The sequence below is a fragment of the Rattus norvegicus genome, chromosome 13 (assembly GCF_021556685.1).
Source record: "Rattus norvegicus strain SHRSP/BbbUtx chromosome 13, alternate assembly SHRSP_T2T, whole genome shotgun sequence".
Taxonomy (NCBI): domain Eukaryota; kingdom Metazoa; phylum Chordata; class Mammalia; order Rodentia; family Muridae; genus Rattus; species Rattus norvegicus.
In genome coordinates this window covers 20,921,629-21,480,000 of record NC_141546.1, presented here as the reverse complement: position 1 = coordinate 21,480,000, position 558,372 = coordinate 20,921,629, and the positions used below count along the sequence as shown (strand labels likewise).

At 39.9% G+C, this 558,372-nt stretch overlaps 1 protein-coding gene, 3 long non-coding RNA genes and 1 other non-coding gene across 11 annotated transcripts; 2 read left to right on the top strand and 3 right to left on the bottom strand.

Moving 5' to 3' along the window:
- Positions 1–3,876: 3,876 nt before the first annotated feature.
- On the top strand, positions 3,877–26,099 carry LOC148001548 (uncharacterized). Of its 2 annotated transcripts, XR_015635446.1 has the most exons (7): positions 3,890–3,960; positions 13,207–13,412; positions 14,108–14,549; positions 16,612–16,766; positions 19,164–19,265; positions 20,182–20,291; positions 25,254–26,099. It is a non-coding gene; the product is annotated as an uncharacterized LOC148001548 (long non-coding RNA). The 2 variants fall into 2 exon arrangements; XR_015635447.1 differs by lacking the exon at positions 25,254–26,099 and having other exon boundaries at positions 3,877–3,960; positions 13,212–13,412; positions 20,182–20,546.
- Positions 13,840–46,452, bottom strand: LOC148001547 (uncharacterized). Its single transcript, XR_015635445.1, has 3 exons — positions 46,159–46,452; positions 17,380–17,554; positions 13,840–14,410 (listed from the first exon to the last, which is right to left on the bottom strand). It is a non-coding gene; the product is annotated as an uncharacterized LOC148001547 (long non-coding RNA).
- Positions 46,453–72,348: 25,896 nt separating this feature from the next.
- LOC148001546 (uncharacterized) lies at positions 72,349–126,653 on the top strand. 6 transcript variants are annotated; one of them, XR_015635440.1, is made up of 6 exons: positions 72,349–72,677; positions 77,132–77,312; positions 83,471–83,651; positions 109,676–109,760; positions 122,371–122,555; positions 122,986–123,590. It is a non-coding gene; the product is annotated as an uncharacterized LOC148001546 (long non-coding RNA). The 6 variants fall into 6 exon arrangements; XR_015635439.1 differs by lacking the exons at positions 122,371–122,555; positions 122,986–123,590 and adding an exon at positions 126,475–126,653; XR_015635441.1 differs by lacking the exons at positions 109,676–109,760; positions 122,371–122,555; positions 122,986–123,590 and adding an exon at positions 91,071–91,244.
- Cdh20 (cadherin 20) lies at positions 112,132–394,649 on the bottom strand. Its single transcript, NM_001012748.2, is given in 12 exon segments — positions 112,132–113,731; positions 123,463–123,714; positions 129,471–129,588; positions 133,281–133,402; positions 137,141–137,277; positions 147,013–147,266; positions 152,240–152,427; positions 156,782–156,949; positions 165,338–165,457; positions 166,157–166,451; positions 175,904–176,290; positions 394,268–394,649. Coding segments are annotated over 11 exon segments (2,406 nt in total). The 5' UTR covers positions 176,150–176,290; positions 394,268–394,649; the 3' UTR covers positions 112,132–113,225.
- LOC148001545 (U7 small nuclear RNA) lies at positions 239,544–239,603 on the bottom strand. The gene has a single exon (XR_015636402.1). It is a non-coding gene; the product is annotated as a U7 small nuclear RNA (small nuclear RNA).
- Positions 394,650–558,372: the final 163,723 nt, after the last annotated feature.

The window sequence follows — 558,372 nt, the reverse complement described above, 5'->3', positions numbered from 1 at the left end:
ACGTTGAGGCAAACACACCAAAGCACCTCATGGAAATTTCTGCTCACCTTAGAAGCAAAGGTCTACCTTTCCTCTGGCGAAACAGTAAAAAGGAAGAAAAAGAAAGACTCATGTTAACTGCTATGCTACGAGTCTCCGAATGCTGTAGTAAATATATACAACTACATCAAATTGAGTGAAACTTTGCGCTTTCTGTGCACCAGTACTAGGCTGCTCGACCTAAAGACATGACTGCACAGAGCATGACAAAGTCCAAGATGGTGCTATGCTGAGGGCCACTGGCTCCAGCAGATGAAGCACCCGATTCTCTCGGAGTGAAGTAGGAGGAGCTCATGAACTGTCAGTGATTTGAGGCATGGTGAAGAGGAAATGCTGACTCTAGGGAATGTCAGCGTGTGGTGCCATGGGCACCGCAATGCTTGGAAAGAAGGCTTTATCTACTGACTCCGGGCTGAGACGTGTGCCTCCAGACAGGGGAGATGACCCTGTTACCCAGGGGTTTCAGCTCACTCTAGTGGTAGAAAGGAGACAGAGTTGTCCTGAAACACTGGTTTCTAATATAAGTAGCTCCTCTTCCCCAGTTCAGGTTGAGACCTAATTGATTAAGCTAACTGCAGCAGGCAGTTAGAATTTTCTTACCTTTCAAGAGATTTTTAGTCATTACCATGATGTGCTCAGAATAATCTTATGAGACCCATGAACCCCATGAGGAGGGTGTCCTTGGGCTTGTAACAGTGAAGACTGTGATTCCATGGCTGTACTTGGAGCAAACTTCAGAGACCTGACTCATGTCTTAGGACTCCTCATACTATTGAAGTTCACCCCTCAATCCTTCACTTCCTCACCCCCACCCCCTTTTAACAGGCAAGTTTTCAGATTGCAAGGCATACTGACAAGATTTCTATTTTAAGAGGCTTAAATTTTTAATTTTCTTCTCCATCTCATCAGAACATTTAAAAAAAAGTTTTATACCTCATTTTATTGTGCCTCATTCTGAGTATTTCCTGCCATTCAGATCTTGACCCCTCACCCACCTCCCTCATCCCCCAAACACACGCGCGTGCGTGCACACACACACACACACACACACACACACACACACACACACACACAGAGAGAGAGAGAGAGAGAGAGAGAGAGAGAGAGAGAGAGAGAGAGAGAGAGAGCGCGCCTGGGCAGGGCTTGATTTTCTCGATCTCAGTAAATAGTGAATCTTGGAAGTAGAGCTTATTCTATCAAGCAGAAGTAGGTCAAAGCCACTCTGCCTCATGAGACCCCAGTATGTGAAAGAGAAAGAAACCTATGGATTTGGATCCATGGGGACAGTAGCTCAGGGTGCACACAATTTAGCCTTCCCAGGAGCTTAGGGATGTTGTTTAGTTTGTCCATAAAACATCAAGTGGCAGTGTCCTCCCCCGCTGCAGCCTGCTGCATTGCATCAGGGTGCGTGTCTTTCACTCTGCGCCCGACACTAGTGACATCTGTTGTGTTTCCATTCCAGTGACATCCTCATTAGATTTCAGGAAAAGCAGCTAGTGGCTCCATTAAAATGTCCTGAATTATTTTGGCTTCACCCTTAAGCAACTGCTTAATTGGCTTCTTTCCCTCGAGACCAGCATTTTCCTGTGGTGGGGAAAGAGAAATTATAGCTTCCGGAACACAAGACACCTGGTGACTTCTGGAAAGGACTCTCCCATTTTCTGAGTTTCCTTGGAAGAAAATCATTGTTAGCACCTTAGTGGGCCTAATAAATGTTTTCTGAATTTATGTCTGCTTATTTCAAGTCTATCATTTAAAGGGGTGAATAGAAATAAGCAATAATGGATGTTTACAACAAAGAGAAATGAGATATAGGCTAGTAGGTTACTACTCGCAAGTTCAGGCAAAGACAGTCCATTGGCTTCTAGGAAAAGGGAGAGCACTTGTAAGTCAGCAGCTGCTAACTTTCTCCTCAAGCTCTTTGTTCTTGTCAGTAAATCATCACTGTGTTCCTGTTTGGAAACCATCACTATGTTAATCTTTATGTGTGCAAGGAATGTGCAAATAAAACATGTAACAGTCTTTACGTCTTCCTCATTCATTTATACATATTTCTATTTATGAGTATCTGTGTATGTGCTTCTATGTGCATGCCACATGTGTGGAGATGCACGTGGAGGCCAGAAGAAGGCACTGGGAGCTGAACTGACAGCTCGGGGAGGCAGCAACCCATGCAGCACAGCCCCCTCCTCTGCAAGAGCAGCTCCTACCCTTAATCCCTGAGCCATCTTTCCAGCACCTTAAGTGCTCTTTTAAAGCCTCTACCAGAGTAGTGTATCCATGTGTAAATAAAGTGCATAACTTGTTTGAATTCAGACTACCTGGCTAAATGCTATTGTTCCTTCCCTGGTAGCCAGGCCAGGCCTAATGTCCATATGAGTCATTATCCTACACTTAGGAGTTGAAGATGGATGAGAGTCATGAGTTTGAGGCCAGCCTGGGCTATATAGTGAATTTTAGGGCAACCTTGAGCAATTCCCTCTTTCAAAAATTTAACAAAACAAGTCAGTACACAGTGTGAACAACATAGAAAATGGAAGAAAGCAGCAAAGGACGAAAAAATAAAGTAAAAAAGAAGAGGAGAGGAGAATTCTTTTTGGAAGGATCTCAGAGGGATTCACCTGACTTGTGGAACTGAAAGGGAGAATGGGCGGTATGAACAAGAAGGGGCCATATGACCATCAGGAATTTCAGAGGTCTTCTGTTGGACATTTTAAGCAGGCCATCCGAAGGAATGAGCATAGGTCTGAAATGGTCAGTCTAGCTATTGAAGGGATAACTGATCTGAAGAATCTAGAGAAAAGGTACATTAAGTATTTCTCAAAAGAATGGAGAACTGGAGAGGAGAGGGATGAGAGAGCCAAGTTCTCTCTATATGAGAGAAGGAGAAGACATGTTGATTGATTCAATTCAGGAATCACAGGGAAGGGCCACATCCAAAAAGTGACTCTTCCTCTGATGTGCATCCTGCTCAGTGATTTCCCTCAGATGATCTTTCTCCTGGGAGTATGTTCTTGTCTCAGCCTCAGTCAGCAATAAGCTGAGCTGGTTTTTCCATTCTGTCACAGATCCTTGGCTAGAGAAACTAGAAGTTCCACAAGTTTCTCAAGTTGAATAAACACCCAGCAGGAAGTGTTAGCTTTAGTTCTACAAACAAATTTGGAAGGGACTAAAGCCACATTCTTTAGTGACAATTTATAAGTTAATGGTACATGTGATGAGCATGAAACAGATTCCATTATAAAGTTGAGATTGTCCCTCCTCCAGGTCTAGGATTTTTTTTTTATTTGGTTGATTTTCCTGTATTGGTTTACCCAGGGAACCTAGGAAAGTTTTTTTTTTTTTTTTTTTTTTTGGTTTTGGAACTCTTAGGTCTCTTTAGGTCTCTACCTGTTTGTTTCTGCAGTTATCAAAAGTACACTTTGCACAACAGGTCTCTCTCAGATACCTTCCAGAAGAAACTCTGGCCCTTTCTAAAATGTCTTTAACAGGCTTTAGTAGTACTTAGCCACCTTAATAAGCCCACTCACTGCCATGTTGTGTATGATTGGCCCTTTTGCTCAGATGTTTTTAGGTACAGTCTCACAGAGGGAGTGGCATCATACTCTATCGTAGTCATATGGTAAGAGAGATGAACTCTGAGCACAGGAGGGACTTGTTTCACAGCCAAAGCCCTTGACCATGATCTTGGGAATCTAAGAGAACAAGCTGAAGTTTTCTATGATAGGCACACTCTGTGGTGTTACCTGTGATTGACCTTTGCTTTGGCAATGAGTATTCATTTGAAAATATTTTTATTACGTATATCTATTTATGGAAGGGTGTGTACCATGTTTCACATGTGGACGTCAGAGCACAACTGTGGAAACCTATTGTTTCCTTCCACTATGTGGGTCCCGGGGATTGAAACCAAGCCTGGTGGTGAGAGCTTTTACCTTCTGCTCTATCTTGCTGGCTCATGGGAGGTCAAATTTTAACATTAAAAGGGGAAACTTACTTTATCCAGAATTTTACAGGCTATTTCATTACCTCTTAGACTTTTAGTCTTTTCAGTTTTCCTTCAGTTTCTTTAAGAGAAAAAAAATCCCTTTTTTCAAATTTCCAAACACACACACACACACACACACACACACACACACACACACACACACCTTTTGTCTCTAAACCAAAAAGAATGATTGAGTCACTGCAGTTGATAAAGTAATAGCCATGATATGATTTAATTAAATTGAAATGGGTGTGCTAGGCGTGGGACTACCACAGAATGATTATTGCTAATGTCTAATGTGGATGCTATCGTAAATGAACCATTAACGGCTTCTTCAAGTCGAAGCCCAGTGGCTAGTATAAAGCCTTTATGCAATCTGTGTTCATTAGTGTTTAATCTTGATGAAGGTGGTCCTAAGGAATCACTCACTTTACGGGTAAGTGCTGAAGGCTCTTTATGTGCCTGGGACTGAGGCTCAAGGATGCTGAGATTTAGAGAATCCAGAATCAGGAAAGGTGAGTTCATATTTCATTCTGTTCAATACTAACTGCGAAACTCGATTAACCACTTTATCTCCCTAAGTCTTATATGACTCATTCAATAATTAGGCTAGTCAGAGGGCCAATTTTATGGGACTGTTAGGTGTATTGAATGGCAGTGAATAGACTTCACTTAGAAAGACTCCTAGTACATACTGAATACTCAGAGAGTACCACCTGGTATTATTATGGAAGAGAACATAGCTACAGATCAATGAAATTTATTTCACTAAGCATCCAGTAAGCACACATCATGAATAAACACATCTACCTAAATATTTCTATCTATCTATCTATCTATCTATCTATCTATCTATCTATCTATCTATCATCTATCTACCTATCTACTTCTATCATCTATCATCTGTCAGTCTATTATCTATCTATCTATTTATCTATCTATCTATCTATCTATCTATCTATCTATCTATCATCTGTCTACTTGTCTGTGTGTCGGTCTGCCTATCTATCCACCCATCCATCCTTCTTTCACAATAGTTTTTTTCAGTTATTTGCACTGTGCCACCCTAGCCATTCTATAAGTCACTGCAGGTTCGGAGCCTCCTGCTTATGCCTCCTCAGCATGCATCACCACCAGCTGAAAATAGTGAATTTTTATATTAGAAAAGGAAAGTAAAAAATGAATTCTAAAATTATTTGTAAAGAATCCAGTTTCAGAAAGCACAGATTTAAATGTCAGTTTAGTAATCTATTTGATACTGCAGGTAAATGAGAGAGAACAGTGCCTTCCAGTCTAGAAGGAGAAGGAGAACTAGAAACAGGGTCCCTGGGGAGTAAGAGGTCTGTTTGTCACCGAGATCTGGATAAGGTATAAACAAGCGCTAATCAATGGTTTTGATATCTCTTGATGTTTCAATAGCATTTGAATCTATGAAAGAAGGAAGACTTGAGTTTTGTTAGAAATATAAGCTGCACTAAAACCCAGAACAAACTGGATTTTGTCAGTAAAGACAGGCATAGCCTAGTGAACTCTGCATAGAGAAGCAGGTTGGACAAGGCCACCCTGAGAGTCAGAAGCTGGTGTTGAGGTAAGGTTGGGTGAGCTGTCCAATAATGCAGAACCCCTGAAGGAAGTGATGAATGCAGGCCAGAAGCTTGGTGGGGACTAAGCAAGAGGATCTGTGGGTACAACTAGCCCCAGAGATCAGGACACTCCTACAGGCTGGAGGAGTAGAAGATGACGAGATGGAAAAGAAGGGGAGAGGTGAACTCAAAGTCCAGCAAAATTGGCAGCTGCCTTCAGAGAAGTGCATCAACAGTGCACAGGGTTCTAATCTCTGAACTTGGCTCAAAGGAGGGGACAGGCCAGAGCAAGGTGAGGCTTGTTTATAGACCTTGAACTGTAGAACCTGGACAACTTGGGTCTATGGCTCAAAAGCTATCGTGCAATTCAGAAGGCCTCAAGCCTTTCTCAACTGTGCTTGTAGAAAAGGGTCACATTTCACTGTGGTAAGTAGGAGGCAGGTGCTGAGACGGAGAAATCCAGAATCTCCACAGATAATAGACACCATATTGCTTCGCTACGAAAAATCAGTATATGCTATTAAAATGGCAATTTATATCTAGGAATCACTTGACCTAAAATGCTCAGAGGAACCTCAAGTTTATGTCAATCTAATGCATGTAAGTCAAAAGCCAAGTTATCATGGGTGTGTTACATGCACATCTACATGCGTGTGTAGAGCCAGCAAGCTCTGTCTCTATACCACTGGTTCTTGCCCCAGCGCTGGGGTTCCAGTCATAGATGAGAGTGGGCCTGGTTGTTATGTGGTTGCTAGGAGGTAGATTAAGGTCCTCATATTTGTATAGCAAGAGCGCTTACATCTTGGTCATCTCCCCAGACGCTTGCCCTGTTAAAAATAATTTCATTCAACTTTTCCTACAAGTTGACAAATGGGAGCTGGGCCTTTTCACTTCCTGTTCTGAGGGCTCGGGTTCGGAAAACGGTTTCTGTAATGAAGAGATCTGAAGAACATTGTTATTTGACTGGAAAAGTGATCACATTGGTAATTGTTCCTTTTCTAATGAAACAATGTGTATTCCAAATTAGTAACAGCCGCCCTGGAGGTTCCTTTCAGTCAAGATCTGTTCGTAGCGTTACTGGTGCTCAGTGAATGTCAAATGGGACTCAAAACATGGAAAGATTCACATCTTCCCATTGAGTCCGGTCACTTGATCATTGATAGGGAAACTCTCATCCTCCCTCATCTAGAAAGGTTCACTAGGCAAATGTAATCAAATTTGTTTCTCTTTCCCCCTCAGCTTCTTAGGATTCTCTCCCTATAGCATTCCACAGTGGTGGTCACACCATCCTGGAGGAAAATTTTGCCCTCTGTGAGAATTCTTGCAGTGCATAGCGATGCCCTTTGGGTGATCTCATTTCCACAGCTATTTTACAACTCTGTAATTGTATGCAACTGACAGAAGGCAAAATAATTCTTATGTATAGATGGGCAAAGGTTCATCCTGACTCTGAGAGGTAACCATTGGGCTTTGTCCCCTGCTGTGGAAGAAAGTGAGGTTTGCTTCCATTTGCACATTCATTTCAATATTCCTGAGCTATAAACACGTGTTTTTCAGCTTCTCCCTTGAATCAGATATAACATCTGCCTGGCTCCTTCTTTATGAATAAAATGAAATCTATAGCACATGTTCATTTTATATCCTTATGAGTCATGATTATTCTTTTTTGAGGGGGATTGTCCTTTAGCGCTACCTTCTGTGTTTTAGTTTTTACTGGAAGCTTCTCATCCTTCACTAGCTACATTAAAAAAGTGTTATCTCTAATTTGTTTTGTTCTCTGACACAGATCACCACTCTTCCAGCTGAGGTCAGTGTATGATTTAGGACTTTGAACTGCATAGGTTCAAATATAGTTATGGCCAAATATTTGACAGGACACAGTTAGGAAGAGTTTGTTTTGGCTTCTCATTTGAAGGGATGCCTAGTGAGGTGTTGGCATAGAAAGAGATGGTCACATGGTTCTTTCTACTCTCAGGAAACAAAGACCGTCACATTCTTTCTGTTCTCAGGAAACAGAGATGGTCACATTCTGTGTGCTGTCAGGAAACAGAATGAGGAACGATGGTGTTCCTCTCGATATTAGCTTTTTCCTCATTTTAATTTAGTCTGGGACCCTAACCCAAAAGATGTTTCCACTTACATTCACAGTGGGTCTTTCTCTCTGCAGTCAAGCTTTTCTGACTTGACTACTCCTAATCGATCACCAGCAGGCTTCAGTCTTACTATTTAGTTGAAGATGACCTTGAGCTTGGGATCCTCCTACCTCTTCCACCTGAGTGCTAGGATCGTACATATGTACCACCATGCTCAGTTTATGCCATATTGTGGATGAACTCAGGGCTTTGTGAATAGTAGACAACCCTTCTAAAGAATGAATCACATCCTATGCATGATGATAACTTTCCCATAAACCATAGCGGGATTCTAACTGATATTCTATCTTTAACCTTGAGTTCCTTCCACTTCCCTAGATTCTATAACGTGCACTTTAGCCTCTCTTTCTTTTTTGAGTTCCTTAAGGGGTATCAACCTTAGAACACAGGCTGTGTTAGGAAGTTAGGCCACAAGAGATCTGTTCTCTAAAAGACAGATTAACTGTTCTGTTTAAAAGAGGAGATTTAGGCAGAGTTGGGGATTTAGCTCAGTGGTAGAGCGCTTGCCTAGCAAGCGCAAGGCCCTGGGTTCGGTCCCCAGCTCCAGGGGGTGGGGGTGGAAGAGGAGATTTAGAGAAGAAGCATTCTTAGTGATCCCTCCCCTGCTCTATTCTTCAGTAATATGGTAAATCTTAGTAGGAAGATCTACTACCTGAGCCATCCTCAGCAGCTAAAGCCAACTAATATGCATCTCACTAAATAGCCACTCAAGTTTAGAACTAACAATACAGTTATGAGTGAAGAAGACAGCAGCTGTCACCATGGAAACATCAGTGTTCTAGGAGACATAGTGTTGCCCTTCAGGATCATGTTACTAGTGGCATGACTTGAAGCTATACCTAGAAAGAGCTGAGTTCTAGGGTCCTGTAAGACCAAGGTGTTTCCTGGGAGTTTGTTAGAAAACCTGAATCTCAGGCCCTGACCCCATATATCCTGTGTCAGAAGCTGCACTGGGTCAAGATGCTAGGTCATCAGAATGTATACTGAAATTCAAAAAGCCTTTGAAAGAGCTTTATGTTTGCTTCTGAAAAATCATGGACAAATTATTTGCCCACCACACAGATACTTTTGAAACTATAACGGGGTTCCTACTTCATTCATATCTCCTAAGGAGACACTGAAGGACTACATGTGAAGGACTTGGTATCATTGCATTGAGAAACACCTTGACAAGTGTTAGCTCTTGCTAACACACAACTGAAGAGAGCAGTGCCTCATTAGCATGTCAGACAGGCACCTGCAGAGCAGCACTGACAGGCGCTCCCTTGCGAACTCAGGCACTGTCACTCCAACTTGTACATTTACTTTGAGGATTTTGTTTTTATCATGTGTGTGACCTGCCTCACATAGGAGTGATGTGTGTTGGAGGCCATATTATGTTATCTAAATCCTCCATCCTCTACCCAGTTCAACTGAACTAGCAAACTCTTTTTCTTTGCTTTGGTTCACTTCTTACTCCTTGGAAGTGCTCTATTGCTTAACAGACTATTACTGCTTCTGCTATAATGAAGGGTCCCTGTTCAAGTTCTTGTTTAGGGACACAAGAAACTGGAACCCCAGAAATTGCCCATTGGGCCCTAATATTGGGCCAACATTGCTTCCAAGTCGTTCACTCCCCCTCTTCTGTTTCTTTTCTTCTCTGTGGGTTCCTTTATGACCAGAGACTTCCTCAGTTCTAAGTTCTTCCTAGTCCTCAGATTGATGGCTCAGGAGTCCAGGAAGGCTTCTATCCAGCTGCCAATGTCATGGCTGCAGGGTGAGGCAAAGGCAGAGGCACACTTGAGATTGGGAGCTTCTGTTTCTTTACACTTTTACTTTCAGTAAAATATTTTATAACATAGCCCCGAGAGTACAATTCCAACTGAACTTGAATCATGATAAAGCTACATTATCCTCTCTAGCTAGGAGGGAGAAAGCATGACGCCCCATTCTCTGTGACAGAATCGATTGAATCTCCTTGAGGTATCAGTCACTGACCTATCAGGAATTTAGAGATTAATTTCTAAGATCATGGTCCTGAAGAGTGTTTTATAGAGCATTATGTGGTGGTCTGAGAAGCAAGGAACAGGTGACTTTCAGAATAGTCTTAGATCACAAAATAAGGTGCTGTGTTAGACCTTACTCCAAGGAGATTCAATAGATACTGTCACAGAGGATGGGGCTTCATGTCTCCTGCCTAGCTAGAAAAGATAAGTGGCTTTCTCATGGTTCAAGTTCAGTGGGAATTGTACTCTCAGGGCTACGCTATAAAATACTTTAGTGAAAGTATAAGTAGCTGATGTGGGAAGAGTCACCATAATAGTGGGGAGCACCATTTGTTGGGCTCCAAACCTAATAGTGGGGAGCACCATTTGCGGGGCTTGTGCCCTGGGCAACCCATAAAAGAGAAAGCTACGTAGACATTTATCCTCCTCTTCTTCATTACTGCATGCCCAGCTTTGAGCTCTTGACATCTAGTTTTTGTTTTGTTTTATGTAACTTATTTGTGATGTCACATCATGCACCTCAATCTCACTTTCTACCCTGCCCTCTGCCCTTGTCACCTCCCAAAAGGGAAAAAAATCAGTCTCTGTGCCAGTTACTTTGGGGTTTTTGTTTGTTTGTTTGGTTTGTTTTTTTCCCCCGAGCTGAGGACCGAACCCAGGGCCTTGCACTTGCTAGGCAAGCGCTCTACCACTGAGCTAACTCCCTGACCCCTCTGTCACCTATTCTCTATTTATAACATCTTCCTTTCTAAGCTAAAATCTCTGTTTTATATACACATTTTCCTATTTTTAAATTAACTTATTTACTTTTTATTGGATATTTTATGTATTTACATTTCCAATGTCATCCCCTTTTCTGGTTTCCCCTCCGGAACCCCCTTCTCCCATGTGTGTATTTTTCTACAAATTCTTTTATTTAAGAATATATTACAGTAGGAGTGGCAGGAGAAGGAGGGGGGTCTGGAAGAAGGTGGAGGAGGAGTGTGGGTGAGTCTGATCTAAGTGTATCAAAGAAGTTCTCAAAGACTGAATAGCAGTATAGTCAAGAAGGAATGTGTAGCAGGAGTTTTCAGATCAGCACTTATCAGCTTTCCTTCTTCTGAGTGGCTTTAATTGTAAACCACTGAACAGTAGGCCATGATTTGTTGGGTCCTTCTCTTATGCACATGTCAGTGTACCTGTATGTACACATTATTGTAGAATCACGTTCTAGATGTGGACTTGCTAAGCCATTAGGCAACTGTGATATAATTCAAAGGTAACTGAGAAAGTGCCTTCAAAGATAGAAAATAACAACCCCTGCGTTCTGTAGCAGTTTATATAGTTTTTAATTTATTTTTCTTGGATTTTTTTTTTTTTTCGGAGCTGGGGACCAAACCCAGGGTCTTGTGCTTGCTAGGCAAATGCTCAACCACTGAGCTAAATCCCCAACCCCTTTCTTGGATATTTTATGTGTTTACATTTCAAATGTTATTCCCTTTTCCCCTCTTCCATACCCCAACCCCTCCCCCTGCTTCTATGAGGATGCTCCCACTCCCATCTACCCACTCCCACCTCAAGGCCCTGGCATTACCCTACATTGGGGAAACGAGCCTTCACAGGACCAAGGGCTTTTCCTTGTATTCATGCTGGACAATGCCATCCTCTGCTACATATGCAGCTAGAGTCATGGGTCCCTCCATGTGTACTCTTTGATTGGTAGTACAGTCCCTGGGAATTCTGGTGGGGTCTGGTTGGTTGATATTGTTGTTCTTCCTATGGGGTCGCAAACCCCTTCAGCTCCTTCAGTCTTTTCTCTAACTCCTCCATTGAGGTTCCCTTGTTCAGTTCAATGGTTAGCTGCAACCATCCTCATCTGTACCAGTAGGGTTTTTGCAGAGCATCCCAGGAGACACCTATATCTGGCTCCTGTCAGCAAGCACTTCTTGCATTAGCAATAGTGACTGGGTTTGGTGAGTGCATATGGGATGGATTCCCAGGTGGAGCTGTCTTTGGATGACCTTTTCTTCAGTCTCTGCTCCACTCTTTGTCCCTGTATTTCCTCCTGTGAGTATTTTGTTCTCCCTTCTAAGAAGGACTAAAGCATCCACACTCTGGTCTTTCTTCTTCTTGAGCTTGATATGATATGATCTATGAATTTTTTCCTAGGTATTCCAAGCTTTTGGCCTAATATCTACGTATCAGTGAGTGCATATAATTTTGTTCTTTTGTGACTAGGTCACCTTACTTAGGTTGATATTTTCTAGTTCCATCCATTTGCCTAAGAATTTCATGTAGTCTTTGTTTTTAATAGCTGAGCAGTACTCCATTGTGTAAATACACCACATTTTCTGTATCTAATCCTTTATTGAAGGACATTTGGTTCTTTCCAGCTTCTGGCTATTATAAATAAGGCTGTTATGAACATAGTGGAGCATGTGTCCTTGTTATATGTTGGAGCATCTTTTGGGTATATGCCCGGGAGTGGTGTAGCTGGGTCCTCGGGTAATACTATGTCCAGTTTTCTGAGGAACCGCCAGACTGATTTCCAGAGTGGTTGTACCTGTTTGCAATCCCACGAACAATGGAGGAATCTTCCTCTTTCTCCACATCCTCGCCATCATCTACTGTCACCTGAGTTTTTTTTTTTATCTTAGCCAGCAATTTATATTCTTAACTCTCAATATATAAAAGAAAATTTTCTCTATAAATAGTTTTTATCTTTATAAGAGAGGAAAATACTGCCTTTTAGATCTGTATTTTTAGTAGATTGAACATCATTTTATAGATTCATGCATTCATTTCTTTTTAAAAATATGTATTCTTCTGTGTATGTGCATGTGCCAGTGTGTTTATTTATATACATACACACATGTTACACATATCTGCAGAGACCAGAGAAGGATATCAGAACCCTGGAGCTGGCATTTCAGCTGGTGGTGAGCAGTCATGTGGGTTCTGGGATCAAAACCCAGGTTGTCTGAAAGAGCAGTAAGTTCTCTAAACTGCCAAGACATTTCTTCAGGTTCCATTTACATTTCTAACACGAATTCCCTGGTCCTGTCCCCAGTTTCCTGTTTCTTAGGTTAATGAAAAATTTGTGAATAGTACAGCCATTAACCTAATAGCTTCTGTCTTATACATCTTTTACATTTTCTCCCTATTTTCAAAATTTTTATTTCTCAGCAGAGTCTTACATTTTACATATACTGGCAACCTCAGACTTATAATAATTGTTGTCTCTGAGTGCTGGGATCATAGACACATTAAGTCTGATTTTGATCATATTTTTTGCTTTTTGTACTTTCATATTGAAATTCATTTTTCTTTCTTAAAAATCTTTTGTTTGAGTGAGTGAGTGAGTGAGTGTGTGTGCATACTCATGCCCATGCACACGCACATGTGTTTCTTAGTGTGGGTATGGAAGCCTGAGGCTGATATTGGGTGTCTTTCCTCAATGTCAGCATTTGTGTTTTAAGAACAGGGTCTCTCGTTGAACTGCATTAATTTTGCTAGACTGGCATGCGGATGAGCTCCAGGGATCCATCTGTCTTGGTGATTCTCAACTCCAGTCCCCACAACCCACCATCTCCCCACACATCAGAACTGGGCCTATAGACTTGCCACCATACCTGGTTTTTCCATGGCTCCTGGGGATTCTACATATGGACCTCGTGCTTCTATGGTAAGCATTTTATTGCCTGAGCCTGTTATTATCATGATGAGATCTGCGCACTTTCCCTTTTTGGGTTTTCAGTCTCATGTCATGTTTCGTAAAGAATCCACTAGATGCTCAGTGCGAAAACCTGACTCTAAACTTCTAACGTGGCTAAGTGATAGAGTACTTGGTACCACCTAAGGTTCCACTGAAAACTAAAATTAAAACAAAACAAAAATCCTAATTATTACTGAACCTCAAATTTCTGAACATAATAGTGATTTGGTGTGGTCCATTCATTATACATTATTACATAAGCTATGGTATAAAAATATGAAAATGTGATAAAGGGCCAAGAGCATGCTCAGCAATAGTGTGTGTGCTAACATGCTTGAGGCCCTGTAGCAAAAATAGATCAATAAATAAATGATGCGGACACTGTGCACCCCACATTGACAGAATATAACTTACAAATTTATTCAATTGCTGTCTTAAGGGCAAGGTTATCGGAACATTTCCCATTTCCACTACGATTGAGTTCTTTGTGTTTGCAGTAGCTCTGAGTAATTTTGTCTATTACATCGCTTGAACTTTTCAAAGAAAGAAATCCTCAACACGTTTATCTGTAAAGTCTATGTTGATGGCATGTTTTTGCTTTCTTTGGTATGGAAAACACATTAATCTTATTGCTTATTGTATTTCTTATCTGATTATTTACCTAGGCTGCGTCCAGGGCGGGGCTTGCTTAGCGTGTGTTCTCAAATGCTGCCTGGAAATCTAGATGGCATATGCTTGAAGATCCTAGAGAAGTATCACAGGACTCCAGAGGAAGTTATCAGCAAGCAAGCAAAGAAATAGCACAGTTCAGGGAAGTAAAACTTGATGATGGATGAAGCAGGCTCGTTCCAGAAAACAAGTCCTTAGTGAACCAAATTCACCATTCATCAGTTCTGCCATGCCCTGGGCCACTCTTCTGCACTTGCAGTCTTCCAGACGACTTCAGTATCCCCCTTCTTCATGGTCACCTATAACAACAAAAGACTCCTTTAAAGGCGATGGTATTTCTCCCAGAGTCTTCTGAAGAGTTGAGAGACCCAAATGAAAAGATAGTGTCAGAAGTCCCAGATCTATTCCTGCTGTCCCTCCCTGGCTCAAGTGAGAAAGGTAAGTCAGCTAGACAGTGAAGATGGATCACTTTAGTTCAGAGAATTGGCAGTGCGTTTACTCATTGCTGAGATGAGTTGCCTGCTGAAAGCAACTGAAGGGAGGAAGGGTTTGTTTCGGCTCAGATTGTGCATGTAGTCCATCAGGACAGGGGAATCATGGCAGTGGGAGAACACAGGCACTCAACTTTCTTTTCTCTTTTTGCAATTGGAAATCTCCAGACAGTGGAACAGTGCTCCCCACTTTAGGATGATCTTCCTCCGTCAATCAGTCTAATCTAGCCAGTGTCTCTCAGACAACCCAGAGGATTGTCTCTTTGGGAGTCTAGATCTGGACAATGACATAATCCACAGGTATACATGTTACAGGTGTAGATTGGAGCTGGAGGGCACCTTCTTGGGTTTCCAGGTTCTTGTGTATTAGAGTACTGAATTGGACGAGCAATACATGGACAGCAGTAGAAATAATGGCAGTTTATTAAGGAAAATAAAGAATAATGAACCAAAGAGGTGGGAAAGGTTAGAAACAGCCCTGAACCACCAGTTGCGACTTTTCTGGACTGTACACCTATGTCCACAGTGACTATCTTGAGCCTCGCTCATTCCTGCTCTGGCACGTGTAGATAGTCCTGGTGGGGAATGGTTTTCAGCCTTTCTTCCTGTCAGGGGTTCAGATGCTAATTTAGGTGTTTTTCTCTGCTCCACTTTACTGTCCAAGAAAATGCTCTCATACCATTACAACTTGTGCTTTCTTAGAAAGTGAGAACAAATTCCCCCTCCCAGAGGTCAAGGCTAGCTGGAACAGCACCCTCAGTTCTAACAACCAGTGCACACTCATCCTCAGTCAGCAGTTCCTGGACCCAGCAGAAGGGACACTGCTCTGAACTTTGCTGCCTGTCATATGAGTTGTTAATAGGGCTTATGTCTTACGGAAGCAGAATGGACAGATAATTCTAAGAGTGACCTCAGAGCGGCTATAATCTGTGAAGAAAACCAAGGACGGAGGAGCTGCCTCAGACAGCTCCTGCCTCTTAGACTTTCCACTTTCTCTTCAGATTTGACTTCCCAGTGCCAACCTGAGACAAGAGAGGAAATTTCTAAAGGAGTGTTGTCAGAGCTCAGAGAAGGTTAAAGCCTGTAGGTTGAGGGAGGAGAGTAGAAAGTCTGATTTGTTTTAACACCAATGAAACCCTTCTTTCTTGCCTTAAAAACAAATGCCATGGATAGCAGTTGACAGAATCAACTTTAATAATACCCGAGTGTGAGTCTTGGCTCTCAGTGCTGCTTTGGAAAAGCTGATCATACAATATAAGAGCTGTGTCTCCTCACCTGGATGCACAGGGATGATTCTCATTGTGTACTGGCCGTGAGGACATCGTTTCACTTAGGGGAGAGGAGCCTGGAATTCTCTTAAAATCATGTGTGTGTGTGTGTGTGTGTGTGTGTGTGTGTGTGTGTGTGTGCATGTGTCTATGTGTCTCTCTGTATATGTCTGTGTCTATGTATATACCTCTGTATATATTCATCTGTCTCCTCTGTGTGTATGTGTGCATGTGTGTACATGTATGTCTGTGCGAGTGCTGTGTGTGTGTCTATGTATATGTCTGTGTGTCTGAGTGTCTGCTCTAGTGTCTGTCTCTCTATATATATCTCTGTGTGTGTTCATCTGTCTGTCTCTGTCTGTGTGTGCATGTGTGTGCATATATGTCTGTATGAGTGCTGTGTGTGTCTGTACATGTATCTGTGTGCTTCTCTATATATGTCTATGTCTGTCTGTGTGTGTGTCTATTCTAGTGTCTCTGTGTCTGTTTTTCTCTCTGTGTCTATATGTGTATCTCTATGTGTTCATCTGTCTGTCTCTGTCTCTTTGTCTGTCTCTGTCTCTCTCTCTGTGACTCTCTGTCTCCCTCCTTCTCTCTCTCTCTCTCTCTCTCTCTCTCTCTCTCTCTCTCTCTCTCTCTCTCTCTCTGTGTGTGTGTGTGTGTGTGTGTGTGTGTGTGTATGTCCCCAGCAGTGAGGGCAGGGTTGTGGGGAGTGTGGCAGAAAATGGCATTTTTTTGCAGGTGACATCCTAGCGCAAGCACCACAGCATGGCCCTCAGGATTTACGTTGTGAACCAGCAAAGCAACTGCCTCCAAGGTCACCTTCATGAAAGCCAATTTGCCTTAGAAGAACCAAATTCCTGATGCAAAGCACAACTTGTCATGGAAATTTACAGGTGACAAAGGCCCTCCGGAGGGGCCACTTTTCTCTTTTTAGCATCTGCCCTCAGATTTAGAATAGCAAACAGCATTAACTAGAGGGAGAAATAAATATGTTCAGGAATTCAAACTCTATTTCTTAATTTACTCAAGAGACTCTGTTTTCAGTATCTAAATCAGCTCTTGGTATTTTGCCATTTAAAAATTGCAAAAACAAAATGTGAAGATGTGTCATTGGTGGGGGGGTAGAGAATTAGAAGAAGCATGATGTATGTGTTGCTTTGAACTAATCTTGGTTCAACAGCTTTCAATGCTATTAGAAAATATGACACGTGTGTATATATTAATACATTTAAACCTGGAAGATTCCCAGGTGCCATTTGTTCGCTGTACGCTGATGCGAATTCTACCACTACTGGCACAGAAAAGACACAAAGCTCCGTAGCCTGAAATTTGCACCATTTGGGCTCTGCAATTTTTAGGAAGTGTGAGAAGTCATGCAGGCTTAGTGACCTTTAGGGAGACTTTAAATAACCCTCCCGAAGTCAGGAAAGGCGACATATCAAGCTGGGCTGAGTGAGGTGCAAAGTCCTGAGGAAGGTAGATTGCCAACAGAGCCCACATACTCACTCCTACTCACTGCTTTGCATGCCTGGGTGGCACTGGGTCCATCTCAGGGAAATGTCCCCAATGTCTTCTGGAGTCCAACCTTGAAAATGAGAGTAGGTACTGTTGGGACAACTCAGATGTTCAGGTAGCTTTAAATAGATGATCTAGGAACGCATGTTCTCTGGAATGCAAACCCCTGGAGGAATAGGAGAAGATTCTCTAGTTAATGGCTTCAGAGGTATTGCATCACTTTTGTCCCTCTATGACATGCTAGGCAGCCATTAGCTAAGTGCCATGCTGGGTGTCCTACACCAAGGAATTCTCTTTCCCTTTATTTTGGCTTATGAACATCTTCTAAGAAAGACCAGTTGTTGGGGGCTTGGAGGACAGCAAGGGTTTCTTGAACTCGATGATAATCACTCCCTAAAAGAGTGACCATTTGAATATGAATACTCAGGCAGGACCCAGCCTTACCTCTCCTCTTTCTCCATGTGAGGAGGCAGGAACCATAGACCGGCATCTCCTACTTTTGTAATGATCTTTATAATGTTCTTGCCCACTGGACGGACACAAAACAGGCACCTGCATGAGTTCCAAATCTCACCTTCAGAGCCTCCCTGCCTGGCAGAGCTTTCCCCAGTTTCAGATCGGGAGGTGGGGGGCAGCCATGTCTAACTTTAGTGCCGAGTCAGCAAGTCTTACTTCTAGTTCTAGCATAAGTCGACTGGGAGAAATGTCTAAGGATGCACTTGTGTTCCTCAATTTAACTATCAGATTAGTGAAGCAATGGACCTCAGTAGTGGAGAAGCTTGAAGAGAGATTTCATACAGCTCTACCAAGGTGTCAGACCACCTTACAGAGTAAGACTGAAAATGAGGTCATAGTGAGTCAGCGGTGGGCGAGTCACACCTTGACCAGGACTGTGCGTATCCCAGGCCCTCTATCTAAACCTTGATTTCACTTCAGGACCCTAAAAATGGACTGAAGGGGTCAATGGATATCTTAGTCCTCAGTCCCTGTGTGGTCACATTGAGTACATCTCCATTTACTGCTCGCCCTCCTGATTTTGTCAGTTACATTGCTTTCTCAAGGACTGCTGGCTGAGCATGACTTTGGGGTTTCAGACCCTAGTTCAGTAGTTCACTGTTCTTTCAGTTATAGCACAGAGCGTTCCTGGACGCAGGAATCTCTTTAGGCCTTGGCAACCTAGCACATTTGGTTACGAGAGAGAGAGAGAGAGAGAGAGAGAGAGAGAGAGAGAGAGAGAGAGAGAGAGAGAGAGAGAGAGAGAGAAATGTGAAACATTCAATTCAATCCAGTTTGGAAAAGAAAATAGAAGCTGGAAGTCAGCTACCAGGCTGTAAAACAGGGCCCTTATCTTGGTAATTGCTCTCTGCTTATTTTTGTTACCTTGTAATTTAGTTCCTGGTTGTAAATCTTAAGGAAGGAAAACGGACTGTGGGCTTGCCTGGGGCTGGGCAGGGTGTGTCATTTTTCAGTGCAAGCTCAGGGCATTTAGCTGAGAGAGGAAACTTCAGACTAGGGTAGGTAAAGACTGCTTCAAGCAGGAGAGAGGCACATCCTAGTTCCAGGAGAAAGAAAGACCTGGGCCAGCAGAAGCTAGTTTGGTCCCTATTCTTAGGCCACCTGTTCCTAGAGCACTTAGGGCACTTGGTATTTCAGCCTCCAGCTCAAAGCCTCAATCTCTAAAGACCTTCCTCCTCTCTCACACTGTATACTGAATACCATTTCCCAACAATGCACTTTGGTGACTTAATTCCACACCTTCTTTCCCTCTTTCCAAGGTCCCCATCACGGTCAAGCCTAAGAGCCACTACTGCCCTCTTGTGGTTCTGTAATGGAAGATCTCAATCCCAGGGCCATCTTCACTTGGGGAAAGAGGCAAAGTGAGTCAAAGGCAGTGGGGTATGCAAAGAGCTGGGAACACAGCGGGACTCCAAATACTAAAATAGGGCCAGCAAATGAAATTCACATCACTGGAGCTGAAATCCAGATGGAGTTGGCCTGATAGGCATCAGGGAAGCCAAACAGCCTGGGCTCAGGGAGGAATTCCCTCTGATTTGTATACAGTGAACTAGAGAGTGTTAGCTCTGCGAAGCATCTGGAGGACAAGAGCTGTGTTGTTATGCAGACATTTTAATGCTTAGCCCAGCACTGACCCTGCCTTGGTTGAGACCTGGTTAGAGTAAAAAACACCCAGGAAGTAGGTAAAATACATCTCTCGGTGAGTCTGTCAATGTGTTTCTAGTCAAGATTAAGCAAGGGCAGAAGACAACTTTCGAATATGGCTAATACTGTTCACAGGCTGAGAACTGTTAGAGAGGACCCAGAGAATGAAATCAAATAAAAAAAGGGGGAAATCAAGTAAAAGCTCCAAGGATATTTATTGTACATGGAGGCCCCCTTGGAGAAAAGGGAAGGATAGAGGATGATAGTGGAGGGGGCAGAGAGCCTGTGAGTGTAGACATAGGCATAGGCTAGGTTCTACATCCCCTATGCTGTTTATACCACCCTCTTCCTGGCCACCACAGTGTGAACTATTTTCCTCTCCCAACTCCCTCTCTGCCAAGATGGATTGGAAACTTTGAAAATGCGAGCCAAATAAATACTTCCTCCTGTAAGCATATGTTCAGGCATTTAGTCAGCGAAACAGAAGTCTGATTACCTCAGAATTATGCCACACTTGCCTTATATTGGCATTGTATGTGTATATTTAGTAATTTTTTATCATGTGCTGGATATTGTTTTAAATATTCATTTTACTAGTAACATAACCTTATAAATTATGGGCATATTTTACAGATGAGGACTGTAAAGCAGAGGGGTAGCTGCTCATCCAGGCTGAGTGGCAGAGTCAGAATTCAAACTGAGGCTTTCTGGTGCCTGAGCTCTCTCTGAGGACCCTTCAGCAGGTGGGTCTCCCATTTTCAACTTTCCGAATCTCGTCACGGCGTGAACATCTATCATATTTTAAAAGAGAAGCTGTGACAAACTAAACAGAGTTTATGTGAGCAACACACATTTCACCAATCCTGCCACTTTCAGAACCAGAAGACGTTCAGAGTCCACTGTCCAGGTGGGCAGACATCATTTACAGACAGATAGCAGCTCCTGCTGCTGTCTTAAGCAACACCTTTGATCTAGAAATAAAAGAGACGTAATAATTTATACTTGACTATTCAAAATTCTCTGAATGCCTATAAAATTATAATTACTTAATGTTCCATTAAACAATGTGTGTGTGTGTGTGTGTGTGTGTGTGTGTGTGTGTGTGTGTGTGTGTGTGTGTGTGTGATTATTAAATTAACCTGAATTTAGATTGAGGTGCCTCGGTATTGTGAGTCTTTATGTAATGAACTGCATTTGACTTAGCAGACAAATTGAAAGTCGAATTTGTATTCATGAATACGTGTGTGTGTGTGTGTGTGTGTGTGTGTGTGTGTGTGTATGTGAGAGAGAGAGAGAGAGAGAGAGAGAGAGAGAGAGAGAGAGAGAGACTAGCTGAGTTTTAGCCAATAACAGGATAGGATTCTCAGCTGGTCTCAGGCTCAAGCTGATTAGACCACACGCAAATATTGTAGGTACAGAGCTGGAAACAAATTATTTCCTTCTGTTACTTCCTCTGTCTACAATTTTACTTCCCCATCTTGGGGAGTAGAGCTGTCTGAAGCTGTTCTGTTTTCTAAAAGCACCAGAATTCACAAATTATTCTTTGCTTGAGTAAACTGATTAATTTGTCAACACTTTTAGATAAAAAAATCCAATGTACATCCACAATGGTGTCAGCTGATATAAAAGGATTAATCTACCACTTGTAGAAGCATGGTTGAATCTGGAGAACGTGATGCTACATAAAATAAATTAGGAACAGGGAGGCAAGTACTGCATCTCCTCAGTTGCATTCAAGGGCTGAGTTGTTCCCACAAAAGCAGAGTATAGAATTGGCATTGCCAGGCACTGGGAAGGGTGTTGGGGAGAGGAGAAGCAGAAGTGGTGGTTACTGAGTGCAGAGCCTCCAATGTTCTGAGTGCAACAGGTAATCATGCTGCGACAATTAATTATATATTTCAAAATACCTAAGAAAGGACAGTGTATGTTCCTCACCCTAAGCAATAATGACAACCATGTGCTGTGTACAATTAGTGGATGTCAACTAAAACTTAAAAAGATATTTCAATGTTTTAATAATATGATAAAAGGAAAATTTTTAATAGTTTAAATATTAAATGCACTTCTCTTTTGCCTTTCTGAGGACCAGGCCTTTAAATTTGTCATCTCCTACATCAATTGTCTCAGAGAAAGGGGGATGAATGGATGTGCGATTGTGATATTCTCCTGACTGGGTTGGTGGGACTGTTCAACAGCCTGAAATACATCCAGAAAACATGACAATTTGGGCCGAACCCCTGGAACCCATATGGTGGAAGAAGAGAACCAACTTGTGCTGCACATTGTCCTCTTACCTCTACACACAGGCCATAACCTCCACACCCTCAGCTCCCATATATATACTCATATATACCCTCCTCATCCTTCAATGTAACTAAGCAATCCTAGATGAGTTAGTTGACACAATTCTAATGCCACAAAGATTAGACATGGGAAAACTTGAGATTAGTCTGAAAGAACTTAAGATTTATTGCCAGACTGGGTGGGGAAATCCTGAATCTTCGTATCCTGGGAATTGTACAAAATAGGTCTATAGAAGATGGGGATACACATGGTTTGTATGTGCCCAGATTTGACTTCACTTGATGTTGGCTCAAACAGGCACAGAGAAGAAATTAAAGGGGTGGCAAAGGTCTCTTCTAAACTAAGACGCTCCTTAAGCCCCTGGGAACTATTGGTCTACAAGGTTTTGTGAAGACATATGCCTTGAATTGTCTTGAGTTTATATATTAGCAGTAGAAATGTCAGTGTGTATGGCTGCAGAATGATTTCTATTTTAGGCACTTCTGGACTATTTCCAACATTGTTGCTGTGTTTTACACTCTCATTAGTAGTATGCAAGGGTTCAGATTCTCCACAACTTTGCCCTCATTTGCTTTTGTTTAGTATGTATGTATATATGTATGTGTGTATGTATGTATGTATGTATGTATGTATGTATGTATGTATTTTGATGATAATCATCTAAGGGTATGAAGTGCTATCACCTGTTAAGTATAATTCCAAATGTTTCCAATAACCCTTTGTGGGATACGCATAGATTTTTGTAAGATTTCCTCATAGAGTTGCTTCATGATTTATTTTCTGTTGTAGTTTACTGCTACAGCACTTGCTATGTTTCCACAATAAATACCCATCTAGACTAGTGACTAATCATATAACCACATATATGGAGCTATTTTCTTATCTGTGCACCCTCCTAAAATAAAGTGGGAGCATTTCTCCAATGATTCCTGCTCTGGTGGCATGGGGTAATTTTTGTGTTCTGTCAAATAATCTATGGCGAAAGTATGACCAGAGCTTACGGTTAATAACTTTACTTTGTAATTGAACTTTACCCGTCATGGGCTGAGGGGCAGGGTATAGAGCTGGTTCTGAGTTAATTACAACTGCCATTATTTTTTATCTGTGGTGCCTGAGCAAGCAGTAAACAGCAAGTTAAGTCACACTTGCAGTGGGACTATGACTCAATTAGAGTTTTTGAATAATAGGAGGTAGTAATTAAGGTCACAGCATTTGCAGTAACAGCATTCTGGGGTAGCCTGGCTTCAGCACAGGCTATTTTACAACATCTCCAGGGAGGCAGTTGAAGGGAGACAGAACCTGCTGGGTAGAGGTCCTTCATGTCTCTTGTAAACTGGGAACAGAAAGTCTTGCAACTATTCTCAGTAATTGTTTAACACTGGTTTATCCTCTTCTATGTTGGAGCTTAAAAATCTAACATAAAACTAAGGTTTTGGAAGGAAGTATTACCCTCCCCCACTTATTATTTCTGTGAAAAGCTGGCATCCTGAAATTTAAAACTATATGCAGACATTAACATGTGCAGGGGAAATTAACAGTCTTTTCAATATTGACTTTGCAAACCCAAACCTATAAAACTCCTTCCAACGTGAGAGTAAATGTGCTCATCCAAGGGATGAGGAGTTCGCACCAAATATGAGCATATGGTTTGGATGTGACTCCTTCAAGAGAGGCCTTTGTTGTGGCATCTCACTTTTATTTTAGATTTTGGCAATTGCTATCTCATCTTTGATGAATGACAAATTGTTGGATACGACCTGTGATATTTTATGCTGATCATAGAAAACTCTCTGTAGGGAATAAAGATATTTTTAATTCAAAGATAAGACATAAAATGGATATTTATTTGCCAAGTTATTGAGTTGAGATGAGCCACAGATAGAAGATACTAACCTTCTGAAGGACCAAGTTATCCTCAAATCCAAGGAAAAGACTAAGAAGGGATTTAGGGAAGCTGGCTTGCATGTAAGAGTTCTTTCCCTTTCCCTGTCCCCCACCATGCTATTGTTAAAGGTGCTCAAAACTGCAGTCCTTGCTCATACTCAGGGATGTACAGTCCTCTGTCCCTAAATATGCCTCTAGTTTAGTAGCAGATTGTTCCTTCCCTGGTGCAGTGATTCTATATAGAGTCTCAACTCCCTGCATGGAAATTGGCACAGATTGGGTTCCACAGGAAGTGCCCTTTGTTGTAAAAAGCAGCACATAGAATATCTGGGAACATTTTCATAGTTTGTGCTAATGGAAAGAAGCAGAAACAAGGAACAAAGAGGGAGGAGTTGGGTGGTGTTTTACCTAGGAGTCTTGCAAAGTGCTCTTAGTCCTGCTGGAATCACTCTTTGAATACAGCTGCCCTATGTGCTATATGACCCTTAGCAAAGAGTAAGTTAGAAAAGGAAGGGGTGTGACCACAAACAAGGAAGCTCTCTGCAACCAGAGGTGATTTCTGCAGAGGAACTAGGGAACTAGTTAAGAGTTAAGCCTTTGTAACCTCAGGTTTTTCCACCAGTTCCCCAGTTCCCAAATAATGACTCAGAAGCTTATTCATGTATGCCTATTCCATAAGCTTGGGCTTGTTTCCCCTCTATCTTGTAATTTATATAGCCCATTTAGTCCATTCTATGTCTGCCACATGGCTAGTTACTTCTCCTAGTTTCATACTGACTTTCTCAGAGTCCAGGGCAAATCCTTAGCACTTGACTGTCTCCTAGAGTTCTCATCTCTCTATTGGAACTCTCACCTCTTACTTCTTGTCTTTGGCTAAACAGCTATCAGCTTTTTACTGACAGGTGACTGACACAGTACATAAGAGATTGGCCCTACTGGAAGACTTCCTGATAGGTAGACAGACAGGGGAGGGGCCATTACTAGGTAATAAAGATGATACACATTTCCAAGATGACTAGCTTCTTCCTCTCTCTTCTGACCTGAAGCAAAAGTCCAACAGGTAAACCAAAGGTCTCCCATCCTCAGGATGCCCCTGCTGATAAACCTGTTAGACAACTTCAAAACTGAAATAAGATACCTTTATACTAAAGTTGTAGGCCCATAAGCCAGCCTATCCTTATTCAAACTGACTAACCCAAAAACTGGGAAGAAGACACCCTCAAGGCACCATCCTTGTGCAAGTGGTCCTAGGTAGAGTAAGAAAGCAAACTGATCTATTTCTCCTGAATGGATAGAGATAGTGGATTGGGTAGGTGGGGACTGAGGAGAAATGAGTTAGGGGGAGAATGAAAGGAGTGGGAACTGGAAGAGTGAACTAAAATCACGGGGGAGGCATCTCTGGCATGAGCTCGAAATGTAGGACAAGTGAAACTCCTAGGAATCTATGAGGGTGACCCTAACTAGGACTTCTATCAGTAGCAGATAGGTAACCTGAAATGGACTTCTCCTCTTTTCAGGCAAGATTTCCAATGCAGGAATTGGGACACTAACCCACCACAGAACCTTTGACTTAAAATCTGGCCTGCCTACAAGACATGCAGGAATAAAGCTGGAACAGAAATTGAGGGAATGGCCAACCAATGACTGGTCCAGTCTGAGACTCATGCCATGAGATGAAGCCCACCCCGGTACTATTAATGACATTCTTCAAAACGTGCAGACAGGAGCCTAGCATACCTGTCCTCGGAGAGGCTTCCTCAGAAGCTGATGGAAACAGATGCACAGTCCCACAGCCAAACATTAGGCAGAGCTTTTGAATCTTGTGGAAGAGTTGGAAGAAGGATTAAAGAAGCCAGAGAGGTCAAGGACACCACAACAGAACTGACAGAATTAACTAACCTGGGCCTATAGGGGCTCACTGAGACTGAAGAACCAAGTACAGAGCATGCATAGAACTGATCTATACATATTTAACAGATATACAGCTTGGTCTTTATGTGGACCAAGTGAAGGGAAGCAGGGGCTGTCTATAACTCTGCTGCCTGCCTTTGGATCCATTCCCCCTAATTGGGCTGCTTTGTCTAGCCTCAATAGGAGAAGTACCTAGTCCTACAACAACTTCATATGCCAAGGCTGGCTGATATCCATGGGAGGCCTCCTCTTCTCCGAGGGAGAAGAAGGGAACATGGCAGGAGGATTGATGAGACAGAGGCACTGGAAGGAGAGGAGGGAGGAAAAGCTGTGATGCCATGTTTTAGTTTTAGTTTTCGCCTTCGGTTTCTTGCCTTGAGTTCCTGCCTTGACCTCATTTTGTGTCAGACTGTAAACTGTGAGATGGAATATAAATTCTTTTCTCCCAGGTGATTTTTAGTTATGATCTTCATCGTAGCAGTAGAATGATAACCAGAATAATATCAAAGGAAGGTGATCATTGGAATTTTTAGCAGGTAAAATAGAATTTTCACACTAATAGCCAAGAATTATTTGACCCGTAGAACTCTTTTATGGTAAGACAATATCTTTGGTAGCTCAGGCTAGCAGAGTATGATCTTCAACTACTACTTGATTGTTGTGCTTCATTTCTCATTAGATTATAAGAGATCATCAAAGATAACCACTCAGACACAATTTATAGTAAATTCAAAAGTCTTATTCTAGCCAGCTAGGACTAACACCCAGGTCTTTGAGGACCTAAATGTAGCCTTGAATCTTCAGAATATGGAAGTTTTAAAGGTAGGAACTGCATCTAGGCATCTCGCTTGGCAACTGCAAGGAGGCTTTGTAGAAGTAAACAGTTTTAACAGAAGTGTCTTATTTAGGGTTTCCAGTGTTGTGAAGAGACCCCATGACCAAAGTAACTCTTATGAAGAGCAACATTAATTAGGGATGGCTTATGGGTTCAGAGGTTTGATCCATTTCATCATGGCAGGAAGATGGTAGCACACAGACAGACATGGTACTGGAGAAGGAGCTGAGAGTTCTATATTTTGAACTCAGGATGTCAGGAGAAGATTGTCTTCCGGGCAGCTAGGAGGGAGGTCTCAAAGCCCATCTTCCAGTGAAACACTTCCTCCACCACGGCCGTACCTACTGCAACAAGGTGACGGCTCCTGATAGTGCCACTCTCTGGGCCAAGCATGTTTAAACCACTACACTAAGATAAGCAGTTAACTGGAGGGATTCTGCACGACTAGGCAGTTTAACAGAAGCTAAGTTAGCTAGGACATCCGAACTTTGGTTCTTAGACTAGAGTTGGGTAGTTTTCCATGGTATTCTCCATCAAGGAGATCAGGTTCTAGTTAAACCTGAAATGGCCTCAGCACAAATAAAAGATGGTGGAACTTCTCTGCACTGTCCTGCCCTGTCACAATCATACTCGATTTTATGCAGTGCTGGGCCTCAAACCAAGAGATTTGTGCATGAGCGACTCTACCACCTGAGTTATGTCACCAGGCCCCCATAAATGCTTTATTTGTAAGATAGCTCCCACAAAATCAAATGACTAGAGGGAGGACCTCTAGATCTGAAACATACATATATTTCTTCTGAAGCAAATTTGTGCCTACTGCTTAAGTCTTGCATGGTCTATGTAAGTGGAGATGGTTGGAAGTGTTCCACATAAGCAGGTCTAGTCCCATTGTACTCACAAATCCTGCCTGTCTTTGACATATTAGAGCTTTAGTATCAAGTTCAGCTCTCAGAACATCTACTCAAATAGGCTCCTCCCAGTTCCGAATACTTATACACCAACTACTGTCACTTCCTTCCACCTCTCTGGTGCCTACAGAGGACTGGGAGAGAGGTCTGTCATCTTTTTGGTATTCCTATTGGTGGCTTCTTCTATGGATGATCTATGGAACCTTAGAACAATGGAAGAGAGTATAAGGAAGAAAAACTACAGTTCCTTCTGCCCTTGACAGTTATTCCCACATCAAAAGACAGAAGAGCAAGGGAAAGCTAAACAGAAGCTGTTTGCATGGATGCTCTATGTACACACTGGAGATACACAGGGGGAAAGGTGAAGTGAAATAGCTTTGAGTTCAAGTTCAATATCTTTTTTAACTGAAACATAGAGAAAGAGAATAGGACCAATGATGGAGAATTATCCAGGAAAAGCAGGGAAAAGCTGTTTTCATGGAGGATTCCTTAGAGCCTCACCTACTGATGAGACAGGGATTTAAAGTTATCGCCTCTTTCCTGATACAAAGAGAGAACCTCCTTGGCAAATGGAGGTGTTCTTATAGATACGAATTTCTCTCCCTCAAGCAACATCTGTTCTGAATCTCCCGTGCTTGCAGGGTTTCTAAGTAATCAGCTCATAACAATCCCTAGCTGAAGGGACACATTTGAAGTGTCACACTCTGGCTTATAGGTTGGGCAGTTAGCTATCATGAGCTTCCAGGAACCATCTCCAAATCCTGTGCTGTTCTGCCCCACTGCCGAACAGCCCAATTAGAGTGAGAAGATAGAAAGGGTTCCCAGTGAAGCCAGTAAAGGAGGTAGAAATGGAAAAGGTCCTTGAATGTATGGCTCTGGGGAAGGCAAATGGATCCAGGCGATTCTGAGGGTAAATGAAGTCATGCCAGCTATCTCCTTTGCTGAGACAGAACATGCAGCTGAAGTAAACTGAGGAAGGGTTAATCTTGGCTCATGGTTTCGGGAATAACTAGCCATCTTGGTGGGGAAAGCATGGTGGCAGGAGCTTGCTCTGTAGTCTGTTCATATCTTGGATAATCAGAAAACAGAGATGGGTCCGAGATGGGGCTAGGTTAATTTACTGTCTGTGTTTGCCTCCAGCATCTACCTCTACGAACCAGATCATGCAGCTTCCCAAAGTACTAATGAGGTTAGTTTAGGGTCACATGTTCAAATTCATGATCCTATTAAGGCAGGATCAGACTCAAATCATAACACTAAGAGGGTGTTACTCGGACAAATGATAGACTATAAAGGTAGTATTTCCTAAACTATTTATCATGCCTTCATAGTAACCTTTCATAAAGTTTGACTTACCAGGTCCAGTTAGTTTTGTTGTCAGTTTGGTCTATGTTGTACAGGACTATTTTCCTAGCCAAACTGCTACCTTCCTCAGCAGTCTAGCAAGGCTTGTTCACAGAAATTCAGTATAGAAGGGCTTATTGATTGCTGAGGTTTCCTCTTGGAAGGAAGGAGCAAGGAGGGCCACAGAACCCTCACTTGAGTATCACCTACCCCTCCCAACCAGTTGTAGGCAATTATGCTCTAACTGCAAGTGACTTTGTGTCGGGGATTGCATCTAATTCATCTCCCAAAAGCCTTAGTTCCAGATGCTCAGAGTCCCTGTCCCCAACTGGCTTTGATTAGTAAAAAAAATTGCCATACAGCCAAAGGCAGGCAGGACCTTTTGATTGTAAGGGCAGGGGATGAGAAGGAAGAGGACACAGACCCATGACTGGGGCGGGGGTGGGGTATGTGAGTAGAGAGATCAGAATTAAAGCCCCCAGCCCCCATGTGCTGTGGCCGTTCCGCACTTCGGTCTTGGGAATCAAAGATAAAAAGTAGATTTAGAAAATGTTAACTCAGGAATACCACAGGCCGATTTAGAGTTGCCCAACCATTGAGTTAGTTAGGCATATTAAAAATTAAGCTGACATGTGTATGTCTTTCATTCGCAAATCCAGAGAGCTCTGGTGGTTGGCTAGAGGATTGATCAACAGCTGGGAAGGAGCTCAAAGCAGCTTAACTATTGGGGATCCCTGGTGGGGTTATAATATATAAAAGGGAAGATGAAGGAAGCCATCATTTCTGATGAGTACAGACCTTATAGTATGGCTATTTTAACATTACTCATCTGCTCATAACCTGTCACCCATTTCTATATAAGCAATCCTAATAAACTCATTAGTTCTCTGGGTAAACTTTGGTGGAATTGTACCTTGGTTTATCATTGGGATAGTGTGGGTAAGTGCGTGGGTGCGTGCGTGGTGTGTGTGTGTGTGTGTGTGTGTGTGTGTGTGTGTGTGTGTGTGTTTGTAGGGGTGGAGTAGATGTGTTTGTAGGGGTGGAGTAGAGTTCTTTATGTCTCTCTCCAAGGGAAGGAATTTTAGCAACACTCCATTAGCCAGGTTAGAGTTAATTCTTCTCATCGAGTTCTAAAATGCATGCACTTCACAGCCTTGTCAAGTAGAATTCAAGTTAGGAGACACCCTGAGCAAATAAAATCTTTTAAGTGATTGATCTTGCAAGCCTCTTACTTATTTTTTCTCAACTAGGTACTGTTCTATATAGTGTTTCATTTGGTTTATTTTTCATTCCATGAACACCTGGGAACCTACAATTTTCAGAGTTTGCATCCAATTATTTTAAGTCGGACACTGAGATTCAGTCAATGCGGAATGAAAAATTTTTTTTTCTTTTCTTTTTTTTTTTTGGAGCTGGGGACCCAGAACAAAATTCTTTTAATGTCCTTTTTCCACCTGAACACAGAAGCCTGTGGGAGATGAGATTGACATGTATTCCCTCCTCAAGGCTCTCGTTGGGAGGAGGTAGAACAAGAGCATTCCTCTGTAACCCCACTCTTCCAATGAGTGCTGTGTCCCTAGATTAGACAGGAAATATGCCCACCAGTATACTACCTGCCTCATCCTTACTCACCCTTAGGAACTTGGACTTGACTTGGGGTTGTGAGGAAAGAGGAAATGACAGGTGGATAATAGAAGCAGCTGGGATTGGATGTTGGAACTCTTGGATGGAGAAGCCTTGGTAGTTCAGAAGCTCAGTATGTTTACAGAGTCGAACAGAGAGGCATGGTCATTAGAGATAAACAAGGGACGGGTTTAGCTGATTTGAATAGGAGCAGTCTCTGTAAGGGATTCAGGCCATAATTACCTGGGGGCCAGGACAGAAAGCTGTGTCAGACATTTCTGCACACACTGTAAATATTCACACACATCTCAGAAGGGATGGCTTTGCCATTTCCCTGAGGGTCTGGGGCAAGTGTCGTCTGATGTCAGCAGCACACATTCACTCAGAAGTTCACTCCTCAGAGATTCCTCCAATCCCTAAAGCTACCAAATACTATCACTCAGTTAGGGAAACTGGCTCAGTGGTAGAGCTTAAGTTTAGCATGTGTGAATTCCTGATTTTAAACCCTCAGCATGGCACACAGAGTAAAACTAAACAACCAACCAACCAAACAAAACCAACTGCAACAAGCAAGTATTTAAAACATTATTACAAACTTTATCTTCCCATTTATTCTTCAAAAAACTCACTTGTCTTAGATAAATTTGTTCTTCCCATGACGTCCTTTTTGAACTTCATTCTCCCTTCTTTTCTCTTCCTCCCTTCTTCCTCCATTCCTCCTTCCTCCTCTTCTTCATCTGTCCCTTTCATTTCCTTTAAAAAATATTTACCCTCTCTATCTATATATCTATGTAATCTGTATGAGTGTTTTGCCTTGGATGTCTACATATATTTGCTAGAGGAAGTCACAGGAAGGTGCAAGATCCCTAGAATGCAGAATCTAGATATAGATGGCTGTGAGCAAGCACACGAGTGCTTGAAACCAAACACAAGTTCTTTGGAAGAGCATCAAGGGCCCTTAATCTCTAGGCACCACTCCAGTCCCTTTTCTTTTCTTTTTTTCCACACAGTGCCTTGCTATATAACTCAGGCCTTGAACTTAAGAACCTTCTGACTCTGTCTTCAGAGTAACGAGATTAAAAACACACACCACCATGGCTTCACTTTGAGTGTATTTAATGGTTTACTGAATTAGAGCCAAAGAGGTAGCGTATTAGGCATTTCGGGATGAATAAAATGCTAGATTAAGCACTAGTAGAAAGAATGGTGCAGACCTGTATGAGCACAAGAATGCAAGAGAATGCAGAAATTTTGCTTTGGTCTTCTCCTGATTTGAGGGAAGGATTTGGTATATGCTAGTGTGGTCCAGATCAATGCTGTTTAGAGATGTCTCAGGGGACCCAGAAAGAAAGCATTATTTTAAATCTTGCTAGGATTTATGTATCCACTGAAGGAGGACAATTTTTTTAAACTGATGTTGAGCTTTAAGATTGCTCATATCTCACTCATTGTAACACTTAATTTGACTGTTAACTTGCTCAATTTGAGAAGTTCCAAGATGAGTGAAGCACACTTCAAGTGTGTTTCCAGAACCATTAAGAGATGGTATAACCAATGGTTTAAAACACTAATGTATTCAGAACGCAAACACTGGAGGTGCTGGGACTTTGGAAGGTAAGGCCTATTTAAAGGAAGGGCACATGGGGATGTGCCTTTGAAGGCTATTCCTTGCTCTAGTTACTTCCTGCCTAATCTTTCTGTTGGCTGTAAATCAAATCGCTCTGCTTCCCCATGTCTTTCATAGTGTCTGCTTCAGTGCAGGTCCCAGAACAAAATTAAGTGGGTGATTTGACCATGTACTGAAGCCATTCACACTAAAAGCCAAAATAAGGACTTTGTACACAAAAATTGTTGCTCTCAGAAATTCTGTGCATTGAAGAAGTCTACAATACTTCTTATTTCCTCTCATCTGACTTTTCCCTTCCTCAATATTCATCTGCAGCCTGTGTAATTTCATTTCTATGAACCTGGTAGTCAGCAAGAGACACTCAAGGCAGTTGTTCCTATAGCCTGCCCACTGTTCACATCAGGAATTGCACCTATGTGCTGAGGAGGAAAAGGGAAAGAAAATCATGATCTTTGGGGATTTACAAGACCAGGTCTTGTGACGTTGATTGGGATCAGAGGTGTGTCATTTGAGATAAAGCTTCACATGTGAGAAGGTGTTTCCTCAGTCTATGCTCACACATTTCCTTTATGAACCCCCAATTCAGTCTTCTATCAGCAGATAGACGTTTATGATAAGATCCTGCCTCATAACAAAGTTCCTTCTTATCACCATTATAACATTGCTATTGTAGGTTCAGTATCTGCAACCCATAAGGCAAACTGAGAAAACATTAACTTCGTTGGAGGTTGGTAGAAGAAAGCATTAACATGAAGGGTAGAAGTCTTACTGTGTATGTATACATAGGATTTCATGGAGGAATAAATGTACCTCAAGGAGGTTAATAGATGATTCAAGCTACATTCTGTCTTAGATTATGTAAAAAACAGGGTAGTTCTTTACAGGTTTCTGTGCAGGGGTGAGAAATTATGGGGTGATGAAGAGAGGAATAGCTGTGAATAAGGTTTGTTTTGTGATGCAGATAACAGCCTCTAGGATGGTGAGTGTTACTGGTCAGAGTAGCCTTCTTCTGCTAAGGAGACATTTACACTTGTAAATTTCATCTATGAATGCTTTATAAAAGGAGAAGGTTTTTATTTACTTTTGGGAGTCAGAGAGAAGTAAAACACTTTCCTGTGTTTACTCACCATCAATTTTTTTTTTAGTTCCAAATAATTTTGTTGCTAAAGTGGCATATTTTGGGGTAACATTTTTCAAAATACCTATACTGGGGCTAGAACACTATCACAAAATGACCATGCCTTTCTCTGACTAGTTGGTTGGACTGGACAAAAGACTCTAGGGCATCAGGGAAAGGGTCATTGCCATTTCATTGGCTCTCAGTCCTACTAACACATCTCTTTTAGACAGTTATCTCTGTTGTGCTGCTGATTCAAAGTCAGTTCAACTGGGGGAATTAGACTCGGTTGGTTGTCTCCAACATTTTCAGCTCTGTGTGTGTGTGTGTGTGTGTGTGTGTGTGTGTGTGTGTGTGTGTGTGTGAGAGAGAGAGAGAGAGAGAGAGAGAGAGAGAGAGAGAGAGAGAGAGAGTGTTCAGCATGAGAGATACTCTCTAACCACCTATGGCATGGTAGAGCTCTCTAAAGCAGCTATTTCAATGGCCTTGTGTTTTATTTAGCGGCTTCATTTTCTTCCTTTTGTGTAATAAGACATAGGGGGAAATGGGTCTTTGAATGAAACTGAAGAAAGCTTACAAGTGTTTGAGAAGCTAGAAATGAAATTTGAGGTGGTAGTAGATTGGGGAAGGAAACATTTCAATCAACATAAATTAGTTCCTTAAGAAAAAAGTACTTATTTCCTTTCTTCTTTCATGTGTACATTAGGGTGTTCACTATAGGAATCAATTCCCACAAGACGCAGAGTTTTATTTTGATCAATATAATCCTTGCTGGGAGTGGACAATACCTTAATGGATGAGAAAGGGGTAAGTCCTTTTGATATAGGTACTGTGTCTCATTCATCTTCATGCTCCTGGAAATGACAGCTTGAGACACTTGTACATAGTGGATGATTGATACAGGTTACCAAACTGAATCACTGAAGACAGCCGAACCTACAAGATTTGACATGTGATCTTAATCTTTGGATGCTACTGTCAAGGACAGTTCTGGTCTTTTAGAGGTAATGTGTACTTTTACTTATTTTCAGATGTATTCTTAAAGGCACGTGCATAGTTATTTAATCAACACGGTACCAAATCCAAGGACATGTGTTGTTTACATTCTATTTATTTAAATTAGGTTCAGAGAATGCTTACTCAGCTACTCCATTATTAATAAGTAACTAATATATCCAAGAAAGCAATGTAGATACCTCATAAGGGTATAGATACTGCATAGTTGTAAGCAGGTAGAATTCTAACATTTTTGTGAGTATTGTCTCTTGCATAAAAATTATAAGGATTGTAGAGATTGCTTACTTGATAAAAATTGCTTGTTATACAAGGGTTAGGACCAAAAGTAGGATCCCCAGAGCCTTGTCAAGGCTGAGATGTATTGCCACTACCTACAATCCCAGCATTTGGGAGACAGGAACAGAGTGTCCCCAGGCAGTCTACCCACTTTTGGTTCAGGGAGAGATCCTCAGAAAATGAAATGGAGAAAAGTCCGGCAATATATTGAATATCCACAAATTTGGGACCTCTATATGCATATGTGTGTATAAAATAAATGAATGAATAAGTGAAAGCTTAAAAAATAAAATAATAAATAAATAATAGAAGGGTATGGTTTTGAACTCTGTTTCTATCGGAGACCCCCAGAGAGCAGGCTAATACTTCAAATGGAGCTCTGTGCCACTAAGTAGAAACTAAGTTATTCATCTGATCTTCTGAGAAATGATATTAGATGACAGTCAAATATTCCAAATAAGATAGCTTCAGATGATATAATAATAAAGGATTTTTTGTTTGTTTGGTTTGGTTTGGGTTTAAATATTCACTCATGAAAAGAAACCTGAAGTGGCTTGATATCAACCTGTTAATTATATTTCCAGTCTTCTGACTTGAGCGTTTCCGCATTGCAACTGCTCTTTGTCTATAAAACTAACTGTCTCTGTTTAGCTCCTTGGCATAACTGAGTCTCTAGTAGAAGTCTATTTTAAACGGTAGCATTTCCTCCTGTTCCCTCCCCTTTGCCTTTTGCCTCTCCCTAATCTTCTCTGCTGAATAGACTCTCTTGTTATGACTTCTCAGCTAGCTTCAGGAGAATGAAATCTACCCTGGTATTTCCACCAGAGGAAGGTATCTCTGCTTTTCTTCAGTTTCTGATTAGACCGACATGTGTATCACTATGTCAACACCTTCTATTCCAAACACCAACCTTTGTTGCCAGTCAGTTGCAGAACTGTCCCATTCCTAGGCAGATGGGATGAACGACAGAGGTGTGAGCTACTTGCCCTTATCTGCTCTCTAATTGTTCAACAAGATTTGCTTACGATACTCTCTGCAACAACCTCTCTCTTCCTCAAGTCCAGGAAAATTGACTTGCAGAAAAGTAGTTGTTAGAAAAAAAAAGGAAAAGAAAAAGATCTGACAGATGAGTTGGTTCAGGAAAGGAGCCCACATACAAATTACTCAGAACTGAGCCCTTTGAGAAAAACAGGAATCACAAAGGAGCCACAGTCAGAGGCTGCATGACAGGACCTTAAAGGGAAAGAAAGGCTTCTGCATTAGCTACTTTCTCTTGCTGTGATAACACACCAAGGCAACTTACAGAAGAAAAAGTTCATTTGGGTTTATAATTCTAGTGTAAGGGTCTTTGATTTGCTGAAGAATGATACCCTGGACTCAAATAGTATGTAAAAGCAAAGAGTGTTTTACTCTACAGAAGTCCAGCATGTTGGGGTCTCCCATTCTAAGATGGAGACAACCAAGTGAGCTCGCAGGATGGATTTAAAGCACATTAAAGGAAATCTGAGGTAGGTGACCTTTACTTGCCCCATCTCTAGGGACATTCCAGAACCATTGCTGGTACATGTGGGCTTGAAATTGTTGCTAGAGAGGTCTAGAACTGTTGTTCACCTGTTATTGCCCCTGCTTCAGGCCAGGTAGTGGGACAGCTTTGATAGCAGGGCAGTTTCTGACTTGCTGCCTGAAGCCTGGATTTTTTTTTCTTTTTTTCTTTTGTAACTGACTTGCCTGGTCTTGGGCCTAGTCTCCTGAACTTCCAATGTGAAGCCTGTCATGGAGTCAGCATAGCCCTCTCATCAGTGGTATAAGATACCATGATGGCAAGAAAGCATAGCCGCCAACTGCAATCGTGTTGGCAGGAGCAGGATGCTGAGAGCTTATACCTTAATGTAAACATGAAGGAGAAAGAGCAAAAAAGGAAACTAGGCTTTAAGCTAGCAAAGTCTACCACCAGTGACATACTTCCTTGAGAAAGACAACACTTTAAACACCCCCATCCCCCATCACCCATGCAAGCAGTGCCACCAACTAGGAAACAAGTTCTCAAATGTCCTAGACTATGGGGAACATTCTCGTTCAAACCACAACTTTCCTTTAAAACTTGGGACAGTGTAGGGTCAGGCATAGTGGCAAGAAGCAGGGGGAGGGGGCATATTTTTAAGTTTGATGCCAGCCTGGTATACAGAGAAGGTTCCAGGGCAGCCATTGGTACTCTGAGAAACCCTGCCTAAAAAAAAAAAAAAAAAGTGAAGTGTGGCTTATTTTATGTCAAGTTGACAGAGGGTAGAGTCGTCTGAAAAGAGAAACTTCAACTGAGAAAAATGCGTTCATAAGATGAGCTGTAGACACACCTGTGAACATTTTCTTAGTGATTGATGGGGGAGAGCCCAGCCCATTGTGGGGCTAGTGGTACTGGGTGCTATCAGAAATGGGGTACAGATCTAAACAGAGAATTCTCAACAGAGGAATCTCTAATGTTCACCATCCTTAGCCATCAGGTACATGTAAATCAAAATGACTCAGATTTCATCTTACATCTGTCAGAATGGCTACGATCCAAAAACTCAAGAGACAGCTTGCGCAGGAAAGGATGTGGGGCAATGGAATGCTCCCCCATTGCTGGTGCAAGTGAAAACTTTTAGACTCACTTTGGAAATCAATTTGGCAGTTTCTCAGAAAATTGGGAATAGTTCTATTCCAAGACCCAGCTATACCACTCCTGGGCATAAAACCAAAGCATGCGTCATCCTACTACAAGGACAACTGCTCAGCTATGTTCATAGCAGCTTTATTCGTCATAGCCAGAATCTGAAAATAACCTAGGTGTTCCTCAACAGAATGGATAAAGAAAATCTGGTAGATTTACACAATGGAGTATGTCTTAGTTAGGATTTACTCTTGTGATCAGACACCAGGACTAAGGCAAGTCTTATAAATGACAACATTTAATTGGGACTGGCTTACAGGTTCAGAGATTCAATCCATTATCATCAAGGTGGGAGCATGGCAGTACCCAGGCAGGTAGGGTGCAGGAGGAGCTGAGAGTTCTACATTTTCATCCAAAGGAAGCCAGGAACAGACTCGAACCCTCATGTAGCAAGGAGGAGGATCTCCAAGTTCACCCTCACAGTGACACACTTCCTCCAACAAGGCCACAACTTCTAATAGTGCCACTCCCTGGACCAAGCATATGCAAACCATCACAGTGTATTACTCAGCTATTAAAGAGAATAACATCATGAAATTTGCAGGCAAATGGATAGAACTAGAAAAAAATCATCCTGATGAGATAACTTGTAAGGGGAGGTTCTGTTACTAACTTCCTGTTCCCCAATTGGCTCTTGATTTATTGGTAAAGAAGGCTGGGGGCTAATTGCTGAGTGGAAGGTACAGGTGGGACTTCTAGGTCCCAGGAGGAAAAGGCAGAATCAGGGAAGGAGGGAGGGGCTCTCCCCCCAAAGCTTTGGAGAAAGAAGAAGCAGTAACAAAGAAAGTCTCGGGGAAAGCTAGAGCCTGTGACCTCCACTACTGGCAGGTGGCCAAGGATGTTTGGCAGGGGCTAGGTGGGACTATCCACTGAGGTTCAGGGCCAGTGGAGCGATGGCAGTGATAAATTGGTAAGGGCACACTTTTCTAGGCAGGAGATAGTAACACCCAGCAATTGTGCCTAGAAGGCAAATTGTAAAGTAACAACCTGTGTGTGTATCTTTTATCGGTGGATTCAAGGGTCACAGGGACTGGGAGCATGGTCACCCTCCCTGAGTTAAAGCCAGATAGAACAAAAGGGAAGCCAGGTCTGATCCTGGGCAAAGGCAGTAGGTTTAAAACTACTGGCAACAGTAACAAACATGGTATGTACTCATAAATGGATATTAGCTCTAAAGTAAAGGTTAACCCTGTCACAATTCACAGACCCAGAGGAGCTAATTAACCTACAGGTTCCAGGAGGTGTGGTGCACGAATCTCCTAGGGAAGAGGAAATAGAATAGACACTGAACGCGGACTGGGGGCAGGTGGGATCAGGATCAGTTTGGGTGAGGAGGGAGGGAGAGAGTACCAGGAGAGACAACTGCAAGTGAGGGACCATCTAGGGGATATGCTAGAGACCTAGTGCAATAAAAATTCCCAGGAATCTATGAGGGTGAACCTAGCTAAGACTCCTAGCAGTGAGTGGTATAGAGCCTGAACTGGCCATCTCCTGTAACTAGACAAAACTTCTAGTAGAGGGATTGAGACACGAACCCAGCCACACAATCATTGACCTAAAATTTGTCTTGCCCATAAGATGTGCTCAGGTAAACACGGAACAGAAATTGTGGGAATGGCCAACCAATGACTGGTCCAGCCTAGACCCATGCTTGAAAGAGAACCCATATCTGATGCTGCCTGGAGGGCAAGGAACCAGAGGTGTGATAGCCCAGATAGGATAGAACCAAACACTACTGGCAACAACAACAAAATCATTGGAACTCACTTTCTTTCTTTCTCTCTTTCTTTCTTTCTCTCTCTCTCTCTTTCTTTCTCTCTCTCTCTTTCTTTCTTTCTTTTTTCTTTCTTTCTTTCTTTTTTCATCTTTATTAACTCGAGTATTTCTTATTTACTTTTCGATTGTTATTCCCTTTCCCGGTTTCCGGGCCAGCATCTCCCTAACCCCTCCCCATTCCCTTCTCCATGGATGTTTCCCTCCCCATCCTCCCCCCATTACCACCCTCCCCCCAACAATCACGTTCACTGGGGGTTCAGTCTTAGCCGGACCAAGGGCTTCCCCTTCCACTGGTGCTCTTACTAGGTTATTCATTGCTACCTATGAGGTCAGAGTCCAGGGTCAGTCCATGTATAGTCTTTAGGTAGTGGCTTAGTCCCTGGAAGCTCTGGTTGCTTGGCATTGTTGTTCATATGGGATCTCAAGACCCTTCAAGCTCTTTCAGTCCTTTCTAATATTCCTTCAACGGGGGTCCCATTCTCAGTTCAGTGGTTTGCTGCTGGCATTCGCCTATGTATTTGCTATATTCTGGCTGTGTCTCTCAGGAGAGATCTACATCCGGTTCCTGTCGGCCTGCACTTCTTTGCTTCATCCATCTTGTCTAATTGGATGACTGTATATGTATGGGCCACATTTGGGGCAGGCTCTGAATGGGTGTTCCTTCTGCCTCTGTTCTAAACTTTGCCTCCCTATTCCCTGCCAAGGGTATTCTTGTTCCCCTTTTAAAAAAGGAGTGAAGCATTCACATTTTGATCATCCTTCTTGAGTTTCATGTGAAACTATTTCTAATGATATTCTGTTATACTCATAGATTGGCACCAAGCTCAACTGTCAGAGAGGTTTCATCCAGAAACTGATGGAAACAGATGCAGTCTTCATCAGCTACTGCCTCCACGTTCCTTCCCTTCTTGTATCCCTACCCTGACTTCTTTCTGTGATGAACTATGGTATAGAAATATAAAGAGAATATACAGTGTCTTTCCCAAGTTGCTTTTGACCATAGTGTTTATCATAGTAATAAAAACCTGGACTAAGATAGTTAAAAAAAGATAGCCACCATGGACGACTTGATATTGGGGAGGTATCGAAGAAAAGAAAACTATACAGGGGTAGTGTGGAGGAGTCCAGTACTGAGTAGGAATATACTTTGTACAAGATAGATAGATAGACAGACAGATGATAGATAGATAGACAGATAGAGTTCTGAAGTTGGGGACATGGCCTGTTTTTTTGTTTGTTATGTTGTTATTGTTTTTGTTTTGTTTTGTCTTCTGACTGAGGAATCTGGGTTTTCAGTGATCAGTGTCATAAAAGAGCAGGTCAGATCTAACAATAAGAGTAATATATTTTTGCATCGATATTCATAAGGGAAATTGGTCTGAAGTTCTCTTTCTTTGTTGTGTCTTTGTGTGGTTTAGGTATAAGAGTAATTGTGGCTTCGTAGAAGGTATTCGGTAGTGATCCATCTGTTTCAATTTTGTGGAATAGTTTGGATAATATTGGTATGAGGTCTTCTATGAAGGTTTGGTAGAATTCTGCACTAAACCCGTCTGGACCTGGGCTCTTTTTGGTTGGGAGACCTTTAATGACTGCTTCTATTTCCTTAGGAGTTATGGGGTTGTTTAAGCGATCTACAGATTCAATGCAATCCCCATCAAAATATCAATCCAATTCTTCAAAGAGTTAGACAGAACAATTTGCAAATTCATCTGGAATAACAAAAAACCCAGGATAGCTAAAACTATCCTCAACAATAAAAGGACTTCAGGGGGAATCACTATCCCTGAACTCAAGCAGTATTACAGAGCAATAGTGATAAAAACTGCATGGTATTGGTACAGAGACAGACAGATAGACCAATGGAATAGAATTGAAGACCCAGAAATGAACCCACACACCTATGGTCACTTGATTTTTGACAAAGGAGCCAAAACCCTCAAATGGAAAAAAGATAGCATTTTCAGCAAATGGTGCTGGTTCAACTGGAGGTCAACATGTAGAAGAATGCAGATCGATCCATGCTTATCACCCGGTACAAAGCTTAAGTCCAAGTGGATCAAGGACCTCCACATCAAACCAGACACACTCAAACTAATAGAAGAAAAACTAGGGAAGCTTCTGGAACACATGGGCACTGGAAAAAATTTCCTAAACAAAACACCAATGGCTTATGCTCTAAGATCAAGAATCGACAAATGGGATCTCATAAAACTACAAAGCTTCTGTAAGGCAAAGGACACGGTGGTTAGGACAAAACGGCAACCAACAGATTGGGAAAAGATCTTTACCAATCCTACAACAGATAGAGGCCTTATATCCAAAATATACAAAGAACTCAAGAAGTTAGACCGCAGGGAAACAAATAACCCTATTAAAAATGGGGTTCAGAGCTAAACAAAGAATTCACAGCTGAGGAATGCCGAATGGCTGAGAAACACCTAAAGAAATGTTCAACATCTTTAGTCATAAGGGAAATGCAAATCAAAACAACCCTGAGATTTCACCTCACACCAGTGAGAATGGCTAAGATCAAAAACTCAGGGGACAACAGATGCTGGCGAGGATGTGGAGAAAGAGGAACACTCCTCCATTGTTGGTGGGATTGCAGACTGGTACAACCATTCTGGAAATCAGTCTGGAGGTTCCTCAGAAAATTGGACATTGAACTGCCTGAGGATCCAGCTATACCTCTCTTAGGCATATACCCAAAAGATGCCCCAACATATAAAAAAGACACGTGCTCCACTATGTTCATTGCAGCCTTATTTATAATAGCCAGAAGCTGGAAAGAACCCAGATGCCCTTCAACAGAGGAATGGATACAGAAAATGTGGTACATCCACACAATGGAATATTACTCAGCTATCAAAAACAACGAGTTTATGAAATTCGTAGGCAAATGGTTGGAACTGGAAAATATCATCCTGAGTGAGCTAACCCAATCACAGAAAGACATACATGGTATGCACTCATTGATAAGTGGCTATTAGCCCAAATGCTTGAATTACCCTAGATGCCTAGAGCAAATGAAACTCAAGACGGATGATCAAAATGTGAATGCTTCACTCCTTCTTTAAAAGGGGAACAAGAATACCCTTGGCAGGGAAGAGAGAGGCAAAGATTAAAACAGAGACTGAAGGAACACCCATTCAGAGTCTGCCCCACATTTGGCCCATACATATATAGCCACCCAATTAGACAAGATGGATGAAGCAAAGAAGTGCAGACCGACAGGAGCCGGATGTAGATCGCTCCTAAGAGACACAGCCAGAATACAGCAAATACAGAGGCGAATGCCAGCAGCAAACCACTGAACTGAGAATAGGACCCCCGTTGAAGGAATCAGAGAAAGAACTGGAAGAGCTTGAAGGGGCTCGAGACTCCATATGTACAACAATGCCAAGCAACCAGAGCTTCCAGGGACTAAGCCCCTACCCAAAGACTATACATGGACTGACCCTGGACTCTGACCTCATAGGTAGCAATGCATATCCTAGTAAGAGCACCAGTGGAAGGGGAAGCCCTGGGTCCTGCTAAGACTGAACCCCCAGTGAACTAGACTGGTGGGGGTAGGGCGGCAATGGGGGGAGGGTTGGGAGGGGAACACCCATAAGGAAGGGGAGGGGGGAGGGGGATGTTTGCCCGGATACCGGGAAAGGGAATAACACTTGAAATGTATATAAGAAATACTCAAGTTAAAAAAAAAGAGTAATATATTTATCTGAAAAGGAAATGCAGATGCTGGCTCCACAAGTCCAGATTTGGATGGACTTTCAATAAGAGTTTCCTTCTAAAAAAGGTCCCACCCAGCTCAAGTTTCCTGTCTATTTTCCTACTGTAACCCTTTGTTATAGTGAATTTTTATTGTCAACCTAACAGGATCTAGAATCTAATAAGAGTCATTCTGGGTGGGTCTGTGAGTTATTTTTAGAAAGTCAACCCCCTTGTAGGGTGGGAAACCTTTGCCTTTCGTGAGTGGCCAGGATATAAAGAGTTCCTGAGGGAAGAACAGTCCAGCCTGCCTCTGCCTCCTGTTGAATGCAATCTCTTACAGATGTTGCTGTGCTTGTTGTGATTCTCCACTGATGTAACATTCCAGTTTCTTTAGCTCTGCAACAGGGACTGAAGATAAGTGATTCTCAAGGGATCTCCCAGGCCCCAAATGAGACTGCTAAGGTAGCCAGGCTGAGATGAGAAACTTCCAGGCTTTCAGACTCTAATGGGCAGACAATCATTGTCAGCCTTCCTGAACCCTATTGTGTAAATCACTCCAGGGAATTATTTTTAAAAACATACATCTTCCAAGTTCTGTTCCCCCAGAGAACCACTCATATGCACCTATAAAATTCCTTTGCAGTCCCCAAATCCTTAATGAAGGAGATGATAGAGAATGAGCGTTCTCTTCTATTTTCCTCAGGGAAAGTCTTGAATGACCCTATTTCCTTCTTCCAACTCTTAATTTTGGTGGAATACCAAGCAATATAGGCCTTCAATTCTTTAGGAATTCTAGAATTAAAAAGAAGACCAATTAAGAGTTATTAACTAAATTTTAATTTTGTCCTTGAAGAGAACTGAGTACTTCAGGTACCTTGTACAAGCAAATTATGGAGGTTGTTTTAAATACAACCTCTTTGTGTAGCAGAATGGATAGATAATTTATTGCTTCAATGTCTCATCCAGTGTCTATTTCCTCACTAAAGTTGTAACCAGTAGATAATGGTGATTTCCTCATGATTGCGAAAGTGCTTCTGATGGTCATGCTTTCGTGCCATAAAATATACCGAAGTAGCGCAGGTGGCTTGTTCTCTTGCTCCTCATGCCTTGCTCAGCGTGCTTTCTTATTTAACATGGGACCACCTGCCCAGTGGTGTCACTGCCTAGAGTGAGCTGTACATCTCACTCCAGTCATTAAGGCAGTGTTCCACAGGCTTGTCTCCAGGCCAGTTTTATAAAGGCATTTTCTCAATTAGGATTTCCTCTTACCACGTAGGCTCAAAGTGAGTCTTAACTACTGCAAGACCCCCAAAGTAGACAGGAGAATGGAGTTCCATGCAAACACAAGAGGTTTACTTTTCAGGTGCATCATGGGGTCGACCTTCAATCAGCTACTTGTGACCCCAAATGGCTATAACAAGCAGTTTTTATACTTTTTAGGGATACAGGTTACATCAGCAAGGTTACAGTTTAAACTTATTGGCTAAGCATATTGACCTTTGGATCTATTGGCGAGCAAGCATATGAGATGCATTCAGACTCTATCTGGGACCAGAGGGTCAGGTGACTATCAGTCAGTACATTCTGTGTGTTTTCAAGAATGTTCCTGTTCCTCCTGTGGGTGGAGAATGGAACTTGGCCTAGCCTTGACCCAAGGTGGGAAGCTGGTACTTGGCCTAGTCTTGACCTGAGGTGGTGGGTGTAAGGCTGGTGAAAGCCCCTGGGTCCTTCATTCCCCACTTTTTCTTGTACAAGCTCCAATCTTGGAGCTACGCTAGGAGGTCTCTGGAGACTAATTCATATTCTTTAGGTCCCATCCTCAGGGTCTCATAATGTTGGCACAGTACCATCAGCTGTACTACATCTATTCTCTCTTTTATGAAGGCTATAAACTTGTTCAACATGCAGGGTCCAAAGGTCAACAATTGAAGAACAATTAGGGGTCTTAACAAGGTGAATATGAGGATGGCTAGCCAAGGGGATGAGTTAAACAAAGATTTGAACCAGCCCTGACTCTATTCCCACCCCCCCTCTTCTGTTTGCATAGCCCTTTTCTAACCTTGGCCATCATACCATAATTCGTACAACCTGAGTTCCCAAGTTTATCTCTTTAGCCATCTCGTTGCTTCTTTACCTGAGTGAACCTGATTATTGGGTTATAGGTGGCATTTGTGCAGAAGGAATCTCAAATCCCTCGGTCCCCCTAATAGGGCCCCTCAGTAGTGTAATTTCTTTTTACTGTGGTCAAGTCCCAAGAGGAGATGTTCCAGTAGGTATCTTCCTGTAGTCCCCCAGGCAGCACAATAAAATTGGTCTGGACCCCATCCCCCCATTGGTGAACTTCTGCCCAGTTTCTTTCATCTTGAGAGCAAACATAAATGGGAGTCTCTTGCAGGTAATACCTCTGTGCAGGGAATGCACATCCTATCACTGACCTCCCTCTCCCCTCAGCCCAGAACCCTCTTTCTCTCATATGGTCAGTTTGTTTCCTCCAGCACTCCCATCATGGGTGGGGATATCCCACGATCAAGTCCTGCTGCCAGCTGACACAGGTCAAAAGTGAGGTCGGGCCACCAACTGTTGAGTGAGAGGTTTGGAGGCCATCAGGGAGGCGATCACATCTTCAGTTCCAGTGGAAACCACAGTCTAGGTTTTGAAGGACCAGCACATAGGGGCAGCAGGAGTCCCCTGGGAGTGGGGGCCTGCAGGTTTCACATGGGACGCATGCATCAGGGCTGAAATATCTCCACCTTGAAGACTGTAGGAGTGGTTAACTGTACCAGGAAGGGTCCCTTCCACTAAGGTTCCAGTGACTGTGCCCAATGACTCTGGATGTAGAGCCAGTCACCAGTCTGGAAACGGTGAGGGGGTCTCTGGAGTTCCTTAGAAACAGAAGCAGGACCGTTGTCCAATTTCCTTGGGCACTCTGAACCTCGGGGAAATTTCTTCTAATATCTTCTTGGCTACCACAGTAGCTGTTTCCTGCTTGGTAGGGAAAGACTCAACCTCTCCAGAGAAAGTATCTACAAACACTAGGGGGTACTTGTAAGCATATTTTTCTGACTTAACTTCTGTGAAATCAACCTCCCAATATACCTCAGGTTGTTCTCCCCTAGGTCTCTTGCCCTGTTTATTCTTGGCTGCATAAGCATCTACTTGCTGATATACCTTGCACTGTTCTACTGTTTGTCTGGCTAAGAACCTAAGGTCCATTACATACATATACGTTGACTGCTTGGCTGAGCTTCTTATCCCCTAAATGAGTTCATTTGTGCACTTGGCCAAGTGAGTCTTTTGTTTGTTCTCTGGGAAGTACAGTTTTTCCCTATTGAGTGTGCCATTGTTCTTCCTCTTCTAAGCAATTTGGACTATTTTTTCTGTTATATATTCTAAGTGAGGCCATCCCTTAGTCCAATCCCAGTTCCCAGTGGGTGTCTCTTGCAGGTCCATACCTGGGATAGGCTTCTGCATAGCCACTTCTTGAGCCACTTGATCTGCCTGGTTATTGCCCAGTGCCACTGAGTCTCTTCTATTCTGATGTCTGAGACAATGAATAATACTCACAGTTGCTGGCTTCATCAGGGCATCCAAGAGATCCAAGATTTCCTGTTTTCTTTTCCCTCTGATGTGAGCAGTCCTCTCTTTTGGTATATAGTCTTGTGAATGTGGGCTGTGGCAAAGGCATATCTACTACCCGTGTGGATGTTAATTTTCCCAAGTTCCAAGGGAAATTAGCTCCACTTTCTTCGACGACATGAGGAGGTTGGGGGGTAGAGGTTCAGCCAGCCCAGATGACATTTGTGTTGTTCACCATGGCAGCACCCATTCATCTCTGACCTTCATGAAGAAAACTGCTCCAGGTAACCTCAGCTCCTGGCAGGGGTTGGTCGGTTGGAGAGGCCTTCCCTCCACCCATGGCCTTCTGCCAGTATTTGACACTCTGATGGCTTCAGGTCGGGACCGAGCAGCAAGGTGGCAGGATTGAGCCCAACTGATGGAGAATCTAGTCCATGTCAGCTGACTGGTGGTCCCATCCTCTGGGTCTTTCCATTCAAAGGCCAAGTATTCTTGATTTTGGGGTGCCAAGGTCAGGCAGAAGAAAGCATTTTTCAAGTTTAAAATCATGTACCAAATTCTGAAAGGTGGCGAAGAACTCAACAGAGTGTAGGGGTTAGGCATAGTAGGGTGGATGTCAGCCACTCTACCATGGTTTACCTCTCTCAAGTCCTGGACTGGGCGATAATCGTTAGTGCCTGGCTTTGTAACTGGCAGGAGCAGTGTGTTCCAGGACGAATAGCACTAAGCAACACCCAAGCTGGAAGAGCTGAGAGATATATGGCCTAATCCCTTCTCGTGCCTCCCTCCACATCGGATACTGGCGCTCTGAGACAGGATCAGCCTGGGTCTTAAGTTCCACATACACAACCTGCAGACATACATGACCTAGCCCAGCCGCTTCAGCCCAAGCAAGAGGAAACCAAGCAATATCCTCTGTCTTTTGGGTATTGGTCTTAAACTGTTCATAATAGTAAGGACCTGGACAGGTTCTTCACCAGGCCCCCTCAACTGAGGGTCCTCCAGAAGGAAGTGGATCTGAGCCCCCGTCTTGGAGAGCAAATCTCTTCTGAGCAAGGGAAGGGGCAGTCAGGAATGATCATGAATGGGTGGGATACCTGGCCCACACCCTGGTTCACAATTCTTCAGGTAGTCCATGAATATTGACTAGCCAGTGGCCTTTTGTACCCACAAATTTTTTTTGCTGAAGACTGGCTCATCAGCTTGGAGGACTGAGTGTTGGACCCCAGTATTACCAGAATTGGAAGGGTTTCCCTTCCACATTCAAGGTTACCCTGGGCTCGGGGAGGGGTTCTGAACCTTGTCCCCACTCTTGCCCCAGGGCTTTCACCATTTGGGTGTGCTTTTTCTCAAGGCCTGAGATTTCCTGCCCCCTGCTTCCATTTGTTGGGAAACTCTTGGGCTGAGTGGCCCCTCACCTCACAATATGTACACTGGTCCTTTACAAGGGGTTTTCTCTCTCTTTGGTTGGAGTCTCTCTTCTCTGCTTTCCCTAAGTACTCTAGCCAAGAGTACTGTAAATTCTCTGTAAATTCCTTTTCTGTTGTCTTTCTTTTTTTTTTTTTTAATCTCCCTTTCATTTTCTTCCTTTCTCTGTCTCTGCTCCTTCTCTGTCTCCCTGTTATGGTTGACTTTCTCAGCAACCTGCACTAAATCCTTCAACGACTTATGCTGTAGTCCCTCTAACCTCTGAAGTTTTTTTTTCCTGCTATGTCTACTAGCCTGGTCTATAAAAGCCATAGTATACTATGGGTTGATATAGTATACTAAAGCATAGTAGCTTCGTGCTCCTCGCTGCTCAGGTCATAGGGTATATATTGGTGGAATGCCTCCATGAGCTGCTCTAGAAAGACTGAGGGCAACTCCTCTGTTCCCTGCTTAACCTTTTGTACCTTGGTTAAATTGGTGGGTCATCCTGTGACCCACTTGAGACCTGCCAACCGAGTGTGGTGATAGACTTTCAGGTGTTCCTTATCCTCTGCCATATTAAAATCTCATCTAGGTCTAGTCAGGGAAAATCCACTGTTGTTGACAGCCTGGTCAATTGATGGTACCCCCATGTCTGAGGGGACAGATATTCTTTCCGGCTTCCTGAGTTATCCTTTCTCGCTCTTTGGTTATGAAGAGCACTCTCATGAGTTGTTGGATATCATGCCAGGTGGGTTGATGAGTAAATAAAACAGTTTGAGATTAATCGGTCTCTTGGTCTTATCTGAAAAGGGGGGTGTTGTGCCTTCCAGTTGTACACGCCCGCCAAAAAGAAAGGCCAATATTGCATGGCCCGAATATGATCCTCATCTATAGGCCTGAAGGCTCAGTGGGGATTGCCACTGTTGTATTGGGTGAAATAGCTCTTTTACTCCAGGTTCCCATGGCTGGTCCCGGTTCTGAGGGTCCCTCCCCCCTCCTCTCTTGCTGAGGCCAGAGAAAGAAGGGGTAAATGGATGATGGATGAGGGCTCAAGGGAGATCTTCGAGAAGGGACCGTGGGAACTGGGGCCATGATAGGGGAGTAAGGAGGTGGAGGATCAGTATCAGGTCCTCTGTGGAAAGGTCCTGGAGGATGTTGTTCTTTACAGAATCTTTGGTCTCTACAGGGTTCTTCTCCTTCATGGCCAGGACCTGTGAGAGTCTTGGAGACAAAGAAGTTTTTATCCAAGAGCAGGGGTGGGTGGTGGGGGTGGGTGGTGGGGGTGGGTGGTGGGGGTGGGTGGGTGGGTTGGTCCTCGAGGTAACCATATAGGGCACTTGGCCTAGGTGCCCAAGGGATCCTGGTCTAAAGACTCTTTCCTTTATTGCTTTGATCACCTGCAAATCAAGGGTCCCTATGGGTGGCCACCCTACTCTGAAGGTGGGCCATTCAGAGAAGCAGAGAGTAACTAACCTGCCCTTCTTTACTACTACTGACAAGTTTTCTCCTCCTTCCCCAACTTCCCTCCAGTGGTTAACTAGGATGTTTAAAAGGGAATAGCATCAGTCGAAGTCCAAGTCCAAGAACACAGGGAAAGACAATCAACACAAAGACAGTTTACCCCTGCCATGGATGCAGAGCAAGACTCCTGCTGATATTAAAGTCTAAAAAACAAAGAAAAAGACAATCAACACACAGACAGCTTGCCCCCATTATGGGCACAGAAAGCAGGTAACCAGGTGACTTGGCCAACTTACACTGGTATAGAGTCTAACAGGTTCCAAAAAGAGCAGAGTCCTCCTATGGACTCACTCTAGGAGGGGGACCTGAAGCATCCTCCCGACTTCCCACAATCATGACCTTAAGGCACGTCTGCCAGCCGCAATATGATTGCACCAGACCAGAGGCCCTGTAAGTCTTACAGATGCTTGCTAGCAAACCAAAAGCAAGACAGACAACATGGATACAGACAACTGCAGTACCTGACATTAAGCTCGAGCTGTTCCTCTGACCACCGTTCCTTGCGACCTCATATAGGGGTCTGGCTTCCTGGCCAACATACCAACGTATGGGTCAAGGTGAGTCTTAACTACTGGGAGACCTCCCCCCCCACCTGCCAAATGAGACAGGAGAATGGAGTTTGATGCAAATGCAAGAGGTTTACTTTTCAGGCATGTGTGTGTGTGTGTGTGTGTGTGTGTGTGTGTGTGTGTGTGTGTGTATGTGTGTGTGTGTGTGTGTGTGTGTGTGTGTGTGTGTGTGTGTGTGTTGATCCTCAATCAGCCCCTTGTGGCAAGTGACTAGAAGGTGACCCCAAATGGCTATAACAAACAGTTTTTATAGTTTTTAGGGATACATATTACATCAGCAAGGTTACAGTTTAAACTTATTGGCTAAGCATATTGACCTTTGACTCTATTGGCTAACAAGCATACGAGATGCGTTCAAACGCTACCTGGGACCAGAAGGTCATGTGACTATCAGTCAGTACATTCTGTAGTTTTTCAAGAATGTCCCTGCTCCTCCAGAGAACTGTGGGTGGAGAATGGAACTTGGCCTAGCCTTGACCGAAGGTGGGAAGCTGGTACTTGGCCTAGTCTTGACTTGAGGCTGTGGGTATAAGGCTGGCAATAGCCTCTATGGTGCTTCAACCAGATACGATTAGGTTTCTGTCATATTGACAAAAACAAAACAGTCTAGTGAAGGACCCTTCCCTCTCAACCAACAGTTCATAAAACTTGGAGCTGAAACCTTAGGACTCTGATTCTTGGTCAGAAAAAGGAGTGGAGACATGACAATTCTGAACCGTGCAGGAAGTCTTAAGAGTACTATCAAATCATAGGCTTTTTGGCATGGACATAGAAATATGACACAGGTAAGTGTTAGTCCAAACAGGAAAGTGCCTTTTAGGGAAAATAATCCATTGTAACACTTTAGAAATGTGAGTGGGTATAAAATCTTCTTGGCCACTGTCTGCTCACACTCATTGAGAGTGTCTCTTTATACCCTGTAATATGTTCTGCATATCAATTATACTGTTCCTTCTGTGTCTTGTCTGAATTCTTTTGACAGAGATTACTGGAACCAAGAAAGGTCCAGAGCAAAAGATCCTTTGTCAAAAGCAAATAGAGGTTGAGACTGAGTAATGCTATAAAAGCAATGGCAATTGAAATGATCATCTTTGCATATGTATTTTAGGCTAAAATGGGGAAAGCTCTGATACATTAAATCACAATATTAAGCATCTACTGGTCATTAACAAGGATTTATGCAAAGAAAAATAAATTTCTATTTTTTGAAACATGGTTTTACAACTTTATTTTTCAAATAAATTTTAATTTTGTCTGAGAATTTTATACATGTATATAATGTATTTTCATTAGAATTACTTCCTTCTTTTTCCCCTTCTATCTCTTATCCTCCTCCCTCTTATCTCTCTCTTATTCCTACCCCCTATCTCCCTCCCACTACTTCTGAAAACCTTTGTCTTCTGTGGTAGTTCGAATAAGAATGACGTAACATTCACACATTTGAATGCTTAGGTGCCAAGACTGGTTTGGCTACTTAACAGAAAGCTTGACATATTTCCCACCCTTGGGGCAGAGCCAAGAGGGTGTGGGCCTCTACAAGTGTTGCTGATTGCTGTGGGTGTAAGGCTTGTTTGTATAATAATGTACATAATTTCAGGTTCCTCCTTCAGGGAAAGCTCCCCCTTTTAAAGTTAATGATTCTGTGATAATCAGAACCAGCATGGGTCTAAGTGGGGAAGGTGTGTCTATGTCTCAGCACCAAATGTTAAATGCATTCAGGACACTCAGGACAGCCTTTAAGGCTGTGGGAATGAACTCTGAAAACATGAATTCAAGAATATATAATTTCTCAATTATGCAAAATATAAGGATGCAAACTATAAGGAGCTTCACAGATCAAAAAAATAGAGGCAGTTGTACTATGAGGTTGCTTGTCAGAAAAATACTAAGGAAGAAGATAAAGAGATTTACGGAGTGGTGATTGAAAAGCAAGATCCCACCCAGCTAAGTTTATGTTTGTACTTACAAAGGCTGGCAGACTCCTGAGTTCAAGGTCAGCCTGGAATAGAGTTTAGGTCCAAACCTGGGCATGATAGGAATGGTAATTTCAGAGTTGAGTCCCACCGACTTATCTTATTGTTTATACTTAACAAAGGTAAGCAGATCTTTGAATTCATTTGCAGTGCAAAAATATATGCTTGTCTCTTTCTAAGAATCAAGGAGCTGGAGTCATGGGATGCTAATTCATGGGATAATCAAAAAGGACTGAACAGATATGTAAATCCAAGACTGGGCTTTTGATCTCCAAGACATGAACTATCCAGAAAGGTTTTTAGAATTGCAAGAAAAAGCTGGAGAGAGAGAGAGAGAGAGAGAGAGAGAGAGAGAGAGAGAGAGAGAGAGAGAGAGAGAGAGAGAACACTAGTGTGTGAGCAATCTGGAAAGCTTTCTCAAGCACAGCATAGGCTGTCAGTTTGCAATCCACATTTTGACTTTGGTTCATTCTTTTTGCCACTCCCTGACACCCCTTTCTCAGAATGTCTCTCCAAGTCAAGGCTGATCCTTAGCACTTAGAGACTAGAACTGTATGAAAGGATTAGGAGGTATGTCCTTGTTTGAGGAAATATGTCACTGGCAGGAGTTGGGTCTGGAACTTTGAGGGTTCAGAAGCCCTAGGAAGACCCAGTGTTTCTCCTTTTCTGCTGCTTATAGATCCAGGATCCAGATGTAGAACTCTCAACTTCTTTAGCACCATGTCTCCTGCATGCATTCATATTCCTTGCCATGAAGACAATGGATTAAATTTCTGAAATGATAAGCCAGTCCTGAAAGACACCTGGAGTGGGGAGACCCTCACTCAAGTCTCATTAGGGTTAGGGTTAGGGTTAGGGGGATGACGAGACCCCCCCAAGAACTCACACAAGATGGTCCTTGCTGTAATCACATGAGGTTTATCGATAGGAACCAGTGTACTGGTGTCGAGACTCATATCCCACGCAGGGCACAGGAGTTCGACCACCAGTAGCTGGGAGACGGGGTATTTAAAGAAAGAAGCCACAACCCAAGGGGGCAGGGATGGTGTCATGTGAAAAATCACAAGGAGAAGCTTCCTGTCTCTCAAGATTGCTTTTAAGATTGTAATCTAACTTTATGGTCAGCTAATTCCTGGGAGAAGCTTTCTGTTATCTTTACTAGGTTCAGAATCACATATCTAAGGGCCTTATCTTTAAGCCCTTTTATCTAGTTTCTGGGAGAGCAGGATCAGGAAATGTGACCTTTTACCTACTTACAGGTAGAGAGCAGGGTCTGGAATTTGAGGTATTTAGGGCTTCTTAGGGGTGAGATAGCATTTCTAAACTTCTGACTTTTTGGCTGTATATTTCATTCTTCCAGTCCCAATTAAATACTTTCATATATAAGAATTGCCATGGTCATGGTCATGGTCACAGGCATGTGTCTTGTGTCTTTTTCACAGCAATAGGACACTTCCTCCTATTTTCATTTCTTTGACAAAAATAATAATCCAGAAAATTCAATTAGGGCTTCTTGCATGTGTATGGATGTGAGGTTATTGCTGGATCATAGGAAAGTTTTTAGCAGTGGCTCCACCACCAAAGCAGCAGCTAGTAAATCCAGATATTCTTTAGCGAGGGGTGAAGCCTCCTGATCCCTTCCCTCTTATGTACATACTGGAATGTGGAATGGTCTTGTGCTAATGTTCTGCAAGTGATGTGAGTTTGTGAGTACAACAGACATGCTATTTGCAGAAGATAACATTTCACAGTGTGTCCCCATATCTCCTGGTTCTTACGTCCTTCCAGTTCCTCTCTCATGATGCTCCTGGAGCCTTTGAGAACAAGTACTAGCTTATAGCTATAAAGATAAAATATTTATAAATAAATGTTTAGAAGGCAGTTGGACTATATGTTCATTTAGCAAAAAACAACAGTGGTAATTCCTCTGCCTCTGGGCTTATAACCTCCCAATCTATGGGTTAGGACCAAGTTTATAGTACCAGGCATGAATTCCCTCATGAGGAGCAAGCTTCAAATTCAATCAGAAAGTAGTTGAGTACTCTTCATAACATTCCTGCTACTACTGCCCCAGTTGGCACATCTTGCATGACGTGTCATTATTATAGCATGTGCTTGCCTGCTTTCTTGAAGGCTAGACTTTGTCTTTTCTCTAGCTTCCTCCTCTTATCAGTTCCAAGATTTAAAGTAGCCTGTCTCCCCTCTTACTTTACTCTCAACACAAATATAATTTTCCTTAAACTTCCTTTTGTATATACGTGTGTGTATTTATAAATATACCTGTATGTGCCTTATGTGTGTACATTTGTACATACACATTCTTGAGTGTGCACATACCTGTGTAGGCATTAGGAATGGTTATGGGACATTGTACATGGATGCTAGGAACTGAACTGAGGTGCTCCAGAGAGCAGCAATCACTCTATACTGCTTAGCCATTTCTGTGTCTTTAAAATTACTTTCATTAATGAAACTAAGAACCCCAAAAGGAAACCTTGACCCCAGCACACAGCAAACTAAGTATGTGGTGTTCCTAGCAGTAGTGTCCTTATCATCTGACTTTGTGTGCAACCAGACCAACGTCCTGTATTGTTTGGGAGACCTCTGGGACCTCCTTGTCCAGACACTCCTAGAACTGTATGCCATGTCTGCCATTGACAGTATTTACAATAACTCATGGCTTATGAGAGTGTTATTCATCCATTCAAAATCTTCCTTATAACACATATTTTTAAATGAGTTTATAAAGTAATGGGTTTCTATTAGCCCCTCTTTGCCCAGCTTCTTTATTCTTTCTGGGAGCTTAACATAGAAGGTCCTGTAATAGAAGAATATTTAATAGGGGGGAAGCAAACTGAAATTTATTACCGTATTCATTTTATGTGTTTTCAGAGTCACCTAGTGTAAATGATTATACCTCAGAGGATAGTTTTGAGTTCAGGCATAAATAACATATTTAGCCAAAGCAAAGGCATTTGGGGAAGCTGGCAAAGGAGTTATTCTCAGAAATGCCTTTAAATAAGTATAAAGTTTATTATTAGAGTCCTTTGACAATGCTTTGTTAATAGAGTCCTTCTGTACCAACAAATCTTCAGTGATTTAGTCACCCATTCCTTAGTAAGGACATACTGTACCCAATGGAAAAGTTAGGGCAAGAACTAAAGGAGCTGAAGAGGTTTGCAACCCCATAAGAAGAACAACAATCTCAACCAACCAGACCCCTCAAAGTCTCAGGGACTAAACCACCAACCAAAGAGTACACATAGGGGTGACCCATGGTTCCAGCTGGATATGTAGCAGAGGATTGCCTTATTGGACATCACTAGGAAGGGAGCCTCTTGGTCCTGTGAAGGCTCGATGACCCAGGGTAGGGAGTTCCTAGGGTGCTGATGCAGGAGTGGGTGAGCAGGTGAGGAAGCATCCTCATAAAGGCAGGGGAGAAGGGTTAAGGGGTTTGTGGAGGGGAAACTGGAAGGAGGGATAACATTTGAAATGACAATAAATAAAATAACCGATAAAAAAATGAAAAAAAAACAAAGTAAAAAGAAAGAAAATTTCTATTACAACAGATTCTCATCTGTCTGTAGTTTCTCAAGATAATAAAATCAAAATAATCCTTGAACCAAAGGGGCATAATTTGGGGTGGCATATTCTATCTTTTATGGAGTGCTTTGGGATGGAGTCATTTTGCTGGTTAAAGGTCTATCTATAGTTAAACAGCTCTCATGTGTAACCCTCAAGGATGCTTTTTAATGCCCTTGAGAATTTGCTTTCCTTGGGAATATGGTAGAAGATAGGGTGTCAGTGACTTACCAGGGAAACTTCCAGAGAACTGGCAGAGTATTGGGTTCATGTTAACACAATCTTGTGTGTTTGCATTGTCAGGGAGGAAGCAGACCATTAAGGGATGGTCCCTCACTGTGTGCAGACTTTAAAGCAGGAAATTTATGCTGGAGCAAGGAGGGCAATGTTGAGGAAAGGGTGCTGGTGCCATCAGGGCACAGCTGCACCAAGGAGGTGCTGAGGAGGGCAGGGCATGAAGGTGAGCTTCTCTCTCTACCATGAGTTTCTTAAGCAACTTTGTGGAAAGTAATTGCTTATTCTGCCTTCTTTCAGCCTCACTAAAGTCTTTGCTTTCAGGCTCCCAGAGTTGCTGTGTCTTCCCATCTCCCCATCTTCTCCCATCTGTCTTCACACCAGAATGCCAGCAAGCGAACTGGAGGAGGGAGGAAAAAGTTACTCTGCATGGCAAGACTCTGGTATTTGTGCCCTTCAGGTGCTGCAGAACTCACTCACCCAGACTTCCTGGCAAATGAGGGAGAAATAACAGGCAGCTCACATTGCAGCCAGCAAGCCTGTGTGGCATTACTTCAAGTGAAGCCTCATAAATCCCTCCTGGGACCAGAGCTGGTTTGACAAGTGGAGGATTTGGGTGGCCTGTCTGCTCCGTAGGTGCAGTTTGGAGAAGCAGAAGAAATCAAACTAAAGGCCTCAGGCTTTTTGTGGAATTGCTTCAACAAGAGATTGCAGATTAAAAAACATTATGTAACAATAAAAATGGGAAAGTTTTCTTCCTCTGGTGGCTACTGGCTTAAAACAAACACCTACAGGCCTAAGACGGACTTGACAGAAAGGCTCTTTATTGCTATTTTCAAGAAAAAGATGACTATAATCTGAGTGAATCACCTCTCTGCATCTTAGCGGTTATTTTTTAAATCTAACCTAGATGTGTTCCTAATATGAACGATCTGTTTGGCTGTGCTCTTTGCCAAGGCAAGAAAATATAATATATTACAGTTGACTGCTTTGTTTGAAGAATGTTTCAGATTGGATTTTTCTCTCCAAGGGGAAGAGGGATGTGTGTATAAATATATTTGGCAAAATTTGCTTGCAAATACTGATGGGTGTTCTTCTGAATGAAAAATAATCTGGCTTTACTTTTCATTATGAGTTGGGAAGTGGTTTTGAACTTGGGATAGCCTCCGTCTGCCAAATGAAAAACCAATAGGCAAACAAATCGTTTCCCCTCAAAACAGTTAAAAACAATGCAGCAGGAAAGCAATCTAATTTGAGTAATATTTTCAATAAATTAATGGGCTGAAGAAGAGGCAGCAGACACTTGGAAAGATCAAGCTGACAGATGGGCACAAATGAAGCCATAGGAATATGCGGAAGGCTGATAAATCGTATCTGCAGGCTGTCCTTATCGCCATTGTTAATTAACCACCTCTCCTTTCTTGAGACAGCTAAGTGTATTTTCTCTCTCATTCTGCTTTTTTTCTGCTACACTGCTTTGTAAAACTTTCAGATAGTTCATTTTCTATTAGAAACCAGCTTTGATTTCCAGTCCTATGTTCCCTCTACATATCGTCCAACAGGGGTTTTGCCAGGGAGAAGCAAGAACATTCCCTTCCTTCCTGTCAGTTTCCTGACCAGTTTTCTTGCTATTAATATTGAATAAATTACCACCCCAGAAATATGCATACTGCTCCTCTTCCTCTCAGTATCGTTTGCTGTTCTCACTGCCCGGTACTAAAAATATAGCACAGGATCTCTGAGATCTCACTCCTGCTTTTCACCTTACAATAATTTTACAAAGGGTTAATTCTGTCCCATACCTTTCAATGGTTTATATTTCTCCATGTCTGGTGTGGTGGCATGGCTGGTGACCTTGGGTAAATTCATCCCCCTAAGCCAGTGTCTTCATTCTAATAAGAAGTGCTTCTTCTATATGAGTTTGCTGATAGGTCTGAGGGAGACACAGCACATATATCACCTGTACCACCTTTCATCTCTGATATAAGAAATGGAGAGGTCATGACTCCTCAGGGGGCACTCTGGACCCATCATGAGGTTCCTATCTGAGGAATTTAATATCTTCTCTTCCTGCTACAAAGAAGACAGTTTCTAACTCAAAGAATATTTTGTGTGTTGAATAGCATCAAGTGAGCCCAATTTGCTATTTAGGCCAGTGGAAACAACATTTGAGGTTCTATGATCTAGCAGATATCTAGTATGTTTCTTTTGGTATCTCTGTTCTTCTATTATATTCCAAGCCTCAGTGAGCCATTTTGAGGAGATAGTGGATAAAAGGTATTAATATTGTGGAATACCAAAAAGATACAATGGCGTCTTCTAAAGATTTGACTAAGTTGTGTAATTTGGCTCTGAGCCATCTAACACCTTCTCAAGAAAGCCTTGCAAACTACACAGTCAAACTCCCTGAACCAAGTCACTCACCCTTCAGCTGTCACTTTGCCTTACTATCAGTATAGCATTGCCACTATGAGAAATTACTTTACTGGGCTGGGGAGATGGCTTAGTTGGTAAAGCGCTTGCTGCTACACAAGTGCAAGTGTTTCAGTTTGATCCCTAGCACCCACAAAAAAGCTAGGTTCATCAGCTACAATCTCAGCCAAGTTAGAAAGCTCCAGGTTCAGTGAGAAACCCTGTCTAAAAAAAAATAAGGTGGAGTGAATGGATATCTGGATTCCACACATATAAATACATGTGCACACCCACAGGAACACACACACACACACACACACACACACACACACACACACAGTGAGAGAGAGAGAGAAAGAGGGAGAGATCACATTTGCTAATTAATGTATATATGCTTTTGTGCTTTACTCTTTTTGCTTCTTATAGAATTTAAATTCCACAACAGCTGGAACCTACTTATTTTGTTTTAGCCTCATTGCTTAGAACAGCATACGACAGAAGTAGGCTCCCAAAAAGCTTGTTATGCATATAATTAGACTATAGATCTTGTTAATGCTGAAAATGACCCCAGCACATATAAAGGAATGAATGTAGAAGAAACTGTAGTCAGAATAAGGACAGTTGATTTTAATTGGCTCGTTGTGTGCCAGCCAACCAATAGGCTGGGCATGTATATCAGAGCAGGGTGGCTTTTTAGATTCTATCTGCATTTCAATTTAATCCAATAGTAGATCTACCTAGGAATGAAACAGGCAATAATTACAGCTTATTTTATATTGACCATCTCTCTTCTCTAAAACTCTTCCTTAGCACTTCTTTTACAACACTGTTCTCTCTTGACTTTCCTCACCAGAACCCTAGTTTTGGATCCATGATTGCTTCTTACCCAGGTTCCAATCATGCCTCGCCTCCTTTCCTTTCTTTCACTCCCTGCCCCTTCTCCCTTGGGTACAGCATTTCGCCATCTTGCTATGTGGGTAGTCTAGCCTTAAACTTACCTTTGTCTGACTGTTGGGGTTACAGATGAGGGCTACTAGGCTCAGGTCTCTCTCATCTGTAAGTGTCAGTTTTCTCACAAATTTTCTACTCCTAGGCATTCACGTTCCATCACATTCTGATGACTGAAACATTTAGATCTTCAGTCCAGAAATGCATTTCCAGCTGCCACTGCCATCTTGATGTTGGTCATACTACGCTCACAGTCTTTGCCATGTGACTTTTCCTTCTCTCTCCCTGAGAAGGTACAGTCCCTCGTTCCTGCAATCCAGACTATCCTCTTGCCACCTTGGTAAACTTGGGCTTAGTCAGCACTGTTTATAACCATTAAGGGAAGGAAGAGTTCAGAATACTGTAGAGAGAAAGAAATGTCTTGATCTACTGGGCATAGTTGATGTCAATATAACAAAAGGATAAACAAGAGAAAGGCTTATGAATGTATTAAACATAACTTTTATGTGAAATGGGATACTTCAATCATGTTCTAAACTCATAAGGGTATGTGTGCATGTGTATATTTATGGTTAGGCTTGATGAGGAGTGGATAGTCATGGTGAAATTGACTGAGTATCCTGAAATGGTAATAAACTAGGGGTAGGGATGATAGTATTTAATGGAACTAAGTTTTGGACTTGTTTCTGTGTCCCTGTCTTCTGAGATAAGGATATTCTGTTTATCTTGTTATCTCTCAAAAGACCTGCTTCAGAGAAGATGAGAAGATCTGAGCATGAGCTGAGGTTTTATCTCCAAGCTGGAAGAGTCAAAAGATGAGCAGCTTTTGGATTCTGCCATTAAATCACAGGACAAAGTGTCATACATGGTGTGGTTAGTTTGAGAATTTTTAGCATTTCCACCAGAGTGCTTGGGAATTTCCATTTTTTTCATTGTGTATATCTGCTACTATCAAGTCAATAATAGGTCTGGACTACCCTTTGGTCCCAATGAAATGAGAAAAATCCTTAGAACAGAACTTCCAAAGCCAGGTTAGAGGGAAATGAATGAACCAAGCTGCCAATAACAGCCTCAGCCTGAAGTAGTTGCTTCTAGCTTAACATACAGCTCAGGAGCCACAATAACTAGTTATGTCTTTAAGCAATTGCATTTTACCACATACTTAGTGTTAGATTAATTAGTGTAGTATCAATGGCTTACCTTTAAGAAATACTAACCAGTATGCAGTACGCACACTTGGCATTGCCATTTTTTTTGTAATTACATGAGGTTTATTGATAGGAACCAGTGCATTGGGGTGGAGACTTGTATCTCAAGCAAGAGTTGAGGAGTTCGACCCCAAGTAGCTGGGAGAAGGGGTATTTAAAGGAAGAAAACACAACCCAAGGGGGTAGGGATGATTGCCAATCTTTTTAATTTCAACCCTTCTAATGGTTAGAAAGAGTCGTTGAAATTTTAAATTTTCACTTCCCTTATTATTGTATTGATATTGATTGTCTTTTAGTCACTCATTGGAAAAGTCATTATAGTGTACATACCTACAGACCATGTTTATTAGGAATAAATCACCATGGGGCCAATATGTCCTTTTTTGCTAGTGTGGGGAATATTACAGTACCACTTAAGAACCCCAACTCTGGCCCCTTCACATTTTCCCTTGGTCAAGTAGGACACTCAATGTACTCAATGGTCAAGGAAAAGACGAGGCAAGCAATGTTTCTGGGATAATATCATTTACCTCACATTTAATACCTTTAGAAAAACCCAGGGCCAGGAGAAGTTTGGGATTCAGATGAAATTCCTTAGGATTTTATGGAAGAGAAAGGATTTTTAAGATCAATGAGCCAAGAGGAAGTTGGAGCCATCAATGGTAGAAAGAACTGTTACCTGTCAGTGGGAAAAGTGACAATTAACTTGTCTTCTAGCCTTTCACACAGGTGGTGATACAGGGAGGGAACTGTTAGACATCCACTCTTTATGTCACTTCTCCATTGTGGGAAAGAGACAGTTGGGTAGCAGTTCTGTAACACTATTGTTTCCCCTCTCTAAATGTGTATATGTACACACACACACACACACACACACACACACACACACACACACACACACACGCCCTGGTGCAACTGTAACAGTATCTCTATATTCCCTCTTTGGTAGATAATTTTCATGAATTACCTTGAATTTCAGTCATATTCTATTATTTTCCATTTTTACAACCCCCCTCTTTTTTCCATCTTTTTTAACTTGAGTATTTCTTATTTACATTTAAATTGTTATTTGCCTTCCTGGTTTCCAGGCAAACATCCCCCTAACCACTCCCTTCCCCTTCTTTATGGGTACTCCCCTCCCCAGCTTTCCCCCATTACCACCCTCCCACCAACAATCACGTTCACTGGGGGTTCAGTCTTGGCAGGACCCAGGGCTTCCCCTTTGACTGGTGTTCTTATTAGGCTATTCATTGCCACCTATGCAGTTGGAGTCCAGGGTCAGTCCAAGTATAGTCTTTGGGTAGTGGCTTAGTCCCTGGAAGCTCTGGTTGGTTGGCATTGTTGTTCATATGGGGTCTCAAGACCCTTCAAGCTCTTTCAGTCCTTTCTAAGATTCCTTTAAAGAAGGTCCCATTCTGAGTTCAGTGGTTTAATGATGGCATTTGCCTACGTATTTACTGTATTCTGGGTGTGTCTCTCAGGAGAGATCTATATTCGGTTCCTGTCAGCCTGCACTTCTTTGCTTCATCCATCTTATCTAGTTTGGTGGCTGTATATGTATGGGCCACATGTGGGGCAGACTCTGAATGGGTGTTCTTTCTGTATCTGTTCTAAACTTTGCCTCCCTATTCCCTGCCAAGGCTATTCTTAAAGAAGGAGTGAAGCATTCGCATTTTGGTCACCCTTCTTGAGTTTCATGTGTTCTATGCATCTAGGGTAATTCGAGCATTTGGGCTAATATCCACTTATCAATGAGTGCATACCATGTGTGTTTTTCTGTGACTGGGTTACCTTACTCAGGATGATATTTTCCAGTTCCATCCATTTGCCTATGAATTTCATAAAGTCATTGTTTTTGATAGCTGAGTAATATTCCATTGTGTAGATGTACCACATTTTCTGTATCCATTCCTCTGTTGAAGGGCATCTGGGTTCTTTCCAGCTTCTGGCTATTATAAATAAGGCTGCTATGCACATAATGGAGCATGTGTCTTTGTTATATGTTGGGGCACCTTTTGGGTATATGCCCAAGAGAGGTATATCTGGGTCCTCAGGTAGTTCAATGTCCAATTTTCTGAGGAACCTCCAGACTGATTTCCAGAATGGTTGTACCAGTCTGCAATCCCACTAAAATGGAGGAGTGTTCCTCTTTCTCGCTGTCACCTGAGTTTTTGATCTTAGCCATTCTCACTGGTGTGAGGTGAAATCTCAGGGTTGTTTTGATTTGCATTTCCCTTATGACTAAAGATGTTGAACATTTCTCAGCCATTCGGCATTCCTCAGCTGTGAATTCTTTGTTTAGCTCTGAACCCCATTTTTTAATAGGGTTATTTGTCTCCCTGCAGTCTAACTTCTTGAGTTCTTTGTATATTTTGGATATAAGCCCTCTATCAGTTGTAGGATTGGTAAAGATCTTTTCCCAATATGTTGGTTGTCATTTTGTCCTAACCACAGTGTCCTTTGCCTTACAAAAACTTTGTAGTTTTATGAGATCCCATTTGTCGACTCTTGATCTTAGAGCATAAGCCATTGGTGTTTTGTTCAGGAAATTTTCTCCAGTGCCCATGTGTTCAAGATGCTTCCCTAGTTTTTCTTCTATTAGTTTGAGTGTATCAGGTTTGATGTGGAGGTCCTTGATCCACTTGGACTTAAGCTTTGTACAGGGTGATAAGCATGGATTGATCTGCATTCTTCTACATGTTGACCTCCAGTTGAACCAGCACCATTTGCTGAAAATGCTATCTTTTTTCCACTGGATGGTTTTGGCTCTTTTGTCAAAAATCAAGTGCCCATAGGTGTGTGGGTTCATTTCTGGGCCTTCAATTCTATTTCACTGGTCTATCTGTCTGTCTCTGTACCAATACCATACAGCTTTTATCACTATTGCTCTGTAATACTGCTTTAGTTCAGGGATAGTGATTCTCCCGGAAGTCCTTCTATTGTTGAGGATAGTTTTAGCTCTCCTGGGTTTTTTGTTATTCCAGATGAATTTGCAAATTGTTCTGTCTAACTCTCTGAAGAATTGGATTGGTATTTTGATGAGGATTGCATTGAATCTGTAGATCGCTTTTGGTAAAATGGCCATTTTTACTATATTAATCCTGCCAATCCATGAGCATGGGAGATCTTTCCATCTTCTGAGATCTTCTTCAATTTCTTTCTTCAGAGGCTTGAAGTTCTCATATAGATCTTTTACTTGCTTGGTTAAAGTCACACTGAGGTATTTTATATTATTTGGGACTATTATGAAGGGTGTCGTTTCCCTAATTTCTTTCTCGGCTTGTTTCTCTTTTGTGTAGAGGAAGGCTACTGATTTATTTGAGTTAATTTTATGCCCAGCCACTTTGCTGAAGGTGTTTATCAGGTTTAGTGGTTCTCTGGTGGAACTTTTGGGATCACTATCATATCATCTGCAGATACTGATATTTTGACTTCTTCTTTTCCAATCTGTATCCCTTTGATCTCCTTTTGTTGTCTGATTGCTCTGGCTAGAACTTCAAGAACTATATTGAATAAGTAGGGAGAGAGTGGGCAGCCTTGTCTAGTCCCTGCTTTTAGTGGGATTGCTTCAAGTTTCTCTCCATTTAGTTTAATGTTAGCTACTGGTTTGCTGCATATGGCTTTTACTATGTTTAGGTATGGGTATTGAATTCCTATTCTTTCCAGGACTTTTATCATGAAGGGGTGTTGAATTTTGTCAAATGCTTTCTCAGCATCTAACGAAATGATCATGTGGTTTTGTTCTTTCAGTTTGTTTATATAATGGATTACGTTGATGGTTTTCCGTATATTAAGTCATCCCTGCATGCCTAGGATGAAGCATACTTGATCATGGTGGATGATTGTTTTGATTTGCTCTTAGATTCGGTTTGCCAGAATTTTATTGAGTATTTTTGCGTCGATATTCATAAGGGAAATTGGTCTGAAGTTCTCTTTCTTTGTTGGGTCTTTGTGTGGTTTATGTATAAGAGTAATTGTGACTTCATAGAAGGAATTCGGTAGTGCTCCATCTGTTTCAATTTTGTGGAATAGTTTGGATAGTATTGGTATGAGGTTGTCTAAGAAGGTCTGATAGAATTCTGCACTGAACCCATCTGGACCTGGGCTCTTTTTGGTTGGGAGACCTTTAATGACTGTTTCTATTTCTTTAGGAGTTATGGGGTACAACCCCCTTTTTAATACCACCAAAACATCTTAATTTTTTATAATTGTTTATGTACAAACTTTGTAAGAAATCTCTTGCTATATGCTATTTCAGCTCCAATTTATGTGTTGAAAGACTAATGCCATGCCATAGAAGTTTTTTGATAATTTCTAATGTCAAGGTTAAGGGTCAATTTCAAGACTGGATAACTCAATAAATTACAATAATTTCTTTTGAACATCAATTCCTTAGGATATGTATTGGAGAATGGAGAGGCTGAAGAATAGCTGAGTTACATATATCTTCTGTTGAATTCCCTGAATTTCCCATATGTGTTATATGAAGTCTACTGTTGCTTCTCTCATGTGCGTACCTTAATTCATAGATTTTCTTTTTCCTGTAATCTTATCCCAGTATTTATTTTAGAAAACTATTTCTGTGTTTTGTTTTGAAGAGGAGATAGGCTGTATACGTCACTCAGATCTTAGGGATAGTCTGTCTACTCTTTGATCTTTGTGCCCACAAATGTGCTTTGAGGAAAATTCGAAAACATACATCCATTCTCATGTGGTATAGAGTTAGAAAGTCAGAAGACTTAAACTGGCTTAACAATGATAAGAAGGGGCTGGTAGGAGCTTGAGCTTTAGGTTCCCCTGAGGGGCTTCTGCTTTGTGAGTGATATTTCAGCCTTGAGTTCTCATAAAGAGGGAATAGAACACAATGCTTTCATATGCCAATTCCAGGAAGAGCCATATCTATGGAAGAAGAACAATTGTAATCTTTCTTGCTGTTGTTTCTTTTGGGGTTAATTATTCCTAGATAGCCCTTCTTATTTCAGACTCCAATCAGATATCACATTATATAACAACAGATGAACATAGGTCCTGTGACTATCCAGGACTGAGCTGTTATCAGACTTAGATGAGACTACCAGTGTTGTCTCTGGCTTCTTCTGGGCACCCCCTGGAACTAGAACTGGAATCTTATTTATCCAAGTCTCATGAAAGAAGGATGGGTGGCTAAAACAAAACAAAAGCTTTGTTTTTGGAAAGAAAGAAATGGGGCTGAGAAACAAGTTGAGCTAGCTACTGCCATAGTTGAAGAAGTCACATGTGGACCGTTAAAGCATAGGTGGATATGGTAGTGTAAGGGAATCCACACTGAGATTAGTGATTAGTTGACCTTGTCTACCAGGAGGCTACCACTAGATTGAATGTAAAAACAACCAACATTTCTGCATGTTTGGAATAGACACAATTTGAAATAAAATATTATTAGGCATGCTAACACCAAAATCCTCATACAAGAAGATCAAAGCAATGGTAATTCATTAAATTACAATGTATTGTTGACATAGTGCAGGCAGGCAGAAGACAGCCAGAAGCCTGGCCCACCCATGGCACTATGATGAGCTCGTATGGAGTAGAGAGATGGGAGAGAAAGAAAAGCTGAGTGATTTGAATACTATGAAGGGAGGTGAAACTGAAGATGCTGAGGAAAAGCACGATGACAATGAGCCTGCTCTGCCACCAGAGGCCATGGTAATGTCAGGGCCCATGCTGCTGCTGGCTATGTCTGGGTTCATCGCCCTGCTGCAGCTGCTAGAAGTGTTGATGTCCACGGCCCATGTTACCACAAAGTCCATGTGGACTGGCCTTTGGTCCCTAGTCTGGGCTTTTTCTGGGGCCATGATGATATAAGATAACTGAGTTGGCCCTACTTCTCATAGGGCATGTAGGAGAGCTGGCCCCCTACCTCATCTGGACAAAACAGGAGAGATGGATCTGTGGCTTGGACACTGGAGTGCTAGCAAGGTGAACAACTCAGCTATTACCCAAGCCCCAGTGATCCAGGGCTTTGAGTTGGCCCACTCAAACTTCTGCTCCAACTACGAGCTGCTAGAGCAGGGAAAGAGGCTTGTCCTGTAGAACCAGAGCTGAAGGATCTCCATGATGCAAGGCAATAACTGGAAATCCCAGAGGAGTCCTGCTGAGGAGCAAGTGTCGATGGGGTAGCAGAAGCCAGAACCCTAGAACCAGAGCAGCGATTCATTGAAAAGAATATTTGCAAATAAAGCTGTGTGGGCAAAGGGTATATACTATGTGACACACTATGACACACTGTAGCTTCCAAGGTGAGTTTTTGTTTGTTTGCAGGAGAGGTTGCGAGGATGGAGCCAGGACTGGTAGACAAGAGTACTAGGATGCATAATGTGAAATTCACAAAGAACCAATAAACATTTTTAAAGATAAAGAAAATATATTGTCAAGAACCACTTAAGTTCTCACCCGGAGGCTGAATGAGTCATGTAAACCCTGGTTAGAGTTTTGTGCAGGGTTTGTCCTTTTACCTTGTGCTGGCCAATGTAACAGGATGGAGAATATCTAGGAGAAATCTAGCGAGATTCTAGATTGGGTTAACTGAGGCAACCTAATGTGACCATTTGGAAAGACCATGGTATCTAAGTTAGGTTGACTTGTGAGCAAGCATGTTGGGGTTTGTCTTTATTACTTTGTTTGGTAAAGAAAGCTCCGGTTGGGATACAGGCAACATCATTCCTTAGGTTTGGGATCTGGGTTGTATTAATTTAAGGAAAAAGTAGGCCGATGAGGATATGTACATCAGTTCATCGTATGCTGCTTCTAACTGTGGATGGCTTATAACCAGTTTTCTCAAGTTCTTGCTATGCGTCTTCCTGCCATAGTAGATAGTAAACTGGAATTGTGAGGTAAAATAAACCCTTTCTCTCCTAAATTGCTTTTGTCAAGATGTTTTATCACAGCCACAGGCAAGGAAACAAAGACATCAGGACTTTTGTCTCAGCAAGGGAAAATGATAAGGCAATTGGCATCGCAAGATTCTCTGAACCCTGCTATCTTTAACGTGATGGGGATTCTCTGCAAGCCATAATGACCATTATGCTATTATTTTAGTATTCATGGCAATCACATAAAATATTTTCACATTCATAGCAATAGCATTCAAGTGTATGCAAAGTAGTAAGTGTTCAAATGGAAAGATACAGTCCTAGATGGGTGGCTTTTACAGGGAAGCTATGTGTGATATGATGTCAAGGGGGAGGCAGAGAACCACAGTGCAACCTGGTGTAATTAAGATGGGAGGGAGGCAGCACTCTGCAAAATGTCAGATCCAGTGCTGAGGCTTTAAAGTGTGAACACGTTAGAACTTGTAAATGTGCTCTCAGCACGCTTCTGTCTGGTTTTATATTTATTCCCTTGAGGAAGTCATCCTTGAATGATGCAAGTTCACATTATACAGTATCTGGTGAGATGTCTCCTTTGTATGAAGTAAGACCGCATTGCATTTTTATCACCGGTAATAACCCAATTTACAAAATAAAAATAAGTCAGCGCTGCTCAGCACTTAAATAAACAAGTTCCAGGTTGCCTTTTTAATCGCAAAACTGCATCTGTAGCTTCTGCAGTCCATCAATTTGAATCGCTCAGAAAGTGCTTAGCAAAGCCCAAGTGCAAACAAGAGCAAAGGAAATACTTTTTTGGTGATACGCATCACACAGTTAATGTTTTCAAAGCATTGGCGCAGACATGAGGAGCTAAATTAATTTCCTTGAAGTGTTGAGGAGAAAGTCATCATTAACCTAATCCAGCCTCTAGCTTGCGCACAGCTCCCGGCAACCTCACAATCTGACAGTCAGCTGAGAGATGATTTATGCTATTCATTATTTTTTGAGAGGAGGAGTGGTTTGTATTTTAAAAAATTTTCCATGTGATTGCCCTTGGAGGAATGGAATTCCATTTCTAGCGTCCACAGTAAAATAAAAACAGGTTTGTTGTTTCAAGTTCAGCCATGTGATTTGTTTGTGTGTAGTTTCAATTTGCAGTGTGTCAGCCAGTGAGTGGCGGATTTTATAACAGTTAAGAACTTCGGCCACATAGGAATGACCGAAGTGATGTTTCTTTAGATCCATAGTATTGCTAGGTTTTACTGAGGAAATAAATCATTTTGCCACATGGTTGCCAAAATGTGAGGGTGTTTTGGATCAATGATACAAAACTGTGTTATCTTTAGAAAGTCTATGAAGCCTTAGTTCATCAATCAAATCAACTTTAATTAAATCTAATTTAACAGACTGCTGCCTAATAAAAAGAGCTCTTACAAGGCAGTCATAGTTGAAGCACTCAGGCTTTTCTTTTTCCTTCACAGCTAATTCACAAAGCCATGCAGCGCTTGAGTGAAGCTGGCTAGCGGCTTCTCCTGACAGATGGTTTTCTTAGTCTTTCTATATGCTTGTCAGTCTTCCTTTTTAAATATAAGAAGATGAGGCTTCGTGTTGTAGTCAGGAGCTAAACTATTCTTTAGTTAGATTTTCAGTGTTAAAATAGTAACTATTACCAGGAAACCCCTGTGCTTTCCCTAAATAGCTATTATCTATCTATCTATCTATCTATCTATCTATCTATCTATCTATCTATCTATCTATCTATCTATTTTATCTGTCTGTCTGTCTTAGGGTTTCTATTGTTGTAAAGAGACACAATGACCACAGCAACTCTTATAAAGAAAAACATTTAATTGGGGCTGGCTTACAGTTTCAGAGGTTTAGTCCATTATCATCATGGTGGGGTTCCCTACAACATGGCAGTTTGTAGGCAGTATGTTCTATGTCTGGGCCCACAGGCAGAAGAAGGAGACTGTGTGCTATACTGGCCATAGCTTAAGCATATGAGATCTCAAAGCATGCCCCCACAGTGACACAGTTCCTCCAGCAAGACCACACCTATTTCAACAAGGCCACACCTCCTAATAGTGCCACACCCTTTGGGCCTATGGGGGCCATTACTGTCAAGTCACCACACTATCTATCATTCATCTCTGTTTCTTTTAGTGCATTGTGTACTTGTTTGCTAGTTAATAAAGCATCTCACTGAGCAACTTAAGCTGGCCTTGAACTCGTTAGGAATCTAGGCTGGCTTCAACAGTGCTAGGATTATGGGTGTGCACCACCATACTAAATTTTCATCTCTTCCCCTTGTGTTATAATGTATGTTAAAATCATCTTTGTTGATGTTTGCATCATACATTACATGGGAAGAGCTGATTATGGTCTGTACAAGAGAAATGACAATGACCTAGGAAAGGAACACCTGAGCCCTGAATTTGTAGGATTGTTGTGTAGAAAGGACATATTCAAGAAAACATCCCAGAGATAAACTCACATGATAATACACTTCATGTTATACATATTTATACCATTTCATAAATTAACAAGGCCATACTACTGAAATATGGGTAATATATTAGTTCCTTTCCTGTCATTGTAATAAAGTACCATGTCAAAAGATTTATAACTTCCAGTTCCAGAAAGACAGAGTCCATCATGGCAGGGAAAGCATGGTGGCATAGTCACAGGAACAGCAAGCTGGATAATCATATTTCCTATACACAAAACAGAGAGAGAGAGAGAGAGAGAGAGAGAGAGAGAGAGAGAGAGAGAGAGAGACGGAGACAGAGACAGACAGAGACAGAAACAGAGACAGAGGGAGGTTCATAAACCCTCAAAGCCTAACCCCAGTTAGTACTTCCTGCAGGGAAGTTCTGTCACCTAAAAGTTTCATAGTCTTTCCAAATAAGTCAACCAACTAGGAAAAAACAATCAAATCCATAATCTATAGGAGGCATGCCTCATCTAAACCACCACAGATAGAAAGGAGAAGAAATGGGTGAAGAAGGGTCCATGCCTTCAGGTAGCACAGGTAGTTAAACGGACCCTTTGTGGAAGTGAGTCTGTATAGGGAAGGTCATGAGCTCAGTTCCATTGAATGCAAAGTCAAAATAACCTCTATGGTGGATATAAGGATCCAGAGCCCAAGGAAGAAGATTTAACTGTCAGGCATGGACATGCAGCAAAATTCTAGACACTGGGCAGGAGTTCAGTTGTAGGTCTTATACGTTAAGGGCAATCCAGGGTTCTAGACATAAAGTGTCTGATTAAGCAAAGGAAGCTCATACATGTCAGAATTTTAGAATATGAAGGTCACTGTCAGAATCAGGATATCCAGTTTGAATTGATCAGAGTGCTTTAAAGTCACAGAAATTATTGAATGAATTAATCATATCTATCTATCTGTCTGTCTATCTATCTATGTATTTATCCATCTATCATCTATCTATCTAATATCTATCTTTGGGTTTTGTTGGAATGACTTTCAGTCTCCAGTCCAGCTAATCCAAAAATGACTGGCTGTGAAGAGGAAGTCCATGAACTTAGTGGTTGCTCAGTCTCAGAAGGCTGAGTGTCTCAGCTGTTCTTTTGTATACGTTGTAATCCAGAAGAAGTAAGTTTCGATGTCAGTGAAGGAATGGACAAGGGCAAGCAGGCAAAGGGTAAGAGCTTCCTTCTTTCATGTCCTTACATAGGCTTCCAGCAGATGGTGTGGCCCAGATAAAAGGTGAGTTTTCCCACCCCAAGATCTCAATTACAGGTATTTGCCTTCCTGTCTCAAGATCCAGATCAAGATCCAAAGTTTGGACTAGAGGTATATTCATGCACTTCGAACCAAGTAGAAAATTTCTCACATGTGTGCCCTCTATTTCTTCATTGTAGTTCATTCCAGATTTAGTCAAGTTGACATCCAAGAATAGCCTTCATACAGTAAAAGGCACACCAGACATAAAGAGGACTATAGTGGACCTCAGAAGCTACTTTCCAAGTAGACTGAGGTTGAGTCCATAGGTAGTGATTAATTTGACAAAGTGAAGAAAATTATCTTACTAAATTTGACTGACATCAGACAGGGCTGGTTTTACAAATAACTTCTCTTCCCCAAGGAGAAATTTTTTTCTCCAATCATGTTCTGCCATGATGGCAGAAATAATTCACATTTATCAAATCCACATTTTTAGATATTCTTAATAACATACCAGAAGACTACGTTTCATATTCCCCTTGCTGTTGAGCCACTTCTTTGTGACTGGGTTCTGACTAATAGAACATGAGTAGAAATAGAATTTCTCATTTCTAAGCTTGTTTCTAACACATCATCTGATACCTATGATGGTTAATATTCATTGACAACTTGACTGAATTTGTAATCCCCCAGAGTCTTGTCTCTGGGGGGTGTATCTTTGAACTTGTTTTCAGAGAGGAATAAGTAAGGATTGTCCATGAAGAGGGGTGATAATATCTTGTGGACTGGGTCTCAGAATGAATAAAAGGGGAAGAAAGCAAGCAAATAGAAACACCAACATTGTCCTTTCTCTGTGTTTTGGTTGACACCAAGGACTAAGTTTGCTCTGGCAGCCACGTGATAGACAGTAGTTACCTGAAATATGAGCCAAAACAAATACTTACTCATTTCAAATTTTTCAGGTATTTGTTCACTGTGATAAGAAAAGTAGCTTACACAATATTGCTTTTTAATAATGAAATAAAACTTTTCTGACCATGGAAGGTCCCCAGACAATGACAATGATGGTGGAAAAGAGGCAGAGTCCCGACCAGCATGTGGGGAAGAGGCATCAAGGAGAAAGCATTTCAAAGATTTTATGTTATAGAGAAATCAACTTTGATCATACCAAGCTTTAAAAATTTCTGGGTAATATTCTGTGGAGGGCAGAACTCTACCTTCCCCTGATGCTTGACAAAGTTGTTCCAATACTCGTGTCCAGAAACTGTGGAAAATTCAAAATATGTAAAAGAGAGATTAAAACAATGGAGTTAGAATATGAATCAGTTGGCCACAGAAGTCTCTGGAAACAATGAACCTTTCCCCTGATACCTGAGTAGAATGTGATAAGAGACACAGCATCAGAGAACTGACTTCATTGGCTTTGCTGACAAAGTAAGAGGTGGCCCCAAGCCAGGAAATATGAGGAGTCTCTAGAAGTTGACCCTTGTGTTAGTTTCTTTTCTCATTGCTGTAACAAAACACCCAAGAAAAGCAAAGAAAGAAAGGAAGGGTTTATTTTGACCCATGATTTGAGTTGCAGCCCATCATGGGAGAGAGGCAAGGTGGTTGCTTTCTTACTTCTGCCCCTGCCTCGATTTTCTAGAGTCCATCACATAGAGTAATACCACCCACATTCAGACTGGGTCATACCTTCTCAGCTAACTTATCTCCAACATATATACAGGGGTGTGTCTACTAGATGAGTCTAGTGACCCTCATTTAACTTAATTACCTCCTTAAGGATGTGATCATATCTGAACACATTCACATTAGGCGGGGAGGCTAGGACTTTGACATAAGAATCCTAGAGTGAAGCCATTCAGCCAAACATGTTCAGATTGTAGGCTTTTAGACTGTTGAAATTGTGGAAACAAAAATCACGCTAGTTAAGTATTATTTTTCTATCATACATATCATGTCAAAAGCCTGGTGAGAACTGAACATATCAACAAGCTTCCAGATAACTATGCATAGATAGGCATGCGGGGGATCTATCAGATGGCTGAGCCACGTCGCGGAAAGGCCAGTTTTGAATATTTACTCTCAGACGTCCTTGGAAGAAGCTATTAGCCCAGGTGAGTAACAGACTCCCTCTCACTGTCTGTCCTTTGCGTATTCTTGTTCATATCCTTCTTGGTCATCATAGCCCCAAACTTAGGCAAGATGTGTTATTTGAAAGTGTAAACTGCAGAAAAATGTATAGTTATATAAAATTATAGGTTGATGAAAAAGATAGCCCCAAGCTTTTATTCTTATAGTAAGTCAAATTTTATAGAAACATTTATGGCATATGGTCAGGCTGCAGTTTTTTTGCTCTGCGCTCCCATAGAATATGCTGTAAAGCAAATTCTGGTAGAGGGCAGGTTAACCAAAAATGCCTTGGAAACTACCCTCTTGCTTCATGGTAATTATGGACCATGAAGAAAATAAAATATGTGTAAAACCATAATATCAATAAACATTTATAATCACTTAAGTTGTAAAATTATGTTTGAGATCATAAATGCAGTATGTGTATGGATTATAAAATAGACACTAATGTCCCATAAACATGCCTATGTTATATTAAAAACTAACTTTTATCATTGATATGATTCATATATAACCAATAACCAAACATACAGCTAACAATTGATGTGTTTGACTTATAATTTTGGAATATTCTTGAAGGCTGGTTTTAAAAGCCCATTTCTCAAAATGTCTCAAGAATACTTTTAATGGAAGTAGGACTAGCTTAGCTTTTGTTGGATCACCAACAGAGGTGTCTATCGTAAGGAATAAAGTATGAATTATTGTGAGAATTATGCTTAAAGCCTGAATCATCTCTCCACTGCGACATCATTGCATGTTTTATGTATCACATGATGCTGACTTACCTCTGTATAAGACAGGGTCCCCTAGAAGCATATCACCTGGGGAGGTCCATTCAACTAACATTGAGTATACTCTGTGATGCTAGTACAATGGCAAACCACTAATAACACACTTTCAGAACACATATCCACTAGTAAGCTGTGCACGACAATATTCAGCTAGACTATATAATGCGTGTTTTGAAATTTGCTGTCCATTGAGTCTACTCCTTGTTTCTCTTTGTTGCCTTCTCTCACCATATTCATTGTCATCTGAGTTATTATTGACTGTTGTAAAGTTTGCTTCTTCCTATGACTTGAATCTTGGAGGAGCTGGAGGGTGAGGGTAGAGAGGGAGGAAGGTAGCCGCCCTCTGTTCATGAAAAGTCAGAGAGTCTTCCCTGGTCTTCAACAGCTGGGCTGAGTCCCACTTTTCCTAGGGACAGTGGATCTCCAGGAATTGATGCAAGATACAGGTCCAGTGGAAAAAATAAGCCTTTCCGTGCTCAGAACCCTTGTTGCAGTGGCCTTTAGTAGTAGAAGAAGCAGAGCCTGCAGCTCCTTTCTGGAGCCAGGCTTCCTGTTTGCTCTATTATCTTACAGGCTCCTGACCACTCAACAGGCCTGTCTGTAGTTCCTGCAGAGTGTATATGCTTCCTGGAATCCTCCAATACCTTTCCTTTTGCTCAAGTTAGTCTGAGCTGGTGTCTGTGGCTTTCAGCTATCTGCTGCATGGGGAAGCTAGGAAGGTGAACGCTGATAAAGGTAATGGCAAACCACTACCTTGGAAGTGGAGCAGGTGACAGGACTGAGGGTCTGAAGCGTGATTCTTAGGGACCTGCATTTTATTCATTGCTCTCCCTCTCCCTCTCCTTCTCCATATCCCTCTCCCTCTCCCTCTCCCTCTCATTCTCCCTACCCTTTTCCCCCTCCCCCCTTCCCCTATCACTTTCACTTCCCTTCTCCCCCCTCTCTTCTTGCTTCTTTCTCTCCACCCTATTGGCAATACAGCTATGACTGTTGCCAGATCAACTGGTTCCACAAGAGTACTGCCATCAATGGTGTCATTTTTAGACTCTGCCTTCTGGTCTGAACATGTTTCTGGACTCCACCCACAAGCTTAGTGCTGACTATCCTTCCCTGCCTGAGTCTCCCATCCTGAAGCCCCATCTTTCATTTTTTCCTTTTATTTCCCCAGTTCTGTTTCCTTCCACCCATCCTTCCTTATTTATTAGTATGTGTGTGAGTTTGGGACACACGTGACACAGAATGCATGTGGAGAGCAGACAGCAACTTGTAGGAGCTCTCTCCTCCTGTCACAGGTACTGAGGACTGAATTCGGATATGTAAGCTTGGCAGTAGATGCCCATCAGGCCATCTGGCCTCCCTTTTTCTTTGTATTTTTAAAAGACTGAAGAGTATCTCCTTGGTAGTTCAGGCTGGCAACGAACTTGGAGCAAACCTCCTGCCTGTGCTTGCAGAGTGCTGGGGGTGCAGATGTACAGTGGCATGCTTAGCTTTGGGGTCCCTTCTTTTCCTCCTGTTATCAGTTCTTAGCTGACAGGCATGAATGCAAACACCAGTTTCGAATCTTTCTTGAACCTCAATAATAAAGGACAGAGGTCACAATCATCCCCTTGGGAAACCCTGTTGTCTTGTGTGAACTCCATGCTGGCCCCAAAAGAAGTGTGATGAATCACTGAAAGCTTACATCAATGACTTCAGGACAGAAGGCTGAGATGCCAAGCTTCCAGAATGCAGGATCTAATAGCAGTGCCTAAAGAGCAGGGTTCCTTTGAGAAAATAAAGCAACGGCAATTTAAGATCTTGAACATGAACCTTAACCCACTGGTCAGCTTGGTCCTACTCTGTGTAATTGGTAGACTAGACAGCCTTCTGTGGAAAAGGACAGGTCCCTGTACCTAGTCAAGAGTATCCACTTAATCATATCTTTTGTAGAAGGTGAATATTATTTCCTTCATGATCCTAATCTTATCTAGGAACTAAATGTTTTTAATTATCAGCCCTGGAAAGAGTTTACAAGAGTGAGGTCTAAGCCAGTGGTTCGCAGATTTAGAGTTCAACAGCGCTTTTATCTATTCATTAGACCATTTCAAATTTGTGTCCTTGGCTCTACTGCACCTGCAAAATTCATTGGAGTTGGAATTACATAAAACAGCCAATGTATTAATTTACAATGTTATTACTGAGTGAGGCCATTTGCTAATGCTATTCCCTTCCTGGGGATTTCTCAGAAATCCAAATTCAGATCGAAGCACTGCTGGGTGCATACATAATGGGACTCCAAAGGGAGAAACAGTCCCGAAGGGACATTTCTAACAAGCTGTGGTAGCTTAGCAGAGATAGCAATCTCTCTAGGGAGAAGATTATTTCTGTTCAGTGACTGTCTGATAGCTGAGGCTGGATCTGTTCACTTTCAGCTTTTGCATTGAATATGTTTTAACTTTCAATGCCTGCTCTCTGAAAACCTGCACTGCTCACACCATGTTAGTGGATGGTTATTTATATTTTTCTATGGATTAAACTCCCTGAACTATTTCTCCAAGGGGCTCTTACATATTTTAAGGTTTAACCTAAAATATGGGTCTGGACCAAAGTCTTCTTTTCTCTTCTCTTCTCTTCTCTTCTCTTCTCTTCTCTTCTCTTCTCTGCTCTTCTCTTCTCTTCTCTTCTCTTCTCTTCTCTTCTCTTCTCTCCTCTTCTTTTTGTTCCTAATTTGCACATGAGGTTTGAACCTAGGGTCTTGTCTACTCATGTTGACCTATGGACTATTGTTAACCTATATCCCCAGCCCTGAAAGTATTTCTTGGTCAGATAGCCATTGGTAAGTATTACAGACACCATATACCATGTGAATGGACTCCTGTCTTCTCTGCAAATAAGACTGTTTTCGCTTTAGAGATCTAAAACTGTTTGTGTAGAATTATATAACTGCTGGGTGTGTTTTCTGCAGAAATGCTGACATTGTTTCTTAGCTCTGTTTTTCTAAACTCCATGAGGACATTCTCTTTGGCTCTTGATTTTTCAACTCCCCGAGTACATTTCCATGACAGGGCTTGGGTTGCCACAGTTCTTGCCTCTGCTTAAGAAGTTCTTTCAGACAGCTGCCTGGCTCACTTCATATTTCTGCTCAATTGTCCTCTCTTCAAAGAGCTCTGTTCTACCACCCAAAATAGCAGTCATATCCCTTTGCCCTACCACTCAACCAAAACAGCATCTTCATCCCTTGTCTTTATACTTTTGACTTTCCTTTATTTCCAGTACAACTCCCAGTTGCTGCACATTGTATATTTTATAGAGTACCTGTTTTTTTCTCTTTCTCTTCCTCTCCCCTCTTTGAGTGCTGGAGATTTAACCTACAGTCCTGGGTAAGTATCACTGAGCTGTGCTCTCAGCACCTTGTCTTATATTTGTTAAAGGAGTAGATGAGTAATGAATGAATGAATCAATCTTAGGTTCATAGGTTATTTCCCTTAGATTATTTTGTCAGCTGGGCCCTTTCTTCTCTTTATTTTTCCTTCCCTCCCTTCTCTCTTAGTTTTCTTCCCAAGACAAACATTTATTGAAGCACTTTGAAATCCCCAAAGCTAAATTTGAAACCATTTCCTATGGGCCAAACGTCTTGCCCACAGTTTCCCATTGTTTTCTTTTCTCAGGTGGCAACCTTAGGTACTCCTGTTGTGCCTCTAGAGAGCAAGGAGCTCAAGCTCTCAGCCTATTGATGACATCATTGTTTTTGCCATATGGCTAGAACAGCAATGGTGGAAAAAATTCTGACCTCAGGAAGGTGATGCCTGTGCTTGACTTGTTCTATGCTGGGCTCTCAGAAGCTACTTGGTAAGCATCTTGGAGAAGCTACTAGAAGACTGTGACTTGGAGATGAAAAAAAAAAAAGGCTGCTAAAACCCTGGTGGGGAAGACTTTAGGAGTATTATGCAAAGAAAGTCAAGTGGCCAACAAACCAGCTTTTAAAATGTTATAGATAAGATTGATTTCTACCCCTTAATTCAAAATCCATTTTCTACTGCCCTTATTTAGACGTAAATGGAAATGAGAATAAATGCACCAAGTCATTGTTTCACATCTGATCATTAATCATCACTTATCCCAAGCACAGGCCCTGTAATTCAGCTAGAGTTACTGAAAACAAATTACAGCAAATTACAAAATGTATTTGGAATAATAGCTTTACTCCCCCTCCTGCTTTTTGTTAAATTTTCAAAACTACTGACATATTTTTGTAGGTCAAAATAATTTAAAGGTATTTAGTAAAAAATTGGGTCTCTTTCTTAGTCCTACCTTGGAGCTCTTGGTTCTGACCCTCAGCTTAAGCACAATTCTTGCTTCTTTCATCTGCTTTCTTGTTTTCCTGTATACAAACATGTGTTCAGACATTCCTTTTTACAAGTGTAGGATACTTTCAATGTTCTTTAACCTTCCCATTATGATTTAATATATGATTTTGAGACTGCTACAGTTTTACCCCGCCTCCTCAAATCAATATATTGAAATTATACTCATTAAGATGATGATTCAGGACTTGAGGTTGAGGCCTGAGCCTTCGTGGTTCAGAAGAGTGTTTTTATCAAGGACCACCAAACACTGGTGTATCTCCTTTACAACGTAAGGACACAGGAGACCCTTTCTTTCTGATAACAAGCCAAAACCAGCTAAGAAAGTAGCCAGTGCTTTGATCTTCCTCAGTTCAGAAGAAATAATTATGTGTTGTTTATAAGTTATCCAGTTTTAGTTCCCCGCCATATAAGCTGAGAAATTGATCGTCCATTCTATTGTCCAGAGACCTTGCTCATTTCTTTAAAAGCTAAACATTAATTCAGTTCTGATGCTTTAGCCATTTTTTTTTGGTGATTGTTATGTATTTGTTTTTAAATACGGGACTTACAAGTCATATAATTCTATACATTAGCAAGTAAAAGTGTTGGGTCGAGATGAGAAAGGTGTGTTGATTCAGCTTTCCTGTCCACAGCACTTGCTTTAGAATCACCTAAATCAGCTAGTGAGGTAGACCCATCAGCTTGTCTGTGAACCAGTTTTCAAGAAGGATTGACTGAATATAGGCAGGAACATCATGTGCACTCGAGGCCCTAGAACAAAGGCAGCGAAGGGGGAAGCTGGATAAATGCTTTTGCTGCCCCCTTCTGCTTCTTAGCCTGCCATGATATGAACTGGAATGCTCACCACACTATTCCCACCATGATAGACTGGACCCCCTGAACCATGAGCCCGAATAAATCTTTCCTTCTTTGTATTGTTCATGTCATATATTTGGGCACAGTGACAAAATGCTAACTAACAAATACAAAAGGGAATTGTTTGGTGAAAGTTTATAGGCATTTTCTTTCTTTCTTTCTTTCTTTCTTTCTTTCTTTCTTTCTTTCTTTCTTTCTTTCTTTCTTTTTTTTTTAACAACTAATGCTACACTGCCTTTCTTGAAAACTGAGTCCTTACCTGTGATTGCTATTTTTGGTGACAGTTCCACATTATAGATATAAAAGCTGTTTTATTGTGTCTTTATCAATAATGTCTTTCAACTTTTTGATAAATTACCAGCTTTGTAAGTGAGAATCTGTCAATTCAATTTGCACGTGCATCAGTCACTTCTGTGGCTATAACAAAATATCCAATAGAAGTGACTTAGTAGGGATTTATTTGGGGCTCATGGTTTCAATCTATCATGGCTGGGAAAGAGTGGTAGGAATCCTCAATATGAAGGTCTGATCTTAAGGCTGCTTCTTCTTGATATGGTGACCAGGCCAGGTAACAACAACGACGACGACAACCACCACCACCACCACCACCACCACCACCACCACCACCACCACCACCACCACCACCACCAAATGTGTGAATTGACATTGACTATGACTCCTAAGACATGCATTCCTACTAGTTTATGTCAGCCAAGTAAGTAACCTCTGGGTGACAAAGGTTCCACAAGTTCCCAAAACAGCATCACCAGCTGGGGACTGTTCAAGTCCATGAGCCTGTGAGGATGTTTAAACAATATTTCACAGCATCTCTCAGGTTAGGTGAGTCTGCACAGCTCTCCATAGGTTAAGCATTTATTTCTGTCTGGTAGGATCTCTGCCATTATTCTTCCCTCGTTGTTATAGTAGGCTCTCTTTCTACTTACTGCCCATTTGTTAGAGCATTTGGACACCTAAAAACTCCATCAAAAACTACTGTTGATAAGAACAGTTCATTAGGGTTAAGACTGCTAGAACAAAATATGACATTGCGTTATGTTTTATATCTTGACAAAGAGACACACACCTTTAGACTTGGCAACTTGGGAGGCTGAGGATGGAGGATCTCTTGAGCCAGACTGCAAAGCCAACTTGTACAATACAAACAGAGTCAACGCTTTACGGAATTGAATTTTGCAAGCTTCCTACTTCTAACAGAAATGATGCATTTAGAAATACATCGCTAATAATGGCTTCCCTGAACAGTAATTGACAAATAATGCAGTGGTTTGGTGCCAGCACGTAAGTGTGCAATTCAGATAGAGTTTGAAGAAATCTCAGGTTACCTCATTCTGCTTGTTATAAGTATGAAACAAAGGGCATGGAGACTTGGTTATTTGGCTGCAGCCAAGAAGTGAGGGTCAAACAGGCAGACAATTCAAACAAATACTGTAATAGTTCATTGAAAAGCAAGTCTATGGTCAATGCAAGCTTTGGGGTTGGGTGATCCAGTTACGTCAGTCACATTATTGGGATTCATGTTCATTTCCTTTGACCCAAGGCTACTAATGCTACTAAGGTGTTATTGTATAGAGTAATATTCTCTGCTAAGAGAGGGGAGAAAGGACAATGAAAAGGGGGAGGGAGAAAGGGGAAGGAACAAGGAAAAAAAGAACCAGATGAGAGGAAAGACTGTGTTCCTTCTGTACAAGCCTCTTGGAAAAATAAAAACAAGCAGAAAACCTCTTTTCATAATTGCTTAATAAGTCACATGATTCCTTCATCAGACAACTATTGGCTCTCCTTGAGCCAGGAAGCACTATTCATAAAAGTATTCAGATCAATTTCCAGTGAGACACAAAGCCCGTTAAAGCAGGCATGGATTTCAAAACACAAACAAATTTTTGCTATGTCTAATATTATGTAAAATGTTTCATCATTGTTTTAACCTAGCAGACACAAAAGTAAAATAAATTTGCTTGAAAATTGTATCAGTTCTCCATAGGAGCAGAAACAAGAGTACACAAAGGCACAGAGTTAGCCTAAAGCACCGGTACAAACCAGCAAATATGAAATCTGTAGGGTAGACCAGAATGCTAAAAACTCAGAGAGGAGTTGATGCTATATATGTGAGGAAAAATCACTTCTTCATTAAACTTCAGTCTTTTCTGTTGAGGCCTTCACCTGATCAACAAGCCACATTAGCAACACTGAACTTAATCTATACTCCAAACTCACTGGACTGCACTTGTTAATCACATATGCAAAATACACCACGTGTAGACTAATGTTTGTCAAACAGCTAGGTGTCATCATCAATCTAAGCTGACATTTAAAATGAACCATTTTTCCTTGTGTGACTTTGGTGAACAAATCAGGCCTCTGCACATGCTAGAAAGTAGTCTACCATTAAGCCACAACAGTTCAGTCACTAATATTTCATTTCATTATTAGTCTGTCTGTCTGCCTAGCTATCATCTCTCTGTCTGTCTATCTGTCTGTCTGTCTATCTATCTATCTATCTATCTATCTATCTATCTATCTATCTATCTATCATCTATTTATTATTCATTTGTTTGTATATTTATTCATCTATCATAGAGGCAGGAATTATGTTTCTCAGGCTGACCTCAAACTCACAATCTTTCCTGTCATGTTCAAAGAAAATTCCATTTCCTTAAATTCTGGCAGTTAGACAAAAGATAGCATTCCTTAGGAAATTATGAAGCCAATTCCTCTCTACCACAGGGACAAATGTCTCTCTTTATTGCATATTAGCACACCAAAGCCCGTGTTAGCCGCCAGGCTCTCTCAGTATCACCAGTACCTGTTACACACTTCCCGGTCGCTGGCTTCTTGGTTCTTCTCAGCTCTTCTTACCCCTTACTCCATCCGCAGCTTTATCCCTCAGGAGCTTCCCTCCCACAGCTGTGCATTTTCTCATTATGACCCTGCTAATTCAGCTATGTACTCTCTTGTGTCCTCTCCTTGTCTTTATCTTTAGCTCCCCACTATGCTGCACTCCCTCTGTTCTGTTCTTGCTTCTCTCCTGTCCTAGTCTAGTCTGTTCACTATGTTCATTCGTCTGCTTTCTCTCTCTACTCCAGAATCTTACAGATTCTTTCCATCATATCTACAATGAAAGTCTTCTGCTTAGCCATGAACCTTACAATGGTCCCCTGTTGTCAATTTATGCATTCCTATCTAAGCTTTCAGAGTAGATTGGATTACAGGAATACACCAGGACTTAAGTTCTTTCTCAAAGTGTTTCAGTTCAAAATTGTTTATTATAGGTGGCAGCAGCGGAAACGTAAACCTTAGAGAAAAGGTAGAACCACTATAGAAAATACATGATTTTTTTACTTATAGCTATAGGATCCAGACACATGTTTCCAAAGAGAAATCACCAGAGGTGGAAGGATTCAGCCAAGTTTTACAGGTGTAAAAATTATACTTTTTTGAGTTGATTCTTTTGACTTGATCCGTGGGGTTCACTGATGGTACAGGGAAAAATGGGTTTTCTTTGGTTCCTGCAGTAACACTGAAAGCCATCCATGTCCCAGGAATTATTTCAATGCTGACAACTGAGCAAAGAGGAAAGGATTAGGTTAGAAATCTTTATCTGTAGACTCTAATAAACACTCTCCTGTGGCCATGAACTGTCCTTCATGTTGTCAAGCCCTTCATTTAACAGCACAGTGGCACCCATAGTATGCTTTGGGCTGTAATTTGGCAAGCATTCTGCTGTAATTTATGAGATTTTGGTTCAAATACCCTCAGATTATGCAAGAACTACCTGTTTTTTGTTTTTTTTTGTTTTGTTTTGTTTTTTAATGCAGTGACAGCTCTTGTTCATCTCAAAGTTTATGAACTTTTAAACCATTCAATTGAGCAAGCCAAACTCATGGAAATAAATTATTTTTGGGTCAAAACATACACACAAACCCATCTTTCATTAATTCTCAGCACTGGTTTTGGGTAGAAGGTTCATGTCAGTTTAGCCTTAAGTATTGTCCTTTCAGCTCATTGAAGACAAATACTACAGGATGGGTGTGCTTATTTACGGGGAGGCATGGAGAAAACAAAGGGACTCTGACCAGCAGCCCATTTTATGTGGTTTAGGAATTTTATCCTTGTCCTAAGTCGACCCAACAATTTCACCCCTTCAGCTATTTTAACGAGTAGTTGTCAAAACAAAAATAAATAAAAGTGGCTGATTCTTTTCTAGAGTTTCCTCAAATTTGGAAGGATTGGTGTCTTCTTTCAATATCTGCTGTAGCACCAGGGGTTGCTTGCTGTCCTGAGATGGCAGTAGGCTATTTGTATTGCTAGTTCCCAGCAAGAGATGGGATAGTCAGGGAAATCATTTCCATCCCCTGAAGGATCTGAGTGTTTGCAGGATGCACACTGCTCCCTGATGATTTTATAGGGATCTTTGACCTCAGTGCCTGTAGTGGATGAGAGGGCAGTTGAGGTTTTTTGAATATCTACTCTGACTTCTTTTAAACAGAGTTGAATGTGTTTGGGGACCTTTCTCCCAGCATAGCGATAGAGCTTCTGGGCTACAGGGGTTGGAGGCATCTACTTAGTGAGGCGCTGGAAGGCCTAAGGTTCTCCCTTCCAGTGGGGACCCAAGAGGACACAGAACCAAGGTCTCCGGGCAGAGGAGGACTGACTGCTTCTGCTTCAGGAAGTTAAATTTTTCCTCTGCAAACAGCTTGCACTGAAGTGAAGCAACTGGCCAATGTCTGATGTTCTGACCCATTACCCCATTTTCTCTCTCTTCAGATGGCCATGGATGCTGAAACAAAGGAAGATGTGCTAAGAAGCTTTCCTATTACAGATCCAGTTTGCTGCCAGCCTCTCCTAACAGGCTTAGTCAACACACTCCATGGGGAGAGGCCTTCATCTCTGATGCAGAAGCCATGACTGCTACTGTGTGGAAGTTTTCCCATTTCTACTGTGGGAGGTCAGTCTCTCCCTGACCCAGAATTCTTTGTGTTATCTTCATTAGGTTTTAACAGGTAGTTTCTCTTTCCCTAGCCTTCTAGTCTCTCTTTGTTGCTGTTGCCATGGGCTTTCACATTGTTGGCCCATCCAACTTTTATTCAGGACTCTTGGCATCATGGGTACACACAGGAAGTGGTCTTATTTTTAATTTTGGATAACTGCTTTCAACTCTACTGTACCACCCTCTCCCGGCATAACAATTTCAGTTGAACAAGTCCCTTGTAGGAGTCATAACTCATTCCCATCTTTTAAATTTTCAGTTCATGCCCATTTGATGTTGTACCTTCACCTTAGTTTAGGGAGGAACCATAGGATTACTCTCCCTCCCTTGGTCTCTCTTCTCTCTCCTTTCCTCTGTTCTTCTCTCTCCCCCTTCTTCTTCCTTTCCTGCCACTATTTATGGAATATGCACAATTTAGCTCTGAAAATTTCCCTTTTCATAGTGTCTTAAGCTAGCCCTCCCCCCCAAAATAAGTTATAAGCCATTACTGGATCATAAATCAACTTAGAAAGCTTCAACTTGTATTTTTTTTAAATGAAGTGAAGATAATACACATTGCAGGGTAATTTTAATATATAACAGAGCATCAGTGCATTGAACAACATTGCTTTGATTGTGGTGTGTGTTAAAGTGGAGGTGCTGGAATCCTCTGGCTGCTCATATGGTCCATATTGTGTTTTACATCATAATGTAAATCTTTCTTACTGTGGTGCGTGCTCTAAACAGGGCTAACATTTGTGAGTATGTGGGAGGTAGAATCCTGGAGGAAGATAAGGAGAAAGAAATCACAGGTGGCAGTTGTAAGTTAGCTGTGGAAATATTTCTTTTCCTAGACCAGTCCGGATTTAACAGCCAGGCTCAAGCTGGTGGCTTCTGGTGCATGTGCACGTGTGCGTGTGTGTTGAATTCTTCCTGGCTGGTTATTTGGGAGTTGTTTTCAGGGGAACCTTACTGTTTCCATTTGGCCTCCAAATAGTGCATGGCTCAACGCTTTCTCCTTGTTGGAAACCCAGTCACTACCTGAGCAACCACAAGCTCCTGTTCCTCAACTAATATTTGTATCCATGTGGGTACGGGAACCACTGGACTTTTCTTCTAGATCCTTACAATTTATTTTCCTTTCTATTCATGTACACTGTGTGTCTGTGCCTTTCACCTCAGGTCTTTCACCTAAAGAAGTCTCTAGAAAGAGACATTTGTTTCTCTCCAAGTGATTTTTCTAAACGTCAGTGACAAGAATGAAGTAGCACCCTAGTCAGTCTGGAAAGCATAACATACCTCACAGCTGGGATGGCTTTGAGAAGGTTGCCCTCTGCATACAGTACAGGAAGCACCTGCCTGAGGAAACAAGATGGCCAGAAGAAACAAGCCCCATGGAGAGATGACTGCATGAACTGTTGATTCCCTGTGACCTTGTACCAAGACTTAATTAGGGCTCTCTGAACTCAGTTAATGGCTTTAACTGTCATTTAGGGAAAACAGTACTGAATAAAAACAACAAAGGTTGACATTTTTGTCTAAGCTCCGCCCACAGTTACCTGGCAACAGCTAGTGGTGAGCGACTCACTATAAAAGGGGCTGCTCGCCCTCTCCTCTCTCTTGCTCCTGCTCTGTCCCCTTGTTCCTGCTTCCCCTTCCTTATTCCCGGATCCCCTCTCTTTCCCAGTGCTCACAGCCTCTACTTCTCTACTCTCTTCCTCTGCCTTTCTCTGTCGCTACTTCCTCAACTCCCCTCCCCATTCCCTGAATAAAATATTCTATACTATACCATCATGTGGCTGGTCCTTCAGGAGGAAGGCATGCCTTAGCATGGGCCCGTAGAGGCACCTCCTTTCCCCACACCTTATTGCACCCCAACCAAACTTATTCTTTCTCTCCTTATATTTTTATAAAACACAACAATAACAACAAATGCCACGTAATTGCCATTGAGCAGGTTTTTCAGCCGGACGTCTATAGACAGTATTCTTGTATCCGTACTTCCGTCATCTAGTCTTAACACACTCTTCTTCCAACTCTTCTTCGCTACAATAGGTGATTCCTTTTCCTCTCACATTACAGCAACCACAAAGGCTTCCTCCTAGCATCTGAAAAGAAGATGTAAGAAGAGTCCTGTGGGCCTCATTGTGCTCCACAGAATTTGTTTCCTTGTAACTCATAGAAGAACAAAGGGCTTTGTTTGTTCCTCAAACTGACTTTGCTTTCTAGAGGCTGGGGATCAGAGCTTTCTTATGCCTGGACCTTGCACTTTCTGCAGGTCTGGTGCTGCAAATGTATCTCTCAAATCACTGAATGGCAAAAAGGGACTTGTTGGTCATCCAGGAAGATTTCTATATAATTGTCTGGTTGTCTTTTAGGACTATCATTGTCAGCCCAGAGCAGAAGTTTCACTTAACTCCTGGTTCAATCAACCTATCAAATAGCAATACCTTACACTGAATTAGACTTTAGAGAATGTCTTACTTCATGTGGTTTAATTTGCAACAACTTTTGTCTTTAAAATACTCAATGACTCAGATGGCGAAAATGTTCAGTGTTAGGAGTTTTGCCCAAGCTTCCACATGCAATGAGCCAGGCTTGTGTTCCTTCCCCTCTTGGCAGAGCTCTGTTCCATTAAGCGGGCTTGCAGGTTCTCATGCTCTCTGGTAAGTAAATAACCTTGGAGCACCTTCCCAGGGTCTTCAGTCACTAGGTCTTGATCTCATCTCCAACTGGTGCTGACTCATTGAGCAAATGACATTGGGCAAGCCATTAACCTGTGCCTATACCTCAGTTCCTTCATCCTGAAAATAAGAATGATAATAGATGCCAGCTGCCTTGAATGGCTTGAAGATAAATGAGATGAGGTAGGGAAGTGCCCTGAGCTCCTGGGGTGAACCACTCATTGGAAGCACAAAGTCTAATTATAATTTCTTAGCAGTTTCAGAGAAGCCTCTGGGAAGATTAGTGCTTGCCTCTGAATTTTGAGAGAATACCCACCTGAGGTGGGTGCTTTTCTCTTGATTAGAACCTGCATGCTCTTTTGCTTCATCCAGTCTTAATGATTTTGTACTGATGTATCAGCATTAAAAGTACAAGTGAGAGTCCCCCTCATTCCTCACCCAATGACCTTGTCCTCCACCTTCCCTGATCATAGGAAGAAGCAAGTGAAATAATTTTGGACAAGAGTCAGTTGAGGTTTTATTGATTTTAAGGAATGTGGGTTCAGTTCTTTGTCTGACTACAGAACTGTGGTGTAGAAGAGTGAGGATGTAAACAGTTTACTTGGATCTTCCAGGAAAGAACTTTATTTCCTAGTTAAAAGGACTTACGGAAGACCTTCTGGCCTTTTCCTCAGCGCTCTGCCTTTGAACACAGTATGCAGCTTGCATCCAGAAGCTGCCCTTTCTGACTTTGTGACCTCTTGAACCAAATGCAACAACCCAGGGGAACCCAAGACTGCTAGCCCCACACATCTCAGAGAGTAAAAAGTGTTGCTTAAGCCACTCTATGCTATGCCACTATCTACTATGTGTTGGCTGATAACCTGCCCCTGCCCCTGCCACACCAATGACAATGTCTTCTGTTAGATGATGTATATTGAGGACAACAGAGTATGAACAAAGAATATTGTGATTTGGAATATTTTAGTTTTATTCTCTCTTTTTTTTTTTTTTTGTTTTTTGGTTTACTTCTTGAGACAGATCTGGCTATACTGACACTCAATATTTAGATGAAGTTGGCTTTGAATTTAGAGAGATCCACCTGCCTATGCCCCCTAAATTGCTTGGATTAAAGGCATGCAGTAATATACCCAGCTAATTTGGAATAATTTGAAACACTGGATGTTGTACAGAAACCCTTTGGCTTTATTTATTTTTCTTTTTAACCCAGCACTTACCTCTTCCTGGTAACTCTCTTCCCAGATTTTTGTCAGATGGTCTATCCTGAATGCTGGGATAAAATCAGAACTTGAACTAACTTCCAGGAAATCAAGAGGTAGCTTTGGTTTTCCCCTTTAAACATGTAGTAGCTTTTGGTTCTGACACTGAGAAGGTAGGTCCCTGACTCTACCTTCTTTCTCACCATCATTTAGACTTTTTTCTTTCCTGCCCCATTCCTCATGATGTTATTCTTACTGGCGTCATATGTCACCTTCATAGCTGGCAGTGCCTTTTCCCCATCGTGGTGATAACTCTTAGGCAAAACTCCTACTTTGGGGTCCTCCTTAGCTTTTCATCTAGTGGAATGTGTGTGTGTGTGTGTGTGTGTGTGTGTGTGTGTGTGTGTATGTTTCCTCCATATATGGGTTCTGTCTGTCTTGATAATCTGACTAAAACACTTGGTTGGATGCAAGATAAGCCAGGAATCAAATGCATGTTTGTCTGCCATGAAATAAAGATTAACATTTGAATACACTTGCATGATTTTTAAAAGATGCTGAAAATGTTGTTTCCAAAAGGTAGAGAATTCTAAACATTCAGCCACCAAATATACTGACTTCCACAAGAGATATGAGGTCTGCATATGAGGGTTCCAAAGAGGTAGAGATCTCTGGACTAGAAGGCATCATAAGATGGAATTTGGTAGATGAATATATTTTTAGTAGTTGTCTTCAACCTCAAATACCTATGCTGTTAAATTGGAAGAAAAAAATGGAAGAAGGCGAATTAATGAATTCATTTCCTTGTTTTCATGGGAAAAACACCACAATGATGGAGCACACTCTTCATCAGTAGCTGTAGTTCTATCTATGCAAACGATACTTGTTAGTCTCCTCTGGGAAGTTCACAGTTGTTATGTTGGTCAGGATAAGGCAAGCTACACTAAGGTACTGAGTGATTCCGGAACCTCACTGGGTTAGCCCTGTAAATGTGGATGCCTCCGCCACCTGGAGTTTGACATTTATAGCTCAGGCTCTAGACTCCAAAAAGAGGGAAGCTGCATCCTGTCACAGATTTTAGAGGTCACTGTAGTAGGGGAAAGAGAACACGTTAGAGTCTACATTGACTCTTAAGGATCATATACACATCCATTACTGTGGGACCGTAAAAAGCACCCTGGTTCCCTGTTGAGCAAAGGCTTGAAAACTCAGGTGACCCCAAAAGGGATAGTAGGCATTTCGCCTGACTCCTGGCAAACTAGGTCTGTCACTAGCCACAACCCTCCATAGATTTATGGCCATCAGTCCCTATGGCAACTCCTCAAACCTCTCCACAGGTAGAGGTTGTGATCTCAGGTCACACAGGCTCAAGACTGATCTCCATTATAATGAGGTACTTAAAGGCCTAGAGGCTTAGCCAATGAACTTTCCTTCCCAGACACTCCTCCCTGTAAAAGGTATTTAATCTCAGGCCCACCCTGAGAAATGGGTACAGTTTTACTCATCCACCTTCTGCCATGGCAATGAATGTTTTAAAACCATGGACTGTCTCTTTTCATTGGGATTTGCTGTGGGAAGCCACAGAGAAGGCCTTTGCCTGCAGAGCCTAATCTCCTGTAGGCCTCTCTGCGCCCCGAGGGGCAGCTGCTACCAAGCCTGCAGCCCGCCACCATCAAGCCAAGGACTCCCCTGTGGGACCAGCCAGAGCCCTTCTCTTTCCCCTTGGCTCTGGATTAGATTTAGTTTGTGGGCCCCCACTCTGTTTTCAGATTTTCCGAGGCTTCCAGTGGTGCTTGGGTGCCCAAGAGCCTAAGAACCTGACAGCCCTGGCCTTCTTTCAGGCTCGAAGACCCCTGAGCCAGCTCTGGCTGTGTCCAGAGCTCAGACCACGATTCCCCACCCCCAGAGCGGTGTCCTTCGGCTTCCCTATAGCCAGACACCGGCTTGGCAGTGATGTGGGGGTAAGCGTGGTTAAACTTCCCCGTCCTGCCTCCTTTAGTGGCCTGAGCCCTCTGATAGAACCCTTCACATAACCCTACACATTAGCTAAATAGATTTAGATGGCCATGCTTACCTATAAATGGATAGAGAATTGAAACCCTACCTAAGAGAAGGATGATCTAGTCACTTTGGAGTACATTATAGAATATCTTAGATTGGCGTACTCAAGAAAGTGAACATTGTTTTGTTTCTGTTGTGGCCCTAGGAATCCTAAGATCAAGACCCTGTTAAACTTATAGGTAGGTTCTGGATGAGGGCATTTTTCTTGGCTTGTGTACAGCTGTTGTATTTCTGAGTCTTCCTATGGTCAAGAGAATAAGGTAATCTCCTTCTCTTCTTATACAGGCTCACTCTTGTTTCTGCATTAAACCTGAGTACCTTGGAAGTTAGGCTGTATTTAATGTACAAGTTTTGTGCTAGTGCAAATATGAAGTCTACTAGAGAAGCATGAGAACATCTGTGAGCAGATGGGATGAATCTCGTGATTTCATCTGTTATGGGTGTTTTAGTTTAGAATGGTTACATATTGGCTTTACCACTCTTCACCACTTGGGAGAAGAATTTTAACCTGCCATATGGAAACATAACCAAACAACTGAATACAGTGTTGATCAAACTTTTAGAACATGGCCAAATACATTTATAAACAGCGTCTCAGAATACTGAAGGATGTATGTCCACGACTTGAATAGCCTGTTGAGGTAAGTATTATTTGAGGGGTTCTCTATCCCACCTTTGGTTACTGAGCTCTCAAATAAAAAAAAACATAAAACCTTTATATTTATGGTTAAATAAATATAAAGCACTAGAGCTGGGCAGATATCAACCCTCTATGTTATTTTGCCTATTTCCCTGTCAATAACCCCAAGATATCATCTGCTGAATTCTACCTGGACTGCTCCTACTCCCCCTGGCTGGTCCCAATGGCCATGAGCTCATGATCTAGCTACCCCATGGCCTTTTTTCTTCTTTTCTCTCCTTGTGGTCTCTGCCTCATACGACAAGCCTGGGAACCAGGATTCTGTTTACCTTTCTTCTGCTCACATACAGGCTGTAGGTATCTTTATTAACCAATAGTTTTCAATTTAGGAGCAAGTTTTGCACAACAAAAGCTGGTATATGTGAGAATTCATTGGTCTTAAGGCAACTAGACCTTGAGATACAGAACTTACCATTACAAAAAACCGAACCTCGACAATAGTTTTAAGAATAGTATTTAGTAAGGCTTTTAAGTATACTAGTATAGAAGATATAAAAACAACTTCCTTATTTAAGCTTGCTGTCTAGCTGGGTTATTCTGTTAGTACATATTAAACATCAGGACAAGGATGGGCAATAATACATTTAATTAGAAATTGGAATCTCATGCAGATGATCTCATTTTGCCTAAATAGGCATTTGAAATAGTAGTCTGTGCTTTTCTAGGAGACTTTTCTGCCAGAAGTTTCTATTTATATCACCTCAATATACTTCTTGTAGACAAGAAATTCCCACTGTTTTCTTTTCTCCCACAGGAAAACATCTCAGAGAACAGAAACAAATCAAGGTGATAATAATGGACAAATCTTAATAAGGTTCTATTTTAGTAGTCTCAAGATCATCTACCAGTGTGGATGACATTGAAATGAAAGGAGGAGATACACCAGTTTTCTGTCCCAAGAAGTCAAATAAACAAAACGACAAGCATACTTGCTTTCTTTTCTTTGGAGAATGAATGTTCTAGTCAGTACCAGTCTTGGGATTTCTACTTGTGCAGCACTGTTATGGATTTCCAAAATGAAAGACCAACTCTTGAGTAATGAACAATCTACCTTCACAGCAAGAAACTGCTACAGGGAGCTCCTTGGTGATGGTGTGTGTAATAGCTATAAATATGAGCAGGAATTGACCTTCCAAGTTAGATATGTTATTATTCATTTTATCTGCTTGGTGTCACAGTAGGTGCTGTCAGAGAGACCATGACTGAAAACTCCCGATGAAGACTTCTCTGCCAAGTCCCAAAAGTAATCGTTTGCCAAATGTGCCTGAATGCTCATGGCATATGCTCAGACCCATGTAGGAGCTGGATGTGGCAAATGCTCTTGAGTTTACAGAGGATTTGAATCCTGTTTGTAGGGATGGGGCATATTGTAATGTGGCAGTATGCCAGTGCCCTCCAGAAATAGCTTTCTGCTCTTTCAAGAGGCTGCTGTCTAGGGTTATATAAGGTCTTGATAACACAGTCCTGTTTGATGACATTCATTTAAAAAAAAAATACCCTCTACATAGTTGTTCTAGTTTTCCTTCTGTTCCTGTAATAAAACAATCTGACCAAAAGCAACTTAGTGGAGGAAAGGTTTACTGGGCTTATATTTCTAGGTCATAGTCCATCACTGAGGGGAATCTGGGAAGTAACTCAGTCTGGAACTTAAAACAGGAGCCACAGAGGAATGCTATCCCATTTGTTAGCTTCAACTCAGGTTCATGCTAAGCTAGGTTTCGTATACAGTTTAGGACTACCCCCTACCTAAGGAATAGTCCTGCCCACAGTGGGCTGGGCCCTCCTACTGATAACAACTAACAAAAAAGGTAGTTCCCCACAGATATGCCCTCAGGCGAATCTGATCTGGGTAATCCTCAATTGAGACTTCCTCTCAAGGGACTCCAGGCTGATAGTCAAAGCTAACCTAGACTAAAGTATAGTGAAATCATCTTTTCTGGAGAAAACATAATGGATCATGGTGAGCAAACATATTCACTTATTTCTCAGATCACCTGTGGCAGGCCTTCTTACCTGTAAAAGTTTGCTGTGTACTATTAAAGATAACTTGTAGCTCCTCGGAGTTAAAAGTATAAAAAGAATATCACTAATCAGTGTTTAAGAGGTCAATTTCTTTGTTACTGTTCTCGGAAGAAAAAGTCGTCCCGTTCCAAGGTGAGTGCTTCCCATGTTGCTTCCCATTTCTTTCCAGGTGTTTTATGTGTACTTTGCTTAATTTTTAATGTGATTTTTGTTTAAAATATTATTGTGTGTGTGTGTGTGTGTGTGTGTGTGTGTGTGTGTGTGTGTGTAAAAGTCAGAGAACTAATTTCAAAAGTTGCTTCTCTCCTGCCACTCTGGGATCCTAGGACTGAGCTGGAGTTGTCAGGCTTGTATGGCTGGCAAGCATGGCTAATACTCTGAGCCACCTCATGGACCCTTCTCAGTCATTTTAACGTGGAATAGTGTGTAAAAACAACTAGTCCTGTGCAGCCACATGATACCTGTTGTGTGTGCTCAGTAGCTGCCACTCTCCTTCTATACTCTTGTCCTTAAACCATGCAGCTAAGGAGTAGACATGTCATCCTAGAACAGGGTCCTGAGACCACTGAGTGTATTCGGTATCCATCTCCAGAGAGGACTCTGAGAAGAGTTGCATTCTATGCCAGTCTTCATAATGTCTACCAGGCAGTATCCAGAAAATGGCAAATACTGATTTTTGAGGTTGGTAACGCTAATCTTGCAAGCACCAGGCTAGACTACTAGTACTCCACAGTAGACTAGTAATTAGAATGCATTGATTTTATTTCATGCGGACCAGACAGGAAAACAACAAAGGATTACATTAGGCTACAAGGACAGCAAGGGAATGCTTGTGTGAGGCAGATGGAAACCCCACAGACTGGGCTCTGAAGGTTAATTATTTCACTTTGCATCATAGTTCTTTTCCTACTGAGAGTCAAGGCAAAGGTGAATTGTCTGGCCTGGCACATATGGCCCACAGCTGAGCAGACTGTTGGGTCTCTGACCACTGTCCCTTGGCTGTGCCTGGGTACCAATGGACACTAGTGCAGTTTCCTGAAAGCGTGTTGTCCTTTCTCCATTCCCTATGACACCCTGCATGGTCTATAACAGTGGAGTCACATGAATGGAAGTATGGCTTCAGCCATCTGGTGATTCATTCTGCCCTACCCCCTGCCTACAACAGTGAGAATTCTGCCCAAACACTGCCAAGTCAGCAGCGGAGGACTGCTGCCGCCTGTGTCCTGCCAGATTGCAGTAGCATGTTCAGAGCCCCCTGAAGCCATATGTCAGGGCTGAGAGGAAAAAAATATCCTACAAAATGAACACACCAGTTAATTAATAGGAAAGCTGCTGTGTATATGTGTGTACCTCTGCTAAGGAGCCAAAGGGACAAGAACACGTGAAGGACTTGTTCTTGCCCTTTTAAGGTTACAAGGGATTTTAAAATGTATCATATACATTTACAGTGCATTATCCAAGTTTACTTAAAACAACATAATTTTATTATCTCGTAGAATAAGAGGCCAGAATTTGGAAACCAAGGTGTCATCAGAGGCTGTTTCTTCTGGTGTTCAGATGGATACTCTGCCTCTCTCACAGCAAGGTTGCCACCAAACCTTAGGATGGATCCCTTGACTTGTAGAGACATCATTCCAATATGTCCCCATCCTTATGTGTCTCTCTCTGTCTTTGTCTCAGTATTCAAATCTCCTACTTTGTGTACATGTACAGGATGGGGATTCATCTGAATCTAGTGGTGATCTCATTTTAACTTGGTTACTTCCATAAATAACACTCTGGTTTCCAACTAAGTTCACAACCGCTGGAGCTTAGAACAGGAGCATGTCTCAGGTGCGTGTGTACAGTTCAACCTATAACAAATCTGAGAAACGATGCAGTGATAAAAGATAGTGGCTCTCTGTTTCCTTCTACCTCCCCCTCTTCTCTTCCCTCCCTTTCTTCTCTCCTTTTCTCTTCCTTCTCCCTTGTTCCTCCTTCCTTTCTCTACTTTTCTTCTCTCCTCTCTCTATAAAACACATTTCTGATAGTTTCCAGAAATAAAAGACATTTTAACACCCAATAACAATAAAACAATCTAATTTAAAATGGACAACACATCTAATACATCACCCAGGACAATATCTGGATGGCAGGTAAGCACATGGAAAAATTCAATATTGTTTTTAGAATACTGTAAGTTATAGCTCCAATGAGATACTATATAGTGCATTACTATTACTGTTGCCGAAATTAAAGATATATGTATTCCAAGTTGTGGTATGTCCATTCGATGGAATCTTATTCAACCACAGGGCATAGTGAGTTGTCAATATGATAGCATTGACAAATCTAAAAATAATTATTACTGATTAAAGGAACTTAGGTAAAAAGAAAATATATATTGTTTGATTCCATCCAAGTAGAAGTAGAAAGTATAATCTATAAAGACAGAAGATCTATCATCAGGAATTGGAGTTGAAGAGGGTAGGGTAGGTATTATAAAGGTTTATGAGAAAACATTTTAGGTGACAAATGCAGCCACTGCCTAGATTATTCACTGGATACAAATCATTAATTATACTGTACAATTAAACATGTACACTTTTTTGAGTGTCAGTTATATGTTGGTAATATATATGCTTGTTCTCTTTTTTTTTTTATTAACTTGAGTATTTCTTATATACATTTCGAGTGTTATTCCCTTTCCCGGTTTCCGGGCAAACATCCCCCTCTCCCCTCCCCATCCTTATGGGTGTTCCCTTCCCAACCCTCCCCCCATTGCCGCCCTCCCCCCATAGACTAGTTCACTGGGAGTTCAGTCTTAGCAGGACCCAGGGCTTCCCCTTCCACTGGTGCACTTACTAGGATATTCATTGCTACCTATGGGGTCAGAGTCCAGGGTCAGTCCATGTATAGTCTTTAGGTAGTGGCTTAGTCCCTGGAAGCTCTGGTTGCTTGGCATTGTTGTACTTTTGGGGTCTCGAGCCCCTTCAAGCTCTTCCAGTTCTTTCTCTGATTCCTTCAACAGGGGACCTATTCTCAGTTCAGTGGTTTGCTGCTGGCATTCGCCTCTGTATTTGCTGTATTCTGGCTGTGTCTCTCAGGAGCGATCTACATCTGGCTCCTGTCAGTCTGCACTTCTTTGCTTCATCCATCTTGTCTAATTGGGTGGCTCTATATGTATGGGCCACATGTGGGGCAGGCTCTGAATGGGTTTTCCTTCAGTCTCTGTTTTAATCTTTGCCTCTCCCTTCCCTGCCAAGGGTATTCTTTTTCCTCATTTAAAGAAGGAGTGAAGCATTCACATTTTGATCATCCGTCTTGAGTTTCCTTTGTTCTAGGGATCTAGGGTAATCCAAGCATTTGGGCTAATAGCCACTTATCAATGAGTGCATACCATGTGTGTTTTTCTGTGATTGGGTTACCTCACTCAGGATGATATTTTCCAGTTCCAACCATTTGCCTACGAATTTCATAAACTCGTTGTTTTTGATAGCTGAGTAATATTCCATTGTGTAGATGTACCACATTTTCTGTATCCATTCCTCTGTTGAAGGGCATCTGGGTTCTTTCCATTTTCTGGCTATTATAAATAAGGCTGCGATGAACATAGTGGAGCACGTGTCTCTTTTATATGTTGAGGCATCTTTTGGGTATATGCCCAAGAGAGGTATAGCTGGATCCTCAGGCAGTTCAATGTCCAATTTTCTGAGGAACCTCCAGACTGATTTCCAGAATGTTTTTACCAGTCTGCAATCCCACCAACAGTGGAGGAGTGTTCCTCTTTCTCCACATCCTCGCCAGCATCTGCTGTCACCTGAGTTTTTGATCTTAGCCATTCTCACTGGTGTGAGGTGAAATCTCAGGGTTGTTTTGATTTGCATTTCCCTTATGACTAAAGATGTTGAACATTTCTTTAGGTGTTTCTCAGCCATTCGGCATTCCTCAGCTGTGAATTCTTTGTTTAGCTCTGAACCCCATTTTTTAATAGGGTTATTTGTTTCCCTGCGGTCTAACTTCTTGAGTTCTTTGTATATTTTGGATATAAGGCCTCTATCTATTGTAGGATTGGTAAAGATCTTTTCCCAATCTGTTGGTTGCCGTTTTGTCCTAACCACAGTGTCCTTTGCCTTACAGAAGCTTTGCAGTTTTATGAGATCCCATTTGTCGATTCTTGATCTTAGAGCATAAGCCATTGGTGTTTTGTTCAGGAAATTTTTTCCAGTGCCCATGTGTTCCAGATGTTTCCCTAGTTTTTCTTCTATTAGTTTGAGTGTGTCTGGTTTGATGTGGAGGTCCTTGATCCACTTGGACTTAAGCTTTGTACAGGGTGATAAGCATGGATCGATCTGCATTCTTCTACATGTTGCCCTCCAGTTGAACCAGCACCATTTGCTGAAAATGCTATCTTTTTTCCATTGGATGGTTTTGGCTCCTTTGTCAAAAATCAAGTGACCATAGGTGTGTGGGTTCATTTCTGGGTCTTCAATTCTATTCCATTGGTCTATCTGTCTGTCTCTGTACCAATACCATGCAGTTTTTATCACTATTGCTCTGTAATACTGCTTGAGTTCAGGGATAGTGATTCCCCCTGAAGTCCTTTTATTGTTGAGGATAGCTTTAGCTATCCTGGGTTCTTTGTTATTCCAGATGAATTTGCAAATTGTTCTGTCTAACTCTTTGAAGAATTGGATTGGTATTTTGATGGGGATTGCATTGAATCTGTAGATTGCTTTTGGTAAAATGGCCATTTTTACTATATTAATCCTGCCAATCCATGAGCATGGGAGATCTTTCCATCTTCTGAGGTCTTCTTCAATTTCTTTCCTCAGTGTCTTGAAGTTCTTATTGTACAGATCTTTTACTTGCTTGGTTAAAGTCACACCGAGGTACTTTATATTATTTGGGTCTATTATGAAGGGTGTCGTTTCCCTAATTTCTTTCTCGGCTTGTTTCTCTTTTGTATAGAGGAAGGCAACTGATTTATTTGAGTTAATTTTATACCCAGCCACTTTGCTGAAGTTGTTTATCAGCTTTAGTAGTTCTCTGGTGGAACTTTTGGGATCACTTAAATATACTATCATGTCATCTGCAAATAGTGATATTTTGACTTCTTCTTTTCCGATCTGTATCCCCTTGATCTCCTTTTGTTGTCTGATTGCTCTGGCTAGAACTTCAAGAACTATATTGAATAAGTAGGGAGAGAGTGGGCAGCCTTGTCTAGTCCCTGATTTTAGTGGGATTGCTTCAAGTTTCTCTCCATTTAGTTTAATGTTAGCAACTGGTTTGCTGTATATGGCTTTTATATGTTTAGGTATGGGCCTTGAATTCCTATTCTTTCCAGGACTTTTATCATGAAGGGGTGTTGAATTTTGTCAAATGCTTTCTCAGCATCTAATGAAATGATCATGTGGTTCTGTTCTTTCAGTTTGTTTATATAATGGATCACGTAGATGGTTTTCCGTATATTAAACCATCCTTGCATGCCTGGGATGAAGCCTACTTGATCATGGTGGATGATTGTTTTGATGTGCTCTTGAATTCGGTTTGCCAGAATTTTATTGAGTATTTTTGCGTCGATATTCATAAGGGACATTGGTCTGAAGTTCTCTTTCTTTGTTGTGTCTTTGTGTGGTTTAGGTATAAGAGTAATTGTGGCTTCGTAGAAGGAATTCGGTAGGGCTCCATCTGTTTCAATTTTGTGGAATAGTTTGGATAATATTGGTATGAGGTCTTCTATGAAGGTTTGATAGAATTCTGCACTAAACCCGTCTGGACCTGGGCTCTTTTTGGTTGGGAGACCTTTAATGACTGCTTCTATTTCCTTAGGAGTTATGGGGTTGTTTAACTGGTTTATCTGTTCCTGATTTAACTTCGATACCTGGTATCTGTCTAGGAAATTGTTCATTTCCTGAAGATTTTCAAATTTTGTTGAATATAGGTTTTTATAGTAAGATCTGATGATTTTTTGAATTTCCTCTGAATCTGTAGTTATGTCTCCCTTTTCATTTCTGATTTTTGTTAATTTGGACGCACTCTCTGTGTCCTCTCGTTAGTCTGGCTAAGGGTTTATCTATCTTGTTGATTTTCTCAAAGAACCAACTTTTGGTTCTGTTGATTCTTTCTATGGTCCTTTTTGTTTCTACTTGGTTGATTTCAGCTCTGAGTTTGATTATTTCCTGCCTTCTACTCCTCCTGGGTGTATTTGCTTCTTTTTGTTCTAGAGCTTTTAGGTGTGCTGTCAAGCTGCTGACATATGCTCTTTCCTGTTTCTTTCTGCAGGCACTCAGCGCTATGAGTTTTCCTCTTAGCACAGCTTTCATTGTGTCCCATAAGTTTGAGTATGTTGTATCTTCATTTTCATTAAATTCTAAAAAGTTTTTAATTTCTTTCTTTATTTCTTCCTTGACCAGGTTATCATTGAGTAGAGCATTGTTCAATTTCCACGTATATGTGGGCATTCTTCCCTTACTGTTATTGAAGACCAGTTTTAGGCCGTGGTGGTCTGATAGCACGCATGGGATTATTTCTATCTTTCTGTACCTGTTGAGGCCCGTTTTTTGACCAATTATATGGTCAATTTTGGAGAAAGTGCCATGAGGAGCTGAGAAGAAGGTATATCCTTTTGCTTTAGGATAGAATGTTCTATAAATATCCGTTAAGTCCATTTGGCTCATGACTTCTCTTAGTCTGTCGACATCACTGTTTAATTTCTGTTTCCATGATCTGTCCATCGATGAGAGTGGGGTGTTGAAATCTCCCACTATTATTGTGTGAGGTGCAATGTGTGTTTTGAGCTTTAGTAAGGTTTCTTTTACGTATGTAGGTGCCCTTGTATTTGGGGCATAGATATTTAGGATTGAGAGTACATCTTGGTGGATTTTTCCTTTGATGAATATGAATTGTCCTTCCTTATCTTTTTTGATGACTTTTAGTTGGAAATTGATTTTATTTGATATTAGAATGGCTACTCCAGCTTGCTTCTTCTGACCATTTGCTTGGAAAGTTGTTTTCCAGCCTTTCACTCTGAGGTAGTGTCTGTCTTTGTCTCTGAGGTGTGTTTCCTGTAGGCAGCAGAATGCAGGGTCCTCGTTGCGTATCCAGTTTGTTAATCTATGTCTTTTTATTGGGGAGTTGAGGCCATTGATATTGAGAGATATTAAGGAATAGTGATTATTGTTTCCCTTTATATTCATATTTGGATGTGAGGTTATGTTTGTGTGCTTTCATTCTCTTTGTTTTGTTGCCAAGACGATTAGTTTCTTGCTTCTTCTAGGGTATAGCTTGCCTCCTTATGTTGGGCTTTACCATTTATTATCCTCTGTAGTGCTGGATTTGTAGAAACATATTGTGTAAATTTGGTTTTGTCATGGAATATCTTGGTTTCTCCATCAATGTTAATTGAGAGTTTTCCAGGATACAGTAACCTGGGCTGGCATTTGTGTTCTCTTAGGGTCTGTATGACATCAGTCCAGGATCTTCTGGCCTTCATAGTTTCTGGCGAGAAGTCTGGTGTGATTCTGATAGGTCTCCCTTTATATGTTACTTGACCTTTTTCCCTTACTGCTTTTAATATTCTTTCTTTATTTTGTGCGTTTGGTGTTTTGACAATTATGTGACGGGAGGTGTTTCTTTTCTGGTCCAATCTATTTGGAGTTCTGTAGGCTTCTTGTATGTCTATGGGTATCTCTTTTTTTAGGTTAGGGAAGTTTTCTTCTATGATTTTGTTGAAGATATTTACTGGTCCTATGAGCTGGGAGTCTTCACTCTCTTCTATGCCTATTATCCTTAGGTTTGATCTTCTCATTGAGTCCTGGATTTCCTGTATGTTTTGGACCAGTAGCTTTTTCTGCTTTACATTATCTTTGACAGTTGAGTCAATGATTTCTATGGAATCTTCTGCTCCTGAGATTCTCTCTTCCATCTCTTGTATTCTGTTGGTGAAGCTTGTATCTACAGCTCCTTGTCTCTTCTTTTGGTTTTCTATATCCAGGGTTGTTTCCATGTGTTCTTTCTTGATTGCTTCTATTTCCATTTTTAATTCCTTCAACTGTTTGATTGTGTTTTCCTGGAATTCTTTCAGAGATTTTTGCGATTCCTCTCTGTAGGCTTCTACTTGTTTATTAATGTTTTCCTGTGTTTCCCTAAGTGTGTTCATGTCTTTCTTGAAGTCCTCCAGCATCATGATCAAAAATGATTTTGGAACTAGATCTTGCTTTTCTGGTGTGTTTGGATATTCCATGTTTGTTTTGGTGGGAGAATTGGGCTCCGATGATGGCATGTAGTCTTGGTTTCTGTTGCTTGGGTTCCTGCGCTTGCCTCTCGCCATCAGATTATCTCTAGTGTTACTTTGTTCTGCTATTTCTGACAGTGGCTAGACTGTCCTATAAGCCTGTGTGTCAGGAGTGCTGTAGACCTGTTTTCCTCTCTTTCAGTCAGTTATGGGGACAGAGTGTTCTGCTTTCGGGCGTGTAGTTTTTCCTCTCTACAGGTCTTCAGCTGTTCCTGTGGGCCTGTGTCTTGAGTTCACCAGGCAGCTTTCTTGCAGCAGAAAATTTGGTCTTACCTGTGGTCCCGAGGCTCAGGTTCGCTCGTGGGGTGCTGCCCAGGGGCTCTCTGCAGCGGCAGCAACCAGGAAGACCTGTGCCGCCCCTTCCGGGAGCTTCAGTGCACCAGGGTTCCAGATGGTCTTTGGCTTTTTCCTCTGGCGTCCGAGATGTGTGTGCAGGGAGCAGTCTCTTCTGGTTTCCCAGGCTTGTCTGCCTCTCTGAAGGTTTAGCTCTCCCTCCCACGGGATTTGGGTGCAGAGAACTGTTTATCCGGTCTGTTTCTTTCAGGTTCCAGTGGTGTCTCAGGCACAGAGGGTCCTGCCGCTCCTGGGCCCTCCCCCACGGGAGCCCAGAGGCCTTATACAGTTTCCTCTTGGGCCAGGGATGTGGGCAGGGGTGAGCAGTGTTGGTGGTCTCTTCCGCTCTGCAGCCTCAGGAGTGCCCACCTGACCAGGCGGTTGGGTCTCTCTCTCCTATGCTTGTTCTCTTAATTAGGGTTACTATTGCTGTGATGAAACACCGTGACCAGAAAAGTCAGGGAGGAAAGAGTTTATTTGACTTTCACTTCCACGCCACAATTTGTCATCAAAGGAAGTCAGGACAGGAGCTCAAACTATTGAGGGCAGGAACCTATAGACTGATGCTGATCAGGATGCTGCAGGGCAGTGCTGAATACTGGCTTGCTCTGCCTGCTTTCTTATAGATAGAACTCAGGACCAACACCTACATATGAATTGGGCCCTCTACCATCAAGCACTAATTAAGATTAGCTGGATCTTATGGAGGCATCTTCTCAATTGAGGTTCTCCCCTTTCAGATGACTCTAGCTTGTGTCAAGTTGACATAGAACTAGCCAGCCCCCCTGTGCTATGTCAGGTATTTCCCTAGGTGGTACTCAGTGAAATATTTATTTACTTTTGGAATCACTGTGTGGTGAAGATAAGGTTGAATGTCAAAGGAAAATAACTTACCTATAGAGTAAGAATGGAACCCTCAGGGAGCAGGGGAGCAGGAACAAGAAAGGCAATGGTAAAGGGAAGGAAGCTGATTCCTGGGGTAGGAGAAGAGGCATGGCAGAAATGGAATAGACTATCCTGCAGATCGTAATTTCTCATAACAAACTCAGCGCCATCTTCTTGTGATGTAGCTGTAGATTTGATATGTCGTTAGACTCCACATTCTCAACAGTGTATTCATTCATTTTCAATGTGGCTTCATTGCACTGTGTTTTGGGGAGCCTTTGGTCTTCATGGCATGAAGAAGTCCATCTAAGCACCAGCAATGTGGATGAATGAGTGCTTGTATGAGTCAAGTCCCGGCCAGTGAATTACCCCTTTCGTTGCAGTCTCCAGTGGAGATTCCTGGCAGAGTAGACCAGAGACATTGTGTCTTTTCTGGGTACTTTGGGAATTTCTGACCCATAGAATCCATGAGAACAGCAAGATGCCACTTTATCATTAAATATCACTGCTTTTTTTAAAATTTGTTTTTTTTTTTGTTTCAGAGTTTTCTTTTCTTTTTTCTTTTTTTTTTATTAACTTGAGTATTTCTTATATACATTTCGAGTGTTATTCCCTTTCCCGGTTTCCGGGCAAACATCCCCCTCCCCCCTCCCCTTCCTTATGGGTGTTCCCCTCCCAACCCTCCCCCCATTGCCGCCCTCCCCCCATAGACTAGTTCACTGGGGGTTCAGTCTTAGCAGGACCCAGGGCTTCCCCTTCCACTGGTGCTCTTACTAGGATATTCATTGCTACCTATGGGGTCAGAGTCCAGGGTCAGTCCATGTATAGTCTTTAGGTAGTGGCTTAGTCCCTGGAAGCTCTGGTTGCTTGACATTGTTGTACTTTTGGGGTCTCGAGCCCCTTCAAGCTCTTCCAGTTCTTTCTCTGATTCCTTCAATAGGGGACCTATTCTCAGTTCAGTGGTTTGCTGCTGGCATTTGCCTCTGTATTTGCTGTATTCTGGCTGTGTCTCTCAGGAGCGATCTACATCCGGCTCCTGTCAGTCTGCACTTCTTTGCTTCATCCATCTTGTCTAATTGGGTGGCTCTATATGTATGGGCCACATGTGGGGCAGGCTCTGAATGGGTGTTCCTTAAGTCTCTGTTTTAATCTTTGCCTCTCCCTTCCCTGCCAAGGGTATTCTTTTTCCTCATTTAAAGAAGGAGTGAAGCATTCACATTTTGATCATCCGTCTTGAGTTTCGTTTGTTCTAGGGATCTAGGGTAATTCAAGCATTTGGGCTAATAGCCACTTATCAATGAGTGCATACCATGTATGTCTTTCTGTGATTGGGTTACCTCACTCAGGATGATATTTTCCAGTTGCAACCATTTGCCTACGAATTTCATAAACTCGTTGTTTTTGATAGCTGAGTAATATTCCATTGTGTAGATGTACCACATTTTCTGTATCCATTCCTCTGTTGAAGGGCATCTGGGTTCTTTCCATTTTCTGGCTATTATAAATAAGGCTGCGATGAACATAGTGGAGCACGTGTCTCTTTTATATGTTGAGGCATCTTTTGGGTATATGCCCAAGAGAGGTATAGCTGGATCCTCAGGCAGTTAAATGTCCAATTTTCTGAGGAACCTCCAGACTGATTTCCAGAATGGTTTTACCAGTCTGCAATCCCACCAACAATGGAGGAGTGTTCCTCTTTCTCCACATCCTCGCCAGCATCTGCTGTCACCTGAGTTTTTGATCTTAGCCATTCTCACTGGTGTGAGGTGAAATCTCAGGGTTGTTTTGATTTGCATTTCCCTTATGACTAAAGATGTTGAACATTTCTTTAGGTGTTTCTCAGCCATTCGGCATTCCTCAGCTGTGAATTCTTTGTTTAGCTCAGAACCCCATTTTTTAATAGGGTTATTTGTTTCCCTGCGGTCTAACTTCTTGAGTTCTTTGTATATTTTGGATATAAGGCCTCTATCTGTTGTAGGATTGGTAAAGATCTTTTCCCAATCTGTTGGTTGCCGTTTTGTCCTAACCACAGTGTCCTTTGCCTTACAGAAGCTTTGCAGTTTTATGAGATCCCATTTGTCGATTCTTGATCTTAGAGCATAAGCCATTGGTGTTTTGTTCAGGAAATTTTTTCCAGTGCCCATGTGTTCCAGATGTTTCCCTAGTTTTTCTTCTATTAGTTTGAGTGTGTCTGGTTTGATGTGGAGGTCCTTGATCCACTTGGACTTAAGCTTTGTACAGGGTGATAAGCATGGATCGATCTGCATTCTTCTACATGTTGCCCTCCAGTTGAACCAGCACCATTTGCTGAAAATGCTATCTTTTTTCCATTGGATGGTTTTGGCTCCTTTGTCAAAAATCAAGTGACCATAGGTGTGTGGGTTCATTTCTGGGTCTTCAATTCTATTCCATTGGTCTATCTGTCTGTCTCTGTACCAATACCATGCAGTGTTTATCACTATTGCTCTGTAATACTGCTTGAGTTCAGGGATAGTGATTCCCCCTGAAGTCCTTTTATTGTTATTCCAGATGAATTTGCAAATTGTTCTGTCTAACTCTTTGAAGAATTGGATTGGTATTTTGATGGGGATTGCATTGAATCTGTAGATTGCTTTTGGTAAAATGGCCATTTTTACTATATTAATCCTGCCAATCCATGAGCATGGGAGATCTTTCCATCTTCTGAGGTCTTCTTCAATTTCTTTCCTCAGTGTCTTGAAGTTCTTATTGTACAGATCTTTTACTTGCTTGGTTAAAGTCACACCGAGGTACTTTATATTATTTGGGTCTATTATGAAGGGTGTCGTTTCCCTAATTTCTTTCTCGGCTTGTTTCTCTTTTGTATAGAGGAAGGCAACTGATTTATTTGAGTTAATTTTATACCCAGCCACTTTGCTGAAGTTGTTTATCAGCTTTAGTAGTTTTCTGGTGGAACTTTTGGGATCACTTAAATATACTATCATGTCATCTGCAAATAGTGATATTTTGACTTCTTCTTTTCCGATCTGTATCCCCTTGATCTCCTTTTGTTGTCTGATTGCTCTGGCTAGAACTTCAAGAACTATATTGAATAAGTAGGGAGAGAGTGGGCAGCCTTGTCTAGTCCCTGATTTTAGTGGGATTGCTTCAAGTTTCTCTCCATTTAGTTTAATGTTAGCAACTGGTTTGCTGTATATGGCTTTTATATGTTTAGGTATGGGCCTTGAATTCCTATTCTTTCCAGGACTTTTATCATGAAGGGGTGTTGAATTTTGTCAAATGCTTTCTCAGCATCTAATGAAATGATCATGTGGTTCTGTTCTTTCAGTTTGTTTATATAATGGATCACGTAGATGGTTTTCCGTATATTAAACCATCCCTGCATGCCTGGGATGAAGCCTACTTGATCATGGTGGATGATTGTTTTGATGTGCTCTTGAATTCGGTTTGCCAGAATTTTATTGAGTATTTTTGCGTCGATATTCATAAGGGACATTGGTCTGAAGTTCTCTTTCTTTGTTGTGTCTTTGTGTGGTTTAGGTATAAGAGTAATTGTGGCTTCGTAGAAGGAATTCGGTAGGGCTCCATCTGTTTCAATTTTGTGGAATAGTTTGGATAATATTGGTATGAGGTCTTCTATGAAGGTTTGATAGAATTCTGCACTAAACCCGTCTGGACCTGGGCTCTTTTTGGTTGGGAGACCTTTAATGACTGCTTCTATTTCCTTAGGAGTTATGGGGTTGTTTAACTGGTTTATCTGTTCCTGATTTAACTTCGATACCTGGTATCTGTCTAGGAAATTGTCCATTTCCTGAAGATTTTCAAATTTTGTTGAATATAGGTTTTTATAGTAAGATCTGATGATTTTTTGAATTTCCTCTGAATCTGTAGTTATGTCTCCCTTTTCATTTCTGATTTTGTTAATTTGGACGCACTCTCTGTGTCCTCTCGTTAGTCTGGCTAAGGGTTTATCTATCTTGTTGATTTTCTCAAAGAACCAACTTTTGGTTCTGTTGATTCTTTCTATGGTCCTTTTTGTTTCTACTTGGTTGATTTCAGCTCTGAGTTTGATTATTTCCTGCCTTCTACTCCTCCTGGGTGTATTTGCTTCTTTTTGTTCTAGAGCTTTTAGGTGTGCTGTCAAGCTGCTGACATATGCTCTTTCCTGTTTCTTTCTGCAGGCACTCAGCGCTATGAGTTTTCCTCTTAGCACAGCTTTCATTGTGTCCCATAAGTTTGAGTATGTTGTATCTTCATTTTCATTAAATTCTAAAAAGTTTTTAATTTCTTTCTTTATTTCTTCCTTGACCAGGTTATCATTGAGTAGAGCATTGTTCAATTTCCACGTATATGTGGGCATTCTTCCCTTACTGTTATTGAAGACCAGTTTTAGGCCGTGGTGGTCTGATAGCACGCATGGGATTATTTCTATCTTTCTGTACCTGTTGAGGCCCGTTTTTTGACCAATTATATGGTCAATTTTGGAGAAAGTGCCATGAGGAGCTGAGAAGAAGGTATATCCTTTTGCTTTAGGATAGAATGTTCTATAAATATCCGTTAAGTCCATTTGGCTCATGACTTCTCTTAGTCTGTCGACATCACTGTTTAATTTCTGTTTCCATGATCTGTCCATCGATGAGAGTGGGGTGTTGAAATCTCCCACTATTATTGTGTGAGGTGCAATGTGTGTTTTGAGCTTTAGTAAGGTTTCTTTTACGTATGTAGGTGCCCTTGTATTTGGGGCATAGATATTTAGGATTGAGAGTACATCTTGGTGGATTTTTCCTTTGATGAATATGAATTGTCCTTCCTTATCTTTTTTGATGACTTTTAGTTGGAAATTGATTTTATTTGATATTAGAATGGCTACTCCAGCTTGCTTCTTCTGACCATTTGCTTGGAAAGTTGTTTTCCAGCCTTTCACTCTGAGGTAGTGTCTGTCTTTGTCTCTGAGGTGTGTTTCCTGTAGGCAGCAGAATGCAGGGTCCTCGTTGCGTATCCAGTTTGTTAATCTATGTCTTTTTATTGGGGAGTTGAGGCCATTGATATTGAGAGATATTAAGGAATAGTGATTATTGTTTCCCTTTATATTCATATTTGGATGTGAGGTTATGTTTGTGTGCTTTCATTCTCTTTGTTTTGTTGCCAAGACGATTAGTTTCTTGCTTCTTCTAGGGTATAGCTTGCCTCCTTATGTTGGGCTTTACCATTTATTATCCTCTGTAGTGCTGGATTTGTAGAAACATATTGTGTAAATTTGGTTTTGTCATGGAATATCTTGGTTTCTCCATCAATGTTAATTGAGAGTTTTCCAGGATACAGTAACCTGGGCTGGCATTTGTGTTCTCTTAGGGTCTGTATGACATCAGTCCAGGATCTTCTGGCCTTCATAGTTTCTGGCGAGAAGTCTGGTGTGATTCTGATAGGTCTCCCTTTATATGTTACTTGACCTTTTTCCCTTACTGCTTTTAATATTCTTTCTTTATTTTGTGCGTTTGGTGTTTTGACAATTATGTGACGGGAGGTGTTTCTTTTCTGGTCCAATCTATTTGGAGTTCTGTAGGCTTCTTGTATGTCTATGGGTATCTCTTTTTTTAGGTTAGGGAAGTTTTCTTCTATGATTTTGTTGAAGATATTTACTGGTCCTATGAGCTGGGAGTCTTCACTCTCTTCTATGCCTATTATCCTTAGGTTTGATCTTCTCATTGAGTCCTGGATTTCCTGTATGTTTTGGACCAGTAGCTTTTTCTGCTTTACATTATCTTTGACAGTTGAGTCAATGATTTCTATGGAATCTTCTGCTCCTGAGATTCTCTCTTCCATCTCTTGTATTCTGTTGGTGAAGCTTGTATCTACAGCTCCTTGTCTCTTCTTTTGGTTTTCTATATCCAGGGTTGTTTCCATGTGTTCTTTCTTGATTGCTTCTATTTCCATTTTTAATTCCTTCAACTGTTTGATTGTGTTTTCCTGGAATTCTTTCAGAGATTTTTGCGATTCCTCTCTGTAGGCTTCTACTTGTTTATTAATGTTTTCCTGTGTTTCCCTAAGTGTGTTCATGTCTTTCTTGAAGTCCTCCAGCATCATGATCAAAAATGATTTTGGAACTAGATCTTGCTTTTCTGGTGTGTTTGGATATTCCATGTTTGTTTTGGTGGGAGAATTGGGCTCCGATGATGGCATGTAGTCTTGGTTTCTGTTGCTTGGGTTCCTGCGCTTGCCTCTCGCCATCAGATTATCTCTAGTGTTACTTTGTTCTGCTATTTCTGACAGTGGCTAGACTGTCCTATAAGCCTGTGTGTCAGGAGTGCTGTAGACCTGTTTTCCTCTCTTTCAGTCAGTTATGGGGACAGAGTGTTCTGCTTTCGGGCGTGTAGTTTTTCCTCTCTACAGGTCTTCAGCTGTTCCTGTGGGCCTGTGTCTTGAGTTCACCAGGCAGCTTTCTTGCAGCAGAAAATTTGGTCTTACCTGTGGTCCCGAGGCTCAGGTTCGCTCGTGGGGTGCTGCCCAGGGGCTCTCTGCAGCGGCAGCAACCAGGAAGACCTGTGCCGCCCCTTCCGGGAGCTTCAGTGCACCAGGGTTCCAGATGGTCTTTGGCTTTTTCCTCTGGCGTCCGAGATGTGTGTGCAGGGAGCAGTCTCTTCTGGTTTCCCAGGCTTGTCTGCCTCTCTGAAGGTTTAGCTCTCCCTCCCACGGGATTTGGGTGCAGAGAACTGTTTATCCGGTCTGTTTCTTTCAGGGTCCGGCGGTGTCTCTGGCAGGTGTCCTGCTGCTCCTGGGCCCTCCCCCTCGGGAGCCCAGAGGCCTTATACAGTTTCCTCCTGGGCCAGGGATGTGGGCAGGGGTGAGCAGTGTTGGTGGTCTCTTCCGCTCTGCAGCCTCAGGAGTGCCCACCTGACCAGGCGGTTGGGTCTCTCTCTCACCGGGTCTGGGAGCAGAGAGCTGCTGCGGGCCGGGATCCGCGGGTGTGGGACTTCCAGTAAACACAGAACGTGCCCGGTCCTAGAGAAATTCTGCTTCCGTGTGTCCCAAGCTCACCAGGCAGCTTTCTTGCAGCAGAAAATTTGGTCTTACCTGTGGTCCCGAGGCTCAGGTTCGCTCGTGGGGTGCTGCCCAGGGGCTCTCTGCAGCGGCAGCAACCAGGAAGACCATTAAAATTTGTTTTTAAGTGCAGGACCATAAGGCAAATGGACAAGAGGAAAGAGGGAGAAATGGAAATAGTAAAAGTAAGACTAAAATATGGCAGTGGTAGAAAATAGATACAGTTCTGTGGGTTCTAGATTTGGAGAGCAGACAGAATAGAGAAGGGATCTACAGAGTTCTGCAACAGCAGGTAGAGCCCTTGGTATCACGTGCAAGACAGATATACAACTAAAGTACTTGAGGGGAAGAAACCCCTTCATCCTAACTCTAGCTATCTAACCATTCTCAAAAGCTAAGAGCATGGACAAAGAAATACAGCAGGATTTATCAGATTTCTGTCTCAGGAACAAAAATTTATGAAACGTTGTGTTCTGGATTGGTATTGTGCTGATTATACTTTGTTTTATTTTTAACTTATTTTGCATTTATGCATGCTTGTATGTGAGAGCAGATTTATGTGAGAACAAATCCTCTGTCCTTCTGTGTCTGTCACTGTCTGCTCTCTGTCCCTGTCATTGTTTGTCTGTCAGTCTGCCTGTCTCTGTCAGTCTGTCTTTCTCTGCCTCTCTGTCTCTGTCATTGTTTGTCTATCAGTCTCTGTCTCTCTCTCTGTCTCTCTCTCTGTCTCTCTCTCTCTGTCTCTCTCTCTGTCTCTCTCTCTCTGTGTGTGTGTGTGTGTGTGTAGTGCAGAGAATAACATCAGGTGTTTCCTAATGTTCTTCTAGTTTTGTGAGACAGACTCAGTGAGCCTGAAGCCTGGAGCTCACAGAATGGGGCTGACTGCCTGGGAACTCTGCTCTTTCAAAACTGGTAAGTGCCACCATAGCTGGTTTTATACACATGATAAATTAGCATTTTAAAAATATAAGTTGAATTATGAGACTTGCATTCCATTAGTAGACAATTTTAACAGAGGATATTTTAATCTAATTTTTATCTATTGTTCAACACGAATCTTAAGAGTCAAACAGAAGCTTCGTTATTCTGGCACATACCTATAGAAACGTCTTAACATTTATTTAATTACTAGGGAGACAGCAATCGAACTTCCTAGTGAATTAATCCATAATGACAACTATTTGTGTGCTGTGACTTGTGTTAGGAAGAGTCTGAGGACTATTTTAATATGCTGACATTATGATACCCAGGTCCAGTTGCACATTATTGGTGAGCTGCTATCAATCTTTAATCAACCATCTTGATTTGTCCGTGTCTGGATTCTGTTTTCTGTGTTTATGGATTTTTCATTTCATCTCTACTTTTTTTGGCTGTTATTTACAAACTTCTCTTTTATTAAATCACTGTGAATTTTAATCTTTGCTTGTGTTCTCATTCGGACTACAGTTTTTCTTTTTTTTGAGTATGGAATCCATTGACTTGTACAGATGCCTGCTCCCCTCAACATGTCATTCATAGGCTACCCATTCACCTGTGAACAAGGCAATGGTGGTGTCATTTTATGGATCGTCAGCCTAACTTGAGTAGATTACCTGCTTAGTGGTTCCCTTTACCTGTTCCCTGTAAGAGAGCATGGTGGCTTACTATAGTATGGTTTTCCAAATCCATTTTGAGGGTTGGAATCTCAGCTTCCAATATGAGCTGAAATGGGGCTCCTACTGAGGGCTTCTTTCAAGCTTCCTGTACCGCACTATTAAGCATCCTCTTGGGAACCAGAAGACACAGGGAACTGCTTAATCGCTTCATGCCCAGTATCATGGGGGCTGACTTAGCAGGATGTGGGCCGTGATAACCCCCTGTGGTTAAGATAACAGCTGTGTTCAGTTGTAAAGCAAGCAGCATAAAGTGAAATAGTTGCAAAATTATCCTCAGAGCTTATGGGAAGAAAGGAAGGATGTTATTGAGGTTAGTTTGCCTGACTTCACACAATCAGAATGCTGTAGAATCTAGTTTGGGCACATGTCTCTGTTTTATTCTCTTGCTTTGTTAAATGTCATTATTTTATATTGCACTTCACCCCCAAGGAGGCTCAGAAGGAGCTGCTTGCTTTTCATGGACAGGAAAGCCCATCTACAAAAGCTGCAGATGGGACTTGGGCTGTTAGTATAGCATGTAACATGCACAGAATCACATCCCACTGGCTGCAAGACTCGCAGCTGCCTTCTTACATCTTTGACCTTCATACTTGTACATTTTTAAAATTTTTTTTGTTATTAGGGAAGAGTACTGACACCTCTGTGATGACAGGCTGGGCCTCAAATGGGATGATAATATAAATCTTCCAGAAGGGGGGAGGAGGAAGAATGAGAGGGAGGCAAGGGAGGAGGAAGAGGAGGAAGAGGGAGAGGAGAAAGAGGGCAGGAGGAAGAGAAGTAGAGAGAGATCGAGATCGAGAGCAAGAGAGAGAGAATATTATGTAATTGTCAAATGTGTCCTTGGGGTTGGGGATTTAGCTCAATGGTCAAACGCTTGCCTAGCAAGCACAAGGCCCTGGGTTCGGTCCCCAGCTCCCCCCCCCCCAAAAAAATGTGGTCCTTGCACCAGATGTATCATTATTACCTGGTAACTTGTTCCAATGACAAATTGTTCCACATGTATTGAGTCAGAAATTCTGTGGGTGAGATAGTTTAATGAGCCATCCGTTTGATTCTGATCCATGGCGAAATCTGACAGCCACTACTATAATCCAGATTATAATCCAGATAGTAATACGATGTCAAAGAGTGAGCTCTCTTCCAACTATGTTAACTCAGCACTTGTTAAATTTTTACATATATATATGTAAAAAGGATAGAGTTAGGCATATGCTGTGTACTACCTATTTTAATTACTATAAGGAATAAAGAAGGCCCCAGTCAACTGTGAACTCTTCTACAGTCAATGGGCTGATTTGTACTTGGTTTTGCAATGAAAGAAAACTGAAAACAATTCTATCCCACCTCTTTGTGGTCATACTCCTTCTCACAAAATTAAAAATACAAGCAAAATTCAGGATTGTGTCATTCATATTAAATGGTTCTTTGCCTTTTTTCAGAGACACAAGAGTGAAATTGTCATTAAAAAATTAACTTTGATCCATGATATTAAACTGGTCAGTTACCAAAATGGAACACACAGCCTCATGTTTCTCTGATGCTGCTTCTGTGTTATCAATCCCAGCAACCTGAGGTTAATTCAGGATCATAAAGCTCTTGCCAACAACAAAACAAACTCAAAGTACACCTTTCCTTCTATTTAGCTTTTATTAAAAGAAACCCTAAGGTACCGAGATGTAGTACATCATATTTATTAACAAAATTATTAACAAATATACAAAACTTTTACAGGTAATACTCTTACATCCATTCTTCTCTATAATACTGACTTTGTTCAAGTAGGTTATCTACAGTATGTAAACATCCCTTGGATTGACTTTATACAGATTAGGAAAGCCCTCAGACCCATGCTTTTATCAGATACTTCTTATTTGGCTTTCGTTTGTTGCATCTGGTCTCCACATTTGGCACACAGAAGAGACATCTACAGTGCAAAAGAGGCAGCTTTTCTGGTTTCCTTCTGACTTTTGCCAAGGCATGTAAAAGCTGATGCTGGATCAGCTATAATGCCAACTCTTGGTTCAGCTCTTAAACATGAACACAAGTCAATGTCTCTTCCTTCTCCCACCCTCCCCAACAATTCCCCATGCAAGGTCAAGAAAGTCTAAACCTTGTGTTGAAAGGGTTAAATAGTATACCACCCACCTTAGAACAAGCAAGATGATTTCACTGAGGAATACTTTTTTCAGTAGTGTGTGTGTGTGTGTGTGTGTGCGCGTACGCGTGCGCGCCCGCGCGTGTTGTTTTCTGCAGATCTGAGGATGCAGAGAAACAATCTGAAATGGGGAATACAGATAACATAGATTCTGGAGTAGGACTTGTTCTCTGCCTCCAGACCTTCACCTACTACCTCTGTAGGTTAACACTGGAGCCTTTTCTTGGTGGCAAAATGACAAAGGCCTTGGTGAATAGGAAAAACAGAGAAACAAACAAATAAACAAACAAAAAAGCCAAGCTTTAATACTTCAAACCTGTGAATACAGTGTCAAAAAGCAAATTAAAAAGATAATTGGGGATTCTGCCCTCTTCTTCTGGGTTTCCTTCTGATTATTTAATTTCGTCTAACCAAGTAAAGCTGATCCAGAGAGAGCTCTGTTGGGTCCACTCACTCCCATCCTCACTGTCCAGCACAATATTGCTCCTGTGGTGGCCGCGCCTCATGGACGAGAAGCAGCGTTTGAGAACGTCTGGATTTGGGTGCACCTTGGCCTCCGGGCTTCTGTCACCACAAGGGCGAGGGCCCCTCCGACGCCCCGTAGAGTTCTGCCAGTTTCCGGAAGCGAGGTCCCCAGTCCGTGAGGAAATCAAAGCTCTGCTCTGAGTCCGAGGTGGCTGACTGAAGCGAGCTGAGCGAGCCGGCCACGGAGCCGTCCCCCTCAAACATGTAGGTCTGCAGGGAATCGAAGGGCGGGGCCCACAGGTCCATGTCGGCCTCGTAGAGCTTGGCCAGCACGTAGCTGTGGACCGTGCTGCTGACCGCGCACGTCTGAGGCACGTAGCGGGAGAGGCTCTCGATCTCGGGGAGCATGTCCTGCCGCGTCTTCGGGGCGGCGCCCGCCTGCGCCTCGCGCGGGTTCCACATGGCGGCGATGTCGAAGGCCTCTGTGTCCTCTTCGCCTCCCCCCTCGTCGTCATAGCGCACAATGTTCTCGTGGATGTTCTCGTCGTCGTCGATGATGTAGGGTTGTTTTCGGTGGCGCCTCATGGACAGGATGAGCAGCACCAATACTGATGGGAACACAAAAGACCAGATGTGTCAGTGCCTAGGAGGACTTTATCAAGCCAGGGGACAAAGGAGGACTCAGATGGCACCCAGGACAGGTTTGGTATTACAAACGTCACTGAGTTGAGTTCAGGTCTGCCTGATCCTCGCTGTGAGTTGTTAGATTTCAGAGCTCAGTGGGGTAAAGGAGGCTCCATATTTCTTAGACTCCTAAGAAACGGCATAGTTTTACAGAAGCTTGCTGCTTTGAAATTGTGTGTAGACACACAATGAACCATTGCGAAATTGCGGCCTGCTGTAGAAGATATGCTGTGGGTCATCTGCTATAATCTCAAAATCTCATTAGGTGAAATTCTGCTTTTTTGCTTTAGCATCTTAATAGGATTCCACTATAAACACAAGCATATGTCTACAAATAATGAATGTAAACATTTAAGCTAAGTATGAGCTAAAGAAATTGTCTTTTATGCCTCCTTCAAAAACTAAGAGCATCGTGGGGAGCTTATCAGACTCCAGACCTACCAAGGCACTATGGACAGTTAATAGTTTCTGGAGTTCTCTTCAAGGTTTGGCTCTGGGTAGCGCAACCTCTTCCCAGTAGATGCTCATACTCAGGAGTATTTGGGAGCCCAAATTGGAGCACTTGTTTATTTATTTGAAAAAGGACACAAAGTTGGCAATGGGATAGATCTAGGAGGAGTTTAGGGGGTGAATGTTAAGATTTCTATAAATTCTCAAAAAAAAAACTAAATAGAAATACTTTTAAAAGCATAAATGAATGACTCTTTAGGCCCAGTCACCCCAGATTCCTCAAATGATCTTTAAATAGAGAGGTATTTGTAATTTTCTAGAGCCAGTGGTGGTCATGGGAGAGAAAGAATGAGCAGTGACATTTTATATGGTTCAATATGTTACCTGTTACCGAAGAGGTACCACATTGTTAGATATGCCCTTGAAGGTTTGGATAACATTTGATCCCAAGCAATGTTTTTTTTTTTTTTTTTTGCTAGGTGTGTTCACTGGGGTTTAAAGGAGATATAGAGATAATCCCATTGAACTGTTTATCTTTGTAACTGAAAACATTTTTTCAGGAAGTGTGTTGAGGTTTCAGCTATAGAGGTGCTATTGATTTCTCTCCTGGTGTGCTTTGTTACAGCTGGTGAGCAGTGACAGCTTGACAGCACTGCAAAATAAAGCCCAGTTCATTCAAGAGTGGTGGTGGTGGTGATAGTGGTGGTGATGGGGGTGGTGGAAGAGGAGGAGGAGGAGGATTGCCATCTGGGCAGTAAGAGAGTACAGACTAAGAGAGCTCAGAACAACATATTTAAAGTTCCTGAAGCACACGAATTATAGCTAATGATCCTAATATCTAATATTTTGTGAATAGACTTGCTTGGTAATAAAATACATACACAAAAAATAATGATATAATCTTGAATGTTTTTCTATGTGTAAAAATACGAGACATGGACAAGAACTGTGGAATTTCAGGAAAAGAGACTAATAGGATTCTAAGGAATTGAGGGGGAGGTTGAAACGTGGTGTGAAAGCCTGAAGCATGATTTATATTCAAAGTAACATAGGAAAATTGGTTTCTAAATAAGCATTCATATGTATGAGATACAGTTAACACTAAACATATATTTTAAAAAGCTCTTTGTTAAACAATGAGGAAACAATATTGAGTATAACAATTCTAACATAAACTTGTCCTGTGGACTAGCAGTATTAATGATATTAATGTTAACGCAAACCAGGCTATGATGAAGGCTTTCTTTGGGTCATGACTGTTGCTGATAAAGGACAAAGACAAGACTACTGAATTGTGCTGGAAATATTAAGAAAGAAGGTGACCGGTCATGTGATCTTAAAGTGGTAGGATGGGGTATTTGAAGATGTGGATGAAAGTGGAAAAAGTGTTAAGTGGCTGGGGGTGTGTGTGTGTGTATTTTTGGTTATTTGGCTGTCTGAGCATGAAGGATCATATAACATAGGAGTTTGAGGTTTGAGGCCAGTATGGGCAACAAAGCAAGACATCATCTTAAAAATCAAAAATAACTCCAGCCAGAGAAGGCAAAGCCTAACTGAATTTTCACCTCTTCTTCTTTCCCTCTAGATCCAATCCCCCAGTCTCCTTTCCAGCTCCATAGAAGACCACCTGCTGTAGCCTCCCTTCCTCTTTGTTCCTAACTCCATTGGAACTCATAGACCACTCCAGTCAGGGAAGCAAGTGGTCTAACTGCAGATTTTTACCTCCCCCTCCTCAAAAACCAGTCTTTCACACCCAGCTCAGTAGCAGATGTGGCCTCCCTTCCTTCCCTTTCCCCACCTCCAATGGCTCACACAGACCTTGCCTTCCAACATCCTTCCTCCCCTTCTTGCTTTATCCCACCCTCCACTCAAGCATGCATTCCATAGGACTGTAGTGCAATGCTGCCAGGGAAACAAGTAGACCAGCTAAGAGGGTCCACAAGCTTCAGGTCCCCAGTCTCCCTCTTCCCCAGATTCAATCCCATAATCTCATCTCCAGCTCTGTAGCAGACTACTTGCTGTAGCCTCTACACTTGCTGCCCTGATCCAGGGGATTAGACAGTTCCTGATGGGACACCCTACTATCCTCCTCCCTATGAACCACCTAGGCCTCACCCTCCTAGCCCATCACCATTTCTGTCAGCTCAAAATACTTTAGAAACATATTTTACCTGGAATTCCCACTGACCAAACATGTCAGGATTCCAGAAGAATTTCCTACCAGGCAACACAGAACCAACATAACCCCTAAGAAACAGAGAGGACAACAGAAAGCAAGGAAAGAAACACTACTCAATAAAGACAAGACCAGATATCAGCACCTAGAATTAAAGTCATCCCAAACCTAGATGCCTAGACCCTACTGCAAAAAAACACTGTCACAGCCAGAACAATATGTCTCCTAGTGGAGACTAGTTCCCAGCAATGCCACTACTGTATGGCCTTTATGAATATAATCCTTAGAGAAAAAGAAAATGAATAAATCCCTTAAATCCACAAAACCAAAAAACAATGGAAAGAAATAAATAAAAAAGTTCAAGTTCTGAAAATAGAAATAGAATCCAGAAAGTAAACCCAAACTGTGGGATATCTGGAAATGAAAAATGTAGGAATTTGAACAGAAATCTCGGAGGCAGACCTCACTCATAGAATATAAGTGATGGAAGAGAGAATCTCAGGCACTGAAAACATGATGGAAGAAATGGATAACTCAGCCAAAGAAAATATTAATCTTAAAAAAGTAAGCTGGCACAAAACATCCAGGCAAGCTGGAACAATAAGAACAGAGCAAATCTAAGAATAATAGAAATAGAGGAAGGAGAAGAAACATAGGACACAGGCACAGAAAAACAAAATCATAAAAACATCAAATCATAAAAACAAAATCATAGAAGAAAGTTTCCTTAATCTAAGGAAAGAGATGCCTATTAAGATACACTAAGGATATAGAACACCAAATAAATTCGATCAGAAAATAAATTCCTCTGAGTAAGTAATAATCAAAATATTAAATGACAGAACAAAGAATATTAAAAGCTGAAAGGGAAAAAGGCAGACCTATTAGAATAAAACTCAACTTCTCAATGAAATTATAAAAGCCAGAAGGTCATAGACTGATCATCTAAAAACTAAAGAGATAATAGATGCCAGTCCATACTACTATAACCAGAAAAATTTCCATCCCAAGAGATGGAGAAAATAAGACATTCCATGATAAAACCACCTTTGAGCATTATCTTTCTACAAATCCATCCCCCAAGAGAGTATTGAAAAGAAAACTTCGACATGAGGAGGTTGACACCCAAGAAAAAAAAAGAACAGAAACACACACACACACACACACACACACACACACACACACACACACACACCCCAACGACAACAATAAAATGGCAGGAACCAACAAAATATTGCTCATCAATATCTATCAACATCAGGGGTTTCAATTCTCCAACAAGCTGAGAAAGACTAACACAGTAGCTTTGTTTTTCTGCAACTAAGAAAACATTTCTTAACATCAAAGATTAATAGTACCTCAGGGGAAATGGGTAGAAAAAGATAATACAAGCAAATGGACTTCAAGATACAAGTTGTGTAGCCATTTTAGTATCTGACAAAATAGGGTTCAAACCAAAATTAATCAGAAGAGGTGGAGAAGGACACTACATATTTGTCAAAGGAGAAATCCACCTAGAGGATATTGCAGTTTTTAATGTCTTTAGACCAAACATAAGGGCACCGAAATTCATAAAAAGAAATACAACTCCAGCTTAAATCTCATGTCCCTCACAGATCTCTTGCCAGTAGACAGGTCATCCCGACAAAAACTGAACAGAGACCCGCTGGAGCTAACTGATGTCATAAGCCAATCTGACCTAACATATTTACAGAAAATTTCACCCAAACACAAAAGAATATACCTTCTTCTCAGCAGTTCAAGGAACTTTGTCCATATTCTGACACAAAGCCAATCTGAAAATATAATGTATATAATGAAATAACACCCTTCATCCTATCTGAACACCATGGATTAAAGGCGGACATCAAGAGGAGGAACAACAGAAAGCTCACAAACTCATGGGAACTGAGCAACTCACTACTGAAATAAAAGTCAAGACCCAAATCAAGAAATAAATTAAACATGTTCTATAACTGAATGAATACACAACATTCCCAAACTTATGGGACACATTGAAAGCAGTTATAAGAGGCAAGTTCATAGAACTAAGTGCCTATATAAACAAATGAAAAACTGAGGAGACCTTAAACTAGTGACTTAATTACACACATGGAAGCTCTAGAGAAAAAGGATGAAATTACACCCAAAAGAAGGAGAGGGCAAGAAATAATAAAACTCAAACCTGAAATCAATAAAAAAGGAAAAAAAAAAAGAAACCTTACATAGAGTCAATGAAACAGAGAAAATAAAGTGTTTTGAGAAAGTAAGATTGACAAATCCTTATCCAAACTAAAGGACACAGAAAACACCTAAATTAGAGATTAAATGAGATGCATAAAACGGACACTGAAAAAAAATTCAGAGAATTACGGTGACAGACCTCAAAAACCTGTACAACAGATTGGAAAACTTAAACATAATTTTCCTGATACAACCACTTACCAAAGTTAAACCAAGACCTGATAAGCAGTGTAAACAGACCTGTAACTGTTAGTAAAATAAAAACAGTATTTAAAAGCCTCCAAACCAAAAAAGCCCAAAGCCAGATGGTTTTAGTGTAGAATTGTGCAAGACTTTCAAAAAAGAGCTAAGGTCAATACTCCTCAAATTATTGCACAAAATGGACACAAAAGGAACGTTGCCTAATTAGTTTTACAAGTCCATAGCTACCCTGACCTCAAACCACATAAATACCAAAGAATTTCAGATCAATTTCCCTTATGAACATAGATGCAAAAATTCTCAGTAAAATTCTTGCAAACTGAATCCAAAGACATATCAAAAAGACCATATACCATGATTGAGTGGGCTCTCAGGAATGGTTCAGTATATATAAATCCACGTTATCCACATATAAGTAAAACTGAAAGCCAAAACCACATGATCATCTCATTAGATGTAGAAAAGGCCTCTGACAAAAATCAACACCCCTTCATGATAAAATGTTCTGGAGTGACTAGAAATTTGAGAGACATACTTTATAATAAAGGCAATTTATTCACACTTTTATAATCTCATTGAGAAGTTGTATGTCCCATAGCCCACATAAAAATAAATGGAAAGGAACTTAAAGCAATTCCATTAAAATCAGGGACAAGACAAAATTGTCTTGTTTCTATCTACCTAATCAATATAATACTTGAAGCCTTAGCTTCAGCAGTAAGACAACTGAAGGAGGTCAAGGGGATACAAATTAGAAAGGGAGAAGTCAAAGTACTTTTGTCTGCAAATTATATATAATTATAATATTAAATATATAATATATGTTATAATATATTATATATTAGCTATATATTAATAAAATATCTATCCCTAAGAATGCCACCTGAAACCCCTACAGCTGAGAAGCACTTTGAGCAGTGTTGCTGGATAAGTAGCCTTTCTATACAGAGATGACAAATGTACAGAGAGAAAAATCAAAGGAACTACCTTCACAAAGCCTTTACAGTAGGTTTAAATAATATAAAATATATTCTGGGTAACTCAAACCAAACAAGTGGAAGACTTGTATGATGAATATATTGTCATTGAAGAAAGAAACCAAAGAAGACAGCAGAAGATGGAAAGATATTCTATGCTCATGGGTAGGTACTCATGGGTAGGTAGAATTAATATTGTAAAAATGGCCATCTGACCAAAAGCAATCTACAGAGTCAGTGCGATCACCATCTAAGTTCCAGCATAATTCTTCACAGATCTTCATGCCTACACAGAGCCTTCGCCCGATGCACTAAATGTCATTTGTTCAGAAGTTGCTCTGCATGCTACCAAAGGAGAAAAGTAAGCATCAACTCTTCACTCCACAATTTACGTCCTTGCAGAAAGATATGCTAGTGCAATGCTGGCACAAAATCTGTAGAAATAATCTGCCAATATCTTATTTAACCTGAGGTCCACTCCAGGAGATGGAGCCCCAACCTAACACGGCTTCAGTGACTAAGAAACAGACTAGGTAGACAGCCCGGTGACGTAGGGTAAAGCCAAATGCTACTGTTCTACTAAAAGAATGTAGCAATAAAACAAACCCTGAAGACATTCTGCTCTGCTCAGATCAGTGCCTTACTCAGGCACCATTAGTGAAGATTCTCCTTGGAGCAGATGTGAACCAATACAGAGACCCCAGCCAGGCAATGTACAGAGTGTGAGAGGCCTTGGAACACTTAGCCTTAAATGGGATCTATCAAATTCCTCTTCACAGGGCTGGGGGAACTTGGAGGAAGAGTGGGCAGAAAGTGTAAGAGTCACAGAGGACGGAGGACACCAGGATAACAAGCTCCTCTAAGCCAACACTCCCAAAGCTCGTACACTCTCCCAAGAGACTGAGGCAGCACGTACAGGGCCTGATGGGTTTGCACCAGTTAGAGTGAAAGGAGAAGTGGACACAGGCCTTCATCTCCAACACGAAGCAATCTGCAATCGATATTTAATTCTGCAAGGGACACACTCTATTCTCATGAGTGGACAACATGCCCAGCAGAAAACAAACTCAGCAACATGTATGAAGTTTCCTTGTCTTGCAAGGTCATGCCAAGGCTTTAAAAATTTTTTATTTTCTCTTTTTCATTTTATTTTCTATTTTGTCTGTCTGTCTGTCTGTCTGTCTGACATTACCCTACAGATCACTTGAGTTTAAATTATGGCTTCTATTTTGTGTTTTTATGGGTATCCTGGGTGTGGGAATAAGCATGTCTTTGTGTATATATCTGTTTTTTCCCTGCCTTTTCAAGTTTTATTGTATTCCAATGGTTTTTTTTTGTTTTTATCTTACTATATTTTATTATTATCTCCCAAATCTTATTTTCTACTGTGAGACAGAAAGAGAGGATCTGGATAGGAGAGGAGGTGGGGAGGACAGGGATGAGCAGAGGGAGCAGAAAACACAGTAAAAAATATCTTATATGCAAAAAAAAATCTATTTTTAATGAAACAAAACCCACAAAACCATTGAAGAGAGAATGCTGGTGGATATGTAGGATTAGACAGTGTGTAGAACTAGTCATCTCTTGAAAATCAAAGATTGATATGAACCTTATTTTTTACATAAAATGTTATAAATAATGAGCATTAAATTATGCTTTCAAATTAGGTCTTCAAAAAAAGAGTTAGGTTCAGGTAAGGAATTGACAAAATGAACAGGTTTAATTTTCTACCTTTGTGTGTGTGTGTTTGTCTGTGTGTGTGGTTTGTCTGTATGTGTACAAGTCAGCCTCAACATAAATGTTAGAGTTGTGTGAATTGTGTAATTTGGGTTGTGCTCTCTTAGAAGTAAGTGGGCAAGTGTGCGACTCAGGGTATGACACCTTAGCTTCTGAGACTTCTTATTCTGTGAGGTTGAAAAAACGGGTCTCGGCTTACAAATTAGGTTATCTCTTGCACAGCACTCTGAGCCAGTGTCTTTAAATCAGTTTTTCTGTAATGGTGGCTCTTTGTGGACCAGGATGAACCTACGGCACTTCTCAAAGATAGAAGTCAGGAGAGCCTGCCTGGAAATTTCTCCTACAAGCAAATAACTTCAAAGGGAAAAAAACAGCTTTTCTTGTTCTGCACTCAAGGTCTCCCAGTGCCACCTTATGGACACACTAGGAATTGCAGGGGGATTTTATTTGGTCCAGGTAATGACCAGGAGTCATATAACTCTGGTCTCTGTCTCTGTCGTATTCCTTAATTGTAAGTAAGACAGAGCACTCAAAATACAATGAAAGTTTACATTATAAACTTTGAGTTTATAATGAGGAGTGCATTCCAAAGGCCTATGTAGAAAGAAAATGCAATGTTGATATTTTCAACAATGAATTTCTTTATCTTGTATGGCTGTCAGTCACTTGGTGTTTAGGTAAACGAGGAACCAAGGGTACATATGGATTACAACATAAATTACCATGCTTTATATTTTTCCCTGTATAAAGTTACTGAAACTTCATTTTCTCTCTGTAGGACTTGTTCTGTAGGCCAGGATGCCTGGAGCATGTAATAGTCCTCCCACCGCGTGCCGTTGATGCCGGAATCGCAGTGTATCGCTGTGGCATTTCATGCGTATTGGATATTAGCATTGTCCCTGACGCTTGCTTTTCTCTAAGTAAGGAGAATGTGCAGTGGTTGAGCTCAGTAGCAGAGTGAAGGTGAGACACACCTGTGGATGCTCTCTGGGATTTCCCAGATGCCTTAGGTGTTTGCTTTTGAGTGTCTATTTAGAGGACACTGCAGTGAAGCTTGTGGGCACTGGAGAGTGGGTGCCGAAAGAAGAGGGGAGACTCACGTATGACCTTTTATTTATCACCCCTCCCCCTTGGTTCCTCGGCAGAGGCAAAGAGGCTCTGTTTATTCAGTGCTGTTTGTCAGATGCCCACAGTGTCTGACATGACCTCTGTGCCACAGGCGGATTATTCCCAGGGATCCATGTGGTTCACACCACTGCTCCTTTCAGGTCTCAGCTCAGAGTTCTACTTCCCTATGAGGGCCTTGTAGACCACCCAGTTTGCCGCATTGCAGTGGTGCCTGTCCCAGTCCCCTTCTTGTCAGGATACACAGACTGTATCTCTTTCCTCCCAGGAACACTTGGCTACCTGTAGTCTGTAGGCATGAGGACCCAGAAGAGTGGCACCGAGGAAGGCTGAGCAGTGTGTGGCCTGCCAGTCCTGGCTCTGCCTCTGACATTAGGCTTTGGGCTTGTGACTTAGTTGTGAAATGGATATGAAGAAGTGAGTATCCGCTTCCGTGTTATTTTGGTTCTATCATGCCAGTGCGAACTTGCATCATGTGAAGTAAACTATGGAGGCCATAGTGCATCTGTCTTCCAATCACTGTGCCTAGTATGGTGTGCAGTGTACAACAGATACTTGATAAACTTGCCGAAGAGGCCTTGAGGGAAGATACTGCCTTCGACTTACACACTTTCCCCCAGGCTTTGCTCTTTTGAAGTAAGCTTGGGAGAAGAAGACCAGTCTTGAGTATCTAAGATAGGGGGTTAACTGCTCATGTCTCCAAGCACGTGAACCCCCACCTCCCGGAAGAGAGCCACCAACTCACCTAAGAGAACAAAGACGCAGGCCAGGATGGCGATGAGGGCACCCCGACTCAAACTGACTGGGAGCATATATGCCTCTGGGCTGCAGGACATGACGTGGCCATCGTCACTGCAGCTGCACACTTGAATGGTAAGTGTGCCGGTGCTGCTGAGGACCGGCTGGCCGCTGTCTGCTATGAGGATGGGCAGGTAGAAGACGCTCTGCTCCTGCTGTCGGAAGCCGGACCTCCTGGTCAGAATGCGAGCGGTATTATCTGAAGGAGGAAGGCATTTTGGAGTTAAAAAAAAGAGGAGAGAAATTCTTGGATCGAAGCAAGCAGGGACAGGGTAGGGGAAGGAGAGAGGTCACAAGGCGAGCGCTGCTGCAGCCAAGTCTATAGGTTTGGCTCAGCACTTAGGTTTGAACATCAAGACTTTCATTTGCTTTCAGGCAAAAGCCGGAGGCCTAGGAAAGAAGCCTTTTTGTGAGATACTGTCTTACCCTTTGTGACATAAAGTGCCTGGGGTGAACTGACAGCCTTCAGATCTAACAAATGTTCCCAGGGAAAACTTGACAGAAATGAACAGTCCCTGGCGATCTGTGATCCGTTTGCTCAGCACCTTGCTGAAGCCTGTGTTGCTTTCTGCCTCCAGCAGAGGAGAGACAAGGAGCCCATGGGACTGGTCCAGATTGCTTATGTTTGCTATTTGGGCTGGAATTCGTGTCTTTTGATATTTTCTTTTATGCCTCTCACTTGGCCTCACCAACTTCCTGAAGAACCCGCTCATTTTCAGAAGCTTATGCAGACCCATGCTTACATGACACAGCTTGTGGACTGAGTTTAGGCAGTTAATATGAATTTGGTGAATTCTATTCTTTCAAGTTTTAAATTTTATTTTATGCACATGGTGGTTTGCCTGCATGCATATTTGTACACCACTTGTGTGCCTGGTGCCTGCAGAGGCCAGAAGAGGGCAGCGGAACTCGAGGAATTAGAGTCACACATGATTGTGACTGTCATCTGGATGGTTGGAATTGAACCTTTGCTCTGGAAGAACAGCGACTGCTGAGTCGCCTTTTCAGCCTTGGTAAAAGTTGTTGTTTTTCATTCTATTTAAAAAGTGAAAACTTTAGTTAGGAGATAATAATAATAATAATAATAATAATAATAATATGAGGTATTCAGTGAGGTTTCAGTATATTTTTTCATTTTATAATGATCAACTTAAGGCATGTAGGCAAACCCTTTTGTATGTGAGGTATTTATTTGTGTGTATAAGTTTGTTTGTGTGTACATGGATGTTCACATATGTGTGTGCAGCCCATAGATCGATGTGGGGTGTTTTCCTTGCTCTATTCTTTATGTTTGTACGATAGAGTCTTTCACTGAATCTGGACATTTCGTTTCCAGTTTGGACAGACTGGCCAGTGAGCTTTGAAAATCCACCTGTTTCCCTCCACTGAGAGCTAAGCTTAGAGACATGCACTGCCGCGCCTGGCTTTTACAAGTGTGGTAGGCATCGGAACTCAGGTCCTCATGCTTGTGCCGTAAGCATTCACTGACTAAACCGCACCCCCAGCCTACCCACTATCTTAAACGCTTCTCATTTCTCTATAATCAGAACATTAGAAAGTCATCTGTAGCTATTTGGACTTTGCATTACCGCTGAGTAAATACTCCCATGCAGCAGAACATAATCCTCCTTTAGCTAACTGATTAGATGTGTTTCTCAGAGCTCACTGTGTGGGCAGGTATAGTGATGTTGATATTTTCCAAATACTATATATTTTACATGTAAGAATTTTTAAATTTATATTTTTAAGTTACCGGGAATGGCTTTGAGTTATAAAGCAGATTTTTTTTTTTTTTGTAACCTTGTGATCATTTCAGCAGATGAACAATTTGAGAGATGTGGTAGGATACATAAGCAGTAACTCATAACGCTCAAATCAAGCTGGGTATGGTAGCACATGGTGCCTGTAATCCTGAAGCCAGGGCAGGGGGCTGAGGCCAAGAGGGACAGAAAGTTCTAGACTAGCTGGGGCTACATAGTAGGCCCTGCTAGAGAAACCAACAAAATAAAACATCCAGACCAACAAGGAGTTAATGCCATTAACAGAAGAATTTCTGGGGATGCATCACATGAAGTAGAATTTCACAACACAGTGGTCATCACTATTTCTGGTTCTCCCTCCCTTCTTGAATGTAATTAAGGTCTATATTTTCCTTTTCATTACAATCTGTTGCGATGCTGATCGACTCCACACCTCTACAGTGACAGAATTAAAGCCTTGGTTAATTACAGTTTCTTTATTGTCACTAACTAGTAGGAAAGGGGCATTTGAACTCTGGCTTCTCATACTCTAAGCATGCACTCCTTTCCTGGTGCTATCCAACTGCATGTTTAGTTTCCTAGCATTAGTGGTGCGTTAGCTGCTTTTATGTCTGCTTTACAGAAGCTAGACTCATTTTTGGAAGAGGAAACTTTAATTGAGAAAATGGTCCTCCCAGATTGGCCTGTGGAGCAATTTTCTTGGTTGATAATTGATGTGGTAGGGGTCAGCACACTGGGCTGTGGGTGCTGGGTGCTTTAAGAAAGCATGCTCTCAGCCCACAGAGGGCGAGCTAGCAGGCAGTGTCTCTCTATGGCCTGTGTTACAGTTCCTGCCTTGAGGTCCTGTCTCATTTCCTGATCTGAGAGTTGTGGATGAAATAAAGTCTTTGCTCACCAAGTTCTTTTGGTTACGGTGCTTTATCACTGCAGTAGAAACCCTAAGACAGAGGTCAATACTTGTTCAGACAGTGATCATTGTTTCTTGCTTTGACAAGGGGTTACTTTCTTATTGTTTTCTTCTCAGTGCAAAATGATAGCATCAGTTATTAGTTTGAGGATTTATTCACCTACTTACCATGCAGCCTCCCCCACCCAGCCTGACAGCTAACTACTGTTACTTATCCTTTATAATTTTATTTTTTAAATCAATTTCTTTCAACAAAACGTGTATTTATTTATCTATTTTTGCTTTAATTTAGCCTAGATCATAAGGATTTTAAGAAAGGCTGACATAGAGCTGAAACATCATCATCATCATCATCATAACCATCAGCGGCAGCAGCAGCAGCAGCAGCAGCAACAACCGAAACCCCACCTGTACCTTCATATTACATGGCCATTTGGAATGTTTTCATTAAAAGTGATAATTAGAGCTTTAGTAACTTTTTTGGAAGGAGAATTATTTTTAAAGGTGGCAGTTCTGTTGTGTGTGTGTGTGTGTGTGCCTGTGCCTGTGCGTGTGTGTGTGTGCGTGTGTGTGTGTGTGTGTGTGTGTGTGTGTGTGTGTGTGTGTTATAGTCGCCAAATAAAGAAAAGATGAGAAAATGGGTTCTGAAACTTTAAATTATTCTACACATACAATCCATCCCATGTTCTGAGACTGAGAAAGAGAAGCTAGACACGCTTGAATGTGGTGTGCTTTTGTTATCCCAGCACTCAGGAGGCCGTGGCAGCTGGACCGCTGAGGCCATCGACGGCCTGTGCTGTAAGTTCCAATCCGGTGAGTTTACACAGAGAGATCTGCTCTCTAAAACATGGTCTGTGCTGTAAGTTCCAGTTCTATGAGTTTACATAGAGAGACCTGCTCTCTAAAAGTCAACGCCAAACAAAAAGATAAAGGGAGAAAGAGGCAGAGTGGGACTGTTGCTTGGTGGTAGGGGGCTTGACCAGCATGTGTGAGATCCTGGGCTTGATCCACAGTCCTCCCGCAGCCCTTACTAAAAAGGCTTTATTGTAATCTAAAAGGGGGACACCGGTGTTGGAAACACACCATATTGGAAGTGGGTCCTAAGAAAAGAAACCTGTGGGATAAACTCATATGGAGGTGAGGCGTTCACTTTTCCTGTAGAAGATGCGCTGGCTTCTGGTTCGGGGAAGCTTTTCAGAGAAGAGTCACCTCCCTTTGTTACAGTCCTGTCATTTTGCCCATCTTTATATGATATTGCTTCTGCGAACAGTCGCCCAAAGTCACCTTGAGGAGCCGAGCAGTCGTTTGCTGCACGTTACTTTTGATGTTAGTTGTATATGGATGAGAGAGTGACACCTAGCTAAAAGTTTGAAGAAAAAACGTAATGCCTGCCTCTCCTCATCCTGGGGATTCTGTCATAAAGCCAACCCCGAGGAGGGTAAAACTATTGTTTTTAGGAGGATTTTCCTATGAAACAGGTAAGTGAATTATTCAAAAGTCTGACTCAAAAACATTCTCGGGAGAGCGGATGAGGGAGTGGGGACTGCTGTTCTTGCTTAGTAACGTAAGTGCTACTTAAGGTGAAGCTCAGAATTTGATCTCCAGCACCTGCACAAATGCGAGGCATGGTGGGCCACCCTTAACCTCAGTGCAGGAGGTGCAAGCAGGGTCCCTGGAGCAAGCTGGCTTGCTAGACTAGCTGAATCAGGAAACTCTGGGGTTAAGTGAGGAGTCCTGCCTCAGTTCAAGGAAGAGCCCTGTGAGGCGAAAGATGGCGCAGGGGTTAAGAGCTCTCACAGAAAAGCTAAGTTCTGCCCTCAGCGCCACTTCAGCTTCAGGGTATCTGATGCCTTCCCCTCCACCCCCCACCACCTGGCACACACATTATTAAAAATAAAAGCCAAAAGGAAAATACCTGATACCAACCTCTGACATATGCACTCCCTATATGTGCCCATACATGTGTACACAGCACATACCACACAAAAACACAAAAATCTCAAGATATTTAATTCTTTTGTAGACATTCTATGGTAATTAAAAGACTGAAGAATACTTCTATCTAAGAGGCTATAGTAATATTTCAAATCTTAAAAATGATGTCTGAGAGGAAGACAAGCTATGCCTAATCTTGACAGTTTTGCTACCCTCTGTTTAGCTGTTACCAAGTCATTCTTAAGATGAGTGTGCTGAAACCCAGAGACATGAGGACACCCAAATCATGTTGATGGCTGCAGAATTAAGAAAATCCTTCATCTGACAGTTAAATGCTTGGTTTCAATTATTCTGACCTTTCCAAGGAAATCTGGCTGGAAAATGTAAGTCCCTCTTTCCCCATTTGAACCTCATGAATAAGCCACAACTCTGAAACCCTCTGCCAATCAGTGTTCGTTGGTGAGGTCCTAGCAGTCTAATTGCAGCAGAAATGTAGTACAGAACGAGCAGTTCTTGCAATGGGAACCCCGCCTGAGTAGCTTTCTGAGCTACAAAGCTGTTTGAAGCAGTGTGACTGTGGATGACCACAGTCTCAGCACTCTGGAGCCTTAGGAAGGAGGATCGTGCATTCCAGGCCAGTGCAGGTTACTTTGCCAGATCTTGTAGCTATAGAAAAAGTGTTTGAGTTCTGTGAATACTATCGTGTTCTTGTATTTGCACTTTGATGCTGCTGGGGCTACTATTGCTGCTGCTGCTGCTGCTCCTGCTGCTGCTGCTGCTGCTGCTGCTGCTGCTGCTGCTCCTGCTGCTGCTGCTGCTGCTGCTGCTGCTCCTGCTGCTGCTGCTGCTGCTGCTCCTGCTGCTGCTGCTGCTGCTGCTGCTGCTGCTGCTGCTGTTATCACCCTTTCGCTTAGCTGTACCTTTTTTGCTATGGGAGATTTTTAACCCCCCACACCCCACTTTTACTGGTTTTTACATCTTTGATTAGAAATGTTCCTTCGCTTTGTTCTCTTTCTCGAGGACACTTTTTTCCCTTAGGCTGTTTCTGTTTTATAGAACATGTAAACGTACTTGCTCTGAATTGGACTGAGGGAAGGAGATCTGTGAACAGCGTCTGTCACACATGGAGCATCAGTAAATGTTTGTCAGCTGAGGAATGGAAGCTGTAGAGACAGCAGAGGGCACTCTTCGTCTTTAATGCAACGTAACGAAACTTGGTAGACTACAAATTCCATTAACATTCTCCCTGTTATTAAAAAACCTGAAAATGTGGCACTGTTTACATGGCGTAGTAACTCAACATGTCCATCTCGAGCAGTGGAGAAGCATCGATAGCTATGTCCGCCTGATTACCTTGGTTGTCCCTGACAGTGAAGTTGGGGTTGTTAGCAGCCTCAGGAGCCAAACTGTAGTAGAAATGTTGACCATTGTGAGGGTCATCTTGATCCACAGCACTCACTGTCTGGATCAGCTGAAGGAGGGACATGAATGAATTCAGGGTGAGTTGGATCCAAAGGAAAAGCAAAGTCCAGTGAAACCTTAAACCTAGAGTACAATAGTAAGCATTTGCCCAGTCAGATGTCCTGACACTAACCTGGAAACCCTCCATGCCTTCACAGAGCTTAGATTAACTAAGCACACTCCTGATCTTGAATATGTTAACAGGTGAAGGATAAATGTGGCCTAAATGCTTCAGTCGCATTAGTCTCACAGCTCGGCCAATTACTTTAAAGTGTTGTAACCTGAAGACAGTGACCGAGCCATGGAATGTCACAAGGTCTGCATACTCTGTATACTACCATGGAATATTGGTAGTTAAGCTGCTATCATAGAGAATCCTCTACTTACGAATAAGCACTCCCTAGACAGCAACTGAAGAGGGCAGTGTTAAGCTATGGAATGTGGATTCAAGAGGCATGGGCCACAGAACAGTCATGCATTGTTAGGAGGAAGGAAGTTAGAAAAGGTGCAGTGCATAAGCCCATTAGGGTGGGAAGCAGACTGCTGTCAGAGGTATGGAGGTGTAGCTTAGCTGGGACAAAACAAACCAAACAAACAGACAAAGAAGACAGAGCTTAGTGTCAGGGAGAATAAGAGTGCTTCCCCTTGATCCCTCTGGCCAAGTTCTGTCTTTTCCAGAATATCCTTCAAAGGAATACCTTTCATGAGGTCTATGGAAACTCATGGGAAGGCATTAAAGAAAGGATGAACTAGACGGTTGGTGCATTAGTTGATAGGCTGTGGTAGGTTTGGGTATGGAAAGAGTTTTTATTAGCTTGTTTCCATTGGTGTGCTCTAACATGCTGTGCTACAGATGATCCTAATCAACTTAGGCCTGGTCCTGTAAACCTGTCATTTCTGCTGGAAATGCTGTTTTTCTTCCAGGATGGAAGTGACTATATCAAATTCAGCTTGAGGGCCCAGGTGGGCATTTAAGATTTTTACAGCATGCTAAAGATTAGAGGGCAAGGGATTTCTGTATACTGCTCAGGTGCTCAAAGGACTTGTTGTTCTGATCTTCGTCTGCCTGTCTCTTCAGGGATTACCTTTATTGTGCTAGCCACCCTACCCATACTTACCACATCCTTTCAGGGCAGCCTGCCAGCAGTGACAAACAGGTGCCTGGAGAATAAAGGTCTCATGCTCCCCTTAAACTTGGGAAAGCTCTAAGCCTAGAACATTGTGAGGATGACAATATATCTTTATTGCAGCTAGACTTTATTTTTGCTTAGTTCCTCTGCTTTTCCTTTTTATAGGTCCCCAAAACATCATATTTCAGAACTCCACCTCAGGGTAAGCCTCCTGAAATAGCTGAATGTTGAATCTGAAGGTGTACGGAATAAAGTAGTAACAAGGTTAAGGGGCCGATGAGCATGGAGATAGTCACATATGGTTCAGACTCATGCCAGTGCTACTCACAGCTGAGGCAATGTCCACCCTAGCTCCATGGACAGGCAAATCCTGTATTTTCATTTTGATTGCCAAATGTAAAGAGATGAAATGTTTTGAATAGATAATAGAGTGGAAAAATTTTAAGACAGATCGTAAAACTGCATATATTGGTGAGTTGGGACTTTGAGGGGTAGGTAGACAGTGTGGTGGGGTTCATGTTGGGAGGGCCCTGGCCAGCACTTGTCTAATATCTTGCTCAGCACTCTGCATCTGTACCCATCAGTCATGCATTTCACCACTGTGTGCCCTTCATCGACTGCGAGGAAGAGGAGAACACATACACACACAGAGGTGAGGTTAGGCTAAGATTAGCCTTATCTAAGGCTGAAGATGACAAATGGGATAGGCTTGTGACACTGTCCTCTAAGTCCAAGTCACAGATAATCTATTTCAAAGTCCTTCACAAAGAACCATTTGTGATGTCCTTGGAAGTGGAGGACACACATGACTCCAAAAACAGGAGTGGTGGTCAGATGTTATGCTCTCGACATAGTGTAGTTTCTGTCCCAACACCTTCACGATAGAAAGTGCTGTGTTTTAAGAAAAGAGGGGGCTTTCTCCATTTGTACTTACCATCATGGCTAAATTTAGCCTCTTTTGCCATGGCATACAATATATTTATATTAAATCTTATTTTATAATGAAACAAAATATGCCATATTGTATGTAGTAATAAAAAAGGATGGTAGAATTTTTTTTCAGAAGCTCAAAACTTGTAGTCAGAACGTTAAAAGCCTATAAGAGCTTGTCCACCCCAACCCAGCATCTTCTGTATTGTGTCTTCTGTTTGACCTTGCTTCATGTGTAACATTATGTACCGAACTGCAGGCTTGTTAATGTGGTTCTTTACAGCCATTACCATGGACCTGCCTTGTTCAACAGAGCTTTTATTGTAACTGTTATTAGGTGGATAATATCTTAGGCCTTCTTAAACCAGAAATTTAATAAATATGGAAATACAATTATCGGAGAATTGAAAAAAAGCTTTTAAGAGTGATGCAGACTATTGCACCACATTATAAGAATCAGTGTTAAGGTCAGTTTGAATTTGAATCACTGCAGGGCTCTCAGCTTTCCAAAAACAAAGTCACTTTCTTTAGATAGAAGACAAAGAAACTCTGGGCTAAGGAGGTTGAAAAGTTCAAGTAAATGTTGGTTCTAGAGACACAGCTTTGTGCAGAGGGCCCTGGGCGATGGTCCAGGTGAGGGGTAAACATGAGTTCAAAGGTGTGTTGTAGTCAGAACCTGAGTTACCATCTGGGCTGAGGTGGACTTCTCAACTCCCGCGTTTTCATAATAAAATGATCTCAATCCATTTGTTCTTCCAGAATTTATAGGACCACAGTATATGCTCTGCGATGGACATTAAGACCCTTAGTGGAGGAAGGAAGCCCAGGACAGCAGAAGAAAGGAGGGTGTGGATGAGCAGGGAGAGGGGGTGCAGTGCCTGACAGATAACCCCGATATTGGCCACTGCAAATGTAGAGCTGCATGCTTCTTAGTTAAATCATTTGAATTTGAAAACCAGGTAGGTTTTAGAAACATACCTCAAAAATATGTTTCTGAAGTTTGTAGAGCTGGGGTTATTTCCATAACCATAATATTTATCCTGTTAGTCAAGTCACAAGAACTGCTAAAGCACTATTCTGACCACATCATGTAATTTGGTCTCCAAGTGGTTATCTTAACAAATAAATGACTAGAACTAGATATAAAGAAATTGGAGACTCCATCTGGTGGGGACATGTTGTTGATCATGAATTCAGCAATTAATTTTATGCTGACTTGATATAAAATAAGTCATTTGGGAAGGAGGGACCTCACTTGGGAAAATGCTTTTATAAGATTGACCTATAGCCAAGTATGTAGAATATTTTATTGATCAGTGATTGATATGGTAACCAGCACACTGTTGGTACTATCATCCCTGAGGAGGTGATCCTGGATTGTATAAGAAATCAGGTCTAGCCAGTCAGGAGGAGCAAGCCAGTAAGCAGCTCTCTTCCTTATGTCTGCATTAGCTCCTGCCTCTAGTGTCTTCCACTGCTTGGGTTACTGCCTTGATTTCCCTGAGAAATGGACTATCACCTGAAAGCATAGGATGGAATAAACCCTTTCCTCCCAGATTACGTTTGGTCATGGTAGTTTGTCACAGTGATGGAAACCCTCCCTAAGACAGTTAGCTGGGACATGCCCAAGTGATCGCCTTACCTGTCCCGCTTTGGCATTTTCACAGATGAAAGCTTCATAGAATCTGGGAAACTCTGGAGCATTGTCATTCACATCTAGGACTTTGATTGTGACAGCAACACTTCCCACTTGGGAGGGGTTGTCTAAAGAGAACATAAGGAACAATGGCAGTGAAAGCCCAGCGAGGCAGAGAGACAGCTGTGTTGATCTGCCTTGTCAAGGAAGGGATTAGATATGTGGAAGTCATAACATGCTCATAGGACATGTGTTCCCTGTTGAGAATGTGACCATGCACACGCTGGGACAAGGAAGTGTCTTCTGTGCGGGTGTTTGTCACCAGGGATTAGACAGAAAAGGGCAACATTTCACTCACTGTTTTTTTTTTCTTCTTCTTCTTTCTGCTATGCTTTTGGTATTCTATTTATTTATTTTAAATGACAGTATTTTCATATAGGTGTAGGAGTAGGCATCCCTGCCACCGTCATAGGTGGAGTTAGTTCTGTCCTTTCACCTTCATGTGGACTCCAGCTCACACTGGTCAGTAAGCTTGTGAGCACTTTAACTGCCGAGCTCTCTCCCGAGCCCGTGAACTTTAATTTTAAGAGAAGCTTTTATGATTTTTATTTCTTCCGCGATGCTCTTGTTTTGTTTCCATATTTTTCCTTGTTAAGATTTGTCATGTGTGTGAGGGTTTTGCTTGCATGTCAGTGCACCATGTTTGTGCCTGGCACCTGCGGAGGTCAGAAGAGGTTGTTGGATTCTCTGCGATTGGAGTTATAGATGCCTGTGAGCCATCGTATGAATCCTGGGAATGGAACCTGGGTTCTTCACAAGAGCGACAAGTGCACTTGCTTAAACATTGATCCAACTCTCTAACCCTATGTATTTTTCTTTATTGTACAATAGTATTTTAAATGCTTTGTGTTCTTTTTCTAACATTCTTTCTCTTTTTCTTTTATTGAATCTTACTAATTCACCTTTGTCCTCATCCCCCTTATTGCTTTTATTATTTTTTACTTACCTGATTAATTAAAATGCATGTGGATATGTGTCTATGTATATGCATGATGTGTGTATAATTCATATAATGCCATGCATGGTATCGTGTGCAGAGGTCACAGGGTAGTTTTGTGAACTCAGTTCTCTCCTTCCATTTTTATGTGGATTCCATAATCAAATTCTGCTTTTGTGATAAATGCATTTACTGACCAAACCGTCTTGCTAGCCTTAATCCATCTACCTTTTAAGCTTATAGATTACTCTACGCTATTTCTTCACTTGCTTGTTTTTGGTTATCGGTGATAGAGTATTTGGCTATAACCCTTTTTATTAGTACTTTTGTATGCTTTAATTTAGTCTTAGTACTACTTAGGTGGCTTATTTTCCCTCTCTTGAGTGGTATTGAAATTGAGCCTTCAAGAAAAGACTGTTTTCCAGACCCAGTAATAAACTGGAAAAGATAACTATACTAACAAATCACAAAATAGAAGCACAATTATGAAGAAGTACGTAACATGCTCTGCCAAAGATCATATCATGTTAATAACTGAATCCAGCAATATTGAAAGAAATGGTTAAAATACCACCCAGAGAATTCAGTTGACTGGTGGTTTGCAAGAGCATACAAACAAGAAGACAATGAGATAAGAAAGTCAGTTCAGAGCCTGGACAAGAAAGCCAAACAGCAAGGAAATTGAGATTTTGATAACAAACACACAGCTGCAATTATTGTAAATGAAAAACAGTAAGTAAACAGCATCCTAGAAAGCATCACTTTCAACATCTGGATTAAACAGTAGAAAGAATATCGTGGGCAGACAATGAAGTTGGGGAAATACTATAATCATCTATCAACATGAAATAAATGACCACAACCACAACTTACAAGAACTCTGAGACATGGAGAAGAGAGCAATCATAGGAATTTATAGGACAGAAGGAGCTGAGATAAAATCTAAAGGCATCGGAAACCTAGCCAGTAAAATTATTGCAGAATGTTCCAAGAAATCAACATCTAAGCTCAAAGGACATTTAGAGTAGCCATGTTCAGTAAAGAACCCGTCATCGTAGTTAGGACACTGAGACAACACAGTGACAAAAATAGTGAAGACTGAAAAAGGGAATCACTAACTTCAAAAGGGCAAACCCACAGAGTAGCACCAGCCTCTCCATTAGAGACCTCAAAGCTAGGAAAGCAGAATGATTATTTGAGAATATTCACTGAAACTAAATAACTGCCACCTGAAATCACTTATGTTCCTCCAAGTTATTGTTCATTGGAATAGCGGAATGAACATAAACTAAAACGGTTTTCGACCACTAAACACACATTGCAGTAGTTGTTTCAATGAATATTCTACTTGGAAGAAAGAAATATAGTCCTGAACATGAGAGGCGAGGAGGGGTAAATGTTGTGAGATGAATAAATAGATGAGTAGATGTGAATGGGGAAGAGCCACTCATGCCCAGCACAGTAAGGCAGAAATAGGAGAGAAAAGTTAAGCAGCACTAAAAGCCAGAAAGAAAAACAGGGAAATTTTTGTAGAAGTCAGAAAACTTTTCTAAAAAGTAAATGTAAATTGCTTTAACTTTTCTATTAAAAAGTACAGACTAGCTGATTAGATAACAACACCAACATCAACAACAAAAAATAAGATGTGGCTGTTCTTTGCAAGGAACTCATCTCATAGGGAAAGGCACACAGGCTGAAAACAAAGGACGGAATTATATACCTCTAACAAGTGAAATCTGGAAGCAAATAGAAATAAACTATGCTTTAAGTATCACTAAAAGACGTAAATAGGGTCACCACAAATTAGGGGAAAGAGTGATCACTTAGGAAGATGCAACGTTTGGAGCCAGGCATGGTGGTGAATGCCTTTCCTTCCAGCATGGAGGTAATGTAGGCAGGCCGCTTCCTCGGGTTGGAGAGCAATCTTTTTTTACCTACCAAGGTCTAGGCTGGGCCAGCGCTACACAGTGAGATTCTGCCTCAAAAAACAACTGGAAGTATATATGCCTTGAATATTGTTGCACAGAATTTCATAAAACAGGCATTATTGGGCATAATAGGACAGAAAGATGCAGGATAAGAGCAGTGGGTGACAACAAGACACCAGTTATAGACCATCTAGATCTAAGCCTCCCCACAGATCTAATGGCATTTCTAGATATCTACATAATATTTCGCCCAACATATGTCTAATATACATGCTTTTGGCAGCACGTGGATCTTTCTCGAAAATAAAGTTAGGTTACAAAACATGTTCTAAGAAATAAAAAAAATGAGCCTAAAGTAATTTCTGCTATCAGATCACCCTGTAATAAAAACACCTAGAAATCAATGGCAAGAGAACCCATAGAAACTTGGAATTGAAATCAAACAATATACTCTTCAATAATCTTAATTGAAATCTAGAATCAAAACAAAATGGGAAATGGGAAGAGAACTTACCAGAACTTTAGTGATGCAGGAAAAGGAGTTCTAATACAGTTGCTGTTTTGTTTTTTTTGTTTTTTGTTTGTTTTTGTTATTTTTGCTAATCTGAAACTTGAAAAGAACAAAGCTATAGTTTTGTGGTTCTGCTTCTTAGAACTGGCATCACTGTTAGAAAGGCGTTCTTTTCTCTAGGCCTTCCCAGTCATACACATGTAATTTCTGACTCATATATAGAACTCTTTCACATAAAACATCTGAACTCAACGATGTACCTCAACCATAAAATGAGCTAAGGACTAAATCACACGACCATTTATTTGTAGAATGTATAATTTCAGTCTCTCCTCTGGACTGTATTGTTTGTTCCAAGGTCTAGACACTTTCACTTTCTATATCTTTACATTTTGTAACTCTGGGGAGACCAATAAATTGTGTTACTTACTCATTTCCATAGCAAGAACAGTTATATTATGCCAAGAAAACTCTTCTCTGTCTAGTGGTCTTGCAGTCATTAGAGCACCTGTTGTAATGTCAACATAGAAAAATCTTCCAGGGTCGCTGCCTCTGTCAATGGAGTATCTGCAAAGATAGGGATTGTGTACCTTATTTTCATTCGGATAAACATGAGAGCATAGCACATGGGGGAAGTGAGTATATACACGGTGGTAAAAATGGTTCAGTCTCCTCTGCACTGTGCTTGTGTGGAACACTGTGGGTCTATCATGCTTAAGAGGAACGAAAGAGCCCGTTTTACTACTTAAAATATCTTAAGATGAAATAAACAGAGCACCGAGAATCTTACTGTAGATTTAATTTACATAATAAGCAATTTATGCTATTTAATGTTTAAAACTACTCCGAGAATTTTGGAGTGCCCTCAATATCAGCCTCTAGTTATATGTGCTTGAAATGCAGCTACGTTCTCAAATGTTATTCTGAAGTTTGAAAAAGAGAAAAGCTATAGTCTTATGGTTCTGCTTCTTAGAACTGGTCTCACTGTTGGGGAAAAAAAGCTTTGTTCCAGGCCTTCTTCGTCATAAACATGTAATGATTCAACGCCTGACTGACACGGAATTTGCTAGCTGAAGGTTCCTTACATAGGATATTTTTAGTAGGATAGGCAGGTATATTTAGATTGCTGGTTGTAAATAAAGCAGAGTTTTGTACATTTGTTGGGGCTAATCTGCTGGAAGCTATCATATGACCTTCAAATTCTGAAGACCATTATAATTAGATCTTCAAGAAAACAAAGGTCGGCTTGCTCAGGCCACAAACCTTACTTGTTCCCACTGTGTGTGCCAGTCTGGACCAATGTGCATTTTATGTAGAAAAGAAAGATCTTACAGGCATTTACATGGGACAGTCTCAAACCTCCACAAAGGAGAAATCACATGACTCCGTTTGCTGTTGCTCTTTTGACTCTTTAGTGACCTTGGTTGTGAGTAAGATCTGTGATTCGTGTTCAGTCTGACTTGGCAACCTGGTTGTCTCTGTTCACCAGTATCATCTCCTCTGCCCTCCATCTTGGGAGATGAAGGAAAGCTCCTGTGTCAGGATGTTTAAAAATAAGGGATGTTGATAATTGATCGAGTACCACCATACATCTCGTGTACACCTTGGTGAAGGTTAGCAATTTGTTATTTTTATTTAGAGATTATGTACTTTAGGATATAATATAATATTTCCCTATCTATCTTGGGGAATTAAAAAGTAGGCTAACATACATTTCATCTCATATGTGGCAAAATGTTTATAATTATTTTTCTGTAAATTTGAAATATGCAGTAGATAATTAGTTACTGTCGGTACAATAGATCCTTAGATCTTCCCGTGTAACTGGAACTTTGTTTCCCTCAGTCAGAAATCTCCTCTCTTTCTCCATCAGCCTTGCTGGCCCAAGCCTGTGATAACCACCATTCCCCTCCCTTTGTCTATTCAACATTTCAGATTAGACATCTAAGTAAGATCATGAGCTATTTGCCTTTCTGTGATTGGCTTATTTCACACATATAATGTTCTCTAAATTCATTCGTGTTACTGTAAATGACAGAATTTCCTTCTTTTTAAGGGCTGAGTGGTATTCTCCTGTGTATGTATAAAACACCATATTAGAAAATCCATTCATCTGTTGAAAAGCACTTAGGTTTTTTCCGTACCTCAGCTTTGTGAATAATGTGGCAGTTAACATGGAAATGAAGATGATGCTTCTACACACGGATGGTAATTCCTTTGGATATATGCCCAGAAACCGGATGGCTGGATCATATGATAGTTCTAGTGTTTTGAGAAATCACCACATTGCTTTTTAAGATGGCTGTGTTAACTGGTATCCCTTCCACAAGGTACAGTTTTCCCTTTTCTGAACATCGTTTTTTACATTTCATTTTTTGGGGAATGGTTATTCTAATGGGTGAGGCACCTTCTCATTCTGACTCATATAAGAGTGATAGAGTTTCCCATATATTTTCAGGGCTCTTGTACATATTGAAATATTGTCTGGTCAGATACTCTGACACTTCTGAAAATAAGATTATTTGTCCTGGCATTGAAATAAAACCCAAAGCCAAAGTAATCAAAGCAGTGCAGTATGGGCCTAGGAATATGCTCAAAGGAACAAGGGTAAAAGCCTAAAAACAAATGCATATATGTCAGGAGCACAAAGGTCCTTGTGCCCACAGGTCTCCAGGTGACCCAGGAATATTAATACAGGATTGTTATTTCAAAGGGAAGGACACACAACCTATTTGTCCAGAGAGGTAGGAATTGAAGGTGGTTGATTAGCCGCCTGGTAATCTGTGCTATCTGTTTGCCCAGGCCTTATCAAGCTCCCATAACCAGACTGGATGTGGCTAGTAATCTAAATGACTCTTATCTCCAGGGGTTCCCCAAGCTCCCACAACCAGGACAGAAGCAGTTAATAGACTAAAATGACCTCTACACTAATTGTATGATGGAGACCAGGCCAGAGTCTTCCTTTGGTCCTTAAATCAGCACAGGCAGCCTATGTGTAGAACCCATCTCCTTGGAAGAAATTACATGTGTCCTGAATTGAGTATTAATGTAATTATATTTCCATGTGCACTGGAGATTGTAATATAACAGTAAGCTTTCCCGCCAAATTGTACTGTTTTAAAAATACTGACCGTGAACTGTCTGATACGAGACTTCCTTAAGTCAATCTGAACTGAGTTTTCATTCTCCTCTCTGCAGTTTGCATCTCTGCTTGGATACCTGCAGGCTCTCCCTCGCATATATTTATGATCAATTCACCTGAACTTTTTTGTAAAGGTAACTATATATATATACATATATATACATATATATACATGTATATACATGTATATACATATATATACATATATATACATATATATACATATATATATATATATATATATATATATATATATATATAGTGTGGTGAAAGAACAGACCTTGATGACTACTAGAAGAATATTATATAACATTGGTCTGGGGCATGAAATAACCCTAATGGCATAGCGGCAGAAAGAGCAAAAGTAAACAAATGAAATTAAGTGAAACTGAATATTCTACACAGCAAAGGAAACATTCAAAAGATGAAAGAAAAGCCAAGGTTTAGGGGAAGTATAAGAAGCTAGTGTTCCAAATGCACAAGTGTCCTGTTCTTCAAAGGCCAATGATTGTAATAATTGCTGTGTGTTTAATGGTTGTCATCTTGCTGTGCATTTAATACACAGCTTCTTTTCATATACGCCTATCTTTGGAAAATTATCCTTACCATCAGATGAGCAAACTGAAGATCAGGAAAATTAAGTCACTTTCAACTAAGATTTAAAACCATCTATGTGGAGTTCCAGGTGTTCTTAGAGATCACTTTAAAACAGAGAACAGAGAAAATATTGAGTTCAAGATTTTAGTAAAAGTTGGCAGAAATTGCAGTGTGTTTTAAAGTTCTTGAGGTGGAAAATTGCAATTTTCTAAAGAGTTTAATTTGAATTATAAGTGCATGGATTGTGTATCTTTGTGGGTGTGTGTGTATGTGTACTGCAGCTTGTTGAGTTGTGAAATGAGTATGGTTGATTGTGACCAGCACTGAAAAAATGTGATAGAATGAAAGATACACATGGCAAATTATCACATGTAGTGAGGGTAAATATTGATGTAAAGTTTTTAATCTATCTATCTATCTATCTATCTATCTATCTATCTATCTATCTTCTATCTATCCATCTATCTATCTGAATGTATATGAATTTTTTTCTTCAGACGTATACATTTCTTTGGAGATTCACAATTTTCACTCAGAGAGTCCAGGTTTAAAGAGGCAGCGGATGAGTAGGAGCCAGAGACGTTGAAGTCACTTCAGTTATGAATTAAGATGAAATAACTTCTGTTATGTCTTCAATCCTAAGGAGTTTAAGGAAGCTAATTAACCTCTCTGCTTGTGATCCTGTTTAAGAAATGTTTATTATTTGCGAGACTTGGCTTAGCATATCCAATGTAGTGAGTCACCTATCCCCGTAAGAACACCACTGGCAGGCATTATGATCATTTCTGTTTTACAGATAAGAACATCTCAAGGCTTAAGAGGCTTAAGAGGGTCACACGATTGGGAATCAAATGTAGGCAGTTCTAGCTCCTTAGACATGAATTATAGAAGATTGCCCAAGGGCATAGTCTTATCTCTTCAAGATGAGACATGATAACAAATGGTTAACTTTTTAATAAAAACACTTGTGTACTTACAAGATTATTTTACAGTAAGCTCCTGAAATGTTTTTGTGGGTATACTTGTAATTTAGCCTCAAACTTCACCAGCTGCTCTAAGAGTTGAATTTTCTCTTAGGAAACAGAGTTGGCTAATGACATTCTCTTCTTTCAGCGCTCAGACACACGAAAAGCCCCACATTTGGTCCACAGAGCATAAATTGGATGGGAGCTCTCCAGGCTGTAGGTTTATTGCTGGGGTTTGGGGGAGCAGCCCATTACCAACCAGAAACCTACCCCTACCATGGCAAATGTCACAGATGGCACGGGACATGGAGAGCTAGAAATAACCAACACACAAGACCCTTGACAGCATTGCCTGGTCGACACAGCAGGAGCCTGCCATACAGAGCTTCTCCCATCAAGTAGAACGCCCCTTCAGTTTCCCAAGCCAGGCTACAGTGAGGGGATAATGACCTTCATTTCTCTGAATGGGGCACTGGGCCAACTTCCAGGGTACAGGAGAACAAATGGAAAGTTCAGATACAGATGGAAAATGAGGAAATTGGGACCAAGTAGTGGATCCTAAAGGTGGTTTTCCTGTCTCCAACTGTTCTTACCTATTATGAACAGAATCTGTTTAGCACACACACGCAAAGCTGCCTGGAGCAGACAATATTGACATTTGTCTGCTTGGGTGAGGGGATCTCTGTCGTGAGTACGCTTGCTGGAGTCCCACACTTCAGGATGCTGCAGAAAGCCTGGCTTCCAGACCAGCAGAAGCCACTTTTACTGGCTAAATGGCTTAGTGTCCTCCTCTTTTTTCTTTCTTTTTTTTCAGTATTTATCGATGATAGAGGGGATCTAAGTATTGAAGTTTTCATATGCAAATAAATAAATCTACAGGGTTTGGGGCCTTACCATCGAGGCCCTGTGTGTGTGTGTGTGTGTGTGTGTGTGTGTGTGTGTGTGTGTATGCACTGTTACTGATCAGTGTGACTCCTAATTAGATCTTGATTCCAGCGATTATCACAGAGAGTTATACAGTCAAAATCTTGGAGATGATATGGAAATACACTGTTCAGTTGATATTCTATTTTAGAACTTAGATGTTTCATTTACATCTGTGCTCATTTTATTTGTCTTTGCCATGAAGCTGTGTCCCCCATGGTAGCCCCACGTTACCTTCTTTGATATGAAAACTAACTGCTATATCATCAAATAATAGATATGTAATTAACAAGTCATAATCACAAAGCCTATAATCATGTTTTATCTGAAAATATGAATTTGTGATATGAATTTTTGTTTTCATTATTATAGGGGGCATTATGGTTTTACTTATGTTACCTTATAACATAAGGCTTACGATTAAAATGCAAATTTATAAAGTTTTTATAATTCAGAAATATTTGTTGTTTTTTTTTAAATTAAAGAACTAAAGTTACTTTTAGCCATTTTGATGCTTGAACATGTAATGTGTTAGCCAGAGGGAGCAGATCCCTCCCACCCCGTGTAGCTATCCCCTGGAGGAAACCATTCTTGTTAAACTCTAAAAGCACATTTTCATTAAATACAAAACGGCACCAGATGAGGGAAGCAGCCAGGTGACAGAAAAGGCATTGATAAATGGGGGTGTGTTTAAAAGGTTTTATCTGTACTAAAGCTCCAGATTCATTTTACTGCGTAGCTTTCAACAATTAATGTGACAGATGGCCTCAAACAGCCTTGGAATTCTAATCATTTGTGAATCTGGCTTCAGAGGCTTGGCAGTGGCTGTGGAAGGTTGGGGTGTCAGCCTGTCAACCAGCTGTTTACACTTTGTTTCCAGAGTGAACCCGAAATAGCAAAGACTGTAATTCTCCAGTCTTGAGGGGGAAGCATCTTGGGTGGAATCTTCAATAGCAAAACATACCTCGGAGAGACAGAGATGAAGGACTATGTGTAGTATAGAGGATTCTCTGGCCACTTTGTCTGCAATCAAAACTACTAAACTGAGGAGGTGTTTCTATGTCCGTTTTTTCTATATAAGAAATATATTGAGTGATAAATTTGATGTATGATATGTTCCTACTTTGATTGTTCATTTTATTATTTTTTGAGATCAGGGAGTCACTGTATATAACTATACAGGGTACCACTGTATAGTTGTATAGCTCTGACTAGCCTGGAACTCACTATGTAGGTCACACTTGAGGCTTTCTTTCTCTGCCTTCCAAGTGCTGTGGTCATACATATGCGCTATAAGAAACTTGGTCTTTTCCATTTGTTTTAAACATAAAAATGCTGAAAGCTAATAAAACTTGAAAGAATGTACAATGAATATATTTACAACCAAGTGATTTCAAATTACAAAAACAAGTAGTCTTTCTATATACAAGTGATAAACTCTCTGATGAAGGAAGGAGGGAGAAATTCATTCACCACCACTTAAAAATACCCAGGGCTAAAACTAACCTGAAGAAGTTAAAGATCTTTATAATGAAAACTTTGAAATAGAGAAGAAGGCACTAGAATATAAAAAAAATTCTCTACTCAGATCGATAGAATTAGTATTGTAAGAATGGCCACATGACAGAGATCTAAGATTCACTGTAATCCCCATCAAAACTCCAATTACATTCTTCACAGAGCTAGAAAAACCAATTTTCGAATTCATCTGGAAGCAAAATGTTTATGTCCATAGACTGGTGCTGCTGTCAGCTGCTATGGCAACTGGAGAGGCTTATAACAGGTCAAAATGATGAGACTAAGTGATCACTGGATATTCAACTACAAGAAAGCATCTGCATGTCCCCTGCAATGCTCAAGGAACGTTGTGGAGGAGGGGACAGGAAGGATTTAAGAGCTGGAAGAAGTGATGGAGAGTTCAGAAACGTTACCCTCTAAGCATGACATGGCTACTACATGCTTGAGTCACAGCAGCTATGATCACCTGCTGAAGACTGGCCCTACCTGTATGATGCCATGGAAGGGGGAGGGTTCCTGAGTCTTCAGCCTTATCTACAAATCTACATGAAGTTAATGATTGCAGGAGGAGGGAGAAACATTTTCCTCAGAGGTGTAGCCACTAGAAAACTGCTCATACTGTAAATAACCCTACACCCATGATCCTGTAGGCAACTTCACAAAACCTACTGGGTACTCCTAATCTAGAGAAAACCTCTAACACCAAGCAACTAAGCAACCAAGCACCAGGCAACCAATCAATCAAAATAACAAATTCCCCAAGGCCATGAAAGCAGAAGGGGGACTAATTGGGAGAAGGAAGAGGATCAGTGAGACTGGGACGGGGACAACAGAGGGCAATAGGAAGTGTGAGTGGTAGAGCACATTGTATTCATCTACAGAAATTTCAGAGGGAAGGCCATTGTTACGGAAGTTTCATAACATATACTAATAAGAGCAAAGAAGAATACTAAACGTGCAAAGCGATACCAAGCTCTGTTGGAGGTATCATAATTCCTGATGTCAAATTATACTAAAGAACCGTAGTAACAAAATAATCATGGTCCTGGCACAAAAACACACATGTAACCCACACAGTAGAAAGTAGAACCCAGAAACAAACCCAGACAGCTGTAGCCACCTGACTTTTTTTTTTTTTACAAACTTGTCAAAAATCATATATTAGAAAAGAAACAAGCTCTTCGATAAATGATTCTGAGAACAGTAAATATCAGGGCACTGGATGGAGAAACTAGGGTCATGTCTTCCCCCTTTACAGAAATCAGCTCTAAATGGATCACAGACCTTCCTGTGAGGAGAAGCCTAAAACCTTGAAACTGCCAGTGAAAAATCCAGGCAGTGTATTTCAAGATACAGATATGGGAAGGAATCCAACTCCAGAGGGCAGATCTGAGAACTGGCAAATATGATTACAGGAAGGCAAGCGGCTTCTGCAAAGCAAAAGAAACAATCTCCATGGCAAATAGGTACCCTATGCAAGGGAGAGGTCTGTTCCAGCCATTCGTCAGCTAGGAGGTCAATGTCTAGAATCCATGGAGAGGTAAAAATATTAAATACCAGTGATCCCTTCAAATCATCCAAGTTGAAGAATAGGCTAATAAAATGAACTGACAGTTCTCAAAAGAAGAAATAAAAGTGGGCAATAAGTATTTGAAAGTGTGTTCAATACTCTTAGCCATCAGGGAAAGCAAATTATAACTACTTTGAGATTGCATTTCATCTCCAGAAAACAAACAGGAAATGCTGCTGGGGATACAGAGAAAGGAGACCCTCAGGCATTGCTGGTGGAAGTGTAGCCTGCTGCAGCTACTGTGGGAATCAGTGTGAAAGTTTCCCCAAAACCAAAAATGGAGCTACCGTGGGACCCAGCTGCATCTTCTCGGGGTGCTTGTCCAAAGGACTCCAAGTCAACATGCAACAGAGATCCTTGCACAGTCGTTCTGTTGCTGCTCTATTCATAATAGCTACACTGTGGGACCAGCCTGGACATCTATTCACCCATGAGCAGATAGAGAACATACGACTAAGATACACAGTGGAGTTTGTTCATCCACGACAAGAGCAAAACGAAATCATAGCATTTTTAGGAATGTAGATGAAGTCGGAGTTCGTGGTATGCAAAATAAACTGGACAAACCAGACTCATGTTTACTCAGACATGTGGAATCTAGATTTAAATGTGTGTGTGTGTGTGTGTGTGTGTCTGAGCGTGTGCATGTGTGCATGTGTGAGTATCTACACGTGTGAGTGCTTACATGTGTATGTATGTAATGTGTAGGTCTGTGTGTGTGTGAGGTCTGTGTGGTGTGTATGTATGTTTGTGTGTGTGTGTGTTTGTGTGTGTTGTATGTGTGATTTTGTGTGTATGTGCTTGCTTGCTTATGCGTGTTAGTGGGAATGTGACAGACCACAAGGAAAAGAAAATATCTTACAGGAGGGAACTGCGATAGTGACAGCACTCGGATATGAAAGCAAGAGGAAGTTTGTGTGGGAAGAAGTGGACATGGAGTAAAGGGCAGTAGGGTAAGGATGAATAAGAATAAAGTACGGACACATAAAAGTGCTATAAAAGCCATCACTTTGTGTGCCGACTGAAAAGACTAATAGAGTTTGAAAAGAGGAGTGATTTCAAAGAGTTTGACATGGTGTGTGTGTGTGTGTGTGTGTGTGTGTGTGTGTGTGTGTGTGTGTGTGTGATTCAGGTTGTTTTGTATTGGTGGGTCTACTCTTGGGCTGTTTGTATCACATCCGTAGGACATTTAGCAACATCTAGGCACATGTTGGGTTGTAAAAGCTTAGCATTTTGTGGGTGAAGACAAGAGATCCTAGTGCTTGAGCATTCAGTGCCCAGGGTGGACCTCCAAAGAGCGATGCAGTTCCAAGTGGCCATGGAGCTCTGACTGAGATGTAAGGGCGTGTGTATGTCCGTATCTGAAGTAAATGACAATGTAGTCAAGATGTGATGATATCTAATTTTCCAGTTACATGGTGTCGGCATGTTTATTTGAACAAAAGGAAGAACAAGAAAACTCAGAGAAGAGTTTCCAGAGATGGGATTTAAAGAGGAAGAAGCAAAGGTGAGAGAGAATGCTAGAGTGTGACACAGGAGGTGAGGGAATGCCAGGGGATGAGGAGAAAGAGAAATTATGGGAAAACCTGATTGAGTTGTTGGTCATGTCTGGGTCCTTGGCAGAAATGATCTGTATGGTTGTTCCAATTGTCACATCCTCTGGCACCTCCACAAAATAAAAGCGGGGCTCAAACACAGGGGGCTCGTCCACATCCTCCACACTGATGTGCACTGTTGTTGTGTCCTGAAATGGGCCAAGGTTCAGAAAACGCATCTCTACGTGAGGATTGGATCCTTCCACCTTCAGGGTGTAGCTTTTCTTGCTTTCAAAACTCAAAGGCTGAAAGGCAACAAGAAGAAAAATGGTCAGCCCATAGCACACATGTCCTGAGTGAAAAGGACATCCAGCACTAAGTAGTAGAGAACTTCCAAGTTACCAAAAATGTGGAAAAGAGAAAAAAGTTAAACCATGGCCACCTTCTGTTTTGTTTTGAAGTTCTGGGTGATAACAGTTTGGTCATAGGTAAACGGGAAGGGAGGTATCTGGAAGGCTCAGTTTTAACTCCTTTAACTGAGTATGGTCTGTAGAGAGTTTGGGGAACCTCCTTGTCCTGCCCGGATTGTAAGAAGGGAGTTTGTTTCCCCAGAACCCTTTTGTCCTGAGCAGACAAGATGTGTGGTGGCCTTGTGTTTTGGTTTTCCCTTTTGAAAGATGTTGGACAATTAAGACCAAGTGTGTGCTCTGCCCTAGGATGTCCACGCAGTTAGGCTTTGCTTTTGTGTTCCCCTTAAACTTTTTTTGAGAGGAACCATTTTGGGGGAGGGATGGGACCAGGGAGAGTGGAAGAGTAATGCAGAAGGAAGGAGGGAGTGAATATGAGTGAATAGTGATATGGAATGCACAAATATTGTAGTGAAACCCATCACTTTGTGTATACTGGGTGTACACTTGTTTCCTTCTTGACTTTCAAATCAACAGTGATTCTTTCTAAGGAAATTCATTAAGTGCCTCACTAAGATTCTTGGTACACTATGCTACATAAACCTTTGTTTCTTTATAGACGACCTCTTTTAAAGTTCGTTTTAAAATTCTGGTCAGCATAAAACTTCAAAGATTTAGAAAGTTCAGAATTAAGGTGGCAGGAACCCATAGTGCCAGCTAAGGTGCTGATCCCAATTTAAAAATTCTTTGACCAGGACTGGTGCACAAGAATCTTTTTTTTCTATTATGATTCCATATTGCAAAATATAAAATTGGGAGAGTAGAGAGATGGTTCAGTGGTTTAGAGTGATTACTGCTCTTTTAGAGAACTTACGTTTTGTTCACAGCAACCATGTAGCAAGGGTAAGTTTTTATTACCAAACTGTGTATTTTCTTTCTCCAGATTCCAGGTCAAAAGCAAGGACTCGGCTGAGTTTTTATTCCTTGGTGTGTAGCCAGGCCAAACACCCAATATGTAGTATAAAAAAGTTGTTTCATTAAATAGTGTCACAAACTTTTCTGTACTAACGTTTATGTGATGGCATGTAAGGATTTGGTGTTAACTGTTTTGGGGGTGTGTGGTGTGTAGGTTCTTTTGTATTTTATACGTAGGGAGTGGAGCTGCTTTCTAACTGATGCCCCATTACAATTGCTGTGTACTATGGAGGGACCCATAGCTCCAACAGCATATGGAGCAGAGAGGATGAACTTATCTGGCATCCATGGGAGGAGAGGCCCTTGTTCCTGTGAAGGCTCTATGCCCCCAGTGTAGAGGAATACCAGGGGGTGAGGTAGGAGTAGGTGGGTGGTGGAGCACCCTCATAAAAGCAGGGGATGGGGGGTTGTGGAGGGGAAACCAGCAAAGGGGACAACATTTGAAATGTAATAAATAAAATACCCAATAAAAAATTGCTGTGTACTTAGCTGGTGTTGAGCTCCAGTTGATAATGTCCCTGCAAGTTGCATCTGGTCAACAGCATTAGTGCTGGACTTGATATTGATCCTACGTGCACTGGAATTTATTGCTATCTAAAATGGCTTCTGAAAGATTCTGGTGGCAGAAGGTTACTGAAACACCAGCAGGGAGTGAATCTGATACAGGCGAGGCAAACATGTCTAACCGTTCCTCTAAGAAAGCTCTTCAAATAATTACAAACAAGGCATTAGATCAGGTAGAGCTGGATTTTTTTGAAGTGGTATATAAAGTAAAATCCTGACCTATTAGAATTAGAAAAGTATAGAATTTTTGTGTTTTGTGACCCAACTAATAGGGGAATGGACTGACCACAATTGCCTACTGTTCACTGATAGAAGGAAGCTAAGTTGAAGACGAGAGAGTGGCACACTATGATACACTGCAGAAGAAAGAACACTGAAAATTACAAACGTCAAGCATTTAAAGACTGGAATCAATCACCCGGTTACTTAGAAGCTAAAATGACACAGTCCCGTATAGCAGTCATTGTGGTTGTGTGAAGACCAAATTCTTTCAAATCAACTTAATTTCTCTTTTTTTGAAAAGCATGTGCTTTTTAGACAAATAATAGACCTAAGAGAAATAAATCAAAATCAAAACTTTTGTTTCAATTTTGTATGACATTATTAGTGACAAAGGAAGATGACTGTCCTGGAGTTGTTCCGGACATGGACTGAGCAGTCAGTAGCCTTTAAAATATTTATTATATGTGACTGGCCCATCTACGCAACGTTCTGGCCTTGTTCTTAATTATATTTTCTGGCAGCTCATATGTTTAGAAAAGGAATAAAAAGAGTCTAGGAAAAGCCGATGTATGTTTTGTGATCGAACGTGTATACAGTTTGGATAGTGAGACTGAGAGACAAGGTTCTGACTTATAATGCCTTTTTATTTCCAGATAGGGGGTGAGAAAAGAAATTCTTAGTTTACTCAAATTAATAAATATGTTTTAAAAACAAATGCTTATAACGATATATAATTTGTATAATAACAATTTAATGTAAGTCACTATTGTTTTATTATTTAGAACAGTTTTTCAAATGAAATTAACCGATCAGTCTTTAGAAAGGCTCCATTTTATAATTGGTTAACTTTTTTTAATGGACTACTTTTGCATTCAAGAAACAATATTTATTCAAAGCGTTGGGCATTGTCTAATGATGGTTAGTGGTAGGTTATCAGTTGAAGATGCTTTAAATTCTTTCCCATGTAATACATTGGTATATTTTATCACCTATAAAGTTATTATATCATTAACTTTCAAAAATAATGAATTATAATGTTTTAATTATATAAATGTGTGTGAAGATTTATAAATCAATCTTATCATTTTGTACTGTTTCAAGGTCATTGTTTGCTGGCCCTGAGGATTTCTGGTTGGAGAAATTTGGCGGAAATCTGTTTCTTTGCCGTGCTGTATTGTTTATGCTCTGGTCCCAACTTGGCTGACTTTGGATCAGGTGGAAGATTTCTGAAGTTCAGTCATTTGGAAACTTATTAATGATTTGTGAATGAAAAGGGAAGTGTGATTCCACTGTAATGACTACCCAGGGTTGTTGGGGTCCTCGTATCAGCCAAGCAAGGAGCTGTCTGGATAATGTTCCAGGCAGGAGGATAGCAAGGAAGACTGCTACGAGAGGTCATTTGTGTGGCAGCTTGGATGAGGTCTCTGAGTGGACTGCAGCAGGTTAGGGATAGAAGATCTTACCACAGATGGTATGAGTGTGTCTGCTTGGGAAAAGTCTCTGGAGAGGTGACAGGATAAAGTCACCAGTGGCCCTTGGGAAGAGCATGGCTCTTGAGAGGTACATGCCTGCTTGGGAAAGATCGCAGGGCAGATAGTGGATAGATTGAGTCTTAGCATGGGCACCAAGTGTGAACAAGGTTCCCTGCAGATGGCAAATCAGTGTTTTATAAATTAACGTTTTAAATTAAATATTCATTTGTAAGTTATTGGATTCAACTTATTTGTGTGTGTGGAATGTATGCATATGTTTATGTGTGTTGTAGGACCAAACCAAAGTTGACACCTGTTTTTGTTCTCGTCTATATTCATTGATGAAAGGTCTATCACTGAAACTGAATCCCCAAGGACCCTGTATGGTTTTTTTTTTTAAATCCCATGTTGGGATTAAAGACAGGCTTTTACAGTTGCTCACTTTTCAAGTGGGATCTGGGGAACTCTGGTCCTCATGCTTTAGTCACTCACTGATCCTGCCCTTTAGGTGATAAATTCTCTTTTTAAAAGGTTAATCAGGGCTAGGAGTGGCTTAGTCACTAAAGTTCTTGTCACACAAGCATGAGGACCTGAGTTGGGTCCCAAGCACCCAGGGGAAAACCAGGCACCAGTGCACGTCTATAATTTCAGTGCTATGGAGACAAGGAGGGTGACTCCCAAGGCATGTATGTCAGCCCCTTTCCTCCACATGTATCTGCACATGAACATGTGCACAAATACATGTACACACACGTACATATGTTATACACACACAGTGAAATTAAAATGGGAAAATTTTACCTTTCATTTACTGAATTTATCCATATGTGTTTTAGGGAACATGGCACCTTATAATGGAACAAAGAGGTTTTAAGTTTGATCATACTTTCTCACGTTTCATTTGCATTTATGGGTCTTCAAGAAGCGATTAGAAAGTGCTATGTGTTATTCATTTATTCATAATAATATTATAGCCTGCTTTGCTATTTATGGTAAACTAAAGTGAAGATGTGGGATTCAAATATTGATTAAGTCATTAACAATAGGGGCTGGGGATTTAGCTCAGTGGTAGAGCGCTTACCTAGGAAGCGCAAAGCCCTGGGTTCGGTCCCCAGCTCAAAAAAAAAAAAGTCATTAACAATATTAGAGCATCAAGCTACTACAGTTTTTAAGTGGCTAAATTGAAGTGACTCATTCGTAATATATTTTTAATAATCCTTTTTATAAAATAATGCCACAGCCAGCATTTTTGCATGTAAGCCTGAGCATTTAAAGGTATTTTTAAAAACATAATTAGAAAGAATTATTTTTAAATGTGTGTGTGTGCGTGTGTGTGCGCGTGTGTAGCATGCGTGCCTGTTAGGTTAATGTGTCTGAATTCAGGTCTGCTTCTCCCATGTTGCAATTTGGGGGTCAGGAGGAAAGCTTTTGGGAGCTGATTCCTTCTGAGCAATGTGGATTCTAGGTTGTCAGATTTTTGTGGAAAGTACTTTTACCTGCTGAAACATCTCATTGGTCTAGGAAAGAGATTTTTATCACAGGACTTAAAATATATCCTAATGTAAACCACCCTTCACTATAATTTCATAAACAAAATGTCTTTGAGAATAAATGATTTGGAAAAAGAATCCCGATTACCTTCTTCACAGTTATGATGCCAACTTGGAAGTTCGGGTCTGTATTGATATCAAAAGCATCTGCACCATCTCCATCCACAATGGTGTACTTCATTTCTGCATTGATGCCTTCGTCCAGGTCTTTGGCAAACACTCTCCCCACAGTCGAGCTAACAGGAGCGGACTCCAGCACACTCATCTGATAATGTTCTGTGAATAAAAGCAGGGACGTGAATTCTTGATAATCTGCCACAGAAAACCCACACCTGTTATCACATCTAATCAGACATGCCATGCAAAGCATCGGTTGTGGTTTAGAAGTTAAAGCTTAAGTTTTACAGTTTAAATTTTCAGTCCAGAGTATCAAAATATCTTTCCTCTGAGCTAGGAATAAGGCAGGTAAAAAGACAAGATGAAACTCTCCTTGCAGTCTTCTTCCTTCAGAACAGGGAGAAGCACCTTGCTTCCTCTTCTTTCCCACTATATATGAACGGGAAGATTTTTATGAATGTCATGCTTTTTCTGGGAAGCATGTGATCACAAATAACACATTTATTCTGCCAAATTTCAAACGCTCTAGTTTCCCTTCATGTCCTGGCCTGTGTGCTGAAGTCCCATGTCTGGCCAGTGGCCAGAGTGGATGGAGAATAAGGAGAGGAGAGGCACTTCATGAGAAAAGATCCTCCACGTGTAGTCCACCAACAGGTTTTTGTAGCTGTGACCCTCTGTATGGTTTGGCATGGGCTGTTTGTTCTAGTTCTAAAACTGAATACACAAACAGGATCCCACACATAGAAAAAACTTAGTGTGTGAATGCCTTCCTTTTTGAGTTGATGCTCTGACTCATAATTAATTTTTTTTTAGTTATTTCACCTTTGTGAAGTTGGATATTTACTAACTTATTTTGTAAGGGCTCATGTCTTTGACATCCTTATTTTATCAGTCACTGGCTGGCTTACTACACAACATAGCCATATACATTTCAATATGATTGTGGTTTTTTATTTTCAATTAATCAACTAATTAATTTTTATGTGTATATGTATATAACTGGATGAGTTTTTGTGCATCATGTCCATGCAGATCTCTGCTGAGTCAGAGGATCCACTAGAAGTGGGGTTATGGGTGAGTTGAAAGCTGCTTGACGTGGGTGTTGGGAACTGAACCTGGGTCTTCTGCAAGAGCAGTGTGCACTCAAATATTGAAGATTCTCTATTTTTTAAATTTTATTAAAATATTTTATTAAATATTTATTTTCTTATAAAGAAATGGTTTCTATTATTCCACTCACCTTGAATATATATAATTTTATATTATACATTTAAATTATATAATAATACATAATATTACCATATGTGTAAATATATATTATATATGTTGGTATCTTTTTTCTTTTTTTATTAGATATATTTCTTTACTTACATTTCAAATGTTATTCCCTTTCCCGGTTTCCTTTCCATAAGCCCCTATCCCCTCCCCCTCCCTCATACGGGTATTCCCCCACCCATCCCCTTTACTGACCCCCATATTCCCCTGCACTGGGGGTCCAACCTTGGCAGGACTAAGGGCTTCCTCTTCCCCTGGTGCCCCAACAAGGCTATTCTCTGCTACACATGCAGTTGGAACCCTGGGTCAGCATCCCTTCTATTTATTATGCATTGTAAACTCCAAGGAAGCCGATGTCTCACAAAGATTATGGGAAGTTGACAGCTTCTGTACCCCACCTTTCACTGGAGAAGGCATAATGTTTGTTTTTTATAAATACAAGCCAGAGAATCTCCACTGTGCCATGCAAAGTTATCAGTGGGTTATGTTAAAAAGTTTAGGAAGTTTAAACAGTTACAATTTCTGCATGTGATGGATTGCATTAGAAGTAAATATCTGGAGATCATGATATTCTTCTATATTTGGTTCAGCTAAAGGTGATTAAGTTTGTTCACTATAAAGGAGTGGGCACGCCATTTTGTCAACATCCCATCAGTGGGTATTGTAATATTTGTGGAAGAGCATCTCAGTGAGTTCCTACAATAAGGAATCAGATGGATATTAGAGCAGAAGCATTTAGTCCAAGATAGGGTTAAAGAGTAATGGAATTATTAAAATTTAGCACTCACAAATAAATGTTTTTTCATACATTTTATGGTGATTTTAAGTAATTTCTTGAAAGGTGCAATGGTACTCTATTTTAGTGGAAACTGTGAATGTGAGAATGTTGAGAAGCATGAATTTCAATTATCTCAACCATTTCATCTTGTCTTCTATGCAATCCATCCCATACTCCATCCCATCGTAAGTTCTTAATTATTACTAAAGCTGAAACAGAGACTGCTCAAGGTGGATGTGTTGTAATGGTGGCTGTTAGCATTTTGATATTTGGCTGAGACAAACGCCCCAGTCTTCGCAGTTGTGCAATGCTCCAGAGAAGCTGTTGTGTGAGGAGGAGGGACATAAGATTTACCTCTCTGTGTCCAGACCCCTATTCCTCTGAGCTTTGCAAGCTCTTGGCTCTTCTGATACCTTGCCACTTTCGTGAAGGACAACCTGCTTTGTGTCAAATTTTAAAAGTCCAGTAGTTTGACGCATCCAGGAGTTCACAGTGTTGATGTGGTGTACACAATATGAGTGCTTTGTGAACTATAATGGAGCTCACAGTATCAGTAAGCTGAACCAATTACTCCTCATGGCAGTTCACAGGCTTCCTTGATCCACTACATCCTGATTGGTGGACTAGTCAACTTAGCAACTTACTCATTGGTACCATTTGTAAAATGTCTGCCTGTTATTCTGCTGTTTTTTTTTTAAACTTTCATTAATGGCCATGGCTATTTTGTGTATACTATGACTATTTGAGTTCTCTTTATTAATGTAAATTAAGTAAGAGTCTTTTGGTCTGGCTGGTTCAAAGTGAAAGCTATTAAGCTAATAGTCTGGTTTCATTCTGTGTATAGTTTAGGAGTGTGTGTGTGTGTGTGTGTGTGTGTGTGTGTGTGTGGTGTGTTCTTGTGGGCATGTGAGTACTTCTGTGTAGAAGCCATTAGTCAACCTCTGTGCTGTTCCTTAGGTGCCTTTTGCTTTATTTGGAGACAAGACTACTCACCAGCTGACCACGGAATCCGAGAGATCTCCTTTTCTGATATCCCTGCATGTGCACTACAAAAGGGTACCAACATTCTTTGGCATGTGATTCTGGGGATTGAACTGGGGTCTTTATGCTTATTCACAAAGCAAGAGCTTAACCGATTGTGCTATCTCCTCATCGTCTCCATTTTTGTTTGTGTTTTCCCTGTTCATGGTTAAGTGTTCAGTCTGGAGTTGTCTGCCATTTTGACATCTCCAGTCTCCTCCCTTCAGGCATTCACTTTCCAAAGTCACACTGCTATTCCTGAGCTTTGCTTCACAGCCTTGGTTCTGTGTCTCCACCTTCCTTAAGAGCATTCAACCTGATTGTTTCCTTGTCACTTCCTATTAAAATATGAATTTGTCGTGCCCCTGCCTTCCACAAGTTTCTTTATGTATTCTTTGTTCTGTCAGCTGTGCCGTCCTTCTCTCTGCCACCCAGATTAAAAAATGTTGTCATCTTTGACTCCCTCCACCCTCAGCCATAGTCAGGAGTCTCTCTCTCTCTCTCTCTCTCTCTCTCTCTCTCTCTCTGCTTCTTGAATTTAATTTTATACTCAGATGACCTCTGATACAGCAAAAATTTTGTTGGCTTTACACAGAGCTGTACATTACATGCCTAGATGGTGTCTCAAATTGATAGTGCTGTAACGAATGTGGCTTCTTCATCCCGGCATGTTTCCTTCTCTGCTGGTGAAAATCTTTTCTATTCTTCAATCTTCTGCTTAAGTCTCATTACCCCGTGAAGCTTTTATTCATTCCCATTTTTAGAGAACAAGAAGCCAACTCATGTGCACTTTCACAAACTGTTCGTGAAACCTTAATTTTTCCAAGCTGTAGGATTAGTCAATGTAAGACTTAATTCTCATTATTTGTGACTCTCTCAGTGCCACACTAAATATTCTGTATTGCTTTTCCTTTATGAATAGCATGTGTGCTCCTGGTTAGATTTTAGGTTTTGAGCAGCAGCAGTCCTAGTATTTTGTGTTCCTCATGCCTGGTGTCCTTACAGACCGTGTACTGCTTGGCACCTACTTGCATATTGCTTGGTTAATGTGGTCAGATGGCATGTTCAGCAGATGTGTTTTGAACTAGTTCCCATGGAAAACTCACCTTGAGGATGAACTCCTGACAGAGAGTTAGTGCTTATAAACACATCATACTCATGGTAATGATTTGTGGCCCATAAAAGTTTAATCCTATCTGATAAATTTTAATCTTAGTATTTAATTTTGTGCTGGTGTGTGTGTGAGTATGGCCATCAGGTAAAAACAAACAAACAAACAAACAAACAAACAAACAACCTCTAAGTGCCATGGGAAGCAGAAGGTCAGAAGGAAGGACTGTAACAAAGAAATGTATGCATAACGATTATTAACTCAAACAGACCTGAACCTCAGTGAAGGGTGGGTCCCTCCTCCTAAGGTGTGCTCTGGTTGGTACTTACTCTGTGGAAACCGGGGTGGGTTATCATTGACATCTGAGAGTGTGATGTTGACTGTTGTGGTCCCAGCCAATCCTCCAAGTTGTCCCCCCATATCCTTGGCTTGGATAATCACTTCATAGTATTCCTTGGCTTCTCTGTCCATGTTCATGAGCGCTGTTCTGATTACACCTGCACAATAGAAATTGTTTTAAAAAGAAAAACCACAAAGCTAGTTTTCTGAGGATTTGTTTGTAGATGTCTTCCTCATGTGCTGTAAAAGCACATCACCTGCTTTTATTAAACTTCAGGTTAAAAATCTCAGCATCAGAAAGGCACCATATAAAACAAAGGGCTAAGAAATAGACACCCAGGAAGGGCCCAGGGGCTGGAGTCCTTGGCAACGTTACTGAGGCAGAACAGGAGATGGCAGCAGCGGTTTTCTTAGACTCCAGGAATTGCTGTCTGTGGCGATTATAGACTGCTGTGTCTTTACCAAAGAAAACCTGGGCTTTGAGTACAGAAACAAACCTTCTTGTGTCTACAGGTTTGTGATTTTAGGTAATTGTCCTTCAGAGCTTTGTGCCTTCAGCCCTAGATCTCTTGTAGTGTCTAAGACTCTTTAGATACTGGCTCCTATTGTGAATTCCCTGTCTCTCCTCTGCCTGGAAGTGGGAATGTCCTGTCTTTACAGTCACTGTTCTGTTTTCTTCGGCTTACTTCTGTGTTTTACTGAGTTCCTTGTGCAGGGAGGGACATTAAAGACTCAGGGAGTGTTGTGTAATTTTTTTCCTCCATCTTTAATAAATTGGGTATTTCTTATTTACATTTCAATTGTTATTCCCTTTCCCGGTTTCCAGGTCAACATCCCCCTAACCCCTCCCTCTCTCCTTCTATAAGGGTGTTCCCCTCCCCATCCTCCCCCCATTACCACCCTCCCCTCAACAATCACGTTCTCTGGGGGTTCAGTCTTGGCAGGACCAAGGGCTTCCCCTTCCATTGGTCCTCTTACTAGGATATTCATTGCTACCTATGAGGTTGGAGCCCAGGGTCAGTCCATGTATAGTCTTTAGGTAGTGGCTTAGTCCCTGGAAGCTCTGGTTGGTTGGCCTTGTTGTTCATAAGGGGTCTCAAGCCCCTTCAAGCTCTTTCAGCCCTTTCTCTGATTCCTTCAATGGGAGTCCCGTTCTCAGTTCAGTGGTTTAATGATGGCATTTGCCTACGTACTTGATGTATTCTGGCTGTGTCTCTCAGGAGAGATCTACATCCAGTTCCTGTCAGCCTGCACTTCTTTGCTTCATCCATCTTATCTAGTTTGGTGGCTGTATATGTATGGGCCACATTGAGGGGGAGGCTCTGAATTGGCGTTCCTTCAATCTCTGTTCTAAACTTTGACTCCCTATCCCCTCCTAAGGGTATTCTTGTTCCTCTTTTAAAGAAGGAGTAAAGCATCCGTGTTTTGGATGGCCTTCTTGAGTTTCATGTGTTCTGTGCATTTAGGCTAATATCCACTTATCAATGAGTGCATACCAAGTGTATTTTTCTGTGATTGGGTTACCTCACTCAGGATGATATTTTCCAGTTCCATCCATTTGCCTATGAATTTCATAAAGTCATTGTTTTTGATAGCTGAGTAATATTCCATTGTGTAGATGTACCACATATTCTGTATCCATTCCTCTGTTGAAGGGCATATGGGTTCTTTTCAGCTTCTGGCTATTATAAATAAGGCTGCTATGAACATAGTGGAGCATGTGTCTTTGTTATATGTTGGGGCACCTTTTGGGTATATGCCCAAGAGAGATATAGCTGGATCCTCAGGTAGTTCAATGTCCAATTTTCTGAGGAACTTGAAGACTGATTACCAGAGTGGTTGTACCAGTTTGCAATCCCACCAACAATGGAGGAGTGTTCCTCTTTCTCCACATCCTCACCAGCATTTGCTGTTACCGGAGTTTTTGATCTTAGCCATTCTCACTGGTGTGAGGTGAAATCTCAGGGTTGTTTTGATTTGCATTTCCCTTATGACTAAAGATGTTGAACATTTCTTTAGGTGTTTCTCAGCCATTCGGCATTCCTCAACTGTGAATTCTTTGTTTAGCTTTGAACCCCACTTTTTAATAGGGTTATTTATCTCCCTGCAGTCTAACTTCATGAGTTCTTTGTATATTTTGGATGTGAACCTTCTAGCAGTTGTAGGATTGGTAAAGATCTTTTCCCAATCCGTTGGTTGCCATTTTGTCCAAACAACAGTGTCCTTTGCCTTACAGAAGCTTTGCTGTTTTATGAGATCCCATTTGTCAATTTTTGATCTTAGAGCATAAGCCATTGGTGTTTTGTTCAGGAAATTTTCTCTAGTGCTCATGTGTTCGAGATTCTTCCCCACTTTTTCTTCTATTAGTGTGAGTATATCTGGTTTGATGTGGAGGTCCTTGATACACTTGGACTTAAGCTTTGTACAGGGTGATAAGATTGAATTGAACTGCATTCTTTTACATGCTGACCTCCAGTTGAACCAGCACCATTTGCTGAAAATGCTATCTTTTTTCCATTGGATGGTTTTGGCTCCTTTGTCAAAAATCAAGTGACCATAGGTGTGTGGGTTCATTTCTAGGTCTTCAATTCCATTCCACCGGTCTATCTGCCTGTCTCTGTACCAATACCATACAGTTTTTAATCACTATATCTCTAATACTGCTTGAGTTCAGGGCTGGGGATTCCCCCAGAAGTCCTTTTATTGTTGAGGATAGTTTTAGCTATCCTGGGTTTTTTGTTATTTCAGATGAATTTGCAAATTTTTCTGTCTAAGTCTCTGAAGAATTGGATTGGAATTTTGATAGGGATGGCATTGAATCTGTAGATCATTTTTAGTAAAATGGCCATTTTTACTATATTAATCCTGCCAATTCATGGGCATGGGAGATATTTCCATTTTCTGAGATGTTCTTCAATTTCTTTCTTCAGAGGCTTGAAGTTCTCCTCATATAGATCTTTCACTTGCTTGGTTAAAGTCACACCGAGGTACTGTATATTATTTGGGACTATTATGAAGGGTGTCGTTTCCCTAATTTCTTTCTCAGCTTGTTTCTCTTTTGTGTAGAGGAAGGCTACTGATTTATTTGAGTTAATTTTATACCCAGCCACTTTGCTGAAGGTGTTTATCAGGTTTAGTAGTTCTCTGGTGGAACTTTTGGGATCACTTAAATATACAATCATGTCATCTGCAGATAGTGATATTTTGACTTCTTCCTCTCCAATCTGTATCCCTTTGATCTCCGTTTGTTTTCTGATTGCTCTGGCTAGGACTTTGAGAACTACATTGAATAAGTAGGGAGAGAGTGGAAAGCTTTGTCTAGTCCCTGATTTTAGTGGGATTGCTTCAAGTTTCTCTCCATTTAGTTTAATATTAGTTACTGGTTTGCTGTATATGGCTTTTACTATGTTTAGGTATGGGCCTTGAATTCCTGCTCTTTCCGGGACTTTTATCATGAAGGGGTGTTGAATTTTGTCAAATGCTTTCTCAGCATCTAGTGAAATGATCATATGGTTTTTATCTTTTAGTTTGTTTATATAGTCGATTACGTTGATGGTTTTTCTGTATATTAAACCATCCCTGCATCCCTGGAATGAAGCCTACCTGATCATGATGGATGATTGTTTTGCTGTGCTCTTGGATTCAGTTTTCAAGAATTTTATTGAGTATCTTTGCATTGATATTCATAAGGGAAATTGGTCTGAAGTTCTCTTTCTTTGTTGTGTCTTTGTGTGCTTTAGGTATAAGAGTAATTGTGGCTTCATAGAAGGAATTCGGTAGTGATCCATCTGTTTCAATTTTGTGGAATAGTTTGGATAATATTGGTATGAGGTCTTCTATGAAGGTCTGATAGAATTCTGCACTAAACCCGTCTGGACCTGGGCTCTTTTTGGTTGGGAGACCTTTAGTGACTGCTTCTATTTCATTAGGAGTTATGGGGTTGTTAAATGGTTTATCTGTTCCTGATTTAACTTTGGTACCTGGTATCTGTCTAGGAAATTGTCCATTTCCTGCAGATTTTCAAGTTTTGTTGAATATAGACTTTTGTAGTAGATCCGATGATTTTTTGAATTTCCCCTGATTCTGTAGTTATGTCTCCCTTTTCATTTCTCATTTTGTTAATTTGTACACACTCTCTGTGTCCTCTCGTTAGTCTGGGTAAGGATTTATCTATCTTGTTGATTTTCTGAAAGAATCAGCTTTTGGTTCTGTTGATTCTTTCTATGATCCCTTTCATTTCTATTGCTTGATTTCAGCTCTGAGTTTGATTATTTCCTGCCTTTTACTCCTCCTGTGTGTCTTTGCTTCTTTTTGTTCTAGAGCTTTTAGATGTGCTGTCAAGCTGCTGATATATGCTCTCTCCTGTTTCTTTCTGCAGGCACTCAGAGCTATGAGTTTTCTTCTTAGTGCAGCTTTCATTGTGTCCCATAAGTTTGGGTATGTTGTACCTTCATTTTCATTAAATTCTAAAAAGTCTTTGATTTCTTTCTTTATTTCTTCCTTGACCAGGTTATCATTGAGTAGAGCATTGTTCAACTTCCATATGTATGTGTGCGTTCTTTCCTTATTGTTATTGAAGACCAGCTTTAGCCCGTGGCGGTCTGATAGGACACATGGGATTATTTCTATCATTCTTTATCTGTTGAGGCCTGTTTCATGGCCGATTATTTGTTCAATTTTGGAGAAGGTATATCCTTTTGTTTTAGGTTAGAATGTTCTATAAACATCTTTTAAATCCATTTGGTTCATGACTTCTCTTAGTCTGTCTATATCTCTGTTTTATTTCTGTTTCCATGGTCTGTCCACTGATGAGACTGGGCTGTTGAAATTTCCTACTATTATTTTGTGAGGTGCAATATGTGCTTTGAGCTTTAGTAAGATTTCTTTTATGTATGTAGGTGCCCTTGTATTTGGAGCATAGATATTTAGGATTGACAGTTCATCTTGGTTAATTTTTCCTTTGATGAATATGAAGTGTCCTTCCTTATCTTTTTTGATGACTTTTGGTTGAAAATCAATTTTATTCCATTTTAGAATGGCTACTCCAGCTTGCTTCTTCAGACTATTTGCTTGGAAAGTTGTTTTCCAGCCTTTTACTCTGATGTAATGTCTGTCTTTGTCTCTGAGGTGTGTTTTCTGTAGGCAGTAAAACGTTGGTTCCTCATTGCGTATCCAGTTTGTTAATCTGTGTTTTTTTTTATTGGAGAATTGAGTCCATTGATGTTGAGAGATATTAAGGAATAGTGATTATTGCTTCCTGTTATATTCATATTTGGATGTGAGGTTATGTTTGTGTGCTTTTCTTCTCTTTGTTTTGTTGCCAAGATGATTAGTTTCTTGCTTTTTCTAGGGTGTAGCTTGCCTCCTTATGGTGGGCTTTACCATTTATTATCCTTGTAGGGCTGGATTTGTAGAAAGATATTGTGTAAATTTGGTTTTGTCGTGTAATGTCATGGTTTCTCCATCAATATAAATTGAGAGTTTTGCTGGATACCGTAACCTGGGCTGGCATTTTGTTCTCTTAGGGTCTGTATGACATCTGTCCAGGATCTTCTGGTTTTCATAGTTTCTGGCAAAAAGTCTGGTGTAATTCTGATAGGTCTGCCTTTATATGTTACTTGACCTTTTCCCCTTACTGCTTTTAATATTCTTTCTTTGTTTTGTGCATTTGGTGTTTTCACTATTATGTGCCGGGAGGTCTTTCTTTTCTGGTCCAATCTATTTGGAGTTCTGTAGGTTTCTTGTATGTTTATGGGCATCTCTTTCTTTAGGTTAGGGAAGTTTTCTTCTATGATTTTGTTGAAGATATTTACTCGTCCTTTGAGTTGGGAGTCTTCACTCTCTTCTATACCTATTATCCTTAGCTTTGATTTTCTCATTGTGTCCCGGATTTCCTGTATGTTTTGGGCCAGTAGCTTTTTCCATTTTCTATTATTTTTGACAGTTGTGTCGATGATTTCTATGGAATCTTCTGCTCCTGAGTTTCTCTCTTCTATCTCTTGTATTCTGTTCGTGATGCTTGTATCTCCTTGTCTCCTCCTTCGGTTTTCTATATCCAGGGTTGTCTCCATTTGTGCTTTCTTTATTGCTTCTATTTCCATTTTTAATTTCTTCACCCATTTAATTGTGTTTTCCTGTAATTCTTTCAGGGATTTTTGTGTTTCCTCTCTATAGGCTTCTGCTTGTTTATTTATGTTTTCCTGCATTTCTCTAAGGGAGTTCTTCATGTCTTTCTTGAAGTCCTTCATCATCATGATCAAATGTGATTTTCAATCTAGATTTTGCTTTTCTGGTGTGTTTGGATATTCAGTGTTTGCTTTGGTGGGAGAATTGGGCTCTGATGATGCCATGTAGTCTTGATTTCTCTTGCTTGGGTTCTTGAGCTTGCCTGTTGCCATGAGGTTGTCTCTGGTGTTATCTTGTTCTGTTATTTCTGACAGTGGTTAGACCGTCCTATAGGCCTGTATGTCAGGAGGGCTGTAGACCTGCTTCCCTGTAGGAGCCAGAGAGGTCAAGCACTGCCCAAGAAAACCTACAGAATCAATTATCCTGAGCCCATAGGAGCTCACTGAGACTGCACTGCCAACCAGAAAACCTACATGGGATGGATCTAGGCCCTCTGCACATATGTTAGAGTTGTGTAGCTTGATCTTCAAGTAGGACTCCTAACACTGGGAGCAGTGGCTGTCACTGACTCTGATGCTTGCCTTTCAGACCCTTTTGTCCCACTAGGCTGCCTCATCTAGTCTCAATAGGAGACAATGTGTCTAGTCCTACTGCAACTTAATATGCTAGGAGGTTGATGTGGACTAGCCTTTTCTGAAGAGAAGTGGAGTAGCTGGAGGGGAGAAGAGGTGGGATAGGGGAGGTGTGGGAAAGGACTGGGAGGAGAGAAGGGAGAGGAAACTGCATTTGGGATATAAAGTAGATAAATAAATTAATTAAAAATAATAAAAGAAGAAAAGGGGTTTAAACCAGATGCACAGAAATGTAGGATTCAGATCCTGCCAGGGATGTGTAAAGATTCTTTTCTCCTGTTTCTCCTTCAGGTTAGAAATGCTTTCATACACTTGAAGTGAAAATAACAGGCTTATTGTTACAGGTTTATGATATAACCTGTAGTTAAACTGACCTTTTGCGTGGAAAGGGAAGTGTTTGGGAACAAGACCTTGGCTGAGCTTCTTCCTATGATCATGTACTGCAGTCACTGACACCATCCTAAAATGGTATTCTTGTAAATGCCTCTTTGCCAAAGCAATGACAATGTTTTCATGTATTTTTGAACTCAACGCTGTATATGTTCCTCATGAGAACTGTCAGAATAATGTAAAATACTTCTGAGGATATAAAGGACACCTGATCCCACCTGTATTTTCCTTTATCTTGGGCATCTCTTCATTCCTCCTCCCCTCCCTTCTCCTATTAGTAGAATTATTGACGTTTATGTTTTAAAGATGTCCTAACTGCAACCTTTTATCTTTCCTTCTACTAGTTTATACTCTCTCACTTTCTACCCCTATGGTAGCATTTTCTGAGTGCATGACTATATTGATGACTTCTAGAGGGAAAAACAGGTTAGTTATAATAGACATGTATTTCTTTTCTCTTTAGATTAATGAGGTGACTTTGACTATTCACTAATGACTTTACCACTGTGGGTTTTTTGCTTCAGGTCTTCCTTCTCCTAGGCCTGTTTTCCCTGTGTAAAGTGGGGGTAATAGCAGTTTGTAAATATTTTACTTGTGACATTAAATGGTAATGTTTACAAAAGTTCTTGGAGAAGGAGAAATCCTAGGACAAGTGTAAGATAGCAATGATGCAGTAATTATTCTGCCCAATGGAGAAACTAAAGTGATTTCCATGGTGGATTAAAACATGAACTCTGTAGTCAAAGTTTCATAAAACAAGTGAAGCCCCAGGTTCCTCTGGTGTCTCCTTTCCTGCCACAATATTTTTTATGAGTTCAGGTCTCTTTGCCATCTTCCCTTGTAGGGGTCATATTCATGAGCTATCACCACTCTCATTGGAACCCTCTTGCCCCAGCCTTAGGTTCTTCTTAGCAGACATTGTCTCAGCAGAGATAACATTAGGGACATGTTGATAACCACAGGAGCTTGGCTAGCACTTAACTTCCCAGTTTTCTCATCTGAATGAATCCTAACGATTCTGAGCTGCATGATTGCCCAGAAGGTCCTTCCTGGTTTCAAAATCTGTGATTCTAGCTGTAGAACAAGCCCCGGGGAATATATCAATTTTCTTTGCTCTTCATGAACTTATAAATGACCATGAACCTTGGGAATTTTGGAAAGTAGTAAGGAGATATTTTCTGTTGACAAGGCTTTGGTGTCTCTCAGCAATATAGTCCGACTGTCTCACCCTCTGGCAATTACAGTGTGTGCTCCTAATTCTAAAGATTATGAGCATCTTCTTTGTGCAATACACTTCCTGAAGAGTCCTTGACAAGAAGAGTTGGGTCTGTCTTAAGTAGGAAACACAGGGATTATTGAAAAAGCAAACACCTTTGATTTGATTCTTGTACTAGATACCTGTTTTGGAGTCCACAGAAAAATATGGCTGGCCCTGGAGAATGCTGTACACAACTCGGGCACTGTTGCCATAGGTTGGGTCATCAGCATCTGTGGCTGTCACTTGGATAACAGAGGTACCTGAGGGAGAGAAGTGGGAGAAATCTGTTGAAGCTCAGTTATGAAGAGCTGGTATAATCCTGCATGGTCAACCTTAAAACGTTTTACATATCTTGCTTGCTTCTCTGGAAGAGTTCCCTTTGTTGATCAAGCTTCCATAACTCCTATTTTGTTATTCAATAGGGATGATAGTTATTTATGTTAAATTCTTAGTAGTCAGTAAAAATAACACTGCCTATGTGGTCTTCTTTGTTTATTGGTAATGGCAACATTTATCTTAAAATCTAATCTAATCTAATCTAATCTAATCTAATCTAACCTAAACTAATATAATTTATCAGCACATACATGGTAGCACAAACCATCTATAACTCCAGTTCCAGAAGATTTGATGCTCTCTTCTAGCTTTTGCAGGCATCAGGCATGAAAGTGGTGCAGAGACATACACATAAAAGTAAAATAAAATTATTTTTAAAAAGTCATAGAAAAATACAGTTGAACGAGCAGAGAACTCAAGAACTCAGAAGTGGAAGGCATTGGAAGATTGTTACTTATGTGGCTGCTTCTGATATCTTTATAGCTTCCTACCTGCTGAAGGAGTTGGTAGTCATTTTAGCTTCACTTTTATGATTTCTGCACATTTTCTCCTCTATCTGTTCATAGTAGGATCCTCTACAGTGCATCTACTATTGGTGAAAAATGAGCTCATCATCACCTTACCTACTGGTGACATTTCTGGCACAGTGGCAACATAAGGTCCATCCAGGAACTTGGGCTCGTTGTCATTGATATCTTGAATTTTGATAATAAACTCTGATTCTGGCTCCATTGGCCGGCCTGTTCTCCTGTCTAGGGCTTGAGCTCTTAGAGTATATTGGGCTCTTTCCTCTCGATCAAGCCTCTGAATGGCATGGATGTCTCCAGTGGTGTCATCAATGGTAAACACGATCCCTGCTCCTTCTCCTGAAAGGATGTATTTGATGGATCCATCTCCCCTGTCCATGTCTGAATGAAGCTGGGAACAAAAGCAGTGAAATGTCATTATTGATGTGCACAGATGTTGAGAATAAGCTAATTTTCACTTTGGAACAGACATAATACCTCCCTGTACATAGGAATGTTCTTTCCTCTTCTGTGTTAGTAAGTCTGTCTTTGAGATGATAAGTAAAGGGTAATACAGGAAGTTTTTCTATGTCATATTCTTATGTTATTAGTATATAATATGATATTATGATCTTAGTACTTTAAAATGATTGTTCTTTAGAAACCTAGAAGACATCTGTAGAAACAGGAGCAATCTTATTGAGAAAGCTTGTCTTTTTATCCAAGAAACAGAAAAAACAATAGGAAATTTTAAATATCTTAAAGTTAAAAATAAGTGGTGGCATATGCCTTTAATCCCAGTATTTAGGGCCAGAGGCAGGCAAATTTCTGAATTTGAGGCCAACCTGGTCTTTAGCATAAGTTTTAGGGAAGCCAGGAATTCATAGATAAACCCTTTCTTGAAAGGCAGTACAAATAAGAATGGTCTCATGCATGAGACCATGGACTTCCTAGTTTCCTATGTAAGACCGTGTTTGCTTATGTTTTAGGTATGAGGTGAGCTTTAAGTGCTGATTATGTGCATTGTGCTGTGGTAGGACTCATTCTTGGATTTAATTGATTCACTGAAGTCCCTGTGAATGGTTGAGTTAGGGACATGCTTCTCTGTTCATCCAACTGTATCTTTCTAAGACTTTTAAAAAATAATTTTATTTTATTTTTATATGTATGAGTGTTTTGCCTGTATATATGTCTCTGCAGCACTTTTGTACCTGATGCCTGCAAAAGCTAGAAGAGAGCATCAAATCTGGAACTGGAGTTGTAGATGGCTGTGTACCACCATGTAGGTGTTAGAAAACACACTAGGGTCCTCTGGAAGAGAAGCTGGTGTTCTTAACCATTTGGCAATGTCTCCAGCCCCATATTCTCATAATCTTTTGTAATAATTTCTCTAAAGGATTCTAAGAGCACAATTTTATCTCAGCCTAGAAACATATCTGACTTCATAATTGCACATAATGCAAGTGGGCAGCAGAGATGTTGGGGTTTTGTGTTACCCTTTAGGTCTCTTTCAAAAGAATCAGCACGAACATTTAGTTAGCACTTCTAATTTTGTTACTGTCTGTTTTCAGCACTTGCATACTTAAGCACCAAAATTTCAAACATTTAGTCAATAGGCAGACAACACGTGTTATGCTTAATGCTACAAGACAAACAGATCTGATCTGAATATGTTCTCTGTCAGTTATCAACTGAGTGTCCTTGACAAGAGTAAATATACTTTATAAACCATTAATTTTCTTATATTATAAATGGAGAATAGCATTAATGCTTGTTTCCAAGGTTGCTGGGATCATTAGAGATTAATGTATGTAAAGTACAGAGGATTGTTCCTTTCCTGTAGTAAGAAAGCTATAAATGGGGCCAATTATGGTGATGATATATGACCTACTTGCAGAGAGAAAGGATATTAACATACCCATCTCTTATCTGCCCTCTTAAGCCTCCAGGAGTAAAACTAAGCTAAAGACATTGTTGTTATGCACAGCTTAATGGCCAGAGTCCCTGCAGCACTGGAAGGGTCCTGGCCCTGCTACACTGAGGATTCACCTGTAGGAACACTGTCTACTCACTTAATCTTGTGAACTTTGCTGTTTAAGGGACACCTGAAAGTGTTCACAGCTTCCTTAGACAGGGGTGGCTTGAAATGTTGGCATTTTGAGCTAATCTCAAACTTATTCCAGGCCAACCATGGATCCAAGCTGTGTCTTATCTGCAAAAGGGAAATAAGAGAATAAAATCACCCCCAAAATAGTTTTGTATTTCTTTTTGCTGAAAAATAGTCTATATAGAATATGGTGTTTTCACCTTTCTTTATTCCATATACACTATTATCACTAAAATCTATTTATGTAGTTTAAAAAGTAAGGGGAAAAAGCTTAGCAGTTATTGTGTAGAAGTAAAAGACATTTAGCTTGGAACTGGGCATAAGAAATGAAAATGCATTTCCTCTGGAAACATGTTCCTGTTCAGATGAATGGAACTGGAAGGAGAAAGACAAAACACTTAGAAGTTTCTTAAATTATGAGAGATAAATATCTGTTCATGTGTGTATGTATATGTAGAACTTTATGGCCAATGGCATTTGACTTGCAAGAAAACAGGTTAAGGTATGTACGACAAGTTATGATGGATGTAGTTTAACACACTAAAGAACAATTGATGACATCACAGGCCAAGTGTGAGGACCCTGCCTTTGGAGCAGGCTTCATAAACAACAGAAACGAAAGCCAGCACTGCTGAGGAGCAACTCCGCTCCCTGAGATTGATGAGACTGGCTGTGGTCAAATGGAATCAGTGCTGAAGCTCACAGTCCTTCTCTTATTCCCCCACCCACTTCCCATGAGAAGATGCTAAGAACCTTTGCAGGCAATAAATTCTCTGGAGGGAAAGACTATGCAATCATCCCGGTATCATGGAGTAGATGGTACAGGCTCAGGCTAAAGCCTTTGGAGGGACCTCATGTTACCTTCCTTTTAAGGGTTAGTATCTTTTAGGTTGCTTCTGAGTGTGTCCACAGGTTTTCAAGGTGTCCTTTGACACATCTGAGAAGAGGGAACCTCAGTAGAAGAATTGCCTCCATCAGATGACCTGTGGGCATGTCTCTGGTTGGGGGCATTTTCTAGATCGCTGATCCTCTTAGGATGGCCACGTCTACTACTAGTGGTGCCATCCCTTAGTAGTGGTACCATCCCTTAGTAGTGGTAGGTCTGTGTTATCTAAGAAAAATAGTTGAACCTCCACTGTTAATGTCTTGACTCCTTCTTGAGTTTCTGCTTGACTTCTAACAGTGAATGATTATTACCCGGAAGTGTAATAATAAACCTCCTCTGGTTTCTTTTTGTCAAGGAGTTTTATCATAGCAACAGAAAGCAGATTAGAACACAAGGGGATGGGCAAAGAGCTCTAACAGTGAAATAGGAAAGTTCTTTCATGAACAGGAAGCATATCAGTCATATAAGAGGCTTAACCAGAACTCATTCCTTAGGAATATAGCTGTATGTCTCCAGGATCCTGAAGGAAGCAAGTCCTTATTTCAATAGCTATGAAGGAGGAGAGTACACTGGCATATCAGACCTATTGTGACTCTGGTAAATAGCCAGGGATCTTCCAGCAGGGGCAACAGGTTAGAGGCAGAGCTCAGCGTTTCTAGGATTTAAATGTGGAAGGCACCTCATGAGTCTGGGCCTGAAGGTCTCTGAGAAGAGAATATTGCCTGGGTAAAGTCTCAGGGATGGTGTAGATGTGCCCTACCCCCTAGTAAGTCCAGAAACTACCTACCTTCTCTGAGACAGAGCGTTGTAGGTAGTGCTGCTATTCTTGAGGTGGCCAGATAAGGATGAGAGCTTTAAAAAGCCCCCAAACTAGACCCCCGATGGTAAAATAAGGGAACAAGTCTAATCTCCCTCAAGCCTCCTGCTTTCTCTTTGGTATGATCCAGTTGGGAAAACAGAAATCAGAGTTCTAAGAGTCCTAGCTGTGACTACACAGGTGAGGGGCACTTTAAGGAGCTTGAAGTCATCAAAGAAAAGATCATGTAACGTTTGAGTTTCTGAGCCACAGAATACACATTTGATTGTAAAAGTTACAATGTGGGATATGAAAAGTTCTCTAAGGCTCTTGAAAAATTGATAGGACCATTAAAATATTTTACCTTTGGACACCGCCGGAACCTGAAAGAAACAGACCGGATAAACAGTTCTCTGCACCCAAATCCCGTGGGAGGGAGAGCTAAACCTTCAGAGAGGCAGACAAGCCTGGGAAACCAGAAGTGACTGCTCCCTGCACACACATCTTCAGGGGGAATCACTATCCCTGAACTCAAGCAGTATTACAGAGCAATAGTGATAAAAACTGCATGGTATTGGTACAGAGACAGACAGATAGACCAGTGGAATAGAATTGAAGACCCAGAAATGAACCCACACACCTATGGTCACTTGATTTTTGACAAAGGAGCCAAAACCATCCAATGGAAAAAAGATAGCATTTTCAGCAAATGGTGCTGGTTCAACTGGAGGTCAACATGTAGAACAATGCAGATCGATCCATGCTTATCACCCTGTACAAAGCTTAAGTCCAAGTGGATCAAGGACCTCCACATCAAACCAGACACACTCAAACTAATAGAAGAAAAACTAGGGAAGCATCTGGAACACATGGGCAGGAAAAAATTTCCTAAACAAAACACCAATGGCTTATGCTCTAAGATCAAGAATTGACAAATGGGATCTCATAAAACTGCAAAGCTTCTGTAAGGCAAAGGACACTGTGGTTAGGACAAAACGGCAACCAACAGATTGGGAAAAGATCTTTACCAATCCTACAACAGATAGAGGCCTTATATCCAAAATATACAAAGAACTCAAGAAGTTAGACCGCAGGGAAACAAATAACCCTATTAAAAAATGGGGTTCAGAGCTAAACAAAGAATTCACAGCTGAGGAATGCCGAATGGCTGAGAAACACCTAAAGAAATGTTCAACATCTTTAGTCATAAGGGAAATGCAAATCAAAACAACCCTGAGATTTCACCTCACACCAGTGAGAATGGCTAAGATAAAAAACTCAGGTGACAGTAGATGCTGGCGAGGATGTGGAGAAAGAGGAACACTCCTCCATTGTTGGTGGGATTGCAGACTGGTAAAACCATTCTGGAAATCAGTCTGGAGGTTCCTCAGAAAATTGGACATTGAACTGCCTGAGGATCCAGCTATACCTGTCTTGGGCATATACCCAAAAGATGCCTCAACATATAAAAGAGACACGTGCTCCACTATGTTCATCGCAGCCTTATTTATAATAGCCAGAAAATGGAAAGAACCGAGATGCCCTTCAACAGAGGAATGGATACAGAAAATGTGGTACATCTACACAATGGAATATTACTCAGCTATCAAAAACAACGAGTCTATGAAATTCGTAGGCAAATGGTTGGAACTGGAAAATATCATCCTGAGTGAGCTAACCCAATCACAGAAAGACATACATGGTATGCACTCATTGATAAGTGGCTATTAGTCCAAATGCTTGAATTACCCTAGATCCCTAGAACAAACGAAACTCAAGACGGATGATCAAAATGTGAATGCTTCACTCCTTCTTTAAATGAGGAAAAAGAATACCCTTGGCTGGGAAGGGAGAGGCAAAGATTAAAACAGAGACTGAAGGAACACCCATTCAGAGCCTGCCCCACAGGTGGCCCATACATATACAGCCACCCAATTGGACAAGATGGATGAAGCAAGGAAGTGCAGACCGACAGGAGCCGGATGTAGATCGCTCCTGAGAGACACAGCCAGAATACAGCAAATACAGAGGCGAATGCCAGCAGCAAACCACTGAACTGAGAATAGGTCCCCCGTTGAAGGAATCAGAGAAAGAACTGGAAGAGCTTGAAGGGGCTCGAGACCCCAAAAGTACAACAATGTCAAGCAACCAGAGCTTCCAGGGACTAAGCCACTACCTAAAGACTATATATGGACTGACCCTGGACTCTGACCCCATAGGTAGCAATGAATATCCTAGTAAGAGCACCAGTGGAAGGGGAAGCCCTGGGTCCTGCTAAGACTGAACCCCCAGTGAACTAGACTATGGGGGGAGGGCAGCAATGGGGGAGGGTTGGGAGGGGAACACCCATAAGGAAGGGGAGGGGGGAGGGGGATTTTGCCCGGAAACCGGGAAAGGGAATAACACTTGAAATGTATATAAGAAATACTCAAGTTAATAAAAAAAAATATTTTACCTTTATTTGTATTTATTTCAGCTAACACTAAGTGAACCCCAGCTATAACAAACAAGTACATTCTAGGGAGAGATCTTTCCTCTAGAAATTTTCTAGACAGAAAAATGGATATTTCTTCTATTTCACAAGCTTAGTCTTTAAGGGCTCAGTCAGAATTGGAGGGAATGCTGGAAAGTAGATGTATATTCTAAAAATAACAGCAATAATACTTTTGTTGAGTTAGGATTTTGGGAACAGGTTAGGTGGGCCTCATACCTTTTGCCAGTGAAGTTTCTGAGTGCCCAGTGACATTCCGGAAGGGCAGTAAGTGCATGTAATTGTGGTTAGACAGTAGCCTTGTAAAGTTTAACCTCTGCAGGACTTGTGCCTTTGGGTCCATGCCCAGGCAGAGCTCTCTGTAACCCTCCTAGCAGGTGTCAGTAGAGTCTAGCTTTAAGTTGACAGTGCCATGTCTTTGGGAAGCCTGGTGTGGATTTTACAAGGCCATACCAATTAATTCTGATCATTGTTGCCGTATTCCAGTCTGAAATAAGCACATTCTCTGGCAGGCTCTCTAAACAGACATCTCCCAGAGCTTCTGGTGACAAGCTGACTGTCTCTGTTATAAAGGAAGTGAAAGATAGATGAATTCTCTTCAAAAGAAAGTAGAGAGAGGGACTCGGTGACTAAACATCTAAGTTTCTTGTGTGTGAAGTGACACATTAGTGTTGGGTAAACCCTAGTGTGTGACTGGGGCAGGTGACTGGCCAGGCATATGGAGGTTCTATACCCAGGGTTGAGAATGCTCCCCCTTACCTATTTACATATTTCCCTTTTTAAATAAGTGTTTCTTACTTTTCTCTTAACCAAGCTAACTCCCAATTGATACTGGACTGTTATATTTATTTAAGAGCACAAGAACTGAACAATAGCACTGTGTTGGAATCATCTAAAGTAATTTGACTACCTCCCAGCCAAAATGCCCAAGATACTTGCATTTTATGACTTTTTCTCATCCAGGTGTTTTCTCTTGGTGTTTCACACTGTCCTAGAGACTGCAGTGCTCTGTGGAGAATCCCCACTTCCTCTCTCTCTCCTCCTCCCCTGAGTAGGAGGAATCTCTATTCTCTGCCCTGTTCATTCACTGACTAGTCATCCAGGTTTATTGAGCAATCAGGAAAGAATTAGGGAGCAATGTTTATACAACACTGAGGCAGAAGACTTTTAGAATAAGGATTAGAAGAGATATGCGGGCACAGAAATCAGCATTTAAATAGTGTAAGTATAATCTTTACACAGAGCACAATGACATGGTGTCTACATTTCCCAGCATCAATGAGAAGTTCAGGAAGCAAGTCTTCAGGATCCTGATTCCACTGGACCTCTCTGGATATTGTTATGGCTAAATTTCAAGTCACTGGCGAGCTATTTTCTGAACAATGGGGAAAGAAATCCCATGGCTGTGGGGCAAGAGTGATGGCTACGGAGCTTACCACTAGTGTGATCAGCCTTGTGGACAGAACCCTTTACCCCGAGCCCAGTTCCTTAGGTTGCATTCACCTCACAGAGCTGTTAGAATTGTTTGCTTCTTGTGCATGGGACTGAAGGGATGAGCAAAGTCCACCACTATATCGGTTGACATTTTCATTCTACACTATTATCTTGGCTACTTTTGTTCTGTGTCCGGGAGGTGATAGACAAGACTGGGAATCAGCACCCCTGTTTTTATCCTTTAAAAGAAGGAAGACAGCCCTAAATTGTAAGAGAATACATAATAGTTGCAGAATACTAATGTTATTTTCTTAAATATATTTCCATTATCACCCCAAATATCTACTCTGAAGGACTATTTTGCAACTATCAATAAACTGGATGTCTTCAAATCTGTTAGGCTGAAGAAATGTTCACGGTGTAAGTAGTTTGTAGGGTAGATGCTTGGGAATTTAAATGCCACTTTAGACTGGTAGCCATAGTATATGCCTATCAGGACAGTATCATGAGCACATACCTGGCTTGTTTCGAAAGTGATGGGAGGAAGCTAGAAAAAGACACATCTTGGGTCTGAGGAAGAGGATGTTCTTGAATCGTGTGCTGATTCAGAAGTTTAGCATACTAGAGTAGGTGCTTTGAAAAGAAAAAAATGCTCAGCGGAATCGTTCCACAGGGAGACTAGGTGGTGCCTGCTCAGTTAATCTGATCTTGAGGAACAGAGAATCATGATAACGAAGAAAATCATAGAGGAAGAAGTGAATCGGAGAGTAACTGGTAAGGAGATCTCTTTGGTGACTGATCATGTAGAAAGGATAAAGAAGATGAAGGAGAATTTAGAGGCCAGGGAATTTAACTTGCAGGAGCGTTACCTACGCTTTATGAGTTGCTGAGTTCCCAGAACGAACTCTGTACCACTATTGCCACTACTGAGCACTCCAAAGTGACAATGAGTAATTATCACAGGTACCATGCTAAGCATTTTTTGAGGGTCAGCTTATCCAATCCTTACCACACCATCAGGTGTGGTAATAATGACTATTTATTTACCCATTCAACCATGTTTTTTAGCCAACTTTGTATTTAGTGTTGAAGAAAAATGAGAACAATGTTCTTTCCCTCTTGGAGGATCTAGTCTAGTCAGGGATTAAGAAGGGAGCAGTGGGGACTGAAGGGATGGCTCAGCATGTTAGAGTGCTCACCAGTCTTGCAGAGGACTGAATTTAGGTTTTTTTTCACGGTTTACAACTCCAGCTTCAGGAGAATCAATGCTCCCTCTGGCCTCAGCAGTCATTGCTATCAGACATACTCATGTGTGCACACATATCCATACACACCCACACGCAACCACATCCACCCACTTACCACCCCTCACACTTAAATATTTAAAAAACAACCTTAAGAAAAGAAGGGAGTGGTAGGTAGCTGTTGAGTCTATTGAGGACTTCGGTTCACAAGGTTCCCTGAAAGCCCTGTGTTCATATCAGAAACACATGCTTCTAGTTTTGACACTAACCAAGTGTTTAAGTTGTCAGAATGAATTATCTATTTTCTAATTAATTACTTGTCTCCCATTGTCTCTCTTTTTGTTGCATTTATAAAATGGTCTCTGATTAACAACCAAATAAGGCAAACAGAAGAGAAAGCCAAGGTTAAAAATGAAATGATAAACAAATTAAGGGGCTTTTAATAAAAAGTTTATAAATATATTCATTCATTGATTGTCTCTAACTAACCCCAAAGCAGTCATACTAAGATATTTTGAAGGAAGAATGTTTTATTGTTTTGTTGTTGATTTTCATAAAACACAGGTCTCAAGTTAAAGCTATAGAAGTACTTATACCCCCCCCCCCCACTGCTCCCTCTACTAAGGGCTAAGTGGCTTTTCTTAAGGACTGAAACATTCCCTCAAAACATGGTTGTGGTTTATTCCCACTGAATGGAAGCTTAGAGAAGGAGAGAGTCTTCTTTCTGACCGGTATCTGACATAAGAAATGGTGTATTTTAGCTGGAGGTCAATAATGTCCGACTAGTTAGCATTTTTCTTAGACCTCAGACATAGGCTAGATGATCGTTCATATTCGATTCACTTTAGTACCCAATCTCCACATCAGATACTCTGAGAATTTCTCTTTCTACCGGGCACGTCTTACCTTGCCGACATACAGAGGGTCAGTCCCAGTGTACTCTTCCAGGACAAAAAATTGGTTCCAAACCCAGCTCCTCCTGCTCCGCTGATGTGACTGTGGCTTTCCTGAGAAGAGTGTATCTAACTCGACTTCCGGCATCGGAGTGCTGGACAGAACGGTGGTCGCAAGGTCCATCAGTGCCCAGAAGTACAAGGATGTGCCAAGTCCAAGCCAGCTCTTTGCATTGCTCATTCTACCTGTAGTCCACATCGGCTTGCAGGAGTTTCAGAAGCCAAGTAGAATGGCAAGCCTTGGGGTTGAGTATTTTCCAGATTAAAAAAAGCCACGCCACAGGTTATTGGAAACTCATTGCTTCCCAAAGGAGGTCTCCATTCAAGTCAAGGTGAAGTCCTGTCAAGTTAAGGGAAACACTGTCAGAGGATTCCTTTCTGGGGTTATTTGTATGTTTTCTAGAAATGTCAGTAAATAATGTGTTTTCTGCTCAATGAGTCAGCAGTTATCCCTTATGAAATATCTCTAATAAATAATATTTTGATTATAAAAAGATGATATATCTTGCTAGAACCAGCCTCAAATATTTGGATTTGGATTCTGAGACAATAAAACTAGTAAAAACAAACAAACAAACAAACAAACAAAAAACTTCTCCATAGTAGCTTACCTTAAGGCCTAGACTGTCTCAATGATTGTCTGGGAAAATTAATATTATGTTTTTCAAAATATCTGTAATCAGAAAGCCTCCTGAACTCTTTAGAATAGCATTCACTTCTAAAATTTACCTCTACCAAAAATAAAAATAGAAAAAAGTTGGACTCTTTTTTCTTTTGCCAACAACAATTATCTCGTGCCTATTCCTGTTATTGATTATGCTATGAATCTTGGGCTTCATTTATAAGCAGACATAGATGACAACTTGTAACTTTAATCATTCTCTGAACTCATGAGAATCAAGTTTCATACTCTACTGCTTTGGCTGTGGAGTGCTGATAGGGGTTGCTAATGTGACCTTTCAAGGATGTGAATGGTCAGTTAATCATTATATCCTTCACAGGGGACTTTAAAGTGCTATTAGTCACATGCCACTACAAGTAAGCTGAGAGTCGTTCTAACAGATTTTCTTCCTGGCCCGAAAGACTCATTTAGGCAAAGGAACGTTAACTTCTACCCAGGAAGCAGCTTTTCATCAGTCAGACTTCTTCTGTGGCTGCAGAATCAGATTTAACTTGTGACCTCACTCTACAGCTATGACCTCATCAACCTTTTCTTCCCCTCTAGGCCTGGGTTTGATGAAATAAACTTGTACTCAGGCTACTAATCAGAGCAATGGAAGTATTTTCTGTGCACTTAATAGTTTCACTGCTAACTTGCAGAACTGCTGCTGTGCCTAGGAATGAATGTGTGCACCTGGGAGTTTCAGATCTGTGCAACTAAATAGTGACCTTCGTTTTGAAAGTGGCTTAGAATAGATGTATTGATGCTAATTCAGCTCCTGCCTTCCATTTGTAATCTCCAGAAGAAGGTTTAGCCTCCTCTGTAATTCTCCCCAGTGAGATGCACAAAAAGATTTACAAATATCCCATAATTATTCATATAGAGTTATTTCAGTTTGTGACAAGTCATATCAGTGGAGCTGTCAGAGAGGAAAGTCTGAGGAAACCGGTTTGTAACAGACCAGTAGAAAGGCCGTGACTCTTCAGAGCTCTGATCTACATATAGATTGTATCTTAAGGGAAATGCATGCCAAGTGTGCCTTATTTAGGCCGATTTGTTTGTGGTATTGTTAGAAGGTGAGTTTCCAGGCAGCAGCAGTTCTTTCTCTCTATGGATTCACCAACAGAATCAGAAACATAGATAACTTTTTTTTTTTGGTCCCTTTCTAAGGGGAGGTGTTTTTGAAGGAGGAACTTCAATATGGGAGATCAACTGATAGAAAGGATTGACGAGACACAGATATGCTGTCTTTGCGATATATATAATGTGAATAGACCACAAAACTCCTCACAGATTACTATGCTTGGCAAGCCACAAAGGGCATGAATGGTGTATGTATTATCAACACACTGATGACACAAGAGCGACAAACTAGCTTAGACAGTTTGTTCTCTGCTTCCCTCTTTACTTGTCTACCTCAGTCATCAAGACTGTGATTAGAACTCTGCGGACTGACTCAGGGAGTGGCTCCCATATTTACTATCCTCATCTGTTAAGCAGGAACAGTAATTCTCCTGTCTACACCACAGGACTCTCGTGAGACTATAAAGGGCTAATGAAGGTTAATGATGAAAATAACCGCCGGAATTTGGAGAATCACATAAATTGACAGGGGCATATGTGAAAATATAAAACAAAGATAAAACATGTTTCATGGATACAACTGGGAACAAAATCCTACAGGAGTGTGCAGTGAAATCATCCCACAGATCTCTAATGTGTGTTGAGTACTCTTTGATAGAAGATTCTGACTCAGTCCAATTGTATAGTAACCACTCGTGACATTTTCTTATGAAGATATTTAATAAAGGAACAGCTACTAGAAAACTCTGTAGAAAGTCCTTTTATATATTGCAATTATCAACATAGAATATGCTTTATGTGTATACATACATGTGCATTTTGGCTAATGCATGGGCTTCATACAAGACTTTTCTCTAGGACTCTTATTTTTCTCTGGCTTTTTGAGTCCCCTCCCCACCCTCTGCATGGGTTTAAAGGTCCCTCTCTCTTCCCACTGACTAAAGTTCATGAACAGCAAGATTTGAGGAAATGTTGAGGGATTTCAAGTAGTGACCATTTTATTCTTCCGTCTCTCATCAAGAGACGAGTGTTATTGCCAATTAAGCTGTCCCGTCCTTACGTATAGGCATGATCTGAAGACTTAAAAAAATTCCCTTGAAACTTTGTGATGAATATTTCGTGGGCAGTTCAATTGCCTCAGCTTTTCTCTCCCTCTCTTGCTTACTTGGGCTCCCTGCAAATGAGTGTAAAATTCTGTTTTCTTTCACTTTATGTGCACAACAGTGATTTTGGGGTGTTTAGGCCATGTGGAGCCCCCTGCAATTCAGTGAAAGGTGGTGGTTCCTGGGCCCCCTCTGATTTAGCAATGATGATTTCTGTGTATGTAAACTCTGAGTTAATGAACTGGGTCATGACACATGATGGAAAGCAAACCATTTCTGTATTCTCAGAGTGAAGCACACAGAAAATACTCCCTGCCTAAATTTCCAGAAATAAAAAGCCATGCTGCATGATAGTAACACTGTTCTTATCATAGTTAGAGTTGCTTTCTACAAAAGAAGGGAAAAAAACCACTTATGTTAGACTTAACCATTTGTAATTATAGACGGCATGGTTCTCACATTTATACTTTTCCTACAGATATGAATAGATTGCTTGTTTGAGGCTAATTACTGTTTCTGTAAATGAGAATGCTGACATGAATATCTATACACAGGTCTGCTTTGGGGAGAATACCCATGCCATGTGAGGACTACATTAGTGGAAATTGACTTCTGTGCTAAATGAATCTTTTAAAAGTTCCCAACCCCCTATTCTCTTGAAAGAAAGCAAACAGCTTGATAATGAACACAGTAGGAGGAAATTAAAGTTGTGCTCAAAGTGTGTTCTCAGTGAATTGTTTATTTTGTTACTTAAATTCGTTGTGATATTTAAAATGTAGACGGGAGGATGGTTACTGCTTTCTCCTTGAAATGAACTGGGCTTTTATGGTCTTCCTCTGATTTCTCTTCTCATTACCCAGTTTTCCTGGGCTTTTCATGAAAATGGAGGAACTGCTTAGAAAACTTCAAATGGGGTGTCTGCAGAAAACTGTTAGAGACTCCCTGTGGGAAAGAGGGGTGCTTGGTTTGCTGCTGTGCCCCTATCCCTTTAGTGAAGTGGTGATGTGTGTTGACAATGGTATCTGGTAACATATCTACAACTTTTATCTCTTTGTGAACTTATTAAAAATTCATGTAAACTTCAGGGAGTTGACGTGAATCCACATCATTCAGGTCAAATAGATCCCAGAGAAGTACTCTTAGGTTTCTTCACTTGCCGGTTTCTGACAGAGGGATTCCTCTCTCTTTCCCCCGATCTTAGGTTTCTACTCTGCAAACTACCAGGACCTTAAACCCTGCAGTTTCAAATGTATACCCAAGATAAAAATTTCCCGAAACTCCTTAAATGTCTTTAATGTTACCTTTGATCCCTTATCATATATCCATATATATATGATATATGATATATATATGATATATATGATATATATATTATATATATATCTTGTTCCAGCAGATTTCCAACTAACTAAACACTGCAAACTTCTTCCAATTCACCAGCCCTAGGTGCTCTTGATGGAATTTCCAACCAGTCTGAACCTCTGCTATCTAAATAGCTCCAAAGCTTTACAAAGCTACTCCAAAGTGGCTTGCCCCAGATGGTCCAGAAGTGTGGTGCAGCAGGTGGTGAAAGGTACCCTGATTCCTGGTCGAGACAAGTAGAATCCCCAGGGATCCTAAAAGGGATGGCAGGTGCATTCCTAGCCGTTCAGATCAGGGCCTCACTAGCTGCAGACCCCCCCCCCCCAAACCCCTGTAGAAAGGTTTGAGACAGACCAGTCACATAGAGCAATGCCCCAAGCCCCTCCTCCACAGGAAAGGACGTGACCACAGGTTACATAGGCTCTAGACAGATCAGTCACAGAGGATAATGCCCCAAATCCCTTCTCCACAGGTGAGGATGTGACCACAGATCACATAGGCTCAAGACAGATCAGTCATAGAAAGAGGGCCATGCCCCTGAATATGTAGATGAGGTCTGACCCATCCAAAAAACTATTTAACTGTCTTATTCAGAATTAAAGGTGTAGAGGAATTATTCCATCATCTGAGAGCTTCTGTCTTAAGAGCTGTAACACCATTGCTTGGGGGAGGAGGTCTGATCTCCCTGAAACAGATCTGATTGCTGCCAGAAGCTCCCCTGCACCTCTTGCCAGCTAGTCAGTCTTCTGCTGGCTCAGCCTTGCCCGAGCAACCGAAGCGGCAAGCAGCAGTGGAAAGGAGCAGGACAGGCAGCTGAGGGCAGGGGAAGCTGTTCCCCCTCCGTGCCCAAGTTCTCTCCATCTTACCTGAACCTGAGCACCTAGCAGGTTGAGAGACTGCCGTGGGAGAGCATCCTGGAACTGGAGCCCTAAACAGAAGAGCCTGTATAGCAAGTGAAACAGGTGGCCTTGGCTCACATTCCAGCTTTCTTTGGTCCCCAACTATGATGCCCAATGCCAGCAGGAAGCAGTCATAGAAAAGAGTATGTCCTCCTTTTTCATGTATTATCAACAAAAGGCACTCAAACCAGGACTAATGGCTGAGGTTTCTACTTAACATATCCAACCATGGCCACCAGGTTCTCCCAGCATCCCTCAATTCCTGCCTACTATAGAACGTGGCTGGCCTACCATATGCCCCTTTCTCTAAACTTCTCCAGTCCAAGAGCTGGGCTGTTCTTCCTCCAGTTGCTCTTCTGTATATAATCCAGCCATTTTGGTTACCCAGCACCCTCTAACATACCCTTTACTCTCCTGATCTTCTGGTCTCCTGGTCTCCCCTCTCCCTGCCTTTCCTTCACCCACATGGCCAAGCTCAGGGTCATTTTCACTCTCGACTGTCCCAGATGTCCTTGCCTCTGACTATGCTCTCCCTTTTATTTACAATAAACTTTTTCCTACACTATAACTAAGAGAAATACTGTCCTTCCCTTTTCTTTCTTTCTTTTTTCTCATTTAGTATCAGTGTTTTGCTGTTGCTGCACTTCTTTAAGCAGTCAGGCCGATTTTAACCAAGAGCCTCAAAAATGCACTTCAAAGAAAATACGGAAAGAGAAGCTTCATGGAGATCTTAGATGTCACAATGAAACATGACAGTATACCATAAGGTGCCCACATTAAATCAGAATGTGGCTTGGCATCCCACGTTGTTCCATGTCTCCATTAAAGGTCTCTTGTGAGGCTTAGGAGTCAGATTCCTTCAGTATAAACTACAGAATTTCTAGAGAATGACAGGTGTGGTCACGGGGACATACATAACTAAAATGCTCATACAGTGATTGTATATTTGAGCACACATGGATTGCAAATAATAGGCCATATAGAATAGCAGAGAGGTAATCTTTTAGTGACTTTGTCATTTTCATTTGAATATTCCTGAATCTGTTTGCCACTTTGGGACTCCATTTGGAGAAGGATCCATGGCATGATTTTGAATCATAAAAGGAAGAACAGTGCTCCTAGCAGAAGTAACTTTCATTAACTTCAGAGGTTACACTCACACCTTTCTCTCACAGCAGTCTTCAGGTAAGTTAAATCCTCATCATAATTATGAATTCACCAACCTACCCCCTGTCCCTTGCTCCTGAAGACCTCATCTCTTTCCCCTTTTATTAAAAATAGACATTACATTTTTGCATTATAGTGTCCCCTCATTTTACTCCTCCCAGTTCCTACCCACCTCCCATCCCATCCTGATGTACTCCCTTTCTCTCATTAGAAAAGAACATGCTGGGGTTGGGGATTTAGCTCAGTGGTAGAGCGCTTGCCTAGCAAGCGCAAGGCCCTGGGTTCGGTCCCCAGCTCTGAAAAAAAAAAGAAAACAAAACAAAAAAAAAAAAACAAAGAAAAGAACATGCTTCTAAGAGATAACAACAGAACATAACAAAATAAAATATAGCAAGATAAAACAAAACCTATCATACTGAAATTGGACAAGACAACCCGGCAGAAGGAAAAGAGCTCCGAGAGAAGTCAAAAGAATCAGAGACCTACTCATTCACATACTCAGGGCTCCTACAAAAATACTACAGTGAGTGCAGGCAGACAGGAGCCGGATGTAGATCGCTCCTGAGAGACACAGCCAGAATACAGCAAATACAGAGGCGAATGCCAGCAGCAAACCACTGAACTGAGAATAGGACCCCTGTTGAAGGAATCAAAGAAAGAACTGGAAGAGCTTGAAGGGGCTCGAGACCCCATATGTACAACAATGCCAAGCAACCAGAGCTTCCAGGGACTAAGCCACTACCTAAAGACTATACATGGACTGACCCTGGACTCTGACCTCATAGGTAGCAATGAATAGCCTAGTAAGAGCACCAGTGGAAGGGGAAGCCCTGGGTCCTGCTAAGACTGAACCCCCAGTGAACGTGATTGTTGGTGGGAGGGCAGCAATGGGGGGAGGATGGGGAGGGGAACACCCATAAAGAAGGGGAGGGGGAGGGGCTAGGGGGCTGTTGGCCCAGAAACCGGGAAAGGGAATAACACTCGAAATGTAAATAAGAAATACTCAAGTTAATAATAAAAAAAAATACTACAGTGAAAGCGACAGCTCACACATAGAGGCTGTGGTGCTCATCCATGTAGGCCATGCTGCTTTAGTCAGTTTCTGTGAGCTCATATGAGTTCTGTGTAGTTGCTTTAGAGGGTAAGGCCTTCACTTTTTAATGGATCCAGGACTTCCCTGCTAGATGCCTACTGGAGTTTTAGTTCTGTTCTAATACCACATAGATCTCACCTGTGCTATAGCACTGCATTTTCTCAGATTCATGTCTCTGAAATGGGCTGTATCTTAACACCAGTGTGTGGACATGTCTTGTGCCATTGTTGTCTTGTTTATCTCTCAAGGAAATGGTTAGTTAACTGATAGTGTATACAAAATTGAAGGACTGGCATTTAAAAATGAACAGAAAAGCATGACACTACCTAATTTCCCCAGAGATTTTTCTGGGCAAGTGAGCAGCCCTCTTGCCTGCTCTAATTTTGGTTATATAATACATGAATTCTCATGGTTTTGGTTCAGACTGTTGTTGGTTCTCTTTCAGTTTTCCAGCTTCTTGTTCTCTCTGTCTTCCCCACAGTCAAAGTAGTCTGTGCAAATGCAACTGCAAACTTCATTTGCATATTGAGGTGATGTTGTAAGAAAAAAGCATAGAAGAGTTTAACAGAAGTATAGGATTGACTCTGATTTTTACACGAGAATATGAAGATGAGGATCTGTGTGTGTGTGTGTGTGTGTGTGTGTGTGTGTGTGTGTGTGTTAGGAATAGAGAAATAAAAAACAGCAAGCTTGAATTATGTAATTAAGAGCTGGATTTGAAAAGTGTATTTGGCCCTACCATGAAACCACACTGACTTCGAGCTCCACCTCCCTCTTCTTTGGTCATGAACGTAGACATTCTCACTGTAGGAGTCCTGCTGCAAGTGTCCCTGTCCAATCCCTCTCAGCTTTTCATCTCCCTTGCAAAAGTGTTTAAGGTTACCTTTCTTCCCTTTCAGCACCTCCAAGACAACCAAATAGATTGCTGGTGGTCCTTCCACACACAGTACTAGGTATATAGTAGATATAATTTATCCTTTTATTTATTTACTTTTTGTTTGTGAATATAAATCTACTGATGAAAGTGTCATATAGAATTCAGCCACAGATAATGTGCTGATTTCTGTGCAGTATTTGATATACGAAACTTGCTTTACTCTATGCTACAATGGTTTACTCCTCAAGGAGTGAGAAAGCCTTTGCCCTGCTTTACCTCCCTTTGCTTTTCACTTGTAATCAAGCTAATGGAACTGCAGGCCAGTCTGTGGGCAATTTCCCTGACTACAGTCAGATAAGAATGTTCACTTTTGATTTCTGAGAATTGTCTCACATGCTCACGAGTGTCTCATCATATTAAACATTTATAATTGTATTACATTTGCCATTGTTTATTAAAACATGTACCTAAAATATTTAAAAACATAATTCTTTGATAAAGTTCTTTGAGAAGGAGTTGAGGACAGTTGTGATGGTACCTGCGAGCAATCCCAGCCCTCTGGAGGCACGTGCTGGAGGAGAATTGCCATAGCCTTGTCAACACAGTCATAATGAAAAAGACTGAAATAATGAAAAAAGCAAAGAAAGAAGTTGCAAGCAGCTGACCTACTCAGTGTTTTCCTCTGCTATTTACCTTTGAGAACACTCTTCTTTCATCACTTAGCTGTGTCAGATACCATGACCAAAAGGCATTTAGGAGGGGAACGAGTTTCTTTCAGCCTATGATGACAGTCCATCTTTGAGGGAAGTCAGGATTCAGGCTGGATCAGCAGACTTACTGCTCCACAAAGTGTTACTTCCAACCAAGAAACTCATTTCACAGACAAAGAAGCATTGCAGAAATGAGAGAGGTTGCTACTTGCTGGCTGTCTTGAAGGCTGGTGTAGACTCAGCTAACTTGCATATGTAGCTCAAGCCTATGGTGCTGCCCACAGTGGGCCTTTGACACCAAGTAACAATCACAATAGTCCTCCACAGACAGTTCCACAGGCCAATCTGCTCTGGGCAGTCCCTCACTGAAACTCTCTTCTCAGTTGACTCTATGATGTGTCAAGTTGACAGTTAAAGTTTAACTAGGAGGGGATATAACAATTTACCTGTAGGGAGAAGATTTGGAGCACAGATAGATTTATTATGTAAATGAGATTTGTTGCCTTTTGAGATAGAGTCTTTCTATGAACCCTAAGTGTGGCTGGTACTCCTGGAGGGGCCCATGAATCCTGCGTGCTGAAGGTACAGGCAAGTGCTACCAGCCAACATAAGATTAAAGTGTAAGACTTTATTATCAGATATATTTAATCAGAGAATTAATAGCTACCTAGAAAAAGTCTGAATCACAGCTTAATATCTGCATGATTTTGAGTAATGACATAGCTCCTAGAGTCTGTCACATATAGGTGAGGTGACCCTAAACTATCTTAGAAGGTCTCTGAACTAGGAAAACATGTATGATGCTCCTACCACAGTGTCTGACAAGATGGTTAAACTTGTGCCTAAAAATCACACGTGCTCAATAAATGTTGGTTGGCTTTATTTCCTTTAAGAAGTTTACCCTTTAAGGGGAGAGGTTGCCCGTAATACGGTAGTAGAACCATTAGAATGAACATTGACGTAGTGGCATTATTAGCATCCATGACAATGTTGCAGCTACACAGGGACAATATGTGGTGTCAGGGAGTGCTCATTCTCGGCCAGGCTGTGCTATGGCGTTTACATTCATTTTGTCATTTCATCTTCCAAGACATCTGTGGATAGGTTTTATTTCTGCAAAGTACCCAAGAGTGATATGCATGGATCAGTCTTACAGTTTTACAAATGGACATTGCTGGTGATTAACAGCTAGGAAGAAGATGAGCTGGGGTTCTTTCTCAGGAGAGAGTCCCTGCAGGCTTAGGCCATCACAAACTGTATCATAGAGTCTGGGCCACAGGCCCTTGGATGTAAAATGCTTGGCTTGTCAGAGAGGGAGATGTGATTTCTGTGAAAAAGGGAAGGTTTGTGGATGTGTATGAACTGGACCTTGAAGGGCAGAGGTAGATATTTCAGTGTTTAACGGGACTAGAGCCTGTTTTGGAGAAAAATGGTATAATATCTTAGACAGCAGAGTCCATTTCAGGGAGTAATGAAGCACTGGGGAGATGGCTCTGAGGGTAAAGCATTTGCTATGCAATTCTGAGCTGTCCAGATTCTCAGTATCCATATACATGCTGGATGGGCACAGCAGCCGGACTGTATTCATAATGCCTGGGAGGTGAAGACAAGCTTCCTGGAGCAAGCTGGCTGGCTACACTAGCTGGATTGGCACATCAAGTTCAGTGAGACACCCTGCCTCGGTAAACGAAGTGGAGAGCAATTGAGAAGGACACATGTCATTGACCGTTGGCCTCCAATAAGAACCCACATGCATACAGAAGAACCCTCTCACACACACACACACATAGATGCATACCACAGCATACTTGGACAAATAAGCAAAGTGGGGAATAACGAGATAAGCTGCAGAAAATCAGGCAAAAGCCACTTGAGCTGGAAATGGATTAATGTGTTTCCAGCACATGTAACTGATTACAGTGAACAAGCCAAGGTTCTGAAATGCCAACATTACAGTGAGCAAAAACTAGAAAGGTTGTTGGTGGGGTGTGAGGGAACCAGCTAGGAGACCAAGAGATCTGGGGAGGGCCTCTTTAGGCAAAGGTCCTGCTGGAGGAAGGCCTGGTTAGATCCTGAGACAGCATCTTCAAGGCTTTCCCACTGAAGGCCAGTGTGGTAGAGAAGGGCTAACAGTGGCCTATCAACTGTGCTTGGTGGTGACAGGAAGTAGAGAGGAGGCATTCCTCTCTTACTTGTAGAGACAAGGTAATACATTTAGATTTACACTTCAGGATAAAAGATTCATAACTCCTTGCCTGATTATTTTAAGAGGCAAGAACTTTCTTTCTCTTTTTAGTCCAAAACTTCAAAGCGGCTTTGGGAATGAAAGATTTGAGCTCTTTTCTCTTTGAGCACACCTTGGCTCTCCTGAGCTCTTGCTATGTCCCAGCTTCCCACAGCTCAGACTGTGTGTGTGACAAGTGTCTTCCCACATGGCTGCTTTGCTGAAACTAGCTTCTCCTTAGCCATGACTTTGGACTTGCCTATGTTCAATGCTGTTCCTTCTATGTCTTTCCTCTTTCATACTGTAACAGTATTTAGCTCTCATTCAGTTAGTATATAAGAAATGACACATATACAACTGGTGATCTTGCCATGAAAAACAAAACAAAAATGATCTACTTCTTAAGACTATGAAATGAAAGTTGGAAAGGTGGTTTGCTCAGAAAGCTGCTTGCTGCTAAGCTGGATAATTTGAATTGGGTGATGCTGAACCCAAAAGGGGAAAGAGAGCAGACTCCCGTAGTTTAGGAGCTGAGGCATTCATATGCATGCACACACATGGGAGACACACACACACACACACACACACACACACACACACACAATTTTAAATAAAATTAAAACTAAGCAAAAACAAAGCTTTAATTGGTATTTTTTATTTTCTAGCTGAAGGAAAATAAAAAATGCCAATGTATGCCTTTAAAAAAATTCTCACTGAGCATGGCATATATTCTGGAATCTTGGTTCGACACCAGGCATAGTTCTGTCAGATTATGAGTCAGACAGATTTCTTAATGTTATAAGCCTGGAATGAGGGTAATAACCTTTAACAGTTGTTGAAGGTTATCCTGACCTAATCTTATAGATGATTATTGTAGTTTTAAAATTATTTCTTCCCTGTGTGTTTCCCTCTCCTGGAATCTTAAAGCTGTTTGTATAGTCTCCCTCACAGTTTTGTTTTATATTGTAATTAATGATCTGTCTTTTATCCATATTACATTATTTTGGAGACAGGGCACAAACAAAATCAGGAGTACCAATACATATTTTTAGCTATAAAAGTGTATTTAACAGATTGGTATTATTTCTGCCTTCAAGGTTTAAATTCAGTAAAATTTATATTCTTCCATATTCAATTTTAAAATTGACCCGTGTATTCAGTCATCCATTTTGCAGTGCTGGTGATGGATCCCGGGGTCTCACGTGCTAGGCACGCCTGTGCTTCTCTCCCAGTCTTTAATAGCACTTCTTACCAGGACATAGTAGTGCACATGTTAAGGGGTATAGGTACAAAAGGCCATGGAGCATTAGCATAAGGCAAGGAAATGGGGAGCTTTCTCCACGGAGATCCTTGCTTCTAATCAGAAGTGTGTCAGTACTTCCGTGGGAGAAGTGATCTGCAACGGCAGGGCCTGTGAAGGTTAAAGACTGCTGCAGAAGTGCTTGGGAATCTCACATGAGAACTGCAAAGGGGAAATTGACATCAGCTGACTATGTGATGTAAGTAACATGTAATAGCTATGATTTGACATCCAGTTATTTCTGAAGATGGAGATTTAGAAGACAATCTGATGTGAGTTTATTTAAATGACTTATTAAAATAAGCACATGGAGAACTGAAAAAACTGAATAGTGAAAAAGGAGCTCCCAACTAAACTGTATTATCTAAAAGTATTTCATGTCTTAGTACTTCTTTTGGTTTCAGTACCTACTTTTAATGGTTTCTAAATTCAGAATAAATCTTCTATCAATTTTACTTAGATTTTAATTGTTTAGTTCCTTCAGAAGCTCACAACTATTACGTTTCATCCACTTCCATTGTATTTTATTTTAAATCTTTCTTTGTGTGTGTGTGTGTGTGTGTGTGTGTGTGTGTGTGTGTCTGTGCATGTACTTTCTTACTTGTGTATCCGAGCACATCTTGTATGGAAATCAGAGAATAGCATATAGGACTCAGTCTTCTCCTTCTACATGAGTCCTAGGGATTAAGCTCAGGTCATGAGGCTTGGCACCTAACACCTTTGCTCCCTGAACCACCTCACTGGCTCCCATGCTATCTTTCAGTGTGACTTTTTAGGATTATTAACACAGGTGTGGCTTCCAGAACAATACCCTCCTTGACTCGAGGTTCTCAAGTTTTTGTCCAGTTCTGCTTCAACACTGTTTTAAGCTTTATCTTAATCAGAATGACAAGAAAGGCACCATTACCTGTTTTGATTATTTGTATAGGTTAAATAAAAGTTATAAAATAGTCATTAGGTGTACACTTGTTCCTCACATATTGAATAGTTAAATGGGACAAAGTACACATGTAGGTCAGTAAAGTACCAAAACAGCACCCCCAATCAACTCCTTGACTTGAGGTTCTCAAGTTTTTGTCCAGTTCTGCTTCAACACTGTTTTAAGCTTTATCTTAATCAGAATGTCAAGAAAGGCACCATTACCTGTTTTGATTATTTGTATAGGTTAAATAAAAGTTATAAAATAGTCATTAGGTGTACACTTGTTCCTCACATATTGAATAGTTAAATGGGACAAAGTACACATGTAGGTCAGTAAAGTACCAAAACAGCACCCCCAATCAACTAACCAATAAACAACAACAAAAACAAACAAACAAACAAACAAACAACCCCAAACCATTAAGAGAATATGTAGGTGGGACCCAGGAGAAGTATGGGCAGGCCCTTCTGGTTGCTGTCCTCATGGAGAGTTGAAAGCCAGTCCAGAGGAGCAACTTGAGGCCCAAGACCAACTTTTCTGCTCCAAGTGACCTGCCTGGTGGACTCCAGACACACAAAGGCAAAATTCCTCTGGGACCAGACACTTCTGGTTCTAGCTTGCACCCAAACCTCACTGATCCCAGCCCACAACTCCTTGCTCCCAAACCCTGTGGGAGAGAGAGCTGATTGCCCAGAAGTGTGGGCAATCCTGAGACTGCAGGGCAGGAGAGGCCACCACTTCTGTCTACTTTTGCTCACATCCCTGGACCGAGGAAACTGTATAGTGCCTCTGGGAACAGGAAATTAGGAGTAGTCAAGCTGGAGGAGCCCTGAGATCCAGACTGCACCTGGATCTGAATGGACCCAGTCAAACAGCTCCCTGCACCCAAATCCCGAGGGAGGGAGAGCTAGACCTTCAGAGGGGCAGACACAACTGGGAAACCAGAGGAGACTACTCTCTGCCCACATTTCTAACTCTAGAGGAAAACGCCTACCACCATCTGGGCCCTGTGCACAGAGACCTAGGAGAAGTAGGGGCAGGCCATTCTGGTTCCCACCCACAGGGACAGCTAAAAACCAGTGGACATGAATGACTACATGCCTGAGAGCAGAACACTCTGTTCCCATAACTGGTTGAAAGAAAACAGGAAAACAGGTCTATAGCACTCCTGACACACAGGCCTATGGGACAGTCAAGCCACTGTCAGAAATAGCAGAACAAGGTAACACCAGAAACAACCTGATGGGGAGAGGCAAGTGCAGAAACCCAAGCAACAGAAACTAAGACTACATGGAATCATCAGAGCCCAATTCTCCCACCGAAGAATTGAATATCCAAATACACCAGAAAAGCAAGAACTAGATTTAGAATCACATTTTATCATGATGATGGAGGACTTTAGGAAGGTCATAAATAACTCCCTTAAGGAAATACAGGACAACACAAGTAAACAACTAGAAGCACTTAAAGAGAAAACACAAAAATCCCTTAAAGAACTACTGGAAAAAACAACAAAACAGGAGAAGGAAATGAACAAAATCATTCAGGAGGTATAAAACGGAAATAGAAACAATAAAAAAGCACAAAGGAGCCATAGATACAAGCATCACCAACAGAATACAAGAGATAAAAGAAAGAATCTCAGGAGCAGAGGATTCCATAGAAATCATCGACACAACTGTCAAAGATAATGTAAAACAAAAAACGCTACTGGCCCAAAACATACAGGAAATCCAGTACATGATGAGAAGATCAAACCTAAGGATAATAGGTATAGAAGAGAGTGAAGACTCCCAACTCAAAGGATGAGTAAATATCTTCAACAAAATCATAGAAGCAAACTTCCCTAATCTAAAGAAAGAGATGCCCATAAACATACAAGAAGCCTACAGAACTCCAAATAGATGGGACCAGAAAAGAAACTCCTACCATCACATAATAGTGAAAACACCAAATGCACAAAACAAAGAAAGAATATTAAAAGCAGTAAGGGAAAAAGGTCAAGTAACATATAAAGGCAGACCTATCAGAATTATACCAGACTCCACACCAGAGACTATGAAACCAGAAGATCCTGGCCAGATGTCATACAGACCCTAAGAGAACACAAATGCCAGCTCAGGTTAATATATCCAGCAAAACTCTCAATTATCATAGATGGAGAAACCAAGATATTCCATGACGAAACCAAATTTACACAATATCTTTCTACACATCCAGCCCTAAAAAGGATAATAAATGGTAAAGCCCAACATAAGGAGGCAAGCTACACCCTAGAAAAAGCAAGGAACTAATCGTGTTGGCAACAAAACAAAGAGAAGAAAAGCACACAGACATAACCTCACATCCAAATATGAATATAACAGGAAGCAACAATCACTATTCCTTAATATCTCTCAACATCAATGGTCTCAACTCCCCAATAAAAAGACACAGGTTAACAAACTGGATACGCAATGAGGACCCAACATTTTGCTGCCTACAGAAAACACACCTCAGAGACAAAGACAGACACTACCTCAGAGTAAAAGGCTGGAAAACAATTTTCCAAGCAAAAAGTCTGAAGAAGCAAGCTGGAGTAGCCATTCTAATATCGAATAAAATTGATTTTCAACCAAAAGTCATCAAAAAAGATAAGGAAGGACACTTCATATTCATCAAAGGAAAAATCCACCAAGATAAACTCTCAATCCTAAATATCTATGTTGCAAATACAAGGGCATCTACATACATAAAAGAAACCTTACTAAAGCTCAAAGTACACATTGCACCTTACACAATGATAGTGTAGATTTCAACAGCCCAGTCTCATCAATGGACAGATCATGGAAACAAAAATTAAACTGAGACATAGACAGACTAACAGAAGTCATGAACCAAATGGACTTAACAGATATTTATAGAAAATTCTATCCTAAAACAAAAGGATATAACTTCTTCTCATCACCTCATGGTATTTTCTCCAAAATTGACCATATAATTGGTCATAAAACAGGCCTCAACAGATACAGAAAGATAGAAATAATCCCATGCATCATATCAGACTACCACGGGCTAAAGCTGGTCTTCAATAACAATAAGGAAAGTACGCCCACATATACATGGAAGTTGAACAATGCTCTACTCAATGATAACCTGATCAAGGAAGAAATAAAGAAAGAAAGTAAAGACTTCTTAGTATTTAATGAAAATGAAGGTGCCACATACCCAATCCTATGGGACACAATGAAAGCTGTGCTAAGAGGAAAACTCATAGCTCTGAGTGCCTGCAGAAAGAAACAGGAGACAGCACATATCACCAGCTTGACAGCACACCTAAAAGCTCTAGAACAAAAAGAAGTAAACACACCCAGGAGGAGTAAAAGGCAGGAAATAATCAAACTCAGAGTTGAAATCAACCAAGTGGGAACAAAAAGGACTATACAAAGAATCAACAGAACCAAAAGCTGGTTCTTTGAGAAAATCAACAAGATAGATAAACCCTTAGCCAGACTAACGAGAGGACACAGAGAGTGTGTCCAAATCAACAAAATCAGAAATGAAAAGGGAGACATAACAACAGAGCCAGAAGATCCTACTACAAAAGCCTATATTCAACAAAACTTGAAAATCTGGAGGAAATGGACAATTTCGTAGACAGATACCAGGTACCGAAGTTAAATCAGGAACAGATAAACCATTTAAATAACCCCATAACTCCTAAAGAAGTAGAAGCAGGCATTAAAAGTCTCCCAAACAAAGATAGCCCAGGTCCAGATGGGTTCAGTGCAGAAATCTATCAGACCTTCATAGTAGACCTCATACCAATACTATCCAAAGTATTCCATGAGAAATTGAAACAGATGGAGCACTACTGAATTCCTTCTATGAAGCCACAATTATTCTTCTACCTAAACTACACAAAGACCCAACAAAGGAAGAGAACTTCAGATCAATTTCCCTTATGAATATCGACACAAAGATACTCAATGAAATTCTTGCAAACTGAATTCAAGAGCACAGCAAAACAATCATCCATCATGATCAGGTAGGCTTCATCCCAGGTATGCAGGGATGGTTTAATATATGGAAAGCCATCAATGTAATCCACTATATAAACAAACTGAAAGATGAAAACCACACGATCATTTCATTAGATGCTGAGAAAGCATTTGACAAAATTCAACACCCCTTCATGATAAAAGTCCTGGAAAGAACAGGAATTCAAGGCCCATACCTAAATATAGTAAAAGCCATATACAGGAAACCAGTAGCTAACATTAAAGTAAATGGAGAGAAAATTGAAGCAATCCCACTAAAATCAGGGACTAGACAGGGCTGCCCACTCTCTCCCTACTTATTCAATATAGTCCTCAAAGTCCTAGCCCGAGCAACCAGATAAAAATAGGAGATCAAAGGGATACAGATTGGAAAGGAAAAAGTCAAAATATTACTGTTTGCAGATGATATGATAGTATACATAAGTGATCCCAAAGTTCACCAGAGAACTATTAAACATGATAAACACCTTCACCAAAGTGACTGGTTATAAAATTAACTCAAATAAATCAGTAGCCTTCCTCTACACAAAGGAGAAACAAGCCGAGAAAGAAATTAAGGAAACGATACCCTTCATAATAGTCCCAAATAATATAAAGTACCTTGGTGTGACTTTAACCAAGCAAGTGAAAGATCTGTACAATAAGAACTTCAACCTCAGAGTGGAAGAGACCACCAACACTGCTCACCCCTGCCCACATCCCTGGCCCAAGAGGAAACTGTATAAGGCCTCTGGGCTCCTGTGGGGGAGGGCCCAGGAGAGGCAGGACCCCTGCCGGAGACACCACCGGAACCTGAAGGAAACAGACCGGATAAACAGTTCTCTGCACCCAAATCCCGTGGGAGGGAGAGCTAAACCTTCAGAGAGGCAGACAAGCCTGGGAAACCAGAAGAGACTGCTCCCTGCACACACATCTCGGACGCCAGAAGAAAAAGCCAAAGACCATCTGGAACCCTGGTGCACTGAAGCTCCCGGAAGGGGCAGCACAGGTCTTCCTGGTTGCTGCCGCTGCAGAGAGCCCATGGGCAGCACCCCACGAGCGAACTTGAGCCTCAGGACCACAGGTAAGACCAAATTTTCTGCTGCAAGAAAGCTGCCTGGTGAACTCAAGACACAGGCCCACAGGAACAGCTGAAGACCTGTAGAGAGGAAAAACCACACGCCGGAAAGCAGAACACTCTGTCCCCATAACTGACTGAAAGAGAGGAAAACAGGTCTACAGCACTCCTGACACACAGGCTTATAGGACAGTCTAGCCACTGTCAGAAATAGCAGAACAAAGTAACACTAGAGATAATCTGATGGCGAGAGGCAAGCGCAGGAACCCAAGAAACAGAAACCAAGACTACATGGCACCATCGGAGCCCAATTCTCCCATCAAAACAAACATGGAATATCCAAACACAACAGAAAAGCAAGATCTAGTTCCAAAATCATTTTTGATCATGATGCTGGAGGACTTCAAGAAAGACATGAAGAACTCCCTTAGAGAACAAGTAGAAGCCTACAGAGAGGAATCGCAAAAATGCCTGAAAGAATCGCAAAAATCCCTGAAAGAATTCCAGGAAAACATAAATAAACAAGTAGAAGCCCATAGAGAGGAGACACAAAAATCCCTGAAAGAATTCCAGGAAAACACAATCAAACAGTTGAAGGAATTAAAAATGGAAATAGAAGCAATCAAGAAAGAACACATGGAAACAACCCTGGATATAGGAAACCAAAAGAAGAGACAAGGAGCTGTAGATACAAGCTTCACCAACAGAATACAAGAGATGGAAGAGAGAATATCAGGAGCAGAAGATTCCATAGAAATCATTGACTCAACTGTCAAAGATAATGTAAAGCGGAAAAAGCTACTGGTCCAAAACATACAGGAAATCCAGGACTCAATGAGAAGATCAAACCTAAGGATAATAGGTATAGAAGAGAGTGAAGACTCCCAGCTCAAAGGACCGGTAAATATCTTCAACAAAATCATAGAAGAAAACTTCCCTAACCTAAAAAAAGAGATACCCATAGACATACAAGAAGCCTACAGAACTCCAAATAGATTGGACCAGAAAAGAAACACCTCCCGTCACATAATTGTCAAAACACCAAACGCACAAAATAAAGAAAGAATATTAAAAGCAGTAAGGGAAAAAGGTCAAGTAATATATAAAGGGAGACCTATCAGAATCACACCAGACTTCTCGCCAGAAACTATGAAGGCCAGAAGATCCTGGACTGATGTTATACAGACCCTAAGAGAACACAAATGCCAGCCCAGGTTACTGTATCCAGCAAAACTCTCAATTAACATTGATGGAGAAACCAAGATATTCCATGACAAAACCAAATTTACACAATATCTTTCCACAAATCCAGCACTACAAAGGGTAATAAATGGTAAAGCCCAACATAAGGAGGCAAGCTATACCCTAGAAGAAGCAAGAAACTAATCGTCTTGGCAACAAAACAAAGAGAATGAAAGCACACAAACATAACCTCACATCCAAATATGAATATAACGGGAAGCAATAATCACTATTCCTTAATATCTCTCAATATCAATGGCCTCAACTCCCCAATAAAAAGACATAGATTAACAAACTGGATACACAACGAGGACCCTGCATTCTGCTGCCTACAGGAAACACACCTCAGAGACAAAGACAGACACTACCTCAGAGTGAAAGGCTGGAAAACAACTTTCCAAGCAAATGGTCAGAAGAAGCAAGCTGGAGTAGCCATTCTAATATCAAATAAAATCAATTTCCAACTAAAAGTCATCAAAAAAGATAAGGAAGGACACTTCATATTCATCAAAGGAAAAATCCACCAAGATGAACTCTCAATCCTAAATATCTATGCCCCAAATACAAGGGCACCTTCATACGTAAAAGAAACCTTACTAAAGCTCAAAGCACACATTGCACCTCACACAATAATAGTGGGAGATTTCAACACACCACTCTCATCAATGGACAGATCAGGGAAACAGAAATTAAACAGTGATGTCGACAGACTAAGAGAAGTCATGAGCCAAATGGACTTAACGGATATTTATAGAACATTCTATCCTAAAGCAAAAGGATATACCTTCTTCTCAGCTCCTCATGGTACTTTCTCCAAAATTGACCATATAATTGGTCAAAAAACGGGCCTCAACAGGTACAGAAAGATAGAAATAATCCCATGCGTGCTATCGGACCACCACGGCCTAAAACTGGTCTTCAATAACAATAAGGGAAGAATGCCCACATATACGTGGAAATTGAACAATGCTCTACTCAATGATAACCTGGTCAAGGAAGAAATAAAGAAAGAAATTAAAAACTTTATAGAATTTAATGAAAATGAGGATACAACATACCCAAACTTATGGGACACAATGAAAGCTGTGCTAAGAGGAAAACTCATAGCGCTGAGTGCCTGCAGAAAGAAACAGGAAAGAGCATATGTCAGCAGCTTGACAGCACACCTAAAAGCTCTAGAACAAAAAGAAGCAAATACACCCAGGAGGAGTAGAAGGCAGGATATAATCAAACTCAGAGCTGAAATCAACCAAGTAGAAACAAAAAGGACCATAGAAAGAATCAACAGAACCAAAAGTTGGTTCTTTGAGAAAATCAACAGGATAGATAAACCCTTAGCCAGACTAACGAGAGGACACAGAGAGTGTGTCCAAATTAACAAAATCAGAAATGAAAAGGGAGACATAACTACAGATTCAGAGGAAATTCAAAAAATCATCAGATCTTACTATAAAAACCTATATTCAACAAAACTTGAAAATCTTCAGGAAATGGACAATTTCCTAGACAGATACCAGGTATCGAAGTTAAATCAGGAACAGATAAACCAGTTAAACAACCCCATAACTCCTAAGGAAATAGAAGCAGTCATTAAAGTTCTCCCAACCAAAAAGAGCCCAGGTCCAGACGGTTTTAGTGCAGAATTCTATCAAACCTTCATAGAAGACCTCATACCAATATTATCCAAACTATTCCACAAAATTGAAACAGATGGAACACTACCGAATACCTTCTACGAAGCCACAATTACTCTTATACCTAAACCACACAAAGACACAACAAAGAAAGAGAACTTCAGACCAATTTCCCTTATGAATATCGATGCAAAAATACTCAATAAAATTCTGGCAAACCGAATTCAAGAGCACATCAAAACAATCATCCACCATGATCAAGTAGGCTTCATCCCAGGCATGCAGGGATGGTTTAATATACGGAAAACCATCAACGTGATCCATTATATAAACAAACTGAAAGAACAGAACCACATGTTCATTTCATTAGATGCTGAGAAAGCATTTGACAAAATTCAACACCCCTTCATGATAAAAGTCCTGGAAAGAATAGGAATTCAAGGCCCATACCTAAACATAGTAAAAGCCATATACAGCAAACCAGTTGCTAACATTAAACTAAATGGAGAGAAACTTGAAGCAATCCCACTAAAATCAGGGACTAGACAAGGCTGCCCACTCTCTCCCTACTTATTCAATATAGTTCTTGAAGTTCTAGCCAGAGCAATCAGACAACAAAAGGAGATCAAGGGGATACAGATCGGAAAAGAAGAGGTCAAAATATCACTATTTGCAGATGACATGATATTATATTTAAGTGATCCCAAAAGTTCCACCAGAGAACTACTAAAGCTGATAAACAACTTCAGCAAAGTGGCTGGGTATAAAATTAACTCATATAAATCAGTTGCCTTCCTCTATACAAAAGAGAAACAATCCGAGAAAGAAATTAGGGAAACGACACCCTTCATAGTAGACCCAAATAATATAAAGTACCTCGGTGTGACTTTACCCAAGCAAGTAAAAGATCTGTACAATAAGAACTTCAAGACACTGAGGAAAGAAATTGAAGAAGACCTCAGAAGATGGAAAGATCTCCCATGCTCATGGATTGGCAGGATTAATATAGTAAAAATGGCCATTTTACCAAAAGCAATCTACAGATTCCATGCAATCCCCATCAAAATTCCAATCCAATTCTTCAAAGAGTTAGACAGAACAATTTGCAAATTCATCTGGAATAACAAAAAACCCAGGATAGCTAAAGCTATCCTCAACAATAAAAGGACTTCAGGGGGAATCACTATCCCTGAACTCAAGCAGTATTACAGAGCAATAGTGATAAAAACTGCATGGTATTGGTACAGAGACAGACAGATAGACCAATGGAATAGAATTGAAGACCCAGAAATGAACCCACACACCTATGGTCACTTGATTTTTGACAAAGGAGCCAAAACCATCCAATGGAAAAAAGATAGCATTTTCAGCAAATGGTGCTGGTTCAACTGGAGGGCAACATGTAGAAGAATGCAGATCGATCCATGCTTATCACCCTGTACAAAGCTTAAGTCCAAGTGGATCAAGGACCTCCACATCAAACCAGACACACTCAAACTAATAGAAGAAAAACTAGGGAAGCATCTGGAACACATAGGCACTGGAAAAAATTTCCTAAACAAAACACCAATGGCTTATGCTCTAAGATCAAGAATCGACAAATGGGATCTCATAAAACTGCAAAGCTTCTGTAAGGCAAAGGACACTGTGGTTAGGACAAAACGGCAACCAACAGATTGGGAAAAGATCTTTACCAATCCTACAACAGATAGAGGCCTTATATCCAAAATATACAAAGAACTCAAGAAGTTAGACCGCAGGGAAAGAAATAACCCTATTAAAAAATGGGGTTCAGAGCTAAACAAATAATTCACAGCTGAGGAATGCCGAATGGCTGAGAAACACCTAAAGAAATGTTCAACATCTTTAGTCATAAGGGAAATGCAAATCAAAACAACCCTGAGATTTCACCTCACACCAGTGAGAGTGGCTAATATCAAAAACTCAGGTGACAGCAGATGCTGGCGAGGATGTGGAGAAAGAGGAACACTCCTCCATTGTTGGTGGGATTGCAGACTGGTAAAACCATTCTGGAAATCAGTCTGGAGGTTCCTCAGAAAATTGGACATTGAACTGCCTGAGGATCCAGCTATACCTGTCTTGGGCATATACCCAAAAGATGCCTCAACATATAAAAGAGACACGTGCTCCACTATGTTCATCGCAGCCTTATTTATAATAGCCAGAAAATGGAAAGAACCCAGATGCCCTTCAACAGAGGAAGGGATACAGAAAATGTGGTACATCTACACAATGGAATATTACTCAGCTATCAAAAACAAAGAGTTTATGAAATTCGTAGGCAAATGGTTGGAACTGGAAAACATCATCCTGAGTGAGCTAACCCAATCACAGAAAGACATACATGGTATGCACTCATTGATAAGTGGCTATTAGCCCAAGTGCTTGAATTACCCTAGATCTCTAGAACAAATGAAACTCAAGACGGATGATCAAAATGTGAATGCTTCACTCCTTCTTTAAATGAGGAAAAAGAATACCCTTGGCAGGGAAGGGAGAGGCAAAGATTAAAACAGAGACTGAAGGAACACCCATTCAGAGCCTGCCCCACATGTGGCCCATACATATACAGCCACCCAATTAGACAAGATGGATGAAGCAAAGAAGTGCAGACCGACAGGAGCCGGATGTAGATCGCTCCTGAGAGACACAGCCAGAATACAGCAAATACAGAGGCGAATGCCAACAGCAAACCACTGAACTGAGAATAGGTCCCCTGTTGAAGGAATCAGAGAAAGAACTGGAAGAGCTTGAAGGGGCTCGAGACCCCAAAAGTACAACAATGTCAAGCAACCAGAGCTTCCAGGGACTAAGCCACTACCTAAAGACTATACATGGACTGACCCTGGACTCTGTCCCCATAGGTAGCAATGAATATCCTAGTAAGAGCACCAGTGGAAGGGGTAGCCCTGGGTCCTGCTAAGACTGAACCCCCAGTGAACTAGTCTATGGGGGGAGGGCGGCAATGGGGGGAGGGTTGGGAGGGGAACACCCATAAGGAAGGGGAGGGGGGAGGGGGATGTTTGCCCGGAAACCGGGAAAGGGAATAACACTCGAAATGTATATAAGAAATACTCAAGTTAATAATAATAAAAAAAAAGAACTTCAACCTCTAAAGAAAGAAATTGAAGAAGATCTCAGAAGATGGAAAGATCTCCCATGCTCATGGATTGGCAGGATTAATATTGTAAAAATGGCCATTTTACCAAAAGTGATCTACAGATTCAATCCCATTCCCATCAAAATACCAATCCAATTCTTCAGAGAGCTAGACAGAAAAATTTCCAAATTCATCTGGAATAACAAAAAACCCAGGAGAGCTAAAACTATCCTCAATAAATAAATAAAAGGACTTCCGGGGGAATCACTATCCGTAAACTCAAGCAGTATTACAGAGCAATAGTGATAAAAACTGTGTTGTATTGGTACAGAGACAGGCAGATAGACCAGTGGAATAGAATTGAAGACCCAGAAATGAACCCACACACCTATGGGCACTTGATTTTTGACAAAGAAGCCAAACCATCCAATGGAAAAAAGAGAGCCTTTTCAGCAAATGGTGCTTGTTCAACTGGAGGTCAACATGTAGAAGAATGCAGATCGATCCATGCTTATCACCCTGTACAAAGCTTAAGTCCAAGTGTATCAAGGACCTCCACATCAAACCAGATACACTCAAACTAATAGAAGAAAAAGTGGGGAAGAATCTTGAACACATGGGCACTGGAGAAAACTTCCTGAACAAAACACCAATGGCTTATGCTCTAAGATCAAGAATGGACAAATGGGATCTCATAAAGCTACAAAGCTTCTGTAAGGCAAAGGACACTGTGGTTAGGATAAAAATGCAACCAACAGATTGGGAAAAGATCTTTACCAATCCTAAAACTGATAGAGGTCTCCTATCCAAAATATACAAACAATTCATGAAGTTAGAGTACAAGGAGACAAATAACCCTATTAAAAATGGGGTTCAGAGTTAAACAAAGAATTCACAGCTGAGGAATGCCGAATGGTTGAGAAGCACCTAAAGAAATGTTCAACATCTTTACTAATAAGGGAAATGCAAATCAAAACAACCCTGAGATTCCACCTCACACTATACAGAATGACTAAGATCAAAAACTACAGTAGCAGCAGATGGTGGCGAGGATGTTGCAAAAGACGAACACTTCTCCATTGTTGGTGGGATTTCAGACTGGTACAACCATTCTGGAAATCAGTCTGGAGGTTCCTTAGAAAATTGGACATTGCACTACCAGAGGATCCAGCTGTGCCTCTCTTGGGCATATACCCAAAAGATGTTCCAACATACAACCAAGACACATGCTCCATTATGTTCATAGCATCCTTATTTATAATAGCGAGAAGCTGGAAAAAACCCAGATGCCCTTCAACAGAGGAATGGATACAGAAAATGTGGTACATCTTCACAATGGAATATTACTCAGCTATCAAAAACAATGACTTTATGAAGTTCATAGGCAAATGGATGGAACTGGAAAATATCATCCTGAGTGAGGTAACCCAATCACAGAAAAATACACATGGTATTCACTCATTGATAAGTGGATATTAGCCCAAATGCTTGAATTACCCAAGATTCACTGAACATATGAAACTCAGGAAGGATGTCCAAAATGTAGATTCTTCACTCCTTCTTTATATGGGGAACAAGAATACCCTTATGAGGGGATAGGGAGGCAAAGTTTAGGACAGAGACTGACGGAATTCCCATTTAGAGCCTGCCCCACATGTGGCCCATGCATATGCAGCCACCAAACTAGATAAGATGGATGAAGCAAAGAGGTGCAGACTGACAGGAACTGGATGTATATCCCTTCTGAGAGACACAGTCTGAATATGGCAAATACAGAGGTGAATGCCAGCAACAAACCACTGAACTGAGAATAGGACCCCTGTTGAAGGAATCAGAGAAAGAACTGGAAGAGCTTGAAGGGGCTTGAGACCCCAAATGAACAACAATGCCAACCAACCCGAGCTTCCAGGGATGAAGCCACTACTGAAAGACTATACATGGACTGACCCTGGACTCTGACCTCATAGGTAGCAATGAATAGCCTAGAAATGGCACCAGTGGAAGGCGAAGCCCTTGGTCCTGCCAAGGCTGGATCCCCAGTGAAAGGGTTTCTTAGGGAGAGGGGTGTAATGGGGGGAGGGTGGGGGAGGGGAACACCCATATTGAAGGGGATGGGGAGAGTTTACGAGATGTTGGCCTGGAATCTGCTAAAGGGAATAACATTTGAAATGTAAATAGGAAATACCCAATTTAATAAAGATGAAAAAATAAAAAAGAGAATGTGCAGGTGAAATGAATATTATTTGTATAATACTAAGATATAGGAGAGTATTATTTTATAGTACTGGGTTGAGTGACTCTCAGTCATCAAGTTAGTAAAAGAAAAGCAATTTAACGGTCATTAGAATTGAATTATATGTATAAGACTTAGGGAGCAGGTATGAGAGAACAGGGCATATTGTGCCTAACCTATGAAGGGCTTTTGTGTTTGGTGTTAAAGGGTTGAACACCAGAATAGAGGAAAAGCAAATGACGAGTCAAAAATTCATAGATCATCTAAGATGGCCAATGAATCCATATAGCTAGCTCATTTGACTCTGAAACCATCTTTTAAGTATAAACTGGTCTGAGTGTGGACTATGAACACATTAGAAAGTTCCTGTTCCTTCCAGCCCCCAAATCTGGTCTGGTCAACTTCTGATGGGATCATTGAATTTATATAAGGTTTTTTTTTTCAATCTTTGGCAAGTCTCCTGGTTAAAGGAATTAATTTAAATAAGTTTTTCTCAAATGACTCAAGAGAAAATGGCCCCAAATGAGCTTCTTCTTAGAAAAGTCGGTTGGAGTGGCCAGCTTTACTAGGAGTGAGAACTGAGCGGGTCTGAGAAATGAAGCTGCTCTGGGCAACAAGCTTACCAACTAGCACAGCGATCAAATTAAGGGGTGAAACTATAACCACTCAGTGAGGTAGGAGAGAAAGGGGATCCTTTTCATGGGTCTCCATGCTTTGTCCTTGTACTGGATCATTTTGGCTCTAATACCATTTTCTCGCTCACATTGTTACAAAACAAACCACATTCAAATGAGAAGGCTTCAAACAGCATCATCACCTTCTTAGATCGTGTAGTTTCTTTGGATCATGAATCTTAGTGAATCTTGCTTGAATGATTCTGGTGCAGACTTTCATGGGTGTCTGCTGTCAACTGGTGCCTGCGTCTGGAGCTTTGGGTGTGTTGTAGTGAGGGATTCTGCCTGATGTCATTTAGGACCAGAGTGTATGATGAGCACATGAATCAATTTGGACTTCCTCAAAGCATGATGTCTTCTGGGAAGGCACCGAGATTAATAGTTGCATATGAGTATGTCTGTTGTCAAAGCAAATGTGACATCTAGATTAGGTTAGCCCCTGGGCTGCCTGGGAGGGATAACGTAGATTAGGTTAGTGAATCTGGCTGCTTCTATTAAAAAGAAGAGAGTGACTGCAGTGTTCCTAATTCTCTGCCTCCTGACTGAAGACACAGTGTGACTAGTTGCTTCACCCTCCTGTTGCCATGTTCTCCACTGTGTTGGATTATAACCCTGTGAACCAAAGTAGGGGCTTCTTTCCTCAAGATGCTCTCCTTAGGTTTATCTTACCACAGTAGTGAGAAAAGTAAATAATGCTTCAATGTGGAAATACAAGAGTAGTGTATCATGCTGGACATTGTTTCCTTCCAGGTGGACTCCTCTTTTTACTTTTTTCTTTTTCCATTCTGCATCTCACTGGTTCTATTTACACAGCCTAGCCATAGGAATGGCAATTTCAGCCATCCAAGTAGAAATATAGAAGTTAGGATTTGACTCATGTCATTTCCATCTCTCATAGTGTCTGGTTACTTTAACCTGACCTATTCTACCAAGGATTCTTTCTAAATTATAAGTATCAAAGTGTCTTTTGTCTCCATACCTGCATGATATTAGTTCTTATAGTTCTTGTGTTTTTAAATTACCGTTGCCTTGTCCCTCCCCTCTCGTGTGTGTGTGTGTGTGTGTGTGTGTGTGTGTGTGTGTGTGTGGTGTGTACACAGTATGTGCATATACAACATCAGTCATTGCCACAGGGGTTGCATTCAGGTTGTCAGGCTTGGACACAAGCATCTTTATCAGCTGAGCCCTCTTTCTGGTTCTGCTTTTGTGTTTTAACCCCCAGACCTTGAATACTGCAAGCTTTATAATTAGTATCCATGCCTAATCTACTCTTCCTTATTGGCTACTTGTCACCCACAAGTTCTCTAATGACTTCTCATTTCATAGCTGATAAAATCTGTATTCTTTGACTGGATAATAAAGAACCCAGCAATGTGACTCCTGGAATCAGCCATTGTCTTTCATCTCCTGTCCTTCCTGTACTTTCTTCCTGTGTCGTGGGGGGGGTCCCCATGCATGCTATTTTAGTGCCTCCACACATTTGCTTAAACATAAATGCTTGGTCAGCTCCTCGTTTTTTGGCAACATCTCTTCCAGGGAACATTTGTTTATCCTCAGGCCTATCTTCTGTACCATATGACACTCTGTCCCTTAGCCTAGCATGCCCACAAGTGTGATTTAACTTCTCTACTAGCCTGTGAATTCCCTGAGGACAACATCGGGCACCCCACATTCTCAGAATTAGCAGGGACTCAGCACCAACCAAGAGTTCAATAAAACTTGGGAAGAATTAAATACAAAGTGAACAGTAATTTAGCAATATGAATTGTCATTTCAGAGACGCTCTTGGCATTTCTGGGGCAGTATTGAAAGAGGTGCATTTTGGGGACCAGTAGTGGGATTCTGAAGCCAGTCTCTCAGCACTATAACTCACCCGGGTTTGGAGAAGGAAGGAGCTTGAAGCTCTGGTGATGGAAACCAAGCAATCCAGGAAAGGAGAGAAAAGGTAGAAGAAACACAGCTCTGTAACATACTAATACCTTAAAATCAGCATTGCAGAAGACTGACAAGACTTAGGCTGCAGGAGGAGGGACCACAATCTTATCAAAACATTGGGGATTTAGAAGACTGGGGATTCCTGACTGTGACATGTAAACAGGAATGGGTCACTGCAGAGATAATGAAACCTCCTTCCTTTTCCTGGCCAGAGGGTTGACAATGGCTGCACTGACTACAGGGAAGAAGTTTTCTATCAACAGAAGTGACAACCGGTCACAGGAAAGTTCTAGAAACAGAGCCCTCGGGTGTTCTACAAACCTTAGGATCCTAGAGGGTCCTCCCAGCAGTTAGCACTGATAACAGTTTACTTATATTTGCTCAAGAGAAATGCTGAATTTCAACATCCAGCAAAAAGAACTATTTGTCTTTTAAAAAAAAAGTACAGTCCTAATTAGTTCTACTCTTGCTGTAAAGTGTCAGTTAAACACACACACACACACACACACACACACACACACACACACACACACACACACACACCCTTTCCGCTAACAACCTGCTGATTGAAGAGAGTTTGCACATCACAAAAGTAAGAGGCCAGTATTGCTGGCTCCTTGTGTGGAACAGTGATTGTTATTAGAAAATTATAGCCAGCTTCCCCTGCTTTGATGCTGGCATTTTCTCCCCTTCTGATATTTAAATACCATATAATAGTGTCACCACGATGTTCAGATGTTACTAGTGGGAGCTGCAGTGGCACTTAAAATTCTTATACATTATTATGTCAGTAAAGCAACTGGAATTTCTCTGGGATAGAAAATATGCAAAACCGTGTTTATTGTCTTGTTTTCTTATGGTCCTTTTCATCTCTAGTAAGGCATCACCAGAGGAAATTGACATAAACTCAGGGTTTGTTATTAGACGATAAGGCTAAGAACCATTTAACAGGAACGAACCCCTTAATCTTCTTTAGGGAGAAGGATTCTGCAAGTGTTTCTCTGCTAAATGTTAACTATAAACGAAGGTTCATGAGTGAAGAAAAGTTAAAGCCTTATTAACGGTACATCTGCCTTGATACATCCGACCTGTCAATTTAAGTAATGGAATTGGTTCGAAGATTCAGATTAGAATTAAAAAAAAAAAGAGGTAAAAACCTATTTCCACAAGTTGTTTCAAAATAAATAAGGCACTCACTGGTTGATTCTATATTACATCAGTCTGATTGCACTCTGTATGATAAAGTATGCCTTACCATAAAACCCTGCTGGGAGAAGTGTTTAATCAAATGCCTTTGATATTGTTTGAGTGAAAGCTACTTTGGACTCAAAAGAATCAAAGAGAAAATTTCTCTGCTTCTGCATTCAGTTTTAATCCACTGTGGTGGTCCGTGTTCTCTGTACATGCAAGCCCACCCCAATCTGCTCTCAAATAAAACCATGACCTGACTGGTGGGATTTTAGGCTAGTCTTCAGAATGCTTGGAGAAAATGTTTTGGTTAACAATCAGGTTCATATCCAGCTCAATTCTTAGTCAATCACTAATCAAGTCAGAATAAAGATTGTCTGATAGCAGGGATGTTAATAGGCTCGAGTGACTACAGTTAACAACCCCTCAACAATAATTTTAAATTACTCTTTCAAATAGCTTTGTTTCACTTCCTAGGGAACTAAGTGGACACATTTGTTTCCCAGGAAAATCACTATTTCAGTGACTAATCTTGAACAGTTTGTGAATTTTACCATAAAAATCACAGATGAGACGAAAGGGTGAATAACTTACTTTTCTCCTCCTTCCATGGAGTGAATGTGTTCTATTTTTGTATTCTCCCCAAGCCTGTTTCTGGAATTATGGACTTTGCCTCCTGCTGCCAGCTTCCACTGGATGTCAGAACAACTTAGAGTAGTCCTCCCCTTGCCGGTTTGAAATCGGTCTTTAAATTATAATCAACTCTTGAAGAGGCTTTTGGATGCAAGGAGTTTTAGTCCAGTAATTCTAAGCAGGCAGGTTTTGCTTCCCTACTGCCAGTGTCATGGAATCAGGATGCTTTTCTCAGGGTGGGGTTTGTGGTTTAGACCCAGCTAGCCTCCAAATAGCTGATGTACTCTTAAAGACTTGTGAAAGGAGGAAGAACAAAAGACTCACATCTGGGAAGTGATCTGCATCATGTGATGGATGGAGGTGGGAGGGAGTGGGGTACCCAAGCAAAGGGAGCTGGCAGTTGCCCTTGTCCAGAGAAGGGACAGACAAAGGATGCTGGCTTTGAACGGTTGGTTGAAAGCTCTGAGGGATTTCTTAACTGAGTCCAACTGCTAAGGACTATTCACAGCATTGTACGGCAAGGGAATAAAGCTCTTTGGGCATGATGACCTCAGAGACCGCTGAAAACAATCTAGGGCAGACATCGATAAGCTATGGATGTATTTCAGAAAGATAACATAGAAGGCTGACAAATTGCATGCCTTTTCCACTTACCATTACTTAGTGTTTCTAGTAAATGCAGTTTCTCAGCTGAACTGCTCTTTCAAATTATTCTTAATTAAATAATACTTCCTACGAAATCTGTCATTACCAGAAGCCAAGGAATATGGGTTTGTTGAGTTTGCCTGAGGCTGTTAATGCTCCAACAAACAGGCTCTTAATTGCCGTGAGACTAATTTCAGTGGGACTGTGCTTCACTTTCCCCAAGAATCTCATTGTATGCTGCATATCTGAAACTTTCATCTCATTTTTATTTCTGTGTATAGAGTTCTGTAAGGCCAGAGAGATCATCCATTTTCTAATGATTCGGCTGTTGAGTAAGTCATTCTTCATAATGGCAAAGTGTGTGCTGTTGAATCCGTACTCTCCTCTGCTTCCATTAGGGCCAAAAAAAAAAGCAACTGAGAACAGATTTTAAAACTACCCCGGACCCCAGTTCATTTCAGTGTCTTGAAAACAAGGGACTTGTTTTTCAGAAGTCATTTAGGGTCTGTTCAAGACCTAACTGGGTTACTTGTGTTTTTAGAAGGTACGAAAGTAAACTAGACAGAAAATGATTACTGCACATGGTTGAAAGTGGGAAAGATGAAGGCATCTGGCTCCAGAAAGGAACTCATTCCTTGGACATGACCTTATCTATAAACGTCTCCCTTCTGCTGTGATCATAAAACAAGGACAAGTCTTAAGAAAAAGTCACCGTCTTCCCTGTGCTGGAAGTCTACACATGCCATTTCTGAACAAGTGCTATTTCAGCCTTTTCCTAAAAGACCTTTTTTTCATCATAATGTAATATATTTCTTTCACCCTTTGACGGGCACTTGATGGTTTTTTTTTTAAACAAAGTTACATACTTGTTTCAGTGAAATTACACTTTACAATGCATTCTGGTGGTATTTCATCCTAGCAGTTTAATTTGGTTGAATTAATGTGCAGCTGTGCCTGGTGGGGGAGGGTGGGGCAAAGGTAGTGGGAGAAAGGTAGAGAGAGAGAGAGAGAGAGAGAGAGAGAGAGAGAGAGAGAGAGAGAGAGAAGGGAGGGGAGGAGGGAGGGAGGGAGGGAGGGAGGGAGAGAGAGAGAGCCCGACCCTCAGAATAATGATGGTAAAACTATTTTAATAGTAAAAGGATATTTAGCTGCATAGCATGAAATATAGAATAATCTCAACATTATACTAGTGATTTACTTTCCCATGGTAAAATTGTTCCTGGTCATATCTCCATTTTATTCTGTTTGCCTTCATTTTGCCTTGATAATTTTTAATTCTCCCTGCAGTCTTTTAGGTCCTTGACTCTCTGCTTCCCTTTAGGACGTGAGTGGATAGGCGCCTCTGCCCACATGTGTATACATGACTGAACACCTCTGAAGAGAAGCAGGCTCTTCTGAACCCTGGATGCCTTCATGTCTTTCAGCACCAAAGGGCAGGGCCTGCCTCACAGTAAAAACTTTGTATCAATTGATAGAACAAATTGAACTCAGGTGGATCTTTCCTTGCTCCATTTAGTTGGGAAATGAAGAGACTAAGAGAACAAGGCCTCTGCTGTCACTAAACAAACTCAGCCTAGTCCCCATGTGCCCCTGAGCATCTGAATGTACAGCAGACATACACATAGCTAACCAGCAAGGGGGGTACAAGTAATGCGATGAACTGACATTTGTTCTGTTTATATTTGCTGAAGACCAGCAAATACAAAGCTTAAATGCTTCTCACTAGGCATTGATGAGAAAAACGGTCTTTGGTAAGGATATAGGGATATAGAGAAAAAGAACTCATTTAGAATCGATGTCCTGTGTTTGGTACATCTTTCTGTGCATGTGTAAAAATGGTAGGTATATAGTTGGTTCTTGTTATGTTTGTAGTATGTGCATGAGTATATGGAGGAGCACACACTCATTCATGTGTCTGTGTCTTTGATGACATTCCCTTTTATTTTTGAGTGAGGGTCTCTGCTGAACCCAGAGGTTGATGTTCAAGCAAGACTGGTCAGCCAGTCTCATGTCCTCAGGCTAAACACCAGGCACTGAGCATTTTCATTCACTGATTTTACATGCATAGAAGGTAGCTGGGAACAATAACGTACATGTGCAAATGTAACCACAGAGAGCTCATACACATTTACACTCCAAAGGTCCCTTCTTATCTACAACACGCCACGAGCAGAGCCTTCTTTCAAAATTCTCTCACTTTAATGAGAGATTGAATCAGCATGAGGGTCACATGTGCAAATGTGACTGCAGGGTGGTTGTCCCTCCAGGATGATTGGGAGGGAATGTGAGGGGAGGCTAGGCTTCTGCCAAACTGGGCAGCAAGCCTGTATCAAAACTGCTAAGGCAGCCAGACCACCTGTCTGCATGACAGCCAGTCTGTATTTTTAAAATAGTGTTATTTATATAAACATTTGGAAGCATGTGTGTATGTGTTAAACCTCATTCAACAGGAATGGGGTTTGCTCAGCTGCTTTCCAGAGTGACCAGGGGGAGAGGGGCAGACAAGACAGGGCTCCAGTCAACAGACAGGCTTCCCATCTGCCCTCTGCTCTGCTTACAAATAGCCAGCCAGACCAACGGTTTCAGCTTTGTTCATTTGCTTTTTTCTGTCTTGTTCTGATCTGAAGCAGAAGCCGACATGAAACAAACATGGCATTTCCTTTTGAAAATTGAATCCTGAAATTGGCTTCATCTTTCCAGAAGCACAGCCCTGTTGCTGTTTGTCCCAGCTCTCTGAATGTCATGACGACGTTGCATATAAAGCTCTGGATTTGGAGCCGTTACCACAGCTTTCTCTGGGGATCTTTCCCAGAGCTGGGTTGGGAAGGTCGTCCTCAATGGTTTGAATGGAAATGAAAAACAGGAAGTAAAACAGGGAACCACTTAAAACCACTACTCCTCCTACCCTTTTATTAGTATGTATTTAAAGGGAACATAGCAAAATAGGGAATCATGTAAACATACCTTCTTCAAGAACTGCGTGAGAGTCATCTGGAAGCCAGAGTGTACAATAAATGGCCATAAGGATCCAAGAAGTCATGGCTCAAGGCTAACTTTCCACAAATGAAGGGATGCTTATGGTAAGTAGGGTCCCGCAGAAATGATGTGGATGGGGTGGATGGCATTGCGTTTTTTTTGAGCCAAGTTGCACTACAGTGATTTGAAATAGGAAGACTTAATGGGGCAATGAGAGGACAGAAAAGAAGAGCTAGAGGCAGAGGCGCTGTAGACAGAGTCCATTAACAGTCTCTCAGTGACATAGGTACTGAAAAGGAAAGGCAGGAAAAAGAATGATAAGAATGATGAACACACACACACACACACACACACAGAGAGAGAGAGAGAGAGAAACACACATGTGTCCACACACAGACACACACAGACACACACTGACACAGACACAGACACACACACACACCCTACACACACACACACACACACACACACACACACACACACACACACACACCCTACACATAGAAGCCAAAAGGGTGCTTTCTCACAATGTCCTTAGCCTATTTTGGAGCACTGAATCCATAGGAGCTGTAAGGACAATGGGCCACATGGGAAGAAGGCAGGATCTGGGAACTTCACAGTTGCCATCTCTGTCCACAGTGAAACTTGCAGCTTCACACTTGATAGACAAATGGATGCTCTTACAGATGCAGTCAAAGCATGTTGATTAATAATGGAAGTATTAACAAAGAAGGGACACATGATACCCACAGAACTTAGTTTTCAGAGGATAACAACTTGCTTTGATGTACAGATGGAGTTTTACGTTGTAATCTCCACTTTCTTCACAGGCTTTGTGATCGGGCAAACATTTGATCTCTTTGCACTTTCTTCATCATGTCTGAACAATGGAAGTAATAAAAACCAGTCCCCAGAGATCACCCAAGCCATTGTCAAAACTCTGGGGCAGGACCACTGGAACAAACTGAGAGCTCAACACACATCAACTGCTAATATTAGAAGGGGAGCAACAGCGGCTCTGCTTTCAGTACTCCACCTTAGACTCTGTGGTGCTCAGGAGAAAGTGACTTCATTGTTCCTGTGGCTCTGAGAGGTTTTCCATACACAGAAGTGTAAGCTGCTACATGTATGAAATTACCTTACAAACTGCCAAAGCAGACTGTACTGTGTAAACTCAATTGATATGTAACAGAAGGTACAGTTTTTCCCAGGTAAGAAACACAATAATCCTAGGGTTGACCATAATGGACAACTTTCACCATAATTATTTCCATATTTCCATCATGTACTTGGATCTTTCCAACTTACAATTTCATGTCAGGTGTTGGTCAACAGTGGTGGCTTCCCCAAGACTGTTAATTCTGTAAGCTTGGTATTTGGAAGGTACTGAGAAATGGAGTCTCTTTAGCATTAGGCTATAATGTTTTATCTTCCCTGTCAAGTAAATACCATTTTTGCCTATTTTTTTCAGAAAGAAAACCTCTAAATGCCACAAACATGATTCTCCACTGTGACTATAGAAGTGTTAATGCTCTCAAGAGGATAGGGAGAAAAGCTATACCATATGTAATTCTCCAGTGATAGACTAGAAAGCACATTTTGCAATAAAATTATTTGCGTATGATCCTAATGTGACAATCTGATGGAGATATCTGGGTGATGTCTCCCTGGTGAACGCACCATTATATACAGAGACTTAGAGCTGGCATTGGACACTTTTGGGGGTTCCAGATAGGTATTTCTGACTTACTAAAGGATGGGTCACTGCAGTCTTACTGCGAACAGTTGATTCTGCTTCTTTTCAAGTCAAAGCGAGTTTTGGAGTGGGGGGAATTGGGACCCTTAGTGTAGGTTAGGGTGTTTGTGTTCTGCAGAATCATAGTGAAGTGGATGAAGAATAGGAGGAGGGCACAGGATAGTAGATGCTCTCTCCAATAGGCCTTCGTTCGGCTGAGCTGAGCCTCCTCCCTCCAAGCTTGTCAATTACTTCAGTCACCTACTTCAATTACTTCAGTGCTCTAAAGTCACCTCCTTTCTTAAAGTTAGCTTGAGAGAACATTGGATCCATGAAAATAGAACTTTATCAATGAATTATATTTCTCCCATGAGATATTTGTTGGCCTTAAGTTGTGGAACTATGGAAAAATTGCCTCAAGATTTCCATGGACTTGATCCTTCTTCTTGACGTCTGACTTGTTTCTAATGCCCTTATTAATGAGTTGAATTGATCAAGTTAGACATAAGAAGAGAGCAATGGGGAGAGCTTGTAGGCAGCACCCCTCAAGCAAACTTGACCCTCGGGACCACACAGGTAAGACCAACTTTTCTGCTGCAAGAGACCTGCCTGGTGAACTCAGGACACACAAAGGCAAAATTCCTCTAGGACCGGGCACTTCCGGTGTTTAACGGGAGTCCCAAACCTGTGGATCCCAGCCTGCAGCAGCTCTCTGCTCCCAAACCCCGTGGGAGAGAGACCTCACCGCCTGGTCAGGTGGGCACTCCTGAGGCTGCAGAGCAGAAGAGACCACGAACACTGCCCACCCCTGCCCACATCCCTGGCCCAAGAGGAAACTGTATATGGCCTCTGGGTCCCCGTAGAGCAGGGCCCAGGAGCAGCAGGACTGCTGTGTCTGAGACACTGCCAGAACCTGAAGGGACCTACCAGATAAACAGTTCTCTGCACCCAAATCCCGTGGGAGGGAGAGCTAAACCTTCAGAGACGCAGACACGCCTGGGAAACCAGAAGAGACTGCACTCTGCACACATCTCTGACGCCAGAGGAAAACCCCAAACGCCATCTGGAACCCTGGTGCACTGAAGCTCCCGGAAAGGGCAGTGCAGATCTTCTGGTTGCTGCCACCGTGGAGAGCTCATAAGCAACACCCCACGAGCAAACTTGAGCCTTGGGACCACAGGTAAGACCAACTTTTCTGCTGCAAGTAACCGGCCTGGTGAACTCCAGACACAGGCCCAAAGGAACAGCTGAAGACCTGTAGATAGGAAAAACTACACGCCAGAAAGCAGAACACTCTGTCCCCATAACTGGCTGAAAGAAAACAGGAAAACAGGTCTACAGCACTCCTGACACACAGGCTTATAAGACAGTCTAGCCACTGTCAGAAATAGCAGAACAAAGTAACACTAGAGATAATCTGATGGCGAGAGGCAAGCGCAGAAACCCAAGCAACAGAAACCAAGACTACATGGCATCATCAGAGCCCAATTCTCCCACCAAAACAAACACGGAATATCCAAAGACACCAGAAAAGCAAGATCTAGTTTCAAAATCATATTTGATCATGATGCTGGAGGACTTCAAGAAAGACGTGAAGAACTCCCTTAGAGAAAAACAGGAAAACATTAATAAACAAGAAGAAGCCTACAGAGAGGAATCCCAAAAATCCCTGAAAGAATCCCAGGAAAACATAAATAAACAAGTAGAAGCCCATAGAGAGGAGACACAAAAATCCCTGAAAGAATACCAGGAAAACACAATCAAACAGTTGAAGGAATTAAAAATGGAAATAGAAGCAATCAAGAAAGAACACATGGAAACAACCCTGGATATAGAAAACCAAAAGAAGAGACAAGGAGCTGTAGATACAAGCTTCACCAACAGAATACAAGAGATGGAAGAGAGAATGTCAGGAGCAGAAAATTCCATAGAAATCATTGACTCAACTGTCAAAGATAATGTAAAGCGGAAAAAGCTACTGGTCCAAAACATACAGGAAATCCAGGACTCAATGAGAAGATCAAACCTAAGGATTATAGGTATAGAAGAGACTGAAGACTCCCAGCTCAAAGGACCAGTAAATATCTTCAACAAAATCACGGAAGAAAACTTCCCTAACCTAAAAAAAGAGATACCCATAGACATACAAGAAGCCTACAGAACTCCAAATAGATTGGACCAGAAAAGAAACACCTCCCATCACATAATAGTCAAAACACCAAACGCACAAAATAAAGAAAGAATATTAAAAGCAGTAAGGGAAAAGTGTCAAGTAACATATAAAGGCAGACCTATCAGAATCACACCAGACTTTTCGCCAGAAACTATGAAGGCCAGAAGATCCTGGACTGATGTCATACAGACCCTAAGAGAACACAAATGCCAGCCCAGGTTACTGTATCCTGCAAAACTCTCAATTAACATAGATGGAGAAACCAAGATACTCCATGACAAAACCAAATTTACACAATATCTTTCTACAAATCCAGCACTACAAAGGATAGTAAATGGTAAAGCCCAACATAAGGAGGCAAGCTATACCCTAGAAGAAGCAAGAAACTAATCGTCTTGGCAACAAAACAAAGAGAATGAAAGCACACAAACATAACCTCACATCCAAATATGAATATAACGGGAAGCAATAATCACTATTCCTTAATATCTCTCAACATCAATGGCCTCAACTCCCCAATAAAAAGACATAGATTAACAAACTGGATATGCAACGAGGACCCTGCATTCTGCTGCCTACAGGAAACACACCTCAGAGACAAAGACAGACATTACCTCAGAGTGAAAGGCTGGAAAACAATTTTCCAAGCAAATGGTCAGAAGAAGCAAGCTGGAGTAGCCATTCTAATATCAGATAAAATCAATTTTCAACTAAAAGTCATCAAAAAAGATAAGGAAGGACACTTCATATTCATCAAAGGAAAGATCCACCAAGATGAACTCTCAATCCTAAATATCTATGCCCCAAATACAAGGGCACCTACATATGTAAAAGAAACCTTACTAAAGCTCAAAACACACATTGCACTTCACACAATAATAGTAGGATATTTCAACACCCCACTCTTATCAATGGACAGATCATGGAAACAGAAATTAAACAGAGATGTAGGCAGACTAAGGGAAGTCATGAGCCAAATGGACTTAACAGATATTTATAGAACATTCTATCCTAAGGCAAAAGGTTATACCTTCTTCTCAGCTCCTCATGGTACTTTCTCCAAAATTGACCATATAATTGGTCAAAAAACGGGCCTCTCTATCTAAAAAGAGTAAAAACCATGGAGTTGAAAGGGCAAAAAGTGAGTAAAAATGAGATGAAGTTAGGGAAAGAGGTGGGATGAGAATGTATTGTATGAAAATAATTATTTTTCAATGAAAAAGGGAAATTTAGGGTAAAAGAGAAAATCTTACACCTATCTTAACTAGAGAAATGACTGTGATTTCATTTCATCTAATAATTGTGACTGCTTTTAGGATTCAGAAAATATAGCAACACACAACAATTTAGAAAGTGCTTATTTTAATTTTGCATTAAGAAACAATTTTGTAAAAATTGCCATTATTTAATAAAACTCACTGATAAACTAATCATATATAACACATATATTTTCCTTTTAGTTATATAATTGCTTTTATTTTACTTAAGAAAGTGTGAATATGCAATCTAAAAAAAAACGGGCTTCAACAGGTACAGAAAGATAGAAATAATCCCATGCATGCTTCAGACCACCACGGCCTAAAGCTGGTCTTCAATATCAATAAGGGAAGAATGCCCACATATACGTGGAAATTGAACAATGCTCTACTCAATGATAATCTGGTCAAGGAAGAAATAAAGAAAGAAATTAAAGACTTTTTAGAATTTAATGGAAATGAAGGTACAACATACCCAAACTTATGGGACACAATGAAAGCTGTGCTAAGAGGAAAACTCATAGTGCTGAGTGCCTGCAGAAAGAAACAGGAAAGAGCATATGTCACCTGCTTGACAACACACCTAAAAGCTCTAGAACAAAAAGAAGCAAATACACCCAGGAGGAGTAGAAGGCAGGAAATAATCAAACTCAGAGCTGAAATCAACCAAGTAGAAACAAAAAGGACCATAGAAAGAATCAACAGAACCAAGAGTTGGTTCTTTGAGAAAATCAACAAGATAGATAAACCCTTAGCCAGACTAACGAGAGGACACAGAGAGTGTGTCCAAATTAACAAAATCAGAAATGAAAAAGGAGACATAACTACAGATTCAGAGGAAATTCAAAAAATCATCAGATCTTAATATAAAAGCCTATATTCAACAAAACTTGAAAATCTACAGGAAATGGACAATTTCCTAGACAGATACCAGGTACCGAAGTTAAATCAGGAACAGATAAACCAGTTAAACAACCCCATAACTCCTAAGGAAATAGAAGCAGTCATTAAAGGTCTCCCAACCAGAAAGAGCCCAGGTCCAGACGGGTTTAGTGCAGAATTCTATCAGACCTTCATAGAAGACCTCATACCAATATTATCCAAACTATTCCACAAAATTGAAACCGATGGATCACTAGCGAATTCCTTCTGTGAAGCCACAATTACTCTTATAACTAAACCACACAAAGACCCAACAAAGAAAGAGAACTTCAGACCAATTTCCCTTATGAATATCGATGCAAAAATGCTCAATAAAATTCTGGCAAACCGAATCCAAGGGCACTTCAAAACAATCATCCACCATGATCAAGTAGGCTTCATCCCAGGCCTGCAGGGATGGTTTAATATACAGAAAACCATCAGCATGATCCATTATATAAACAAACTGAAAGAACAAAACCACATGATCATTTCATTAGATGCTGAGAAAGCATTTGACAAAATTCAACACACCTTCATGATAAAAGTCCTGGAAAGAATAGGAATTCAAGGCCCATACCTAAACATAGTAAAAGCCATATACAGCAAACCAGTTGCTAACATTAAACTAAATGGAGAGAAACTTGAAGCAATCCCACTAAAATCAGGGACTAGACAAGGCTGCCCACTCTCTCCCTACTTATTCAATATCGTTCTTGAAGTTGTAGCCAGAGCAATCAGACAACAAAAGGAGGTCAAGGGGCTACAGATCAGAAAAGAAGGAGTCAAAATATCACTATTTGCAGATGATATGATAGTATATTTAAGTGATCCCAAAAGTTCCACCAGAGAACTACTAAAGCTGATAAACAACTTCAGCAAAGTGGCTGGGTATAAAATTAACTCAAATAAATCAGTAGCCGTCCTCTTACAAAAGAGAAACAAGCCGAGAAAGAAATTAGGGAAACGACACCCTTCATAATAGACCCAAATAATATAAAGTACCTCGGTGTGACTTTAACCAAGCAAGTAAAAGATCTGTACAATAAGAACTTCAAGACTCTGAAGAAAGAACTTGAAGAAGACCTCAGAAGATGGAAAGACCTCCCATGCTCATGGATTGGCAGGATTGATATAGTAAAAATGACCATTTTACCAAAAGCAATCTACAGATTCAATGCAATCCCCATCAAAATACCAATCCAATTCTTCAAAGAGTTAGACAGAACTATTTGCAAATTCATCTGGAATAACAAAAAACCCAGGATAGCTAAAACTATTCTCAACAATAAAAGGAGTTCAGGGGGAATCACTATCCCTGAACTCAAGCAGTATTACAGAGCAATAGAGATAAAAACTGCATGGTATTGGTACAGAGACAGACAGTTAGACCAATGGAACAGAATTGAAGACCCAGAAATGAACCTAGACACCTATGGGCACTTGATTTTTGACAAAGGAGCCAAAACCATCAAATGGAAAAAAGATAGCATTTTCAGCAAATAGTGCTGGTTCAACTGGATGTCAACATGTTGAAGAATGCCGATCAATCCATGCTTATCACCCTGTACATAGCTTAAGTCCAAGCGGATCAAGTACCTCCACATCAAACCAGATACACTCAAACTAATAGAAGAAAAACTAGGGAAGCATCTGGAACACATGGGCACTGGAAAAAATTTCCTGAACAAAACACCAACGGCTTATGCTCTAAGATCAAGAATCGACAAATGGGATCTCATAAAACTGCAAAGCTTCTGTAAGGCAAAGGACACTGTGGTTAGGACAAAATGGCAACCAACAGATTGGGAAAAGATCTTTACCAATCCTACAACAGATAGAGGCCTTATATCCAAAATATACAAAGAACTCAAGAAGTTAGACCACAGGGAAACAAATAACCCTATCAAAAAATGGGGTTCACCCCAGTGAACTAGACTATGGGGGGAGGGCGGCAATGGGGGGAGGGTTGGGAGGGGGACACCCATAAGGAAGGGGAGAGGGGAGGGGGGAGGGGGATGTTTGCCCGGAAACCGGGAAAGGGAATAACACTTGAAATGTATATAAGAAATACTCAAGTTAATAAAAAAAATAAACAATTAAAAAAATTACAGTGAAAAAAAATGGGGTTCAGAGCTAAACAAAGAATTCACAGCTGAGGAATGCCCAATGGCTGAGAAACACCTAAAGAAATGTTCAACATCTTTAATCATAAGGGAAATGCAAATCAAAACAACCCTGAGATTTCACCTCACACCAGTGAGAATGGCTAAGATCAAAAACTCAGGTGACAGCAGATGCTGGCGAGGATGCAGAGAAAGAGGAACACTCCTCCATTGTTGGTGGGATTGCAGACTGGTACAACCATTCTGGAAATCAATCTGGAGGTTCCTCAGAAAATTGGACATTGAACTGCCTGAGGATCCAGCTATACCTCTCTTGGGCGTATACCCAAAAGATGCCCAACATATAAAAAAGACATGTGCTCCACTATGTTCATCGCAGCCTTATTTATAATAGCCAGAAGCTGGAAAGAACCCAGATGCCCTTCAACAGAGGAATGGATACAGAAAATGTGGTACATCTACACAATGGAATATTACTCAGCTATCAAAAACAATGACTTTATGAAATTCGTAGGCAAATGGTTGGAACTGGAAAATATCATCCTGAGTGAGGTAACCCAATCACATTAAAACACACATGGTATGCACTGATTGATAAGTGGCTATTAGCCCAAATGCTTGAATTACCCTAGATGCCTAGAACAAATGAAACTCAAGATGGATGATCAAAATGTGAATGCTTCACTCCTTCTTTAAAAGGGGAAGAAGAATACCCTTGGCAGGGAATAGAGAGGCAAAGATTAAAACAGACACAGAAGGAACACCCATTCAGAGCCTGCCCCACATGTGGCCCATACATATACAGCCACCCAATTAGACAAGATGGATGAAGCAAAGAAGTCGAGGCCGACAGGAGCCGGATGTAGATCTCTCCTGAGAGACACAGCCAGAATACAGCAAACACCGTGGCGAATGCCAGCAGCAAACCACTGAACTGAGAATAGGACCCCTGTTGAAGGAATCAGAGAAAGAACTGGAAGAGCTCGAAGGGGCTCGAGACCCCATATGTACAACAATGCCAAGCAACCAGAGCTTCCAGGGACTAAGCCACTACCTAAAGACTATACATGGACTGAGCGTGGACTCTGACCTCATAGGTAGCAATGAATATCCTAGTAAGAGCAACAGTTGAAGGGGAAGCCCTGGGTCCTGCTAAGACTGAACCCCCAGTGAACTAGATTGTTGGGGGCAGGGCGGCAATGGGGGGAGGATGGGGAGGGGAATACCCATAAGGAAGAGGAGGGGGGAGGGGGATGTTTGCCCGGAAACCGGGAAAGGGAATAACACTCGAAATGTATATAAGAAATGCTCAAGTTAATAAAAAAAATTAAAATAAAAAAAAAGACAGCAATGGAGGGGAGGGCAGTAATGCAGGGAGGATGGGGTGGGGAACACCCATATAGAAGGGGAGGAAGAGGGGTTAGGGGGATGTTGGCCTGGAAACCGGGAAAGGGAATAACAATTGAAATGTAAATAAGAGATACCCAATTTAATAAAGATGGAGAAAAGAAAGTGAAAAAAAAAAGACAGCAATGAGAATACAGACAGCAGATTTTGTAGCTTTAGGTGGCCGAGTATAATGTCATGAAATCCATATTTTTTAAAGGATACATACAATGTGTAGTATTTAAAGAAATAAGTTTCTATGGTAAATGATAGAAAAGAAGTTTGTACATTCATGACAGAAATAGGCTAGGTTGTTTTTATTTAAAAGGGGAGCTATGGAATTACTTAGAATTATTTACCTCATAAATATTACATCTGCATCTATTTTTATAATGTAACAATTACTATTCACACATTGACAATAATCTGTAAACTTCTGCTAAGAAATATGCCTACTTTTAGATTTATGCAGCTTTTATAATCAGAATTTCTGCTTCCCAGGACACAATCCAAATATTGCTACAATGTTAATTTGTGTGTGTATGTGTGTATGTGTGTGTGTGTATGTGTGTGTGTGTGTGTGTGTGTTTGTGTGTGTGTGTGTGTGTGCATGTGCACATAGCTTGTGTGCTTGAAGGGGTCAACTTTTGGGAGAAAATTTCCTTCTTTTTTGGATACTCAGGTTGTGTAAGCCATTTGGCAAGCCCTACACAGTTAATTTTTAAGCAAGCTATTAAAGTTCACTCAGTTTATTAATGAATATTGAGTCTAGGTCATTTTCAGAATTGAGAGTTACTTTAAGATACTACAGTCAGAATTTAAAATTCTTTTGAAGATACCTATTAAAATATTTATTCATTTTTAGAGGTGTTTGTTTGTTTTGTTTTGTCACCCTGGTAATTCTAGTCAACTACATGGTTTTTTTCTTGCCATTTCTATTTTTAATTCAGTGAAACTAGAAATCTGTATACTAAAGGCCCACACAGTTATGATATGGCAGTGTGAGTGTCTTAATTACAAATGATGGCTATGGGTTGGGGAACATGGCTCAGTTAGAAAAATACTTGTGCAAATCTGAGGACTAAGTGTGGATATCCAATATCCATTTAAGCAGTCAGATATAAATGTTTATGCATACAATCGTAGCATCATTGTGTAAAGATTGCTGCATGCTTGGGACGCAGTGACCACTGACCAGCCTTGATGAATCAATATGTTCCTGGTTCAGTCAGATACTCTGTCTAGAAAAATAAGGTAAAGGTAAATTAGAGAAGATATTCAGTGTCAACTTCTGCTCCTCACCCCTCCCTCCCACTCCTGAGGATTGACCTGGAGAATTGGTTGAGAGTGTTTATTACAGGGCTTCATTTGCACTGATAGATTCTCTGTGTGGATATTGTCATTTTCAGACACTAGTTATGAGTGAAGATGATTGTTTGCATTAGTAAATACAGTAGAGGATTTGTTTTAAATTACTGTCAGCGTATTCCTAGATTTAAAAAAATAAGAACAATTCCCATCTAGATCATAATGGTGAGTTCTACCTCTTTTCCCCCAAGCTCAATGTCAATTTCAGCTCTGGGATTATTTATTAATGTCTGCTTTCAAGTTTGAGGGGTCTGGCTATTTTCCAATCTAATGCTAATGTTTCCTTCTGGTCTCAGATATTGACAAATGGGCGTGGCTGTTTTTAGCTGCTGGTGGCTTTGAGTCACAGCTCACATTCACCTCCAGCTAGCATTGTGATCAATGAGTTTGAATCAAGCATTGATTTCACAGGCAAGCATTGGCTGTTATAGTGAGAGCTGGGGAACCCACTGAAAGGCTGGACTACACCAGGCACTAAAGTATCCAGAAACAGATGGGAGAGGATACCAATGGAAAGTCCGTGGTGTTTGCTAGCAGTGACAAAGAAGGTTTCTTAATTTTTAGTTTTTAAATGGGGTCAAAGGAGAAAAGGTGTAGAGGAGGTAGGCTTATGGGGAAGCCCAGGTAGAGGAATGTGGGTCTATTGGGGCTTACACAGAAGGAACTATTCAAACTCCTAGAAGTTAGTAAACTGCTTTTCTCTTCAATGTGCTTTTTTTAAAAGTAAAGATATGAACAGAGAGCCATGCTACATAAGGAAAAATTGCTCTGAGCTTACATAATGTGGATAATGATGTTATCTATAAAATGTAAAAACAAAATTACCATAGTGGTACATATTTAATTATGCACACGCCTCTCACTGTGCTACACAATGAGAATGGCCAGGAATCATACAAACACCGTAGCTCCTGTTCTTTTAATGGGGTGGGAACTCATGTTTATTAAATCTCTAATATCGGCTGGGCTCCATGCTGGCTGCTTTACATATGTTATCTCCTTTAATGTGTTTGTATCAAGGCATCTCCAGGGCCTGTGTGGGCAGAGAAGAGAATTACTCTTCAGAGCCTTCCTGAGGACTGATAACTCTGTCTTTTGGCAGGGGTGCAGATTTCATTTACCTAATTTCTGGCTTAGGAGTTTACATTTTTTGAAGCTTTTAATTTTTTTAAGATTTAGTTTATTATGTTAAGTGTGCCTATGTATGTATTTATACACAAGTGGCTAGGGGTGTCTACAGAAGCCAGAAGAGTGAATTAGATCCCCTAGAGACAGAAATATAGGTGGTTATGAGCCACCTAGAAACCAAACTCTGGTCCAAGCAAGAGGAGCAAGTGATCTTAGCCACTGAAGCAGGCACAATGATAACATATTTGTTAATTTAAAAAATTTCAGTACTGGGGATTGAACCTGGAATGTTGTATATGTGAGGCAAGAACTCTACCACTGAGTTACATCATTCCATCTAATGAGAGTGGACACAGCTTCTTTGCTGTAAATCCTGTCTCACACCCATTTCACTAGTGGGAGGAGTGACAAGATAGCACACACTATAATGTCTGGGTGAGAATGTTGAGTGCAAGGAGGGAGAATCTAAGTGAGTTCTTTGAGTTTTTGAGGGAATATGCTAAAAAAGACCTTTGGTAGCTCCAGTTTGACTCTTGTCTGCTCTTGGGACAAACAGCCATGTAAACGTAATGGTAGAAATCCAAGAAGACTTCCTCCTGCCATTTCAATGCCTTCAAGCATGTTTCTTAGCAGTACCTGGCGTTTCACAGTTGAGAATATGGCCTTTAGTATTTTGGGAAACTGGCCAAAGTCTGATAGGAATCATGATTCTATTCCCAGGAGGATGTTAGTCTATTAACCTGGAGCTCTTTTGGATACTAGGGTGGTAGAGAGGAGTCAGGATGATTGGAGGAATCCAGGAGGTAGAAAGAGACCCAGTGGTGTCTTTCTAAGAGCCCACAAGGAAGGGAAAAAGATCCCAAACAGAAAGAACGCTGTGAGAATGGTGTGTGAGGAAGATGAGAATGTTCTGGCCTGGGAAGTTGTTATTTATTTGAATACTGGCATAGAACTGGAACCACAGGGGCAGTTTAACCATACTACATTCAGTCAAGAATGGTGCATAACATAGCATGAGTTATGCTTTCCAAATGTTCACGTGTTATCAAAGAATGGTCATTTGTAAGTTATTTGTAGTGTTTATAATGTAAATTTATTCCCCTCTATGAAGCTGTTGGTCTGAACTTTATCTTAACTGGTCTTAATTTCCCTGAGTCTCAGGAGAATCAGGCAGAAGCGTTGCTGTCAAAGTTTAAGGATTCCTTTTTTCTTTTAGTATTGAGTCTTAAACCTAGGGCCTTTCATATCTTGAGCCTTAGTTTTAAACCTGTGACCTTGGATAGTGGCCCAGGCTTGTTTAAACTTGAGATATCCTGACTACACTTGAAGAGTGTTGGGTTTGTTGGGCATGTCCACTGTGCACACTAAAGTCTTAAGATTTTAGCTTTTCTTACTGTTTGTTATCACAGACAAACCCTAGACACCCTTTATTTTTCTGATAGAAAATTTTTGAAATACTGATTATGTAGCTTAGATTAGATTGATTGCCAACTATTCTTGTTTTGTAAAGGCAAAAGAAGCAAAAGGGGAATAATGCTGGCTATTTTGCTATCACTGGAAATATGAGAGTCAAAGTCACAGGTGCTAGTCCCTACCAGCACAAGACCCCACTCTTTCTACATGGTTGTCTATGCTTCTCTTGTGCTTATGTAAGAAATCTCCACAAAATCTAAAAGGACACAATTCACGGAGCCTATGGCTAGCTGAACAAATGGAGGTTCCCGAGGAAGGAACAAAAGGAGTCTATGGTGGTGCCACAAGCCTGTTCTGGATTTCACCATAATCATCTCTATTCTTGAGATATTTAGCATCTATCTTATTTTACTTAAAAACAAACAAACAAACAAAAAGTACAAACAAAACCCAATGGGTTCTTTCTGTGAACCCTGAAGCAAATCGAACACATCTGGTGAAGGGATGGCGGGAACCCTGACTGGTTGCTTGGAAGTGCAGGGTTAACGTCCTGGGACACACAGCTGGTGTCTGATGTACGGATTAGCAGTTTGGAATATTGAAGCCTTTACCTGAGGATCTGACAATGCTCCCAGGTAGATTGTTTCAGAATTTGAACTGTATCAAAGGAGGCACTGCTGGTGCAGAAGCGAGAGGAGTGAAGGCCAAGACACCTTCTATGTTGTAAAGAAACCAAGTACAGCGTCCCCCCTTCTCTACATGGTCACACTACTGTATATATTTGCCACATTTGCTGTTGTGGTTAAAGTGCATGTATTTTGGATCCTAGTATACTTTCTTTTATTTTTGTCCTTTGCCTACATGAATTGAGCATAAAATCTGTTGTTTTGTTTCTAGGGATACCAGAGGACCGTAATCCAAGATGGCTCTGAGATGAGCGTTTCCTGGCAGACTTATAACAAGGTCACCTGTATACGCTTATTTCTTTTCCTAAGCCTTTTCTTGACTCTAAAATGCCTGTGGAATTTCAAACTCAAAATTCTAATCCCATTCAGTGAGCTGTGAGCTCAGTCTATGCAGAACCTGCTTTGTGCTGCCAAATGGAAAGTGTCTGGGTAGGGATGTAGGTCATTGCTTTTGAAACCAATGTGTCCTCTGGAAGAAAAGAAATCAAATCCAATAACATCACACAGGGAAGAAAGTAAAGCACCTCCAAGGAGAGATTTTCTTTGCAACAGTTAGCTGGAAAGAAATGTGCAACACTTTCCTCTCTTCCTTCTTTCCTGCTCCAGGCCCCAGACATCGAGGCTTGATTTGGGTCTCTAAAGTCACAGTCTCCCACCTGCAGAATCACTGCTGCACCTGTATACCCTAAGGTGCAGGACTATAGCACATTCCTTAGGTAAACCTGGAGGCTAAATAGAGACTCTCTCTTCATCCTTGAGAGTTTTCTGAGATGGCGTTGCTGGGTTCCTCAGATTTAATGAGCAAAGGAAATCTCCAGGGTTTGGTGAACCTGCAGATTTTGTATAGGTCAGTGTCAGGTGGGAAAGGCCCTGAGGATTTGCCTCTGTAAAGCTCATAAATGGGGTCATCGATATGGTGGATTCTATGATGGGCAAGCACTCATGGCTACCTGTGATCATACGCATACCTGTGTTTTAGGTCTCTTTGCTTAGTTGGTCCTTCTCTCAATACATGTCCATTTTTGGATGTTGGGGTTTGATCCTCAGGATCTTGGGTCATAACACCTGGTCCTCAGCTGTTGTCCTATTGTGGGAGGTTATGGATCCTTGAACAGCCAAGACCCAGAAGGGGCAGGTGGGGGAGAAGGTAAATTGCTGGAGTTGATCCCTTAGTTTCATAGCCTGGCCTCACTTCCTGTGCAGCCTCTGCTTTCTGATCTAGTGAGATATGAGCAAGCAACTAGATACCCATACAGCTGCGTCTTCTGCCATCTGTCCACATGGCATTAAACTCTACCCTCAAACCTGGAACCAAAATAAACCCTCTTCCCGCAGGCTGCCTTTTGTCAGAAACTAGGTCATAACAACAAGGAAAGTAACTGATTTGGGATTTGGGCTATTTCCCACACAGGCTCACAGGGATTCCCTTTGAATACTGGTTACTTTTGCCCTTTTCCTGCTACTTCAAATCTCTCCTCACTAAGTGCACATGGTTTTTTAAAGGCAGTGCACGCAAAACCTCCCCACTGCAGAGAAGGAAAGCGAAGGAAAGACATTTGTCTACATTGACCTGCATTTCATTACAAGAGAATTCAGAAAATAATTTTATCGGATGTGGTAAAATTTCATTAGTCTTTACTTAGCACTAGAATGAGCAATGGCTAGGATGGTGGTGGACTGAGGCATATTTAATTTTCAGCTTCCAAAATGCTCTAAATAATAATAATAAAAACGATTATAGCGGCATGACTGAAGCTGTTATATCCAGAGCAGCACTTAGACTGATAGATATAATGTTCCACTTAGGAGCCATTGCCATACAATTAACTAGCTAGTATTAAAAAGAAGTTTCTTAAACCACTTAAAGTTGTAGACCCTTTCAGAAATAGATCTGTGCTTTTCAAGTAAACACAAACAAGGAATAGAGTCATTTGAGAGGATAATAAAAGAAATCAACGAGCTCAACACCAGCTCCCCGCGGGTGAGATTTAAAGCTACCCATCTATGTGCTTTCAGCAATTAACATAAAATACACTTAAATTTGGAAGATTTACTCTGCCATCACCTTCCCACAATAAACACAGCTTGCAGGCTAATTTGCCTTCATTACTTCACATGTATTTGTAAGACTGACTTCTGCTCTCAAATGCTTGTGGATAGTCTACCTTCAAGTCAAGTTCCGTGTATGGGCCCTTCTGCTTCCAGGTAATCCTGAAGGAACAACCAGAGGATCTCTCATCTGTGACCTCTGTGTCTTGTTTCTTCATCCTGAGGGAGCTCTACAGCTGTATGCAGAATCAAAGAGGGTCATGAAGACAGCTGCTTGCCTATTGTGTGGCAGAGCTGAGATCTCGCTGGCTGAGATTGAGAGAGAGGGAGCTATGGTGGCCTGATGTAAGAAGAGACACCTTCCAAGATGCCTTTGATGGCAGCATATGGGGCACCTCATTTTGAAAAGAGGTATTTAGAATGTTCCACTCTTCTCTTCAACTGCAGAACACCTTATTTTGAGATTAAGCAAACAAAAAGTGATATGTTGGATCAGTAGGTAGCCACTAACAGTGAGATAGAATAGGGTGGAGAACAAAAGAATAAGAAACGTATTTAGGACACCCGCGGATCCCGACACGCAGCAGCTCTCTGCTCCCAGACCACGTGGGAAAGAGACCTCACCGCCTGGTCAGGTGGGCACTCCTGAGGCTGCAGAGCGGAAGAGACCACCAACACTGCCCACCCCTGCCCACATCCCTGGCCCAAGAGGAAACTGTATAAGGCCTCTGGGCTCCCGTGGGGGAGGGCCCAGGAGAGGCAGGACCACTGCCTGAGACACCGCTGGAACCTGAAGGAAACAGACCGGATAAACAGTTCTCTGCACCCAAATCCCGTGGGAGGGAGAGCTAAACCTTCAGAGAGGCAGACAAGCCTGGGAAACCGGAAGAGACTGCTCTCTGCACACACATCTCGGACGCCAGAGGAAAACACCAAAGGCCATCTGGAACCCTGGTGCACTGAAGCTCCCGGAAGGGGCGGCGCATATCTTCCTGGTTTCTGCCGCAGCAGAGAGCCCGTGGGCAGCACCCCATGAGCGAACTTGAGCCTTGGGACCACAGGTAAGACCAACTTTTCTGCTGCAAGAAAGCTGCCTGGTGAACTCAAGACACAGGCCCACAGGAACAGCTGAAGACCTGTAGAGAGGAAAAACTACACGCCCGAAAGCAGAACACTCTGTCCCCATAACTGACTGAAAGAGAGGAAAACAGGTCTACAGCACTCCTGACACACAGGCTTATAGGACAGTCTAGCCACTGTCAGAAATAGCAGAACAAAGTAACACTAGAGATAATCTGATGGCGAGAGGCAAGCACAGGAACCCAAGCAACAGAAACCAAGACTACATGGCATCATCAGAGCCCAATTCTCCCACCAAAACAAACATGGAATATCCAAACACACCAGAAAAGCAAGATCTAGTTTCAAAATCATATTTGATCATGATGCTGGAGGACTTCAAGAAAGACGTGAAGAACTCCCTTAGGGAAACACAGGAAAACATTAATAAACAAGTAGAAGCCTACAGAGAGGAATCCCAAAAATCCCTGAAAGAATCACAAAAATCCCTGAAAGAATTCCAGGAAAACACAATCAAACAGTTGAAGGAATTAAAAATGGAAATAGAAGCAATCAAGAAAGAGCACATGGAAACAACCCTGGATATAGAAAACCAAAAGAAGAGACAAGGAGCTGTAGATACAAGCTTCACCAACAGAATACAAGAGATGGAAGAGAGAATCTCCGGAGCAGAAGATTCCATAGAAATCATTGACTCAACTGTCAAAGATAATGTAAAGCGGAAAAAGCTACTGGTCCAAAACATACAGGAAATCCAGGAATCAATGAGAAGATCAAACCTAAGGATAATAGGTATAGAAGAGAGTGAAGACTCCCAGCTCAAAGGACCAGTAAATATCTTCAACAAAATCATAGAAGAAAACTTCCCTAACCTAAAAAAAGAGATACCCATAGACATACAAGAAGCCTACAGAACTCCAAATAGATTGGACCAGAAAAGAAACACCTCCCGTCACATAATAGTCAAAACACCAAACGCACAAAATAAAGAAAGAATATTAAAAGCAGTAAGGGAAAAAGGTCAAGTAACATATAAAGGGAGACCTATCAGAATCACACCAGACTTCTCGCCAGAAACTATGAAGGCCAGAAGATCCTGGACTGATGTCATACAGACTCTAAGAGAACACAAATGCCAGCCCAGGTTACTGTATCCTGGAAAACTCTCAATTAACATTGATGGAGAAACCAAGATATTCCATGACAAAACCAAATTTACACAATATCTTTCTACAAATCCAGCACTACAAAGGATAATAAATGGTAAAGCCCAACATAAGGAGGCAAGCTATACCCTAGAAGAAGCAAGAAACTAATCGTCTTGGCAACAAAACAAAGAGAATGAAAGCACACAAACATAACCTCACATCCAAATATGAATATAACGGGAAGCAATAATCACTATTCCTTAATATCTCTCAACATCAATGGCCTCAACTCCCCAATAAAAAGACATAGATTAACAAACTGGATACGCAACGAGGGCCCTGCATTCTGCTGCCTACAGGAAACACACCTCAGAGACAAAGACAGACATTACCTCAGAGTGAAAGGCTGGAAAACAATTTTCCAAGCAAATGGTCAGAAGAAGCAAGCTGGAGTAGCCATTCTAATATCAAATAAAATCAATTTCCAACTAAAAGTCATCAAAAAAGATAAGGAAGGACACTTCATATTCATCAAAGGAAAAATCCACCAAGATGAACTCTCAATCCTAAATATCTATGCCCCAAATACAAGGGCACCTACATATGTAAAAGAAACCTTACTAAAGCTCAAAACACACATTGCACCTCACACAATAATAGTGGGAGATTTCAACACACCACTCTCATCAATGGACCGATCATGGAAACAGAAATTAAACAGAGATGTAGACAGACTAAGAGAAGTCATGAGCCAAATGGACTTAATGGATATTTATAGAACATTCTATCCTAAAGCAAAAGGATATACCTTCTTCTCAGCTCCTCATGGTACTTTCTCCAAAATTGACCATATAATTAGTCAAAAAACTGACCTCAACAGGTACAGAAAGATAGAAATAATCCCATGCATCATATCAGACCACCACGGCCTAAAACTGGTCTTCAATAACAATAAGGGAAGAATGCCCACATATATGTGGAAATTGAACAATGCTCTACTCAATGATAACCTGGTCAAGGAAGAAATAAAGAAAGAAATTAAACACTTTTTAGAATTTAATGAAAATGAAGATACAACATACCCAAACTTATGGGACACAATGAAAGCTGTGCTAAGAGGAAAACTCATAGTGCTGAGTGCCTGCAGAAAGAAACAGGAAAGAGCATATGTCAGCAGCTTGACAGCACACCTAAAAGCTCTAGAACAAAAAGAAGCAAATACACCCAGGAGGAGTAGAAGGCAGGAAATAATCAAACTCAGAGCAGAAATGAACCAAGTAGAAACAAAAAGGACCATAGAAAGAATCAACAGAACCAAAGGTTGGTTCTTTGAGAAAATCAACAAGATAGATAAACGCTTAGCCAGACAAACGAGAGGACACAGAGAGTGCGTCCAAATTAACAAAATCAGAAATGAAAAGGGAGACATAACAACAGATTCAGAGGAAATTCAAAAAATCATCAGATCTTACTACAAAAACCTATATTCAACAAAACTTGAAAATCTTCAGGAAATGGACAATTTCCTAGACAGATACCAGGTACCGAAGTTAAATCAGGAACAGATAAACCAGTTAAACAACCCCATAACTCCTAAGGAAATAGAAGCAGTCATTAAAGGTCTCCCAACCAAAAAGAGCCCAGGTCCAGACGGGTTTAGTGCAGAATTCTATCAAACCTACATAGAAGACCTCATACCAATATTATCCAAACTATTCCACAAAATTGAAACAGATGGAGCACTACTGAATACCTTCTACAAAGCCACAATTACTCTTATACCTAAACCACACAAAGACACAACAAAGAAAGAGAACTTCAGACCAATTTCCCTTATGAATATCGACGCAAAAATACTCAACAAAATTCTGGCAAACCGAATCCAAGAGCACATCAAAACAATCATCCACCATGACCAAGTAGGCTTCATCCCAGGCAGGCAGGGATGGTTTAACATACGGAAAACCATCAACGTGATCCATTATATAAACAAACTGAAAGAACAAAACCACATGATCATTTTATTAGACGCTGAGAAAGCATTTGACAAAATTCAACACCCCTTCATGATAAAAGTCCTGGAAAGAATAGGAATTCAAGGCCCATACCTGAACATAGTAAAAGCCATATACAGCAAACCAGTTGCTAACATTAAACTAAATGGAGAGAAACTTGAAGCAATCCCACTAAAATCAGGGACTAGACAAGGCTGCCCACTCTCTCCCTACTTATTCAATATAGTTCTTGAAGTCCTAGCCAGAGCAATCAGACAAGAAAAGGAGGTCAAGGGGGTACAGATCGGAAAAGAAGAAGTCAAAATATCACTATTTGCAGATGATAGGATAGTATATTTAAGTGATCCCAAAGTTCCACCAGAGAACTACTAAAACGGATAAACAACTTCAGCAAAGTGGCTTGGTATAAAATTAACTCAAATAAATCAGTTGCCTTCCTCTATACAAAAGAGAAACAAGCCGAGAAAGAAATTAGGGAAACGACACCCTTCATAATAGACCCAAATAATATAAAGTACCTCGGTGTGACTTTAACAAAGCAAGTAAAAGATCTGTACAATAAGAACTTCAAGACACTGAAGAAGGAAATTGAAGAAGACCTGAGAAGATGGAAAGATCTCCCATGCTCATGGATTGGCAGGATTAATATAGTAAAAATGGCCATTTTACCAAAAGCAATCTACAGGTTCAATGCAATCCCCATCAAAATACCAATCCAATTCTTCAAAGAGTTAGACAGAAATATTTGCAAATTCATCTGGAATAACAAAAAAACCTGGATAGCTAAAGCTATCCTCAACAATAAAAGGGCTTCAGGGGGAATCACTATCCCTGAACTCAAGCAGTATTACAGAGCAATAGTGATAAAAACTGCATGGTATTGGTACAGAGACAGACAGATAGACCAATGGAATAGAATTGAAGACCCAGAAATGAACCCACACACCTATGGTCACTTGATTTTTGACAAAGGAGCCAAAACCATCCAATGGGAAAAAGATAGCATTTTCAGCAAATGGTGCTGGGTCAACTGGAGGTCAACACGTAGAAGAATGCAGATTGATCCATGCTTATCACCCTGTACAAAGCTTAAGTCCAAGTGGATCAAGGACCTCCACATCAAACCAGACACACTCAAACTAATAGAAGAAAAACTAGGGAAGCATCTGGAACACATGGGCACTGGAAAAAATTTCCTGAACAAAACACCAATGGCTTACTCTCTAAGACCAAGAATCGATAAATGGGATCTCATAAAACTGCAAAGCTTCTGTAAGGCAAAGGACACTGTGGTTAGTACAAAACGGCAACCAACAGATTGGGAAAAGATCTTTACCAATCCTAAAACTGATAGAGGGCTCCTATCCAAAATATACAAACAATTCATGAAGTTAGAGTACAAGGAGACAAATAACCCTATTAAAAATGGGGTTCAGAGCTAAACAAAGAATTCACAGCTGAGGAATGCCAAATGGCTGAGAAACACCTAAAGAAACGTTCAACATCTTTAGTCATAAGGGAAATGCAAATCAAAACAACCCTGAGATTTCACCTCACACCAGTGAGAATGGCTAAGATCAAAAACTCAGGGGACAACAGATGCTGGCGAGGATGTGGACAAAGAGGAACACTCCTCCATTGTTGGTGGGATTGCAAATTGGTACAACCATTCTGGAAATCAGTCTGGAGGATCCTCAGAAAATTGGACATTGAACTGCCTGAGGATCCAGCTATACCTCTCTTGGGTATATACCCAAAAGATGCCCCAACATATAAAAAAGACACGTGCTCCACTATGTTCATTGCAGCCTTATTTATAATAGCCAGAAGCTGGAATGAACCCAGATGCCCTTCAACAGAGGAATGGATACAGAAAATGTGGTACATCTCCACAATGGAATATTACTCAGCTATCAAAAACAACGACTTTATGAAATTCGTAGGCAAATGGTTGGAACTGGAAAATATCATCCTGAGTGAGCTAACCCAATCACAGAAAGACATACATGGTATGCACTCATTGATAAGTGGCTATTAGCCCAAATCCTTGAATTACCCTAGATGCCTAGAACAAATGAAACTCAAGACGGATGATCAAAATGTGAATGCTTTACTCCTTCTTTAAAAGGGGAACAAGAATACCCTTGGCAGGGAAGAGAGAGGCAAAGATTAAAACAGAGACTGAAGGAACATCCATTCAGAGCCTGCCCTGCATGTGGCCCATACATATAGAGCCACCCAATTAGACAAGATGGATGAAGCAAAGAAGTTGAGGCCGACAGAAGCAGGATGTAGATCGCTCCTGAGAGACACAGCCAGAATACAACAAATACAGAGGCGAATGCCAGCAGCAAACCACTGAACTGAGAATAGGACCCCCGTTGAAGGAATCAGAGAAAGAACTGGAAGAGCTTGAAGGGGCTCGAGACCCCATATGTATAACAATGCCAAGCAACCAGAGCTTCCAGGGACTAAGCCACTACCTAAAGACTATACATGGACTGACCCTGGACTCTGACCTCATAGGTAGCAATGAATATCCTAGTAAGAGCACCAGTGGAAGGGGAAGCCCTGGGTCCTGCTAAGTCTGAACCCCCAGTGAACTAGATTGTTGGGGGGAGGGCGGCAATGGGGGGAGGGTTGGGAGGGGAACACCCATAAGGAAGGAGAGGGGGGAGGGGGATGTTTGCCCGGATACCGGGAAAGGGAATAACACTGGAAATGTATATAAGAAATACTCAAGTTAAAAAAAAAAAAAGAAACGTATTTAGAAAGAAGACATGGGGGAGGCAGGGGAGATCCTCAGAGCACAGGGGAAGAATAGTTTTAATACATGTTGTTTACAATGTGTGAGTTCTTTAGATGTGTTTTAGAGATTAATTTTTTACTAATAAAAGTTGTCAGCTATGAGTCCAGATTGTTCACTGTAAAATTTACATTTTAAAATTAGATGTAAGAGAGAGGGAGCCATGGTGTTAGGTCATCAAGAAGCTGGCAGTAGGTTGCCATAGCAATGGAGTCTCCCGGCCTACTTATGGAGAGGGGGTATATCAGAGTCTGGAGAGGCTTAGCCTGGCTCTAGAATAGTCTGTTTCTCCCAGAGGATTAAGGTCTTACAATACATTTTATGTGCACTCTCTGTATATTTAGAACAGCTGACAAAAAGAGAGAAAACCCAAAGCACATTCTTTCATTATTTTATTTGACCTTTTAAACAAGTCTGTGGATTATATATGGCTCCTATTAACAGTAATGTTATTCAGTCAAGTGGCAGGTGACTGTTGTGGTAGATATTTAGCCTCAAATTAGAGTTTCTAGTCCAACTTATATATTCAATTCTCAGATAAAAGACACACAACTTGTATATTTATAATAAGTCTTTAATACACTAGAGCTAGGCAGATGTCTACCTCCTTAACTACTATGTCTACTTCCCTGCCAATAGTCCTACAAAGACTAGGCAGATGTCTACCTCCTTAACTACTATGTCTACTTCCCTGCCAATAGTCCTACAAAGACTAGGCAGATGGCTACCTCCTTAACTACTATGTCTACTTCCCTGCCAATAGTCCTACAAAGACTAGGCAGATGGCTACCTCCTTAACTACTATGTCTACTTCCCTGCCAATAGTCCTACAAAGACTTGCTCTGTTCCATTTGGACTGCACTTAACATGCTCTTTACAGCCCTCAAGGCCATTTTTTCAAGATTCTTACTCTTGGACTCTTCTCTCTCTAAAGTCGTTCCCCTCCTCCTCATGGTCCCCACCTCCAACCACAAGCCTGGGAATCCAAAACCCCGCCTATTTTCTCCCCAGCTATCAATTATAGGCATCTTTATTCACCAATCAGGAATAACTTGCAAGAGAAGGTTACATACTGTCACTTGGGTCTACGAGTGTATTCTCTCATCTCAGGAGACAACTAGGCCTTGGGGACCGGTATTTAGCATTACAATATATAGCAAAAAGACCAAACTTCAACAGATGACATCAAAAGCTAATATTGACAGCTTGAGAAATTGACCCCTCCAGGAAGGAGTGTGTGGTAGAATAGTGGCTTTGCTCATTTTCCTGTGCCTGTACTTCCTTATCTATAGGATGAATGGTAATGTGAGCACTGGTTTAAAAGGTTGATTCTTTGTTAGAAGAGACAGGTTGATAATCAGGTAGAACAGTGTTGGTGAAGCTTTAACACGGGGAATAAACATTTATTATTGCATGCACTGTTAGGAAAGACTAAGACAGAGCAAGTACTCTAGGTTCAGGTCTACTGCTAGAGGTTTGAGGCAGAACAAAGAGTTTGAGTAGGAAGGTCTCTGGCCAAAAGTTCTCCTGGAAGTGGGTTCTTGCGAACTACATGCTTTTGTTCATCCGAATTTGTGCATTGACATACTAATTCTGAATCTGATAGTGCTAGAACATTAAGACTCAGGGAAGGAATTAGTGGTGGAGAAAAAGATTAGCAACTTTGTGAGAATAAACTTGAACTGAGGTGGTAGCTCAAGCCTGTTTGTGTTCTCCAGTAGTTGATAGTCTGAGGAAGAAGGATTGCCACAAGTTTAGATCAGCTTGGGTATAGAATGAGATCCTGTTCTGAAAACCCTCTGAAAAATAATAAAATCTTTAGTGAGTGGATTTCCCTTTCAAACAAAAGATGATACAATTGATTCTCTGGAAGAGGTTCTTGTAGGAGAGCAGATCTGTTGACTCTTTTGTCTTGGACTTCTGGATCTTCAGAACTGAGAAAAATGCTTATTGTTTCAGTCATTGTGTGATAGACTACCACAGCATCTTGTCATCCCCAGATTGGTTACCTAGGGAGTCTTTATGTTTGTAAAGTATTCCTATTATAAATATCTCTCATCCAAATCTAGGTGTTTTTCGGTTGTAGTTTTTGCTTTGCTTTTTACGAAATTGTCCTGCTCTCACGATTTCTCCTCCCAAACCTTGTCTTTTTGGGTTTTTAATAGTTATGCAATTATATAGTCTGTTGAGCCATGAATAGTTTTTAGATTTTTATACATAAAAACCAGAATTAAACTTAGAATTCCTTGAACTACTGAAGAGTTCTGTTTTTCAGGTTTTTATTTGTTTCTTACATATGATGAATTTGATACAGAGGTCAATGAGGAATAGCTCTTTAAACGTGATAGGACAAAAGAAAGGTCATCTAGCCTATCGATCAGGTTGGTACATAGTTTCTGGATTTTAAACACCAAATATAAGAAATGAATCTTTTATGATTATGACCTTCAAACAACAAAGAGAATAAACGAGTACAAGCTAGTGAAGTTCTAACCATTTATTTCCCAAATCCTGTGGAACATAATCAGATTAAACTCTGCATTGGCTAACCTGAAGGACCACAGTAAAGAAGTGCAGTCAGGGCTGGAGAGAAAGCTTAGTAGTAAGAGGGTTTCTTGTACAAGGGCAAGGAACTGAGTTCAGATCCCAGCATCACAGGTAATACTGGAGGGGACAGAGATAGGATTATTAAGGTCTCTTAGGTACCAGACTAGTCCCAGGTTCAGTAAGAGACCCCCATCACAAAGCAATAAGGTCAGCAGTGATAGAGAGGCAAACTTTTGGTTTCTTTGTTTTTATGGGTGTACACATTCATACATCTATATATAATGCCTACATGTTTTCCTTCTCCTCTCTCACTTTCTCTTTTTCTCTTTCAGCCTCCTAGGGTCAAAAGAACTAATGTTCATCATGTATCAGCCGTTTGACTTCTGTGCCCATCTAGGGGCAAGTAAGGGTAATGGGGAATTTAAATTTTTTGACCAAACATTTAAATCAGTAACAGACGATGGATTCTGGACCACACAGGACTGTGAAGTCTATTGAATGAAAAGGTCAGAGGAGCATATTCTGTGACTGTAAGTTCTGTATTATAGAGGTCTAGAATGTTGTACTTCTATTATAACATTTTCAGTAATTTATATTCTATTTACATAATAAATGATAATGTGATACTTTTTAATATTATTTAAAAGGAAATAATATGGTTTTGTGGTTGTTTGTGTTTTTAGGATAGAATAGTTCTGGCTGTTTTGGAAGTCACTATGTAGACCAGGCTAGCTTTCACAGAGATTCCCCTATTCTGCCTGTGATCAAATGTGTATGCTGCCATGTCCTGCATGATTACTGATTTTTACAGCAAGTCACCTTTCTCCTTTGATTATCTGAGTTCTCATAATTTCATACTCTCATACCTGATAAGCATCTATGATTGTTAAGTCTCTGAGAAGATGACTATGTAGCTAAGACAGGGTCATTATCTTTTACCCACACTAAAGAAATACAACACACAGAAAGTTACTGGAGTTGTACTAAATGATTTTTACATATACATTTGAAAGTGGAGGTGACCTAGTATGTAAGTTAATGACTCTAGAATCTTTTTCTTACAGACTGTCCTATTAAAATTTTTGCCTAAAATCAGATTTATTGATTATCTGAAACTACAATTTGTATTTAGATTTTTCTCTCAATTTCCTTTAGTGTCTTTTTTTTTTAGGAATTCAACCTAGAATCCCACATTGCATTTGGGTGTGACTTTTTTGAGTCTTCCTTAATCTATGTCAGTTTTGTCCTGGTTCTTTATCTTTGACGATGCTGGCACCATTTAAGCATACAATAGCTATATATTTGACTGCATGCCTATCAAATCTCTGGTGATTTTCTTCATATATTTTGATGAAAACAATAGAATTTACTATCTGGAAATTATTTTAGAACTATAATTTTGACTAGTTCAGAGCCTTAATTTAACTTGATTGAAAGCAAGGCCTGTATAGTTTAGACAATTTCCCCCAAGTCAAGAACAGTGAGTCATGTCCAGAACTAACATTTAGTTCTGTGAATTCATGCTGAAGTTTTGTTAAGAAACTGTCCATTGAAAACCTTACCATGGGGGAACTAGAAAACCCTAAGATGCTCTATTATGCTCCAGGAACTCTACCTATATAAAATTCCACTTGAATGATGTTTCTTGGGTTTGGGGTTGCAGTGTGAAGGTTGTTTCAAATACGAAAAAAATACAAAAATCAAAATAAAGTATAACTGTACCTAGACCCTATGGGTAATTCAGATGTGGTGTTATTTTCAAATGGTGGTTGTTTTCTGTTCAGGCTCTGTTTTTAGAGGAGGGAGGCTGGAACATTAGAAATTGTATATTTAGGAGAAAGATGAGATGAAGTAGAATGTAACTTCTTTGACTGAAGATACTGTCATTTTAATGCACAGCGTATGTTTTTGTTGCAATATGTATTTTCCTTTACCTATGTTTTCTTCTTCTTCCTCCTCCTCCTCTTCTTTTACATTAAGAGGCTGTGATATTAGGCTGATCAATGCCAAAACAAAGCAAAAATAGAAGACACTGATATTTTCTTAATCTTTTCCCCATACATTTCTTTCTTTCTTTGTGTGTGTGTGTGTGTGTGTGTGTGTGTGTGTGTGTGTGTGTGTGTGTGTGTAGGTGCATGTATGCCATAGGTCACGTGGAACATAAAGAAAACTTTTTGGAGTTGATTCTCTTCGACCATTTGAGTCCAAATAATTGAATTCAGCTCATCAGGCTTGATCATAAGAGTTTTATATTACTAACCATTTCTTTGTTCTTGTTTTGCCACTTATCTTGCATTCCTCAACTCAGCATTTTTTATAATAGAGCTATTTGGACTTCTGCTTTCTTTGTTTAGTAGAGATTTTATTGTTGTTGCCAAAAATAAAGTGCATATGACAACAAACAGGGAAAAACATTTCACAAATATCATATTTATCAAAGGACTTGTACCTAGAATACATAAAGAACTCTTAAAACTCAATAGAAGAAAAATCAAATAGTTTAATTTAAACATGAATAAAAGGCAGATGTTTCAGCAAAGAGGATGAATATTCTATAAATAAGACAATATCTGTCATCATGCCCATCACTGGGGAAGTTCAAATTGAGCCACGCTGTTAGTGTAGTATATACTGCCAAGGACTAGCTTTAGCTTTGAGAGGGTTATCTGAGAGAAGTAGTGTCTGGGGAGTACTGAAGTAAACAACTCGAAGTCAAATCATGGGCCCAAGGTGATGACCTGTGTTCTCCTTGAGATGGCTCCCTAGATAGCTTTCTGTAGATAGCTATTGGCTCTGTAGTCTGCTCAAGACAGGTCTCTCTCAAGACGACTCTCTTTGCTTGAGATAGCTCTCTCTTGCTAGGAAAAAATAGAAATGCTTTCTGGATTGAAAGTCAGAAAAGCTGCTATAAAAGTTCTTGAATTTTATGACCAAATCAGAAAGTCTGTTCAGTTTAGAAAAATAATAAAAGTAAGTTTTGAATTTTCCAATCAAAATCAGAAATCCAGAAAAAATTCTAAAAGAGCTGTGTTCACTTTTCAAACAGCCTTCTCTGTGTAGTTATTAGAAAACATTCTAAAAGAGCTGTGTTAGATATCAAAGTAATTATTGGGATTTCTGGCCAGGGTTAGAGATTCTGTAAAAAGAATTCCGAAAGAGCTGTTCACTTTCCAGAGATCACTAGACAGCTCAGCTCTCCCTAGAAAAAGATTCTTAAAAAAGAACTGCTATTGCTTCCTGCTAGCTCATCTCAGGCAGAACAAAAGCCCAGCCTTTTATTTACATATCAATTCAGTCATTTATTTCAGGTTCCTTCTCATCCCAAGAACCAGCATTCCATGTCCTTAACCCCTTGACACTTAGGAAAAGAAAATTTTTTTTAATATTGAAAAAGAATTCAGAGATCTGCCTGCCTTTGTAAACTTAGTTGGGTGAGATCCTGTCCTGTCCTGAGATTACCATTCCCACTAGGCCTGGACCTAAATTAGCTCTGTGCCAGGCTGACCTTGAATTCAGGAATCTGCCCTTGTATCTGATACCTTTGTATCTTCTGGGAAACTGGATCACAATGCAGCTGCCTATGCTCTTTTAGATTTCCTTATTCAATTCATACTGCATTCTTATTTTGGCATAGCTGAGAAATAATATATTTTCAAACTTAGGTTTTCAGAGTTCTTTCTCACAGCCTTGAGGACAGTCCTACAGGTCTCAGCACTCACCATTTTGCTGAGACATTAGTCACATTCTTGCCTCCTGGACTTGTGCATTCTTTGATTATTATGGAGTCATTAAACTTGGCAGAAATGCCATTCTTCAAGGGAGGAATGTGAAAATATGTATACAGTTGTATAAATGAGCCTTATGCCCACAGCAACCATCAACACATGTGGAGGCCTATACCCTGCTGGCTCTGTTCAAGGGGCAGGAAGCATGTCATTCCATCGCTTACATGGCCAAGCAAGATAATAAATGAGTCAGAAAATCCAAAGTAGTGCCAATTAGTTAGGACATAATATATATTACAATAGTCAGCTTTTTGTTGCTTGGACAAAACACCAAAGGCAAATCAGCTGCAAAGAGAAAACGTTTTAAAGCAGAGTTTAAGAAGCTGTCCTACTTGCTTTTGTGACTGCAGTGGGGTATGTCATCACTGCAGTGGGGGCATGTAGCAGACAGCCTGTTCACCTCATGGTGGTTAGGAAGGACAAAGAGTCTGAGAAAAGGATTAGGGATGTTGAGTCATCCCTTTCACGGATATGTCTCCAAGACCCAGCTTACTTCATCTAGGCCCTGTTCTGTACAGAGCTAAACAAAAAATTATCAACTGAGAAAATATCCTGAGTGAGGCAACCCAATAACAAAAGAACTCACATGGTATGCACTCATTGATAAGTGGATATTAGCCCAAAAGCTCAGAATACCCAAGATATAATTTATAGACCACCAGATACTCTAGAAGATGGAAAAACAAAGTGTGGATGTTTCAGTCCTTCTTAGAAGTGGGGGCAAAATACTCACAGGAGGAAATACAGAGAAAAATATGGAGCAGAGACTGAAGGAAAGGCCATCCAGAGACTGCCCCACCAGGGAATTTCATCCCATATATTGTCACCAAACTCAGACACTATTGTGGATTCTGACAGGATCCTGATAGATGAGAGGCTCTGCCAGAGCCTGACAAATACAGGGGCAGATGCTCACAGCCAAGACAGGGTCCCCAATGTTTGAGTTAGAGAAAGAACTGAAGAGCTGAAGAGGTGTGTGAACCCATAGGAAAAACAACATTATTAGCCAACTAGATGACCACAGGACACCCAGAGACTAAACCACCAACCATAGAGTACACATGGAGTGACCCATGGCTCCAGCAACTTATGTAGCAGAGGATGGCCTTGTTAGACATCAATGGGAAGAGAAGGCTCCATGCCCCAGTGTATGGGAATGCCAGGGCAGCAAGACAGAAGGGAGTGGGTGCACAGGTGGGGAAACAGCCTCACAAAAGCAGGGGGAGGGGAGATAAGATGGGGGTTTTCAGAGAGGAAACTGGGAAACATTTGAAATGTAAATAAAGAGAATATCCGATAAAAGAAAAGAAAAAAAATATTGTTTCTCAACAGCATCATCACTTTGGAGCCAATGCTTAGCACATCTGAATTTTTGGGATATTGACCATAACATCTCTCAAAATAGTTTGAACATTTCTTTTTAAAAGGCAAATATAGAACTACTAGCTTTTGAGCCTGCAGTAGGCTCTTTCCAAAAATTTCAATATTGGGCATTTGTCACAATAAAATAAATTATTTTTGTTCATAGATGCACAGAAGGGTATTTATAGCACTTGTCTGACAATGACTCCAAACTGGAAACAACTCTCGCGGGGTGAATGGTTAAATATCTTGTGCTACACCTAGACCACAAAATGCTATTCTGCAATGAAGGAGATTAATAAAACAGTAACATATGGATTTCCAGAAAACTTTACCAAGTAAAACGAGGCCATTTGTAAGGGTTATGTACTTTATAATTCCTTGAGTATGATACTCATAAAAATATTATAGTCAGTAGTAAAATTAGACATTACTAGGGATTGAAAACCAGAAGAAGTGAAGCAAAAGAGGCTATAGCTTCAAAAAGGCAACAGAAGGGATCCATACTGTGATGGAAATTTAAACATCTTGACTATATTCTTGTTGACATCCTGGTTGTACTATTGTAGAATAGTTACCAGTGGAGAGAGCTGGGGAAAGGATAGCACTTACTTCACTACACTCTTTCTTATAAACTTAATTATTTATCTGCGGTTATGCCAAATAAAGGGTTTTCATTTTTAAAAGATATAAGCCAGGCTTTAAAGAGGAAAAGGTCTTTTATTTTACCAAAAGTTCTTTTATGAGATTTTCTAAGGAGCAGGTATCATGTTATTAATATTGTAAAGAAATTTCCAAAAGAGAGAAAGAGAATATAAAGTAGTATTTGAATTCTACCAGGGAATTATTAATACATAAAGCTCGATTCTTTGTTTAAGTTTTGTCAAAGCCAAGAAAGAGTTAACAAGAAAGAGCATAGCTGTGAGGTAAGAGGGATAATAGGACAAATACCAGGAATGGCACAGATTAGAGACCAAAACTGTGTTTGTATCCTATAGTTAAAGAAGCTTAATTATTAGAGAACCTATATTTGCATCTGTTTCCATACATTGACTCCCTGCATAGATAAATACATTTTGACTTTTACTGATAATATTATGCGACTTTGGTAGGCATTGGCATTTGATAACTCATATTATCACCCTTACTCTTTCTTTCTATAAAAGTGGGAAATTAAACAAAATAAACATCACTGAGTTCTAGGTAGAAACAAACAAGACTTTTATGAGGATGGTAACAAAAAAAAAAACCAATCGCTCATCTACTGTTGTTGCTTGAGCTGGTTTGCAGCTTTTTTAAAAAGGTAGCTTTTGCAGAAAGACTTTGTAATAATTTAAAGCATAGCAAAACATTTGTGAAATACAATAATTTTAATGGATGCTGCAGTTTTACATGTAATGCACATAAATGCAAATACTCAGTTCTGAGGAGTAGAAAGGCACAGGCATATAAAACTGAAATAATGGCACTGTGAGAAGGAATATGAAATAAGGGTTGAAGGGAAGGAAGTGTGATCATGAGGAGGCATGAGTTTTCCTTGCAGTTCATCTGCAACAGCTAGAGGTTAGCAAGGCATGACTGTTAGATGCTGTTTTAGTGCTAAAAGCATTTTAAAGCTATACCGATTCAAAAATTGCACTGTTAACATGAGGGGGCTGAAGGCTCAGCGTGAAGAGCACAGAATCCTCTTGCAGAAGACTTAGGTTTCCAGCATCAGTGTTGGGCAGTTCATAACTACCTGCAGTTCCAGTTCCAGGGGTGGGGATCAGATGTATGTACACCTACACAGACATGTATGCATACACATAAGAGTTTATGTGTATGAGTGTTTCGCTTGCATGCATTTTTGTCTACCACGTGTATGGCAGTTGCCCCTAGAGGTCAGAAGATGGCATCCAATCCCCTTGATCTAGAGCCAAGGATGGTTGTGAACTACCATGTGAGTGAACTTGGATCTCCTGCAAAATCAGCAAGTACTCTTAACTGGTGAGCCATCTCTAAAGCAAATCCAAAATATAACATTTTTTAAAAAGGATGACAACATTCAGAAAGTTGAATGGAAAAGAGCACATATTTCAGAAATGGTTAACTACCTCCAAAAACCTTAAAAAGTACACATAATGTAACACTATTTTATAAAGTACCTCAAAATGTGATGCCAATGCAATTGTGTGCTACAGGTATCTCAAAATTAGATATCGCAGAGAAAGTAGATAAACTATTTATCTGTCTACCTACCTACCTACCTACCTACCTACCTACCTACCTACGTACCTATCTATAATATGAAGCCTGAGCAATAGTAGTATGGCAATCTTTAACAACTAGATATTTTAAAAAAAATTAGGTACACACATACATATATGTATATATCAACTAATTTTACATTCTACTGATATAAAGGACACGAGAAATTTAATTTATAAATAATGAAAATATTCAATACTTGTTACTATAAATAGAAGTAACTCCATGTCATCAATTAAATTTCAAATCTTTTACTGTTTTTTTCTACTATACAGTCAGTAGTTAACAGCCATCCTTTTTCCTTAGTAGGTTTATTATAGTTAACTATTACCTGCAGCTTATTATGGTGACATTATATCACTCTTGTAAGAATTGAAAACTCATTTTCATCACTAAATTAAGATCTGAACTATTGATGATGTCCACACTATAAGTACTCTCACCAAAAAACAATTTCAAACTGCTAACACGGTCACTAATATGGAGTTAGAATAATATTCAAGATGGACAGTGTACCTATTTCCCCTATATGATAGTCATAATTGACTTCAGGAACATAGATGCTTTTAAAATATAGCAACATATGAAGTAGTTCACTTTGAGGTTTTTGTCTTTGCTTTTAATCTAATTCATTTACTTGCAAATCTAAATGCTTAGATATAGAGACTAAAAAGCCCAGTAACAGGAACTTTTGGAATTGTTGGGGAGTGAGGACCCACACATGGCCAAATATTACAGGGTATTGTCATTACTGCTGGCAGTCCACTAGAACTTGTCTTCATAGACTAGAATCATAAAACATGGAGAAACCAAGTTGGTACTGACCTTGAAGTTTTATCACTACTGGCTAGCTTTCATAGTGCTGGAAGTTGCAATGCAAACTACTGGAGGAGAAAATTAATAATCAATCAAACCAACTATAAACACTGTGGGCAACAATAATGATCAGCCTGCTAAGACATGCCTAGTGGTGCAATATTGGAACAAATATCATGGGAGTAACCTACCACTTTCTGATTGGATTTAAGATCACATGATGAAACTTTTATTTGGTACCGATATTTAAGCTAGGAATCTTTGGATAGACAGGGGATAAGCATTAAAGGAGAACCTAAACATAGAAATAAAATAAATTCCTAATGGCATTTTGTTATTCACAAAGATTAGTGTGATTCTCTACTGCCATCAAAGAATATTCCCTTGGTATTGCACTAGGTAGAGATTAATACAGAGGAATATACCTTGTGCAGAGATAAGAGAGTAGGGAATGCTGAGCTCTAAATGAAAGGTTTGTATCACCCCCCCCCCTTCCTAAAGCTCAGGAATCATTGCAGAGAGGGTGCAGAGGTTTTGAGAGCCAGAGGCACTGAATAGCTAGCTATAGGAAGCAGAGCTTTCTGGACACACTGGGGCAGCTGCACATAGAAACAAGATCAAGCCACACAAACATTTCAGTGCGTAGAGCTGAGGGTGAGTTGAAGTCTCATTTCTAGCTGAAGAGCAGTTGATAGCTGCTAAGAAAAGATCAGGCTTTTTTTTTTAAATATGTGGACCCTGGTAGATCAGCCATGCTCCAGTGGAAGGGTCCACATCCAAGAGTATATGTGCAACACGAGTTGGACTCAATGACTTAATAAATGTGAGTCAGAAGGTTGCGTGTGTAGAGAAGTAGGTGGATCCTGAAGGAGTTGGGAGAGGTGGTGAATATGATTAAAATACACTGTATGAAATGTTCAAATAAATATTTTTTCTATATAGAAAATCTATATATTTATATTTCATATAAATTTATTTAAGCATGTGTTAAAAATAAAGTAAAAGGTACATTTTACAACTGGCTTCCAAAATTCCTGAACATTTTGTAACTGATTTTACTATGGAAACATGCCACTACCCCAAGGCAGAATTCAAGCATCATGGAATATTTTAACTATAAACATAGCTTGCAAGGCTAAATTAAAATGTATGCCTGATATTTAAGAAGTCTTAATTATTATTGTTTATGAAATATGATGCTAATGATGCTAACGTATGCTTCTAAGTTTTGTTTGTGGGCAATAAATGAAATAGTTGATAGATATTTATCAATTTAAACCACACAGGAAATAATATGAAAAATCACAGCCAAGTGTTTTTTTATCTTAGAAAGTAGCTTGTGTATTTTATATCTTGTTCCATCTAGAATATATATAACAGTAGATTAAATGCAAGACTCTTAAGTTTTATTCATTGAAGGACCAGAACTCTTATTAATTTTATTCAGCATATTTTTATATTTCAAGATTTAGGCTGTCTCCTTAACAGCACAAATATTTTCATATCATTTTATTTCCAGAAATCTCCATGGGATCAGCTTAATTCTTTATGATTCTATTACTCAAACAGTTTATACTGTCTTGCTAAATATTTTCTGTAAATGGAAAAATGCAATTACGCTATTTTAAATAGTTTGCAGTGCGTGTTTTCTACAACATATCCATCTGGACAATGTTTTATTCTATTTACATGGCTATTAGATGCTACTATGCTACTTGGTCTCTTAGTCTAAATTTCATTAACAATGTGAGAATCCATACAAAATATATGCATTAATGATGTATTTTAATTTAACACATGACAGGGAAGACTGCGTGACATATTGTAGTTAGTTACAAATAAGAAAAGAACTCATTTCTTAGGAGTGCTCAAGTCACAGGTGAATAGCAAAAGGTTTTCATTTCTTTGCTGCCAGAATAAATTTATCTTCTTAAAAGTCACCTTTACGCTATTTTACTCATCACCATGAAGGGTGCATTCTGTCTTTCAATTTAATGTGGACAAGACATTAATTTTAAGTGAAAAACATTGTTCAGTGCTGAACATAAATGAGGCCGTTATTGTTTTGAGTAGTAAAGGTAGACAATCTGGGTTCATGTTTGCCTTTAACAGAAAAAGTGTTCTGTGGATATGGTTTCTCTCTCTCTCTCTCTTTGTTTTTGATACTGAAAACAACATATAATGACACAGTGAAACTGAAAGTTCTTAGTTGCTTCTCTAAGTAGTGGTGTGAAGGTGCACCTCTGGTATCATTAGGAAGAGAATGTCAAATGCAAATGTCAAATGTAGTCCTCCAGTAAGTACTCAAGAAGTTGGTATGGCTGGCCACTTAGTGTTGATTTTGGTTAGTGGGGAGGGGTGGCCTGCCATTGAGAAAGGAACTTTAGAGCTTGCCTAGTTTAAAGTCTAGATTAATCCTCTTAATAACAATGCCTAGCATTTTCTCAAACTCCCTGAGAAAGTTTACTAAGGTATGTAAAGTTTTCAGGTTGACAGGATAGGGAGAACGTGGACATACAAGAGGATGGATATGTAAAACAGCTTTCACATATACCATATTGTTTTCATTTGAGTAAAGAATGTCTCCCACATGCTCTTGTTCAAAGTTTGACCCCCAGCTGATTTTGGAAAACTATTTTGGAAAGTTCTGAAAACTTTAGGAGATGGGGCCAAGTTGGAGGAAGAAGTCACTTTACATTTCTCTCTGTTTCTCACCCACCTCTGTGTGTCTCTCTATTTGTGCCTGTGGGTGTGTGTGAGCCTGTGTGCGTGTGTGCGTGTGTGTGTGTGTGTGTGTGTGTGTGTGTGTGTGTGTGTGTATGTGTGTGTGTGTGTGTGTGTGTGTGTCCCTGACATCTACACGAAGTGAGTAGTCCCTCCTAGGTATTTCCACATCATCGCGTTCTATCTTACTATGTCTATAGTCAACAAACCCTGAAGTTTTGAGCCAATCTTTGTACAAACTTTTTCCCAAGCATCTTACATGTGTTTGTGAAAATAAAATGATTTTGTTCAGAAAGTCTCTGGGGACCCATGCAGCTCTTCCCAGGGCAAGTTCAGGGGATTATTGATATGTGCGAACTATTTATTATGCAATATCTACTTACTTTTTCCATCAACACACTACTGGATAGGAAAGTTTATATATCTTTCACCTTCTCCCTTCCCTTCATTCACTTGTGTATCCCTTAGTAATATTGGGCTTTGCCTTCTTCAGTAATTGAAATGTATTCAACTCACCCAATGCATTTTTGTTCAGTCATAGACACTTTGAGGCTTGTATTGTTCTGCTTCTCTGGTATACTGAGAGAAAGGAAACTTATTCTAAGGCTTCTGAAGTGTTGATACAGTGATCTTTTGTAAGAGGTGTGACTGCATGAGGACTGAACTTTCTGAAGCTTCTTTTCCATGTCGAGAATGCCCAGCTTTCCTTAGCTCTTCATCTCCTTTTCTTCATTTTGATTTTAGATGAGGACAAGTCAACACTCTGTTTTCTGCTTTATATAGATGGCAGTAACAGGAGATGGAGGGATCGCTTTGACTTTTCACGTGAGAAAGGAGAAGTAGGCAGTGGTCAAATTGTATAGCTAGTGGTGTCATGTTCTGTGTTTAATACCAGGATCGAATCCTTGACAGGTGCAGAGTATTGATCAACAGTTGTGAGAAATACACAATGGTTGTTGAGGACAAATGTTGCGGTTGGAGGAGAGAGCATTTATTAAGGGGTGGTATTTACAGGACAGAGCAGGTGAGTGTGAAGTGAGTAGAGTTACATACATGGGAAAGTTGGCAATGTGGCTGCGGCTGGTCTGGGTAGGGGAAGAGGATCACCATGTAAACTTAATCACTCCTTTATGTGCTTCTTCCAAGCCAAACATTTGGTTTAGTTCACCAAACTTAGGCTAAGTATTTAGATGTCCCATAAGTAGTGTATTTTTTACACATGTTTTGACTGCTATTTCTTCAACCTTTAGTATAATGACAAATACATGATATGGTTGTGACAGTCCCCTTTCCTTTTGACATACTCTAACATTTGTGAAATCACAGTTTCCAGGCTGTCCTCCCAATTCATTGGCTCCTCTTCTCCTACCTTAAGGTCTTCTGCTTCCTCTTTGACTTTGTGTTGTATCTCAAGAGTCCACCCTCAGTGTACATGCTACCACACTTAGCAGTTAAAAACAACGTCTGGTATACTTAACTAACCCATATCTAATCCTCTAAAACTTCAGTTTTATTAATTTTATTTTTGCTTGGGCATGAGCCTTGTAAGCACAAATCTCCCCTACTCTGTAGCCCAATTTCTAAATCACCCTTCAAACTCTATTTAGTAGTCTCACAAGAATCTTGAATTCATAAAATGTATTATGATCCAACTGAGCACAGCAGACCTCTGTATCCAAACATCATGATCATCTTTCTGCACCTGTTCTTCACAAAGGCAGACTGTATCACTTTCAGAAGATATGTTGCAGCTCATGACCCAGGAGCTATTTTGTGCTACTGTGTATTCTCAAATAAAACTATGCCATTACTGATGATCCTTGTGTTTGAGAAGAAGATGTTCATTTCTGTGTAGGCTTTCAAGTGTTAGTTTCTTATCCAAATCTTATCCCTCTTGTAGGGAGGACACAATCACTTGGCACACGTGGCAACTTGCTTTGCTGTGTTACAGTTGCTCAGATGATTACCCTTGATTTTGACTTTAGGATTAACTTTCCTCTTACTTTGATTTGTGTTAAACTGAACTGAGCGAGAGAAACATACTTTTCATATAAAGTGAAAAATTTAAGGACGAATCAAGTAAGCCAATATATCAACTGAGACTGAAAGGAGTATGAGAACTGATAAAGGATGAATAGTGATGGAAGAAGGTGATTGATTAACTATTTTGTATGTGTTTATCTCATAAATATGTGCAAATGTCATATATAAGTGAATGTCGGCATGTCATGACGCACATGGGGAGGACAGAACACAGCACTGTGGAGTAGATTATCTCCTTTTAGGTTACATGGCTCTCAGGGATTGAATTCAAGTTGACATCTTAGCCATCTTGCTGGCTCTTAATTTCTAAACCCAGAGTATATAATTTGAGAAAAAATGTGGGAGGGGAAGGCAAACTACAAGATGATTAAAAAAAAAAAAAGAAAAGGATTAGGCACTGAAGAAGATATCTGAAATTTTAAGTGTTAGAAAGGGTAGTGGTGATCTTAATTACTGTGGATCCCCAAGATCAAAGGTTGCTAAGGATACAGGAGAGGGAGTGAGGGTCTAGATAAAGAAGATCAAGAGCAGAAGTAAGGTGGAGAGAGTGAGGGACAAGGAGTAGTTAGGGAAGGTGAGGTAGGGCTTGGAGCTCTTTTTTGTTGTTTGCTTGCTTGTTTGTTTGCTTCAAGACAGGGTTTATTTGTGTAGCCCAAGCTATCCTGAAAATAGTTCTGTAGACCAGGTTGGCTTCAAACTCACAGAGCTCCCCTTTGCTCTGCCACCTGAGTTCTGAGATTAAAACCGTCTTAAAAGTCCTTGACTCACTTGAACTTGAACTTTGTACGAGGTGATAAGAATGGATCCGTTTGCATTCTTCTTCATGCTGACCATCACTTGAGCCAGCACCATTTGGTGAATATGCTGTCTTTTTTTCCACTGATGGTCTTGGATTTTTGGTCAAAGATCAGGTGACCATAGGTGTGTGGGTTTAATTCTGGGTCTTCAATTCCATTGATCTACCTGTCTTTGTATCAATACCATGCTGCCTTTTATCACTATTGCTCTGTAATACAGCTTAAGGTCAGGAATGGTTATTTATTTCCCCAGAAGTTCTCTTATTGTTGTGAGTAGTTTTCGTTATCCTGGGGGTCTTAATTTTTTTTAAAATTTTTTTGTCATTCCAAATGTATTTCAGGATTGCTCTTTCTATCTCTGTGAAGAATTGATTTGGGATTTTGATGGAGATTGCATTGAATCTGTAGATTGATTTTGGTAAGATGACCATTTTTACTATATTAGTCTTGCTGATGCATGAACATGGGAGATCTTTCCGTTTTCTGAAGTCTTCTTTGATTTCTTTCTTTAGAGACTTGAAGTTCTTGTCATATAGATAATTTACATGCTTGGTTAGAGTCACACCAAGATATTTTATATTATTTGTGACTATTGTGAAGTCTGCTGTTTCTCTAATTTTTTTCTCATCCTGTTTAACCTTTGAGTAGAGGAAGTCTACTGATTTGTTTAATTTTATATCCAGCCACTTTGATGAAGTTGTTTATCAGGTTTAGGAGTTCTCTTGTGGAATTTTTGGGGTCACTTATGTATATTATCATATCATCTGCACCTGGTGATGTTTTGACTTTTTCCTATCCAAATTGTATCCCTTTGATCTCCTTTTCTGTTTAATTTCTCTGGCTAGAACTTCGAGTACTATATTGAATAGATAGGGAGAGGGTGGGCAGCCTTCTCTTGTCCCTGATTTTAGTCACATTGCTTCAAGTTTCTCTCCATTTAATTTGATGTTGGCTATTGGTTTGCTATATATTACTTTCATTATGTTTAGGTATGGGACTTGAATTCCTGATCTTTCCAAGATTTTTAACATAAAGTGGTATTGTATTTTAAAGTAATTTGTTATTTTCTTGTGTAGTTCAGCTGAAATAATGGGGTGTAGTAGAGGTTGTGAAGCAATGTATACATTTGACAATATGCCTGTATATTTTTTATTTTTCTTGCCTTTAAGAGCTGTGGTGAAATTCTCTTTGCTTAGTTATAGAGAGCTTTAGAATATTTTCCTAACAAGTTCTCTCCCCTCCAATAGCGATTCTGACCACTGCAATGTCACTACTATGCTTTGAGAAACGTAGGCCACTTGGAGAGATAGCCATGGTTGTATGCTAAAGGTGGGCTTCTGGATACATGCAGGAATAACTTGGCACACTATAAATGAACTACATGGAAAACAGGTTCACAGATAAACCCAGATGATGTCACTTGCCGAAGTAGAGATGAGCCTTCTCATATATTTGTGAGGAACACTGGTCCCTTTTCTATTTTTAAGGTACTTCATCTATATGCAATAAAGGGAGTTGGATACAGTAAATGGAAATGGCAGTAAGCATTAGCAACATAACCAGGGGAGAGGTTTTTGTCTCTGTCAGTGTGGTCTGGACAAAACACAAGAGTAATCTGTGTCTGAATTTTTGATCATCCATGTGCCTTGGAATAAATTACTCAACATTTATAAACCTAATTTTTTCTTATATGTGTGAATAATCCTGTGAAATTATTGGATGGTTGGCTTGGCAATAATTTAAAACTATTGGTTCCAACATGGTAGTGAATCAATTAGCCATCCGTTTTCTTATGAAGGGCCCTGCCAGTGAGCTTGAGCTCCAGTATCAGTTAGAATTGTGTCTTCCTATTGATTCCATTGGTAACTAACTTTTAGATTATGGCATGTCATAGAATCCCTCCGAATCATCCTATTTTGTAAGTCGAGGATGACTATCACCCTGTAGGATGTTTCATTTGAGCATCACAAACTTCATGATAGTGTCCTGATTGTCACGCGACGGGCACTAAAATAAGTGATAAAATGCAGGCTATACATGCACGAGGTCCTGAGTTTGGAGCTACAATATTCATGTTTGGAGAAAATAAGCCTGCCATTCTGGTTAATACCTATATCTCGGTTCTGGGAGATAAAATAAAAGAGGATTCAGAAGGATCATTGTTCAGCAAGTGTAGATTCCCTAGGTATAGTTAGAAACCCTGTTTCAAAAACATAAGGTAGAATGCAATATAAGAATGTACCTGATATTTACACGTGGCCTCCATTAGTACCCAGGCATAAGCACTCACACATGTCTGCATACATACACACACAGCTCACACATACCATATAAAGATATATACATATACAAATTAAGTAGGCACTTAACATTTGAGAACATATTAATATGAAAACCCTCAACTATGTCTACTGGCAAGAATATGGTAGATAAGGAATTCCCTGGCTGGAACTGATCATGGTAGCTCCTGACTTTAATTCTAGCATTCCAAAGGCAGGTGTAGGCAGATCTCTATGATTCTGAAGCTATCCTACTCTACACAGTGAGTTTCAGGTTAGTGCAAGCTATACAGTAAGGCCCAGTTTTAAAACACTAAATTCTCCTCCTCCTCTTCCTCCTCCCCCTTCTTCACATAATTATAATATAAAAAAGACCCAGACACTGAAGCTTTTGAGGGACTTGTAGGAAGATTGTAGGCATCAACGGAAGAATAAGTGATATCAATAAATGGTATAAATTTTAGCGAAGAAGATTTTGAGCAATGAGAGTGGGATAAAGACATAAAAAAGCAATTAGAGTACCTCCTGCCTTCTTTTAGCACCAGTGATGGAGAGAATAGATTAAGGAGATTAGAAAAATATTGAGTTTCTGAGTGTGAGAAAAGGCCACACAACTTGAACGTATGAATCTGAAATGACGAAGGAACCAAGAAGGCCAGGAGCCTGAAGTTACCCTCAATAGCAGAACTGTTTCGAGGAGTTTTAGCCTGGGGGGGGGCATGTTGAAAACTCCGCCTCCTTCAGTGACCACCTGCAGTTGCAAATCTGCCATCCAGTCTCCCATCAGCCATACATGGTAGACTTGGAGTCTCCATTGTTTGTGTGTGTATGTGTGTGTGTGTGTGTGTGTGTGTGTGTGTGTGTGTGTGTGTGTGTGTGTGTGTGAGAGAGAGAGAGAGAGAGAGAGAGAGAGAGAGAGAGAGAGAGAGAGAGAGAGAGAGAGTAGATGACAGGTTGGTTTCAGGAGGTGTTTTCTTCAATTGCTTTCCACCATATTTTTTGAGACATGATCCCTCACTGAACCCTCATCTCACTGTCTCTGCCTTCCTGATGCTGGGATACCATACCTGGTTTTATATGGATGGTTGTTAGGGATCTGAATTCAGTTCCTCGTGTTTTACACCATGCTTACTTATGCTCACCTTCTCAGCAGATTAATATACTCTTGGTTTAAAAGACTACTATGAATCATTTACTAAGTCAACAGTTTAAGAATTTTAATCCCAATGTTTCTCATGTATGCTACCTTCAGTTCTTTACAAAACACTCATTCATTTAGTGTTTATGCATGTGTCACTGTGAGTGCACAAGTGTCAGGGTTCATCTGTGAAGGTCACAGAATGGCTTGTGTGAATCAGTACTTTCCTGTCTTGTTTGCATCATGCTGTGCACTCTAGACTTCATGCTGGATATGTACATGTTGTACCCTCCAGACAGCAAACCAGCAGGCTTCCAGGTGATTCTTCCCTGCTTCCCATCTTGCTGTAGAACTTAGGTAGTTTGAATATGTTTGGGCCAGGGAGTGGCACTATTAGGAGTTGTGGCCTTGTTGGAAGAAGTTTGTCACTGTGGGGGTTTGCTTAGGGACCTCCTCCTAGCCACATGGGAGCCAGTCTTCTCCTGGCTTCTTTTGGATAAAGATTTAGAACTCTCAACTCCCCCAGGGCTATGCCTGCCTAGACACTGCCATGCTTCTGGATATGATGATACTGGACTGAACCTCCAAACCTGTAAGCCAGTGCCAATTAAATGACGTCCTTTATAAGAGTTGCCTGGTCTTGGTGTCTCTTCACAGCAATAGCAACTGTCACTAGGACAGACTGCTAGGATTATGGAAGTGTACCACCACTCCTGGCTTTAACATTTTTGATGTGGGTTCCAGGATTTAACTCAGGGTGACAGGCTTGCAAGTCAAGTTTTCTACCCACTGAGCCAACTCTCAGGCTTTCTTTTTTCAGAATCTTCAGCTTTAGATGTTTCTTATCCTGTGTTCAGTACCTGGTGAGCATCCTTCTTGGCCTTGGACATAAAAGAAAGTATTTGTAACAGTTCCCAGAGAGATGTATGCCAGGCTCTAGAAACACTAAAGGACCTGGGTAGTCTGAGGCATCCATTCATCTTATGTACCCATGTCTTTGATATAACATTCAGATTCATCTGCTATTGCTTCTGTGTAGCTGATACTGGCCTGGGCCCTGTATCCTCCTGAAATCCATACTCTTTGGTAGAGTACAGACTGCACAGAGCAGTGCTGAGAGACAATCAACAGATAAAGAGCATCTTAGCTGGCTGCGAGCTGCAGACTTACATTACTGAAAGAAACTTACTAAAGCTGGAGATGAGAAGAAAAAATGTAATGGGCCTGGATGACCAGTTTTTGCCCACTTATACTGCTCTCATTCCAAGTGCATATGTGACTTGGACTGCCAGTGATGACTTGGGCCACCTGTGGTTTCCCAGATGTTACGAGTGTCTACACTTTCTTTCTCTCCATTGAACAGCACAGCTGATCTTTTGGAGTCTGTGCTGAAATACCATGAAGGGACCCTGAAGGATTCTTCAGAAATCTCTGCTGCCCAGAATGCAGCCCAAGAGATAAGAAGCTCATTTCAGAATGTAAATGTCCTGCTTACTCTATAAAAGAAACCCGCCCTAGAGAAGCGGTGCTGGCAGGCCAGACAACACACTTACTGATGCAGATGATTTACATTCTGATGTCGGCTCCCTGTCTTGTCACAGGCTGGGGACAATTTATGGACAGGTGTTTATCAAGCCCCACTGTGACTAGCACTGCTCTGCTGTGTTGATTACAAATTCAGGATCTGTGAGCCTGGGCTGAGTCGGTGGACATGCTTTCTTTAGCGAGCACACGAACACTTATCAGCATTTGAACAATGGAGGTTTGCTTAAAACTCCCTCATTACCAACCTCTCTCCATTACGCCATTATTTTGATGCCTTAAACAGCTGCTGACAGGGTTGGTTCCAGATCCCTACCCAGTAACAATCAGTGGAAATGATAGTGACAGATTTTGTGATTGCAGACATGAACGTATAAGAAACTCAAAGGACAAACTGAGCACATTCTGCTCATTTGTGTTTACCTGCTGCTTCCAGAGACATTTGTTTTTCTAAGTCCTAAAGATAAAGGGTATCACTAAACAAGGAGGAGCTGAGCTAATCCCCAGAAGGGAAAACCAACTCCAATTGACACTAACCCTCCTACTCATTTCTTCCTCTTTACCCATTAGAGCATATAAGATGTCTCTCCTACCTTAACCATCATAAAGACAGTCAGACTGGCCTCTGTGAACCAACTCAGCCATTAGATGGAGAGACTGAGACTCTCATCTTTTCATTCTCAGCAAAATCTTAGGGAATAGTTTCAGTCTTCTGAGCACACCCCCTCACCCCCAAGCATCTAGGACCTAGATCTGTAGACCAGCAGGTTCAGAGGTCATTCCAGAGGGCCAGCCCTAAGTATTAAGCCACCTGAGATAACTTCTCAGAACTGTATTGCTATTAAAACTTTCAAGAGAGCAGAATATATCAAAGGACCACTCTAGAAGTACCTTTCACTTTCTGATGGTTCACTGATCTCCTTGGCACAGAATTTCTAATGTCACTGTTCTCTCTAATCATTTGGCATTTTACCAAATGGTGTTTGATTTGACATCTCTGAAAGCACAGCTCTGTCTGGTATAGGTCACATTTCGTGAAGCTATTTCATGGCAGTTGAAAGCCTTGCATAGATTTCTCCCTGTTGAATGTAGCAAGCTAATTAAAGCTGAAAGTTCTAAGTGTGTACAGTGATGTATGGGACTTGATGGTGAGTAGTTTTTATTGAACCACTCGTGGGCAAATGTCTGGAAGAACACTCCAATGTAAGACAGGTGCTTTGTCTGGCACACCCTGTAACCAGAACTTGGCCGAGGCTTCTTGATTTTGTTTCTTGTTTTCTTTGCTTTTATATATTTACTTCCTACAAAATAAGAGTTACTGTGTCCACAGATGAGAGGGACAGGAAGCCCACATGTCAGGTTAGCTACTCTTCATTCTAAAATCTCCTGAATTTACAATGTAGAACAGGATGTGGAAGGGAGAATGCAGAGGCCACGCAGTCCGTGAGCTGCACAGCCAAGAACACTAATCAGACATATTTTGGCAAACAATGTGGAATATTGTGAATGAAAGTCTTAAAGGAGGAACACATTCTAATTAATGTAAAGACCATATAGTTTTAGGGATAAAGTTTAGTTTATGGCCATGACACCCTGAACATATCTGATATTATATGAACTCAGAAGCTAAGCAGGTCAGGCCTGGATAGTTCTTAGATATGGGAAATAAAGTAAATGGTAAATAAACTGTTTTCACTATGTAGAAAATGTTAAGTAAACATTATAAGACTAAGAAGGTTACAAAATAAGGAATGATCAAACTTGAGTCCTAGTAAATACTTGAGGGAAACTGGCATCCAGTGGAACCAGGTCCATTGGCTGTCAACCTGGCTGTATTTTATGAGTACTGAAGCTATTGTTCCTTATCTTTCTCTCACAGTCTTCAATATAATTTATTGACTGTCTTGTACGTGCAAAGTCCATGCTGACTCTTTTTTTGTTTGTTTGTTTGTTTTTTTGGTTTACCAAATAAGAAGAACAGAGAGCACTTGGATGAGCATATGCTCTAAACTTAGTTCTCTTTTTAAATTCAGTAAAACTGATTCGTCAGAATATTTAGCACACATGCTGTGTAAATATGCTTCATGAAAACAATATTTCAAAAGATAAATGTGGGGAGAGTATTTAAAAGTAAGATTATAAAATGAATTCTGAAAATAATTAGAATCCTACCATTTAATATAGGAGTGGACTGTAAACCTGGATATAACTATGTTCCAGGTCATCATTGATTTCTCCACATGTTATATCAAAGTGAATTTAAATAAATTTGAGACATATGACTACCTAGTACCTAGACATAGTTGTAGAAGGTGAAATAATACTTCAAAAGGAGAAGAGTAACCATCAGTTTTTACCGAACCAAGGATACAATATATCATGTCATAAATGTCATGGGAGTAACCAATCATTTCCTGAATGGACTTGAGGTCACAAGATGAAACCCATATTTAGTAAAATTACTTTAACCATTTGTAGCAAAATAGGTGATAGGCCCTAGGAGACAACCTACTGTTCTGCTAAGTGGACATAATATTAAACTGATTCATAATACATTGCCATTATATTTAGATTAGTGCTTCTCTCAACTATCATCAGCGAAGCTTTATTTTGGAGTAGATGGTGATTAACACAGAGACCCACAACTTGCCACAGTGCACAGACTAAGTCCTAAACGAGGTATCTATAACACACCTCATACTTCCAAGGTTCAGAGATTACTGAAGAAAAGGGAGCCGAAATATCGTAATGGCAAAAATAGTGGGTAACTACAAGGAAACTGTTTTCTGGACACAGCAGGAAAGTTGCAGATATGAATTCAGAGTGGTTGTGATAGCATGTAGAAGAACTATGCAAGCTTAAGACAAATAGACCACCCCTATTAAGGAGAGGGAGGTAAGCACAGAGTCCTACCCCTATCTCAGGAGCTACTGGCAACTGATTGTACTTCAAGACTGAGAGTCTCCTTATGGGTGTGGCTTCTGATCGAACCACTTCTGATGGAGTGGTTAGCCACAGAAGGATAGATGGGCTGCAGAAATGGAACTGAATTGTGGTTTTATTGTTGGTTGTTTGTTGTTGTTTTCAAGGAGGATACACAGTTGGATGAGCAGGGGAGAGGGAGAGGTGCATTTGGAAAGAGTTCAGTGAGGGGAGATAAATGTGATCAAAATGAATTGTATAAAATTCTCAAATAATTAATAAAATACTTTTTATATCTTAAAAATACCTCATCCATTGTGTGTGTTTGTGTATTTGTGTAGTTAGGTGTATGCCATGGTGAGTATATAGAGGTCAGAATACAATTTTAGGGGCCAACTTTCTCTTACAACTTGTGTTCTAGGAATCAAATTCAGGTTCTTGGCCTTGGTCAGAAAAACTTTTATCATGAGATTACTGGTATTCTGGGTGGTTTTTTTTAAAAAGAAAAATGGTTAATGCAAAGGAGAGAGAATGGAGTTGTATAGGGTTATATATGACAGGGAACTTATGAAATCTGACCCCATGATCAACCAATTTGACATCAGGGAGATTTTAGAAGAATAATTATTAAGAATACTCATTTACTGAGACACCGCCGGACCCTGTTCCACCAGAGAACTACTAAAGCTGATAAACAACTTCAGCAAAGTGGCTGGGTATAAAATTAACTCAAATAAATCAGTTGCCTTCCTCTATACAAAAGAGAAACAAGCCGAGAAAGAAATTAGGGAAACGACGCCCTTCATAATAGACCCAAATAATATAAAGTACCTTGGTGTGACTTTAACAAAGCAAGTAAAAGATCTGTACAATAAGAACTTCAAGACACTGAAGAAGGAAATTGAAGAAGACCTCAGAAGATGGAAAGACCTCCCATGCTCATGGATTGGCAGGCTTAATATAGTAAAAATGGCCATTTTACCAAAAGCAATCTACAGATTCAATGCAATCCACATCAAAATACCAATCCAATTCTTCAAAGAGTTAGACAGAACAATTTGCAAATTCATCTGGAATAACAAAAAACCCAGGATAGCTAAAGCTATCCTCAACAATAAAAGGACTTCAGGGGGAATCACTATCCCTGAACTCAAACAGTATTACAGAGCAATAGTGATAAAAACTGCATGGTATTGGTACAGAGACAGACAGATAGACCAATGGAATAGAATTGAAGACCCAGAAATGAACCCACACACCTATGGTCACTTGATTTTTGACAAAGGAGCCAAAACCATCCAATGGAAAAAAGATAGCATTTTCAGCAAATGGTGCTGGTTCAACTGGAGGTCAACATGTAGAAGAATGCAGATCGATCCATCCTTATCACCCTGTACAAAGCTTAAGTCCAAGTGGATCAAGGACCTCCACATCAAAGCAGGCACACTCAAACTAATAGAAGAAAAACTAGGGAAGCATCTGGAACACATGGGCACTGGAAAAAATTTCCTAAACAAAACACCAATGGCTTATGCTCTAAGATCAAGAATCGACAAATGGGATCTCATAAAACTGCAAAGCTTCTGTAAGGCAAAGGACACTGTGGTTAGGACAAAACGGCAACCAACAGATTGGGAAAAGATCTTTACCAATCCTACAACAGATAGAGGCCTTATATCCAAAATATACAAAGAACTCAAGAAGTTAGACCGCAGGGAAACAAATAACCCTATTAAAAAATGGGGTTCAGAGCTAAACAAAGAATTCACAGCTGAGGAATGCCAAATGGCTGAGAAACACCTAAAGAAATCTTCAACATCTTTAGTCATAAGGGAAATGCAAATCAAAACAACCCTGAGATTTCACCTCACACCAGTGAGAATGGCTAAGATCAAAAACTCAGGGGACAACAGATGCTGGCGAGGATGTGGAGAAAGAGGAACACTCCTCCATTGTTGGTGGGATTGCAGACTGGTACAACCATTCTGGAAATCAGTGGTGAGGATCCTCAGAAAATTGGACATTGAACTGCCTGAGGATCCAGCTAAACCTCTCTTGGGCATATACCCAAAAGATGCGCCAGACCCGGTGAGAGAGAGGCCCAACCGCCTGGTCAGGTGGGCAATCCTGAGGCTGCAGAGCAGAAGAGACCACCAACACTGCTCACCCCTGCCCACATCCCCGGCCCAAGAGGAAACTGTATAAGGCCTCTGGGCTCCCGTGGGGGAGGGCCCAGGAGCGGCAGGACCCCTGCCTGAGACACCTCCGGAACCTGATAGAAACAGACCGGATAAACAGTTCTCTGCACCCAAATCCCGTGGGAGGGAGAGCTAAACCTTCAGAGAGGCAGACAAGCCTGGGAAACCAGAAGAGACTGCTCCCTGCACACACATCTCGGACGCCAGAGGAAAAAGCCAAAGACCATCTGGAACCCTGGTGCACTGAAGCTCCCGGAAGGGGCGGCACAGGTCTTCCTGGTTGCTGCCGCTGCAGAGAGCCCCTGGGCAGCACCCCAAGAGCTAACTTGAGCTTCGGGACCACAGGTAAAACCAAATTTTCTGCTGCAAAAAGCTGCCTGGTGAACTCAAGACACAGGCCCACAGGAACAGCTGAAGACCTGTAGAGAGGAAAAACTACACGCCCGAAAGCAGAACACTCTGTCACCATAACTGACTGAAAGAGAGGAAAACAGGTCTACAGCACTCCTGACACACAGGCTTATAGGACAGTCTAGCCACTGTCAGAAATAGCAGAACAAAGTAACACTAGAGATAATCTGATGGCGAGAGGCAAGCGCAGGAACCCAAGCAACAGAAACCAAGACTACATGCCATCATCGGAGCCCAATTCTCCCACCAAAACAAACATGGAATATCCAAACACACCAGAAAAGCAAGATCTAGTTTCAAAATAATATTTGATCATGATGCTGGAGGACTTCAAGAAAGTCATGAACACACTTAGGGAAACACAGGAAAACATTAATAAACAAGTAGAAGCCTACAGAGAGGAATCGCAAAAATCCCTGAAAGAATTCCAGGAAAACACAATCAAACAGTTGAAGGAATTAAAAATGGAAATAGAAGCAATCAAGAAAGAACACATGGAAACAACCCTGGATATAGAAAACCAAAAGAAGAGACAAGGAGCTGTAGATACAAGCTTCACCAACAGAATACAAGAGATGGAAGAGAGAATCTCAGGAGCAGAAGATTCCATAGAAATCATTGACTCAACTGTCAAAGATAATGTAAAGCGGAAAAAGCTACTGGTCCAAAACGTACAGGAAATCCAGGAATCAATGAGAAGATCAAACCTAAGGATAATAGGTATAGAAGAGAGTGAAGACTCCCAGCTCAAAGGACCAGTAAATATCTTCAACAAAATCATAGAAGAAAACTTCCCTAACCTAAAAAAAGAGATACCCATAGACATACAAGAAGCCTACAGAACTCCAAATAGATTGGACCAGAAAAGAAACACCTCCTGTCACATAATTGTCAAAACACCAAACGCACAAAATAAAGAAAGAATATTAAAAGCAGTAAGGGAAAAAGGTCAAGTAACATATAAAGGGAGACCTATCAGAATCACACCAGACTTCTCGCCAGAAACTATGAAGGCCAGAAGATCCTGGACTGATGTCATACAGACCCTAAGAGAACACAAATGCCAGCCCAGGTTACTGTATCCAGCAAAACTCTCAATTAACATTGATGGAGAAACCAAGATATTCCATGACAAAACCAAATTTACACAATATCTTTCTACAAATCCAGCACTACAAAGGATAATAAATGGTAAAGCCCAACATAAGGAGGCAAGCTATACCCTAGAAGAAGCAAGAAACTAATCGTCTTGGCAACAAAACAAAGAGAATGAAAGCACACAAACATAACCTCACATCCAAATATGAATATAAAGGGAAACAATAATCACTATTCCTTAATATCTCTCAATATCAATGGCCTCAACTCCCCAATAAAAAGACATAGATTAACAAACTGGATACGCAACGAGGACCCTGCATTCTGCTGCCTACAGGAAACACACCTCAGAGACAAAGACAGACACTACCTCAGAGTGAAAGGCTGGAGAACAACTTTCCAAGCAAATGGTCAGAAGAAGCAAGCTGGAGTAGCCATTCTAATATCAAATAAAATCAATTTCCAACTAAAAGTCATCAAAAAAGATAAGGAAGGACACTTCATATTCATCAAAGGAAAAATCCACCAAGATGAACTCTCAATCCTAAATATCTATGCCCCAAATACAAGGGCACCTACATACGTAAAAGAAACCTTACTAAAGCTCAAAACACACATTGCACCTCACACAATAATAGTGGGAGATTTCAACACCCCACTCTCATCAATGGACAGATCATGGAAACAGAAATTAAACAGTGATGTCGACAGACTAAGAGAAGTCATGAGCCAAATGGACTTAACGGATATTTATAGAACATTCTATCCTAAAGCAAAAGGATATACCTTCTTCTCAGCTCCTCATGGTACTTTCTCCAAAATTGACCATATAATTGGTCAAAAAACGGGCCTCAACAGGTACAGAAAGATAGAAATAATCCCATGCGTGCTATCGGACCACCACGGCCTAAAACTGGTCTTCAATAACAATAAGGGAAGAATGCCCACATATATGTGGAAATTGAACAATGCTCTACTCAATGATAACCTGGTCAAGGAAGAAATAAAGAAAGAAATTAAAAACTTTTTAGAATTTAATGAAAATGAAGATACAACATACTCAAACTTATGGGACACAACGAAAGCTGTGCTAAGAGGAAAAATCATAGCGCTGAGTGCCTGCAGAAAGAAACAGGAAAGAGCATATGTCAGCAGCTTGACAGCACACCTAAAAGCTCTAGAACAAAAAGAAGCAAATACACCCAGGAGGAGTAGAAGGCAGGAAATAATCAAACTCAGAGCTGAAATCAACCAAGTAGAAACAAAAAGGACCATAGAAAGAATCAACAGAACCAAAAGTTGGTTCTTTGAGAAAATCAACAAGATAGATAAACCCTTAGCCAGACTAACGAGAGGACACAGAGAGTGCGTCCAAATTAACAAAATCAGAGATGAAAAGGGAGACATAACTACAGATTCGGAGGAAATTCAAAAAATCATCAGATCTTACTATAAAAACCTATATTCAACAAAATTTGAAAATCTTCAGGAAATGGACAATTTCCTAGACAGATACCAGGTATCGAAGTTAAATCAGGAACAGATAAACCAGTTAAACAACCCCTTAACTCCTAAGGAAATAGAAGCAGTCATTAAAGGTCTCCCAACCAAAAAGAGCCCAGGTCCAGACGGGTTTAGTGCAGAATTCTATCAAACCTTCATAGAAGACCTCATACCAATATTATCCAAACTATTCCACAAAATTGAAACAGATGGAGCCCTACCGAATTCCTTCTACGAAGCCACAATTACTCTTATACCTAAACCACACAAAGACACAACAAAGAAAGAGAACTTCAGACCAATTTCCCTTATGAATATCGACGCAAAAATACTCAATAAAATTCTTGCAAACCGAATTCAAGAGCACATCAAAACAATCATCCACCATGATCAAGTTGGCTTCATCCCAGGCATGCAGGGATTGTTTAATATACGGAAAACCATCAACGTGATCTATTATATAAACAAACTGAAAGAACAGAACCACATGATCATTTCATTAGATGCTGAGAAAGCATTTGACAAAATTCAACACCCCTTCATGATAAAAGTCCTGGAAAGAATAGGAATTCAAGGCCCACACCTAAACATAGTAAAAGCCATATACAGCAAACTAGTTGCTAACATTAAACTAAATGGAGAGAAACTTGAAGCAATCCCACTAAAATCAGGGACTAGACAAGGCTGCCCACTCTCTCCCTACTTATTTAATATAGTTCTTGAAGTTCTAGCCAGAGCAATCAGACAACAAAAGGAGATCAAAGGGATACAGATCGGAAAAGAAGAGGTCAAAATATCACTATTTGCAGATGACATGATAGTATATTTAAGTGATCCCAAAAGTTCCACCAGAGAACTACTAAAGCTGATAAACAACTTCAGCAAAGTGGCTGGGTATAAAATTAACTCAAATAAATCAGTTGCCTTCCTCTATACAAAAGAGAAACAAGCCGAGAAAGAAATTAGGGAAACGACACCCTTCATAATAGACCCAAATAATATAAAGTACCTCGGCGTGACTTTAACCAAGCAAGTAAAAGATCTGTACAATAAGAACTTCAAGACACTGAGGAAAGAAATTGAAGAAGACCTCAGAAGATGGAAAGATCTCCCGTGCTCATGGATTGGCAGGATTAATATAGTAAAAATGACCATTTTACCAAAAGCAATCTACAGATTCAATGCAATCCCCATCAAAATACCAGTCCAATTCTTCAAAGAGTTAGACAGAACAATTTGCAAATTCATCTGGAATAACAAAAAACCCAGGATAGCTAAAGCTATCCTCAACAATAAAAGGACTTCAGGGGGAATCACTATCCCTGAACTCAAGCAGTATTACAGAGCAATAGTGATAAAAACTGCATGGTATTGGTACAGAGACAGACAGATAGACCAATGGAATAGAATTGAAGACCCAGAAATGAACCCACACACCTATGGTCACTTGATTTTTGACAAAGGAGCCAAAACCATCCAATGGAAAAAAGATAGCATTTTCAGCAAATGGTGCTGGTTCAACTGGAGGGCAACATGTAGAAGAATGCAGATCGATCCATGCTTATCACCCTGTACAAAGCTTAAGTCCAAGTGGATCAAGGACCTCCACATCAAACCAGACACACTCAAACTAATAGAAGAAAAACTAGGGAAGCATCTGGAACACATGGGCACTGGAAAAAATTTCCTGAACAAAACACCAATGGCTTATGCTCTAAGAGCAAGAATCGACAAATGGGATCTCATAAAACTGCAAAGCTTCTGTAAGGCAAAGGACACTGTGGTTAGGACAAAACGGCAACCAACAGATTGGGAAAAGATCTTTACCAATCCTACAACAGATAGAGGCCTTATATCCAAAATATACAAAGAACTCAAGAAGTTAGACCGCAGGGAAACAAATAACCCTATTAAAAAATGGGGTTCAGAGCTAAACAAAGAATTCACAGCTGAGGAATGCCGAATGGCTGAGAAACACCTAAAGAAATGTTCAACATCTTTAGTCATAAGGGAAATGCAAATCAAAACAACCCTGAGATTTCACCTCACACCAGTGCGATTGGCTAAGATCAAAAACTCAGGTGACAGCAGATGCTGGCGAGGATGTGGAGAAAGAGGAACACTCCTCCATTGTTGGTGGGATTGCAGACTGGTAAAACCATTCTGGAAATCAGTCTGGAGGTTCCTCAGAAAATTGGACATTGAACTGCCTAGGATCCAGCTATACCTCTCTTGGGCATATACCCAAAAGATGCCTCAACATATAAAAGAGACACGTGCTCCACTATGTTCATCGCAGCCTTATTTATAATAGCCAGAAAATGGAAAGAACCCAGATGCCCTTCAACAGAGGAATGGATACAGAAAATGTGGTACATCTACACAATGGAATATTACTCAGCTATCAAAAACGACTTTATGAAATTCGTAGGCAAATGGTTGGAACTGGAAAATATCATCCTGAGTGAGGTAACCCAATCACAGAAAGACATACATGGTATGCACTCATTGATAAGTGGCTATTAGCCTAAATGCTTGAATTACCCTAGATCCCTAGAACAAATGAAACTCAAGACGGATGATCAAAATGTGAATGCTTCACTCCTTCTTTAAATGAGGAAAAAGAATACCCTTGGCAGGGAAGGGAGAGGCAAAGATTAAAACAGAGACTGAAGGAACACCCATTCAGAGCCTGCCCCACATGTGGCCCATACATATACAGCCACCCAATTAGACAAGATGGATGAAGCAAAGAAGTGCAGACCGACAGGAGCCGGATGTAGATCGCTCCTGAGAGACACAGCCAGAATACAGCAAATACAGAGGCGAGTGCCAGCAGCAAACCACTGAACTGAGAATAGGTCCCCTATTGAAGGAATCAGAGAAAGAACTGAAAGAGCTTGAAGGGGCTCGAGACCCCAAAATTACAACAATGCCAAGCAACCAGAGCTTCCAGGGACTAAGCCACTACCTAAAGACTATACATGGACTGACCCTGGACTCTGACCCCATAGGTAGCAATGAATATCCTAGTGAGAGCACCAGTGGAAGGGGAAGCCCTGGGTCCTGCTAAGACTGAACCCCCAGTGAACTAGTCTATGGGGGGAAGGCGGCAACGGGGGAGGGTTGGGAGGGGAACACCCATAAGGAAGGGGAGGGGGGAGGGGGATGTTTGTCCGGAAACCGGGAAAGGGAATAACACTCGAAATGTATGTAAGAAATACTCAAGTTAATAAAAAAAATGCAAAAAAAAAGAATACTCATTTACTATAAACATTTTATATATTCTATTTGGATTTGATAAAAATTTGATTTTGTAAGACTATGTCTCATTACCAAACCTAGGCTGGATTTGAACTCACTATATAACTCATGTTGGCTAACCCCGCATCTCACCATCCCAAGCTCTAGGATTATAGGTGTGGACCAAAATGTTAACTCTCTGCTTAGACTGGCTTTCTTGTACTGTTTTGAGCCTATGGCTTCTTCAAATCTTGGTTAGCACTCTACCACTGGAGTATTATCCTCAGCCCTCATTTTATTTTTATTTTGAGGTGAGGTCTCACTAATTTGCCCAGGCTAGCCTTGAGCTCACTCTTAGTCCAGCTAGATCTTGAACTTTTTAAAACTATCTCGTCACAGCTTCATGAATATTTTGAGTTTCGAGTTTGTGCTTGGCTCTACTTTGATTCTTAATTTTCTCTTTAAAGGACCTGTTTTAAGCCTCATTAAAGTGATTGCATAGGTAGCCTCAGTCCTTTCCTCTTATGCACATACTTTCAGCATGGCTACCACTTTATCTCATCAAGAAAAAAAAATCACATGATAGATGGAAGAAACACAGGGGTCAAATTCTATTGCACTCTTAAAGTCTTTGCTTGTCTTATGTCACTAACATTATATTGGATAGACAAGTCACATGGTTAATCCAGTGTCCAAGTGGCTTATAGACTTTACCTGTGATACTGGAGCCTTGAAAAGCCACAGAACAATAAGAATATACAATTAATTATGGAAAAAGGATAAAGAATTAGAAGCAATGATTGGCCAGAGGGAGGAAGCCTTCAGAAGGTAGAATGCAGAAATGTATCTGAAATATTTGAAACTTACCCAGTCAGTGACAGTTTAAGTCTAAATATACCATAGATAATCGACACCCTGTGCCAATGTGTTATTACAGTTATAAATACTGTTTTCCTGTAAAATAAATTTTGTATAACAGAATATGCTAAAATGTTGTGATTTCTTTTGTCAACTCATAGGTCTTGTTCTTGTTCCCTGCTTTTAAAATTTTTCTGTACATCTATGTGTTTGTGTATGTTTGTATGCTGTATATCTGTATGAGTTTGCCTGTGTGTCATAGTGTATGCATGGTGGTCAGAGGAAGAGATGTAGGAATTGTTCTTTCCTTCTACCATATGGGTTCAGGCTAGGAAGCTCAGGTTTTCAGATTCACTGGCAAGTGCCTTTACCTACCGACCCATCTTGCTAGTCCCCAGTTCTTGTGATTATAACTTGGGGAAACCGATCTCGAGCTCCTGTCACTGTACTACAATTGGAGGATATGTGATACTTCTCACTCTCTTGATTTTAAAATTTTATGCACCAGCTTTCAGTTATATTTCTATGGGTTATAGTATTTTAGGGATAGGAAATGTCTTTTGAAAACCAAAAAAGAAAATAGAGAGGAGACTACTCTCTGCCCACATTTCTGACTCTAGAGGAAAACGCCTAGTGCCATCTTGGCTCTGTGTGCACAGGGACCCAGGCAAAGGAGGGGCAGGCCCTTCTGGTTTCTGCCCTCATGGAGAGATGAAACCTAATCCCGAGGAGTGACGTTGGGCTCGAGACCAGAGGTAAGACCAACTTTTCTGTTCCAAGTGACCTGCCTGGTGGACTCAGGACACACAAAGGCAAAATTCCTCTGGGACTGGACACTTCCGGTTTCTAGTTGGCACCCAAACCTCCCTGACCCTGGCCCACAGCTCCCTGCTCCCAAACCCCCATGGGAGAGAGAGCTCATTGCCCAGACATGTGGGCAATCCTGAGAATGAAGGGCAGGAGAGACTGGCACTTCTGCACACCTTTGCTCACATCGCTGACCCAAGAGGAAACTATATAGGGTCTCTGGGCACAGGAAGATAGGGGCAGTGAAGCTTCAGGAGCCCTGTGGTCCAGGCTGCACTGGGATCTGAATGGACCTGGTCAAACAGCTCGCTGCACCAAAATCCCAAGGGAGGGAGAGCTAGACCTTCAGTAGGGAAGACACGCCTGGGAAACCAGAGGAGACTACTACTCTCTGTCCACATTTCTGACTCTAGAGGAAAGCAACTAGTGCCATCAGAGCCCCTTGCACACAAGGAACCAGAGGTAGGGGCAGGCCCTTCTGGCTGCTGCCCTCACGGAGAGCTGAAACTGAGCCCTGAGGAGCAACTTCAGGCCTGAGACCAGAGGTAAGCCCAAACTTTTGCTCCAAGTGACCTGCCTGGTGGACTCAGGACACACGCCCATAGGAACAGCAGAAAGCCAGTGGACAGGAAGGACTACATGCCTGAAAGCAGAACACTCTATTCCCATAACTGGCTGAAAGAAAACAGGTCTACAGCACCCCTGACACACAGGCTTATAGGACAGTCAAGCAACTGTCAGAAATAGCAGAACAAGGTAACGCCAGAGACAACATGATGGTGAGAGGCAAGCACAGGAACCCAAGCAACAGAAACCAAGAATACATGGCATCATTGGAGCCCAAATTTTCCACCGAAGCAAACATTGAATATCCAACAGAAATCAAGATCTAGATTTAACATCACATTTGATCATGATGATGGAGGACTTTAAGAAAGACATAAAGAACTCCCTTAGATAAATGCAGGAAAACACATGTAAACAAGTAGAAACCCTTAGAGAGGAAACACAAAAATCCCTGAAAGATTTACAGGAAAACACAATCAAACAGATAAAGGAATTGAAAATGGAGATAGAAGCAATAAAGAAAGCACAAAGGTAGACAACCCTGGATATAGAAAACCAAAGGAAGAGACAAGGAGCCCTAGATACAAGCATCACAAACAGAATACAAGAGATAGAAGAGAGAATCTCAGAAGCATAAGATTCCATAGAAATCATCGACACAACTGTCAAAGATAATGTAAAAAGGAAAAAGCTACTGGCCCAAAACATACAGGAAATCCAGGACACAAAGAGAAGAACAAATTTAGGGATAATAGGTATAGAAGAGAGTGAAGACTCCCAACTCAAAGGACCAGTAAATCTCTTCAACAAAATCATAGAAGCAAACTTCCCTAACCTAAAGAATGAGATGCCCATAAACATACAAGAAGCCTACAGAACTCCAAATAGATTGGACCAGAAAAGAAAGTCCTCCTTTCAGATAATAGTCAAAACACCAAATGCACAAAACAGAGAATATTAAAAGCAGTAAGGGAAAAAGGTCAAGTAACATATAAAGGCAGACCTATCAGAATTATACCAGACTTCTCACCAGAGACTATGAAAGCCAGAAGATCCTGGACAGATGTCATACAGACCCTAATAGAACAAAATGCCAGCCCAGGTTACGGTATCCAGCAAAACTCTCAATTAATATTGATGGAAACACCATGACATCACATGACAAAACCAAATTTACACAATATCTTTCTACAAATCCAGCCCTACCAAATTTACACAATATCTTTCTACAAATCCAGCCCTACAAAAGATAATAAATGGTAAAGCCCAACACAAGGAGGCAAGCTACACCCTAGAAAAAGCAAGACTAATCGTTTTGCAACAAAACAAAGAGAAGAAAAGCACACAAACATAATCTCAAATACAAATACGAATATAACAGGAAGCAACAATCACTATTCCTTAATATCTCTCAACATCAATGGACTCAATTCCCCAATAAAAAGACACAGATTAAGAAAGTGGATACGCAACGAGGACCCTGCATTCTGCTGCCTACAGGAAACACACCTCAGAGACAAAGACAGACACTACCTCAGAGTGAAAGGCTGGAAAAGAACTTTCCAAGCAAATGGTCTGACGAATCATGCTGGAGTAGCCATTCTAATATTGAATAAAATCAATTTTCAACCAAAAGTCATCAAAAAAGATAAGGGAGGACACTTCATATTCATCAAAAGAAAAATCCACCAAGATGAACTCTCAATCCTAAATATCTCGGCTCCAAATACAAGGGCATCTACATACATGAAAGAAACCTTACTAAAGCTCAAAGTACACATTGTGCCTCAAACAATAATAGTAGGAGATTTCAACACCCCACTCTCATCAATGGACGGATCATGAAAACAGAAATTAAATGGAGACATAGACAGACTAACAGAAGTCATGAACCAAATGGACTTAACAGATATTTATAGAACATTCTATCCTAAAACAAAAGGATATACCTTCTTCTCACCACTTCTTGGCACTTTCTCCAAAAGTGACCATATAATCATGCACAAAACAGGCCTCAACAGATATAGAAAGATAGAAATAATCCCATGTGTCCTATCATACCGTCATGGCCTAGAGCTGGTCTTCAATAATAGTAAGGAAAGAATGCCCACATATACATGGATTTGAACAATGCTCTACTTAATGATAACATGGTCAAGGAAGAAATAAAGAAAGAAATTAAAGACTTCTTAGAATTTAATGAAAATGAAGGTACAACATACCCAAACTTATGGGACACAATGAATGCTGTGCTAAGAGGAGAACTCATAGCGCTGAGTGCCTGCAGAAAGAAACAGGAGAGAGCACATATCAGCAGCTTGACAGCACACCTAAAAGCTCTAGAACAAAAAGAAGCAAATACACCCAGGAGGAGTAGAAGGCAGGAAATAATCAAACTCAGAGTTGAAATCAACCAAGTGGGAACAAAAAGGACTACACAAAGAATCAACAGAATCAAAAGCTGGTTCTTTGAGAAAATCAACAAGATAGATAAACCCTTAGCCAGACTAACGAGAGGACACAGAGAATGTGTCCAAATTAACAAAATTAGAAATGAAAAGGGAGACATAACAACAGAACTAGAAGATCCTACTACAAAAGCCTATATTCAATAAAACTTGAAAATCTGGAGGAAATGGACAATTTCCTAGACAGATACCAGGTACCGAAGTTAAATCAGGAACAGATAAACCATTAAATAACCCCATAACTCCTAAAGAAATAGAAGCAGGCATTAAGTCTCTCCCTACTAGATCCAAACTAGATAATATGGATGAAGCAAAGAAGTGCATGTCGACATGAACCGGATGTAGATTTCTCCTGAGAGACACATCCAGAATATGGCAAATACATAGGCGAATGCCATCATTAAACCACTGAACTGAGAACAGGACCCCCTTGAAGGAATCTTAGAAAGGACTGAAAGAGCTGGAAGGGGCTTGAGACCCCATATGAACAACAATGCCAATCAACCAGAGCTTCCAGGGACTAAGCCACTACCTAAAGACTATACATGGACTGACCCTGGGCTCCAACTGCATAGGTAGCAATGAATAGCCTAGTAAGGGCACCATTGGAAGGGGAAGCCCTTGGTCCTGCCAAGGCTGGACCCCCAGTGAAAGGGATTCTTTGGGGAAGGGCGGTAATGGGAGGAGGATGCGGAGGGGAACACCCACGTAGATGGGGAGGGGTAGGCGTTAGGAGCATGTTGGCCTGGAAACTCGGAAAGGGAATATCATTTGAAATGTAAAGAAGAAATACCCAATTTAATAAAGATAAAAAAAGAGAACAAAAAATATTATGTATGCTGCTGTAGGCAAATATATACTCTTAATTACAAAATTGATTTTTATTCTGAACTATAATTTGTGTTACTACAGAAATGGAGATCCTTGCTTTTATGTAATGTGCTACAAGAAAGGAGCTGCAGGCACCCCATTGTTTTCCTTTTTATCTGAGATGTAACAATGCAGTCTTTGCCTTTCCTGTTGCTTTCTTAAATGACAGGGCTTTCTTATAACACTGTTACTTTATTATTTGGGAACTGTGACAGTCACAAAATCACTTTGATACACTTAGTGTTTCAGCATTGGCAATCTTTTATCAGATGACCTGGCTTGAAATGAGTTTTAAAACTGGAAGCACTGAGGACATATTTAGTCAGATTGGTTGTTTCAGGTGGCCCCTGACTGTCCGTCTTCCCGGGCTGAGTTTATTGAGCATCTCTGCACAGAGCACATGTGCTTGAGAGAAGCCAGTAGTTTCTCCAGGTCTCCTTCTATCCTACTGGTCCCCCTCTTTTCTGTTATCGTCAAATGTACACAAGCACATGTGATGCTAGGGAAGAATTGTATCTTATTCCTTCAGAGCCATCAATGTTAGAGGACTAAGGGTTAGAAAACAAAACAAAACAAACAAACAGACAGACAAACAAAGAAACAAAAATAGCAACCAGGCAGGCAGAAAAGTAGCAGAAGATAAGGAGCTAGTGCAGAGTAAATAGTAGGCATGGTTGGAAGAGACAGGCTGAGAGGTGTTAAGCTGAAATACAGAAGTGCTGGAAGCCAGCTGAACTCAACAGCTCCCATCGGAATGTCTTTGGTCCCACTTTCTAACTCTTGAATACTTTTCTTTACTACTCATGCACGTTCCTGCTCAAAGTCTGTCTTCAGCTGGAGAATCTGTGCCAAATGCAAGCGATTTAGTATATTCCACCTTGAGATTCCCCGTGCTTAGTGGTTCATCTCAGCCCACCCGAAAACACTGTGTATAAAATGTATTGATAATTCCCAGAGGAGGAACAAGTCATGGCAATAAATTGTACTTTGAATATTTTCATGGAAATAAAGAGTACCAAAGCTTTCTAGACACAGTATGCAAATTCTCTGATATCCAGAGAATAAATTGAAATCCTTAAGGTGATATGAACACCAGAGAAAAGATGTGCATTGGGCTCTTGAACCCTGAGCTATGCTCTTTGTTCAGAAACTTACTTCCACATGGCCCCACTGAACCATTCAAAATGGTCTTCTTGTAAGGATGAATGAGGGCTATGCTGTCAGTACTTTCTGTGGCATCAGTGGGGTTAATAGAGTCTCTCAACAGTCAGGCATTTTACTGAACGTATTGAGTCCTTCATTTAACAGTATTTAATAACATCTGTGTATGTCCTGTGTATTATGAAGCAAGCACACAGGGCCAATAATATTTTTATGCATTCTCATCAAGAGTGAAATTGTAAGGGCCATAAATAGCCTGATGGAACGGGATGATGAATACGGCTCACAAATCACATTTGCTCAGCTTGAAGAGCAGAGGAGATCTGGACAGAAATCCTTCTCTGTCAAGCTCTCAGGGAGCCACCTGGCAAGAGAGCAGAACATACAAAGAAACTGTAATTTATGTTTAGCTCTTGTTGAAGGCTTATGGTGGCAAAGGGATGTTTGCCTTTTCTGATTTACTCTTTGCATATATTGAGTATTAGTAGTGACTGTCAAACCCTTAGTAAATATATGATACTGCACTCAGAATGGGTGTCCTTCAGTACCTGATTCGAAAATACCCTGAAGACACCAAAACCTACAGATGCCCAAAATCCTTTTATATGATGATATAGAATTTGCATATCACCCTCATGTATATTTTAACATGCATAGCCATTATTTATAATATCTAATAAAGGTTATCTATATAGTTAAAACGTCCTTTACATGAACAGTATGGACACATTTTTCCCCAGAGAGTTTAAGTTTTTGATTTGTTGAATTCACAAATAGATGGTAGCTTTCCTACTACTATGGCAAAATGCTTAAGAAAAACAACTTCCAGGAAAAAAGGTTTATTTTGGCTCCTGGTTTCAGCACACAGCCTGCTGGCTCTGTTCTCCCTGGCTTTTTTGAGGCTGAATATATGGAGGATGTGAGAGCTAAGCTGCTTGCCTAACAGTAGTCAGGAAGCAGATAGCAAGCAAGGGAATAGTGGCAGGGGACTTTCCAGGGCACAATCTAGAATACTTCTTCCAATGAGACATCACTGGCAAATAGCTCATTTAGCTAAGGATCCATCAAATTTATATTACAGAGGTAACCAAATTTTGACATTGCAATATGATTTTGTCATTTACAAATGTGTTGGGCCATATCCATAACTATCCTAAGACAGCTAGTAGGCCATGGGTTGGACTTATATAGTCTGGTTCATTGATGAGAATGATGCCCTCATACTCTAGCTACCTTTCAATGGTTCTACTGGCTAGGGGCCAAGACTTTAGTGAAGTATCCCTTTGGGGTTATTTCATATCCAAACAATAATACTGCAGATAGTATGTATGCTTTCATTCATCACTTATTATCTGCCATGTGAGGCTCTGATATATTTCATTTTCATTCCTCCCAAAGGAAACTGAGAGTGAGACAGGTTAGGTACAAAGTCTTCAAGTCACATGCTTCTTAGTGTTCATGTCAGGGTTCAGATTGACAGGCTGAGCAAAAGTGAGTAACAAAGCAGTCTCTTCCAACATCAGAAATCTCTATGCATAATAGAGAGCAGGAAAAACAAGGTCATAATTTGGTTCGTCAAGGTGAGAAATAGCCTCCTGCCGGGAATATGAAGTGGTAGAGCTACTTTGAAAACTACCTTCTAGAAGTTTATTAAAAGAGTCACTCACTGACTTCCTTCACAGGTAGTTTATTCATGAGAACTAAAACCCTGTGTCCACCCAAAAACCTTGTACATGAATGTTCATGAAAATTTTATTCATAAGAGACAAATGACAGAAACAACTAATGCTTGGATACCTGACTACTAATATATAGATAGCTAAATGTGTATATTTCTAGAGTTAAATATTATTTAGATATGAAAAAATGTAGTATTAATATGTGCTAGAAAAAGAATGAACACTGAAAACATACAAAAGAAATAAATTACAAATGACTGTGTATTATCTGATACGAGTCATCTAGAACATCCAAATCTATGAGTAAAGATAGTAGGTTATGGTTCTTTAGTGTTATTGAGGTGCAGAAGTATCTTTGTGGAAGTAGAAAGTGACCTCCAATGTGTGCAAGGCTTTTGGGTTCTTGGAAATGCTCTAAAGTTGATTGTAGTCATAGTATACAGTAGTGTTTTGACATAAACTCTCATGGATGAATTAACAATCTGTGGATTATGCTTCAACCAAGTACAATCTCTTTTAATAAGAACGTGAGTGCATGGCTTTTTTTGTTGTTGTTGATGAACCTACTTCTAATAATTGGGCACTACATGTCTGAATTCTTTGCTGTATTGTGTGTTGTTGCATTTCCTACCAAGGCCAAGGATGCATCTTATATTATTACATCTGGTCTTCATTGCATTCACTTTTTGATATAAATTATATTAGGAAGGAGAATCCTTTCCAAAGCATTGAGAACCTGCACAATAGGAGAGTTCACAGCCTAAAACAGAGTAACATATGACTATCTCTTCCCTGTCACATAACAGCCCTGTTATCATTTTATCCATAGGAATCTGGCCACATCGATGCTGTTAGGAGCTCATTGAGTCATGGCTGAGTAAGCCTGCTGATGACTTTTCCCCACCCCAGAGCTTGCCATAGCACTGGGAGGCTTCTGGGAGAGGAATGGACCAATTAACTAATAAGATTTATATCACCAAGGATCCCTTCACTGATCCACATACAGCATAGGTTCATGTACAGATCATGATGTGAATATATATTGTAAAAGTACATTAAGGAGATTAAGGATAGAGAAATGAAAAGGGGAAAAGGGAGGAAGGAAGGGAAAGAAAACGAAGGGGGGGGAGAGAGAGAGAGAGAGAGAGAGAGAGAGAGAGAGAGAGAGAGAGAGAGAGAGAGAGAGAGAGAGAGTATCTTGTACTATAGTACACAGGGCACTACTACTGACTTGCTTGCTTATTTATTTATTTACTTATGTAATTTATTTATTTGGTTTTTTGAGACAGTGTTTCTCTATGTAGCCCTGGCTTTCCTGGAACTTACTTTGTAGATGAGGCTTGGCTTAAACTCAGTGATCTGTCTACCTCCGGCTCCAGAGTGGTGGGATTAAAGGCATGGGCCACTGTCACATGGCTGCTACTAGTATTTTGAATCACTGAAAAAAAAGTAAGGCTTTTGAACTAATGTCCATTCAGGTTGTATTGCCTTGTATCATCTTTTCAAAGTGCTGCTGAATGAAACAGGAAGCATTATATTTATACATTTGCTTGGAAATGTTTGCCAAAATTTTGGTGACCTCTTTCCTAAAAATGTTTGTCTCCAATAACTCCCACAAGAAAAGGAATATTTGTACATATTAGTGTCCTAAATTAATGAGGCCCCATAGACTTTGCTCCTAGGAAAATATAGCCAAACACCCGGAATCCAATGTCCTTAATCCTGTGTTGACTCTCCTACTAAATTTGTTTCTAAGGTTCCATTTGCAAAGCACAACCTAAATTAGATTTTCTATACTGTTTCCTGGAACCATATCGTCCAAGTACGAGAGCCAGCACAATTCTACCCATGTCCTTGAACAAGAGAAACAGCAGCAATGAGAACCACAAAGATGACAACGCTGAGGAATAGCAAAAGAACTGATAGTCAATGTTACATTTATCCCATGCATTTTCTTGAAGCTCATTAAAATTGAAGATCAGTTGTAAACTCAAATGAAGCATCTGGTTTGGGGAGGTGGTGCTCATAACAGCAAAATGTTTGCCAAAGATAGCGGGGCCCTGTATTTTTACTTTGAATTAGACACATTTTCTTGTGTGACACTGAAAATTTAAAAGGAACTAGATCTCAGAGAATGAGGACACCCAGAGAGTATCTGGTAATATATGATGTTCTTTTATTGTTTTTAAATAATAATCCCAAAGATATAATCACAAAAGGGTTGGTATTTTGTTGTTTAAAACATCAGATACTAATGTTGACATGTCTTCAAGACCTCATGTTTGAAAATATTTCTTATTCCATCCTTCCATTTATGGGTTTTATATTCTGTCTCTGGGTCCATGCTAAGCAAATTACACACATGGGACATCATATCAGATACAATAATAATATATCATTTGTCTGTGTTTCAGACATATGGAAACTTAGGCCTGAGTGGTTAAATAACCTCGTCAAGGTCACTCCAAGTATGTATTATAGCCAAGAGGCTCTGGACACCAATGCTGTCTCCTGATGCTTACAGTGCCCCAAATAGATATGAGAAACAGATCTACACATGTACCAAATCGTTATCTGTGGGTGAATGAGATTTCATTATTCTAAATGCAGGGCTCTTGTTAATCAGTGATAGAGACAGTAGCATGATTCAAGACTGTCATTGGCAGCCTTGGAAGCTCAGTCAACAGCAAGTCTGAAGAATCTAGTTGCAAACAAACAAACAAACAAACAAACAAACAAACAACCCCCAAATAACGGACATGGATATAAATGTCTATAATACGTTTTGAAAAGCCCTGCCCCCTTAGTCACTGAAGAAACTCAAATGAAACAACAAACACATTTCTTTTCATTTTCAAAGTGACAAAGATTATTATAAAAGGAGATGAGAGTGTTACTGTTTTCTTGCCCCATTTTTCCTGGCAGTTTTAGACCTCTTTAGAGTGAGATTGTATTTACAGAAAAGTTTCAGGCATTTTCCAGTATCCCCATGTGCCCTCCCTTGTTTTCCTCCACCATTACTTGATGGCTTTGTCATAGCTTAGGAGCCAGTAATGAAACACAATCATTAATTAAAGTTTGTACCTTTGGGCTTTCCTTAGTATTACTTCATTCTCTCGTCTTTTAGGATTTATATAGGTTTTTAGTCATTGGCTTTTCCTAGTTTTTTGTCCTAGTTTTTTGATCTTAAAAATGATAAAAGACCTGTTCCACAGCTCCCTGCACCCAATCCCTTGGGAGAGGGAGCTGAACTCCCAGAAGTGTGGACAATCCTGAGACCTAAGGGGAGACCACCACTTCTGCCCACTTCTGTGCATATTCTTGGCCCAAGAGGAATCTGCACAGTAGCCTCTGGATACAGGAATATAAGAGGAGTCAGCAGCAGGAACCTGCTGTTTTCTGCCTGTGTCCAGAACTGAACTGAACCAGTCCCACAGCTCCCTCCACCATAATACCATGGGCAAGAGAGCTGAACTCCCAGAAGTACAGACAATCCTGAGAACTCAGAAGAAACAACTACTTTCTGCCCATGTTTCTGACCCAAGAGGAAATCACCTATAGCCATCTGTGACCTCTGGGCACAGGAACCTAGGAACAGTCAGGGACAGGACAGTTCAGGTTTCTGCCTGTGACAAGAGCTGAAAGCCGGTTGCCAGGAGTGCCTACACACCAGAGAACAGAGGCAAGACAAACTTATGCACCAACCAGCCTAGAGGCTTCAGGTCACTCAAACCCAGGAGCAGCTCTCTGTTCCCAGATCCAGCTGTAAGAAAACAGGTCTATAGGAGTGCTGACACACAGGCCTACAGGAGGGTCAAGCCACTGTCAGAGACAGCAAGACAAGCTAAAACCAGAGTCAACCTGATGATGAGAGGCAAGTGCAGGAACCCAAGTAACAGAAACCAAGACTACTTAACATTATTGGTGCCCAGTTCTACCACCAAAGCAAATACTGGATATCCAAGCACACCAGAAAAGCAAGATTTAGATTTAAAATCACAATTTATGATGATTATGATGATGGAGGACTTTAAGAAGGACATAAATAACTCCCTTAAAGAAATATAGGACAACACAAGTAAACAAGTAGAAATCCTTAAAGAGGAAACACCAAAATCCCTTAAAGAATTAAGGACACAATATGGGAAAACACAACCAAACAGGTGAAGGAATTGAACAAAACCATCGAGGATTTAAAAATAGAAATAGGAACAATAAAGAAAGCAAAAATGGAGACAACCCTGGAGATAGAAAACCTAGGAAAGAGATCAGGAGTCATAGACGTAAGCATCACCAATAGAATAAAAGATATAGAAAAGAGAATCTCAGGGGCAGAAGATACCATAGAAAGCATCAACACAGCTTCAAAGATAATGTAAAATGCAAAAAGCTCCTAGTCCAAATCATCCAGGAAATCCAGGATACAATGAGAAGATCAGAGCTAAGGATAATAGATATAGAAGAGAGTGAAGATTCCCAACTTAAAGGGCCAACAAAATTATAGAAGAAAATTTCCCTAACCTAAAGAAAGAGATTCCCATAAACATACAAGAAGCATATAGAACTCCAAATGGATTGGACCAGAAATGAGATTCCCTCTCCAATGCCCTCCCCGCCCCTGTTACAAAGTAGTCAAAACACCAAATGCACAAAACAAAGAAAGAATATTAAAAGCAATAAGGGAAAAATGTCAAGTAACATATAAAGGCAGACTTATCAGAATTACACCAGACTTCTCACCAGAGACTATGAAAGCCAGAAGATCTTGGCAGATGTCATACAAACCCTAAGAGAACACAAATGCCTGCCCAGACTACAATGTCCAGCAAAGCTCTCAATATAATGGAGAAACTAAGATATTACATGACAAAACCAAATTTACACAGTATCTTTCTACAAATTCAGCCCTACAAAGGATAATAGATGGAAAATTCCAACAGAAGGAGGTAAATTACACCCTAGAAAAACCAAGAAAGTTATCTCTTTACAATGAAAGCAAAAGAAGAGAGACACACAAACTAAATTACAGCTCTAACAACAAAAATAACAAGAAGCAACAATCACTACTCCTTAATATCTTGTAACATCAATGGACTCGATTCCCCAGTAAAAAGACACAGATTAACAAACTGGATGGGTAAAGAGGACCCAACACTTTGCTGCATATAGGATACATACCTCAGAGACACACTCAGAGTAAAACACTGCAAAACAACTTTCCAAGCAAAGGGTCTGAAGAAACAAGCTGGGGTAGCCATTCTAATATCGAATAAAATTGTTTTTCAACCAAAAGTTACTAAAGATAAGGAAGGACACTTCACTTTCATCAAAGGCAAAATCAACCAAGATGAACTATCACTCTTTAATATCTATGCTTCAAATGCAGGGGCACTACATTCACTAAAGAATCCTTACTAAAGCTCAAAACACACATTGTACCTCGTACAATAATAGTAGGAGATTTCAACACCCCACTCTCATTAATGGACAGATCATGGAAACAGAAATTAAACAGAGACATAGAGAAACAAACAGAAGTTATGAACCAAATGGACTTAACAGATATTACAGAACATTCATCATAAAACAAAAGAATATACCTTCTTCTCAGAACCTCATGGTACCTTCTCCAAAATTGATCATATAATTCATAACAAAATAGGCCTCAACAGATACAAGAAGATTAAAATATTCCCATGCATCCTAACAGATCACCACAGACTAAGGCTGGACTTCAATAACAACAAAAACAACACAAAGCCCACATATACATGGAAATTGAACAATGCTCTATTCAGTGATAACTTTGTCCAGGAAGAAATAAAGAAAGAAATTAAAGACTTTTTAGAATTTAGTTAAAATGAAGGCATAACATACCCAAACTTATGGTACACAATGAAAGCTGGGCTAAGAGGAAAACTCATAGCTCTGACTGCCTCCAAAAAGAAACAAGGCAGACCATAAGATTAGCAGGTTGACAGCACACCTAAAAGCTCTAGAACAAAAAGAAGCAAATATAGCCAAAGAGAAGAAGGCAGGAAATAACCAAATCAGTGCTAAATCAACCAAATAGAAACTAAAAGGGCTATACAAAGAATCAACAAAGCAGGAGCTCTTTCTTTGAGAAAATCAACAAGATAAATTAAACCCTAAGTTAGATCAACTAGAGGGCACAGAGACTGTATCCAAATTAACAAAATCAGAAATAAAAAGGGAGACATAACAACAAAATCTGAGGAAATAAAAACAATCATCAGATTCTACTAACAAAGCCTATATTCCAAAAACCTAGAAAATCTGGAGGAAATGGACAATTTTCTAGACAAATACCAGGTACCAAAGTTAAATCAGGATTAGACAAATCATCTAGACAACCCCATACCTCCTAAAGAAATAGAAGCAGTTATTAAAAGTATCCCAACCAAAGACAGACCAGGACCAGATGGGTTTAGTGCAGAATTCTATCAGACCTTCATAGAAGACGTCATACTAATACTGTCCAAACTATTCCACAAAGTAGAAACATGTGGAAAACTACTCAATTCTTTCTATGAAGCCACAATTATGCTTATACCTAAATCACACAAAGACCCAACAAAGAAATTTTCCCTTATGAATACTCAATAAAATTCTTGCTAACTGAATCCAAGTACACATCAAAACGATCATCCATCGTGATCAAGTAGGCTTCATTCCAGTGATGCAGGGATGGTTCAATATAATGAAATCCATCAATGTAATTCACTGTGTAAACAAACTCTAAGAAAAAAAAATACATGATCATTTCATTAGATGCTGAGAAAGCATTTGAAAAAATTCAATACCCCTTCATGATAAAAGTTCTGAAAAGATCAGGAATTCAAGTCTCATACCTAAACATAGTGAAAGCCATATACAGCAAACCAGTAGCTAACATTAAACTAGATGGAGAGAAACTTGAAGCAATCCCAATAAAATCAGGGAAAAGACAATCCTGCCCAGTCTCTTTCTACCTATTCAGTACAGTACTTGAAGTCCTAGCCAGAGAAATCAGACAACAAAAAAGAGGTCAGAGGGATAATAATTCAAAATATCACTATTTGCAGATGATATGCTAGTTCATTGAGTGACTCCAAAAGTTCCACCAGAGAACTCCTAAGCCTGATAAACAATGTCAGCAAAGTGGCAGGGTATAAAATTAACTCAAACAAGTTAAGTAGCCTTCCTCTATTCAAAGGTTAAGCAGGCTGAGAAAAAATTAGGGAAATATCACACTTCTCAGTAGTTCCTAATATCATAAAATACCTGGGTGTGACTCTAGCCAAGCAAGTGAAAGATCTGTATGACAAGAACTTCAAGTCTCTGAAGAAAGAAATTGAAGATGGTCTCAGAAGTTGGAAAGGCATCACATACTCATGGATTGACAGGATTAATATAGTTAAAATGGCCATTTTGTCAAAAGCAATCTACAGATTCCAACTCAATTCTTCATAGTTAAAAAGAGCAATTTGCAAATTCATTTGGAATAACAAAAAACCCAGGATATCAAAACCTATCCTCAACAATAAAAGAACTTCTGGGGCAATCACCATCTCTGACTTCAAGCAGTATTACAGAGCAATAGTGCTAAAAACTGCATGGTATTGGTACAGAAACAAGCAGATAGATCAGTGGAACAGAATTGAAGAACCAGAAATGTACCCACACACCTATGGTCACTTGGTCTTTGACAAATGAGCTAAAACCATCCAATGGAAAAAGATGACATTTTCAACAAATGGTGCTGGTTCAAGTGGAGATCAACATGTAGAAGAATGCAAATTGATCCATTCTTATTACTCTGTACAAAGCTTACATCCAAATGGATCAAGGACCTCCATCCATATCAAACCAGATATACTCAAACTCATAGAAGAAAAAGTGGGGAACTGTCTCGATCACATGGGTACTTGAGAAAATGCCCTGAACAAAACATAAATAGCTTATGCTGTAAGATCCAGAATCAACAAGTGGGACCTCATAAAACTGCAAAGCTTCTGTAAGGCTGAGAACACTGTCATTAGGACAAAATGGCAAGCAATAGATTGGGAAAAGATCTTTACCAATCCTATATCTGATAGAGGTTTAATATCCAAAATGTACAAAGAACTCAAGAAGTTAGACCCCAGAGAGCCAAATGACCCTAAAATGGGGGTCATTTGTAAAAATGGGGTACAGTGCTAAGCAAAGACTTCTCAGGTAAGGAGTATCAAATGGCTGAGAAGTACCTAAAAAATATCTAAGACCTTAGTTGTCAGGGAAATGCAAATCAAAACAACCCTGAGATTTCACCTCATACCCGTCAGAATGGCTAAGATCAAAAATGCTGTTGACAACAGATGATGGCTAGGATGCAAGGAAAGAGTAATAGTCCTCCATTGTTGGTGGGATTGCAAACTGGTACAACTACTCTGGAAATCAGTCTGGAGTTTCCTCAGAAAATTGAACATTGTATGACCTGAGAACCCAGCTATACCTCTCCTGGGTATATATCCAAAAGATGCTCCAACATATAGCAAAGACACGTGCTCCACTATGTTCATAGCGGCCTTATGTATAATAGCTAGAAGCTGGAAAGAACCCAGATGCCCTTCAACAGAGGAATGGATACAGAAAATGTGGTACATCTACACAATGGAGTACTACTCAACTATCAAAAACAATAACTTCATGAAATTCATAGGCAAATGGATGGAACTAGAAAATATTATCCTGAGTGAGGTAACCCAATCACAGGAAAACACTCATGGTAGGCACTCACTGATAAGTGGATATCAGCCCAAAGGCTCGGATTACCCAAGATACAATCCACAGACCACATGAAGCTCAAGAAGAAAGATGACCAAAATGCAGATGTTTCTTAAAAGGGGGTACAAAAATGTTCATAGGAGGGGTATGTAAGCAAATGTTAGGGCAGAGACGGAAAGAATGGACACTCAGAGCCTCCCGCATTTGGGCACACAGCCCATATATACCTAGCCACCTAAACTAGATAAGATTGATTAAGCTAAGAACTACACACTGTGGGGGAATTTCAGGGGGCTGGAAGGGGGTGTAGATTGGGAGGGGAACACCCTTATTGAAGAAGGGAAGTGGGATGGGATAGGGGCCTTATATCTGAGAAACCAGGAAAGGGAATAACATTTGAAATGTAAATAAAAAATATCCAATAAAGGAAAAATATGATAAACACTGATCTGGTATTTTGAAGAATGTTGTTTAGTTGTGTTGTAGGTTAGCAAAATTTTGGAGATGCTTCAGGATGTCAGAGTGAGAAGACACAGGTACAGATGACAAACAGGCAGCTAGAGGAAGCCAAACTATACTGGATGAGAAGAAGTAAGAAGTCCTATTTTCAATACATAGGTGGATACAGGTAGACAAAGAAGGTACTAGAAGGAATAACTCCCATTAACAATACAGATATGGAAGGGGTAGACAGAGAACTTACTGCAGATACACAGATGCTCGGGAATCAGCCTTGTGAGATGATGAAAAAGAACCAGCACTCTTGGAGCACTCAGCACATCTAACTGTGTGGTCTGTCTCTAGTATCATTCTCTAGCAAGAGGACCAAGAGCTCCTTAAAGAAATATCTAAGATTTGGATTAGGACAGGAAATACATAAGGCCTTTGAATATGAGGACTAAAATATGAGGATACCTTTTTAAAATGATAGAACGTTTCAGACTGAGATGAGTCAGCTTGAAAGCACTCCCTATGGCAGTTACACAAAATTAATAATATACTAATTGATTATAAACTAAAGACTAAGATAAATATCCATTTATCTGTGCTGATAAATAGGCAATTGAATAAGTGAAAAGAGACTAATTTCCTGGCAGAATAATTCCAGATATTTTATGGAAATACTCTATTCATAGGGAAGTGAAATGTGACTCCTGTTTCTTTATATAGGCCCCACAGTAACTTTCTTCCCAAGAGTTCACTGTAGGAAACTGGTTGCATTGTGACTAACCTGACACCAGTCTATTGGCGAGGAGTTCCCGGGTAAGCATCTGTGGTGATAGTGCAACTGATGCTGCCCACATTTCTTTGAATATGGTGTGATGGAAGGGATATTTACTCCTGAGGGCTTCGTCATGGGTTCCCTTTAAAATAGATGGACTGCTCGGCACAGAGAACCTGTCTTATGCACATGTCATTATTTGAAAAGGAACATATACACTGAGGGACACAGAGACAAAGGGGAGAGATAACAGGGAGAAGAAGGAAATGGAAGGCCAAGGAAGAATGAATGGAAGAACAAAGAAGGAAGGAGAGAGGAGAATCGGTAAGTGGAGGAGAAGAAAGGACATGGAAGAAGAAGGAAGGGGAGAAGGAGAAAGGAAGAAGCAGATGCTGCCAAGTGGCCAATGCTGGAGCAACTGAAACAGTTCCCTGAGAAGCATGGACACATGGGAGTGAGGATGGACCAGCAGGATCTGGTACTCACTCTGCAGTTACTGAGCTGTTCCCTAGAGCCACATCAAATGTGTGTCAATTGTGTAGTTGTGTTTCTCCTGCAGTTGTGAATCACTGTGACACAAAGTCTATGAGTCAAAGTATAGGATGCTAATAGCCCCCTTCAAAGTCTCGGCTACCAAGGAACACAAGTTAGATACGGTAGAAAAGTAGGATGAATATCAGTGTTAACAGGTTTAACGGGTAAAGGTCAGTCTTTACCTGAGGAGGGATTAAAGAGGACTCAAAAGAACTCCACACAGTGCCTCTCTGCTCTAGATTTGATAGGCGTGTTGATAATAACTACGCAGGACTGCCAAGGTGCTTTACCTCTTTTGTCCTGGGGAGCATCTGGAGGGGGGAGGAGAGACTCTCTCTGGGTTTGCCCTAGATAAGAAAACTTTGTTATTCTTCCAGTTGATTTAGTGCATAAGTCCAATTTCAGAAAAGCTAAAAAAATTCCTTTGGAAAACGTATCACTGGAAGCCTTGTATTGCTTTGTGGTTATTTGAACAGTATGTACAAACATTGTGATTGTTACGGGCTTATAAGTAATCAGAAAGACAGAACACACAAAAACCATATCTCATTGGAAAACTAACTTTAAGATAAGTTAGAATAACAGAAAGGGCATTTCAATTCTAAGATGTAGGAGATAAAGGCTGCAAAACCTCCTACCACAGTCCCAGAATCAGTATCCAACATAATGGCATGTGGTTAGGACAACCAAGCAACAGAATCAAGAAGGCGTGAGTGAGGTGCTTAGATAGCTAATTTCACCATAATTAACATTTTGTGTTGTGGCAAGGTTAGCTATTGAACTAAGCACCTTTTTAATACCTGTGACACAGCAGCTTTCCTGTTGAGCTGGTTCTCCAGTCCCATACTAGTTCATTGTAACAATAGACGGGCCCACGTATGCTCTTGTCCAGCAGTGGTCATGAACATACGCCCTACCTCTACCTGCTTTCCACCTCTGAATTAATCTAATCCATTATAATTTACCTTTAGGGAGGATCTAGAATGGAAAGAAAGAACTCTGTTTGTTTATTGCATTTATAGACTTATGATTCTCTGTAGAACTCCATAGCAGTCAGGGTTTTGGAGAAAATGTATTTTCTTCTCCTAGAATTCCCCACACACTGCTTTCCACAGTTGTATTCAATCCAATGTATCAAAAGGTGTGATGTGTGGAGGATAATTTATAGTGGCTATTGCTGTGGTATGGGCATGTGCTGGGTCCTAAAAATAAGGATTATACTATTGGTCTGTAGTAATAATATTGCGCAGGTAATACAGATTCTAAAATGTCAGCAGTGCTGGTTAGTGAGCTCATTTTGAGTCAATGTTCTAGGAAAAACTAAGGAATTAGAGTGATTTTTTTTATCTAGGAGAGTTTGCAGTAATGCCTAAGTCAGACGTTTATTTCAGGAGTTATGAGTCAGTGTTTGGGAAGTACAGTGATTCTTCTGAAAATCCATTTGTGTCCTGGTTCTTGTGAGCTCAGACTTGTGACTTTTACAATTACGGTGCACCACGTACAGTGAAGAAACAAGTGAGCCAAGACTCTGTGATGCAAGGTACTAGCATGACCTTGGCATTTCTATAGAAAGTGGCAATAGAATTCTTGATATATATCAGGACTCTCAATACTAGGCCCTGGAGATTCAGACTGAGCTATCAGGAGCAGTGCAGGAAACTTCACCCCAGTAAATCAGGTCAAAGAGCAGGGACAATGACCCATGATATTCCATGGGCATCTAGAGGATTCATTACAGAGCATAGAGAGAAGCTCTCTGGGGCCACCCAGATCGATGTGGGAGAAACATTGAGAGGAGCCATAGTTATTGGAGCATGGGTAAAGACAGTCTAAGAGATGCTATCCATTGAAAAGAGATTGCCTTTTGTAGTTGATCTTTGATACTATGTGCGTTCTTGTTTTTTCCACCCTTAATACTGCAAGTTCTCCTCCTAACATTAGATAGGAGAGAAACAAAGATAGAAGGGAAAGAGAGAGGAGATGGGAAAGGGAAAAGGTAGAGGGGAAAGCGATCTCTGAATCTAATTTATTTCCTTTTGTTTCTTCCTTGACCATGGCCACTGTCAAACTTCAACCAATCTTCCTAGTAGGTCAACAACCACCCACCCTGTCTTTCAGGGCCCCTAACATTTATGTAAAGTTCTTAGAATTCCAAACTTCACATAATCACAGAAATGATCTTCTGTGGGTAAAACTACACTTCTGCTTGAGCATGAAGCAAATCATAGTCAGCTGCTGCAGACCAGTCTGAAGTAGCCTCACACCCATGTACCTGAGATTAAAACAAAAGCACATCCGTATAATATTTCTGTGTTTCTTTTAAGAAACAAAAATTCCTGAAATCTCAAAAAAAGTCACTACACTCTTTCATACATCTCATACGTACCACTGCCCTCTTGGTGAAGGAAGCCTTAGAAACAAATTTCCTCCCTACAATTTCTTGAAATCGACTTGAAAGAAGCTCTCTTCATCGAGGTTTGCATGTTTCAGTTAGGATCTGCATCTCTGTCAGTCTTACTGCACCTGATAGCACTTTGTTCTCTCTGCTTGAGAACAAACTTACAGAGCAGGCTGAGTCTTCATTGTTCTGTCACTGATACCCTCTTCCCACCATCCCTCATCTCAACACTGGGAACAAAGCAGGTATTTCTCTCCTGCTTTTGGATAAGCTTAGTTCTTTGAATATGAAGCTGGTATATCGACACATTTCAGCTCAATTTTAATGTCTTTCAAAATTTCACATATATTGAAAAGGAACCCTAACAGAATTTTGATATTTAGTCTTGCAAACCACAGAGCTGGAGTGAGTTTTGAGATCATTCATGTATCCACTGTCTATCATGTGATCCATAGGAAGGCAGGTACATGAACTGTGCACTGGTCTCCTTCAAGGATGTGCCGAGATGTAGAGCCTTTAGAAACGTTTATGACATTTTGACATTGCTATACCCTCCATTTGCATGATCCATTTTCCTAGCATTTTATATGTACAATATTACATTACATTACATACATAAAATTGTGGTGTTGTTTCCAACCTTTTCAGAGAAGCAAGACAGCATTGCAGGGAAGCCAGAGACCCTAGAGCTGGGCTCTCCTGGGAATCTTCCTTTCTCTGCTTTTTTAGGCAGGTCATCTTGGGAAATTAACTTCCATTCCTCAGTTTTATCATCTGTAAAGTGGATTCTAATGATGCCAGTAGTTCTGTGGCTGTCCTTGGCATCATATTTGAAAGAGAATGGCTGGCTACGCATGGCAGTTTCTGGCCATTATCCTTTTTACTGATGAAAACTGGAGTTAGGTAGCAGAGATGGCTACCTGATAGTACAGGATTCCTCATAGACTCACCATGTCTACTCTTCTCTCTATCTCAAGTCCCTCCTTCCATAAATAGTAACATCTATTAATTCTTGTCCACTCATCCCTACTCTACTCTCACCATGCTCTCCTCTGTGTCCCACCTGTGCTGTTGCTTCTTCAGACACATTTGAGTCACTGTGGCCCCCGTAGTGTTCTCTTGCTTAACTGGCCACACAAGGAACCATTTTGCTTTGTTCTTTTTGAGTTGTATGCCCCTGCTGCACTTACCAGAGAGAACACAAGGAAGATATCCTGACCATCAGCTGCCTTGCTGTTTATTGAAAGCACCAGGATACATGGGAACATCATAAAGAAGATGAACAGTGACTGTCAGTGCTTACTAAAACAAGGACCAACCTCTCTGAAAAGAAAATGAACCATACATGTGTTTCTTATGCAGGTCATTAAGTGAGTCTTCGTGGGAAATAGCCTACCACGGAAGGGCCAATGCCAGACACTCAGCAAATGTTTAAGCTATTGTCAGACTCTATCTATATGAGGAAAAAGATCCACCTGCAAAACTAGAGTTGGAAAACCTACCTTGTGTTTGGGTGAAAAGCAAGAGAGCAAATCCCTTAAATAACAGCTCTCTTGCCAGTGTGCTAGGCATATTAAAAAGTTCTGTATTTTGAGAAGATAAAGAATGCTATTTTCCACAAATAATTTCTCTCCTTGCCTCAGGCTTTGAAAAACCATTTTCAAGCTCTTTTCTAAATTTAATGTCCTTTGCCCTCTTGTATGCCATACTGTATTTCTTACAAAATGATTTAATGAGAGTGTATTGTGCACTGGGCCCTGTTCTGAGAGCTTTATGTACATTGTTAACTCTGTTAATCTTTACAACACCCTGGGAAGGGCATTCTTTATTCCCATTTTCGGTGGGACAAGAATGAAAAAGGGAGTGCTGGGCTAAATATACTCATGGTGAGCTTTCTTTGAGGCCTCTGTAACACCACTACCTGAGGAGAGGTGGCAAAGGAAACTTCAGAACATCCAGGCCTATGCTCTGTGCCTGACAATAAGTCTTTCTCCTGTTTGTGTCACTTTCTTGCTAAGTTCCTACTGTCATGGGGACTACTGCAAGATTCTGTAGAGCAATGAGAGGTTCCTGAAAGTTCTCACCACCATTCTGCTCATCTTTGTCTCAAAAACATGCCTGAATAGTAAAGTCAGTTAAATTGTAAATATAGACCATATAGTCAGACACAGAAGCTCCAGGATGCGAGCTTTCCCTGGGAAATGCAATTTTCAGCTTTGTCCTGCATTTTAAGAAGTAGGGAGAGGAGGAATTCAGTAGAGCTAGAGAGTATGAACAATCAGCCTTCTGTATCTGTAGGCAGCACATTCACAAATTTAACCAACTCAGGAGCAGAAACATTAAGGAAAGAATTGTATCTGTTGTGAAAAAGAATGACTTTGCAATTACTCTAAGCAATAGAGTATCACAACTTTCCACATCTTTATATCATACTGTTTTATAATTAATCTAGGGATGATTTAATTATATCAAAGGAGAAGTGTAGGGCATATACCAAACTGTGCATATTAGGAACACTTGTGGAATTTGGTATCCTTAGGAGTCTTGCAGCCAGTCCTTGATGGGTGTTGGATAATGAAAGGGCATAGGCATGTATGCAGGTTTTCATTCATACATGTAACCCGTTTTCTTGGCTGCCGAGCTATCGGAGATATCTTGAAATGCAGGAGCTTTAGTTGCTGACTCTATCATCAATTCTTCATGTGATAAAAATTGGGTTGAGAATGTTGAGGAATTCCGTGAAATTCTGTATGGAATGGTTCAGGGCCAGACTTTTGTGTCATTTTTTTTAATGTTGGAAAGAAAGAATATGAAGGCAAAAGAAGCTATATGTGATTTAAAATTGTATATCCAGAGGATAGGCTTTTACATCAGGTTAAATTCAAATACTAAACCAGTGTTACTAAGAAGGCTACCTGAAAGCAAATGTCAAAAAGAATATACATTCTTAGAAATGCTTTTTCACGGATGATATTAACTAAAGCTAAATCAATGCCTTGTGACATTAAATAAAATTAGTATACATAAAAGTCTAGATGGATGAGACCTCAGAAGAATCGTCACTCTATATTTTATAACTTTCCATAATATGACGGTTATTATATTGATTGAGAAGGGCAGGGTTTCTAACTTAGTTCAAATTAAGTTTAGACACAGAGACTGCTCAGTGCTAATACTACCATACTTCCCACTGTCTAAAAAGATAAGGACATTTGGTTTTAGTTGCCATTCCAGGGCAATTACTGAAGGGGACTTCAATGTTTTAAATATCCTGTTAGCAAAATGAAAGACAGCTTTGCATACACCCCAAATTGCGATTGTGTTTCTATGTTGGCATAACGATGGTATTTTGATGAACGCAGAGCAACAAAAAGAGGGTATGCTTGCTAGAGAATGGTAAGAAGACAAATTGGGAAAAATAAAATCTCTAGAAAGAAAACAAGATCATTATCTATGTGTATATGCTGTATCCTTTAATTAATTTTGATAATTAATCCATAAAGCCCTGTCATATTGAAGGAATTTAAATTTATCCATTTAAGTGAAGCATACACAACCCATTTTCTAGCATTTTAAAGTAAGATTCAGAGAACTTGTATTAAATTCAGACTTAGAGAATTAGATAAGAAAGGCTTGAATTTATAGATTTATGTGGAAATGCATATAGGAGGGAACAGGAGAAGAGGAGTTTGAGATGTATCATCATCAAACAGTGGCAGAACTCCCATTTCTACATAGATTATTTCAAGTAATATCCGGACAGAGGAGAGTGAGGTGAAAAGACGAAGATTAAAAAAGGCCAGAAAACAACTTCACAGGATGCAAGAGGTGGCCTTTGGCCTGCAAGTTGCCAATGGCTTTCCCTACAGCTGTATTAGCACAAAAATTCTTGAAACAGAAATGAAATATGTACTAATTGTATCATTATGCTTAAGAAGAAAATCACTTTTCCCCCCGTGGAGCTAGGGAACTATTCATATTAATTACCAGTAAGTTCCAAGATTTTAAAAATTACTATTATGTCCCTGATTAAGGCATAAACACATGAACTTAATGCCACATTAATCTCAAATCAATATCTCCTCTTGGTAGTGCAGATAAAAAGGACAGTGTATGTCACAAACAGAGGCTTTTGATGAGTAGCTGGGAAGATGAGCTAGTCTGACGGCATGCCCACTGTTGAAGATGGAATCTGTAATTATTTATATGAAATCACTGGGTCTGCTTTCGGAGTGGCGCTGAATGAATAAACCTGAGATTTTCCAGAGGAATTGGAATTGATTCTGTGATCACTTGCTCTCTCAAAGAATCAACAGCACATATTAGTTTATATTTATGAAATATTTGACCATTTAGTTGTATAGCTCTCTGTTTTATAGTTAGGTTGTATGACTACACAATGAAACTTTTAAGTGTGATTGCCAGGAACTTGGACCTCCAGCCATGGAGGGAAAACTTTTGGACTATGAAAGGATGAATGGTGCCTCTGGCAAGAATGGTGAATTTGAAAACATAAGAAGAGACAATATTCTTAACGTCATTATGTAAAATTTATCTTCATGGTCCAAATATTAAATCATACTATTTTTATGTTCTGTGTTTATTGCGGTGTTCTTGCTACTTTCTCCATTTCCCCGGGACATTATGGAAAGACAAAACCTTAGAACAGTAGGAATAGAGGAAGGAGAAACTCAATTCAAAGACCCCAAAATTGTTTTCAATAAAATCATAGATGTTTTTCTTAATCTGAAGGAGATGCCTGTAAAGGTACAAGGAGTATACAGAAAACCAAATAATTTTGAAGAGAAAAGAAAATTTCTTTGCAACATATATAGAACACATATATTACATATATAGAACAAAGAAAACGTTAAAAGCTATAAGGGAAAAAAGACCAAGTACATATGAAGACAGATCTATCAGAATTATGCTTGACTTCTAAATGGAGAATTTAAAAGTCAAAATGTCATTGACAGATGTACTACATATGCTACGAGACCACAGATGTCAGCCTAGACTACTAAACCCAGAAAAATTAGATGATAAAGCCAAATTTAAGCAGTGTCTATCTTCAAGTCTAGTCTTACACAAGGTACTAGAAGGAAACTTCTTTTAACCCAAGGGAGTTAAATGCAAACCATCAAAAGATAGGGGATAGATGACCTCACATGAGCAAAACCAAATGAAGAGAAGGACACACACACACACACACACACACACACACACACACACACACACAGAGACAGAGAAAGAGAGACAGTGACAGACACACTCTATTACTACCTTCACTACCTCCACCATCACCAACACCGATGACAATAACAAAATAATAGGAATCAACAACTATTAGTCATTGATATCTTTCAATATCAATGGTCTCAATTTGCAAATAAAAGAACAAGAGACCAGCAGAATGATGCAAAATAAGCTCCACTCTTCTGCTGTATTCATTAAATATACCTGTACACCGTAGATAGACATTACCTCAGGGTCAAGGGATAAGAAAACAAAAATCAAACAAACAGGCCTAAAAACAAGACATTTAAAAAAATAGGCTTTTTAAAAAAATTTTTTTTATTAGATATATTTCTTTACTTACATTTCAAATGTTATTCCCCTTCTCGGTTTCCTGTCCATAAGCCCCCATCCCATCCCATCGCCCTCCTGCATAAGGGTGTTCCCCCCATACATCACCCTTACTACCCCCCACCCCCATATTTCCCTGCACTGGGAGTCCAACCTTGGCAGGACCAAGGGCTTCCCCTTCCACTGGTGGCCCAACAAGGCTATTCTCTGCTACATATGCAGTTGGAGCCCTGGGTCAGTCCATGTATAGTCTTTTGATAGTGGTTTAGTCCCTGGAAGCTCTGGTTGGTTGGCACTGTTGTTCTTATGGGGTTGCAAGCTCCTTCAACTCTTTCAGTACTTCCTCTAATTCCCCCCAAGGAGGTCCCATTCTCAGTTCAGTGGTTTGCTGCTAGCATTGACCCCTGTATTGGACATGCTCTGGATATCTCTCTCAGGAGAGATCTATAACGAGTCCCTTTCAGCATGCATTTTTTAGCTTCATCAAATTTATCTAGTTTTGGTGGCTGTATATATATGGGCCACATGTGGGTCAGGCTCTGAATGGCTGTTCCTTGAGTCGCTGCTCTAAACTTTGCTTCCGTATCCCCTCCTATGGATATTTTTCCCCTTTTAAGAAGGAGTGGGAGCATCTGCATCTTGTTCATCCTTCTTCTTGAGTTTCCCATGGTCTGTAGATTTCATCTTGGGTAATTTGAGCTTTTTGGCTAATATCCACTTATCAATGAATGTATACCAAGTGGGTTTTTTCTGTGATTGAGTTACCTCACTCAGGATTATATTTTCTGGTTCATTCCATTTACCTATGAATTTCATGAAGTCATTGTTTTTGATAACTGATTAGTATTCCATTGTGTAGACGAACCACATTTTTTGAATACATTCCTCTGTTTAAGGGCATCTGGGTTCTTTCCAGCTTCTGGCTATTATAAATAAGGTTGCTATGAACATAGTGGAGTATGTGTCTTTGTTATATGTTGGAGCATCTTTTGGGTATATGCCCAAGAGAGGTATAGCTGGGTCCTTAGGTAGTGCAATGTCTAATTTTCTGAGGAATCTCCAGACTGATTTCCAGAATGGTTGTACCAGTCTGCAATCCCACCAACAATGGAGGAGTGTTCCTCTTTCTCCACATCCTCACCACCATCTGCTGTCACCTGAGTTTTTTTTATCTTAGCCATTCTGACTGGTGTGAGGTGGAATCTCAGGGTTGTTTTGATTTGCATTTCCATGATGACTAAGGATGTTGAACATTTCTTTAGGTGCCTTTTTTGCCATTCGATAATCCTCAGTTGAGAATGTTTTGTTTAGCTCTGTATCTCATTTTTTAATAGGGTGATTTGGCTCTCTGGAGTCTAACTTCTTGACTTCTTCATATAATTTGGATATTAGCCCTCTGTCAGATGTAGGATTGGTAAAGATCTTTTCCCAATCTGTTGGTAGCTGTTTTGTCTTAATGACAGTGTCTTTTGCCTTACAGAAGCTTTGCAGTTTTACGAGGTTCCTATTGTCAATTCTTGATCTTAGAGCATAAGCCACTACATTTCAAACTGAAAGTAATCAAAAGAGGTGGAGCCTCAGTGTTGTTTTGGTTTACATTTCCCTGATGACTAAGGATGTTGAACATTTTTGTAGGTACCTCTCAGTCATTCTATATGCCTCAGCTGAGAATTCTTTGTTTACCTCTGTGCCTCATTTTAATAGGGTTATTTGACTCTCTAGAGTCTAACTTCTTGAGTTTTTTTGTATATATTGGATATTAGCCCTGTATCAGATGTAGGATTGGTAAAAATCCCTAAACAACTCTATACTGAATAAAAAAAATTAGTCAAGAAAAATAAACTAAGGATTTCCTAGGCCTCGATGAAAATGAATCCAAAGCATACACAAACTTATGTGACACAATCAAAGTGGTGCTAAGGAGTAAGTCCAATGCACTAAGCACCTACATAAAACAAAACAAATGAAACAAAACAAAACAAAATGAGAGAGATCTCATATTAAGAACTCAGGAACACACTTGAAATCTTTAGAATAAAAAGAAGTAAGCACACCTTAGAAGAGTAGACAGCAGGAAATAATGAAACTGAGAACTGAAATCAATAAAATACAAACTAAGAGAACAATACAACGAATCGAGGAGATGAAGTCAGTTCACTGAGAAAATTAAAAGCCATTTCCAAACAAAGGAAAAGGCAGAGAGAGAACATCCAGATTAACAAAATTAAAACAAAAAGGGGGATAAATCAAACACATGAAATCCAGAGAATCAGAAGTACATGCTTTAAAAATCTGTACTCCACCAAATTGGAAAATCTTTAAAAATGGATACTTTTTATCAATAGGTATCACTTACTAAAGATAAGTCAGGATCAAGTAAAAATGTAAATAGACCTAAACTCCTAGTGAAATAGAAATAGTCATTAAAAGTTTCTTGGTGAAAAGAATCCGAGGGCCAGATAATTTTAGCACAGAATTCTACTAGACTTTCAAAGAAAAGTTTATGTCAATATTCCTCAAATCATTGTAGAAATTAAAAACAAAAGAAACATTGGTCAATTTGTTTTACAAGGCCACAGTCAATGTGATACCAGAACTACATAAAGACCCAACAAAGTATGGCAAGACATACATATTTCCCTTGTGAATCTGCAAAAATACTCAAATACTTGCAAACCAAATCCACAAAAACATCAAAAAGGATCATCCATCATGGTCAAGCAACACTCAGTTCAGAGATGCAAGGGTGGTTCAGTATATTTAATTCATATGAATATCATTAAATTTAATCCACTACATAAGCAAACTGACAGGAAAAAGAAACTATGATCACCTCACCTCATTGGTAGTAAAAAAAATAGTCTTTGACAAAACTCAACACTCAATACCTCTTTATGTTAAAAGTCCTAGAGAGATTAGAGAGTCAAAGAACACATCTAACATAACAGTAAGCCTATATACAACATCAAATTAAAGGGAAAGAAGCTCAAACAATTCCACTAAAATCAGGAACAAGAAACATATGTCCACACTCACCAAACTATTCAACATTAGTACTTGAAGTTATAGCTAGAGTAATATGTCAAATGAAGGATATCAAGAGGATACAAATTGGAAAAGTAGAATTTAGCAATTATTTGCAGATAATATAGTATACATAAGTAACCCTAAAAATTTCACTGGGGAATACCCATAGCTGATATTCATCTTCTGTAAAGTTGCTGCATACAACATTAACACAAAAATATCAGTAGCCCTTCTTTGTAAAAATGACAAAAGAACTGAAAAATAAATCAGGGAAATAGCACTTTTCACAACAGCCTCAAGTAATAAATGTGGTAACTCTAACCAAGCCAGTGAACAGACTTGTATGATACACACTTCAAGTCTTTGAAGAAAGAAATTTTAGAAAGTATCAAAAAGAAAGATCTCCTATGCTCACGAATCAACAGGATTAACAGGATAAAGACATCCCTCCTACCAAAAGCAATCTACAGATTCAATGCAATCCCCCAATCAAAACTCAAACACATCTTGAGTTCCTTGTATATTGTGGAAATTAGCCCTCTATGAATGTAGGGTTGGTAAAGATCTTTTGTCAATCTGTGGGTTGGCATTGTGTGCTATTGACAATGTCCTTTGCCATACAAAAACTTTTCAATTGTATGAGGTCCCAGTTATCCATTCTTGTTCTTAGAGCATAAGCCATTGGTATTCTGTTGAGGAAATTTCCCCCGGTGCCCATGTGTTTGAGGCTATTTTCCACTTTCTCTTTGACTAGATTCAGCATATCTGGTTTTATGTGAAGGTACTTGATCCACTTGGACTTGAGCTTTGTTAAAGGAGATAATAATGGATCGATTTGCATTCTTGTACATGCTGATATCCAGTTGAACCTGTACCATTTGTTGAAAATGCTGTCTTTTTCCCACTGGATAGTTTTAGCTCCTTTGTCACAGATCAAGTGGCCATAGGTTTGTGGGTTCATTTCTGGGTCTTCATTTCTATTCCATTGATCTAATTGTCTGTGTCTGTACTAATACCATGCAGTTTTTTTCTCACCATTGCTCTTAGCACAGCTTGTCCTTCAACAGAAGAATGTATACAGAAAATGTCGTACATTTACACAATGGAATACTACTCGGCTATTAAAAACAATGATTTCTTTCCAGTTTCTGTCTGCACATGGAGCTGACTCTGTGTCACAGCTCTTTGTACCCAAGTCTCACCAGGAGAGACCCGGTCTCCAGGAGTGCTGACACACCTGAGAGCACAGGTGAAATCACCACTTCTGCTCAGACACCTGGCCTGGGAGGAACCTGCCTGGAACCCTTAGGACACAGGAGCCCAGGAGCAGTCTGGGACAGAACCCTTCCAGTTTCTGCCTGTGCCTGGAGCTGACCCTGTGCCACAGGTCTCTGAACCCACGTCTTACCGGAAGAGACCAGGTCTCTCAGGAGCACTGACACACAGGATTTAGGAGGGTCAAGCCACTGTCAGAGACAGCAAGACCAGCTAACACTAGAGATAACCAGATGACAAGAGGCAAGTTCAAGAAACTAAGCAACAGAAACTAAGGTCACTTGGCATCATCAGAACCCAATTCTCCCACTATAGCAATTCTACAGAACTCCAAATACATTAGACTAGAAAAGAAATTCCTCACATCATATAATTGTCGAAACACCAAATACACAAAAGAAAGAAAGAATATTAAAAGCAGAAAGGGAAAAACATCAAGTAACATATAAAGGCAGACCTATCAGAATTATACCAGACTTCTTAACAGAAACTATGAAAGGTAGAAGTTCGGGTATTTAGCGGGAGACCCAAACCTGTGGATCCCTGCCGAAGCAGCTCTCTGCTCCCAAACCCCGTGGGAGAGAGACCTCACTGCCTGGACAGGTGAGCACTCCTGAGGCTGCAGAGTGGAAGAGACCACCAACACTGCCCACCCCTGCCCACATCCCTGACCCAAGAGGAAACTGTATACGGCCTCTGGGTTCCCGTAGAGGAGGGCCCAGGAGCAGCAGGTCCGCTGCTTCTGGGACACCGCCAGAACCTGAAGGGACTGACCGGATAAACAGTTCTCTGCACCCAAATCCCATGGGAGGGAGAGCTAAACCTTCAGAGAGGCAGACATGCCTGGGACACCAGAAGAGACTGCACTCTGCACACATTACTGATTCCAGAGGAAAACACCAAACACCATCTGGAACCCCGGTGCACGGAAGCTCCCGGAAAGGGTGGCGCAGATCTTCCTGGTGGCTGCCGCCGCGGTGAGCTCATAAGCAACACCCCACGAGCAAACTTGAGCCTCGGGACCACAGGTAAGACCAACATTTCTGCTGCAAGCAACGTGCCTGGTGAACTCAAGACACAGGCCCACAGGAACAGCTGAAGACCTGTAGATAGGAAAAACTACACGCCCGAAAGCAGAACACTCTGTCCCCATAACTGGCTGAAAGAAAACAGGAAAACAAGTCTACAGCACTCCTGAAACACAGGCTTATAGGACAGTCTAGCCATTGTCAGAAATAGCAGAACAAAGAAACACTGGAGAAAATCTGATGGCGAGAGGCAAGCGCAGGAACCCAAGCAACAGAAACCAAGACTACATGGCACCATCGGAGCCCAATTCTCCCACCAAAGCAAACACTGAATATCCAAACACACCAGAAAAGCAAGATCTAGTTTCAAAATCATATTTGATCATGATGCTGGAGGACTTCAAGAAAGATGTGAAGAACTCCCTTAGAGAACAAGTAGAAGCCTACAGAGAAGAATCGCAAAAATCCCTAAAAGAATTCCAGGAAAACATAAATAAACAAGTAGAAGCCCATAGAGAGGAATCACAAAAATCCCTGAAAGAATTCCAGGAAAACACAATCAAACAGTTGAAGGAATTAAAAATGGAAATAGAAGCAATCAAGAAAGAACACATGGAAACAACCCTGGATATAGAAAACCAAAAGAAGAGACAAGGAGCTGTGGATACGAGTTTCACCAGCAGAATACAAGAGATGGAAGAGAAAATCTCAAGAGCAGAAGATTCCATAGAAATCATCAACTCAACTGTCAAAGATATTGTAAAGCAGAAAAAGCTACTGGTCCACATGATTTTTGACAAAGAAGCCAAAACCATCCAATGGAAAAAAGATAGCATTTTCAGCAAATGGTGCTGGTTCAACTGGAGGTCAGCATGTAGAAGAATGCAGATCGATCTATTCTTATCACCCTGTACAAGCTTAAGTCCAAGTGGATAGAGCACCTCCACATCAAACCACATACACTCACACTAACAGAAGAAAAACTAGGGAAGCATCTGGAACACATGGGCACTGGAGAAATTTTCCTGAACAAAACACCAATGGCTTATGCTCTAAGATCAAGAATTGACAAATGGGATCTCATAAAACTGCAAAGCTTCTGTAAGGCAAAGGACAGTGTGGTTAGGACAAAATGGCAACCAACAGATTGGGAAAAGATCTTTACCAATCATACAACAGATAGAGGCCTTATATCCAAAATATACAAAGAACTCAAGAAGTTAGACTGCAGGGAGACAAATAACCCTATTAAAAATGGGGTTCAGAGCTAAACAAAGAATTCACGGCTGTGGAATGCCGAATGGCTGAGAAACACCTAAAGACATGTTCAACATCTTTAGTCATAAGGGAAATGCAAATCAAAACAAACCTGAGATTTCACCTCACACCAGCGAGAATGGCTAAGATCAAAAACTCAGGTGACAGCAAATGCTGGTGAGGATGTGGAGAAAAAGGAACACTCCTCCATTGTTGGTGGGATTGCAGACTGGTACAACCATTCTGGAAATCAGTCTGGAGGTTCCTCAGAAAATTGGACATTGAACTGCCTGAGGATCCAGCTATACCTCTCTTGGGCATATACCCACAAGATGCCCCAACATATAAAAAAGACACATGTTCCACTATGTTCATAGCAGCCTTATTTATAATAGCCAGAAGCTGGAAAGAACCCAGATGCCCTTCAACAGAGGAATGGATACAGAAAATGTGGTACATCTACACAATGGAATATTACTCAGCTATCAAAAGCAATGACTTTATGAAATTCGTATGCAAATGGTTGGAACTGGAAAATATCATCCTGAGTGAAGTAACCCAATCACAGAAAAACACACATGGTATGCACTCATTGATAAGTGGCTATTAGCCCAAATGCTTGAATTACCCTAGATGCCTAGAACAAATGAAACTCAAGACCGATGATCAAAATGTGAATGCTTCACTCCTTCTTTAAAAGGGGAACATGAATACCCTTGGCAGGGTAAATTAAAACAGACACAGAAGGAACACCCATTCAGAGCCTGCCCCACATGTGGCCCATACATATACAGCCATCCAATTAGACAAGATGGATGAAGCAAAGAAGTGCAGGCCGACAGGAGCTGGATGTAGATCGCTCCTGAGAGACACATCCAGAATACAGCAAATACAGAGGCGAATGCCAGCAGCAAACCACTGAACTGAGAATGGGACCCCCGTTGAAGGAATCAGAGAAAGAAATTGAAGAGCTTGAAGGAGCTTGAGACCCCTTATGAACAACAATGCCAAGCAACCAGAGCTTCCAGGGACTAAGCCACTACCTAAAGACTATACATGGACTGACCCTGGACTCTGACCTCATAGGTAGCAATGAATATTCTAGTAAGATCACCAGTGGAAGGGGAAGCCCTTGGTCCTGCTAAGCCTGAACCCCAGTGAACGTGATTGTTGCGGGGAGGGCGGCAATGGGGGGAGGATGGGGAGGGGAACACCCATAAAGAAGGGGAGAGGGAGGGGTTAGGGGGATGTTTGCCCAGAAACAGGGAAAGGGAATAACACTTGAAATGTAAATAAGAAACACTCAAGTTAATAATAATAATAAAAAAGAAAGGTAGAAGTTCCTGATCAGATGTCACACGGATCCTAAGAAAACACAAATGCCAGCCCACGCTACTATATCCAGCAAACCTCACAATGACCATAGATAGAGAAACCAAGATATTCTATCACAAAAGTAAATTTACACAATATCTTTACAGAAATCGAGCCCTACAAAGGATAATACATGGAAAACTCCAATAGAAGGAGGAGAACTACACTCTAGAGAAAGCAAGAAATTGCCAAGCCCCCCTCCACCCCAGTGAAACTGAATGTCAGTGCAAGGAGGCTGGAAGGGGTGGGTGAATGGGTGGGGAAAACCCTCATAGAAGAAAGGATAGGGCTTTATGGGCGGAAAATCTGGAAAGAGGATAACATTTGAAATGTAAACAAAAAATATCTAATAAAAAACAGAAAAGCAAAAAAAAAAGAAAAGAAAAGAAAAAGAAAAAGCAGAAAGGAAAGTTATATTCTTTCAACTAACACAGAAGAAGTTAGCCACACAATCACAATTCTACCCCCAACAACAAAAATTATGGGAAACAACCATCATTGGTCACTAATATCTCTCAATATCAATGGACTCAATTACATATTAAAAAGATATAAAATAACATACTGGATACATAAAGAGGACCTAGCATTTTGCTGCATACAGGAAACACACCTCAGTGACAAAGACAGACACTTCCTCAGAGTGAAAGGCTGGGAAAATTTTTTCCAAGAACATGTTCCCAAGAAACAAACTACACACAAAAGATGCTCTAATATATAACATGGGCACGTCATGTCAGCCTTATTTATAATAGCAGAAGTTGAAAAGAACCCAGATATTCTGCAACAGAGGAATGGATACTGAACCTGGGGAACATTTATGCAATGGAGTAGGACTCAGTTATTAAAAACAATGACTTCATGAAATTCTTAGGTAAAGGGATGGCACTAGAAAATATACTGAGTGAGGTAACCCATTTCAGAAAAGAACACACATGGTATGCACACACTGATAAGTGGATATTATGCCAAAAGCTAGGAAAACCCAAGATACAGTTCAGAGACCACATGAAGGTCAAGAAGAAAAGAAACCAAAGTGTGGATGCTTCAATCCGACTTAGAATGCAAAATAAAAATCCTGATAGAAGAAAATATGTAGACAAAGTGTGGAACAGAGACTGAAGGAATGGGCATCTAGAAACTGCCCCACCTGGGGATCTATTCCATATACAGCCACCAAATTCTGACATTTTTGCTGATGCCAAGAAGTGCATGCTGACAGGAACCTGATATAGCTGTCTCCTTAGATTCTCTGCCAGAGCCTGACAAGTACAGAGGCAGATGCTTGTAGCTAACCATTAAACTGAGAACAGGGTCCCTAATGGAGGAGTCACAGAAAGGACTTAAGAAGCTGAGGGGGTTTGCAACCCCATAAGAACAATAATATTAACCATCTATACCCCCCAGAGTTCCCAGGGATCAATTCATGATCCCAAGAGTTCACAAGCATGGACCTATGGTTCCAGCTGCATATGTAGCAGAGGACGGCCTTGTCAGGCATCAATGGGAGGAGAGGTCCTTGGTCCTGTCAAGGCTTGATGCCCCAGTGTAGGGGAATGTTAGGACTGTGTGGTGGGAGGGTGTTGGTGAGTGGAGTAGCACCCTAATAGAAACAGGTAGAGACAGTTGGTTTCTGGAGGGGAAGTCAGGAAATGGGATAATATTTGAAATATAAATAAAAAATGTCCAATGAAAATAGCTTATATCTAAAAACCAAACCAAACAAAAAACCAATGACTTCATGAATTTCTCAGGCATGTGGATAGAACTAGAAAATATCCTAGGTATCTTTTTGTATCTCAGGTAACCCAGATATAAAAGAACACACATAGTGTGTACTCACTGATAAGTGGATATTACCTCCCAAACTCACAATGCCCATGATTCAAACAACAGACCATATGGAGCTTAGGAGGAAAGAAGACCAGGGTATGGATGTTCCAGTCTTGCATTGAGTGGGGAACAGGATGATTGTGGGATGTGGAGGGAGGGGAGATCTTGGACAGAGAGAGGAGGGGGAGTAATAAGGTAGCAGTATCAGGTACCAGAGGGGACAAGAGAGAGGTGCAGATGGTCAGGAAGTCAATAAAAACGTGTAGCAGGGGTAGGGGATAAAGAAATGGGGATAGCTATTGGAGAATCCAAGTCTCCAGGGAAACAAGAGGTTCCCAGTATCCAGTGAGGATGATTTTAGCAGCAAAGCGGAGATAGAACCTATAGAGACTACCTTCAGTAGATCAGCATGGCCCCTCAGTTGTGGGATGGGTTCACACACCCATCTCAACATTTTAAACCAGAAACATTCCTGTCCAAAGGAAGAACAGGGACAAAAAAATGGAGCAGACACTGAAGACTGCCCCATGGTGGGATCCATCCTGTCTGCAAACAGAAAACCCTACACTGTTGCCATTGCCAAGAAGTACTTGCTGACAGGAACCTAGTATGACTGCTCCTTGGGAGGTTTATGTAGCAACTGACCAATACTGATATGGATGCTTAGACAACCATCAGATTGAATTCAGGGACCATTTTGGGGACCTGGTAGAAGGACTGGAGGAGCTGAGGAGGATTGCAACCCTATAGGAAGAACATCAACTGGCTGGACGACCCAGTGCTCCCAAAGACTTGATCACCATCCAAGGAGTGTACAGGGAAGGATAGTGGTTCCAGATACCTAGATATTGGAGAATGGTCTTGTCTGATATCAATGGGAGGGAAGGGCCTTGGTCCTGTGGAGGTTTGATATCACAGTGTAGGGAGACAATGGAGGGATAGAGTGGGAGAGGTTGCGTGGATGGGTGAGCACCCTCATGGAGGCAAAGGAGAGGGAAAAGACAGTGGTTGTGGGATAAAGGGCTTGTGGAGAGGTACCTGGGAACTGGGATATCATTTGAGATATAAACAAATAGAATGATTTAAAAAATCTGAGACAATTCTTTACAGACCTTGAAAGGACAATTCTCAACTTCATATGAAAAGACAAGTCAGGATAAATTGTGAACAACAAAACAATGAAACTACAAAACCTGCTGGAGATATCATTGCCACTGATTATAAGTTGTATTGTAGAGTTGTATTACTAAAAAATCACAATGCATTGACTTAAAAACAGACACATTTATCAATGGAATTGATTTTAAGTCCCAGACATAAGTCTACACACCCATGGACATGTGATTTTTGATAAAGATTCCAGAAATAAACCCTGGAAAAGAGAAATCATTTTCAACAAATGGTCTTGGTCAAACTAGACAGCTGAATGTAGAAGAATCTTTATAGCTCTATACTTATCATCTTGCACCAAATTCACCTCCAAGTGAAACAAAGACTGCATCATAAAGCCAGATATAGTGAACATGATCATAAGGAATGTGAGGATACCCTTGAACACATTTGTACAGAGACAACTTTGTGAAGATAACATCAACAGCACAGGCACTAAGATCAACAATTAACAAATAGAACCATGTGAAACATGTCCATGTAAAGCTTCTGTAAGACAGTGGACAAGGTAATTTCCACAAGCAGCAGCCTACAGAATGGGAAAATTATTTTTTACCAATGCTACATTTGATAGAGGGTTAATATCCAAAATATGTAAAGAATTCAGGAAACTAGATATAAAAAACAACCCCAGAATAATCCAATTTAAAAATTGTGTGCAGATTTAAACAGAGAATTTCAATAGAGAAGAATGTCAAATGTCTGAATAACATTTAAAGAAATGTTCAACATCCTTAGCCATCAGGAATATGTAAATCAAAACTACTTTGAGAGTCCATTTTTCACCTGTTAGAATGGCTAAGATCAGTAAAAAGAAAAATGGTAGCTCTTGCTGGTGAGGATGAGAGCAAGGCAAATACTCCTCCACTGTTGGTGAGAGTGCAAACTTGTATAACCACTATAACAATTAGTGTTCTGGTTCCTTAGAAAATTAAGAATTGACCTACCTTTGTCCCTGACTTTGTCACTCTTGGGCATATACCCAAAGGACGCTTCATCCTATTACAAGGCCATTTGGTCAACCATGTTCATTGCTGTTCTTCATAGAATGACCCGGCATTTCAAACAACCTATATGTCCCTCAATGGAAAAATAGATAAACTGTGGTACATTTACACAACAGATTAACTTTAAGCTGTTAAAAAAACAATATCATGAAATTTGCAGGCAAATTGATGGAAGTAGACAAAACCATCCTGAGTAATGGAACTCAGACCCAGAAAATTAAATATATTATGAATTCACTTATGCATAGATGTTAGCCATTAAATCAATGATCCTAAAGATACAATCTACAGCCACAGACAGTTTAGGTATTTGGAAGTGACTGGGGGGGCATGTGGATATCTCTGTAAGGAGAAGTAGAATAGATATTATGGATGGACTGGGAGCTGGTTGCGACACAAAAGGGAGGATCCCACAGAAACAGAAAGAGTAAATCAGGTTGAGGAAGGGAATATAGGTAGAGATAGTGAGAATTGAGGGGCATTTGAGAAGTAGTGTGGTAATGTAGTACAATGGAAACTCTCTAAAATATATAAGGCAGTCCTAATGAGGTCTCCTAATAATAGGGAGACAGATTTCCAACTGGCCATCTCTTGTCACCAAATGAACCAAATGAGTCTTCCAATACAGGGACTGGGGTTTCATTCAGTTGCGCTGTTGCCAAGGGAGTCTGATAGAAATCCCTAAACAATCTAGACTGTTTCCAAGACAAAGGGCTGCTCTTCACAAACTGACTGTGGGGCTCCATTGCAGAGGACAAGACTCAAAACATGAAGAAGTCAAGCTGAAGTCTACATAGAGCCTTCATACCTATATTCTAATGCCTTTCATGTGGGAATGTTATGTAGGCTACCAAAAGAGAAACATAAACACTAAACCAACCTGAAAACTTTTGACCTACAAGATGTCCAGCCTGCAAGATATTCTAGCACAAAGGTGTGTGGCACAGAACGTATGGGAGTCCATCAGCATCTGACTTGACTTAAGGCCAATTCCGCAAGATGAAACCTATTCTTGACACTGGGTGACCAAAACCAGAGACTACAGAGCCCAGAGAGTTAGAGTAAAACCAAATACTCCTAGTCTTAAAAAAAAGTAACAGTAAATGACTTCTAAATGATATTTTGGTATTTTCAAAAATTAGTGCCTCATTACACAGAGCAACAAACCTCGGAACACACAGCTCTGCTGGGCTCTCTCACAGCTTAGGGAACCTTGTGGAAGAAGATCTGGAAAGAGTGTAAGAGCCAAAGGGAATGGAGGATTTAGAAACAAGGTCCCCTGAATCAACTGAACAAGGCTCATATGAGCTCACAAAGACAGAAGCAGCAATGTTGGAGCAAACAGAGGCCTCAGCAGGTCCCCTGCATACAGCTTAGTGTATTTATGGGGCTCCTAAGTGCATGAACTAGTAAGTCTCTGACTCTTGTATCTGTGCTTGGGACTCTTTTTCTTGTGTTGCATTGTCTTGTCCAACCTTAATGTGGTGATTTCATTGTTTATCATCATCATCATCATCAATTGTATTATGAATATTTATATTTAAAATTATATTTATTATGTCATGTTTAGTTGTTATCTCCTAGAAGTCTGTTTCTTTCTAAAGAGAGACAGAAGGGAGTTGATTCAGAGGGCAGAGGACAGGAGGGGAGGGGAGGAGGTACTGGGATGAGCAGAGGGAAGTGAAACTATAATCAAGATATATGAGCAAAGAATCTACATTCAAAAATAAAAACAAATAGAATTTTCAAAAAGAAAGAAAAAGAAAAGAAGAAGTAGTGAGTACCTGTAGATACTCTCTACAAATATATATGGCGTCCATATTTAAACCATTTTTATTGAGATGAATGAAGCCATTCATAAATTAGGCAGCAGCAGACTCAGAGTTCATAAATAGCTAAGTGGGCTGATAAATAGAAACTCAAAAGACGGAGTGTTAGGAGTACAATGAAATGCTCAGCATCTAGACCAAGAAGTGTAAAGAAACAGGCTTATCCGGATGTTGTTCCCAGGAATTAATACAAATAAGGCTGAGGTTTAGTTGATTGCAAACTCAATGTGAGTCAATATCATGACATCAGTACTAAAATATAAATGTGGTTTGATGTGCATTAATAAATGATTAACAATAGTCCTGTGCACACAATGAATGTGTTAATGCTTTTGATAGGACAAGAGACTCCTGCCTTTCATTAGTTTTAAATGAGAACGGTGATTCATGAAACATGAAGACTGAGCCACTTGGTAAGAGATGGGAAATCCTATTCTGGACATATGTAAGGCCAAAGTACACTTGTACCATTGGAATCAGTTTTGGAGAACATAGTTTAAGGGAGATATTGATAGATTGAAGCATCTTCAGGAGGCAACCTGGATCAGTGAAAGGTCTGTAACCCATGGCCTGTACAGGTATATTGAAGGAACTGGAGAACAAGGCTAGAAGAAAGAATGATTTTTACAGAAATGTTGCATGTGACTTAAAAAGTAATGGCTATATTGGGAAAAGATATAAATAATTAATTACAGTATGTCCTAGAGAATGTGAGGAAATGGAGAATCTCATACTTTGGTAATGAGTTTAAGATGATGTCATTATACTGCACAGTGATTTTGAGTGATCAGTGTTTAAAACACACTTATGTGTTCATCTATTAAAAATTATAGATAAAGCATACATACAATACCAAGGACTTCTAAGGAGATTACCATGGTAGTTTTATCAATTGTTCCAAACTGGAGTCCTCCACCCCCAGCTTATTATATTTAAGAATACCACATGGCAGTTAAAAACAGAGTTGGGGCTGATATACACAGATAAAATTTTGTCTAGTAGTGTGACTGTTTGACACATGGGAGTGTGTGGGGAGGATCTGTCTGGAGTCCTATGTGGTTCTGAAGTCTGTGAAAGGAATCTAACCACCTGCTGATGCCTGAGCAAAAACTTAACACAAAGCTGTTTGATTTTCATTGAGACACCATATACTGACCAAACTTGTATATCATAACTTCGTGGATGACACACAGTTTGCTCATCGGTACAGTTTGCTCCATCAGTGGTGTGCTGGCTAGTTCTTCATCAATTTGACATAAGCTCGAGTCACTCGAGAAGAAGAGACCTCAATTAAGAAGGTATCCTCATCATCTTGGCAGACAAACATGTGGGGCATTTTCTTGACTAATAATTGGTGTGGGAGGGCCAATTGTGGGTGGTGTTACCCCATAGGCAGGTGGCCATGGAGTGTTTAAGAAATCAGGCTAAGCAAGGCAGGGGGAGCAAGCCAGGAAGCGATGTTCCTCCTGGCCTCTGCTTTAGTTTATGTCTTGACTTTTCTCAGGGATCACTGTGACCTGAAAGTTGTAAACCAAAATAAACACACTGCTCACTAAATTGGTTTTGGTCATGGTGACCCCCCAAAAAAACCCCAGAAAACTAAGACTGATGGTTTCAGTGGGTGGGAATGGGGCGGGGAGACACCCAACAGCTATTCCAAAAAGGAAGAAATAGTGACTAATGCTTTATGAATTTTTATTTTATTTTTTATCACCTTGGCTTTTAATTTTAATATCTACTCACAGGTACATGTCTCTTAGCTATTTTACTTGAGGTTTTTCATTGCCTACATTTTTACTGTTCTGTTTCTGCATCTATTTCATTTTCTCTACGATAGTTCTTATCTATATGGCATACATTTCCCTCTTATTCCTGTTCATTTTATTCTTCTGTCCTCTCCTTTTCCCTCTTATTTTTGAATTTAGCTATACATTCCTCCACACTGAAAAATCTTTACATTGTGGTTACCATAACAATATCCCAAGTCTCCCTTTCTGTTCACTTGACATTCCTTTATTTTTATCTCTTGCTGTAATACTAACACATAGTCTTACGCGGTTCATATTCTTTCCGATCACTTCCTTAATTGCTAATATCTTACCCTCATTATATTATACATTATTACTCTTGTCTCCAAAACTCATATAAAGACACAAACATAAAGGAACTTACAGGACAGTATCCCTGATGAGCACAATTACAAAGCCACACAGTAAAATTACCTGTGAATGGAGTTAAATGATGGCCGAAAACATCATTTGCTAGGATCAAGTTGGATTTGTCCCAAGGAGACAAATCAGAATGTAATCGCCGTGAAACTGATAGTAGAAGCAGTATTAGAGAGTGAATTTATACATGTGCATATCCTGTGTGAATGATCTCACAGTGAAGAACTGATGACCAAGCATGTGTGGAAATGCATGCCTACATAATTTCATTTTCGGGAGGATTTCAATGAATCAGTTTCTATGGGAAGACTTACTGAAGGTTATGTGACAGTGTTCATCTTTTATTCCGTGCACCAAAATTAATTCTTACAAAAAGTTAATTAAGCTTTTCATTACCTATCACTTTATTTTCTTGTAACTCATTTGTAAAATGATTCAAAACATTAAAAAAGGGACTCATGATGTATTTTCACTAAAGCCTTTATTTTGCATGATCCACAATTTTGGAAAGAATCATTGTAATATGGATGTTGTGTGTATGGATTCATTGATATCAGAGGGCAAGCCTAGCAGGAACACACCAAAGTATTTCAGATGAATACTTGAGTGAGGCTTGACATTAGGAGCTGCTGTTGTGTGCAGGGAGAGTTTCGTGAGCTAGCATTCATTCCTGAGAGGAACTGATTTTGCTCAGGAGCTTCTTTCTTGCCTTTGTTTCCTGAGTCGAGCTGCACATAACAAGGCTGTGAGATCCTGTAGACTTGAATAATCAGCATCTAGGACCCCTTAGGGCTCACACTTTGTGTCTGCTACTTGTGTCTTCTTTCCCCCTGGCCTCCTTCCGTCACACGTGGTCTACAATGCCAACCAAACCTGCAGCTGCTGCTTTGCTTTTCAGTCTCTGGGACTGGTGGTGGGACCATGAAGACACATGGGTAAGAAGTCACCTAAACACGATCCAGACCAGAAGGCATCAGAACACAGTTGAGTGAACTCGAGAGCAAACTGTGTCTACATGAAAATGACGTTTCAATTTGCTGAAGCTTATGATGATCTGTGTCCTTGTGCACTGACTTAGGTATGTTATCAAAGTATACTTAGATGTACAGGTTTTGCATAATGAACACTAACAAAGGAAAGTGTTTTGTACATCCTCTTTGGAAATTTCTATATGTGTGCTTCATGGCATCATCACATTTCTTAGGAGTCTCCCATTTTTCCCTAGGAAGCAGAAATGCTTTTGTGCTCTGTTCATTACAAGGATTTTCCTGCAACTACTTTTAAAAAGGGATTTCTACCAATGGGGTCTTTTCAGAACACCTACAGAGGATACAAAAACCACATTGTTGTGTATTGTATTGATGTCAACAGGATTGTGTCTGCATCCTAGTCAGAACAATACAGGGTGCCTTTCATCATGTCAACTCACTGGAATAAAAGACTCATTCAGTGAGAAACTCTTGGATGGTCACAGTTTTCAGGAGTTTTTATGCATGGTCACACAAGCTTATAGCTTTAAATGGTTCTTTAAACACTGTCCTTAGAGCCTCTTCTTGTTGAGGCTGAATTTTCAGAGATAAATGAATATTTTAGATACAGAAAATGAAATATCTGCTCATCTCTGTTTAACAAAAATAAATATGCTATCTAGAGTGGCTGTTTCCCAAGGACAGGGTGAGGATTTTTCACTCTAGCTACTTTCTAAAGACCCTAGTTTTAAGACTGACAACGAAATATGGGTTTCATAAATCTAGATTCTGTACAGTAGCAGAGCCCCGAGCAAGAGATTAACTCTTGTGGGGATGGCTAACCCAGTGAATACTTTGGAAATAAAATGAGAACATTTTGTACTTCTGTGCCTTAAATAAGAACACTTTTCACTTCAGCAGTTGGAGTTTGGAGAAAGAGGATACAGCCGACTACCCTACTTTCTGACTCTTGGTTTAGTTGTTAAACTTTCTTTTCCCTAATTACAAATTCATTTGACTACTGGAGAAACTGAAAAGTTTAAGGGAAAAAAACACTGATTACCTGGTAGCTACCTTTCCTGTCCCACTGAGCCATGTCTGTGTTCTATGGAACACATAACCCAAACAAGGTTTTTTCTTTAGAGGTAAACACTGTAAAGCATAATTTTAATGGCAGCAATGCATTTCACTGTAGAGGAACCACTGGTTTAAAGCAGGAGCTTGATTAGACAACCTGTTTGTTTAAATTTTTTTATTCTGCATAACTTTGTGCAATTTAAATATTTTTGATTCTGTGATTTATTGCCTTCTACCTTATACCATTATGAAGAAACAAATTTCATGAGTTGTCTGCCACAGAAACACAATGACATGAGAGTTTAGATCCCCAGAATCCCATGCTGAAATCCAGTTGTGCTGGCACAAAACTCTAAAGCTAGAGAGAGATTTATGCCATCACATTTGGTTTTTAACGTGGGGTTCTGAGGATCTAAACTCAGGCCATTGTGCTTCTGTGGCAGGAAACACAAGAAATTTGTTTCTTCTTAATGGCATAGAGTATGAATTTATGCACTTTAATTGAAGGTTTAATAATCTCTGAACTATTTCTTTTTATTTTCCATATTTGTGCCACTAACCATTATATCAACTTAATGTCCTACATGGGTAGGACATATACCTGAAAAGGAGAAAGACATTTTTTATTTTCCCAGAATAACTGATATATCAGATGCTTTAACACTATGTGGATTCAGAAACCTGCACTAATTTTTGTCTTTGAAAGCAGCTTGTGAAAATACTTTTTTCTTTGCTTACCTGTGTACATTTATTTCATGAATTTACTGATATTTCTAAGCTTCCCAGTTTGACCTGTCTCTCAGCATTTTATTTTATTAATTACTTAAATAAATAAACAAATACTATTTATATATAATATAATAAAATCAAATAAATAAAACCTAAAAAGGTTGTCACTTTTTAGGACAGACAGGTCTTGAACATACTGCAATCCTTCTGCCTTCTGCGTAGGAGGTACATGGTCTCTTCACTTTCCCGAGGATCCCATTCCTCTTGCCAACCAGCTTTTCACTGTTTTTAATTTGCTTATATTTTGGTGACACGGTGAATGAATTAGGTTTGCTTATATTACTATATGTGTGAGGGTTATCAAATAATGCATGGAAAGTGTACTCGGAACTACATATCTAAAGGATATGTCTTACCCTCTGCTAGAAACTGTTACCTGCCAATACTGCCTAAGCAAGCCCGTGAGCCCCTACCGCTATCTTCAGGAAACTGTCAAGAGCTTTAAATCCTTAGGGAGGCCCTGGTATGCTCCCTCTCATCCCAGATGGACTGTTGACTGGCCCAGTCTCATGCAGGTTTTTTTCAGGTAATTAGAGCTGGTATGAATTCCTGACTGCAACTGTCATGCCATGTTCCCAGTCTGACAACACTCAACATTCCTCCTCCAGCTCTTACATTAAAAATCTTTGTGCTTTCTGTTCCATGGTGTTCCCAGAGACTTGGAGGGTGTGATATTGTCTTATTTATGACTGAACATTAAACTTGCAAATAAAGCTTATTATTAGCACTTTGACCACTGATTAGTCTGCAGTTACTGGGGGAAAATTCATCTTTGGCCAAATCTGAGATCATAATCAAATCAAGGATCATAAGTAAAAATGTTTACATGGGAGTTTAATGGGCACTTCATTTCTACAACCTCTTTAACCATGGACTTTTGACCATATTACACTACAGCACAAGAATTCTCTTATCTGGAGCAGGTCTCAAATTCAATCAGAAAGTGATTGGTTCTCCCTAAAACCATTATGCCATTATTTTTTTTAAAGAGTTTTAGAGTTTTTATTAAAATTATTAGTTTTCTTTGTCTGTCTAAAACATTTTAAATTCAGTCATATTAGCCAAGAGGAAAAGTCAATGTAATGATATTTGAATTTTTAAAATTATGTTTGTTGTATTGTTTTGAGTTTTGTTGGGAACAAGGGAGTAGAAGTTTTCTTTGGTTGGTTTTTATGTGGTCCTCTGATGGCCTGGTTGGAGTGTTAGTATGCAATAATGAAGAATAAAATGCCATTTACAGAAGGATGCATGGAAATAAATGTCACCATGTTAATCAAAGTAAGCCAGACTCAGAAATAACATGAATTTCATCTCATATAGAATCTAAATTTGATACATGTATGTGTACATAAGTGTATGTACAGATTTGTATAGTATAGCCTTAAAGTAGAAATGGAACTGAAGGGGTAAATAGAAAAAAGGAGGGTAGTGTGGAGGTGAAGGTTGGTATACTACTTTTTTTTTAGATAAGACCTTACATATTTAATACAGTGTGTTACCCCTGTACAAATGGAAAAAACTTAAGTTCAACATTTCTAGACCAATATGGCTGTTAATTTCTGTACAGTGCCAACTCAACACAGTAAACGGGGATACTTTTTTCCAAAGTTGACAGCACAGCTAAAGTTTCAAAAAATTCAAATTATATATCTGTATATATATATTTATATTTATATAAAAAGACCAATAATAGCAGTGTGTTATGCATCAACAGCAGCAACAGCTTTTTCAGGTTCTGCAGTCATCTGAACAAAACTGTAGAGACATCCAGCACACTCCATTAAAAAAAAAAGTAAAAAAACAAAACCCGAGAAAACAGCACAGTTCTGTTACTCTTGTGGTACCTGGCACCATTTTTTCTTAAAATTAGCTTCTCAATCATCATCTGGAAAGAAAACATTCTGAGCAACATCATTAAAAACAGCTCTGATAAAGCACGGTCACTACTACGTATCATAAAGCAGGTACAAGCTATTTTACATCCACAGAGGTATGATATAGTACTGTACTACATCTATAATACTAGAGGATACAATTTAAAAGGCATTATTTGAGACTTGATTCTACTTTTCCAGCAGAGGCCCAAAGGATGGTGTGACACAGCTTTGTAAAGAAACATACTCTAGACAGGATTTCCTTTCACTAGTGGCACAGTTCTAAGGATTCATTCTCTCCATGAATGTCAGCTAAAACCGTTATTAAAAAAATGAAATATCCCTAGAACAAAACCATATAACCACCGGATTCACATGAAGATGACCTAGTGGAGACAAGCTGGACCTCACCTTACCAACAAGCTATCAAATCTGTTATGTTTAAACAGTGAGACCTCCAAGGAAGGAGATGCCAAGTAGTGCATCAAAGCTTCGGACCACAATCAAACACAGCATCCTTTTCAACAGAAGCAGAAGCTCATCTGAATATGCTCAAGGATGCTGACATCAACATTTAATCATCTCCTCACTCATCCAGGAAGAAGGGGAGATCAGTTACTACTGTACTTTATTGTGTTCAACCAAATCACCATGTTACAAAAATAGCAAGCTGCCATAATAAAAAATAAGGCTCCTCTATCCAGCACCAGATAGCATCATTTTACTTTCAAGCCTAGAAATTGCACACTTGTATATAAACCAACCAAAGATGAGGATTGAGAGTTCATCTTGGTGGATTTTTCCTTTGATGAATATGAAGTGTCCTTCCTTATCTTTTTTGATGACTTTTAATTGAAAATTGATTTTATTTGATATTAGAATGGCTACTCCAGCTTGCTTCTTCTGACCATTTGCTTGGAAAGTTGTTTTCCAGCCTTTCACTCTGAGGTAGTGTCTGTCTTTGTCTCTGAGGTGTGTTTCCTGTAGGCAGCAGAATACAGGGTCCTCACTGCATATCCAGTTTGTTAATCTATGTCTTTTTATTGGGGAGTTGAGGCCATTGATGTTGAGAGATATTAAGGAATAGTGATTATTGCTTCCTGTTATATTCATATTTGGATATGAAGTTATGTTTGTGTGCTTTTCTTCTCTTTGTTTTGTTGCCAAGCCGATTAGTTTCTTGCTCCTTCTAGGGTATAGCTTGCCTCCTTATGTTGGGCTTTACCATTTATTATCCTTTGTAGTGCTGGATTTGTAGAAAGATATTGTGTAAATTTGGTTTTGTCATGGAATATCTTGGTTTCTCCATCTATGTTAATTGAGAGTTTTGCAGGATACAGTAACCTGGGCTGGCATTTGTGTTCTCTTAGGGTCTGCATGACATCTGTCCAGGATCTTCTGGCCTTCATAGTTTCTGGCGAAAAGTCTGGTGTGATTCTGATAGGTCTGCCTTTATATGTTACTTGACCTTTTTCCCTTACTGCTTTTAATATTCTTTCTTTATTTTGTGCGTTTGGTGTTTTGACAATTATGTGACGGGAGGTGTTTCTTTTCTGGTCCAATCTATTTGGAGTTCTGTAGGCTTCTTGTATGCCTATCGGTATCTCTTTTTTTAGGTTAGGGAAGTTTTCTTCTATGATTTTGTTGAAGATATTTACTGGTCCTTTGAGCTGGGAGTCTTCACTCTCTTCTATACCTATTATCCTTAGGTTTGATCTTCTCATTGAGTCCTGGATTTCCTGTATGTTTTGGACCAGTAGCTTTTTCTGCTTTACATTATCTTTGACAGTTGAGTCAATGATTTCTATGGAATCTTCTGCTCCCAAGATTCTCTCTTCCATCTCTTGTATTCTGTTGGTGAAGCTTGTATCTACAGCTCCTTGTCTCTTCTTTTGGTTTTCTATATCCAGGGTTGTTTCCATGTGTTCTTTCTTGATTGCTTCTATTTCCATTTTTAATTCCTTCAACTGTTTGATTGTGGAATTCTTGGAATTCTTTCAGGGATTTTTGTGACTCCTCTCTATGGGCTTCTACTTGTTTATTCATGATTTCCTGGAATTCTTTCAGGGATTTTTGCGATTCCTCTCTGTAGGCTTCTACTTGTTCTCTAAGGGAGTTCTTCACGTCTTTCTTGAAGTCCTCCAGCATCATGATGAAATATGATTTTGAAACTAGATCTTGCTCTTCTGGTGTGTTTGGATATTCCATGTTTGTTTTGATGGGAGAATTGTGCTCCGATGGTGCCATGTAGTCTTGGTTTCTGTTGCTTGGGTTCCTGCGCTTGCTTCTCGCCATTAGATTATCTCTAGTGTTACTTTGTTCTGCTATTTCTGACCGTGGCTAGACTGTCCTATAAGCCTGTGTGTCAGGAGTGCTGTAGACCTGTTTTCCTGTTTTCTTTCAGCCAGTTATGGGGACAGAGTGTTCTGCTTTCTGGCGTGTAGTTTTTCCTCTCTACAGGTCTTCAGCTGTTCCTGTGGGCCTGTGTCTTGAGTTCACCAGGCAGGTTTCTTGCAGGGGAAAAGTTGGTCCTACCTGTGGTTCCAAGGCTCAAGTTTGCTCGTGGGGTACTGCCTAAGTCCTCTCCGCTGTGGCAGCAACCGGGAAGATCTGCGCCGCTCTTTCCGGGAGCCTCCGTGCACCAGGGTTCCAGATGGCGTTTGGTGTTTTCCTCTGGCGCCTGGATGTGCACAGAGTGCAGTCTCTTCTGGTTTCCCAGGCGTGTCTGCCTCTCTGAAGGTTCAGCTCTCCCTCCCACGGGATTTGGGTGCAGAGAACTGTTTATCCGGTCTGTTTCCTTCAGGTTCTGGCGGTGTCTCAGGCGCAGGGGTCCTGCCGCTCCTGGGTCCTCCCCTACGGGAACCCAGAGGCCTTATACAGTTGCCTCTTGGGCCAGGGATGTGGGCAGGGGTGGGCAGTGTTGGTGGTCTCCTCTGCTCTGCAGCCTCAGGAGTGCCCACCTGACCAGGCGGTGAGGTCTCTCTCCCACGGGGTTTGGGAGCAGAGAGCTGCTCCATTATGCCATTATTATACCAGTTGGCACACCTTAACTGGAAAGTTGGTAGTGTAAACCTCAAAGTCTGAATCTGCACACGGCTATTAATGACTTCCCTTCTTCAGCAGCCTACATAGAACCTTTAAGTATTATCAAAGGTAACCTGTGGGGAGGAACCATCTAGCTCTGATCCAGATAGATTTCTCTATGGCCTACAACTAAAGAATGTAGTGTGTTTATCAATAGGGGTTCACCATCTTACTTGTATTGTTGTGGGAACTTCAGTTGCCTTTCTGATCAATAACAAATATTAATGTAGCCCAATGGAGCTCTGGGAATTTTTCCAATAACTTGTGGCTTCTAGAATCAGTTTTATCAACCCATGCAGAGTACAGCCATTCAAATCACAATTTTACAAATTCTTCAAGATTTAATGGACATTTTTTTCTTTTTAAAATGATGACTTTTAATGATACATGATAATACCATATCTTTGTGGATGAATTCAATTCATGAATCCCATGTAATGATTTAATCATGGAAGTTAGAATTTCCATCTCCTAAATGAATTTTATTTTTTCTGTTAGGAATCTCCAAACACCCTCTTTCTGCTCTTTACAAATAAGTAATATGGTAATATGGTGTGTGTGTGTGTGTGTGTGTGTGTGTGTGTGTGTGTGTGATGCTTACCCTTCTGTACTGCATGCTGAACTTTGCAAGGCTTTCCTCTCATCTAGCTGCATGTGATAATGGATTCACCTGACCTTCCTCCACACTTTTCCACTTCCCTTCTCATCCTTTAGTAGTCACGTTCTCCTTTTATCAATTTCACCTTGGTAGTTTCACTGGTGAGAAAACACAACATTTGGTTTTTTCTGTGTCTGGTTTTAATGGAGTGTTCTCTGGTTCTATAAATCACCTTTTTCAATTTTTAAAAATTTCAATTATGAAATTATCTTAGATTATGAAAATTTTAATACTCACTCAGAAATTTCCCACATTTCACTTACTAATCTTCTCCTAATTGTAATGTCTTACATACATCCCCAATTATGGAAACCAGAAAATTGACCTAATTCAGTGCTATTCATTAAACTACAGACCACGTTCATTTCACCAGCTGTTTCTTCCATGTTTCTGGTCCAGGATCCAATCTCTGTTCCTACATTACACTCATATGCCATAACTCTTTAATATACTGCAATTTGTAGCAGGTCTTTAGTCCTGTCCTTATATGAACTTGACATTACTGGCTGGTTCTATACAATGTTTGCAGATTATTGTTTTCATGATTACATTGAGGTTATTTATTTGGGGAAGAATAGTTATGAAAATTGTGTGCTTTTCTCCATATATCATGCCAAGGGACTGTCTTGTTAAAGACATAAATTAGATTGTGTCACAAACCTTCATTGGTTTCCCATTTATTCGAGAGCAAAATAAAAACCTTTCCTAATCTCAGCAATACTACCCATTAGGTTAACTTAATCATTTTGTAATGACAAATGCAAATGAATGAGACAAGGCTTACAATTTTCCCCGCTGAAAACAAAGAGAAAACCTCAGTCCTCTTCTCCTTGAGACATTTACTTTGGGAAACCTGTTCTTTCTGTCTGCTTGAAATGCATGAGAACCGTCTTTTTAAAAAAAAAAAAAAAAAAAAAAAACTAAGTAATCCTCCAGTCTACTCTGTGCTGTCTCTCTCACGACCAGTCATTAGAAACGTACTCCCCCCAAAGCCAGCAGTGTCTTACAGTTCTTTTGGAGCACAGGCCCTCATTTCAAGTTTCAAAACTACCTCTCATCAGAGTGCTTTGGATGAAGCCACACAGGTAACATAGCACCTCCAACTGCCACGTGATTTAGGAAGATGTGTATGTGTGACAGGCTGTGCCGAGGCTTCAGCGGCTCTCAGGTGAGGCCTTGTTACCATGTGACTTGAGGAACTTGTATCCATGCGTTTTATCTGCTAGGCCTAGACCTTTCAGTCATTGCACTCCACAAGTGGAATGACATTCTGTCCTTTGGGGAAAGGATTTCTGGATGGGAGATCATGGTTTTACTTATATGACCGCAACAGTGTTTTCTGTCTACTTGTTCCACTCACTATGGCTTCCTTTCATAGACTGAACAATACTAAATTGTGGTTTACTCAAAATCCTTACTTTCTTCATGTCTTCACCTATGTGGGTGCTTCCATTTCTTAGAACTGAGCTGAGATCTCGTCACCCAGCTTCTGCCACCCCTTTCTAGTACTTTCATCACACCGTCCTGTTTATGTCTGTCAAATTACATTCCACAAACCGTGGTTATTGTATTTATTGATCTTTTCACGCATTTATAGTACATTTCTGTCTGTTACAGTGGGAGTTACAGGAGGAATGCCTCTGTCTCATCCATGGCTGATCCTTCATACCCTAACATTGGCTCACACATAAGAGGCACTTTATGAGTACTTGTGAAATAGACCAAGGAGTGAATGAGTAAACAGAGAATGAAAAGTAGTTTAGGATAGTCATGTAATGAAGAAATTCCTCTCCCCTTTTCTATGTTCTTACTGAACTCAAAAGTTGTAGTATAATAAATATTTTTATTTAATGGGTTTATAAAATCAGTGTACCAAATGAATAATACATGAAAATTTCACCTTCACCCTTGAATAAAAATTGCTCCAAATGCTTGTTTTTAAAATAGGAAGAGGTGTTACTTCTTCTTAAAGTTAGTAAAATAATTTAGGAAACATTTTGTGTTAATTATGTATATAGCTGGGCCATTTGAATTAGCATCAGCTAATTGGCCACTGAGCATCAATTACTTATGAATATAGAAAAAATGAACACCAAGGAAAAGGGGAGACTCAGAGTGTTCAGCACATCTACTAGGCTCCTGCACATTCCTAAGGACAAAGATGCGCTCCTGTATAGCCCTGAGAAGGAAGGCAAGCATATGAATACAGGAGAGGTTTATAGTAGCTTCTCGGTGTTTAGCATGCACCATACCACTGTGGAGGGCTTGTTAGATCCAGATTAGTGCTGAGTCTCAGTCTTAAAATTTCCCCCCTTGTAAGCCAGGGAAAGGGCTTGTGAATTAGGAGTTTAAAGTTCCCAAATGGCACTGACCTGGTTGATTTGGGCTCAGCACTTTGAGAACTGCAAGTATTGCTTCACTACTGGAAAGATAAAAATGTTTATAACAATCTTTTCAGAGTGGGCCATAGATTTTTACACATTCATTCATTTCTAATTTATGTGTGTGAGAATTTTGCCTTCGTATATACCTGTGCACCATTTTCATGCCCGGGGCCTGTAGAAGTTAGAAAAAGAACATTACATCCCATGGAACTGGACTCACACGTGATTGTGAGCTGCCTGTGGGTGCTTGGGACTGAACAGAGGACTATTTCAAGAGTAGTAAGTACAACTAGTGTTGAGCCATCTCTCCACCCCAATCATAGTTTTTTTCTTCTTTTAAATAAATATATGTTCTACTTACTTTAGGTGTCAAAGGATCTTTTCTTTATCCTCCCTTAAGTGTTCAATGTGCTCACAGCCAAACATCGAACTGAGGTCAGGCACTCCTTTGGAAGAATTAGGGGAAAGATTGAAGGAACTGAAGGGGATGACATCCCCATAGGAAGACTAACAGTGTCAACTAACCTGAGCCCCTGAGGCTAATCGGTAACTCCTTAAGTTGTTATCAAATTGATGTGGAAATCACTCATTTGTTTAAAGTTAGCATGTTCCAATATGGAAGGCTGATTAACATAAGGACATGACTTGACGTACCATATCTTGGTCCTTTGTTACCCAAGGAAGATGCCCTTGCTTTAAAGTTAATCTAGGAAAACACCCACTCCTTGAGTCTGAGCAATTTGTCTAAGTTGCAGAAACAAACTGACCTTTTCTTTTTGTTTGCTTAATTGCCTAGAGCACATACTGAAGTTTCCATAAAATGAAAGCAAGACCAAAGAGTTCTTAAAAATTCCACAAATGCATGGGTCACCTTGAAAACTTCAAAGAAACTAACCAGGAGAAACACATGAGTACAATCACAGTGCTTCTCTCCTTCCAAGCCAAGATTGATGACCAGTAGGATGGCATGGATATGAAGCCCATAGTGACACTATTTATAAAGTTTTAATATTTTATACATGTATTTCAGCACCCATTCTAGAATCACAAAAGCAGTGGTTAAAATTTATGACATATTAATCTGATTAACACTGAAATGGGCAAAATAAAGGACTGAGGAGAAATATTTATTTCACAAGAGCAGGGGCTTTAATATACAGAAAGCTGCATAAATCTGGGGATGTTCTAATTAGATTCAGCCCAACTGCTGCAGCACGCAGGATAACGTGGATTTACTTTGGCAACCACTAAGAATAACTTTTCTGATGCAAAATTGTTGAACTTCCAATATTGAGACATAAACCACCCAAGCCCAGGGGACAGATTTCTTTCACATAAATTTCATTGGCTCCAAGTCCCTCAGCACTGAAATTCCTTTACTATAGGACTCCAAATGGATTTGCTCATCTGTACACACAGTATCTGTACTCTCCTTCGGTTATAGCACCTGAACCCTGCCTGTAACCTTAGATCGCTAAGAATCCATCAATCAAGTTATTTTTATGATGCTTAGTTTACAGTCTGGGAGCAATGCAGGCAATAAGCAAATCTGTCTCATAAAGGAGGAAACGTTAAGAAACTAAGGAATATATTTCATGGGGGGAAATCTCTGCTATTTTATTTCCTATTTTAATACCTTCTCTCTCTCTCTCTCTCTCTCTCTCTCTCTCTCTCTCTCTCTGTGTGTGTGTGTGTGTGTGTGTGTGTGTGTGTGTGTGTGTGTGTCTGTGCTAGGGTGAACCTGTGAAAGTCTTAGGTGTTGGCTCTCATCTTCTACCTTATTTGAGAGGGGATCCTATTCACTGCAGCTTATGTGATACTAGCTGGCTGCCAACTGTCAGGTGATTTTCTTTCTCTATCTCCGGCTTTGCTGTAGAAGTGTGGGGATTGTGGATGCTCACTCAAATGCCTGGCTTTGTGACGATTCTGGGGATCTGAACCCAGGTCTTCACACGAGTACAGTTGTAGATTCATCAGAAGACACTCCCTTCCCCCCCTCCCACCTCTTGCTTTTTGAAAATGTGTCATTTAAAATTATCTCCCATATCACGTCAGGGGAAATCTATGTTGTCTTATGTTAAAAGTGGTTCAGTGACTCCTTTGGATCGTCATGGAGAAACAAACCCTTGTCTGTCATGGGGCCCTTTCCTTGATTCCTTTTGTTGCCTAGCTTTGAAAGGTCCCTCAGTACCACTGTGCACCCATCCTGTTAATCACTAGCCCTTTCCATCCGATGCATTTGGAGGGTTTTATTTAACTCTTTTTCTCTACTCAAGGGCAAGGTGAAGTAACGTGTTCATTTCAAAGGAGGTCAAGGAAAATGGGATGTAAGGTGTGTTTGAATCTCATTTTGTTGACTTGTTCTTAGACAAACCTTTCTTTGGTCAATATTCCCTCAATTATAATTGATAAGCTAGCCTATTATCCTTAATTACAATGTTGGCAGGACATCTTTATGTGAATCCATGCCAAGGATTTGTTATAATCTCTATGTTTTATGATTTTCCATTTTGAATATTGAAAGAATAATTTCCTGAGCCCTTATGAAGGGGACTCTCCTGTAAGCACAAATTTTATCTTCATCATAATCTTTTTGAATCTCCGTGAAATTGTGTGGAATAAAACCACCCTGTTCAAATATACTGTATTTTAATTTATTAATAAAAACAATGTAGTTAGGAAAGGCATTTAGAGGAAATTGATTTAGAATAGATGCTACAGTGGCAAAACCATAGCTTGCAACATCAGGAACAATGACTATAGAAAATTCCTATTGTTTATATACTTGCCATTTATATACTTATTATCGAATCTGAGTTAGGAATATTGTGGAGTATGCAGGACATTTAACACTTGTTTTTCCAGTTCATGTCACGCATTTTGTTTCCTGTATATAAAGTTATGTGTGTAACACGATGTATGCATTACTTGTGCATCATATAAACATGCATTTTGCAACACATAGACACATAGTATGCATGTGGAACTGATGTCAAAACAAATGGGTAGCTGCTGTAAAACCCAATAGTGCCCAGAGCATATAAGAAACGGTGTCATTGCCTTGCTTGCTCTATATTCTCCTTATGTCTTGGACATTTGCCTTTGCATGCTCACTTCTGTTGAAAGATGAGTTGGGAATTAAGAAGAGACTGAATTGGGTTAGGCTTATTAGAATGCTTTGCAGCACACTGCACAGGGAAATGCTGGCAGATGAGCTTGGACTTGGCTAATGTGAGTACAAGAATGAGCGGTCCCCTCTTCTCACTGCAAGACAGTGTTCCTGTCAGTGTGGGTCCTGGAGACACAACTGTGGCTGCCCAGAGGGTAGAGAGCAATGTTAGAGTGAGCAAACAAGCCATGGGACTAAGCTCTTCAGTGGATCAGATAGTGTTCTCAAAAGGAGGTGACCTACACTGCTAGCCTAATTTAGTGTCCAAACGAGAGCTGCTTCCTCTTTTATGACTATGACTCAGACCCTGTTCATCTGAGACTTTCTGCCTAAGAAAACAATGTTTCAGTCTCTAGTCCCTTCATACTGAATGCCATCGGCACATAGACAATGGCTCCATAGTCATCCTTACTTCTTAATTCCAAGGTTTGTTCACCAGCTATGGTGTTGCTGGGATATTGTTTTGGCTAAATACTTAAACATTTGCCTTTATTTTAAGTCTTAGGTAAATAATTTTCCCATTTCTTCACCAGTTGGACCCTCTGGATTACATTCTGGAATGAAATTGTGCTGGCACAGAATGATATATGATATGGATGGAGCAGAGCGTCCTGTAAGCTACTACCAAGGTTATGCGTAGAGAAAAGACCAAGGTTTCTGCTTCTTGTGCCTCTTCTGAACCAGTGGAAATCCAGCCACTTCACAGCATCTCAATCATGTTCCGCATACCTGAAAAGAAGCCTTCCTTGCCTTTAAGTGTTTAACACTTTAACGAAGAAAGGACTTTTTTTTTTCAGATTGACCACTATCCCACTAACACATCTACCCCCCAAGACTAGCAGTTTCTATCTTGCTTTGTGCTATCTAAACCTGGCAGGCTAGAGAGAGTTAAAGCTCATTGGCAGTCTGAGAGTCCTTCTGGCCTTTCTTTGCCAGAGAGTGTGAAGTCACGGTTTTCGTCCTCTGATAAAATCTGAAAAGGGCTGAGACCGCACGTCAGGGGAGGGACAAGCAACAGGAAGCAGCCCCATTGTCCCTGTTCTTAGGAATTGTCTCGCAGTACAGCTACACATTCAGCTCCCTGGATAAAAGCAGGTGTTTTGCTTTAATTAAGACTAACAAAGACTTTTCTGCTCTCAATAGGCTTGTATTTTTAGACACTAAGGTAAGGAGGAAGAGGACATTATCCTATTCTGTGCATGAAAATAAAGATTCTGCATGAACTGCATAGTTGAAAGCTGAAACAGGGGAGCTGCAATTCAATTAAAACTGACAGAATAATACATGGAATCAATGGCTTTATTTGGTGTTTAATGATGATATTGTTTTCATTTCATTATACACAAGTCATAACTAGCTTTGCCTTAGTTTAATTGTTTTCCTTACACAGTATGCATTTACAGTAGACTCATCAATTAAAAACAGGCTTATTTAAGATTGTCATAAATTGCTTCTTATGAATAAAATCCAGTTTTTTCCACTCTAATTCATTACATTAAAGTGTTGTAGCTATGAGCAAGCTTAGATGGGAAGAGAGAAGCATTGGTATAGACATGGGATAAGGGATAACCGTGTGCAAAGCATGCAGGCAGACTTTAATGCAATGTGACAGTGGGAGCCCTCCCAGTGGAGCAAGGTTAGGTTCACGGCCTTTTGATCCAGCAGGTTGAACAGAACATGATGGGATTTTAGATGAGAGAAAATGCTAGATACCCTGGAAAATAAATCATGCAATTGACACAAAATCAAGCGTAACAGGGAGATACCACATTTATATTTAGGTCTGTGGGTGGTTTACTTTGGTAGAGTTTTGGGGGAAAGGTGGTGGCATGGTCTGTATATTGTTGCAATAAAATACCTTGATCAAAAACAATTAGATGAAGAAGGATTTGTTTCAGCTTACACCTCCGTATCATCAAAGGAAGTCAGGACAGGGACTAAAGGCAGGAACCCAGAGCCAGGGACTGGAGCAGAGGCATGGAGGAGCATTGCTTAATGGCTCAATCTCCATCATTTACTCAGCCTTTCATCTAATACATCTCAAGATCACCTGCCTAGCACAAGACTGCACCTACAATGGATCTGGCCCTCCCACATCCATCATTAATCAAGAAAATGGCCTACATATTTGTCTAATATTCCTCTTCCCCAGAAAGTTAGGGTGCCTGCTTAGGAACCTGGCCAGTCTTATAGAGGCATTTCTCAATTGAGGTTCTCTTTCCCCAGGAGGCTTTAGTGTGTGTAGAATTGATATAAAAATCTAGCCAGCACAGGATCTTTCTATGTAATCCAGGTCAGTCTTGAACTTGCTATGTAGCACAAGCTGGTTTTCACATTCATGGTCTTCTTGCTACATCCTACCCAGTAGTCGAATTATAGCTATGTCTTCATAAATTCACCTTTTGACTTCTATAGCTAAAGTATGAGATGCAGAGATAAAAGAGGCACATATTTGAAATGAGGGTACTTGAGTACTTGCCTGACTTAAAAGTAGAATTTGGATATTGTTCTGTTGGACACATTTGAAGAGTGAAGTTCTTGGATGATCTACTCAGCGGAATGCATAACATTTGTGTAATACTGCCCTATGAGCCCCTTTACAGATACGACATCTGTAGTCAATGGTAGGATCAGGCTCTGACAAATTGTTCATAACAAAATACGTCTAAATTTCATATTTCCCATTGTTGACTAAATCCAAGTATATTATGTAAACAGATTGACAATAACAATCTCTAGTACTCCTCAAAAGTCTTAAACAGATTTATTAGAGAAAAGGTGATATTTTTTTTTTTACTCTCATCATGAGGTGACTTGGAAGAGACAGTGAGAAAGCAAGGCAAAGAGATAAATATACACAATGGAGTGATAAAGATAACAAAACAAATAGCAAGGCTTGTGCTCTGTAGGAACAGTTGTTAACCTTAAATTCATAATAACTCATCTATAACAGTAATTTTATATATTTTCTTTAAACATATTATATTTTTCTTTTTTTCTTTTTGTTTTGCTTTCATGCATTGAAAATGAAGTACCAACATGTGGATCAGCAGGAAGGCTTTTCAGAGATTTATCTAGATTATCCATTTAAGTACCAAATTTAAATCTGATCTTTAAAATGAGATGTAAATATTTATATATGCACATATCACTCAAGCACCTATATAAATAATTTTAAGGAGATGAGAATGAAATTTATTATTCCTTTTAATGCTCAAGAATTACTGTTTTCAAATGACAAAGTTTTCATTTGGATGGTGAAAAACAAGAGCCATCACTTATGGAGCAGTCAAAATTATAAAGCACAGTAAATCAATAGGTAGCACACATGATTTGTTTATTAGTGGTGAAAAGGATACACTCATTCATTTAAACTCTCCTTTCATCTGAGCCCGTTAACATCACGGTGTAGCTCTGAAGAAGCTCAGTGCAAGTAGAAGCTTCGAAGAAAGAAGTTATACTTCCCTCTGTAGGATCTGAGCAAGGAGCCTTCATCTTTCTAAACTCTCCTTTAACTAGTAGCGGGAATGGACTACAGATGGGAGATACTACGTCATTGCAGTACATATCGAATACATTTAGACATAGTATTCATTTATTCACTCCTAATATTTAAGAACGGGATTCTGAGCAGTTCATGTGGCTTCAATATTATGTTTAATTCTGGATGTTTTGATAATACACACAGTACTTCCTGTATTCAGACCATTGATCCATATTTTTCTCAGAACCACTCTATTTCCCTCCCTCCACAGATAGGTTGAGGAGTGTACTTAAAGTTGCATAGCAAGTAATGGCAGAACTGAGATTAGAACCCAGGAAGGCTGACTACAAAGTCTATCCTTATAAGCATAGGAAGGCTTCCCTCTTTAAGGTACTCGGGGTTCACATGGGATGCCAACAACAAAGTGAATAGAAGTGGGAAAGTCCTGTGCCTCCCACCCTGGGAAAGAAGTCAATCAGAGCAGGACGGCACCAATGACCTACCTGGAAGGAACTTTATGAGCTGGAAAAGATTATGTTCCTAAATGGGCGGAATATTCCTTGTTTTTTGGTTGGAATGTGGGATAGGGGCATGTGAGGAGAATAAAGCAATCAGAGATGAGAATGGATCTGAAAGAAGCCTCAGGAAAATTCTTATTCCCTAAGAATCTCAATGACACCGGGATCAGCAGTCATCTGCTTCCTGGATCCTGTTCTGGAGGCCCAGGCTGTCACCATTCCCTCTCCCTCCTGAGGATCTGGTAGTTTGTAACCAGTGGGGAAATGGATAGTCAAATGACTCCTGGTTCTTAGTAATACAAAGTGTAGACAGACTGAAGAAAAAAGAGTAGTGCCCTGAGGGCTGTCTCAGGAAATACTGTCAATAGGTAGTTAACGTCCTGAGCAAACGTTCCTCTCCCCCAGAAAGTTAGGGTTCCCCCTCAGGAATGTGGGGCTTCTGATTGTTGGTGATTAACTATGATGGCCTCTGTAGAATGGACCTTGGGAACAAAGAAAACTCATGGGGAAATAGAGCTGGTCACTTACGCATCTGAGTCTGTGAGTTGAAGTCCCTGCCTGCTTCATGTTAGAGACACCTTCTAGGTTTTGGAAAGTTCAGCTGCAGCAATATTCACACCATTGGGAGATGATAAAGTCTAAGAATAAAGCAATCACACTGGGAGGCAGCATGTGTAGCCCCATGGGGGATCTGCTGAACAGAAGTCACTGTTGATCAGGGAAAAGTCAGTGAGCTGTGAGAAGGCTGAGCAAAAAGTGAGTAAGAGAATGCTTTAAACTCTCTGGGAGGATACAAGATACTCCAGAGAAAGGGGAGATGAGGTGAAGCTGTCTTTAGAGGTTTCTAGCCAAAGATTTTGTGTTTTAGTAATTAAATTATCAATTTTCAGGAGAAAATCTATAAAGAGGTTCTGAAAATATTTTATGGCATCTAACTTAGACTATATTAGAAAATATTTTTATGGCATCTGACTTTCTTTTCTGTTCTCGTGTTCTTTTAAATACTAGGTTTTTGTTTTCATTTGTTGACATTTTCATACATTTATACAATGTATCTTGATGATATGCAACCTCCTCCATCCAACATGTTTTAGCTCTACCTCCCAAGAATCGTGCCTTTCTGTCAAGTACACTAATGCCCTCCAGAGAAAGAAAGGATGATTTTAGTAGCCCCCACAAAAGTGTGACTATGAGATAAATTGTAAGTCTGGTTTTCCCAATTTACCAATGACGTTCCTTTATAAGTTTTGCATGTGCGAATACACACACACACACACACACACACACACACACACACACACACACACGAGAAGGGAGGGAGGAAGGGAGGGAGAGGAGGAGTCAGCTATGTCTGGGGAGAAAATAAGACTTCCTTGCAGGGCTGACAACACAAGAAACTGGTTTCTAAGACATTTGGAAGAATATACTTTAAAAAAAACCTTTGCTTTAATGGACATTTTTGCATAGGATACTCAAGATTTAAGGGTGTTCTGATGGTCTTAGGAAACCAAAAAGACCCTGAGAGTAGAGGCTATGCTTGAAGGGTGGCCATTTCCTTCTTGAAACAGATATCCATTATTGACATTGACATGTATACAGCCAGGGATTGGATTGGAAAGCAGCAGCCAGAGACAGCTGCTCTCATACCCAGTGGTTATGAGAGCAAGCTTACTGACGCATTTAAGAGCAACAATCTCATGGCTATGTGGAAAGTTAACAGAAGGGAAGGAAGTATTGAAAATATGTTCCATTCACTGAAACAGTTTAATGGCGTCATAATTCTCTCTGGAATTGTTTACCTCATTGTAGTAATGTGTGTGTGTGTGTGTGTGTGTGTGTGTGTGTGTGTGAGAGAGAGAGAGAGAGAGAGAGAGAGAGAGAGAGAGAGAGAGAGAGAGAGAGAGAAACTGAAGACAAGAAGAGATTAATGAATACTGAAGATGGCAGGTGTGGAATGGAAGTTATAGGAAGCTATAGAATTTTATTAGTGAAAGCACAAGAATGGAGACTATTTTTAGTAAGAATAGACTTAACTTGTTTTTTTAAATGCCAAGCACATATGAGAAAACAAACTGTGACTGGAGTTTATGATTTTTATTTTTATTATAGAAGTTTGAGGAGGCGAAACACATTTTGGAGTTAATAAGACTAGAATGAGATCAGACCACCCATGACTCAAATGGTGTGGAGGAAAAGGATGTTAGAAGTCAGGAGATCAAGGAAACAAAAGTCAGGACTTGGGAGGGTTCCCCAGGGTGTGTGTTAAAGGCATCCACGAAGAATACAGTATAGTGCAGATAAAAATGACAACCCAGAGTTAAAAGTTGATATAAGACTCCCGTGCACTCAGTATTTCTCAATTTCTAGGCACTCTTCCAAGAGCCTTCTATATTACCTTCATTTTATAGATGAAGAAAACTGGGTTAGAAAAGTTGATAGAATTTTCTGAGTGACATTGAAAGTGAGTGTCAAGGTCAGAGATGTGGGCGATCCTCCCAGAGTCTCTGACTTTAAGTTTTCTTGGTGTTATGCATCTGTAATCATATGGTCATAGCACAAGAGGAGAATGGCAAGAGAGCGAACTTTTGCAAAGCAAGGGATTGTCACAAGGGAAGAAGGAGACGTCTCAGGGAGCTGAGACTCTTGGCGGTGCCATTGGAGATATCTGAAGGGCAATCTGGCATCCTCACGAAAGCCAGAGAGTAGCTTAAGTTACAGAGATGGATCATCTGTTTCTAATGTAGACACTCAGGATGGAGGTAAATATGGGGCTCACCGGGGCCATGGAGGGAGTCAGTGTCAGACTTCACTTATCTTCTGATGAATGCTGACAGTCTCTAGTGTTTCTCAGATGAGTAGGTGACGGCAGCAGAGACAGCACTATGATCCCTGCCTCCTCATGTGGCCTCTTGCCCTAAGCACATGTTTCCAGAGTTGCTCAGTTCATAGGGATATTTGTCATATTAGACTAGGAGCCATCTTAATGATCTTATTCTAAGAACTATTTTCATTTATAATTACCCCATCTCTATACCAGAAATATTGAGGGACAAGGGGTTAGGATCGCCATGGATGCTTTGAGAGGCAATGTTCAGTCCACTGGAGCAGATATTACAGAGACTGCTCACTCCTAGTCATCACTCTCATTACGTTTAATATATCTTGTTAACACCTAGGTCTACAAAGCATTTTACTGGGCGTATTAGTGTGGGACCATGAAATGCAGCTGGCTGCTGGTTGAGTTGAGGCTAGAAACTCTGGTGACCCTGAGGGACAGTATATGGTTCACCTGAGTCCTGGAAAACCAGGTCCTGTCACTAGTTTACAGACCTCCATAAATTTGTGGCCATCAGCCCCTACAACGACACCCTAAGCCCCTTCACAGGTAGAAGATGTGATCACGGGTCATGTAGGCTCAAGACAGATCTTCATTATAATGAGGTACCTAAAGGCTTGGAGGATTAGCTAATAACCTTCCCTTCCCAGACTCTCCTTCCTGAAAAAGGTGTTTAATCTCAGGCCCACCTGAGAAATGGGGTACAGTTTTACTCATCCACTTTCCGCCATGACAGTAAATGTCTTAAAACTATGGACTGTCTCTTTTCATCAGGATCTGCTGTCAGGAGCCATGACCACCAATGTTAGTCACTGGATTCCTCTAAGTGACTTTACTTCATCTATATCATCTTTCCAAAAGCTCACTTGTAACTGTTGTCATAAAATTATTTCTCTCTTTATATGTATATAACTTTGTGGATTAAACTTCTATCTGAGCCCAGTGAGAACCAAGAGGAGGCAAACCACACTCAAGTCATAGCACTAGGACTACAGGAAGACAGAGAAGAAAGTATGGAGATGATTAAAAGCTTGGACACCGAGTCACAGTAGCATCTGGTCAGTGCTGTGAGACACAAGCAGATCTCTACAAAAACTACAGGACTGTTGGAGAAAGGAAACAAAGCCCATGACTAGTGAGGCTCTCTTGAATATTTACTTTTTCTTTTTCCTTTTTCTTTTTTGTTTGTTCTATGGTCAGCAATTTATTTTAGAAATGTTAAATGACTTACTGAAAGTCTGCTAACTATAATTGCCTGTCTCAGTTATATTATCAATATATCCTTGGGCCTCAGTTTTCAACATTATCAAATAGCTCTCTGTACAATATTTAATAATAGCTATATAAAATAGATAATACTTAAAATTTTATTTTACATAGCTATTCAGGAAAATGTGAACATGCGAAAATGATATAGAAAATAATGTTTAGAATAAGTCATAGACATTTATATCCTTAAAATCACTAAAATGTTGGATAAACATATTGATTATAAATATTCAACCACCCATTATCTACAGGTACCAATCTGCTTACAGCTATACACAATTCAGAAATTATACATCAACACTAAAACATGTAATGCATTTATCTTTTTATTATTTGTTTATTACTAATTATTAGTTTTTATTAAACCCACAAGCCACCTTGAACTTTCATAGTTTCTTTTATGCATATGACCCTTAATCTTTCAAAGAGATCAGAGTTGCTTCACTGTGAGAAATAGATGTGCTCCCTACAAAAGTATGATTTTTCGTTCCATGGGCAGACCAACAGTTATTGCTCGTAATGACGCTTCAGATTTTAAATATATGGTGCTTAGCTGAGAACTGCTTGGTAACCATGAGAATAGAAAGTCTATTGCTAGGCTTGATAGCCAGTATGTATGAAATGGAAAATGTAAGAAAAGAAAAAGATGAAGGGGAAATTCTTACGCTGGTTGTTTACAGTAGAAAGTATTCAAGAAGAGGGGCCAGGGCAAGGGGGATTAAGAAATTAAAATCTATAATCAACAGTTTAGGTAGAATTCTTGCTTTACTGTATGCTAATCAAAAATAGAACAGATATCATCATTTACAATATTTAAGAAACTCTGACTTCTGGGTGATCTGGGTGAAAGTGTGTCTGCACCCTGGCAACAGAGTTCAGAGTTCACTGAAAACTTGACCTGGACATTGGGGATGTCTTGTTTGGAACACTCTCTTGTTTGGAACACCATCCGAATTTAGAAGGTCAAAATAAGCAGTGATTATGCGATGTCTGTGAATATATGTAGTCTTATAATTATTAAGTTTTTATGGCTATTCATCTACGTCTGTTGATCAAATAATAGGAGCAAACAGTTACAATTCCTTTCCTGCCTCTGAACATCAACTAATAAGGGCAAACTCTATGTCCTTCTTCCTTGCTTCCTTCCCTCTCTCACTATGTGCCTGTGCAATGCAAGCCAGTGTGTAACAAGTTCACAAGAGCAGGAACAAGGAGAAGAGAGAAATAGGAAAGGTTTCATCCTCAGCCTGAGCGTAGAAAGACAGATGCTAATGGTGATGAAAACAGCCAGGAGTACATATAAAAAGAGAGTTGGTCTGGGACGGGTGACCAGGGAAGACTGTCCTGAGGACACGGTATTCATAGGAAGTGCAAAGGGCACCAACAAGGCAGTGTGGGGAGGAAGACTGTCGAGGGCTTGAAGGATACAAGCAGAAAATCATAGGCACAGAAGAGAAAGGTTTGCAGTGGGCATGGCGGGTGGTGGAAACAAAGATGGCTTCAATGGTTGGGCACTAGAGTAAAGACGCAGGATCGAAGCAAGGGGGCAGGAAAGAGGTTTGGGGTATGAGCAAAGGCTAGACTGGGGACAGAGTAGAAAACTAGGCAAATGGTTGCAGCAGCTTTTAAGTCAGAAGTGAGGTATTGCTGGCGTTCCAGAGCTGTAGTTAGGAGTGCTGTGTGGACAACCAGCAGGAAGAAGACCTGGCAGAAATCTAGGGGCAATGAATGGTGGTATTGCTAGGAACAATGTAGTTGAATAGCAAGAGTAGGGCCAAGAAGTATTACTGATATGCTATTGTAGTTTCATAACATGCTTTTGTCTGCTTGACCTATTCTGGATCTCTTCATTTCAACAATTTGGGAGAGCCCCAGAATTAGATCTATTTAATATTTTCTTGAATCATACAACGGTAATACATACAATAATCTATTGGTGGGGTTCTTGTTTTTCAATTAGAAATGACTGCAAAGAATACTTGTCATGGACCTGTTGTCTAGTTATTCCCTTTATATCATATTTATAAATATATTTATATTTATTTTATATTTATATTTATATTATATTATAGTACATTAGGTCCAAACTAACTCCCAGAAACATTGCCTAAGCTAGCTCTCTCAAAAACAGTGTTTCAACAGTCTGGTCTCCACCCTCCTGCCAGCCTGGTGCATTGCCAGTCTTTTCCTTTTTTCTGTATACTGGGTAAAGAAACCTCAATATTCTGACTCCTCTTCTTTTAATCACTTATGAGTTTTCTATCCTTCATGTATTTATTGATGAATTCCACTTTCACGTCCTCTTTCCTTTGCCTGTTTATAGATGTAAATGTTCTTATTCTGCTGATTGGACAGAATTTTTTAACCTTTGCTATGTGCATAATACAGACTGTAGGCTAGTTTTCTGTTTGTCTTTTAATGTTGTGGACACGGAGCTCCTGCATATGTGTGCATGCCTTTTTACCATATGTATTTTCTCACATTTAAGTCAGTGATTCTGACACCTGTCAGTGTTTTATGAGTCTAAGTTTGTTGATAAATCCAAACAGCCTAAGTCCAAGTCTAGAACCCAGATTTCCAATTACTTTGTTTTCTCTCAGGAATCCATCTGGGATTGGTATGCAGTTTTGAGGAAGTGTTATTTCTGAGCTTGACGAGTTCCGGACGCTGTCCCAATATCTTGTCTTCAGACATGTCCTTTTCTTCCCTGATTTACTGTGCTGTCTTTCATAATGTCTCCTCATCCATGGCCTGTGTTTTGTTTCTGATCTCTCATTTGGTGACAGTTTCACACTGCTTTAACTACTATTATATTGTATACCTTTGATATATTTTGTAAATTTATTTTCAAAAATATTTTCTAGCACAGATTTATCCATGCTCCTCAACATCTTATAATAAAAACATGCTTATTTTTCAAAATGGATTTTACTCTTACAGTATGCTGCTATGTTATATAAAAAGTCATATTGTGGTTGGCTTTGGTAAGGATTAAATTACATTTCTAGATTAACAGTACATCGTGGGTACCAGAATTATTTTCAAATTTCAAAACCACTCATGCAAAAGAGATATAGTTTGGTGCAGTTTATGATATGTGGTGGCTCATATTTAGGAAATATTTGAGAAATTAGCAGTATTATGGAAATCATGGTTTTAGGTGACTTATTCAAAGAGTATGTACTGAGCTGGGCATGTAGTTGGCACTGTTTCAGTGGTGAGGACACAGGGTCCCTTTCCCATTAGACATTAGGCTTCACTTCCTATTTCACATGGCGTAGGAAGGCTACAGTGACTGCAGATAACTCTGATAAAGTATTTACTTTACAGTCTGTAGTAGTGGCTCAGCAGTCAAGAGTATTGTCACCTTTGCAGAGGACTTGAGTTTGGTTCCCAGTACCCACATGGCTGCTCATTACCATCCCTAACTCCAGTTAAGAGGACCTATCACTGTCTTCTGAACTTTGTTGACACCAGGCAGATGTAGTGCTCAGACACTCATGAAGGCAAAACACTCATACACATAAAATAAATATAAAGAAAAACCTTTACTTTAAAAAGAAGATAAGAGGTTGAATATCAATTGATCTATGAAAACAAAAGTGAGTTTTTGATTGGTCTGTAAGATGTGAACCTCAAGAACGTACTTATTTGATACCACAGAGGGGAGAATGGCAGTGACTAGAAAGAGAGAAGTGAGATTCCAGAAATATCTGTGCAATTCTAGAAGGTGAGAATAGAGGGGCATACGTATGGGGTACAAGAGCAGTGTGAGGTTTTTTCCAAGTAAGGGCTCATGCACATGTTGGCTAATGTTAACTACTGCGGTGAAAGAGATGTTTGTGCATGGTTAATAAGCAAATAAGTATATGAGTTATTTGAGTTAGTGAGTATTTCTCACTTTCACTAAAAGTTGGTTAGTTTATTCCAGTTGGAGCTTCAATGTCATAAGTTCTTTGTTTCTTTTTTTTTTTTTTCCGGAGCTGGGGACCCAACCCAGGGCCTTGCGCTCGCTAGGCAAGCGCTCTACCGCTGAGCTAAATCCCCAACCCCAAGTTCTTTGTTTCTAACTGAGATTTTTACAGTGTTGAACACTAGCCACATCCCTAAAACTTCACTTTTATGGAGCAAGCCCACAAATTAGTGAGCTGCCCACACTTTTATGCTGCTAATTAGTATTTTCATGCTACCCATATGATGCCCTATTTTCAGTACATACATGCCCTGATTCAACTATTTTTCTGTCAGTGTGTGGTATTTATTTATCTTTACTACAGGCATAGAAAAAGCGTTGAGCTTGGAAACAAAGGCTTGTGTTTAACTATCTGGTCTGCCATGTTAATCTTCCTTAAAGTTAGATATTATTCAGCCTTCTTTTGGATTCACTTTATAAAATGAGGTAATCAGGACAATTTAGTGATCTTCATTTCTTCCAAACCAATGGACTTTTTCATTTTCTTTTTTTTTCTTTGCTCATTTCTTCCCCTTCCTTCCTCCCTCCATTTTTTCTTTCATTCCTTCATTAACAAGTTTCATTATACAGCCCCGGCCGGCCCCTATCTTTGGTTCTCCTCTGGGTTCTAGCTCCAAAGTGCTGAGTTATAGATGTGTGATAACCATGCATTGGCTACTTAATGTGTTGTGATACTGGGAATTGAAGCCAGGCCATTAAGAAAGCTAGTAAAGTGCTCTGCCACTGAGCTATGCTATGCATCCCCAACTGGGGTGGATACAAACACATGGGAGCTCAAGTGCAGTTCGTAAAGTAGACATTGTGGATGCTCTCCGATGGGAGTTGGGAACGATGTGAGCTTCACGCATACAGTCCAATGTGTTTGTAGATAGCAGCATCATGTTGCAATGTAGAAGGTTGGATGCCCCTGTGCCGAAGCCATCTGGAGTATACCCTCTTTTCTGTTTCTACCCTTCCCGCATTTTGCTGTTTAAGGGCTTATTCATTGAGCTTCCAGGAACAAAGCGTAGACCCCTACTAAGATTATCTGTTCAGGCTTTAAAAGCTGCAAAATTACTTATGGTATAATTTTCACAATCTGTGAAGTAAGGAATATAGTGTCGTTAAGTGTAAGCTGACAGGGAAACTGAATTTCAGAGTGTTCACTTAATGCAATCTCTTTCTAGTAAACGGGAGTAGGGACTGGAGCCTTAGGCTTCTCTTCTTGATCTAGACATTATTATAATGATATCAGACATTTTCCCCAACTGGCCTTATTGTGATTTCAATAATTATGCTAGGAAAATATTGGAAAGCATTTCTGCAGAAATTGTTACCACACACTCATATTTCGGCTCATCTCCTCACACTTGCCCTGACACTGCGTGCAATGTTTCCGTAAGTGCTCTTCTGCACTGGATGAACCAAAGTTTGGAACTTTTAGTCAGATTTCTAAGAAATGATTAGCTGTGAGGAACTGTTCTAATTCTCACCAGAAAGCTCTAAAAGGCAGATATGCTGAACTGAAAGAACAGTTGGGTTTATTTAATCTTTGAGATCAGTTTCATTTCTGAAATAATCATAGTGTTGAGACAGATGATTCATTTAGTCTTATTTAATAAAAAACACATTAAAATGGAAACTCACTTATAACCTCATTGCTAATTAAAGAATTAGCTAATCAAGGTTAACATTGAGTTTAAAGGGGATGACAACTGAGGTGGTCCCACAAGTGAATATAGCCACCAGAGGACAACTGTAGGGTATTTTATTGTTTCTGTTGTGATGGTCTTCCAAATGTGAGGGATTTACTCATCCCTCAAGGCTCATATCATAAACCACCTCCCTATGGATTTCACTTGTTTTGACTGCTTCTCTTCCTGGAGACAACTTCCCTTTCCTGAGAGCTGCCCTAGAACTCTACACTAAAGTTATAGCTACCTTTATACTGTAGAACAACTCCTTGCAAAATCTCTGTTCTTGCTAAGTTTAATTTCTTTATAAGCAGAGAAAAATGGAAAGATCTTCCATCCATTATAATAGCAATATGTACTCAATGAGGAAATTTTAGGAAAACTCAAAAAAGTTGAAATAAAAATGAATAATTTCTTTAATATAAGCAATGCTTGGAATTTCCAATGATTTTACTGTTTTTTTTTGCCATAGGGCAATAATGTTGGGCTTAATTGGACAGGCATTAATGAATTTTCAAGTTCTAGAGGACTATTAATATTGTGGTCACCCAGTGTACACTTTACTTGGCTGACTCATGCACATTTATACCTTTGTCTACATATCCATATCAATATATGGACATTTAGAGCAGAGAAGAAACTTTGTTCATAATATGGACAAGGTAGTCTGGAAAGTAAGGTATTAATATTTGATTCAGGGAATCACTTTTTTTGTTTGTTTGTTTTTTTTTTTTTAGTGAACAAGGATTAAAGATTATTATAGGAGGTTTTAAACAGATTTCGTCCTACGTACTGAGAATGGGGAGGCATGTGTAAGAAGTGTGAGTTCTTAGAGTGGTTCCTGAGCTTCTCATATCCTCAAAATTTCAGCAGAATTAATGAAATGAGTTGCAACCAGTTTCTGGAATGAGAACGAGTTATTCATCAGTTGAGTGATCTGACTTACACGCAGAAGAGAAAACATACTCCCATGGGTTCTTGCAGTTAATGGTCTGAGGGCAGTTGAGGGCAAGCTCTGGATCTCAGCGACAGTTTCATCATTAAAATGAAGGACACACTGGTGAGACTTTAAGCACAGACCCTGGCAATAATCTTCTCTCAGCTACCCTTCCTCCACTCCCTGCTCCTTTTGGCAGGGCTGACTGTCTGAGTAAGCCAGCCAGGCTCCAGAACAGCAGGGGTGCAAGCCTGTAGTTGGGGACACACCAAAAGGCCATTGACATTAGTTACGGCCTAATGAATGTCAATCATGTCATGGGAGTTGTCTTGTTTGTAAAAATTGAATGGAAGCATCTTTGAATATAGACCACTAACATTGGGGCTTTCTGCTGGCAAAATCTGAGATAATCTCACATCATCCAGTTGCATAATATCATCATTGTAGGCCTTACTATTTTTTTAGCATTTTAGTACATAAAATTATACAAGTTCCTCAAAGCCTTGAGAAGTAGAAAAGCATAAGGGTGTATAGTGCAAAGCGATATCTGCTGTAAACATTTCCATGGGTTTTACAATTCAGTGCACAATTAGAATTTGTATTAGTTGCTTTTCTTGTTTTTCTTACAAAATATTTGGCAACAACGACTTAGTTTGGGCTCACAGTTTGAAGGGATAACCATCCATCATGGTGGGAGACACCGCAGCAAGTTGATAACCTGCATCCCTAGTTAGGAAGCAGAGAGAGATCGGCACTGAGTTTTTATTTGCTTTTTTCCTTTCTCCTTTTTATTCGGTCTGTGAATCCAGCCTTTGGGACAGGATGGTGTCACCAGCTTTCAAAATAGGTATTCCTTAATAAGTGAGCTCGGCTATCCCTTTCTGGAAGCTTCTGTAGTTGTTCATCCAAAGATATGCCTCATTAATGGTTTAGGTGCTTCTAATCCAATGAGGTTGATAATAGATATTATGTATACAACATTGTATATCATGAAAGTACTCTACCACTTTCATTCAGTTCTTGATATCAATATGTGGACACGGATCTTTGAAAATAAGTGAGTGTCCATGTAAGATTGTAGAAGTTAGCTCAAAATATTAGCCAAAGCATTAGTAAAATTAATTTAACCATTTTCCTATCATGCAAGTTAGCGTACTTCCACTCCTCTCTTCGGTGTTAAATTTAACATTCCAAATGATATTACTATTCAAATTTTAAGTTACTCCTTTAGGATAAATATGTACTATAGGAATTACTGAATATAGTAGTACTTTAGTCCTTTGGGGTTGCTATAACAAAATACACTGGATGGCTTAAGAACAATATGCATTTATTTTGCACAGTTCTGGAGGCACTGGTGAGTGTGTGCTTGTGAGTGTGTTGGGGTAGGGAGCGCTGTGCAGCAGCAGAGTACCTGAAGTATTGTAGAGCAAGAGTCCATCTCAGGGCATTTCCTATTCCTGAGTTCTGTGAGACCTGAGAGAATACCCTTCTTGATGGCTTGCTTTGATTGTCAATTTGATACAATAAAGAATCACTTGGGCCAAATCACCTGGAAAAGAGTCTGAGCAGGATAGTGTCTACACTGGGTTGCCATGTGGGCAAGTCTGGAGGGAGTTGTTTTAATTGATTTAATTGATATGGAAAGCCCTACCCATTGCTGGTCGCACCCTTCCCTGGGCAGGAATTCAGAACTGTGTGAGTGTGGAGAAATGAAATCGAACATAAACAAACCAGTGAGCGTGCAGGCACACATTTCTCTCTGCTCTTGACTGACGATATAGTTTCCCTTCCCCAGAATGCTGAACTAATTGTAAGGTTCTATAAGCTTCTTTCTCAACTATGTGTTTTAGGGGACAGGGTTAATCAGCGTAATTAAAATGTGACTAGAACACCTTCCTAATCCAGTTTATCCCTAAATATGCTCACATTTGGGATTAAGTTTCAATCCATGACTGGGAAGACCCACAGGAAACAGAATGGCTAAAATCTTCATTTCTGGCACTAGACTGCTGATTAGGGAAGTTAAGGGAAATTTACTCTTCTACAAGCGATTGTTTGATGATATTCTTTTTTTTAAAAAAAGTAAGTAGTATATATGAATTGGTCACTATTTTAATAGATATTTTATTCCTGAAAATGATACTCTTTTGATTACTAACTGAACTTAAACTTTTTCATATAGTTATTTCCTTGAATTTTTATATAGTGTCTTTAGGTGGTGGTCTTTTGTTTTTCATATTGGCTGGAAAGTTTTGTTTCTTGATTCACCCTAATATTTTTATGGCCGCATCCCTTTGTATTACAAAGCACGGTGGTTTTCCTTTTGGAATTTGTTTTTGTCTTTTCATCTTATTGAGTTCCTGAGGGCGTAGGTCTTTGTACTTACTAAGATTGCAGCTTTTATTTTTAGTTTTTATTTTTGAAGTGTGGCTTCTATTGTAGTAGAGTGTATCACCTGAATATTTACTTTTCTTTGTCGCTGTTGTTACTTTCCAAATAGAATTTATTCTCTGTCACCGAGTCTGGCCTGTAATCGTTGTCGTCACACTTGGGCTCATGGCATTGCTCGCCTTTCAGTCTCCTGGGTGCTAGGATTTCAGCACCAAACACAGCTAATTTGTTTCCCTTTTGCTCCTGCATTATTTCGCTAATAAGAGCTTACAGAACAATCTCAAACAATCATGGTGCTAATAAGTGTGGACTTCTTGTTTGCTGTTTAATAGATACTGGCTGTTAACATGAAGAAAATGCACCTTATGAAGCTGGGACTTTCGGTCTTTTATTTATTAGAAGTAACAGTAGTACATTATGATGAGTTAAAGTGTGTCCCAGAAGTAGGATGTGAAAGCAAATTCTTCAGTGCCTCAAACCCTTAATTATAAGAGTTTGCAGTTGCTTTCTTATAGAACTAATGAAATGGTTGAGGACACGCATGCATAGCGCTGCCCACTGGCCTTGGTACATGGAGGACTTCAACCAGTGTCAACTATTATGGTTACTGTTCTTAGGACACTCCTTCTGAGCATTATTGACTAACTAGAGCAAGTTCGTTTTTGTCTAGTAGTAAGGCCATACTGCTGTGTGAATGGAAAGACGGTTGAGTGGTTAAGGGCTTTGGCTACTCTTGCAGAGGACCTACTTTAGATTCATGACACCCGCATGGTGGCTCATAGCCATTTGTAACTCTATTTTTATGGAATCCAACACCTTCTTTTGGTCTCTGCATGTACCAAGCACATATATGGTACCTAGACATTTATGCAGGATGAACATCTATACACATAAAAATAAAGGAATCCTGCTTTTTACAAGGCATTTTATGATGATGTAGCACTTGGCTGTCATGGTTTGTTATTTTTTAATGCCCTTGCTTGATTCCTGTTTTTGAAAGGAAAGTAATGATGTGGTGCTGTTTATTAATTCTTTACTTGGTTACTTTAGTCCCACCTATCAATTATTATTTAGGGTTAATCTCTGGAAAGAGAAGTGGCCCAGGCACTAACTTGCTATGGTTAGGATGAGTTACTCCTGTGATCTGGCAGTCTCATCCACAAGCTTGGGTACTTGGGATCATTTAGATATTTTCTGAAGTGTACTTAGTCCTTCCTCACTGTAGAAGCTTCTTTATATGCCCTGCACTAGGCTGTCTCCCTGAGGCTGAACCTACCATGGCTGTGTTCAGGAAAACTATGGAAAAATCTCCTCCTCTCTGTTTCTCTTAGATTCTGGAGATCTCGGGGTCAGGATAGGTAGACTTCTCTTAGTGTACTGAAATAGCCTCAGCTTGAATCTTCCAACTCTAAATGTAACATCTTTGTTACTGTTATTGTCTAAGTGTTTTTTCTCGGTGGCCTTTCTGACATTTAATCATTAAAGATAACTTAAGTTTCTTATCTTAAACATTAGGTATTTTTAAAGAATGTAACTTTTCTGGTTGAACTAAGTCTCAAGGATATTACCAGTTCTTTCTAAGAACCCAAGTTGTAAGCTAGGCCAGGAAATACAGCTTGTAATCCTAGAGATTTGGTAAGCTGAGACAGGGGTATCACAAATTCAACCCTGCTTCTGCTACAGAGTGAGTTCCGACAAAGCAGAATGACTTTATAAATCCTTTAAAATAAAACAGGAAGAGAGGGCTGTAGATGTAGCTTAGCAGTCGAGGGCTTGTCTGGTCTCTCAGTGTGTGATACTGCAGGCTCAGTTCACAGTACATCAAAAACAAGCCATCAAAGCAAACCCACAATGTAGCACTCGATAGGATGCCTACCAGGAGCTTCTGATGAAGCAGTCCCCGTAGAAAGTCTCAGTGGTAATGCTGTCCCAGAGAAACATGGCCAAATATGTCTGTGGCCACTCACTACGAATCAAGCATGGCCCTTTATACATTTACAGACCTCTCTGAGGTAGGTACAATGCCTATCTTCACTTTACAGAGGAGCCTCATATGCTCCGAGCAGTTGAGAAACATGGACAAGCAAGCAGAGAGCTGGGAGCCGGCTTGACTCCTTCAGAATTCTCTCTGTGGAGGGTAACCTCCAATTTAGGGTCTGTCTCAATATGCCAGGAAGGTTCCCTCCACACTAGCAAAGGCTGGCTGTTCTGAAGTCCCTCCACCCTAGCCAAGGCTGCCTGTCCTTCTGTATGCATCTGTGGGTTCTCTATTTTGCAGTCAATGTATTTCCTTGAGTGTTCTTGCATCCATCTCCTCTTCTCATCACTAATTCTTCCCGCCTTTCCCTTTGCTACCAGTCCTTAGATTTAGGCTGAGGAATCAGGATCAAAAGATACACTTATCTATTCTAGGTGATTTAGAATGATACACATAGAATGGTGTATCGTTACCACGTCAAATTTTTGCAAGTAGGCTTAGCTTTGGCTTCAAAAGAAAAGCCAAGAGACTATTTTGGAAAGGCTTAGTTAGAAGAACAGACATTGTCTGTTGTAAGCAGAGCTTTACATTAGATGCTCAACTCCTGTTAGTTCATTTAAAACCTTCCCCGCTCTCCAAATTCCAGACTGCACAGCTGTGTTGATAAAACAGAAGTCCCTTCCCTTAGTCTTCATTCCCACAATGATCTAAGCTCAGTCTACAGCTTCCTGACCTCAAGGCCGTGGATTTTTGAGTTCTAATTTGTTCCCTTACTCAATTTACTTTAGCAAATACTTTCCCACTTAAAACATTTTGATTATTGTAGTCTAATTTGCATCACCCTAAGTTTACCAAGTTCTTTGAATCAAAGGCTTAGGGAACAAGATGGTCTGAAGCTTGACAGAAAATTTGGAGCAGCACAAGAAGCTTTTGAAGGGTTACAGGAAGCCTTCAGTGGTATTCGCTATTCTAACAGGGGAAGCTGATGGGCTACAGTTGGAAGTGGCTGAAATATGAGGCCCAGGCAAGTGGGTGAGAAGAAGTGCAAGGAAGTGTTGTTTTTCGGATGTGGCATGACTGTTGCACTCAGGAACTTCCAGCAGCTGAGACCTCCTGACAAACTCCTCACTGATTCCAACATGAAGGGAGAGGCTTGCTCAATTCCAAAGGGACCTGAAGACTTATCAGTAATTGATGGCTGCTGGTGCAGGGCAGTCATTGTTCTTCAGGGGTGTGGCTATTGGTTGTTTGCCCATGACATAAAGACAGCAATAACTGGACTTAGTGGCTATTAAGAAAAAAAGAAAAAACAAAAGAAAAGGATAGGAAGATGAATGGGAATACACATGTTGTATTGAAGGGGCTGGTAGGAGAGTTTGTGATAATATGATAAAGATATATTCTCTCTCTCTCTCTGTGTGTGTGTGTGTGTGTGTGTGTGTGTGTGTGTGTGTGTGTAGAATTGTCAAATAGTAACTAAAATTTAAAAAAAAATAGGTCAGGGTTTGGAATTGTGAGCAAGGAGAAAAATAAGGAATAATCTGGATACAGAATTAATAAGAAATGCTGGGAAGTAGAGAAGAAGAGGTCAAGAATGACTTTGAAGGGCCTCATGTTTTGCTTGGTAGAGGAAGTCTCAAGCCCTGAGATATGGAGTATGTAAGAAAGAGTGAGTTTTATTTCAACATGTTGAGTGTGATGAACTTGGGGCATATTTAGGAAGAAACACTGAGACCTCTAAAAATGAGGGCCTATTTTAGACTCTCTTTATAGTTCTTAGAGATTCCCTGAGTTTTTAGTAGCCATGAGAGTGGTGTTCTTGCTGGTGGTGGACTCCATGTGTTGCAGACAATTTTATACACTTCCTAAATACCGATGCTTCTTTTTCCTTTACTGGAAGCCACTGAGACTTTTCTCTATTTCATGACTGGTGACTACTTAATGTGTTTTGCATCTTTTGACCTAGGTAACTGTATTTAGTCTTGGGAACCAGAGGGATACCTGTGTATCCAGAGATGGTACTGTGGACAGGGAAGCAAGTTGACACTCAACTGTAAAGGATCAAGCTTAAAAGAACCACAAATAAAAAGACTCATTTCAAATTCTCCCACACTATGGGCACACACACTATTCTCGGTTCATTCTGTGTCCAAATAATTCTTCCAGGCAGTCCTCCAAGCAAGATACCCTATCAGAAATTAAACGGGACAGTCACAGCTCACTTTTTAAAATCTATGACCTGCTCTTGTTGGAACTAAAAATAGCATCTCTCTGAGGATCACAGGGCCTGTGATGCAGAGCCTCTTAATTTAGCTCCCAACATCCTCATCCTCTTTGAATGACTGGCAAGTTGGTGGCTTCTTTTTTAAGTTCTTTCTTTTCACAACGATTCAGTATAAAATCAGCAAGTAGGTTAGAGGAACGGTGCTTGAAAATCCATGCTTTAAAGGGAAAAAAAATCCCTCTGTCCTCAGGGGCTGTCAGATTTATGTTGTTAGTTGAAAATAATTACATTAATAATTTTAAGGGCTAATTAGCATTTATAGTAAACACATTGTTCGTCACTCTAAGGGAAGGAGTGGCTGTATCTTTTCAGCAGAATAATTGCTTTGCAAAATCAGAACTCATTTATCTTTTAGCACCAACAGGTGCTTCTGTTGAACTTTTTTTTTTTCGTTTTAAACCACGGGTCTTAAGACTTTAATTCTTACCATACAAGTGGCAAAAACTTGACTATGGAAATGTAAAGTAGGCATAATTTCTACTTTGTGAGCCCTGGTTCTCCTGTGTCTCCATTTGGGTAAAGTATTTGTCATTCATGCACACCCTGGGATCACCTTCTTTTCTGCTTACAAGTGCAGGAAAGTCCTAGAATTCTTTCCTTACTGTATCGGATCCTGCAACATCAAATCAGGTGTGACTAAATCCATGTGTAACTTTAAGGATTTTGGCCCTCCTCCCGTGAAGCTGCCTTCAGAGCGTTCACTGGCCTGCAGCTATTTCCAGTATCCCCTTAACCCACAGTTACTAAGTGGTCAGAATGAATGAACTTAAATAAGCACCTACTTGTCTGTTGTCTTTCTAATTCTGACACGGACGCTTTGCTGCACCAGCTACAAGCCAGCAGTCTTTGGTGTACTCTGTTCACTTTGGTACAGAGGCTGACGAAGGACACATATAACATGCTGTATGATGTAAAGGTCTGAGTTACATTATTAAAGGTCCACCTGTCTTCTTCTCTACAGCCATCTTCTCAGTGCTGGTGTTTCCTTTAAGTGACACTCTCAGGGTCAGCCAGCGGATAGCATTAAAACACCCTTGACAATAACCACTTATAGACAAAGAGATAAGACGGGAAAGACACACAAATCTTAAGCCCACACTTCTGCAGGGGAAGCTCCCTTTTAGTGTTATCTTAGCTTAACGGTCATTAAAAGTTGGCTATGTTGGGACTTCGAGCAGAAATAGCTTATGACAGCAAGATTATTACTTAATTATACATGTTCTTTCTCTGCTGTCCTTTAGAATGTTGTATAGATATTCCTTCTCCAGCTTTCCACTATGAACCATAGTAACAAAAAGAAAAAAGCCACTAAGCTTGTATGCCTTGTCTCTTGAAGTCATGGAAAGTAGGGAAAGCCTGTGAAGGGGCTATCCCATTAACATCGTAAAGTCTGGTGTGCTCAACAAAGCCATTCCTATTTTGATATTACAGTTTCCTAGGCAGCCTTAGCATACATTTTAAGGGAGAATAACAATACTTGCAGGATTCGGAAATTGTATGTGTCCAGCAAATATTAAATAGAAATTGCTTGGCTGTTGGACTTATCCAATGGATTAAAAAGAGCCGGTTGAAATAGCAGAAATCTACTCTTCTGCAATCATCTAAACTGATTATCTGTGGCCTGTGTACTTAATGTGAGTCATTATCATTTTTATGCATCACTTCAAGTCATCCTAGAAAGCCTTAGACATAATGCAGGGACAATCTAATTGCAAAGTTTGGTGCTAACTTTTAATTTTATATTTATATTAAAAACACTTTCAAGTCGGAGGGAACTGCTGAAGTAAGAGGGAGGTGCACATCACAAGCCCTTCCTGAATTAGCACATGTTCTCTCCCAGACACCCTATTTGTGGTACACATTCTATTCTTGGTAAGTAGCCCTGAGTGTGCCATATTAACTCTCCCTGAGTGTGGTTGTTTCCTTAAAATACATCACAAGTCACACCTAAGCTGAGGTGCCAGATACCAGCCATTTAGAATGCTTTAAAGGAGAACTGTCCTCCTCATTATTTATCTGATATTTCTGTCATAGTTTCTCATATTCAGAGCATTTTCCAAAGAGCATAAGGACAGTCATTACATATAATGTTTAACCTTAGATGCAAATCTTACTGGGCTATTGAGTTGCCAGACATCTGATAAGCACTGTTCAGGATGTGCCTGTGAGAATGTTTCTGCATGAGATTAACATTTGAATCTGAGGAGAACAGACTGTTCTCCCAGGGTGGTGAGCATCATCCAGGTCCTGCATCTAGAGTGGAGAGAAAGGCTCTGTTCTGTAAATGGCTTGACTCAGAATGGACTTCATCAGTTCCTGGCTCTCTAGTTTGTACTTGAAGATCCTTGGAGCTCTCAGCCTCTCTCCACTACACCCTCTCTTTCCCCCTCTCTCTTTAACATCCCCACATGCATATACACAGATATATACACATACATTTTCCTAGTGGAACAAACCAAGAGTGAGCAGTCTGGTACTTCAGAAATTGGACTTTTTTTGGTTATAAACAGAGCCCTACTGGCCTTTGAGACTCTGTCAAGTAGGATAAGGATAGCGGAGTGCTTAGATTCTTCCATATATGCTATCAGTTTGGAAGAGGTAAAAGGTATAGTCACATTTCAAATGTGTGAAGTTAACACATCATTGTTTGCCAAGACATGATCTCTATTTAGTAAAATAGTAAGTGACCTCATATGTACAGATCTCTTCACTGAACAATGAAATATATTCTATTCATAATTTCTTCAAGATTTAGAAACACAGTATCAAAAACAAATAAAAAGGAATATTTGGGAAGCCACAAAAATAAAGTATTCAAATAAGCAACCAAGGTATGGATTCTTGGTACTAATTTGATAATAGAGAGCTTCTATTAGTAGAAACGGTGAGCAGGCATATTATATGATAATGTAGAAACAATAATTTAACTAGTTTGAATTTTAAAATGTAAATATATCCTTTGAAGTAGTCACCAAAGAATCAATTATGACAACCAAAATCTGTATATGATTGGTCCTTTTGGATGAAGATGCAAAGGTAGAGTCTGAGGCTGAGTACTTACAATGTAGAATTTTTCTGACAAAAACTGGAGACATTATAAAAAAGGGTATAGACATCTGTCATTATCAAATCTAGCACAGCACATCCCCCAGTAATTTTGCCTTGTTATCTGTGTTTATAACTTCTTACAAAGGACGTATTTCTCAGACTCCTTCACAGCTAGATGAGGTCATGAATCTCCATTTTCTCTAGTAAGATATGAATGGATATTACCAATCATAAGTTGTATAAGACTTTTCCAGAAAGGGATTACTTGGGACAGACTTCCTCTTCTGATTCTTCCTGTGAAAAGACATTTGTACATGAACTCCTCATTGGTTATATAAATTCTAAGGTTCCAAATTAGATGGGTCTCATGGTCCTTTAACTTGGATGGACATCATGGAACAGAGCTGCTCTGATATTGGTTATGGAAGAAATAAACTTCTGTTTTATATTTGTTTTCTTGCTATGTTAAATAAGTCTTTATTCAATCTCTCTTTAACAGCTCTCCATTCTTGATAAAACTAGAGAATCCCTTAGTATACTTTTGGTCTCCTATAATACTCTATCTGGTAAAAAACAATGCCTATTTCTAGCCCATATCTCCCTGAGTCATGAACTCTGAGACCGTTGTTCTCTGTAATAGCACAGAAACAAGAAAACAAACCTTGTGAGTAGTTACATCTTCAAATAGATATTTAGGATGTATAAGGTTAATTTATTTTGCTCACAGAGAGACTATACAACATTTGGTTTTACCAATGAAATTCAAGGCTTATAGGTCTATACCTTAATTTTCATCTAATCATGTTCTTTATGTCAAATACACACACACACACACACACACACACACACACACGCACGCACACACACACATACATATGTAATTTCAGTGATAGAAAATAGTACAACTAATCACACATCCAACCAAAAAGAGGCAACTTTTTAAAAAGGAAAAATCATGTTAGACAATATTATTTTCATATAGTCAACACTTGGTAAGCTATCCATTTGTGTTTCCATAGTAAATGCTAAAAAAAAATCTGTGTCATGTAAAGCTATAATAATACTTGTAATTGGAGAAGTATGACTTTCTGATGGAAGAAATAAACAGCTAGATAACACTTTGTATCTAACAGTAAACCCAGACCCATAAGCCTGTAATATTATGTGTGTAAAACTTCAGCACTAGTATATCAGTCTGAAGAACTTAGACAGTATTATTCTATGTCCTTTTTACATGAAGTATAGAGGTAAGAAGAAACTCATCTATCAGCTCCTTCCCCATGATGCTCAAGCAGGATCTGCTGTAAGAAGCATGGAGGTGAAAAACACGGGGGTGAGTACATTTTATATTGTGTAATTCCACAGAGAATGGTGGTGGCTCTACTTAGTTTTATGGTGGGGTGAGCATATTATTGGGCTATTATATGATTTCTTTATAAATTATTTGCCAGCTAGAATTATATTCCAGAATTTTATAAGGCACATATTATATCAACAAACATTAACATGTTATTCAGACTACAAACATAAATGTTCATGTTAGTGTGCTCTCTACACGAATTAATGACAATATATTCTCAGAATTTGCTTTTGTTCTATCAGTGGGGCTTGGTGTCTTGTTTATCTTGGGTCTGAGTTGAGCTATAATCTTCTAGCTTAAAAGAGGAAGGGACAAATTTAGAAAAAAAATGTTGATCCTAACTCTGGATATCTAAACGGCACCAATCACTGCTTCCCCTTCTTGCTAACCTGTCTGTTCTTGCTCCTACCCACAAAACGTTGTCGACTCGAGGATACCAAGCACCTATCTGAAGCACTGATGGAGGGGAAAACACTAGAGGCCTGAATAAGCTCAAGATAAAACTTTGAACACCTGGCACGTCAGGCAAACCACAGATTTCCCCAACTGCACACAGGGTTCAGTGAAATGAACTTGCAGTAAGTAAAGGAGGGATGCTAAGACTATCTTATCTATAACACTTTCTGGATGCATGTGAGTATACAATAATCTCAGGAATTCTAGACAATGTTTGTTTCAGTAAATATAATAATTGATATATTTTAAGTGGTCAATGTATTGTTAGATATTTTTTAAACACATAATTAAATCTTAAATATTGAACCAGTGATCTTAGTCAAATAAATGCAAACAGTAATTTCTAATGTAAAGAAGTGTGATGGACAGAGGCATACATTTGGGCACTCAACTTTTTTTTAAGTGGGTTGATCTCCAGACAACATACGTAGTAAAAGCCAGAAGGGCCGAAGCAGCCTTTTGCCTCCTGATGGACTGTTAAAAGTAAGGATAAAGTTAGGAGAAATTCTAAGGCATGGTCTGCAGTTAAAGTTTTGTTAAATAAATGAAAAGTATCTAATAGAAAGGGAGAATGAAGGAAATCTTTCTATACTTTTATATTTGAGGTAATTGTGAAAACATGGAATGGTAAGACAGCTTCTCTTCCCAATGCTGGGCACATCTGTGTAATGGAGGATGGGAGGGGAAGATATGGTTGACCAAGGGATTATGTTGTAGCCTTCAGTATCACAAGTCTCTTCCCATCAACATCCAGCATAGTCTTTGTATGCCTTTCCAGCAAGAAACCACAAAATTATTCCTAGCTGTCCAGAGAAAGGGAAAACCTTCCAAGAATTATTCCTGTATGAAGTTTCTCAGTAGTTACAAAGAGTGAAGACAGACCATATAAACAATATGTCCTTTTGTGTGAACTATGCACTATCAGTAATTGAAGACAAATTTTGGAAATCATCAGTATCTCTTAAAACTCCATTCTGATGCCATGACAAGGAATGAGCCCAATATAGACTGGACTGGGTGGAACTTTGGAGAAAGAACTTTGCATGATAAGATTTGTTCCTTTATATCTAATGACTAGGGACTGAAATGAGTGAGTTTAAGTATTTATCCAAGCCAGGTTGGTGGTGCATGCCAGTAATCTAGCACTCAAGAGGCAGAGGCAGTCAGGTCTATGAGTTCAAGGACAGCCTAGTATACAAAGTGAGTTCCAAGACAGCCAAGGCTCTGTTACAAAGAGAAAACCTGTCTTGAAAAGCCAATAAGCAGACAAATAAACAAATATATATTTACCCAATTAAGTAAGTAAATACATAAAACAAATGCTTACCCCACACTGCAACTTCAGTCATTTTCAATAAATCTGGTCTTCCTGTGAGCACTAGAAAATCCCACATTAAAAGAACTTCTTTAGGCATGACTACAGACCCATAAAGTCGGAGAGCAAAACTGACATATGACAGCATAAGGGAGCAGCACGTTTTCAAAGGCTGTGGCATATCTTTGGTTGAAGTTTCTTGCTATAATATATCTTTAGAGACATAGACAGAAGTACATCTTTAATAGACAACTAAAAGTGAAAGTATTCAAGCCTAGAAGAATTTAAACATTTGAAATTACTTAAAGATGATTCAAATGAACCAGAGAGGTAGCTCAGTGGTGACGAGCATTTGCTACTCTTACAGAGACCTTGGCTTCAGTTCCCAGCACCCGAAGGGAAGCTCACAGTTGCCTGAAGTCCAGTTCGAGGGTGTCTGCTGACCTCTACTGGCCTCCTCAGGCATATGGAATACATACATATAGTTAGGTATACATACAAACACATAAAACAAACAAACAAAAATAAATAAATACTTTTAAAATGCTTGAACCAGGAATTGATTTGAAGCAGACCTTATTAGTGGACTACCTATAAGACAAATTCCCAGGAACTACTTTCAGGGAATGTTTACACGGAGGACCCTTAATGCAGAGCCTTTACATGTTGTGATCAATAGTGGAGATCCTACCCCAGTTGAGGCTGCCAGGAGGGAGGACGCTGACATCACCACCTCACCATCCCCCACACTCAGAATGTGAATGCACACTCCTCTGTCACTACAAATTTTGGGTTGACTCTAATCAAGTCACAAGTGAAGACAGGACTCAGAGGCAAGAGTGGGCCTGATTCTTTTAAAATCACTTTAGCTTAGAGAAAAGACTGACAGAGTGAAAGACAATTCAGCATTTGGAAAAATTACATTGATAGACTTGGTTTTTGTCTGAGCCAAGCTGCCAAATCTGTCTCTAGCTTTTGGCAGCATGGTTTTCCTTGAGAATCATGGGTGTCTGGGGAGAAGGGTAAAGTCCCTGGATGTGGAATAAAACATGAAATGGACCTTGGATGATATAGGCTAATGTCACTCTGGGTCTCTTTTGGTCCCACGTGGCAAGGCAAAGAGGCAGGTGTTGATATCTTGAGAATGGATGGGTTGAACCTTATAGGTTGATGCTACTAATTGTTGCCAGGTATGTTTTTCCTTCCATCATAACCCCTCCATCATTAAAGACTTTATCTTGTAATACACACTATGGAGAAATAAGCTGCGCTTCATAACTTGGGATTGGTACAAGTCTGTGTGGACAAGGCAGCAGGTAATACACAGAGCATGTCTAGCCATCAGATGCCCTAGAGTGAGAACTGGAGTTGTAAGCCCCAGAAGTTACAAGGGAGAGATTCACTGCCCAACACACGATTCAAACTAACTTCTGCAGTTATGCAGATTTGTTTTAATGGGAATTAGGATATTTAAGCTTAGAAAACACTGTGAGGGTCAGGAATATGAATTGCACACATAGTGGAAGTTGCTCATTTTGGAAACAATTAAAATGGCACAAGACAACAAAACAAAACATCTAGATAAACCAAGTACTGGTGAGGGACATAAAAGCAGGTAAGAGTACACCAGGGACGGCATCCTTTGCAATGAGACTATGACAGAGCTGAGGACCTCCAGGCTGAAATACTGAGGAATCCCACCTGCAAAGCTTTTCCCTACAGGGCCAGAGAGCAAATGCTTAAGACTATGTGGATCCTCAGCCTCAGTAACTGTTACGAGCAGTTGCAGTACAAGCCTAGAACCTGAGGCCATTTGTAAATAAATGAATAGTCCATGTTCCAATAAGATGTTATGAGCACTGTCTGTGAATTTCCTAGCATGTTTTTACCTTAAGATATTTTTTTATTATTTTGATTTTCTCCATAATTGTTTATGAAGAGAACACATGGAGGTAGGAAGAGAAAGTTGTGTTGGGGCATAGGGAAAGAAGTGCAGGGAAGAAAAGGGAGTGGACTTGAACAAAACACATTATATGCATGCATGAAATTCTCAGGCAATAAGAAAGGAGTAAAGAAAAGAAAAAGATATAAGAAGCCATTCCAAAATTTCTAGTTCCTACAGAACAAAGCAGTGGGCCAAAATGTTTAGTTTCTAGTCTAAATTAGAAATTCTTAGTGGGGCAGATAGAGCCTATTTCTGAACACTTACATATTGAAATTCTTGTTAATTTTATTCTAAAGCATGCTCCTTTTATTGAGAAAGTATTTTCAAATGAAAACCCAGTTGAACATTTGAATGGCTCTGGAGTCTCCAAAGATGTTTTTAGCATGAATATTATTCTCAGTAAAGCTAAATAACAATAAATCCTGGGAAAAGAGATTCTGAAAAATTTCTGAAGACCTAGAAAAGACGAACAAAATTTTATAGGATAGTGCCTATTAGTTCAAAATTGTAAACGAATAAAATACCTTTGCCAATTATTTGTTCACACAAATGTTTACACACACACACACACACACACACACACACACACACACACACATTTTTATTGAGTGTAAGTGTCAAGTCTTCTGAAGGTTCTTCCCTCAGTGTGACCTTCAGCCTCAAGATTTTCTAGAGGTTGTTTCTCCGGTTGCAATTTTACTTCCATGGGATTTTTAAGAACATGAGCTTCAAGTGCCGAGGGGAATCACTGGGATTAAAATCTGTTCTCTCAGACTGTACCTTCTGCATGGCCATGCCCTTCTCAGGTAGCAGCTTCTTCCCACATCAGCCATCATAGCTCATTTGCACTGCCCTGTATTTTTGTCGTGATAGAAAGGGGCTCCACCAGGAAAGTGTGTGGCCAGTAATGATATTTATCACAAATTTAGCCAGAGGTTATGAAAAGTCATTGCTTTCTAACTCCTAATGAGCTGCTTTCCTTTCATCCAGTTATTAGCCTTTCTTGAGACTAAACCCTCTGGGCAGCTGTCAGTCATTACTGCATAATGACACACAGGGCATGGGATTTCTTTTGGAAGGGAAAGAACTCTTTTTTTCTTTTTCTTTTCAGTTCTAGCAAATGTTCTTTCTGTTTCTAAGGCAAAGCACATATTTATATTCATGCATGCAAATGGGTTACAAAACAGTTGTGACCTTATTTTCCTGAGTTCAACCTCCTCAATTTGGTAAATACTGTGCTTTGATAATGTGGACAATAACACTAAGGAAGACTGCAGTAGCAACTCAGCATATAAAACCTGTAACAACGTGCGGCCCAGGAAATACACCATATTATTATCATCAGTAGATTTTTTTTTCTCCCCAGTTGGGACAGAAATCAAAAGCAAGTCAAGCAGCACTAATGAAGAACTAGCCTTGGGTTTGACTTCGCAGTGACAGTACAAGGTTGTCTGATGAGTATGAAGCACACGGTACTGATGCAGGTTCCTAACACCTTTCCAGGCCCCTCTTCAAAAAACCTAAGTGGTGGATTTAAAGGTCTGTGGGCAAGGGAGCACACACGAATGTTCACACATGTGTACATGGATGCTAGAGTCAGCTTCAGCTTCTCTTTCTCAGGAGGCTGTCATCTTGTTTGCTGAGTGTGGTGGGTTAAAAGAACATGGGTCCATAGGCACACAGGGAGTCCTGTGTTATCAGGAGGCGCGGAACCATTGGAGGAAGTAGTCATTGTTACTTCCGGTTGCCTGCAGATCCAAATGTAGAACGCTCAGTTCCTTCTCCAGCATCATGTTTGCCTGCTTGACACCAAGCCTTTCACCATGATGCTAATGGATGAAAACTCTGAAACTCTAAGGCAATCTCAATGAAGTGTTTTCCTTTATAATAGTTGCCATGGTAGTGGTGCCTCTTCACAGCAGTAGAACCCTTGCATGAGTTCACCTGCATGTTACCATGCTTCCCCACAATGATGATAATGGACTAAACCTCTGAAACTATAAGCCAGTCTCAAATTAAATGTTTTTCTTTAAATTCATTTTGCATTATGTTATGGCTACAAGCCAATGGGATTCAGTGGGTGGAATGTGGTGGTTTGAGTAGGTATGGGCCTCATAGACTCATGTGTTTGAATGCTTGCCCCATGGGGAATGGCACTATTAGGGAGTGTGGCCTTGTTGGAGAAGGTATGGCCTTCTTGGAGGAAGTATGTCACTGTGAGGATGGACTTTGAGGTCTCCTATGCTCAAGTTCTGTCTAGTGTGGAATTTTATTCAGTTTCTGCTGCTTGTGAATAAAGATGTAGGACTCTCAGCTCCTCTAGCACCAAGTCCGAGGATTACCATACCTGGCTTTATACATGGGTGCTGGGGAATCAGACTCCTCATGCTTGTGCTGCAAGTACATTACCAACTCAGCTATCTCCCAGGTCCTGGTACCATTTTGTTCTTAAAATTCATTCTTAATTCAGAGTATCTGACCTGAGATCATAGCTCCATCAACAAAAATTTCCATTAAAAGTCTCCTTTGCCACTCAATAAAATACATTTTATTGCAATCATAAATATTTCTGTGGTCTCTTGGCTCATCTACGTTTCTTATAGTTTGAAAAATTCTGTTGTCTTAAAAATATTCTGGTTGTGGTTTTCAACTTAAACTTGGTCTGTAACTGGATAACAACATTTTTCAATGCTTTGTTGTTGTTTACAATCGGAGGAGTCAGTCTCTCAACAGAAAAGTTTATACCCTTTGACCAAGAAAGTTTCAGTTACAGAGGATGAATAAGGTAGAGATACTTCTGCTGTGCAGCAGAGTCGCTATAGGATGCTGGGCTATGCCAGGCAAACTGGCTAAGTGGGTAGACCTTAAGCTCTTAATGTATGTGTGCATGCATGAGCGCGTGTGCGCGCGCACACACACACACACACACACACACACACACACACACACGCATGAGCACACACACACACACACAAGCAAACACACACAGAAGCACTCTACATAGACACACAGACACACACACACACTCCACATACACACACAGACACACACAAGCACTACACACAGAGACAGATACACACTTCACATACACATACACATACACATACACATACATTCACAGTGTGACAATTTTGTGAGCTAATGGATAGACTGTTGTGGATAGATCAAATTGTATATCTTAAAATACACAATATTTCTGAAAAGAAAAAATGTTCATGTTAGAAAAGTAACATGGTAATTGTAACAAATACATTTATGAAAACTACCCTACAATTTGTCTCTACTAGAAGTAAATCACTCATGTACCACTTTCAAATGAGCCACGTTGTAGAAAAGAACAGGGCAGGGAGCAAGTGTCCTGTCAACTTTTGATAAGTGTCACCAGAAACTCAAACCAGGCTCAATAGAAAGCCTTTCTTTTTAGATGTCTTTTGTGCAGAGGACATAAATGAATATCAATAGAGGAAGCATTGACGAGAGCAGAAATCCTAGTTAGGTAGACTAAGAATTAAAAGGAACTCTTGAAAATGGAAGCTTCAACCTGCTCCTCTCCCAATGCACTGCCCAAAACTATGGGGCTCAGCACATCGCTTTCGCATTTGAAATGGGTATATTCTTTTGTTTATTTACCTTAGAGAATTTTGTGCATGTAGTCAATAAAACATGATCATATTACCCCTCCCCCCCATTTACCCCTATAATTTCCTTTCTAACTCCAGGTCATGTTATCCTCCCAACTTTGGGTCTTTCTTTTGTTTTCTTTCAATAACCCATTACGTCCTCTTACTGCTACCCATATGTGCATGCATGTATAACCATGCTCTGGAGCACAGGAAACCTACCAGTGGTCATAGCCTCAAAAAAAAAATCACTCCGCCCATAGCAGCTATCCACTGCCAATAGCCCCTCAGTCAGTGTGGGGCCAGGAGATCACCTGTGCCTTCTATTCTGGTATTGTAGCTGGCGTGATTGTATGCAGAACATGTGCAAGTAACCATAGCTGCTATGTGTTCATATAGTCCTGCCATGTCTATGAGAATTCATTTCAACATACTCTGCCCATCCTCTTACATCTTGTGCTTCCTCTTTGTCCATGTTCTCTGAGCTCTGGTTTTTGTGTAGAGGGAGTTATATAGATGCGCTATTTAGGGCTGATAATAGAGCTTCTTTTAACATTTTCAAAGATGAGTAATTCTGAAGATGACACACAATATTGTGCTTAGTAGTATATATTCCTATTAAAGTATAGCTTTAATTAAAAGGGTTAGAAATCTGTAGGATCCGGATTCTCCCAAGCTCTGGAAGCAGCACAGAGCAGTTTTAACAGCCTGAATTTATCTTCTATTTCTGTAGTAACAGGTGATTTGATTCCGGGTAAAGCAGACAACTTTGCTGAGCCTCCTTCCTCTTGTCTCCTGGAGTCATCTGGAGTGTGTGTCACTGGGTGACATTGTTTCCAGGTAGCAAATGGTACTGTTTTTCTTTATTTCAAGCTAAACAGCTAGTTCCTGCAGAATTTTTCCAGGTCCTAAGAAATCTTTGTACCGTATTACTTACTTTCAGGAAAATTAATACACATACAACTTGCAGTAGATGCTTCTGTGAGAGTCACTAAACTAAGTCTGCTCTTGCAATCTCTGGACAGCTGGCAGCTGTTGGGCACCTTGTTAGGTCTTCTAATGAGGAGGAGGAAGGCAGATGCAATAGAGAAATACAAAGTAGAAAGGAGAAAGTAGAAGGGAGTCATGACCTGTGGAATGGCAGCAGCTGTAGCCTCAAGAAACCAGAAACACAAGAAGTCAAGGGTTCTCTCATAGAACTCTCCAGAAACTAAGTCCACTGATCACTAGGCTTAGGTTAATTAGACCTGTTTTGTGACTTGGAGCAGCATATTTCTAAGTTGTTAACATTATGTTGATTCAAGATGGGAAAGAGGAAATGTTACAGCAGGCACAGGACATGCATCTCACTAGTGAGCTTGATTTCTTTACCATGAAACTGCATTTCCTTAAGAGCGTGCCTAGCTATCCTTTGTGCTGGTTTTATCTCTTTGGGGTTCAAAGCTTTCCAGCTCTGGCTGGCTTCCTCTGTCTCTATTGTAGAGTGAGTGTAAAACAGTTTTAAAGGCTCTTAGCTTCTTCTCTTCTGGCTTTCTTAAGAATCTCAGTCTCTTTTAGGGTGCTCCCTTGCTCTACATAAGAGGAAGCATTTGAAAAATGCACACTTTTCCCAAAAGACCAGCGAAACCCTTTATGCTGAAGCACACAATGGGCCCATTTTCTTAGTTCTACTTTCTCTCTGAAATGCCTTTGCAATCTTGTAACTTTTAAGTCCCAAGAGAGATGGCCATTAGTTTAATAAGAATTAGTGACCAATTTTAGTTTCTTTTTGAGCCCTAATGTATTCACTTTCTCTTTCCACAAGCCTCAGCTACAATGCCACAGCTTTTTATGGTAACATCATTGCATAAAATAACACTTAATAGATGAAAGGTTGTAAGAACACAGCCATGTAGGGAGAAACTGTTTCTTACAAGCTCTGCTTTGCTTCACTATTGGAGATAAAAATTAACAAGAGAATCAGGGAAATACGTGTATGTGTGCGTGTGTGTGTGGCATGTGTATGTTGTGTTGTATGTATGGGAACTATTTGCAAGCCTTCGAGCAGCATTCAAGTTTTTTCTTGACTAATTTGTATAGTTAATGAGTTTCAGTTATAATTAAGACATGCCTGAAATCTCAGATGGTGGCTACTCATTACAGATTAACTTCACATTAATAAGTAAGAAATGCAAATCACTTCATGTTTGTAACTGACATTAGTTGCTGTTCTGTAAAAAGGAAAAAATGTATAAAAACAGAAGCATTTATGGGAACGTCCATTTGTCTAGTGCATATCTTAGGGGACAATATCAAACTCTTAAAACAGACATCGATTTAAATTCCCTTAACTACATAACTTAAGTAATTTGGTAATGTGTAAGGAAGTTTAAAATGGTCAAAGGAGTGCTGTAGGAAAGCAGAAGCCCATGCTGTCTAGCTTTTGAAAGCTTCCTCAGTATTTGTAGTACTTACCACAAATACCGTCCACACTAATGATGTTGGTTTAGAGTCCTGGCTTCATACCAAATGGCAGAATGTGAGTTTATTTTTCTCTGGCCCCTGACATTTACACAAGAAATGAATCCTATGTAGGATAAGAGCATCCTGAAGGCCAGTTTTAGAAGTAAATGACATCCGAGAGTTTAATATTACAAATAATTGATAAAGACCTCAGAATAATGTGCATTTGCCACGATCATTATAAAGATCCAATTAGGTAATGAACAAGAAAGCAACAGAGGTGAGATGTGCAATGCCCCAAGGATAGACTTCTAAAAACTAAAGAACTAAAATAATGATGATGATGATGGTGGTGGTGGTGGTGGTGATGGTGGTGGTGATACTGAACTATTTACCTATGAAGTTTAAAATACTTTAGAACTATTTAGCATATGTATCCTTAAAGGTCAAGTCTAATTTGCCAACAGAGAGTCTTGTGACCTCGGTGTATCCCAGTGATCCCAGCCTCCATTGCCAATGAAAAATGTCCCTTATGCATTCGATAGCTTAAAGTCTGTTGAATGCTGAATCCAAAGCTCTTCACCTGCACAAGGACTCATCTCAAGGGACAAAGAAAACTGGCCTGACATTGGGCATTCTTATGGTTATCACATAGGAGCTCCAACTGTCTAGTGAGACGTCGCACCTCTCAGGTACATAATTGGCAAACAACGAATTAAGCTTTTAAAGGGATGGGAAGGTCCTTTGAATTTCTAGGATTGAATCTGCAAAAGTCATTAAAATTCCTGTTTTTATTCACCAAATACTTTTTCTACTTAAAAACATATTAATATACTGAGGTATCTAGGGGTGAAAAATAAGATTTAGGCTTTTTCTGTTTCCCCAGGGCATGAGAAATAGCCAAAACTCAAAACCTTGAAGTAAGACTTTAAACTCCACAGCATCTGGAACTATGACATACAGAGGGAAGGTGCTTCAGCCCATAGTCATATCTAGTGGTACCTGGTGAGACAGCTTAGGTGGTAATGGAGGTACATAATGATGTACAGTCTCCTCCTGGAGATTCTAGTCAGTAGCCAGAGGCCTGCTTCATGTTCTATGAACCATGTCAGCCTTCTTCTCTGTGGGATGCAAGGCAGAAATAAATGGCACCCACTACCAAGGAACAGAGCTCAGGGAACTTGGAGAGCTGGGGCACCAGGCAGGAGAGGGAAAGCATAGGCTTTGCCAGGTTAAAGAAATGGACTTTCTATGGGCATTAAAATAAGATAACAGTTACAGATTCTGTATGCTGTAAACCTTGAGCATCCACATAGGTATTTAAACAACCATTCTACAAACAGTTCTGCAGAGACAGCTCGGCAATGTTCCCCCACAAGTTATTATGACTTATAATTTAAGGAAGTGTAATTAATGTGGAGCACCCATGGAGATGGTCATCTCATGGATCCTATATGAATATGTCTGTGTATGTGTATGCATATGTATATGTGATTTATATGTATATGTTTTTATGTGTATGTATACATACACACACATACAAACACACACACACACAGACACACACACACACACACACACACATCCTTAAGAAAATCATGAAGACAGGAGATAAGAAAAAACACTGGACCAGTGGGCCAGTATCTGTCTATCCCTGGCTCTGACAATCATGATTATTCATGATGTTAGATTTCCATTTTCCACTTGCAATCCAGGAGATGGGTATGAGAACTTCTGGTACTCAAAGTAAAAGGAATTTTAACTACTACCTTGAATCTTGACCTGGAATCATGTGAAATACATGTATTGCTATGTTGTCACCTTTTCTTAATTTCTCTGAAATTTCACTTTTTGAGTTCGCAAGGCACGAAAAAGCAGGAAGGTGGATTTATAGGCCCTGTCCCTAAGTCTACCTCACACTTCCTGAATGGCTGTGAAGGGCTCACTCATCATCCCTGGAGAGGACTGCTTTCCCCTTTAAAATAGACAGGAATAATCAGCAGGTTGCTGTAAAGCTAAGACAATGTCGGGAATGCAAAGCATAGCAAAATTGTCAATTAACAGAGGCATTACAGTCTGTAAAAGACAAATGATTGTCATAGACCAGGGCATCTTATCACCTTTGGTGATGGACAGGCTAGTTTTATTTTATATTCTATTATGTTCTAATAATTTTGTAAGATAGAATAAAAACGACTTGCTAGTAAACTTAAATAAAAACTACAACCACTTAAAGTTCACTTTTAGAATTATTATACAAACTCTCGGTTAGATTGCTGTAAGCATTGTAAACCTGGTTAAACATAGTCTTTTTGTTCTCAGCTGTTCATCGCCAGGCCTGGCAGGCATGCAAATGACTTCTGATGGTTCTGGTGCTCCTATTGCCCTCATTGGCAAGCAGAGACTTCAAATCATCCTATTCAACAGTTGTGATTCCCACCCCTTCTACACACACACACACACACACACACACACACACACACACACACACACTCACACACACACTCACAAACTTCCAGAGAGTGATTTACATGATAACTCATAAGGAAAAATCAAGTAAATTGAACAACCAACGATAGAAAAAAAATTCCAATCAATTTTCTAGAAAAGCGACTCATTCCCTTGTTTAAGGTGCCTCTCCATGATGCTCTGTTAGATGTGAGTGTGGGGCATGTCCTAGAGTTCTTGTGCTCTCTACTTTTCCTTTGCTCTGCTACCACCACACAGCATGGCACAAGGCACCCAGGGCAAGCCATGGAGAAGAGCCCATAGAATTTGTTCTTCATGGACTCATTCACATTCTGGTGCTCTATGTGAAGGAATGGCTAAAGGCTTGCATAGAAGTTCACTGACAGTCATATCCTTAGGAAAGGAGATCACAGTGAGACTGCACATCACACTTGTGGGAAATACTAGGCAAGAATCATGGAGGTTTCTGCCTTGCTAATTACCGGAGTTCAAGCAGAATATGATTTCTATGCATCATACCTAAAGCACTAAGTCTGTAAAGCTTGCATTAATTACCTGGGGAGCAACTTCAGGAAATCTGACTTCCACCTTGGCTTACTTATTCCTCCTTTGGCCTGAAGCCAAGAAGAGTAGGTCTTTCCCTGTCTGAGCCTGGAGGCAGGGCTCTGTTTCCCGGGATTGTTACCTTGTCATTAAGGGCTAATTTCTTTTTCCTTGTTTATATAAGGTCACTTTCATTAGCACACAAAGTCAAGGCTCTGGTTTGGGGACTTTTCACCTGTCCATTGTTAAACTTCCTCCCCTTCTTTTGTGGCATTTACTTCCCAGGTTCCACCTTTCCTCCCTGTTAGACCTCTTCCCAACTCCATGATATATGTTTGGTTTCCTTCTTCCTACCTGCCCACCCTTCCCCTCTGCTTCTCACCACCCCTTTCTAGTTACAATGTCTCATATCCACAGCCACATAAACAAACCTCACAACCTAGGTCCACACACGACACACAATAGGCTTCATTTGTCCTCTTGGGCCCGAGGCATCTCACTTAATGTAACAATGTCAAAGATTGTGACCATGAACATACCTATTTTTTTTTCTGTGATTGTACTCCATGTTCACAGGCAAAGCATCATCATGAAGGGCTCCGATGAGCCTCCCTGCTCTGTGAACCTTAGCTCTCCTCTTCAGGTCCCTCTTCTGATCCCCGTTTTAATGCTCTTTACTTTGCAGCTTATGCACCACTTGTGAAACTGAACGTTTCTTGGGCAGGGTTGTTTCTTTTCTGTTGCATTCCTTCTTTAAATAGTGAACAAGCATTCCATCCATTCATTTATCCTTTCTCCACTAGGCAGTAAGAATAGGCTTAATTGTTAAAGCATGAGCTATGTCCCTTTCTTTCACCCACTGAAAAAGTTGGGTTACTTTTTGTCAAAATGGAATCTACATATCATCTACAACAAAGCCGCCCACAGAACTCATAGAAGTGGTTCACTGGTTTCATGTGCCATCTCTATAATGTCAGATGTTAGAGAATCCCTAGATAGACTTTGACCCAATACAGACACTCCATGCTACCCAGCTTCATTTATGTAGATGAAATTCTAGTGAAAAGAAAACATGCATAATTGAAATGTTTTCTGATTATTGGCACATACTAAAGTGTGACAACTACTCTTTCTTTAGGATGTTGCTAGTAATGACCTGTAGCGAACAAGCAGTGTCTTTTTACTAAGGGACGTCTGTCTATGTCATTCTGCACAGGAACAGAACTCACATTGATGTTAAACAGAGGGCAGGGGCACTTTGGCCCAGTGTGTCCCATGGAGAAGGAGCTGACACAGGAAGGAAAGAATGATAGATGGTTCCTAATCATCAGTTCCTAAACCCAGGTTAGCAAGACCAATTTTGCATCGCCTCTAAGAAACATTCATTTTTTCCATAGATGGTTATTCCTCCTTAGTGTATTCAAATACTGCCTTCTCTGCAGAAAGAGTCTCCACCAGTGGAGCGATTCTCTGCCTATCTCTGAACTGTATCAAGCCCTGGGCTTAGGAAGAAGGACACGCATTATTTGGCAATGTTTTCACTTCTATTTTGTTCAGCTAATCGATGCTTCCTGGCCTCAGTGGTGAAGCCACAGAGAAAGAAAAATAAGCTCTTAGAAACTTGGTCATGTAAATGTATTCATTTAGGATCAAGAAGGAAAATGAAAAGGATTTTTAAGCTTAGCACACTTTTTCTATTCTTATTTTTTTCTGCTTTATGTCTCTGTCCTTGTAGCTACACAAAGGCATAAAGAGAAGATTTGTATAAAACTCTTTAGATGGCTTACACATAAGAAATTTAACTCCCTAGAATGAGGGCAATTGAGCATCCATATCATGTCTGCAAAGTGCAATGTGAATGATGCAAAACATTGGTTGGAATAATTACACTACATACCACAGTGGCACCAGGAACAGACAGTAAAAGGATTGCATGCAAAGATGTGGAAATGTGTCTATTGTAGAACACGAAAACTAAAGGTTACAATTGCTCATTTCAAGAAGTGACTAAAAATGTTTGCGAGAAGTAGCAGAAGTGCACTTCTACATTTTAAAAGTTAAAAGAATCAGCTCTGAATAACAGTTCTTAGAACCCAGAGAGGCATTATGAAAATGTGAATATAATGTTGACTCTTATAAATATTTGTGTCAATGAAGAGCAGAGGTTAACAGATGATGAAGGAAACAAAGGTTCAATAGATGTTTAACCCCTTAACTATATTTTCTGAAATACATTTTGTTTTAAAAAATACCCTTCAAACAGTCAGCTGAAAAATACAAGAATTTGAGAAAACACGAAATGTCTCTGGAAAATTCAAATAGCACCAGCATTGTGCTTTTATTCACTTCCAAGTGGGAATGTAGTAGAGAGAAGAGTTGGCAGCTCCGGATAGACCAGAAAGCCCACAGATCCAATTATTAGGTCAGAGGTGAACTACCCAGTTAGCACATGACCTGGCTGGATACTTAGCAAGCACAGACTGCAGCACTGAAAGACAGAAAGCCTCCTGGAGAGAGGCTGTGTTGTAGCAGAGGGAGGGTAGTGGTTCTTAAGAAACACTAACAGCAGCATGTGCCAAATATCAAGAAATGCTATTTAAATTAAACTGTAACAGCAACAACACAGACTAAAAGACGGAGGGACCAAGGATGCAGCTCAGCTGTCAAATGCTTGCCTACAGGCAAAAGTCTCCATGTTTATCCATTGCACCACAATTAAAACCAAGAACAGCTACAAACCAGGAACCAAATAATGTAGGAGAGAAAGGACGAAAAGGAAGAAAGTAAAAAGAAGTACAAAAGAAAAGGAGGGGGGGGGGTAAGAGGGCGAGAGTGGAACTAGTGGGAATCCCTGTTAGCAAGTCAGATGAGGTATAACTGCTCATAAAAAGTGACCTGTAGCAAGTCCTACAGGACATCAGTGGGATAGGGACAGATTTGAGGAAAACAAGTCTTACAAGAGGAAATGACATTAGCGTCAAGAGGCAGAAATGACAACAGTGTATATTAAAACCAGAAGCTAGGGATGGGTAAATATGAGGAAGAGAGATGGAGTTAGTAGGAAAGGCTGCTAGGAAATGCATTGGTTCCCTATCCTATTATTCAGCCCCTGCCCCAACTCTTTGCAGAAGCCTGAATTTGTGTGTAGAGGAAATTACCAAGCTTAGAAAGGCCCAAAGACAAAAACCAATACTTGATTTTATTTTGTTGCAATAGTCTGATGATGTTTTTCTGGGCAATGATAGGAAGGCTCCTGGGTACACATTCTAGGAAAACAGTTATTTTCATGACTATAAATCACATCCAACAGAAAATGTGGTACATCTACACAATGGAATATTACTCAGCTATCAAAAACAACGAGTTTATGAAATTCGTAGGCAAATGGTTGGAACTGGAAAATATCATCCTGAGTGAGCTAACCCAATCACAGAAAGACATACATGGTATGCACTCATTGATAAGTGGCTATTAGCCCAAATGCTTGAATTACCCTAGATGCCTAGAACAAATGAAACTCAAGACGGATGATCAAAATGTGAATGCTTCACTCCTTCTTTAAATGAGGAAAAAGAATACCCTTGGCAGGGAAGGGAGAGGCAAAGATTAAAACAGAGACTGAAGGAACACCCATTCAGAGCCTGCCCCACATGTGGCCCATACATATACAGCCACCCAATTAGACAAGATGGATGAAGCAAAGAAGTGCAGACCGACAGGAGCCGGATGTAGATCGCTCCTGAGAGACACAGCCAGAATACAGCAAATATAGAGGCGAATGCCAGCAGCAAACCACTGAACTGAGAATAGGTCCCCTATTGAAGGAATCAGAGAAAGAACTGGAAGAGCTTGAAGGGGCTCGAGACCCCAAAAGTACAACAATGCCAAGCAACCAGAGCTTCCAGGGACTAAGCCACTACCTAAAGACTATACATGGACTGACCCTGGACTCTGACCCCATAGGTAGCAATGAATATCCTAGTAAGAGCACCAGTGGAAGGGGAAGCCCTGGGTCCTGCTAAGACTGAACCCACAGTGAACTAGTCTATGGGGGGAGGGCGGCAATGGGGGGAGGGTTGGGAGGGGAACACCCATAAGGAAGGGGAGGGGGGAGGGGGGTGTTTGCCCGGAAACCGGGAAAGGGAATAACACTCGAAATGTATATAAGAAATACTCAAGTTAATAAAAAAAAAAAAAAAAGAAACTTACTATAAAAAAAAAATAAAATGTAACTTTGTCACATAAAAAAAAAAAAAAAACAAAAAAAAAAAAATCACATCCAGTAACTCCATGATATATTTGTTCCTTGCCTTTTCTCTTTTTTCCTGTCTGGAATATTGACACACTGCTTGGAGATAAAGCAGCCATTTTGTAACTATAGGGACAAAAGCCACATGGAAAGGCTCACAGACAGCATTTGGTTTCTTAATCGCTGGAGCTGTACCAGCCCTGTACTGCCAGCCTCTAGACTTTTTGATAAAGGGGAAAAATAGACCACTTGTTTAGTGATGATGAATATAGATATTCTCCTCATTTGTGTGTGGTGATATGCGTGCCATTGTGGATGGGTTTTAACACAAACAGCTAAAAATGGAAGTGGTCAGGGTCAGTCATGAGGGTTGATTTTCCGAGGTAATGATTTCTGCTTGTACTCTAATTGCAACAGGAAGACATTAACAGGTTTCAAGCAAAAGGCTGATATAATCTTGCTCTTTCTCGCACTGTGTATAATTAGCATGGAGACAGGATGGACGCAGAGAGAACAATTAGAAGGCTGCTGTGAGAAAAGATGCGGCTCTCCCTCCATTTGATTTTCTCCAAGTATTTTGGTACAGTTGGCTCTCTGACGTTCGGTGTTAAAATAGTGCTATTTGGCAAGCATTCAGGGAAATTCCTAGGGGTCTGCTAAAGCAGGATTCCGGACTTCTCTAAAGCCAACACTTCCAGGCCATGGGCACAGTATTCGACTCTTGATATCTTCTTCTGGCTTATAGATGTTCGAATGATGAGAGTTCATTGGTGGTTATCTTCTCTGTATACATGGCTGATTTAGCCTTTCCACACCACAGGAAAAATCTCTTTGCTCCTCAGTTTCCCTCTCTAGTTTCCTTTGCTACACACTGTTAGAACATTAACCAGAGCTGTCAGCCAAACTACTTGTAGGCTGCCTGCCATGAAGACCATCCTAATAGAACCCAAAAGACTTGAAACATTGAATAGATTGGGGTTATGTATTACCTGAGAAGTGCTATTGGCTTGGAAGTAAAATAGGAATCAGAGGAAAATGATGCTATCCCACTACTTATTGATTAATAAGTTGTGTCCATTCATGTATATAAGCTATAGGAGAATATAATTTCTCAAGATATAATACAACTGTTATTTTAGTATAGTTCCAAAGACCAGTAAAAGTAATATTTTGTGGATTCTGAGGAGATGGCTCATATAAGTATTTGAATTCAGATCCCCAGTACCCATGTAAAAATCTGCATGTGGTGTCAGACACCTATAATTCCAGAGCTAGGTAATCAAATATAGGCGGGTCTCTGGAGCTTGCTGGTTGTCCACATTTGAATCAGTGACCTCCTGGTTCAGTAAGGGACCCGTCTCAACAACAAGGTTGAGACTAAATGAAAAAATACACCTAGCCCCATCTTTATAGCAACACATTCAAATACACACACACACACACACACACACACACACACACACAAATGTACATATCACACATGCATACACACACTCACAAAGAAGTAATAACTTTATTTAAATTATACTTCTCTTACAAGCAACTATTATTAATGTATAATTTCAAGATTTAGCCAAGGGCAATGTGTAATCTGTGCAAGAAACAACGATACTCATATACCCTGCTTCATACTGTGAAGAAGAAAGATGGCAGAAAAAAAAGACTTTGGTTAAAATTGTGAATTGTATTTATCATGGTTTCACCTCGCTATCACCTCCTAAGATATCTAAGAACAACCCTAAAAAATTCAACCAACCAATTAAAAGCCTTTGAGTGTTGTTCTCTACAACGAAGCTAATGGTTCTAAGTCAGAAACTGTTAATGTAGATCTTTGCTTTTATGACTAAGATGAATGGAGGGGGCAATGACTATCAGGATGGGAACTGTGTACCAGGAATGATAGAGCCTAAACATAGGAAGGAGGCCATCTGAAGGCCAGGCTGGCTGTCTTCATGTGTGTGAAGAGCTCTTTGAACAAAAGTCTTGAGAACTGCTCTGTGTTAGACTAAGGGAAGAAATAGAGTTGGAAATAGAGGGAGACATATTTGGGTCAATATTCTGAGTAATTTCCTAAGACTGGGAGCCCCTGGGGATGGAATGGAAAACATGTAAAACTGTTAAACATCTTTGGTCTCCTACAGACTTTAATGTTGCATGTTACATGTTACCAACCTTTTCTAGTCTCATATTTTGAGACTTCAATCGTTGTTCAAAATGGAGTTGGAATAACTAAGTTTATTTTTGTTAAGAAAGAATGTTAAACATGCTCTGCCATTCAAATTATTTTCTGCTCTTATTTCCATCTGAGACAAGGAAGATTCTGTTACCTTCCCTGACATATACCTACAAGACAGGAAAGACAGAACTGTAAAATAGCAAATAGCCCATTTTGGTGAAGAGAGTAGCAAACCTTCAGCTTCTTATTCATGCCCAAATGGTGCAAACTATGTGTTTCTGAGAATTTAACCTCCTCCTCTTTTAGCCTGACTAACACTACTACGTGATTACATTTAAGCTGAAAATAACAACAACAACAACAACAATTAGAGTTTATTTAACTCTGGCAAGCAGGTAATACAGTCTTAGCACCTAGGGCAGTTGTTATATCTTAAATTTCCATCAGAAAAATTATTATTGTTGAAATGTCCTCATGATAAACCTTCTGGAATTCAGAAATGTGCTGGTGGTCCAGGTACAGAACTCTGTAATAATAGGTACACCAAATGTCATTTACAAAGATTCCAGAAATAGCAAAGAGGGAGAAGAAGCAGACACAAATAGTTACCATAGAGGCTAAAACTTGGTTTCTTTATTATCCTAAATCATGAGGCTCCATTGATGCATATTTTATCACAGGACTCTTACCATATGTGATCTGAAGTTTCTGATCATATCCCCAGGGACCACGGTTACTGAAATAGATAATCAAGAATTCTTTTTATGCTTCTCTCAACACCGGTGCTGTTCAGATCGAAATTAGCATCTTTTACAATGAAATTCCAGTTGCTGTCACAAACTGACATGACAGCTGGAAAGAGAGGCCTGTTTATCCTGTTCTTCATATCTTTGGTTCATTATGGTTTATTAAGATGTGTACTGTAAGTTCCTGAATGAAGAGACATTGAGATTTTGCATAGTGATTATCATTTGAATAGAGTTCTTGTGAAGAATCTTTTCCCCAAGGAGGGTTGGGAAGCAATGAAGGTCAAACATCAAAACCACTTTTATATTAAGAGGCTCCTAGAAACCTTCAGTTATTCCCTAAAAATATGTCTTATAAGATGGGTTTTCTCGCTATTTCAAGTACATATGCATTTACAGGAGACAATAATGACTCCATACGAACTATCTACTCACTTATAGCCTTCTGCATGTTATCTCATGACAGATCCTTGGACATTAGTCCTTTGACAGGAGAGGTAATTCTGTACTAAAGCAAGAGTTTAGGACACTTGTCCAGAGTCACATGACTGGGACAAGGACTTATGTGCTATTTTCTCTACCTCATGTCCTACCTAAAAAGATGGAGTATAGAGTCATTATTTTCTAATAACATTTGTACCCAACATTTATTGTATACATGCTCTATGTGTTGGGGAAGGTAGAAAATGCTTCCTGCAGATGATAAAGTGCCAGTATTATTAATCTTACTTTTCAAATGCCTGAACTTGCTCTAAGAGATGAAGTAATCTCTCCCGGAGTATAAGAACAGGGCCAGAGGAGTTCAGCTCACCAGGCTCTTCCGTCAGGGGGCTGAACCCCTACCCATTGCTCCTGGAACTCATCCTCAGATGCAAGAGTGACATCCACACAAACGGGTGACTCCTGGCAGCAGTGTTATGCTTTATTTGACTCAGCATTGCCTGGGCCTGGGTCCAGAGAAAGTGCCTCCAGCTATTGTAGAACTTTGTATCCGTGTGTCTTCCATACTTTCTAAATTAGTTTTCATTTCATCTTTTCCGTTAAGCTTGAATGCAGATATTATTTAGTTTATCGTCTCTTCTTGTGCCCAGTGCCACAAAGCAAAGATAATTGATTTAAATTGATAACTGACTATGCGTGGAGGACTTCCTCTGCTAAGGGGAATGCTCCCAGAGAGCAGGGAAGAAGCTAACCTCTATCACTGGATGTATCAGGTAATGGTTTTGCATCCTTTAGCCCCTTTACACTGGGTCATACTCCGGGTAACCGCTCCAGTTTTTCGTGGGCTCTCAGCTGTTAGAATCCTAGACACTCTACAAACCCAATAAGGTTATATTTTCAGGAGAAGGGGAGAAAGATTGTTTTTGGGTCATGGCTAAGTCTTAGGTTAGCCCAATCAGAGCCAAAGGTAACTTCTTAGAATATTGTAGGCATTAAATAGCATTTGGGTTTTGATTATTCAGTGTATTGTCATCTCCCATGTTAAGTGACACAAAAGAAAGACAACTGATATAAATCGCTGTTGATGACATGTGTCAGAGCCTGAAAGATATTTGCCTGCCTCCTCTCTCTAGGAAGTGCTTATTTTCCCACTTCTCTTGTCCTGAGGTTACAACAGCCACATGGCAGGAATCTGTCAATGAAAATCTTCTCAGTACTTTCTGTCTCTGTTCCTTGTTGGAGGTTGGTTCTAATGCTTTTATTTAATCAGGATTCTACATTCCTAACTACTGCATACCTTTGTTCCCAATTCTTTTTCACCAATCAATAAAGTTGCCAGTGGCCAATCACTAGACAAAGGAAGATGGTACAGGATCCTTAGATTTGCAGGTTCTAAGACAAGGGAGAGAGGAAGAGAGAGGAATGACTATGTTTTGGAGGCAGACAGATCAGATTTAGAGCTACAGAAGGAAAATCATCCTAAGTGTAGGTGAGAAGAAAAGTGGCTCCCAATAAAGATGCCCAGAAGCATCTTGGGCAGCAAAGACTAGGGGCACTGCCCAGAAGGAACAAGGCAGCAAAGATAGATCATAGATTTAGAAGGTGTTGAGTCAGGAGTACTGAAGGGAAATCTATGATGGCTTAACAGAGGATTAGAACTGCCCAGCCTTTGAGCTAGACAAGGCATTTGAAAAATAAGCTAATATGTGTGTCTTTTATTTGAAGATCCAAAGGGTTACTGGGCATGGCTGGAAGTGCCCCTGGGAGCACAAAGCAGTGTAGTTAAAGTACTGCTAGAGTTCCTCCCAGACTTTGAGGAAAGGAATGATTTTTCTTTTCTCCTAACTAGGAAAGCTGGAGCCACAAGACGAAAGCAGCCTGAATTTTGGAGTTTCCACTAGGGAGTCAAGCCCCCAGGCAGAACTTGTATTTCACTGTGGAAAAGTGAAGAAGAAGTAACTTCCTGTTGTGTTCAGCTTCTAAGTTTTAGTGTTTTGGTTGGAGTGTCACATTTCAGCTCTGTTTATAATAAAGGTACGCTTTTGTTTCTGGTATTTAGTCCATTATGGTTCCTTTAGTGTGAGGATGAAATCATACTAGATTTACCCTAATCTTTGTGGTCACTATGACACATCAATGCAAGAACCCAAGTTCCCAGTAGAACCTCAGTGGAAAGCTGCATGTGCTGCTACGATGAAATGGAGGCCAGAGGGCCAAAGAGATGGCTTGGTAAGTAAAGGTACTTGTTGCTTGACAACATGAGTTAGACTCTCCAAACTGCCCAGATCTGAGTTGTCCTCTGATGTTTATGCACACACACACACACACACACACACACACACACACACACACATACACAGAGAGAGAGAGAGAGACAGACACACAGACAGACTGAGAGACAGAGACACAGAGACAGAGACAGAGACAGAGACACAGAGAGAGAGCAGAGAAAGAGACAGAGACAGAGAGACAGACAGAGGCAGAGAGATGCAAAGAGAGACAGAGACAGAGACGGGAACAGAGAAAGTATGGCATGGGTGCCCAGGAAGCCAGCCAGTCTCAGGTTATTCTCCTGCTGTGCGAACATTAGCAGAATCACTCATACTCCATGGATTTCAATGACACTTTAGTACTGCCTCAGTTTAATGTCAACACAAGCACCGTGGAAGAGCTACACTGGTTGAAATGCCAGCATGTGAGATGGGTCAAGACATTATACTTTGATATTTCTGTGTCTGTTTTCTTTGGCCATGTACACATGGCAGTTAAGGAGTTTATCTGGCCTTTAGCCTAATGTCAGAGGCTGCTGTGTTTGACCTTTGGTCCAGACTAAGATTCCTCTGGTCTGAATGTAGATACTGAGTGTAGAAGTCCTGGGGCTTGAATCAGGGATAGCTTGGAAGATGTGTGTTTTGTTTGTTTTTAAGAAATGGGACTGTCCTGGGAAAGTCCAGGGAAGAAACTGTCACTAAGAGTGGAAGAGGAAATAAAGAGCCCCATGCAGCAAAGAGGTGCACAATTCAAATGTCTCCCGAGACCGCCAATGTTCTAACGAGTGCAAGAAATATGAAAGACATAAAATAAAGCTAAAAGCGACACAGGGAATGTTCCAGTCACTTTTGAGATGTCTCTATTTCTGAAATCCTCATGGATCCCTAGAGAAGGAAAAATGGGTAGTCTTTGGTCAAAAATACATCACAAGTTTTAGGAAACCTAGAAGGGAAGAGGTGTGCTATCTGGGAAATTCGCAGCATCCAAAAAGCTACATGTGCAGTTTTTTTTTTTTATTTGTTTTTTTTTTAAACTTAAATGGCCAGAATTCTAGATGATTCTGGAAGAGGCCATGTGAAGCAAAGATAAAAGATAAGCTAAAATGTGTTTACTTAAACAATTATTCTCCCGTTTATTGACAGCTCCTCTTCTCAATTACAGCTTGTTGACAGCTATTCACTTTGCATAAAATTCCTTTTGAAATTATTCAAACTGCAGTTTGCTTTAGAAATAGAGATATGTTTAAAGGATGGTTTAGTGGTTTAAAGAGTAGTAAACAGTTTGGAGACACTCAGACTTGAATTATATCATCAACTTTGCTGCTGAGGCAGGAAGTTCTTTGGTTAATCATTTCAAGAACTCCTATTTCTAGTTCTCAGACCCAAACATTTAAATAACCAAAGGCCTGCTAAAGAGATAGAAAACAGGAGCAATAATCAAATGGAGAACATTGGATGTTCTTATACAGTTGGCAAAAATAAGCCCAGAAGTCCTCTCATGGGTTTAGCTCAGTTCAGGGCAGGGAGAGGCTAGAATGCTAGAGAATAGGTCATGTTCACTGGAGACCTAGCTTTCTATCTACTGGTAATACGTATGCTATTAGAACAGAAAAGTCATCCACAGTCTTATTCAGCCCTAAACTGCAACAGTAACCAATGATATGCCAATTGATACTCAGTAGCATGAAGGTCATACAGGTAACCAATAGCTTTCTGAATGAATTTAAGAACTTTTTATTACAATAGGGGACTCATGTCTGGTAGTGTAAACCTGGCCTACTTATCCTTATGCCCACAGATTAGTGAAGTTCTCACCTCTCTACCTTACATATTCTCTATTCATGTGATAAAAAACCATGACCAAGGCAATTTATAAAGAAATTAAGTAGTTTGACTTGAAGATTTATTGTGTTAGAATCTTAAACCATCATGGTTGGGAGAGTGGCAGCAGGCAAGCAGGAATGCTGTAGTACTTGAACAGAGGCTGAGAGCTTACATCTTGGTTTAAGGTGAGAGAGAGAGAGAGAGAGAGAGAGAGAGAGAGAGAGAGAGAGAGAGAGAGAGAGAGAGAGAGAGAGAGAGAGGAGACTGGGAAATAGCTGAAGTCTTTTGACTCCTACAGGACCATACCTCTTAATTCTTCCTAGTTCTACCATTTGGGTGCTATCAAACATGAACCTATGACACATCTCAGAGAAACTTATTTTTGAAATCCCCCACTGGTGACAGATTTTAATATAGTGATCCATAACTGATCAAAACTCAGAGAATAATTGAAATATGATATCTATACCATACCTCATCTCCCCAAGGTCCAGAGAATATGCAAAGTAGAAACGGAGGGACTATAAAAGCCAGAACATGGGAAAGGCTGCTGCACAAAATGTCTTCTGGTCATGACAGGTGAACTCATGAACTCAGCTGCTGTGGTTGCCGGTGCAAACAAAATCAAGGCAGTCAACTTTCCAACAAGTTAGGATGCGGATTCAGAAGGTCCTGCTCCTAAATGAAGAGCTATTTACATTGTTGACTCCTAGAGGAAAAGAGTTGGTTTTGTTTGGTCGTGTGGACCCTGGAAGGTTGCCCATCCTACAGTACAGGGCACTACACCATGTGTATGTGGGCAGCACTCTTCTTTGTGGGTTGAAAGAAGAGAAGGAAAATAAAAGGAAACATGAGGTTGGGGAGATGTCTAGGAAGACCAAGAAGTGAGGAAGGAGGCATAAGTATGATCAAAATAAACTCTATACCTGTTTGAAATTCTTAAAGAATGAATAATTTTTTTTAAGAGCAGAGTTCCAACCTGGGTAACTGAATTATAAGACTATTTTATCTCTGGGAAAAATGAAGTTGCTGCAATCCATGTTGATGTACACTCAGTTCACCACCATACTTCCTTAACCCAGCTATAGATCCTTTTGGATCATTTATATTTTCACATACTTTTTAACTCTTCTGCCCTCTCAATTAGTGCAGATAATTATTATTGAATCAAACTATGCAAGTAACCTCAAAGCTACCTAGATTTCCCTCTTTTGGTAGTATCAAAGAGAAATGTCCAAGTCAAATTTACATTTTATTTTAGTACTTTTGTGTTCCTTGAAAAACTCTACTTACACTCATAAATAAAGAACACTTGTCAAAAGCTGTGTTTTTCAATTTTTTCAACAACAATTTTTTTTTCTGAGTTCTTTCCATAAACTGTTTATTGCTCTACACGGCTATGACTTTTCAGTGTAGTTACTTATTTTTGATACCTTCACTTTGACTTAAGTTCTTCTACTCAGTACTGAATATGAGAGATATTTTAGAGTTACCTTGGGGTCCTCTATGGGATATTACTAGTGAGTGAAAGTTGGACAAGGGAAGTTAGAAATCCTTTTATTTTAAATCTGCTGAATATAATACAAAACACCCCATAGCAATGGTGTAATTCCCTGTTTTCCACATATAAAAGGAACATAATAGTAGTTCTTTTTCATATATACATGTATATATATATATATGTATGTATGTATGTATGTATACCTTGCTTCTGCTCTAGTTATTAAAGAAGCTTAGCCAATGGCATATGGATACATAGGACACTCAGTGGCATTCCCAGGGAGATGTTTTCTTTAAAAATCACCTCCACGTTTGAGAATTTTGAATGAGGGCAGAGATGGCTGTAGTAATGGTCATGAGTTGCACTAAAGCAAGAAATTTGGAACATCCAGGACATAGATTGAGCAATAGTATGTGTCTGTACATTTTTTCAGATCCTCATTACTTCTTTGGTATTAGGTTTGGTGAATTTAGATAGTAAAGTATCTTTATTTTCTTCTCATGTTAATGCTATGCTACTCTGCTCAAATCCCCCAAATAGTCAATCAAACCCACCATTAGAGATTATGTAGGTTTCAAGGCTTGCTTTTCTGGGCTCATTTGTCGTGTTCCACAAATTTTATAGCTGTAAAGATATTTCCTGTGCTTTATTGTGGAGATGTCTGAGTTCTGATTTATAATACCCACCATCATGAAGTACATTGAGAACAATCTTTTTCTAAAGGTTTCCCATATGAAATAACCTAAAACCCAAGGGAAGAGTTGTGCATAAAACATCAGCTTTCTAATCATCACACTCATTTTCACAAAGTCACAGAAAAGTTCTTCAAGCCACCCTCGATTTAGGGGAATGGCACCCTGATGAGCAACTGCAAAGGTAAGAGGCTCATCAGGGCAGTGATTTCTGACATGTTTTGGGGCAGGCTGCTAAGAGCATCTAGCACCAAGCCATCCATTAACAGAGATGGGCCACGGGCAGATAGAGAAATGGGCTTTCCTGCAGCTTCCCAAAGCCCAGACACAGGAAAGCCTCCTGACTCTTAGCAAAGCAATCACCCCACAGAGAATTGAATAGGATTCCATTTTGAGTTGTATTATAAACACCACAGCCCTTCTTGCAAGTGCACAGATGCTTTGCAAGAGGGATAAAAATAGAATTACAAACTTTCATAAACATTCATAAGCATGTAAGTACCAGAAGAGTAGTAGCTCTGGAAGGCAAATGCCAAACTGTTTTTTAATCTTTTGCTGATTATCACCTGGAATGGTGTGTGGAAAACAGTGTTGCTGAAGAAGGCACTAGGTTCTATCTTCAAAGTAGAAGCTCTCTTCAGCCCCACTCCAGCTCCAAGCTAGCTAGATCCTGAGCTTGCAGGGAGAATAAACTGAAGCATACACGTCAATAGATTTTTATTCTTTTGGAACAGAAAAATAAAGACAGAAACTGTAATTGTATATGTGTTCCTGTGTACATATTCCTGTGTGTAGGTGTGGGTGCGTGTGTAGGTGTGGGTGCGTGTGTAGGTGTGGGTGCATATGCGGGTAGCCTCTATGTTGGTGTCCTCCTCTAATGCTCTTCATCTCATTTTTTGAGACAGAGTTCTGTAGCAGGTCTTTGCTAATTTGTGGGTTCTTGTTTTTCCCACATTCTATCACCCACCCCAAGTTTAACTCCCTATCATTGGATGAGAGGGGGAGAGAAAGAGAGAGAGAGAGAGAGAGAGAGAGAGAGAGAGAGAGGGAGAGAGAGATCCTTGAATCTAATTTTCTTTCTTTCTTTGAGCGTGACTAATAAGTAACTGCAGCCACCCTTCCCCCCTAAAAACAAAGCCAACCACCAACCACCAAGCCTGCCTCTCCAGACTCTAATGTTCATACGCCCTCTGAAATCTTTCCAGAATTCCACACATCTCCAAATTGCAGAACCATGTCTCTGCTAGAGCATAAAGAGAGTCATGGTCAGCTGCTGCAGACAGTCCAAAGCAACCCCACATCCCTACACGTAGGATTAAAACAAAAGTACATTCTTATAATGTTTCTTGTTTTCTGCTTGTTTCTTTGTTTTGAAAGCAAAATTTCAGAATTTTCTCTAGAGGATTTCCTTGATGAACCCGAAGTTTGCCGATGGCTAGAATGGCTGGCCCAGAGATCCTCATGTTTCAGAGTCAAAGTGCTAGGATTCCAGGGGTGAGGCACTTTGTTTGCTTTTTTTATATGGATTCTGAGTGGCTGACCTCAGGCCTTCATAGTGACATAGCGAGTATTTTACCAACTCTGCCATCTCCCCAACCTGGGAAAAAAAAATAGTTCTTAAAATCAGTTTGCTTCTTGAAATATGCAATGAGATAATCATCAAATAGAAGGTAACCCAGTATGACAGTCATGATCAAAAGTCAGAGAAATATATAATGACATAGGAGACACCAACAGGATGACTGTGAGGACTTCCTGGGTTTGTCGTCATGAAAGTTGTGAATCTTGCTTCATGTGCTTTGCAGCTTGGAGACCTTCTCTACCCCAGGTTTTCAGAACTGCATCAAAATGCCAGTGTCAGTCTTTCCTTTACAGACATTTAAATAGGCACCAAGAGTCATGTTTTGCTCATTTACACAACATCAATCTCAGACGGTTTGAACTGTTTGAATGGAGCAGAATCATTTGTGATAGAAAATAGCAGTAATTTTGAAATGATGTATTTTAGGCTTTGGAAGATGTTTTGAGTATTTGCATAAGTAGCCATATGTCTCAAATTCTGGAAATTGCCAACATTTCAAATAAGATCGTGCATCTCAGGGTTGGGGATTTAGCTCAGTTGGTAGAGCGCTTGCCTAGGAAGCGCAAGGCCCTGGGTTCGGTCCTCAGCTCCGAAAAAAAAAAAAAAAAAAACAAGATCGTGCATCTCTGCTGAACAGATGAGGTGGTATACTGTAGTAGTTGACAAGAGATTTTAGCTTCAAACAGGTTCGATTAATAAGGCTAAAATCATTAGCTATGAGCTCCTGAGAAAGTGACTTAACTCCTCTGTGAGTGACTTGCTCTCTTATTCCATAAATGTGTGCATGACTAATGTGTATGTGTGTGAAAGGGCAGAGGCATGTGTGCACTGTGATGGGCGTGTTGTTCATATGAGAAATGGTTTTGTCTTCAAATGGAAAACCTGACATATTCCTGACTGAAAGGGACAAAAGTAGGCATCTTCTAGTATCAGGGACCTATTCATTAAAAAAAGAAAACCCCTTTGTGCTGAACTTCCTTGCAGGCCTGAACCAGGGTTACTGAACAGACAATGCTTGGAAGCATATTTTGTCTCAGCATAATGATGAAGAACATGTGGAGGGGCAGAGGACGTGTCACTTTCTGATTTATTTCAAAAAGGGTCTTCTGTGACCCTTTCTGCCAACTATTACAAGCTAGCTAATCTGAAAATTTGTAAGGACTTTCCTGCCTCCCCTACTATTCTTGAATTGCAGATGCTCACAACTCCATCTGGCTTTATGTGAGTGCTGGGGGTTTAACTAAGGCTTTGGTGTCGGCTCTTTACACACTGAGCTGTCTCCCAAAACTTCATCTAGTTTTTTCTCAAAAATACATGAGATCTAGCTGATGGAGTTCTTTTGCAATGGTTTTCATCATTGAGAGATCCTTATTCTTGGTAGCATCTGGTAAGGCTCTCCATCGTGCTTACTCTATTACACTTATCCTTGTGGGGCAGCACTCTGGTGGCTCTCCATGGAGACCTTCTGGTCAGGCTAGGTGCAAAGGTTTAGGAGAAGGGTAGAGATCTCTGGCAGGGAGGGGGAAGGGCTTCAGCTCCTAGTGCTGCTCCACCTCTGTTTCTGGCAGGACTGAGACAGCAGGGGACTGACCAGTTGGCAAGTGGTGAAGGGGTGCCTCTGGTGATTTCTGGAGAGCAGATCTCTTCCCCAAGTGAAGGTGTTAAAGCTCTTATGACAGAAGCTCTCAGATGATGGAATAATTTCTGCACAGCTTTCATCTTTCTGTATAGTATTCTTAAATACAGGTTTGGGACAGGTCAGGGTCTGGCAGTGGGTACTTCCTATTTCTTGGCTTGAGAGCCTGGGAATACTTCATCTACATATTTGGGGGCGTGGCCCTGCTTCTATGTGACTGATCTGTCTGGAGTCTACATGACTTGTCCTTATGTCCTCACCTGTTGAGGAGGGGCTTGAGGCTTGAGGCGTTGCCCTATGTGACTAATCTGTCTTTAGCCTTTGTAACCTGTGATCACTCCCTCACCTGTGGAGGAGGGGCTTGGGGCATTGCCCTACATGATTGCTCTGTCTCTAAGCTCTCTACATGGAGTTGTCCCGGCTGTAGCTATGTGAAGGGCCTGATCTTCTGGGAGACTGGGAATGCTCTTGCCTTCCCTTTTAAGGTCCACAGAGATTGGACCTATCTCGAACAAAAATCAGGATACCTTTCACAGTCTGCCGCCCTACATATCCCCAATAATTGAATATGTAGACTGGTGAAAATAGTAGATATTGCTTTTCTCAATAAAATTATATAAGTAAATTACAAGCTCACCAATAACTTCTAAGGCAAAAACTATTTGGCCACACCGAGTGCCAGAAAATGACATGGAAATTTCTGGTCCATTCCTCCTGCCAATGCTTGTACCCTTGGAGGCAGTTGCCACTGCTGCTGCTGCCATCACTGCCACCTCTCTACTCTCTAGCTCAGAACAATTCATCATTAGCAAGTTCATCACTGTGCTGAGATAAAATATGCTTCCAAACATTTTTAGTCAGTAATCATGGTTCAGGCCTGCAAGGGCATACAGAATAAATTGGTTTAGTTTTTAAATGAGGAGATCCCTGATACTTGAAGATGCCTATTTTAGCTCTTTACAGTGTGCTGTATGTCAGCTTTTCCATTTGAAGACCTTCAACCTTGTCTCATCAGAACACGTTATAGGACCCTTCCCAGTGGTGGTCATTTCCATATTATGACCCAAGGAGAATGTGAAGAATGGAACGGATCATAGCAAGTGCACCTTGGCCAAAATCAGAGCATAGTAGCTCATCGCTAGAAATATGAAATAAGCAAGTACTTTGTGACTTGATTATGAGAATTCCTTCTGCAGCTGAGTGTGCTTTATGTGCCCCTTCAAGTTCCATGTGGATGCCGTTCGTTTTCTGCACTGGCAGGTGGCTGGGTTCCATTTCATCCTGGTAAGCGTAGCACATGCCTCTTCGATCCTACATCTTTATCTAGTGTATTATCATTCTGGTTTCACAGAAATTGTAACTATGATTGTCATATAATAATGTGCACAAACATGACACCAATTAAAGTGTAATATGTGATAATGTTAGACAGGCGCCTACAACAGGGCATCAAAACACTATACTAAACTAACCATGACTTCATTGATTCATTGAAGAACTATGTATTCCTAGGGACTGGTGATGAAGTTCAATGGTGGTGCTTACATAGAATGCACGGGACTCTGGGTTCTTTCCCACTTTGTGGTTGTGGAAAGATGAAAGTGATAAAACACATGGAGTCCTTGGTTTGCTCCCCAGTACAATACTCAAAAACCAAATAATTTACTCTGTAGCATTAGTGAGGCAGAGGCAGGAGGATTGTGAGTTTCAGGCTAGACTAGGCTAACCTATAACATACTGACACTCTGGTTAAAAAATGTTAGAACAGGAAACGTGAGGTGGTGTCAGCAGCATGAACATACATGGTCCTGGGTTCCATCACTAGCATGGAGAAAAAAGTTTTTCAGCATTTTGGCAGACATCACCCTCAGGAACACAAAGGTGTTCTCCTAGAAGTTTCTAATAGATCATCTACTAATTAGTTTGAAGAAAACTGTGTTTCAGTTTTCAACCATTTTCCAGTCAATTTGGGACTCCATGAGCTTATTCAGGAGAAACCTGGTCTTAATGAAGGTAGGTTGACAATTATTTTTCTCCAAAGAATTATCTAATCATTTTACAAACATATAATATGTCTAGTATAGTTACAAAAATATTTAGGATTTGAAAATTGGGTATTGTCACTCTCAAATTGAAAACTTTATATCTTTAATATGCAAGCATGGAATAGCTCTCAACTAGTATAGTTTTGACCATTGGGAACATTTTTGGCAATGATTGTGGGCAGTTGATTATCCCAAATGGTATGGCATTATTATCATGTAGATAGGGACACTGATACATGGTCTTTAGTGAAAAGGTTTCTCTACGAGAAAATTAGTGTGGTGAAATGTGAGCAGCCATGGGGCTTTGAGAACCATTACTAGAAGGAGGCAGTGCAACTGAGTAGTTTGATGATATTGGGTCTTGGGTCTTGTTTTGGAAACATGCCTACATTGCACAGTCTCTTGTGCCTTTGTTTCGACATGTGTAGTATGATAGTAATATACAGAAGACTCTCAACATAGCATTTCAACCAGAAGTAATATACTTATTAGGTGATCATTGTTATTGTTGTATTTTCTTTCTTGCTTGATGTCATACATTTTAGTTTGACATGAGTGAATATTTAGAAGTACCATAGTACATTACATTTTTTTGTGTGTTTAAAGAAACAACCCTGTGCAGTTTGTTTGTTTAATGTTAGCTAGCTCCAGAAATGACACGATGTCCTCTGTCCTTTATACTTAGCTTCCTGAAATTGTCCACCAAGATGAGTGGCTGAACTTCCAAATGGATTAATTTTTAAATGACTACTCAAGGTTTTTATTTCCAAAAATGAGTATGACTCACATTTTTAGACTAAAATAGATGTTTCCACTATCCTATAATTGAGAGTGCAGGCTAAGGTATAGGTAATGCAACTGAAACACTTCAAAACTAACGTCAACTGAGATGTATTTGGTCACACGATGTAAAGTGTTTCACACAGAATTTGGTAAACATGACAATGCTATAATGTTACTTAATCTTTAGTTATGAATATTCTTGAGAAATATTGCTTTTTTTAGAAATTATATCCAAAGATGTTCACTCTTATTTAGTTATCCCCAAAGTCTACATGACTCAGACTGTTAACTACTTGCTTTCAGTGATGTAATGATGATGATTGTGCAAATATGTATGCCAAGTAAAGCCTCTACTGTGTCAACTCAAGGAGTTTGCAAAGGAGAAAGCTCAGAAATGATATTGCATTAGAATTTGATGTGTTACGGCAATGGGCCAAATGTTTATGAACTTTGGAATTCCCAGGCTGAAATTTCATCTTCCTCTGTGTGATGGTATACAGAGTAAATGTCTTGGGTGGTAACTGGATCACAAATGTGAGACTCTTCTGAATGGAATTCGTTTTTTTATAAGAATATCTGGAAAGTACTTTTTTCAGTAGTGGTGGAATACAAGAAAAAAAAAGAGAGTAGTCTGCAGCCTTTAGCAGAATCCAACATGCCAGCATCCTGATGTGTTTACGTCTATAAAAACTAAATTTCTGTTGTCTATTAGTCACCCAACCTTCAATGCTCTGATACAATATGTAAAAAGTCAAAAATATAAGAGAATATAGAAGTTTGTACATGGAATGAACACAAATTTTTGTAACATCCATCAGTTTTACTTAAAGGCAATGAAGTATCACAGGGTATGTCTGCGCATTCTAGGGTAGGATCCACATACAGAAGTTGGGCAACATAAACAAGTGGCTTAGCACTTTGTGGACTTTTTGTTTCATTCAATTTTATTTGGACGTATTTTTGTCTTGGTAGTTTTTGTTATTTATTTTGATTTCCTCTTTTGTTTGGATTTTGAGAAAAGTTTGAACATGAAGTTCCATGGGTAGGAGAGTGAAGAGATAAGAAGAGATGGAGGAGGAGAAAACACAATCAAAAAAAGGTATTGTATGAATCCTTAGCCAGACTAACCAGAGGGCACAGAGAATGTATCTAAATTAACAAAATCAAAACTGAAAAGGGAGACATAACAATAGAATCTGAGGAAATTCAAAAATACATCCGATCCTACTACAGAAGCATATATTCAAAAAAAAAAAACTGGAAAATCTGGAGGAAATGGACACTTTTCAAGACAAATACCAGGTACCAAAGAAAAATCAGGAACAGATAAACCATCCAAACAACCCCATAACTCCTAAAGAAATAGAAGCAGTTATTTAAAGTCTCCCAAACAACAACAACAACAACAACAACAACAACAACAACAACAACAACAAAAACCCAAAAACCCAGGACTAGATGGGTTCAGAACAGAAATCTATCAGACCTTCATAGAAGACCTCATACCAATATTGTTCAAACTTGTCCATAAAATAGAAATGGACAGAGCACTACCAAATTTCTTCTATGAAACCACAATTACGCTTATACCAAAACCACACAAAGATCCAACAAAGAAAGAGAACTTCATACCAATTTCCTTTATGAATATCAATGCAAAAATACTCAATACAATTCTTGTACTCTTAATCCAAGAGCACATCAAAACAATCATCCATCATGATCAAGTAGGCTTCATCCCAGGGATGGAAGATGGCTCAATATATGGAAATCCATCAACATAATCCACCATATAAACAAACTCAAAGGAAAAAACCTAATAATCATTTCATTAGATTCTGAAAAGCATTTGAAAAAATTCAACACTCCTTCATGATAAAAGTCCTTGAAAGATCTGGAGTTCAAGGCCCATACCTAAACATAGTAAAAGCAATATACAGCAAACTAGTAGTCAACATTAAACTAAATGGAGAGAAACTTGTTTAGTCCCACTAAAATCAGGGACTAGACAAGGCTGCCCACTCTCTCCCTACTTATTTAATATAGTACTCGAAGTCCTAGCCAGACCAATCAGACAACAAAAGGAGGTCAGAGGGATACAGATTGGAAAGGAAGAAGTCAAAATGTCACTATGATAGTACACTTAACTGACTCCAAAAGTTCCATCAGAGAACTACTAAGCCCAATAAACAACTTCAGCAAAGTGGCTGGGTATAAAATTAACTAAAAAAATCAGTAGCCTTCTCCTCAAAGGATAAACAGGCTGATAAAGAAGTTAGGGAAATGACACCCTTCACAATAGTCCCAAATAATATAAAATACCTCGGTGTGACTTTAACCAAGCAAGTGAAAGATCTGTATGACCAGAACTTCAAGTGTCTAAAGAAAAAAAATTGAACAAGATCTCAGAAGATGGAAAAAAATCCCATGCTTATGAATTGGAAGTATTAATATAGTAAAAATGGCCATTTTGTCAAAAGCAATCTATAGATTCAATGCAATCCCCATCAAAAATCCAATTCAATTCTTCATAGACTTACAAAGAGCAATTTGTAAATTCATTTGGAATAATAAAAAACCCAGGATAGCAAAAACTATACTCAACCATAATAGAACTTCCTGGGGAATCACCATCCTGGACCTCAAGCAGTACTACAAAATAGTAGTGCTAAAAACTGTATGGTATTGGTACAGAGACAGGCAGGTAGATCAGTGGAACAGAATTGAAGACCCATAAATGGACCCACACACCTATGGTCACTTGGTCTTTGCAAAGTAGCCAAAACCATCCAATGGAAATAAGTTAGCATTTTCAACATGTGGTGCTGGTTCAACTGGAAGGTCAGCATGTAGAAGAATGCAAATAGATCCATTCTTATTGCCCTGTATAAAGCTTAAGTCCAAGTGGATCAAGGACCTCCACTCTGTATCTGAACCAGATACACTCTAACTAATAGAAGAAATAGTGGGGACAAGTCTCCAACACTGGGGAAAATTTCCTGAACAAAACACCAATGGCTTATGCTCTAAGATCAAGAATGTACAAATGGGACATCATAAAACTGCAAAGCTTCTGTAAGGCAAAGGAGACTGTCATTAGGACAATATGGCAACCAACAGATTGGGAAAAGATCTTTAAAATCCTACATCTGATAGAGGGCTAATATCCAAAAAATAGAAAGAACTCAAGAAGTTAGACTCCAGAGAGCCAAATCACCCTGTTAAAAATGGGGTAAAGAGCTAAACACAGAATTCACAGCTGAGGAATATTGAATGGCTGGGAAGTACCTAAAGAAAACTCAACATCCATCAGGGAAATGCAAATCAAAAGAACCCTGAGATTCCACCTCACACCTGTCATAATAGCTAAGATCAAAAACTCAAGTGATAACAGAAGCTGGCCAGGACGTGGAGAAAGAAGAACACTCCTCTATGGTTGTGTGCTCAACAATGCTCATAGCAGCCTTACTTATAATAGCCAGAAGCTGTGAGGAACCCAGATGCCCTTCAACAGAGGAATGGATACAGAAAATGTAGTAAATCTACACAATGGAGTACTACTCAGCTATCAAAAACAATGACTTCATGAAATACATGGATAAATGGATTGACCTAGAAAATATCATCCTAAGTGAGATAACCCAATCACAGAAAAACACACATGGTATGCACTCACTGATAAGTGGATATTAGCCCAAAAGCTCAAATGGCCCAAGATACAGTCCACAGACCACAGGAAGCTCAAGAAGAAGGATGGCCAAAATATGGATGTTTCACTCCTTCTTAAAAAGGAGAACAAAAATATTCATAGGAAGGGTTATGGATGCAAAGTTTGGAGCAGAGACTGAAGGAACAGCCATTCAGAGCCTGCCCCACATGTGCCATACACACACACACACACACACACACACACACACACACACACACACACACACACACACACACAGCCACCAAGACTAGATGAGATTGATAAAGCTAAAAAGTGCATCCTGACAGGAATCGGATATAGATTTCTCCTGAAAGAAACAGTCAAGGCATGTCAAATATAGAGGAAAATTCTAGCAGCAAACCATTGAACTGAGAAAGGGACCCCTATTGGAGGTATTAGAGAAAGGATTGAAAGAGCCGAAGCGGCTTGCAACCCCATAAGAACAACAATGCCAACCAACCAGAGTTGGGACTAAACCACTACCCAAAGACTATACATGGACAGACCCATGGTTCCAGATGCATATGTAGCAGAGGATGGCCTTGTTAGGCAATAATGGAAGGAGAAGCCCTTGGTTCTGCCAAAGTAGGACCCCCAATGTAGGGGAATGTCAGAGTGTGGGACAGGGGGGTAGATGGGGAAGCGAACACCCTTATAGAAGAACAGGAGGAGGATGTGATAGGGGGCTTATGTAGGAAAAACACGGAAAGGGAATAACATTTAAAATGTAAATTTAAAAAATCCAATAAAAAACAAGATATTGTATGAGAAATTTTAATTAAATAAAAACATTTTACAAATCTAGATAAAGTTTATTTTATGTGAAATTCATTTAACCAATTTCTTAGAAAATTATTGAATGATATTATATCTGTTGGTTTATAAACAAATTATGATTAACAAATACATACAGGTTGGCTCTTTTTTTTTTTTTTTGGTTCTTTTTTTCAGAGCTGGGGACAGAACTCAGGGCCTTGCGCTTCCTAGGCAAGCGCTCTACCACTGAGCTAAATCCCTAACCCCACAGGTTGGCTCTTTACTTAGATTGGACAAATATTTGCTAAACATTGACTTCATCAAATGAAGTAATCATGGATGATATAAGATGCACTGCTTTTTTAGGGTAGTATAATACTAATTTTATTCATATATCTTAAAACAAATTTATCTAATACATTTAGGAATAGGCACACTTGAAATTTCTACTCAATAAATTATGTTTTCCATTTTATAAGCTATCTTTTAAACTACTGGTAGAAAATGGAAATCAGAATTTGATTTGCCCAAAGTTGTCAAGCAGAGAGTAAGGAAGCTGTACTTGACTTATTTTCTGTGCAACTTTAACCACAACCTAGTAAACAATCTTCTCAGGGAACAAGATGTAATTGGATCGTCATGGTAATTCTGTCCAGCCTTTCTCATGACTTCTTTATCCCAATTATATCAACATATTATACTATGTACTGCTCTCTGGAAAATACTAAGACCAACATATTCATACAACATTTAAATGAGGGCAGACCTTTAACACATGGGATAAAATTTACTTACAGATGTTTTAGTTCCTCTGAAGCATCTGATTTTCAACCTTAGAGTGGAAGAATAAAGTATCTTATCTTATGTAAGGCAGTGCTAGAGCAGGTGTGTAGAAGAGTGTTGGTCACAGGTTTACCATGTGAGTGCCAAGCCTTGAGTTTCTCTGGTTCTTCCAGATGTTTTAAGCAGGGCTACAGTTTTATAGTTGAGCCTGACATTTGGCCATGTGTCAGAAAAACATGTGTGCCCATTGGTTTTAGCCCTTGTCATGGAAAAGGTACTTGCTTTATTAATTACCCCATAATTAATTGATACAAGAAACCATACAGATACTTAGTAATCATTGGTCTAATTAGGATTCAGTGCTTAAAACATAGGTGCCAGACAACTGAAAAACCATCAAACGATAGTATCTCCTTTATTACAGAGAGATACTGCACATTTTGGGTAGCTTATGTGAGTGCAATTACGTTCAGTATTTGAGTAAACATTTAAAAATATAAAAATATTTAACTTCAAGATTTCCTACTCTCTTATCTACTCCATGTTCACTATAGAACATTAGCGATGATTATGACAATTGGGAACATCTTGCTTGTTTAAAAATAACCAAGACCATTAGGGAATTTAGGTTTAAGTAAAGTAAATACATATAACTTGAACATGCTATTGATTTAATTTTCCTTACATTATAGAAAATTATCAAAACTAAAAATCTGCACATAAAGGAAAGCATCACTGGAATGAAAGGGCAGGGTGGGGATCTTAAACCACATATCAGACTGGGGTTAGTGACCAAGAATTATGAAGAACTCAAGCAACCTAATGTGAAGACATAGGACTGAAATAATCTTTCTAAAGGAGGAAATAAAAAGAGCCAACGAGTACGTCAAAGGCTTAAAGGATGTTTAACATCTCTAATCACCAGAGAAATGATTATCAAAATATTACACCACTTCAGCCCTGCTATTATAAATTTCTGAAAATTACAAGGTAAGGCATGTTCATGAGGGTGTGGAGAAGAGGGAATCCTTGTACATCATTGTCAGTAGTGTAGAGTGAAATACACATCATGCAAAAGAGCATGGAACTTCCTAAAGAAGCCAGATGGGGACACTGTATGTTCCTGACTCTTCTGAGAGAATACCAAGAGAAACAAGCTCATCACCTTGCAATGGCCGTTTCACATTCATGTTTACTGACACACCAGTCACATCAGTCAATGTACAAATGCAGTTCAGGCATAGCTACAGAGTGAGCGAACTGGCACATGCATATGAAGATGTATTCCTCAACTATATTTGCAGGGACATGAACATTCAGCAGAGTGAAATACACTATCCAGAGAAAGAATAACATTGCATGACCTCATTTATATAATTGTCTCAATGGAGAAGGAGAGAGATGTGGAAAGAAAATAAAATCATCATTCACCAGGGGCAAGGCTTGGAGTAAGGGCAGATGGAGAGCAAAAGATAGAAATGTGGAAGCGAAATGAGTTCAAAGTTGAACGTTAGTTTAGAGCATCACAGTGTAGCATGCCTTTGTCCAATCGGTAGATGGTGACTGCTCTTTCATAGGAAGATGGACAACTGTGTGGGGTGACTGGGATGTTCATTATGTTTCTCCAAAGTAAGGATGATACTCTTTTATGCACATTATAATGTCTTACTGTATACCTTAAATATAATTTAGCTCTTTAAGTTTCCTAAAAAATAATGAGGGCTAGGAGTGTAGCTCAGAAGAACAGTACTTGAGTAGTATCCGGACACCTTACAGAGGATAAAACCTTTGTTAAAATTAAAAACAATAAGCCATCATATATTTATTAAGAGTATACTACAAGTAAAATTCTAGTTAGGAGCTATAAAGGAAGCCAGGAACTAAAACTATAATTTCTTTTATAAGAGATGTCTCTTTTTTTCTTAAAAGATAACTACATTCCCCAGAATATGCTCTAAACTCAGATTGCCAAACTGTCCTAAAAATTGTAAACCAAACCAAACCCAAAGGCCCCAAAAAATCATTTCAGGAATTCCAAGTATGTTTTATAACATGTCAGGTACCTATGAAGATCAGAAGGTCAGTTTCTGAAGAAGTTCAGTCTCACTTTCAACTGTGTGGAACCAGGGCATCAAACTTAGAGCATCAAGCTTGGCAGCAAGCACCTTTACCCACCAGCCTTCTTGCCACGCCTGTGTATATTGTTGGCCTCAGTATAGTTGCAGGGGACTTTACCTGACCAGTGCTTATGTTTCTAGAAGAAGTGAATGATATTATAGAAGCTTTATTTGTTTTAAAAAGCAGTCAAGGCTCGTAGCTTTACTGAGCATTGATAAACCTCCAAACACAATGCTCTCTGATTTATGAGCTCTGAAATGCTAAGACATCCTTTGAAGTGAGTTGGGACTTTTTTATTTTGTGTTGTACTTGAGTAATGCTTTAAGTAGAGTGTTCCCAGGGTTCTAAAATTGTCAGTCCATGTGTAATTAGGAGTGTTCTCATCTAGACCATCTCTGTTAGCAAGAGATGGTGGATTATTCTGGAAAACTACTCAGCAAGCCATGAATAGCAATTAAATGTGAAAAGACTAAATTCCTCTTTAAAATGGGTTGTTGCCATAACTTAATGTGGCAATGTGACTTTCTATTTTTAATTGCTATAGAAAGTGCATTTCGTGAAATAGATTTTTTTTCTGCTGAGAGCTAGATAGTTCTATATTTTGAGCCATTTACATTTTGTAACATCTAGCAAGTGTTCTGCCTGTTTGATACCTTTTGATTCATGGTGGATAAAAACCCTAAAGGTTAGTAAAGATACTGTCATCCTTCTTAAACAAAGAGACAAGATGAATATCTAAGATAAATTGAGTATTTCTCTCCACAAAACTGCATGACCTTATCTTACTTCATTATGCTGTCTCTACAACAGTGCTTTTTATTCCCAGAACAATTATACTTAACACTGACACTTAAAGATAGTCCTTTTTCAATTCAAACAGAAGCAACCTCGATCCATATCCTCTGCCAATATTAGGATTGCAGGAGTTTGCTCTCTGATGAATGCACGTGTCTCCACTTGCCTGTCTTGGGCACTAAGGGTCTCCTGCCATCTGTGGTCCCCACTTCTGTCTATTATGCCTCTAATAACTAGAATTGCTCAGTTGCTTAAACGGTGTTGGTCATTCAAAATGCATTTTCTTTTGCCTCTAAATTGCAGATGTAAATAGAGAGGAGGGTATATGTTTGATGTAATGTATAGCATTAGTCATTGTGTGCAAAATCCACTTCAAAGGAGAAAATTAATAAATGTCAAGAATGGAGAAATTTCTCCTTGAACTTTAAATTCCTGTGAAAAGTGCTGAAGAATGGCCAGAGTCTGGTAACATTTTTATATATTTTGATGGAGTTGACAATGAAAGTAAAGCCTAATATTTTCTAATTAATATTGAACATATCGAACACATTCCTAATATAGCGTCATATGCTGGCTTTAAGACGTTAAAAATCTTGTCCCCAGTCAAAACAGAGTAAAAGGGGGACAGAGTGATGTCTCAGCTCTCCACTCTCTCCACCCCAACCAGCACTAAGTGCCACCATGAAGTGAGAGAAGGGCAGATGAAGGTAGTAAATGCCGCTTTCTTATGTCCCCAGTTGCTCTTACTTCTGTTGCTTTGCAGCTCTGATTGCGGCACTGCAGGTTAGAATGAACAGTTAGCTGTAATTATTCCAGTCACACCACCCCACAATGAAATCTTTATCCCGTGTTTACAGCCGTCTTTGGCAGAGGCTGTCTTGCTGTCTCTAAACTAAGAAGAACCACCCTTTGGCTCCTCTCGGCATCAGCTGCCTGAGTTTCAGGCTGGGATCCCAATAATCAGACTTCTTTTTCTTCCAAAGTGGACTTCTTCTTTTTTTACGGGTGAAAAGACCTATTCTCATCACCCCCCATATATCCTGGCTGATTTATGCCCTAGCCACAGCAGCTCTTCCTTCCGTGTCTCTCTCTGTACATTTTCCTTCCTTCCTAGACTGCTACTAGACAAACCACACTTGAAGTTCAAGATTGTACAAATAAGTGCATAAAATGCTAATGTAAACAATTCTCAATACTATGAGGGGAAACATATAAGACCTGGTAGATGGGTAGAGAGAAATCAGATTTTCTTTTTTCATTTTTAAACTCCTAATCTTCTAGCTCAAAGGCTTTTCTATAGCCTTGTCACCAGAAGACATCAGTGTTTCTCAGTGGCTCTCTTGATGAGGTCCAGCTATTTATTTAAATTCATCAACAGCTGTAGACTGGAAATTCCAGAGCGAGAGGAAAATTGAGAATCAAACCAGGGTCTGAAAGCAGACTTCTGAGTCCTCTGGGACTGTTCCAGTCTTTAAGCAAAAAAGAAGTCCTTCCAAGGCAAAAGTCAGAAGCAGGCACTACCATCATTTAAAGTGATGTTCTCAACTTTCCTAATGCTGCAACCCTTTAACACAACTGCTTATATTGTGGTGATCACAATAATGAAGTTAATTTTGTTGTTACTTCAGAACTATAATTATAAATATCTGTGTTTTCCCATGGTCTTAGGCGACCCATGTGAAAGGATCACCTGACCCCAGAAAGATTGCAAACCACAGGTTGAGAATCCCTGATTTGAAGTTTCCTAACAGAGGTAGCAAAAGGACCCATTTGATGCAGTGAATCAGAGAACATAGGAAAACCACTGCTGGGTCCACTCATCATTCTAAAACACTCAACTTCTTTGCACCTTACCTCCAGTCTTGAAACCCTAATTGACATTCCTCTAACAATCCTCAATCTCTCCTCTCAAACCGCAGCACTTATAACAGTCATAGGACCTCTCTGATGACAACTGGGTCATAAAATTTTACAGAGCAGAAAGGTAGGAGGGGAGTGGTTCAGTAGTACAAACATTGATTAAATTCCCCAGCAACTCTCCCCAAATTAAAGATACTTTTTCCTACCAGTATGCACAAGAATGTCAAGAATGCTAAGTCATTTTTATGATTGTACTTCGCTTTTCCATTTTAATGCCACTCTGCCACATGGCACACATGCTAAAAATGTACCTCCTTAACCTGCGCGGTAGCAAACTTTTCACAGAACATTAAGACTGCATGTTTTATAGACTGTCCTTTCTCAGTGTGCTCAAAGCACTTTTTAAAATACAAAATTAGACCATCTTGTGAGTAGAGTCCCATTAGAAAGGCTTTGGCAAAGGGAAATCAGAAGCACAGGAAAGGTCACCCCAAAGTCAGCGGCCACAGAGCAGCTGACTCTAGGAGCTCGATTCCAGGTTATCTATGTCCTACTTGCACGACATTTGTCTTTCTTCTCTGGCAGAAAAGGATGTGGGCAGCACAGAAGCCTCATCTCCTGCACTCAGTAACTGCCAGGACGTCCACACTCCTGCCTTATTTTCTGCTTCATCAGCAGGGCCAAGCCTGTGCCCTGGAACAGATCTAATCGAGGGCTAAGCCAAGAGGGTAAAAACCAACCTCAGGTGTCCTTGAGGCTTCCCCTAAGTCTAAAGGGAAGGTTGCCCATGCGAGGGAGCACACGCAAAAGGCTCTAAGTGTTCTGCAACTGCGAGCAAGTGAGGAGTCCAGGCAGCAGACTTGCACAGGGAGGGAAAGCTGGGTCAAGTGTGGAGTCCAGGGTGGCTCTGCCTCCACCTTGAGAAGAGACAGGAAGGTGAGTGGATAGGGAATCAGTGCCTTGCACCATTGTAAAGACTTTCTCTTGTTTGTGCTGTTCTCAGTTAGATTCAGTCCTCAGCAGGGTCCCTGATATCACAATTCTGGAGCATTTGTTTTCTTTTGATGGAGACAAATCAGAGACTAGAGGAGGTCTGGTTACATTATGCGAGGGATAGCTGCTTAAGACTCCATTTCTCAATTTCCGTACTATTATCAACGTCCCCAACCCAAATCCTTCCTGAAGTCCAAGTATGTAAAAACAACGTTACTAATACTCGTTTTGATTCCACAGTAAACTCCGAATCTATGCAGCAATTAACTCTACTGTTCTCTGATGCCAGGGTTCCAGCCCCACTCCTGCCTCTGTACATAGGTAGGCTAAGCCGGGAAATAACTAAAGGACTCCGGTGTCCCCTTGAAGTTGTCCCCCCTCCCCCCATATTCAGCTGCCACAGCTTGGAGGCCAGCTTACAGTCCGTCTTAATTGCTAAGGACAGGCTGGGACGTGATGGAAGCGTTTTCTTTGTATATGTGAACGTTTCACCTTATCTGACTCCTTTTACTCGCCCGTCACCTTCGGGCTTTGTCCAAACACCACCACCAAGACCAGAAGAGCTCAAACCACCCGCGCACAATTCAGAGCTTTCCCAGGGATTGCTAGGATTGTGAGACAGGAAATCCGGAGAGTTGGTGATGTCTGGCAGGTGGCAGGGACGAGAGTTACCACCACACCACATTCTCCTCCTACCGCTGAGCTTTGTTGCGGGGGCGCCTCGCATCCCAGAGTCAGGACCGATCTGTGCGTGCCTGGGATCCTCTGCTCAGAGCACAACTACCTCGTTGGGGACTCGGGCATCCTCTCACTTGGCAGTATGGAGGAGATGCTGCTGACCACAAGGGAAGCGAAGGGCTCAAGTCAAGCTCCCTGGCACCCCGCGCTCCCCATGTCACCATCACCCAGGCAAGCACATCCCAGTGCGCAGCACCCTCCACCTGCCTGGCTGTCCCACTGCGTAGCAGCTTTCCCACACCTAGCGCAATCCACTAGCAGAGGACATCCCTTCCTGCACCCCCCTCCCCGAAAAAGTCCCAGGAAGTGGAACCCTGGTCAGCAGGGAGGTCCCCTAGGTAGCGGAGAGTTGGGGGGAAGGCACTACGTAGAGCTGGACCGCGCATAGTGCACCTGTCTTTCCCAGAGTGACCTCTGGTGCCTGGGGACAGAGGCAGGAGGACCGACCTGAGCCCTCAGCTTTACCTGGCACAGCCGGCGACTCTCCGGAGATGTTGAGACTCCGCCGTGGCGGGTGTCCAGCTCACATCGCTGCCTTCCTCATTGGGCGAACGGGTGTCCCGCCGAGTCCCTTCGCTTCAGCTCGCCTCTCTGCCCCCGCCCCACCCCCCTTCCCCCCAAGTCAAAAGTGTCACAGCTCTACAGCCTTCGGATGTTTCCAAAGTCTCCGCGTGATCACTGTGAGTTAAGAGCTGATGACAAGAGCAGCAAATCCGCTGATGCCAGCGGCGCCCCCAGCTCTCTGCCAGGAGGGTGAAAAGAGCTGCCCGGTCCTCCTGGTCACCGTCCTCTAAGACCGGCGCGCGGTCCGCTTCTTCCCCTCCCTCGCGCTTTTCCAAGCCCGAGTGGCTGCCTCCTGCCTGTACCGCGGGTCCTGGTTCCCCTGCTCATGAATATTCTGACAGAGGCTAATGCTGTTGAAGTAAATTGAATTAGCCAATTGGTGCCAGGAATGTGCGCTCCTTCCTTCTGAGGAGCTGTCTGGAACCCCACCAGAAGAAAGCAATTAAAGTCCCGGTTGGCACCCCGTGGTTTAGACCAGAGAGGGGCAAAATGGGTTAATTCTTTAAATGCAGTTTAAAAACCGCATTTAAATGTTTAAACTCCTTTATTGGCTGGGGGAGTTAGAAAGTGCTAACCCAGAGAGGGATGAAAAAGAACAGAGGGCAGGAGGACGCTGATGTGTGAGTGTTGGGGGTGGGAGGGTGCATCTAAACTTTGCCAGGAAGTTGAGGTGACTTATCTTGAGGAGATGCTGGGTTCTGGAAGGAGCAGTTCATGATGGGAATAGAAAAAGAGAGAAACATGGGATCAGAGGGGAGATGGGTATTAATCCACTTTGACCTTGAGGATTCAGACTACTCCACTGACAGTTTTCAGAGAACGGATCATGGGGAGATGGCAGAGGAAGCTTGATTCGTGGACTGTTTAGAAGGTGCTATGGTTTCCTTTGTCCTCATAGAACTCTTACAGTTTCTGGTGTATGGGTTAAGTAGGATGATGTGAAGCCATCTTCTGTTGGCTGTTCAGGAAGACTAGAGAGATATAGTTCAGTGTGTTGCTTGTGGCCCCAACAAGATGTTCAGTTTGACTTCCATAGCCCACATGAAAAAACAAACAAACAAGCCAGCAAACATACCAAATTAAATTAAGCCAAAACAAAGCAAAAACGAAAACAAAATCCAGTCAGCTAACAAAAAACAAAACGGAAGCAACAGATGGAGACGTTTGGATTAGGGGTGAGGGGCTCACTAACTAGCCAGCCTAGCCCACTTGGTGAATTCCAGGTCAAGAAGAGATCCTGCTTCAAGTCAATCAACCAATCAAACAGTGCATAGTACCTGAGAGCAACACACTAAGACTAAACCTTGGGTCTACACATGACCACTTTAGAAGGCATTTTCTGTTTCACACTTCTAACCTTTCTTCCTGGGGTCAAATAAAAAGTGTCAGGAAGGTAGCTCTCTTGTTCCCATTCCCACCCTGAGTGGGAGGTTACTCATGGAGAGAAGTGTTATACATTGCAGCTTTGTTACAAGGAGCAGCTAAGAGTCTACCCAGTTCGGCCTGTCTACCTCCCTACAGAGCTCTGGTGAGAACTTTTTTGGTTTCCTCCCATCATTGAGCCACTAAATACAGAAACTAGTCTGGCTAAGTTAGTATGTTATTAAAAGACTGATTGTGCAAATGCTCTGTGGCCAAATAATCTATATAAACAACCAATAAAACTATGTACTTAAGTAATCACTACAATTCCCACGGGCAAGACAGTATTAAGTGTTCTAGTTAAGGCAACTGGGCCATTTCTGAGATTTCTGGAGGCCTAGAAGCCCGACTCATGTTTGTAACCATATAATTATCAATACTGAGCAGCTACTGTTTATTGAGAAGTAGTGTGACAGATTTTTTAAACAAGTAATCTCATTCAATCATTGTAAATATTATAGTCAGAATCTGTTATAGTGTCGAACAGTTTAGTAGATAAAGCAGATGAGGCCTAGAAAGCTATTAATATGCCTTAGCACTGCAACTTGTAGGTGCTAGGAACAGTGATTCAATGCAGCCCCTTGGCAGTTCCTTGGCATGAGACAACCAGTAGCTTATAATGCCTCCAAATCTAAAGAGAGAAAATGTCTCCCAATTTTATGAAGAGACTCATCTTTGGTGATGATTCTGTACCAAAACTTGGTGAAGATTCATCCCCAAATGTATTTTTTAATGCTTTACCAAAACACTGAAAGAAAACACACTGAGCAATGCATAAAGGATAGGCATGTTGCTTTTGTATACTTGTGACCAAAAAAATGTCTGTGAGGTTAATTTAAAGGAAGAAGGATTGAATGTTGGATCAAAGTTTCAGACCTTTCAAGCCACAGTCCTTGACTCTGGATTCTGAGCCCATGATGAGACAGAATGTGATGGTATTTGTGGAAGAGCACATTTCACAGAGGCCAAGGAGCTGAGCAAGGAAGTTTCTGGATCTAGGAATCAGCTTCGAAGCATGTCCCTGGTGACCTCCTTCTTCCAGCTGGGATTCAGATCCTCCCAAAATAGCATCAGAAGCTGGGGGTCAAGCATACAACACAGCCTGTGGGAACATGTCATCGCCATGCTACAGCAAAAACTCAATTTGCCTCGTGCTTCTGGGGCTTGGGAAGGGTAAGGACATGGTGCCAGTGTCTAGGGAGGATTCTCTTGCTGTGTTTAAAGAGGGTGAATATCACAACACAGAAAAGATGACCAAGTGTGCTTGCCTCTTTCCTTCTTATAATGTCCGAATCCTAATGATTTTGCCTAATCCTAGTTACAATAGACTCCATCTCTAACTATTACCAAAACATGACTTTGAATTTTAAGTCTCTGATGTAAGTTTTAAGCTGTAGGACAGAGCGTGAAGGCTAATACTATGTCTAACTTGACTGGGTATTTCTTTAAGGTTGTTTTGGGGGATGAGATCAACATTAAAATTTGAATACTGAGTGAAACAGACTGCCTTTACCAATGTGGCTAGATCTTGTTCAATCAGTTGGTGGTCTCATCAGAACAAGGTCTCTTCTTACTTCAAATAATAGAGAGTTATCTCACATTGTGGCTTTAAAATTATGGTATCAGCTTTGCAGAATTTTAGGCTTGCCAGTTCTTCTATCTGTCTATTTATCTAATCTAATGTAATCTAAACTTATCTATCTATCTACCTATCTACCTATCTACCTATCTGTCTGTCTGTCTGTCTGTCTATCTAATCATCCATTTGTGTAGCATATATAATTCTCCTTTAGACAACCTGAATAATATACATGAAAATACATAAATAGTACTGCTTGTAAATTTACCTTCAACATCAGAATATTTGTATCTTTTAACACATTGAAAAACTATTACACAATAAAATTTAATCTTTTAAAGAATTTCAGACTCTTCTAATAAGAATAAGCATGGTTTTCAATTTTACTGTGTTATTAGATTTAAATGAAGTTTCATTTTTAATAAACTAGAAGATGGACTATAATATTTAGAGTTAGGCAAAATTTATAGATGCTGCAGAAAGGAAGAAATTTTATAATTTCAGCTCGAGGGTAAAAATGGTCAAGTTAAATGAGATCTTGAAATCCACAATTATTGAATATCTACCAAATGTAAGGTATTAATTCTGATATTTTCTGTAAAAATTCATAGTTAAATAAATTTAAACAATTGGTGTGTTTTATACCATGAAATGTTTTAATGTATACCCTTATTTCCAAAGATATAGACTATTTTGCCTCTGTACTATATCCTGCGGATTTCACTCCTCACAATGTCTCATTTCTAAAGCTCTATAATATATATGTATATATATATGTATATGTATATATATGTATATATATATACATATATATATTAAAATATTGGAGGATGACAGCCAGCAGCCAGAGTCAGGGCAAGACACTGCCATTGTGTGGGAAGGACTGAGGCCTCTCACCTTTGGAGTAAACCAATTAGTGCTGCAGTAAAGTGAAATCATAACATCCCATTTACTAAGTTCTCTGTTAATTGAAAATTGCCCATCTTCTTGGCGACCCAGTGAATCTAGCAAAGCTGATCACATTTAATGGGAGAGGAATCTAAAACACACAGCGATAGAGTTACGTGTAGAGATGTACTCAGGTGGGAGAGTAAGCAGGGTGTATACTTCAAGGACAAGGTCACTTTTTCAGTGACATTATCTCTGATGTCTCTCTTGGCCCACTCTTCCTTGGTCTGCATCAGACATGTGTAGTGTTTTTTGCTGAAGAAATATAGCACTCTCCTTTGTTCTCTCTAGGATCATTCAGATGTGTAAAGAAATAATTAGGACACAATGTGTCAGCAATCAAAACAGCCTGGATTCAGGATCCAGTCTCAGTGGCTTTTCCATGCTTGCGCTCACCAATCAGAAGCATGCAGAAATCCCACGAAGAGCGTCCTAGGTAATCTTTAAAGTGGGTCTCACCAGCTTTATTGGGCTGTTAATAAAGTAAAATAGCTTTATTTGAATGCTTGATTCAAAAACTATCATGTGATGATATTCTTATTGTTTTCAACAAATACATTCAAAAATAGAAGTAATGATTGTATGGCTTGACTTCCGGCTGATAGATTTTAGGAGTGAGAAGAGCAGTTTGAGAGTATTTATGTTAGCCCCTGTTATTTAGGACATTGACGGATAACACTGGCTCAAATTATAATCATCTGACTAATAGTAATACCAAACCGACTCCTTAAGCAAGATAGTATCAGCCTGGGGAGGATGAGTGAGATCATGCATTCACACACACACACACACACACACACACACACACACAAAATTTCTCTCTCTCTCTCTCTTGCTCTCCCTCTTGCTCTCGCTCTCTCACTCACTTGCTCTCTTTCTCCTTCTCTCTTTCTCTCTCTTTCTGACATACACACATGAATACACTCTCTCACACCATATGCATACACACTGTCACACTCAGGAACACACACACACATCTCTCTCTCACTCTAGTTCTCTCTCTATCTTGCTTTCTCACTCACTCTCTCGCGCTCTCTCTCACTTGCTTGCTCTCTTTCTCCTCTCTTTCTCTCTCTTTCAGACACACACACATGCACACACTCTCTCACACCATATGCACACATACTCTCTCTCTCTCTCTCTCTCTCTCTCTCTCACACACACACACACACACACACAGTCATGCATGTGTGGCTGGACACAGGCAGTCTGTCTGTGGTTTTGTGTGTCTGAGCAGCTTCAGCCATCACCTCTACCGTATTCCCTGAGGAAGGCATCTGTTTCCCACGTGGGGAGCAATCTTTATTAAGAGCTCCCAAGGTTAGCAAGTTGATGACAGCCACAGTTCCTGACCCTTGTTCAAGGATATTTTCGCCTTCCCACATGGACACTGATTGGCAGCCACCACCTGCATGGTGTGGTTTATAGTTTTAAGAATGAGATGAGAAATAATCAGCTCAATACCTCATTATAATTACTCTCCTGAGTCAGCTAATACCCTCCTAATGCAATTTGGTGCTCTAGATTATTTCTGTATTGTCCACTCAAGATATTTTTGGGTTGACAATGAAAATAATTTAGTAGGATTGATGACAACAGCACACTAAAATCACTTTTGTGGTTTCATAGCTTCTCTTTTCCATAAATATTCATTATTGGACAGTTGTTTTGGTAGCAAGTAGACACACACACACACACACACACACACACGCACGCACATGCACACACATCTCTCACAGTATTAGCAATTCCTATTAATCCACAGGCCTTTGATTTCTGGAGCAGTGGTGTGTAATTCAATATTCTGGTCTAAGTTTGCTGAGGCCATTTGTAAGTTTGTGGCTCTGGTCTTTCTGTAACATGCCCATTCTGTTCGTTGAGCTGGTCAGTTAACAAGTGACTCAGTCTTCTTTCGAAAAAAAAACACAATGTGTTCCTCTCTGTTGATGGCTGTCAGTTCCTTTCTGGGTCTTCTGCATTTGTGAATAAAACAGAGGAAAGATACACCTCCCACTGCCACCTCCAAGGAGAGTGCACTGTGGAAACACAGCACTTGTGACAGCGCTCTGGAAGTTGACACTACAGATACATTGAATTCTGTCTGACAGACTTGAGCACAGTATCCTTGCTGTGGGCAAGGTGCTGTGCTAGTTACAGTAGATGTTTCAAAGAGAAATAAAGGCAGTGACTGCTCTCAAGGAGTTTATAATCTGGGAGGGCAGCCTTGATTCCTTGCAAAGCAAAAGATCTAAGGCCAAAGCAGGTACTTTATATTAAAAAATGTGTGGACCCCTCAGAGAGAATGAGTGGAGAACAATTCTTTTCATGGTGGATGGGTAGGAGAATGTTCTATAGGAGGGATGATTATTGGTCTTGTTTCTGAAGAAAGGACATCATTTGAACCTGGAAAAATGCTAAGGTGATTCTCAGAATACAGGTTTAGCAGGGAAAGCCTCAGAGAGACCTGAGGCTCCCTGTGGCTCATTTAGCCACATTGACTAGAATGACTTTGCAAGGAAGTAAGGCTGATGGTAAAATGGAACCTGGAGAGTCTTAGTCAAGGGACAAAGTGAAGTACCCATTATTCTCATTGTTGTGTTGCTTTTGAGCTTCCTGGGGCATACAACAATTGTGTTTTGTACAAACATACAATTTTATGCATGTATGTATGTATGTATGTACACATACAATGTGTACATTTGAGAGAAGAAAATTTTGGAGGTGGAAAATTGAGGGGATGGGACTCAGTTATAAGAATTGCTAAAGTAAGGTTTGGCTATGGCCTGAACCAGGACCCAGCGAGGGAAACAAGACTCATAACTGATGTGCTGATGCTTCACTAAAAGTGATGTTTCTAATGATCTTCCCTGCTGCTTTTCACTCAAAATATGGTCAGGCATTCTCATCAACATGTACACAACACAGACACACAGACACACACACACACACAGAAAGAGAGAGAGAGAGAGAGAGAGAGAGAGAGAGAGAGAGAGAGAGAGAGAGAGAGAGAGAGAGAGAGAGAGATGGGAATTGGGGACTTGATTTTTTTTTTCACGAAATGTGCCTTCTCTCTAAGCACAACACCAGGTATTTGTGTGATTAGAGGCAATTATCCCCTGAGTGAAATGAGGAACAATGGGCACGAGACATCTGGAAAAACTAGGAATTGCAAAATATTGATCCTGGCATGTGATAGACTTTGGCATACAAACGGCAACTATTCCTCTCTGTCCCTTATTAATTGGTATTTGGGGGTGGGGCACTCCTGGAGTTGAAGATGATTCTGATTGTAGAAATGTCTGGAGGAGAAAGGTAGTTTGACAAAGTTGTTGTCACTGCTGGAAAATGCCATGGCTGCCAACTTTCTCTTCTGAGGCCTGGAGGAGCATCTCACGTGACCTACCCAAGTGATTTTCCAGGTTTCCCCTAGGTATTTAAAAGTTATTATAGGCATAAGGATAGTTCTTAAGAATGTGCTAGTGCCAGCATCTATGTTAAGGAAAACAGTAAAGGAGCAGGGAGCTAGTGAGTAGGAAGCATGGCATGAAGCATGAGCTCTGGAGTTAGGATGAAAGCATTAAACCCGTTAAAGCCAGACGTGGAAGAGTCTTCAGAATCACAGCATTCTTCCAGGAGATGGAATGCAAGACAGAGAATCCCCAGAAGTCCCTAGAGCTGCCGGCCTGATGACTCCATGCCAATACAGTTCTGTTCCTTATACGGTGGAAAGTTCATCTCAGATATTTCTGAGGTTATTGTAATTGTACTTGTAGTACAAGTATGGCTTATATGGTCCGTTGCTCACTAAAACATCCTAATTTGGTTCATGACTGCATTTAGATCTTCCTTAAGAAGAAATGCTGATATTCTACATTTGATTATCTGAACATTTTGTACACATTTTCTAGAATCATACAGAGTATGCTACCTTTTGAAACTGTTTTTAGTCAAACTAAATGGTGGGCTTCATGATGACAGTTTTATATAAATGTCACAGTACATTCTCATATTCAAGGCCCTTTAACCAACTTTCCTTGTTTTCTTTTTCCTTCCTTCACTAAATAGCATACTAGTTTCCTTCCTTCATCAAAATAGTTCGTTTATGCTTTTCTGTCATATATAATATATATAAGATGAAATATATACATTTCTAGATTCTGCAAAGAGAGAAAGTGTTGTTTATTAATTTTACTTATTCTTCCTTTGGACAGTTTTTTCTTCAGAGACCCCATTCTACTTTCATATCTCATAATCATGTCTGTGTGTGGATGGGGGCAAGGGTTTAAAAGCATGAGGACCTAACTTGATACCAGAACCCACTTTACCTCCTTTAATAAAGATAGATTCTTTTCCCATATGATATACTCTAATACAGTTTCTCTTCCCTCTCTCCTCCCAGTTCTTCCCCATCTCCTTTCCTATCCAGATGAACCCCCTTTCTGTCTCTCATTAGAAGGCAATAGGCTTCTAAAAAAGAATGACAAAACTGAACAAAATAGAATATAATAAGATAAAAGAGCAACACAAAACAACAACAACATAGGTGTACATATGTTTTAAACAATTAAATGTTTTAGAAAAGTGGTTAGTGGTTATAAGAACAGAGGGGATGGAGGACTCTCTCTCTCTCTCTCTCTCTCTCTCTCTCTCTCTCCACAGCGAAAAGGGAAATAAAACTGCCAATCAGTTGATATTCTAAGGGGAGAAAATTTCATACTACTAGATGACTCCAGCACAACTACAAAAATCTTTAAAAAAGTGAGATAGAATCAAAGTTAGACTCCAGGTGGAAGGTCCCTATCAGCCTGTGCTGTCTTTGAAGGCAGAGGACAGACCAGGAGTCACAGAATTGGGAGTGGTCTCTATAAACTGGAAGAGATAAGGAAACTCCCCTCGATTCTGTCTTACTTGAAAAGACAGTAGGATAATGTGTTCTGGCCTCCAGAATTGGAGATGATATATTTGTGTCCTTGTGGATAACTTATTTGTATTCATTTGTTATAGTAGCAATAGAAAATCAATACAGGAAAATGACCGCCATGCTTACTCTTTCAGATGTGTTGCTCCATATTAAGACATAAACTCTAAGCTATATGAACTGTGGTTGTTAGATTCAGCTACAGAAATCTCCAGTGTTGAACCTGTATATATATATATGTATGTATATATATATATATATATATATATATATATATATATATATATATATATATATAACGGTTTTAATGGAGTGAAAGTCACTCTTTGATTAGGTCCTACTGTGTGCAATAAGGGGACTGACAATTTAATTAAACTGACAACATGTGCCCTCAGACAATACAACTAGTGTCATTCTGACTGTCCAAGAGCTGATAATAAATAATGGGGCACGGAAACCCAGTGAATAGTAATAGTTTTCTTTGAGCTACCCAGTCAGTGTTTTGCTGAAATTAAATAATCAAATTTAACCTGTCATTTCTAAAGTTCACTTTCAAGTAGCATATCTTTTAGAAGAATGTACTTACATAATTTCTTTTCTAGTCTTATTGTTATTTGTACTACACGTGTAATGTGAAATGATTACTAATTCAACAAGGAAAGTAATGATAACATTAAATGCTTCATCTTCATATAAATATGTAAGTTGTCAGTCAGAGTGGAAACCTCCTCATTTTACTCTTATGTGAGCCCGGCTTATTATTTTAGTTTGATGCTTCATCAAAGAATAAAGCAAGTAATAGGAAAATTTTGAAATATAGTCACTGTTAAATTCAGCATGACACATGAGAGATGATTATTCCTTATTGATAAAAATATATTGCAAACCTGAGCAATGTGTGTGTTTTCTAAAAACACCAATTTCTAAGATTAGCCTGCTCTATGCATTCATTTTTGAACGGGGCCTTTGAGATGTTAGGAAAGCTCTCACACATACACAGGATGTTTGTGATTCTTTGATATTAACTATTCCGGATAGTAAGAAACCATAGAGTGGCCTAAAAATAAAATATGAAATAGGATGGCTAATTTTATGTAGAGAGGTTTTGCAGATGAAGGAAACTCAATTTGCAAGCCCTTTATAAAATAAAACCGCTTTGTTATTTTGACATTATTTTGAATCCATATACCACAAATAATTGCACAGAACAGCTCTAAATATGCTTATTGATAACCTATTAAAAGCAAAGTTGTAGATTATCTAAATTAGAGGGTTAGAGCTGTATGACACTGGAAAAATAATAGCTCCTATTTGCATATTGTTTTTTTTTTAGTTGCTAAAAGAATGGAGAAAGTAAATGTGGTGGAGTCCAGTGGTCTCAAGATCTCCTACTCACCAATGCCCTTGAGGTACAATTTATTTAACCTTGTGCATTGTCTCACCTGTAAAGTGAGTATAATAGTAGGCATCTTAAGAGGTTTATATTACACAACTCATGATGATTGTCTAGCAAACAATAATCCTATATTTAGGACAACTCAGTTTAATTTGGAAATGTCTTGTAAATATAGATGGATTTATATGCACTCTGCTGCCTTCCTTCTCAAGGAAGGGGAGTGAGATATATTTCTGAAATTTCTTTGTATTGGTGTTATTAAAAATACAAACTTAGAATTTTGAAATAGAAATGATCTTAGAGATTGTCAAGTAGCTACTCGTCTAGTCTCATCAATGAGTAGAGTAATTTCCTCTATGAAGATTCACGAATCAAAACCATTTTAAGAAGTGAGTGACTTAATTCTAGGTCTTCCAGGGAAAAGAGGCTTTGTGTGTGTGTGTGTGTGTGTGTGTGTGTGTGTGTGTGTGTGTGTGTGTGTGACACAGAGGGAAGAGGAGCAGGAAATTGGAAATGTTTTCATAAGAGGGCAGCATGAGCAGAAGCACTCGGCTGGGGACATTTGAAAAGGCCTCCAGTTTTTGCTTACAGGAATAGTTCAAAGTTGTATACAGAATGGGGTTGAGAAATCATTTTTTTTCTGTATTCATACGGATCTTATGAAACTGCTTCTTCTTTTTCTTGCATATTTCTGACTATAAATCTAACTCCTGATCATATCTCCCTGAATGACCAGAAGCTCAAAACAGATCCAGCTGTGAGAAGTGTATCAGATAGAGGTTACAGCTGTCACCTCTGTTCCAATGGAGTCTAAGACATCAGAAAAGCAGTTAGTCTGGAGGCTGGTCTAGTCCTTACAATGGGGTCAAAACTTTGTAGGATGACCCTGTGCTGGAACAGAGAGGTTGGCAAATGGCTTTTTCAAATAATCGGAGTACACAGTCATGGGAACTTGGAAGGAGAAAGGAGCAGTCAAGTGTGATCAACCTGAGAGTGGGCGAGACATACAAGGAATTGAAGTACAAGGAGGAGAAAGGTTGGGGGTCACTGTAGGCCTGATGTTTGGATCGTCAGGCCTGCCTTTCACACAGTTCAGATGTAGAAAATAAAAATAGAGTAAGTAAAGAAGTAAAGGAAATCTAAGCTCGTGAAATTGGAAGGTAGCACTGCCATTGCATCACCAACAGTAAGTGTTTCTTCTGGGAACAGGACAGCTGTCTTACAGCAAACTATTTGCCTCACATAGGACTTTTCTGAGGGAAAAGATGTGAGGGATGGGTCAACTGAGAAAGCAGACTTATTTTGGAGAGTATAGGAGGAAATGGGACAGGGCTTTCAGAAGAGATTTGTCACTTCAGCTGGCATATCTAGGATCGAACATTCTCACTGTTTTTTCCAGAAATACAACAGTGGATACTGATGAAATCAGACCTTCTTTTGAGGGATAGTGATATTTTGGGAAGAGAAAAAGATGTTTATGGGATATTGAAATATATATATATATATATATATATATATATATATATATATATATATATATATATATATATATCCCGAAGAGAGGAAGTAAAGCTACATCCCCAGGAATTGTCATAACAGGAGAAAAAGACATTTGTGTGTGATGGATTGCTAGCAGGGATGTTGATGTAGAGTGGTGAACACCCACACTCACACCTGTTTGACAAACCCCAGACTCTACTGAGCATGTGAATTTATCAGTCAGTACCGTAATCACTATACCTTTACCTCTTAGCATGCCTGCTCTGATTTTCCCACATTGGACAGAGAGACTTAGAGAGATGATCTAATTTTATAACAGTCCAGTGATAAAATTTCATCACACAGATGGGACTTAAGAAATTAACCATTAAACCATTAAACACGGCTAATGCACCCTTTTTTTGGTATGGAAGGCAAAGACAGTGGAATGATCTTACTGGCCAATGCCATGTCTTTAGAGGGAGAGACTATCTCTGGTCAACAGGAAACCTGAATCCAGTGGGTGGGGGTGGGATGGGGGGGTCAATGCTATTTGCCCTTACCGATGCAAGAGCGCCATCTACAGGTAGAGTTCAGGACAGTGTGACAGACGCCTCAAGAACTAGGATGTGAAGCCAAGAAGCTTCACAGAAAACCACATAGTTCAGCCAGACTGAACCACATGGGGTTAAAGAGTTCCCGCTCCCCAAAAGAGCAGGAGGCATTTACATAGAGGAAAACAAGAAAGGAAGGGCCTTTTGTAGATATGAGACTAAGACCCAAACCGACATAAGAACAGCCTGGGAAGAACATGGGCAACATGTACTCCTGAAAGCAGAAGGAGACCAATAAGGGGTTTCTGGGTCCTACACAGTCGTTCACTGTGTGTATACCTGTCTGTCTATGTCTATGTAGATGCCTGATAAATATTCTGCAGGACCTCTTCTACTGGAAGACAGCTCAGATAGGGAAGTAGCTGAGCCAAGCCCAGGAAAAGGAACAAGGCACTGTGCTGTGAAGAGATGGGTCTTCCATATTCGTGTGCCGTTTCATAACATCTGTAAGTAGGATTTGGATAGCATTAGGGATATGTTCGTGAGCTTTCGTCATCCTAAACAAGGGATGATATATCACACACACACACACACACACACACACACACACACACACATATATATATATATGCTTAGAAAGTCAAGAGACAAGAGATAGAATTAAAAATAAAGACGGTAATTGATGGAGGGAGTAATTTCTCAGCCAATGTGAGACTCTAGCATGTTGTGCATCTTTCTCCTTCATTTATGGCTTCACTTCACAATAGTAATGGTTGTAGTTAGTCCTTGGGGTGGGCTCACAGTGCTCCAGGATCCAATTAAAAGGATATCATGCAATCTTCCCAAGAGCCATAGAGATGCTTCTATTACTGCCCTTTGTACCAACAAGAATTCCACAACCAGAGAGGAAATGCAGCATGCTAAAGGGCAGGTCACACAGGTGATCAGAGGAAACAGTAAAGGGAGCCTAAGTGCCGGTTTGAAAGCCTGTGATATGGCCACCTCAGTCCTCTGTAGCTCAGTACATGCCTACTTATTTATATGTAGGCAGTATATTATTAGTATAATTAATGAGCCATCAAATTTGACAGGTGTATGTATGACAAAAATATATAAACTGTAACTACAAAGTGAGCAAAAGTTCAGTCCTGTCTTACTCTTAGGGGCTGCATTTTCAAACCAGTTACCTGGTCCAGGAAGCAAATTGTCCTCAAACCTTATGGCTTAAAACAACAAACACTTCATTGTCTCCAAGTTTCTGTGCACTGGGATTAAGACATAACTTATCAGACAGTCCTGCGTTCGACTTAGGAAGCGTGGGTGAGCTGTCGGCGAGGTTGCAATCATTGCAACTCTCAGCTGGGGAGTATGTTTCCAAGCTCTTTCCACTGTTGCTGGCAACCCTTGCAGCTCACCACATGGCCTCTCCACAGGCTGCCCAATGTGGCAGCTGGCTTCCGTTTTGCAAGACCATCTCATGGCATGACAGCTGGCTTCCCTAGAGCGAATGATTCAAGGGAGATTGAGAAAGTGCCACAGAAGTGGCAGTCTTTTTATAACCTGATCTCCCTCTCTTTCGCTCTGCTATAGCCGAGCAACCTACGGAATTCAGTTCACACTCAGGAGAGGAGGTGCCCTACAGGCATGTATCCTAGGAGGAGGTATTGCTATTCAATCCTCCAATCACTTCTCCCTATTTCTCCAAGTTCACGTTGCTCTTTTACACTTTTACACAATTATTGTGGCCTTTTAGGATCTTTTAGCAGCTTTTTTCCCCCTGCTATTACTTCACTCTGCACTTCTGACTTCTGTCTTTCTTGCTTTATTTCTTCCTTGATCAGTATCCTAATATGCCTATGGCTTGGACATATACTATGTATTAACATTCCTAATCTTTAGCTCATGTGCCTCCAGGTTATTTATTGCTTTCCCGACTTCCTAGCCTGTTACATAGCCAGTCTTGTGAAGTAAAAATCCCACAACAACGATAGTAACAACGATAATCAGAACGCCAATTGTCTCAGTCCACCCAAGATATCAAAGAACTGCATAGCTGCATGTCAAGTCATGGAGCCGAATCCTAACAGCACAATTCAAATGCTCCTTCACAGTCCCAGAGCCAGCTTGAACGTGTCATCTGCTCCAATTCCTCATTACGTCATGAAGTGACCCTCTCTTCTAGTCTTACGGCTTGCTGTTCCACTTAATGTTCTCATTATCAGTTTTTATTAATGTTTGCATTATTAATGTAGTCGTGAACCATGTCATTTGAAACAGGATCCCCCCCACAAAGCAAACATCATCATCAAGTCGCTCATATGTATGAGTTCTATGCTGGCTTCCCAACACCGACAGCATGAAATCTGTAGAAGAAATTAGTCACCTAGGAGAAATACAGGATAGACTCAAATACACGGGTTTCGGTCCTCATGCCACTATTTGTCAGCTGAAAAGCCCAGAGTATGTAAAAGAGTATTTAAGGATCCATTTCTTCATCCAGGAAATGGCATTTCTTCAAGGGAAAGTTGTTAGAACCAAATGAGATAACATGATCAGGGGAATAGAAACGACTGCTGCTGAGAAGTTGCCTGCATAGCAGACAATACTATGTAAAGGAATCAGCACCTATGAATCCTAGAATCGTAACTGCTCTTTACTGCCCGACCTGGCACCATGCTAGTTTACTTTACTGCTGTTTTAGGCCTAAAACCCCTGTTATACTCTCTTCCTTTTGTTTTACAATGCTGGCCTCTTTTTTGACTTTACATCCCACTTAGGTTTGGAAATGTTGGGCCATTCCCTATCAACAAAGAAATTGTAGTTCCCACCACAGTGGCTCATGATTCCTTATTTCTTTACCCACCTGACTCCACAGTGGCCTGTGAAAAACCAATAGAGCAGAAAATAAGTCTCTTCATCAGCTGTGTATCTCCATGTAAGATTGTATCATTTTCAACATCTGTAGCATGTCTATTCCATACATAGCCCATGCTGGTGAAGTGGGCTGTGCACTATGAACCTAGACACCCCTGGCCTGTTCTCTATGCTACCAGTTGATTAAGTTTGGATGCACACCATTGACTAGAGAGAGGTGATGAGTGTTGTTTGTAAGATATCTTTAGTCATGATCCACACAGTGGTGATTGGTCAATAGACTAGGTGTAACACAAGACTATAATAGAGTTTAAAAGTGACCTCATAGCTGGTGTTGTCACAGATGTTTCTGTGATGATGCTTTGGGAAGCAAATGACAATTGTGTAAAACATATTATTATATGTAGTTTATAATACTTCATAATGATAATGAAGGACTGTTTTACTATACTTTTAATGTATTTAATGCTCTGCATTTTAAATTATTTTACCGTATACTACTGATGTAGAAAGCTTACTATAAGACAGTATATCTAGTTCCACCAGCTGCAGCCTCAGGCAATTCACGTTTATGACTTCTTTTGATTACACCAGGGGGCTGTGTAGAGTGATTGGCCTCTGTTTGAGGAATGCATTTGTTTTGAACTGTGCTGAAATTAAAAGGTTAGGCAGAAACTCTATTTAAAAAGATAGGCTGTAGAGGGATGACACATTATTCAAGCAAGAGGGTGAACACCTACTTATCAGAGAATGAGCCCAAAGGCTTCCAAGAAACTACATTTACATAAAAAATTAAGGATGTAGAACATGGATACTATAATGGAAACCAAAAATAAAAGAAGTTAAACGTATGGCAATATTAATTTAGAAGGAGAAGAAGCAAATCTGACAGATTTACTTAATTAGAGATGACCAAATATATAACACAGAGCTGAAGGAGGTAGCGTGCATTATGAGGTCTCACCAGCAAATGCTTGAAGAGCCTGAGAAATGACCCACTAAAGAAGTGAGGCATAAGGTAAGAAGTTTTCCATCCCCTGTAGTGAGAAAATGCAGAGAGCACGTAAGAGAGATAAGAGCCCGAGGTTGGCAGCTTGCTGTCCTGGCTTGGGTTCTTTCAGAGGTTTCTGCTTTTTGAGCTCCTCCCAATCACCCTGTTATTTTCACTAGTTCCCTGAATGTCATCTCTATTGACAAAGCCAAGCCCAAGTTCTCTCTGCATTGACAACAGGAATAATAAAAAATATAGAACGATTTAAGCGGTTCTGAATATGGAAAACTTGTATGTATATGTGGACATATCAGTACTTTATTTTTTCAAGGAAGCCAATTGTTTTCCTGCCATCAAAACAGTTCTATTTTTTGAAAAACCCTCTATTTTTGGTGTTATCTTTTAAAATATCATTTATGCCTATTTCAATGTTATCAGAGTAATCAAATTCTTAGACTTGGTAAACATCTGTAATGTAGAAAGAAGCCTTCATTCTGCAGTTTTGAGGCCTTGGTAAACACATATTCAAATTTGGAGTGGTAGAGTTTGGGTTGTAGATATGCATGAGGCTATGGATTTAGTCTCTATAGTCCCTCTCTTTATTCTTGACCCAAAGCCAACGTTCTCAGATCTACAGCAAAGCGGAGAATGAGACAAGCAAGCAAACTCATTTTCCTTGGTATTTAAGACTCAGATTATAGAATTTAGGGGGAAATTCTAGGTGCGGGTAAGCTTGACAAGACCAGAAAATCAGTGTTTCTAATCACACTCACACACCTAGTTTATATACAATATAGATGAGTGGAATTAATTTAGGAGGAAACTAAAGAAGACAGGCAAGTCAGCATTGGATGGGGAGGGGGTGCCTCAGTTTGATTCTTAATTTTCTCTAAACAGTGCATTAGCCAGAGTCTTATAGTTTTATAGTTTTATCAGAATTCTAGGCTGTGGCCATCTAGTCCAACAATGATTGTATACCAATAGAAGGTCTAAGAATCTCCTAGATGTCCAGTACATGAGGCTGGTTGTCTCAGCTACTCTTCCATGTAATGTCAACCAAACAGATCCTGGAGAGCTCCCAGGGACTAAAGCACCAACTACAGAGTACACATGGAGGGACCCATGGCTCCAGCTGCATATGTAGCAGAGGATGGCTTTATCTGGCCTCAATAGGAGAAGAGGCCCTTGGTCCTGTAAAGGCCCAATTCCCCAGTGTAGGGGAATATCCAGGGTGGAAGTGGATGGGTGGGTGGGGGAGCACCTTCATAGAAGCATGGGGAGGGTGAATGGGATAGGGTGTTGGCAGAGGGGAAATTGGGAAGGGGATAACATTTGAAATGTAAATAAATAAAATATCCAATTAAAAATTCAGATAATGCCCCAAAGGCTTCCTTAGAGGTCAGTCTGATGGAGGCAATTATTCAATTAGTGTGTATTTTGTGTCAAGGTACTTATCATCAACCCAAAAGACCAGAGCTTTGTTCGCAAGACCCATACTTTGAAAGGAGAGAGCCAACTACTGCAAAATGTCCTTTGACCTCCTCCACATATGTAATTGAAGGGTCAAACACCCCCAACACCCACCCCCCGACACAAAAGAAATCTGTAATAAAAAGTTAAAAATTAAAAAATAGTTAAAAGAAAGAGGTCAACATACCCAACGAAGTTAAAGAAGTTTTATTAGTCTTAACAACTTTTGGATTCCTCAGACACCCCTCTCTTTTCCACTACATTAGTCTGCTATAGAATATTTGTATTGTATGAAGAATCTCTGCATGAGAGTAAAGGGCATCTTGGCTGACACTCAGAACTAGATGTGAAAAAGTTGTAGACTTGAAAATTTGACAAAGCCCTTGTCATATTATGCATTTTAGATGTATAGTTCCTGGGGGCCTTAAAACTACCACTTTTCTTCTTTCTTTATAATTATGGAAAGCACGTACCACATAGCCTGTATCATGTATTAAAACATGTTAGTAATTGCTCACTGTTGATAAGGAACACAAAAAAATCAGTATTTGATATCTAGGGTTATACTAAAAAAACACCTTGTAATCAAAGATAAAGGAAAATTAAAATCTCAAAATGATAGAACTATGAAAGTATTGAAAATGCATTCATTATACATGGACAGGTAACCTGGGCATGGAGTTTAAGGCTAGACAAAACCAATGTTAAATAGGCAAAAAAAAATGAAGGAAAGTAACAAACCCTGGGACATTTACAGCCATCAGCAGTGGGAATAATGAGAGGTAAGAATGGGAATAGCTGGGTGTGGAAAATGAGTTATAATGATCAAAGAATATCTCCCAAGAACATATGTTGTTGTAGTTTAGGACTGATAGTTGGTTTGTATGTGTATCTGTCCAGTATCTCCCATGACTCCAGCATAAAAAGATTGAATAGGGTCAAGTCCACAGGCAACTGTTTATTCAAAGTGTTACCTTGGAACCCAAGGGAAACTTGGAGAAATTCAGCGACACCTGTGCTACAGGCCACAACTGGTGATCAACTGCCACTGAGTTTTGTATGATTTCCTGTGAAGAAGGTAGAATGTGATGGCTGGGGGACAAACTTTTGATTTTTTTCTGCCTGGCAGGAGAACTGTGTGTACAAGCTATAAATGTTTTGGAAGACAAGACAAGTGACCATAGGGACCTGGGTAAGGAAACAGTGGCAGATGGGCCACAAAGGCTACTTTTCTTAACTCTGAAGCCAGTAAAGTCCCACAGGAAAGGCTCAAAAGGGGTTTTCCCTTAAAATAAATAGAAATTTATGGGTTGAAATATGATTGTCCAAATCATTCTTCATGAAAAAGATAAACTAGGACAAAGTATTAGTGTTGTACATGATGCTTTGTTTAGTAGGCTCTGTATAAAACCAATAGAATTCTACAATGGAATTCTTATTTGCCTGGGAGAAAACAGGCAACTAGTTTGCTCAGCAGATAAAGGTGCCTGCTATGTGAGTATTATAATTGGGTTTAACCTCCAGAACCCACATAAATGTGGAGGGAGAGACTCTACTCTGCAAAGTTCTCTGCCCTCCACAGGTGTTCTCACCCCACCTGATTCACTCAGCACAAGAACACACACACACACACACACACACACACACACACACACACACACAAGAAGTAGTTATTAGAATTCCACACCTACTTCCCAGATTTGAAAATATCATACAGCCAATGCTATTGGACTCAAGCAGGTTAGATTTTTTTCTGAGAAAGTAGAGATGAGTAAAAAAAAAAGCAGAAGAAAAACTTTCCCGACAGAGAAAGTATGTGGGATGCGCCTGCCTCTAATAAGGTCTCTTTAGTCCATGTGGCTTGAATGAGGTGATTATGATGGATTTATTAAACTTCCAAAGGACTAGCAAGCTGGAAAAACAAATAGAGAAAGAAAGACTAGAAGCTGCTTCCTTCCCATCAGTATGATGCTCACTCATTGATAATGCTGTAAAACATGGTATGTTATGTTTGCAGACATATGTTTCAAAACATATAAATATGCAACTTGTGTGAATTATCCTTATATCTTACTCAGCTATAGACAATTAGTCTTCTAATTACAAAACAACCTCAAGAAATTTAAAGACTACTTGACCATTTGAATTAGCAGGATTCTAGTCATGCTATGTGGATCTCGCATCCTATTATTAAGCAGATTAGACCCAGGTTAGCTTCCAAGACTAGTACTTCGGGTGGTGTGTCTTTAGACATGTGAAACTCTCTAGTTGAACATTTCTATGATGATATACACAGCACAGTGTTTTTATTTTTGGTGTCTGTTTCTTTTTTCACTATTAATTTTTTGTTGTCAATTATTGCATGAATACAATGCATTCTGATTACTTTATTCCTCATTTCCTTTTAGCTCCATTCTACCCTCATGAACTTCCCCTCACTTACAAATAGCTTTCCCACATTTCTGTCCCTTTGCTTTATTCTGTCATCTGCTCACTTTAACCAAAGATATTGTTGTTTTTGTGAAATTACCCATTTGGATTCTGGTGGGTTTAGCAGTGTGTATATGGGTGAAGAAAATGACACCCACTCTCCCAGAATCTGTCACTAACCAATAGTTTAGCAAAGAAGGACAGGGTCCCATGTCCATGAGACTGTTGACAGACCCATGCCTACACAGTTCAACACAATTTTAATTAGGTCCTCTGATAGTTCAGTGTTCCAAGGTGCAGCATGCCACTCTGGAATGCAGAAAACCTGTCAAAGTTGGACATAAATGGGAAACAATGAACAGCCACTTCTAAACCACCATACCACATAACAACAACCTTCCCACCTTGGATTGCATTTAAACAACAGCTTATGGGTGGTTTTATTTTTTCATCAGAATTTACTAGATCTTTAGGTATCATTAAGCTAATATTTTCTCAGTCCTTGAAAATTTTATCTCAGAGTTGGAATCTGCCCAAACCAGAGAACAACCAAATATCCCTCAGAGGAAACACTTGAGAAAGCTTTAATTCACAGAGCGAATAGTAATGATAATTAAGAGACAAAAGCAAGCTCAATATTGGGCTAGTATTTGTAAAGGAACCAGAAACGAGAACAGGGAGCCCCTGTACCTAGGCATGATAGGGTCCTGGGTAACGTGTCCATGTGTGGTCTATTTCCTCTGCTAATCAGGGGAAACAAGACATGCTGCTGGGGTTGGGTCTGGAGGGGGCAGACACATGCACCTGGTAGCTGTTGTAACCTAGTCTTCTTTTTCTGAATCCTTGGAGCTCAAGTTCAGCAGGACACAAAGCAAAGCAAGCTGGAATAGTCACAGGCTGTCTAGCCTGTGGCTGTCTCCGGCTGTGTACTGTCTCTGTTGTTTCCAGGCTGCTTGGTGAGGGGCACTCTTTAACACCAGCTGGTGGACTGTGAGTCAGCCGGCAGTATGAAAGACATGCTTGGCAAGCAACAACTTCCTGTGTGGTCACTCTGAAGAGTGTGAAATCAGGTGATTATCCTCTTTACTATTGATGAGAATGGCAGTGCAGGAACCCAGGAGCCCTAAGTATAATCTTTTCTCATCTTGGTCAGGATCTACCATGTGGCTCCTCTGGCCCAGGAAGGGGTCTGTTTCAACTGGATTTCATCACTCAGTATGTGTTGCTGCAAAATGTCATGTCCTTTTTTTTTTTATTAAAGTTGGGTGGGAACTTCAAGTGAAGCAACCTTTTTGAAAACCTGAAATTCAATGAGATACTGTTTGCATTTTCTCTAAGTGCAGAGCAAGGATTTTTCATTAACAGCATCATTTATAGCTCTCTGCAGTGTATCCACAAAGTCAATACACATCCCTATCTGTGAGCAAAGAATGAAGCATGTGAAAGAAAAGGAGATATGAGTCCAGCCACTGTCAGGAGCCTGGAGGATACATTACTCCCTCCCTGATTACTGTTGCCCACACTGATTACAAGAGAGTGGAAAGGACCTATATCCAAATATCCAGACTAATCATCTAACCTCCTCTCAGTTCACTCAAAACCAGCGTTCTTGATTTGACCACTAAGTACTAAAAAGAAAAGAAGTATGATTTGGGAAAGAGTCAGTAGACCCCCTAGACCATTCTTACCATATTTGAATCATCACAGTAATAATAATTATTTTTTGCTGAAATGGAGTTGAGTTTCTTCCTCATTCCCAGCAAGTTTAAAAGCCACTGAAGGCAGAAGTGTAATGAAATTCATTCTCAATATCCATCTGTGACATGATGATAATTGCCTGGGCTGAGTTCTTACCAGAACAGTTGCCTTAACTGGTCTCTAAAGCTGTGCCAGTGACATGGATTAACATAGGGCATGATGGTCATTTCACAGACAATTTTAGAATCTGTGCACTGTGTTGGACACTGTATGAGTCAGGAAGGATGAAAACCAATGAAATAGAGACCTCAGAGATTTCTCAGAACTTCAGTCTCTCAGAAAACCTATGCTTGGTTTCTAGTTCCCACATTGGCCTGCTAATGCCACCTGTAACTCCAGCTCCAGAGAATTTGACACACTCTGCTAAACTCTGTGGGCACCCCACTCATACACATACACATAACCATACACATATATTCATAATTAAAAACAACAAAATATGTAATAACAATGAGAAAACAAAGAGAAAGAATGGCAATCTGCAAGATTTTAAGATTAGATTAGTTTAGGTTCTTAAAAGCAGGTGCTTGCCAAGAGTTCGTGATGTGTGTGTGTGTGTGTGTGTGTGTGTGTGTGTGTGTGTGTATGTGTATGTGTACACTAACAACTAAATTAAAAGTCTTAATGCAGAAAAGTATCACTTGTAATGAGTTTATCAATTATGTATTTGTTAATATTTTATCATTAGTTTTGTGATATATTTTCACCATGAGGCCCAGTCTGGCCAGAAATTCACATTCTTGCCTCAGACCTTGAGTACTGGGATTACAATGGATATACTCTATGCTGAGTTTTGCAATTAGTTGTATATAGACAAGTTTATCTAAAAGAAAAACTGAAAGAAATTCTATTAAATATGAAGTTTTGAATGTTTTTGATTGCAGCGATAGAGTAGGATAAATAAGCTAGCCACATGCTTTAAGAACTGACAAATAAGGGAGGCGAATGTAGCAGTGAACCTGGACTGAAGGAGACTCACTGTATCTCTCTTCCTACCTCCCTAGCTGTCTCACTGTGTTCTCTCCTTCCTCCCCCTGTCCTTCCTGTCCTCTGTCCTTTCTCCCTCTCTTCCTCTCCTTGGCTTGTTTGTTTCTACATCTATGAAGATATTCTGAATATGCACACAAGTTGTAAACCTGTTCAAGGATACTTTGTCTTGTGGAGGAATGAGTCCTGATTTTTAAGTGCTTTTTGATGTTTTAGAAAACAGTACAAATGAACAACCCAGGGCATTCTCCAGGGAAAGCCAAGACAACACTAGACAATTACTCTAAAGTAAGTCTCCTCCCTAGTACTAGCTAGCTTTTCCTGCATGTGTGCCTGCCCAGCAGGATCTTGGCAAGTCTCTTTGGGTCTAACCAATGACTTCAATGTTGTCTTCAAGCCCCAGCTTCAAGTCCACTAGAAAACTTGCTGGCTAGGAGGCTACCTGCTCTAAAATGAAAACAAACAAACAAACAAACAAAAACAAAAACAACCCCCCAAAACAAAAACAAAACCCCCCAAAACAAAACAACAACAACAAAAAAAACCCAAAAAACCAAGAAAACAAAACAAAACCAAAAACAAAGCAGTTGGGTCTCACAGGGAGATCTGGCCTCTTGCTGCTTTGTCTTTTCAGCTAGCTTGCTTGCTTTCTCTCATGTTTAGGGCCCTATCATGGCAAAGGCAGGCCAACTTGGCACTGCCCAGAACCATTTCAATCTCTGCATTTGTCTATGCGCATCCGTGTATGAGTGTGTGTGTGTGTGTGTGTGTGTGAAAGAATGCTCCATTTGATATAGACTTTAAAGCTGTATATTTCCTTTCTATTGACTATAATATTTTGTTAACAAACCAATAGTTACTTCCAGTTTTTATGGAAAGTTGAAAATGAGGTGGTAGAGGTTGGAGAGAAAGGCAAGAGGATGGAGATACAACTATTTTATAAAAGTCACTGGAGACAGCTGGGTGATGGTGGCACAAGCCTTTAATCCCAGCACTTAGGAGGCAGAGGTAGGTGAATCTACGACTGCCAGGGCTACACAGCGAAACCCTATATCAAAACAAATAAACAAACAAACAGGCCACTAGAGGCTGGGAAGTTATATCAGTTTGTCAAGTATTCACTGCACAATCATGAAGACCCTTGCATGATCCCCAGAAGCCACATAAAAAGGAAGATGGGGCAGCACACCCGGTAACCTCAGTCCTCTGGAGGCAAAGGCTGGAGGATCCCAGCCAGGCCTTGGTGGGCAGTCAATTTAGCAAAGTAGGATGTTGAGGTCTGTGGGAGACCCCTTTTGAATAGATGAGGGAACCCAGAAGTCATTTGACGTATACTTCTCATACTGAGGTTCATCTTCCCATGTGAATACACACATACACACACACACACAAACACACAATCACATATACAATCACACACATACTCATACACAATCACATGTACAATCACACACACACATGCACACACAGAAATACACACACACATACACACACACACACACACACACACACACACACACACACACACACCATGGGATATCTAGTCGGGACAATGGAGTTTGTAAAGTTCTTTGGGACAATATTATCATATCTTCTGAAATTCAAATGCAACTTTTAAAGTCTTTTTATTTGATTTGAACTATGAATGAAGATTTTCATTCTTATGAAATGTAAATATGAAATGCTTGCATTGATAGAAAAAGAAAGCTCCTTTGTCACTAAATTATGTATTTTTATTTGGAAAAATTTCTGTTTACCATAAATAAGTCAAGAGTGGTTTTGAATAGATGTAAACTTCTGATGCTATTTTTAAGTCTCTTAATGTGCTTGTAGGATTTTCTGACTGTAAAAACTTTGTCTAAAATATAGTCCTCACCAGAAGTAATTTTGTCTTTTCAAGTGACGCACTCAGTCCAGGCATCACTATGGAAGTTTCATGCAATATTCTTCTTTGCGTATTTCACATCCATGTAAAAGTTTATAGTGTAAAATTGGGAACATGCAATGATCATAAAAACAGAAACCCACCTCAGCCTTAGAATTTAATAATAATAAATACCTAAAGTGAAACAATAATAATAACTGTCTTAAAACATTGAATGTATGATAGTTAGTTGTGTTAAATGTATCTTAAACAACTTCATCAGGATATAATTCACATCAGTAAACGTATACAATGTGAGACTAAAGAGACAGCTAGTGCAGTTAAGAGCTTACAGTACAAGTCTGATACCTTTCTACCAATCCCCAGCACAGATAAGGCCAGAAGTGGTGAACTGATTGTAAATGTGGAGTTCATACTTTTAGAAGGGAAGCAGAAACAGGAGAATGCCTGGACATTCTTGGCTTAGCTAGTCTAACATACACATTGGTGCACATGAACTGTATGACACGTACCCGTACCTTAGGCCAGGCAACCTCCAAGGAAAGTAGCAAGGGACAACTGACAACTTGCCCACACACATGTTCTGTGGCCCGCACAGGACTGCACCGCACACCATACGACAAACATACTAAACCAGTATGTAATCTAGTATCACTTTTTTTTCCATTCACAATGTGTAAATCCACTTCATCAGCTTTTCATTTTATAAAATTCATTTTCTATCTGCCACCTCCATTCTCCCACCTGGCTCTGAATATCTGGAATGACTTCTTTGTTCTGGACTTGTTGTCTGTATCAAGGAATCATATGGTAGATATTCTTCTTGGATGGGTTTCTCTCACTTAAATGTCTCTGAGGCCTTCCCGAGCTGTGGAGTGTGGCAGTGTTTCATCTGTACTCAGGATTTAAAATACAATTAATCCCAACTAGATAGCTTGGAAGTGTCAGTATCTTGCCTCTTCACTTAACATATGAGTAGAACATGCCTCCAATTATTCACTGCTCTGTTCAGTGTCACTTGCCTACAAATTCCCAGAGCCAGCGTTCTCAGCCATGTCTGAATGTGAGCAGTTCCTTCTATTTGAAACAATCCTATGCTTCTAGAGACTGGTTCCAAAGAGTCTAGATGCTCCCTGGTATTCTCAGGTCTGTGTGAGGAAAGAGGAAGATCATACACAACCTTTACACATATCAGCTAAGCCTTTATTCAGGAAATGAATGTGCTATGTGAGTGCACTTCAGAGCCCAGGCTACAGTGAGGGAAACTAAAGCAAATGGTACTAGCAGAATGAAGGAATTTTCTCAAGCTAAAGCTGCTGCTTTCCCTGAGGGATTGAAGTAGATGTGTTTCAGGTAGTGGCATCCAAATTACTGTGAAGCCACATAAAATGAAGTAAGAAAATGAGTTTCATTGGAATAAAACATATGCACATATCACCACCACTACTAAGATGATGACGACGATGACCACCACTACCACCACCATCACCAATTACAACAAAACAACCAACAGACAAAAGAGCTTTGCTCAATGGTGCCTCCAAAATTTGACATCTTACAAATACAACCTTACAGCCCTATTCACTCAACTGCCGCAATGCATTTTCTGTTTGTTAATTTTATTTTGTCTTTTTGCTATTTTAGAAAAGAATCTCATGTACCTTAGGCCTGAAACTAATTATTCTGTAGTTACCATCGCCCTAGTGCTGGGATCAAAGCTGTGTAGTACTATGCCTGATGTACATATCTTTTTTAATTTAAATTTATTTAAAATTTTATTGTATTTTCATTTTTATTTATGTATATGTGTATCTGTGAGTTTGTATGACGTGTGTGTTTGTGTGTGTGTGTGTGTGTGTGTGTGTGTGTGTGTGTTGATCATAAATGCCAGAAGAGAGAAATGAAGTTACAGGAGCTGAAGTTGCAGGTGGTTGTAATTGGCCTTGAACTCTGTTTTTAAAGGTCATTCGGGGCTGGGGATTTAGCTCAGTGGTAGAGCGCTTACCTAGGAAGCGCAAGGCCCTGGGTTCGGTCCCCAGCTCCGAAAAAAAGAACCAAAAAAAAAAAAAAAAAAAAAAAGGTCATTCAATTTATTTTTTTACTTATTAACTTTACATCTTACACATTGCCTGTTGGGCCCTACCTTGGTGTTTCCCTTCCCTCTTGCTGAGCCTTTTAGCCTGCTATAGCAAGAAGTTGTTTACACCCTTGGCAGCTGCTCTTAGCCCCTGATTTGGGGCTGGGATTTTCCGTGGCACCCTTCCTCCCCCACCTAGCCTTCCAGCTTGTTGTTAAGAAGCTGTTTATGCCCCTGATTGGGCCCGGAACTTTCCACCACACAGATTTTTCCTGTTTTCCTGGTTGGGGATTTTCACCTGCCTTGTTGTTTTCCATGGCTTTTGCCTCCAGTATATAAGGAGATCTTAGTAAAGCCTTGGTGGCACTCACTGAAAACGGGTGACCCGTGTATGTGTTTTCTTTCAATCCTGCAGACCTATGCCCGATATTCACATACTGCCGGCACAGGCCCCGACAACTGCCCCTTACCATCACTCAATCCTACAATCTCCCTGCCCTGTTTTCCATCCCATTCTCCTCTAATCAGGTGAGCATACACCCCCCCCCCCCCCGCCTCAGACACTAGGTATCCTCCCACTGTGGCATGTCAAGTCTCTGTGAGGCTATGCCCATTCTCTTCCACTGAGGCAAGACAAGGCATCCCAGGTAGAAGAACATATCCCATAGACGGGCAACAGCTTTTGAGATAACCTCTGCTCCAGTGGTTCAGGACCCACATGAAGACCAAGCTGCACATCTGATGCATAAGTGCAGGGGGAAGCCTAGGTCCAACCTGTGTATACTCATTGTTTAGTAGTTCAGACTCTGAGAGCCCCAAGGGTACAGATTAGTTGACTCTATTGGTCTTCCAATGAAGTTCCTATGAGCCTGCAATCCTTCCTCTTTATGTAGTCAAGACTGGTCTTGGTCTCCTTGTCTCCTGTCTCCATAGATAATTCGGGTATTGCAGACATGTACCCACCTCCTGGCTTTTTGCATATTCATTTCCTCTGGTCTCCTTCCAAACTCCTCCTTCCAGGAATTTTACTCATTTAGACCCCATTTTTCTAGTCTTGCGATATTAGTAAAAGAGAGAAGACAGTGACACTATGCTGTCATTGTCTCAGTCTTAGGAAGGTCTTTTGTGACCATCTGAGATGAGCTTCATGGTGTAGAATAATCTGAGAAGTCATCAGAGACTCTAGGGGGAGGTCAGTTTCCGAATTCCAACATCTTTGGTGGCCAAGGGGGCCAAGAGAAGCCAGGTAGACATGTCCCTGCTCCAGGTACATACCCTCAAGACCAACCTATACCTAGACTTCGGACATTCCTGCTTAACAGAAATTTCAGAGTTCACTGAGTGCTAGCCTCACAGATTTTCAAAAGATAACAATGGTTTATGGTCATATCCACACAAACTGAAGTCACTAGTCTGTTCTCAATAGTATAGGATAGAATGTGCCAAGAGACTTCCTTCTGTGTCTGTAGCTGAGCTAGGCAATCAGAACATGTAGGAGGGTTCCACGTCTTGCTGTTGTACAACAGCTAGTCTACAGCCCTTACTATCCAGCCCTTTTAAAATTCTCCAGCCTATGTATTTTTAGACATTTCACTAATAGCTACAATGTCCATCATAGGGGCATTTGGGCAAATTTTTAACATGAAGCCATTTTGCTAGTTTGTTCAGTTACCTTAAGAAGAAATTATGAGGAGTTGTGGTATTGCCTAGCGGACAAAGTGCTACTTTTACATTATGCTCATATTTCAATTATTTGAACTGTGTATCTATTTCGATGGATAACCTCAGAGATGGGTTCCCTTCTGTAGCTGACTCTGAATGGGTTTTAATTTCGTTTTGCTTCAATATTACTGTTAGAAAAGAATCAAAAGATTTCCTCGACCCATAAATAGAGAGAAACTATATTTTGTGGCCTTTTCTTCAGAAGTCTGATCTAGATAAATTTGTACATATTTTATTTCTACCCATCACAGCTCAGCAACACACAAGCCACTTCAATTACCCAGGCAACAAGGCAGCAAGGCAAGTTTATGAATTCGATTTTTCATCTTTTTCTCTTTAACTTGATGTTCTATGCAGTGTGTCAGGAGAATCTCATCAACTCTGCCTTCTTTCAGCTAATAAATCTCAGTCACAAATTAATCTCTCTCAAAATGGAAAAAGGAAGCACACATCAGGAAGAAGTTGATGGCCATGTCAGACCATGTTGTGTTTGCTCTGAGAGTTGATAGATGATTCAACCAATGTTCAATCAAACCTCATAGAGAAGTTGTTTTTGTGTCTTTGACTATATCAATTCTGTAGGCAATATGGGACCTTTTAAAATTGATTATTCAACAATTTAACTCCCCCATCTCTCAAGCAGAGGAGTGACACAAGGTCCCAGTGTGTAGCTTAGGCAAACTTTTGACTTTCCCCCATCCCGCCTGATTTTTGAGTGCTGAGTTACATGTGTGTGTCCATGCCAAGCTACTCATAAAGTTTAAATAACCTTATTAGGCTTGGTTTTTGAAGACATTACCTTTTCTTCAAAAGAAAGATTAGAAGACAAAAGTATTAGGGATGGAACTCAAGCAGGACACTGAGACACTACCTTATTGATAGGAAATTTATTAAAAGAACTATTAACATGATGTATCCATGTTAATATGTAGATAGACATTGACATGGCATGAACTTTGAAGTGAGTTTAGGACTCAAAGTAGAGAGTGTGGTGGGGACTCTGGTGAGAGTTTAGACTCACAAAGCAAGGTTGGGGAAATGCCTTCTTATAGATCTCAGGGGAAGGGAATTATAGTCATGCCTTTTGATTTCAGGGAGGAAAGGGAAAAGGCATGAATGTACAACTGTGAGATATTGGGGAGCTTAGAACAGACTCTTGGTCAGGTTCTGGGTAGCATATTTGTCTTTCCCCATAGCAGTAGGGATCCCAGAAATGGATTTTTTGGGGGTGTTCTTTCCAATAAGTGTGAAGATGTTGATGCATGTAGCCTGATTAGCCCCTAGCTTAAATCTAATTAATGATATGTGGGAATGTTTTTCTTTTTATTTCAGTGGAAATGTCCCTTAAGACACTCAGAGAACCCTCACGTTTCTACTGTAGGGTGGGTGAATATCAGCAATTCCTTGAGTGACAAACTTTGATACATCAGCCTTGGTCAGGGTCTTCAGGTCACGGGACAATTGCCAGGGAGAGAGAGAGAGAGAGAGAGAGAGAGAGAGAGAGAGAGAGAGAGAGAGAGAGAGAGAGAGAGAGATTTTCTTCAGTAACCTAAGCCTCCTACTCTCAGAGGAAACAGAAAACTAAGTCTGAACTGTTTGTTTCTGTCTCTCTCAGCGTCCAAAAACAAGGCAGAATGCTCCCAGACAGCTCCTCAAAAGACAGTAAAATACAGGTGTCATTGCACTGTATTTATTTCATTGAAACTCTCTTTTGAGAATTCCTGAGTGAGTGTGGTCTTAAGAGCCGAGGGTACTCGCTTAGCTTTCAGGCAGATGTTTAAAGCAAACACTCAGCTGTGTTCACAGCATACCTGGTTCAGAAAGTCCTAATATGAGTTCATTATGGCATCAATGAGCTGTTTGTTATTTAACAAAAAATAAGCTCTGAACACGTTCTCTAACTTACTGAGAAAGACAGTCTGGACACTAATTAAAATATTATCATGTTTGAAGGGCCAAGCTAAGTTTGCTGTAAACCTTGGAAATCACTAAAAATGGAAATCATTAAAACACAAACATACTTCTCTCTCTTCAGTCTGTGGAGCTATCAGCTTAAATTCTCTGCTTGAAGCCTTTATTACCATCAGGGTTAGCACCAACTGTTAAATTTTCTGTCATGTATTTCTTCAGTTTTCCCATTAATTGTGAAAAATTATGCTCAGGTGACTGGAGCAAGTTGTGGGTGCCAGTGTCACAGCACGGAGGCTGCCGCACAGAATGGGTTTGCTTTCTTCTCTCCCGAACTCTATTCACAATGAACCAAAGAGGAGGCACCAAGTGGCACCTCCTTGTACACCATCCTTCAATGTGTTGAAAAGGAAAAGGCTGAGCTGTCATAGACATTTTACACTCAGAAACAAACTGAGGATTCCTATCTGATCCTGTCAAAGATTGAGGCAGGAACTCTGCAAGCCCTCTGAGTCCAACCTCAGAATCTTCTGTGGCTGGTGGCATGGGGGCATCTTCATCCTCAGACCTAACAGTACCAGCTAGCTAAAGTCACGCGATGAGGAGCCTGTACTCCGCAGAACTTTTGTCTTTCATTGTTACTGTGTTGGTGTTTTCTAATTGGTTTTTATCCTTTCAAAGCTGGAACTTGAGGTCTGAAATAACAGATGATCGGAGCAATTCCTTTATCAAGCCTGCTGTTTCACAGACCTAGGGCCATGCTAGCGGAAAGGGGCCTTCCATCCCCAGGAGCCTTCCATGAGTTTCCACAGTGTCGCCTCCAGCTTGTGTATGTTTGATCTAATATAGTGGGATGCATAAAAATTACATTTACATCTGGTGTTGTGATAAATCTCCTATAGCTGTTCATTTAGGTAATTTTAGAATTTTTTATCTAAAATGAATAAGTATGTAATTAATAACATTTTACATGTATCTTTTTATTTTAGGGATTTTAATATACATTCTTATCACCAGAAGGATAAAGGTGTATATATACATATATTGTACATTCTGCCAAAATCCCCTCCAGAAACTGTACATGTATATGCTCTAAAGAGCAATATAAAGAAATACATAGCTTCATATCTTGTTTTGTTCTGAAAGATTGCCAAAACTCAATAGGAAAAGGAATATGGAGGAGGAGGGGATCAATGTTCCCCATTGCTTTTGCTGAACAAAATTTGTCAAACCTAGAGGCCAAAGGAACTCATTTCTTTTTCTTGTGAAGTTTTCAAGAATTCCTCTGTGAAACAAATTTTCTTTTAAAACTTTATTTTGATTTATTTTTCATGTTTCTTTCCCATCCTTTTTTCTTCTTTGGGGCAACCTTTAAGGCCTTTCCCATATCAGAAATAGCTATTGTCAATAGTTTCCCACTTAGTCTGAAACTTTTCAGTTAAAAATGTCTGTGGCTAAACCGTGTGTATGTTTCCGGGACTCTGTGCCTTTGGAAGGTAGAGCTTGTAGGCCTTTGCTCTGGGACAGCAAATCTAACAGTTCGTGCATCTCCTCAGTAGAAGTAGACTGAGTTTCAAATCTAAAATCATTTTAGAACTTATCATTGTTTTCCTCTTTTTGACAATGGTGCTTTTTAATTCAGACACAAAATCTTGCATTTCTGTGATCACCTGAAACACTTTGCAACATCCCATCCTGTGACACCATCATTCCTGAGACAAACCACTATAATGACATCAAATGGCTCTTTTTCCTGTCTCTCTTCATGGCTGTCAATCTTCCACACTGACTGCGGGGTACACTATGTGCAGGCTGTCTATCCATTTCTGTGTTATAACTGAATGTCACAGATTGGATAACTTATAAAGAGGATACGTTCATTTAGGTCCTAGTGCTACAGGCTAACTAACATCAGAACATGAAGCATGGTCTGCTGAGGCCTTATTTGTCTGATCACAGTAAGTCAGGGAGTATTACATGACAAGAAGCAAGTATGTGGTGTGACTCTATTGTCTAGTCTCATAAAGCCACTAATACAATCATGGATCATGGTGTCCAACACTCATGATATCATGTAATCCTAGTTATCTCCAAAAAGCCCATATCTAAATCTTATGAGATATGACTATGGGGCTCAAGCTTCCAACACATGAATTTTTGGGAGACTCGTTCAAACTACAGATCAGCCAAGATGAGATCATGTCTCTTCCTTACTAAGAACTTCCCAATGAATCTCAGTGGCACTTTGAAGAGAGCCCCAGCTCTTTCCCATGGCTGTGGTTTAGGTGACTTAATCAAAATTGGCTCCTAACATTGGCCCTTGATGAAGTTGGGCCATCTGTTTCTTTTCTCTTTTTTTGTCTCCCTTCATCATCTTCTCTAGTCAAGCAAGTCTTTTTCTCTTTCTGCAGTTGAACTTGGAGACACAGGCTATATCCTGAGAAGCTAGGTTCAGTTACTGAACATTTAGAAGTCAACTAAAGCAAATAAATAACACAAAGCAGAAAAGGAGATTCATTCAATGTGATCACATTGGGGAGAGCGACAAAGAGACCCAGTGCCCCTACCAGTCCATCTTTCATGTCCTGAAGTGATATTAAAATTTAAGTAGAGGGATAACAAACGGCCCATCTAAGCATTCTCAGTTCAGAAGTGGTCCTTCCCACCACTGATCTGTAAGATTTTAAGTCTCTGTACTGAAGAGTGCCAAGGAGAAAAGAATCTCTCTGGCAGGCAACAGGGTTTTTTCTCCTATCATGAGACTCCTATGGAAATTCTAATTTCTTGGGGTCACTTGCTTTGACAGATTGATAAGGTATCTATTGAGAATAGAGTTTCTTTTGAATGTAACCATTTTTTTTTCATTTCAGTCACATTTCTTCTTTACCAGATTTGTTCTTGCCTTGTTATCTCTTTATCTACTGGTCTTTCTTGGTCACCTTATCCTTCCTAATTCCTTATGTGTTTGCTTCTCATCATGCAGTTCTTAGCATGTGTGTTATTTTACCTATCTCGGGTCAAGTTATCTTTTTATCTATTATAATTTTTAAAAAGATATTCTATTTGATGTGTTTGGGTATTTTGCCTCCAAGTATATTGTATGGCCCTAGAGGCCAGAAGATGTCATTAGTGCCACTAGAAGTGCAGCTATATGCAACTGTGAGCATCAATATAAATCCTACTAATTGAATCCTATTCTTCTAGAAGACTCTTAATCTCCAAATCATCTTTCCAGCCCAGATCATCCTGTCTAAAATATCTATCCTTCTGCTATGTACATTCTTTTTAGAGCACCTTTTGGGGTCTGGGTTGTGTTGCACATTTGTCACTAAGTTCGTCTTCTTTACCTTGTAGAAATATATGAGTTCTGTGATACAGACATCTGGTTGACTTTATTTACTAGCATATGGAACAGTATCTAAAACAGAACTAGGAGTAAATGATCCTTGACCCAATGAATCATCACAGAATGGGTCCTCTAATACTTCAACCACATCTTATGTGTTCTGGGACTAATTTCTCTAAATACTTGATGCACTTGTCTACTTACCATAGCTCTTTATTTTAATCAGAACTTTGGTTTTACTTTTTTATTATTTTAACAATACCACATGAACTGCCTTGATGATTTCCCCATTTGTCATTTGATTTTTAGTTCATTATCTAAAGAGCTGTTTTTTGTCCTGATGCTTTCTGGTTTAAAATTGTCAGTGATTTCTATGCTACAAAGACACCTTAGTGACCCATATTCAGGCCTTTCCTTTACTGTAGATGGCCAATACACAGTGACATTTGTTGGCAGATTTACTTGATCCCAATAGTAGCATTTGACCTGGGTGCCATTTCCCCCAGATGCAGAGTACTTTTGTGAATGTAAAAAAACCTGAGAAATTGTATTAATAATGCTGAATGTCGTAGTAGAGATGTATTTGAGCTTAGCAATTAAAAGGGTAACTATGTCCTTGGTTTTGATACTATTAATTCAGCTTGTTTTTCTCTCTCCCTAGGTTTCTGAAGGATGTTACATGGCTTTCTAATCTTTCATAGTTTGACCAAGTCTTCTTGTGCTCACTTTTTCCCTTTCTTTTTCTCTTTCCCTTTTGGATACAGGGTCTTTCTATACAGTTCAGGTCGAACCCAATCATTGTATCAATCAATATTCTGTCTGTTGAGTGTTCAGATTATATGCCTGACCGACCACATTCCTTCCCCCTGCCATTGTCTGCCCTGCAGATTCTGATACATCTTTTATTTCTCTTCTTTTATTGGGTAGTTTATTTACATTTCAAATGTTATCTCCTTTCCTGTTTCACCTCTGGAAACCCCCTATGTTATTCCCCCCTCCCACTGCTTCTATGAGAGTGACCCGTACCCATCCACTCATTCCCATCTCAGGGCCTTGGCATTCCCCTACACTGGGGCATCCAGCCTTCACAGGACCAATGGCCTCTCCTCCTATTGTTGCCAGATAAGGCCATCCTCTGCTACATATGCAGCTCTTGCCATGGTTCCCTCCATGTGCAATCTTTGATTGGTGTTTGAGTCCCTGGGAGTTCTGGGGTGTCTGGTTGGTTGATAGTCTTGTTCTTCATTGGGGTTGCAAACCCTTTCAGCTCCTTCAGTCCTTTCCTTATCTCCTCCATTGGCGACCCCATTCTCAGGTTGACTACAAGCATCCACACCTGTATTTGTTGGGCCCTGGAGAAGCCTCTGAAGCGACAGCTATATCAGGCTCTTGTCAGCATGTACTTCTTGACATTGTTAATAGTGTCTGGGTTTGGTGACTGTTTATGGGATGTATCCCCAGTTCAGGCAGTCTCTGGTGGGCCTTTTCTTCAGTCTCTGCTCCACATTTTGTCTCTGTATTTTCTTTGGTGAGTATTTTGTTCCCCCTTCTAAGAAGGACTGAAGCATCCATGCATTGCTCTTCCTCCTTCTTGAGCTTCGTGTGGTCTGTAAATTGTATCTTGGCTATTCCAAGCTTTTGGGCTAGTATCCCAATCAATGAGTGCATACCATGTATGTTCTTTTGTGAGTGGGTTAACTCACTCAGGATGATATTTTGTAGCTCCATCCATTTTACTAAGATTTTCATGAAGTCATTGTTTTTAGTAGCTGAGTAGTACTCCATTATGTAAATGTACCACATTTTCTATATCCATCCCTCTGTTGAAGGACATCTGGGTTGTTTTCAGCTTCTGGCCGTAATAAATAAGGCTACTACAAATATAGTGAAGCACGTGTCCTTGTAATATGTTGGGTGTATGCCCAGGAGTGGTATGATTTCCAGAGTAGTTGTACCAGCTTGCAATCCCAACAAAATCCACATACTCATCAGCATCTGCTGTCATCTGAGTTTTTGATCTTAGTCATTCTTACTGGTGTGAGGTGGAATCTCAGGGTTGATTTGCATTTCCCAAATGATTAAGGATTTTGATCATTTCTTTAGATCCTTCTTGGTCATTCAATATATTACTCTGTTGAGAAATCTTTGTTTAGCTCTGTACACCATTTTTTAACAGGGTTATTTGAGTCTCTGGAGTCTAAACTCTTGAGTTGTTTGTATATATTTGATATAAGCCCTCTATTGGATATTGGTAAAGATCTTTTACTAATCTGTTTTGTCCTATTGACAATGTCCTTTGTCTTACAGAAGCTTTGCATTTTATGAGGTCCCATTTGTAAATTGTTGATCTTAGAGCCATTGGTGTTCTGTTCAGGAAATTTTCCCCAGTGCTAAAGTGCCCAGTGCTCAAGGCTCTTCCCTACTTTCTCTTCTATTAGTTTGATTGTATTGCGTTTCATGTCAAGATCCAATTCACTTGGATTCACTTTGAGCTGACCTTTTTTTGTACAAGGAGATAAGAATGGATACATTTGCATTCTTCTACATACTGATCTCCAGTTGAACCAACATCATTTGTTGAAAATGTTGTCTTTTTTCCACTTGATGGTTTTAGATACTTTATAAAAGATCAAGTGACCATAGGTATATGGATTGAATTCTGGATCTTCAGTTCCATTCCATTGATCTACCTGCCTGTCTCTGAAACAATACCGTATTGTTTTGTTTTGTTATTTTTATGATAGTTCTCTAATACAGCTTGAGGTCAGAGATGGTAATTCTCCCAGAAGTTCTTTTATTATTGAGAATAGCTTTTGATATCCTGGGTTTGTTTTTATTCCAAATGAATTTGCATATTGCTTCTTCTAACTCCATGAAGAATTGAGTTGGAATTTTGATGGGGATTGCATTGAATCTATAGATTGTTTTTGGCAAGATGGCCATTTTTACTATATTAGTCCTGCCAATCCATGAGTATGGGAGATTTTTCCAATCTTCTGAGATCTTCAATTTCTTTTTTCAGAGACTTGAAGTTCTTGTCATACAGATCTTTCACTTGCTTCCTTAGAGTCACACTGAGGTATTTTATATTATTTATGACTATTGTGAAACATGTTGTTTCCCTAATTTACTTCTTAGCCTGTTCATTCTTTAAATACAGGAAGGCTACTGATTTATTTGAGTTAATTTTATATCCAGTCACGTTGCTGAAGTTGTTTATCAGCGGTAGAAGTTCTCTGATGAAAATTTGGGGGTCACTTAAGTATACTATCATATCATCTTCAAATAGTGTTATTTTGACTTCCTCTTTTCCAGTTTGTATCCCTTTGACCTTCTTTTATAATTTAATTCCTCTGGCTAGGACTTTGAGTACTATATTGATTAGGGAAGGAGCCTTGTCTAGCCTCTAATTTTAGTGGGATTGTTTCAAGTTTCTCTTGATTGAATTTGATGTTGGATACTGGTTTGCTATATATTGTTTTTACCATGTTTGGGTATGGGCCTTGAGTTCCTGATTTTTCCAAGACTTTTACCATGAAGAGGTGTTTACTTTTGTTAAATGATTTCTTAGCAGCTAATGAGATATCATGTGTTTTTTTTTCTTGTTGTTGATGTTGTTCTTTGAGTTTGTTCATATAGTGGATCACATTGATGGAGTTCCACATATTTAGCCATCTCTGCCTCCCTGGGATGAAGCCTACTTGTTCATTTTGATGTATTCTTGGATTCAGTTAGAAAGATTTTTATTGAGTATTTTTGCAGTGATATTCATAAGGGAAATTGGTCGTCTTTCTTTGTTGGGTCTTTGTCTGGTTTAGGTATAAGTATAATTGTGATTTCATAGAAGGAATTGAGTAGGGTTCCTTCTGTTTCTATTTTGTGAAATAGTTTGGACAGTGTTGGTATGAGGTCTTCTTTGAAGGTCTGATAGAATTCTGCACTAAACCCATCTGGTCTTGGGCTTTTGTTCTTTGGGGACTTTAATAACTGCTTCTATTTCTTTGGGGACTGTGTAATTGCTTACATGGTTTTTCTGATCCTGATTTATCTTTGGCACCTGGTATCTTACAAATTTTCCAGTTTTGTTGAGTATAATCTTTGTAGTAAGATCTAATGATTTCTTGAATTTCCTCAGATTCTTTTGTTATCTCTCCCTTTTCATTGCTGATTTTGTTAATTTGGTATTCTTTTTGTACCCTCTGGTTAGTCTGGCTAAGGGTTTACCTATATTGTTGATTTTTTTTAAGACCCAGCCTGAATGGTTTTATTCATTCTTTTTTTCTTTCTTTCTTTCTTTCTTTCTTTCTTCCTTCCTTCCTTCCTTTCTTTCTTTCTTTCTTTCTTTCTTTCTTTCTTTCTTTCTTTCTTTCTTTCTTTCTTTCTTTCTTTTTTTTTTTTTTGGAGCTGGGGACCGAACCCAGGGCCTTGTGCTTTCTAGGCACAAATCCCCACTGAGCTAAATCCCCAACCCTGGTTTTATTCATTCTTTGTATAGTTCCTTTTGTTTCTACTTGGTTGATTTCAGCCTTGAGTTTGATTATTTCCTGAAGTCTTCTTCTCTAGGGTGTGTTTGCTTCTTTTTGTTCTAGAGCTTTCAGGTGTGCTATCAAGTTGGTAGTTTATGTTCTCTCCAGTTTCTTAGTGGAGGCACCAGAGCTATGTGTTTTCCTCTTAGTACTGCTTTCATTATGTCCCATAAGTTTGGGTATGTTGTGCCTCCATTTTTCATTAATTCTTTGTTTTTTTTTCTTTTTTTCTTTTTTTCCGAGCTGGGGACCGAACCCAGAGCCTTGCAGTTGCTAGGCAAGCACTCTACCACTGAGCTAAATCCCCAACCCCCATTTTCATTAATTCTTAAAAGTCTTTAATTTCTTTACTTCTTTCTTGACCAAGTTACCATTGAGTAGAGCATTGTTCAACTTCCAATTGTATGTGGGCTTTCTATCGTTTTCATTTTTATTGAACACCAGTCTTAGTCCATGGTAATCTGATGGGATGCATGGGATTATTTCAATCTTCTTATATCTGTTGAGGCCTAGTTTTTGACCAATTATATGGTCAGTTTTGGACAAGGTACTGTGAGGTGCTGAGAAGAAGATACATTCTTTTGTTTTAGGATGAAATGGTGTGTAGATATCTTTTAAATCCAATTGTTTCATAACTTCTGCTAGTTTCTCTCTATCTCTGTTTAGTTTCTGTTTCCATGATCTGTCCATTGCTGAGAGTTGGGTGTTAAAGTCTCCCATTATTATTGTGTGAGGTTCAATGTGTGCTTTGAGTTTTAGTAAAGTTTCTTTTATGAGTGAGTGCTCTTCTATTTGGAGCATAGATGTTCAGAATTGATAGTTCATTTTATTAGATTTTTTTCCCTTCAGTGAGTATGAAGTGTCCTTCCTTATCTTCTTTTGATAACTTTTGATTGAAAGTCGATTTTATTTGTTATTTGAATGTTTCCAGAAGCTTGTTTCTTGGGACAATTTGCTTGGAAAATTTTTAATTTAGCTTTTTAATCTGACATAGTGTCTGTCTTTTGTCACTGAGATTTGTTTCCTGTGTGTAGCAAAATACTGGTTCCTGTTTAAATATCCAATCAATTAATCAATGTCTTTTTATTGGGGAATTGAGTCCATTGATGTTAAGAGATATTAAGAAAAATTGATTGTTGTTTCCTGGTAGAGGTGGAAATTTATTTGTGTGGCTATCTGCTTTTGGGTTTGTTGAAAGACGATTATTTTCTTGCTTTTTCTAGGGTGTAGTTTCCCTCCTCCTGTTCGAATTTTCAATCTATTATCTTTTGCAGGGCTGGATCTATGAAAACATATTGTGTGTATTTGGTTTTGTCATGAAATATCTTGGTTTCTCCATCTTTGATAATTGAGAGTCTTGCTAACCAGTAGCATGCTCTGGCATTCATGTTCTCTTAGGCTCTGTATGACATCTGCCCAGGATCTCCTGGCTTCCATATTCTCTACTGAGATGGCTGGTGTAATTATGATAGGTCTACTTTTATGTTGCTTGATCTTTTTCCCTTACTGCTTTTAATATTTTTCTTTGTTTTGTGCATTTGGTGTTTTGACTGTTGTGTGATGGGAGGAATGAATGTCTTTTCTGTTTAATCTATTTGGAGTTCTGTAGGCTTTTTGGATGTTCATGGGCATCTCTTTCTTTAGCTTAGGGAAGTTTTCATCTTTAATTTGTTGAAGATATTTATTGGTCCCTAAAGTTAAGAATCTTTACTCTCTTCTATATCTATTATCCTTAGATTTGGTTTTCTCATTGTGTCCTGTATTCCCTGTATGCTTTGGGTTAGAAGTTTGTTGCATTTTGCATTTTCTTTGACTGTTGTTTTAATGATTTCTATGGTATCTTCTGCACCTGACATTCTCTCTTCTATCTCTTGTATTCTGTTGGTGATGTTTGCATCTATGACTCCTCATCTCTTTCCTAATTTTTCTATCTCCAGGGTTGTCTCCCTTTGTGATTTCTTATTGTTTTTATTTACATTTTTTTGATCCTGGATGATTTTATTCAATTCCTTCACCTTTTTGACTGTTTTTTTTCCTGTAATTCTCTAAGGGATTTTTTTTATTTCCTCTTTAAGGAATTCTACCTTTTTATTTGTGTTCTATGATTTTTTTTTACAGAGTTATGTATGTCCTTCCTAAAGTCCTCTGTCATTATCATGAGATGTGACTTTTAAAACCACATCTTGTTTTTATGGTCTGATGGGGTATCCTGGACCTGTTGTAGTGAGAGAACTGGGTTCTGATGATGCCAAGTAGCTTTGACTTCTGTTGCTTATATTCTGCCCTTGCCTCTTGCCATCTGGTAATCTCTAGTGTTAACCTGCCCTTGCTGTTTCTGACTGTAGCCTGTCTGTCTTGTAATACTGACTGTGTCAGAACTCTTCCCAGTCCAGATATCTCTGTGATATTGTGATTCTTGGATCCTGTGATCCTGAGATTGTGGGTGTGTCAGAGCTCCTGGGAGTCAAGCTTTCTTAGGGTGTTGTAGAAGTGGGTGTGGAGCCAGAGGTCTGGGTTTGCTCTAGGCACAGGTGCAAGCTGGAAGGAACCTATGCCTATGACTGGGTGGGGGTTTGTGTTTCCCTTGATGCTCTGATGTTCCCAGTTATTCTGAGTGTGGGAAAAATGTTGTGTCCTCAACTGTGGTCTTGAGTATGTCAGAGCTCCAGTGCTCCCGTTGTGTCTGATCTTCTGGGAGTTGAGTTTCCTCTATGATCCTGTGATTTGGAGCATTTCAGAGTACCTTGGAGTCAGGTTCCCTCTGGGTGTTGTAAGAGTGGATGCAGAGCCAGCATCCCAGGTTGTTATGGGTCCGGGTTCAGACTGGAAGAAAACTGTGCCACTGGATGGACATAGGCTCCTGCATCCCTAGATTGTGGGGGATCCAATTACTCCAGGGGTTGGAGTAGATTTTGTGGCCTCTCCTGTGATCCAGGGCATTTCAGAGCTCCTGGGAGTTGGGTTCCCTTTGGGTGTTGTAGGAGTGGGGGCAGAGCTAGAACCCCAGGTCTGCTCCTGGTGAGGGGTCAAACTGTAAGGAATCTGTGCCACTGGCTGGGCAGGTGCTCCTGAATCCCTGGATCCCAGGGGCCCCAGTTCCTTGGTGTTTTTGAAGATTTTGTCATTTCTGATACATCATAATTATGACTTATTCTTGGTACTCTTATGATGGTGCTTACCAGATATCAAGTGTCATCCTTCCTTCTTTCAGCTTGTTTAAATTCCTTGTTCTTTTTTATAACAAAAGATATTTTTATTTTTTTATGTATGTGCTAGCTTATTGTTGTTATTTTGTTTTTGTATACTTGATAATCTAGAGTCACTAGGAATAGAGAACTTCAATGAAAAAAAAATCTCAATTATGTTAGTCTGTAGGCAAGTATAGAACATTTCTTTGATTAAGTACTGTGGAAGAACCCAGGCTACTGCGTTTGGTACCACCCATAGGCAAGTGATCATGGGCTAGATAGGAAATCAATCTGTTCATTTCAGGAGGAGCAATCCAGGAGGAGTCATCCAGGAGGAGCAAGCCAGTAAGCTTCACTCCTCCATGACTTCTTTAGTTACTGCCTTCAGGTTCTTATGTTGAGCTCCTGCCTTTTGTTTTCTTAGTGGACTCTGACCTGGAGTATGTAAACCAAATAAGCTCCCTTTTTCCCCAAGTTGGTTATGGTGTCTTATCACAGCAGTAGAAAGTATTTGTGTCTGTGGGTGAGAATGTGCATATGTGTGTGGGGACACACTGAGGCAGAAGAGGGCATCAGATTCCCTCAAACTGGGGTTGCAGGTTGTCTTGAGCCACCTGATTTGAGTAATGGGAATGCAGCTCTGGCTTCTGGAAGAGGAGCATACACTTGAGTGCTAAAGCATCGCTTTGTTTCCTCCTCTCTGTCTTTTTAAACTATGATTTCATTTTTCTTTTTCCATGAAGATTCATAGAAAACAATCAAACTCATCCTTTCAACCTCTATACCACCATGCTATTTGTTGATTATGACATTTAATTGAAAATAAAAATGCACAATTATAATATTATACATTGTAGACCCACATGTTAAAAAAGTGCAAATGCATACATTTTGCCAGGCATACATTATGTAAAACTGTGATTGGGCTTATACTGTGCTAATGAGTAATAACATTGTAAATGGGAAGGTGTGACTTCTATCTAATGTAGTTCTATACGTTAACAGTGTTAATATTCAGTATGTTGGCCAAGCAGGCATGCACATTGGACCCAGTCTCTGGCAGCCCATTTGAAAACTCTTTCATTTATTTATAAGCATTTATTTTTTATGTTTTACTTGTCCAAATGTATTTCAAGGACACTGAAACCCGGGCCCTCATGTGTAAATATTCTTTATCTCTTGCAATGCATGCGGCACAATAGCTACTCAATGTGCAGCTGTTGGTGAACTGATGGTGCCGGCTGTGCTACAAGGGTTATTAACTGTGCCTATTTCCCCCAATTACAGCCCAACCCTTGGCTCTTTATTTGAAATTATGTACTGGAGAGGAGAACTCAAGGTTGAGTAGGTTTTGTACTCTGCTCTATACAATGAGCAATGCCACAATCTTTAGAAATATTTTGGAAAAGGCTTACAAAAATTGAAGAAGTCATAACTTTCAAACTCATAGTATATTTTTCCTTTTCTCATGATCAGTCAATTGCCATATTTTAGACATGGGCTGGGAACTTTCTGATAGGTATTCCAATCTTTCTCCAAATGTAGAAATGGTTTTTTTATTCTGAGATTTATGGTTTACGGCTGAGCATTTTCAGTCATCCCTTCTTTGTTAAGAGAGTTTAGTTCTTTGTAAAAAACCCCAAATTAAAAATGTCTTTCTCATAGTGAGACCCAGTCAACCATTAGACTTGTATTATTGCTTTTAGTTATATTTAACAGACATGCATCATGTACCTATGGCAAACATGCATAGGTATTGAAGAGGAGAAATGAAATGACAGTAAAGTATTAGGAAGGTGAACTTCCTTTATGGTGCAAAATATCTAGACTTCTTGGAAGATGCATGTAGAATATAGGTAGACTCAGTGTCTTCCCCTGCCCATGGCCAATTTTACAGTGAGTAGCATTTCTGAAATCCTTCCTTGAAAACTTTTACACTCTTTTAATTAAAATAAAATTATGTTACTTTCTCCTTTTTCTTCTTTCCCCAAGTCCCTTCCAGGTCTTTTCCCTCCATTTCCTCCAATGCCCTCTACTCCCACATTTACGAGCTCTTTTTCTTTGATTATTTCTGTTACATAAATATGTATATACATGAACACACATATAAGTGCAACCTACTGGATCTATTTGTGTTGGGGTATATAGATAGTTTCAGAGATGACCATTATGAATTAGCAAATTAATAATAAGGCTCATCTCTAAGCAAGGCTGATGCTTCCTCCTTACAGTCAGTATATAGATCCTGTGAATTTCCCTCTTCCCACAATGCCACGTTTACTGAGATTGACACTGCTCATAGTTTGTCTGTGTAGTGATTTCAGGGAAAACCTATTTTCCAGGAGTCTTCTTGGTATTCTGGCTCTTACAATCTTTTCTTCCCTTTTTGGTACTGTATCTGAGCCCTGGAATAGGAGTTATAGATATAAATATGTCTATTAAGCCTGGCTTCCCAATAGGTAGCATAACTTTCTTAAATACATTCACCCACATATTTATATATGCTATTTATAATATATGTATACACATATGCTTACATATTAGGTATAACTTTAAATAATATAAAAATATAATTTCTTGAGGTTTTATTGAGGAACCACAATGTTACTTTTTCTAGTAATTTCTTATGCATCAAATTCTTTCCTAGCTAGAGGCTCCTCCCCACTTTTCAGTTTCCTATTTTATATTACCTGTATTCTCTAATACCCACCCCAACCCCGTGCCACCACAGTCCCTTCACGGGATCCTTGTTTCTGTACTATGTGTTGTATATTCATGTAGTATTTGTTTTTTGTCAGTGAGATTACTTCACTTTATAGAATATTTTCTAGATCCATCTAATTTATTTGGAAATGTCAAGGTTTCATTTTTCATCACCACTGAATAGAATTCCATGGTGTAATGTGACACATTTTCATTATCCATTTACCTCTTGAAGTACATTTAGGTTGCTGTCATTTCCTACCTGCTGTGAAAAGATCCAGGATGAGCCCTGCTGAGCAAGTATCTATGGAACAGGATCAAGTTTTTGGGCATAGATAAAGGAGGTGCATAGCTGGCTCATATAATATATTCTCTTTCTTTAGAGAATTCTCCACGCTCATTTCTGGAGTGGCTTCACCAATTCGTATCCCCACTAACAGCAAATGAGAATTCCATTTGCTGTACAACCTAACTAGCAGATGCTGTCACTGTTTTGTTATCTTAGACATTCTGACTGTGGTAAAATGATGTGTCAAAATTAATTTTAATTTTCATAATTATTAAGGATAATGAACATTTATTTTCAATGTGTTCTTTAACAATTGGTTTTAATTTTTTTTATTAACTTGAGTATTTCTTATATACATTTCGAATGTTATTCCCTTTCCCGGTTTCCGGGCAAAAATCCCAATCCCCCCTCCCCCCTCCCCCTTCCCCTTCCTTATGGGTATTCCCCTCCCAACCCTCCCCCCATTGCAGCCCTCCCTCCAACAGTCTAGTTCACTGGGGGTTAAGTCTTAGCAGGACCCAGGGCTTCCCCTTCCACTGGTTCTCTTACTAAGATGTTCATTGCTACCTATGAGGTCAGAGTCCAGGGTCAGTCCATGTATAGTCTTTAGGTAGTGGCTTAGTCCCTGGAAGCTCTGGTTGCTTGGCATTGTTGTACTTTTGGGGTCTCGAGCCCCTTCAAGCTCTTCCAGTTCTTTCTCTGATTCCTTCAATAGGGGACCTATTCTCAGTTCAGTGGTTTGCTGCTGGCATTCGCCTCTGTATTTGCTGTATTCTGGCTGTGTCTCTCAGGAGAGATCTACATCCGGCTCCTGTCGGTCTGCACTTCTTTGCTTCATCCATCTTGTCTAATTGGGTGGCTGTATATGTATTGGGCCACATGTGGGGCAGGCTCTGAATGGGTGTTCCTTCAGTCTCTGTTTTAATCTTTGCCTCTCTCTTCCCTGCCAAGGGTATTCTTGTTCCCCTTTTAAAGAAGGCGTGAAACATTCACATTTTGATCATCCGTCTTGAGTTTCATTTGTTCTAGGCATTTAGGGTAATTCAAGCATTTGGGCTAATAGCCACTTATCAATGAATGCATACCATGTATGTCTTTCTGTGATTGGGTTAGCTCACTGAGAATGATATTTTCCAGTTCCAACCATTTTCCTACGAATTTCATAAAGCCGTTGTTTTTGATAGCTGAGTAATATTCCATTGTGTAGATGTACCACATTTTCTGTATCCATTCCTCTGTTGAAGGGCATCTGGGTTCTTTCCAGCTTCTGGCTATTATAAATAAGGCTGCGATAAACATAGTGGAGCACGTGTCTTTTTTATTTGTTGGTGCATCTTTTGGGTATATGCCCAAAAGAGGTATAGCTGGATCCTCAGGCAGTTCAATGTCCAATTTTCTGAGGAACCTCCAGACTGATTTCCAGAATGGTTGTACCAGTCTGCAATCCCACCAACAATGGAGGAGTGTTCCTCTTTCTCCACATCCTCGCCAGCATCTGCTGTCACCTGAGTTTTTGATCTTAGCCATTCTCACTGGTGTGAGGTGAAATCTCAGGGTTGTTTTGATTTGCATTTCCCTTATGACTAAAGATGTTGAACATTTCTTTAGGTGTTTCTCAGCCATTCGGCATTCCTCAGCTGTGAATTCTTTGTTTAGCTCTGAACCCCATTCTTTAATAGGGTTATTTGTCTCCCTGCGGTCTAACTTCTTGAGTTCTTTGTATATTTTGGATATAAGGCCTCTATCTGTTGTAGGATTGGTAAAGATCTTTTCCCAATCTGTTGGTTGCCGTTTTGTCCTAACCACAATGTCCTTTGCCTTACAGAAGCTTTGCAGTTTTATGAGATCCCATTTGTTGATTCTTGATCTTAGAGCATAAGCCATTGGTGTTTTGTTCAGGAAATTTTTTCCAGTGCCCACGTGTTCCAGATGCTTCCCTAGTTTTTCTTCTATTAGTTTGAGTGTGTCTGGTTTGATGTGGAGGTCCTTGATCCACTTGGACTTAAGCTTTGTACAGGGTGATAAGGATGGATCGATCTGCATTCTTCTACATATTGACCTCCAGTTGAACCAGCACCATTTGCTGAAAATGCTATCTTTTTTCCATTTGATGGTTTTGGCTCCTTTGTCAAAAATCAAGTGACCATAGGTGTGTGGGTTCATTTCTGGGTCTTCAGTTCTATTCCATTGGTCTATCTGTCTGTCTCTGTACCAATACCATGCAGTTTTTATCACTATTGCTCTGTAATACTGCTTGAGTTCAGGGATAGTGATTCCCCCTGAAGTCCTTTTATTTTTGAGGATAGTTTTAGCTATCCTGGGTTTTTGTTATTCCAGATGAATTTGCAAATTGTTCTGTCTAACTCTTTGAAGAATTGGATTGGTATATTGATGGGGATTGCATTGAATCTGTAGATCGCTTTTGGTAAAATGGCCATTTTTACTATATTGATCCTGCCAATCCATGAGCATGGGAGATCTTTCCATCTTCTAAGGTCTTCTTCAATTTCTTTCTTCAGTGTCTTGAAGTTCTTATTGTACAGATCTTTTACTTGCTTGGTTAAAGTCACCCCGAGGTACTTTATATTATTTGGGTCTATTATGAAGGGTGTCGTTTCCCTAATTTCTTTCTCGGCTTGTTTCTCTTTTGTGTAGAGGAAGGATACTGATTTATTTGAGTTCATTTTATACCCAGCCACTTTGCTGAAGTTGTTTATGAGCTTTAGTAGTTCTCTGGTGGAACTTTTGGGATCGCTTAAATATACTATCATATCATCTGCAAATAGTGATATTTTGACTTCTTCTTTTCCGATCTGTATCCCCTTGACCTCCTTTTGTTGTCTGATTGCTCTGGCTAGAACTTCAAGAACTATATTGAATAAGTAGGGAGAGAGTGGGCAGCCTTGTCTAGTCCCTGATTTTAGTGGGATTGCTTCAAGTTTTTCTCCATTTAGTTTAATGTTAGCAACTGGTTTGCTGTATATGGCTTTTACTATGTTTAGGTATGGGCCTTGAATTCCTATTCTTTCCAGCACTTTTATCATGAAGGGGTGTTGAATTTTGTCAAATGCTTTCTCAGCATCTAATGAAATGATCATGTGGTTTTGTTCTTTCAGTTTGTTTATATAATGGATCACGTTAATGGTTTTCCGTATGTTAAACCATCCCTACATGCCTGGGATGAAGCCTACTTGATCATGGTGGATGATTGTTTTGATGTGCTCTTGGATTCGGTTTGCCAGAATTTTATTGAGTATTTTTGCGTCGATATTCATAAGGGAAATTGGTCTGAAGTTCTCTTTCTTTGTTGGGTCTTTGTGTGGTTTAGGTATAAGAGTAATTGTGGCTTCATAGAAGGAATACGGTAGTGATCCATCTGTTTCAATTTTGTGGAATAGTTTGGATAATATTGGTATGAGGTCTTCTATGAAGGTCTGATAGAATTCTGCACTAAACCCGTCTGGACCTGGGCTCTTTTTGGTTGGGAGACCTTTAATGACTGCTTCTATTTCCTTAGGAGTTATGGGGTTGTTTAACTGGTTTATCTGTTCCTGATTTAACTTCGGTACCTGGTATCTGTCTAGGAAATTGTCCATTTCCTGCAGATTTTCAAGTTTTGTTGAATATAGGCTTTTATAGTAAGATCTGATGATTTTTTTAATTTCCTCTGAATCTGTAGTTATGTCTCCCTTTTCATTTCTGATTTTATTAATTTGGACACACTCTCTGTGTCCTCTCGTTAGTCTGGCTAAGGGTTTATCTATTTTGTTGATTTTCTCAAAGAACCAACTTTTGGTTCTGTTGATTCTTTCTATGGTCCTTTTTGTTTCTAGTTGGTTGATTTCTGCTCTGAGTTTGATTATTTCCTGCCTTCTACTCCTCCTGGGTGTATTTCCTTCTTTTTGTTCTAGAGCTTTTAGGTGTGCTGTCAAGCTGCTGACATATGCTCTTTCCTGTTTCTTTCTGCAGGCACTCAGCTCTATGAATTTTCCTCTTAGCACAGCTTTCATTGTGTCCCATAAGTTTGGGTATGTTGTACCTTCATTTTCATTAAATTCTAAAAAGTCTTTAATTTCTTTCTTTATTTCTTCCTTGACCAGGTTATCATTGAGTAGAGCATTGTTCAATTTCCACGTATATGTGGGCATTCTTCCCTTATTGTTATTGAAGACCAGTTTTAGGCCGTGGTGGTCCGATAGCACGCATGGGATTATTTCTATCTTTCTGTACCTGTTGAGGCCTGTTTTTTGACCAGTTATATGGTCAATTTTGGAGAAAGTACCATGAGGAGCTGAGAAGAAGGTATATCCTTTTGCTTTAGGATAGAATGTTCTATAAATATCCGTTAAGTCCATTTGGCTCATGACTTCTCTTAGTCTGTCTACGTCTCTGTTTAATTTCTTTTTCCATGTTCTGTCCATTGATGAGAGTGGGGTGTTGAAATCTCCCACTATTATTGTGTGAGGTGCAATGTGTGTTTTGAGCTTTAGTAAGGTTTCTTTTACGTATGTAGGTGCCCTTGTATTTGGGGTATAGATATTTAGGATTGAGAGTTCATCTTGGTGGATTTTTCCTTTGATGAATATGAAGTGTCCTTCCTTATCTTTTTTGATGACTTTTAGTTGAAAATTGATTTTATCTGATGTTAGAATGGCAACTCCAGCTTGCTTCTTCCGACCATTTGCTTGGTAAGTTGTTTTCCAGCCTTTCACTCTGAGGTAGTGTCTGTCTTTGTCTCTGAGGTGTGTTTACTATAGGCAGCAGAATGCAGGGTCCTCGTTGCGTATCCAGTTTGTTAATCTATGTCTCTTTATTGGGGAGTTGAGGCCATTGATGTTGAGAGATATTAAGCAATAGTGATTATTGCTTCCTGTCGTATTCATATTTGGATGTGAGGTTATGTTTGTGTGCTTTCATTCTCTTTGTTTTGTTGCCAAGACGATTAGTTTCTTGCTTCTTCTAGGGTATAGCTTGCCTCCTTATGTTGGGCTTTAACATTTATTATCCTTTGTAGTGCTGGATTTGTAGAAAGATATTGTGTAAATTTGTTTTTGTCATGGAATATCTTGGTTTCTCCATCTATGTTAATTGAGAGTTTTGCAGGATACAGTAACCTGGGCTGGCATTTGTGTTCTCTTAGAGTCTGTATGACATCTGTCCAGGATCTTCTGGCCTTCATAGTTTCTGGCGAAAAGTCTGGTGTGATTCTGATAGGTCTCCCTTTATATGTTACTTGACCTTTTTCCCTTACTGCTTTTAATATTCTTTCTTTATTTTGTGCGATTGGTGTTTTGACTATTATGTGACAGGTGGTGTTTCTTTTCTGGTCCAATCTATTTGGAGTTCTGTAGGCTTCTTGTATGCCTATGGGTATCTCTTTTTTTAGGTTAGGGAAGTTTTCTTTTATGATTTTGTTGAAGATATTTACTGGTCCTTTGAGCTGGGAGTCTTCACTCTCTTCTATACCTATTATCCTTAGGTTTGATCTTCTCATTGAGTCCTGGATTTCCTGTATGTTTTGGACCAGTAGCTTTTTCCGCTTTACATTATCTTTGACAGTTGAATCAATGATTTCTATGGAATCTTCTGCTCCTGAGATTTTCTCTTCCATCTCCTGTATTCTGTTGGTGAAGCTTGTATCTACAGCTCCTTGTCTCTTCTTTTGGTTTTCTATATCAAGAGTTGTTTCCATGTGTTCTTTCTTGATTGCTTCTATTTCCATTTTTAATTCCTTCAACTGTTTGATTGTGTTTTCCTGGAATTCTTTCAGGGATTTTTGTGACTCCTCTCTATGGGCTTCTACTTGTTTATTTATGATTTCCTGGAATTCTTCCAGGGATTTTTGTGACTCCTCTCTATGGGCTTCTACTTGTTTATTTATGTTTTCCTGGAATTCTTTCAGGCATTTTTGTGATTCCTCTCTGTAGCCTTCTACTCGTTCTCTAAGGGAGTTCTTCACTTCTTTCTTGAAGTCCTCCAGCATCATGATCAAATATGATTTTGAAACTAGATCTTGCTTTTCTGGTGTGTTTGGATATTCTATGTTTGTTTTGGTGGGAGAATTGGGCTCCGATGATGCCAAGTAGTCTTGGTTTCTGTTGCTCGGGCGCTTGCCTCTCGCCATCAGATTATCTCTAGTGTTACTTTGTTCTGCTATTTCTGACAGTGGCTAGACTGCCCTATAAGCCTGTGTGTCAGGAGTGCTGTAGACCTGTTTTCCTGTTTTCTTTCAGCCTGTTATGGCGACAGAGTTTTCTGCTTTCGTGCGTGTAGTTTTCCCTCTCTACAGGTCTTCAGATGTTCCTGTGGGCCTGTGTCTTGAGTTCACCAGACAGGTCACTTGCAGCAGAAAAGTTGGTCTTACCTGTGGTCCTGAGGCTCAAGTTTGATTGAGGGGTGCTGCCCAAGAGCTCTCTGTGGCAGCAGCAACCAGGAAGATCTGTGCCGCTGTTTCCCGGGAGCTTCAGTGCACCAGGGTTCCAGATGGCGTTTGGTGTTTTCCTCTGGCGTCCGAGATGTGTATGCAGAGTGCAGTCTCTTCTGGTTTCCCAGGCGTGTCTGCCTCTCTGAGGGTTTAGCTCTCCCTCCCACGGGATTTGGGTGCAGAGAACTGTTTATCCGGTCTGTTTCCTTCAGGTTCCTGCGGTGTCTCAGGCGCAGGGGTCCTGCCGCTCCTGGGCCCTCCCCCACGGGAACCCAGAGGCCTTATACAGTTTCCTCTTGGTCCAGGGATGTGGGCAGGGGTGGGCAGTGTTGGTGGTCTCTTCCACTCTGCAGCCTCAGGAGTGCCCACCTGACCAGGCGGTCGGGTCTCTCTCCCACGGTGTCTGGGAGCAGAGAGCTGCTGCGGGCCGGGCGGTTTTAATTTTTATTGGGAAATTATTGTTTGGAATTTTGGTCCACATTTAAAAATTGTTTGTTTTTGTTTTTGTTTTTGATTCTGTGTTTTCTGAGTTCTTTGCATTCTAGACACTATCCCTCTGCCAGATATATAGCTGGGTATGACTTCTTTCCCATTCTCAGGGTTTCTTCTTTATTCAGTTTATTGTTTCCTTAACTGATTTTTCTGAGGGCCCAGTTGTCAGTTGTTGGCCTCAATTCATAGGCAAATAGAGTTTTCTTCAATGTCATGTAGAGTACTGCCTGTGTCTTCTACAAAATTTTGTTTCAGGTTTCAAATTGAGGTTTTGAATTCATTTAGATGAATTTTTCTGCACGATGACAGATGGATAATTTCACTCATTTGTATATGGAAATTCAGGTTTCCCACAAACATTTATTGAAGATGCTGTCTTCCCCTCACTCCCAGTGTACATTGTCTTCCCTTTGTTAAATTTAAGGTGGTTTTAGTTACAAATACTCATGTTTGATATTCTTTTATTCTATTTCATCTAGAAGTCTATTTTGTGCAGTGCCACATTGTTTGTATTTCTATAGCTCTATAATCTAACTTGAAGGCGAAAGTAGTCATCCCTGCAGTATACTTTTTGCTCAGTATTGCTTTGACTATGTGAGGTCTTACGTTGTTGTTGTTACATAGGAATTTTAGAGTAGTTTTTTATTTCAGTGAAAAATGTTGTGAGGATTTTGAGATGAATTCAATTTGCATTGAATCTCTAAATTGATTTTGTTGTGATGTGATTTTGACAATATTAATTATTATGATCTAAGAACAGGAGATGTCTTTTTATTTTGTAGTATCTTTTTCAATCCCTTTTTTCCCCCACCCCTCCTTTTTAAGCAGATTTGATGGTGTCACAGTAGAGAACTTCCAACTCCTTGGTTATATTTATTCCAATATATTTTCTGGTATAATTATTATGGATATATTATCTGAGATAATAATTATTTTGAATATATTATTATGCCACTGTTATTGGAAATGTGCCATGAACTCTTTCTCAGTGTCTTTGTTGGTGGTGAACAGAGAGGGTACTGAGTTTTATAAATTGATTTTCTTTGTCTCATTCTTGATTTTAATGGGATTTCCTTGAGTGTTTTTTTTTCATTTAAGGTAAATCTGTGTTTTGGTTGGCTATACTTAGTCTTTATTATTTTGAACTTCCTCCAGAGAGACCTACTCTCTCTAGACTGTTTTATGAAATCATATTGGATTTTTTTCAAAGGTTATTTTCTGAATGTATTAAGATGGTCATGTGATTTTTGTTTTTACATCAATTTTCTTTTATGATTTTGGTATCTGTTGACTATGTGTGTTGTATATTAGGCTTGAATTTCTACGGTAAAGCCAACTTGATTGTAGTGAAGGAATTTCCTGATTTATGTCTGTATTTAGTTTGCTAGTGCTTTATTAAGGATTTTAACATCTATGTTTATTAGAGATATTGGTCTGTGATTTTACTTTTTGTTTTTGTTTGTTTTTGTTTTTTATTGCTGTTCTTATTTTTTGTAAATTCAGCTATGTATTTGTATTTACTTGGTCATCACTCACATGTTTATTGTTGTGATTTCCATTCATGTTTTATTTTAATTTCTTGATAAAGTTTGTTATTGTTCTTTTTAATTTTATGTCATGGAAGTTCATGTAAGTAGCTCTTATTATAGAGTGACAATTCTGTAGGATTGGTGGGTTTGAAGGGAGTTATGCTGTTAGGGACATTCATGCTGTTTTTGATTTTGAGGTTTGACCTGGGCATGTGGACTTCTTTCTTTGGTTGTATGTTTGATGTGGCAACTTGGTGTTCTGTTCTTTAGAAGTGTCAGCAAAGGAGCTGCAGCATGAGGAGTAAGTTGATAAAGTTTATGGATAAGCTGGTTATGTAGATCAGGTTCCAAAACCATGAATCTGGAGCTAGGCTACTGGGTGATGGGATGTGAGTGGGCAGAAGACAGGATGGGAGAGGAAAGCAGCATCTCACTAGTCAGACGTGGCTTTTGATGAGAGCAGAGTTGAAGGCTATGGATCTAGTCATAGGCCTGTGAGTATTAAGATGGCCGTAGGCAGTGGTGTAGGGGTAAGGTGAGCAGATATTGTAGAGTATGGAGAAATGGAAAAACGGAAGAAGTGACTTACACAGAAACAGTGGCTCAGGAACACAGAAAGTTAGTGGGCTGTGATCTGGAAGGATAGTCATTTTGTAGATTGTGGCAAATTAGGAAGGGAAGGCAAAGGAAAGAAGCACCTAGCTAAGCAAAGGTGACTAGTGAATGAAGAGGGCTGGTGGAACTAGGAGCAAGATTGTGGGTTGACCCTAATCACTTTTGATACGTGAAGTTGTGTGACCTTCATGACTCTATGTAATGTTTGTCACTCTTCTGACTTGTAATCAATTCCATTGGGTATTCAACCAGGTGACAACTTCTGGAAGCCAGTCCTCTGTCTAGAGACCACTTTGTGGAAACAAATTCTTTAGATGGCTCTCTGCCTTTTCCTCTTTCATCCTTTTCATAAGCACTCAGCTTGAAACTCAAATATTGTTGAGTGTTTAGAAGGTTCCTCAGATTGAGTCTTTTGCAGTTTGGTTCTGATTTCATCAAGACACACACAATAGAGTTTTGTTGCTTTTTCCTCTTTTTTGTTTATTCTTCTTTTATATAGTAACATCCCAGTTTCAGTTTACCTACTTTCTCACACACCTTCCCTAAGCCCCAGATACCCACTCCCCCATCCACCTTACCTCAGAAAAAAAAACAGGTCTTCCAGGGGTATTAACCAAACATAGCATAACAAGCTACCATGAAACCAGGTGCATTCTCACTAGGCAATCTAGTAGAAGGAAAAGGGACTCAAAGGCATACAAAATGTCAAGGATATCCCTGTAACTTTTAGGAATTCCACAAGAACCAAGTTATGCAACCATAATATATATGCAGAAGACCTAGTTCAGACCTATACAGGCTCCCTGATCTCTGTGTGTCCACTAGAGTCCCACTTAGTTAATCCTGTGGATCTTGTTCTTGTGCTGTTCTTGAGTTTTCTAGCTCCCACACCCACCCCCATCCACTACATACCCTGAGTTCTGCCCAATATTTGACTGTGGGACTCTGAATCTGCTCTCATCAGTTGCTGGATGAAATCTCTCTGGCCTTTCTGATGACAATTATGCTAGAATATGGTCCTAGTACATTCTGGAGGTACGGCAAACTGCATATTGGAGGTTTTGTGGCTTAGTTGGTCTTCCAATCACTCCACTTGAGGCCTTGCCTGGCTATAGAATATGGCCAGTTCAGGTTTTGTGTTTCCATTACTTAGGAATCTTTTCTAATGTCACTCTTGTAGATTCCATGGAGTTTCCAATTCACTAAGTTTCTACCTCACTCCCAAAATATCCCATAATTCCAGTCATCTAAGCATTCTTCCCCTGACACCCACCTGATCCCTCCTGTTCTGATCTCTACAAGCTCCTACGCAACATAGAAATCTATACTATTTCTCCTTCACAGGGAGATCCTTGCAACCTCCCTTAAGCCCTTATATTAATTAGCCTCTCTGGTTCTGTGGAGTGTAGCATGATTACCTTTTACAGCTAATATTCACTTCTATGTGTATACTTTTAATGGTTGTTTTCCTGGGTCTGGGTTACCTCTCTCAGGATTTTTTCTAGTTCCATATATTTGCCAGCACATCATTTTTCTAACAGAAGAGAAACATTCCATTGTGTAAATGAACCACATTTTCTTTATCCATTTTTCAATTGAGGGGAATCTGGGTTGTTTCCAGTGTCTGGATATTGTAAATAAAAACTGCTTTGAACATAGATGATGAACTGTCCTTGTGGAATGGTAGAGCATCTTTTGGGTATATGGCCAGGAGTGAGACAGATGGATGTTGAGGTCAATCTATTCCCAATATCTGAAGAACTATCATACTGGTTTTCATAATGGCTTTTTGAGTTTGCACTCCCAGAAACAATGGAGATGTTTTACTCTTAATCTAGATCCTTGTCAGAATGAACTGTCACTTGTGATCTTAGTTGTTCTGAAAGGTATAAAATGGAATCTGAAAGTTGTTTTGATTTTTATTTCCCTGATGGCTAAAGATGTTAAACATTTCTTTAAATGTTTCTTGGCCATTAGAGATTTCTCCGCTGAAAATTTTGTTTATCTTTGTATCTCAGTTTTTAATTGGATTGGTTTGTTGATGTCAGCTTTGAGTTCTTTATGTATTTTGAATATTAGTTTTCTGTCAGATATTGTGAAGATCTTTCCCCAATTTATAGGCTGGTGTTTTGTCCTATTGTCATTCTCCTTTGTCTTACAGAAACTTTTAGTTTTGTGAGGTCCCATGTAGAAATTGTTGATATTACTGCCTGGCTGATTGGTGTTCTGTTCAGGAAATTGCCTCCTAGGCCAATTCATTCAAGGTTATTCTCCACTTTCCTTTTTATCAGATTCAGTATTTCTGCTTTTATGTGGAGGTCTTTGATCCACTTGGAACTGAATTTTGTGCAGGGAAATAGGTATGGATCACTTTGAATTCTTCTACATATAAACATCTAGTTCAATCAGCACCATTTTTGAAGATGTTTTCTTTCTTCCATTGTATGTTTCTGGCTTCTTTATAAAAAGTAAGATCCATAGGTGTGCTGGGTCTTTGATATGATTCAATTGATCAATGTGTCTGGTTTTGTTTATTCGTTTGCCAATACCATGTGGTTTTTATTATTATGTCTCTGTAGTAGTGTGAGATCAGGTGTGATAATAACTCTAGATGTCCTTTTACTGTTTAGGATTGTTTGATAATTGTTTAGAGTGTTTTTTTCCTATGAAGTCAAATATTGTTCTTTCAAGCCCTGTATTTTGGTGGAATTTTCATGGGGATTGCATTGAATCTGTAGATTGCTTTTCATAATATGGCCATTCTTAGTAAGCTGATTCTGTGCATTCATGAAAATGCAAGACCTTTTCATCTTCTAGTATCTTCTTCAACTTCCTTTTACAAAAACTTGCAGGTTTAACCATGCAGGTCTTTTGCTTGTTTAGTTAGAGTTACTCCAGGATTATTTTATGGTTTTTTTTTTTTTTTTGACTATTTGGTGTTCATTCCTTGATTTCATCCTCAAGCCCTTTGCCATTTTTTTTCCTTTTTTTTTTTCTTTTTTTTTTTTACAAGTCTTTTTTTTTTTTTTATTAACTTGAGTATTTCTTATATACATTTCGAGTGTTATTCCCTTTCCCGGTTTCCGGGCAAACATCCCCCTCCCCCCTCCCCTTCCTTATGGGTGTTCCCCTCCCAACCCTCCCCCCATTGCCGCCCTCCCCCCATAGACTAGTTCACTGTGGGTTCAGTCTTAGCAGGACCCAGGGCTTCCCCTTCCACTGGTGCTCTTACTAGGATATTCATTGCTACCTATGGGGTCAGAGTCCAGGGTCAGTCCATGTATAGTCTTTAGGTAGTGGCTTAGTCCCTGGAAGCTCTGGTTGCTTGGCATTGTTGTACTTTTGGGGTCTCGAGCCCCTTCAAGCTCTTCCAGTTCTTTCTCTGATTCCTTCAATAGGGGACCTATTCTCAGTTCAGTGGTTTGCTGCTGGCATTCGCCTCTATATTTGCTGTATTCTGGCTGTGTCTCTCAAGAGCGATCTACATCCGGCTCCTGTCGGTCTGCACTTCTTTGCTTCATCCATCTTGTCTAATTGGGTGGCTGTATATGTATGGGCCACATGTGGGGCAGGCTCTGAATGGGTGTTCCTTCAGTCTCTGTTTTAATCTTTGCCTCTCCCTTCCCTGCCAAGGGTATTCTTTTTCCTCATTTAAAGAAGGAGTGAAGCATTCACATTTTGATCATCCGTCTTGAGTTTCGTTTGTTCTAGGGATCTAGGGTAATTCAAGCATTTGGGCTAATAGCCACTTATCAGTGAGTGCATACCATGTATGTCTTTCTGTGATTGTGTTAGCTCACTCAGCATGATACTTTCCAGTTCCAACCATTTGCCTACGAATTTCATAAACTCGTTGTTTTTGATAGCTGAGTAATATTCCATTGTGTAGATGTACCACATTTTCTGTATCCATTCCTCTGTTGAAGGGCATCTGGGTTCTTTCCAGCTTCTGGCTATTATAAATAAGGCTGCGATGAACATAGTGGAGCACGTGTCTCTTTTATATGTTGAGGCATCTTTTGGGTATATGCCCAAGAGAGGTATAGCTGGATCCTCAGGCAGTTCAATGTCCAATTTCCTGAGGAACCTCCAGACTGATTTCCAGAATGGTTTTACCAGTCTGCAATCCCACCAACAATGGAGGAGTGTTCCTCTTTCTCCACATCCTCGCCAGCATCTGCTGTCACCTGAGTTTTTGATCTTAGCCAATCGCACTGGTGTGAGGTGAAATCTCAGGGTTGTTTTGATTTGCATTTCCCTTATGACTAAAGATGTTGAACATTTCTTTAGGTGTTTCTCAGCCATTCGGCATTCCTCAGCTGTGAATTCTTTGTTTAGCTCTGAACCCCATTTTTTAATAGGGTTATTTGTTTCCCTGCGGTCTAACTTCTTGAGTTCTTTGTATATTTTGGAAATAAGGCCTCTATCTGTTGTAGGATTGGTAAAGATCTTTTCCCAATCTGTTGGTTGCCGTTTTGTCCTAACCACAGTGTCCTTTGCCTTACAGAAGCTTTGCAGTTTTATGAGATCCCATTTGTCGATTCTTGATCTTAGAGCATAAGCCATTGGTGTTTTGTTCAGGAAATTTTTTCCAGTGCCCATGTGTTCCAGATGCTTCCCTAGTTTTTCTTCTATTAGTTTGAGTGTGTCTGGTTTGATGTGGAGGTCCTTGATCCACTTGGACTTAAGCTTTGTACAGGGTAATAAGGATGGATCGATCTGCATTCTTCTACATGTTGCCCTCCAGTTGAACCAGCACCATTTGCTGAAAATACTATCTTTTTTCCATTGGATGGTTTTGGCTCCTTTGTCAAAAATCAAGTGACCATAGGTGTGTGGGTTCATTTCTGGGTCTTCAATTCTATTCCATTGGTCTATCTGTCTGTCTCTGTACCAATACCATGCAGTTTTTATCACTATTGCTCTGTAATACTGCTTGAGTTCAGGGATAGTGATTCCCCCTGAAGTCCTTTTATTGTTGAGGATAGCTTTAGCTATCCTGGGTTTTTTGTTATTCCAGATGAATTTGCAAATTGTTCTGTCTAACTCTTTGAAGAATTGGATTGGTATTTTGATGGGGATTGCATTGAATCTGTAGATTGCTTTTGGTAAAATGGCCATTTTTACCATATTAATCCTGCCAATCCATGAGCATGGGAGATCTTTCCATCTTCTGAGGTCTTCTTCAATTTCTTTCCTCAGTGTCTTGAAGTTCTTATTGTACAGATCTTTTACTTGCTTGGTTAAAGTCACACCGAGGTACTTTATATTATTTGGGTCTATTATGAAGGGTGTCGTTTCCCTAATTTCTTTCTCGGCTTGTTTCTCTTTTGTATAGAGGAAGGCAACTGATTTATTTGAGTTAATTTTATACCCAGCCACTTTGCTGAAGTTGTTTATCAGCTTTAGTAGTTCTCTGGTGGAACTTTTGGGATCACTTAAATATACTATCATGTCATCTGCAAATAGTGATATTTTGACCTCTTCTTTTCCGATCTGTATCCCTTTGATCTCCTTTTGTTGTCTGATTGCTCTGGCTAGAACTTCAAGAACTATATTGAATAAGTAGGGAGACAGTGGGCAGCCTTGTCTAGTCCCTGATTTTAGTGGGATTGCTTCAAGTTTCTCTCCATTTAGTTTAATGTTAGCAACTGGTTTGCTGTATATGGCTTTTACTATGTTTAGGTATGGGCCTTGAATTCCTATTCTTTCCAGGACTTTCATCATGAAGGGGTGTTGAATTTTGTCAAATGCTTTCTCAGCATCTAATGAAATGATCATGTGGTTCTGTTCTTTCAGTTTGTTTATATAATGGATCACGTTGATGGTTTTCCGTATATTAAACCATCCCTGCATGCCTGGGATGAAGCCTACTTGATCATGGTGGATGATTGTTTTGATGTGCTCTTGAATTCGGTTTGCCAGAATTTTATTGAGTATTTTTGCGTCGATATTCATAAGGGAAATTGGTCTGAAGTTCTCTTTCTTTGTTGTGTCTTTGTGTGGTTTAGGTATAAGAGTAATTGTGGCTTCATAGAAGGAATTCGGTAGGGCTCCATCTGTTTCAATTTTGTGGAATAGTTTGGATAATATTGGTATGAGGTCTTCTATGAAGGTTTGATAGAATTCTGCACTAAACCCGTCTGGACCTGGGCTCTTTTTGGTTGGGAGACCTTTAATGACTGCTTCTATTTCCTTAGGAGTTATGGGGTTGTTTAACTGGTTTATCTGTTCCTGATTTAACTTCGATACCTGGTATCTGTCTAGGAAATTGTCCATTTCCTGAAGATTTTCAAATTTTGTTGAATATAGGTTTTTATAGTAAGATCTGATGATTTTTTGAATTTCCTCCGAATCTGTAGTTATGTCTCCCTTTTCATTTCTGATTTTGTTAATTTGGACACACTCTCTGTGTCCTCTCGTTAGTCTGGCTAAGGGTTTATCTATCTTGTTGATTTTCTCAAAGAACCAACTTTTGGTTCTGTTGATTCTTTCTATGGTCCTTTTTGTTTCTACTTGGTTGATTTCAGCTCTGAATTTGATTATTTCCTGCCTTCTACTCCTCCTGGGTGTATTTGCTTCTTTTTGTTCTAGAGCTTTTAGGTGTGCTGTCAAGCTGCTGGCATATGCTCTTTCCTGTTTCTTTCTGCAGGCACTCAGCGCTATGAGTTTTCCTCTTAGCACAGCTTTCATTGTGTCCCATAAGTTTGAGTATGTTGTATCTTCATTTTCATTAAATTCTAAAAAGTTTTTAATTTCTTTCTTTATTTCTTCCTTGACCAGGTTATCATTGAGTAGAGCATTGTTCAATTTCCACGTATATGTGGGCATTCTTCCCTTATTGTTATTGAAGACCAGTTTTAGGCCGTGGTGGTCCGATAGCACGCATGGGATTGTTTCTATCTTTCTGTACCTGTTGAGGCCCGTTTTTTGACCAATTATACGGTCAATTTTGGAGAAAGTACCATGAGGAGCTGAGAAGAAGGTATATCCTTTTGCTTTAGGATAGAATGTTCTATAAATATCCGTTAAGTCCATTTGGCTCATGACTTCTCTTAGTCTGTCTACATCACTGTTTAATTTCTGTTTCCATGATCTGTCCATTGATGAGAGTGGGGTGTTGAAATCTCCCACTATTATTGTGTGAGGTGCAATGTGTGTTTTGAGCTTTAGTAAGGTTTCTTTTACATATGTAGGTGCCCTTGTATTTGGGGCATAGATATTTAGGATTGAGAGTTCATCTTGGTTGATTTTTCCTTTGATGAATATGAAGTGTCCTTCCTTATCTTTTTTGATGACTTTTAGTTGGAAATTGATTTTATTTGATATTAGAATGGCTACTCCAGCTTGCTTCTTCTGACCATTTGCTTGGAAAGTTGTTTTCCAGCCTTTCACTCTGAGGTAGTGTCTGTCTTTGTCTCTGAGGTGTGTTTCCTGTAGGCAGCAGAATGCAGGGTCCTCGTTGCGTATCCAGTTTGTTAATCTATGTCTTTTTATTGGGGAGTTGAGGCCATTGATATTGAGAGATATTAAGGAATAGTGATTATTGCTTCCCGTTATATTCATATTTGATGTGAGGTTATGTTTGTGTGCTTTCATTCTCTTTGTTTTGTTGCCAAGACGATTAGTTTCTTGCTTCTTCTAGGGTATAGCTTGCCTCCTTATGTTGGGCTTTACCATTTATTATCCTTTGTAGTGCTGGATTTGTAGAAAGATATTGTGTAAATTTGGTTTTGTCATGGAATATCTTGGTTTCTCCATCAATGTTAATTGAGAGTTTTGCTGGATACAGTAATCTGGGCTGGCATTTGTGTTCTCTTAGGGTCTGTATAACATCAGTCCAGGATCTTCTGGCCTTCATAGTTTCTGGCGAGAAGTCTGGTGTGATTCTGATAGGTCTCCCTTTATATGTTACTTGACCTTTTTCCCTTACTGCTTTTAATATTCTTTCTTTATTTTGTGCGTTTGGTGTTTTGACAATTATGTGACGGGAGGTGTTTCTTTTCTGGTCCAATCTATTTGGAGTTCTGTAGGCTTCCTGTATGTCTATGGGTATCTCTTTTTTTAGGTTAGGGAAGTTTTCTTCTATGATTTTGTTGAAGATATTTACTGGTCCTTTGAGCTGGGAGTCTTCACTCTCTTCTATACCTATTATCCTTAGGTTTGATCTTCTCATTGAGTCCTGGATTTCCTGTATGTTTTGGACCAGTAGCTTTTTCCGCTTTACATTATCTTTGACAGTTGAGTCAATGATTTCTATGGAATCTTCTGCTCCTGAGATTCTCTCTTCCATCTCTTGTATTCTGTTGGTGAAGCTTGTATCTACAGCTCCTTGTCTCTTCTTTTGGTTTTCTATATCCAGGGTTGTTTCCATGTGTTCTTTCTTGATTGCTTCTATTTCCATTTTTAATTCCTTCAACTGTTTGATTGTGTTTTCCTGGAATTCTTTCATGGATTTTTGCGATTCCTCTCTGTAGGCTTTTACTTGTTTATTAATGTTTTCCTGTGCTTCCCTAAGTGTGTTCAGGTCTTTCCTGAAGTCCTCCAGCATCATGATCAAATATGATTTTGAAACTAGATCTTGCTTTTCTGGTGTGTTTAGATATTCCATGTTTGTTTTGGTGGGAGAATTGGGCTCCGATGATGGCATGTAGTCTTGGTTTCTGTTGCTTGGGTTCCTGCGCTTGCCTCTCGCCATCAGATTATCTCTAGTGTTACTTTGTTCTGCTATTTCTGACAGTGGCTAGACTGTCCTATAAGCCTGTGTGTCAGGAGTGCTGTAGACCTGTTTTCCTCTCTTTCAGTCAGTTATGGGGACAGAGTGTTCTGCTTTCGGGCGTGTAGTTTTTCCTCTCTACAGGTCTTCAGCTGTTCCTGTGGGCCTGTCTTGAGTTCACCAGGCAGCTTTCTTGCAGCAGAAAATTTGGTCTTACCTGTGGTCCCGAGGCTCAGGTTTGCTCGTGGGGTGCTGTCCAGGGGCTCTCTGCAGCGGCAGCAACCAGGAAGACCTGTGCCGCCCCTTCCGGGAGCTTCAGTGCACCAGGGTTCCAGATGGTCTTTGGCTTTTTCCTCTGGCGTCCGAGATGTGTGTGCAGGGAGCAGTCTCTTCTGGTTTCCCAGGCCTGTCTGCCTCTCTGAAGGTTTAGCTCTCCCTCCCACGGGATTTGGGTGCAGAGAACTGTTTATCCGGTCTGTTTCCTTCAGGGTCCGGCGGTGTCTCCGGCAGGGGTCCTGCCGCTCCTGGGCCCTCCCCCACGGGAGCCCAGAGGCCTTATACAGTTTCCTCTTGGGCCAGGGATGTGGGCAGGGGTGAGCAGTGTTGGTGGTCTCTTCCGCTCTGCAGCCTCAGGAGTGCCCACCTGACCAGGCGGTTGGGTCTCTCTCTCTCCGGGTCTGGGAGCAGAGAGCTGCTGCGGGCCGGGATCCGCGGGTTGCGGGCCGGGATCCGCGGGTCCCCTTTGCCATTTTTATAGAAGAAGGATACTGTTTTTTTTTAAGTTAATCAGGTATCCAGCAATTTTGTTAACGATGTTTATTGGCTGTAGGAGTCCCCTGGTAGAAATATAGGGGTTGCTTATGTATACTGTAGTGCCAACTGAAAATAGTGATACTTTGACTTCTTTCCTATTTGAACTCTCCTGATCTCCTTTAATATAGTCATATCACTGTGGCTAATACTTCAAGTATTATATTGAATAGATATGGTGAGAGTGAACAGCCTTGTCATGTTTCTGATTTTAGTGGAATTGTTTGAGCTTTTCTCCATTTAATATGATGTGTGATAAATGCTTGTAGTAAATTGCCCTTTGGTATGTTTAGGTGTTTCTCTTGTATCCCTGACTTCTTCAGGACCTTTTTTTAAAAAAATTTTATTGAATATTATTTTATTTACATTTCAAATGTTATTCCTTTTCCCAGTTTCTCAGACATAAGTCCCCTATCCCATCCCCCTACTCTTCTTCTGTAATGGTGTGCCCCTCCCCAAACATTGCCTTCCTGGCTCCCCAGACATTCCCCTACACTGGGGGTCCAGCTTTGGCATGACCAAGGGCGTCTCCTTCCATTGGTGCCCAAAAAGGCCATCCTCTACTACATATTTAGCTGGAGCCATGTGTCAGTGGATTGTGGTTTAGTTCCCTGGAACTCTGGTTGGTTGGCATTGTTGTTCCTATGGGGTTCTTCAGCTCTTTCAATCCTTTCTCTAATTCCTTCAACAGGGATTCTATTCTCAGTTCAATGATTTGCTGCTAGCATTTGCCTCTCTATTTGATATGCTCTGGCTGTGCCTCTCAGGAGACAGCTATATCAGGCTCCTGTTAGCATGCAAGTCTTAGCTCCATTAATCTTATCTGGTTTTGGTGGCTGTATATATATGGGTTATATACCCATGTGGGGCAGGCTCTGAATGGCTGTTCCTTCAGTCTCTGCTCCTAACTTTGTCTCCATATCGCCTCTTATGAATATTTTTCTACCTTTTAAGACGGAGTGAAGTATCTGCACTTTGGTCGTCCTTTGTCTTGAGATTCATGAGGTCTGTAGATTGTATCTTTGGTAATTTGAACTTTTGGGCTAATATCCACTTATCAGATAGTGTATAATATGTGTTTATTTCTGAAATTGAGTTACCTCTCTCAGGATGATATTTTCTAGTTCAATGCATTTGTCTATGGATTTCATGAAGTCATTGTTTTTGGATAGCTGAATAGTACTCCACTATGTATATGTACCACATTTTGTATCCATTCCTCTCTTGAAGGGCATATGGGTTCTTTCCAGATTCTGGTTATCATAAATAAGGCTGCCGTGAACATAGTGGAGCCTGTACCTTTGTTGTATGTTGGAGCATCTTTTTGGGTATATGTCCAGGAGTGGTATAACTGGGTCCTCAGGTTGTGCAATGTCCAGTTTTCTGAGGAATCTCCAGAGTGATTTCCAGAGTAGTTGTCCCAGTTTGCAATCCCACCAACAATGGAGGGGTGTTTCTATTTCTTCACATCCTTGCCAGTATCTGTTGTCACTTGAGTTTTTGATCCTAGCAGCCATTTTGACTAGTGTGAGGTGGAATCTCAGGGTTGTTTTGATTTGCATTTCCCCTATGACTAAGGATGTTGAACATTTCTTTATATACTTCTCAGCCATTTGATATTCCTCAGCTGTGAATTCTTTGTTTTTGTCTGTACCCCATTTTTTAATAGTATTATTTGGCTCTCTGGAGTCTACCTTCTTGAGTTCTTTGTATATTTTGGATATTAGCCCTCTATCAGATGTAGGATTGGTAAAGATCTTTTTCCAATCTGTTGGTTACAGTTTTGTCCTAATGACAGTGTCCATTGCCTTACAGAAAGTTTGTAATATTGTGAGGTTCCATTTGTCAATTCTTGATCTTAGAGCATAAGCCATTGGTGTTTTGTTCAGGAAATTTTCTCCAGTGCCCAAGTGATCAAGACTCTTCTCCACTTTTTCTTCCATTAGCTTTAGTGTGTCTGATTTTATATGGAGATCTGCGATCCACTTGGACTTAAGATTTGTACAGGGTGATAAGAATGGATCAGTTTGCATTCTTCTACACATTGACCTTCCAGTTGAACCAGCACAATTTGTTGACAATGCTATCTTTTTTCCATTGGATGGTTTTAGATCCTTTGTCAAATATCAAGTGATCATAGGTGTGTGGGTTCATTTCTGGGTCTTCAATTCTATTCCACTGATCTACCTGCCTGTATCTGTACCAATACCATATAGATTATATCATTGTTGCTCTGTAATATAGCTTGAAGTCACGGATGGTGATTTCCCTAAGAGTTCTTTTATTGTTGAGTATAGTTTTTGCTATCCTGTTTTTTTTTAATTATTCCAAATGAATTTGCAAATTGCTCTTTCTAACTCTATGAAGAATTGAGTTGTAATTTTGATGGGGATTGCAATGAATCTGTAGATTACTTTTGGCAACATGGGCATTTTTACTATATTACTTCTGCCAATCCATGAACATGAGAGTTTTTCCCATCCTTTGAGGTTCTTTTTGATTTCTTTCTTCAGAGTTCTTGTCATAGACATCTTTCACTTGATTGGTTAATATCACACCAAGGTATTTTATATTAAGTATGACTATTGTGAAGGCTGTCATTTCCCTAATTTCTTTCTTAGCCTGTTAATCCTTTAAATAGAGGAAGGCTATTAATTTGATCCAGTTAATTTTATATTCAGCCACTTTGCTGAAGTTGTTTATCATGTTTAGGAGTTATCTGGTGGAATTTTTGGTGTCATGTAATTATACTATCAGATCATCTTCAAATAGTGATATTTTGACTTCTTCCTTTCCATTTTGTATTCTTTTGACCTCTTTTTGTTGTCTAATTGTTCTGGCTATGCCTTCAAGTAATATATTCAATGGTAGGGAGAGAGTTGGCAGGCTTGTCTAGTCCTTGATTTTAATGGGATTGCTTCAAGTTTCTCTCCATTTAGTTTGATGTTGGCTACAGGTTTGCTATGTATTTCTTTTACTATGTTTAGGTATGTGCCTTGAATTGCTGATCTTTACAATACTTTTACCATGAAGGGGTGGGTGTTGAATTTTGTCAAATGCTTTCTTGCATCTATTGATATGATCATGTGATTTTTTTATTTCCTTTTTATTTGACATTGTTTATTTCAAATGTTATCCCTTTTCCCCCACTGAACCACTCACCTCTTCCCACCTCCCCACCGTTATATGCCACTACACTGAGGGGTCCAGTCTTGGCAGGACCAAGGGCTTATCCTCCCATTGGTGCTCAACAATGCCATCCTCTGCTACATATGGAGCTGGGACCATGGATCTGTCCATGTGTACTCTTTGAATGGTGGTTTAGTCCTTGGGAGCTGTAGTGGGTTGGTATTGTTATTCTTATGGGTTTGCAAACCCCTTCAGTTCCCTCAATCATTTCTCTTATTGCTTTAATGGAGACCCTGTTCTCAGTTAAATTTTTAGCTGTGAGCATTCACCTCTGTATTTGTCATGCTCTGTCAGAGTCTCTCAGGAGACAGCTATATCAGGTCTCTGCCTACATGTACTTCTTTCCAAAATATTGTCTGGGTTTGGTGTCTGTATGTGAAATGAATCCCCCAGGTAGGGCAGTCTCTGGATTGCCTTGCCTTCAGTCTCCATATTTCCTTCTGTATTTTCCCCCTTCTAAGAAGGGTAAAGTAGAAACACTTTGGTCATCCTTCTTCTTGAGCTTCATGTGGTTTGTGGGTAAACCAAGCTTTTAGGCTAATATCCACTTATTATGCAGTGCATACCATGTGTGGGTTTACGTTTGTGTGTGTGTGTGTGTGTGTGTGTGTGTGTGTGTGTGTGTGTGCGTGTGTGTGTGACTGAGTTACTTCACTTAGGATGATATTTTTTAGTTCCATCCATTTGCCTCTGAATTTCATGAAGTCATTGTTTCTAATATTTGAGTAGTACTCCATTGTGTAAATATCCATTTTCTGTATCCATTTTTCTGATGAAGGTAATCTGGGTTATTGCCAGCTTCTGTCTATTATAAATGAGGCTGTTGTAAACATAGTGGAACATGTGTCCTTGTTATATATTGGGGCATCTTTTGGGTATATGCCCTGGAATGATATAGTTGGTTCCTCAGGTAGTACTCTGTTCAATTTTGTGAGGAACTGCCAGACTGAAATCTAGAGAGGTTGGAACAGATTACAATTCCACCAACAATGGAGGAGTGTTCCTATTTCTCCACATCCTGGCCAGCATCTGTTGTCACCTAAGTTTTTGATCTTAGCCATTCTGACTGGTGTGAGGTAGAATCTCAAGGTTTTTGAATTCCCTCAGATTCTGTTGTTATATCTCCCTTTTCACTTCTGATTTTGTTTATTTAAATACTCTTTAGTACCCTCTGATTAGTCTGGCTACGGTTTATCTACTTGTTTATTTTCTCAGAGAACAAGCTCTTGGTTTTGTTGACTCTTTGTGTAGTTCTTTTTGTTTATACTTGGTTGGTATCAGCCCTGAGTTCATTTCCTGCAGAAGAAGGTACATTCTTTTGTTTAGGGATGAACTGCTCTATACATATCTGTTAAATACATTTGGGTCATAACTTCTGTTAGTTTCACTATGCATCTGTTTAGTTTCTGTTTCCATGATCAGTATACTGATGTCAGAGTTGAGAATTCACCTTTGAAGGTTTTTCCTTTGATGAGTATGAAGTGTCCTTTCTTATCATTTTTAAATAATTTTTGGTTGAAAGTTGATTTTATTTGATATTAGAAAGGCTATTCCATCTTGTTTCTTGGGACCATTTTTTGGGAATTCTTTTCTAGCCTTTTACAATAGACAGGTATTGTCTGTCTTTTGTCATTGAGGTGTGTTTTTACATATGCAGCAAAATTCTCAGGGCTGTTTCTGTACCTAGTCTGTTAATTTATGTGTTTTTTTTTTGGGAGAATTTAGTCCATTGACGTTAAAAGATATTAAGAAACAATTATTTTTGTTGTTAGAGGTTGCTATTTTTGTGACTATCTTCTTTTGGACATATTGCAAGACTTCTACTTTCTTGCTTTTTCTCGGGTATAGTTTTCCTCTTCGAGTTTGAGTTTTCCACCCATTATCCTTTATAGGGCTGGATTTGTGGAAAAGATACTGTGTAATTTTTGTATTGGCATGGAATATCTTGTTTTCTCCATCGTTAATTTAGAGTTTTGCTAGATATAATAGTCAGGACTTTCATTTGTGTTGTCTTATGGTCTGTATGATATCTGTGCAGTATCTTTAGCTTTCATAGTCCTTATTGTGAAGTCTGGTGTAATTCTGATAGGTCTGTTCTTATATGTTACTTGACCTTTTTTCCTTATCGCTTTTTATATTCTTTCTTTTTTTGTGTATGTATTTGGTGTTCTGACAATTATGTGACAAGAGGAATTTCTTTTATGGTCCAATCTGTTTGGAGTTTTGTAGGCTTCTTATATGTTCAGAGGCATCTCTTTCTTTAGGTTAGGAAAGTTCTCTTCCATAGCTTTGTTGAAGATATTTACTTACCATTTAAATTGGGAATCTTCGTTCTGTTCTACACCTATTATCCTTAGGGCTGGCCTTCTCATTTTGTCCTGGATTTCCTTTTTTTTTTTTTTTGTTAGAGGCTTTTTGCTTTCTATATTCTTTGTTTATTAGTTGATGTTTTCTATGGTATCTTCTTTCCCTGAGATTATTTCTTCAATCTCTTGTATTCTGTTGGTGATGCTTTTATCTATGACTCCTGATCTCATCCATAGGTTTTCTATCTCCATGGTAGTCTCCCTTTATGATTTCTTTATTGTTTCTATTTCCATTTTTAGATGCTGGATGGTTTTGTGGTTTTGTTCAATTCCTTCGCCTGTTTTGTTGTGTTTTCCTATAATGTTTTCAGGGATTTTGTTTTTTTTTTTTTTTCTCTCCAAGGGCTTTCTACCTGTTTACCTGTGTTCTTCTATGTTTCTTTAAGGGTATTATTTATGTCCTTCTTAAAGTCCTCTATCATTATCATGAGATGTGATTTTTAAATCCAAATCTTGCTTTTGTGGTGTGTTGGGATATTCAGTATTTGCTGTGTTGGATGAACTGGGTTCTGATGATGCCAAATTGTCTAGGTTTCTGTAGCTTATGTTCCTGTACTTGCCCCTTGACATCTGGTTATTTGTGATGTTAGTTGGCCTTCCTGTCTCTGACTGAAGCTTGTCCCTCCTGTGGGCCTGTGATCTTAGGCTTGAAAGTACACCTGGGAAACCAACTCTTTTTGGGCAGGTTATGGGTATGTATATCTGTAGGACAGCCTTAATTCCATTTGTGGATGGTGTGAAGAATGGTCCAGTAGTAAGCCGCCCTGTACCATCCAAGTCCTTTGCACTCCCAGTGGGTCTCTCCTTGGACAGTCAGTGGCAAGAAAGTGAGGTCCCACTTGTGAGCTTAGGAATGAGAAAGTACCTGGGAGACCAGCTCTCTTTGGGCAGGTCTTGGGTCTGAAGGACTGTGGAACAGCATTAGCTCTGAATGCAGATGGACTGGCAGACCATCTCTCTGAGATCAGGTTTTGGGTCCGACCACTGTGGGACAGGTCCAGCTCTGGTCACAGATGAAAAAAGGAAAGGTCCTGCCCCAGACTGCTCTATGGTTCCTGTCCCTTCAAACCATCCAGAAAAACTCACCTTTTCCTGTATGATTGAAGTATTCCACTACCCATGTTTGAGGGATGGTTTGTGATGTAAGCTCCAGAAATGTTTCTTCTACAAATATGAGTGCCCTTGCATTTGGGAATTGATGTAATTTTGGGGGATTTTTCCTTTGATCAGTATGAAGTGTCCTTCCCTACCTGTTCTGATTAATTTTAGTTTGAGGCCTATTTTCTAAGAAATTAGAATAGCTACACAATCTTGCTTCTTGGGGGCCTTTGCTTGGAAAGTATTGTTCCAACCCTTAAATCTGAGATGATATCTATGTCTGAGGTTGAATTGTGTTACTTATGTGTAGTAGAAGGATGGATCCTGTTTTTGTGCCCATCCTATTAGTCTGTGAGACATACTAATGACTAAGGATTGCTAATTCATCTTATTTTGCTGTTGTGCGTGTGTGTTTGTGTATATGTGCGTGTGTGTGCATGTGCATGTGCGTGCGTGTGTGTGTGTGTGTGTGTGTGTGTGTGTTTTGTGTGTATCCCATCATTGTTTTTCTTCTCTTTTGAGATTATTCAATGTCTGTGTTTTCATGGCTACATTTAACCTCCTTGGATTAGATTTTTCCTTCCATAACAATTTCTAGGACTGAATTTATGGATGGATATTGTTCAAATTTATCTTTATCATGTAGTATTTTGTTTTCCTCATCTATGATGATTGAAAATTTCACTGGGTATAGTAGGCTGTGCTGACATCTTCCCTCTCTTAGAGTCTGCAGTATATATGTTCAGGCTCTTCTAGGGTTTAGAGTCTTCACTGAGAAGTCTGGTATACTTCTAATAGGTCTGTCCATGTATATTACTTGGCTTTTCACCCTTGCAGCTTTTAATATTTTTTCTTTACTCTGTGTGTTTGATTATTGTGTGCCAAGAGAATTTTCTTTTCTGGTACAATCTATTCAGTATTTTATAAACTTCTTGTGCCTTTATAGGCATGTACTTCCATAGGCTAGGAAAATTTTCTTCTATGACTTCATTAAAAAATATTTGTGGGCCTTTAGCTGGGCATCTTGTCCATCTTGTATTTCTTTTATTCATAAATTTGGTCTTTTCATATTGTCGAAGATTTCCAGGATGTTTCATGTTAGATGGTTTTCATATTTAAGATTTTATTTGACTCATATATCTATTTCTTTTTTTTAATATCATAGATTGTCTCATACATCTTACATTCTGTGGGTGAAGCTTGGTCATTTACCTACATTTTTCATTTCCAGGATTCCCTCAGTTTGTGTTTTCTTTATTGCTTCTATTTCCATTTTCAGGTCCTGAATAGTTTTGTATCTTGTAACTGTTTGGGTTTTTTGCTTTATTTTCTTGACATTCTTTAAGGGATTTATTAATTTCCTGCAAGTTTATTTTTATTATCTTTTCTCTGAATTTCTTTAAAGAACTTTTAAAATTTCCTCTTTAAGGTCTTCTATCATCTTCATAAAATTGGGTTTAAACTCTTTTTCTTGTATTTCATCTGTGTTTAAACTTTCAGGACTTGCTGTAGTAGGATGACTGGGCTCTGGTGATGACATATTCTGGCTGTTGTTCATTGTGTTCTACACTGGCATGTAAACATCTGGACTGGGGGTGTCTATAAGTCTGGGTATCTATTTCTTCATTTGTCTTTGTTGGATGGATGTTTTTCTCCCTTAGTTTCTGTTTCTCTTTTGGTCCTCTGGCTGCAATCTCCTATAGTTCAGTAGAGGGTATCTCCCTGAGTTGGGGACTAGACTTCTGGTGGCCTAGATGGCCTTTGGTCCAGCAGGATTTTTCCCCCAAGTTGGGAACTTGAGTTCTGACCATGTATATTATCTCTTGTTTGGTTTTCAGGTAGCTGTTCTTTTCTCTGGGTTCAGAATGCTGTCCTGGTTTCTGGTGAGGTAGGAGGCTTCCTCTTTCTGGAGGCATAGCTTGGAATTTCAAAAAATGGAGTTTTAAAGAAACCTGTTTGCTAAATTTTTAATTACCTAAATAATATCTATATTTAATCAAGGTTTATAAATTCTTGAAAACAATATTTTAATTGTTATTAAAAGTCATATACTATAGTGTAATGTAGTGTGCATATGATGCCTGATATTGTTCTTTAAATTTTACTAAACCTTGTATACTTTTTAGGGTTGGGATTGTTATCAAAATACTTAGCTTTCAAGTAAAGTTTCTTGAAGTCTCTGGATGGAAGATTGAGGCACAAGCATGTGATAGTATCATGAATAGATCAACTCTGTAATCATTCTGTAGTCATGATAAAATTTTCTGCCATGGACAATGTTATGAATTAGCAAAGGAAATGCTGGACTATGTAGTGGAAATAGAAAGGAATTTAATCCTCCTTTTAAGCTATTGCATGGAACCATGAGCATCATATGATAGTGTTTATGTGGCTACTGCATGAAGACAGAGCAAACCCTCCCCTACTCTCCCAGTGTATTTGTGTTGACTGTTTAAACTGAGTATGTAATAGATGCCTTTTCAGAGAGAACAATGGAGGGATTCCTTTGGACACAATGAAACTTTGTTGAAGGAGCAGAGGAAGCTTTTCTGTGGGTCAAAAAATACCTTAAAGAAACAGGACAGGAGACAAGTTGACTTGAATGTGGCTAGGAGATAGGTGGATGGGTAAAATCTCTCAATAGATTTAGCATACATAGTTGAACTTTCTGCTGGTCTAAAGGAAAGGATACCAAGACATTCTTATCAGGTTGCTCAGATGTATGACAAAAGGAGAAAAAGCATCAGACTTTGAAAGTTGTGAACAGCAATATAGGAAAATGAAATCAGACTCTCATATGAGTCTCAGTAATTTCAGGTAAAATAATAATTTCTTGGGCACATACATGATATTCAGGATCAGGGGCTCACAGACTTTTTAATTGCTTGCTTTTATCTTTTCTTGCCAACTGTAACCTCTTTATATATTATTTAATTATATATAATGCATTTTAAATTATTTGTTTATATATTTTATATTTATTTGTCCTCTCTCTATAGGTACATCTACATGACAGAGAACAGCATCAAATTTTGTTATAAATGACTTTGAGTCATCATGTGGTTGCTGGGAATTGAACTCAGGACCTCTGAAAAATTAGCCAGTGCTCTTAACCACTGAGCCATCTCTCTAGCCCCTATTTTTAATTATGCGTATGTGTGAATGTCTGCATTTGAGTCTGACTGTCTGTGGAGGCCAGAGAACGGTATTGAATCCCTTGCATGTGGATTTATGGGATATTTTCCTCTGCATAATATGGATACTGGGAACCATGCCCTAGTCTTTGTGAGGGTAAGCATTCTTAACTGCCAAAGTATCGCTCCAATCCCAGACTGTCACTTATTCATTGAATGAGTCATTGCTCCAATCTCAGCAGAAATAAAATAGCTACCCTTAAGCCTTCAGCTCAGACTCTTGCAATCCTTACAACCTTAGAATATATGCACACACCTATACTCATATGCACATACATGGTAATGAATGGGGTTGTACTATAAATATGTGTATATAGATTGTGATTTAATTTTCTTTCCTGGATTTCTGTAAGGATTCTGTGTTGATTCTGATGATTCATGGCAGTAGGTTTTATGTGATGAGTTAACAACACAGTTGTCCTTTAAGAAATGAAACAGCAGAGAGATGTGAGGATATGGTCACACTCTGGTCCTTCTTTGCACTGACATTCTTTGCATGATTAGCTATTCAGACTGAGTTGCTCAAGGATGAAGTTTGGTGAGGTTGATCATGATGTTGAATGGTATCATAGTCTCTGGACTGAGCAGAGAATCACTCCCACTCAATGGACTCACCAGAGGCATAACTTAGAATCAGATGTTATCTAGAGACCCATACCTGTACATTTCACAAACATGAAAAAGCATTTAGGAGCATTCTTGAAAAGGAAATTAATCTTATAGTAGATTTTAAATTATTTTTAATCTGATGTCTCTGCATGCTAAATTTGGGTGTCCGATTTTTCTAGTGAAAGGGGATCTAGCTAAATTTCTAGACAAAAAAGTTGCTTCACATTCATTTTATGAGGTGAAAATAGATTTAAATATAGAAAAGTCTTGTTGGGACAGATTAAGTGATTAAAAGCAATGAAAAATGAAAGTTTAATGCATTCCCGATGGTGATTTAAAATATTGAAATCAGAATCTGTCAGGTGTCTGGTTCCAGGTGCCCAGAACATAGCAAATCAGTTAGGCAAATTTCAGGTAAAATATATTTCTTTACAACTACAAGTTTATAAAAGTTAAATGTGTTTCATTGTTAGAGTTTCATTGCTGCAAAGAGACAGATGACCAAGGCAACTCTTATGGAGAAAACATTTTATTGGAGCTGGCTTACAGTTTCTGAGACTCAGTCCATTATCATTGTTGTAGAGTCAGGGCAATATCCAGTCAGATGTGGTACTGAAAAGGGGGCTGAAAATTCTACATCTTTATCCAAAGGCAGCCAGGAGCACTAGGAAACCTCAAAGCTTACCTATAAAGTGACATACCTACTAAATCAGGGCCACATCTAATAGTACCATGACCCATGGTCCAAGCATATTCAAACCAACCCAATGTGCCTTATAGGCTCAGTGGTGAACAGTATTACCAAATATATCCTGTGTTGCTTCAATATGCAGAGCAGCTCTTGGCTAACCCTTGTTATTTTCATATAGATTATGTGTCAACATTATTACTTGTATCAGTCTAAATACAAAATGCAAGATTTGCTGAATCCATATTAGTATACACTCTTGCCATGATATTTTAAGTCTTTGGTATATTTTTACTTAGTGTTGGTATAATGGCTTATACTAAAAACAGTGTTTGATATTTCCTATATCAATAGTCTTTCTAACAGCTCTGTAGGGTGTGTAAATTGCTCTTAACACTTTATTTATCTGAAAATACTGAAGAAGAAACAAGTCACTGGCTTTGAATGAGGTTGTTATACTTTAATACAAGAAGTAGCAAACTGATAACACATAGCTCTAGAATGCCCAGTCTAGCCAGCTGATTTCTGTCCCTAAAAGTCTTGTTTCTTGTCTGAATATAATACAATTCTAGGCCCATGAAAAGCATATTTTAAATAGGGCACCGAAGAGAATAATCAACAGATTCTACAATTCTCCACAGATGAATACTCTTCAATTGATTAACTATAACACTCCATTATTATATGTTATATTTTTCTGAATAAAGCCGAAGAAAAATTCTGTGAGAAGTTAGCTTGACTTATTGCTGTATTTCAGAAAAAATACTTCTGAATATCTGTAGAAAGTCTTAATTTTGACAGCTCAAAATACTGAATTTGAATACGAGAGAATAAGAGATCTTCTTTCAAACTAAGAAGTAATGAGAAATGGGTTAATAACAGAGGTAATAAGAACTACTGATAGGAAGTCTTTCCAAGGTACAGACTGTGGCATAATAAGAATATCAGGCCAATTTGAACCACATAATATTGAGCTTGTTCATGAACACAAGCTACAAGCTTTATTAGGAAATCAGCTGTCCATGACAGAATTTCAGTAGCTTGGCAAAATGCCTTGGCCAAGCAAAAAGAATTCAAATGCTTTACTGACAACTGAAGTGGAAAAACTTTTGATAGTAAATGTTCTATCATGTGGTACAATTTGTAAACTTTCTCAAATGAGTGACAGTCTACAGATGGTTATATTTGTGAACTTCATCTATAAAAACAAAAGAACTAGGTCTCAGAAAAGGATAAATCTATAATATCCTAATATTTAAATAAAAAGCCCCATTGCTGTTTTTAAGGGGCAAAAATGAGCTATGAAATTATAAATAATGAAATTCTAACCTATGAGCATCATTTAAAAAACAAAGTAATCATGTGGTATTTGATGACAAGGTTTGAACGTAGTCAGAAAGTGTTACCCAAGTTGGCTTTCCAAAGAATTTTTTTCCTCCTCCTCTGTCTCCTTTTCCTTGCTTTTCTTCTCCTCCTCTCTCCCTCCCCTCTTCTTTTCTTATACTGGATACTGGATAGATGAGTGCCAGAAGACGGCTTTCTACTCATGGTAATACTTAGTCTCTTGATTTGAAAGTATAGATGTGAGCCACCATGCCTAGAAAGCATTTTGTGTTTATTCCCATACTGCCTTAGGTACAGTAAATTCTCCCACATATTTACCTCGCATCATTTCATGGCTTATACGATCTTCCTTAGGCCATGCATTCCTTCTTCAAGTTGCAGTTTCTATTTACTTCTCTGTGTAACTTCCACACATTCTTCCATGGCTAAAGGATCTCAAACTATCCTCAGGGTTATGCTTCACTAGAAGAAATTAAGAATTCTGTAAATGTCATTCAATTAATGGCCACAGTTTATTACAGTTAGAAGGTAGAGATTACATTAAGCAAAAGTAAAAGGCATTTAAAGTGATGTCCAAATGAAACCAGTTGGGAGCCTGCATTTATTGCGTTAGGGCTTCCACATGGATGCACTATTTCTGCCATGATTGACATGTAGCATTTGCCAGGTGCATTCAGTTAGGGACAGTCATATGATTCCTGGTACACAGGATCTCTTATGTGGTTCAGTCATGATCTATCTGAGATATTCAGACTCTGATAAAACTCCACATAAATCACATTGCTAGCATAAATTAGATGATTAGATAGGAGCTGCATGAACCTGCAAGATTATTCTTATTAGGTAAGATATCCCCATGACTGAGAGCATATCCCCCATGATTCTACTTAGGAATGATTCTGAAGCACACATTTCTTGGGAATATGCCATGCTAGCTTTCTGTGTGTTTCTTTCCTATAGTGACTACTTTTATGGCTCCTAGCTTAGGCCCTCCTATTCAAATTATGGCATTTTTCTAAGAGGCTACATTTAGGATAGCATATATGTGAAGGAAACAAAAAAGTATCAGCATGAAGATACATAGAATTTAGTGGGCGAAAGTGAGGGGTAGAAAAAAAGTACATGCTGAAAAGGACTGGATATAGATATTTCCTGAGAGAAACTGACAGAGCATGTCAAATACAGAGGTGAATGCTAGCAGCAAACCGCTGAACTGAGAACAAAACCCCCTTTGGGCAAATTAGAGGAAGGATTGAAAGAGCTGAAGGGATTTGCAACCCCATAAGAACAACAATGCCAACCAATCAGAGATTCCAGGGACTAAACCACTACCCAAAGACTGACCCAGGAAAGCCCATGGACTGACCCAGGGCTCCAACTGCATATGTCTTTGAGAATAGCCTTGTTGGGGCACCAGTGGAAGGGGAAGCCCTTGGTCCTGCCAAAGTTGGACCCCCAAGTGCAGGGGAATGTCAGGGGTGGGGGGTCATTAAGAGGGTTGATGGGGGGAACACCCGAATGTGGGGGGGGGCATAGGGGGCTTATGGACAGGAAACCAGGAAAGGGAATAACAGTTGAAATGTAAATAAAGAAATATATCTAATAAAGAAGAATAAAATATCTGTTAAGGCATTACACACATGGCCTGGTCTTCATACTAACCTGATTATTTACTTCCTGCTTGATCTACTTTATGATAGGTAAGTTCAAAATGTATTTAGCATAGCAAGAAGATGATGGTGAACTAAATTGCATGTTAATATTATATTCTGAGAAGGTTTTAACTGCATCCTCTTATCTATTGGGCCATGTGAATGAGTATTATTTTGTGACTTATCTACAAAGGTGGTTTAAATTTCACAGCAGACTCAAGGTTATACCATACTGGAATATGTCAGTGCTATGATTCAATTTCCATACAGAACAAATAGGTAAGGATTACAGAGGTATTTGAGATGTCGTCCCAGCAGATCTGATCCCTTCTCACTTACGAAACACAATTATGGGAAGGAAGCATTACTCCCAGTCACAATTTAATTATTTTTAGGTTCAAAGTCAGTTGGGGACAAAGCCAATTATGCTGTCTTTGTATACACTCTTGTACCAAGACTAGATTTGATTACCTATCATCTACCATTTTAAAAAGTTATCTATTTAGTTCCCAATATATCTATCATCTAAGTAGTTCTCATTATCATAGGTGTCTCTCATCTATCAATCTATCATCTATCATCAGTTTATCATCTCTCATGTGTTCATTCATTTCTACTAATCATATACCTTTGATAGTTCTACTATCTATCTATCATCTATCTATCTATCTATCTATCTATCTATCTATCTATCTATCAATCATTATCATCATGTATCATTCAATCAGTCATCAATGGATGGTTTGAAACTTGCTATGCAGCTGAGGATAACCTTGAACTTTCAATCTTCCTGTGTCCACCTCCCGGGTATTAGGGTTATGAATTTGTCCTACCATTCCTAGTTTCTCCTCAATTTTCATTCAAACAGTATTGAGGCCCGCCTTTCAGTGTGACAGATCCAGTCATTAACTGTATCACCCGTGACTCCCCCTGACTACTCTATATAAGTTCACTGTATTTACAGTGAACAACTTTTAGGTTGTCTACTTCCAGAAAAAGAAGTTCCTCCAAATTATTTGTTCTGGTTAATACATCATTTCCCCCCAAACTGCTCCCTGTTAAAGTGAATTCTGGGCATCCCATGATGTCTAGACTTGTAATTGTGTCCCCTAAAATACTTTCTATCTTGTGCACCAATGTTGTGCACTAATAATTTACCAACTGTGTTGCTTCTTGATACTGTGTATCAATGGGCTAAGTGAGAAAAGGATGAGTGATTTGTATTGTAAAATGTTTGGTTCTTCAGGCTACAGTTAGATGAATGACAGTCACAATTGGACAGAATCTATTTTGAGTATACTGTATGGTCTCTATAGGATTCCTTATTTCAGGATTTGGTTGACTACTACTAGGGACTCAGATTTAAGAAAGAGAATAAATATGATTACATAATACCAGAAACTACTGGTTTTATTGTTTATTATTGTGGTTCTGATTAGCACATTTTATTCACAAAAACAAAGATCTATATGTACAGAACATGATGCAGCCTGTCAATCATACTAGGTTCTATATTTCACATTAGTACCAGAGGCCTTTATAATATTTTGTCATGAAGATTTATAGATTTACAGACTTTTACCATATGGTCTTTTGAGGAGTTCTGGAGATATCTTTCCTAATGCTACTTCATACTAGATGTAACTTGAAATGCTGGTTAAAAGATATTGATATTATCACTAGCATTAAAATCAGGTATCAACAGACTGTTCAGTTTATCATTTTATTGTGTGAACAATGTTGTTCTCCCAGAGCAGTGCTACTCATGTTTGCTATCTTTGTCAACAGACCTTGCCAGGTTGTAAAGGCAGAGGAGGAGGTCTTGGTGAATGCTGGTTGGTTGCAGTATCCTCAGAGTTGAAAGGATTCCATTCTTCAAAGAGGCTCTTCAAGTCAGAAGGGAAACAACTCAAAATAGCTTAAGGAAGTCACTGAAATAGACCAGATTCACGATCTTTTCCCACCCTACCTACTGACAGGGATAAGCAATAATGATTTCTCAGAGAAACCAATCTAAAAAGAAGAATGAGACTAGCGCAGCTTCCTGGAAGACATTCAGACTAAGTAAGCTACTTGGAAAGGCAGTCAAACTTGCTGATGCTGCCTGTAGGTTATACCGTGTGTTATAGGTTCCCAGCTTTAGTGACCTGTCACCTGTCCTGGGGTGGGCCTTAGTGACACATGGCTCTGTTCTAGATAGGATTATTATTGCTGTGATGAAACACCATGACCTAAACAAGTTGGAAAGGAAAGATTTGCCTTATACTTTGTCATCCTTGTTTGTCATCAATGGAAGTCAGGACAGGAACTTAAATAAGCAGAAACCTCGAGACTGGCACTGATGTGGAGGCCACAGAGGAGTCCTGCTCTGGCTTTCTTATTATGGCTTATTCAGCCTGCTTTCTTTTAATTCCTAGTATCACTACGGACACCAGCCACAGTAGGCTGGGAACTTCCCCCATTAGTCACTAATTAAGAGAATGCCTTATAGGCCTGCCAACAGCACAATATTATAGAGTCAATTTCTCAATTGAGGTCTCTTGTTTATTATGACTCTAGCTTATATCAAGTTGGCCAGCACAGCTCCATATTTGGGATGAATACATGTGTGTGTTGCACCTACTTAGGAAGTCTTGTTACTCAACAAATGAATGGCTTCATTTTTCGGAGCATGGGTAAAGTGCTAACAGATCATATCATACTCTTGCTCTAAGATTCATGGCAGACACCACTGTCAAATTGGATTTCTTTCATTACATATCCAGTTATTTATTTTTACCCTCAACTGAAATTTTCTCTATTTTAAGCCATTGATTTTTAACTTAAACCTTCCATTCTTTAGATGAATCATTAGATTTAGCTATCATACCATTCTAAACTGTTGGTTGAAAAACCATTCTCAGAAGTAACTCTGCTAAGATCATTCCAATACACAGTAGGGTTACATCAGTAAAGACCTATAAGGGACAATGGACTATTTTTAGCTTTGGAAATCTCTCTCTATTATATATCTACTCAAATTTTGCTATGTTGTGCATACTCACTCTCCTGTATTTAACTGTGAAACTATCTCTCTCTCATAGTTTGTGTTTTGAGAAGTTTCCCCTTGATTGACTATTTATTGGAGAGTTTTAATATTTTGAACAACTACGAAGCTAAGTCCTCCAAATCCCTTGTCTAATATATTCTACACCCCTCAATCATAACACAGGAAAGTTGTATTTGTTTTCCATAATGAATATAAATTTTTGCATATAATTTTCACATTCAAAAACTTTCTTAAAGGTTTATACCAAATAAAAGTCTCTCATGTAGTTGTGGAAAAAAGGTATATTCTATTATGTTCAATTTTTCTACCATCTCTATACTTTTTTGATAATCAGAAGAGGCACTTAGAGGAATGAAGGAATGGAATACTTCAAAACTGCTTTTGTGTTCTAGTGATGACTGTTCATGTGGTGGACTGTGGTGTTGGGTATAAGTTGAAGAATTTGGAAGTTTTTCCAATGACAACATTCTAAAGTCCTTCATCACCATCTCTCTTTAACTAATGTTCTGCTAACCCTCTTGCTTCCTGCCCCTTCAATCTATCTTGTGACCTATTACTATGTAGTCACTGTATCCATTGGCCCTATTCTGGGGAGGTAGTTACAGCAATAGGAATGTCCTATTGCCCTTTAGGCACCACTTACATGGAAGGAAAACCATCTTGCCATCAGTAAAGTGGCTGTTCTCATGGACTCACTGCTGTTATCTCTCCCTTTTCTGTCACTGACTATTTTATCCTTTTAAAACCTGTCATTGTACTATTCAGTTTAAGGGTACTACTTCTAATTAGCCCCTTTTGGTCTTCTCCCAAGGCCATCATCATACTCTGCCTTTAGGACATAGTGTTTTGTTTCTACTCATGGCTGAGATCCCATGGGAATATCTTAGGAAGTTGGAGTTTATAGTGTTAGTTGTAGCAGTCCAACAAGCTGGTTCCTTGCAGGATGATAGTCCACCATGAAAGAGCTATTTTGAAATCTTATACATCGAGCTTTTTTTATTTTGTACCCAGGGAAGGAGAACTGAGGGAACAAATATTGAGTTCTCTTTAACTTGAATCTCAGATACTAACATTTATGGCTAATTAAGAATATTTAGGTGTTATACATTTGAAAGAAACAGAAAGAGGCCCGTATTTCTTCCAGCTGTTGTAGATATGTTAGATGGGAGGTCCATTTAGCAGTTCTTTGTCCTTACCTTAGATACTGTAATCTTTTGGTCTATCCATTATGGACTATCCATTTAGAGACTTTAAACCAGTCTCTAAAGACAAGTAAATTTCAATTAGAACTTCAAGTATGTAAGTGCAGGATTCAAAGGCTCCAGGGGTATTTTTCTCTATGAATTAATTTCAGAACTTGCCTCTGTTACCTAGGTAACCAAAGATTGTGCATCTGAATCTGGGTATTTTTTTCTCATTGAAATTGGGGTAACAATAAATCTTATTTTTGTTTTTCAATTCCTATAGAAGTTTTGGGTTGATATATCCATAATATTTTCCTTATTATAAAGTAGGAAACTTAGGAAACTGTGTAAATTGGTTCAGGTAAAAAGTATTTTGGGCTATATAAAACGTTAAGTAGATCATTGATGGTCCCAAACAATAGCTGTCATTTTCACATTTGCTTTCAAGGTTTTCTGTGAAAAATAACTCATCTTTTTTGTGGTCAGAGTGTCCTGTAGGATATGTTTCAAGTTAGCTAGAGTGATTAGACATTTAAATAGAAGACAATGATTTTTATACATGACACAGGCCTTGGGGTAGCAGACATGATGTTTTGTTCATTATTATAATCCCATTTCCAGAACCTCAGTGTTCCCTCTACAGTTTATACTTCATAAATATTTGTTGAAGTGAATCAAACTTCATTATTGAGGGTAAAGTACCAGATGCTCTCATTAGGTGTCAAACAAATTTCTGGACCTAGAGCTTCTATTCTGACTCATTCTGATGATTTGTTATTTTTCTCCCTGATCCCAGGGACCTATCCACACTAGGAAATAAGAGCTGACACCTTCATCTCTGTCATCTATGTCTATATTCACATGTCTATCTACTTATATATTCAAGTATTTATCTCTCTTCCCTCCCTCCCCTATCTATCTATCTATCTATCTATCTATCTATCTATCTATCTATCTATCTATCTATAGTCAGCCAAGGAAACATACATATGAATAACATTATATGGAGTGAGTAGATCATATGTAGGAACACACACACACACACACAATTAATAATAAAAAGAATACTTTCACAGTTTCAATAGATACATCCACAATACAATTTCTGAAGAATGTCAGAGAATATTTAGATACAATTATCAGAAAGATTATGAGTGATAAAAACAGGGAGTTGGCTGTGAGTTTGTGTCTTCTAGTAATGTCAGAAGCTATATAAAGTCTCAACGACATTATTCTCTAGACAGGAGCTAAACAAGGACTACAGCCATAGACATCATAACATGGATGGGGAAAGAGCACCAGGCCTTAACCCTACACAAAGAACTACAGGCAACTCAAGAATGCTAAGAATGAGAGAAATAGTCTTCTCTAAAGATTTGTGCAGCAAATGGTTCTCATACCGAAGGTCGAAACAGAAAATATACATATAGTAGTATTATGCAGACTGAGCAAATTATATGTAGGAACACGTGTGAGTGCACGCACGCGCGCGCACGCACGCGTGCGCACACACACATGTAATAACAATGAAAACTGGGCAATGAATTTGAAAGAGAAAGGAGAGAATAGTGAGAGGCTTAGGGGAGGAAAAGAAAGGAATAAATGATATAATTATACTGTAATTCAAAAACAAAATGATATGATGAAAAAAATGTGACCTAAATAGAAGGCATTTATCAGTTGAGTTTAGTCTTCTCTTTCATTTTTATATATACAGTAACTGGGTTAAATATCTATGAAACAAAAACTACAACTAACAAAGCCAGCATGTTGATATTTGTGACATTCCTAATCCTTAGGCTTGTTTTTCTACTTCTTTTGGGACAATGAACTCAGTAACAAAGATGGTTCAATTTAGTCTCCTTTGGGAGTTATCCCAAGTTCTCATCTATGCAGATTCTGTTATGAACATTAGTTTTTCCTGGGAAAGGTCTGAGGAGTCTGTCTTGAGGCTCCTGTTTGCCCCTTGGAAAGGCTCATTGGATACATGAAGCTGACTCTGTTCTATTTCTTCACAATTCCACATATGTGAGAATCTGTCTGTTACCTTTCTCTGCCAGAACTCTGAGCCCCAGAGCTGATTTAAAAAATACTTTTAGAAGATAAAGTTGTCTGAGGTGCACTGGAACTTTCTTTCACAGTATTCAGTGGGGCTCAGCAGTCTAAAAACTGTTGGCACAGGACCCAAACATTGTATCCCTTAATATTAATATAGTATTAAAGTTAAACAATATTTTACCCAGAACTCTAAAACTTTGACCGTTGAGCCTAAATTTAAAAGACTGATCCTATAAAAGGCTATTATTCTATAATTTCTATAATTTTAAAATATGGTAAAATTAAAATATTTGTGAAACCATCAAATAATACAGTAATTTAGTGGAGTTTTTCATGTGTAGACCCTGCTACATGCTACAGTAAACATGCTTGAATTTAAAAAAGAAAGGGAGAAAAGAAGATTTCATCAAAATAGCTAGAGAACAGAAAAAGGACTCTAAGGGATATGGGCAAGAAAATTTGAAACATCTGAACAGAAGAACAGAAGAACTATTTTTAAAGGAGAAAAATACTAGTTCCAGTAGTCTTATGGATACAGAAAATTGTGTTGATTAGGAAAGTAGGAGGAAGTTGTGCATGACATGAAGAGAGGCAGGGTTCAGAGGCATCCCACCATCACTATTCTGGTTTTCTTATCTTTAGTTATTCATAAGAACTGGTCTGTGGTGGGGGATCAATTTTTAAAAAGGAATTATTTAACTGAACTTCTTGATGCATCAGATTTGAGGTCCCTCCTCAAATATTACAGTGACCATTGAATCATTTGTTCCTGCATTAACCTAAAAAGACGTTATTTTGCTTTATGCTTGCCATGAAAGGACTAGGTACTATCATCAGTGTAATTAAAGCACAAGCTTTTATCCATTTATTCACCACTTAGGAAATATGTACTGACTGCCTGGGTCAAATGCATGAGTAACTGAAGCAATGGGCATATGGTGAAGCTCTAGCCCTGCCAGGAAAGAGCAGCTACTTCATTTTTAGATCTTCAGAACTACTTAGCACATATTTCATGTTCATTTAAACCTGACTTAAATCTGTTCAAAGATCATCTTGGCACAATTTCTGACTCTCTACATCAAAGTCCCTTTCCTTTTACTCTTCTGCTCAAAAGTCAATTGTAATATTTATATTGGGATTCAATCCTTAGATATAGAATCATCTCTGAGGAGCTTCCTATGTAGGATATTGATTAGCCAAGAGTGTGAGAGCTCTGAAGCTCCTAAGGGAAACAAGAAGGAATAAGCACTGAAGAACTCTGACAGAATATACAATCATACACACGCTGCAGGAAAGAGGCTAGGATAATTAGTTGGTTTTCTTATGATTTATCTATTTGGTACTAATCTCTTGCTAGATATAGGGCTTACAAATACTTCTTTTTGTTATTGGATATGTTTCTCTATTTATATTTCAAATGTTACTCCCTTTCCCAGTTTCCTGGCTATAAGCCCCCTATCCCCTCCCCCTCCCACATACGGGTGTTCCCCCATCTAACCTCCTTACCACCCCCTGACATTCCCCTGAACTGGGGGTCCAACCTTGGCAGGACAAAGGCTTCCCCTTCCACTGGTGCCCCAAAAAGGCTATTCTCTGCTACATATGCAGTTGGAGCCCTGGGTCAATCCATGCATAGTCTTGGCATAGTGGTTTAGACCCTGGAAGCTCTGGTTGGTTGGCATTGTTTATCATATGGGGTCTAAAGCCCCTTCAGTTCTTTCAATCCTTCCCTCTAATTCCTGTAAAGGGGGTCCTGTTCTCAGTTCAGTGGTTTGCTGCTAGCATTTGTCTCTGTATTTGACATGCTGTGGCCGTGTCTCTCAGGAGACATCTATATCCAGTCCCTTTCAGCATGCACTTTTTAGCTTCATCAATCTTATCTAGTTTTGGTGGCTGTACATATATATATATATATATATATATATATATATATATATATATATATATATATGCCACATGTGGGGCAGGCTCTAAATGGCTGTTCCTTCAGTCTCTGCTCTAAACTTTGCTTTCCTATGCCCTCCTATGGATATCAAATATTTCTTTTCAATGAGGCTGTTTCTTTACTCTCTAGGTAATTTCTTTGGATATGTAGAATTGTTTTATTTTGATGTATTCATTAGTCAATGTTCTCTAAAGGAACAGAATTGATAAAATAACTACATATATTAAAAGGTGATTTGCTACTGGATTTTGAATGCTGTCTGTGTAGTCCAAAACTGTTATCTCATACTAGAGAGGCTGCACAACTGGAAATTGCTCAGAACAAAAGGTTTGTTATCTCATCTTTTCTAATTTGGTGCTGAAGGCCCAGAGCACGTCTGAGAGCTGGTAGTCTTCAGTCTGCATTGGAAGCACAAAAAAGCTGGTTCTAACATAGGCTGAGGAATGTCACAGCAATATGAAAGATGGGCTTACCAGCAAGAAAGTGAACAATCAGGCAAAAACATCCTTGTATCTCAGCTACCACTAGAATCCTGCATTTAAAGTGCTTCAAACAACCTAATGAAGAAAGTTCCTCACATTGCATTTTAGTCTATTCCAGATCTCAAGCTGATGATGAAGATTACCCATCATAATGTAATTCTATTGTATATCTTTCTTCTTACTTCCAGTGCTTTTGAAATTGAATTTAAATAATAACTGCCTAGAGAAACATTATGTCGTCATTCTTCCTACCACTGCCTATGTTTAATTCTAGGAGGTTTTAAATTTCAGGCCTTATTTAAATCATCCATCTATCTTTGAGTTGATTTTGTATATTCTGTGAGAGAAGGGCCCGACTTTATTCTTTTCCATAAGGATATCTGGTTTTCCAAGCACCACACACTGAAGAGACTGTCCATTTCCTCTTGTATTTTCTGACCATGTTTGTCCAAGATTAACTGCTGGAGAAGTCATGGTTTTGTTGTTTTGCTTTTGTGTGTAAACATGTCTTGTGTTTGTGCATTTGTGTATATGCAGGTTAGAAGCTAATAACCAGTGTCTTAACTGCTTTCCATCATTTTTTTTTGAGACATGGTCTCTGATGGAAACTGGATCACATTAACTTGGGTAGCCAATGAGCTTCAGGGATTCCCCTTGTCTTTGCCTCCCCTGCAAGATTTTCCACACAACCACTGAACCTTAATCATCTTTTCGTCATGGATGATTTTCAAACTTATGTTTACATGTTTGTAACAAGAACTCTATTTCTGTGAAATCTCACCTGATATGTTTCTTTATTGATTTTCTCTTGCATATATTCTTATCACATGCATCTGGAATCTACAAGGACATATTTTTAAGATAAACCTTTTTATTTATGCTGACCATGTACCCCTCCATTCCTCTTCCCTCTCCTTTGTTCTCGTTCATCTTCCTGATATTACTCTTTGGTTTTCTAGACCAGTGTCATACATATTGCAGGATTTTATGCCTACTTAAAACTCTAGGAACAACATTTGATATATATATATATATATATATATATATATATTTGTTGTTCTGAAATGCGATTAATTTGCTTAACATGATTAGCTATATTTGCATAGAATTTTTTTGTGAAAAGCTTCTTTTTTGTGTCTGAAACAATTCTTTTGTACATATATTTTATGTTTTCCTTTTCCATCCTTCTGTTGGTAAACACCTAAGCTGATTCCATAGCTATTGTGAACATGATGCAAATACCTGTATGGAATTTTCATTTGTGAGTCCTTTGCATAGAAATATACAGGAGGTATATATAACTATGTCATGTGGTAATTCTACTTTTAGGTTTTTGAGGAGCTTCAATAATAAGTTCCATACTGGATACACTAATTTACATCCATACCAGCAGTTTATAAAGCTACCTTTCTGCCCATATTATCATTTGTATGTATTATTTGTATTCTTAATAGTTACCACTTGACAAAAGTTAAATGAAATTAATGTCATTTTAATTTGTATTTTTCCGATGGCTAGTGAGGTTGAATATATTTAATGTGTTTAATAACCAATTGTGTTTTATCTTTTTTCAATAAATTTTATTATTTTACATTCTGATCACAGCATCCCTCCTCTCCTTCTAGTTCTACCTTTAAAAATCCGTCCCTACCTTGCTTACTCTCCTCCTAAGAAGAAGAGGAGCCCCCACCCCCAACCATGGATACCACTGGATGCTGGGATATCTGGTCCCAGTAGCACTAGGCACATCCTTCTCCAATGAGACCCAACCGGCCAGTTCAGATAAGGGAAAGGGATCAAATAGCAGAGACAGCCCCTATTATATATGTTTGGAGACCCACATGAATCCGAGCTGCACATTTGCAATAATATGTATGGGATCTAGGTCCAACATCTGCATGCTTGCTGTTTGGTGGCTCAGTCTCTGTAAGTCCCAATGGACCAAGCTTAGTTTACTCTGTCGGTCTTTTATTTGGTGTCCTTGACCCTTCTGGCTTACTTAATTCTATCCCCAACTCTTTCACAAGACATCCTGAGCTCCATCTGATATTTGGCTATGAGTCCCTGCATCTACCTCTATCATCTGCTGAATGAAGAGGTAGTGATGCTAAGTATCTTATACAAGGATAGATGAATATCATCAATAGGATTTGGTTGGCTCTTTCACATGGGATGAGTCTCAAGTTGGTGCAGTCATTGGTTGCCTGTCCTTCAGTCTCTGCCCCATCTTTCTTCCTGCACATTTGGTAGGCAAAGCAAATTTGGGTTTGAAGGTTTTGTGGGTGGATTGATGTCTCTCTCCCTCCTGTAAAATTTTGGCTTGGTTACAGGAGGTGGGCCCTCCATTTGCTTTTTGGACAATCTTGAGCAATTCTACAGTCTCTATATCCCCCATCTGGTAGCAATCTCAGCTGGAGTCACCCCCATAGACTCAGCAGACTCTCCCCTATTCAAGCTCTCCATCTAGTTCCAGCGATGCCCACATCTGTTTCTGTTCTCACTCCTAATCCACTCCTGATCCCCCCTCCCCAAATCTGTTCACCATCCCTGTTCCCCTTCTTACACTCTACCCGGCCCTGTTCTCTGTCTCCATCCACTTCTGATGAGTATTTGATTTCTCCTTCTGAATGGGATTTGCCCATCCTCCCTTGAGATCTCCTTTTTTTTAAAAGATTATTTATTTATTATGTATAATATGTACACAGTAGCTGTCTTCAGACACACCAGATCTTATTACGGATGGTTGTGAGCCACCATGTGGTTGCTGGGAATTGAACTCAGAACCTCTGGAAGAGCAGTCAGTGCTCTTAACCACTGAGCCATCTCTCCAGCCCTGAGATCTCCTTATGACTAGGTTTTTTTGGGGGGCACTTTACGGCTATTGTCTACTTGTAAGTGAGTAACACCATACTTGTGTTTCTGGATTTGGGTTATCTCACTTAGGATGATAGTCTCAAGTCCCATCCATTTGCCTGCAAAGTCCATGATATCTTTGTTTTTTAATAGCTGAATAGTATTACATTGAGGAGACATACCATATTTTCTTTATGTATTCTTCAGTTGAGTGACATCTAGGTTGTTTCCAATTTCTGGCTCTTATGTTTGAACATAGTTGAGCAAGTGTCCCTTTGGTATAGTGGTTCATCTTTTGGCATATGCTCAGTAATGGTATATCTCGGTGTTGAAGTAGAATTATTCTTAGATTTCTAAGAAATTAAATTGATTTTCAAAGTTGTTGTACAAGTTTTTCATTCCTAGCATCAATGGAGATACTTTGCCCCCATCCTCACCAGTATGGGCTGTCACTTGTGTTTTTGTTCTTAACCTTTCTGATGAACGTATGATGGAATCTCAGAACTATTTTGATTTGTATTTCTCTGATGACTAAGGACATTGAACATTTCTTGAAGTGCTTCTCAGCTACTCAAGATTCCTCAGTTAAGAATTCTCTGCTTAGCTCTGTACTCCGTTTTAAAATTGAGCTATTTTGTTTCTTAGTGTCTAACTTCTTGAGTTCTTTATATATTTTAGATATTATCCCTCTAATGGATTTATGGTTAGAACATTTCCCAATCTATAGGTTGCCACAGTGTCCTTTGCTTTGCAGAAGATTTTCAATTTCATTTGGTCCCATTTACCAATTGTTGATCTTAGAGCTTAAGCTCTGTTCTGTTCAGGTCATTGTCTCCTTTACTAATGTGTTCAAGGCTATTCCTCATGTTTTCTTCTATTAGGTTTAGCATATCCAGTTTAAGTTGAGGTCTTTGATTCACTTTGGCTTGAGTTTTGTGCAGGGTGATAAATACGGTTCTATTTTCTATTTGCATTCTTCTACATGCAGACATCCAGTTAGAAAAGCCCCTTTACTGAAGATACTCTCCCTTTTTCACTGTATGGTTTTGGATTCTTTTTCAAAAATCAAGTGTCCATAAGTATGTGGATTTATTTCTAGGTCTTTGATTCAATTCCATTGATCAACATGTCTGTTTCTGTACTAATACCCCACAGTTTTTATTAATATCAAAACTGTACTACTGCATGAGGTCAGGGATGATGATTCCTCCTGAGGTTCTTTTATTGTTCATGATTGTTTTGGCTATTTTGGCGGTTTTGTTTTCCATATGAAATTGAGAATTTCTTTTCCAAAGTGCCTGATACAACAAGATTTTGGAGTCTGTAGTCTTGCCTGAAACTTAAATGTTTTGCAAGAGTGGATAATTTTCAATGTATTCTATTCCTTGTTCTAATTCTCAGTTTTAGAAAAAGTGCTTTTTTGGTCAATTTTGAGCAGTTCTACTGTTCCTTCTGCCCTTTGTAAAGATTTCCTGATCTCTACCCTGTCAATATGGACTTTCTCTTTCAGCTCAAAATACTTCTGCTTATTGCTTTTTAATATTTTTTATTTTTTTAAAATTTTTCTACTTTCCTTTGTTCTTTTTTTTAATTTTACAAAAATCAAGAGTTGGGTTATCTTTTGTAATCTAGTGTTAAAGCAATTTCTTGCTCTTCAGTAAGTGAATTAAATTTATTTACATTTATTAATTTTCATATAAACTGTATTTCAACTTATCCCAGTGATAATGTCTTGTGTTCTGTCCTCTGGTCTATATTGTTGATGAACTGCTAAGTGTATGGCCTGTTATCTGTGTATGTTGATTGCTTGAGATGTCATGTAGAAAAGATTATACATTTGTCTTAGAGATTACTTTCATAATTAAATCTTTATGTAATAAAATAGTCTTTATGTGTAATTTTTAACAATATGTATTATTTTTCCCATGAGATTGCATCTCTCTCTCTCTCTCTCTCTCTGTTTCTCTCTCTCTCTCTTTTGTGTGTGTGTGTGTGTGTGTGTGTGTATGTGTGTGTGTGTGTTCCTCTGCATTAGAGCTTAAGTTTATCAGTAGTACTTTCTTAGTGTTTACATTTGTAAACGATGGTTGGTAAAATATACTTAAGAGCATAGAACTTTAATGATATTTATGATTAAATGCTCTGTGTACTATATAGGTGAGGTATTATTTGGAGATTTTCCCAGTTTCCTTCTGTTTTACTAATTATTTGTATTTTCATGCTTCATATGAAAATATAATACTCTTTTAGCACATATATTCTCATATTTATTTTAGTCTTTTTAAAACATATTATATTGTATTTATGTGTTTTCATTTATTTATTCATTATTCACTTTACATCCCACTTCACATGTGCCCTCACTGTCACCCCTCCCACAATTCTCCCCCATCCTCCCTCCCCTTCTCCTCTAAGCAGAGTCCCCTTGTATATCCCCCTACCATGGTGCTTCGTCTCTGAGAGGCTAGGTGCTTCATCTCCCACTGAGGCTTGATAAGGGAGCCCATCTAGAAGAACATTACTTACAGGAATCAGTTTTCCTATTCCAGTTGCTCAGGACCCAAATAAACATAAAGTTTCACATCTGCAGGTCCAGCCTGTATACATTCTTTGGTTGGCCCTCCAGACTCTGAGATCCACAAGGGTCCAGAGAATTTGACAGTGGTCGTCTTCCTGTGGAGTTCCTATCCCCTTTGGGCCAAGCAATCCTTCCTCCCATTTTTCCATAAGAGTTCACAAGCTACATCTATTTATGGCTGTGTGTATCTATATCTGTCTTAGTCAGCTGCTGTGCAGAGCCTCTCAGAGGACAACATGGTCCTATCTGCAAGCGTATCAGAGTGTCATCAATAGTGTTAGGAATTGGTGCTTGCCAATGGGATGTGTTTCAAGTTGGGCCAGTTATTGGTTGGCCTTTCACACAGTCTCTGTTCTATCACCATCCCTGCAGTTTAGGTAGACAGCATGAATTTTGGGTTGAAAGTTTTGTGGGTGGGTTAGTGTTACTATCTCTCCACTGCGGTTCCTGCTTGGCCGCAGAAGGTGTCCTTTTCAGTTTCCATATCCCCAATGTTTTGAGTCAAAGCTAAGGTCACCCCCATTGATTCTTAGGTACCTACCTACCTTATCCCAGGTCTCTGTCTTCTCCTAGAGATGCCACCTACTTCCTCAACCCTGTCAGTTGTAGATTTCCATTCATTTTAATGGCCATCTAATTATCTCTCCTGTCTTTCCCCACACCTGATCTTGAATGTCCCATTCTCCTCCTACCATTCCCTCCAAGTTGCCTCCCTCTACATGCCTCGTGACTATTTTATTATCCCCTAAAATTAAGATTCAAGCTTTGTTGCTTGGGCCTTCCTTCTTATTTAGTTAGCTTTTTGAGTTTTTGAGTATAATATGGTACCTATATTTTATGGTTAAAATCCACTTACAAATGAGTACATACCAGGCATGTCCTCGTGGGACTCAATTACCTCATTAAGGATATTCTCAAGTTCCACCCATTTGCTTGCAAAATGCATGATGTCTTGAATTTTTAATAGAAGAATAGTTCCATTGTGTAGATGCATCACATTTCCTTTATCCAGTCTTCAGTTGAAGGATCTCTAGGTTGTTTCCAGTTTTTGGCTCTTACAAATAAAGCTGCTATGAACGCAGTTGAGCATAGTCTCGGTGGGATGTTGGAGCATCTTTTGGGTATATACACAGGAGTGCTATTGCTAGGTCTTGAGGTAGAGCTATTTTTAATTTTCAAAGGAAATGCCAATTGATTTCCAAAGTGGTTGCATAAGTGTGTACTCCCACCAGCAATGAAGAAGTGTTTCCCTTGTTCTACATCCTTGCCAGCATGTGCTATCTTTTGAGATTTTGATTTTCGCCATTCTTACATGTGTAAGATGAGACCTCAAAGTTGTTTTGATTTGCATTTCCCTGGTAACTGGGGGCTTTGAAAATCTCTTTAGGCGCTTCTCTGCCATTTAAGATTCCTGTGTTGAACATTCTCTGTTTAACTCTATACCTCATTTTTTAAAATTAGTTATTAGGGTTGTTAGTGTTTAAATTAGCTTAAATTCTTGAGTTCTTTATAAATTTTACATATTAACCCTATGCCAGATATAGGGTTTGTGAAGATCCTTTTCTAATATGTAGGCTGCCAATTTGTCCTATTGATGGTGTCCTTTGCCTTACACCAGCCTTATAGTTTCATGGGGTCCCATGTATCAATTTTTGATCTTAGAGGCTGAACCATTGGTATTCTGTTCAGGAAATTGTCTTCAGGGCATTTCTCAGTTCTCCTTCTATGAGATTTAGTGTATAAATTTTATGTTGTGGTCCTTGATCCATGAGGACTTGAGTTTTGTGCAGGGTAATAAATATGCATCTATTTTGTTTCTTCTACATATAGACATCCAGTTAGACCAATACCACTTGTTGAAGATCCTTTCCTGTTTTTCATTGTCTGGTTTTGGCTTCCTTTTCAAAATTCAAATATCCATAAGTCTCTGTGTTTATTTCTGGGTCTTTGATTTGATTTCATTTGTTAATGTGTCTGTTTATGTATCAAAACCATGCTGTTTTTTTTTTATCACTGTTGTACTACAGGTTGAGGTCAGGGATGTATAGGTTGAGGTCAGGAATGCTGACTCCTCACAAAGTTTTCTTGTTGTTCAAGATTGCTTTGCCTAACCTGGGTTTTTGTTTTCACTAAGAACTTGAGAACTGTTCTTTTAAGTTGTAGGAAAAAAATGTGTTTGAAGGGGATTGCACTGAACCTGTAGATTGCTTTTGGTAAGATGGCCATTTTCATTATGTTAATCCTACTTATCTATGAGCCTGGGAGATCCTTTTATCTTCTAATATCTTCTTTAATTTCTTTCTTAAGGGACTTGAAATTTTTGTCAGACAGATCTTTCACTTGCTTGGTTAGGGTAGCACCAAGATATTTTACAATATTTGTGGCTATGCTAAATGGTGTCTCTCTATTTTCTTTCTTGTCTTGCATAAAGTTATACAAAGGTGGACTACTGATTCATTTGAGTTAATTTCGTATCCAGTTACTTTGATTAAGGTATTTATTAGCTGTAGGAATTCTCTGGTAGAATTATCAAAATCAACAAAATAAGAAATGAAAAGGGAGGAACAACAGAAACTAAGGAAATTTAAAAAATCATCAGATCCAACTACAAATGCCCATATTCAACAAAACAGGAAGATCTGGGTGAAATGGACAATTTTCTAGATAGATCCTGGGGACCAAAGTTAAATCAGGATCAGAAAATCATCTAAACTGTCCCATAACCCTAAAGAAATAGAAGCAGTCATTAAAAGTCTGCCAACCAATAAAAGCCCAGTACCAGATGTGTGTACTGCAGAATTCTATCAGCCCTTCAAAGAAGATTTAATACCAATACTCTTCAAACCATTCCAGAAAATAGAAACAGAAGGAATACTACCCAATACATTCTATGAAGCCATACTTATACTCATACCTAAACCACACAAAGACCCAACAAAGATAGAAAACATCAGCCTAATTTTACTTATGAGTATTGATCCAAAAATATTCAACATAACTCTCGCAAACTGAATCCAAGAAGACATCACAACAGTCATCCATCATGATCAAGTAGGCTTCTTCCCATGTATACAGGGATGGCTCAATATATGGAAATCCATCAACGTAGTCCACTGTATAAACAAACTAAAAGAAAAAAATCCACATGTTCATTTCATTTGATGCATTTGACAAAATTTAAACACCCTTTCATGATAAAAGCCTTGGAATGATCAGGAATTCAAGGCCCATACCAAAGCACAGAAAAAAACAATATGGAGCAAACATGTAGCCAACATCAATCTAAATGGAGAGAAACTTGAAGCAATCCCACTACAATGAGGGACTAGACAGGGCTACCCACTTCCTCCCTATCTCTTCAATATAATCCTCTGAATCCTAGTCAGAGCAATTAGACAACAAAAGAGATAAAAATTGGAAAGGAAGAAGTAAAAAATATCATGATTTACAGAATATAGTAAACTTAAGTGACCCTCAAATTTCCACCAGAGAACTTGTAAACCTGACAAACAACTTCAGAGAAGTGACTGAATATAAAATTAACTCAAACAAATCAGTAGCCTTCTAGTCAAAGTATAAACAGGCTGAAAAGGAATTAGGTAAATGACACCTTTCACAATAGTCACAATTAATAAAAATACCTTGGTGTGACTCTAACCATCTCAAACCAGTCATAATGGCAAAGATCAAAAACTTAGGTGGCAGCGGATGCTGGTAAGGATGTGGAGAAAGAGGAACTTATCTTCATTGTTGGTGGGATTGAAAGCTGGTACAACCACTTTTGAAATCAGTCTGCTGGTTTCTCAGAAAATTGGACAAAGTACTGACTGAGGACCCAGCTATACCACTCCTGGGCATACAACCAAAAAATGCTCAAACATATAACAAGAACACATGCTCCACTGTGTTCATAACAACATTATTTATATTGCCAGAAACTGGAAAGAACACAGAAGCCCTTCAACAGAGGAATGAATATAGAAAATATGGTACATTTAAACAATGGAGTACTACTCAGCTATTAAAAACAGTGACTTCATGAAATTCTTAGGCAAATGGATGGAGCTAGAAACTGTCACCCTGAGTGAGGCAACCCAATCCCAAAAGAACACACATGGTATGCACTCATTGATAAGTGGATATTGACCCAGAAGGTTGGAATATTCAACATACAATTCACAGACCACATGAAGCCCAAGAAGAAGGAAAATCAAAGTGTGGATGCTTCAGTCCTTCTTAGAAGGGGGAACAAAATACTCACAGGAGGAAATATGGAGACAAATGTGGAGTAGAAACTGAAGGAAAGACCATCCAAAGATTACCCTATCAGGGGATCCATTCCATTTACAGTCACCAAACCCAAAGAGTATTGCAGATGCCAAGAAGTGCATGCTGACAGAAGCCTGATATAGTTGTCTCTTGAGAAGTTCTGCCAGAGCCTTTCATATACAGAGCTGGATACTTGCAGCCAACTCTTAGACTGAGCATGTGGTTCACAATGGAGTAATTAGAGAGAGGACTGAAAGATGTGAAGGTGTTTGCAACTCATAGGAAGAACAATAATATTAACCACACAGAACATTCCAGAGCTCCAAGGGACTAAAACACCAACCAATGAGTACCCATTGACAGACCCATGGCAGCAGCTGCATATGTAGCAGTGGATGGCCTTGTCTGGCATCAGTAGGCAGAGGGGCCCTTGGTCCTGTGATGGCTTGTTTCTCCAGTGTAGGGGAATCCAGGGTGATGAGGTAGGAGTGGGTAAGAGTGGGAGCATCTTCATAGAACCAGGGAAGGTGTGTATGGGGGATGGAGGAGGGGGAGGGAGTGACATTTGAAGTGTAAATACATAAATTATTCAATAGATATGTTTTGCAAAAAAATTTGAACTTGTGTAGTGGAATGTTTTATTAGAATTAAGCTAATTAATTAGAACTCTGTTGGTTAATGTTAGAACATGGCTGTAACAAGGGGAGAAAATAAGATGCATTTAATTACTGAAAACCAAGTTTGTATAAGGAAGTAGCAGAAAGTTACCTCTGTGAAATGTTATATCTGAACTTTATTAGGAAGCCTGTGAGCAAGGTAAACCTGTCTTTATTTTTTTCATTTTCTTTTTCTGACTTTTTTTTAAAATAAGAGATATGGTAGTTTTAACTAGTTAATAAATCTACTAGTGACTCAATACAGGAGTGGATTCCATTGGGGTAAGGAATTAGTAGTCTTTCCCAGTGGTTATCATATTACAATCAAGGTACTCTCTTGTTGCTGTGCCCATATATTCTCAGAGACCTTGGGGAACTCACTGTCAGGATTTGAGTGTCTCTGCCATTGTAAACTTAAACATTAATCTTATGTTTAGCAGATTTCTGACAAGACTGAGACTTAGGATCTATTAAGTAAATCTGAGTTAAACAATCTGGGCTTGTTTTCAATTATTTGTAATGAGAGTTGCAAAAATAAAGGTTAAACATATCTTTAAGGCAGTGGCCTTAATTACTTTTAATGTTGTAAATCTTTAAATCAATATTAAAACTACTGTCAAGGCAGGATAAAAATCATATGAAAACTTTATCTTAACTGGAAAATGTCTTAGGAGACCTCATATCAGGCATTTGTAAAGTAAGATGGCAGTGAAGTGGGAACTGCCCATAATAAAGATGACAGTCATGAGACTGCTTTCAACCAAAATGCCACTGAAACTTCAGCCAACTATGTGATCTACCTTAGCAAAATTGTCACAGAAGCAATAGTTCTGCTTGTCTGAGGAAAGGCATGTGTTTGTTACACCTTATTATGGAATGGTGGCAGAAGAGCAGCTGTATATCAGCAGAGACAAACTTCAAAAGACAAAGAGATATTTTTTTCTTCTTGCGGACAGGGTATTGTGTGCATGTGAGGCGGTCTCTCCTTGTCACTGCAGGGAGTGTCTCTTCCTGGTGGTAGCACGGTGAGTCTAAGTTATGCAGTATGGCTTGGCTGCTCTTTGTCTCACCACAGCTGGTGTAGACCAGAATGCCAAGAAACCAGAGATAAAATTTCTCAAGAAGTATAAATTTAAGACTGTGCGCTGGAAAAAGCAAATGGCAACTGCATAAGCAGAAGTAGGCAGCCAGGCCAGATCGCCAGGTCATCATAAGGACAAACTAGAAGCTGAGTTATGGGACAGTACCTGAATGTTCGGAGAATGGTTTACCTAGGCCTTGGATTTTTCCAGCATGGAGAAAGAAACTGTCTTACGGAGTGAGAAAGATCTCACCCAAAGGTAGATGTTCTAGAATGAAAAGTCAGGATTGTGAATACCTCCGTCCCCAAGGACACCAGAGGGTGGCTATAAGCTCAACAGTCCTCCTTGCCTCACTTGGGACCAAGGGCCTCTTTGAGCTGTCCAGGGCGGGGAGCAGCTTACCGATTCACCAGTTTTTGGATGGAGGTAAAGCTATCCAATGGCTGGAAAGTCCATGTGGCAGTGGGAAATATCAACCTGCAAGTTTGTAAATCCAAGTCATGGTAAATGTGAACCTGTAAGTACCATGACTGATAACAATCAGACTATTCTACTTGGCTTATAGCAAACCAGGCACTGATCTCAAGCATCAAATTGCAGTAACTTGATGATTTTCATTATGATTATATGACCAAGCCTTCAAAATTATTATTTTCATTATTTTCTTCATTATCCATGAAATGAACATGAAAAGGCTGAAAAACTTCTCCAAGGTGACACAGATCTACTCTTAAATTTACACGTAGTCTCAAAAGCTAGTTAACCTTCACCAACAAAACAAAACACCAGGGCTTATCTTGATTTTATACCTTAGAGTTTTTCTTCTTTAAATAATGTTTAAGATTCCATGCTAACTATAGAAGTTTTGTTTTCATGTATTTATTGATTAAGTTAAATGTTTCTCTTACAAGAATATTCTACATACATCCTTAGTATATCTTCAGTTCCAATATCATAGAAATGGTACCACCACAGAATTAAGAATCTCAGTATTGGAAGGACAGTTAATTATCTCTTTCAAGGACTAGAGTCCTCTCCTCACTCATTTATCAGTCAGCCTGGGAGCCTCAGCACTTCCGTAGACAGCCAGTTTATCATCAGCTAAGATCGATTCATAAGTCTTCCTAAGATTGAGCTGAATATGCAGTTAGAACCTTACCCAAACCATTGATAAATACATTCTTGTGTCACAAGGGGCTTCTCAGGCATTGAAAAGCAAACATGTTTCCTGGATGCTTTCTTCTTCTTCTTCTGCAGAACCATGATAGAAGGTTAGCCTTTTATTGGATAACCAGATAACAAATGTTTTAAGTGACTATGCAAATGTTCTCAGTGTCAGGGACATTTTATTCCATTCACACCTTGCCATATCTCTGTGCCTTTGAGTTTATTTGAGATAAGCACAGATTTAAAAGTGGCATGATTGGAGATGATCAGATCCTTGGTTGGGATTATGTTCTGAGAGAACCTTATCTCATCATTAAATCATATTGAAATTAGGTCCGGTTAAGTCAGTGATGTTTCCCGCTCCCTTTCATCCTTTTGTCATTGTCTGTTTTCTCCCAGGCTTATTTTATAATACAAGTTGCCTTGAATACTCATCTTCCTACTTTTTGACTTACTGCGATTAGATAGGCTTTTCTTCCTTCTTCTTTGTTTGCAATCGTCCATTTTGTCCTCTCTGCTGGAGCCACATTTCATTGCTATTGGTAGGTTGATATCTCCACCCAGGATATCTGTCTCTGTCTCTGTCTCTGTCTCTGTCTCTGTCTCGGTCTCTCTCTCTCTCTCTCTCTCTCTCTCTCTCTCTCTCTCTCTCTCTCTCTCTCATATCTATCTGTACTCCTGCCCAACAGACAGGTCCCTTCTCTTTGCATTATATGACCTCATCCTTCTATTGTTATGCTCTTTGGTAAATGTTTGGATGTTTCAGAGCACTTCAGAATTTTCTACATGTCTCTGTCCTGTGGATGGCATCTGAAGTTAGATATCTTTATGAATACTACACAGCTATTTCTGTAGCAGCTTATCTCTGTTGCACATGTTTTAAATGTACAATAATATGGAAACATCAAATGTAAGAAACTATGTTGTTGGTTTTAATTTATTTAACCTATCAAAACTGGGTGTTCATAACCCTGTCACAGAGAATATTTTCACAGTCACTAAAATTTTTGTTTTGTGTGTATTCAGTCATTGACTAGAATCTTCTACAATAGTACTGAAGGTTTCCCTTCAGGCTGATTCCACTCTTTCAATTATTTTCATTCCAATAAGATTTTATTCACTTTGTCTAGTGATAACTCAACTTTTGAAGTTTGAAAAGAAAACAAATTCTCTTAGATTTTCCTGAATATTGAATCTAAAACCTCAAAACTACTTTCACTTAATTTAATAAATATACAAGGAGTTCTAGTAAGTATAATTTCTCCCTTTAAGCTCTTGTTAACTAGTTTTAAAATGGAATCTTGCTTAAGATTGATTTTATTCATAAACACATATGAGTGATGTTTACAGAAGTATTTGGAAATAAGAAAACAGCAAAGAAGCATGTTTTATACACTACGAATATTACTGCTTGAAAAAGTATCATTAATATGTTATCTAATATTTAGTTCATATTCAGATGTCACAGCGATGATCTTCATAATACTATGCAAACAAGGCTCACATGTATTTAACTGTCAAGCCTCTTAGTCTTTCTAAGCCTAGAATAGCTTCTCTGCCTTTCCCAGCTTTCATACCACTGATGAATTTTGGAGTAGCTTGTTGGAATTGTTTTGCAGACTGCTTTTATATTTGGATTCATCCTGTTTTTCTACAATGATATTCTGACAAATCATTTTTTTTTGGCAAGAAAGGCATGTAGGTAATATTTGTTTCTTAGCATATGAAATCACGTGACAGATGATGTCTGGATCCTGTCACTGATGATTGTCATTTTATTTCTTGACAAAAGTAGTGTACACTGAGTTTCTCTACTTCAAAGGCACTGTTTATTTTGCTGTTCTATGCCCACTTCACTCTCAAGGTAGCTAGGACCCTCATGCAATGGGCTGGAGTGGAGGGAGGGAAACTTATCTGGGGCAAGTGGGCACAGTACATGATCCTGGTCATCTGTGAATGCTCAGGTAAAAAACACACACCTGGGAACTGGTTTAGTTCATTTGCAGGGAGGAAAATTTATGGCCGTAGGGAGGTGGCAACGGTTTCTGGGGCAAGATTGGTGTGGCCAGTGTGCCATTGTCCAGGATGATGGTGTTGGAAGATACTTCATTTGCATACTCAGGGGTCAGGGGTACTGGTACAGTGGGAACCTTATAATGGCAAACAAGGAGTGAAGGGTGATAACTGTCAGGGTAATAAATTCTTATTAGGGTTAATGGTGGGAGAGCTAGCTTTCTGGTGCCAGGTTGGGAGGAGGGGAGAAAGCTGATTTCTGCCATCCTCTATTTGTGGTTTCTAAGATTGAAGCTCTCTTGATCTTTCCTCTGTGACCCTGGGCCACTATAGTCTGCATTTGCCTCCATATTTCCTAGCTACTCTATAGGCAAACATTTTAAGATCTGTTCATTTAAAAATTAGAATGTCTCCATGTTCTTCACACTTAGGTGTGTCAGACTGCTGCACCATCAAGGAGTCTGTAGCTAGCTATCAGTGTGAAAACAGAGGGATCCTAGTTAGGGCAGCGACTTCATAACAACCTAGTCACTAAGCCTGAGTGTACTGAGTTCTTAACTAATGTCTATTCAGTGATTATTCTGGACATCCACTTGCTTTGTGGACCACTTGTAAACAAGTACATTGACTAGTGAAAATTTACCATCAGCCCACACACATAGCTGTTCTTTTTCTGGATGTCCCCAGTCCCATCTCATTCACCTAATTTCATCTTATTACCTATGTTGTGTGCAAACTGACTTGAAGAAGTCTGAATCATTGTGTCCTGATCACTAGAAGCAACAGTGTGCAGTATGTTCTTACTTAAGTGTGTTTACCTATCTGAGACTCCTTTTCCAGGTATTGTATTAGGCACCAAGGCAAAAGTGCAAGTTCTTAAGTCTATGGGTCTATGTAACTAGAATTCTTCCTGCAAAGATCATACTGGAAGCCATCTTATTGGGTCTATTATTGCTTGGTCTAACTGGGCTGTTATATACGCAGAGTAAGTTTCTCCAAAACTCTAATACCTTGACTTTTTAGACAGAACACTTTTTGAGTCACTGTTTCCTTGCTGCTTTTCTTGATGTTATTTTTGTCCTAAACATGTGATATGCTGTTGACAATGAATATTAAGCATTGTTTTGGTCTCCTTGGTTTTGGATTTTCTAATGAGGTAAAAGACATCAAGTGATTCCTTAGAAATTCTATAACCCCAAGAAGCAACACACTGGACAGGGTTAAATAGCAAGAGACAACCTTATTTAAGACTGATTCTATGAAACTAAAAGTTACTCTGTAGGAACAAAAGGCAGGCAAACCTTATGGGCCAGAATGAGCTAGGGGAAGGTTGGCAGGAAGGTTTCTCAGTACGTTTAAGCACTTTGTTGGCTAATTAATGTTTATTAAAGTGCAGTTTCTATCTTGTATCCTACCATAGATACTGGGTGGTGGGGAAAACTTCATATTTCAAAAAGATGGCTCCCAGGTTCTTGTCTAGGAGGATTCAGAGTTGTACAACTTGTAAGGGACTGGAAGATGTATTTACATTTCAAAGGCATAGACAGAGACTTTGCAATTATAAATTTTCTGATGTGCAGTGCTCTAGAGAAGGTCAGAGCTCAAAGTTAGAAAAAAGTTGTCTACCTTGAGTCAAACTGAAGTAGGACCCTCCAGGCTGTCTTGATAAATGCAGAATTGTGTCTTTTTACATCTATGTGGATACAAAAACTTTACTGACTTTGAAACCAGTTCCTGGTCATACGCAAAGCTATATGGAAAGAAAGTCTCATCCCCACACAAGTATCAACGATCAAATCCATCAACGTGGACCAAGGCAAGAGGTTTTGTGCCAAGAAGGGAGAGGTTATGGTGCTCAGAAATTGAGTTTGCAATAATTTTGTTTCTGATCCACAGGAGTTTTTAATCTCTCTCCTCCAAATTACATACTTAAATAAAACATTTTTAAATTTGCCTTTCTTCTAATTAATTTAACTCTGACAATGCAGTGTTGAGCCGTCCAAAATGCATAGCAATTAATTCCCACACTTAACACACTATAGAAACTTTCCCAGGGTCTTTTGTGTAGGTTTTTAATATGAGCCTCCTGTCTCAATTCTAATGTTTGGCAGTTAAAATTCCACTTTATATTACAAGGTACTTGCATTGCAGATGTGACTTCATTATTTTAGGTTTTTGTTCAAAGACCTTGGCATGCCCTATGGAAAGAACCACATGTGAATAAATATTTTAGGTTTTTTAAAAACTCCTTTATTCTTTGCATCCTTCTTTATTTATAAAGTTCTATATCTGGTTTTCCTTAGAAACGTGTTAATCTCTCGATCTGTGGTAGCCTGCTCTCATCGCGAGTTTCTGCTGGGCATGTGATTGCTCATTGTATTTGTACGGAGACCAGAGAAGAGAGGTTATACAATTTGGGACTAAAATTTATTGCTCCATGATTCTTCATTTCCGCCCAGATGCAGCCTCTTGTCTAAACTCAGAACTTGTCTAAATGCAGATCCATGGACATCGTGCACTTTGTTTAGATATGAAAAAAAATCTAACTGTCTAACACTGAGATAATTTCATACTTCATATTCTGAGGAGAAACTAAGGTTTTTTACTATGCAGACCCACATCTCTCCCAGTTGTAAAACACTGAGTTTTTTTCTCTGCAGTTTCAAGTCACTATTCTTTAAGGTTTTGGTCCTTTCCTTTGGATTCCTAAGTAGTTCTTTAAAAATTACTGTTAAGTTCATATTTAGATGAATTCTTGATATTAAAATGCATTGAGTTATACAAAGAACCACAGAAACCATTGTGGTGTGTTTAAAAAAAATCTGACCAGCAGATTCTTCAATGAGCCTTTTCTGTGAACTGTACTAATTGTCTGGCAGCTTTCCCAGGAATGAGAGAATTCATTCAGAGTGTTGCTCTGAATGAACCAGAGGTCCACAGGACTGAAGACATTATTGCAGGGTGCTGGCCAGTACACTGGTTTAGGAGATTTAGCCTCTGAGGACATATGTTGTGTTTTATAAAATGATAAGGAGAGAAGGAATATTTTTGGTGGATGTGTAGTCAGGTGTGGGGGATGGGTGCCTCTGTGGGCCCATGCTTAGTCATTCCTTCCAACTAGGGATCAGCCACATGCCCAATATAGTATAGAAAAGAGTTTATCCAGGGCATGGAGAAGGAAGTTGAGAGTGTAGTAGAGACAGAGAAAGGCAGAGAGAGTAAGTAGCGAAGTAGACGGCACCCATGAGCATGTAGAGAGAAAGGGGTGAGGGGAATGGGGAGAGAGGGGAAATGGATGAGAGGACAAAGCTAGAGCAAGAAGGCAACACAGCAAGAGAGAGAGAATGGGGCAAGCAGCCCCTTTTGTAGTGAGTCACGCACACCTGGTTGTTGCCAGGTAACTGGGGTAGAGCTTAGACAAAATGCTAACAACATATATGGAAGGATTTATAATCCAATGTAGTGTCTATTAAGTAGCAAGTTCTACAGTTTTACTTTCCTTGTTTCTTGTGGTTCCTCACAGATCATCAATGGTGAACACTCTCTCATTATCACGTGACCTACTCTTAAGACCTTTGGCAAGTTTTCCACATTTCACATGACTAGGATAGGTCACACACATACACACACACACACACACACACACACACACACACACACACACATATATATATAAAAATATATATGAACACCACCTCAGGAGTCAAGCAGACAACTGAAATAGCTTATTATTAACATTAATATGGTAACTGTGATGGGTGGAACTATTATTAACCCTAAGAATTATAACCACAAGCCTGAATACGACTCTATGATTTTATATGATTCTGTATATGTCATTCTATGCCAGTATGATTACTTTTAAATGTCAACTTGCCACAATCTAGGATCACCTAGAAGGGAAACTCAATAGAATGATTATTCATATCAGGTTGTCCTTGAACTTGTCCTGATTGTTCATTGAGATGAAGATGAAGAGATCCATCCTAAATATGGGCAGCATTATTTTACAGGATGGGCTATGAGATGTAAAAGAGTAAAGGAAGGTAGTTGAACAGAAATACGAGGAAGCAAGCAAGGGTGCTCTTATTTTCTCTTTGCATCTGACTGTGAATGTGCTATGACTATCTGTTAGAGTTCTTGCCTAGAATTCCCAGAACTGAATGACAGTGACCTGAAATTGTGAGCCAAATAAATAATTTCTCAGGATTGCCTTTTGTCAGGATATATTATTTTTGGTTGTGAGCCTAGCCTTTAACGGCTGAGCCATCTCTCCAGCCCGAGGATATATTATTAGAGCAACACAAACAAGCCTGGGACTCTGTGCTTGGTGGTCTTTCATTTGAAGTGTTTCCAGGAAGGAAGTTCTGAGAGATCTCCTGTATGTGTGCTAAGGGGTGGGGAATCAGGAAAGTAATGAAGGGTCTCTATGCTCACAACTCTATGCCAAATGACTAGCTTGAGCCTTTCTCCTTAGGCTGGGCTGTTTCCAAGGAAACATGAAAAGGTGTTTGAGAGCTGGATATGATAATATGATGATTATTGACAAGAGTAATGCACCTTCCAATTACCTATCTTCCTCAGCTATTGTTTCCTGTAGTTCTGTCTGGATAGTAATGGGTTTACAGAGAACTAGTCAGAGTGGCTTCCTGCCCTCAGCCAACTGGAGGAGATTATTGTGTCTCAGGGTCTATTATAATCTCTATCATTTCTTTTCATATTGTATACACATCACACAGGTTATTGATGCCTACCTAGAATTTAAAGACTTTCATTTGACTTAGGGTGTTATGTCTTCTCTCAAGAGGTTAAAGTTGGTGTTAGTAATGTATAATCTTCCTGAGTGGCATTGCATCTCAAGTGAACAAAGATTACATTCAACTTATAACAGTCTAAGCCATAAGTAGCATGGTGGAATAGAAATTAAAGGCTAACTGTTTTTGTTCAAACTCAGTGTTAGTGTGTTAACTTGTGGGAAATATTTAATTCTCAGTGTCTTTGTTTCCTTACCAATAAAATGGGGGCAGTACCAAGATAGCACTTATTTCACCAGACTCTTGTAACATTTAAATAAGGTACCACATGTGAAGTTCCAAAGAGCTGGGCTATAAATCTCCTTAACTTATAACAATTATCAAATGGGACTATCTTAGGGCTGAATAAAAGAGCAGAATTAAAGGAATATGAGTAAATATTCAAGTTTAAAGTAAGGAACAAGCTATCCAATTTTAATTAAAATTTACTATATGCTATATACATAGCTGAAAATGCTTATATTCTATCCAAAGAACACAGAATTCATAGGAAAGTAATTTATGAATATGTTTAGATTTATATGCATAATTAGACAAAATTTATAACAGCACATAGGGCTGGAGAGGCGTGACTTTAGTGTATGAAGCATGCTGGGCCAGAGATGTAGAAAATCATCAGGAACTCAGCACACCAGCTTACTCTTTTCCTTGCTAGCCTTCCTTTTTTTTGCTGTATTACTGAGTCTTTTCCTTTGCCACTTTATCCTGCTGTTTGAGCAGATGTGACCTTGACTTTATCTCACTGGGTTCTTTACCTTCAGGACCCGATGCCAACTGTTCAGTCTCTGAATATTCAGTGCTCACATTCCTGGGAGGAATTTCCTTGGGCTCTCTCATCTTTTCTCATCAGGAAAAAGTACAGGTTCCTTTCAGAAGGCGAACTGATTTCTGTAGGTTGTGTGTTGCTCTCTGTCTGATTAGCAGTGACTACAGGTGCCAGGAGCATGTGGGGTAAAAGATAACTTCTTAAACATCAAAGGTATTTGCTTCTACAGTTGATATGTACTTGACAAAAAATATTTTACTTTGCTTGGCACTGGGAAAATGGAGATAACCATTTACAGACAAACATTCACAGAATGATGCTATCTGAATTCATGAGAATGGATGATTTTTTTTAAATATTGAAAAATATAGATAATATGTTAGGATCAGTTTTTATAGGGTAGACTGAAGTGGTACTACAAAGGCATCCACCTTTCTTAAATAGTGACTAAAGCAGACAAAGGAGACTCTGGTGACCTGCTGCGGCATGGTAGGGTGAGGACATACTGGCAGCACCTGCTGGAGAACTTCAACCAGCAGAGAAGGAAAAGGAAGAACCAAGAGACATAGTTTTCCTCCTTATCAATGATTATCTTGTGACATTGCAGCCTTCTAGGCTGCTACAGGGCCCCTGTGAGAGCAAGCCATGAATACATTCCTCATGAAGCTGTGGTTGGCCAATACTATTCTGAGAGACTCTGCCCTTGCAGCCTACCTCTGTGACCTCTCTTTGCTCTTATCACATTTTTATGACGTTTCTTGCCCCTAAAACATGAACTGTTACATTTTACTTAGGGCTTAAATTTCAACAAAACCTTGGATAGAATTTCTTCATGAAGCATATGGCCCATTTTTCTTTAGTTCTTTTCAGAATTATTTATTTATTTAGTTAGTACAGCACAGCAGACCCGATACTCAGTCAGTGAAAGTCAGGGTTGTTGTTCTTAGATGATCCGGGGACTTTCAGCAGAGGCAGGGATAGATACAGAGTTTCAGCATGACCATCAGACACTAAATGATTTTGGCTTTACCTTATGCTTCAGTTTAGACTTTACCGAAATTAGGACTTAGAATTGCAAGAGACACAGTAGTACCTTTAGTCATTTAGAACTTTTGGAAGAAGAACCATGCTCAGATGAGAGAAAGCCCTAGGGAAAAAGACTGATGAAGAATTAAAAATTAGCATTACAAGTTAAGAAAGAGCCAGGCTAGCCAAGCCATTGAGGTACATGGCTATGATCTTACCAAGGGTGAGTTAGCTTGGACTACATGGTGAATTGGAGATCAGTCTTCATGAGATAAAAAGACATTGTGTCAAAAAACCCAAACTATACCAAACCAAACAAAAGAAACATGAGACAGACAGACAGAGAGACAGACAGAGAGACAGAGAGAGACAGATAGAGAATAAATGAATTACCTTGCCATGAGATTTTTCCCTGAAGACTTCATTTTGACATTCTCAGGGAAGAGAGCAGCTAGCTGGGACCTCTCAAGAATCCGTGGAAGCTCCTGTGGGGGAAAACATCAGCCTGGAGATCTTTCTTCAGATCCTGAGAACTTTACATCCTTCTGTTCTCAGCTCTTGTGTGCTCTTCCAGCTGTGATCTGTCCAGTGTGTTACCCCTACACCCAGTCTCAACTGTGGCAGGTGAGAGACAGCAACTGTGAACCATGAGAACATGAAGGAAGGAAGAAAATGTGAACAGTGTTCCTGTGAGCAACTGTAGGGCTACCTGCTAGCTCGGAAGATTCTGGTCCTATTAGAATTTCCTTTCGCTCAAAGCTGGGGAAGATGGCCCCATTCTGCAAATCTAAAGAAGGCTGGGGAGGTGTGTTTTTAATTGAACTCATCACATGCCTGCCAATTCCCATCTCAGTCCACACTGATCCCATATAAAGTGATTGCAGATGCTTCCAAAGCTGCTTTGTCTGGAAGGGAGACTGGATAGGAAGCTTTTGGTGGTGTTTTTATTTACCTGAATATATTCACCAAACTGTTAGAAGAGAAATCTGAAGGAATGGCCTTTTTGGAGTAATTATGCTGTGGAACTCTCTATGTGATTACCTTTGAGGGTAGATGTAATCAATCATATGCCTCAGCTGGTCTTTAACGAAAGGTCAAGCATTTTTTTCTAGACACCCCAGAGAGATATATTTTAAAACCCAAATAATTGTCTCATGATGTTGCTGGTATTATTTTTAGCATTTATGAGCTTGTATTATTTTCCTGAACTTACCAAGGTGTGAACTGCTATCTTATATTATATCCCACACTGCATAGACTTATGTTTCAGTATAATCCAAGTATTAAAATTGCATTAAAATATTCATGTACCTACAAATCATAGTTACTGCCTGCATTGCATGCACTGTGTTAATCTAGACCTGATTTCTCTCTATGCAGCCCCATAGGTTTGTCTTAATAGGCTCCTTCGTTTCTTTTCTTCTATTTTTTAAAAATTGGATATTTTATTTATTTATGTTTCAAATGTTATCCTCTTTCCCAATTTCCCCTCTGCAAACCCTCCATCCCACCTCACTCCCCCTGCTCCCATGAGGGTGCTCCCCCACCCACCCACTCCCGCCTAACTGCCTCTACACTGGGGCATCAAGTCTTCATAGGATGAAGAGCCTCCCCTCCTCTTGATGAGTCCCGTACAGATAAAGCCCCTTCAGATCCTTCAGTCCGTCCTTAACTCCTTCATCGGGGTCCCTGCGATCAGTGTGATGGCTGGCTGTGAGCACCTACATCTGTTTTGGTTAGTATCTGACAGAGCCTCTCGGGTGACAGCTGTATAAGGCTCCTGTCAGCAAGCACTTCTTGGTATCAGCAATAGTGTCTGGGTTTAGTGTCTGCATGTGGGATGGATCCCCAGGTGGGGCAGTCTCTGGATGGCCTTTCCTTCAGAATCTGCTCCACTTTGTCCCTGTATTTCCTTTAGACAGGAACAATTCTGGGTTAAAATTTTGGAGAGGGGTGGGTGGCTGCATCCCTCAACCTGGGTGCCATGCCTAACCTCTGGATATAGCCTCGATAAACCTATCGATATACTCTCTCCGCTTTGTGGGGTATTTCAGCCAATGCCATCTCCCTGGGGTCCTCAGGGGCTCTTACTTTCCTGGCATCTGGGACTTTTTGGTTGCTGCTCCAAGTTCCCCATCCCTCATTGCTACACACCTCTGCTCAATTTCCTGACCCTCTGTACATCCCCTCCATCTCTTCCCGTAACCGGGTTCTGGCTCTTTTTCCCCTCCCCATCCTCTCTTCTTCTCAAATCCAGTCCACCCTCTACTTCCCTTGATTATTTTGTTCCCTCTTCTGAGTAGGACTGAAGCAACCATTCTTTGGTCTTCCTTCCTCTTGAGCTTCATGTGGTCCATAAGTTGCATCGTGGGTATTGCAAGCCATTTGCTTAACATCCACGTATCGGTGAGGACATAGCATGGGTGTTCTTTGTGCCTGAGTTACTTCACTCAGAATGATATTTTCTACTTCCATCCATTTGCCTAAGAATTCCATGTGGTCATTGTTTTTACTAGCTGAGCAGTATTCCATTGTGCAAATGTACCACATTTTCTGTAACCATTGCTCTGTTGAGGGGCATCTTGGTTGTCTCCAGTTTCTGGCTATTATAAATATGGCAGATATGAACATAGTGGAGCATGTGTCCTTAATTCATGTTGTAGCATCTTTTAGATATGTGCCCAGGAGTGGTATAGCTAGGTCCTTAGGTAGTACATTGTCCAATTTTCTGAACTACCAGACTGATTTCCAAAGTGTTTATTCCTGCTTACAATCCCACCAACAATGGAGGAGTGTTCTGCTTTCTCCACATCCTCACTAGTGTTGGTAGCCACCCGTACCAGCTGTTGTCTGTTAGTACAGGGCACAGCTGTTGTCCACCCCCGAAGGACGCAGTGCGCATGCGCAAGGGTGTGTTCGCGCGTGTGTGTTCCCGCCAAGTCTTTGCCCACCCCGGGGCGTGCCAATGAGATCACGGCTATGCGGCCAATCAGGAAGGAACACGTTGCTTTGGGGGATATAAAGCTAACGCTCTCTGGGGCATCTCTCCTCTTCAAAATGCAATAAACGCTTTGCTGCAGAAGGATCCTGGTGTCCGCGTGCGTTCTTGCTGGCGAGACGATAGCGCGGGACACACCAGCATCAGCTGTCACCTGAGATTTTGTTCTTAGCCATTCTGACTGGTATGTGGTAGAATCTAGGGTTGTTTTGATTTGCATTTCCCTGATGAATAAGGATGTTGAACAGTTTATTAGGTGCTTCTCAGCCATTTGAGTTTCCTCAGTTAAGCTCTGTAGCCCATTTTTTAATAGGGATATTTGGTTCTTAGGAATCTTACTTCTTGAGTTTTTTGTATATATTAGATATTAGCCCTCTATCGAATGTAGAATTCATAAAGATCTTTTCCCAATCTCTTGGTTGCCAATTTGCCCTATTGATAGTGTCCTTTGCCTTACAGAAGCTTTTCAGTTATATGAGATCCCATTCGCTGATTATTGATTTTAGACCATAAGCCACTGGTGTTCTGTTCTTGAAATTTTCACTTGTATCCATGTGATGAGGCCTTTCTCTTCTATTAGATTCAGTATGCCTAACATGGTTTATGTGGATGTCCTTAATTAACTTGGACTTTAGCTTTGTACAGGGAAATAAGAATGAATCAATTTGCATTCTTCTACAAGCTGACTGCCAGTTGAAGGAGCACCATTTGTTGAAAATTCTGTCTTTTTTTCCACTGGGTGGTTTTAGCTCCTTTGTCAGTGTGGTTTTAGCTCATTTGTCAAAGGCCAATTGACTATAGTTGTGTGGGTTAATTTCTGAGTCTTCAATTCTATTCCATTGATCTACCCGCTTGTCTTTATACCAATACCATTTTTTTTATCACTATTGCTCTGTAGTACAGTTTGAGGTCAGGGATGGTGATTCACACAGATGTTCTTGTATGTTTGAGAATAGTTTTCATTATCCTGTCTATTTTGTTATTCCAATGAACTTGAAAATTGTTTTGTTCTACTATAAAGAATTTAGTTGGGATTTTTGATGGGGATTACATTGAATCTGTAGATTGCTTTTAGCAAGATGGGCATTTTTACTATATTAATCCTGTCAGTCTTTGAGCACAAAATACCTTTTCAATTTCTGAGGTCTTTTTCATTTTCTTTCTTCAGAGACTTGAAGTTCTTATTATACAGATGTTTCGATTGTTTGGTTAGAGTCACACCAAGGTATTTTTTATTATTTGTGACTATTGTGAAAGATGTCATTTCCCTAATTTCTTTCTTAGCCAGGTTATCCTTTGAGTAGAGGAAGACTACTTATTTGTATTTAATGTCCAGCCACTTTGATGAAGTTGTTTATTAGGTTTAGGAGTTCTCTGTTGGAATTTTTGAGGTCAGTTAAGTATGCTATCATATAATCTGAAAATAGTGATATTTTGACTTCTTCCTTTCCAATTTGTATCCCATTGACATCTTTTTGTTGTCTAATTGCTGGGACTAGGACCTCTAGTACTATATTGAATAGGTAGGAAGAGAGTGAGTAGCCTGGCCTATTCCCTGATTTTAGGGGGATTGCTTCAAGTTTCTCTCCATTTAGTTTGATGTTGGCTACTTGTTTGCTGTATATTGCTTTTACTGTGCTTAGGTATGAACCTTGAATTGCTGATCTTTCTAGGTCTTTTAACATGAAGTGGGATTGCATTTTGTCAATTGCCTTTTCAGCATCTAATGAAATGATCATGCATTTTTTTCCTTTGAGTTTATGTGGTGGATTATGTGGATGGATTTCTGTTTATTGAACCGTCCCTGCATTCCCTGGAATGAAACCTACTTGATCATGATGGATGATCAATATGATGTATTTTTGAATTCAGTTTGCAAGAATGTTATTGATTATTATTGCCTTGATATTCATAAGGGAAATTGCTCTGAAATTATTTTTCTGTGTTGAATCTTTGTATGGTTTAGGTATAAGCATAATTGGAGATTCATAGAACAAATTGGGTAGAGTTCCTTCTGTTTCTATTTTGTGGGATATTTTGAGGAGTGTTGGCATTAGGTCTTCTTTGGAGGTCTGGTAGAATTCTACACTAAAGTCATCTTGTCCTGATCTTTATTTCTTTGGGATACTTTTTAATTACTCCTTCTATTGGGAGAGGGTATATGGAACTGTTTAGATGGTTAACCTAGTCCTGATTTAACATTGGTACACATTGATATGTGTTGAGAAAATTGTCCATTTCCTCCAGATTTTCCAGTTTTCTTGCAAATAGGCTTTTGTGGTAGGATCTGAGAATTTTTTTGAATTTTCTGTTGTTATGTCTCCCTTTCTTTTTTTTTTTTTTAATTTTTTTTTATTTTTTTTTTATTTTTTATTAACTTGAGTATTTCTTATATACATTTCGAGTGTTATTCCCTTTCCCGGTTTCCGGGCAAACATCCCCCTCCCCCCTCCCCTTCCTTATGGGTGTTCCCCTCCCAACCCTCCCACCATTGCCGCCCTCCCCCCATAGACTAGTTCACTGGGGGTTCAGTCTTAGCAGGACCCAGGGCTTCCCCTTCCACTGGTGCTCTTACTAGGATATTCATTGCTACCTATGGGGTCAGAGTCCAGGGTCAGTCCATGTATAGTCTTTAGGTAGTGGTTTATTCCCTGGAAGCTCTGGTTGCTTGGCATTGTTGTACTTTTGGGGTCTCGAGCCCCTTCAAGCTCTTCCAGTTCTTTCTCTGATTCCTTCAATAGGGGACCTATTCTCAGTTCAGTGGTTTGCTGCTGGCATTCGCCTCTGTATTTGCTGTATTCTGGCTGTGTCTCTCAGGAGCGATCTACATCCGGCTCCTGTCGGTCTGCACTTCTTTGCTTCATCCATCTAGTCCAATTGGGTGGCTGTATATGTATGGGCCAAATGTGGGGCAGGCTCTGAATGGGTGTTCCTTCAGTCTCTGTTTTAATCTTTGCCTCTCCCTTCCCTGCCAAGGGTATTCTTTTTCCTCATTTAAAGAAGGAGTGAAGCATTCACATTTTGATCATCCGTCTTGAGTTTCGTTTGTTCTAGGGATCTAGGGTAATTCAAGCATTTGGGCTAATAGCCACTTATCAATGAGTGCATACCATGTATGTCTTTCTGTGATTGGGTTAGTTCACTCAGGATGATATTTTCCAGTTCCAACCATTTGCCTACGAATTTCATAAACTCGTTGTTTTTGATAGCTGAGTAGTATTCCATTGTGTAGATGTACCACATTTTCTGTATCCATTCCTCTGTTGAAGGGCATCTGGGTTCTTTCCATTTTCTGGCTATTATAAATAAGGCTGCGATGAACATAGTGGAGCACGTGTCTCTTTTATATGTTGAGGCATCTTTTGGGTATATGCCCAAGAGGGGTATAGCTGGATCCTCAGGCAGTTCAATGTCCAATTTTCTGAGGAACCTCCAGACTGATTTCCAGAATGGTTGTACCAGTCTGCAATCCCACCAACAATGGAGGAGTGTTCCTCTTTCTCCACAACCTCGCCAGCATCTGCTGTCACCTGAGTTTTTGATCTTAGCCAATCGCACTGGTGTGAGGTGAAATCTCAGGGTTGTTTTGATTTGCATTTCCCTTATGACTAAAGATGTTGAACATTTCTTTAGGTGTTTCTCAGCCATTCGGTATTCCTCAGCTGTGAATTCTTTGTTTAGCTCTGAACCCCATTTTTTAATAGGGTTATTTGTTTCCCTGCGGTCTAACTTCTTGAGTTCTTTGTATATTTTGGATATAAGGCCTCTATCTGTTGTAGGGTTGGTAAAGATCTTTTCCCAATCTGTTGGTTGCCGTTTTGTCCTAACCACAGTGTCCTTTGCCTTACAGAAGCTTTGCAGTTTTATGAGATCCCATTTGTCAATTCTTGATCTTAGAGCATAAGCCATTGGTGTTTTGTTCAGGAAATTTTTTCCAGTGCCCATGTGTTCCAGATGCTTCCCTAGTTTTTCTTCTATTAGTTTGAGTGTGTCTGGTTTGATGTGGAGGTCCTTGATCCACTTGGACTTAAGCTTTGTACAGGGTGATAAGGATGGATCGATCTGCATTCTTCTACATGTTGCCCTCCAGTTGAACCAGCACCATTTGCTGAAAATGCTATCTTTTTTCCATTGGATGGTTTTGGCTCCTTTGTCAAAAATCAAGTGACCATAGGTGTGTGGGTTCATTTCTGGGTCTTCAATTCTATTCCATTGGTCTATCTGTCTGTCTCTGTACCAATACCATGCAGTTTTTATCACTATTGCTCTGTAATACTGCTTGAGTTCAGGGATAGTGATTCCCCCTGAAGTCCTTTTATTGTTGAGGATAGCTTTAGCTATCCTGGGTTTTTTGTTATTCCAGATGAATTTGCAAATTGTTCTGTCTAACTCTTTGAAGAATTGGATTGGTATTTTGATGGGGATTGCATTGAATCTGTAGATTGCTTTTGGTAAAATGGCCATTTTTACTATATTAATCCTGCCAATCCATGAGCATGGGAGATCTTTCCATCTTCTGAGGTCTTCTTCAATTTCTTTCTTCAGTGTCTTGAAGTTCTTATTGTACAGATCTTTTACTTGCTTGGTTAAAGTCACACCGAGGTACTTTATATTATTTGGGTCTATTATGAAGGGTGTCGTTTCCCTAATTTCTTTCTCGGCTTGTTTCTCTTTTGTATAGAGGAAGGCAACTGATTTATTTGAGTTAATTTTATACCCAGCCACTTTGCTGAAGTTGTTTATCAGCTTTAGTAGTTCTCTGGTGGAACTTTTGGGATCACTTAAATATACTATCATATCATCTGCAAATAGTGATATTTTGACCTCTTCTTTTCCGATCTGTATCCCTTTGATCTCCTTTTGTTGTCTGATTGCTCTGGCTAGAACTTCAAGAACTATATTGAATAAGTAGGGAGAGAGTGGGCAGCCTTGTCTAGTCCCTGATTTTAGTGGGATTGCTTCAAGTTTCTCTCCATTTAGTTTAATGTTAGCAACTGGTTTGCTGTATATGGCTTTTACTATGTTTAGGTATGGGCCTTGAATTCCTATTCTTTCCAGGACTTTTATCATGAAGGGGTGTTGAATTTTGTCAAATGCTTTCTCAGCATCTAATGAAATGATCATGTGGTTCTGTTCTTTCAGTTTGTTTATATAATGGATCACGTTGATGGTTTTCCGTATATTAAACCATCCCTGCATGCCTGGGATGAAGCCTACTTGATCATGGTGGATGATTGTTTTGATGTGCTCTTGAATTCGGTTTGCCAGAATTTTATTGAGTATTTTTTGCATCGATATTCATAAGGGAAATTGGTCTGAAGTTCTCTTTCTTTGTTGTGTCTTTGTGTGGTTTAGGTATAAGAGTAATTGTAGATTCGTAGAAGGAATTCGGTAGGGCTCCATCTGTTTCAATTTTGTGGAATAGTTTGGATAATATTGGTATGAGGTCTTCTATGAAGGTTTGATAGAATTCTGCACTAAACCCATCTGGACCTGGGCTCTTTTTGGTTGGGAGACCTTTAATGACTGCTTCTATTTCCTTAGGAGTTATGGGGTTGTTTAACTGGTTTATCTGTTCCTGATTTAACTTTGATACCTGGTATCTGTCTAGGAAATTGTCCATTTCCTGGAGATTTTCAAATTTTGTTGAATATAGGTTTTTATAGTAAGATCTGATGATTTTTTGAATTTCCTCTGAATCTGTAGTTATGTCTCCCTTTTCATTTCTGATTTTGTTAATTTGGACGCACTCTCTGTGTCCTCTCGTTAGTCTGGCTAAGGGTTTATCTATCTTGTTGATTTTCTCAAAGAACCAACTTTTGGTCCTGTTGATTCTTTCTATGGTCCTTTTTGTTTCTACTTGGTTGATTTCAGCTCTGAGTTTGATTATTTCCTGCCTTCTACTCCTCCTGGGTGTATTTGCTTCTTTTTGTTCTAGAGCTTTTAGGTGTGCTGTCAAGCTGCTGACATATGCTCTTTCCTGTTTCTTTCTGCAGGCACTCAGCGCTATGAGTTTTCCTCTTAGCACAGCTTTCATTGTGTCCCATAAGTTTGAGTATGTTGTATCTTCATTTTCATTAAATTCTAAAAAGTTTTTAATTTCTTTCTTTATTTCTTCCTTGACCAGGTTATCATTGAGTAGAGCATTGTTCAATTTCCACGTATATGTGGGCATTCTTCCCTTATTGTTATTGAAGACCAGTTTTAGGCCGTGGTGGTCCGATAGCACGCATGGGATTATTTCTATCTTTCTATACCTGTTGAGGCCCGTTTTTTGACCGATTATATGGTCAATTTTGGAGAAAGTACCATGAGGAGCTGAGAAGAAGGTATATCCTTTTGCTTTAGGATAGAATGTTCTATAAATATCCGTTAAGTCCATTTGGCTCATGACTTCTCTTAGTCTGTCGACATCACTGTTTAATTTCTGATTCCATGATCTGTCCATTGATGAGAGTGGGGTGTTGAAATCTCCCACTATTATTGTGTGAGGTGCAATGTGTGTTTTGAGCTTTAGTAAGGTTTCTTTTACGTATGTAGGTGCCCTTGTATTTGGGGCATAGATATTTAGGATTGAGAGTTCATCTTGGTGGATTTTTCCTTTGATGAATATGAAGTGTCCTTCCTTATCTTTTTTGATGACTTTTAGTTGGAAATTGATTTTATTTGATATTAGAATGGCTACTCCAGCTTGCTTCTTCTGACCATTTGCTTGGAAAGTTGTTTTCCAGCCTTTCACTCTGAGGTAGTGTCTGTCTTTGTCTCTGAGGTGTGTTTCCTGTAGGCAGCAGAATGCAGGGTCCTCGTTGCGTATCCAGTTTGTTAATCTATGTCTTTTTATTGGGGAGTTGAGGCCATTGATATTGAGAGATATTAAGGAATAGTGATTATTGTTTCCCTTTATATTCATATTTGGATGTGAGGTTATGTTTGTGTGCTTTCATTCTCTTTGTTTTGTTGCCAAGACGATTAGTTTCTTGCTTCTTCTAGGGTATAGCTTGCCTCCTTATGTTGGGCTTTACCATTTATTATCCTTTGTAGTGCTGGATTTGTAGAAAGATATTGTGTAAATTTGGTTTTGTCATGGAATATCTTGGTTTCTCCATCAATGTTAATTGAGAGTTTTGCTGGATACAGTAACCTGGGCTGGCATTTGTGTTCTCTTAGGGTCTGTATGACATCAGTCCAGGATCTTCTGGCCTTCATAGTTTCTGGCGAGAAGTCTGGTGTGATTCTGATAGGCCTCCCTTTATATGTTACTTGACCTTTTTCCCTTACTGCTTTTAATATTCTTTCTTTATTTTGTGCGTTTGGTGTTTTGACAATTATGTGACGGGAGGTGTTTCTTTTCTGGTCCAATCTATTTGGAGTTCTGTAGGCTTCTTGTATGCCTATGGGTATCTCTTTTTTTAGGTTAGGGAAGTTTTCTTCTATGATTTTGTTGAAGATATTTACTGGTCCTTTGAGCTGGGAGTCTTCACTCTCTTCTATACCTATTATCCTTAGGTTTGATCTTCTCATTGAGTCCTGGATTTCCTGTATGTTTTGGACCAGTAGCTTTTTCCGCTTTACATTATCTTTGACAGTTGAGTCAATGATTTCTATGGAATCTTCTGCTCCTGAGATTCTCTCTTCCATCTCTTGTATTCTGTTGGTGAAGCTTGTATCTACAGCTCCTTGTCTCTTCTTTTGGTTTTCTATATCCAGGGTTGTTTCCATGTGTTCTTTCTTGATTGCTTCTATTTCCATTTTTAATTCCTTCATCTGTTTGATTGTGTTTTCCTGGAATTCTTTCAGGGATTTTTGCCATTCCTCTCTGTAGGCTTCTACTTGTTTATTAATGATTTCCTGTGTTTCCCTAAGTGTGTTCATGTCTTTCTTGAAGTCCTCCAGCATCATGATCAAATATGATTTTGAAACTAGATCTTGCTTTTCTGGTGTGTTTGGATATTCCATGTTTGTTTTGGTGGGAGAATTGGGCTCCGAGGATGGCATGCAGTCTTGGTTTCTGTTGCTTGGGTTCCTGCGCTTGCCTCTCGCCATCAGATTATCTCTAGTGTTACTTTGTTCTGCTATTTCTGACAGTGGCTAGACTGACCTATAAGCCTGTGTGTCAGGAGTGCTGTAGACCTGTTTTCCTCTCTTTCAGTCAGTTATGGGGACGGTGTGTTCTGCTTTCGGGCGTGTAGTTTTTCCTCTCTATAGGTCTTCAGCTGTTCCTGTGGGCCTGTGTCTTGAGTTCACCAGGCAGCTTTCTTGCAGCAGAAAATTTGGTCTTACCTGTGGTCCCGAGGCTCAGGTTCGCTCGTGGGGTGCTGTCCAGGGGCTCTCTGCAGCGGCAGCAACCAGGAAGACCTGTGCCGCCCCTTCCGGGAGCTTCAGTGCACCAGGGTTCCAGATGGTCTTTGGCTTTTTCCTCTGGCGTCCGAGATGTGTGTGCAGGGAGCAGTCTCTTCTGGTTTCCCAGGCTTGTCTGCCTCTCTGAAGGTTTAGCTCTCCCTCCCACGGGATTTGGGTGCAGAGAACTGTTTATCTGGTCTGTTTCTTTCAGGTTCCGGCCGGTGTCTCAGGCTGGTGTCCTGCTGCTCCTGGGCCCTCCCCCACGGGAGCCCAGAGGCCTTATACAGTTTCCTCTTGGGCCAGGGATGTGGGCAGGGGTGAGCAGTGTTGGTGGTCTCTTCCGCTCTGCAGCCTCAGGAGTGCCCACCTGACCAGGCGGTTGGGTCTCTCTCTCACCGGGTCTCGTTATGTCTCCCTTTCATTTTTGATTTTCTTGATTTGAATACTCTTTCTGCATCTGCTGGTGAGTTTTGCTAAGGGTGTGTGTGTGTGTGTGTGTGTGTGTGTGTGTGTGTGTGTGTCTTGTTGATTGTCTCAAAGAACCAGGTTCTGGTTTTGTTAATTCTTTGTATAGTTTTTTTTATTTCTACTTATACGATTTCAGCCCTTATTTTCTGCTGTCTAATCCTCTTGGGTATACTTGCTTCTTTTTGTTTTAGAGCTTTCAGATGTGCTGTCAAACTGCTAGTGTATTCTCTCTCCCATTTGTTTTTGGAGGAACTCAGAGCTATGAGTTTTCCTTTTCACACTGCTTTCATTGTGTCCTAAGTGTTTGGGTATGTTGTGTCTTCCATTTCATCAAATTCTAAAATGTCTTTAATTACTTTCTTCATCTCCTCCTTGACCAAGTTATCATTGAGTAGAGTGTTGTTCAAGTTCCATGTGTATGTGGCTTTCTGTTGCTTTTGCTTTTAGTGAAGAACAGCCTTAGTCTGTGGTGATCTGATAGGATGCATGGGATTACTTCATTCTTGTATCTGTTAAGGCCTGCTTTGTGATTGATTATATTATGTTTTGGAGAAGATAACATGAGGTATTGAGAAGAAGCTACATTCTGTTGTTTTAGGATGAAATGTTCTATAGGTATCTGTTAAATTCATTTGGTTTATAACTTCTGTTAGTTTTACTGTGTCTCTTTTTAGTTTTTTTTTTCCATTGATAAGAGTGGTGTGTTATTGTGTGTGGGGAAAATTATGCTTTTTGCTGTAGTAAAGTTTCTTTTATGAATGTGGGTGCCCTTGAATTTGGAGCATAGATGTTCAGAATTGATAGATTTTTTTCCTGTGATGAGTATTAATTGTGCTTGATTATCTTTTTTGATGACTTTTGACTAAAAGTAGGTTTTATTCAATATTAGAATGGCTACTCCACCTTGTTTCTTATGACCATATGCTTGGTAAATATATTTAGAGCCTTTTACTCTGAGGTAGTGTCTGTCTGTGTCACTTATATGCATTTCTTCTATGAAGCAAAATGCCGAGTTTTGTTTACGTATCCCATCTTTTAGTCTATGTCTTTTTATGGGGCAATTGTGTCCACTGATATGAATAGATATTAAAAAATAGTGATTGATGCTTTCTGTTATTTTTGTTGTTAGAGGTGGAATTATGTTTGTGTAGGTATCTTCTTTTGGGTTAGTTGAAAGAATACTTTCTTGCTTTTTCTAGTTTCCCTTCTTGTGTTGGAATTTTTCATCGATTATCCTTCAGAGAGCTGGAGTTGTGGTAGATAGTGTGTAAATTTGGTTTTGTCATGGAATATGGCAGTTTCTCCATTTATGGTAATTGAGAGTTTTGCTGGGTATAGTAGCCTGGGCTGGCATTTGTATTGTCTTAGGGTCTGTTTGAAATCTGCCTAGAATCTTCTGGTTTTTAGAGTCTCTGGTGATAAGTCTGGCATAATTCTGATAAGTCAGCCTTTACATGTTACTTGACCTTTCTCCATTTCTGCCTTTAATATTCTTTCTTTGTTTTATATTTTTGATATTTTCACTATTTTATGACCATAGGAATTCTGTTTTGGTCCAAGCTGTTTGGAGTTCTGTAGGCTTCTTATATGTTCATGGGCATCTCTTTCTTTAGGTCAGGGAAGTTTTCTTTCATGATTTTGTTGAAGATATTTACTGGCCCTTTAAATTGAGAATCTTCATTCTCTTCTATACTCTATTACCATTAGGTTTATGTCCTGGATTTCCTGGATGTTTTGGGTTAGGAGCTTTTTGCATTTTGCATTTTACATTTTCTTTGACTGTTGTGTCAATGTTTTTTATGGTATATTCTGCCCCTGAGAGTCACACTTCTATCTTTTGTATTCTGTTGGTGATGCTTGCATCTATGTCTCTTGATCTCTTTTCTAGGTTTTCTATCTCCAGAGTTTTCTCTGTTGTAATTTCTTTATAGTTGCTATTTCCATTTCTAGATCCTGAATTGTTTTGTTCAATTCCTTCACCTGTTTGTTTGTGTTGTCCTGCAATTGTTTAAGGGATTTTTGTGTTTCCTCTTTAAGAGCTTCTACCTGTTTACCTGTGTTTTCCTATATTTATTTAAGGGCATTATTTATGTATTTTCTAAAGTCCTTTAACATAATCATGAGATGTGATTTTAAATCAGGATCTTGCTTTTTCTATGTGTTGGTGTATCCAGGATTTGATGTGGTAGTGGAAGTGGGTTCTGATGAGGCCATGTAGTAGCCTTGGTTTCTGTTGCTTATGTTCTTGTACTTGCCTTTCTTCATCTGATTATCTCTGATGTTAGTTGGTCTTGCTCTCTCTGACTGTGGCTTTTTCTTCCTGTAAGCTGGTGTGCCAGCACTCCTGGGTGCCCAGCTTTCTCCAGTTGGAATTTGGGTAAAAAGAGTTGTGGCACAGGGTCAGCTCCAGGGTGCAGAGGGAAACCAGAAGGATTTTGTTCCAATCTGCTCCTTGGTTCCTGTGTCCTGAGAGCTCTGGGTGGGTAACTTGGAACAGAAGTGCTGGTCTCACCTGTTCTCTCAGGTATGCCAGCACTCCTGGGAGACCAGCTCTATTTTGGTGTGATTTGGCTATGAAGAGCTGTGGCAGTGTCAGCTCTAGGTGCAGATGGAAACCGAAGTCAGTTCCCATGTTTCTTTGCTTCTTGTTTAGTAAAACGTTGAATTTTAGCCTTCTTTGTGAGAGATTCTCATCCTGGTTGCTCCCTGAGGAGTAGACCCAACCAGTGTTTCAGTTCTCCTCTTACTGCTCATGGCTTGTCACATCAACCTACTCACGTCCTCTTGCAATTTCTTATGTACTTGTTTATCAAGTTTGTAATTTGCCCAGTTGTAGACTGCCATCTCCATATGAACACTGTAACCAGCAACCTGTCTGTTCTTTGACATTTAGTGTGACACCTCTTTAAAATTGTATCTTGTTAGTAGTCTAAGACCACTGGGCTTATTGTCCGTTTAATCTGTCCTAGTTTTCATGTTATAACTTCAGGTCTATTTTTTACCCAATTCCAGACTTCTTGCCATCTCATCAAATTTATCTTTAACTTAAAGCAAAGCCTCAAACTTCTGCAGTGACCCATTTCAGAGGTTGGAAGCAAACAGTGGCAGAGGAAGTACAGAATCCCTAATCCAGCCTCCAGTGGAATAGACAGCCTCCCTTGATTTGCTCTTTAGGCTGAGTTGCTTTTTATGAGTAAGTTTGTAAGTATGATAAAAATAATTCTACTGTATAAATGTGTGGAAATTGGTAAGTTTAGGCATGGAATTCTCCCCTTGAAGTGTAAATTACTTATCCCAGAAGGCTAGTACCTTATTGGACATTGCCAATTAATTTGCAATCATTCCCTGCCAGGGCTTAGCAAGTGTGTCCTGAGCTGAGTTGAAAGTGTAGCTTTTGTGTTTCTGAAGTTCCAAGAAAGTGACATGGTCAAAATGAAGAGAAAAGCTGAAAAGTGAAGGAACAGACTCTTTCTGTGAAGGCATACACCTTTCTACCGAGTTTCCTACAAGGCTCTCTTGCTGTAGTATTCCATGTCTCTTCATAACTCTTATTTTTATTAGAATTTCTGTATGAAACTAGTCGATAAGATTCTAATGCAATAGACACCACTCATCTTGAATGCAAGATGTAGAGAAATCAAGTTGGAATCAGATTGGAAGAGTCCTCTCTGTTGGCTGCATCTCAAGCAGCCAAAAGATGTTCTGCAGGCTGCTTAGAATCAGTTTCTTCACAAAATCTGTAGTTTAATAGTCCAGTTTCCCAGGATTCTGCCTTACTTTGGCCTCCTTGTCTTTGAGAGTACTTTGAGAGGCTCACATCACAGCACTTGAACTCTGTCTCCCACTTGCCCATCTGTTGTTTCCTGCTTCTTGCTAGACAGTTAACTATGGAAGACCTGGGATTGTGTTTGCTTTTTGCACACACTGGGCGGTTCCCTACACTGAGTATTCAGCACAAGTTTAAGAAGTGCACTCTCAGTTTGTGAATGAATGAATAGATTAGTTAAATATGGGAGAGTTTTTTTTTTTTACACACTGGCATTTAATCAGCTGTGAGCAAAATAGATGTAGGTTTTTTCTTTAAACATTTTTCTTTTCTAACATTCAATAGGCATCAAGACCTTCCCATTTCTTACTATAAAAATGTTTCAAGTATATGGAGATAAAGCATAAACTGCTAGAATGAAATGAGGGGTACTCTCAATTTTCTAGAGCTGATGATCTTGAAAGAAGTGATACTCTGCATCTCTGAGATGCATGTTATGGAGACAAGGTAATTTTTAACAGTGTCTAGAGGTGGAGGAAATGTTTTTTCACAGTGAGTAAGCATTCTGAAAACAGCAACTCCTTCTTCATAAGACCAAGAAAACTACAGAGGAAGAAGAACAGCTTATTTGTGCCAAAGAGTGAATCTCATGAACTATTAATCTTTAAAACATTGGTATGGTCTCCATGAGATCTCATGATCAAGGGGTTTTGTGTTAAAAATATACAAGAAAATAAAGCTACATGTAGGCTATGTATGGTATGACTAGATTATGAATGACTACTAACTAAAGAGCTATCATTATGTATTAAGTATATATAAAATGTTCTTGAACTTTATAGGTGACATGTCCGAAACTATATGTAATATCTGTTTAACTGTATAACCTTTACATACAAATAATATTTATCTCTACATTCTGCATGATAAAGTCTTTTCAAGGTTTGTGAGTATGGTCTTAAATAGAGAATAGAACTTATTCTTTGGCCTTTTTCTGTCCTATCAAAGACATCTCTCAACCATAGTTTTGTCCCATTTTTTTTCAGAAAGAAAATTATTGACTAAAGTAGTTGGATGATAAAGAAAAAATAAAGAATTAAATCAGAACAATGTGAATAACATACCCTAGGGATTTGTTAAATGCTTTATTATAATGTAAATGTTGTTTTTTTTTAGGGAATTAGACCTGCTTGGTCTCCCAGTAATTCATTGTTTTTATGTAGAGACATTTATTTTATGATTCTGTATACTTCTTTATGCACTGCGGATTCCCAGACAAAGAGAATTGAGATGCAACATATTTGAGATCAGTGATGGATATCTTACTTTCAAACATTGTTTTCAGAATGAGATTATTTTCTTCTTCTTTTTTTTTTTTTTAAATTTCATGTGTATGGGTGCTTTGCCTACATGTATATCTGTACATCATGTGCATGTTTGGTGCTCAGGGAGACAAGACAAAGATGTTACATATCCTATAACCAGAGATATAGACATTGAGAACCACCCTGTGGGTGTTAGTCATGGAATTGGGGTCTTGGCAAGAGCAGCCAATGCTCTTAATCACTGAGTCATCTCTTCAGTCACTAGCATGAGATTTCTCACAAGGTTTTCCTAAATTGGTTTATTTTGTCCATAGCAAGGGAATGAATAAATCCAATGTACTGTTAATAATCCTGTAAGGACATGTTTGTAACATGGCAATTCTTTTATCTTTTGCTGATATCAGTGGTCAATAACAAGAGGGTAGCATCTTCTGTAAACTATCTTTGAACATGCTCTTTCCTCTACTCAGCAAGGGGAAAGTATGATCTGCCTCTATATTACCTGCCTTCCTTAAATTATCTCACAATGTTAATGAAAGCAATGAGTTCTCCATGTATGTTTAATCTTTCATTTACTAATGGAAAGGCCATGATTAATTTTGTTCATATTATTGAAGGTGATACACATTTCTAAAAGCTAAGTGTAGTCATTTCTTTGAGGAATCAATCACACTTATCCAGAAACACATACAGATATATTCTGGATAAGGAATACATTCTTAAAGTAGCCTCTCACATGAACTGTGTAAAAACCTGCAAGTCAACCTATTTGATTGCATGGAAGAGATTTCATGGTTGATTTTATTAAATGCCTTCAATATCAGAAGGGTTTGGTTCTTTTCTGTACAACAAGAAAACTGGGATGCTAAGAATGAGATCAGTCCTTGAAACTTTAAAACCTGAAGAGACATTAGCCTTCATTGGAAATTACAGATCTGACTAGAAACTTAATTCTTAATGTCAAGTCTAACCCTGAAGAGGTTATATAATCACAGGCTCAGGTCTGGGATAGATATCTCTGGTTCTTGTCCTCTTGAACAAATAATTAAAAATAGTGTCCATAAAGAGTTGCAAAAGTAGAAATGTCTCTTTCAGCAAAACAATATAAAAGATCAGAATATACAGCCAGAGAACAAAAAGCCACAAGAGTGTGTAAACTCAAGTTACTGTTTAGGACTTTCCTTTATAGGGCTAAAGAGAAGGAGTAATTTGGTTGCTAAGGGATGTAAACTGAGTGGTTCTCTATAATTTTATTTTTATACTATGCATGTCTCTTTTCATAGTGCATCTGGTTTTGATCAATATGCAGACTCAATTATGCATAGGCATGTGATGGTAAATAAGAAAGTTTCACTAAAAGTTTAGTAGGGGAGAGTTTGCCTTACCACTTATGTACCCCAAACCAGTTCAAGCATGGCAACCTTTCCATTCTTGTAACAGATATATTGGGGATGAACATAAATAGAAAATGTCTGAATTTGATTGTGCTAAGGGCAGAGAAATTTCTACTAATATTTGGAGGTGGCGTGCATGGACCCTGATGTAGGTGGGTCTCAAAGGGTTTCTGATATTGCTAGATGCATTATTTGGAGAGGGGTATGTGTGTATAGTACCTGCAGGTGAAGCAAATAGACTATCAAGTGCATTATTATATAATGGGAGTCTATGCATAATCAAAACCAAATAGAATTGTAGGCTAACATCTCTCCTCTGCTTGTACTAATATGGACCTGGTTGAGACCACTGATCTTCATTATTTCTCCTTCACTCCCCCAAAACACGGACTGTAAAGGAAACCAATAGCATCACTAAAACTACTAAATCTCCAACAGTGATGTAATTAGACCACACTGGTATTAGGCCTGCAAACTTCAGAAACACTGCAGAGAACATATATTAAGTAGCATCAATATCAGTCATACCACAAGCAGCTTTACTCAGACAACCCATATCTTTCTTATTGTTTTTCCATGACAACAGATTTAGTAGTCAAAATACATGTTTATTTCTGCCTTTTCTTCCCTCTTGGAGTTTCACCAGTCTGCTGCAATGCAGACCTGTAATTACAGTAGCATCAATGTCAGATTAAAATAACTCCGTGCCAATTCTTATTTATGAATCACCATAGTACTATAATTTAAAATATTTCTTTTCCTCTGGGGTAAAATAACACTGGCACATTAAACCCAGAAGTACTGCTCTCTCTCTACGAGCACAGACTCATGGTCTCCCTCCTCCTTCTTTCTATTTGAGTCTAAACTACTGTAATTCTTCTTTAACTGGTCTTCCCACTGGGCAGATTTAACCTCTAAACTCAGTAAAGCTCTGCAGCTGATCCTTCCCTTTAGAAATAAGCTAAATCTGCATGTATATTCCTGATTGAAGAATTTACCTTGCCTTCTAGGAAAGCTCCACTGGGATTTATAAAAGGTTATCACTTAGACTGTAGAGCTGGCTGATGACTGGGTTCTACCTAGAGAACCTGTAGATTCCTTATGCCCTAGAGCTGCCACACCAAGCTTTCTTTAATGGATCCTAGCAAAAGCTCGGATAGACTTCTTTGTTAAATCTTATGTAGGGTTATCCCCAAATTTGAATACTTACCTTATAACCAGGGGAATACTTGTCAGTATTTGTTTAAGTTCCAAATCAAGATAAAAGGTGCTTAGTATTTTCTGTAGCACAGTAAGCTTTGTAAAAGTATAGGATTTTTTTCAAGTTGGATAATTTATGGAAATAGATATGGTCTAGAGTTTAGAAGAGTACACCAAAGTATGGCCTAGACTGAATTTGTGTGGGCTTATAAAGCTGATATCCCCAATGATCCATGAACCAGAGTTATAATGTTTGATTGACTTTGCAGCAGAATTTGAAATAAAAGTAGATGGACCGCTCTTTAAAAATGCCAGATGTAATTCACCACCATCTCCAGTTAATTCAAGGTAAGAAGTCACTGTCACTTATATGGAGATTTTCTAACTTTGGTTGAAGTATATATTTGATCAATAAGATTATAAACGCTACCTACAAATTCAAATTAACTACCATACAGCCATACATCTCTCTATACTGTGTAACAGAATGCTACCCCTTAGAGAGACCTTCTTGAAAGCATCCCCCAGAACAGATTAAAAACTCTAAGATTATACTTCTTTTATCTATGGAGTTCACTTGTTTAGTAGCTTGTTCCTAACACCAGAATCTCAACATTCTGGGAATATGGATACTGCCTTGTTCATCTGGCTACTAAATCCCAAGAACTGGTCTTATGGCTTAAAGCATATTCCTCAACTCACATTGGCCAGTGCACATTGGATTCTAAGATGTCTGCTGTTAGTGACGTGAACTGAGGAATGTGCTGCCTGTAGGATGGACTGGAATATGGCACTGAGACTTGTACACTGTCTGGGAAACATGGAGCACAGGGATATTCTGTTCCTGCTGGAATGAAAAACAGTCTGGTTATGGGAGCTTCTGGCAGGCTCTGAGAGTCGGTGATGGTCTGGATTTCCTTGGTGTTGTGAAGCTCTCTCTGGCTTCATTACCTGGCATGAATCTCTAGACTGTGTAGATGCCACCCTCTAGAGCCTCTGTGGTTGCCTGCTCTCTTGCTAGGAGGTGGCCTTAGTTGTGAAGAGAGTTCTTGGTACACTAGACAAAGACTTGTGCGATCTTAACCAATTTATTTGTTGAGTATGTGTCTACTTCAGGGACATGGTGTTTGTATATACCCATTGAATGGGTTTCCAAACATTAAATGAAGTTAGATGTGGCTAAAGCCCATGGGGATCAGCACATTTTCACTTATCTGGAAAACCTGTTTCCGCAAAGTGCGTACATCTTGGACTCATACCACTAGAGATATCCCAACATTTGCTCTCTTGGCTTGTGTGCTTTGAAATACATGGACTTAATTCTTGGGAAGACTGTGACAAAATGTTTGGGGGCTCTCTTTAGCTGGACTTTTTAAAATCCATGTCTCAGTAGAGTTGGATATAGGCAGAAGGAACTAGACTTCAGCAAACACATATTTGTATGTGTGTATGAACCTGGATTACTGTCTTTGCCTCAAGGTTAGAGAGACATGGAATCACAATGAAGAGTACTCTCTAAATCCAGTTCTGCTTATCAGAAGAGCAATGGAGGCTTAGAGTTACATTGTGCCAGAAGCCAGTGGACATATTATCATCATGTTTAAACAGGCAATATTCTGATGTTAAACCCATGAAAATCTGAGTAGCTTAGATGCCGAAAAAACAAGCCAGACATGTCCTCTTATGTGTGCTAATTTGTCAGAGACTCCTAGGCAACTTCCTAGGCAATGAAACAACTTGAGCTATTTGAAGGAACTGGAGGATATCTTTGGAAAACACGGTTAAGACAGATCACAATGGAAATTTAGGAGATTCCAGAGAGCCATTCTGAGTATGAAGACTTGGAGGTAGAGATCACTAGCTATTTAAGTAGGAGAGCAAAAACCTAGAGGAAGAGAATGTGTCTCCATATATTTGCTTATTCCCCAAAACCTTTTAAAAATAAAGTAGTTCCTTTAATATAGTAAATGTTTAAATGCTAAATAAATATTTGATTACTAAAGTTAGAGATTAATTGGAGGAATAAATTAAGGTGTCAAGCAAGAGTTAGAAGTAAGATTAGAAGTACTAATGTCTTAGGGTTTTACTGCTGGAAAGATACACCATGACCAAGGCAACTCTTGTAAAGGACAATGTTTGAAGGAGCTGCCTTACAGGTTCTGAGTTCAGTACATTATCATCATGACTGGAAGCATGGCAATGTCCAGGCAAGCATGATGCTAGAGAAGCTGAGAGTTCTATATCTTGTTCTGAAGGGAAACAGTTGAAGACTAGCTTCCAGGCAGCTAGGATAATGATCTTAAAGCCTACCTCCAAAGTGTCACACTTCCTCCAACAAGGCTACAACTCCTAATAGTGCCACTCCATGGGTCAAGCATATTAAAACTACAACTGATCAGTAGTATTATCTCCTATGCAAGAGGCCTTGACACAGTATATTCTGGACTAGAATAAAGTAGAGACTCAGACCTAGATCAATAAGAAAAAATCTCTGTTACAAAAACTGGACACAACAACTGAATTTGCCACATAATCCACTGCTCATGATCCACATGACTAGGATCCAGATATGGTCTCTGTGGATATTCTAAATAGCCAATATTATTAATATTGCGTGATAAAATATACATTTAAAATGTAGTCGGTAACATTTCATCTGAAGGTTTTAGGTGAAATTCAAAATGAAAAAAACAAAAAAACAAAAAAAATTGTTTTTATTGTGTTTGAAAGGAGTAGCTCTTGGCTATAAAGTATTGTCAAGATCATTGAGTGTATTTATTCATTTCATCTTTATGACTTTCTGGGGAAGGATTGATACCGTACTATATTACATGAAAAAAAAAAAAAGCAAAGCCAAGATAGATTATACATAAATTTTAAAGAAAACAGACTGTTGGCTACGAAATTGGGATTTGATCTAGAAACTCTGGTTTTTTTTTTTTTTTTTTTTTTTTTTTTTTTTTTTTTTTTTTTTTGCTTTTCTTGAAATGTTCCTTTAATCCTTTTTTTTTAAATTTTTCTCCATTTTTATTAAATTGGTTATTTATTTACATTTCAATTATTATTCTCTTTCTTGGTTTCCAGGCCAACATCCCCCTAGCCCTTCCCCCTCCCCTTCTATATGGCTGTTCCCTTCCCCATCCTTCCCCCCATTACCGCCCTCCCCCCAACAATCCCGTTCACTGGAGGTTCAGTCTTGGCAGGACCAAGGGCTTCCCCTTCCACTGGTGCTCTTACTAGGCTATTTATTGCTACCTATGCAGTTGGAGCCCAGAGTCAGCCCCTGTATAGTCTTTAGGTAGTGGCTTAGTCCCTGGAAGCCCTGGTTGGTTGGCATTGCTATTCATAGGGGGTCTCAAGCCCCTTCAAGCTCTTTCAGTGCTTTCTCTGATTCCTTCAATGGGGGCCCTGTTCTCATTTCAGCGGTTTAATGCTGGCATTCGCCTATGTATTTGCTGTATTCTGGCTGTGTCTCTCAGTAGAGATCTACATCCGGTTCCTGTCAGCCTGCACTTCTTTGTTTCATCCATCTTATCTAATTGGGTGGCTGTATATGTATGGGCCACATGTGGGGCAGGCTCTGAATGGGTGTTCCTTCTGCCTCTGTTCTAAACTTTGCCTCCCTATTCCTTCCCACGGGTATTCTTGTTCTCCTTTTAAAGAAGGAGTGAAGCATTCGCATTTTGGTCATCCTTCTTGAGTTTCATGTATTCTGTACATTTAAGGTAATTTGAGCATTTGGGCTAATATCCACTTATCAATGGAAACTGTCTTCTTAATCCTTACCTGTGACCACTGTTTTAAATTATACTTTCCATGGAGAAATTGAATTATCATCCTTGAAAATTTAAACACTTATTTTCTATGCAAATACACTTTCACTATTTGTAAGTTAGGGGCTTCTAAATAAACAGACAATTCTTCTGTTCATTTGGCTGTTAGGCACAAGCAGTAAGTGATCACAATGTACCAAAGGAAGGTTTCATGAAGGTATCATGATGTGCCGAGTCTATGGCACATCATAGGCAATCATTTGTGTTGAGTGAAAGCTGACTGTCTCCTTCCAATCCATAGGTTATCAGACACACATTGAAGTGGAAGATGAATGGAATCCTCCTGCTTTCTATGAGAAACAAGTAGCCACATACATAGCTGTTGATGTTTTGGGTAAAAAATGGTGGTATTGACAATGGAAAAATTTACATGAAGCAAAGGTCTTTGCCTGCTTAAGAACAATGTGCTGTTGAATAAGGGATATTCTTTCCATCGACCAAGAAGAACTGAAAGCAAGAAGTATACTGAGGAATGCACTATGGGTGCTAGTTTGAGTGCTCTCAACCGTGTTATTATAAAAAAAAAGGAGAGAAGAATATTTCAGGACTAACAAATACTACTGTGTTTTCTCAGTGGTTAGGGCCAAAAGAGCTAGTACAATCTGAAAGCTTTTCAGTCTCTCTAAAGAAGATGATGAATGCCAATATGTAACCAGAAAACCCTTCCACAAAGAAGGTTAGAAGCCTATGACCAAAGTTCCCAAGGGCCAGCATCTTGTTACTACATGTATCCTGCAGCACAAACACCTACTGTGCTAATACACTAAAAAAATGATGCAAAATATGCTAAACTTTTAGCCACAGGAATGTAGGAAGACAAGCAAACCAGGAACAGATTTCCAAGAGATGTAGGCTGTCCTTGCTGAGAGATTCCACTTCTACAGTAAGACTTTAAGAGTAACAAATAGATGGTTAAGCCTTGAAAAACTCAACAGGCTCAGGGACATATTTAATGTGCAGAACCATAACATTTATGTCTGATTTATTTCATCAGGGAATTAATAATAAAATATAATGATACCAGTTGCTTTCTGTATTGTCAGTAATATTAAACCTTTCTAGCACTCTTTGAAGGATCAATTTGGGAGACTAGGAACTTCACGCTTTAATTATTGCTTCATTTTAAAACAGAAGAAAATTATGTGGCTAGGTCTTAAGAATAAAAGACATTTATGCTAATTTGATCTTTTGCTGTAATTTATTTTAGAATTCTCAATAATAACATTAATCTTCAATGACTTCTTTGAAGTAATATTGGATTCCAAAAGTATTTTCAAAAGAATTGTATTATAGTCCTGGGGGAATTATCTACCTTTATTTGAATGTTAAGTATTGTAAACTAGGCAACTTTATAAACAATGAGAATTTTTGAAGAATTAAAATTTTCAACAGAATTATTGGCATTTATTTTATTAATATAATAAAATTTCATGCTTTGTGATGACTCAAAAAGTAAATCTTTCAGGGAGCTGTGAATTTTCCATGATATCATGTGTCTTAGTCAGGGTTTCTATTCCTGCACAAACATCATGCCCGAGAACCAAGTTGGGGAGGAAAGGGTTTATTCAGCTTATGCTTCCACATTGCTGTTCATTATCAAAGGAAGTCAGAACTGGAACTCAAGCAGGTCAGGAAGCAGGAGCTGAAAGAGAGGACATGGAGGGATGTTACTCACTGACTTGCTTAGCTTGCTTTCTTATAGAACCCAAGACTACCAGCTCAGGGATGACACCACCCACAATGGGCTGGATCCTCCCCCTGTCAATCACTAGTTGAGAAAGTGCCTTTACAGCTGAGTCTCATGTAGGCATTTCCTCAACTGAGTCTCCTTTCTGTGTGATAACTTCAACTTGTGTCAAGTTGACACACAAAACCAGCCAGTGATCATGTAATTAAAATTATAATTAATGAATATATATCATAATTATGACTTTATTTCTATGATTACATTTCTTCTACATTTGAGTATGTGTCAAGAAAAAAATACTATGTGCAAAGGGAGCAAGTTAGGTATTAGACTTCAACAGAGGACATGGAATCCATTTGCCCATAATATTTTTACACATTTTGGACCACCAGTGCAGGAGAGTGTCAGGTGGGGGTGGTAATGAGGGTAGGGTAGGTGGGTGGGGGAACACCTGCATGGGGAAGTGGGCTTATGGACAGGAAACCAGGAAAGGGAATAACATTTGAAATGTAAATAAAGAAATATATCTAATAAAAAAATAAGGGCAGTAACTGGTAGATGAATAGATCTGTATGAATGTAGGAGTGAAAACCTCGATTTAAGTCATATTGGGATCCTGGAAAAAGTTGTTACTACTAGAATTGAAGCACACTGGAAAGGGTCGCCTCACAGAGCCCCCCCCCCCCCCCCAAACATGTCTGTTCTTTCGGGTTGGCTTTGCATAGCTACAAAGTCCATGTGCTTCTACAGTCCTGTGAAGTGTTATAGCAGAAAGTATGTCTCCCTATACAAAAGAGTCCCAAGAAGACCTTCAGGTATAATTTTGTAAGGCTCATATCTGAGATGAAATGATATGCTTGGAAATAATGAATAATGAATTTTTTAGCAGGTACTGCAGAGGGAGGTTTTTGTTTTAGGATAAACTCTTCAATAGAGCATTTGTGTGAAAAATGTAGTCAATATACAGTGATTAGTATTGGTGTAATCCATACACTGATCAGTGGAATTCAGTTTTCTGTATTTTCAACAGCACACCATTCTCTCTGTAATTATGCTGATTACTTAAGGAGGTTCAAGGTGATTCTAACCTTCCTCAGTATTATAAACATTGATATCTGTCTAGCTTCTGGCATGGAGAAGCTCAGCCTCAGGCAACCTATGGTAAGGTAAACCTGTAGTTCTCATCAGAGGAAGATCTGCAGACTCCTTTCCTACAGTAAGTTTTGTATGTCCATTTGAACTTTCAGGGTACAGATGTGTAGCAAAACTCTAGTCCATGGGTATAAATTGAACTACATAATTGCTTATACCTAGAAGGGCTTGCAAAGCCTTATTTGAAACTGATGATGACAAATCTTTTGATAACTAAAGATATGTATCTACATTGTTTGACGTACTTACTAAAGGGTCTCCATTGTCCCACACTCTATGAACTTTAGAATCTGGGGACACTGTTCATCAATAGCAACTAACAATGTCAGGAAGAAAGCTAATAACAATTCTAGCTTTTGCTTTCACTATTTTTACAGACTTTTAAAAGTACAGTGTCTTTTTCAGATAACCTTCTTTGACCACATCTGAAGGGGTTAACCCATTATTCACTCAAGAAGCTGAAAAAGCCGTTCACCACTTCTTAAAAAGAAAACAGTTTTTCTTTATTATTTTATTTTTCTTGGATATTTTATGTATTTACATTTCAAATGTTATCCCCTTTCCTCCATCTTCCATACACCATCTGCCCTCCCCCTACTTCTATGAGGACGCTCCCACTTCCACCTACCCACTCCTACCTCAATACCCTGGTATTCCCCTATATTGGGGAAACGAGAATTCACAGGACCAAGAGCTTTTTCTCCTATTCAAGCTGGACAATGCCATCCTCTGCTGAATATGAGGCTGGAGACATAGTTCTATCCATGTGTATTCATAGGTTGGCTCCCTGGGAGCTCTGGTAGAGTCTGGTTTTGTTGATGTTATTGTTCTTCCTATGGTGTTGCAAACCCCTTTAGCTTCTTCAGTATTTTCTCTAACTACTCCATTGGGGTTCCCTTGTTCAGTCCAATGGTTAGCTGCAAACATCCTTATTGGTATTAGTAGGGCTCTGACAGAGTCTCTCAGGAGACACCCATATCTGACTCCTGTCAGCAAGCACTTCTTTGCATTAGCAATAGTGACTGGTATTGGTGGCTGCATATGGAATGGATCCCCAGGTCGGATGGTCTCTGGATGACCTTTCCTTCAGTCTCTGCTTCATACTTTGTCCCTGTATTTCCTCCCATCAGTATTTTGTTCTCCCTTTGAAGTAGGAATGAAGCATCTACATTTTCGTCTTACTTCTTCTTGAGTTTCATATGATCTGTGAATTATTTTAGGTATTCCAAGCTTTTGATATGACTGAGTGATACCATGTGTGGCCTTCTGTGACTGGGTTACCTCACTCAGGGTGATATATTCTAGTTCCATTCATTTGCCTAAGAAATTCATGTAGTCATTGTTTTTAATAGCTGAGTAACACTCCATTGTGTAAATGTACTACATTTTCTGTATCCATTCCTCTGTTGAAGGATATATGGGTTCTTTCCAGCTTCTGGCTATTATAAATAAGGCTGCTATGAACATAGTGGAGCCTGTGTCCTTGTTCTATGTTGGAGCATCTTTTGGGTATATGCCCAGGAGTGGTATAGCTGTGTTCTCACATCGTACAATGTCTAATATTTCCAGAGTGGTTGTACCAGCTTGCAATTCCATCAACAATGGAACACCTTTTTCTCCACATCCTCGCCAGCATTTACTATCTCCTGAGTTTTTGATCTTAGCTATTCTGACTGGAATGAGGTGGAATCTCAGGGTTGTTTTGATTTGTACTTTTCTGATGACTAAGGATGTTGAACATTTATTTCTTTAGGTGCTTCTCAGCCATTCCATATTCCTCAGTTGAGTATTCTTTGTTTAGCTCTGTAACCCATTTTTTAATAGGATTGTTTGACTCCCTGGAGTCTAACTTCTTCAAGGAACACAGGTTTCATTTATAGATATTTTCTTGTTAACCTAATAATCAAGTAAGTGGTCCAGTCAGTTTGTTCAGTGTCTGTCTATGCATGTCTGTTTTACCTTTTTTGTTGTTATTGTTTATTTATATTGTGCCTATCTTCCCTTAAGCTCAGATCTAGAATTACTTCATCTAGCCTTTTGGCAAAGATAAAACCTTAGATTGCCAAGGTTTTTTCTGAGTCATTTGCAGAGTGTTAATAGTATTTTGATTTCTGTTCATTGAATCTTAAACGCTTAGCCTGGGTTGTCATCTGTGTCTGATGATATGGGGTTGTAGCTTTCAATGACATTTGGTCATGACTTAGTTGATCCTGGAAAATAGCATGGAGCTAATGGTTGGGTATTTATTTGTCCCTTGGGATAATCTGTACCTTGATTTTTGACATCTTGACCCAGACATATGTGGGAATAGGGAGTCTCCATTTGTGAATTTCCTTCATTGGTTTGTTCTGTGGGCAAGGTTGGGGAGTATTTTATTTATGGATAATTAGCCTAGACCATTTTGGGTAGTGATGCTTTTGTTGGATAGTTTTCAGTTATGTAAGAAAGCAAGAAGAAGCAATAAGCAGTTCCTCCATGGTCTCTGATTTCAGTCTATTGACATAATGTCCTGGTTCTACTTGTTTCAGTGATTGTAAGATGAAATTGACCCTTTCCTTCCTAGTTGTTTTGCCCATTATGTTTTACTACAGCAACAAAGGAAAAGAAAAATCTAGAAGAAATACTTAAGACCAGTTGTCAAAATCATCCATATCAGTGGACTGCACAGGATAATGTGCTAATGCCTCATTCTGCCTTCAGTATCAAGGCACTCATTTCCCTGGTTCTGGAAGTGTTGATCCCCTTTTTTGATGCCTCTTACCTATGTCCTTTGCTGGGATCTATCCTCCTTTTCAAATGTAAACCATAACCCTCTTAGTAGGTATGTTCTTTGCATTATAATGGGGGAACTGAAAAGTATAATCCCAGTTCACGAGCTGTTTCCAAGAACTTCTAAGGAGTGGCTATCAAGATTATATCACAACTGTCTCATCTTTCTGCATACTACCTCTGCCAATGTCACATAAAGGACAGTTTTCAAAGTGCTTCCCGTGGGTGTCAAGAGTAAGGCCAGATTTCAATTCACTACTTTGCTCTTCCTCTATCTTCTGTTGTTCCTTGCAATCTTCCACTTGAATCTGAATCAGTACCTGCCTGAATGCTGTTTTGGGAATCCTTCCTTGTGCCTGTGTCTGCCTTTCCTCCCCAGCAAAGGGCATTGCTCTCTTTTTATTGGACATAACAGGTAGCATTGGGTGGGGAAGCAAAGAGCAATACTTTTTAGGACGTCTTCAACCAAGTTTCATACAGGACTAAGTAGTTGATTGTAACTGACCTCAACTGACCCAGATGACAAAGCATTACAAAGTCATTGTTTATCAAACAGTATTCAAGTGTTTTGATCAAAATTTAGGGTGAACATTGAAGGCTGATTTCAGCTGATTTTTTGCTTCCATCAAATTATTATCACAACATACACATAAACATACCAACGCACATAAATTTAGGATCATACCTGTGCATTCCCTTATGTTATAAAAGTTGATTAATTGGAAATAAAGGCAAGTCAGATGGGTTGTTACATCATTCTCTAACAAACAAACTAAGTACACAGTGGAATGGCAGTCTTATGTCTTAAGTAACCTTAAGGTGTATTGTTAATGTCGGCTGTGAAGTCCAGCAAAATTTCAGTGTCTTAGAATCTAAGTGATAGTTTCGTAGTGATGCTTTTACTCAGGTAAGAACATTTCCCAATTAATCATCACACACCAATCTCCTTCTGTATCACCGACACCAGAGCTGCCACTTACTCATTTGCTTATTTGTTTGTTTATTTATTCATTCATTTATTTATTTATCTAATCAATCGATCCACACATGACTTACCAAATTATGAGTCAACTTTGCTTTTTCTCCTTCACTATGCCTCTGTCTTTACATTTCTCTTTTCACGTCTTTATGTTCTGGGTATGTGCAAGAGAGATATACATATCTCTCTCTCTCTCTCTCTCTCTCTCTCTGTGTGTGTGTGTATGTGTGTGTGTGTGTGTGTGTGCGTGCGTGCGTGCGCACGCACATGTGCACATGAATGAGAAAGCTGCATGTATCCATGCGTATGTGTGTTCATGTGTACTTGGCAATGCTCATTCCTGTGTAAGCATCAGACTCCATAAAAGAAAATTCATCTTGCACCTGTTCTGTCATATTTTAAATCCTTCCTTTGAGAAAGGCATTTTACTGAACATGATGTCAGGCTCCTGTCCAGTGAGCCCAAGAATTGCCACAGTGTCTGCTTCCCACAGTACAGGGATTACAAGTATGTATGAATAGCCCTGCCTTTTTATATGGGTTCTGGGATCCAGATTCAGGTCCTCATGCATGCTTAAAAAGTGCTTTTGCTCACTGAGCGATCTCTCAATTGCTCCCAAATTCTTATCTAAAATGTTCCAAGTGTAAGAGGGAAAAAATCTAGAAGATACTATTGTAATTACTAGGTAGGTAGTCATGAAATAGAGATGAAAGAAAGAAGAAAGAAGTTGCGAATAATTAAAAACATATAAGGTAAGAAGTACTCCAAAAGGTTTGATAATATCAAGCTTAGACATCTAGCACATGCCTCAAAAATAAGAAACCGCATTTGCTCTATAATTGCTCAAATCACATTTATTTCTTTTGCCTTGATTAGCAATTTCAATCAACCAAGATATCACTGAGCATTTTCAAATGAAAAGCTGAAATTTCTTGACAAGAAGACCTCTATTCCACCTTTTTGTTTTCTAAGCATTCTTGATTTGCTAGGCCAGGTTACTGTATTCCTGAAAAATCCTAATATCTCTAAAGGGCAAAACTGTAAATGTGAAGGAGAAGACTAGAGCATTTTCTATGTGAATATATAAATGCTAGTTTAGCATGCACTATTTGATTTCTAAATTCCTTTCCCTTTGGTTATGTTTATCTATATTCAGAGAAGACTTCTCTGGGTTCATGGTAATTATACTTATATTTTAAATATCATATAGCAAAAATAAATTTTAATAAGCTTTTGCTAATATATCTGGAAAGCAGAAAACCCAAAGCCTGAAAGGAGTGCTATGTTGTTTTCCTAAGTGACACCTGAGGTTCACTCTTTCAGAATTAAAACAGTAGCTACAGAGCGAGTAACAGGAGCTAGTCCTCAGTGTATCGCAGAGTTCCATCATAGAACAGGGGAGTTCAGGAGCGTTTCTAAGTCAGCCATCTCAGCATGCTGTGCTGCCTTTGTTTATCTTTCTATTCCCAGAACCTCATGCTGTCCCCATGGGATCTTGCCTTCTGTTTCTACAACAGATCCTCCTTGCTGCATCACAATAGCTAACACCAGTCAAGAGTCCTTTTGCCATATTTAGACAAAAACGTATTATCAGAAATTATAATGAGTGCTCTTGCTTCTAACGGCTGTAAGTGGCCGTTGCCCTGCTTGCCATATGGTGGCATGGTTTACTTTTGGTCTCCAATTAAAGACAATGTTCTTTTTCTTTGCTCACCATTCATTTTGCCCCAAGCCACTTAATCACTCAATGCCTGCACCCACTCTTTTTCTTATTGACTCCCTCATTAACGTATACAAAAATTAATATATACAAATCCTTCTATACAGCAGAGAAATTTTTGTTCTGACTACAGATAAATTTTCTAGAACAGAAAAAGGAAGAAAGGAAGAAACACACTGAGAGGGAGTTAGAGGTAGATTGATAGATGATAGATGATAAATGACAGAGAGTGTCAGCTACAAGATCACAAGATTTTCTTTTCTATGTCAAGATACTATACATCTAAATGATGAGAAGTACCCGTAATTAATTATGTATATTAATTTATTTGCCAATATCAAAGATATTTATAAGATCTAAGTACAGAAGCATTTGAAACACACTTTTTAAAGCTCTGGAATCAAAGCTGAATGTTGACATTTTAACTGAATATAATTTTATATACATCCTCATCATACAAGTATTTTTTAATTCTCATTTTAATTGCTCCAGAATGTCACCTGACAGAGTCACAGGGACAAGGCTCTAGTCAGTGGTCATTAGAACAGGAAGTGAAAAAAAAAGCTGAAATTCACTGAGAAGAATTTAAGCAGGCAGATTTTAATTATCCCAGAATAAATCTTGGCCAGCAAACTGGATTGTTCTTCCTCCTACTCCTTTTGGAATTGCTTAAAAAGGAAATCATACTGAATTAGTGCACATATTTGTATTTTAAAATCCATCTGATCCTATTCCCGTGTAGTTGATATCTGAAATTGATAACTTTAGCATCCTATCCTAGATCAGTGATCACACAGAATTATGCACATACAGAGATGCATGAGAGCTCTCACTTCTCAACTGATCACCCTGGGTGTGGATAGTCTTTCTCTTTTTCTCTTCCTTCCTCCCTGTTCTTTCTCACCAGTCCTCCACTGACCACCCTCCCTTTTCCTGCCCCTTGCCTTATCATCCTCTCCACCAAGGCAAAAATTCTTAAGTGAAAGTGGGTTTTTTTTGTCCTTTTCCACCCATGATTTTTTTCCTGTGTGTCAACTACTTTTTCCACTACTCTAACCAGTTCCTTGATAGGAAGCAATGTGAAGGGGGATGGGTTCATTTTGTTCATAGAGGGAAAAACCCATCACTATGTGTAGTTGGGCCTAGGTGATGAATTCCCTCCAGATGAATTTATCTCTTATAGTACAACTAACAACTGGGTGGGACCAAGTGTTCAAGCATAGGACCTGTGGCAGACATTTTACATCTAAACTCAGCCCCCTCCACCACACCTGTCGTACACTCATATTCCTACGTGCATTTTTGTGTAGAAGTCTGTTTTATGCACAGTCCTCTAGTGTGAGCAGCTGAAGGGCTGTAAGAGTTAGAGAGACCAGGCTTTAGAGCAAGGTACGGGTGGCCAGCCTCCATCCGGCTAATTTTCTCGGAGTTTCTTTGTGACATATGGATTTTTGGATCAAAAAATTTTGTTCCTTTTTTAGATCATTTTGGGGTCTGTATTATTTATTCTTTCAGCTAGGACAATGATACAAAAATTTACAAAGTATTTAATAAAATAATCTTCTCCAGGGTCTTTGTATTTGATAATGATGTTGTGTGAGTGGTAACCATGTTTATTCTTAATTCCTGTTGGCTGCTTGCTGGGGTTAGAGGGTCTCCCCATACTGAAGTGTTTCAGAGGTGTTGTCTAACAGGTTTCATATTTTGCCACTCTGTAGCTGATCCTTCTGTCCTAACCCATGTGCCTTGAATCTCCTGAGATGCCCTCAGGTTCCTCAGGGGTGTCCACAGTCAGAGCTCTGCTATGCTTCCCTTTGAGACTTACACATCTGAGACTTCTTCACACCTCATTCCCCTATCTCCCCAACCAATTACTGATGCCTAAAAGTGGGACCAACTCACAAGGGTAATTTTCACCTTTGAACTTGCTATAGAATCAAGTCCCAGCTAGCGCGTGCTCTCAGGTCCCTTTTAAGCTTATCTCTACTTTATCCTTCCATCTCTGGTTTCTGGCTTTCTCTGGAATCATTCCTTTAAAAAGGACTCACAAAAACACTCATCTCAATCACTTTTGTCACTCCTTTGGAATGACTTCCTAAGGTGAGTTCTGGGGAAAGTACACAGCTACCTCCCTTGCTTGGTTCACAAGTCATGTTTCAGTTTTTATTCTTATTTTTCTATAGCCCAGAGTACCCAGGGTCACATAAGTGACTTCCATGTTTGTGTTTGAGGGGACATAGGCTTTAGGCAGATCCTGACATACAGCGTACGCTGACTAGGAACATATTTCTCTTGCCTTTACTTTCTACTTCTCCTTTCCACAAGAGTGTCTGCTCGCAATGGCTTTCAGATGCAAGGCCCTCAGGTTGGGTTGTTTAAACTGAATGGTGAACTTTTCAGTGTCTTCCGTCTTCGAAGAATGAATTGAAAATATGAGGCACAGCGTAACTGCTAACAGCTTGCTCATTTTTCCGACAGCCAGGGAATAGTTTGGCTCTGTATTAAGTTATTGGTGTATATATTGTAATGGCTCTGGAGCCTTGTTCATAGCAGCAAGGCAAGCTTTCCAAGTCCCCGTTTGAAGACAAACCATGGCAGCACTCAGAAGAGTCATTGCTATTTTATAATCTTCGCTGTATTGTCTTGCCTCACGCGAGCATCCGGCAGTGGATCCTTGACATAATCGTACTCTTTAGTGGCGTATTTACTAAGCTGAAAAAAATTCAGTATTAGCTGAGGTGAGAAAGGCTTATTTATATTCAATACTACTTGATGTCTTTGTAATTTTCCATTTTCATGACAAAGGGAGAATATTTACATTAAAAACACATCAATAACCCTAGAAATCTCTGTGAACAGACACAGATGCATAAAACCAGGATGCAAGCTAAGAATGATGGGGGCTGGAATGCAGTAATGTTTGTTTTAGATGAAATTTAAGAGCAAGGTGGAAGAACAATCACACAAAGAACTTACACCAGAGAAACCCACAAAAGCTAGGTGTCCCCCCGACTTTATCTTGATGAGGAAAATTCATTGTGCAAAGAGTGGAGGCAAATCATAAATATTACAGCTTTATGGGTAGGTTTGTGGCTACAGTATTTTTGTAATACATTCAAAGAAAATCATCCCTAAAATATTGAATTTTTATGTAATACAAATTTAAAATTTGCCATCCAATAATTCTTCTTGCTCTAAATAAAATCAATATTGGGTTGCACCAGCCACAGGGTAGAATGCATTAGAATACCTTGATAAATTTGTATTATAAATTTACTCATGATGCTGTCAAGGTGCCTGGCATGTGCTGGAGTGAAACTGGTCAGGCTCAGAGAAGCTTTTCAGCATATTATGTAACCCAATTGGATCTACCCTGGTGGACCTGTACACAGGCAGTATAGTACTAGAAGGTCTTTCTTAACCCCAATCAGGGTCTTAATTCATCAGCTTGAGCTTGGGCTTAGCTCACTGATGAACCACAGGATGGTTTTGGTGGAGAAAAGCCTCAATACTGATCTGGACAATGTTTTATAGGAAATGGTGAGAGGTGAGTGTTCTTAGCCTGGCAAACATCTAACGAGCGGTGGGCTACTGTGACCTTTAGCATAATTGGCTGGTACTGGGAGCCAAACCATAAACTTAACTTCTGCTTTCCTCCTGATTGGTGGTTGTTAGGAAGTGAAGGGCGATGGGAAGGCTGGTAAACATGAAGTGCAGATTTATTGAGGAATGACCTGGAGGCTGGTGGTAGATGCTGGATTTGTTGGAGGAGTCACCTGGAGATACAGGCCTTCTTGGGGGGTAGCCTGGAACCTGGTGCTAGGTACTGGGCCTGTTAGTTAAATTGAGTTCAACCTTAGGTCAGGGTCTCTAAGACGGAGTTTGAATCCAAAATATTTGGTCTGTTAGCAGCTGCAAAGTGGTTCTGAATATTAGTAGCAGGGATGCCTGGTGGACAGACCTAGTTCAGTTAAATATTGGTGATGATAAGAACTTAACCTGGTGCAGTGCCTGGGGCCATTATAGAAGCTGTCAGTTAGAGCAACAACAGATTATAGCTTCTATCTGAGATCCTGAAAAGCTTGGAGAATAAGAAATGTTAAACTGGTTGGCTGATATTGTTGTTCTTATGATGTTGCAAAACCCTTCAGCTCCTTCAGTCCATTCTCTAAATCCTCTATTGGGGAGCTTGTTTTCAGTTCAGTGGTTTGCTGTGAGCATAGACCTCTGTATTTGTCAGGCCCTGCCAGAGTCTCTCAGGAGACAGCTATATCAGGCTCCTGTCAGCATGTACTTCCTGGCATCGGCAATATTGTTTGGATTTGGTGTCTGTATATGGAATGGATCCCCCAGGTGGGGAAGTCTCGGGATGGCCTTTCCTTCAGTCTCTGCTCCACAATTTGTCTTCATATTTCTCCCTGTGAGTATTTTTGTTTCCCCTTTTAAGGAGGTCTGAAGCATCCACACTTTGGTCTTCCTTCTTCTTGAGCTTCACATGGTCTGTGAATTGTATCTTGGGTATTCCAAGATTTGGGGCTAATATCTGCTTATCAGTGAGTGCATACAATGTATGTTCTTTTGTGATTGAGTTATCTCATTTAGGATGATATTTTCTAGTTCCATTCATTTGCTTAAAAATGTCATGAAGTTATTGTTTTAATTAGTTGAGTAGTGTTCTATTGTGTAAATATACCACATTTTCTATATCCATTCCTCTGTTGGACATCTAGCTGCTATGAACCTAGTGTAGCATGTGTCCTTGTTATATTTTGGAACATCTTTTGAGTATATGCTTAGGAGTGGTATAGCTGGGTCCTGATTTCTGAGGAACTGCCAGACTAATTTCCAGAGTGGTTGTACCAGCTTACAATCCCACCAACAATGGAGGAGTGTTCCTCTTTCTCTATATCCTCTATAGCATCTGCTGTCAGCTGAGTTTTTGATTTTAGTTTTGATTTTTCATTCTGACTGGTGTGAGGTGCAATCTCAGAGTTGTTTTGATTTGCATTTCTCTGATGACTAAGGATGTTGAACATTCCTTTACGTGCTTCATGGCCATTACAAATTCCTCAGCTGAGAATTCTTTGTTTGGCTCTGTACCCCATTTTTAATAGGGTTATTTGATTCTCTGGACTCTAACTTCTTGAGTCCTTCTTATATATTGATATTAGCCTTCTATTGGATGTAGGATTTGTAAAGATCTTTTTCCAATCTGTTGGTTGCTGTTTTGTCCTATTGACAGTGTCCTTTGCCTTACAGAAGCTTTGAAATTTTATGAACTCCCATTTGTTGATTCTTGATCTTAGAGCATAAGCCATTGATGAGCTCCCAGGGACTAAACCACCATTCCAAGCATACCCAGGGATGGACCTATGGCTCCAACCACATATATAGCAGAGGATGGCCTGTGGGGCATCAATGGGAGGAGAAACCCTTGGTAAAGGCTAGATGCCCTTGTGTAGGGGAATATCAGGACAGGGAGGTGGACAGGGTGGGTGGGTAAGGGAACAGCCTCATAGAAGGAGGGCGAGGGAGGATGGGATAGTGTTTTTCTGGAAGGGAAACCAGGAAAGGGGTTAACATTTAAAATGTAAATAAAAAATATCCAAAAAAAGAAAAAAAGAATAAAAAAGGAGACAAAATAAAGAAATTTTTAATGGTATCTTGTTCTAGGTAAACTTCAATTGGACTTTTAAGATTTTGACATCTGAGTAGATTCTTAGATAATCATTGAAGCAAAATAGAAACACTTCAAGGAAATAAATATCTTTAAAGACTAAGTGTAAGAGTTTCTACCCTACAAAAATTATCTTTATTATGTTTGACAAATTCAGTTTGACAAATAAGTGAAAAGCATTGTATTGCCTGCACATAAATGGACTCTAGTTTGCAACATTATATTTCTACTCTTGCCATAGCTGTCTAATAGTCAATCATCTGACCAATGTAAAGACCCTGAACCTGCCAGGGTAATTAATACCTTTGGGTCTATCCAATTAGGCATGGCAAAGAGCTTGCCAGCCTCTAGTAGGAATACTGGGAAATTAAAGAGGGCGTTATCTATAGACCAGTGGCAGTTTATATGGGAAAGGAAGTTTATTACCCAAGGAGCTGAGACCTAATCAAAAATAGGAGAGAACATCTAGACAGCATGGCATGGTCCTTTTATGTAAGGTTAGAGTCTCACAAGGTAAGTATATCTTAGATTCTTTCAAGTGGTAGGCTTGTGGCAGACATAGGCGAAGTTATTTTCATTCCCTGGCGTTGGAAAAAAGAATCCCCTGTAATTCCTTTTCTGCTTTCTGTCCCCTGTGTAAAGGTATCATGAGTTTTATTTTGGTAGAACACATCAGCTTTTCTTTTTACTTCCAAGCAATTATTCTACAATATTGGTATCTTTGAACTTTTATCACTGTATTTTCTTCCTTCTTTCTCTCTCTCTTCCCTTCTTCCTTTCTTTCTTTTTCTTTCTCTCCCTTCTTCCTTCCTTCCTTCCTTCCTTCCTTCCTTCCTTCCTTCCTTTCTTTGTGTGTGTGTGTGTGTGTGTGTGTGTGTGTGTGTGTGTGTGTGTGTGATGCATGCACATGCCTTTTCTTCAGTTTACAAGGTTGATTTGTCTTCTTTGGCTGTTTGATGGATGCTTTTGGCAAAGATGAAGAGCGTGAACACTTAGTTTAGCCAGCTGTCTCTCCTTAGGTCTGGCAGCCTGAACTTGCTCATTGAAACATTCCCCGGCTGAATTCTATATTTATTGTGGCTCACAGGTGACATGTGGAGTACTCAAAGGGAAAATCCTTGCATGAAATCCTTGTATTAATTTGGCATAGATTCATAAGCAGGGAGAAAGAGCATCATATTTGCATGATATTACTATAGCATAGGCATTCTATGTCCCCCATGTCTCAGAAGCAGAGGGGCAGAGAGAAACTTGTGCTTTTCTGGTGTAAAGTTCCAGAGATCCACTTCCATATCCATCTTACTTTTGTGCATTCTGGTACAAACAGACAAAAGCTGTTATTACAGAAGGGAACGCTGATAGCTTTTAATATATCACATCTACTGGGATGAAAGCATAATTGGTACTTTTATATTCATTTTACAGCGAATAGTAATTAGCCTTTGGCCCATTATAGTGTGTGAAACATCGAATTACCCACCTGCTCTTGCCACATCTCGTTAACTTAAACTATGTGCCTAAAGCTTCAACGGAAAACCCTCCATTTCCTGGCTGGAATGCTACTTCTGACTGATACACCTGGAAAAGTCACAGGATTGAAGGAAATGGTATCTCTCTCCTGAGAATTCAACATGAGGATTTTAAATTATGTTCTGACTTCCAGTGGTTGGCATTTATTACACAAATCCTTAAAATACAGATGCACTCCTTCCTTGAAAAACTCCAAATATCTTTTAACATTCCCAAAGATACTGTTCTACTTGAATATTAATTGATTCATCATAATAGCATAATATCCATATTACAAAATCAGGGTATGCGCTCAGTCCCAGAGAAAAGGCAAGAGGATGGTAAATAACTTTTCCTGATTTGTAGCTAAATTTTTTCTTAGAGGAAATGGGTCTGAGGTGAAGTAATCAAGATAATCATCCAAAACAACACTTATGGCAGCGGATCTGCTCCTGAAGTAAATGCATACACATCTGTGCTCTTGACCTTGTTCAAGACCATGGTGTGGGTATGAACTTGACATTGTAGAGCTAGGAGTAACTTAAAGAACACTGAGTGTGTCATGAACGGAGAGGAAATTCAGGTTTAATTATGGAGCATCTTGCCTGTGGTTGAAAACAATGCTTATTTCTCTCTCATAAATATTTAAGATGAGATTTAGGATCCCGGCATCACCTAAAACATACAAGTTTCAGCTAGAAAAGGAGTACTTAGCATATTGTTTTTGTTTTGCAAAGAAACATCCATGGAATTCTGCCCTTAATATTTGCATGCATTAAAAAAGAGGGAGCCATTACTACTAGGAGTGCCAGTCACTGACAAGGCATCCATCCCGTGGCACCTACAGGTATATTGGTTTCTCATGACTATGGCATCCAATCATCATTTTGGTATTTTCCATTTGTAGAGGTCAAAAGTTCAAATATATCTTTCAATGGGCCTCAGCTGAATGAATTACTGTGATATGCTCCTTCTAAAGGCCTTGGGATAATTCACTTCTTTACCACTTTCAGCTTCTAAGGTCTTTATCTTTTGCTTTGTGGCCCCTCCATCTCTTCAGTGTTAATCATTCTAACGTCCTCCCATACCAAGATAAGGACTCAGTCACTAGTCAAAGGGACATGCAAATCTTTGGGAAGGCTCTAATTCTGCTCATCACAATAAGGTTCTAGCAGACAAATAAGACCTCAAATAACAAAGGGAGTTGACTGGTACAGTTGCCTAGAGATTGAGTCAGTGGTAGACCTGGCCATAGCTGCTTTTCTTGCTGATTTAGCAGGAAGTCTAGCTGGCTGTGAAGTAGGTTTCTTTGTCTGATGGACCTCTGTGTCATAATATGACCTCAAATCTTCCAAGTCTTCAGCATCTACTGTTGAAGAGCCTAACTGGGAGAACACTAGTGTCTGAAATTCCTAGGAATGGCACATGTAAATCCTGCTTGGTGTTTCTAAATAAAGGCTATATAGAAGTGGTATGTAATCACTTGAAGGCTGATTTCTGTACATTCAAGAGAGATGCAATGCTGGTACTTCACAAGAAATAAAAATTGTTTTAAAAATTCAATTTTAAGATCGTCTTTTCATTGTCTTGTTTGATTTGACCCATATCTGATCCACAATACTTAAATAAGGGACACCCAAAGGAAAACATTTATTTTGTATGGCACTTAATTAATTACATTTGTGATCCACGGATTTTGTTTATGAATAACCATTAGTTGGCAATCTTCATGGTGTGTTCTGATAAAATGATCTCAACTGAAGCAGCATTTTAAGAGGTTGGTATCCCAGGATAAAGCGAAAACAGCTTATCATTATCAATTAGAGGACTCCTGAAGTCTTGGAAAAGAGAACTTGTTTGCTTAAAATACGTGAAGGTCATGTTCACCCAGTAACCATCAATGAGGAGAAGTCATTTGTTACTTTAAGCAGGCTGTCATTTAGCCATTATGAAGATGAATAACATTTGTTATTATCTAATAATCTTCCTGTTGATTGCACAGGGAAGACACTTGCAGATACCTTATGTGCCTTTCCTCATTTTTAGATTATTAATGCTTTTGATTAAATTCTGTAAACAAAAATTAAGGGCTTTGTTTTCCAAGTTTTTGAGACTGGCATCTGCGATGCTAGGCCATGCCTTGGTCCATGGTATTTTGAGTTGCATATGTTATTTGCCTACTGCTCATGCAACGTTGCAAAACAAAGTACATTTTTTAATATCAAGCAGATTGTCAGTGGATCATATGCTGCCTCTATTAAGGTTAGTTTTTGGACTTCTGCCTTCTTGAGGAGGGATAATGAAGCTATAAGTTACCTGTGTGCCTTTGTTTGGAGTCAGGCCTAATTATCTGAATCTTGGCCACATTATTGTCCAAGCCTTATTTCTACAGCAGATGAGTCACTCAGGAATGACTTCATTTGTATTAATCTGCTACACTGTCTACTGCTATTCATCTAGAAGCACTGTACTGCTGTTGTCCTGGAGAAAATATAAAATGATTTTTATCAGGAACTAAGAGAAAAATGAGAGAAGCCCCCTCTTCTTCCAAGGCACTGACGGTGTAACCTGAACATCGGCAGGTCACTGAACATCAGTGGACACTTTAGAACTGTGGAAAGGTGTGAGGAGCGTGATTAGTGTGACTAAGATTTGTGAGTTTTTGGATTTAAAATGAGCTAGATGATACTCACTGATCCAGCAGCTTATAAGGACCTCCCCACCCTTTTGCCTACATCAGTTTTTCCCCTGGTCCTTGGGATCCTTAAGGACCACCCTCCGGGGAGAATTTCCACCTGGATTATTTAAGGGCAGCTCCAGCATTGCTTTCTTAGTTCTATGTCAAAAAAGTGACTGCCTGAGTGTAATGTAAAGGATCCTCAAATTCCCAGCTTGCCTTTGGGGCCAAGGTAAGTGCCATGAAAATTACGTGGAAGGAACTTTGAGTTTAGCACCATTAGTGATCAGGTTTAGATAGCGGAGGCTAAAGCAGCAGAGGAAATCATCTGGTTTTTGAATTTGTAGCAGTCATTGTAACCTCTTCTCCTAGTATTTTAGCAAAAGGGGAAGCAAAGTTATTTATTCTGTGTTGTAGTTGGTCAATAGGACACATCAAGTTAGCATCAGAACACCCTGGAGATTTATATCAAGTTATTGGTCAATGCAGAAAACAGAGGCTCTTTCTTTAGCCTAGGCCCCGACACCTATGTCCTTGCAAAATACCCCTATGAAACTCTCTGGTCCCCCCAAAATCAAAAAGAAAGAGTAGGGGCTAATTGGAAATGGAGGAAGGAGACTAGGGGGATAAGGAAGGGGAAAAGAAAGGGTAACAGGGGTGACGATGATACAAATATATTATGTATATACATGAGAGTGTCCTATCAGGGTCTATTTTATATACATACACATATATGTATATGTATTAATATATTAATATATGCTAATATGAAACATTAAAAAAAGTCTTTGTGCACTTTATGTGACTTTGCCATTTCATCAAACTTTGATTTCTCTCTGCTAGACATTGTCTTCTTCCTCTCAGAGTACTTCTTGGAAAACTCGGCAAAATTGACTAGAGCATCTGGGATTTTATTCTTAATGTTCTTTCATGCATGTCTGCATGAAGAAGGCATAAAAGCAGGCGTCTTGCCCTTTGGTTTCTTGGAATCATCTTTAGCCACCCTGACTGTTTGTTCACTAGTCTGGGCAGCTCAGGGCATGGTACGTGGCTCAGTGCTCCCCAGTCTTGCGCTAGCTGCCTCGACGAGATGAAAGATTATGGACCACTTAAAGGACGCAAGAAGAAGGACCTGAATGCCCCCAAAAGAACTCTGTCTGGATTTTTCTTATTCTGCTCCAAATTCTGCCCCAAGATCAAATCCACAAACTGTGGCATCTCAATTGGAGATGTGGCAAAAAAGCTCAATGAGATGTGGAATAACTTAAGTCACAGTGAAAAGCCGGCTTACATTACCAAGTCAGCAAAGCTGAGGGCGAAGTGTTGAGAAGGATGCTGCTAACTACAAATCTGAAGGGAAGTTTGATGATGCCAAAGGTCCTGCTAATGTTGCCCAGAAAAAGGTGGAAACAGAGGAGGAGGAGAAATAGGAATAAGACAAGGAAGATGAGGAACATGAATAAAAACTTTGTCTCCTTGTGTATATGTTAGAGAGCACTGTGATTGACATATCTCTTAAATGAGCCCTGTTTATTGCCCTTGTTATGTTTAATTACAAAATTTGATTGCTACCATACTGTAGTTTCTTAAAGTGTCAGTGGTTTACATGAAGTGGACGTGAATGTCCACAGCACCCTGAAACTGTATCAAAGTTGTGCATAGCTCCAAACATTTTTTTAAATGAAAAGGCACTCTCATGTCCTCCTCACTCAGTACACTTTGCTGTTGGCATGACAAGGCATTTGAAGATGTTTCAGGCATTTTATTCTCAACCATAAGGTAGTGTTAACTGTATAGTTATTGGCTACCAATCCAGAGTTGTCAATTGTACATATGTATAGTTTGTAAAGAGAACAACACAACACAGACAGATTCTTGATGTTCATTGTTTGGCATGGTGGCTGTGAGGGGGAAAATGCCCTTTGGAGGGAGCCGTAGCTCAGGGTGTGCACTGTGAGGTTAGGTGATCCTGCAGTGGGCATCCATTTAGCTTTGGGTTGTCTTGTTTTTGTATATAGTGGCATAGCATTCTGCTGACATTCTTCATTGTGGTGACGGGGTGTAGGGGGCAGTCGGCTGACATGAGAAGTGTTTGTTGGAGGGATTTTTTTTGTTAAGTGCAGTAGATTTTAAACTTTCTAAAGAAACTGTAGAACGCATAATTGTCAGCAAAGCGAAGAACTACTGCATCCATGGAAGTTCACGAACCCTCTGTTGCAATTTGCAGCATTCTGCTATTTTTTTTATCTGTTTAGAATGGTGAAATGATTTTGAAGTTAAATAAACAGTATTGCATTTAAAAAGAAAGTCTTGGTTAAAGTACGGCAGCACTATCTAGTAAAATGAAACTGGGAGATACAGGACATGTATTTTATTTCACATTGTAATCACAATATCCATGAACACAATATCCATGAATAGTGAGTTTCTGGGTTGCTTAAGACAGGGAAAGAGAGAGGGGGCAGAGGGGAGAGGGGAGAGGGGAAAGGGGTGAGATGGAGGGGGAGGAGAGACAGAGGGGGGAGAGAGGGGGAGAGTGAGGGAGGCAGGGAAGGAGAGGGAGAAGGAGAGGGAGAGGGAGAAGGAGAGGGAGAGGGAGAGGGAGAAGGAGAGGGAGAGAGAGAGGATATGAGGTATACAGGAAATGGATGACTGTGTAGTCTAAATACAATGGCTAGCATTTATAGGTTTGGACAGTCCAAACTGTAAACACAATGTCTCCCAAAGAAAATTTTATTCTTTTCATGATAAAATGTTTCCATATGTCAAAAAGCAGGCATCTTTGGAATTGATAAAACTTGGAGTTTTGGCTACTGGTACAGTAAACATGGAAGAAGTTGGTTAGCCATAGGTAGCCTGTGTAGGTGCTTCACAGTTCTAGAGGTAAAAGCCCAATGTCGGAATGTCAGCAAGGAAAAGTGGGACAAAGAGACAGACACTGGCTGGGTAACAGCACTGGAAATGTGACCAAGATAGAGTATGCTTCTACAGAGAATGCCAAAATGCTTGGCAAGCTGTCAGATGTGAAGGGTAGGGTGAGGTGAATACTCTCTCTCAGCTCCCAGGAGAGAAGATGCCAAATCCACAGGTGCTGTGGCCTCCCATTTGTAACTTCATGGGACAACTGGATTTTTCTGCAAAGTAATTCAGTTTGTGATCCTCCGCTATGGCTGCTGTCAAACTCAGACACATCTCACTGTGATTCAGAGTCCTGTTCACTACTGCCTACCATCTTCCAGGTCAGCTAATTCCTCAGAAGCTCTCCATTATACTACAGGTTTGTCCTTTCATTTGTTTCTCTTCTATAAAATGTAAACTTTGGGATGAATGAGCTTTTCTCTGTTTACTTCCTGGTCGTTAATTCTGAAAGGAAGGCAGGCACAGGATAGGCCTGAATAAAAATGCTTCTCATTGTTACCCATGTTATATGTCTGCACAGCTATTAAATAGCCAGATATTGTATGAAGTAATTTGTAACAGCTTCAACATATTTTTTAAAATTCCTTCTATGAAATGTTTTTGTTTTGTTTTATTGTTTGTTTATTTTTTAACATTTCAACTAAATCATAAAATCTTGCAAATGTTTCTTTGAATTAAAGTTTTGATTTTTTTTAAAGAATAAAAACTAGGAAACAGCTACTAGTGAAATTTAATTAGTTGAAAATAACTATTTTTAGATAGAATTATCACAAAATGTAAAATAAATAAAATATTTCATCAATTCAGAACATACTTTGCCATTCTTTGTAAATTTAAGAAGATAATTTGAAAAATTCAGATGTATTGAATAAAACAAAACTTCTATGGTACTTAATGGAACAATGAGAAAATTTCTTTTAATTTACTTTTAATATCTGACTAGAGAACTAAACAATGTTAATATTAAAATAACATAATAAGATTTTAATCCTTGATTTATGTCCAAAATTTACATTTATTAAAATCATTCAGAAATAATATCTAAATTTCTGACAGCTAATATATTGCTAATCACAATGTTTTATAATAATTCATGTCTGAAATGATGTATGCTATAAAAAATTTTATAAGGAAACATTTACTCAGCCTTTTCAAAGAATCTTGGCTATAAGTATAAATCTTCAATTCAGTATTTAACAGACTACTAATATCTATGAGAAATTTACATTGCAATATTATATCATACATATGTCATACATGTTATACCACAATTCAAACATATATGTGAGGAAACACCAAGCATGTAGCATCCCTAATCTTTACAAAATCAGCAGACCTAAGCTACCAGGCAAATCAGGAAACTGACAGTTTTAAGTATAGAACCTTGTTTAGTAGGTGCGGGACATGTAGAGATTATATGTCTCAAGTGTACACCTTGGCTGGGCATAGAGATGGAAATTACTTTTCTCCCATTCCACACCAAGGTTTTCATCTAAGAAGGGTCCATATTCATGGGTTTCTCCCTGTATTCTCCTTAAGAAATCTTTGTTGGGGGTGGCAGAATTGCTCAGTGGGTAAACACATTGACGCAGGTTTGGTGACTTGAGTTCATTTCCTGTGAAATTGTGGAAGGAGAGTTTTCATAGAGATATCTTCTGACGTCCACATATGTGTCATGAAATATATGCTAATTCACATCATATACATACAATAATAATAAATAAAAATTTTAAAATTCTTTATATCTCAAGAGCATGAAGATGTTCTCAACCTTTTAAAAGTTTGCTCAGTAGAATTAGTGTCCATGTAAAGTATAGGTGTGTCTGAAATTCATGTTTTATTTTTGCCATATGGATAGACAAATGATTCTACATCATCTTTTATTATTATTTTAAATGATAACAGTTTCTTTATTGATTTCTCAACAGAATTTTCTGAAGTATCTTACAGATTCCCGTTCTGAAGAACTGTACCCTGTATGTATGTACCCTGTATATACAGGGTACCCTGTATGTATGGTATTTCCTGGTTTGCTTCTAACGATACTCATTCATTCACCCTTTTGTACAATATTTCTCTCATACAAAGCCACAGAACTATTTTTAACTTTTCTGTCTTTCTCACATGAGGTTCCTATTAGTGAGACAGAATATTTTTTCTATTTCTCTTTTGTATGTACACTTCGTTTTTTATTGAATATCTTTTCATTTACATTTCATATGTTATCCCATTTCCTGATTTCCCCTCTGGAAACACCCTATCCTGTCCTACCCCCTTGCCGCCATGAGGGTGCTCCTCCACCCACCAACACACTCCCTCCTGCCTCCCCACACTGGCATTCCCCTATACTGGGGCATCAAGCCTTGACAGGACCAAGGGGTTCTCCACCCACTGTCGCCTAAAAAGGCCCATCCTCTGTTACATATGCAGCTGGAGCCATGAGTTGCTCTGTGTGTACTCTTTGGTTGGTGATTTAGTCCCTGGGAGCTCTAGGGTGCATAGTTGTTAGATATTGTTTTTCTTTCTTTGGGGTTACAAACCCTCTCAGTTACGTCTGTCCTTTCTCTAACTCCTTCATTGGGGACCTCATTCTCAGTCCAAGGGTTGGCTGCCATTGGTATTTATCAGGCTCTGGCAGAGCCTCTCAGGAACCTCTATATCAGGCTCCTGTCAGCATGCAACAATGGCATCCCCAATAATGACTGGGTTTGGTACTGCATGTGGGATGGATCACCATGTGTGGCAGTCTTTGGATGGCCTTTCCTTCCACACTTTTGTTTTTCTTCTTCTTGACCTTTATGTGGTCTGTAAATTGTACCTTGGGTATTCTAAGTTTGGAATAATATCCCCTTATCAGTGAGAATATATCATGTGTGTTCTTTTGTGATTGGGTTAACCCATCCAGGAAAATACTTTCTAGTTCCAACCATTTGCCTAAGAATTTTAGAAAGTCATTGTTTTTAATACCTGAGTTGTACTCCATTGGGTAAATATACCACATTTTCTGTATCCATTCCTTTGATGAAGGACATCTAGGTTGTTTGCAGCTTATGGCTCTTATAAATAAGGCTGCAGTGAACATAGTGGAACATGTGTCCTTGTTATATGTTGAATCATCTTTTGGGTATATGCCCAGAAAAGGTATAGCTGGGTCCTCAGGTCGTACTCTGTTAAATTTTCTGAGGAACCTCCAGACTGATTTCCATAATGGTTGTACCAGCTTGCAATCCCACCAGCAATGGAGGAATGTTTCTCTTCCTCCACATCGTCACTAGCATCTACTGTCACCTGAGATTTTTTATCTTAGCCATTCTTACTGGTATGAAGTAGAATCTCAAGATTGTTCTAATTTGCATTTCCCTGATGACTAAGGATGTTGAACATTTCTTTAGGTGCTTCTCAGCCATTCGATATTCCTCAGCTGAGAATTCTTTGTTTAGCTCTGTATCCCATTTTTTATTTTATTTTATTTTTTTTAACTTGAGTATTTCTTATTTACATTTCGAGTGTTATTCCCTATCCCGGTTTACAGGCCAACATCCCCCTAACCCCTCCCCCTCCCCTTCTTTATAGGTGTTCCCCTCCCCATCCTCCCCCCATTGCCGCCCTCCCCCCAACAATCACGTTCAGTCTTAGCAGGACCCAGGGCTTCCCCTTACACTGATGATCTTACTAGGATATTCAATGCTACCTATGAGGTCAGAGTCCAGGGTCAGTCCATGTATAGTCTTTAGGTAGTGGCTTAGTCCCTGGAAGCTCTGGTTGCTTGGCATTGTTGTTCATATAGGGTCTCGAGCCCCTTGAAGCTCTTCCAGTTCTTTCCCTGATTCCTTCAACGGGGGTCCTGTTCTCAGTTCAGTGGTTTGCTGCTGGCATTCGCCTCTGTATTTGTTGTATTCTTGCTGTGTCTCTCAGGAGAGATCTACATCTGGCTCCTGTCTGCCTGCACTTCTTTGCTTCATCCATCTTGTCTAATTGGGTGGCTGTACATGTATGGGCCACATGTGGGGCAGGCTCTGGCTGGGTGTTCCTTCTGTCTCTGTTTTAGTCTTTGCCTCTCTATTCCCTGCCAAGGGTATTCTTGTTCCCCTTTTAAAGCAGGAGTGAAGCATTCACATTTTTATCATCCGTCTTGAGTTTCATGTGTTCTTGGCACTGAGTAATTCAAGCATTTGGGCTAATAGCCACTTATCAATGAGTGCATACCATGTGTGTTTCTCTGTGATTGGGTTACCTCACTCAGGATGATATTTTCCAGTTCCAACCATTTGCCTATGAATTTCATAAAGTCGTTGTTTTTGATAGCTGAGTAATATTCCACTATGTAGATGTACCACAATTTCTGTATCCATTCCTCTGTTGAAGGGCATCTGGGTTCTTTCCAGCTTCTGGCTATTATAAATAAGGCTGCTATGAACATAGTGGAGCACTTGTCTTTTTTATATGTTGGGGCATCTTTTGGGTATAGGGTTATTTGATTCTCTGGAGACTAACTTCTTGATTCCTTTGTACATATTGGATATTAGCTCTCTATCAGATATAGGGTTGGTAAAGATCTTTTCTGAATCTGTTGGTTGCCATTTGTCCTATTGACAATGTCCTTTGCCTTACAGAAGCTTTGTAATTTTATAAAGTCCCATTTGTTGACTCTGGATCTTAGAGCATAAACCATTGGTGTTTTGTTCAGGAAAATTTCGCCTCTGCCTATGTATTCAAGGTACTTCCTCCCCTTCTCTTCTATTAGTTTCCGTGTATAAAGTTTTATGTGGAGATCCTTGATCCACTTGGGCTTGAGCTTTATACAAGGAAGTAAAAATGATCAGTTTGCATTTTTCTACATGCTGACCACTAGTTGAATCAGCACCATTTGTTGAAAATGCTATCTTTTTCCCACTGGATAGTTTTAGCTCCTTTGTCAAAGATCAAGTGACCATAGGTGTGTGAGTTCATTTTTGGGTCTTTAATTTATTCCATTCATCACACCTGCCTTTCTCTGTACTAATACCATACAGTTTTTATCACTATTGCTCTGTAATGCTGCTTGAGGTCAGGGATGGTGATTCCCCCAGCAGTTCTTTTACTGTTGAGGATAGTTTTCACCATCCTGGGTTTTTGTTATTCTAAATGAATTTGCAAATTTCTCTTTCTAAATCTATGAAGAATTGAGTTGGGATTTTTTGGGGGATTGCATTGAATCTGTAGATTGCTTTTGGCAAAATGGCCATTTTTACTATATTAGTCCTGCCAAACCATGAGCATGGGAAGTCTTTCCATCTGCTGAGATCTTCAATTTCTTTCTTCAGAGACTTGAAGTTCTTGTCATACAGATCTTTCTCTTGCTTGGTTAGAATCATACCAAGTTTTTTATGTTATTTGTGACTATTGTGAAGGGTGTCATTTCCCTAGTTTCTTTCTCAGTCTATTTATCCTTGGTGTAGAGGAAGTCTATGACTTTGTTTGAGTCAATTTTATACCCAGAAACTTTGCTGAAGTTGTTTATCAGGCTTAGGACTTCTCTGGTGAAATTTTTGGGTATGTTAAGTGTAGTATCATGTCATATGCAAATAGTGATATGTTGGCTTCTTCTTTTCCCATTTGTATCCCTTTGACATTCTTTTGGTGTCTAATTGCTTTGTCTAGGACTTTGAATACTATATTAAATAGGCAGGGAGGGAGAGAGTAGGCAGCATTGTCTATACCCTGATTTTAGTGGGATTGGTTCAAATTTCTCTCCAATTAGTTTGATGTTGTCTATGGGTTTGCTGCATGTTGCTTTTACTATGTTTAGATATGGGCCTTGAATTCCTGATCTTTCCAAGACTTTTAACCTGAAGGGATGTTGACTTTTGTCAAATGCTTTCTAGCATCTAATGAGATGATTATGTGTTTTTTTTCTATCTTAGTTTGTTTATATAGTAGGTTACGTTGATGGATTTCGTATTTTGAACCATCCCTGCATCCCTGGGATGAAGCCTACTTGATCATGATGGATGATCATTTTGATGTGTTCTTGGATTAAATTTGTGAGAATTTTATTGAGTATTTTGGCATTGATGTTCATAAAGGAAATTGGTCTGAAGTTCCTTTCTTTATTGGGTCTTTGTGTGTTTAGGTATCAGCATAATTTGGCTTCATAGAACAAATTGGGTAGTGTTTCCTCTGTTTCTATTTTGTGGAATAGTGTGAGTATTAGTTCTAAGTCTTCTCTGAAGGTCTTATAGAATTCTGCACTAAATTTGTCTGGTCATAGGCTTCTTTTGGTTGGGAAACCTAATGATTACTTCTATTTATTTTGGGGTTATGGGACAATTTATATTGTTTATCTGATCCTGATTTAACTTGGTACCTTGGTGTAGAAAATTGTATATTTCCTCCAGATTTTCTAGTTTTATTGAGTATAGGATTTGATATATTTTCTTAAATTTCCTCAATTTCTGTTGCTATGACTCCCTTTTCATTTCTGATTTCATTAATTTGTATACTTTCTATGTGCCCTCTGGTTAGTCTGGCTAAGGTTTATCTATGTTGTTGATTTACTGGTTTTGTTGATTCTTTGTATAGTTCTTTTTGTTTTTACATATTTGATTTCAGCCCTGAGTTTGATTATTTCCTGCTGCCTACTCCTCTTGTGTGTAGTTGCTTCTTTTTGTTCTGGAGCTTTCAGATGTCCTGTCGATCTGTTAATGTATGCTTTCCCCCATTTGTTTTTGAAGGAACTCAGAGGTATGTGTTGTCCTTTTCATACTGCTTTCATTGTATCCCGTAAGTTTAGGTATACTGTCCCTTCATTTTCATTAAATTCTAAAGTCTTTAATTTTATTCTTTATTCCTTCCTTGACCAAGTTGTCGTTGAATAGAGCATCGTTCAGCTTCCATGTGTATGTGGGCGTCTGTTGTTTTTGCTGTTACTGAAGAGCAGCCTTAGACCGTGGTGATCTGATAGGACATATGGGATTACTTCAATCTTCTTATATCTGTTGAGGCCTGTTTTGTGACTAATTATATGGTCAATTTTGGAAAGGGTACTATGCGGTGCTGAGAAGGTATGTTCTTTTCTTTTAGGATGAAATGTTCTGTAGATATGCGTTAAATCCTTTTGGTTCATAACTTCTGTAAGTTTCACTATCTCTCTGTTTAGTTTCTATTTTCATGATCTGTCTGTTGATGAGGGTTGGAAGTTAGTCTCCCACTATTATTGTGTGAGATGCTATGTGTGCTTTGAGGTTTAGTGAAATTTCTTTTATGAATGTGGGTGCACTTGCATTTGGAGTATAGTTGTTCAGAATTTAAAGTTCACCTGGGTAAATTTTTCCTTTGATGAGTATAAAGTGTCCTTCTTTGTCTTTCTTGATATCTTTTGGTTGAAAGTCAATTTTGTTGGATGTTAGAATGGCTGTGTCAGCTTGTTTATTGGAACCATGTGCTTTTAAAAAAAATTCTAGCCTTTTCCTCTGTAGTAGTGACTATCTTTGTCACTGAGGTGAGTTTCCTATATGCAGCAAAATACTGGGTCCTATTTAAATATCCTGTCAGTTAGTCTATGTCTTTTTATTGGGGAATTGAGTCCCTTGATGTTAAAAGATATTAAGAAAAAGTGATTGTTGCTTTCTGTTATTTTTGTTGTTAGAGGTATAATTATATTTGTGTGGCTATATTCTTTTGGATTTGTTGAAAGACAATCACTTTTTTACTTTTTCTGGGGTATAGTTTCCCTCCTCTTGTTGGAGTTTTCATCTATTATCCTTTGTAGGGCTGGATTTGTGGATAGATATTTGACAGATTTGGTTTTGCCATGTAATATCTTGCTTTCTCCATCTGTGATTATTCAGAGTTTTGCTGGGCTGGCATTTATGTTCTCTTAGGGTCTGTATGATATCTGCCCAGAATCTTCTGGCTTTCGTAGTCTCTGGTAAGAAGTCTGGTGAAATTCTGATAGGTCTGCCTTTATATGTTACTTGACCCTTTTCCCTTACTGTTTTTAATATTCTTTCTTTGTTCTTTGCATTTCGTATTTTATTTTTTATGTGAAAGAAGGAGTTTCTCCTCTGTTACAGTCTATATGAAGTTCTTTAGGCTTCTTGTATGTTCATGGGCATCTCTTCCTTTTTATTAGGGAAGTTTTCTTTCATAATTTTGTTAAGGATATTTACTGGACCTTTAAGTTGGGAATCTTCATTCTCTTTTATACCTAGCATTTTTAGGTTTGATCTTATCATTGTGTCCTGGATTTTTTTCTTTTTGCATTTTTCATTTTCATTGACTGTGTGCTAATATTTTCTATGGTATGTTCTGCACCTGAGATTTTTCTCTTCTATTTCTTGTATTCTGTTGGTAATACTTGCATCTGTGATTCCTGATCTTTTTCCTAGATTTTCTATCTCCAAATTTGTCTCCCTTTGTGATTTTTTTATTGTTTCTACCTTCAATTTTAAATTCTGGATATTTTTGTACAATTCCTTCAATTCCTTGTGTAATTCTTTAAGGGATTTTTCTGTTTCCTTTTTAAGGGCTTCTATCTGTCTACCTCTATTCTCTTGTATTCCCTTAAGGGAGTATTTATGTCCTTTCTAAAGTTCTCTATCATGATCATGAGATATGATTTTAAATCTAAGTCTTGCTTTGCCAGTGTGATGGAGTATCCAGGACATGTTGTAGTGGGAAAACTGCGTTCTGATGATACCAAGTAGCCTTGATTTCTATTGCTTATGTTCTGCTTGGGTCTTGCCATCTGGTTATCTCTAGTGTTACTTGCCATTTCTGACTTTGACTACAGCCTGTCCCTTTTGTGATTCTGGTTGTATCAGAATTCCTCAGAGTTCACTTATCTCTGTGTTCCTATGGTTCTCTTATTCTGTGATCCTGACATCTTGATTGTGTCTGATCTCCTGGGATTCAAGCTTCCTCTGTGATCCTGTGATCCTGTGACCCTTGGCATTTCAGAGCACCTCTGGTCCTGGGCGTGTTAGAGAATCTGGCTTCCTTTGGTATTTGTGGTAGTTGGTGTAGAGCCAGCACCCAAGGTCTGTTCAGGACACGGGTTCACACCAGAAGGAACCTGTGTCCCTGGCTGGGTGGTGGTTCTTGCATCCCTACATCCCAGGGGACCCAGTATTCTGGATATTAGGGTAGGTGTTGGGGCAGATGTTGTAGCCTCTCCTGTGATCCTGAGTGTTTCAGAGCACCTGGGAGTTGGTTCCTCTGGGTGTTGTAGCCAGCACCCAGGGTCTGCTAGGGCACTGATTCAGAGTGGAAGGGAACCTGAGACACTGGCTGGGTGGGGCTTCCTGTGTCCATGGATTCTGGGGGTCCAAGTTACTCCAAGTGTTGGGGCAGGTATTGTGGCCTCCTCACCTTTGATGCTGGGAATGTTCTGTATCTATCTTCTAATGACAGGCTTTCCACCATTGATTGTTGGTTTTTGTGGTGGTCAGTTTCTCTCTGCTAATACCTTCCTTTCCTCAGACTATTGTCTGTACTGTTGCCAGTATGTTCAATTGTCCACTGGTATTTTTACAAACAGATAGAGGGAAGGGAAGAATTGAATGTCAAATAATCAGAGAACTTTGTGTCAAACTATTGGAAAAATTTTTGTCAATAATAGGGCAACTGTAATAATGCTGCAAATAGTTTCACATGCCTTTAGAAATAGATGAGAGGAGAAATGGCCTTATCATTACCATGGATTATTCAAGTCATACCAAGTAATTGTGAAATTGTCTATGCTAACTGGAACTCTTAACTTCTTTCCTCTGCAGATATAAGTGCTGTAACTTTAATTTTTTCAATGTCTACTTTTAAAGACTGTTCTTGAACACTTTAACCTGCATTTATCCCACCACCCACCAGAGGTGGTGTGAAAGAAAGGATACAGGGGAAGTGGACCTGTTTAGAAAAGTTCTTTCGAGCAACTCATGTCTGTGTTGTCTGGAAATCGGCTGTTCAATTTACAGATCTGCAGAGGCAGCTTGATCCACTCACAAACACTTCACAGATACAATAGCAGTCCACACCATCAGAATCAGGATAGCAAGAGCAATGACACAACCTAGCAAAGATAGCCAGGCCTCAGCCCCAGCTCAAGTCAACAGGAGGGGCCAATAGAAACACCAGGTGAAGTTCTAAGCTGTGCCTATCTCAGGGAAGCAAAGATTAGCAAAGATGAGAGACCCACAAACATTGTGCAGCTAGCTGTATCAGCAAGCCAAGCTCTGTTTCTATCACTTGGTGGAGTCTTATCTATACCCTCTAAACATCATATATCCTCCAAGTGTCTCATTCCAGCATGTGTCTTGCCTCAGCATGTGCATCTGTGCCAGTTGATACAATTCTGCCAATCAACTGGAGTCCATGGAAGCAGCAAGAAACTGCAGCAGGGCACCACAAGTTTTTGGTATGTTTCTCTATTGAGTTCCAACAAATATATCTCAACTATGCAATGTAAGGTATGTGGTTAGCAGATAATCTTTCACCACGTTTCCTTTCATAAATGTGTCTGCTTCACATTTCTTCTTGAGTGTGCCTTAGTCGTCCTCTACCTGTGTCTGCTTCACGAAAACTCTCCTTCACATGTTTGCCCTAGCAAAACACCTTCCAGTACTACTGATTTCCCAAAGAGCCCTTGTGTTTCCACTTTAGAGTGATGTGGGTTTTTTTTTTTCGTTTGTTTGGTTTTGGTTTTGTTTTCATTTTTTCATTCACTTTCCCATGTGTACATTATGTTCTACCTTTCATCAAACATAGATCAAGGGGGGTGATGGGATTAGGGTAACTTGTATAAGACTTTTGAATGAACTTCTCTGATTATAGTAAAATAACACAATATCCCTCTGAAGTGTTTTTATGGACTCGTTTGTAGGGAAGTGGAGTGTGTAAGGTAGCCTTTGGAGACCCTGAGAAGGTCTTTGCCTATAGAACCAGTGTCTAATCTCCTGCAGAAGGCCTGTACTCCCAGCTACGACCACCACTAAGCCAGCCACTGCCTGTGGGACCAGACTGAGGTTCCCCCTCTCTTCCACTCTGTCCAGCACAGGGCTAGTTTTAGTCCTTCAGTCCCAGATTCTCAGCTCTTTCTTGAATTCCAGTGTTGCCTGAGTGTCCAAAAGCCTGAGAACTCCACAAATTCAGTGTCTTCACAGGTCTGGGGATCACTGAGCCAACTCTGGCTGTCCTGAGCCTCAGATTGCACTTTCCCATCCCTGATCAGTGTCCTTGGGCTTCCCTATGGCCCAACACCCACCCTGAGACTTCATGGGGGTAAGAGCAGTCAAATTCTCTATGGTCTGTCTCCCCAAGCAGAGGGGTACAGTTAATTGATACTATTTTTCTTTTTATCCCCTTCAGCTCCTTCAGCCCTTCTCCTAACTTCTCTGTTGTGGTCCCTGGGAACAGTCCAATGGTTGGCTGTGAGTATCTGTATCTGTCTTAGTCATGTGCTGTCAGAGCCTCTCAGAGGACAGCCATACCAGGCTCTAGTCTGTAAGTACATCTTGGCATCAGCAATAGTGTTGGAGTTTGATGTCTGTTTATGGGATGGATCCTAAGGTAGGGTAGTCTCTGGATGACCTTCCTTCAGCTTCTGCTCCATTTTTGTCCCTAGATTTCCTTTAGACAGGGACAATTCCAGGTGAAAATTTTTTAGATTGGTGGGTAGTCCCATCCCTCCACTGGAGGCCATGTCTATCTACTTGAGGTGGTTTCTTCAGGTTCTGTTCCTGTCGTTGAGTATTTTGGTTAGTGTCATCCCCATTGGGTCCTGGGAGCCTCTTGCGTCCCTGGCTTTCTAGTGGTTCCTGCAGTTCCCCACTCCCCTCTGCTTTTTATTTCCATTCATTCTCCTGGTCCTTTAGAAATCTCTACTGTCCCTTCTGATACCTGTTCCTACCCCTTTCTTTCCTCCTCTCCCCATATGAACAACCATGCCAACCAACCAGAGCTTCCAGGGACTAAGCCACTACCCAAAGACTATACACGGACTGACCCTGGGCTCCAACTGCATAGGTAGCAATGAACAGCCTAGTAAGAGCACCAGTGGAAGGGGAAGCCCTTGGTCCTGCCAAGACTGGACCCCCAGTGAATGTGATTGTTGGGGGGAGGGCGGCAATGGGAGGAGGATGGGGAGGGGAACACGCATATAGAAGGGGAGGGGGGAGCTAGGGGGATGTTGGCCCTGAAACCAGGAAATGGAATAACAATTGTAATGTAAATAAGAAATACCCAAGTTAATAAAGATGGAGAATAAGAAAAAAAAAAGAAAATTCTAAATGTTGGTGTTTTCCAGAAAATTTTTAGAGGTTTATTTATAATTGTTATGAAGTTGAACTGTTGAGATGTGTTCACTGAAATATTTTTGCTTACATCAATGCTTTACATCTTACACTCATATTAAAATTTACACACAGATGAGAGTGAGAAGTTACCAATACCTGATTCTGTCCCTAATGTTTCCATTCACAATCCTATGCTTAGATACTTTTGA